This window comes from Microtus oregoni, unplaced genomic scaffold, assembly GCF_018167655.1.
Source record: "Microtus oregoni isolate MIOR12 unplaced genomic scaffold, Mior012 000004F_ref0000308, whole genome shotgun sequence".
Taxonomy (NCBI): domain Eukaryota; kingdom Metazoa; phylum Chordata; class Mammalia; order Rodentia; family Cricetidae; genus Microtus; species Microtus oregoni.
This window is the reverse complement of record NW_024543063.1, coordinates 45,982,511-46,540,858: the sequence shown is the minus strand read 5'-3', so window position 1 is coordinate 46,540,858 and position 558,348 is coordinate 45,982,511. Positions and strand designations below refer to the sequence as shown.

Genomic DNA, 558,348 nt, shown 5'->3' with positions numbered 1-558,348 from the left:
ACCCTCTCTCCCCACTTCCGGACCATCCAAACTGGGCAGACCATCCCTGCCCCACACTCCACTGCCATCCTATTGGGATCGGGGTGGGAGATGTTTCCTGAATCTGCGGTCAGACGTTCTTGTCCCCCTATGAATGCAGGTGCTAGATCCACAGAATCGCGAGTCTCGTTCTCCGCGTCGCTGTGTAAGGCTGCACGAGTCCTGCCTGGGACAGCAAGTTCCTTGCTGCGACCCGTGCGCCACGTGCTACTGCCGCTTCTTCAACGCCTTTTGCTACTGTCGCAAACTGGGTACTGCCACGAATCTCTGCAGCCGCACCTAGCCAACGGATGCTGGGCAAAGGCAGGGACGCGAATAAAGGATGGGACCAATCCTAAAGCTGTGGTTGTTTTTTGCATGTGATTATCGATGGGTTGCTGGGTTCCCCGAAGGGTAGGGGGCGTCGTTATGCCGGAACTACACACACTATAACCTCGGGGTCTAGGATACTCCATCTTCTGAGCCACGTAGACGGGCGATTTTTTAAGGCACCAGACCTCTGTAGAGATAGCGGGAGGTCACACGCCAGCCCCAGAGACTCTAGCGCGACAAATGCAGGGAAAGCGGGCGCAGGTCAGCTTACGGGATGTAAATCTAGCTAGTGGCTAAACATTGGTTTCAAAACCTTCTCTGGACCTTCGTTTCCGTCTGGTAGGAGGCAGCCTCGGCAGCGTAAGAAACAGCACACAAGTTCACCTTTACCTGGTTGGCCCGGACAGAGCCAGACAGAAGCGCCTAACTCGGGAAAACTAAATTGAGGGCCCCTGCTCGAATCCTGAGGGTTTTAGCGCCACCACGCGGTCAACTTCCAGCATCGTCGTTGCTTTGCTCTCTGCTAGGCGTCCAAGGCCTAGTCTTGCCTTAGTGCGCAGGCGCCCTGAAGACCGTGAGCGGCTCATCTCTGAGCTACGCTTGCGCGCCAGGCTACCCGGAAGCTGGATACATTTAAGAGCCCGCCTGCTGTGGTCACGTGAGACGCTTTGCGTCACCTGACGCACTTGACAGCCCTCTGCGGGCGCCGAGTCAGCTGATCTCGGAGTCGAGTTGCGTGCGGGCTGATCAGGGCTCTCGGTCCTGCCGCCCCTGCCGTCCCCGCCGTCCCGCCGCAGCCATGTCGTTCTTCCCGGAGCTTTATTTCAACGTGGACAATGGCTATTTGGAGGGATTAGTGCGCGGCCTGAAGGCCGGGGTGCTCAGCCAGGCGGACTACCTCAACCTGGTGCAGTGCGAGACTCTCGAGGGTGAGCCGCGGGTCTGGGCTGACTGAGGGGCCTTGAAAGGCCGGAATGGAGGCCGCCCTGAGCCGGGAAGCCGGTAACGGAGGGTCTTGAAGGGCCTGCGAGGCCTCTGGGAAAACGGGAGCAGATGGCGGACATGTCAGAGGGGAGTCTACCTGTAGTTGCGACTCGGCGCGAGGGCCCAGACATAAACAAGACTTTAAAAACCGCAGTGGTTTGCCTCTGCTTGGGTTACCTCTAACCTTGTTGAGCTAGCCCTGTAATTTAGAAGGACGAGCCCCTGAGGATTGACTAGCCGGCGCGAAGTGTCCGCCTTCAAGCCTCTTCACCCTGGCCCAACCCTAGGCCTGTCGGGTGGCAGTGCGTGGGGAAATTAGGTGGAAAAGCCTCTCACCTCCCCCAAGGTCTTTGGAATCATTGTGTTTTGGTGTTGGTCTGAGGGTCGAGCCTTCCTGGGGAATTGCTAAGCCAGTTTGGTGGGAGGTTCCTCCCAACTTGGAACCGCTGGCCGTCCAGTGCCTTCCAGACGGAATGTTTGGGAAAGCAAGAGGTAGCCCTGTAAATCTGAAGTTCGTGCACAAGTGTCTGGCCCTGACTCCCACCCACCCCCCAGCGAGAGGCCAGTTTCTTACACAAGAGTGACAGAAACTCAATTCTCCTTTCATAACCTGGCTCTAGAGCAGCGGTTCTCAACAGGTGGGTCGCGGGCCCCCCCCCCCACCTTGGGATAGGCCACAGGTTGCCTAAGACCATTAGGAAACACAACTATTTACGTCATGATTCATAACAGTAGCAAAATTACTGTTCTGAAGTAGCAACGAAAATAATTTTATAGTTGGGGGTCACCACAACATATGGCACTGTATTATATGGTCTTATGGTCGCAGGTATTAGGAGGGTAGGGAACCAGTGCTCTAAAGGAAGATGACGTTCAGGCCCATCGTAGCAAATGTCCTACGTTAGAGCTGTCCCTAATTCCAGACCATCCACCGTGGTGGTAGTGAAGGGTGGGGATGTGACTTCCTGCCTCTTCGTCCTAAAGGATTCCTTTGAAGAAAAGTACTTCTAGCTAGAGAAGGAGGCTTGGTGTTTCACCCTGTTTAGAACCTTCTGGTCAAAAACCTCTGGAGTTAAATTGAACTCATCCAAATATTGTTTACCTTGAAAACTAGACCTGTCAAGTGAAAAATAGTATTACAATAATAGGACACTCACTGACGTTCGAGTCAGCAGTGCGTGTTATGGTTTTCCTGTTAACCTGCAAGGAGGGTTGTTCACCTTCATTAGATGAGTGAAATGAGGAGAGGGTGCATCAAGATGCTGGGTGGTGGGAACCAGCCATGGACCCTAGTTTGACTCCACTGTTGGAAGAGGAGAAATAGAGAGGCCGCCTGGGGCATGGCCTAACAGACACCTACTTGGCACTTAACATAAGTTCTATGGATTGACTAGAACTAGAGGAAGATTCTTTGTTTTCCCTGTTACAAAGATGTTTAACTTTTTCTTTGAGAAAGATCCTTGATTGGGTAAATGCAAAGGTGAACGTTATTGCCCTGTTTTGGCTTCTCTTCTGTCTTTCCTTACTCCAACTGCTGCCTGCTCTTCTGTGGAGTTTCTGGGAGCCTGTGTTCCTGTCTTTCCAGCAGACCTATCATCAATAATAAACACATTAGGGCATTCTTCATGCCGAACTGTTTAGCAATGGACCCTTGTGGAACATAATCCAAACTTTCAGGGTGGCATTTAGGGATCACACATACACTTTTTTTTTTTTGGCTTTTCGAGACAGGGTTTCTCTATAGCTTTGGAGCCTGTCCTGGAGCTAGCTCTTGTAGACCAGGCTGGCCTCGAACTCACAGAGATCCGCCTGCCTCTGCCTCCTAAGTGCTGGGATTAAAGGTGTGCGCCACCATTGCCTGGTTTACCCTTTTCCTTTACACACAGTATACACAGAGGTGATCGAACTTCAGAGTCAACCTGCCAAGTGCTGAATTCCTGTAGACCAATGGTTTAACATCTCTGGATATAAACTCTTCATTTGGCATTTAAGCAGCGTCTGTCTCATAAAGGCTGTGAGATGAATGGTCACAGTGCTACTTTGTGTAAAACACAGCCCAGCCCCAAGAACCCAGTAAGGGCAAAGTCCGAATTCAGTGTTAACTTATATTGTCTATTACTTACCTTGCTGTTCTCTCTGCTTCCTTCTTCCCCCACAAACACTGCCCCAGTACCACCTTCCTTTTTTCCAGTATTATGATTTAAGCCCTGTAGATACTTGGAAAGTAGTTTAACCACCGGACTGTAGCCCCCAGCCCTCTTTTTGTTGTTGTTTTGTTTTCGACACAGGGTAGCCTTGGCTGTCCAGGAACTTACTCTCTAGAACAAACTGGCTTCAAACTCAGAGATCCGCCTTGCCTCTTCCTCTTGAGTACTGGGATTAAAGACATGAGCAGCCACCACTGCCTGGCTTTCAGCCATCTTTTTTACTTTTATTTTGAGACAGCCTCTCTAACTTACACTGGCTGGCTTGTACTCTGTAGCCTAAGATGGCTTTGATATTGTGATCCTCCCCTCCCTTTTAGCCTCCTAAATAGCTGTAATTGTTTTTATATTTTTGTGGGTTTTTATTTTTTGTTTTTTTTCGAGGCAGGGTTTCTCTGTGGCTTTGGAGCCTGTCTTGGAACTCGCTCTATAGACCAGGCTGGCCTCAAAGATCCGCCTGTCATCTCTGCCTCCCCCTGAGTGCTGGGATTAAAGGCGGGTGCCACCACCATCTGGCATGTGTTTATTTTTTAAAGTTATGTATGTGTGGACATGTGGATGTGAGTTTGGGTACCTACCATTGGAGGCCACAGAAGGAGCTGCGTTCCCTGGTGCTGGAGTCAATGCTAGGGATTGAATGGAAGAGCAGCCAGTGCTCTTTTAACTGCTGCACTGTATCTTCAGCCCCTTATTAGTTAGTTAGTTAGTTAGTTAGTTAGTTAGTTTTTTGGGACAGGGTCTCGCTCTGTAGCCCAGGCTGACTTAGAATTTACCATATAGCATAGGCTCGACAGGAATTAGCAGTAATCCTCTAAAGTGCTGGTTTACAGGTGTGACCATAGGCGGCTGCCGACCTCATCACTGAAACTCTGGCCATGGTTGACAACCTGGATCCTAGGGGTTCTCATCACTACTAGGCCAGTCATAGGTTTTCTCTGGTAATTTAGTGTTCTTGTCCCTCAGAAACTTGGAAAATACAGAAAAGCAAATGGCCTTCTGGGTAATGCTGTACACCCAGCTAATGATGACCTGAATGCAAGTTTTCTAATCCAGAGTGGGGGCTTTACATGGCCTTTGAGCCAGTTCAACTTTCACATGGACTAAATGATCCTGAGGATAGTTTTTCACAGCCAGTGCGTTAGCTATTGGTGCTATGGTTGAAGCCCTCATATAAGATATTGTACTGGCCGGGTTTGGGTGTCAACTTGACACAGGCTAGAATCATCAGAGAGGAAGGAGCCTTAGTTGAGGTAATGCCTCCATGAGATCCAGCTATAATGCATTTTCTCAATTAGTGATCACTGGGGGAGGGCCCAGTGCATTGTGGGTGGTGCCATCCCTGGGTTTATGGTTTTGGTTTCTATAAGAAAGCAAGCCAGTAAACTGCATCTCACCAATGTCTCTGCATCAGCTCCTGCCTTCAGGTTCCTGCCCTGCTTGAGTTCCTGTCCCGATTTTGGCCATCCTTTAGTGATGAACAGTGAGATGGAAGTGTAAGCCAAATAAATCGTTTCCTCCACAACCTGCTTTTTGGTTATGATGTTGAATTGCAGCAATAGAAATCCTAACTAAGACAGCTGTGCTGCTTATTTTTCAGAATACTTGTTTTCTAGTGTTTGTGTGTGTATGAGATAGGTGCTTTTATGTGGATGTGTATGTATATGCATGTGGGGTACTCATTCACTTGTGTATGCTTGCATATAGAAGTGTCTTTCTGTGTGTGTTTGTTTTTGAGATTGGATTCTCTATGTAGTACTGGCTATCCTGGAATTTGCTCTTTAGATCAGTCTGGCCTAGAACTCACAGGGATCCACCTGTTTCTGCCTCCAAGTATAAGGATGAGGCATGTGCCACCACAACTGGCTCAGGTGTCTTTCTTGACTTCTCTCCACCTTAGTTTTTGAGACAGGGTTTCTCACTGACCCCGATACTCATCACTATAACTAGGCTGGATGGTTAATGAGCTCTGTCTACTCCCACCATCCAAGTACTGGGGTTGCAGACTCTGACACCATGCTCAAATTTTTTTTTAAATATTTATTTATTTATTTATTATGTATACAATATTCTGTCTGTGTGTATATCTGCAGGCCAGAAGAGGTCACCAGACCTCACTACAGATGGTTGTGAGCCACCATGTGGTTGCCGGGAATTGAACTCAGGACCTTTGGAAGAGCAGGCAGTGCTCTTAACCACTGAACCATCTCTCCAGCCCCCTGAGCCATCTCTCCAGCCCCCTCAAATTTTTTTAATGGTGGGTGCTGACAACCTAAACTCAGATCCCCATGCTTGCACCACAGGCACTTTACCAACTGGGCTATCCCCACAGCCCCTCAAAAGTACGTTGATTCCTCTTTGCTCTGGTGTAATTTCTCTTCACATTTCCTTCCGTGGTCTCACATTATTTCATAAGAGATAGTCTGATGTGAAGAAACACTGGAAATCCTGGCTGGGTTTGGCTAGTCCAGCAGCTTTATGAAACTGAAGATACAGATGTTGATGTTGTCCTCATTAGTTACATGTCATCTGGCGTTGATTAATTGTGGAATGACCAGGAATATGGCTGGAAAGTTAAACGGAAATCAACTCTTGAAAGATCCAAAAGCCAGAGGACCTTGAGTTTAGAGTATGTGAAAGTAAAACTACTGAATTTGACTTTTAAAGGTAACTGTCATTGGAAAGTAGGCTGGTGATGTAGACTACTATAGAGGAGAAAGAACAATCCATAGGTGGTGGTGGTGCTGCTGCTGCTGCTGCTTCCTCTTCCTCCTCCTCCTCCTCCTCCTCTTCCTCCTCCTTCTTGATGTATATGAGTGTTTTGCTTGAACGCATGTTTGCACACCATGTGCATACCTGGTGCCCTTAGAGGTCAGAAGAGGATGATGGATCGATCTTCTAACAGTGGTTGTGAGCTGCCATGTGGGTGCTGGGAATTGAACTCAGTTCTTCTTAAAGAGTTGTAAGTGCTCTTAACTGCCGAACCCATTTCCCAGCCCCAGTCTGTAGGTTCTTACAGCCATCCAACCAGAGGTGATGACAATTTGCTCAGACATTGACTGGGAATACTGTAGGGGAATTTTAGGAAGAAATAAGATGAGACTGAACTAGAAAGAATGAGGGAGGAAAAAAAGCTGAGTCTGTGGTAGTGCTCACCTGTAATCCCACCACTTGGTGTTGGGAAAGCAGGGTTATCAGGAGTTCAAAGCCATTTCTCAGCTATGTAGCAATTTTGTTTTTTTTTTTTTAAAAAAATATTTATTTATGCCGGGCGGTGGTGGCGCACGCCTTTAATCCCAGCACTCGGGAGGCAGAGGCAGGCGGATCTCTGTGAGTTCGAGGCCAGCCTGGTCTACAAGAGCTAGTTCCAGGACAGGAACCAAAAAGCTACAGAGAAACCCTGTCTCGAAAAATCAAAAAAAAAAAAATTTATTTATTTATTATGTATACAATGTTCTGTCTGTGTGTATTCCTGAAGGCCAGAAGAGGGCACCAGACCTCATTACAGATGGTTGCTGGGAATTGAACTCAGGATCTTTGGAAGAGCAGGCAATGCTCTTAACCACTGAGCCATCTCTCCAGCTCCCTATGTAGCAATTCTGAGGCCAGTTTAGACTATATGAGACTCTGTCTAAAAAAGAAAGAAAGAAAGAAAGAAAAACAAGGAATTAAGGTTTTTTTTTTTTTTTTTTTTTCAAGACAGGGTTTCTCTGTGGCTTTGTAACCTGTCCTGGAACTAGCTCTGTAGACCATGCTGGTCTCGAACTCACAGAGATCCACCTGCCTCTGCCTCCCGAGTGCTGGGATTAAAGGTGTGTGCCACCATTGCCTGGCAGGAATTAATTAAGTTTTGTGTGGGTTAGATAAGTGTGTAGATGACAGAATGAAATGATGGCAGCATGTAAGAGAAAGGACAGTAGGGGAAAGTGAGATGGGTCGAGCATCCGTGAGCCAGCCGAGTGTGTAAGATGTGAGCTTGAAAGACAGCTTTGGGGACTGCAGCAGAGTTGTAACCAAAGTCCCCAAAAGAGTAGAGAATCAGAATAGAGACCAGAGATTGGACCTTCTCCAGAAAGTTCTTCATTTAAGCAAAGTTCGGAGTGGGATGAAGAAGGAATACTGTTAAGTGGCCAAAGGCCCTGCGAGATCGGTAATCCCAGAGAGGACCTTCAGGATGATAAAAATGTTCTGATTGTGATGAGCGAAAACTGAAAACTAGTACTTTACACTTTTTGTTTTTTGGAGTCAGTGTTTCTCTATGTAGCCTTGGTTGTCCTGGAACTCATTCTGTAGACCAGACTGACCTTGAACTCAAAAAAATCCAACTGCCTCTTCCTCCTGAGTGCTGGGATTAAAGGTGTGCGACACCATGCCTGGCTACCCCCACCCCATTTTTCAAGACCGGGTTTCTCTGTGTAACAGTCCTGGTTGGCCTGGAACTCACTGAGATCTGCCTGCCTCTGCCTTCCGAGTGCTGGGATTAAAGGTGTGCACCACCACCGCCCGTTGGCATGTACTTTATACTTTAAATGGGCATGTTATATGGTAAATGAGTTAATATCAATAAAGCCAGTACCAAAAATAAATAAATAATTAATTTAGTTAAGGGAGTGAGAACACCTGAGGGAGAACTAGTGACATTAGACTTATCAGAACAAAAATACAGCATATCAGAGAAGCTTTACAACTAGGAGTAGAATACATGAAGTATGTGCAGGGTCTGTGTCTGGATTGATGTCTTGCTGGTGTGTGGAAGGCCATGGGTACCTCAGAAGTACATACATATATGGTCAAGAGGAATGAAAGTTAAGATTTTTAGAAAGAGAAATATGATTAGCTTTGACTAAAGTCAGTGTATGGGAAATGTCTTAGGAGTTGATGGCTGGGACTGGAGAGATGGCTCAGCAGTTAAGAGCATTGGCTGCTCTTCCAGAGGTCCTGAGTTCTATTTCAAGCACCCACATGGTGGCTCACAACCATCTATAGTGGGTTCTGATGCCCTCTTCTGGCATAGAGGTGTACATGCAGGTAGAGTACTCACATACATAAATAAATCTTTTTTTTAAAAAAAGTTGCTGGCTGGGAACTAGAAAGATGGCTCAACAGTTAAGTGCACTTGTTGCTGTTGTAGGGGACCAGGGTTCCCAGCACTCACATGGTAGTTACAACCATCAGTAACTCTAGTTCCAGGGAATCCTGTGCCACCTTCTGATGTCCAGGGATGCAACTGCTACGCACATATACATGCAGACAAAGCACTTATACACGTAAAATAAAAATAAATCTTCAAAAAAATTTGTAAATAGTTGCTGGCCAATTTGATGGCTCCAGCCCTAACTGCCTGTGTTCAACCCCAGGACGGATGTGGTGAAAGAAAAGAACTGACTCCCGTTCCTTTCCTCTGAGCCACAGTGAATGTAAACATAAAGGCATGGGGCACAGACCTTTTATTTCAGCCTAGTGCTTAGGATACTGAAGTAGGAAGGAAGGTAATGAGTTTAAGGCCAACTTTGATTCATAAGCACACCTTGTCTCAAACAACAAAACCACAAACACAAAATAATTTCTTTTTGTTTGTTTTGAGACAAGGTTTATCCTCGGCTATCCTGAAACTCTCTGTAGACCAAGTTGGCCTTGAACTCAAAAAATAACCTGCCTCTACCTCCCAAGTGCTAGGGTTAAAGGTATGGGCTACCATACTCTGCAGTTTCTTTACTGCAATTTATTATGCATGAAAATATTTATGTGTTTCGTTTTGTTTGCCAAAGGAGACTAAACAGGGTTTCTGAAATGACATGACTAGAGCTTAGATAGCAGATTAGCCGGCTCAGTCCTCAGTGCACCAGGGTCAGCTACGCTTCAGAGGAAGAGATGTCACCGTCCTGAGACTAGTGAACAAGAGAGGTGTTCAGGGGCCATTGGAGAAATGTCTGCAGAAGGCAATAACCCAAAAGGAATAAATGTGAGTCATTTAGTGACTGAGCCTCACATATGCCTGAAGCTTTTCTCTCAGTATTTGTATTGTTCCAATTACCTTGGGCAATGATTTCATTATATGAAGAGACCCTGGTGCCCAAGGATCAAGGAGCTGGTATGGATGGATCATTGATGACTGTGCCTGCTGCTTTGATTGCTTTCTTCTAACTTGCTGTTTCTGCTCCTCTAGAGAATGAGGTATCTAAACTGGGGATAGAGGCTAGGGAGAGGCAGAAACGGCTGTGAGTCTTCTGGACCTTCATCTTTTTCTAGACGAAGCAGAGGGGTATTGTGGAGGTCGGGATTGGTTGTAGGATATAAACAGAAACCTGATCTGGATTCTCAGAAATCAGACTAGAGGATGGTGGCCTTGGGTGATAGCATGAACGAAGGGGGTGAAGGACTGGGTTAGAGATCCAAAGGGGATGAAACCTACTTTTATTAGATATCAGGTAAGAGGTATTGGAAGTCAGGCTTCTGACTTCAAGAAAGACTCAGATAAACCCTGAAGCTGTTTCTGAGGTGGGGGGACCCCTGAGGATAAAACAGCTTGAGTGTGGATAGCGTAGAAGAGGAGGCATTGCCTCTTAGATGTGTAAGGAAGGAGTCCAGTAGGCATGTGGGGAAGTAGCACTCAATTAAGATACCAATCTGGAAATCATCAGTACACTGGCTGGAAGGAGATTGACATTCTCAGCTATTTCTAGGCTTGAAGCCAGGGCAGCCTGCCTTAGAAGCCCAGTCCTGCTCATGAATTCTGCCAGGTGACTAGAGAAAAGTCGTAACTGTGGGCTAAATGTGGGCAAGCGTGGCCTAACAAAGACATCTGGCATGGGGCCTAATTTAGCCACAAGGCAGAGTGAGAAATATGCTGGAATTTCCCGTTCCTCAATTGCTGACATCTCTCAGTGTGACTATGGGGTGTATGTTTGTTTCTTGCTTTGTTTCTTTCTTTTAGATTTTTTTTTATTTTAAAGATTTGTTTTTATTTATTATGTATACAGTGTTCTGCCTGCATATATGCTTATGGGCCAGAAGAGGGCACTAGAACTCAGTATAGATGGTTTTGAGCCATCATATGGTTGCTGGGATTTGAACTCAGAACCTCTGGAAGAGCAGTCAGTGCTCTTAACCTCTGAGCCATCTCTTCAACTCTGTTCCTTGATTTTTGATACATACATATGGAAATATATCTATATCTACACACACAGTTTTTGTTGTTGGTCTGTTTTGGATTTTGAGGTGATCTGGTCTCTGTAGTGTAGGCTGGCCTGAATTTGCTATGTAGAATAGGATGACCTTGAACTTCTGATCCTCCTTTCTCCATCTTTGAGGTGCTTGGATTACAGATGTGCATCCACTAGTCTATTAGGCAAAATTGTCACCTTTCAAAACACTGCCTGTATCTGTACTGTATGACCCTGTAACCCCATTTATGTGATTGTGTTTTATAGATGATCATAGGGTAGTAGTTAAGCCACGCAGTGCTCTTACAGTGGAACACTAGGAACACTAGCAGTAAGTTAGGGTTTTTTTGTTTGTTTGTTTTTTAAATATTTATTTACTTATTATGTATACAATATTCTGTCTGTATATATGCCTGCAGGCCAGAAGAGGGCACCAGACCTCATTCCAGATGGTTGTGAGCCACCATGTGGTTGCCGGGAATTGAACTCAGGACCTTTGGAAGAGCAGGCAATGCTCTTAACCACTGAGCCATCTCTCTAGCCCCCTGTTTGTTTGTTTTTGTTTTTTGTTTGAGACAGGGTTTCTCTTTGTAACAGTCTCGACTGTCCTGGAACTTGCTCTGTGGACCAGGCTATCCTCGAATTCACTGAGCTCCTCCTGCCTCTGCCTCTCAAGTGCTGGGATTAAAGACGTGTGCCATCATTGCCCAGCTGCAGTAAGTTTTTTAAGTGCTGTTTTAGAAATACATTGTTAAGGGGAAAGTTGCAAAGCATTTTATATAGCGCAATCCCATTGTAGAACACATTAGGCATGCACAAGACTAGTATTTGGAAGCAAAGGCCCCACACTATCCAGAGTTATAACCTCTGGGAGAGATTGGAGAGGTTAGGAGGGAGAACATTTTTCAATGCCTAATTTATGTTTTCTTTCACTGTTAGGGCACTAGCTCCTCCTCTAGAGGACTCAGATTTGATTCTCAGCATCCACTCGGAAGCTCATAAGGGTCTTTAACTCCATTCCCAGGGGATTCCTCCACCACACAAGCACAAGACAGGTGCATGATGCACAGATGAACAAAACACCCTTATATATAAAATAAATATTTTTTTTAAAAAAGAGCATCTGGTAAAGATACTTAAGAAAAATTAGGACAGAGAGGAAAATTAGGACAGTGGTCATCCACGTTAAGGTTTGTGCTGGTGAGCTTGGAACATACGCCTTCCAGAGATTGTGGTTCACAGCATTATAGGGCTAGTCTGAGACCTAAGTAGGTTCTGTCAAGCCCTTTTTCTTTACACCTGAAATCTTAGAATCTAGGGAATATTTGAGGACCCAAGCCAGGCCTAGACTCCTTATGTATTCCCGGGCTAGAGCCCCAGAGTTCCTGACCAAATACAGTTGCCCTGGGCAAGTTTTGTCTTGCCTGGCCATTTTTTCTTTCCTTTGCCTCTCCATCCCCATCCCTAATTTCCTGTTAAATTACGTCTTGCACTAGTGTACACTTTCACCAGATTTTATCTGGGAAGCTGTTTATGGTCAAGCCAGTAAGAGTGGGCCTTGAAACCCAAGCTGCTCCAGGAAGGCCCGTCAGAACTTGTTATGGCGAGTGATAATATACTTTCTCTTGGATTTACTCAGCAATGTCTTGGACCTGGCTTGTGAGATGGAAGCAGTGTCTAAATTCTTGTATGGGATTTTAAAGGCAGCCACTTAAATTAGGCAAATGTCAGCTATTGAGGACCCTGTAGACTATGCTTTCAGGGTGGCAGAAAGGGAAATGCCTCAACACCTTATTTATTTTTCCATTTTGTTTGAAACCTTTTCAAAACAAGGTCTCACTTTGTAGTCAGGGTTGGACTCACTGGCAGTGATCCTCCTGACTTTTTCTCCTGAGTGCTGGGTTTACAGGCATACACCACTGTGTTCTGTTAATCACTTATTTTTAAATGTTTTTGCCTAAAATCATCTTAATGCAATAGTCTGCCTTCCCTGGTTTCCTTATTTTGTGTTTATTTTCAGATAGTCTCATTATGTAGCTCAGACTTGAAATCAGCATTCTCGTGCTCCAGCCTTTCAAGTACTAGAATTATAGGCATGTGTTATGGTACCCAATCCCTACTTTCTTAGGTAGTCATATGAAACATAGCAGAGTGTCTCTTGCATAAAAGCAAGTAGGCATGAGGTAAACAGAACCACCATCCCCAAGGGCCGAGGTCTGCCTCTGATAGTTTTGTCTCTGGTCCCCTAGTCACTTCTCCTGGTAAGTCATCTATGCCTGTTTAGGTTCAGGACTACAAAACCTCTCTGATCAGCCGGGCTTGGTGGTGCACTCTAATCTCAGCACTTGAGAGGCAGAGGTAGGCAGATTTCTGTGAGTTTGAGAATAATCTGATCTAAAGAGCAAGTTCCAGGACAGCCAGGGCCACACAGGGAAACCCTGTTTCAAAAAAGCCAAAACCAAACAAAGTAAATAAAAAGACCTCTCTGCTTACCAGAATTTCTCTTGTTCTTGGGGACAGGCATTAGGTATTGTGCAGCTTTTGGCCAGCTATTTAATGCCAAGTGTACGTAAAGTGGAACAGAGATCACTCTCTGGCAAATTGTTGCTTGTAGATTGAACAGTGGGTGGTGGTGCACACTTTTAGGAGGATCTCAGTGAATCTGAGGCCAGCCTGGTCTACAGATCAAGTTCCAGGACAACCATTGCTATTACACAGAGAAAGCCTGTCTTGAAACAACAAAACCCAATAGTGCAATGCTAAACAGAATGGATGCTCACTTTTTTTTTTTTTTTTGTGACTAGATGAGCGATAGACTCAATGGTACTAGCAGGGTCCTAGGATTTTTTTTTAAATATTTTTTATTTATTTATTATGTATACAATATTCTGTCTGTGTGTATGCCTGCAGGCCAGAAGAGGGCACCAGACCTCATTATAGATGGTTGTGAGCCACCATGTGGTTGCTGGGAATTGAACTCAGGACCTTTGGAAGAGCAGGCAATGCTCTTACCCTCTGAGCCAACTCTCCAGCCCGGGTCCTAGGATTTTGAATCTAGGGGAGAAGCTAAGACTACATGCTGAAGGGGTTACTGTGACACAGATCTTATTTCTGAGTAATAAGTGTCAGTAGAGACAAAACAGTTCTGAGAGTTAGAGAGAAGTAGAGATTTGGAAGGGTCTAGCTGAGCTAGGAAACAAGAATCCACGTGGAGGGCTGAGGTGACTAAGCTTCCCTCCACATCCTGTTAGCCTTGTCCCTTGGGAAACTATCTGTGCCAATGTAGACCAGTTTCTCATGCCAGACTCATACTGCCCTGGTATGCATTCTGGCTTTTCCAGACACATGTCTACTTCTGAGTTAAATTTTCATTGTTTTTTTTAATTGATTAAATTATTTATTTTTATAAGTTTTGATGTTTTGCCTGCATGTCTGTCTGTGCACCACCACATGCTTGCTTGGTTCTTCAGGAGGCTAGAAAAGGGCATAGCATCTCCTGAAACTGGAGTAGCAGGTGGTTGTGAACCCTGATGTGGGTGCTGGGAATCCAGATCCTCTGTAAGAGCATCCAGATCTCTTAACTGCTGAGCCATCTCTCAAGCCTCTATTCGTTTTTAAAAATCGTGTATGGATGTTTTGCCTGCATGTATGTATGCACTCCTGGTCAGAAGAAGGTGTTAGATCTCCTGGAACTGGAGTCAGGGATGGTTATAAGCCACTGTGTGGGTGCTGGGAAGTGAACCTGGGTCCTTTGCAAGTGCAAGTGCTTTAAACTGCTCTCCAGCCCCTTAAATTCCCATTCTTTATGACACATTTCTGCACCTCTCTGTAGAGGTCAGCATCTCATGCTTGCAGGGGCTTGATGGCTGGGGGAGATGGAGACCCAGCGTCTGAGGCATGATGAAATTAGAAGGATGTGTTGAGAGGGAACGGGAGCTGGAGCACCCTCTTCTCGCCAAGAACCAATCCTCTCATGGTTGTCCACAGACCCATTCTCCCTTCTGCCACAAGAGGGTGCACTAGGATCACTCTGCCGCCGGGAGAAGCAGCATGGCTGGGCCTGTGCTCTGTTGTACACAGCACCTGCCCATGGCTCTACTTCTGTCACTCAGGTCCCCAATTAGCCTCTTAGATGTAGGGTTCATGGTTCAGTGTCTTCTATTTGTTTAATTCTTTCTGTTCTTTTCTCCCTGTGTCCCATCTTCCAAGGATAGGAAGAAGACCAGAGGACATTCTCTAATATTCTCTGTCCTGATGCCTGGTACAGGATGCTCTAACCTTGACTAATACACTACCATCATTTATTTGCATCTAGGTCATTCTGGCATCTCTCAGAGCTGTAATAGCAGCCACCACAGTGTGTTATCTTATGAGCTTTAAGATGTCTTCAGGGTTTCAAGTAGGAGCTTGAGGCTCCTCAGAGGTCAAGACCTTGCCTTTCAGGCTCCTAGAAATATACCGGTCACCAGCTTTCCATCCTTGCTGATTTCACCGAGAATTCATCCATAGTACAGACTCTCCTTAGTTTCCTTGGGGCATACAGTATATATGTGGAAGCAACTCTGAGAGAGAGATAAGCATAGTACCAAATTCCAGGTCAACAGTGTTGGCCCACTAATTCTGCCAAGAGTGGTGCCATTAACAGGTGACTGACAACTCTTCTTCCTTACCGTCTTTTCTCATTTGAGTGCCTTTTCATTGAGGTTACTGCTTCTGCCTCAGGCAGTATTCCAAGGTTGACTTTCTTCCCTTCTTCTCTTCCCTCCTAAGAGACAGAAAAATGAAAGATCACTTTATTTCATAACCTGGGTGCCTTTTCCACCTATCCATAACCCAGCATCCTACAGCTTTCCTGATGGACTGTGGAGATATACTCAGGAGCCTGGACTGGACTGACCATCTGAGGACAGACAGACATGTTCAGCAGGCGGAGGGTTCTGGAAGGGAAAGCTCTGACTTCTGGTCTAGCCAAGAGCACTTGCTTGTCCTTAGACTTTCAGGGAATGAAATCAGGCCTCGACTTCAGCCAAGACTTCATATTTGGTTGGTTTATGAAACCCCTTTCTGAGGAGTCATCTCTGTTATCTTGTTGTCTGAGCTCTGAGGACTTTAAATCTCCCAGTATCTTTCCTGCATCTGCCACTAGTCTTGTCAAGGCTGCTTTGTTGGTGCCTAGGCCACCAGTCTAACCGGAGCCTCTGAGTGGCCTTCAGAGGTTGTGTTACAGGGTGTCAGAGTGACCTGGGCCTGAGCAGACTAGAATATGCCAGAGCTAGACAGGTTTCTGGGGATAACTTCTCCACCCTCTTATTTTATCTGGGAAATTAGGTCCAAGATAAAGCCCAAGGACTTTCCTTATGGTCTTCAAACATCTGTTTTGGCTCTTCAGGTCCAGTCACTTTAGATTCTCACTTTTTCCCTTCATTTACTATTTAATTTGTTTATTCAAGGCTCCCTGGGCTATACCTGTGTATATCTAGCCTCTGACTCAGTAAGGGGTGGTTAGTGGAAAGAATCTCTGCTTCTGGGGCCCTTGCTAATCCCTCAGGTCTTGCCGTAAGGAATCTAGATTAGAGTTAATGAGTTGGGAGTTGAGGAACTTAGGTGAGATGCAACCTATGTTCTGCTGCACAGGACCCTGAGGCTTCCAGGTCACATGTGGCAGCTCATTCATTTTCTCTACTTTCTAAGTTTCAGATTATATTGCACCTGTCCACGTCAGGGGGGAACAGAGAATCTTGGAGGATCTTTTAACCCTTGCTAGGACAGTATGCTTCCACATCCTCCAGTAGCTTCCATCATTTGGATCTAGCTTTTGTTTTGTTGAAAATATTTTTTATTTGAGGGGGGGGGTGAGTGTGTGTGTGTGTGTGTGTGTGTGTGTGTGTGTATGTAGGGGTGTAGGGGTGTCTGTGCATGTGTCTCCAGGTACCCACCGAGTCCAAAGGAGTCAGGACCTCCAGCAGCTGGAGTTATAGCAGTTATGAAATCACCTGATGTGGATGGTGGGAACCAAACTCTGGTTTTCAGCAAGAGTAACAAATACTTTTTAACTGCTGAACCATTGGATCTTCCTTTTAAACTATGAAGCTCCCCAAGTATGGAACCACTGCCCTGTCAGAGGCTAGTCCAGGACCACAGTGCTGATCAACATCCAGTCTAGCTTTTTTATTACTGACCCACACATGTCTATTGTGTTCTTAGTGGAGTTACTCGGAAAAACCTAAAGGCAGGGTGAATGAAGGGTACTGAACAGGACCAATCTGGATGGTTACCGCAGGATGTTGCCACCTTCTTGCCTGGTCCAAGTGTCTTGGCTCTGTAAGTCATGTGTATGGTGTGCCCTTGGCCTGGGCTGCTCTGTGCAGTTTCCATGAGCTCTAGGGAATGGTGTTTCATACTGAAGGCAGCATGTCTTAACATACATAAATGAGTCTTGATCCTTTGAGCCTGTCTATAAGGTTGAGGCCAAAGCAAAATAAATGTTTCTTATGTCTCTCCTTTGGACTAGACTGTCTCTGAGCACTATGGACTTGGCAGGCTGCTCCTGCCAGGATCTTGGTATAATCTCACAGAGATCAGAGCCTCTGGAGCTGCACTTCTCCATCTGAGCAAGCCTTAGCTTTCCTTCATGTCCTTCTTCCAGAGGTCTGTGTGTGAAACAGAAGCCCAGCATCAAGAACTGACTGGATCACTCAGGTGCTATGGTCCAGCAAACTCAGGATCTAGACATGGATATGAGCCAGAATTTAGGCACAGCTCACTGCTAGTGATGGCCTTCATTTGGCTGCCTGGCACCTAGCCAAGTGAGACCACTTTGCCTCTCTTAACTCACACCCAGATAGATTCACATCTTTGGGAAATGCAAAACGGTTTTCCTTACAGCCCCAGATTTACTCCATTTTGCAGATTCTATAAGTAGTAACAAAAGAAAGTTTGTATAAGGCCAGAGTGCATGGTAGCCACAGAAGTGTGGCCCCTACTCCCAGGGTAAGGTCCCTTGGCTGTCAGGCTAGGTTGTGATTGGGGAACCTTGTGTCTTTTTGGTTATACCAGTCCTTTGAAGCCTTAGGACCAAGGAGGGAATAGCTTGTTGAAGGCTGTCCAGTTGGATTACCTTTTAGGTAGAGGAGAACTTCTTGGAACTTGCCCTGGGTGCAGCAGTAACCAGCTCTGCCCCTCCTTTTGGCACACAAAACCTGCAACCCTTCCTCATGGATGAGTTGACTTCCTCATAGGTTATGAGAGATGCTTTGCTTTCATTGTCCCAGCTACGGGGACGGGATGTTCCTAAGATCATGTGGGTAATTAAATGTGACTCTGCTACCACCTGCCACCTGTCCCAGAACTGGGAGTGGGGTGGATAACCTGGGGCAGACATCCTGATGATTCTTGAACATGGGGAGTGATCTTCCCCCCACATTTGATGTTGGTGGATGGTGTCACTAGTATCGGCTAGACCACCTCTGTGAGTTAGTCCCACCCCTTGCTATCAATGCCTTACCTTAACTTAGAAGCCTCTAGCATGAAATAAAATTCAGGTCCAGATACCAAGGAGGGAGAACTCCTTGTCCTTTCCCTGCAAGAGCCCTGCCTTACACCACCTGAAACCCAATAACTGTGTATGGCTGTGCCAGCAGTAATCCAGGTTCTGCTGGCCTGCCAGGTCCCAGGGCTTCCCATGGAACAGGAGCTGTGCTTGGCTGCTCTACCTCCTCTTTGCTCCAAAGACTCTGGGGCTGTAGCTCAGGGCAGCCCAGGGTGTAGTTTATGGGGCAGAGTTGGGTCACAACCTCTGTCTAGATTTCTGGGCTACTCAGAGCTCTGTATGATCTTATTGGTAGGTGAAGTAACATATGGACTTTGGGATAGGCACCCTAAATCTTGAGCTAGCACTATTATTTCATCTCTAGTAAATAGTAGAGTTGTGCTGGTGTGTTTGCATGCTTATGGGGTATAGGGATCTCTACATGCAAGGACGTGGATGACATGCTAGAGCCCGTGGGAAGATGCTACAAACTGTGGGAATTCTTTGGTGGGACTGAATAGGGCAGCTTGAGCTGCAGCTGGAGTGGAGACTGTTGGGCTGAAAATGTTTGTTAGGAAGCTTTGTGTGTAGTCTTGACTGTTAGAAAAGATGGTCTATAGTGTACTGGTTGATGTTTTTCTTTATACCATTACTTCAATTTAATGTCTTTACAGGTGCCCTGGGGGTAGGGACACCCAATGTAAGTGCTGGGCAGCCAGCCAGGAGTCTGGATGTAGAGATGTACTATAAAATACACAGGACCAAGATCTAGGAAAACATTTGAACCCACATTTTATGGCTCCAAAGCTCAAATTTTTCTTTTGTCTTGAGCCAGGCATGGTGGTAAGTACATGCCTTAATCCTAGCACTTAGAGACAGAGGCAGGAGGATTTTAAGTTTGAGGCCATTCCGAGTTACACAGAGAGCCCTATATTTAAACACATGCACACATACACACACAATATTTCCTCTTCTCTGCCCGTGGAGTGGTATTTTGAAACCAATGGTTTGGCAAAGTGGGTCTGTAGAGGAACTGGAAGTATAGCATAAACCAGCTATGGCCAGGATAAGGTGCTTTTGACACTCTAGGGGTGGCAAGGAAGAGCAGGTAATATGTGGGGAGGGAGAACGTGGGCATTTGATAGGAAGAGTTGGAATACAGAGGTATCAGTTGGCATTGACCTGGGGGTCTTGAGTGTCTTCAGTAGGTCATAATGAAGGCTCTGAGGCTAAAGTGAAGAGGATACTCAGTCTGTGCTGAGGCCTTAGGTAAGCCCAGGGTTAATGGTTCTCATGCAGAGGCTCCCACGCTTATGTTCCAGATGTGGCACTCTGACCCTGCAGATTCAGCCAGCCAGTGCACACATCTGCTTTAGAGCTGACATGGACCCAAGAACCTCCCCTGAGCTTAGCGGGGATGTTTTGGCACAACATATTCACCCAGAAGTGTTAGGGTGGCACAAACTCTATTGCATCACTGCACTGGCCATTTGTCCATGTCTGTCCATCCTGTGTTTTCTCATTTTAAACCTCTAGAAGTAGTAGCATTGGAAGGGGATCCTTGTTCCTTCAAAGTAGACCCCTCACTTGGATCTAAGGTAGAACCAAGGTAGAACAGGCCCATGAAGTAGCCACCCTTGCAGGGTTGGCACATTAGACTCTCTGAAACATGTTCTAGCATCTGGTTTCATACAATTCCTGAAAACTCCTGAGCTCCCCAGGAGAGCGTCATTGAGTAACCTCTGGAAAAGCAGAAGTGAAGTCTGGGAACACACTGTCCTCTTACACTTCACTCTGGCCAGCTGGCCAGCAAGACCCTCTGGACCATGAGGCCATGGGTAAGTGTAGAACTAGGCCACTCTGCTTAGTGTGTTAGTCCTCTTGGGCATGTGGGACCACCTCCTTGGCATAGGCTATGACCTTCCTTTCCTGCCTGCCTAGGTCCTTGGAGAACTGATGTAGGGACTAGAGTGCTGGAGAGGCCCTGTGCTCCCTGTCCTTGGGAGCCAGCTGAATGGCCTGAAAGATCCCCTCTAGGTTTGGCAGGCTTAGGGAATGCCTCAGGAAGAGGGTGGGGGCAGGGTTGCTTAGGTCCACCTCACACAGCTTGGCTGAGTCATGGCCAAGCCAATACTTTATCATACAGAGTGGAGAGCAGTAGTCACGTTGGTGGGGGGCAGCAGGGGCATGCCACTGTACAATTTAGGAGCCTGGGGTAGGTTAGGAGGGTCAGTAGTGTCAGCAGGGACCAGAGCCTTCCTACTGAAAAGTCATGACTAGAGGAGACTAGGGATTAGGGATAAGCCAGGGGGTTTCAGGACAGGTGGAAGCTGTGAGGCTAGCCTGAAGCTGGTGGTACAGGTTTATAAGCTAAATAGCAATGCCAGGTGGATGGATATTGGTCTTTGGTCTTCACTGGTAACTCCAAAGAGCTTTGCTGGAGCTGGGACAGTGGCCTTTGACACACAGTCTCAAAATGACAGAGGATGCCCTGTGGAAGAGGGAGAGCAGAGGTTTGGGGTGTATCATCCTTCTTCAGTCTTCCTGGCTGGGCTTGAGGAAACAGCTCTGTTTCCTCTACTTCAAGGGCTTCTTAATAAACCCTCCTAAGGACTTCCCTAGAGCATTTATTTGCTGGGAGCTTAGATAGTAGGGACTGTTGTCAGAATAGTGGCGCTGTTAAATCAGAGAGTCAAGGGCAAAAGGAGTGTAAGGCTGGGGGCATGAGACCTCAGGCTGTTGGGGAAATACAGCTGAAGCCCCAGGACCACAAAGCCTCTTGAGTAAAGGTGATGGATGACTTCACTCTGGGTTTGGTGTGTACTTGGGAACTAAGAGCTGAAGAGTAGAGTAGGAAGCCTGCATGACACTTGGAGATGGTGCTAGTGGGGGATAGTTGCCAGAACATCTGAGGCAAGAACTTAGGAAGCATAGGAGGTCTGGAATGGTCCTGGGGTTGGGGTGCAGAGGAACAAGCCCAGGGTTCTGAGTGGAGACCAGGAACACAGAGAAACTGAATTAGCCTGCTTTCTCTGAGTTAGGATTTAGGTCACACTGAAACAAGAATGTCCTGATAGCAACAGCATCTTTCTGAACTTGAGAATCAGACTCTGAGGAATTCTTACTATGAGAGATAGATCCCAAACTGGCCAGCACCACTGTTGCTGGACCACTGATTGGATTTAGGGTAAACAGCTGGGCTTGTGGGGAGACCAGAGTTGTCCTCAGAGGATCCAGCTCATACCTCAGATGAGGCATGTGTGGTCCTCTCAAGGGCCATCACTGATGCTGTTAGATTGCTGAACCCAGGTCTCACAGCAGAGCTAGCCTCTGTTGTCCTTGGGTGCCCTTGAGGGGCTGGGCTAGGGCCAGGTGGCTGGGTTTCCCACAAAGCATCTATAAATTCCAGGCCTCTCCTATGCTTGGATCCTATCCCTATTCACATCCCCTCCTCCACAGCCCTCAGAGAGAGCAGGAAACTGAGGAAAGAGTGTCCTAACCCAGCTTGTCCTAGCCCTGGCCAGGCCTGTCTGAAGGACTTGGGGCTGCCAGCCACTGTGTCTGGGCGCCAGCTTTCTCCAGCAGGGTCAGAACTGGTTTAGAAGCCCTGTGTGGTCCCCTCGTGGGCGAGCTGAGGGATCAGCCTGCCTGCCTCTCTCCAAGTTGCCTTCTTGGCTGGCAGTCTGTCCCTTTTCCCTGGGTCACAGGGAAATGTGGGTCTTAGCCAGAGAAAGTGGTCTGGAACAGCCCTTTGACAGTGTCTCTAGGGGCCTTTAAAAATGAGTTTCCTGGTACGGCAGACTCTTGCAGCCCCAGGCAGGATTCTCAGTAGTCTCCTGGGCTTGCTCTGATCTGACAAACTTCAGCAGAAACCACCCAGCCGCCAGCATTCCAGCAGTGCTCAGAGCCACGGCTTCCTCAGTTGCAGCGTCAGCAGAATGCAGCAATGGAGGATCAGGGGTGTTTGCTTTGCAGCCTCTCTGAAGTCCTAGGGGCGGGTCTGTACAAAGCAGAGAACCCCAGCTTTGCCCTGCTCAATCACAAGCATACATTTCTAGCTTCTGTAGTAATGGTTGGTGTCAAAAGTGATACTAGAGGGGTTTGTCACTGAGTCATGATAGTTTAGGCCTATGCCTGCTATTGACAGGTGGACAGTGAGTATCCAGCTGGCCTGCATGCCAGTTTCTTTGCCACTGGCTGACTCTTTAGGTCTAAAGGCTATTTGGGCATCTGGTTTCATACCTGGAAGGTATGCCCTAGACATGAAATATGGAAGAATGTGGTCAAGGAGGCTCAGAGGAGAACAAAAGAGGCTGAGGTGGGGACTGAGCATCTATCAGTTCTGCATGATTTCCCATCTGCTCTATACTCTGACTGTGAGACTCTGGACAAGGTTCTGGCTCCTTGAGACTTTTTATTGATAAGTCTATGAAATGGGCATGGCTGGAAAGTCCTGCACAAAGATTGCTCCTGGCATAGGAATAAGACCATTGCATGGCCTGTGTGTTTTCAGGTCTTCTGAGGCAAAAACTGTCACCTGAGTACCAGGTATTTGATGGAATGTCACTATTTAAGAGAAGAAAGTGGCAGTGGGGAAGTTGCTGAACTAGCCTTTGCAGAGAATGGAAGCGTGATGCGAGGCAGAGCCTGGGACAGAGAAGTTTCATGCTACTGGACAGCTTATTGGGGTCCTCAGTGGGAAGTAACAACTTGCCTAGGGAATCCTCTCAGAGCACCAAGGGCAGAACGTGCAGAGGCCTGGACCTTTAATGCTTTAGACTTGAGGGATGGGGGCGTGGGTTGACTATGGTTTGAAGCTATGCTTGCTACCCTAAGAACCAATGGGGCCACCGACAAGGAGGCATTCCAGTCAGAGGATTGAGTTTTGCCCTGGGGTCTTCCTGTGCCTCTGTCTTGGTCTCTAGACCCAAGCTGTGAGCTGAAGAGAAAGTCTTTTGGCTTGAAGAGCACTTTAGGCTCTCAGTGGCTGCATGGATAAATGGACAGTTTGGCCTAGCTGATGGTCTAAACCAGTATACCATTTCTAACTTTGCTCTGCAACTTCTCTTAGTATAAGTTTGGGCTCTTGGAAGCCCTGGACTAGAACTCCTTGACTGTGCTCCCTCACACCCTCCAGTAGCAATATGTTTATTGGTAGATACAATATATATAAATCAGAGCATGAACAAGTGTGCTTTACTTCAGTACCTGTAAGATTGCTTATTTTTTTAAAAATTTATTTATGTATATGAGTGTTCTACTTGCATGTATTCCTGCATGACAGAAGAGGTCATCCAATCCTATTATAGACAGTTGTGAGCCACCATGTGGTTGCTGAGAATTGAAACCAGGACCTCTAGAAGAGCAGCCAGTGCTCTTAACCATTGATATTTTTAACCATTTGTTTCATAGCCACAAAAACCATTTCAGAGGCATTAATGACCTTTTTGGTCTAGCAAAGCCAAAGTTTATTTATTATTATTACTGTTACTATTGTTTTTTGAGACAGGGTTTCTCTGTGTAACAGCCCTGGCTGTCCTGGAACTTGCTCTGTAGACCAGGCTGGCCTCAAACTACTAAAATCCACCTGCCTCTGCCTCCTGATTAATTAATTAATCCTGCTGGGTTTAAAGGCATTTGCCACCGACGCCCAAGGCAAAGTTTAAGGAGAGTTTTTATTTTATTAGAGTTTCAAAGAAACCCCACCACCACCACCCCAGCACCAAGTTGTAAATCTCAGTAGCTGCCTGGAGAAGGAGACTAGAAAAGGAAAAACAGCCTTGTTCATTTACAGCTCCATGGTAGGAAATGGGGCATTAGAAGAATGAAACTCAAAATGTTAGGGAAGATATGCTTCTGTGTAGTAATAAGGGCGGCGGGGCTGCGTTCCCAGCACCCCGGCCGCCTACACGGCTAGCTTATGCCCCGAAATAATTACACGGACACTGTATTCTTTTAAACACTGCTTGGCCCATTCTCTTCTAGGCTAATTCTCACATATTAATTTAGCCCATTTCTAATCATCTGTGTGTAGCACCCCAAGGTGCGCTTACCGGGGAGATTCTAGCCTATGTCCATCCTGGGTCGGAGCTTCATCCCGGGAGTGGGGCATGGCATCTCTCTGAGGCATCTGCTCCCGAGAGGAGAGCTGTCGAGACTGACCTCACTTCCTGTTTCTCCCAGCGTTCTGTTCTGTTTACTCCTCCCACCTATCTTCTAACCAATAAAATGGGCCAAGGCAGTTCCTTTATTAGCCAATGACCTTCCTCCATCATTTCCCCTTTTTCTGTTTAAACAAAAAAAAGGCTTTAACTTTAACATAGCAAAATTACATATAACAAAACAGTTATCAAGTAAAAGTTACAATAATCTTTATCATAACTAAGGAAAATTATAACTATAACTAACTATTCTTAACTCCATCAAAGACTCCAGAAAGATACAATACTACCTAAGCAAGCAGGACAAAAGCAACTTTTAAAACTCTAGAAATGACAGAGACATCTCGCTGCCTGGACAGTCACCCAAAGTTCCTCTGTACCGTTGGGGCATCCATCTTCAGCCTTCAGGCCCATGGTATCCAGCAGACATTTCCATAAAGCAGGAAAATTCAAAATCAGTTCAGTCACTATCTGTTGTGTCCTGCAGAATGTCTCACAGACTCTTTCATGAATCAGGAACCCTGAAAGATCATCTCACCTTAGGCAAGTTCAGTAGTCCTCTCTCTGCGGGTTCTCTGTGTCCAGTTTATGCAATAGTCCAGGCAAGAACAGTTTCTTGCCCAAATGGCTATCAAACTCCATAAGGTGCCTCTTCGATGCCCATCTTCCTCTTGAAGTACATTGGTGCTGCCAGGAGCAGAGTGTCTCATTGTCATGAAAAACCCTAAGTTATTAAAACATTTAAAATGCCATATTCTATAATCTTTGAAAAATATGAAGAATGCCTATCTAAAATATTTTTACGCACATCTAGAAAATATTAATAACATGACTACAAACTTGACTATTATTTATGATTATCCATCAACAACCTATATTTCTTAATTATACAGTACATATTTAAATGAACTACACAATCACAATACCTTAATCAAAATCAGAAACACATATATATAACAAAATTGACCTTAAATCTCTATCAATAAAGCAAAATCTATACTAATGTAAATATTCATATCTATATCATATCCCCCTTTAAATGTAAAAGGACGTTTATAAACCATATTTGGGAACATGGGCGCAGTTTTTTCTCTCCAAACTGCTTCCTGCTGAATGGGGGCATCGTTAATTAGGTCTTTCATGGTATAACCTGTGTGCTAGTTTCATCTCAGTTGGCAGTTGAGCGAAGCAATTTTCTGAAGATGTTCACTGCAACCCTTCAGGAGGGCGTGGTCCATCATACCACATCGGAATAGAAGAAATGAACAGCGTCTCATCCTCTGTGAAAACAAAATAAGAAACTCCTTTCCAAAGCATCATGTCCTTAGATCCAAATTTCAAAGTCAAGGCATCAAAATATCTATGTTGGATTAGTTCAGCAGCATTTATAAATAAATATCTTTTAGCATCTGTTGCTCCTTCCTCAGCATTTAAATAATTTAAAGAGAGCATAATAGCATACAGTATCAAAATTCTCTGTGTATTTTCCATCTTTGTGCAGCTTTGTTTTAACCTCTATTTTGTTTATTTTTACATTTAACTCTTTGCTTTTTGAGACAGGTTCTCTGTATCTTTGACCTGAAGTAACTCTGTAGACCAGGCTGTCTTTGAACTCTCAGAGATCCGCCTGTCTCTGCCTCCCAGGCATTGGGATTAAAGGCGTGTGCTACCACACCTTGAAGTCACAGAGGTCTATCTCCCTCTGCCTACCAAGTGTTGGGATTAAAGGTGTGTACCACACACAACAACTCTCTTCCTTTTTTTTGTTACTTTAAGAACTTTAAATTTTAGTCTGCATATATTTTTAACACACTTCAAACCATTTAGAAATTTTCTTTGTCTTTGAATCTCTCTTTACTGTATATCTCTCTTTTTCTGACCACACTAGTCTTTAATTTACCAAGCAATCTCAGTAGGACTAAAGGCGTGGCTTTGCCAGCTAGATTCAGTCCATTCCTTAGCTTTCCAGCCTCATAGCGGATATACAGGCTGTAGCCAAGTTTACTGCAACAACTGTATGGCATTTCAAGGTCCCTGCCAGCAAGTGAGCTACAACAGACAACACTCAAGTCCTCTCTCGGTAGCTGGCCCTCCTGCCTCAAACAGTCAGAGTTTGCCCTGGCAGGATGGCCCAGAAAGCCGGCATTTTTAAACGGTGCAGCTTTTTTCCTGCTACGGCTGAAAACCGAAAAGCATGCGTTCAGCTTTTCGTCAACACCGTTCAAGTGTTTCGTGGCAGGACCTCTTAATGAGCTGCAGGCTTTGCAGCTAAAGCTGAGTTGGGAAGCTTCTCTTAGAAGAAAGCGCATGCTTGCCTCTAACAAGCAGAGCAGACCCGAGAACACAGCGAGTCTAGTTGCCATCAAACAAATCGTAGCACTTTACTCCAAATGCTCTATTCAAAAGCTCTGTCTCCGGCAGGAGCCAGACAGAGATCGCAATGGCGGCACAGCCCCAGGAAGTTGCGCTTTAAAATGACACAGCGTTTTTTCTGCTACTGTTGCCGAATCAGGAAATCTCTCTACAGCACGCCACCAACAAACAGCAAAAATCTGTGTTAAACTCTCTCTCCCTTATTTTTAAGCCTTCTCAGGTTTTTTAAGTGGGTTTAGTCCATCACGTGGGGCGCCAACTGTAGTAAGATAGAAGAAAAGGAAAAGTTACGCTTCTCAGAGTACTGACAGACTTATGAAGCAACATGGCTGTGCACTGTAAGAAGTTACTAGACAAGGGTTCTAAGACCTGAGTGTTATGTCTGTCTGTTGTTGTTGCCCCCCCCCCCCCGCCTGTGCTTATTTCTGATTCTTTTTCTCTTTTTTTGTTTGTTTGTTTTGTTTTTCAAGACAGGGTTTGTCCTGGAACTAGCTCTTGTAGACGAGGCTGTCCTCGAACCCACAGAGATCCTCCTGTCTCTGCCTCCCGAATGCTGGTATTATAGACATGTGCCATCATACCTGCTTTTATGTAGTGCTGGGGATTGAGCCCAGGACTTCATATATGCTAGGTAAGATCTCTGCCAGCTGAGCTACAGCCTCAGTTCCATTTTTCTTTTAAAAAGATTGTATACTTGCCCAGTCTCAAGGTTATTATAATGTGGAGGTGGAAATGCAGGCAATATACTGTTATGGCAGTAGCTATCAATAGAAGTAGGCTTTTTCTGCAAAACCTATCTGAAATACTACAACAACCCCAGCATTTCTGACTTGAATACCTTCTGTTACCTATGCCTTACTCTCAAACTAGCCAGATTGGGAGAATAGGGAAGAACAGAACCCCTTAGCAGGGCAATTGCACCTGCCCTGGGACAGAGACATTGGAGCACGTGCACACATCACCAAAAGATAGCTGAATTCTCTTAACCTGCTTTGCCTTCTCTTAACATCTTTAAGGTAGCCATGGGGGAAAAAAGTAAATATAAGTGGGATGAAGACAGTAGATCCTCCTGTAGGCCTCTAGAGGTTAAGGTCCATTCTGTTAGTGCTTAAGGACCACAGAAACCTAAGCTGTGTCTGTCACCAGCCCCAGACGTAGAGGTGGAAAGAATGCATTCCAGCACTTTTGTACCCACTCTCCACATTCTGCCACCTTTGCTCTTCCATCTCCTTTTGCATGCTTGACTGCAAGTGAACATTCTTTGTTGTTGTTGTTGTTGATTTGTTTGTTTTGAGACAGAGTCTAACTATATAGACCTGGCTGGTCTCGAACTCACAGAGATCCTCCTGCTTCTACATCCTGAGTACTGGGGTTAAAGGTGTGTACCACAAAGCCAAACACCATTGAGACATTTTTTTTTTTTTTTTTTGTTTTCGAGACAGGGTTTCCCTGGGTATCGCAGGTTGTCTGGAACTTTGTAGACCAGGTTGGCCCTGAGCTCAGAGATCCACCTGCCTCTACCTCCCAAGTGCTGGGATTAAAGGCGTGTGCCACCACCACACATGGAGACTTTTGAAGTGATAAAGTAGGAGGGCATCAGAGAGGTGCCTGAAGTCTATGGACGAGTTATCCACCTTCCATTCTCTCAGAGCACCTGGGGAAACTTTGGTCTCATTCTCAGTAGATCTTTTTCTCAGCCACTGGCCTTGGTACTTCCATTGTAACCACAGTGACCCCCATATAAACCTAGGAATAATTTTCCTGCCATCTTCACCCAACCTCTCCCAATATTTCATTCATTCTTCAGTAGTTTTCATAGCATAAATAAACACTCACCAGTGATTATTCTGTTCCAGGCTCTAGAGTACCACATTGGGCCGGAGTCTCTATCCTTATAGAGTTTATATGTCCTGTACTGGGTAGGATCAAGTGCTTCAAAGGAAAATGACACAGGTGAAGGATTAGGTACCAGATGGCAGAAGAAGTTTTAGCTCTTTTGTTTAAGAAGTGGTCTGAAGGACCAGGCTAGGGAACAGAGAAAGGACCCTGACAGGAGGATGTGCCTGGAGTCAAGAGGAGGAGAGAAGCAAGGAGGCGATTGTGGGCAACTCGATGGGGCTCGATTTCAGCAGGGACTCCCACTTAAAGTTAAATGCCAACTGAGAGGGACTGAGGCAAAGGACCACTGTCAGCAGGCAAAGGCACTCACCACCAAGCTTGACAGCTTGAGTTCAATACCTGGACTCATGTGGTGGAAGGAAGGAAGGAAGAAAGGAAGGAAGGAAGGAAGGAAGGAAGAAAGGAAGGAAGGAACCAGCTTCTGTGTCGGGGAACATGTAAGCACTCTCACCCACATCTCCATACATATATAAATAAAAATTTTAAAAACAGATCACTCTAAGCTAATTGTGGTGGTTCATGACTGGAATCTCAACATTAGTACTTGGAAGGTTAAAGTAGGAGGATTGAAAACGTTTGAGCCTAGTCTGGTTTACATAGTAAGTTCTAGGCCAGCTTGTACTACATAACAAGATCATGTTTCAAAGCAGCCAGGCATAGTGGTACATGCTTTTAATCCCAGAATTTGAGAGGCAGAGGCAGGGGGTATCTATGAGTTCAAGGCCAGCCTGGTCTACACAGTGACCATGGCTAGCCAAGCTGCATAGTGAGACTCTATCTTGAAGAAACAAAAATAAATAAAATAAAGGACTTGGGTAGATGGCTCAATTGGTAAAGCTTCATAAGCATTGATGACCTGACTTCAGATCCCCAGACTCCGTGTAAAACAATGGATTTAGTGGCATGTACTTTTGTACCAGTAATGGTGAGATGGGAGGCAAGGCAAGTGAGTCCCTATAAGCCAGCTGGTCTAGCCTACGTTGTCAGCGTCCAGACCAGAGAGCAACCCTGTCTAAAACAAAAGATAGAGCCTGAAAAATGATATTCAAGATTTTCCTCTGACCTGTAAAATCATGTACACACACACACACACACACACACATATAAAAGAATAAGATAAAATAATAAAACAGACCTGGGACTACCTCAGTGAAAGAATACTTGCCTAGTATGTATGAAGCCCCAAGTTCAGTTCCCAGCATTTCAAAGATAGCACAATACTGACTACTGTGTGAGGAATAGGCCGGGGCAAATCATATTCTATCACCTGTGTCTCTAAGAGCTCAAGAGGACTCATAGCATTAGCTTATCTGCCTCCAGCCACTGCTAAGGGAAGCCATTCCCCAGGGCACAAATTTACCCCTCAAGCCCCTCTTCACTCTCTCCGTGCCCTACTTGTTTCCTTCATGTTTCCTAGTCCCTATCCTTTGCTGTAGCCAAGCCCAGCATGGCCTTCTCTGCTCAGCCATATTTTTGTGCTGTTTCTCTTTTCTACCCCCCTCGGCTTTAGGTATTTCTTTTTTTAATGTGCCTTATGTCTGAATGTTTTGCCCCTCCAATCCTAATGCCCTAGAGAGCAGAGCCCATGTTATATTCTGTTCTGAATCAGGGGCTCAAAGGCTACAGGTTGTAAATGTCACCTTGTGTTGAGGTTTCCCAACCTCATCATCTTGGTGTACAATTATTCCATTTATGTTGGTACTGTGGGTCTCAGCATGCTGGCTTCTGTTCCTAGGGTCTGGAGCATCTAGACTTTAGCATGATTACTTTATAAATTGGTACTGAGCCAGTAGGTCGATGGAAGTCAGGGTGGCAGAAGGATACAATTTCATGGGAGAAACTGGGCCCAGAGTTGGTTAGAGATGGAAACTTAGGGCACTGAGTAAGGTTCAGAAAACCTAGCCCTTTTCATCTGCCCTTGGATTTCAGACTTGAAGCTGCACCTGCAGAGCACAGATTATGGCAACTTCCTGGCCAATGAAGCATCACCTCTGACAGTGTCAGTCATTGACGACAAGCTCAAGGAGAAGATGGTAGTGGAGTTCCGCCACATGAGAAACCATGCCTATGAGCCGCTCGCCAGTTTCCTGGACTTCATTACGTGAGTGGACCCATAGTGCTAGGCAGGGTAACTATATATCTGCAGAAGTTGGCATCAGAATGGCCTAGACCAACAGCTTTTGTGCCTCTGTCAGGCCAGCCTTGTTAAAGAATGTCTTTAAATATTCTCATGTGATATAACTAGATTGGTTGTTCAACAACCCTGAACTCTGGGTCATAAAATTTTGTTACCAGTCTCTTTCCCATCCCATCATTGTTATGGAGATGTTAAAGTCGCAAAAGCTGGGAAAATTGGAGCTCCTCTACTCACTTAATCTATAGCATCCACATCAAACAGGTTTTCTCCTGCTCCCTCATGCTAGAGTTAAAGGTCCAGGTGTAGACAGAACTCTGAAGAGCCTGGGATGGGCCATACAGTCCTTCTGCCTCTACTTAGGCTGAGGCCTGTTCTCTATCTACTTTGACAGGTCAGAAAGACTGGGATGGGTTTGAGTTGGAGGAGACTGAATTCCTTGCCCTCCTTCACAAGAGCTAAAGTGGTTAGGCCCCCATGTTTATAATAACCCTTGGTTGCACCACGCTTCTTCATTGTGGGACCCTTGGGTGGAGTTCTGCCTATACCAAGCTTTTAGAGAAGCTAAACAGAGAAGAACCTGGACTTCAGGACTTGAAGAAGCTACTTGGACTAGTCCTGTGTACCCAGGACTCTGAAAAGTAGAAAGATTGCCTTTGAAGGAATGACCTAGGAGGGTAAGCCAGATCCTGGCAGACAAATGACTCTAGCCCAGATGGCGGCTTCATGCAAGTGGTGAGCTGAAATATGATCAATGGCCAGCCTCTGAGTGTGCTGTGCAGTGTATGTTGTTAGGAAATGTATCTCCATAATCTTCTGAGTTTCTTGGTTTCCCCATTCCCTGCCCTCTTGCTTGGGACCAGACACATTACTCCACTTGTTTCTTCAGAGAGAGGGTTATATGCTGGCTGCCTAGCCTGACTCCCCCTCTTAGCCAAGAGCAGCCAGTTGCAGAATCCATCTACTCAAATGGGTACTTAGGCAGAGGGCTCCATCCTCAGGTAAAAGGGGCACCTGAAAGTTGCAGAGAACTCTCATAAGCTGGAAAACAAGCCTTTTTCCTGGGGAGTCCTAGCTGGGCTCATGCTCAAACCACCTTTCTTCTGTCAAGGTATGCTAAGATGTACCTAGTGGGACAGGGAAATGGAGTAGATCATATGCTGCCACTTTGTGTGTGTGTATGTGTGTGTGTGTGTGTGTGTGTGTGTGTGTGTGAGAGAGAGAGAGAGAGACAGAGACAGAGACAGAGACAGAGACAGAGACGTCACTCTACCATCTGTCACCTAACTCCTAGCCTGGGCCTGTATCCCTTGCCCCAAGGCCAGAGCCAAGGACATACCAGGAAACTGAATTTATTGCCAGAGTTCAACCTTCACCTTCAACTTGTTTGCACAAGGCTCCTTCAGCTTCCTGGTGAATGTTCTGGTCTTGCCAGCTAGGCTGGCTGGAGAAAGCTTGACCCCATGCCAGTGGTCAGAGAGTAGATGTTATCCCTATTGCTGCCAACTTACCCACCTGCCTGTGCATCTACCCTGGCCTGTTTTGGTGTCAGCCTGCCAGGCTATGAAACTGGAGAGGGCTCTGAGTGTGACTGAGACAGAGCAGCCGCCAACTCTTTGCTGGAGGTTGGCTCCAAGCACCAAGTGTGCTTAAAGCAGCCAAGTACTATCTTGTGGCAAGCTGTCTGAATCCACCACTTCCGTGCCTCTTCCATTCATGGGCGGTTGTGGCTTATAGCCTTCCATCTACCCCCACTCAGGAACAGCTCTGCAGCCACGTGCTGGCTAGTCTGAGCTTGTGGCTGCTTGTCCATGACCCTTTCATCCCCAGTGCCTGCTCCTCTGCTCTCCACATCAGCCACCCCTCACTGATGGATGACTGCTCTGTCACCACCTGGAACTACTACACTCCTGAAATCGCTGAGTCAGGCCACCACCCTCCACCCACAGCTTTCAGGTTCTCCAGCCCACTTTCAGTTCCTTGCAGGGCATGGGTCCTGGATTCAACAGGACACCGGGCTTTGCTTCTTTCCCTGCTATCCCTCTGTCTTTATTTCTCCACCTCCCTAGCTGAGGTTCCCTGGTCTATCATTTGAGCTGTCTTCTGCCAACATCTGCAACTCTCTTGGCTGCCCGACTTAGGGTCCCACCCGACTGGCAGCCCCCCAGCCCTGGAGGAATCCCAGAGCCTCCAGCCTGGAGCTATCCTCCCTCCACCTCCACTGCTGGGAGCAAAGCTGGGGAAGCCAGCTATTTGGTGGGGTGTGGGGAGTGTCATTCCTACTAACAGACATACATGCTTACCTACTCAGCTAGCCTTGGCTTGTTTCTGCCCAGTAACCTTTTTGCTGTCCCCAGTCAGCACCCTGCAACTCCCACCAAGAGTAGGTTGACCCCTCCCCATCCTAAACATCATTCCTCTCTTGCCTCCAGCTTCCTCATCTTTGGGCAGATGGCCCACCTACTCCTCTACAGTGTAATCAGTAGTCAGTACACCTTCCAACACTGCATCTGCATCCCACCCCCTAAGTCCATTCTACCCTCCTTTCCCTGAGATCCATCTACCAGCATTCAGAATTCCCTTACCCCTTCCTGGACCCTGAGTGGCCCCTCCTCTTTCCTTCTGTGTTGCCACCTTCCCTTTCAGATTCCTCCATGTGCTTCTAGCACTATATACCTGAACCTTAGCATTGCTAACCACCCTTAAAAGCTCATTTCATGCCACCTGTATTTTCACATTCCTCATCTTTTCCCTCACCCCTCCTAGCACCCAAGCCTGCAGTCATCTCCTGGAAATTAAGTCCCTCCACATCAAGGCCTTTAATGTGGCCAAGGTCTCCAGAATTGGCCTTTGATAGTGTCCAGCCCCCAGCAGTTTCTTTTCTCATATTTGACTAACTTAACTCCTATTTTCTCAGCTGCTCTTTCTCTTCCATTGCCCTAGCAGATTAGTCAGGTGTGAATAGAATTTTGGAAAGAGATGAATGGAACTTTCCTTTAGGCTCTATGCTGGGGACTCATGACTGGTTCCCCGCAAGGAAGACTACTTGGCTGAGGAGAAAGGTGTTTGAGGGAAGAACTAGGTGGGAATCTAGACTGAAGGACTCTAGCTGAGTCCAGAGCCAGTGCCAGGAGGAAGCTCCGAGGGTTCAGAGTGATAGTGGTGCTGAGAGAACAGACAGTGACAGTAGAGGTGGTTGTCTGGCATAGTGAAGAGAGTCTGTTAGCATATGGTCTTGAGGCGGCCCCGCTCAGTTTTATAGTGGTGATGTATTTAGTATACCATCATACCAAGGACTCTTGCCAGGTCTGGCCATTAACTTGCTGTGACACTTGGGATAGAACTTGTATTCGGGTATTTGTTTTTTTTTTTTTTTTTTTTTTGCTTTGTTTTTACCTTAGAGAAGATCTTTTTTTTCTTTTTTTTAATTTATTTATTTATTAAGGATTTCTGCCTCCTCCCCGCAACCGCTTCCCATTTCCCTCCCCCTCCCCCGCTCAAGTCCCCCTCCCTCATCTGCTCGAAGAGCAATCAGGGTTCCCTGACCTGTGGGAAGCCCAAGGACCGCCCACCTCTATCCAGGTCTCGTAAGGTGAGCATCCAAACTGCCTAGGCTCCCCCAAAGCCAGTACGTGCAGTAGGATCAAAAACCCACTGCAATTGTTCTTGAGTGGAGAAGATCTTTATTTGGCCTATTCCATGATGTTTTCCCATAGAACAGTCAGCCCTGGAAGAAAAGTTGAGAAACTTGCTTTTAAGAGAGTAAGCTTGGTCTCTGGGACATCTTCAGGTGGACCCTAAATGCCCTTGTTTTTAAACAAGTAAACCTCTAGCAGGAGCCATCCCCAGTGGATAACACCTGCCTGTAGCCTACATGCCCACTGGCAGGAACTGTGGTTAACCTATACCATCTGGGAGAATTGCCATCAGCTAAAGTGGACAACTGGAAGGAAGCTTTGTCCTAGGACAATGGCCTCAAGTGTCCAATAGGCCTACCAAAGCATCTCTTATCCTCTTAGGACATGCTTGGTCACAGAGCAGTCATCAGGCTCTCCCAGGCCTTGTTATCCTGACTGTTCCCAGTAAGCTGAGTGTGCGAGTGGACTACAGGTCTCTGCTGACTAAGGCTCTAGGGCTGCTCTGGGTTCTGTTCCTTTGTCTTTCCCTAGCATGGAAAGAGAGAGCCAGTACTGATCCTGTTCTTCTGGCTTGGGGAAAAGCACCACTGTGAGGGGTTCTTCAGGGCCCCAAAGGTTCAAATCGGATGGGATAATCCAAGTGGGCCTTGGAGGAGGTCAGAGACCACTGTCTCTTCTGTGGACCGCATCTCATTCGTTCTGGTTGCAAAGGGCAACTTGAGGCTTAAGAGGTGAGGTGCTGAGGCCATAGCAGAAACCCCTGTCCATTTTCAAGCTTGGATGAGGCTCCTTGGGACCTAGATGGAAACTGAATACAGATACTATCACTAGCAACAAATGAGGACCCTTGGCGGATGCAGGTGGAGAAGTTGGCAGAAGTACCTGGTTACACACAGCTTCCCAGCCCAAGTGCTGGAAAGCCATGGTGCTCCAGCAGATGGCACCAAAGGGCACAGAGGAGGGACAGGGTCGGCTAGGGACTCTACAGGCTTCTTTGAAGGAAGTAGCTTCCTAAACTCCAGCCTGAGACTTCTCCCAGCTCAAGCTATTTGGAGGCACAGGGCAAGCAAGGGAGGGCCTCAGGGCAGAGGATTATAGGCTGCCCTACCCCCCACCCCAAAAGGGCCTCTTTGGCCTGGCGGGCAGCGGGCCATCCACTCCCCAGCTGTCTTCCTCTGGAGGGAGATGCTGACCAGCTGGAACTTTATTCTCTCTTTTGAGGCCAAATGAGGGGAGACATGGCAGAGCAGCTCTCTGGGGGCAGGGAGGCAACTGCTGAAGCACTAAGCAGAGAGGGGGAGGTTCTCTGCTTGCTGAAGGTAAGAAGGTGTATGACTGAATCTTATCATCTCTGCCAGGCCTATCCTGTCTTCCATCTCTCAGGAAAGAGAATTCTGAGCCTTACTGTGCAAGAAGGGAAATAGGGGCCTCCAGTGCAACAACTTTACAGTTGATCCAGGGGGAGGGAAGTGCTCAGCCTGGCACAGGATAGAGGCTGGCCTGGCTTGAGTAGAAGGAGGAATAGAAGGGACTGAGTGCTTTGATTTGAGTGGCTCTTACTTGGCCCAACATTTCCCTCTGTGCTCAACTAAAGCTTGTAGGAAAGAGAGTCTTGGGGAACTAGAAAGGAGGGGAGAGCCACTGCTGGCTTCTGCAGACTCTGTCAGAGCTGGAATGGGAAGCACAGCTGGCATCTTCCACTCACTGGAAGGCAAGGCTAGCACAGTGAAGTCAGGTGGCAGCATCTCCCTACAGGATCCACAGGGTTTTCTTCTGAGGCTGGGCCAGGACCTTCAGAAATACTCAGACACCTTTGGGCTCTTATTCCAGCCTTGCCCCTGGTCTAAACAGATAAAGGAGACCCTGGGTTGTGGGCACAAGAGGGTAAGTTTAGAATGAGGAAACTGGGTTGTGGGGTCGCTCTGAGAAGATAGAGGTGAGGAGTTTAGAACTAGAGTATAAGGCACTAGTGATAGGTAGCTGTGTGTGGACGGTGGGTGTGGGGCTAGAGCCTGATGCTGAGATAGGCCTGGCAATAGCTCACTCTGGGTTTTATCTGCCATGCTGCTAAAGCCACGGGTCACTTGAATAATGTAGGTTCAAGAGATGTGCTGTTCTTCAACATTTCCAAAGGTCTAAGAGGAAAAGGGGCATTCTTAAGCTCTGGGGTGGGGTCTTTGTGGCTGTCTCTGGAGGTGCATAGATTTTAGGGGGGCTGTATTGGGTGCAGGTTAAATAATGAGGGGTGGTATGTGTGTCCTGGGATAGGAGATACAGAAGATGTCAGTGGCAGGAGATTTCTAGAGTGGAGGAGATACAGTTTGAGGCCAAAGCACAAAAAGCTCTGGCAGGCCCACTCTTTCTGCTGTCCCCCCACTCTGCCAGTTCTGTGGAGTCAGGGATGGGAGGCTGGCCATATGGGCCTCTTGGCCTGCAACTCCAGATGGGCCTTGCCTGAGGCCCTTGGTTTTTTTAGGGGGGGACTGTCTCTTCTCAGTGTATATCCTGTAATGACCCAGACAGATTGAGTATGGAAAGAGGGCCGCTGCCTAGCCCCAGGCCCAGGAGACCAGAGGTTTTAATGACATTAAACTAGGTGGGAGCTGCACAGGCACAAAGAGTATGGGTTTGGCTGGGACAGGAGCTGGCACATTTTCTTACACCTTCCTTGAGGGATCTATAGGAATGCCCCAGTGGCTGGTTCTTTAAGCCGAGGTGTGGGCTCTGGATCACCCACCTTTCCCCTTTATTCCCTTGGTACTGGGCTACCAAGGCCTTTCCTAAACAGTCTCAGCACTAGGTACTCAAGATTTGTCACAGGGATGGACTGTAGCCCACCTAGAAAAAGAACAAGACCTGTGCTCAGGGCCCAGTTCACAGTAGCCTCCATTTTAGTCCTTACCCTTTCTTGGCCTGGCCTGGCCTTTAAGGACATTCTCCTGGGGCCTAATCCAGCTCCTTTATACTCTGAGTTTACTACTTATAACAAAATGGGTCATACCTGGGACTACTGCAGCCTGACTGTAGCTGGGGTCCTCTCCTCTTTTTTATGCTGTCCCCCCTCCCCATAGGTGATTACACAAAACTCTGTGCCCCAGCTCCTCTGTGGCTGTGTTTTTCATCTGGATACAAGTTGTCTTGATTCTTCCTTGCCAAGTCTTAACTAGGCAGCCCCACCCTCCCCAGCTCCACAGCTCCCTCTGCTGCCCATGGTAGACAGAGTTGTTTTCTTGCAGGGCATGCTTAAAGAGACTAAGCCTAACTAGTCAGACTAGCCTCTGAGTCTCTTGCAGGCCCTCCTGAGCAATTGCTTAAACTGGCATCTGGCTCTAAGGAGGAATGTACTTTTCTGTCTTCAAGGAGCTGTGCAGTCTCCTTGACCCAGTCCTTTATTCTAAATGGGGCCTCTATAACTCTTCTCTGGCCTTTCTTGGAGAAGCCTTTCCCTAGCCCATTCCTTAGCCTTTCCCCTCCCTCCTTTGTTCCCCCCAAATCAAAGGAGCCAGCGTAGCCGTAACTATACAATGCTATCCTGTTTTCAGCCCACTTACAGCCTTAGTGCTTGAGATGAAGTTGACACCCTCTGCCTGGCCTGGGCTCAGTCTCCAGGCAGCCCTTTGCTGATAGTGCTGCCTTCCCAGCAGCTGTGCCAGTCTTGACAGTACTCTGTGTGTCCCTCCAGGCCTCTGTATACTGTTCTCTCTTTCCAAGAACACACTTTTATCTCCAAGTCCTTTTATCTGTCAAGCTCCCGACCACACCTACCCCTGGGATGGGGTGTCTACCTCACCTGCATGTGCCTACAGTTCCTGTATCCTACTTGTCACACTGTAGGAGAGTGACTTGTGTTCCCATCATTTGTGAAGCATGAATCCAGCATCCTTTCAAAGGAGAGGCTGCATTTACTCTGTGTTCCTGTTATTGGGGGAAGGGAGGTAGTGGTGGCCGTGGTGACAGGAATCTGAGTGGAGAGGTACCGAAGGACAGTGCCTCAGGAGCCTGTCATAGCATTCATGAGCCAGCACTTAACCTGAGGAGGTGCTGACCCATGCATTGTGTGGGCAAGGGTATTGGGCCAGGCCTTCTACCCTAATAGTCTGCCCTTTTGTTGTCTGCTTCTCCCAGTTATAGCTACATGATTGACAACGTGATCCTGCTCATCACAGGCACATTGCACCAGCGTTCAATCGCTGAACTTGTGCCCAAGTGCCACCCACTAGGCAGCTTTGAGCAGATGGAGGCCGTGAACATCGCACAGACACCTGCAGAGCTCTACAATGCCATTCTGGTGGACACGCCCCTGGGTGAGCCACTGTGGTGGAAACAGCAGCTGGACAGTGGTCTTAGCATTAGAGCCTCGGTATGGGTTTTGTGGATTAAAGGAGGTGGGGCAGCCCCAAAGCAGAAAGTGAGAGTCTGCCTGTTGCTGCTGACCTTGCCCTTCCCTCAACTTCCCATTCTCATTGTTTCCCATCCCATTTCTTCTCCTTTCCCATTGCTTTTTCTAGGCCAGACAGGCAACCCACAGGCCAGACTTAGACTACCTAACTTTGGAAATAGTCCAGGTTTTTAGAATTCAGAGGAAGGCTGAATGAACTTATGGAGAAGAGTGAGGGGCTTTTGTACCTTGGGGTCCTGAGAGATCTAGCAGACTGTGGCCCTGAGCAGGGGTACTATGACTGGCTCCTTATGAGGTGAAAAAGAGAAGCAAATAACTTTATTTGACTCCACTGAGCAAGTCCTAGGGGCCAGGTCAGACAGTGTCCAGGAGGATACAGGGTCCATATCAAAGGCCAAGGAAGGGAGGGGAGTCAGGATAGCTTCCTGCTAGCCCCGCCTCACTAGTGTTGGCTCCTGTCTGAGAGAAGGCATGAGGATCACAACTAGCTAGTGCTCTTCCAGCCAGAGTCTAAACTCTGGGAAACTATTCCCGGAAGCCACCAGAGCTGAATCAGAAGGTTCTAGGCTAAAAAGCACCAGCCATACCTGCTCACCTAGTTTGCCTTTGATTCTCCCAGTAACTCTGAGCTAGTTCTGGGCTGTTTGTGGCTTCTGAAGTTTCTTCATCTTTAAAGGAGAGACATCAGGTAAGTCTTCAGGCCCTCCTTGGGAGCAAGATTTCTTGATCCTTCCCTAGCCTCTCCTCTTAGTCCTGCAGTGGGACTAGTCCATGCTTAGCTACTGAGCTCACTATTACTTAAAGAAGCAGGCTAGCCTCCCATATGTGGGCATTAGGCCCTCAGAGGGTATACAGTACAGTGAATTTCAGCCCCCAAATCCATAGCTGCCCCTGGAGAAAAAGAATGTCATGGCCTCTTATGCAAGCCTGTCTTTGGCATGGTCTAAACTTGGGTCTGCCCCAGCAGCGATTAGATCATGTTATGGCTGGCCGCCTCCTTTATAAATCAATTTTAGGAGCAAGGAGGCAGGAAAAGCTCAGGTCAGTGCACATGGCCCCGAGAATTGTTTCTACTGCTTCCAAGGCAGTATCCCAGGCTGTATTGGGGGTCCCCAATACCTAGCCTAATGGGCCTTGTGACGTGGGCCCTCTCACTTAGGCTGCTTACCCACTCTTCACATCCTTGTCTTCCCTCCCCAGCGGCTTTTTTCCAGGATTGCATCTCAGAGCAGGACCTTGATGAGATGAACATCGAGATAATCCGCAATACGCTTTACAAGGTAGTGTTCTTTAGAAGCATGGGGAGGGGATGACTTGTCTGTGGGCCTGATAGGGGGTGATTTATGTGAGATGCTGGGCCAGGATTCATGTGCACCAGGCTCCTGTCCTGGAGACCTCAGGCTTCTGTGATGGTTGCAAGGTTGCATGGAACAGGTTATCTGTTCTGTGGTGTCTGCAGCAGGCTCAGATAACATCAGCAAGGAGTGGCTGGTGCTCCCTCACTTATCCTGACAGACCTGGCTTCTAGACAGCCACTCCTGTAGCATCCAGGAGGGTCATGGGCTACAACCCAGGCCATAGCCCTCAGATCTATACCACATGAGCTTTCGACAGCCAGGACAGGCATTTAGGTAAAGGCAGTATTGTATGTTTAGTTATGTGGGGGGAGGAATCCAGCCAGGCACAGCCAGTTCGTTATGACCTTTTCAGGTTCCCAGACCCTGAGCCAATACCTTATATTTCACTACCTTCAGCTTCTACTTGCCTTTTGCTTCCCAGTAGGCTGTGGCATAGACTGGCTAGCCTCTGGGGTTAGAGAGTGGGCTTAGGATTCTTGGGTTCACACAGTCATGGAAAAGATTAAGAAGTAGCTATCTGATCTTCTGGTCTTTCTGTGGAAAAACATACAGCAAGGATCTGGTGGTAGATGATGGAAGTTATAATAGTGTAGGCAGAGGGGTGGCACATAAAAAATAAGCAAGGAGCATGGGCTAGGCCAGATGGCAAGGGGTTTACTGTGAAAGAATAGGTTTTACATGGTTAATGGGGAGGAGATCCAAATGAAGAGACAGGCACTGAGCCAAGTCATCCAGGGCCTTGAATGGCAGATCAAAAGTTGGATCTGGGAGTGGTGGTGCATACCTCAAAATGCTCAGAAATACCAAGCAGGAGAATTTTTGCTGAGTTCAAGATTAGCTTGTGTATGTTATGAGTTCCAGGTCAACCAGGTCTCCATAGTAAGAGCCTGTCTCAAGAAAAAAAGGTAAGCCAGGCATAGTATCACATGCCTTCAGATCTAGTACTCAGAAGACAGAGGCAGGCAGCTCTCTGTGAGTTTGAGTCTATGTATTAAGTTTCAGGACGGCCAGGGCTATATAGTAAGACCCTGTGATAGAACAAATAAACTACAATAATCAAAAAAGGTAAGTTTGAAGTTTGGCCTGGCAAGATGGCTCAGGAAATGAGGATGTTTACTGCCAAGCTGGACAACCTGAGTTTAATTCCCGGGAACCACATGATGGAAGGAAAGAACTGGTACCCACTATTGTCTTCTGACCTTCGCATGTGCATGCACACAAAGTAGTTAAATGTGAAAAAAAGATGAATGTTAGACTGTGAGCCTAAAGTCTTCAAACAGAGCAAAGTATTCTTAGAAAGCCTCTATCTATGACTGCAGGGTGGAAGGCAGAGTAGAGGTAAGGGGTACATGCAGACACACACATATGTATGCACGCACACACACAAACATATACATACAAAGTTTTATACTGTCCCTCCCACTCACCTGGCTCATTGACAAATTCCCTGCCCCAGACAGGATGAGGACTAGCCTTACCCACACCCTCACTGGGCCTGACTGGTTTTAGCTGGAGTCACTGGCAAGGACTGCCCAGGAACCAGCTCATAAACACCAACCCAACACTATGAACCCCATGCCAGAACTGCCTGCCTGTCAGGCAATGAATGTCCCAGCCCAGTGGCCCCAGATGGGAGATTAGGTGGACCCTCAGATGTCTGACAGGTAAACTGTAGGCAGCTGGTGCAGAACCATGGGCTGGCAGACTCCAGGGTAAAGGGTGGGGCTGGGGAGGTGACCTTGGTACCTGGGTCTTGCCAGTTTCTTTGCTGCTATAGCCTCTGGATGAAAGTGTATACCTTAACCATAGGGTCAGCTTCTTTGGGGCTCAGCAAACAGGTTAGGCAACAGGGCATGGAACCTAAAATCTGGCTAGTGGTTTCCCTTACAGATAGGAACTGCAGACTCCTTTAGGGATACAAGCTCCGGGAGATCCTAAGAGTCTAGCATAACCAGCTTGGCTGGCCATAAGGGGGACTATGGAGTACTAACTCCTGGAGGGACTGAGAAGTACCACCAAGCCTTGGTGCTGGGAACCATTGGATTTTCTGAGATCCTCTGTGCTGGATTCTATTTTTTCTTTCTTCCTCCCTGTCTTTTCCTTTTTTTTTTTTTTTTTTTTTTTTTGTGAGACAGGATTTCTCTGTGTAATAGCTCTAGGTGTCCTGACATCTGCTTTGTAAACCAGGCTGGTCTCAAAGATCTGCCTGCCTCTGCCTCCCAAGTGCTGGGATTAAAGGCGTGCACCACCACCACCTGGCCTCCAGGATTTTTCTTACTACTGACTTATACTGGCTTTCTGTTTCCTCTGAGCTCTGTGGTCACCTGCAGATTCTCACTGAGCTCATCTTGCATAGTGTCACTGTGCTTGTGGGGCCCATCTCTCTTGGAATGGCAGGACTGTGAGTCCAAGCCAGCTTGGAAGGCACACCTGAATATGGAAAGTTTTTCATACCTTGCAAGCCCACCCACCCCAACTCGGGATAGTCCTTAGTATACGGATCCAGAGTCTCTGTGACCATGCTATGTATGGGACCTTAGGTGGTGTCTGAAGTTTCATGCAAAATTGTTACCCTTGGGGTCTCCAAGATCATGGGGGGTGGGGGTGGGAAGGTATTGGAAAGAAACTTGTGTGACCTTATGAATGAGAATCGGGAAAGACTTTGTGTCTGGGGCTGACCTGTCCTTTCCTTATTCTCAGCGGATTCAATTTGCCTGGACAAAAAGTACTTGTTTCCGCCGGCAGCCCATGTACCTAATTATTGACTGTGAGGCCTGCGTTCACATAGGCGATAACCATCCTTCAGCAGGAACTGACCTGATAATTTGGTTCCTGCTGTTGATGCCAAGGGGCTGCCTGGGGGTGGGAGGAATAGTGTTCTGCAAGGTGGGCTTATGGATTCAGTTCAGACCAATTGTGAATTCTGAGGATAACTTTCCCTCACTAGCCCTTGGATACCTGGTTTTCTGAGTCTGAGGAAGAGGAGGTTTCAGGAGACTAAGAGAAAAGGAAGGCAGAGCAGCAGGAAGAAGACAGAGTCGTCCCCCCCCCGCCCCCCCAAGCTTGGTTGTCCAAAAGAAAGGGGTGGAAACATGTACCTGAAGCAGACAGTGGGCCAGAAACTGTTTTGTCAACCTAGATAGAAGTCAGCAAGCTACTGATGGCTGAGTGGTTAGCGGTTGAAATTGGTTGATGCTTTGGTGCAGGGAAATTGTCATAGAATGAGCTGACCCATCCTGACCATAGAAGGGTTAGAGGGAGGAAAGTAAACTGACTATGTTTCTTTTTCTTTTTTCTTTATGTTTGTGGATGTTTTTGTTTTTTTAATGTGCACTGGTGTCTTGCCTGTGTATATGCCTATGTAAGGGTGTCAGGTCCCCTGGAAATGTAGTTTTGAACCACCATATGGTTGCTGGGAATTGAACCTGGGTCCTCTGGAAGAGCAGTCAGTGCTCGTAACCACTAAACCATTTCTCCAGCCTCTGACTAGGTTCCTAACAAGTCCCCCAGCATTGCTCTCCTTGCTCTAAGCAAACACAGTTCTCTCTGCAGGCCTACCTGGAGTCCTTCTACAAGTTCTGCACTCTGTTGGGTGGGACCACAGCTGATGCCATGTGTCCTATCCTAGAGGTGAGTGCCTGCCCTACTTCTCTGCCTTTTGTTCCCACTGATCCTTGCCAAGGGGAGCTCTGCCATGGTCTGGCTATGGTCTCCCTCATCTTCCCTCTCTCCTCACATATGCACTGGCCCTGCAGTTTGAAGCAGACCGCCGCGCCTTCATCATCACCATCAACTCTTTCGGGACAGAGCTATCCAAGGAGGACCGTGCCAAGCTCTTTCCACACTGTGGCCGACTGTACCCTGAGGGCTTGGCTCAGCTGGCTCGGGCTGATGACTATGAACAGGTCAAGAATGTAGCTGATTACTACCCGGTGAGTGCCCTTGCTGACAAAATTTAGGTGACCATGTTGGCACCCCCAGCACCCAGCAACACTCATACCTGCTTCTTCCCTTTTCCTGACCAGGAATACAAACTGCTTTTTGAGGGTGCAGGTAGCAATCCTGGAGACAAGACCCTGGAAGACCGATTCTTTGAACATGAGGTGAGCACAGGGCCCTAGGGAGGGTTGTGACTTAGGGCTTATACTGCTGGCCACAGCCACCTGTCATCACTCCTGCATCTGTCTACAGGTGAAGCTGAACAAGTTGGCCTTCCTGAATCAGTTCCACTTTGGTGTCTTTTATGCCTTTGTGAAGCTTAAGGAACAGGAATGTCGCAACATTGTGTGGATTGCTGAGTGCATCGCCCAGCGCCACCGCGCCAAGATCGACAACTATATCCCCATCTTCTAGCATTCTAACCCAAGGTTCCCAGATGCACTGTGTGTGTCTTTGTGTGCTGTGGTGAAGCCCATGGCTCACTTGTCTGACCTGGTGAGGTGTAGCACGTTGTCCTGGGATTGCTCAGTTCCCATGATCCCCTCTGGGACTGCTCTTAGGCCTAAAAGGGATTAGAGACCTCTCCCCTGATGAAGAATGGACCAAGATCCCTCCAGAGCAAAGAGCCCCCAGCCCTACGTTTACAGCCACTGACATATCTAAGGAACTTGTGTCACTTTCATGTCCCTCCCTGACCTGAGAAGCTCTGGCAGTGTGAGCCTCCCTGTCCCTCTGTGGCTCATTCCCAGAGCAATAGCTCTTGGAAAGATTAAAGAGTGTGTGTCTTTGGGGTGTGGGGGAAGTAGCTTTGTAGCCCTCTCCTTCAGCTCTGCCCCTCTGAGACAATAAAATCCTCTCTTTAAAAAGTCTCCTCTCTGCTGCCTCTTTTAAATCCTAGAACCTTTCCTTGCCTCCCGACTTTCTTCATCACTGCACCCTGATTGAACCCTTCCTGCAGTCAGCAGCCCAAGTGTCAGGGGAGTCCCTGGAGGAGGCTCTTCCTGCTGGGAGTTCAGGCAGAGATAGGCTGAGGTGGGGCTTGTGAGAGAGGAGTGTATCTTTACTCTGGGGGCACCAGAGGCTCCCTAACTGCCTCACCAAGCCCTGTAACTCCCCAAATTGGCCATTACCTTCATCTCACTATGCAGAAAGCCAGATATCCGGATAAGTGGTTTGTTTGCCTTTGGTTGTAGAAGAGGGATATGGACCACAGAGTGCCTGGGAGACCCAGTCAGGTCCCCTGCTGGTCCCAGGCAGTTCCCAGTCTTTGCCACATAATCACACCCTATCACCCAGGCAACCAGGCAGCCACTCCTTCAAACACTGATCTCCATTCTAGGAGAAATAAAAATGTGTCTTTATTTTAAATGCCAACGGCCAGGCAGGTACAATATACAGCTTCCCTATGGCTTGGGAGCAAGTAGTTGGGGACCTAATTCTTGAGCCAGTCAAGAGGCAGTTGGGATTTACTCTGAACTTGTAGCACTGAGGCATTGGTGCCAAGAGAATCCTGAGGAGGTTTGCAGAGAAATGGTCTGTGCATCCTATCAAAGGCTACAGATAATCTTGCAAACTCTCCATCCAGCTGGGTTCCCCAAAGCTGCAGTATGGAACATTGTGCCCGGTAGAGTCTGTGTGAGTTCATGAAGCAGTAGAGAGGTTCAGAGGCTCACTAGCAAGCTTCAGCTTCCCAGGCCTAGACTAGGCATCAGCAGTAGAGTCTGGGCTTTTCTTAACACAAATTCTAGGGCAGCGGTTATCAACCTTCCTAATGCTGCAACTCTTTAATACAGTTCCTCATGAGATGGTGACTTCCACCCATAAGATTATTTTTGTTGCTACTTCATAACTGTAATTTTGCTACTGTTATGAATCATAATGTAAATATTCTTGGAGATAGAAATTTGTCAAAGGGGTCAGACCCACAGTTTAAAAACTGCTGTTCTGGGCCAAAGTTGAGGGGTTTATAATGGCTAGGAAAGAGGGCCAAGGGCTCATGGAGCCTTTCCTGCTGGAGCACTTAGGCCATCTGTGGCTCACCGAGCTGCCGCTAAGGAAGGGTTTGGGTCCTGGGGTGGGTCCTGAGCAGGAGCAGGGCCAGGTTGGCCAGGCCTCAGTGCTCGGGGCAGACAGTGATTGATGAAGAAATTCTGCAGGAAGCGGCGCCGCAGGCCCTCTGGCAGGTAGTGGTGAATGAAATACATGATCATCAGGCCACGGCCTGGGTAATAGCGGCGGCGTGGCTGAGCTGCCAGCAGTGCATCGATGATGGCATCCACAACCGGGCTGAGGTCAGACACTGCCATGTTGAGCGAATGCAGGAACTGCCTATGCAAGTGCTCGATGTAGTCTTCACCATAGGCCTGCAGCAGCTCTCCAGGCAGGCTGTCCAGCAGCAGTTGCTTGCGTTTCTCCCAGAGGTTCACATTGGTCACTGTCTCTGAAGGAGGGACCGCAAGGTCAGAAGACAGCAGCTGGAGGAGCCGGAGGCCCCTATTTAAGGTGAACTGTGCCTATAACCCAATCCACACGAGATCCTCAGACCACACGCATGTCCCGCCCCAAACCTGACCCTCACCTGTCTTGAAGCAGCCAGGCTGGATAATGCTGACCTTGATACCCCAGGGAAGCAGTTCACAGCCAAACGTGTCCATAAGCAGTGCCACAGCCGCCTTGGAGGTGCCATAGGCTGCCAGACAGGGGTACGGCATGTCTCCTAGATAGAATGAGGAAGAGGCTGCTCAGCCTTGGCCAGGGGTTCCCCAAACCGCTCTTTACCTGATAGCAGCTCCTTTACTACTGTGCCCCAGAGCGGAAGGGCACTTACCTGCTGGGCTGCCAACGGTCACAATCCGTCCCCTTGAGTGACGCAGGAGTGGCAGGAGGCCCTTGGTCAGCTCAAGTGCACCGAAGAAGTTCACCTCCATGCAGTTTCGGAATGTTGCCACGGGAGACAGCTCTACATCAGCCACTACGCTGTTGAGGCCAGCGTTGTTAACCAGACCCCACAGGCCTGAGGGCACAAAAGCAGGAGGGAAGCTTCAGGGCAGCTGACAGCAAACATGTAGTCCCTGCCTCCCTCACACTCACCCAGCCATGCCCAGCCCTAATGGAGCCACTTCTGCTAACCAGTGCCTGTGGTGTGAGACTTGGTGAGTTCCAGCACACGACTGATGTCCTCTGCCTTGGTCAGGTCCATCTTCAGCAGCTTTAAGCGAGGGGAACAGCAGGCACGCAGTTCTAGGGCACCAGGGCCATTCAAGTCCAACACAGTGGCCAGCACCATGAAGCCCATGGCATCCAGTTTCTTAGCTGCCTCCTTGCCAAAACCAGTGTCACAACCTAACCAGAATAAGATAGCCAATGGTCTTCACAATGGCCCAGCCCAAGACAAGCAAAGGATCACCAGTATCCGGGTGGAATCTAGGCTCCTGAACACTCAACCCTCCTTCCTTACAAATAAATGTGTTATAAGTTTGTCCTCTTGACTGAGCCCTGAACATCAACAATTTTGTGACAGCTGTCGCCTCCCTGATTCCCTACAGCTAATCCCTCAAGTGTGACTGATAAACTTTACTTTATAGAAGAAACAGAGACCTAAGCTGGCCCCATCTTGTCTCCTGAATTTACTGCCTAAGCCAGAGGGATATTTAAAAAAAAAAAAAAAAAAAAAAAAAAAGACAGTATCACTCTGCTGCAGCTAATTCCCAGAGGCCTTTTGCTTCCTCAGGATCCTGGATCCTGTGGGCCTTAAAATAAAGCCACAGCTCTCTGATGACCTCATCCTGGCCCTGTTCAACCAAGCACTCCTATCATCCTCGATTATTATTATTATTAGTCCCCTATTATTGTTCCAGGCTCAAATTGGAGCTCCATTCCCAACTTCCCCTTGAAATCTGCCCTTAGAATTCCAATCACTGACTTTGGCCATATATGTTTGCTGAACCCCAGAGCACTTCCCTCTCAGGACAGGAAGCATGCACGGTAAGTGAAGAAAACAGACCTGCACTGGAATCCCTTCCCACACCACCAAGTGTGACCTGAGGTCGGCTACCACTCATGGAGGCTTCATTTTCTTGTCCTTGGTATGCAGAGATAAGAACCACCAGGCAAGGCCCCAGTGTGGGGGTCCCTGGTACTGATAAGCCCTTGCTTCCTTGATGGTTTCCATTCTGATCCTGGCTCTGTGGGTGGCCAGTGAGAGGAGGAGGAGGGCCAGTGAAGGAGGAGGTGCTGTGGAGCCCGCCAGCCCCGAGGTCCTGCTGTGCAGAAAAGCTGCTTTGCAGCTAGGCTTCCCCACTCCTGGACAAACAGCACCCCTCCTCGTCTCAGCCCCGCCCCCTATGCTGAGAGGAGAACAAAGCTGGGCAGGGGGCTGCAAACTGGGCTTTGTGTGGCTGGGGCCTGCCAGCCTGTGTTGAGGGGTCCTTCTCAGGCAAATCTGACTGGGGGAGGGGACTGCATGTGCACAGATACACTTGCCTCTGCTCCCTTCTGGAGCAGTTAGCACTCCACTAAAGCCTGCCAGAGCTTTAGCTCTGGGATCCCAACAGTCACCCCCACATCTTACCCTCTTGCTCACATGCTGAGATTCCTAACCTGCCTGGATGTTCACACATGAGCTTGACCCGTCACCCATCCGCACAAAGATATACACATGCATGCACACAAGGTTCCTTCCACACCAAATAGTCCAAACTTGACCCCATGGCTGAGCTGTGGAGTGGATTTGACAAACAGCTCTTGTGCATTCTCAGGGAGGAATGAGAGACAGCTCTGCAGGCAGAAGGCTCGGTGTACTTGGCAGGGTGGCCAGGACCCGGTCACTTAAGTGCCTTGCTGCTTGGTGGTGACTGGGAAAACCCCAGAATTTGCAGGCATCAGGAAGCTAGCCGCCAACTTCCGGTCTTACACAGGAGTAGGCTGGGCAATCCTCACTCCCAAACGCTGAGCTCGGAAGAGATGAAGGGAGCCCAGGTCACAGAAAGCATCCCGCTTCTCACCTCTTGCTGGAGCTCAGGACTAGAACTGACTGCAGAACTGAAGACCTAAGTGAGGTCTTAGGAAAGACTGCCTCGCCCGGCCAGTAGAACCTGAAATGGCCTAGGACCTGGTGAAATAGCTCAGATGAGAGAACAGGAAGGGATCCTATAACCTAGTCCCCGCTGCTTTCCAAGAGGGTTTGGTAGCTTTCCTTCCTCAGCCTCCTGACTCTGGGGTTCCCTGAGGCTTCCCACTCACCCTGGACGTCTCTTCCCTCTTCCTCTGCTGAAGGCCGTCTGTGCCACCCTCGTCTACCTTACTACAGTCTGTTTCTCACCTGACGTTCAGGTTCAGGTCTCCTCCCAAGGAAATTTCACATCCACCACAGCCAGGCTGGTTATTGACTATTCCCCTTCCCAAATCCTATGCATATTCCTGTCTTAAGCCTTTGTCCCACACCCTTTTTGTGATCCAAGACACCTTTCATATTCCACCTGTCTCCACCCAATGTCCTCCAAGGTCCAGTTCAAGGATTTCCTCCTAAATTCTCCCAGCCCCATCCGATCATACAGACCACCCATAAAGGACCAAGATCTCTGAACCGCCATGGTGGTTGGGGAAGAAATAAGGCTGCCCCTCCTCCCATGCAATGGACCAATGCCCCCTGGCCTTCCTCCCCCTCCCCATTTCCTGCTGGGTCTGCAGCCCCCCTTCCCCTTCCCTCCCTCTGATGACAGATTTATTCCCTGCTCCAGACAAAGAGAGCTCAGCCAGGCACCAGAGACACCTGAGTCCAGCCCTCCAAAGCCTCTTTCCCGGGCACCCAGGACTAGGCAGGATGAAGGGCTAGGTGCAGACGGCTGCAGTTTTGGCAGCGGGTAACTGGATCTAAGCAGCAGCTATTATCCAGCTGCTGTGACCTCAGACGGTTCAGACCTCCAAGGATTCCAGCCAATGGAGGTCAGGAGGAGCAGAACTCGCGTCTGAGCGCTCTGTCTCTAGAGAACAGCCGACAGTGTGTTCCACTGATGTGGGGACGCCAGGCATAGTTCAAGGGAAGGCATTCTCCTTTCTCGGATCTTCTGTCCCTTAGAGTACTGTCCTCTGCTCCACACCTGGTCTCTTAGGGACCAGCACTGCATAAACTCTGTCTCTCCTCTCCTCTCCTCGATCACTCGTTTTCTTTGAGCACCTGCCCACTCCCTACCTAACTTTCCCTCCTACTCTCCCCGCGGTCGCAGGTAGTTAACCCGGACTTGGTGAGGTGCCCGGAGCTTCCTACTTGGCGCACTCTCTTGCATCTCGGAGTGAAGGACTCTCACTTCTGAGCTGCGGAGTCCGCCTTGATGGAGCCCAAGGGAATCCCTCTAGGTTTACGGTCCCGCCCTCCAGCCTGGAGTCCCTGCGCTCTGCGCACTCACCGGTGATGAGCACCGCGCGAGTGGCCACGGGCAGGAGAGGAGGGCGCGCCAGGCGGGACAACGCGATCCAGCCAGCAGCAGCTAGCACCACGAGTGCCGCCGGCGGGGGCAACAGGCGCTGGCACAGCCAGTCCAGCGCAGCCAGCAGCGCCAGCGCCGCCAACAACGGGCGGCCCAGACGCAGGTCTGCGCGCAGCAGCTGTAGCAGCGCGCGGGCGGCCACTAGCAGCCAGGCGCCGCCCGACGGCCAAGGCCAGCGCTCCATGACTGCGGGGCCGGGCCGGGCCGGGGCGGGGCGGGGGCCGGGTTGGGGAGCGCGGAGAGGGACTCAGGGACAGAACACGGAGTGTAGAAACCACGGCCTGGGGTAGGAGGGATATTCGCTTTCTTTGCGGGCCCTCGGACCCAGCTTATAAAGCGCCCCCGGGGGCGGGGTGGGGGCGGGGCGAAGGCGGGGCTGGGGTGGGCTTTTCTGCACTTCTATCTCGGCACCCCACGCCAGGCAGGTGCCCCCCCGCCCCCGCCCCCTCGGCTAGATCCGCTTTCGAAGAAGCCGGAACAAAGTCCCAAGTTGTTGCACGAGGCGGAGCCGTCAGACGCCGGCTTCTCCAGGGAAAGGGCCAGTCTGCCCAACCCTGTTCCCTGCATCTCATTCACTCCTGCGCGCCTACTGGCACACCAAGGGCTCTGAGCCTCTGCGCTCAGGTGTGCACACTCTGCTCACGCTTCCTCAGAACACCTAACTACACACACACACAAACACACACTCACGCACGCACGCACGGACGCACACACACACACACCAACATCAACTTTCATTCAAGTATTCCACATTGATATCGCTGTGGCTGCCATGATCCAGAACACTGCGTGGAACCAGCCAGAGTCAGCTCCCAGCCACACCCGCGGTGCCATAGCCTTGGGTCTCTGGTGCACACACCCAAATGTGCACTCTTGTCTGAGGTCTGAGTAGTTCACAGCCATAGCTAGAGGAGAAGGGTGACCGCAAGGCCGGGATTCTTGGGAGTTTCTGTTTCACCTCCCTGCTTTCTTCCAAAGTCTAGAACTGGGGACACCACACAAGTGTATGTGTGTGGGTACGAGTGAGAAGTTAAAGGAACATCAAAGTCTCCTTTTAAGTGCACTTCACCCACCGTCTCCCCAAGAGCCAAGCTAATGGGAACACCTGGAAGAAGTGTCAGGACAGGGTGGTCTCTGACCTGCTACCCTGAATCCTCAGGGGATGATATAAGTACTGTGTGGGTGCACTTCCCTCCCTGTGTGTATGAAGGTCCTTGTTTGTGTGTGGCCTGGCACCCCTTGCCACCCCCGTGTCTGGCACTCTGTGCCTAACATGTGTGCCAGGGCTCTGGCAGGCGTTGGGGGTTAGTGCCAATAGCTGGGTGCCAGGCCCTATGAAGAGAGTAGGCACAGACCATGGCAGTGGAGATCCCTGCTTCTGTGGACCTCCAGATCTTGCTCAGTTCCTCATCTCTGTCCCTCTGGGTCCCTAGAGGCTGTGGACTCCTTACCACAGCTTGTCCTGTGGTTCATTCTCTCTCCTGTATCCAGACTCTGTCCCAAAGTCTCACGAAAACATCCCTTCCGAAGCCGCTCTTCTATCCAGGCATGGGCTTCTGATGGGTCAGAGAAATCTCTAAGAAGGAGCTGGAGTCCAGACCCACTTGAGGGGAGGAACTCCAGGTGGAGACCCCGTCTCCACTCAGAACCATGCATCTGCTTCCATCTACTGTCCCTCTGTAAGTATAAACGATGGTGGAACCCTGGCCTGGGTGGCAGGGTTTGCCTGAATGTCTCCTGCTTTAACTGTAAAAGTTGCATCCATCAGCACTCCCACCCTCCTTAGAATCCAGCTACAGTTTCTTCAGTCTCAGCCCCTTTAAGGACTTCCCCTGTGGTGCAAAGGGGAGACCGTCGCATTTGCTCACAGTACCAGTACTTAAAGCCAGTTTAGACAGAGATGAGTAGAGAGAGAGACAAGATGAGGAGGAGTCTGGGAAACAGGGCTCTACTCTGCTCCTGTAAAGTGCACGAGGAAGCCCAGGGTTGGGTGGGAGAGAGATCGGCTTGAGAGTAGACGAGGTAGCAGGAATTGCCTTTGACTGTGAAGCACAGGAGGGCTAGGCTGCTTCTACGACAGTGCACCACTTTGGGCGGGACTTTTCTGAGTCTTGATGAGATTGCACCACCTGTCCCATTTATATGACACCTGCTTCCCCCACCCCAAACATCAAGAGACCACGGCCCCTCCCTCCTAGGATCTGTACTCTAACTCCCTGTGGCCTCCTCAGCCACTGACCCTTCCCCTCATCAGGTGGAGGTGCTGTAGAAGTGGAAGGTGTTTCAAGACAGTCATAACTGGGAGGGGCCAACCCAGCCCTGTCTGAGGCCTGGTGCCAGGTTGAGCCTGCCTTGGGGTAGAGAACCAACTTCTGCCAGAATCAGGAATCTGGCCTGGTAGGGGCCTCCGTGGGAGAGGAGTGGGGGTGGGTGGGGTGAGCAGAGGGCAGGAACCCCAGCAGATAAGGCAGGATCTAGAAGGGCAGGTTAATGGAGGGTAGCCAGGAGTAGAGCTCCCGGAGCCACCTGATTCCAAGCACTCTGATGGCAGTCTTAACCCTTTGTCCCAACTCCCAGCCCCATTCTCACTCTTTTGATGAGAAGCCTGGTTAGCCAACCATAGCATGCCCCAGGCTCTGGAGGACCAAGGGTCTGTAATTGGCCGCTCTCTGCTTTGGTGACCGGTGACTCACTAGCACCATCTGCTGACTTTCTGGGAGGGTGCATCTGTAAAAAACAGATTGAACTCAGCTGCAGCCGGATTCTAGGGAGCCCTACCCTGTATGACACTCATGCACCCCCTCTCCTCTCTCCTGGGGCGCAGTGGCAGAGGCACTCCATTTCCTGCCAATGACTAGTTCTTTTGTCATGTTCTAGACCTCACCTCACACTGCTGTCAAAGATAGCACGTTTCTTTCCATATGAGGTATTTCAGTTCTGAGGCTTGTGCATACCAGGCACACACTTTAAGACTGAACAACATTCTCAATCACTCGTGTGCACATGTGGACGTCATCCTCTGTGGCTCTACCCCTTAGATTTCGAGACAGGGTCTCCCACTGAGCCTGGAGCTCACCAATTCATTCAGCTAGACTCGGCTGGTCAGAAAGCCCCTGGGACTCACCTGCCTGTACCCCTCTGGGCACTGGAGTTCCAGATGGCATTACCAATCCTAGCCATTGTGTGGGTTCTAGAAAACTAAACTTGGGTCTTCTTGCTTGCACAGTGAACACTTCACCCACAGGGCCATCTCCTCAACCCCTATATAGCACATTTTTATTGATTTCCTACTGGTGCCAGGTCCTGTGCTTGGACCACAGATGGACCCACGAACCACTGGCCACTCCCTAGCAGCCTCTCTCACTGGCAACCTCAATCCTGCATCCTTTTTCTAGAACTTGCTTTGTAGACCAGGCTGGCCTCGGACTTACAGAGATCTACCTGCCTCTCTGCCTCCCTCTGAGTGCTGGGATTAAATGGTTTACCACCACCATCTCAGGCATTGTTTTCATGGCCTCTTCTCTTAGCCACTCTTATCTATGGTTATTTTAGTTGCCACTGCTCCTTTCTATTCTCCCAGGTTAGCCCAGGGGCAGCTCCCACTCCTGCCCTCACTGGGCCACCTGTTCGTGCATCTCAGGCCCACATCTGCTGTCAACTGCCTCAGTCTCCTCCCAGCCTCTGCTCCTCTGGCCTCTCTTGACTGCCCAGCTCTGTTTCTCTTTGATGCTGGTGTTCCTCCCAGCTCTCTGCCCTTCCACAGCCTTCCTCATAAACTTGTCTTCCATGTACATGAGCGTCTGGTTGTGGAGGCCTCATACTCACCTCCTCCACCCATGACCTCATCTTCCTACACACATGCTGGCGACACCCACTCGCCGGCTCTCCAGCCAAGGCCTCCCTCTTGACTCCAGGCCCACGCATCCAGCTGCCCTGGATGCCTCCCTTGGACAGCACAGGCTCCTTGCACTCAACATGTCCAAAGTTGGTCTCTTCATCTTCCTAAATCTTCTTCCCAGAATGCCCTTCCCTCCATGCACTGGCTTCCAGACTTCTTATAATCTGAGCTCTGGGATAGGTGCAGAAGCCCCATGACAACCCCTTTTAGTAGGTCTGATTAGCAGCATTTTACCTTCAAGAGAACAGAGGCAGCCGGGCGGTGGTGGCGCATGCCTTTAATCCCAGCACTCGGGAGGCAGAGGCAGGCAGATCTCTGTGAGTTCGAGGCCAGCCTGGTCTACAAGAGCTAGTTCCAGGACAGGAGCCAAAAACTATGGAGAAACCCTGTCTCGAAAAATCCAAAAAAAAAAAAAAAAAAAAAAAAAGAGAGAGAACAGAGGCTAAGGGCCCTCTCAGGCCCAGCCTCAACACTTAAATCAGGTTTAAGTGCAAAATCTGTGATTTTGAGAACCACATCAATACAGAGCTGTATTTACCACAGGTGGTCTTGTGGACGACTTCTTCTTCTTCTTCTTCTTCTTCTTCTTCTTCTTCCTCGTCCTCCTCCTCCTCCTCCTCCTCCTCCTCCTCCGTCCTCCTTCTGTTTTCCGACACAGGGTTTCTCTGTATAGCTGTTGGAACCTGTCCTGGAACTCACTCTGTAGGCCAGGCTGGCCTTGAACTCACAGAGATCCACCTGTCTCTGCTTCCTGAGTGCTGGGATTAACTATGTGCACCACCACCATCTAGCATGGACTTCATTTTATGGGCTAAAGAGAACATGGTGTGATCTTAAGCAAAGAAGACCTCTGTCCCAGCTGGCCAGGAAGTAGATTTGGGAAGAAGATGTAGGTCTGTCTGGAGTCTTGTCTGCAGCCAGGTAAGGGACAGGAACAGAGATCTTGTGTAGACAAACCCAGCCTAGGGTGTCTGTAGATGTACGCAAAGGCTGAATCAGAGGCAGTCGGATGCTTGTGGGCTAATGTGGCATAGGCGGCCTGGAGATTACTAACTCACTTCTGAACATCCTCCGAGCATGCCAAAACCCCGCTCACTTAGTGTCAGCACCTGGAGAGTTTGCCCCTTGGTGACCTGGGGGAGGAGCATCACCTGGGTTCCCAGGCTATTTCTGTGCTGCTCTCCTGAATTATTTTATGGCCTCCAAGATTGAAAGCAGATGTTTAGGGAGTAGGGACCCAGAAAGTAGGAAACATTTTGTGCTCTGCAGAAATTTCTGGATCAGCCCTGGGGAAAGCAAGGCCCAGCTGAGGGCCTGGGGAGACTAATCAGACTCCGACTCAGATCCTCTGGGTCCTCAGTTACGACTGAGAATTAGTTGTGATCTTTTCACTTTTATTCTGTGCTCCCCGCATCTCGACACTGTGGTCAGCCTCTTGATATACCTAAGGACGTGGACTCCAAGAGTTAAGTGCTCTCTATGCCCTTGTCAGGGTTTCTTAATCTTTCCCACTCATAGCCTTCTTTACCCAAGGACAAAAAGGATTTTTTTTTGGTAGGGGGGCACACGGTCTCACTCTGTAGCCCGGGTTGGCCTGGAGCTTGCTACGTAGACCAAGCTGGCCTAGGACTCCTAGAAATTCACTAGTCTCGGCTTCACAAGTGTGCATCTAGGCACTTAAAAATGTTTATCTGATCCCAGATATAGCTATATTAAATAGGTACACTTGCCAGGTGTGGTGGCACAAACATTAAAAATCCCAGTAGTTGGGAGACAGAGGCAGGTGGATCTCTGAGTTTGAGGCCAGCCTGGTCTACAAAGTGAGTTTCAGGACTCCCAGGGCTACACAGAGAAACCCTGTCTTGATTTAAAAAAAAATTGGTACACAAATCAAGCATTTACTGATAATAAATCATTAAAATTCATTTTAGAATAATTATTTGGTGTAGAGATAATTTTATCATTACTAAAGAGGAGTGAAAATTTGTATGCTAATGAAGAATAAATATTTGTTAATTTTTACATAAAGAATTAAATCTTGGGCCGGGCAGTGGTGACGCACACTTTTAATCCTAGCACTCAGGAGGCAGAGGCAGATGGATCTCTGTGAGTTCGGGGCTAACCTGGTCTACAAGAGCTAGTTCTAGGACAGGCTCCAAAGCTACAGAGAAACCCTGTCTTGAAAAACAATAAACAAACAAACAAACAGAATTAAATCTTGGTTGAATTATTATTATTATTATTATTATTTTGTTTTTTCAAGACAAGTTTTCAGGAGCTGGAGAGATGGCTCAGTGGTTAAGAGCATTGCCTGCTCTTCCAAAGGTCCTGAGTTCAATTCCCAGCAACCACATGGTGGCTCACAACCATCTGTAATGAGATCTGGTGCCCTCTTCTGGCCTGCAGGCATACAAACAAACAGAACATTGTATACATAATAAATTAATAAATATTAAAAAAAAAAAGACAAGTTTTCTCTGTGTAATAGTTGTGTCTGTACTGGAACTTGATTTCAGGTTGGCCTCGAACTCACAGAGATCTGCCTGCTTCTGCCTCCTGGGATCAGAGGTGTCAGTGTGTGTGTATGTGTGCATGTATGCGTGTATGTGTATGTGTGTGTGTGTGTGAGAGAGAGAGAGAGATCTGGAGGTGTGTGAGTACCACAGCACACATCTGGAAGTCAGAAGACATTTCTTTCTTTTTTTTTTTTTTTTTGATTTTTCGAGACAGAGTTTCTCCGTAGCTTTTTGATTCCTGTCCTGGAACGTCAGAAGACATTTCTGAGGACTCAGTTTTAACCCTACATGTGGTGGAGAGGACCAAACTCAGGGCATTAGACTTGTGCAGCTAAGCCACCTTGCCTGCTCTGGTTTTGTTTTTGAGATAGCTCTATAGTTACTATGTAACACTATATAGCAGGCTGGCCTTGAGTTTATGGCAATCCTCTAGCTTCAGTGTAACACCCGATTCTGTGTTACACCCTCGGTACAGTTCGCAGGCCACTGTACCGAACGCCTGTCCGGCAAGGGCCTGGAGATTGAAAAGAACACAGAGAGAGACCAGGGTCATTCGAAAGGAGATCAGCCGAAGGCCAGTTTCTTCAGCATTGGGGGAGTCCTTATCTACCTGACTGCAGCACAAGGATCTCCACCCTGGCAGGTGGGAAATTACCATATTAACAATGGAGTAAATGCCCTGCAGCTAACCACCAGGAGGGGCAGGGAGAGCATAGAAACACACAGGAAGCTTAGTTAGCTGATCATAAACTGTCCCAGCAAATGTACCCCAGGAACAGGGGCAGACCAGGGCCCTACACTTCAGCTTCCAAGTCCTGGGATTACAGGTGTGAGCAGTTTCGGCAGAGAAACCTTGTCTCAGAAAAAAAGTTGAGACAAGGTTTCGCTATGTTCCTGACTAGCCTGGAGCTTTCTCTGTAGACCAGGCTGGCCTCAAACTCAGAGATCCACCTGCCTCTGCATCCCGAGCGCTGGGATTAAAGGCACACACCACCGCACTTGTTTTGTTTTTTTCTTGGGATAAGGTCTTACACAGTCCAACCTGGCTTCAAGCTTTTCATCCTCCTGTCTCAGCTGCTGAAATGCTGGAATTATAGGCATGTGTCACCCTGCCTAGCTTTCATTTAATGATTTTTTTGAAATGAAACTTAAGTCAACAACTCAAATAACAATTTTAAGAATAAGGCACTCTAACATAATACAGTCCAAAAACTTATGAATTTATTCTTTTTTTTTGGGGTTTTTTTTTTTTTTTTGTTTTTCGAGACAGGGTTTCTCTGTAGCTTTGGTGCCTGTCCCGGAACTAGCTCTTGTAGACCAGGCTGGCCTCGAACTCCCAGAGATCCGCCTGCCTCTGCCTCCCGAGTGCTGGGATTAAAGGCATGCGCCACCACCGCCCGGCTAAACCTATGAATTTAATACACACTGTGTACTGACAGTAAAAATATTAAGTCTTTTTTTTTTCTAAAACCAAGCCATTATGTTTCTATAACAACAAAGATAGAGAAACACCTCAATCTATAATGCCCACAGTCTTAACTCTGAAGCAAGGTGTCTCAGGCTTCTTCTGTTGCCGCTGCCTGCCATGATGGTGCACACAGGGCAGGTCTGCATGTCAAGTGTTCAGAAGCAAGTCTGCGGTAACTGTGCATGTTGTAGCACAGGCCAGGGCTGCCAGAAGCACCTCAGATTCGTTACATGTTAGTTTTGAACTAAGTGTGTGTGTGTGTGTGTGTGTGTGTGTGTGTGTGAAAAAACATTTTACTCTTGTCCAATTTTTCTCAGCCCCTCCATTCGGTGAACCTGTATGGTGTTTCTACTATAGCTTAAGCAGCTGGGCTCTGGGGCTGAAGAGATGGCTCATGGTTATGAGCACCGACTGCTCAGGTTTTATAAAGGGTAACATGGATGTTCTTAAAGTGCGGCCCATTGCCTCCCTTCTCACAGGCTACACCTTGACCTCCCATTTTTATGGTTATTCTTTTGCTTACTGTTGTTCCTTTTTAGGGTTTGCTGAAGATGGCGATACATAGACTGATTAGCAAGGGATAGTCAGCATAATGGGGTTTAGGACCTGGGTTCAATTCCCAGCACCCACATGGCAGCTCACAACTGTCTGTAACTCCAGTTCCAGAGGACCCGACACCCTCACACAGACATGTGTGCAAGCACAACACTAATGCTGATAAAATAAAAATATTTTTTAAATAACAAAAAAAGAAAAGAAAAAGGAAGGAAGGGAGAGAGGAAGGGAGGGAAGAAAGAAGGGGGGGGGAGAGGAGAAATAAGAAACCAGGTCCCTGGCCTTTAGTTAAAGGAGGTGGGCATACACAGGGAGACGTCCCCAGGAGAGAGGCTATCATTTTTTCACTTCTGGATCAGAAACAAGTCTCCCAAAGCGGAATTAAGGCAACTGGATGTTTACAGCTAATTCCAAAGCGGCTTCTTTACAGCCGCCATCACCCTCATTTAGGCCCTTTCTTGCTAGAACAACTGCAACAGATACAAAACTCAGTTGCTTGGCTGGCTGCTATCATTTATTTGCATATACATAATTCCGCTCCACCCTTGGTAGCTAATATGACCCTGGGGAAGCACAGGCTGATGTCTTCTGATTGCTGGTGGGGAGGCCTGTATGTGCTCTCTCTTTTTTTTTTTTTTTAACAAACTGAAACCAGATGGAGGGGTTTTGTTCATAGTCTTGCCTCCAGTTTTCTCCAGCGAATTCCACGAAAAGGCAACCACCTATGAGCGGTGCCGTTCTCTGTGGAGGTCTCTCACCACTGGCATGCAAATAATGAGCAGGACTGGTGTTTCTAACCGTAAAGAGGGGGGAGGGAATGGGGGGATGGGGGGCGTTCTGTGTCCTGGGATTTTCCAGGGTGCAAGGCCATCTGCTGGAGCCCCAACTTTATTCTACTCTCACCTGTCCCCTCCTTCCTGTCCCCTCCCCTTAAGTTTGGGGTTATTTGAGGGAGGAAGTGTGGGGCTAAGTTTGAGTCAGAAAGGGCTGAGCCAACCATTGGCTAAAACCATGAACTCCAGTCCAGCGATGGTGGTGCACGCCTTTAATCCCAGCACTTGGGAGGCCGAGGCAGGTGGATCTCTGTGAGTTCGAGACCAGCCTAGTCTACAGAGTGAGTTCTAGGACAGCCGGGGCTAGAACAGAGAAATCCTGTATTGAAAAGCAAAAAAGCAAAACAAAAAAAAACCATGCGTTCCAGGGAGCTATGTACACCTCGTTTAGCCTCAAACCCTAACTCTCTGGATGGGTTGGGTTTTGCAGCTAGGGAATCCTAATGGAGTTCAAAGTCACTCTTGCTTCCAGTCCCAGGAAGGCCAGGCATCAAGGTGATTATTAGAATCTATTTATTTATTTATTTATTTATTTATTTATTTATTTTTGAGACAGGGTTTCAATATATCATCCCAGTTAGCCTGAAACTCACTATGTAAATCAGACTGGCTTCAAAATTGTGATTCTTCTGCCTCTGCCTTCTTAGTGCTGGGATTACACTGTGGTCAACTAAGGTGTGTATGTGTGTGTGTGTGTGTGTGCGTGTGCGCAACACGCGCATATGTGTGTATGTGTGAGTGGATGTTGTAGGCATGGGTGTAAGGTCAGAGGACAGCCTTGGGTGTTGGTCCCCCACTTCCATCTGGTTTGAGATAGGGTGCCTTTTGTTCCCTCCTCCCCTGTACATGTCACACACTCGCTGGCTAGCCAGCTTTCTGGCAGTCTCCAGCCTCCAGCTCTCATCTTTCCACAGGCGTACTAGGATTCCATGGGTTTATGCTATGTGTTCGTCTTTTGTGTGGGTTCTGGGGATGCAAACTTAGGTCCTCACGCTTGTGCAGAGAGACCTTTTATCTGCCGAGCCATTTTCCCAGCTCTACTGAAGTATTTTTAACTGTCAGCCAGGTCCAAAGCTTTGTAATGTGATCTTCAAGCGATTCCTTGTTCAGAGAGTACAGCCAAGAGTGCCCACTGGTCCCTGTGTGGGGGTTAGCTTTTTTTTTTTCCTTTGGAACATGAATTGGTCATTGTCATCGTGAGGTAGGACTCAGTCCCCAGGCAGGGGAAAGGACACTCCTTTCCCAGTACTGACCTTCATTCCTAGCCCAGAATGTAGTTCTTTTGGATCCTGAGCTTTTTCAGATAATTGTGTCGGGTTACACAAGGTTTTGAGATAGGAACACTCAAAGAAAAATCTGCCAGGGGCAGACCTGAAAGGTCCCAGCACAGAATTTCCTTTCAAGTATTTGAGGAGAAATTCAGGTGTCGCCATCATGCACAATTCTGAAGGAGAATAAGGCAGAGCAGCCAACGGTTTAGCATGCACGCACCATTCCTCACAGAAATAAGCACGCAGAGAGATGGATTTCAGCCTGAAAGGAAATCTCCTCCCCTGGAGCCCTGGAAGGGCCAGCGGAGGTCAGCTGCAGAAGCCAGCAGCTGGAACAGGCCTGGCATAGACTTGGAAATCTCAGCACTCAGGATCCATCTCTCCTCCCCTTCCCCCTTCCTCCCCCTCTCTTCTCTTCCCTCCCTCCTCTTCCTTTCCCTCCCCATCCTCTTCCCACTCCTCCACCTCGGTTTTCTTCTCTATATCTTAGGTAACAAGCACGCAGCAAATACAAGCCTTTAGTTTTCCAAGAAACATAAAATAAAAAGTGAATTATGGGCAGCCAAAGCCTTAAAATCTTTGGTTCCTAGGACTCTGTGGTACATTTTTTACACACCGTGATTTTTATTTCATTTCCCTTCTAGGAGCAGCCCCTGGCAGTTCTGTTGTGTAAGGGGCTGGTTCCAAACACCTTGTCCCCAACTAGAGACACAGAGTCAATTTTATCTAGCTCCGAGGAGAGCTCTGGAAGGGTGACATTGTGTTCCAAGCCTCACCAGCTGTCGTCAACAGCAGAGATGCCGGACTCTCACCAAGAACGCTAAGAGGCTATTTTGAATCCTGGATGCTGGTACTTCTTACTTAAAGCACAGAACATTCATAAAAACCACTTAACAAGGAAAATTAATGGGTGCAAAATGTCTTGAATGTATCAAATAAAAACCAAACCCAAACAAAGAGGCACTCCCCCCTCCCCCAACTTCACAAGGAATGTGGGAAAAATAGATTCACTATGTTGAAGGGACAGGAATACTGGAAGTGGACTTTTCCCCTCCAGGGCTGGGCAACCAACGCAGCTCCTCCTCCATGCTAGGCAAGTGGTCTGCCTGGAGCTAAGTTCCCTTCTCCAGGAAAACCAACTTTTATATAAAAATGATTCAGTGGGGGCTGGAGAGATGGCTCAGAGGTTAAGAGCATTGCCTGTTCTTCCAAAGGTCCTGAGTTCAATTCCCAGCAACCACATGGTGGCTCACAACCATCTGTAATGGGGTCTGGTGCCCTCTTCTGGCCTGCAGGCATACACACAGACAGAATATTGTATACATAATAAATAAATAAATATTTAAAAAATGATTCAGTGAGTGGTTATTTACTAAGAGGCAATTTCCTGGTTCCTCTTGAAATTGCATAAAACTTCCACAATTTTACTTTATGGTTGGTCTCACAGAAGAGCAACACCATCGATGGGCGGCGTTGGCGCTCACCTTCCGCCTCCTTTAATATCTAAGAGAAGCTAATTTTTTGTTTTTTGGGTTTTTTGTTTTGTTCTGTGTTTTTGGTAGCAGTGCTCTGTCTGCATGTATCCCTGTAAGCCAGAAGAGAGCATCAGATCCCATTACAGATGGTTGTGAGCCACCGTGTGGGTGCTGGGAATTGAACTCAGAACCTCTGGAAGAGCAGCTAGTGCTCTTAACTGCTGAGCCATCTCTCCAGCCCCGGTGCTCACCTTTAGTACTTGGGAGGCAGAGGCAGGGATAAAACCGAACAAAACAAAATACGAAAGAGTAACATCATCTTTCTCCTCTCCCTCCCTCTTTTCCTTTCTTCCTAATGTAATTATTTATTGTTATTTGTTTGAGACAGGGTCTCACTATGTATCCTAAGATGACTTCAAATATATTGTCCTGTGTTCCTGTCCTCCTGTGTGCCTTCTGTATGTTGAGATGACAGGCATGTGCCACCATGTCCAGCTCAGCATGCCTTTACCGTTTGCTTACTGTCATTGGTTAGGGAAGCAGTGGTGAGCAAGAGGAATGTGATCCCTCCTGCTGTCATCTCCCTTCCTATGGTCTGACTGGAGAAACAAGCCTGAATCAGATCACCATCCAGTGGCAGAGGTGTCCACGGAAGGAGCTAGAAAGTAGAGTCCCATAGTGCCCTGGGCTTGAGGCCTCTTTCTACTTCAAGGCTCAGAGAAAGATTTCTCTGGAGGAAGGTGCTGCTCCAGGCGGTCCGAACACTAGCCACAGGTTCTGCTGGCTATGGCTCTGGTAGGATGAGCCCCAGACCCAGGAGGCTTCTCTGGCAGTTCTCAGAGCCGCGAGAGCCTGCCCGGTGGAGGGAACCAAGTCTTTCCAGAAAGGGAAGGGCCGCCAGCAAAGCCACAGAGATCAACTGCAGTTATCAGGCAGGCAAGGTCTTGGAGGCTGATGGCTTCGATTCTAATTTCATAGTATTCAAAACACAACTTCTTTGAGGGAAGGAAGAATTAAGGAAATAAAATAGTCTACTTTTACTTTTCTTTCCTTTTTTTCTTCTTTTTTCTTTCTTTCTCTTTTTTAATTTTAATTTTGATTGTGTGTTTGCCTGTGCTGCCTCATGGATGTGTGCAGATGAGTGTGCACGTGGAAGCTACAGACTGACATTGGGTGTCAGTTACTCACCACCTTATTATTATTGTTGTTTTTTAATTAAAAAAAATGGCCCGGTGGTAGTGGCACACACCTTTAATTCCAGCATTTGGGAGGCAGAGGCCTCTCAGTGAGTCCAAGGCCAGCCTGGTCTACAAAGTGAGTTCCAGGACAACCAGGGCTGTTACACAGAGGATCTCTGTCTTGAAAAAAAAAAAGATTTGGTTGTATGTGTATGATGTGGAAGGGGCATGTTTGCCACAGGGCATGTGCAGACGGGTGGAGGTCAGAGAACACCCTCACTACTCAGTTCTTTCCCTACCTTCACACGTGTTCTGGGAATCAAACTCAGGTCGTCAAACATCATGGCAAATGCTTCATCTCCTGAGCTATCCTGCCGGCCCACTTAGTGCCTTTGAGACAGTGCTCATGAATCTGGAGCTTGTCGATTCCCCTGAACTGGCTACCGCGGAGCTCCAGGGCTTGTCTGGTCCCTTTCTCCCCAGAGCTGGGATTGCCCTGCTGGCTTTTACGTGGATGCTGAGGTTGGAACTCAGTCGGCACTTTGTCAACGAAACCATCCCCTCAGCTCTTCCTCCTCTTCCTTCTTAAGGTCTCCGCAGGTTGTGAGGACATGGGAGTGGGGTGGGTTCCCAGGGGACGCAGTAAGACCGATTAGTAGGTAGTGGTGCCAATCAGGGAGGAGATGCCACTGGGACAAGCGTGCTCTCCCAGGTCCACTGAAGAGGGTACTGTGACCCAGATAAAGTGGTTCCAGACAGGAAGAACTCGGGCTGGCCACCTCCTACCCAGGATAATTTGATAATTAAATTTAATTGCAGTCATTGACTAAATGAACAGCATTATTTCCTGGTAGGATGAAAAGGAGGTTCTGGATTGTGCACACCGAAGAGACCAGAACCCCTCAGACGCTACTTTCAGGCCTCACTGCCGTCCTGTGTAGCAGCTGTTCGTATAACCCCATTTCACAGCGTAGCAAACTGACACGTAGAGACGTGACGTCACTACCTGGCGACTGGCAGAGCTCAGGTGGAAACAGGTGACCACTGACTCGCCCTGAGACGAGAGTCAAGTTCCAAGAAGCCTGAGAGCGCGTGGCCATAACCGAGTCCCTCTTCCTGGCTCGGGTAGAATGACCCACCCGGCCTTGTATCCATAGTGTCCTCTCCCAGGGCCCAGGAATCCCAGTAGCCCACTCCGGGTCCCCTTCTCACGTGTTCCAGGCTTTAAAACAGTTTGGACGCATAGTTGGCCTTTTTCCTGCATGGCCAGGGAAGACCTGCCCTGTGGGTGGGAAGAAGTCTTGAGGGCTGACTTCTGCCCCAGAAAGAATGCAGGTCACGATGGCCCTAAGGAGAAGGGGAGAGAGCAGTTAGGTCAACAGTCCCAGCTTAGGGTAGCATATTAGAAAAGCCCGAGGGTCAAGCCAGCGCTGCTGGCTCTAGGATCTGTTTTCTCAGGGGACAAAAATGGACTCACATGCCAGCGAGGTGGACAGACTCTGGCTGAACACAGCCTTGGCAGCCAGGCTTTGGTGTTTCCATCAATTCCAAAGCCAAGGGCACTCCTGGAGGTTCTTGGTGTTTTGGTTTGGTTTTGCTTTTTGAGACGTGGTCTCCCTGTGTAGCCGAGACTCACCTTGAAATCACAATCCTCCTCTTGATCTATCTCTGAGTGCTAGATTACAGGCATGCATCACCAAAGTGGGTGCTCCCTTGAGGATATTAAATAAGACTGATGGGAACCTGCTTGTTTGTTTTTACACTACTATTTGTTTGTTTTACATTACTATTTGTTTATTTATAGTGAAAGACCCTACAGACCCCCTCCCCAAAACCCGCAGCTAGCATGCTCCCGGGGGAATGTCCTGTTTGTTTTAAACAAATCTCCGGATCAGCAGCCAGCCTGCTCCCATTAGAACATCCCAGGTGCCTGAGAGAACAGGAGATAGAGATAGGAAGACTGCAAGGCAAGATGTCAATAAGATAGGATGTCAACAAAGCAGGTTAGCTATAAGATAGGAACAGGATGATTGTTGCCAGGCATCCATGCTGAGAGAGGAAACCTTTCATGCCCCCCGCCGCATTCCGATAACCACGCTTTTGCTTCTGTAAACTTGCTGTTTGCTCTTCCCTATAAAAAGCCCGCCCTCCAGTTGGCAGGTGCGCAAATCTTCCGAGAGATCTTGCTGCCCACAGGTACCTGTGTCTACTCAATAAACCTCTTGCGATTTGCATCCATGCCGTCTCGGCCTGTTCCTTGGCGTTGGGGAGGTCTCCTCCCGAAAAGAGGTCCTCGTCGAGGGTCTTTAAATAGTGTGTGTGCATGTGTGTGTCCACATGTGGAAGTCAGAGAACAACTTGTAGAAATTGGTTTCCTTTGTCTACCATATGGGGCCCGGGGATTTGAACTCATGTCATCAGGCTTGGCAGCAAGCACCTTTGCCTGCTAGGCCATCTCTCCAAGGCAGGGTGCTGTTTATACAGCAGGAAGATTGCTCTCTGGCCTTTCTCAGCCAGTGAAGTTCTGGTGACCAGACTGAGGAACAGAGGCTGAGGACAATTCAGAAAGAACGAGAAGGAAACGCTGGTACCTTTGGAAAGCCGATTTGGGTGGGAGCAATACTCTGCTCTGAGGGTCCCCTTGTGGGGACACAGGGGGAATCTGAGCTGCTACTAGGGTTTTTGTTTCAAACAAAAACAGCCGTCAGTTATATAAAAACACAGACTTGGCTGTATATATGTGCACGTACTCTTATTTGAAACTCACTGTGTTTGCTTCCCATTGCTGCCATGACAAATGACCACAGACTTAGTGGCTTACTACCACACAGACTTATCCTGAAGTTATGGAGGTTAGAAGTTTGAAATGTCTTTTACTGTGTTAAAGACAAGGTAAAGACAATGTCAGTTCCCCTGGAGGCTGTAGGGGCAAATCCGGTTCCTTGTCCTTTTTTGGCTTCTAGAACTCTTTCCTTGACTCACCGTCTTCTCTCACTCTGGCTTTCTGACTCCCTCCACAAGGACTCTTGTGATTATGATTTTTGTTGTTGTTGTTTGGTTTTTGTTTTTTTTGGACAGGGTTTCTCTGAGTAGCTGGCCTCAAACTCACAGAGATCCATCTATCTCTGCCTCCTGAGTGCTGGGTTTAAAGGCGTGCACTACCACCGCCTGGCTCTTGTGATTGTCTTGAGTCTCCCTTTCTGAGACCCTTAACTTCATTTCATTTGCAAAATCCCTTAAAATGTGAAAGGTAACATATTTACCATATTTAGGATATGGACACCCTTTGGAGATTTTATTCCGATTGCCATTTACTTTAATAAATTAAGTTAAGCCTGGCAGCTTATGAGAAGAATGAACTGGCAGTAAGCAGGCTGATCTTAGAGACGAGACAGAAAGCTGCTGTGACATCAGCAAGAAAGATGCTGGAGACCAGGCCTGGATGGAGGGAAACGAGTGTAGGATGTGTTTCAACGGGAGGACAACATGGCCTTGGGTCTGTCTCAGTTCAGTGAAGAAGAACCAGGCAGTAGTGGTTTAAACGGAAGGTGTTCAAGCATTTGAACACTCCCCAGATGGCAGCGCTGTCAGGGGAGCCTTGCTGGAGGAAATTTATGTCATTGGGCGAAGGCTTGGATAGGTTATAGCCGCACTGTATTTCCAGTTTGCTCGCACTGTTACATGCCTGCGGTAAAAGAGCTGATCTCTCAGCTTTCCACTCCTGCCGCTGTGCCTGCCTCTTGTCACCATGCTTCCCTGCCATGACGGGAGAGCAATGGGAGGCATTAGCCCTCTGCAACCAAAGCCCAAATAGACTCTTCTCTGTAAGCTGCCTTTGGCCATGTCTTAGCATAGCAACAGGAAGAAACTAATACAGGAGTTGATGCCGGGATGGTGGCTGTGGATGTAGATGGAAGACTTTGGAACTTTGGACTAGAAACGTAATGGGCCATCCTAGCAGGAGCCTGGAAGGCCATAGGATTGAGAGCAAAGTGGACTGTGGATGCCTGAGGTTCCAGGGGAAGCAATGACTTCAATAGTAGTAAGGCTAAGGGACATTCCTGTGATTTTTTGGCAAAGAGTCTAGCTGCCTTCCACCCTTGGCTGAGGCTAAACTGAAAGGCAATAGACCAATTTCTCTGTTGGAGAAATTTCAATCCTGAATAACGTTGAGCCTGTAGTGACTATTGTCGCTAATGCTTGTGTGGTCTGCGGTGGAAAGGAGCAAGGGGGGCAGAAAGAAAGAAGAAATGTAGAAATGTACAGTTTGGCCAGGCGGTGCTGGCGCACGCCTTTAATCCCAGCATTGGGAGGCAGAGGCAGGCGGATCTCTTGTGAGGTCGAGGCCAGCCTGGTTTATAGAGCAAATGCTAGGGCAGATTCCAAAGTTACAGAGATACCCTGTCTCAAATAAATAAATGAAAGAAAGAAAGAGAGAGAGAGAGAAAGAGAAAGAAAGAAAGGAGGAAGGAAGGAAGGAAGAAAGGAGGAAAGGAGGAAAGAAAGAAAGAAGAGTTTGGAGAGAAAAAGAGCATTAGTAAGCTTAATGTCACAGCCAATGCAGATGCTGGAAGACAGACAGCAGTTGTTGAGATTAACAGCAGAAAGAACCCCCCCCCCCAAGCTAAATTTCCAACTTGTAAGTTTCTGCGTCTGGAAATAAACTGCCCAGGAAAGTGGTTGCTAATGTGCTTGAGGGGCACAGGAACATTCTGGCTTTAGAGACGTGGAGGGTGCACTGGTGAAGGGGTCACAATTCTTCCTCTGCGATTTCAGAGAACCCCTGAGGTTAGGCAGCATGTGGCAGGTGGAGTTCCCGTGTAAGGGCCCTGTGAGAAGGCAGAGGGACCTGGCATGCCATTGCGTGAGGTTGTGAAAATGAAACCTGGGTTACAGGGGAGATTCCAAGATGTGGGTGATGCAGAGCGGTGGGACATCTGCCAAGCAGAGCTGTGGACAGGTAGAGGAACCAGTCCGAGAGAGAGTGTGAGCTTGAGGGGCGGAGCTATCTAAGATACACAGCACCAGGGGTGCTGGGGGTTTGGTGTTCCCACTGCTGGGTTCCAGGCTTGCGTTGGTCGAGTATTCCTTCACCGTTTCCACACCTTCCCTTTGAAATAATAATATATATTCTGTGCTAGCATATGGTGGAAATACGTGATTTGCTTTTTTCATTTTACAGGGGGTTACAATTAAGAGATTGCCTTGAAGGTTGGGTGTGGTGGCACACACCTTTGATCTCAGCACTGGGAGGCAGAGGCAGGTGGATCTCTGTAAATCTGAAACTTGTCTGGCCTAAGGGGTGAGTTCTAGGCCAGCCAGGGAAACAGTCTCAAAAATGAAACAAACAAATTAGAGCAATAAAACAAATAAACATTGCCTTGAGTCTCAGAAGAGACTTGGGCTTTAACTGTGTTGAGACTGTGAAGGACCACGGTGGTGGTGGTGGTGGTGGGGAGGTTTGAAGTCGAACTAAATACATTTTGCATGGAAATAAGGCAACTGGCCTACGGATGGGGGGCAGAAAGTGAAATGTGCTGGTTTCAGTGAGAAATGTCCCTCATACACTCAAGCATTTGATCACTTGGTTCCCCAGCTGATGGCGCTGTTCTGGGCGGTTTAGGAGGTGCAGCCTTGCAGAAGGAAGTCTATCGCTGGGAAGAGGCTTTGAGAGAATCTAGTTTTACTTCCAGTTTGCTCTCTCTGCAGTAAATGATGGGCTCTCTTAGCTTTCCTGCTGGGGCTACCAGGCCTGCTGCTTGCTGCTCTGCTTCCCTGCCACGGCGGATTGGTCTCTCTGCAGCTGTCAGCCCAAACACTTCTATAACCTGTCTTCGGTCATTGTGTTCTAGCGCAGCAACAGAAAGACACTAACACATATGAGAAGATGCCTACAGGTAGAAATGGTCCTATGGGGTGATGGCAGTGCTCCCCAGGAGGTGCGGGTGCAGAGACGGGCCGATGTCAGTGCTCCCCAGGAGGTGCGGGGGCAGGCAGGCAATGGCAGTGCTCCCCAGGAGGTGCGGGTGCAGAGATGGGCCTATGGGGTAATGGCAGTGCTCCCCAGGAGGTGCGGGTGCAAGAGATGGCTGCACTGTATTTTCCCTGTAAGAGTGAATTATGGGGCTCTCTTGCACGTTGCATCTAGGGCACTCTCTAGACATGCAGGACAGGTACCCTGGAGGTAAGAGAGTCTGGGGTCTAGAAGACACTGACTCTTGAGTCCCTTTCCTTGCTGTGGACATTCGTCGGCCCATCCTCCACCTTCATTCCTGTGTGACCATCTCTATTTGACTCCTGGGTTCTCCATTTCGGGATAACAACCGAGGAGTCATATGTGTCTCTGAAGCCAGAATAACTCTGATATTGTCTTCAAGTTTGAGCTTTATCAGTTCGTCCTGAAAGCAAGAATTTAAATTATAGAGGCTAACTTGCTTAAGGACCCAAACTGGCGTGTGACAGCGTAGTTATGTCGCATTCATTGCACACATGTGACTTGCACGTTTGTTTTAGCGATAGATATACTTTCTGTCTCTATCTGTCCAGTCTGAGAGGGAGCCAGCAACCTACCATTTTAGGGCCGTGGAGGCTGTGCTGGAACTTGCTTACGTAGACCAGGCTGACCTTAAACGCACAGAGATAGGCCTGTTTCTGCCTCCCAGCGTTGGGGAGTAAAGGCCAGCGCCACCACACTCAGCAAGGAGAGGAAATTTCTAAGAAATCCAACTTAACAATGAGGCCCTTCAGAGGGAAGAGAGGCTAAAGGTTCCGTCTCCTGGACGGTCCAGAAGGAGCCTGCAGAGCCCCAATTTGAAAATCTTTGTGGCCTGGGGCAATAGCTGTAGCCTCAGTAGCAGAGACCAATCGAGACAGGAGAGGTGTGTGTGTGTGTGTGTGTGTGTGTGTGTGTGTGTGTGCTTTCAAGTGCTTTGGGATGATCTAGGAAGGAAGAGTCTAATGGAGAAGACCTATTGAGTTTCCTTAAGATGGGAGCTCTAAGGAAGAATTATGCCTGCTCTAAGGACAATAAGAAAATGAGCTATTTTGGGACTGGAGCAATGGTTCAGTAGTCCAGTGTGTACTCCTTTTGTAGAGGATCTGAGTCTGGTTCCCAGCACCCATGTCTGGGGGCTCATAACTGCGTGCAACTACAGCTCCGAAAGGATCTGATATCTTTTAGCCTCTTGGGGCACAGACACAAACTCATAAAGCCCGCCCCCTCAAGACAGGGTTTCTCTTTGTAACTGCTCTGGTTGTCCTGGGACTCTCTTTGTAGACTAAGTTGGTCTTGAACTCACAGAGATCTGTCTGCCTCTGCCTCCTGAGCTCTGGGATTAAATGTGTGCGCCACCACCGCCTCGCACAAGCACATATAATTAATAATAGTAATTTTATTTTTGAGATAGAATCTATCGTCTAGCACATTCTTTAAAAGTGTAGGCAGCCATGCCTTACTATAATCCCAGCATTCATAAGGCAGAGGTGGGAGAACACGCACACGTGCTCACACACACACACAGAGGGGGGTGCGTACAGGACGCGTTTTAGGGAGAATAGGATTATTGGAAGACATTGTGGATTGCGGGGTGATGATGGAAGGGAGTGGATTTTCTCAACGAAAGGTGAGGGGAAAAATACGGAATAAAAAAACGAATTGGCATGCTGCGTGCGGAGCCAGGGGGGGCACTGGTAAACTCCGCCCAGAGTCAGGATGCCCCAACGAAGTGACGCAGCGCGGTTTGGCCGCTGTGGGGCGCCGTAGCCCGCGCTGTTGCCAGGGGAACGGGCCCCGCGCCGGGTGAGGCCCAGCCTGCCTTGGCGTGGCACGGCTGCGGAGCCAGCCTGTCCGAACTAAGGCTGAAGGACTCGGAGGCCCAGCCGCGGTCCGGGATGGAGCCACGCTCCGGGACGCGTCTCCTCCGGGTCCGGGGTACTGACTCTGCCCGGACGGTCTGAAGTGCGCCCGCCCTGGGGAGGGTGGACGGGCAGGACGGGGCCGAGCCGCTGGCTGACCTTGGCAGGCCGCATCTGGCGCAGGTGAGGAGCGGCTGCGGCGTTTCTCACCTCGGGCCAGGCCCGAGCCACCGGGTCGCGCTGCTCCGGTGCCTGGCAGGACTCTGGACCCGTCTCGCCGACCCGGGGAGCTCGGGACTTGCTTCTAGCACTAATCAGGGTTATAGGTCTGCACTGAGCGCTCACCGAGTGCCAGGCCCGGTGCAGGCGTCGGGCCTAAGAACAGACGCCCTCAGTCTCCAGAACCCACAGAGAATTAAGGCGGGATTGGGGAGTAGAGGCCAGACACGTGACTAGAGTAAGCTTAGGTCGCCGTAAGTGCTCCGAAGGGCCCTACATGTTACTTTTAAGCTAAGACGTGGAGGTTGGAAAGGAGCCAGAATTGTGAGTAGGGGAAGGGTATTTCTGAAAGAGGGAAAGGCAAACACAAAAGTCCAGGTGGTAGAGCACTAGTGCAGAACAGAAACCACGAGGAAAGTCCCTACAGTTCATAGTGAGGCGGTTCAGCTTTTATCCCAGAAAGGGAAGGGAGTCACTGAAGAGTTCCATGAGTTGGAGGTTTTGTGGTTTCTTTCTTTTTTTTTTTTTTCTTCGAGACAGGGTTTCTCTGTGGTTTTGGTTCCTGTCCTGGAACTAGCTCTTGTAGACCAGGCTGGTCTCGAGCTCACAGAGATCCACTTGCCCTCTGCCTCCCTAGTGCTGGGATTAAGGATGTGCGCCACCACCGCCCCCTGAGTTTCAGGTTTTGATAAGGGTTTTATATGCTGGCTGCTGAGCTGATTAGTTGAAGCTTAGCTCTGCTAGTGCAGCCGAGCCTCCTAGAACCCAGAAGTTTCTCCGCGCCCTCCTCCGGGCACAGGGGGTGAGTTATCATGTTTATGAGACAAAGTGAGGGGGTCCACATCTGAGACCAAGGATTAAAGAGATGGGTGGGAGCCGTGGGAAGCAATTGGACTACTTCAGAGCGGGCAATTAAGTGAATTCCGTGGAAGTGTTTCAAGCACGCCTGGTCTAGAATGAGTGCCACCTAAATGGCAAGGATGGCTGTTACATCACGGACGCGCTGTAAGGTAGTAATGATGGTTAGCGCAGCAAAGATCCTGAGAAGCAGGCTTCATTTTACCAAGGAGGGGTGGTCACGTGGTCACTCTTTTGGTGGAATGGCTGTTTTGCTGTGGGAGACCAGCTGTATACAGATAATCACCCTGAAATGCAATAAAAGCAATGGTGGTGTTTAATTAGTCTGTTTTTTCCCCTATTGTTTTTCTTACTTTGTTCTGTCACAACTTTGTTCTTAATGACTTTCTTGGTGGGTGTTCCCCAAGGCTGGCTCCTACAATCTCTAGTTGATTTCCTGGTTAAAAATCAACAACCCTCTCCTCCTTTCCTTGGTTTTGTTTCTGTTCCCTGGTGCTGTTTCTTATTTCTTCTTCTGAACTTGTGTCCCGGCGTCTGTGGTGGCAGCTGCAAGGGGAGAGTGACACAGAAATGTTTGCACACCATGTCAACTCAGGAGTGATCTCAAGGGTTTCTTTGCTATAGCAACGGACTTCGACATACTGTTTATGAGAGAGAAAATAAAGGCCCAGCCACATTATTTGAGACCAAAGAGCAGAGAGGCCTTTGAGAACAGCTTTAAGGTGTAGCCTGTTTTCTGGAAATGATGTGCTATGCAGCCTTTAGCTGAACTATAGCCACTTCTCAGAAAGTTCAAGACCGCAGGCTTTTCTGGCACCTGTGGGGAGTTTTAATAAACACTGTATTTGCCCCTAGTCGGCTCTTACAAAGGATTCGCGACTAAACCAATGTGCCCCGTGAAGCATTTTCTGTCCCACTCCCCTTTATGTGGTCTAAATTGAGGCGTGTTAGATCTCAGTGAAAATTATTCTAGAAGCAGATCCTTGAGAAAGGCTGAAAAATGATTTAGAATTATTCAGGAATCTCGCAAGGACACAGTAAAGTGCCTCTCCTGCGGGGTGCACCTCTGCCTTGCTCTGGGACCATGGGGCACTGAGCAGCTCTCTTTCTTAGTCAAGCCTACACCAGTGTCTTGCCCAGCAGCTCTGTTGTATTGCCCAAAGTCTGTTTCCAACTTTGACAAGACCCTAACAGTACTAGAAGGTTCTGTGGCTCTTCCTCACAGACCTGCCTGACTCAGAGCTGCCCTCATGGGTAAGAAAGCACTTGAACAAGCTCTCTTGTCAAATGGTTGTTAGGCAGGAATCCCTGGTTTCTGGATTGGTATAAACCTCTAGGTCTCACAGGTTCATCTGGTTCACACGCAGCACAGTAGAACAAAGGGCTAGAGGTGACACACACCCTTTCAGCGTAGCTTATTTGATGAGTGTGTGTGTTGTTGTTTCTGGGGATTGAATTCAGGCCTTTCCACAGAGCTATCCTACTTCCCTTATTTTTTTTTTTTTTTTAGATAGAGTCTCACCTTGTAACTCTGGTCGTCTTAGAACTTACAGTGTGTGGACCACAGAGAGCTTGCCTACCTCTGAGTTGTGGGATTAAAGGTGTGTACCACCATGACCAGCTAATATATTTTTTTAAACAGTAAATGCTCATGATTTTTAAAAAAGGTTGAGTAATAGTAGCGGACACACAGTAGAAACACATCAGTCCCTGGTACTGTATCTTCATGGAAATTACCCCACATTTGGGTTCTGCCATTCCTTCCCAGAGTAATGTGTGCCTCTGGTAACACAGATCTGTCTGACTATCCCTTCTGGGGAACTATTTGTTTCTTTCGACAGTCTTGCTATGTAACCCAGGCTGGGCCTGGAAGTTGTAACTCTCCAGCCTTAGCCTCCCAAATGCTGATGGTCTTTTTTTTTTAAATATATGTTTTAAATATGTGTATTTGTGTATGTGTCTACCTGTCACATATGTGGAGGGCACTGGATCACTTGGAGCTGGTGTTACAGGTGGCTGTGAGCCTCCTGGTTTGGGTTCTGGGAACTGAACTCTAGTCCTTCTGGAAGAGCTATGACTGCTCTTTTTTTTTTTAAGATTTATTTTTATTTTATGTTTGAGAGTGTTTTACCTGCATTATATGTCTGTGTACCATAAGCATTCCTGATACCCTTGGAGATTAGAAGAGGGTGTCAGATTTCCTGGAACTGGGGTTGAAGATGGTTTTGAGCCACCATGTCGTGGGTGCTAGGGTCTGAACCCTGGTCCTCTGTAAAAGCAACAGAGGCTACGCTGCTGAGCCATCTCTCCAGCCCCAGGCTTGGTTTTTATTTATTTGATAGCTCACTCTACAATTGTGTGTCTTGCTTGTTCACCTAACTTCAGCTTTAGAACAAAGTCGTCCCTTGTTTGTAATGCTACATAGCATTGCCTTGTGTGCATATCCCATGGCATGCTTATATTTGTTTTTGTGCTCTGTTATTACAGGAACAATGCAGTGAACCTTTGTGTGTTAGGAGAGCGTAAGATAAATACAGAAATAAAGTGTCTGGGCCACAAGTTAAATGTGTTCTCAGGTTTGGTTTGCCAAGTTGCTTTCTGGCTAACTTTTGAAACATGAGTAAAGAAGACACCCAAATAAGTGGGGTTTGTGAAATTTGCCCTCAGCTCCCTGAACTGTGAGCAGCAGTGAAGAGCCAGAAGAAGGCTCCACTCCAGACAGCCCTGGTTCCTGTTTCCAGCCTGCCTCTTCTGCCTCTTTCCATTCATAGCTTAAAAATATGAGCCTTCTAAGCTTACAGTTCAGCCTTTGGGAGGGGGGGCGGAAATGGCAGTTGTTTTGAGACAGGGTCTCACTACATAGCCCTGACTGTCCTGGAACTCACTATGTAGACCAGGCTGGCCCTGAACTCACAGAGATTGCCTCCTCAGTGCTGGGATTAAAGATATACACCATGCTGCCTGGCTTTGTGTTGTTGTTGTTGTTGTTATTATTATTATTATTATTGTCTGATCTAAGCAACTTAACCTTCCCAGTTTCTCGGCCGCCTTTGACATACCTCTCTACTAACTGAGTTGATTCTGAAGTCTCCAGACATCTCTCAGGAATCCAGGGCTGCCTGTAGGTTCCCCAGAGCCAAGACTTCCCAGTCTGGTTGCTTTAGCTATCTCACGCATGAATTTCATAACAACATTCTGAATTTATTGCTGCTCTTAATATTGTTATTATTTGAGCTAGGATTTCAGTGTTTCGCTATGTTGCCCAAGTTGACTTTGAACTCCTCGGCTAAGTGATTTTCCTGCCTTAGCCTCCTGACTGCCTAAATTTGTTGTTTTTATTGAAGCAGTGGCAGGCAGGAAGTAGATCAGTCATACAACTATTATATCATTCATTATGAGAACTCAAAATGTTAAGGTTTTCTTTCCTTTTTTGGCTGTTTTGAGACAGTGTCTTACTGTGTAACGTTGGTTAGCTTGCAGTTTGTTGTGTACAAGATTGGCCTCATACTCAAAGATTTGCCTACCTCTGCCTCCAGAGTTCTGGACTTTTGTCTCCGGTCATTTGTTACCGCTCTGGCTAAGATTTTCTTCATTGAATTTAAGCATATATATTAAGGTAGCCTAATTTTATTTTTAAAATGTTATATATTTTAGCAAATGAATGTTAAATAGGAAAGATTATTGTCATACTGGAAGTGACCTTTGCCTTGTAGTGACAAGGGACAGGCCTGCATAGCCCCTTCAGTCTTCTGCAGATGTCAAGCAAGTCCATGGCTTAGGTGGCAGATACTTGTGCCTCTAACCATCTGTGCATCTCCTTGCCATTTCCTCCTTCCATCCATGCCAGCATCTGTATGTTTTGTTCTTTTTAAGCAGATGGCACATGAAGAATATTTTACCAAGGCTTCTATACGACTCAGCCCACTAAACACGCAGCTGGGGGCACTGTATGGGCAAGGAGAAGCTGTACACCTGACCTTGACTCTCTGGCGTTCCTTCTAAAGTACAGGGTTGCCAAGCCACTGCCCTCCTGGGCCAGCCTCCTGGTATTACCTCATCCCATGTCCTTTCTGGTCTTGTTTGTGCCCTCTTCTCTACTGAGACTAGAAATCAAAGCCACATCATACTCTGGCTCCTTCAGTGCCCAGAGCATCCTACCTAGGCCCAAGTGATCCCAGCCTTGCAGCCCCCACGGTTCATCTCTCACTGTTCCCTGGCATGCTCCATCTGAGAGGTTTCCCTTGCAAAGCACTGCGCGAATACTCAGATACCCGCTGCCTTGCTGTGCTCTCTGTCTCTCTGGGCCTCAGAAAGGAAAGATGGAGAGGGCAGGTACCTAGTCTCCTCTGTGTTTATACCTTCAGGGCGCACAGGACTGGACCCCGGGAAGCCTTAACTGGCCAAGGGCTGAGTGCACCATCTGGTCATGTTTTGGGGAAACAGAGCCACATATCTTTCATTTTGGACTCCCAGAGGGCTGTTGAGAGGGAAAGGACAGCCAGAGAAAGTCCCCAAGCCTGATGACAATACTTGGTCTCATCTGTGGGCCCCATTTTGGATTTGGTCCGACCTCCCAGCCCTTGTAATGAAATTTTTTGGGCCAAAAAGAATTTGTGGCCTTCAGTTCAACGATAGAAAATATTATCAAGTTTGGAGTTAGCTCTCTCAGGGTTTGGGCCACGCAGGGTGCTCCTGGATGTTCTTAGTGTCTGTTCCTGAGCATTGCTGCTACTTCAAAGAAGTCCATGCTGCCTCTGAAGTCTTAGGCAAGTGGCCTTCTCTAGACCAATAATACCTTAATTTCGAGTCAAAGCTACCTCCAAGACTGTTAGCAGCAAACTTCCTTCTTGGGATGGTGAGTTTTCCTCCCTCAGGACTCTGGGATAGTTTAACACAAGGGATGCCTGTGGCCCCTGTGGAATACTAGGATCATATCAGCCATATGCTCCTGTTTCTCTCCTGAGAAACAAACTCTGCCAGGTATAGGGCTTTTCAGTTGTGGGGTTGATTAAGGTTGAGACTAGGCTTTGGGATCAAATTATGCATGCCCTTCAACATGCTTGCTGGCTCAGATAGAGGATGCATGTGTAAATGCAAGGCCCTAGGTCCAATTCCCAGTACTGCAGAACATTTGCCCTGGTGGGGGTGATTCTGGAAAACCCATGTACAGTCCACAGAGATCTGCCTCAGAGAACTACCAGCTCAGCTGTGTTTACGGGGCTTGACCTGATGACCTTTGGGTATCACCTTTAATTTAAATTTGAACTCTAAGATTGGCCTGCCCTTTCTCTGTCACCACAACTGAACAGCCCTGTACCTTGAGGCAGTTTCCAAAAGAAGAAACAGAGACATGTGACTGATTATAATTCCCTAGTTTTGGTAGTGGCAAGAAGCACAGTGACAAGATCAGAATGTCAGCCCAAGACAATATGGTGGCAGAGTATTGAAATCTAAAGGCTATCCCGGTCTATACAGCAAGTTGAGATACATGGAAAATCCATTAGTCAGATTATCTAGTCCTTCAACTAAATTAAAAGGAAAAATAGAGACAGAGAACTGTATGTCAAATACTTGAGCTGCGCGTGTTTGGCTCACACTTGTAACCTCAGCTCCCAAGGTCATGAGGCAGGAGGATTGCTAAGGGTTTGAGCCAACCTGGGCTACATAATGAGTTTTAGGGTGGTCATGGTGAGACTCTATTTTACTTATCTTTTTGAGTAGCAGTATGTTTATTTCTCGGGGCCATCCACTTAAGAAAGCAGTTTCAGGACTGTGTTCCCAATCAGGCTGTAGCTACTCTGCAATGCTCACCCCAGTGTCCACCACGTGCATGGTCTATGCCAGGGCTTGGGCAAAGCAGATTGCCTGCAAACCAAAACCTTTGGAAGTAAAGTGCCCAGGAAACTTTGGCTACAAAAGCCACTTGGAGGAATGCACCCTCTACTTAGCGGGTAAAGAAACCTTATCGTTACAGGTCTCACTGTGGGAGTTAGTGAAGTTAGATGCTTTCACTGAAGTATTCACTCATTTCTTTTCAGACTCTTCTTCCAGCATCTGTTATGAGAAACTGCTAAACACTTTAAAACGGGCCAGAAAGATTGCTCAGTGGGTAAAGGCGCTAGCTACCAAGCCTGACAGCCTGAGTTCGAACTCCAAGACCCACGTGGTGGAAGGAGAGAACAGACTCCTCCAAGCAGTACACACACACACACACACACACACACACACACACACACACACATTTAAAAGGAAAAAAGACTTCAAGACAGACCTGTGCTGCCAGAGTGCAGTGAGGCTGCAGCAAGCCTTCGCCTCCTCTCCTGCTCTGAACGGCCTCCGCTGCTTTACCCCCGTGGCCAGGGATGTTGGTCTAGTTGGGGTTTTTGAAGATACTGGTTGTATACTGTTGGTGTCAAACATTTAGCAGTTATTTTAATGCACCACATATGTGGAGAACATGCTTAAGAATCCATTATGGAACTGGAGTTGGTAAAGTTCCTGCCTTGTGGGTTTGAGACCTGAGTTGAATCCCCAGAACCTGTGGGAAAAGCCAGGCATGGTGGACTGCTCTTCCAAAGACCTGAGTTCAATTCCCAACACCCACATGGTGGCTCACACCCATCTGTAACTTCATTCCAGGCAACCCTGTGTCCTCTTTTGACCTCCCTGGACATATATGTAGGCAAAATGTCCATAAATTTAAATAAATGTTTTTACAATTATTCTTCTTTTCTGTGTATGGGCGTTTTGCTTACATACATGTCCGTGTACCATGTGCATGCCTGGTGCCCGTGAAGGCTAGAAGAGGTTGTCAGATCCCCTGGGTGTGGAGCTATGGCTCACTAGCTGCTCTTCTAGAGGATCCAGGTTCAATTGCCAGCATCCACATGGTGACTCACTTTGCTCAAGTTGTCCCCTTCTGAGAGGGTAGCCTTTGGCAGGGGAGATGGTTCAGTGCGTAAGAGCACCTGCTTCTCTTGAAGAGAACTTGGATGCTTTGCTTCCCAGCACCCACACCAAATGGCTGTAACGGCCTGCGACTCCGATTCTGGGGGATCTGGTGACCTCTTCTGGACCCTGGGACTCTGCACGCATGCACGTGTGCACACACTTGCTGTAAATAATAAGCAAATGAGGGCGGAAGGCACCTAAGTAGTAATACCAAGGTTATCCTCTGGCCTCTGTAGGTGTGCCCACGCATATCCCCCCCCCCCCCCCCCACGGACAGTGCACACATGCATGCAGAAGAAGCTATTCTGATGTAGATTATTTCATTCTCAACCCTTTCTTTGCAGCTGGGTGTGGTGGCACATGCCTGTAATCCCAGTACTCAGAGGGAAGAGGCAGGCGGTTAAGACCAGCTATGGCTACATAGTAAGTAAGAGCTTGCCTCGGAACGATTTTCTTTCTTTTTCCTATTATTGATAGTTCTGAATGTTAGACTTGTCTCCCTTTTAAGGATCAAAAGGTATCAAAATATATGGTTTTGGTCAGGCATGGTGGCAAACAACTTAAATCCCAGCATTTGGGAGGTAGAGGTAGGTGAATCTCTGTGAGTTCAAAGCCAACCTAATGTGCACAACAAGCTTCAGGTCAGCCAGCGCTACATAGAGAGACCTTGTCTTAGAAAAAGTAGGATAAACAAAGGTATGCTCGAGAGTGAAAAATAGGGTGAGGAGTCAGGCATTGGCTGTCTCCCCATTGTCTATGAGAACTTCTGCTTTTGAGACATAGTCGCACTGTTACCCTGGAACTCACCAGGTAGACCAGGCTGTCCCCGAACTCATAGAGGTCTGCCTGTCTCCTGAAATTAAAGGTGTGTGCACCACACCTTATATGTATGGATATTGAATATACAAAGATATAAAGCCTTAATGCAAGTCAAATATTCTGGTCAACAAATGTTGTCAGTTCAGCTTTATAACAATTGTGGATAAACCTGCTAAAGTCTGGGTAATTGTGTTTGGATTAAAAATACACATTTCTTTCTGAGGGCAACTAAATGATTTTCCTATCATTTTTATCATATGGTTGATTGCAATAACTGTACTTTTCTGAGTTATCCTACATGCAAGAGTTTGTGTACTCATGTGTGTGTGTGTGCATGTGTGCATCTAAAAACTAAATCTAAAGCCGGGTGGTGGTGGTGCATGCCTTTAATCCCAGCACTCGTGAGGCAGAGGCAGGTGGATCTCTCTTAGTTTGAGGCCAACCTGGTCTACAGAGCGAGTTCCTGGACAGGTTCTAAAGCTACAGAAAAACCCTGTCTCAAAAACAAAACCAAACAAAAAAAGAGTAAATCTAGGGCCTCACGTGTGCTGGACAAGTCCATTATCACTGAGCTGCCTGCAGCCTGCAAGTCCGCGCTTTAATAGTCTGTTTTCTTGTCCCTGTGGCAACCTCAGCCAGTCCTCTCATTTGGACATAGACCTTGTAGGATCAGACGCAGTAGCTGCAGCCTAGGGATAGAAAACAAACCAGAGAGCTATTTGAGGTACTTACATGTACCATGTGGTACGCATTTACTTGTAGGATTGCCTTGCAGTATCACTAAACTATGCAGCCTAGGGGGCACCCATACCCCTACTTTCCAGAGGAGTAAATTTGGTCCTCTCAGCTAGTAAGTGCAAAGCCCAAAGTCAGACCTAGACCTGTTTCTTCCAAAGTGGGGAGTCTCCCTAGAATATGGAGTTCTTTCAGTTTGGCCTGCAACCCAGAGTGGGTTCATGCTTTAAAGTCTCTTGGTGCTGAAGCTTGGGGTACAGTGATTTAAAAGACAAAAACCACAAAAAGCACAGTGACTTCAATGTCAGATGAAGGTCAGAGTAACCTTGCAACATTTGTTTAGGCACAAACACAGTAGTTATTGCAGATACAACACAACAATTACTCTGACTTATACCATACCTTCAGTTATTTCAGTTTAAGTTTGCGTAAACATTAATGATTTTGTTAGTACATCTGGACTCTGGTCAGGGTCATGGAAACCCCAAGTGTACTGCCGAAGCAGATGTGACTGCTGGGGTGGACTGCTGAGAATGGTCTAAGCAGCCACAGAATGGAGTCAGGACAAGAGTCACCTTAGTCACTTGAGGCCTGCTTGACCAGGACCATATATCATTTATCTGACACACATTTGCTTTATTTCAGAAGTTTTCAAGTCATCGAACATTCAGTGAGCATCTATTATATACAAGGTATAGCTCCTGATCCTTGGGGGAGGGGACATGGGGGACAGAGGTGAATGAATTACAGCATGCTCACTGTCTGAGGGACACTAGTGTAGGGAGGTGACAGGCATGGGGATGGCAGAATACTCTAGATTACGTGACCGTCCTCATAAGGACTGAGCACAAGGGCCCCTGACTTTGCTGGGGACCCTGTGGAAATCTTCCTGTATCAGAGGATGTTTGTCGTGGGCAGGGATGGCCCAGTTACATCCTGTGGCCTGTGAAGCCAGTCACTCCAGGTAGAAGTGTTGCGGTGCCCTCCTTTGCTTTGTCAGTTTATTGTCTGCTTTGGCATAGCTGCGATGACAGACCTGACAGGAACTGCCCAGGGAGCAAGGATGTATTTCTCATTGTTTCCGAGGGTGCCAGCCCATCGTGGTGGAGCAGCTCTTTCCATAGTGGTGGAAGCTGTTTTACATCATAGCAGACCAGGCAGTAGAGAGCAAGGCAGGAGGTAGGCAGGGACAACAACCCTAAGCCCATCTCCAGAGACCCATTTCCCCTAACTAGGTCCTTCCTCCCAGAGTTTCCAAAAGCTCCCCCAAGACTGCACCTCTAGATAGGAGGCCATTGCAGATTCAGATCCTAATAGAGATTGCTGATCTGTGGGTACGTCCCCCTGAAAGGAGCATCTAGCTGCCTGGGTTTTGTTGCTCACTCCTGGCCTTCCCACTACGAGCTCAGAACTGGCCTCTTTCCCGAGGTGTGACAGTGTTTGCTTAGTTTGTCAGTCCAGAAGATACTGGTGGGCAGGACTCTTCCTCCTGTAAGGACAAACTGGTCCTACTGCTCCTACCGCCTTGGTCAGCAGCTGGGCTGTAGCAAAGCAGGCCAGGGTAGGGGGTTGCTGCCATCTTGTGGTCTGGCTGTGGCCAAGGCTTGACCTTGCTTGGAGCTTTCTCAGTGGCCCTTACCCTTCTGGTAAATCTGTACACCAGGCCCAGATTGGCTGGGAGAAGCATGATCATTTATTCTGCCAGAAGAAATCCAAGAAGAACCCTCCCTTCCCTTGTGTGCAGGCTCATCCTCAGCCAAGCAGCCACAGCTAGCCCCTCTGCACCACAGGGGAGAAGTTTCTGGTCCCTGGTCCTAAGGAGACTATGTGTCTGCTAAGCAGCTGAGGCCAGATCTCCTTTCTGAACACCCCCACTGCCTGTTTCTCTCAGCAGAGGATGGGGGGGGCCCTCTCTGACACTTGATTTGGATCTTGGGACGGAGGTGACTAATCCTAACAGAATCAGCATGTGTTCTCATCGCCCTGGCCCCAGCTTGATATTGTTACCAGATGAGAACATGTCTTATTGAGTTTCACTCTTAGGGCTGTGGAGAGGGAACACTTTGAGTAATGGGCAGCCACAGTGTCCTGAGTAAGTTCGGACCATCCTCCCTTGACCTGGCTAGGCTGGGTCAGAGTCTGTTCTCAGGTTTAGAGAACTGTCTATTTCTGTCAGGCTAGGACCCCAGGTTCCCCTGCAGAGGGTACAGCCCTGCTGGTCCCTATGCTCCTGCTAAATCCTGGCTGCAGCCAGGGCCCTGCGCTCCCACGGGGCCTTTGGGGGCTTAATGCTGTCTACTCTTCTCCCCCTGGAGATGAACATCTGCAACAAACCCTCCAACAAGACAGCCCCTGAGAAGAGCGTGTGGACAGCGCCCTCCCAGGACAGTGGCCCTTCCCCAGAACTGCAGGGCCAGCGGTCTCGCCGGAACGGATGGAGCTGGCCCCCCCACCCGCTGCAGATTGTGGCCTGGCTGCTCTACCTCTTCTTCGCTGTGATTGGCTTTGGGGTGCTTGTTCCCCTCCTGCCTCACCCCTGGGTGCCTGCTGGCTATGCCGTATCCTTGGACTACATGGGACTGGAAAAGCTGGGGAGGTGGATAGATAGCAGAAGGCAGAAGCCTGAGGCTGGGCTCAGGGTCTTAGGGAGCTCGTGGTGTAGAGCAGAGTCTACTCAGCTGATTTTCTGCCTGGCTTGGACTTCTTACTTGACCCTTCCACTGATAAAGTGAGTGGGCAGCCCCAAAGCTCATCAGAGCACAGAATTCCAGAGAAGGGCTGACAGAGACTCCTAAGGCTTCTTCAGACTGATTATGCTTGAGCAAAGAAAGGGAAATGAGGGGGCGAGGACATGGCTCAGCTGGTAGAGTACTTGCCCAGCATGTGCAAGGTCCTGGGTTCAGCGCTCATTTGAAACAGCAAGTTAGGGAGCAGTTATTCCACTGTGAAGGGATTTGTCACGGTGCAGTTTTCCCACATAGTAAGTTTCTTAGTCCATTTCAAATGTGGTTTTATTTATAGACATTATTTTGCTATGTCTAGGAATATTTGCACGCTTATTGGTGTTAGGATGAGGGTTGCTATGGCAAAAGGTGGCATAGAAATGCCCTGCAGGCTCCTGGGAACAGTGACAAACACTAACTTGCTTGAGCCATATGGTCTGGCTGTCTTAGCCCTGGTTGCAACCCCCAAGGACAGAAGGCCTGGCTACAAGGTGGGGTGTAGGATGCAGTAAACTCCCGTGTGCCCCATCAGAGAGTTCCTTCACTGTCTGCTGGCATCACCCTCCTGAAGAGGAGTCCTGAGAGAGGGAGATGGGATAGGCTCCAGAGCACATGCCCACGGGGCTTCCTCTCAGCTCAGGCTCCTCTGGGCTGTGCTGCTCAGAGGAGCTAATGCAGCTCTCTGGTCCACAGGAAGGGGTTCTGTTTGCTTCTAAGGACTGGCATGACAATGAGCGCTTGTTAGAAAGTTTGTGAACATAAAGGGTTCCAGCTGCTAATCCAAGTGTTCTTTCTTGGAGACCCCAGAGCCCTGGGCTGGTGAATGGCAAAGGCAGTGGAGTAGAGGGGTTAGAGAAGATCGTCATCTTCAGACATTAGCAGTGTCTGTGGGGGCTTCTTGGTTCACAGGAGCCAAGGCCAGGGCAACAGCTGGGTGAGTGCATAGGATATGACTTTCCTGAAGAGACCGTGGGCCTTCATGTGATTAGATGAGTGTATAGGAAATGACCTTCCTTAAGAGGACCGTGGGCCTTCATGTGATTAGGTGGGACAGTCTCCTGTGGTCTGAAGTAGCTCCATCCCTGACTCAGGTCACCCAGGTCCCCTCAGGCACTCTCCTGAAGTGAGGAAGGTCAGAGCAAGTGACAGCAAACAAAGTAGCACCGGCTGAGCCCTTACATGTGCTACACACTTGACAGGGTCGTGTGACAATCCTGTCAGGAAGGCCTTCTCCCCATTCATGCAGTGGGCTAGTTACGTTTCTGCAACTGTGACGAAATGCTACGGCCAAAACTAGTGATAGGAGAAAGAATTTATTTCAGCTCATGGTGCCAGGGGGTTAGATAGGGCTCATATGGTGGGAAAGCATGGCAGGTAGGCGGGCATGAGGCAGGAAAGCTGATCACATTCACTGCACACAGGAAGCAGAGACAGTGAACAGGAAGTAGAACAAGACTAAGAGCCCTCAAATCCTGCCCCCCAGTGGTGGACTTCTCCAGCAAGGCTGCCCCTCCTACAAGCTCTTAGCCTCCCAAGCAGTGCCACCAGTTGGTGACCAAGTTTAAATTCATGAACACATGGGGGACGGTTCTCATTCAAGACCATATAAAGAAAGAGGCTCAGACAGGATAGTGACTTCCAGAAGGGCTGCTCAGGCTGGGGAACGGAATGATTTGAGGGTTTGGTCTACTTTATATTCTCTCTTTATCTTCTGTGAGCCACATGGACGCTCCCAGAGCCACCTAGCCTGGCAGTCTGACCAAGGCTGTATAGTTCCATCAAAATCTCCTTCCGTTAAAGCAAGCTCTCAGGGCCTCTGAGAGAGAAGTGGGGACCAAGTCCCCACTGTGGGCCCAGAATGGGCCTGAGCTTCAGGAATGCAAAGGTGACTTTGGGTGTTAGGGACCAGGAGGAGGGCAGATTGGCAGGTGAGGCACAGTGGTCACACCCATGCCGATATTGGGAATGCAGTGTAAAATTGTAGGATGATAAATACCCAAAATGCACAGGTCTTCTATTTTTCTTTTTCTTTTCAAGACAGGGTTTCTCTGTAGCTTTGGAGCCTGTCCTGGAACTCACTCTTGTAGACCAGGACTGGCCTTGAATTCACAAAGATCCGCCTGCCTCTGCCTCCTAAGTGCTGGGTGCGCACCACCTAGATTTTTTAGAATTCCCTTGGAAAGCTCAGAATTTGGCAGCATGGATCCTCATATAGCAGTCGTGAGCTGGGACAATACTTCAGCCATCCCTCTGTTTGACAGCCTGCACGGTTCTGGTATCAGCCCAGCCCTTTTCCCTCTGCCTTCCCTTCCAAGGCCCTGTTAGACTTTCCTTTCCACACGTCAGCTGCGATGACATTTCTTTAGAGAAGTCTCCCAGACCTCCACGGTGTTTTCAGGTCCCTGTTCAGGCACCATCTGTCCTGACCAGCAGGACAAGAATCAGGGTCCCTGGTAACCTGGAAGAGAGGAATGGAGGGGCAAGAGACACGAGAAATGGACATCAAGTCTGTGTTCTGATCAAGCTGCCAACTTTAGTTTTTCTCAGGAGCCTTATACAGCAAACAGGCAGGGGGGAGGGTAGGATGCTGGAATGTCAGGTCTGGAGGCATCCCCTAGCTGATAGGAAGAGATAAGGGGATGCTGAGGGTCTGTAAATATTTACAGGGGGAAATGCTAATCACTTCTGGTGCCTGGGATCCACATATTTGCAGGCCTGTAGACAGTCTTAACTTAGGGAGATAAGAAGATCCCGGAACTTTCCCTACAGAGCCTTCTGAATAGCTTACTTAACTTGTGAACTTAAGATGGCTGTAACCAAAATACAGGTCTTTGCTTCGGCAAGAACCTGTCTGAGTAGATGAAGTCACCAGTACAAACTGATGGGACTGACCTGTTATTTGATTAGTGCCTGTGCTTTCCGTCGTGCGGCAGGCTCCTGAGGGCCCAGGACCTACCCTTGCCATATTCCTTCATGCCTGGTGCGAAGGGAAGAACCGTGTAAACAGCCGAGTGAGTGAAGTGGTAGGAAAACCAGGAGAAGGCAGGAAGCTAAATGTTTGCTCACAGTGAGTGGCGAGAGTTGGGAGAAGGAAGAGCAAGGCGAGCTTTGGCCTGGGCTAAGGCATGACCTTCATCCAGAGAGCCAGTAGTCACTGGAGGCCTTGATGCAGGGAAGAGCGTAAGTGCAGGCTTCTGAAAACTCACTCCTGGAACACAGAAGGGTAGACTCTGGAGAAGAGTGAGGTTCTCAGGTAACCCTGGCCATGGGATAGAGAGCTTTTCAGCTGTGGCACAGCACATTCTGGAAGAGCCTAGCTCATGCAGACAGAGGAATCTGGCTACCGAGGGAGAGTGAAGAGGTTGTTGGGCAGCTGCCGTTGTGGGTAAAGGATGAACATAGAGTGGTGGAAGGATGGTACCCGCCTGGCTAGTAGGAGAACAAAGAATGCTCATGGGTGAGTAGGTGGAGGGACAAGTAGTATCCGCCTGGGTGGAGCCTGTGGGTGAGCTTGTGTGAAGACTTTGCAGCCAGTCGGCAGCCTGCTCATTTCCTGTATTTGGCTCAACAAAGCCATGGGAAGTGCTTGTGTTAGTTCCAGGAGTTAGCTGCACTGCCCTGGCTAGCCCTGACCATGTGAGGCTATCCCAGACACTCAGCGCGGGGTGCCAAGCACCTGGACTTGAGGTGGGGAGGGGGGAGCCAGTAGATTAGTCCTGTCTGCAAGGGGTTCTCCATCTGGCCCCAGCTATTGAAAGGGGGCAGCGGCTTCCATCTCAGAAGTTGCTTCCTGTGAGAGCAAGGAAACCAAGCTCAGAATTTCAGCTTTAGTCTCTGGACCTTAGGGGATGGCGGCCTTCAGACTTTCACCTTCTGAAATCTGAGGCAAGAAACTGGCAGGGCCTAAGCCCCGTGGCTAGACCCCTTGGTGGCAGTAGTACACGGTACTGGCCTTTGGGCTCCATTGTCATAGGACCCTATTCTGCTGAGGGTTTAGGGGTCTGATAAAAATGTCTGGTGAGGGCAGGAGAACATAGTACAGGCAGAGTCTCTGTACAAAGGAAATCTGCATGGACAGGGAAGTCCTCTATCCAAGAAGGTGGGTGGGCTCCCGGTTTGCAGAGTACGAACTAAGTCTTTAACCTGCTGGGCTAGTGCATGGGTGCCATCTTTGCTGGCCACCTGGTGGTGCACCTGACTGCTGTCTCCATCGATCCAGCCGATGCCAATGTGCGGGACAAGAGCTATTCTGGGCCCCTGCCCATCTTCAACCGCAGCCAGCATGCACATGTCATCGAGGACCTGCACTGTAACCTCTGCGACGTGGACGTGTGAGTGGATGCGTGCGAGCGAGTGGGTGGCCCGTGAGCATGCCTGGGGGATGACCAGAGAGTCGCACCAGGCTCCACACTTAGACTTGTGCTCCTGAGCACTTGGACTTCGTATAGTCAAGAGCTGTGCTGGAGGGTGGGTGTGCTGGCCCATACCCTTTATATAGTCAAGAGCTGTGCTGGAGGGTGGGTGTGCTGGCCCATACCCTTCGTCCCAGCACTCAGAAGGCAAGAGACAGGCAGATCTCTGGGAGTTCAGGCTGGCCTGGTCTACGTGGTAAGTTCCAGGACACCTAGTAAGATCCTGTCTCAAAAACAAAACAGAAAGAGTCTTGGTAGAGCTGGGCATGGTGGTGCATACAGTAATCCCAGCAATTGGGAGGCTGAGGCAGGAGGATTTTAGTGAGCTTGAGGGTAGCCAGGGCTACATAGTAAGACACAGATTCAAACAAACCACCACCACCAAAAACAACAACAAAGTCTTGGCGGAGTGACTTGAGAGTGGCTGGGAGAGAGGACGAGGCTAGCATTTCTGGTAGCAAAGGCAGGAGGCACTGGGTGGCACCACAGTCCATTCTAAATGACCAACTCTGCCAGTGGCAGATAGGGGCAGGAGGGAGGTCAGCCTTACGTGTTCTGTGCTAAGTGCCGTGTTCTTTAACAAAAGAGCCAGGTCAGAAAGCTAGGAGGTGTCCTGAGCCACAAAAATACTGAGCAGCAGAGTCAAGGCCACATTAGCTGTGGAGCCCCTGCCCCCAGCACGTTTACCCATGAGGGATCTGAGGCCAAAGAGGCCAAGTGGCTTGCTTCCATGTCTTACTGCTACTGAGGAGGAGACAGAACACCTGGACTCATTTGGCAAATCCCAGTGCCTCTCTAGGAGTCTTCCCTACATTACTGGAGTTTGGAAATCTCGAGACTCAGGTATGTGTTGGGGAGAGCTTGTAGCCCAAGGCCAGCTCCACTCTTGAAAACTGAAGGCTTAAAGTAGCCTGTTAGAGGGTCTGTGTAAAGGAACTGAAGGCCTATTGCCATTCCCTAAGCAGCAGTTAGCACGCACTCTGAGTGGCTCTGGCAGTTACTTTCCATGAACGATGGAAAGAGATCCTGCCATACTCATTTGGGTCTTCCGTCGTGCCTCCTGGGGGAGAACCCACTTGTCTCCTAATGTGGCATTCTCTCACGGGTTCCTTGCCCACGGGTTTCCTTAACGCCCCTAGACAACAGTGAACACCTCTCCTTTCGGCTCCTTTACAGCTAGCCCACACAGGCCTTCTGGAAGAGTGCCAGGAAAATTCCCGTAGGATGGCAAAGAAAGGGACCCCAAAATGGGTCTGTTAGAAGTGCAATTAAAACACCAGTTGGGCAGCTGTGCATTCTGCCTCAGGTTCCGTACCTGCATCTTGTGTGTGGTCTGGCACAGAGGTCTTTGCTTGCAAAGGACACCCCCTTTCTTTCTCATGTGAACCTTACTTAGGTATGTAGTTCCAGAGTAGGACCCCACAGAGCACCCCCTCTTCCCTCTACCATGGTTCTCAGAACCTTCTCCAGGTGTCCTACCACGTGTTTCCGCCAGAGGGCGCGTGTGCTCCTCATTGCAGCGCTCCGGGAGGGGCGGAAGTGCCTGTAGGTAATTAGGAACCAGGCCTGACTTGATCGCTACACCTGCCAAGGTGGGCTGGCTGGCCGGTGCGAGGTGCCTTCCCCAACCCTCCGTAGGAGTGCGCGATCCAAACACTGCAGCGCCTGTAACAAGTGCGTTTGCGGCTTCGACCATCATTGCAAGTGGCTCAACAACTGCGTGGGCGAGAGGAACTATCGGTGAGAGTCACCTGGGGTCTGGGAACTCATGCCCTCTGAGTCTGGGCTCTATTGTAGACTGCTTGTAACGGGGCGCACAGTTGTGGGTAGGGATGTGTGCATGCTGAGAAGGTGGTACTTGGGATGGATGAGGGTGGGTTTGGAGTCTTCCATCCTATTAGTCCAGACAAAGATGGGGGACCTGATAAGTGGTTGCCTCTTAAGGCTCTATGACTTTGACTTCTGAGGAGTTGGGGCTGTGGGGTCAGGAGCCTGGCTTCTGGGCTTCTGGCTGTTACGAAGCTCGAGATCCTGAGTGCTCACAGCTACCTGTGGCCGGGCCAGGCTCTTTCTACACAGTGTGGCATCTGCTTTATTGGGTGTTCTGCTCCTGGTGCTGGTGGCCACATATGTCTTCGTGGAGTTCTTTGTCAACCCCATGCAGCTTCGTACCAACCAACACTTTGAAGGTCAGTGTGGGTTCTAGACACAGACATGTTTTAGTCAGTGCACCCCTGGCCCCTGGCTAAGCACGGACTGCCTATGCCTTGCAGTCTTGAAGAATCACACAGATGTGTGGTTTGTGTTCTTGCCTGCTGCCCCTGTGGAGACCCAGGCTCCTGCCATCCTGGCCCTGGCTGCCCTACTCATCCTCCTAGGCCTGCTTTCTACAGCCCTGCTCGGCCACCTGCTCTGCTTCCACATTTATCTAAGTGAGTGCCTTCTCCAGGCTCACACTGAAGGGGGGGAGTCTCGGCGGCAGGGAGGTGCCTTTTTGAACTGTAGAGCCTTGAAATCCAGTGCCAGTTCTTTGTGGTAGGCCTGGTTTTGCCCCATTGCTTAGTATAATTGTGGCTAGGGATTTGAACCTGGTACTGGCTGCCTGCCCTTCCAGTTTCCAGTGTCACCTCTCCACTACTGACCCCTCTCTTCCCACACCCACCAGTGTGGCACAAGCTTACCACCTATGAGTACATCGTGCAGCACCGCCCAGCCCAGGAAGCAAAGGAGACCCACAAGGAGCTTGAGTCGTGCCCCCGCAAGATGCGGCCCATTCAGGTATAGAGGTGGCCCAGAGACCTGGGCGTGAGTGTATGTGTGTGGTGGGGAGTGGGGCTGTGCAGCAAGAGCCATGGAGGAGACCACTGCAAGGGAAGCAAGCCTAGGACAGCAGCTGGAGTGGGCACTGGGAAGCAGGACCCAGCCTTTGCTGGGCCATGGGCACCAACATAGCCAAAAGGAGCTCGAGTGTTTCCGCAGTCCCATGTCCTCCTGCCCAGGCACCAGGCACTTGGGAGAGGAAGCTGGGGTTGTCAACTGGGTAGTTAGGCCGTAACCATTGGGTCTCTTCATCTGTAATCTTGACTTCTTACCTATTATCCTATTTTAGTTTTAGAACAGGGGCAACTGTTAACAGTCTGTGTTAGAGATGGGCACATTAAGGTTCAGAAAGGTTAAACCGAAGTCTGGTCTGGGAAGAGTTAAGACTTCTACACATAGGGGACAAAGCAGGAACCCTGCAACCTAGGCTTTGGCCCGGCCAGCCCAGCTGCTGACCAGCCTATCCCCATTCCCACGCTCCCAGCTTCCTGAGGTCAGCAGCTGGAGATGGAGGTGGTCCAGTGCTCAGAGGCCCTAGGGACTGGGAAGGCAGGGGGCCCGGGCAGGCTTTGCTGGGAAGGCTGAGATCCCAAATCTTCATGGCAACTAGATACAAACACAGGCTGGTGGGCGGGTTGGAGTAGGACCCCGCCTCTCCTTTTCTCATCCCCAGGGCTTGAACCCTGCTCATGGGCCAGGCTGAGGAGCACTAGCAACCGTTAGAGAACCCTGTCACCCTATCACATACCTGCCCTGGTCTGGGCTCTGAGCTGTGTGCATCCCAGAGTACCTGTCGAGTAAGTCAGCAAGACTTGCTCTGGGATGCCCAGACTTCAGGGTCCTGTACCTTTGGGGCCAAGCTTGGCAACAGCAAAGCCGTTTAAGTCAACTCTGTTTGTCTGCAGCTAACTTGAGGGAAGCCTGCCCCATAGGAGCCGGGTGCTTGTCCTCTTTTAAAGAAGAGAGAATGCTATGGCTGAGAGGTTCCAAAGTGCATCAGGAATGTGCAAATGTTTGAAGGTTTCTGAGGAAGGAACCTGAGGATCAGTTCTGAGGAAAGGAGGGAAGGCTGAGTGGGCACCTCCTGGTGATATCTTCAGACTTCCTTTTAGCTGGTTAGGGCCTGACTTCTGTTCTATCCTGGAGACTAGGGGATCCAAGGTAGCCTTTGTCCCCTCTGCTGGGTGCTGTGGGGGAGAAAGGTGTGAGGCAAATAACCTTAAGGCTCCAGTACCTGGGACTAGTTTCTGGCCTGTGCTGCTCTGCTTGGACAGGTATCCCCATATCCTCCCCAAAAGGGTCATCTTGGGCAGAGTTTGAGCATGTGACTTTGTCTGTGGCCTCAGTTTTTGCACCTGTGCAGTCAGCCAGTAGTTGGCTGGGCCTTATCCTAGTCCCTAAAACTCTCAGGGACCCAGCAGTCAGCCTTCCACCCCCGCCCAGCAGGAATTTGGGAGGGGCCCCTCTCTGGAGCCGTTGCCCCCAAAACATAGGCTTGTTTTAGAGACGGCTTTCTGTTACAGTGTCGTCTCTGCCTTAGTCAGGACGCCTCTGTCACCATGGAAACTCCTGCCTAGTAGGCAACAGCTGTCTGGGTGCTCCCTCCAGCTCACTGGCCCCGCCCTTTGCCCTCTGCCCCACGCCCTTCCTGAGCTGGCTTTTCCCGGGCTTTTATTTCTTCACCTGCAGTTCTCTCCAGCAAAGCTGGAGGCGGCGGGCATGCGGAGGTGCCAGCCCAGTCACTCCCAGCCCTTTGCTTCAGGGTTTGTTACTTCGACCGCCTTCGAGTTCTCTTTGTATGAACCAAGATTCAGGGCTGCGGTACTCTTTCCTCACCTGCACCCTTTCCTTCTGGGGAGCAGGGACAATGATTGTACCCTCCTGGTTCTTTGAGAGCGAGGGGTGTACTCAGTATGCAGCCAGACTGACCTCTTAGTGCTGGAGCACACAAACTGGTCTCCTGGTCTCTGAACAAGTTAGTTGGGGACTGTAGCCCCAAGAGGAGCCAGGAGCAGATGAGGGCCACTCTTGAGTGTCTTGTCCCTAAGAGCCTCTTGGCTATGCTTGCCCAGTCTAAGCATACTGGACTCGAGGGGCTGCAGCCTTCCTCAAGTAGAATAACTGGAGTTGGACTAGCTGAAGAGAGCCCTTGTGATGGCGTGAGATCTGGAAATGAGTGTTTGAAACCTTACCCTGCAGAAGGGTTTTCCTAGCCCATCTGAGTTCCAGGAAGACAGCCCTAGACCCCTGGGACATGAGGCCACCAAGCTTCTAGAGAGGCCAGTGACAAGGTGTGCCCAGGGCTTAGGAGGCTGTGGCTCCAGACATAGCCTCCCAGCCTTTCTGACCCCCTCTTTCCCGAGGAGATGGAGTTTTATCTGAGGAACTTCAGCCATGTACGTCCAGAGCCCTCTGGCCAGGCCAGGCCGGCAGCATTAAATGCCAAGTAAGTACTACCTGGCTGTCCCCATGGGTGGTGGGAGAAAGGGAGGTATGTCAGGGTCAAAACATGTGTCTGGGGCCAGTTTAGCAAAGTCTTGGATGGATCAGTGTCTCTCTGTCCTGCTAGGACAGGAACCTCTAGCAGGCAAGGGCTCCGGGGCAGCATCTAGAGCTTGCTCTCTGGCTTTTACCTCAGTCCTTCCCAGTTTCTTGCCACCCAAGGCCAAGTGGAACCACCACTGCCCTCCTCAGACACACTGGCTCTGCCGCCACGGATCCAACCCCAGGTAGGAGGGACTGGGTTTGATCCTCTGCCCAAGAAGAGGGAGATGGAAAAGAAGCCTCCATTCTTAGAAGTACCTCTGCCGCTTTGGGCAAAGTGAGGTCTGGGGAAGTGGCCCACACTCCCTCTGTCTCTGCAGAAAAAAAGGAAGCGGCATGTGTATAGATTGCCAAGGTCTGGGGTCTTGGACCTGGAGCCCCCGCTGCCCAGGTTACGGGGTGAGCATTCCTCTCAGGTTGGATTCTGTTGGGTTAGTTCGAGGGAGGGAAAGGTTCCCTTCAGTAAAGTTTCCCTCACTGTGCAGAGACTGGGACCCCTGGCCGCCACTCCAGCTCTTCGTCGGGTTCCACCAGTGCCAGCCCAAGCGCCTACTACTCCGCATCAGCCGAGTCCATGGAAGAGATTCCAGTGGCCCAGACACGCCTGGGCAGTGCCGCGCTGGGCGCCCCAGGAGCCAGGGGCCGAGAGTCTGGGCTGGCGCTGCAGGCACGTTCGCCGGCCGTGTTCGTGAGCCCGAGCAGCGGCGAGCCCGGGTCACCTGGCGGCGGTGAAGATGGCCTGCCTTAGTGCGGACTAGAGGCAGGAGGGCCGTGTAGGAATGGCCGGCCCCACTCTATGCAACACCCCATCTTTGCCGCACCGAATGCGGGCCTCAAGGCCGGCAGGATCGGCCTCCCTTGCCCAATACTCAGCAATATCCGCTCCACCAGCCCTGATGCTCCAATAAACGTTTTTTTTAAAAATGCTTTTGTGGGCTTAGGGCTTATTTTCATAATGGAAAGAACCGTGGTCTTCCTGAAGCCGCCCGTGACTGTTACTAGCTGGCCTGGGGCAGAGTGTGGGGTGGGGTCAGGAAAGGTGGAAGATTCCCTGGAGAGGATTTTTGTTTTAAGGGTCGGGGACCAAACACGGGGTTTGTTCATGTTTAAGCACTACTACTCGCCTTCCCACCTCTCCGTTCCTTCTCCAGCTTCCTTTGTAGCCCAGGCTAGCCTCAGCATTTTGAATCCATAGCTTCAGTTCCTGAATACCCAGACTACTGGCGTGTGCCACCACACTCAGCAGTGTTATTTAGTTAAGTAGTATTTGCAGTTGAAGACTGAAGTGGAAGCAGGCTCTGGAGGCAGCAGCAGGAGCAGGGGCTGTGAGGCCGAGGAGAGGAGAGGAGGCAGTGGAGGCAGCCGTTCTTGATGTCCGGAATTGTTTCCTGACAGTGGTCGCCATCAAAGTACCCCGCATTCCAGGGCTAGGTATGTGTGATCCACTGATTGTCCCGATCTTACCCCGATGGGCCAGAATCTGGACTCTACTCAGAACCTGGGGGTAGTTGGCAACAACTGTGGTCTTTCTTTAGTTAGCTGTAGTCCTTGTCAGTGAGGGAGACGATCCCGCTCTTTTCAACTCGGCTTCTAAACAGTCTCAGGTTGACTCTTTCAGAAGTCCTTTAAGGGCTGGGGACCCCACTTGAGCTTTAGGGTGCTCTTTTCCCACTGGCCATGGGAGTTCCTATCCTAGGACATCCAGGACTGCAGAGGGCAGCTTTGGCTGCTTGTGGACCGCGCTGAAGGGGAGGGGAAGTCGCCGCAAATCCAAGGGCCCAGAGCCTACAAAGCTAACAGGGCGGGGTCTGGTGGGAGGAGCCAGCGTGACCTTGGTCACTCTCCCGCCGAGACTGCCTAGGGGGTGGGACTCACCGTCTCTATGGTGACCGAGAAACAAGGGATAATACCACGGAGCCGCCCCGGCTGCAGTCCCGTCCGGGAGCCGGCAGGGAGCGGAGCTGTGGAGCCTCCTGGTCTCCAGCATCTGTCGATTAGTTCCTGGGTCCTGTCTATCCGAAGGCACACTCAGGAGCAGCCACGAAATAGAAGCCGGTAGGAGAACTGAACATCGACCACCCTGATTAATATCCTCCACAAGGAGGGGTGGGTGGGAGCAGCCTGTACCAGCCTTGGATGCACCCCGGCCCTGGCCCCAAGCGTTCCACACACACCCCTACCCCCACCTCCTTGCTAGGCTGATTGACGACTGCAGCTGTCCCAGCAGGAGCTGACAGGCGGATTCAGTTCAGAGGCGTGGTCACTCCATCCAAGGTCTACAGACCCCAGAGCAGTTGTCTGTGATTTTGTTCCACCTGAACAGCCCCCAAATCCATCTTCCCCTAGACAGAAATGAGCAATAGGCTCAGGATCCTCCCATCCTTAAGACGAGCATCACATAGCTCCCAAACTCCCCTGGGTATGTTTATTGCTGGTGACAAGTGCAGGGCTTTGGGTTCCCGGTTGGGGTTTGCACCTTGGGAGAGGCAAAGGGAGCGCAGTACCATCTGGGTTACATCCCACAGAGGTCCCCTGCAATGTGGAGTTTGGTTTCCCCGTCTTAAAAACTGCAACTTACGGATGAGCAGGTGTGGTCACCAGGAAGGGTCTTTCAGTGTCTACTTACTGGTATAGTAGTGGAAGAAGAGGAAGCTGTGGGGGGATGGTGGGGGGTTGTGGTCATTGGTGACTTTTGTTCTAAGAGGCAGACAAAGATGGTGGCTGAGAATGAGGGTGTGGTCAGGATGCTGCAGTGGGTGTGGTGATGGTGGTATATCTTAGTATGATGCAGGAATATGGAGATGCCAATGCTGGTTAGACTCTCGAGGGGCTTTGGGGCAGTCTGTATCAATAGCTCTAGGTATACGGATAATGTAGGAAGGCGAGGGGTGTGGTCAGGAAGCTGCAGTATGGATTGTGGTGGTGGGTGTTCAACATTTTGCATGGGAGTACAGAAATGTTATTGCATAGACTGGACACTGTGAGGGGGGTTCAAGGCAGGGCTGTGTCAGAAGCTGCAGGTATATGGATGAAGGGGGGTGCTCCAGGGTATGGTCAGGGGGCCTTTGTAAGGGCTGTGGGTACAGAGTCAGGTTAGTGAGTGTGGTTGGGGTCTTCAGGATGTGAAGGAAAAGGATGCAAAATGGGGATGCAAGTGAGGTTCAGGGCATGAGCTGCAGTGGGAGTTTCACAGTGGGGCCGAGGGTGTGGTCAGAGGGCTGCAGGAGGGAGCTGAGTGAGGGTGACTCAGGGGGTGCAGGAGGGAGCTAGGAAGGTGTGCTTTAGTGCAGGGCTGAGGGTATGCTGGAGAGGGGGTTCAATGCAGGACTCTTAGTGTCTGTGCCGAGATGGAAGTGGAAAAAAGGGTCAAATTCTGGGCTTTGGGTGTGGCTGTGGGTAGGGTCAGGGGGTACATGGTTGAGGGTGTGGAGAGCCAGGGCTCAGTCAGTGCATATGAGCTGTGAGGATGTGGACTGGTGTGGTCACCCTCAGGGTGTGATAAGAAGACCTTAGTGAAGGGCTGAAGTGTAGACAAGGGGATGTGTGCTTCAGTGAAGGGTTGAAGCACCAAGATCACGGTCCCATTAGCATGGAGGACTTTAGGGGCTATTCTAGAAGCCTCCACCTAGGTTGCTTCCAGTTTCCCACTCCTAAGCTCCACAGACTGGGAGCTCAGCTTCAATCAGTGGCAAGGGGCCAAGAAGCCACGGTTGTGCCCTAGGCTTAGGGAGTGCTTGGCATGCCCCACCCGTGGGCCCCTGATCCCCAGCCCAGCCCAGCCCAACCCAGCAGCACTGGGAGCTTCTCCCTGAAGCCGCCCTGACACCATCCTACCCTTAGCAACACTCTCCAAGCAGGACTACCCTCCCTTAGCAACCGTCTCCAGGCTTCACAAACTGTGGCCAGGCCAGACCTAAGTTCCTGCTCCCCTCATGTTTTTGTTTAACAGCAAATAGTAACAAGGCCAGGGCTGGGCCAGCTGCACCCCTGCCTAGGGCATGCACCACTGCCCTTGTTCCTGCTCCCTTGTCAGGCTTAGGCTGGGCCTCTCTAGGTCTTCATGACCCTTAGAGAGACACTGCCCTCACGAAATGCCTGCCCATACGCCAGCCTTGCCTGGCACTGACCCAGTTTGACAAGGAGCTTTTAGGGAGGGAGGGCTTTCCTGCCCCCCCTCACTTCCACCCAAGCAAACTTTGTGCCAGGGACAGACAAAGCCATGCCCTAGCTGCTACCCGCACAGCCCTTCTGGACAGTGCCACTCTGTTCTCAGTGCTGTGTGGGCATCATGATTTCATCTCCTGAGCCCTATTGAGAACCAGAACTGGCATTGAGCGTGACAGGACCTTTCTGCCTGTGGCTCTTACTCAGCTCTGGGGCACAAGAAGACACAAGGTGCCCCCTCTCTCTGAGGGACTATACCAGGCGTGCGGCCAGCTCACCCCTTGTCGGTTTTGAGATGGCAGCAGGGATGGTCTGGGTCTCAGGCGGTGACGGAGGTGGATTCCCACAGGGTTGGCATGGCAGCAAGCACCGATGTAGCTGGGCTGGAGGAGAGTTTCCGAAAGTTTGCCATCCATGGCGACCCCAAGGCCAGCGGGCAAGAGATGAACGGCAAGAACTGGGCCAAGCTGTGCAAGGACTGTAAGGTGGCTGACGGAAAGGCTGTGACGGGTACGGATGTGGACATCGTCTTCTCCAAAGTCAAGTGAGTGCTGGGCAGCCCTTTTCTCGTGTTCCCAGAAAGTGGGGAGTTGGAGGTTGGGGGCTGGGGTCAGGGAGGATATCAAGAAGGGAGAATCCTTATGGTGCACGTGGTGCCTGGCAGGGCAAAGTCGGCTAGAGTCATCAACTATGAGGAGTTCAAGAAGGCCCTGGAAGAGCTGGCAACCAAGAGGTTCAAGGGGAAGAGCAAGGAAGAGGCCTTTGATGCCATCTGCCAGCTGGTAGCAGGCAAGGAACCAGCCAATCTGGGTGTCACTGTAAGTGCCCTGCTAGCCCTGCTGCTGAGAGGGTATGGGGACTCTCAGCTGGAGTGGGGTGGGTAGGATGGGCCAGTTTCCCTCTTGGGTGACCCTGTTGGAACTCTGTCCAAACAGAAAGCAAAAACAGGAGGTGCTGTGGACCGGCTGACTGACACCAGTAAGTACACAGGTTCCCACAAAGAACGCTTCGATGAGAGTGGCAAGGGCAAGGGTATTGCTGGACGGCAGGACATCCTGGACGACAGTGGCTACGTGAGTGCCTACAAGAATGCCGGCACCTATGATGCCAAGGTGAAGAAGTGAGACCTGGGAAGGCCCCCAGTGAGGCTGCTCCACTGGAGGCTCAAGCCTGGGTCAAGGGTCACACAGAACAAGAAAGCCTGGTTCCCTCCCTGCTGGATCTGCCACCAAGAGCTTCCTGCCCAGTCCCAGGGCCATCCCACCAGGCCTCTGACCCAGACTTCTGTGTCCCTTCCTTCTTCTTGTCTCCCTGACTTCTGTCTGGGAGTCAGTGCCTACACCCTCACCTCCCCAGCCTGGTCCCAGGTATGGCTGACTCTTGCCTGCTTGCCTCATATTTAAGCTGCTGCTCTGGCCAAGTGCCTAATTCTTACCCAGACCTCAATAAAGATACCTTTTGTACCAATATGGACTGACTGGGTGTGATGGGGTCATTGCAGCCCCCCTCAGTCTCACCACCTCCTGTCATCCACCCTGCTGGGCTCTTCCTTCCCACTGGCAGCCGGGCCCAGGAGAATGGATGAGATCCTCTTCCATTAGTGCAGAGCGGAGCTGAAGGAAGATGTAAAGTGTTCTGCTGGCCCTGACCCCAGAGTGATGCCATCACAGCCCGCTGTCCTATCGCTAAGGGCCTCAGCCTGCACTCAGCATTTGCACAGCAGAAGGAAGGATGAAACAGCACACTTGGCCTGAGCCAAGCCTTGGCACAGGCTCAGCACCAGGCCTCAGTATGATGGCTGCCAGCAGGGGGCTATTAGGGTAAGACATTTTGGGCTCTAGCCCAGAATCTCAGAATAGTCAGGGCTAGAAGGAACCTGAGAGAATAAACGGTTGATTCCCTAATTTTATGGCTGAGGAAACTGAGGCCCAGGGAAGAAAGACTTCTACAGATAAGACCCAGACTGTAAACATTTTGATATCATGCCAGCCCTGTTCTGGCACAGCAAACCCCAACACTGTTTCTCAAAAGAACGGGGCCTCATGGACAGTGATGAGCCTGGGGTCCCAGTGAGGGACTCTGGCTGATTCCCTTCCGTCTGTTCACCATTCTGATGGGGAAGGTGGAGCCATTCTGCTTCCTTCCAGATCATTAGTTCTGAGTCCCTGGTGTCTGGGCAGAGCTGTTCCCAAGCACAGGCTTCATTGCCAACTCTCCTTCCTTGCTGTTGTGACAGGGACACCTGGGGCCTGTCCCTGAGAGGGCAGCTTCTGACCTGAGCACAAGCGAGGGAATGTAACTGTGTGTCCCTCCATCCCACAGGCTGTCCTGGGATGTGCTTGCTGCTCAGACTGGGCTCAAGCCCTGCCAACCATGTAGGGATGAGAGATGCAGACAAATGGTGTGGGATGGACAGGGACAAAGGTTGGCTGGAAAGCAGAGGGCACAGGCTGGCATCTGCCTCCCCGTTGCCAGAGGTTGGCTCCTCACTGGGCCGTCCCTATTCTATCAAGCTACCTGGGTAGGGTTTCAGCTTCTTCCTCCCCAGCAGTAAAGGAGTGGTCCCTTCATCTAGCCTGAGAAATCTGTTTGGATTGCAAGCTTTCCCACAGTGAGCGTTGTGGGATCTGTAAATCCTTCCAGCTCCCACTTACTGAGAGCACCTCACAGCAAATGGGTCCACCTGTGTCCATACCTGGTCTCACTCTCAGCTAGAGCTGCAGGTGGCGGGGGGGGGGAGCAGCCTGTTCATTCCTGTGAATGGTGGGATGACTTGGAGGGAGGTAGGGAGAGAGAGAGGAAGAGAGGGAGGGAGGGAGTGCTCTCAGCAGACGCTGGGCTGCCACCATTAGATGATCACACTAGAGGCAGGGAGTGGGGGGGGGGGGACAAGAACTACGGGATTTGCCCATGATGGTCTGCATAGTAGATTGGTTTGCACTCTGAGTTGTGTTTCTAAAATGTGACAACCCAGACATTCCCCTCTCTGTGTGAGCCTTAAGCTCTATGGAGATTTCTTCATGGGACAAGGAGAAGATGGCCCTTGTGGAGCATGCACACAAAAAATTTTTGGCTCTTTTTGAAAAGCCAGATAAACCCAAATGTCTGTGGATTTATTTCTAATTCAGAAACATGGGGGCTTCACAGCAGTGAGTGTAGCAGTGAGATTCCTTCCCTGCATGGCATCTGAGTAGGAACATGAGACAGTGTCTCAGTCCCCTGCCTCCCTTCCTGACATGGATTAACAGGTGAAGAGGTCTGAGAGCGTTTGTTTCCTGGCAACATTAGCTGCTGCGGAGAAAGCTGACACAGAAGTAGACCCACTGAGGTTTAAGATCCCTGATTAACCAGGATCAAAGTATGTATACTCCTCAGGTGTGAAGTGGACACTGAGCCCAGGCATGCTCACGAGCCGAGTGAGGTGGGCCTGTTTCTGTTGCTTCTGCTGTCCAGCTTCTTTGTGCTTAGGCCAGTTCTATTTCACTGTAACCCAGTCTCCTTAGAGAGGAAGCCTTTTAAATGCAAGCCCTACTCTTCTGTTCCTTAGTGGAAAGTCCGCAAGGAGCCATGCAGCTAAGTAGCCCTGGAGACATGTCACTCTGTGACACAGCACAGCTATTTTCCTGTTGTTCTTGTCCTTGGTCCTATGCTTTGCCTAATAACTGTTTATTCTCAGGTCTCGGTTGACTGTCCTCTGGAGACATTTTCCTGACATTGCACTCTCCAGGCTAGGACTGGTGGATGTCCTATCATACATTCTTAGGGTACCATGTCCCACTTCTGTCCCTGACCCATGATCCTTGATTCCTCAAGGGTCACCAGACTCTGCATTCCTAGTTTAGAAGGCTCTCCATTATCTCCCTGAAACCATCCTAATCTGCAAGCTCTTCTTCCAAGCTCTCATTAGACCAACCTCTGATGTTCATCATGTGAGTCTTACCAGGTTGTGGGCTCCTCCAGAGTGGATACCTTTGCACCATGGCAGAGGTGACTCCAAACGTTTCAGAGTCTCTGGAATTCATCTAACACAAAAGACATTGACAGATGTCCTTTTGTAACTTCCTGCCACAGCCTCAAAGGACACTGAAAAGTATCCTCTGTTTTTCCTTTTCTGACATTTTCAATCAAATGTTTCTGTGTGAAATGGTGTCTAACAATCTGTGTGGGCAGAAGGAAAGAATGACCAAACAGGAGGAAACAAATAGAAAAATAAAAGAGGGACAATATAATCATAAAAGTTTTTTTCTTAATCTTTGGGGTAAACACCACTACCCAACACCGTGACAATGGCACCGAGAGCCCTCCATGGCTGGAAGGGAGCTGGTGGTGAGGGTTTCAGGGCTAGCTCCACAAACTAGTCTCAGGGGCAGCTTCTGAGACACTCTGTATTAGATACTGACCCGTGTCGTGTGCCATTGGTGAGGAGGAAGACAGCGTGCTTTTCCCAAAGGGCGACGATCTCCCCAAAGGATGACTTTTCTCGGGAGGCAGGAGCGATTTCCCGGAATAACCTTTTTGCTCTTTATTCAGCTGCTGCAGCAGATACTCATTAGTTACCACCAGGGATCTGAGGCCCAGGGGAAAAGGCAGTCATGAAATCACAAAAGCAAAGTAGATGCCATTCAGGTCTGAAATGACTTCTAAAGACAAATACACAATGAAGTAACATCTTTCAATAGAACTGTCCAATTTATGAGTGGATTATCTTAAAGCAGACCTACAGCAGCTCCTTTGTTACAATTCATGTGATTGTGTTCAGATTGACTGGGGCAATTATATTTCACATTTTATGGAGCGGTTCGTCCATTCTTTCCAAAGCACTTTCTTGATGAGAAGTAGAAGCACTAGGGCACTGGCTCCTATCAGGCCCAGCAATTCCCACTTACAAATCATTGCTTCTTTTATTAGCTTGCTCTGTAGCTAACTAACGGTACAAGCCACTACTGCATTCTTGGACTCTGAATTACCACACAACGCTAAAAGCCAAAAGATGATGTATACAAAAGATGATTTAATCCCAGCCAGGAGGCAGAGGCAGGCGGATCTCTGTGAGTTTGAGACCAGCTTGATCTATATAGTAAGCTCCAGGATATCCAGGACTATGTAGAGAGACCCTGTCTCAAAAAAATTATACCCAGGGGGCTGGAGAGATGGCTCAGAGGTTAAGAGCACTGCCTGCTCTTCCAAAGGTCCTGAGTTCAATTCCCAGCAACCACATGGTGGCTCACAACCATCTGTAATGAGATCTGGTGCCCTCTTCTGGCCTGCAGGCATACACGCAAAACAGAATATTGTATACATAATAAATAAATAAATAAACATTTTTCAAAAAAAATTATACCCATAGTATTAATTACAGCACTACTTTGTTTTCAGGGGTTGGAGGTGGGAACTGACCTTGAGCACCTCACACTTGCTAAGTACACACACACACCTCAGCTCATACTGGACTATTTTTTGCAGTCAAATATTGTTCATCTAACTGGTAATTTTATAATAGAGGACTAATTTTAAAAAAGGATAACCACACAATGAGTACTAGGCAGGCACAAAAAAGGACTGAGAGCTAACTCAGGCTCTCAGTTTTTTTTCTTAGTTTTTCAAGACAGGGTTTCTCTGTGTAGCTTTGGAGCCTGTCCTGGAAATAGCTCTGTAGATCAGGCTGGCCTCGAACTCACAGAGATCCACCTGCCTCTGCCTCCTGAGTGCTGGGACGTGGACCACCACTGCCCTGCGTGAACTGATTTTTTTAAGGTAAAAATGTTGGGTCAATGAGATGGCTTAGTGGATAAAGATGCTGTAATCATGCTTGACGACCTGAATCTGATCCCTGGGACCTTCATGGTAGAGGGAAAGAAGCAACCCTGTACACTGACTTCCACCCACAGTCTAGCATATTCAATCCTTCCTCCCTTTCCCAATAAATAAATAGCTTACAATGTTAAAGCAGGCCTGGAGAGGGGGCTCACAGAGCACTGCTCATCCAGAGGACTGGACCACACGGTGGCTCCCAACATCAGTAACTCCAGCTCCAGGAGTCCTGGAACCCTCTTCCCGCTTCCATGAGTATATGGCGCACAGACATGCAAAGTGCACATAGGCAGAGACTACAACACTTTTAAAGTTAAAGATAAACCGGGCGGTGGTGGCGCATGCCTTTAATCCCAGCACTCAGGAGGCAGAGGCAGGTGGATCTCTGTGAGTTCGAGGTCAGCCTGGTCTACAAGAGCTAGTTCCAGGACAGGAACCAAAAGCTACGGAGAAACCCTGTCTCGAAAAAATCCAAAAAATAAATAAATAAATAAATAAATAAAATAAAGTTAAAGATAAGAGTGAATATAAAAAGTAACCTTTTTATAAAAGTTGCTCCATTTGTTTGTTGTTTGTTTTCCGAGACAGGGTTTCTTTGTAGCTTTGGAGCCTGTCCTGAAACTAGCTCTTGTAGACCAGGCTGGTCTCAAACTCACAAAGATCTTCCTGTCTCTGCCTCCCAAGTATTGGGATTAAAGGTGTGCGCCACCACTGCCCAGCAAAAGTTGTTCCTTTTTTATAAAAGTTGAGCAGATAACAGCACCAGCAGAGTCCACTGTAGAAGGTTAGTGAGGGGAAGGAAATGGCTAGATACTTCTCAATCTTATTTATGGATTTGACTTTGAGATGACATAAAACTATACAAACAAACCAAAAAATTTCCCTAAGAACCAAAGTAAAAATGAAATAAACAAGTTGAGTGATTTAGGAAAACAGAGTTGTTTCAAGTTAATCTGAGATAGGTATTTTGAGTGTTCATCCCTTAGAGGAGACGCTCTAACGCGCAGCGTGGGCCCCAGACCAGCAGCTCAGCACAGATGGGGAATATCAGAAACACAAATACTCAAGCTCGGAGCCTGTATACAGTGCCAATCAGAATTCTGGGCTGGAGCCTAGCAATCTGAATTTCAGCAAATCAACAAATCCTTCCTGTAATTCCAATACAGAACCATGACTTTTACCTTTCTTTACTCTTCAAAGCTTGAAATAGTTATAAAGAGTTTTGTTGTTGCTTGCTCTTTTTTTTTTTTTTTTCCAAATAGAGTCTCAGCCTTAAACTCACTATGTAGCCAAGGCTGGCCACCTACTACCACAAGCGCAGGGGTTATAGCCATGTCCTACCATACCCAAGTGAAAAGTTATGGGGTGGTTTGTTGTTATTGTTGCTTGTTTTAAGCTATCCAGAAAGGGCCTGGATCTGACCCTCTGGTTTTAATGCTACTCTACTGAAAATCAGTGATGAGGTCTGAGTTTGAAAGTAGGGGGTTTGGTTATTTAAACATCAGTGAAAGTTCTAACTGCCGGTTGCCTTAAGCCCCTCCCCCAACCCATCAGGAGGTGCTCTCTGTGAAGAGGCTGAGGCAGGGCTACTTTGGATTCTTTCCCTATTACTCCCTACTGAGTGCTCTTAGTGAGTCTTCTGTGCTCAACAGCAAACAGGCACTTTCCAGAGGAGCCAGATGACTGATCTGAGGGGTATGTAATGACCAAAACAATTGGCTGACCCCAAAGTTCCATTGTAGCCATTGAAAATCTAACTGCTGAGTAGTTCTAACCCACCAATGCCAGCAAAGGGTTGTCCCTGGTGTGTAAAGGCAGTACTAAAAGCTGTCCTTTGATCTCTGAGCTAGCGTGGCCTAGCACGGGAGATTTCCATACAGTCATTTACACGGGTGGAGAGTCTAGTTTCCAAGAAAAGCAGAGCAGATAAAGAGAAGTGAACACAGGCTCTGAAGCCAGCCAGTCAGACCGCTCCTACCTCTGACTCTCATGGAGAAGAGCAACTGTCTTCTCCAGCCTTTTCAGCTGAGTCAGCTCCTGGTTCAGGCAAGCCACCTGTAGGGTCAGCTGTTGGTTTCTGCGCAGAAGATCGTCTACAAAGGGTACAACAGCCAGGAGTGAGCAGGACTCCAAGCTCACCTTCAGTAGAACTCAAGTACTTGGGGACATCTCAACCAGCCCCCACCCTTCCCAGTACTTCCCTCCACCTGCCATTCATCATTTCCTCCCTTGGAGACAGGAGTTATTTGGCAGGAATATGGCATTTGGTGACAGCCCTGAATTACAGCTCAGCCATGTCCAGTTAGACATATTAGACCAGCCTTTGAGTCTCAGCAGAGCCCACAGGACACCATGAGGTTCCAGTGACACACCTGCCCTCACTGCTGGACTCAGGCAACAATACTCAATCTCCTGCATTCTACATTTTGGTTGGGAAACTTGAGCCCTTTCTCCCTACCAAGTTTGTGGAAACATCTAGAACTGTGCCAATCTGCAAGATTTTCAAGCTGTAATATCTCAGTGATAGCCAAGACAGTTACACCTGCCTCTCTAAATATTCTACCACTGCCGACACTCATGAGGTAGGCAAAAAGGCACAGGAACTCTGGTCCTATAGGAGCCAGTTTTCTAGAATACCATAGCTTTGCAAATGCTAATAAGCTTACCAATCGCCTGGGATTCTATTAAAAATAGATTCTGATTCAGTAGGCCCTTCAAGAGACCAATACTCCCTTGCCTAACAAGCTCCCAGGAGATGCTACCATGGATCATGTTTTTAGTGGCAAGGTCTGGAAGGTGGAAAACAGGACTGCTGTAAGTTCACTAACCCCCGGAAGCTACCGTACAGAACCGGCGCGTGTGACTGAACAAAAGGATCATTTTTGAAGTAGGTGGGAGGAGACTGATGACCATTTCATCTGTGTTTTGTATTGGGCTGAGTTTTAACAGAGGCGGCTCAATGCTTCCATGTCAAGTTTCTCATAGCAATATGAGTGCCTGTATTTACTTACAAAAATTGAGCTAGAGGTTTGAAGTAGAGGGTAGATTTATTTATTTATTTATTTATTTATTTATTTATTTATTTATTTATTTGTTTAAACAGGAACTTGTCTGGAACTTGCTCTGTAGACCAGGTTGGCCTTGAACTCAGAGATCCACCTGCCTCTGCCTTCGAGTACTACTTCGAGGCAGTAAAGGGGTGTGCCACCTCAGCCTAAACACAAACTTAAAAGGTAGCATTTGCTACCTGGGAGGCAGAGGCAGGTGGATCTCTGAGTTCACAACCAGCCTGGTCCACAGAGTGAGTTCTAGGGCAGCCAGGGCTACACAGAGAAACCCTGTCTCAAAAAACAAACAAAAGTAGTATTTACAGAGACGAGTGAGAAGGGAGCACAAACACATGACTGATGTGATTATCAAAACCACATTTCTCAAGAGAGGTTTAGCAATGTGTAAGAACACCCTCAAAAAATGTCTATGCCCTTTGGCTTTTCCTAGGAAAATAATCTGAAATGTACACACTTGTACACATTTGTACACAAATGTAGACGTGTACTTTGTGTGCGGTAGCTTTTGGCAGCAGCATTATTTATAATATAATATAATATAATATAATATAATATAATATAATAGCATATGTATCAGGAGTCCTAGTCCCATCACCAGGGAAGAAAGGTGGTCTCGGAGAAAAGGTTTCATTCCAGGCTTTCTTCTGCCTTAGGTCAGAATCTCTTTAGAATTATCAACTTTCTCTCCATATTAATACTTAAAAATTCACTATTGTAAGCAAATGCAACTTTATAGTTATTAAATATTAGAAACAACAATATGGTTTGCTAGAAAAATGAGGGCTACAGGCAACATTGTGGGAGCTGCCTATGTCATTAAGTTAGGATGTAGTAATAGGTCTATGGCTACCCGGGGTACAGGGGGGAAAATGACTACACAAGTATGTAAGGGAACTTTCTGGAGTTATAGAAATGTTTTAGATTTTCATTAGAGTAAGTTTAAGATGAATATATTGTGTTGTATTAAGTTATCCTGAAAAAAAAATCAGGGTATAGCTAGGTGGTGGTGGTGCACACCTTTAATCCCTGCAGAGGCAGGTGAATCTCTGTGAGTGAGTTTGAGACCAGCCTGGTCTACAAACTGAGTTCCAGGACAGCCAAAGCTGTTACATAGAGAAAAAAAAAATCAGGGTATAGTTTAAAATTTTGAGTTGAATGTTTATCATATGGAGGTAAACCGGAAGAAAGAATTCAAAAATACTGGGTAGTCACTGCTGGGTCATGGATCTGTATTTCCTTATACATTTTCTCCTGCTGTAATGATTTAAAAACAACATTCATGTATGTTTTACATGAACACAGCGTTTCATATGGTAATTCAAAGACATCTGCACTACAATTCTCTGAAGCAAAGCGAGGGGCTTTGCCTGGATTGGATTCTCTAGCACCACAAAAATAAATAACTCTCTGAGGTAAGATTACAATTTCTACTATTTCCTAAGGAAAAATAATGGCCAAGGAGAACCAAAGGCAGCCATGAGAGTTTTGGTTGCCGACGTTCATTAAACAGGTCATTTAGCAACAATTGGGCAACCTCACACATGGCTTTCCTAACTTACCGTGTGAATGAGATGGGTACCCACTCACAACTGAGGCGGCAGCACCTCCCTCCAACTGCTGAATTTTTTCTGACAAAATCACGTTTTCCTCCAGCACTTTGACCAGTTTTTGCTTCAAATTTTCCTTTAGACAAGAAAACAACACATCAATGTGTTAAGAATCTGAATTTTTAGTAGTGCCATTTCCTCTTGTGACAGACTGAATGGAAAGGTGCAGTTATGAGACCTCACTAGAAATTCAGTTCAGGGGTAAACACAGTTCTAGGGCAGCATTCAAACTGATCAAATGGAAAATCTTTTTTTGTTTGTTTGTTTTTTGAGACAGGATTTCTCTGTGTAACAGCCTTGGCTCTTTGGAACTCGCTCCCTGGAACAAACTGACCTTGAACTCACAGACCTCGGCTTGCCTCTGCCTCCCGAATGCTGGGATTTAAAGGTGAGCGCCACCACCTTCTGGCCTAGCTTTCTTGCCAGTAATCTGCAATTCTTGCTGAACACTGGTAGGTTTGCAAGGGGCTGGCATTCTGAGTCATCAACTGAAGTTTCTAGTGCTGAACATGGTGTCTGAAAATGCACTGAAGCTAAGAAAAGGGAGACTTGAAAGAGTTTCTTCATCTTCTCCCGAATCCAGCAGCCAGATACTCAAATATGGTGCTGGTCCTAGACTCTCTGCTCCTCAGAAGGGAGAACAATGGCATTTGCCTTCCATCATTGGATCACACCGTGGCCTTCATCAGGGTGATGTTATACACTTCTACTCTAGAGTTTTCGTCTGCTTTCCCTCCTTGCCCTTTCACGCTTCTTTAGGACTTTGGGATTGTTGTTCCCGTCCTAACGAGTTCCGTATTCCTGATTGTTCTGCCTGACTTTTTCACGTTTGGGTTCTGCAGTTTCTAAATGTCTACAGTAGTTATGCTCCTTGGGGCCCTGGGCCGTTCTAGTCAGGATGTTATGTCTTTTCCAGTGAAGGAAGAGGAGGAGAGAAAGATGAGGGAGCCATACCACGTCGTTAGGAACCAGCTGCTCCACTTCCTTTAGCTCACTCTCCCTCCAGCGGAAGGCTTTCCCTGCCTTGTCTTCCAGCTGGGAGCGACACTGCTGAGGAGGTGCAGGCACAACCAAAGACAGAAGCAAATCTCTGGCAGGACCTGCCAAAAATTCAGGTTGGGCACATGGGCCAATCTTAAAAACTAAAGCACAGAATTTCAAGTCAGTAACGGCCGGCTCTGTATCTAAACATCGCCGTTTGACATGAATTTTAAGTGGCTGTAAGAGGCATTGTGCCCTGAATCCTCTGTGGAGGATACACACAGCCCTTCCTGTTTGCACTGGTCCAGAGATTCTGCTCCGGGTGTGTGGGAGGGGTGATTTCCTACAAAATGGCAACAATGGTCAACATAGGAAGGAAGGCAGATTTTTTCTCCTCTATGTCCCTTTAGAATTAAAAAATTACCATATTAATTATTTATAATAATGGGTTTATCGTGACAGTTTTATATATACACACAACATTTTATTATAGTCACACATATTAATTGCCCTCTCTTGTCCTCGTCCCATATAATTTTTTAATTAAAAAATTTGGTGTGGGGGGCTGGAGAGATGGCTCAGCAGTTAAGAGTATTTGTTGTTCTTGCAGAAGACCAGAGTTCAGTTTTCTGCACCCAGGGCAGGTGGTTCACAGCCTCTTGTAACTCCAGCTTCAGGGCACCTGACACTCTCTTTCGGCCTCTGGGCACCCACATACACATGCAGACACCCAGTACACACGCTGAAACTAAGGTCTTTCAGGAAATGGGATGTGACCAGTGCGAGCCAGACAGGTGTTCTACCACTGGGCTAGATACCCTCAGCCCTTATAAATTAAAAATAATTTTTACAGCCAAAACAACTCTCAAGGTTCTCATTTTTACTTAAAGCTTTACTAAAAAGCAAAAGTTCCTTGAATTTTTTCTCTATTAAACAACAAATAAACACCTGGAACCAACATTCATAAAACTATTTGCCCCATGTCCCTAAAAGGTATTCCCTAAAAAGGGCCCAAGGCATTTACTCATTTCATTATTTTACATCACCATTTCAATAGTCTTTGCAAAATTCTGATAATCAAACCTAATTTCTGCTGTATTCATTACTGGCACTTCCAAAGGACCATAACATAATTTTGCAATTATTAATATAACTACTCTCAATTACATATATCTGATCATGAAGTATATTAGCAAAGACGACACATGAGCTCACACACCATAGGAAGGGGAAAACAATTGCTACAAAACAACTTGCAAAGTGATTTAAAAAAACAGGGAAGACAAATGTAACAAAATAAAAATTTGGTCTGGCTGTGGTGGGGCACGCCTTTAATCCCAGCACTCGGGAGGCAGAGGCAGGCGGATCTTTGTGAGTTCGAGGCCAGCCTGGTCTACAAGAGCTAGTTCCAGGACAGGCTCCAAAGCTACAGAAACCCTGTCTCGAAAAACCAAAAAAAAAAAAAAAAAAAAAAAAAAAAAAAAGAAAGAAAGAAAAAAGAAAGAAAGAAAACTTGTTAACCGCGGTGTTTCTAGAAAATTTTGTGAAGTGTACACACTTTTCCTTGCAGGCTAACGGAACTGGATGACTATTAAAAAACCTGCCTTCCTAACTGCTCAGAGAACTATGCACTTACCAAGAAACTTCTTGTTGAGGAGGAGGGAGCCAGAGCCATTCCAGTGCTTATCCACCAGATCCAGGAGCTGTCTGAGGACAGTGGCCACGTGGGGGGTTCTGGCGGAGATCGGGGGACTATGGTTTCCTGGTAAACCATGCAAACTGCCCAGGTCACTAGAGAGAGGCTCAAGAAACAAAACAAAACAAAACCAAAAACCAGTACCATTTGTGTCATTCTTACATAATAAAGGAAATAAGGATCCAGACATTTAAAGCATTAATAATTTTTTAAAGTAAAAAAGCTTCATCTTTTGGTTTAGATATGAATCTCATATTACTATGTTCAAGGCAAACATATGAGATATTCTAGACAATTTCATGTTTCTTTTTTCTTTTCCTTTGATGGTGCTAGGAATTAAACCCAGGACCCTGTACCACTGAGCCTCATCTCTAGGCTGTCAGAGAAATTTCAAAAGCAGCAGAACCACTATCATGACTTTCTATGCAGGTTTTCAGAATTTATTAACAATAAAAATGTGTTATTTAGTCCTTATACGTGTGGTTCAATGTATTATGTAATACAAAAAGAAGATGAAATGGCAGGACATTTTTAAGAAGTACCATATATAATAAGATAAAATTGAGAGTACTTTAATAAGAAATTAAAATTCATAATAAGAGCCGGGCGGTGGTGGAACACGCCTTTAATCCCAGCACTCGGGAGGCAGAGGCAGGTGGATCTCTGTGAGTTCGAGACCAGCCTGGTCCACAAGAGCTAGTTCCAGGACAGGCTCCAAAACCACAGAGAAACCCTGTCTCGAAAAACCAAAAAAAAAAAAAAAAAAAAAAAAAAGAAAAAATTCATAATAAGTTTATATTTTAAATGAACATAAATGCCCTCTAACATTTTAAGAATTTTGAGTTAAATGTCATTGTTAGGTTAAGTACTAATGATATATTTTTATTTAAAAAAATCGTAGATAGATTTATATAGTAAGATTCTTCATTCTAAGCTGACATGCATAATATTATGCATTTTATATATGTCTCCCTCCTGGTCTTTCCTATAGAGTCTTGTGGACTTCAAGAACTAATGCAGGCTAGAGAGGTGGCTCAGCAGGGCTTGCTTAGCATGTGCAAAGCCTTGGGTTCTATCCCCAGCAACACACACATGCACATAGACATGCACACACACAGACATGCACACTCTCACACACACTGACATGCACACACACAGACACGCACACTCTCACACACACAGTATGACACACATTAAAGACAGTCAAATTATTTCTCAATTTTGCTTGATGTAAAAAACTAAAGATGATTATTAGGTAATGAAACACAGCACCCAATGACAATGATGTGAGCTGAGTCACGTGTGTGGCCTACGATTGGTAGGGAATGGCGTTACAACTAGGATAAACATGTTCTCAGGAAATCTATGCCTGGTCTTGATCAGTACAGCGTAAGGACTGTGGATTTATGAAAGACACAAAATGGGGTCATTTGAGAAGTTAACCTGATTTGGGGTTAAAGCATAAAAGAGTCTAAGTCATATAAAAAACTACTTTATGGAAATTTTTTAAAAATAAAATTTACTGTTAGTGGTTTTAATTTTTTTCTTTTCTTTGTTGGTTGAGACAGAGTCTCAAGGGGCTTAGGCTGGCCTTGAACTTTTGATCCTCCTACCTCTACCTCCCAAGTGCTGGTGGTAGACTCCACCATGACCAGCTTAACTTTAGAAATTTGAGAATTACAGATTTCAGAAACCAAACAGCATATATACATATAATTTACAGTCAAGGACCTAGCATGTGTGAAGCCCTAGGTTCCATGTCAAGCATCCACTAAAAGCAAAAAAACTGTCTGTTTTTATGCTTATATTAAGTCAGCACTTTGAAAGCTTTCCATATTAAGAAAAACAATGTCTAACAGGAAAAAAAATGATAATATTAAAGACAATCCAAAAATGTTGAGAGTTTAACAATGTGACATGGAATAGAAGTGAAAATTTTTTCCTAGACTGTTTAGTAAAAAAGCATCCCAGTATCCTAAGTGTTCCTGGGACTTTACCCTAAATATATTATCACAGTTAGTGTTTTTGTCTGATCAAATGGGCGTTTGTGGGTGAGAATGTAAAACAAGCCAGGAACTAAAGAAAGTATTGCAAGACTGCCCCCTTTAGTGAGCAAAAACTATGACTGTCTCAGAGTTCCTTTACTGTGAGAGCGCCTAGGCCTTGCACAAACGAGGCAAACTATACCCGGCTCTCAGCTCCGCAGTTCTGAAAACAGACCAGGAAGGATTCAAAGGGTTAAGAAATGGACAATTTCCATTAAATCATCCTAACGTACAAAAAGATTTCCAACAACTAGAAACTTAAAATGATTAGAAAGAGTTTTTGACCAAATATCCTGCTTCCTTACAAGGCAGCACATGACTGACACACGATTCCCATGACAGGGATCACGGGCTCTCAGAGCTGTGGCTCCCTGGCGGCAATAAGACTTGCAGAAAAATTAACATTCAGAAAAGACAGGTCTTGATTCTCAGAGCCACTTTCAGCTAAAAATCCCCTGGGAAATCTAATTCACTTGCTTATGGATACTTTAGTGCGGGGAATAGAATCATTTGAGTATCTGTACAGAAAGGCAAAATAATGATGTTTAGCTGGGCGTTGCACACCTTCTATCCCAGCACTTAGCAGGCTGAGGCAGGCAGATCTGTGAGTTCAGGGTCAGCCTGTTCTATAATGTGAGAAAAAGATTTTATAAAAGCCATTTCAAGTAAGTTAGCTACTTGTGACTATGTCTCCACTTTGTCCTGCTAGCAAACTCTTGCAGGAACAGTTAGTTACTCAAGTGTCTTCCTACCATGTACCATGTTTATGCTTTCAGAGTAAATCAGTTCCCTTGAGATAGAAAGCTGAACAAATAGAAAAGTGGGATAACTCTTCCTAAGGGCAAAAGAATCACAGGCTATAGCCTGGTAGTGCTGGCCACAGGTCTTTGAAAATCCCCTAAAACTTCTAGCAATATTGGTGGAACCACTGGAAACCCCAAGAGCAGCACATTCTGTTCTTGAGCCTTTGTGTTTCTTGTACACACACAAACAAGTCAATACTTGCGCCTCGCTGCTTGTAGCTTCTTGGAAACCACACTTCAGATTCAGGTTGGCAAGAACATTGTCCTTCCGCTTGAATCCTCCACTTAATGACCTCTGCGTTGGAATTTCCCTGTTTTCTGGAGCCCCAGAAGGTAACAGCAGTGTCCGAAGAGAGTTTCCAAGGACACGGTTGCCTGGGAAAGAACCAGGTGCTGGTGCAAAATCCCTGAGACTGCTGGATAACTGTTGTTCTACATTGGGCAGCAGAGCAGGGTCACTGTTGAAATGGGTTGTGGCATATAGATCTGTGGAGAAAAAGCCTGGCAAATGAACCTGCCTTTCAACTCTCTTATAGCTGTTGGTATCTAGGATTATAATAATCACTTTTTAACATAACTCCTTTCTTTGTCTCCCTCTACCTGACCAAACCTCAATTCTGAATAAATTCAACTGTCTACATGTTCTCAGCATATACCCAGAGCAGTGGTTAGAGAACAGTGCACATCTGTCCTGACCTTTCTCACTTTCATTCACGACTGCTAGATTATTTGGACACTTATTACTGCCCAGCTTTCCTTATATATTACTCCAGTCAATTCATTTTATTTCCTGAGAGAATTATTTCACATTTCTTTTCTCTCCAGTTTTGAATATCATCCCCTCCATCCTTTATCTCACCAAGAAAACAGAAAATCAAAGAAAATGTCCATACCATCTCACCACTGAATTTATCAACTGACTTACACTTTATTGGCGGTCTGAATAAATCTCCTGCCTCCTTCTTGCAACTGTTGCTGCTTAATTTAACTGCTTCTTTACCAGATGACTGAATTTCATCTCTTATGGATTAGACAAGGAGCTCTTCTGTTTTCTGATACATCATTATTAATTATCCCTCTGCTGGTGATTTTTATCAGTCTTATGGGACTCCATCCCCTCTTCCATTTCTCTGCTCCTTGTATATATTTAGTACTCTGTTGCTTCATTTCCAGGGCGTGTGTGTGTGTGTGTGTGTGTGTGTGTGTGTGTTTTTAACTCATCTCAATGGAGCTTTTATTTTAATGTATCCCCTGAAGCTATTCACTAATTCCTTTGTGTTTCCAAATAACTGCCAGTCCCAGCTCCTTCCCAGCAGCCTCCAACATAGAATACTACTTCCTTCTTCTGATCACACATTTTTCATTAGCGCGGCAGAAGCACAGTGTAACAATCGGCTTTCTCCTTTTCTTTCACTCTTCATGGTAGTTTGTCTTTATCTATTCAACTTTAAATTTTCACAAGACTCAGGATCTTGGATCTCTTTCCTATCTATGTTTATTCCCTAGATGAGTAGCTCATCCACTCACAGTTTTAATGTCATCTGTCCCTGCAAAATTCTCGAATTTCCTCCTGAAATCCACACTATTATGTCAAATTATTAGGGTGCCATCTCCGGGAAGTTCTAATAGCACCTCAAACTTAAGATATATAAAACAAGACTCAATATTTATCTTAAAACTCATTTCTCCTCTTCTAGTCTTTCTTATGTCATAAATTCTCCTCGTGAGGCCTGAAACCTCAGAATCACTGACTCTCTTTCTCCTACACTTTATTCCAAGTCCATCAACAAACCCAAGGGTATTTTTCCTATAATATAGTCAGAATCTGTCATCTGCTCACTACCTCCACTGTCTTTCTAGTTGAAGCTACCGACTTTTATCTAAATTTTAACTTCTTAAATGGGTTTTCCTTTTTCCATTCTTGCCCCATTTTATTCTCAATTCAGTATCCAGAGTAATTCTTGTTCTGGTTTTCTGTCTCTTTCTCTCATCCCAGATCTCATACATGTGCAGGTACATGTTCACATGTCTGCACGGAGGCCAAAGGATGATGATGGCTGCTTCCTCAGTCACTGTGCAGTGAGATGGGTCCCTCACCAAACTGGCAGGTGCAAGCTGGCCAGAGAGCCCTACAGACAGCTCCTGCTGTGTCTGCCTTCCCAGCAGTGGAATAAGGGGTGCATACACTACGCCTGGCCAGATTTCACCAGGGAATCTAAACTCAGATCCTTAGGTTTGTGCAGCAAGTGCTTTACCAACTTAACTCACTTCCTAGCCCCTCAGAAAAATGCGTAAGTGAGAATCCTTTGCTATAAATCTTCCAACCATACATCTGGCCCGGAATAAATGTTTGGCCATCACTCTGGCCTTGTCTATACACTTCATTTCCCTTACTCCGCCATATTAGGTTCCTTGTTCCATAAACACGGCCTCAGGAATTCTTCACTTACTATTTCCACTTTAGAAAGTTCTACCCCCAAGTTATCTATATAGCTTATACTTTCATTTCACTCGTTTCATGTTTATGATGCCTCAACATAGAAGTCTGACCTGCTCATCCAACCTGAAACATTGCTTTGTCCTTATTATTTCTTATATACTTGTCATTTTCCATCATAGCACTTATAAATTGATATATTTATATGTTAAGTTATTATCTATTTTACCTTGTTAGAATAAAAGTAGAGACATAATTTATGATCAAGTATACATGGAATTAGATTTTGTTTTTACTTTATCTTAGAACTAGACTAGTGTCCGGCACATGGTGGGTATCCAATGAGTTTTGTTGAATAAATTAATAGCCAAAGATCAGTCTCTATGATTTATCCTGAAACTATCTTCTCCTGAGAGTGAATTTTCCTATTCCTACACTTGCATCATTCCATGCTCAACTCAGACCCAGACTAGCTCTTTTTCTTTTGTTGTCCCTCACCATACATGTGCATGCACGTGCATGTTCACATCTGATCATATGTGTGTGGAGGCCAGAGGTTGATGATGGTGACCAGAAAGAACTAGATGCATTTGGGAATAGGTCTTGCGATGCCACTAACTAAAATGACATGTAGTTGTAAAACTCATATTTCTATATTTTTTCCTCTAAATTATCCATCATGTTGCACCCAAACCCTCCAGATTTCTGGAAATTCCATGGACAACTAATGACCCTAATATATAACTGAAGAACCACAAATTCAGTTTCAATAAAATCCAAAATTCATGCGTTTAAAAAGACTGCAAACTGACAGCTATTACCTGAACTAAGCTTTAAGAGCCTTCCTGTACTGGAGTCGGGGTTTGACAGAGAAGTTAGTAAATCTCCACAGGAATGGGATGAGGTGGCTTTTATGTCATTTGAAGGTTTTATGCTACATTCTCGGTAGTTCTTGATTTTTTGAGGCTTTTTGACAAGACTTCCGTGCAGGGAAAGAGTTTGAGAATAATGATTATCATAACAGTCCAGACTGACATCTGAAGGTAATTGATAGGGAAGGATCTGGTTAGAATCACCCACGTCCAGGCGTTTACCCAATGAGCCATCATGGATACATGGATAGGTGTCAGGTCTTGGTATCAAGTCTTTTTCTGGAGAAGAACTTGAAGACTTAGTGTCTAAAAAAGATACTCGGTATCCATCTCTAGTTATCTTCTCTGGAGATCGGACTGTGGACTGATGAGGCAGGTAGTGTCTGAATTCTAATCCTCACCAAAGAAAACAAAAGAAAACATGATGAGAATTCATCTTGGTCCAGTTGGGTATCTTTGTCCACTAAGAAAGGGTGTTAGAAGGAGGTGGTTTCTAATTCTAATAGATGATAGCAAAACGATGAAAGGATTTCCACAGGGACAATGACAACAAGACATGTAGGACATTTTGTAAACAATAAAGAATCTGTATCATTATGGAGACAAACTTCAAAATAATAGAATAACCTAAGAATGTTCTCTTAAAATTGTAGTTTCAGAGTTTTCCACGCAGTGTTTTTGCTTTTTTTTTTTTTTTGAGACAAGATCTGTCTATGCAGCCCAGACTGGCCTGGAATTCACAATCCTCTTGCATCCTCCATTTCCTGGGATTACAGATGTGTGCTACCATACATGCATACATGGCTTCCAGACAGCAATCTCATATAAAAAGTTGGCGTACTTCCACAATGACAATAATTGTAGCTTTATGCATTCAGTTTATAGACAATAGTTGGTCTATGATTTTATAGACTCCTTGCCTTCTCTCACTATTAAACTACACCCAGAGGTTCTAGTTCACCCACTGGGAACTGATACCTAAGCTAGTTAAATAGTAGAGAATGCAAAATGTATGAAAATCCCTGGCCTAGGTGCTATCCTAATTCTGAAGAATTTCTCTCAGACAGCTACATTTGCTATTCAATAAGTCTCACAGTTTAGCAAGTAGAACAGTAGACAAAGGAGCAGGTTTTATGCTCCTTGGTACTTTCAGAGTCTGTGGTGCTTGACGGGATATCTTAGGAATAAAATATGTCATTTCTGAATTAGCTACATTAAGTCTTCTAGCCCTGTGTTTCTAGGACCTACAGGAATGGTTCACCCATTGTCAACATACATCGCATGGCAAAGACCATAGAACAGTATCTTTACTTAGGTAACAAAATAACTTAGGTATAAAGAACTGGTTTTTTAAGTAATGACAAATTAGATATTTTACCTTCCTGGGATGGTGTAAATTCAACAAAGAGCTAAGAAGACAGTGAGGAATTTCTAGGTCCAAATTAGAAATCAAACAAACAAAAAACCAAAACAAACAAAACTTTAAAGGTGTGCTAGGACAGAAAATCACGTTTACCCAAAATCATTTAGGGTGAAAAGGGACAAAAGCATAAGTTCTGCCCAAGGTAGGAGACATGGCAACTGCTTCCCCATAGCTCACACACATTGTCGGAAGGAAATGTGGGCAGGATGCAGTGCTAAGGGTAAAATAAGCCATTTCTGAGAATGACTTGTGCTGGGATTAAAGCAGTTCCAGACTAATAGTATTCTAATACTTGGCAGAAGCAAATGGAAGTTTGTTCTGGAAAAGACAAACACATATAAGACTAATAATTATTTGTTCAAATAATTACTAAAATATAAAAAAGCAAACAACCAAAAATAAACACAAAACATAGACCTATAAAGATCTCAGATACTACGAATAATATATACCATATAGCTATAAAGCACCTAAGTTTATTCTATTTAAGGAAATATAAAAAAAGCCTACATTTTTCTTAGAAAAGGTGACTTAGATTAAATTAAACATATATAATTGAGAAGAGAAAAAAAGGACTGAGAAGAAAAAATTTTGGAATTAAGAATTCAGCACACAGAGTTGGACAGTGGTGGCACACACCTTTAATCCCAGCACTCTTGAGGCAGAGGCAGGTGGATCTCTGTGAGTTCAAGGCCAGCCTGGTCTACAAGAGCTAGTTCCAGGACAGGCTCCAAAGCCACAGAGAAACCCTGTCTCGAAAAACCAAAAAAAAAAAAAAAAAAAAAGAAACCAAACAAGAACAACAACAACAAACAAACAAACAAAACAACAACAAAAAAAAAAGAAACAAAGAAACCAGAGTTCATCACCAAAAGGCCCACACTAAAGGATGTATTATGACTGTATAATGATCCTACAAGGGATAAGATGTCTGGGCTAAAGAAAGAAATAAAAACAAAGATAAATTTAAATGAAAATTGCATAAAAACATCTTGTGGGGTTTAAAAAGTATGCAGAAGGGGCTGGAGAGATTGCTCAGAGGTTAAGAGCACTGACTGTTCGCCTGAGTTCAATTCTCAGCAACCACATGGTGGCTCACAGCCATCTATAATGAGATCTGGTGCCCTCTTCTGGCATGCAAGCATACACGGAAGGAATGTTGTATACATATAAATAAATAAATCCTAAAAAAAAGTATGTAGAATAAGAAATCATAGGAACTCTATTTGGGAATGTAGCTCAGGGGTGGAGTCCTTGACCAGAATACATCAAGTCTTAGGTTCAATTCATGAAAGCAGAAGGAAAGGTCTGTAGGATTAATATCTTTGGGGAGTGGAAGATTAAAAGGATGAAGATACTTTAAGGTCTTTAAATTACCTGAGAGAAAGCGTAAGAAAAAGATTACTATATTGACAATTTTTAAATTGTATAAGTCAAGAACATATTGTCATTTGGAGAATAATACTAAAAATATTCAAACGGTTAACTTAAAAATCTGAGAAGAGAGAGAGAGAGGGAGGGAGAAAGAGAGAACAAGTAGAAAAACAACAACTCTAAAGGAAAGCAAGAAACATAAGAAAAAGAAACACTCGCTTTAGGAGGAGAAAAGCCTCTGTAAGCCTCAGTCCCTGGGAAAACAGGTTGGCGGACCAGTGAGTAGAGCTGTTGCAATTCTCATCCCATCCAGATTCCTCTGGATACCCAGTGAGCAAAATATTTACCATCTTCCTTGTGAGTGTCACTGGTCTCCCTTCTTGTTGCTTCCTGCAACTAAAAAAAGTTTGAAGATTTAGGAAGAAAGACATTTGTGAGTGTTCAGACCCGGAGTTTTTCCTCCAAGGTCATTCATCCCCGGAGGGAAGGGAACTAGACTTTCCAGCAGGGGTCAACACAAGGAGGTTCCTGGAGTGCTCTAAAGCAGGGAAGAAGACTCCTTGAAAACACAAACTGTCCTTAGAAGGTAACAGGTATACCAAACACTGAACTACTGTATTTTGTCTGCACACGAATTAGATAAGGCCACTTTTTCTTTTCCCTGTGATGATGCACTTGTGATCTAGGGATCAGAGGTCGATGTCTTCCTGTTCCTGTGCACCTTAGTTTTTGAGACAGGGCTTCTCATTAAACTTGTTACACATCTATTTGATTAGTCTGGCCTGTCAGTGAGCTGGGATCCACCTGCGCACCTTGTGCCAGCTGCACTTGGGTTCCAATCACAACCTTACGTGGGTCTAAACCCATGTCATCGTGCTTGTGCAGCGAACACTACCCACTGAACATTCTCCCCAACCCACATCATTTTCTCCAATTTTATCTTTTCTGTTGGAAGGACTATTCTATTTATTTCATTTTCTTTTTTTTATATTTATTTATTTGTTTTATTATGTGTACAGTATTCTTCCTGCAGGCCTCATTACAGATGGTTGTGAGCCACCATGTGGTTGCTGGGAATTGAACTCAGGACCTTTGGAAGAGCAGGCAATGCTCTTAACCACTGAGCCATCTCTCCAGCCCTTATTTCATTTTCTAATAAAGCTGAGTACCAGCTACAGGAACTAACAAGAATTTTTGTTTTTCTTTTTCTCCTGAGACAGGGTCTTGTTGTATAGCCCTGGCTGGCCTGGAGCTCCCTGTATAATCAGGGTATCCTTACACTTGCTACAATTCTGCTTCTGCCTCCTAAGTGTTGGAATTATAGGTGTGTGCCCATCATGCCAAGCAACTACTGGAGTTTTAAGAAGCTGTAAATGCCCGGCAGTGGTGGTGCATGCCTTTAATCCCAGCACTCAGGAGGCAGAGGCAGGCAGATCTCTGTGAGTTCAAGGCCAGCCTGGTCTACAAGAGCTAGTTCCAGGATAGGCTCTAAAGCTACAGAGAAACCCTGTCTCGAAAAACAGAAAAAAAAAAAAAACAACCTGTAAATTAATCTGAAGCATAACTAGGCAAGAACTGAAAGCAAAAAGAAAGCCATCTAACATGCATTTAAAAATATCTTAAAATGTTCATTTTCTTGGCTAGGGATATATCTCAGTGGCACAGGGCTAGACTAGCATGTCCAAGGCCTTGGGTTCTAGTCCAGCACATCCAGGCGCCACATATACAACATATACAATTTACGTGACCAGAAAAGGAATTGGCACTTCTTTTTGATAAACTTAAGGATTATAATAAGTTCAATTCTCTCTCTCTTTCTTTGTTTCAGGAATTAATACTAGAGAGCTTTTTTTTCTGAGAAATATTATTTAACTGTAAATTGGAATAGATATTATCTCTGTTACCTTAAATCAATAGCAAGATTTTAAAAAAAAAGCAACAAAGATAGTTTCCTAGCACCCAAGTAGAATTTACAATAACAAAGAAACAAATGCTAGCCTGTTTTTAAAATTAGAAGGTGTTATAACACACACACATATATATATACTGAAAAATACTCTCTCTTCACTATAACAGCCCTGGTCACCTACCTCCCCCGTTCACCCTCCCTCTGGCTGTTTTCCACAGTTCTGTTGCTTATAAGATTATCAAAGACAAAGTAAAGGGCGAAGCTGTCAGTTCTGTTTGACGTCATATTTGCTCACACATGATAACTTTAATAAAATGATTACATGAATTCTACTACCATTTTTTCTCTGAAACTTGTTATTTTTAATTTTTCCCAAATTTGACATTACCTCTAATTTCTCATTGCCTGTCACCCCTGTGCCACATTATCCCTTTCCTTCTGATAATTACACATAATTATTTTGGGAACGCCATCTTGATACGTAAGACTTGAATTAAAAGGCAGAGGTAGAAAATGTGAGAGATCAGAGAACAAGAGATGGAGGTATTTGGTAAAAAGAAGGAATTTTATAATCAGCTCTGAATTTTTAACAGATGCACCCCTGTTTGAGGACCAGTACCTAGCACACACTGTGCTAAGGGTACATAGGGAAATACAAACACTACACAAATAGTATTAGTCTCTGGCTAATTAATTCGTCAGCAGGGCAGTGAATACATTACCTGCATTCCCAGTGGACAAACGTCTAACTTTTGAGCTGGTGTGCCACTAGCCTGGCTTGCAGAAGTACTGGTTATTGAATCCTTTATTTCCCGGCTGGGCAAGGGAATAAAAAGTCCTTTGTTTGAGTCTACATTAAAAGGAAAGGAATACAATGAAATTATGACAGAGTTCAAAGACAGCATGTCTTGTAGAAAGATACTGGAGGAGAAGTCACAAGATTGGGTGCTAATTCATGGCATCACCATGTAGAAACCATGTGAACTTGGGCAAATTGCTTCAGCACTATGAATTCTCTCTTTGTTAGTTCAACAGTGAAAATGGAACTTATACTACCTGTCTTTCAGCACTGAAGGGAAGCAAAAACAAGATCATGGATGGATATGAAATGGTTGCACAAATTTTGACCTATAGGCAGACATACAGAAGGCAAATAGTACTTTACACACTTCCTACATGAGTAAATAATACTGCCTGACAGTAATTCAGCAATCTCCTTCCACAGCAAACGTCGAGAATAGACTCCTGGCTCTCTATATCTCCAGGGCTTTAATCCACAGACTGCACTGATTCATCATTGCCTTGATTTCTTCATTTGTAAGAAAAGAACATCTAACCAGAACCTGCTTCATGAGAAATGCTAAATTCTTAGGTATCCCAGTATTTCTTACATACAATCAGAGAAACAACTATAAAAATGAAAATAGGAAGTAGTAACTCCCAAGAGTAGGAACCCTGGAAGTTACAACTTGAACTTGATGGCACACAGTTTTGTACTTATCCCAGAACGGGAAAGGCTGAAGCAAGAGGATCCCAAACATGGCCTTTACAAGTTCTATGACAGCCGCCATCTTCTGGAGGAACTTTTGAGTGTAAGGTTTTTTTTTTTCCCTTGGTTTAGAGAAATTCTTTTTAGCAGGATTGTGCAAGAATCAAGACAGTTTCAAAATCTTGGGCCTTCTTCAAGCAATGTGCTCTTCTGCAAGTTTTCTGGCAGCAGAAAACTATCAAGAGCCAGTGCAAACGAAAACACAGAATGGCAAAGGCAGCCTCCTGAGCAACAGCCCCTGAGTTCATTTGGGACTCTGAGATGCAGCCAATTTTTAGTTGCTTTCTGGGTTTGAAATGTCTGTAAATACAAGATAACTCTTCTATCACTGACTTTCTGAAGATAACATGAAACTCTCAAACGTTGAGTTCTTTCATAGCCTTCACTATGGCACTGTGGACAAAACAAGGAGAAGCAGACTAGTGGGAGCAATCTGATGACCGGAGAAACTGATTTGGGTTCGGGCCGCCCTCATCCTCACCCTGCAGAAGATGACTTTTTCTGTGCAGCACTTAAACTGATTTCCAGGTTCCTTCACAGGTTATTTTTCTTTCCTTCAACCTAACTTTTGGTTTAAGGAAATCCTCCAATGTCTGAGTTCTTTGCCAAGTGCTAGCACACCTCCCTGGTTTTAACAATAACTGAAGTCTAAATGATCCAAAATCAAAATATCCTTTTTTTGTTTGTTTGTTTGTTTAAGACAGGGTGTAATAGTAGCTCTAGCTGTCCTGGAACTAGTTCTTGTAGACCAGGTTGGCCTCGAACTCACAGAGATCCTCTTGCCTCTGCCTCCCGAGTGCTGGAATTAAAGTCACGCGCCACCACTGCCCAGCCCCAAATTAAAATATCTTAACTCTAGTCTCAGTTGCTCTCAAACGGCCTCCCTCTTTTTAAAGATAAGATGTCAGGTAGCCCAGGTTAACCTCCAACTCATTACGTAGCTGAGGATGACTTGTGAACCTCCTGTTTCCACCTTCCAGGTTTTGAGATTCCAGACGTACACCGGGATATCTGGTTATCTCTTTCTATGTCCAGCTCTAAATTTCCTGAGCAGAGTTCCCTTTAAAGGCACAAACATACATAAGCAGTATTTTCTAAACCAAACTTACTATCTTCACTTACAAGACTACTCCTGCTGGCAGCTCCCCAATCTGGGAATTGGTTTTCTTCCTCAACCAATCCCTCAAATCAAACTTGTTCTTGGATTCTCACACTGAAATCTCAATTAGTCATCAAATTCTACAGAATCACTCTTCTTGGGGTGAGTGAGAGCTGAATTTTCCTTTAATAGAGATGTAATTACTGTGTCATTGCTTCCATCCTTTTACAGAACCACGCAGTGATTCTTAGCCTATTCACAAAGTTGAGTGATTATCACCATGATCTCAGTTCAGAACACTTCATAACCCTACGAAGAAATCCCTTAGTTGTCACGGCCAATTCTCTCTTTTCTGTTATCCCCTCGAAACCATCAATTCACTTTCAGTCTGCATAAGCTTACCTGATCTAGGTATTTCAAATAAATGGAATCATACAAATATGGCCTTCTGCATATAGCCTTCATTTAGCGTGATGGTTTCAAGATACAGTCTGTAGCACATCTTGGCAATTCCATGGCTGAATACTATTCCTTATATGGCTATACCATAGTTTGCTACATCATTGGTCAATCAATAGGCTTTTGGCCATTGTGGATAACACTGCTTTTATTATTGGACAAGTGTCTGCGTAGATGCGTGTTTTTATATTTCTCAGAAAATAGAAGTAGAAAGGAGTTTCTGGTAACTCTATATTTAACTTCTTGAGGAATTGCTAAACTGTTTTCAAAGATGATGTACAATTTTACTCTTCAATTAGTAATGCATGAAGGATCAACTTTGTTCACATCCTTGCTTTCACTTATTAACTGTCCTTTTGAGTCTTGTATTCCTAATATGTATGAAGTGTTATTATTTGCATTTCCCTGATGGTTAGTGGTATTGAATATGTCAAGTGCTTGTTGGTCAGCTGCATGTATTTTTGGAGAAGCATCTATTTAAATCCTTTGCCCACATTTTAGTCAAGGTCTCATCTTTTAAGAAATATTGTATTGATTGTGTGGGTGCCAAGATGAGCACGCAGCTTTTAGGAGTTGGTCCTCACCTTTGTCTTGTTGAGAGGCACAGCCTCTCATTTATGCTGCTGTGCTATATGCATAAGCTCCATTCTCCTGGTGATCATCCTGTCTTCCCCCGCTCACTTAGTCACAGGAAACTAGAATTACAGATGTATGCCTCCACATCTTGTTTTTTCCCATGGTTTTTGGGGACTGCAGTTTAGTGACAGTACCCCTGGACCATCTCCCCAGAGCCAAGCCACTCATCTTTTTGTTATTGAGTTGTATGAGTTCTTTGTATAAAATGGATACTAGACCCTCAAACTCCCCCCTCATTTTGTGGGTTCTTTCTCTACTTTCTAGATAGGGTTTCTCTCTGTAGCTCAGGCTAGCCTTTACCTAATGATCCTCTAAAGTACTAGAATTACAAGTGTGTGTTACCATGAACAGCTGCTGTATTACTTTCTAAAATTTGTTATATTTTACTTGTTTATCATGTGTGTGGCTGCATGCATGCCAAGGCATACTTGTGAAGGTCAAGGACAATTTAGGGAAGCTGACTCTTTTCTCCAGGGGGGGGGGTGTCCCTGGGATGAAACTTAGGTCATCTTGTGTCTTCTTTATCTGCTGAGTCACCTTACCTGCCCTGCTATGTTCTTCTTGAACAACCACAACAACCACAACAGCCCTGGATAATTTTTTTCTGACACAATTTTGGCTAAATTTTAAACATGTCACGTCAGGGAAAATTAGGAAAGGGTAACAATAACAATTTTCATTCTTAGATAATTTTTATCTTATACTTTATTTTTCTTCAGATAGAATTTATGTGAGTACTCAGTCCCCAAAACAAATACAAGTCCCCAAAACAAGTTGTGACACTATTGTCCAGCCCATTTTTCACACTGCCATACCAAGGTGACAGGAACCACATTGACTTCATAGTGCTGATATGGGGGCAGAGAACTAATAGTCAATTACTTCAATTGCTAGCAATCACAGCTGAGGAGGATGGTCTACTTCACATGTTTGGCCAAAGACTTTACAGTCCATAGGAGGATGAAATAAAAATGCATAGCCAAAAGGGACTTCAGCTGTTTGCTCTCTGAGGTCTGTATCTGATACAGAGAACCACCCACCTACTGATGTCACACCCCCACCCCCACAAAGACCCACAAAGACAGGGTTTCTCTGTGTAACAATCCTAGCTGTCCTGGAACTAGCTCTTGTAGATCAGTCTGGCCACCTGCCTCTGCCTCCCGAGTGCTGGGATTAAAGGTGTGCGCCGCCCGGCTGTCACACTGTAGTAATAGGGGCGGCGGGGCTGCGTCCCCAGCACCCTGGCCACCTGCTCGGCTAGCTTATGCCCCAAAATAATTACACAGACACTGTATTCTTTTAAGCACTGCTTGGCCCTTTAGCTCTAGCACTTACAGGCTAATTCTCACATCCCGATCAACCCATCTCTAATAATCTGTGAGAACCGGTCTTACCGGGAAGATTCTAGCCTAGTCCATCCTGGGTTGGAGCTTCATGACGTGTGTCTGCCCGGGAGCGGGGCATGGCTCATGCCGGGAGCGGGGCATGGCGTCTCTCTCAGGCGTCTGATCCGGAGAGGAGAGATGTCGAGACTCTGACCTCACTTCCTCTTCCTCCCAGCATTTTGTTCTGTTTACTCCACCCACAGGGCCAAGCAGTTTCTTTATTGGCCAATGACCTTCCTCCATCATCACACCCTTCTTTTTTTTTTTAAAGATTTATTCATTAATTATGTATTATGTATATATAATTATGTATACAGTTTTCCCTGCAAGCCAGAAGAGGGCACCAGATCTCATCACAGATGGTTGGGAGTCATCATATGGTTGCTGGGAACTGAACTCAGGACCTCTGGAAGAACAGTCAGTGCTCTTAACCTCTGAGCCATCTCCAGCTGCCTGTCACACCCTTCTTAATCTCCTTGTAGTGACGCAGCTAGGCAAGGGAGAGACATTCTCACCTGTTCCATTCCTGACCTTAGGTAGTTCACCCCTCCTTATGCAACCTGGTTAGTCCCCTGTCCACCAAGAAGGTCATCATATTGAATTTAGTGCATATGCCTGATGGGCATAGCACATTGCAGTCCAGAACTCCTAGACTCAAGCAACTGGTAGAGACATCTTGAAGAGCAAATCTCACTCTAGAGCAAGAGCTTTTTCTCCTCAAACTGCCCTTCCTCACTGTGAAACTGTAAGAAACATCTTATCCAACTTCAAATAAAAAAATTAAAGCAGAGGTAACTTGAGGGGGGTTGGAGAGATAGTTCATGGGTTACTAGCACTTGTTGCTCTTATAGAGGACCTGGGTTCAGTTTCTAGCATCTATATGAAGCCTCATAACCACCTCTAACTACAGTTTCAGAGGATCTTATGGTTCCTTTTGGCCTCTATGGGCACTGCACACATGTGATACACATATATGCCGGCCAAACAGTCATACACATATAATTAAAATAAATAGCTGGGCTGTGGTGGTGCTCTCCCTTAATCCAGCACTTGGGAGGCAAAGACAGGCAGATCTCTGTAAATTCAAGGCCAGCCTGATCTACAGAGTGAGTTCCAGGACAGTCAGGGCTACACAGAGATACCCTGTCTTGAAAAACCAATCAATCAATCAATAAATCTTTTATAAAAGAAATTACTTGTGTGCCACTAGTTCCTAAAATAAATGAAACTGAGCTGTTTTATTTGATTTACTAATCCCTAATAAAAATTTAATCTCCAAGTTAAAATCACATTCACATTAAATGACAATTATAAAGAAAATTAGTATTTTCCACCACAATAGACTATCATGAATTGTAGTTTCAGTATCCTTGCACTTTTATCTCTCCAAATCTCCTGAATATTTTATTCATAAACACAGTTTTTAAATTTAATTTCTGTAAGAAAACATCGCAGGCAAAAAACTTTATAGTGTTTGTCTCCAGGTTTTCTTTCCATCTTTGGGGATTTAAATAGGAACTATTTCCTTATCGGTAGTCCCATTATTATTTCTATCTTCAGATGGGTCCTCGTTTGACTGAATCTAGCTTGAGTTACCTCTCTAGGGACACAGCTGCTCAGGCCTTTTAAAATCAAACTGCTACCCATTTTCACATGAGTATAAACATGGACACAGTAAAAAGGTGCTTAGCAACTTGGTCTGGGTGCCAGTCACGAGCTGAGTCAGCGTCCTAATCTGTTATATCAATATTTGCTGACCTGTCACTGGGTTCACTGCTGACACATTTCCTCATTTCTCAGATGTGTGCTTACGGCTTCTTTGTGACAGCCTTTTCTTCTCAGCTATGCCTACTGAATGCCCACTCAAGCATCTCCCATCTAGAAACCATTTCCCTGGCCCCAAGTCAGTATTTGAGAGCTACTGTTTCCTTCCCACTTCTCTGTCTCTGTCACAGTGGCGTTTTGTCTCAGCCTGACTTGTGACCTAATTAGATCTGATAAATAGCTCAGGACTGGAAGTATATGAAGATTTGACACTATTGTGTCATTTCCTTGCTAGCCTCCTTTGCACTATAGCAGAGATTGCTAGTTACCCCTGCATTTATCATTCCACTCTTTGTATTTGTTTTGTGTTATTTATTTATTTATTTATTTATTTATCTATCTATTTATTTATTTATTTTTTGGAGACAGGATTTCTTTGTGTACCCCTGACTCCTGGAATTTGGAATTAAAGGAGTGCCTCTGCCCCCATCCCCCACCCCAGCTGCCTGGTTATCATTTCGGTCTTAAATTTCCCTGACTCCACAAAGGCCTTCCTGCAAGTCGTCCTCTGACCCCCACATTACACTGGAGCATGAGTGCCCACATACAGAGAGTAAATGAGTAAACAAACAAATATGTGATAATACAGAAGACCTTGATGTGTCTGTTAGATATAGGGATGAACCACTGAGGTGAATTTCTTAAAAATTGCCCCTTACCCTGTGTGTGTGTGAGTGTGTGTTGTTTACCACTGTTCACCTTAGTTTTGAGGCAGGGTCTCTCCTGTCCCCACCCCTCCAACACTAGGATTACAAACACGTGCCACTACACTTAGCTTTTTACGAGAATTCTAGGGATCTTAACTGGGTCCAGGTACCTGTCTAGCAAGCACTTTATTTACTAAGCCATCTCTCCTGACCATGAAGCAATTTTTTGTGACCAATCTTTCTTTGCTTTTTTAAAACAAAACATATTCTTTAAATAAGCATATATAATTAATTATCCCAGCTGGGTTTTAAGTTTGATTTTATTTAAAGGCAAAAAGGACTAACTGAAAGAATGAGCAGAGTCCCTTTGAAATCCAAATTCGTGTGTTCTATATACATACACCCATAGGATAAAATTCTCTCTGTCTTTTAAGACAGTCTCACTAGGTAGCTCTGACTACATAGTCTAGGTCTAGAAATCATTATGTAGGCCTCAGGTTGGCCTCAAACTTACAGAAAGCCTCCATTTCTGCTTTCTGAGTGCTGGGATTCATGGCATGTGCCACCCACATGGTATACATTCTCTTTAATAAAGTATTCATTGTTCTCTATAATCTGATCAGATTCTACCCAATCACATTTTCAGGAAAGCTGTTTGTGCCAGTCACAGTGTGCTGCTCATCCTTCTTTTAGGCTGCTCTAGGCTTCCAGACACTTTGACTGTTGTCTACACAACTCTTGTTGTATAATACCAATGCTTTATTTGGTAATTACTCAAGCAACTGAAGACATGTTTATAGAAAAATCTGTACAAGGAGGGCTGGGTATGGTTGTTCACACCTTTAATCTTTGCACTCAGGAGGCAGAGGCAGGCAGATCTATATGAATTAGAGGTTAGGAACAGCCTGGTCTAGACATCAAGTTCTAGGACAGCCAGGGCCATACAGAAAGACCTGTGGCACATGCCTTTAATCCCAGCACTATAAAGGTAGAGGTAGATGTATTTCTGAGTTCAAGCCAATTTTGTCTACAGAGTGAGTTTCATGACAACCAGGGCTAATCCAAGAAACACTGTTTCCAAAAAACAAAACAAAACAAAACAAAACAACAACAAATAGACCCTGTCTCAAAACAAAACAAAGCCTGTACGAGGATATTTATAGTATCCTTTTCATTATAATTTCAAGTTTTAGAGGCAAACAAGATGCCCTTAAGAAACTGAGTTAACAAGCCGGGCAATGGTGGTGCACACTTTTAATACCAGCACTTGGAAGGCAGGTGGATCTTTGTGAGTTCGAGGCCAGCCTGGTCTACAAAAGCAAGTTCCAGGACAGCCAGGACTGTTACACAGAGAAAACTTGTCTCAAAAAAACAAACAAACAAAAGTTGAGTAAACTAAACTATAGGACAATGAACTATTTACTGGAATTAGGAAGAAATGAGCTAACAACACATAAAATGTCACAGAAGAACTAGGCATGTGGTACACACTTCTTTTCCTCCACGGTAGGGTCTCACTATGTAGCTCTGGCTGTACTGGAATTTACTCTGTAGACTAGGCTGGTCTGGAACTCACAATGATTCCCCTGCCTCTGCTGCTCAAGAACTGAGATTATAGGCATGCACCTCTATCTATTGCTTGTGGCAGACACTTTTAATCCCAGTACTCAAGATGCCAAGGCAGGAAGATCTCTATGAATTCAAGCCAAATCTGTTCTACATAGAGAGTTCCAGTCAGCCAGGAATACATAGTCAGACCAGCCAGCTTAGCTGAATTGGTGCGCTCCAGATTCAGCAAGACACTCTGACTACAAAAAAAGAAGAAGAAGAAGAAGAAGAAGAAGAAGAAGAAGAAGAAGAAGAAGAAGAAAAGGAAGAGGAGGAGGAGGAGGAGGAGGAGGAAAGGGTGAAAGGAGGCTAAGGGATTAAAGTACTTGCCATGCAAGCATAAGGATCAGAGTTTGGATTCCCTAGCATCTATATAAGTATTGGGTGGGCACACAGCAGCCTGCCTGTGAACATAATGGGCAAGCTGGCTATCTGAATTGGCAAGTTCTGGGTTCAAGTGAGAGACCCTATTTAATTAATATACAAGATGAAAAATGACCAAAGAAGAAACACGACATCAACCTCTGGCCTCCATACACTTGCTCCTGCCCAAACATGTGCACTCACATACATACACATATACAAACACCACCCATGTACAACACTCACATACACACACATACACAAACACCACCCATGTACACACTCACATACACACACATACACAAACACCACCCATGTACACACTCACACATGCATATGCAAAATGAAAAAAACAGGTGAGGTAAAGAAAGATTGAGAAAGGCCCATCAACCTCTTGTCTCTACACATATGTGTACATGCACCCAAATACAAATTAAATAGGCATTTGACTTTAAAAATCAAAAAATGTTTTTGTTGATAAATTTGAAAGGTTTTGCTAAATGTAAAGACTTTGAGCTGGGTCATAAAGAAAAGGTAAGATTTGGTGAAAGCTTTCCAGAGGAATGCATTAGTTTGCAGAGGAGAGACAGGAAGGACTGAATGGGGGAGGAGGTGATGTGGGGTACTCTTCTGTATATGTGTTGCTTTCATTGGTTAATGCATGAAGTTGTTTTGGCCAATGGCTTAGCAGAGTAAAGCCAGGCAGGAAGTCCGAACAGAGATATATATAGAGCAGGCAGAGTCAAGCAGAATCCACCCAGTCACCCAGGAAACAAGACATGGAGAAAATGAGGTAATGCCACAGCCATGTGGCAATACACAGACTAATAGAAATGGGTTAATTTAAGATGTAAGAGTTAGCTAGAAATATGCCTGAGCCATAGGTCAAACAGTGCTGTAATTAATATAGTTCTGGGTGATTATTCAGGTCTTGGAGGCCAGGAAATGACAGCACAGTCTTCTGTTTACAAGGGAAAATGGTCTGGTTTTGTTGAAGCAGTGTATTCTGTAGTGGACAAGTAAGAGATAAGGCTTCAGGGTAGGCTGGAGAAAAGAGATGAGGTCCAAGTTTGGGGGAACTTTGTATACCAGCATAAGAAATTTAAAATTAATGTAGCAGTTGGCTGGGAGCCATCAAATCTTTGCATAGGAGTGTATAATTAATTACCTCAGCTGTGTTTTAAGAGAATTAATCTGGCATCAAAGTACAAAATGAATGGGGAAAAAGTCACAGAAAGAACTTTGATGATATAAACCATACTTGGCACCTAAATTCTGCCATTTTTGTATAAGTAGGACAGGCTATTTCATCTGTCTGGGTTTCAGTTTCTTTACCTGTCAATCCAACATCAAGGTTATGAGGATGGGATGAGATGAGATCATAAACAGTGCCTGGGCCAGATTTGTACTCAGTGAGTATTAAGATGCCTGTTAAACAGACTATTAACAAACGGAAAAGCTGGACAGTGGCGGTGCACACCTCTAATCCTAGCTCTAGAGGCTGGGGCAGGGAGATCTCTGGATTCAAGGCCAGCCTTGAAAGAGAGAGAGAGAGAGAGAGAGAGAGAGAGAGAGAGAGAGACAGAGAGAGAGAGAGACAGAGAGAGAGAGAGAGAGAGAGAGAGAAGAATGGAGGAGGGAGGGAGAAGGAAGGAAGGGAAAGGAAGGAGGAAGAAAGAAGGAAGGGGAAGGAAGGAAGGAAGGAAGGAAGAAAGGAAGGAAGGAAGGAAGGAAGGAAGAAAAAGGAGGGCTCAGGATCACACTGAAGGATATAAACTTGGAGGAACAGTAGCATGAAACCCTGGTGCTAGTTAGTTTTTTGTCAACCTGACACAAGCTGAAGTCATCTGAGAAGAGGGAACCTCAATCAAGAAACTGACTCCATCAGACTGACCTGTGAGCAAGTCTATAGGACACTGTCGTGACTAATGATTGATGTGGGGGGCCCAGCCATTGTTACCTCTGGGAAGATGGTCCTAGGTTCTATTTTTTTTTTTTTAAAAAAAGCAAGCTGAGAAAGTCATAGGGAAGCCAGAAAGCAGTGTTCCTCCATGGTCTCTGCTTCAGTACTTGCCTCTAGGTTTCTGCCTTGCTTGACTGAGTTCCTGCCTGGCTTCCTTCCATGATGGTCTGTAAATTGCAAACTGTAAAGCAATAAATCCTTTCATCTCCAAGTAGCTTTTGGTAGTGGTGTTTATCATAGCAATAAAGAGAAAAGTAGGACAACACCCATGTGATTATGAGCCAGGATGATAGCAGAGTTGGGATGATTCCCATGAAACACAAGGACCTCTTTAGGTCTGCGTAGAGGGGACATTTAGTTTGAGGGGCTGGACTGTTAGACCAAGATGATTCTAGTTAACAGAGATGAGGGGCTGGTGAGATACTGATACAGTTGTCAAGCTAGACTAGTATTTTTAATAAATGAGAAAATAGAGAACAAATAATAAATATATTTACTTTATAAATAAAAATGTGTCAGAGTGATGGGAGTGGGGGTAGCGGCAGGGCACACCTTTAATCCCATAACTCAGGAGGCAGAGGCAAGCAGATCTCTAAGATTGTAGACACCCTGGTCTACAGAGTAAGTTCCAGGACAGCCAAGACTACAGAGAAATCCTGTCTTGGAAAAAAAATAAAAAATGAAAATGGGTTATATCAACAAGGACAAAGGGAAGAGAAAGAACAGGGAGGCTAAAGATAAAGCCCAAGTGTGCTTATTTTGAGGGTGTGAGAGAGTGTCAAAGATTATGTGTTCTCTCATAAGAGAACAGGGAGGAGGGAAGGGAGTGGGAACTTGGATTGGTATTTTTATCTAAAAAAAGAAAGAAAAAGAGAACAGGACAAGAATTCAAACAGTTTAAGTTCCCTGCCTATTCAAAACCACTGTTCTGAGCAACTGAGCAGGTGGGAGCTGTTTTGTAGGAAGGCCTGAGGCATGACCGTTAACAGGGAAAAACCACATTAGTCATATTGCATTACTGGCCATCCTCCCTAAGGATCTAGCACAAACACAATTTGCAGTGGGAAACAAAGCTCTTTAATGTCTCAAAGGAGCAAAATAGATTTTACGTTAAAAAATTAGGCAGCAGATGGTACCTCAAAGAACCTTTGGAAACTGGCTGCCTCGTGCAGCAATTTATTCTCAGTAAAGACTGTAAACTTAAAGACATTTTAACTCTGGGAGCAAATTCTTACATCATATTAATGAAGTCTAGCTCTAATTCAGCTCCTATAAGGGGGAAGTCAAATTTTGCTTCAAAGCACCTTTGTCATCTGAAAACAGACATACAAATGTGTGTAGCTAGACGAAAAAACTGGCCGGAGTAGGGATCGTGATTCTCCTTTGTGGTGAGATTCTGAGTAAGTAGAATATTGTTTTTCATACATTTCAGCATTTGCCAAAATTATTTAAAAATTGCATCTATTCTAAATATAAAAACACTTTTTAATGCAAAACAAAGCAACCCATAGTCCTATCATTTATATTCACTGAGATATCAAGGGGGGAAGAAAAATTACAATTTATCTTGAGATTCTGTGAAAAATGACTTAACAAATGTTCACAGGGATAGATTACAAAGTCAGAAAAATGAAGCAATATACGTTAGCAACTGAAAACTTTTACTATTTGAACTACACAGCCAATCTCTTATTATTAGAGTTCTTTTCTGGGAAGAAAGTGAAGGTCCTGATGTGGACGGCATGAAAATGGCAGGCGAATACACAAGGGCACATCAGATACACTTTCTCTGATGGAAAGCTTTCTCCCAGTCTGAGGCGTGGCCATTAATGTGGGATAACTACTTTAGTTGTATTGGAATACCAATAATGGTGCTTCCAAACCCTCTGAAAATAGGCTGTCTACTAAGACTGTTTGCTCTCAATAGAGACTGTATACTTTACACTCATTGTATATTTTAACTCATGGAATGAATCATTGTCTGTGCTAACGGAATAATATTAGGGGAGTCTAATTCAGCTTATGCAAGAAGAGGCAGTCAAATTATGTATAGCACACACAAGAGATTCTGCAGCTGGGAAGTTGCTTGCTTGGGAAGCCTCGGAGGCTCAGGGTGCTAGCAGCAATGGATACAGGTGAATCACCAGTCTCTGACTAAGGAAATAAATTACTTTAACAATCAATGTCCAGAAGCCTATGGGGATGGGTAATGTAGTTTTAGGGTAAACAAAAGATATAAAGGATGTAAATGAAACTGAATTCCTTGAGTCTACAGCTTGTGTTTTGAAAGGTGCTTCTGGCACTGAGAGAGAGAGAGAAAAAAATCAGCCAGTAAATATTGGACTTGTTTTGAATTTGTGTTTTCACAATTACTTTGTCTTCATTCTACCCCAGATGGGCTATGGCAGCAAAGACAACTGATGTCTTAGTTATTTTATGATCACAGAAACAAGCTGACCTGTTTCGATCCTGGTGTCAATCTCAGGATTGACTTTTGATGCACAGCCCTCATCTGTCACACAGTTTTTCACTGTCTTCTCCCTAGAGCTGTCACAGACAAAGATTTATTTAAAACTCAAAAGAATGCTCCTTCTGATATCACCCGTCTATGCTGCTTAGAAAATATTAGCTCTTCATTTCCCCCAATGCTCTAGGACATATTAATATAACCATACTTTACAGATATCTCAGTAGAGGCCACAATTTTTTTTTCTTTTTTTATTGAGAAAAGGAGAAAAAAAAAAACAAGTTTCCACCTCCTCCCAGCCTCCCATTTCCCTCCCCCTCCTCCCCCCCTACGCCCCCTCCTCCCACCCTTCTCCCCCTCCCCCCACTCCTTTCCCCCTCCCTCTCCAGTCCAAAGAGCAGTCAGGGTTTTCTGCCCTGTGGTAAGACCTAGGACCTCCCACCTCCGTCCATATCTAGGAAGGTGAACATCCAAACTGAGGCCACAATTTTTTAAGTCATAATATTTATAATGAAAACTATGATAAAAAAAAAACACCAACTTTTAAGTGGGAAAGTTGGAAAATTCAGAATGTTCTGTTTTTTTTTTAACTGAAACTTAAGTCTAAAGAATAGAGAGGCTATGGTTTTTAAAATGAAAATAGCATAGTTAAGTCACATGGTTCTGCTAGCACAAATTATAGAAGAGGCTACTGTAGCTATTAGGTAGAAAAACAGATTAAAGAGGGAAGTGTTGTACTTGAGGTAGTTATTTGGGAAATACAGGAAACGTAGCCGTGTGCAGGCTCTTAATACTCATTTAATCATAAAAGCCCCTCTACAGGGCTCGGCAGTTAAGAGCAGAGAACCCAGATTCAATTTCCAACAACCACATCACAACTGTTTGTAACTCCAGTTCCTGGGGATCTCCCACCCTTACATGGACATACATGTAGGCAAACCACTCATATACACAAAATAAACCATTAAAATAATTTTTAAAAATCCCCTCTACTATTATCCCCCTTTTATAGGTATGTAAACTGAGACTCAGAGAACCTTTAAGAATTATCTAACCAAGCCGGGCGATGGTGGCGCACGCCTTTAATCCCAGCACTCGGGAGGCAGAGGCAGGCGGATCTCTGTGAGTTCGAGACCAGCCTGGTCTACAGAGCGAGTTCCAGGACAGGCTCCAAAGCTACAGAGAAACCCTGTCTCGAAAAACCAAAAAAAAAAAAAAAAAAAAAAGAATTATCTAACCTACTGGAGACCATATAAGACATTGTGATATTGGACAAAGTAGAACATCTTAACCTCTGGTTTAGCAGTCACTTAAAGGTAACTTTAATAGATTAATGATGGGATTCTTTAAGTAGAAATTTTACTCAGTATATATTGATCTATCTCTATCTTATTATAGTAAACAGGAAATTACAATATATTTAAAATAAATATATATTAAAATAGGATTTGGTTTACTATATATATTTTATATATACATATTTTAAAATTCCATTTATGTTTACAGTAAGATAAATTTTATTTTTATGTAAATTATCCTCAATAAACATTACATTTAAAAATATGGAGACAAGGAAAAAATAGAAAATTAATGATCCTTTCTGAAGGTTATACCATGAAACCAAGATCAGAACAAAGATAGCTAAAATAGTCAGTGGTGGCGTATGCCTTTAATCCCAGCACTTGGGAGGCAGAAGCAAGTAGATCTCTCTGCGTTCGAGGCCAGCCTGGTCTACAAAGCAAGTTCCAGGACAGTCAGTACTGTTATACAGAGAAATTCTGTCTTGAAAACCAAACCAAACCAAATAAAAAAATAAATAATAAAAAATAAAGCTAAGATTACTTGGAAAAGAAGATGTCAGATCAGTAGGTATTGGCTTCATTTATTCATCATCATCATCATCACCACTACTGTGTATGCATAATGTGTATGCATGGGCAAGTACGCTACTGTGTGTGTATAGAGGTTAAAAGACAACTGTGTGGAGCTGCTTCTCTCCTCTCATCTTTATAGAAGTTCCAGAGATCAAATGCAGGTCACCAGACTTGCATAGCAAGCACTTTTAGACCCCGTGAGCCATCTGATCAGCCCCAGTTTTCCTCATTAAACAAACTTTTTTTAACAACTTCTGTAAAACAGTCATTGCTATAGGCACACACTAAAGATACTACAATAAACAAGGTCCTAATCTCATTAGTTTCATGAGTTTATGTTCTAATTAGGGGGAAGAAAATAAGTAGTAAACAATATGGGTTGGGGGAATGGCTCAGTGGTAGAGGACTTGCCTAAGGAGCCAAAGGACCTGGGTTCAATCCTCAATACTAAAGAATACTAAAGGTAAATAGATAAGTAACAGACTTATTATGATGAAGAATAGAAAAATAATGTGGATATATGCTTATGATATCTTGTTAAACACCGTATGTATAGGAAGCAAAATACTATAAAGTCAGATATGTATACATACACATATCACACATGTACATGTAACATACACATATATCTAACAACATTACTCTATTTATTGTGTGTGTGTGTGTTCATGTGAGTGTATATTTGTGGAGGACAGAAACTGATGTCAGTTATCTTCCTTGACTGCTCTCCATCTATTTGTTTTTAGACTTGTCTTCCCTGGAACCTGGAGCACATCTATTTGGCTGGGCTAGGGAGCCAGTGAGCCTCCAGATCCTTTTGTCTTTGTTGCTTTGGCACTGGGGTTACAGACATGTGCCACTATGCCTGTTTTTTATTTTTATTGTTTTTGTTGCTGTTGTTAATATGGATTCTGGGACTCCAAACTAATGTCCTCATGTTTGTGCAGCAGGCACTTTTCCTGAGTAAATCACCTCCCCAGTCACAAGAAATATAACTAGTATTTATTTCTAGGTGGTGAGTAATACATTAGACCAAATGAACAGACTAATAAATATACTCATGTGTATTTAGAATTCACAGAAAAGTATTATAAATAGTTAACTCTTAGTAGCAAAATAGAGCAATTTTGACGTTTTAAAAATTATTTACATCATGGGGCTAGAAAGATGACTCAGCAGTTAAGAGCACTGGCTGCTGTTCCAGAGGTCCTGAGTTCAATTCCCAGCAACCATACGGTGGCTCACAGCCATCTATAGTAGGATTTGATGCCCTCTTCTGGCACACAGGCATACATGCAGATAGAACCTCATATATATAAAACAAATAAATAAATTAAAAAATTATTTACATCATGAATAATTTCTATCAAATAAAAAACCTAATGTAGCTAAATAAAAAGTCTCAAATTACATGTGTTCATTTCAGCGTGGTATGTACATTCATGCGTGTGTCACAGCATCTGTATGGAAATCAGAAGACAGCTTTCAGGAGCCAGTTCTTCCTTTTTACCATGCGAGTCCCAGGCACTGAACTCAGGTTGCCAGGCTTGGTAGCAACTACCTTTACCAATTAAGCTATCTCACCAGCCCTAGTAAGGCTAACTCTCAAAAGTCAGGGTTTAGTGTAGCAGATACATCTTCCTTTAGGAGGACTTTATAACAAGAAGTGGAAAACTATCTAGATACTTGAGAGCCTCGAGGTCTCTACTCTGTAGTTTTTGTTTTGTTAGAAATTTGCCTATGGTGATGAAATTCTAGTTCAATAAGAAAAGATCGTGCATGGATGGTAATTCTGCCAAGAGAGGGTAGAAATCTTGCAGTGTCCCTGTTGATACATTGTGACAATGTTGAAGAATTTACAGCAATTACATCCAAAAGAAACTACAGTTCAAGAACAAAGAGGGCTTGGTTCTCCTCCCTATGAACCTGTTTGTAAATAAACAATTTTTATTCCAGATCTGAGAATTCTGCTGGAAAGTAAGGAAAGAAAACTAAAAACTCCCTTCAACAAAACTAAAAAAAAATTAAGAGATTTTTTTTCTTACCTTTTTTCCACCTCTAAAAGAAAATTTTCCCTGCTTCCCAGCTGACTGAAATGCAGCTTGGCAGCTTTCCTCTCACTATCACGCACGGCTCGGTCATCTGCAGGCAGAAACCGGGGTCTGAGCATTTTCTTTTTCAGAGTCAATAGTAGTAGGTCAGAAAACCATATTTACAGAGGAAAAACTGAAGACCAGACTCATCTTCATGCATTAGAGACAAGTCACAACACAATTCTATTATGTTGTCACTAGAGCAAACAGTAACTCAGATGTCATAGCAACAATTGCTACCCAGGTCAAGTACTCCTTCAGGAAAGCAAAGTTTGGACAACAAACAATCTCATATTAAGACCGAATGTCACATTTTTCTGAAATATTTTTTAACTTAGTTTCCCAACAATAACTTTTCCAGGGCCATTTGAAATTAAATTTTTTATCAATAGAAAATATATATTAAGCAATGAAATCATAAGGAAATAAATGCAGACTAGCACATTCTCAGAAATAGTTTTGTCCCTTGTAAACTAGCACTGGACTTCTTTTACTACTATAATTGATAAAACTGGGCCCCTGGAAAATAAGTCTCAACTTAGAAATGTTCTGTTGAGGAGGAAGTAGTGGAGAAACCATCAGCCGAACAAAACTAAAGGTGGAAGTAACTGATAAAATCATAGATGGTCATTCAATAAACAATAAAAGTACATGTCATACATCCTGCCAACACAGAGTTCCATAAATGTTGACTGATAAACAAATGTCTCCTGCCAGTGCACACTTTGGCTCAACTTCCCAAGGTTAAGAGGCAGCTTACTTCACTAAAGTTCTTGAAGGAATGCAAGAGGAGGGAGGATCTCACCCAGTTTTTCCAGAGTTTGCAGCGTGTACACGGCAAAAAGCCTATAATCTGTATCTTTCCTTACAACAGGATTGAGTCTCAAATCTAGTTCTTTGAGGTAGGGTAAGGGTTGTAGTCGGGACACTTCCACTAATGAAGGAATGTTGTTATAATATAAGTTCAGATCTTGGAGTGAACATAAATACTGAATGCCCTGAAAGAAAAAAAAGTACATTAGGCAACTTCACATTGTTGGTTCTTTTTTTTTTTTTATTTATTTATTATGAGTACAATATTCTGCCTGTGTATATGCCTGCAGGCCAGAAGAGGGCACAAGACCTCATTCCAGATGGTTGTGAGCCACCATGTGGTTGCTGGGAATTGAACTCGGGACCTTTGGAAGAGCAGTCAATGCTCTTAACCACTGAGCCATCTCTCCAGCCCACATTGTTGGTTCTTATAAACACTGTTCAACTCAAATCTGTCTCTTTGTGCGTGTGTGTGTGTTTGTGTGTGTGTGTGTGTAGGGTAAAGGATGATTTAAGAATCTTCCTCAAATTGCTCACTACCTTTTTTTTTTTTTTAATTGTTATTTGTTTTTGAGACAGTCTTACTGTCTAGCTCCTGGAACTCTGTTCTGGGTCTCACTATATAGGCCTCAAATTCAGAGCTCCTCCTGCCTCTACTTCCTAAGTGCTAGGATTAAAGGCGTGTGCCACTATAGCTGACACCACTTTGTTTTTTGAGACAGAGTGTGTCACTGAACCTGGAGTTCACTGATTGGTCAGCAAGCTCCAGGCATCATCCTATCTTTGCTTCATCAGACCTTGACCTTTTATGGGTTCTGGGATCTAGAATGAAGGCGTCCTGTTTGCCCAGCATGCACTTTACCAGCTGAGCCCTTCTTCCTACTTCTTGTATTGCCCTCTGCTCCCCTGACATGGACACTTTTTGGTTTTTATTGAGATCACCATTTCGTGATCTTCCTAGAAAAAAATTCAGTGACAAAACAGGCAAGTGTTTTCCATGTGTCCTGTGCACCACCATCACCTGAATCTCTGGGTGTGTCCTAAACTGTGTGTCCTGTGCACCATCATCACCTGAGTCTCTGGGTGTGTCCTAGGCCATGTGTCCTGTGCACTGTCACCACCTGAATCTTTGGGTGTGTCCTAAGTGATGTGTCATGTGCACCATTCTCACCTGAATCTTTGGGTGTGTCCTAAGTGATGTGTCCTGTGCACCATCATTACCTGAATATCTGGGTGTGTCCTAAGTGATGTGTCCTGTGCACCATCATCACCTGAATATCTGGGTGTGTCTTAAGTGATGTGTCCTGTGCACCATCATCACCTGAATATCTGGGTGTGTCCTAAGCGATGTGTCCTGTGCAACATCACCACCCAAATCTCTGGGTGTGTCCTAAGCCCACCCAGACTTCCTCTCAGAATGGGGACTAAGAATCTGTATGTTTGCAGATCAGAATCTTAATTTTTTTTACTTGCATTGGAATGTATTGTACTTGGCAATGCAAGTTTCATGAAGTTTTCCCTGAGAACAAAAAAATAAAATTTACCTAATATTTCATAAAAAACTTTAAGCAAAAAGGGTGAAAGAATTTTATAGAAGGTAATAAAATATAGTTGGGGAACATTTAAAAAGAAGATCCTATACCTCCCAGGCTAGCATTTTCTATCTCTTATTTCTTCTCATGAGACTATGAACTGAGCTGATCTGGCTGATCATGGACTATGGAACCCACCTTTAGGCTAGTGATCAAATTCCTTGATAAATCTAAGGATCGGAGATTTTTGAAATTTCTGAAGGCATCACCAATAGAATGGATTTTTCCAGCATATGATCCTTGCAATGAAAGCGACTCCACCAGTTCTGAAAGAGATCATCAGTAGTGTGTTAGGATCTCAGTGAAAACAGGCTCTCTCCTTTCCCGTAGGAATCTGTGAAAGGTCTTCCACCCACAGATCAAAAAATCAGATCTTTTGCCTTGTGTGCCTGTTGAGATATGATACCTGTCCATTTGGAAAAATAACAATTGGCTCCAGGTAAAACTTTAAAAATCAGCACTTTAAGCTGGGCGGTGGTGGCGCACGCCTTTAATCCTAGCACTCAGGAGGCAGAGGCTGGCAGATCTCTGTGAGTTCAAGGTCAGCCTGGTTTATAAGAGTTAGTTCCAGGAAAGGCTCTAAAGCTACATAGAAACCCTGCCTCGAAAAACAAAAACAATAACAACAACAAAAAATCAGCTCTTTAAAAAAAATAGCGATATGGTCAAGACTGACAAGAAATCACAGTGTAACAGCTGCTGGGTTCCCTAATTATCTGGAAGATGTAGTACAAGTCCCTAAAAGCTCTCAAAACAAAATTTAGCCGGGCGGTGGTGGCGCACGCCTTTAATCCCAGCATTTGGGAGGCAGAGGCAGGTGGATCTCTGTGAGTTCGAGGCCAGCCTGGTCTACAAGAGCTAGATTCAGGACAGGAACCAAAAAGCTATGGAGAAACCCTGTCTCAAAAAAAATTACTTATTTATCTGGATTTTCGATGGCTTTGGTCTCTTTAGTTTAATTTTGAGGCTTGGTCTTACTAGGTCCCAGGCTGTTCTCGAACTTTCAGTAGTATTCCTGTATCAGCTTCCTGAACTCTGGGATTACAGGCATAGGTCAACTATGCTTGCAAAACAAAATTTGAAAATAACTGTTAGAATTCAGGTTTTTAAAAAATATTCTCAGGCCAAGTGGTAGTGCGCACAGCTTTAATCCAAGCACTTGGGAGGCAGAGGCAGGCGGATCTCTGTGAGTTCGAGACCAGCCTGGTCTACAGAGGGAATTCCAGGACAGCCAGGGCTACACAGAGAAACCCTGTCTTAAAAAAAATCAAAACAAAGCAAAAACATGCAGGCAAAAAAATTATACACATAAAATAAAATAAATCCAAAAGCAATATTGGATGGTATGATTGTGTGTGTGTGTGTGTGTGTGTGTGTGTGTGTGTGTGTGTGTGTGATTAATTAAAGTCAACTAGAAGCCGGGCGATGGTGGCACACGCCTTTAATCCCAGCACTCGGGAGGCAGAGGCAGGTGGATCTCTGTGAGTTCGAGACCAGCCTGGTCTACAGAGCTAGTTCCAGGACGGGCTCTGAAGCCACAGAGAAACCCTATCTTGAAAAAACAAAAAATAAACAAACAAACAAAAAAATAAAGTCAACTAGACTTTGAAGAGCATTGAATATAGATGAATCTCAAATTTTTCAAAACGTACTCTAGCAGATTTGGTAGGCCAAACTGAGAATTGCAACCAAAACTGAAAAGGTATTCTACAAGATCCAACTTGTAGGCAAATGCCAGAGAACTTAATTTAAACAAAAATTTAAAAGTGCTGGAGCAGTTTGGGCCTGGAAATTGTTTGTTTGTTTTTGTTTGAGTCGGGATCTCACTATATATTCCTGGCTGGCCTGTAATTCATTATATTTACCAGGTGGGCATCAAACTCAGAGATCCATCTGCTTCTGCCTCCTGAGTGCTGGGATTAAAGATGTGCACCACCATGCCTAGCCCTCATAAACTTTTAAAAGCCATAAACTGAAGATCTCATTCGAGATTCAAACCATATTTTGTAGTTACTGGTACAAGCAGAATCTGGATAGAATACAACAGAGATGATAGTTTCAGACACAAGTCTGGAAGGGAAACAGACAGGCCAACCCCGGGAAGGTGGCACTAAGGGCCTGTTTTCCTGTACTTTCTGAATACAACAGAAGGGGGAGCTCCACATCTCTCCTTCCCCCACGTGAGTTTCTTTTTCTTTTTTTTTTTTAAATATTTATTTTATTATGTACACAATGTTCTGTCTGTGTGTATGCCTGCAGGCCAGAAGAGGGCACCAGACTCCATCACAGATGGCTGTGAGCCACCATGTGGTTGCTGGGAACTGAACCCAGGACCCCCGGAAGAGCAAGCAGTGCTCTTATCCACCGAGCCATCTCTCCAGCCCTCCCTCCCCCCCCCCCCCCCCCCCCCCCCCCCCCCCCCGTGAGTTTCAAAGACTAAACTCAGGTTGTCAGGGTTTGTGGCAAGCATCTTTACACATGGAACGATCTTACAATCCTTTAGCTGTTTTTTTAATGGAACATAATTTTTAAAGATTAACTAATTTTTTATGTGCATTGGTGTTTTGCCTGTATGTATGTCTGTGTGAGGATGCCAGAATCCCTGGAACCAGAGTCACAATAGTTGTCAGCGGCCATGTGGATGCTGGGAACTGAACATGGTCCTTTGGAAGATCAGCCAGTGTTTTTAACTGCTCAGCCATCTCTCTAGCTGAAATATCACTTTTATTAGGAAAAATATCTTAGCAAATTACACTAATCTTGACTAGATATCTAGCAGACTTTACCTTTTTTTTTTTTTTTTTGAGATAGGGTCCCATGTTGCCCAGGCTAGTCCCAGACAAATACGTAGTTAAGACCAGCCTTGAATTCCTCCTGATCATCCTGCTTGTAGTTCCTGAGTGCTGGAATTATAGGTGTGAGACCACATGCCTGACAGTAAACATTGTGTTAAAAATAAAGTAAGCCTGTCACTTCAGGAAAGCAACTGGTAGTCACTGCTATCTATGATAATATTTCAGATACCAATATACATACATATATAGAGAAATTATATATATATATATATATATATATATATATATATATATATATATATGATTTCAGGGCTGGAGATGTAACTCAGTGGTAGAACATAGGCTCAGCATGCATATGGTTCTAGATTTAATACCTAACACTCTTTTCCTCAAAATAGAATTCCGAAACAATTTTATCTGTCACCATGAATTTGATGCTTCCTAGTACTTAGGTTTTTCTAATGAGATAGTGGTAATACTTAAAAAAAATCTGGGCTGGAGAGATGACTCAACAGCTGAGAGCACTTGTGCTTCTTGTATGGGACCTGAGTTTGATTCCCAGCACTCACACAACCACCTTATTTCTAGTTCTAGGGGATCTAACACCCTCCTCTGACCTCTACTGGCACCAGGCACATACAGACATGCCAGCAAAACAAAGATCTCCTTTTTTATATGTTTGTGGTGGTTTGAATAAGAATGGTCACTATAGGTGCATCGAATGCTTAGTCACAAGGGAATAGCTCTATTTGAAAGGATTAGGAGTTGTGGCCTTGTTGGAAGAAGTGTGTCACTGGGGTTTCAAAATCCCATGCTAGGCCCAGAGTTTCTCTCTCAGCCTTCAGATCAGAATGTAGCTTTCAGCTACAGCTTCAGTTCAGCCATGTTCCCTGCCATGATGATAATGAAATAAACCACCTTTAAGCTATAAGCCAGCCCCCAATTAAATGCTTTCTTTTATAAGAGTTGGCTTGGTCATGGTGTGTCTTCACAGCAATAGAACAGGGACTAAGACAATATTGTATAATGAATAACTTCACTGTTTAAAAGATCTACATAACTCAGTGAATCAATATTTCTAAATGATCAGTACATGATGTTTCAAAAATCATGCATAGGTAAAAGATCCATTCAAATATACACCAGTGGGTTTTACTATAAAAGAGTGAAAAAAGGTTTATTTACAAACTAGTCCCTCTGAGTGTGGTTGAGAATTGCATGGCTGGGGCATCGGTAGTGGCACCAGGATTTATTCCCTACTGCTTGTATTAGCTTTTTGGGAACCTATTCTCTTTGGATGGATACCTTGCTCAGCCTAGATATAGTAGGGAGGGCCTTGGACCTTCCCCAAAGCAATGTGCCTTACCCTCTCTGAAAAGTAGATAGTGGTGGGGTGGGGGAGTATGTGGAGGGAATAGGAGAAGGTGAGGGAGTGGGAACTTGGATTGGTATATATAATGAAAAAAGATAGTTTGTTTTCTTTTTTTTTTAAAAAAAAAAGAAAAAAGTGTATTTATAGAATTTTGGATTCCACACACAACTAAAATTCAAAAAACTACAAATTTATCAGTTTTCATGTTTTATCAAAGAAGAAAAATATTCATAATCCTTTTAAAGGCTATAAGACTGACTGTTCATTCAGAGGACTTGAGTTCTATTCCAAGCACCCACATGGCAGCTCAAAACTGCCTGTAACTGCAGTTCTAGAGAACCCAACACCCCTCACACAGATATACATGCAGGCAAAATACCATATTTTATGTGTACCATAAAATAAAATAAAAATAAATTATTAAAAAAGCCAAACTATGTACTTTTAGCCGGGCGGTGGTGGCGCACGCCTTTAATCCCAGCACTCGGGAGGCAGAGGCAGGTGGATCTCTGTGAGTTCGAGACCAGCCTGGTCTACAAGAGCTAGTTCCAGGACAGGCTCCAAAACCACAGAGAAACCCTGTCTCGAAAAACCAAAAAAAAAAAAAAAAAAAACCAAACTATGTACTTTTGCAAAGAACTCAAGTTTAGTTTTCAGCACCCATATCAGAGGCTCAGAAGTAACTCCAACTCCAGGGGATCTAACACCTCTGGCCTCTAAGGGTGCCTGTATCTACATGCACATACTTAAAAAATTATGCTGACCTTTTACTTTCAACTTTTTAAATAATAAAGTTTAAAATTTTTAAATTTTGAATAATGATAAAAATAAATCTTAAAAATATATTAGGTTAATATTTAGTGGATATATTATGATTCTCTTTTAATAAATTAATAAATTCTTTTACCTTTCTTAGTTTTAGTTCCTATATGGTAATATTAGCAGACAGAGTTTACACTAACAAGAGCTCTTTGAGATTGTGATGTGTATTTTTCAGTGATGGAGATTGAACACAGGGTCTCATGTTTATATTAGACAAGTGTACCACCACTGGGGTACATCCCACCCCTTCAATAAAGTAAAATAATCTTAAGACCATAATAAATGATAATTGCTGAAAGCTGTAAATTAGAATTAGGAAAATCCAAAAAAGTAATTGAAAAGAAAAGGAAGTTTTGAAAACATTGAAGACAAAACTCTAGAAATAAAATTTAAATATTAAAAGGCCATTTTAGAAATGAAGACTAAAGAATGAAAAGGGTCTGAGAAGATAAATCAGCTTCCCATGAAGCACAAGGACTTGAGTTCAATCCCCAACATACATTAAAAAAAAAAAAATCAGGCGTGAAGTGTGCCCATCATTCCAGTCCTGGGAAGGTGGAGACAAGAAGACTCAGGGGGCTTGCAAGCCAGCCTGTCTAGCTGAATGGACAAGACTCAAGTTCAGTGCAAGACCCTGTTCCAAAAAGATGAGTACCTCTGGCTTCCACACACATGCATACACAACTGTACATAAAAAAAGAGAAAAGTATAAAAACAAGAACAAGAAAAAGCAGGGCAATAGTGTGAACGCCTTTAATCCCAGCAATGAGAGGCATAGGCAGGCAGATCTTAGTGTGTTCGAGGCCAGCCTGGTCTATAGAGCAAGTTCCAGGATATTCAAGACTTACACAGAGAAACCCTACCTCATAAAAACAAAAAACAGGGCTAGAAAAAAAAACTGGCTCTAGAGAAATTCCCAGGAATCCACAAGGATGACCCCAGCTAAGACCCTAACTAATAGAAGAGAGGGTGCCCAAAGTGGCCTTGCCCTGTAGTCAGACTGATGAATATCTTAAATATCACCATAGAACCTTCATCCAGCAACTGATGGAAACAGAGGCAGAGACCTACATCGGAGCACTGGACTAAGTTCCCAAAGTCCAGCTGAAGAGTGGGAAGAGTGAGAATATGAACAAAGAGGTCAAGACCACGGTGGGTTCACCCACTGAAATAGTCTGCCTGAGCTAATGGGAGCTCACCAATTCCAGTCAGATGGGGAAGGAACAAGCACAGGTCCAAACTAGTCCTTCTGAATGTGGTTGACAGTTGCATGGCTGGGGCAGACTGAGGAGCCACTGGAAGTGGCACCAGGATTCATTCCTACTGTTTGTACTGGCTTTTTGGGAACCTATTCTCTTTGGATAGATACTTTTCTCAGTCTAGATCTAGTAGGGAGGGCCTTGGACCTTCCCCAAAAGCAATGTGCCTTACCCTCGCTGTGGAGTGGGTAGGGGGTAGGGAGAGTAAGTGGAGGGAATAGGAGGAGGGGAGGGAGTGGGAATTTGGATTGGTATGTATAATGAAAAAAAATTGTTTTCTTTCAAAAAAAATTTTAAAAAAGTCTAATGTGGGATGTCCTTCTGTATATGTATTGCTTTTATTGGATAATGAATAAAGCTCCTTTGACCAATGGCTTAGCAGAGTAAAGCCAGGTAGGAAATCTGAACAGAGATATAGAGAGAGAGTAGGCGGAGTCAGAGAGATGCCATGTAACTGCTGAAGGAGAAAGATGTGCACTGGAACCTTACCTGTAGGCTGCAACCTTGTGGTGTTACACAGATTAAAAGAAATGAGTTAATTTAAGATGCAATAGTTAGTTAATAAGAAGCCTGAGCTAATGGGCCAAGCAGTGTTGTAATTAATATAGTTCGGTGTGATTATTTGGGTCTGGGCAGACGGGAAATGAAACAAGTAGCTCCTTTTACACAAGTCAAGTGGTGGTGGTACATGCCGTTAATCCCAGTACTCGGGAGGCAGATGTAGTCAGATCTCTGTGAGTTTGAGGCCAGTCTACAGAGCTAGTTCCAGGACAGCCAGGGTTGTTGCACAGGGAAACCCTGTCTCAAAAAACAAAAATAAATAAATAAATAAATGAGAGGGCTATTACACAGAGAAACCCTGCCTCAAAAAAAAAAAAAAAAAATGAATGAATGAATGAATAAGTTTCCTACCGCTGAGATTTATTTCTGGCCCTTTGTTTGTTTGAGACAGGGTCTTATGTAGCCTAGGCTGGCCTTGAACTCCTGATCCTCCTGCTGCCACCTCCCAAATGCTGGGATTATAAATATATGATACCATACTCAGCCGGATAGGGAATAACAATATATATTGTTATTGTGAAAGACACCAGCCCTTTATATAGTGTAACTCCAACTTTGAAACATTCTGAAAAAGACAACAGTGAAAATATCAGTGGTAGAGAAGTGCATAATCTCTGTACTTGGGAATCAAGGCTGGAAAATCACAAGTCTGATAGACTATTTTAGGCTGTAAATTTAGCTTAAGACCAGCTGGATTATGCACTGTGGGGTCCTATATCAAACAAGCAAGCAAGCAAAATTAGAGGCTGTCAGGAGTCTGGGGTAGGTGAGAGATAAATAGATGAGATCCAGCAGTTATTTATTTACTTTTTAACCTTTATTTTTTTATGTATGGGTATTTTGCCTGTACATCATGTGTGTGCAGTGCCCACAGAGACCAGAAGAGGGCACCGGATTCCCCTGGGACTGGAATTACAGATGGTTGTGAGTGGCCATGTGGATTCTGGGAATTGAACCTGAATCCTCTTAAGAGCAATTCATAAGTGCTCTTAACCCCTAAGTCATCTTTCCATCTCCTATTTATTTTAAAGCACTGTTAATTACACTGAGGGCTTTGCACATACTAGGCAAGGTCTCTACCACTAAGCCATATCCCCAAACCAATAAGGAATTTTTAGGGTACTGAAACCACTGTTTGATATTGTAATATCAAACATAGGACAGCATAGATTTGTTAAAATTCACAGAACTATATAACACAGAGTTAAACCCTAGTGTAAACTGTAGACTTCAGCTAAAAATGTATCAATATTAGTTAAATTATAACAACTCTATCACACTGAAAAATTATCACTAATAAGGGAAGCTGAAGGATAGGGGATAAATTTAAGTAGAGAATGGTTTCTGTAAACCTAAAACTGCCCTAAAAATAAAGTCTTTTAATAAAGAATAATGAATTATTGATACGTGTTAAAATATAGATAAGCCTCCAAAATATGCCAGACAGAAAAGGGCACATTATTCTATTTATAGAAAATATCCAAAAGAAGCAAATTCACAAAGAAAGAAATCAGATTAGTGTGACTGTCAGCAGCTATGAGAGTGAGAAATATGAGTGATTTTCTATGCAGAGACCATTTGCTCATTCTCGGCCACCCAGACCCAAAATAATCATACAGAAACTGTATTAATTGCAACACTGCTTGGTAAATAGCTTAAGCCTTTTTCTAGCTGCTCTTATGTCTTAAATTAACCCATTTCTATTATTTTATATTTTACCACGAGGTTCATGGTTTACCAGTAAGGTTCGGGCATCTGTCTCCTTAGACAGTTACATGGTGTCTCTCTGACTCTGCCTTATTTTCTCCTCTATCTCTGTTTGGAATTCCCACCTTGCTCTATTCTGTCCTGTCCTAGGCCCAATAAGCTTCTTTATTCATTAACCAATGGTAACAAGACACATTCACAGCATATAGAGGGGAAGCCCATATCACTAATAGGTCCATGAAAACATTCTGGAACTAGATAGTGGAAATGGTGGCTGTCCTTGTTAGCATTAACTGTCAATTTAAAGACAGCTTCAGTTAAAACTTTGCCTAGATCAGATTTGCTTATGGAAAATCTGTGGAGGATGCTCTTGATTATTAATTGATGTAGGAAGGCTCTAGGCAGAGCCTTACTCCTTGGCTGAGTAAGAAAGCCAGTAAAACAAAAGGTGAACCAGTAAGCAGCGTTCGTCCACAGCTCCTGACTCCAGGTTCCTGCTCTGAGTTCCCTCAACAATTAATTGTGACCTGGGAATATAAGTCAAATAAACCCTTTCGTGCAGTACATTTGGCCAAAAAGCAAACCAGAACCGTTATGTAACTCTCCAAATGTGCTAAAGGACCTTGATTTGTATACCTTAAAATGGTGAGTTTTATAGTATAGTAAAGTATAGTATCTTTTTTAAAATACAAAAAAAAAGATCCTGACTTTCATGATAGTGTATTGGAAACTTTATGATACATAATAATCTAATACCCTAAGATCCTTCTATTGTAAGAAAAGCTAAGGGCAATTAGTGATTCCATCAATGACCTGCAGGATTTCTCACGGGTTTCACTGCAGTCTCATTGGAAGAAGGGACAAAAGGGCATCAGGATTATCACTTCTTTAATAAACCATCACAGAGGCAGAATTCTTTTATGATTTGCATGAGGTGTTGGCTGTAAGAACATGTGCCTTTGTTTTTAGCCCTCATAAAGTGCTAACTACAAATAGATCAGAGAACTTATCAAACACTGCATTGTCATAGATAATAAGAACCCTTGAGCCGGGCGGTGGTGGCGCACGCCTTTAATCCCAGCACTTGGGAGGCAGATGCAGGTGGATCTCTATGAGTTCGAGGCCAGCCTGGTCTACAAGAGCTAGTTCCAGGACAGGAACCAAAAGCTACGGAGAAACCCTGTCTCGAAAAATAAAAAAAAAAAAAAAGAACCCTTGAATATGGGCTGGAGAGATGGCTCAGTGATTAAGTTCACTGAGTACCTTTTCAGAGGAGCCAGGTTCAATTCCCAGCATCCACATGACAGCTAACTTCAGTTCTAGTGGATCTAATGCCTTCTTCTGGCCTCCTCTGGCATCAGACACACATGTGGTGCACAGGCATACATGCAGGCAAAGAATTCATATACACTAAAATAAAATATAATTAAGGTACATGCCCCAATGGGCAAACACTCATTTTAATTGTAAAAACAAAACCTCAACTAATCTCTCTCTAAAAAGTCTTGAAAACAGAAAAGGGAACAGGGAAGTTGCCGGGAGTAGGAAGATCAGTGTATGGCGGACAAGAGGATGAGCAAGAGGAAGAAGTTTACAGAAACAATAGATGCAAATGCCTTAACAAAGCCCATTAATTTTTCTTTTATTTTTTTAAAATAATAAAAAATAAAACTAAAGGGCAAAAAGAGAACCATTTATAGCTACACTTGGAAGCTGAATTAATAACCTATCATAGAGCTTGTTTCTAATGACAATAAAACCATTTAAAAATATCTTCAGGAATTAAAGTGAAAAGACCTCCCATTAGCATCAATTATGATAATAACCACAATGGATTAGAGCATGCCAAATAGTCTTGAATCGATGATTCTGAGAAAGTAAAGCAGCCCTCATTAGTCACCAAAAAAAGGATGTTAATAAATAAACTCATTTTTAAAACTGGGTGGAGGGGTCGGGCGGTGGTGGCACACGCCTTTAATCTCAGCACTCGGGAGGCAGAGGCAGGCGGATCTCTGTGACTTCGAGACCAGCCTGGTCTACAAGAGCTAGTTCCAGGACAGGCTCCAAAACCACAGAGAAACCCTGTCTCGAAAAACAAAACAAAACAAAACTGGGTGGAACAAACAAACAAAATCAAACTTCAATCTTGCTGTTCCTACACAATTGGTGCCACAACAACAAATGGTTAGTGTGGAGACTTTTGTCTTTATAAAACTATTGCAGCTAATAAAAAAATGGAATTTCTTTTTTTTTTTTTTCGAGACAGGGTTTCTCTGTGGTTTTGGAGCCTGTCCTGGAACTAGCTCTTGTAGACCAGGCTGGTCTCGAAGTCACAGAGATCCGCCTGCCTCTGCCTCCCAAGTGCTGGGATTAAAGGTGTGCGCCACCACCGCCCGGGTAAAAAATGGAATTTCTGTAATGCCTACTGAATTAACAGACCTGGGCAATCATGTTCAATGGCTACCCTAAATATAAAGAACATCAGGCATTACATACTTCCTCACAGAAGCACACAGTGTTATCCATGAAGCGTTGTGTGAAAACGGCACATACAAATCAAACTTGAACTTTATTAAATCTCATATAACTTCTAATGAGGCAATACAGGGAACAAGAAAAAAATGATAAACATCTTTTAGGGATAATATAGTAGGTAAAATCCAGATGATAATGAACTCTTTAAATACAATAATATAATAAGGCACGTTTCCTCAAATATGATGAAAATTCAAGGAAAAAAGTGGGTAATATTTAGAACAAGTTTAAAACATATATCAACAAACTGGCATACAGACTTTATATAGATTTTTTAAATTATGGCCCAACGGGAGAAATGATAGTGTTGGTTGAATATTTGATATTAGGGACTTATTATAGTTAGGCATTGTAATCAGAGACTGCTCGTTTGTTTCCCAGCTGCCCAGACCCAAATAATCACATAGAAATTATATTAATTACAACACTGTTTGGCCAATGACTCAGGCATATTCCTGGATAACTCTTATATCTTAAATTAACCCATTTCTATTAATCTGTGTATCACAACACTGTGGTTCCGGTGAGCATCTTTCTCCTTCATGGTGTCTCCTAGACTCCTCTCTCTCTCTCTCTCTCTCTCTCTCTCTCTCTCTCTCTCTCTTCTCTCTCTGTATCTCTGTTCTGATGTCCCTCCTGGTTTTACTCTGCTAAGCCATTGGCTGAAACAACTTCTTTATTAACCAATGATGATAAAACATTTTCATAGCATACAGAGGAGAATCCCACATTTAAGGCATGAAGGCACATGCCTTTAATACTAGCACTTTAGAGACAGAGGCAGATGGAGCTCTGAGTTCAAGACCAGCCTGGTCTGCATAGTGAGTTCTAGGCAGGCCAAGGCTACATGAATGAGACCTTGACTCAACCTACTCCCACCCTCCACAAAGAAGTTATTATTGAGGCTGGAGATGCAACCTAGTGGTAGAATGCCTCACATGTATAAGGATTCAATCCTAAACAATAACTGCACACACACACACACACACACACACACACACACACACACACACGAAGTTACTGCTATAGCTAAAGCACTATGTATTAGAAGCCTTAGGTAGTACTTGAGATACTATATTAGATAAGATCATAGGAGTGTCCGGAAAGAAATGTATTCCAGAGAAAATGTAACAATACTGTTTATACATTTAAAGACATTGTATCAGCAATTTAAAAATGAACAGAACAAGTTTGGTGGTGGTGGCACATGCCTTTAATCCAAGCACCTGGGAGACAGAAGCAGGTGGTTCTCTGTGAATTTGAGGCCAGACTGGTCTTCCAGAGGTCCTGAGTACAATTCCCAGAAACCATATGTGGTGCACAACAATTTATAATGAGATCTGGTGCCCTCTACTGGTATGCAGACAGAACACTGTACACATGATAAATAAATAAATCTTAAAAATAAATAAATAAAATAATTTATGGTCTAGGGAGAGAGTTCAGTTTATAAAATGCTTGCCTTATAAGAGGACTGGAATTTGTATCCTTGGTACTCACATGAATATTGGGCAGATGTAGTGGTCTACTTGTAATTCTAGCACTGGAAAAGCAGAAACAGGTCATCCCAGGAGCAAGTGATCTAGATAGACTAGTCCATTTCATTAGCTCTGGGTTCAATGGAGAGACTACCTCATTGTGGCGAGAAATTGAGGAAGATTTCCAGTGTTATCCTGGTCCCTCCACAGACATGCTCAGATACCATACAGACATGAAACAAAGAAGTTGCCGTCAGCTATCTTAGATGGAATATTTGGTTATTTGAGGAGTTCTTATCTCTGAAAATACATGACAATATATTTATGGATGAAATTATATGTCTAGGATTTGCTTTGAAATAATTAGTGCCGAAGTTTAGGAGTAGAAAGATGGTAGAATATGTAAGAAAAAGGATCGACTATGAATTGATAACTGTTGAGGTAAAGTGACAGGAGTTCAGTACTCTGTTATCTCTACTCTTTCATACATGGGAAATAGTCATAGAAAAATTATAAAATTGCAGGGAATAGTTATTTAATCCCAACACTCAGGAGGCAGAGGCAGGTGTATATCTGTGAGTTTAAGGCCAGTTTGTTCTAAATAGTAAATCCCTGGACAGTCAGAGCTACCTAGTGAGACCCTATCTCAAATAAATAAAAAATAAAATAAAATAAAATGCTTATATATGTATAGGATATTTCTGGAAATCTGGTAATAGTAATTGTCTTTAGGAAGAGGAACCAGGCCTGTAAGACAGGGAGGCAAAGTAAAGACTTATTCTTTGTTTTACAATTATAATATCTAGAGTGTAATAAATTAACTACTTTAGCAGATTTTTTGTTTGTTTGTTTTATTTTTTTGTTTTGTTTTTGAGACAGGGTTTCACTGTGTAGCCCTGGCTGTCCTGAAACTTGCTCTGTAGGCCAGGGTGGGCTCAAACTCAGTGATCCACCTGCCTCTGTCTCCTGAGTACTGGGATTAAAGGTGTGCACCACCACCCGGCTAATAGCCTTTTTAAGGAACACATAGTTACAGATATTTTCTCTGCTAAATAATTCATCATCAACATGTGTTGCTCAACATGTTCTAGTACATTTTGCTTATGCACTGTTCTTGACCCCATATTAAACCCTTCAGGTGCCATTTTACTTCTGTATTCTTCTTTATAGTCTTAAAAACTTCTCATTTTAACTTATTTCCTCTCTCAAACATATCCTTTCCTCCTCATTCTACCTGAATATGGTTTCCCTACTTCCCTGAAACTCTCTTTGTCTAAGTTGTCAATGAGCTACTAGTGTACAAAGGACCAGTCTACAGAGCTTTTATCTGATCTCTTGTATATTTATTAAAGATTTAAAATTGTTTTATCTGGCTGGGGTTGGTGGTGCGCACCTTTAATTCCAGCACATGGGAGCCCGAGACAGATTCCTGTGAGTTTGGGGACAGCCTAGTCTAAATACTGAAGAGATCCTATGTTAAATACAGCTCTGTGTGTGTGTGTGTGTGTGTGTGTGTGTGTGTGTGTTCGAATGCCATAATTCGTTCTAGCTGGAGAATGGGAGGGGTATATGCCCTCTCCCACAAATATCATTATTTTTTGTTTTCTTTTTTCTTTTTTTTTTTAAAGACTAGATCTCATGTTTGTGGATTCAGTCAGTCCTTGTACCTCAGCCTCCCTAGTAGCTGGGATTATTGGTATGCACCACAATGGTTAGCTTTGTGCCTCTCCATCCTCAATACCAAGGTGAATTAATACTATAAAATATTAACAGAAGGAAAGACAGATGTGTACCAAGCCAATGAAGCTGACTTTATCTGACTTGTAAAATAGGGGGTTCACAACAGTTTTGAAAGGAAAATATGTGCCACGCTGAGGATGTTGCCCAGTTGGTAGAATGCTTGCCTAGCATGCGCTGAGCCCTAGACTTGACTCCTCAGAACTGCATAAGACTGGGTAGAGGGGCAAGTTTGAGGGTAGACTTTCACGGCAATCGCCTTTCAAATGACCATTACCTCCTCAGGGGACTGACTTTTGTCTTTAAAAAGACATGAGACCTTGTCTCATACAAACATATATATTTATATATATGAAAGGTCTGCATCAATTTATACATTAATCAAACTGTTATCTTTGGCTACAGAAAAAAAGTTGTATCATCTTTATTGTTCACATAGTATTTAACTTACCAGCATATACTAATTTTTATAACTTAAAAATTTTAAATTATTAATTAAAAATCCCGATATTTTCTTGTTTTACAAATGAGAAAAGTAGAGGAAGCAGGAAAGAAGTGTTTGTTATGGCTATAGCACAGACTTTGGATTAAGTCTTGGATTAATAAACCCTGTCTGTCCCACCAGCTCTGTGACTCTGGGCAAGAGTCTAATCTAATTTTACTGATTTGTAAAATGGGAATCATAACAGCATCTGCCTAGTAAGCTTGTTTTGGAGATTAAATGCAAGTAAGGCATTTAACACAACGAGTGGCAATAATGATATAATAAACTTATTAGGGAAGTAAGAGTTTAATTAGGAATATTGAAGACTTTCCCAGCTTTCTTCCTTCTTAGTCTCTCAGAAAGCAAACTATGTGAGTCAGACCCGGGCAGAGGCAATGTTCAGCATCTCTCAGTATTTATTACCTTTAGGGTGAAGGCAAGGCCGGGGCTCTGAGCTTAGTATTTCACATAAAGCCTCTCTGGGCTTTTAAAAGGGAACATCCAGATTGATCAAAGAGAGACGGAAGTTCTTGAAGTTCTTGAGAACGGATGATGGAATAGGGGTGTTCTTTCCCAAGGCATCCCAACCTGGAAAAGTCCTCCTAAGTGACTGCCAAAATTAACGCCCCTTGTGCCTCCTCAGCAGCGCCCACCACCACTCTTGTCCTTCTCAACCCTTCCCCTCTCTCACCAATATCCATTTCCTTCCACTAAAGGAGACTTCTGTCAAACTCTGTCACTTGCCATAAGGGTCTCTTCCTGCCTGTTAGTACTTCACACTCCTTTCCTTCAATTTCTCATCCTCTGCCACAGACTATCCTCTTACTTCGTTCCGCACCTCAGTGTAACCCTTCTGCCTCAGTTTCCCCTTTCTCCTCCTCAGGAACTGCTCCCCTGCAGTTCTCTTGCCTCCACCTGGGTTTCCCTTCAGCCTCTGACCCACGCTCCCGACCCACGCCCTCCTGGTTCGGCCCTACCCGACTGCTCCAGGGTCAGCGCCCCCAGGCGGCGGAGACCCTCCTCGTCCAGATCCCATTGCTCCGCCATTCGCGCCCGCCGCTCACCTGCCACGGCTCGCGAGACCGCCCCGCGCTCGCCAGGCCACGCCCCTCGCGCCAGGCCCCGCCCCCGCCCCGCCCACTAGCTGAGGACCTCGGTTTTCTAGGTGCCGTTAGAGGACGGGTCACGTGCCTATCCGCCTGCCACAGAAGTTAGGACTATGGTATGGAGCCCGTCCCGGAGAAGGGCGCCAAAACCACGGAGGTGGCCAGTGGGGGAGTTGGAGCCCAGAATGTAGGCGTTGGGAATAGGGATCTGACTCGATGAGGGTCGGAAGGCGGCCCCAGCTTAGAAGAATCTGGGGAGGGCGTGGATGAGTAGCTGCGAGAACATGCTGTCTTTAGCGGTGAACTGCTTGTTCTACAGCACTGAGAATTTGAGGGGCGTCAGGTTTGAGGGGTGGAGGAGGTTTGTCTCTTTGAGGGATGGAGGCCTTAGTACCTTAAAGCCCAGGTTCGTTCTAGACATTGAGCTAAACGGGAGTGACCTTTAAAGGCGAAATCCACATCTGACAGTGACAGTTGGGGGGGGGGGCAGATTTTGGAGGCCTGATGGAAATTCCCGAAGTTAGGAGAAACTTGGCTCTGGGGAGCCGAGTCCTGGCTTCAGGGCACTGAGGTCCTATCGCTCTAATTTGATTTGGAAGAAGGTCGTATGGAAATGAGATGCTCTTTGGAATGGAGTTGGGATGGCTAAAAACCGCCCTACATCCCGTAGTGGTCTAGCAAGAAGCCATTTTTTCAAGTACTGCAGGTTCCCTAGCTGCTATGACCGGAGGCTCTCCCCCAAGCGGAATAGTTCTGCACTAGTAATGCCCTGAACAGTCTTTGGGGAAGAAAGCTCTGGGAAGAACAGTTACTTTCCTAACTTTGACCAGAAAGTGTCCCTTGAAAGTCCTATGGGTGACACGTGAAGCAAGTACTTGAACCAAGACACCCCCCCTTTTTTATATAAATTAATTTAACTTTATTTTCTTGTTCTGAAGGTGTCAGATTCCCTGGAACTGGACTTTTAGACAGTTGCGAGCTACCATGTGGGTGCTAGGAACTGAACTCAGGTCCGCTAGAAGAGCAGCCAATGCTCTTAACCACTAAGCCGTCTCTCTAGTCCCCGACCCTTTTCTTTAATAAGAGCTCAGCCTCCAAGGAGCAGGTTTAGTTTAGCATTCAAGTATGCCAAAACACATATCTCTGCTGAGCCTTCAACTGGCTAGGTACCTTCAAAGAGAACAGGATGAAAATCAAATCCTTGTATATCTGTGCTTTCTGATAAAGGTGGAGTCCTTATTTACTCTCAGTTTATCATGTCCAGCCTCGATCACATTTAGAAGGCATGGAACTCAAAATGGCATCATTGGATTAGTTTTTCCAGTTCTGCTTCTGAGTCATGAACCCATTATATAATCTGTATTCTTTCTCTTCACATCTGCCTAGAGCTTTTCTAGTCTTAAAGTGGCATGTGTAATGGTTCCTCTTTATTTCAGAAATTAGACACGGTTTACTGTAGAAGAAATGCCCCTCTTCTTTATTACAAGGATTTATTCTTTTTCAGAATTAGAGATGCAGATTTTTGGTGGAAGAGGAAGGTATTCCTTTCTTGAACAACCACCTTGTACTTTAATAGTCTTGTACCCACAGCCACCATCATTCCTAGAAAATTTTAATCTTTTTAGTTAGCATACAAGCTAGTGGGTTCCACTGTGACATTTTCAAATACATATATCATTTGACTTTGTTTGCTGTGCCTTTCTCCCCTTAAGCAGTCCCACTCTCTGTTCTTATGTCCCATTACCCTCTTTTTCCCCTTCCTTTAGACCTCTTCTCCTCGTATAGGCCCCTTTCAACTTTCATATCATATGTATATACGTATAAATCTATATTTCATGTATGAAAGAAAACACGAACCTGTAGTAATAAGAGCGACGGCGGGGCTGCGTCCCCAACACCCCAGCCGCCTGCTCGGCTAGCTTATGCCCGAAATAACAACACACAAACTGTATTCATTTAAACACCGCTTGGCCCATTTCTATCTAACCTCTTCTAGGCTAATTCTCACATATTAATTTAGCCCATTTCTAATCATCTGTGTTGCGCCCCTAGGTGCGCTTACCAGGAAGATTCTAGCCTATGTCCATCCTGGGTCGGAGCTTCTTAGCGTGCGTCTGCCCAGGAGCCAGGAGCATGGCGTCTCTCTCAGGCGTCTGCTCCCGAGAGGAGAGCTGCGAGTCTCTGAGCTCACTTCCTCTTCCTCCCAGCATTTTGTTCTGTTTACTCCTCCCACCTATCCTCTAACCAATAAAATGGGCCAACGCAGTTCCTTTATTAGCCAATGACCTTCCTCCATCATTTCCCCTTTTTCGGTTTAAACAAAAAAAAAAGGCTTTACTTTAACATAGCAAAATTACATATAACAAAACAGTTATCAAGTAAAAGTTACAATAATCTTTATCATAACTAAGGAAAACTATAACTTTAACTAACTATTCTTAACTCCACCAAAGACTCCAGAAAGATATAATATTACCTAAGTAAACAAGAACTAAGAAACTTCAAACTCTAGAAATGACAAAGACATTTCGCTGCCTGGACAGTCACCCAAAGTTCTTTTGTACCGTTGGGGCATCCATCTTCAGCCTTCAGGCCCATGGTATCCAGCAGACATTTCCATAAAGCAGGAAAATTCAAAGTCAGTTCAGTCACTATCTGTTGTGTCCTGCAGAATGTCTCACAGACTCTTTCATGAATCAGGAACCCGGAAAGATCATCTCACCTTAGGCAAGTTCAGTAGTCCTCTCTCTGCGGGTTCTCTGTGTCCAGTTTATGCAATAGTCCAGGCAAGAGCAGTTTCTTGCCCAAATGGCTATCAAACTCCATAACGAGCCTCTTCGATGCCCATCTTCCTCTTGAAGTACATTGGTGCTGCCAGGAGCAGAGTGACTCATTGTCATGAAAAGTCCTCAGTTATTAAAACATTAAATGTCCTATTCTGTAATCTTTGAAAGACATGAAGAATGTCTATCTAAAATATATCTCTATATATCTAGAAAACCTAATTAACATGACTACAAGCTTTACTATTATCGATGATTATCCATTAACAACCTATATTTCTTAATTATACAGTACATATTTAAATGAACTACACAATCACAATACCTTAATCAAAATCAGAAACACTTATACATATAACAAAATAGACCTTAAATCTCTATCAATAAAGCAAAATCTATACTAATGTAAATTATTCATACCTATATCATATCCCCCTTTAAATGTGAAAGAACGTTTATAAACCATATTTGGGAACATGGACGCAGTTTTTTCTCTCCAAACTGCTTCCTGCTGAATGGGGGCGTCATTAATTGGGTCTTTCATGGTATAACCTGTGTGCTAGTTTCATCTCAGTTGGCAGTTGAGCAAAGCAATTTTCTGAAGATGTTCACAGCAACCCTTCAGGAGGACGTGGTTCATCATACCATATCGGGATAAATGCAATCCACAAGGTCTGATCCTCTGTGAAAACAAAAGAAGAATCTCTTTTCCAAAGTATCATATCCTTAGATCCAAATTCTGATACGCTCATGATATCCGTTCTGGTTCCACTTGGCAGCCCATATAATGAAATGTCTCTCTGTACTTAGCTCCTTCACAGTCAAAAATTTTAAAGAAAACACAATGTACATAATCCAGACTCTCTGTGAATTTTCCATATTTACGTGGCTTATTTTTACTCTATCACTTTACTTTATTCTGTCTCTTTAAAGACTTTACCTTTTTTTTTAACCATTAATTTTATTCTCTATATTCTTTTTCTTCTCTCTCCCAAGCCTACGTACATTCATGCAACAGTGTGACTCATTTAGTGGTCTGAATCTATCCTATTGTGAATCTGCAATTTTTTACTATCCAGGAGCACTTTTGATTTGCGCCTTTAAATCACTAGGTGCTTAAGAATCTAAGCTGTGACATTCCTAGGTTAACTTTTTGCTTTTTGAGCGTATATCTTTGACCTGGAATAACTCTGTAGACCAGGCTGTCTTTGGACTCTCAGAGATCCGCCTGTCTCTGCCTCCCAGGCATTGGGATTAAAGGTGTTTGCTACTACACCTTGAACTCACAGAGATCTGTTAGTCTCTGCCTTCTAGGCACTGGGATTAAAGGCGTGTGCTACCACACACAACAACTCTCTTCCTTTTTTTGTTTTTTACTTTAAGAACTTCAACTTTTAGTCTGCATATATTTTTAACACACTTTAAACCATTCAGAAATTTTCTTTGTCTTTGAATCTCTCTTTACTGTATATCTCTCTTTTTCTGACCACAAGAGTCTTTCATTTACCAAGCAATATCAGTAGGATTAAAGGCGTGGCTTTGCCGGCTGGATCCAGCCCATTCCTTAGCTTTCCAGCCTCATGGCTGAGGTACTGGCTGTAGCCAGCAAGCGAGCTTCAGCAGCCTGTGCTTGCAAACCGCACAAACCGCCTTCGTAAAAGAGTCAGAGTTTGTCCTGGCAGGACAGCCCAGAAAGCCGGCATTTTTAAACGGCACAGCTTTTTTCCTGCTATGGCTGAAAACCGAAAAGCATGCGTTCAGCTTTTCGTCAACACCATTTAAGTGTTTCGTGGCAGGACCTCTTAATGAGCTGCAGGCTTTGCAGCTAAAGCTGAGTCAGGAAGCCTCTCTTAGATGAAAGCGCATGCTTGCCTCTAACAAGCAGAGCAGACCCGAGAACACAGCGAGTCTAGTTGCCATCAAACAAATCATAGCACTTTACTCCAAATGCTCTATTCAAAAGCTCTGTCTCCCGCAGGAGCAAGAGCGGCACAGCCCCAGGAAGTCGCGCTTTAAAATGACACAGCGTTTTTTTTTTCTGCTACTGTTGCCGAATCAGGAAATCTCTCTACAGCACACCACCAACAAACAGCAAAAATCTGTGTTAAACTCTCTTTTCCTTATTTTTAAGCCTTCTCAGGTTTTTTAAGTGGGTTTAGTCCATCACGTGGGGCGCCATATGTAGTAATAAGAGCGACGGCGGGGCTGCGTCCCCAACACCCCAGCCGCCTGCTCGGCTAGCTTATGCCCGAAATAACAACACACAAACTGTATTCATTTAAACACCGCTTGGCCCATTTCTATCTAACCTCTTCTAGGCTAATTCTCACATATTAATTTAGCCCATTTCTAATCATCTGTGTTGCGCCCCTAGGTGTGCTTACCGGGAAGATTCTAGCCTATGTCCATCCTGGGTCGGAGCTTCTTAGCGTGCGTCTGCCCAGGAGCCAGGAGCATGGCGTCTCTCTCAGGCGTCTGCTCCCGAGAGGAGAGCTGCGAGTCTCTGAGCTCACTTCCTCTTCCTCCCAGCATTTTGTTCTGTTTACTCCTCCCACCTATCCTCTAACCAATAAAATGGGCCAACGCAGTTCCTTTATTAGCCAATGACCTTCCTCCATCACGAACCTAGCTTATTTATCTCCAGTTCCTTCCATTTTCCTGCAAATACCAGAATGTCATTCTTTACAGCTGAATAAAATCCCTTGTGTATATCTACTGCATTATCTATTCATCTGTTGATGTGCTTTTAAGCTGGTTTCATATCTTGGCTATTGTGAATAGTGCAGTAATATTCATGGATGTGCAAGTATATCTATGGCATGCTGATTTAGAATTCTTTAGTACATAGTGGTTAATTTTCATGGTCAGCCTGACCAGAGTTGGAATTACTTAAGAGGCACTTTTCTAGGAATGTCTGTGAATATATTTCTAGAGAAATTTAGCCAAGGAAGAAGAGTTGCTTTGAATGCAGCAGCACCACCTCATGGTCTTTGGTACCTGCCTGAATAAAAAGGAGGCAGGAGCGTCAGCATGCTTTGTGCTTTCTGATTGTCCCAGATGTGAGGAGCCCTAGCTTTATGCTTCTGCTCCCAAGAACTCTATCACACCTCCTCTGCTTTGCTGGACTGAATGCTCTTAAACCCTGAGCCAAAACAAATCCTTCTTCAGTTGCTTTTATTATTATTAAATGTGTCCGTGTGGGTGCTGGGTGCACATGCCATGGCACACACGTAGAGGTCAGAGGGCAACTTTGTGGAATCAGTTCTTTTCTTCCAATTTGACATGGGTTCCATGGATTAAGCCCAGGTCACCAGGCTTGCGCAGCAAGTGTCTTTGCCCACAGAGCCATCTGGTGGTCCCTTAAATTGCTTTATACAAATACAAAGTATTTGGTCACAGCATTGAGAAAAATAATTGTTACAAGGTATATATCCACAAGTGGTGCTAGTTGAGTGGTGTTTCTGTGTTTGGTGCTTTAGAACTCTCCATAATAGATTTCTGCAGAAGCAGCCCCGATTTAGCATTTGTTGTTGTTTTCGTCTTGTTATTGTAAAATCTAGTTTTATCACTTTTATGTTTTATGTCTGTATGCATATGAACATACACATACGTGTGTGGGTGCCATTGGAGGCCAGAAAAGGGTGCTTCATTCCTAACGCTGTAGATACAGGTAGATGTGAGGTGCTCCACATGGGTACCAGGAAAGGAACTACAGTCCTCTGGAAGAGCAAAATGTGTTTTTGTTTTTGTTTAGTTTTTCAGACAAGGTTTCTCTCCGCTGGGATTAAAGGTGTGCAACACCACCACCCTATGCAACAAGTGTTCTTAACCATTGAACATCTCTTCAGCCCCAAATTTGTGCTGTTTTCTTGAAGGATAGTCATTCTGACTTGATGAGATGGACTTCCAGTGCAGTTTTAATTTGTATTTCTCTGATAGCTTAGGCCGCCTTATCTCACCCTTTGAGAGCTGTCACTTCAGGTCTACCTATTTACCTGATGACTTGCTTTTTAGGCATTTGAGATTTGGAGATTTTTTTAAATAAATTATTTTAAAAAAGAATTTTACGTATACATGTTAAGTCAGGTGTGTGGCACATGCCTTTGGGCTCAGTAATCAGAACGATGAGGCAAGCAGATCTCTGAGTTTGAGGCCAGTCTGGTCTGCAGATTGAGTTCTAGGCATGCAGGTAATGCACATATATATGTGCAGGCAAAACTCTTAACTTTTCTGTTATTATTATTTTTGTTTTGTTTTTTGAGACAGATTTCTCTGCAAAACCCTGGCTCTTACTATATAGCCCTGGCTAGCCTGGAACTCGTAGAGAAAAGAGATAAGAAATCCACCTGCCTCTGTTTCCTGAGAGCTGGGATTTACCATTTTAATAAGTATAATTCAATGATCTTATATTTTCTGAGTTGTGCAACCACCACCACAACCGTGGAATGTTTTTATCTTCCTTAAAGAAAATCATACTCCTTCTTAGTCTCCCAGCCCTAATTAACCATTCATCTACTTTATGGCTCTACAAATTTGCCTTTTCCTCACATTGTCTGCTTTTTCTTAACATAATGATTCAAGGTCAATCCATGTTGTGACATGTATCATTACTTCTTTCCTTTTTATTAATAACCTTTTAATGAGTCAGACCAGGCAGAAAAAATGTCTTTAATTCCAGCAATTAAGAGGCAGAGACAGGTTCATCTCTGTGAGTTCAAGGCCAGCCTGATCTACAGAGTAAGTTCCATGCCAGCCAGGGCTCCAAAATTAGACTCTGTCTTAAACAAAACAAACAAAACTACCAAAATACTTTCAATGTATGGATATATTCCACTTTGTTTATTTATTTACCAGTTGATAGACAAATTCAACTTAACATAGATATAAAGATTTATTTCTAGGCTCCAGTTATATATGTCTTTATACTAATAGTACAATGTCTTAATTAATCTTGGTGTGTAGTAAGTTTTCAAAATTGGAAGTACATGTCCTAAAATTTTGTTTTTCTTTAAAAAGATTTTTGTAGCTATTTTATGAGTCCTTTTTAAGGCAGCTGGGTTTTTCACCAGAATTGTGTTGAATTTATAGGGCAGTTTGGAGAATATCGCCATATTTTTAGACAGGGTCTTGCTGTGTAGGTCAGGTTGGCCTAGAACTAGCAACCTTCCTGCCTTAGCTTCTTGAATTGTAGGCACCGTGCTTGAGTATTGTCATCTCCATATTACATTTCTCAAGAGAGCCTATTTTCCCATTTATTTGAGAATTTTAAAAGTTTCTTTCAACAGGGTTCATAAGGAGAGGGTTCATCAGTAAAATGTTTGTTGTGCAAGAATGAGAATCTGAGTTCAAGCTTCGACACTATATAAAAAGCTAACTATCCTGTAATCCCAGCATGGAGAGGCAGAAAGGGTAATCGCTGAAACTCACTGGCTAGCCAGTCTAGCTGAATCCAAGAACCCTGATTCAATGAGAAATTAATCTCAAAATATGATGTGGACAGCAATTGGAAAAGATAACAATGTCAACATCTGGTGCACATATACAAAAAACGATTTAAACCATGTTCCAAAGTTTTCAGAGTATAAAGATTATATTTCTTAAGTTTGTTAATAAATGTTTGCTTTTTTGATCCTATAAATAGAATTATTTATTCTCATTTTCTTTCTCTGTGTGTGTGCGTGTGCGCACGTGTGCACATGTATATCCATTCAAGTGAACAAGTCTATGTGTGTGCATGCAGAAACCAGAGGACAAGATCAAGTATTCTGCTCTCTTGATCTCATGCTCAGTCCTTTGAGACACTTGCAGTGGAGCTGCTCATTTTTCAGCTAGGCTGGCAGCCAGCAAAACCCCCAAGGACCTTCGTGTCTCCACCCCCAATCAGTGCTGCGGGTACAGGTGAACGTCGGACACACCCAGCTCTTTTACATGGATGTTGAGATCCAAATCCAGATACTCATGTTTCACAACAGGCGCTCTTTTTCCTACCACCCACCTCTTAATACAGGGTCTCGCGGTGTAGCCATAGTTGGCCTTGAGTTCATTATGTAGCCTTACACTGTCCTCAGACTTGTAGTGATCCTCCTGCCTCAGTCTTCTGAGTGTTGAGATTACAGATGCCTGAAACCATAGCTAGCTTCTTAAATTTTAAGGTGTGAAATAGAATTGTTTTTTAAAACTATCCTTCAGTCTTACTGAGCTCATAACATTGTGTGTGAATTCCTTTGCCTGCTGTATGCACTTTACCATGTTGTCAGCAACTGTGGTTCCATACTGCTTGTCAGGATGCTTTCCATTTATTTCTGTTGTATAACTGTCACCTCATTTTTCCTTTAGGAGGAGCCTGGCATGCTGCATGAATCAGCAGAGGACTTGTTTCATTTCAATGTTGGGGGCTGGCATTTCTCAGTTCCCAGAAGCAAACTTGCTCAATTCCCAGACTCACTGCTGTGGAAAGAGGCTTCAGCCTTGACATCTGCAGAAAGCCAGAGGCTGTTCATTGACAGAGATGGCTCCACATTTAGGCATGTGCACTATTACCTCTACACTTCCAAGCTCTCCTTCTCCAGCTGTGCCGAGCTGAACTTGCTTTATGAACAAGCCCTGGGGTTGCAGCTGATGCCTTTGCTTCAGGTAAGATGTGCTTCTCCTCCAAGAGTGATGTTCAACAACACCCCAAAATGTGAGGCTCTTTTCTATATGGGTTTCTGAGGTAACCCTTTTAATAGACAAGTGTAATAAATGAGTTAAAATAATGAACAATATACTGAATTGCATAATGGCTTTGGCTTTTTTTTTCTTTGAGACAGGGTTTCTCTGTAGCTTTGGAGCCTGTCCTGGAACTAGCTCTTGTAGACCAGGCTAGCCTCGAACTCACAGAGATCCGCCTGCCTCTGCCTCCTGAGTGCTGGGATTATAGGCTCTTTTGCTTGCTTTTGAGGTCTCACTGTGTAGGGAGGGACCACCGTGACTCTATGACCTCACAGCCCCTATTAGCCAAGTGCCACACACCCAGCTTTTAACTGCACAGTTTAACAGAGACTTTCATCTGATTCTGCTTTATTTGCATCAGCAACCACATGGGACCTGAGACGGGAGTTAGTATTACTGAAAGGGTAGCTTTGGCTCTTTCAAATCTTATTTTTTTTTTTTTTGGTTTTTCGAGACAGGGTTTCTCTGTGGTTTTGGAGCCTGTCCTGGAACTAGCTCTTGTAGACCAGGCTGGTCTCGAACTCACAGAGATCCGCCCGCCTCTGCCTCCCGAGTGCTGGGATTAAAGGCGTGCGCCACCACCGCCCGGCTCAAATCTTATTTTAAACTGCTACTTTTTTTTTTTGAGGTGCTGGGGACAAAACCAAGGCCTTCTGCTTGCTAGGCAAATACTCTACCACTAAGCCACATCTCCAACCCTTGGTTTGCTTTTGTTTTTAGAGACAGGGTTTCTTGGTTGTCCTGTAACTAGCTCTGTAGACTAGACTGGCCTTGAACTCACAAAGATCTGCCTGCCTCTGCCTCCTGAGTACTGGGACTAAAGGTGTGTGCCACCACTGCTGGGATTTTTCTTTTTTAATGTACATTTCTTTAAGATAGTCTTATAGTGTGGCCCAGGCTGTCGTGGAAGAACTCATTTTGTAGCTTAGGGTGTCCTCACACTCACACAATCCTCCCAAATACTGGGGTTATAGGTGTGCACTACCATACCTATAGTAGCCCCTGGGTTTTGTTTTTTTTTTTTTTGCATTTATTGTTAGTGTGTGTGTGGTGTGTGTATGTGGGCATAGATGCCATGGTGTTTAGGTAGAAGACAGAAAACTCTATGGAGTCACTTATTTCCTTCCAGTCGTATGTGGGTTCCAGAGGTGGAGCTTAGGTTGTCAGGCTTGTACAGCAAGGACCTTAACCAGCCGAGCCATCTTTCGAATTCACCCTTGGTACTTTGAGACAGGCTCTCCACTTGACTCCAGCTATCCTTGAACTTGAAACCCTCCTCTCTGCCTCCCAAATGCTGAGATTAACAGGCTTGTGTTGTGAACATTTAAAAGGAAAAAAGCTGTACAACTTCTAGGATTTACTATGTACACCATGGCTGAGATTTTAAATCGGTAAGATTCATCAAGACTATTTCTTCTCACTAGCACAGTGGTATACATCCATAATTGTAGCTACTTAGAAGGCTGAAGTGGGATGATTTCTTGAGTGTATGAGTTTAAGACCAGCCTAGGAAACATATAGACAACTTTTTTTTCCCAAGGGTGTGTGCTACCACTGCCCAGCTTTTTTTAAAAATTTTTTTAAAAAAAGATTTATTTATCTATTATGTATACAGTGTTCTGTCTGCATGTATGCCTGCAGGCCAGAAGAGGGCACCAGATGTCATTACAGATGGTTGTAAGCCACCATGTGGGTGCTTGGAATTGAAGTTAGGAAGAGCAGCCAAAGCTCTTAACCACTGAGCCATCCATCTCCAGCCCCCAAAGTCTACAGCACCCAGTATTTCCAGATGGTCTCCCACCCAAGTACTAACCAGGCCTGACTCTCTTTAGCTTCTGAGAGCAGATGAGATTGGGTGTGATCAGGGTGTTGTGGCCATAGACAGGACAACTCTCATTTAAACAAAACCAAACAAAACATCTCATTGTGCCTATAAGGTACTCAATATTTACTTTGGCAAAGCAAAAATTCTTCAATTTGCAGAATCCTTTCTTTGCCTTCACTTCTTTATTTTTCAATAGACTTTTTGTTTTTGTTTTGTTTTGAGATGGGGTCTCACAGCTCTGGTTCTCCTGGAACTCACTGTGTAGACCAGACTACAGGCTGGCCCCAAACTCAGAGATCTTCCTGCTTTTGCCTCCTAGGTGCTAGGAGTAAAAACATGGGACACCACGCCTAGCCCAAGAGCCTTTCAGATTTATTTTAAAATTTTTAAAAAAAGTTCTTTCTGTTTGTCTGTTTGAAGATTTATTTAGTTTATGTGTATGTGTGTGTCTGAGTATATGTATGTACATCATGTGTATACAGGCACCTGTGGAGACCAGAAGAGGGCATCAGATCCTCTGGAACTGAAGTTTGAGGTAGCTGTGAGCAGCCACTGTGGATGCTGGGAACTGAACCTGGGTCCTCTGAAAGAGTAGCAAGTCCTCTTAACTGTTGAATCCCAGAGACTTCTTTTCATTTCTTTATTTTGTTTTTGTTTTTAGTCCTGTTTTTGAACAAGAGTCTTTTTCTGTGGCTCTGGTTGGCCTGAAACTCTATGTAGATAAGCCAGATTTCAAACTCACAGAGATTTGCCTGCCTCTGCCTCCCAAGTGCTAGTGATTAAAGATGTTACCATACCCATTTTTTTTTTTGGTGATTTGAGACTTATTGTGGCTCAAGTTAACCTAGAATTTGCTGTGTAACCAGTGGTGACCTTGAAATTACAGGCATATACCACCGCACTTTTTTGTATTTTTATTTTTTATTTTGAGAAAGGGTCTCAAGTAGTCCACACTGGCCTCGAACTAACTATACAGTTGAGGAGGACCCTTAATTTCCTTTTCTTGCTTTTGCTTCTCATGTACTGGGGTTAACAGCCTCTATACAATGTGCTTCCTTCCTTTAAAAAAAACACTTTGGTTTTATGATTTTCACTTGTGTGTATGTGTCTGCGTGTGCGCACACACATATGAGTGCAGATCCTCATGAAAGCTAGAAGTGGTACTGGATTCTGTGGAGCTGAGTTGTATGTGGTTGTGAGATGCCCAACTTTGGGCTGGAAACTGAACTCAGTCCTCTGCAAGAGCAGCAAACGCTTTTATCATTGAGTAAGTCTCTCTAGCACACACCTTCCTTCCTTTCTTCCTTCCTTCCTTCCTTCCTTCCTTCCTTCCTCCTTACTCCCCCCCCCCATCTCTATCTGTCTCTCTCTTTTTTTGCGGGGGGGGGGGCGGGGGGATTCAAGGCAGGGTTTCTCTGTGTAGCCCAGGCTGTTCTGGAACTCACTATATAGGGCTGGACTTGAATTTAAAGATCTGCTGGCCTCTACCTCCGTGAGTGCTGGGATTAAAAGGCATGCACCACCACTCCCCAGCTGCAACTTTTTTCTTATTTTAAGAGCTTTAAAAACCTTTACTGATAAAGCATCAAAGTATGATGGAAAATGGAAGCATTACTTTTAAGTTTTCTCCAAGCCACAGAGATAATTTCTGTGGTGACTTGCTTAGTTTATTTGGTAGTTTTTGAACAAGGATTTTTTTTAACCTGGAACTAAATATTATGACTGGAAAGGAGATCTGGGCGTGTTTTATATCAATCCCACTGTCTGAGCAAGGTGTTGTTTATTCATTTCCATAAGGACTAGCCCATCAACTATGGTGCGTCTCTGTACACCACTAATTATGCCTTTCCAATACCTCCTGGAAGAAATGTATGTATCTGGGTCGGGGGAAAGAGGCCGTTTATTTTGTAGTGTATGTGCTTGTGTATGATCCTTGGTAAATAATCCAGTGCTTTCTCTGAAGTTATTAGATATTTAGAAATCCAAAAACCCTTAGCACACTGCAGTGCAAGGTAGAGGTCTCTCTCTCTCTCTCTCTCTTTTTTTTTTTCAGACTTTCCACTTGAATCTAAATTTTTGTCAACTTCTCTGGGAGTAAAGTACTAGAAATGCTTGCAAGTGGCTTCAAAACCATTGAAATGGCCTGGCATGTTAGGATTGCTCATGGCTCTATGCCAAGGCACCTTTTTGTGTAGAGAAGAAGTAGCTTGTTTATTGCAGAAAATCAAAGAGATCAAGGCAATGTTTCAGAGAATAATTTAAAAGACTACAAGCTTCTTATATAAACAGTTTATTAAGCTCTTTAGCCCCTTTGCTGTCCTCACTTCCTAAACCGAAACAAAAATATATCTGGGAATCAGCTTCCAAGTAGGAGGCAACAACTCAGAGGCCAATGAGTTGGTCTGACTCCAGAATTCCAACATGTGTGAGTAGCAGAATTTGAAGAATTATGTGGATCTGCCTCCCAAAGACAGACTGTGAAACAAGTGCTTACGCTTCGGAAATGGTGTTTTCAAAGAAATAAACATTTGTGCTGGCCCAGCCAAAGTGGTATTTATTCATTGAAGCAGAATGTAAATACAGCTGGGAGTCAGCAGCCGCCTCAAGCAAGTCAACTGCCTCACACACTTCCACCATTTTCCCCACTGCTGCGGCCTATCCAGCTACTCAGAGGCTTGCCTGTGAACAAGCACTACTTGCAGTAAATGAAGTCTTGCCAGTTCTTATCTAAAGACTCCCCTTAAGCTGTACCACTTCAAGCATTTAACTATGATTTTATGAGAGCATTCTGGATTCCATTTATTATTCCTATGGACTTTAGGGAAAACAAAGAATGGTATAAAAAATATAATTAAGCTATGTATGTGGGTGACATATGTAATTATATGTAATTTCTTTTAAGAAGTGTGGGGTGTCTCACTGTGTTGCCTCAGCTAGCCCTGTACTCCTGGATTCCACTGATCCTCCTGCCTCAGTCTCCCAAGTCACTGGAGAACTATGGGTACATGCAGTAATATCTAGTTTCATAGGTATTGTTCAAATTTTGTAGTAGACAAAAATTAAAAAGTATAAAGAAATGAGTGAAGTCAATTGATGATATATTTTATTTAACTTGATTTTTCTTTTTCTTTTTCTTATTTTGGTTTTTTGAGACAGGGTTTCTCTGTAGTTTTTGGAGTCTGTCCTAGAAGTAGCTCTTGTAGACCAGGCTGGCTTCGAACTCACAGAGATCTGTCTGCCTCTGCCTCCCGAATGCTGGGATTAAAGGTGTGCACCACCACCGCCCAGCTTAACCAAGTATTTTCAAAGTTTTAAATATAAGATACTTTTTTTTGTTTTATACCAAGTTTTCCATATCAAATTTTTTAATATTTAGCACATCTTAGATTTAGGCTACTGCAGTTTAAGAACTGTACGGTATTCACAGTGACTACCATATTGAATAGCACATATCTGAACTGTTCCAAATTATTAGTGCTCCTTACTACAGAGTTCTTCAAAATTAGTACCTAACAATAAAATAGAACTTGGCTCCTGCTAACTGAATGTCTTATTCATTCAAAAGGTAGCATTTTTGATCAAGATAGTCTGTAACATGCTAGGCTTTGTTGAAAGGCAGTGCGGAAAGCTGGCATGGTACTTAGGAGGCTGAGAAGGAAGGATCATAAGTTCAAGGCTAACCTTGGCTACTAGCAAGAACCTACCTCAATAAATAAACAAATACTTTAAAAGGACAAAAGAGAGAAGCAAAGTAGTGTCACAGAATGAGCCAACCAGCAGGGTGAGATTGAAAGCTTCTGGAAGACAGGTGCCTGAGCTCACACTGATGCTCTGATCTCTGCCCATCATTCCCTACGTACCTACCCCTATCGGAGTCCCGCTCTGTTTCCCTGCCCTTCTATATACCTTACCTGCACCTCTCACCTCTAAAAGGTACACTTGAAGTCTCCGATTCTAGTCAGAATACTTAATGTGTTTGGACAGCCAACCACATGCCAGATAATGGAGATAAAAGAAATGGAGTAGGAAGCCATATAATATAAGGGGATGGTGAGGGGAGAGAAAGTAAATGGAAAAAGGCACAGATTGTGAAGATTATATATATATATATATATATATATATATATATATATATATATATATATATATACGTATGTATAGGCTTGCCCCCCTCCATTTTCAGTACTTGACATTAAACACAGATTTTTTGGATGTCAGGCAAGCACTGTACCCCTGAGCCATATCCGCAGTCCTGATTCTACCTACATAATTATAGGTAGAATGAGTCTATTTTAGGGTTGTTTCTATGCCATTTCTGGATGTGGTAGCTTGTGCCTCTAATCCCAGAACTTGGATGCTAAGACAGAAGAATTGTGAGTTCGAGGCTAGTCTTGGCCACAAAATGAGATCTCAAGAGACTAAAAAAGAAGAATGCCTACATTAATTCAGTCTTCTTTGCCTTTTGACTATGGGTGCAATGTGCCCAGCTGTTTTGAGTTCTTGGCGTTGTGACTTCCCCACAATGATGCACTGTAACTTGGTACTGTGGATCAAAATAAACACTTCCTCATCTAGAAATTAAGGAAAAGTGAGAGTGACAGATAGAATAAGAGAAATTTATAGAGAAAAAATTAGATTTAGTGACTACTCAGGACTAGGTTGTGGCATAGGAAGGATAGGTTGGATAAAAAACAGACAATAGCAATTCAGAGTGCAAGGTTTCTTTCTGGGGCACCAAAATAGATAGTGGTAATGGTTGAACGGGAATGCAAACTTACCAAACCCCAGTGAACTGTGCCCTTTAAGCTGGCATGCTTCAGCTGGGCCAGGTGGTACAGGTCTTTAACCCCAGCTATCTGGAGAGCCGAACAGGATGGTCTCAAGTTCAAGACCAAATCGAGTAATCCAGTAAGACTGTAGAGGAACTGGAGATAAGGCTGGGGTTGTAGCTTAGTATTAGAATGCTTGCCTAGAACCGCACAAGGCCCGGATTTGTTCTCCAGTTTTCCTAAATGTGAGTCTTTAGTATGTAAAATAAAGTTGTTGGAGTCAGAGAAATGGGTAGTAGTGCTTACTCAGTGCTTACAAGTGCTTGCTAAGCTCTTCCAGATGACCCAGGTTCAGTTCCCAGCACCCACATACTTGCACACAACCACCTGTAACTCCAGTGCCTGGGGATCTGACACTTTGTTCTGGCCTCTCTGACTCCTGCATGCACACGATGCACATAAATCCATACAGGAACACATGTGCAAATAAAAAATAAGTAAAGAAATCTTGAAAATAAAGTTGTAAGGAAAAAATCAGTGGTTGCTGGCTTGACAATATATCAGAGTCTATAAACTATGTAAGTCATGGACCAAATCCCATCCACTCCTGTGTGTGTGTGTGTGTGTGTGTGTGTGTGTGTGTGTGTGTAGCCCATGAGCTAAGCATGTTTTTTTTTTTAATTTTCATGACTGAAATTTCAAATTTCAAATTTGAAAGTCAAATTTCAGTGCTCATTGCTAAAGTTTCATTGGAATAGAGCCATGCTCATCTGTTTGTATATTGTTTTCGGCTGTTTTTGAACTACAAAAGAGTTGAGTATTTGAATTGACAGAGACCATATGGCTATCAAAGTCTAAAATATTTAGTTTCTGGCCTCTCACAAGGGAAAAAAATGTGTTTACTCCTGGCTTACATTCAATAGGGGCAAGGGAAGAAGCAGGAAGATTAGCTAGGAAGCTCCAGCAGGACCCAGACCAGTGGTTCTCAACCTTCCTAATGCTGTGACCCTTTAATACAGTTCCTCAGGTTGTGGTGCCCCCAACCATAAGATTATCTTCATCACTGCTTCATAGCTGCAGTTTTGCTACTGTTATGAATCGTAATGTAAGTATCTGTGTTTTCAGATGGTCTTAGGCAACTCCTGTGAAAGGGTCGTTCAACCCCCAGAGAGGTCATAACCCACAGGCTGAGAACCGCTGATCCACATGAAAGACAATGAGGGCTTGGTCTTGAGTGGTGATAGAAACAATTTAAATCCTGGATATGCCTTGATGAATTTGCTAATGAATGGGATGCAGGACATGAAAGAATGGACAGCCAGGCAGTGGTGGCGCACGCCTTTAATCCCAGCACTCAAGAGGCAGAGGCAAGCCGGGCGGTGGTGGCGCACGCCTTTAATCCCAGCACTCGGGAGGCAGAGGCAGGCGGATCTCTGTGAGTTCGAGACCAGCCTGATCTACAAGACAGGCTCCAAAACCACAGAGAAACCCTGTCTCGAAAAACCAAAAAAAAAAAAAAAAAAAAAAAAAAAAAAAGAGGCAGAGGCAAGCGAGGCCAGCCTGAGCTACAAGAGCTAGGTCCAGGTCCAGAACAGGCTCCAAAGCTACAGAGAAACCCTGTCTTGAAAAACCAAAAAAGAAAAAGAAACAAAAAAAGAAAAAAAGAAAGAAAGAAAAGAAGAAAGAAAGAATGGACAACTTATGTTTCTACTCTGAGCAACCAGGTAAATGGTGAATTCTAAGCGATGTGAACATTTAAGAGGCAGGGATCGCAAGTTAAGATCAACAATGTCAAGCTGGAGAAATAGTGAAAAGGTGGTAAATCCAAGTGGAGAGAGCGACGAGTCACTGGATATACAGATCTGGAGTTCATAGGAACACTTGGGACTAGAAACAGAATCTGGGAGTCATCAGAGCTCATATGTAAATTTATGAACCTGAAAGTTTTGGAATGTTGTATGTTATTCACAGGGGAGATATAAAGTAGTCGTTGCCAGTCCGCACATAAACATCCTTAGGTTCCCTAAAACTCCCTGTGTAATTTGAGAAGCCCTCTTAAATTTAACCTGCTCTGAGCCTATCGCTTGCCATCAGACTGATTAGGAGTCACAGCCGCTCCAGAAGAACATGAACTTTCTCTTCAGGGTCACTCACAGGAGTTTAAGGTTCAGTGCAGAGTATTGGTTCACTTTTACAGGCCTGTGAAGCCCGCTGAAGACTGGATATAAGGCTTCACTCATGCTGACAAACACTCTACCACTAAACTACACCTTAGCCCAATTTTTCCTATTGCACTGCTTTCTGGGAACTTCAAAGTTTGAACCATAGTTGTTCTATTTGCCAGCAATCTGCTACCAGTAAAGAATCCAAATATTCCTTGTGTTTAAGGGAGTCAGGGAGTTTTTATGTTGATTACACGAATGATGACTGCCAGTGGCAGCCTCACATTTCCTATTCTGATGTGAGACAGATTACCTTGTGTTCTTGGAGAAGAATATGTAAATGGCAGATAGTCATTCCAACAATGCGGCTTATGGGCAACAATGGATAAGTGGACAACTCAAGTGTAAAGTCCTTGAAATGGCTTCAAGGGTCCCCACAGACTAGTCCACCTGCTCTTAATGGCTCATATCACAAATATATATCCACAGTCATGTACATATGTGTACATACACTCACACACACACAACTGAAGTTCAATCATACCCCTAAGTATCCCATATGCTTACTTTCTATGCCCCTGCACTCCGTTTTATATTTTGTTATAAATGTAGCCTGTAGGAAGCCTATCCTAACATTTCCAGACGAAGTTAGAGTGTTTGTTGATCTGTTCTTATAACAATGCTAATTCTGTTGGGATCATGTTTTTGTATGTCTTTCTTCTTATATTTTTATGCTTGCATTTCCAATATTTTTCAATTATCCATTATCTATAGGCATTTAGTTATCTTCTGGGACATGGAGACTGGACCCACCTCTGTAGAACCAGCAGCAGAGAGATGAGTCTGAAATAGTGAGAGTTGCGCCTTATTTGGCTTCTTTTGATGCACATCCTCTCGGCCTAATAGTCTTGCTTCCTTTTAGCTTCAGGGCAGCGCAGGCACTCATCCTGACACAGCAGTCGGGGATTTGTTGGTTCCTTGAGCTCTTTTACCATTGTGTTCCTCCCAATAGCCCATAAGGCATCCAAAACCCATTACTGTTTTGAAAACCCTGTTAGGTCCAAAGGTTCTGCCAGCAGGGTGTTTTTTGTGTATACTTGCCCCTGCACCATCGGTTTTACATTGTTTCTGATTTATTTCTCACTACTATCTAGGCCCAGAGCAACATCAGCTGCCCTTACATTAGCCATTAGCCTTCTGAATTCCGGTCTGTATTTCTCTAAAGAAATCCTCCATTGGCCAGGCACAGTGGCGCATGTCTGTAATTCCAGAATTTGGGAGGGTGAGGTTGGAGGACTGCAGCAAGTCCAAGAAGAACCTGGGCTGTACAGGAGCCTTTATTGAAAGAAGAGACCTCCCTCCAATAGCTTCCCATTCATAACATATGAAGAGAAAATTCCAAAAAGTAATAGTCGGGTAGATGAAAGTAGACCTGAAGTCAGCCTACAGGAAACCAGCCATATGCTCTGTGACAGCTTGAGCCAGTAAAGCCCAAAGCCCCTGGAAGCGAGGCTCCCTGGAGTGTTTTTATTTGTGCATTCTTTCTTTCAACAGAAAATGCACTGGTGTCCCATTTCTAGCGGAGAACAAAACAAGGAAAGTCCTTGGGGTCTCGGGGAGGTTATACTATTAGAGAAGAGCTGACAGAGCATAAATAAGTAAGTAGGTGAGGGAGTTGGGGGATGTTTTTGTGGTTTCTTAAAGCATCCTAATGTCTTCCTGTGAGCAGAGGTCTTACACTTATAAATATCAGAGCAAGGACTCAACCTTGTTGAAGCTCCTGGGCCTAACTGCTTACCTTGACCCCTTCAGTTAATACATACCATGTCCTCACTGGCTGGCTGGGATTGCAATGTTTGTAGATTATTTGCCTGAGCGCTCCTTTTAAAGATTTGTCAAACATTCCAGGCAGTAATGGTGTGCACCTTTAATCCCAGTCTAGGGAGGCAGAGGCAGGTGGATCTCTGTGAGTTCGAGGACAGCCTGATCTACAAAGTGAGTTCAAGGCCAGCCTGTTCTACAGAGTGAGTTCCAGGACAACCAGGACTACACAGAGAAACCCTGTCTGTGCGTCCTAGCTGTGCCTGTAGTTTTGGATAGTCAGGATCTACATCAGTGTGAGTGTGGTCTACTTCTCTGTCAGCTCCTTTGGCCTTTCTTTCCAGAAGACTCAACCCTCCAGCTCCACAGTTGCATGCAGTCTTGCACATAACATAATGTAAGCACTTCCTCTCTATGAGGGTCTAGACTAGAAGACTGGGTACGTGAACCCAGCCTTCTGCAGGCACCTGATAACAGAGGAAAGAAGTGGCTGGATTCAAACCAAAAGCTTGTGGAGAGAAGTGTGAATGTGTCTGTGGTAACAAAGGGGTAGCGAGAATGACTGGCTCTGCCTGGAAGAGGGACCAGGTTCTGTAGTCTGAGAAATGGGAAGAGGAATTTTCTGGGCAGAGAGAATAGCATACATAAAGTTGAGGTAGGGTGGTGAGGTAGGGTGGGAGAACAGGGAAGATAGCTTGGTCAGTCTCCGGAACCCATATAAAAATGTCGGACATGGGCTGGGCAGTGGTGGTGCATGTCTTTAATCCTCAGCAGAGATAGGTGGATCTCTGAGTTCGAGGCCAGTCTGGTCTACAGAGTGAGTTCCAGGACAGCCAGGATGGTTGCACGGCGAAACCTTGTCTTGAAAAACAAAACAAAAACAAACAAACAAAATGTCATGCATGGTGGCATAGGTTAATAATCCTAACACTGTAGTGGGTTTAGGAGGCTCCCTGTGGCAGAGGATAGTAGAAGGATTTGGAGTAAATGTGTCTAGAATTAACATGGTAGACTTAAAGGACAGAGTCAGAATTCAAACCTGTGTTTGTTCTATTTCAAGGCCCTCATGCGACTCCCATCGATTGTGTAGGGCCTTATGTGCAATGCTAAAGGCACTCTGGACTGAACCCCACAGGCAATAAGGAACACTGACTTTTTAAGATGGGAATGATTTTGGATTATTTAGTACATTTTAAAGGTTATGGTATGGAGAAAGCTCAGGGATAGGTAAGGAGAGAAAATGGAGAGGAAGGAGATGGAATCTAGGGCTTGCTAGCAATCTATTTGGCTGGAGATTCAGTGAGTAATAGTCAAGTAATAGTCCCTAGTTTAAATCTTTTATCTTAGGGTTTCTATTGCTGTGATAAAACAAATAAAACAACAACAACAAAACATGACCATAAACATCTTGGTGAGGAAAGGGTTTATTTCATCTTACAATTCTCAGGTGCACTCCATCACTTAGGGAAATAATATTTCAGGAAATAATATTTCAATAGGAGCAGAAGCCATGGAGGAGGGCTGATTACTTACTTGCTCCTGCTGGCTTTCTGTTTGCTTTGCTTCTTTCCCTCCTTCCTTCCTTCTTTCCTTCCTTCCTTTTCCTCTCCTTCCCTTTCCTTTCCCTCCCTTTCTTTCTTTTTCTTTCCTTTCTCCTTCCTTTGTTTTTATTTTTTCAAGATAGGGTTTCTCTGTATAGTCCTGACTGTCCCGTAACTGTTCTGTAGACGAGGCTGATCTCGAACTCAGAGATCCACCTGCCTCCCAAGTACTGGGATTAAAGGTGTGTGCCATCACAACTTTCAGTTTGCTTTCTTATATAACTCAGGACCACCTACCCAGGGTTGGCACCTCCCACAGTGAGCTGGGCCTTCCCACATCAATCATCAACCAAGAAAATGCCCATCGACTTGCCAAAAGACCAATCTGGTAGGAACATTTTCTCAATTGAGGTTCCTTCTTCCCAAATGACTCTACCATGTGTCAAGTTGACATAAAACCAGACAACACCCCTCTGGCTCCTAGGACATCACAAGAAAATCCACCAAACCAACTAACCTAGGCTTATAGGGGCCCACAGAGACTGCACCAACAACCAGGGAGCCTCTGCATATATGTTACAGTTGTGTAGCTTGGTCTTCATGTAGAACTCCTAAAAGTGGGATCGGGGGCTGTCTCTGACTCTTGCCTGTTTCTGGGACCCTTTTCCTCATACTAGGTTTTATCCAACCTCAGTATGAGGGAGGTGTCTGGTCTCACTGCCACTTGATATGTCGTGTTTGGTTGATACCCATGGGATGCCTGCCACCTTTTCCTGGAGAGAAGCAGAGTGAATGGGGGATGGGTAGAGAGCAGAGGGGAGGTGGGGGAAGGGACTGGGAGGAGAGGAGGGAGGGGAAACTGCAGTTGGAATCTAAAAACAGAACAGCCAAAACATCTTTCAAGGATTTTTATTAACCAGGAGAACCATCCAGACTCCTCAGGCAGCTTGCGTGGTCCTCTGCTCTCTGGCAGAGGTTTGTGACTGAATGTGTACCTCTACCCACTGTGCCCGATCCTGTCCTTCCTGGGCACAGTCACCATTTTCCTTCCTTTGTCCTACTCAGCAGAAATACTGTCAAGCCGTCATCCTTCATCTTGATTCACTGGGTTTCCCCATTTACCATGCATACTCTGTTCCGACTACTCTACTAGGTCACCATCCTGGCTCCAGGGAGCTGACACTTTGATACGGAAGCTATAGCTGTGTGCATACCTAAACCGAGAGAGAACAGAAAGCTGGGTCCCTTTTTAATGAAGTGTAAATTGTCCCAGTGTTCCCGAGGATCCATACATTTGTAACTGATGCTCAATCCTGCCTCACTCCATATCCATATGTGTGTTCATGTGATTGTACAAGTGGACACGTGTGCACATGTATGGGTTGCCCATGGAGGTCGTCCCACATAAGCTGTCATCCTCAGTTGTTCACCACCTTTTTTTTGAGTCAGAGTCTTTCTCTGAACCTGGAGCTCAACAACTCAGTTGGACTAGATGACTAGCAAGTTCCAGGGCTCTATCTGCCTGTCTCTACCTTCCCAATACTAGGATTATAGATATGTGCTGTCATACCTTTAGCATGGCCTCTAGAGAGGTTCTGAGGCTCGTGCATCAGTATGCTAGTGAACCATCTCCCCAGTCCTTCCATGCCTTTCTTTCCCCTAAGCCAAGAACTCTTTGAATCTAAGCAGAAAGAAGTGTAGCAAATTACAGTGAGTATTTCTCAAGACTCCCTTCCCAATATTCCACATAAGCAGTCTCCTTCATTACTTGGTGTTCCATGAAAATACTTCCCATAACCCTGCCATGGCCACCGATTTTCCCACTCTGGCTGGCCTGCCTCCTTTTTGAGACCTTAATCAGTTCTGAGAGGGCCAGTTCCTACATATGGCCACCAGAGGGCTCTTCTCAATACTTGGGATCTCACCAGCAAACTCACAAGGACTTCCCTCCTGGGTAACTAGCAATTAGAAGCAGATTCTTTTGTTATTATTGAATCAGAGATTTTCTATCTGTTACAAGGTTCTTAGAGGAGAAAGCTGATCATATATATGTATGGTGCCTATAAGGATCACTTGTCCTGTTGTATCCAACAGTTTATTAGAAAAATACTATCTTCTAGGTGAGGTCAGAAAATTTTGGTTTAATGCTATGATTATAATCTGTTCCTTGCATGACTGTAGAAGGGGAAATCCTTAGGTAAGTGTGGAATGAAGATCCCTAAGCCACCTCTGCCCTGGGGTTCAGCCTTACTTAGGTGGGACAATCCAATGCTGGTCACTGGTTCATTCAAACCAAGATTCTCTGAACTTGGGAGACTATTCAAACAAGTTATATAGCCTTTGAACTATGATGAATTGTCTCATCAGGCAAACATTCAACACATCTGTCTCTCAAGCTAAACAAGCAACTATACGTGAAAGTGATTCGAAAAAGATATAACCTGGAGCTGGAGAGATGGCTCAGATGTTAAGAGCACTGACTGCTCTTCCAGAGGTCCTGATTTCAATTCCCAGCACCCACATGGTGGCTTACAGCCATCTGTAATGAAATCTGGTGCCCTCTTCTGGCCTGCAGGTACACATACAGATAGAATACTGTATACATAATTAATAAATAAATCTCTTAAAAAAAAGAAAGGAAAAACAGAATTTCCCAACTTAAAAAGGAAATTATATAAACCTGTGCCAGGATTTTATTATATCTTAATCTCACTGTTAGACTACTTTCCAGAATGAGGATGAATACACAAAATGAGCAAATCACACAAATCACAAACAATCAGGGTCTTTTAACTATTAAAGACAATACCAGAAGATACCAAGTTTCAAATGACTTAAACAGAAATTACTCTGTAGCTGGGCATGATGGGAAACACCTGTAATCTCAAGGCTTAGATGATCAAGGCAGCAAATCTCACAAGTCCACCCTTGGCTATGCCAGTATATAGTGAGTTTGAGGTCAGTCTGTGCTACCCGAGGTCCTGTCTCAAAAAAATAAAAAGAAAAGTCACGTGGTGGCATAGGCCTTTAATTCCAGCACTCGAGAGGCAGGGGACGGGAGGTAGGATGCAAGAGGCAGAGGCAGGCAGTTCTCTGTGAGTTTGAGGCCAGCCTGGTCTGCAAAGTTGACCAAGAGAACCAGGACTGTTACACAGAGAAACATTGTCTTGAAAAAAAAAGCGGGGGGTGGGGGATCTCCTTAGATTTTTCAAGAAAAAATGTCCTGTTATTTGACATAAATTAGGAAGAAAAGAATTGCCTCAAACTCAGAAGAAAAATAATCATTGGGCTTTTGAGTTATTACTATGCCATCTTACAACTTTACATTTTTAAATTTTGTGATTGATTCAGTCTATTTTTGAATACTGTCCCAAGCAAATCAGATAGTATTTTTCTGGGTACTCAAGTGTAAAGAAAAGTTGGCTACGAGGTTTGGATTTTGAAGGCAGCACTCTTCTTTATGTGACAGACCCTAGATAACCTGAAGGAAGGGAAGCACCACCTCCGTGTGCGGCCTGCAGACATTCCTGTTGCAGAGCGAGCATCTCTGAACTACTGGCGGACATGGAAGTGCATCAGCAAACCCTCCGAGTTTCCAATCAAAAGCCCAGCCTTCACAGGTACAGTCATGAGTAGGCCACAGTGAAGTCACTAACGCCCTCACTCCTCACCCCAGCAGAAGCTGACCTCCATCTCAGCTAGCTCTGGTGACATCTCTATTTCTTAGTCATCTGTTTTGACTGGTCACCTGTCCTCTGCATGGCTGCATGCCTACTGGAACTCAGCAGCCTGCTCCATTCCATTCTGCTGCATCTCAGCTTCATTTAGGCTGGATGATGTTTTCTAGTCTCTCCTAAAAAAATTAAGACTCTGTCATCATTTCAAATTACCTCCAGCCACCATACAAAGATACCCAAGTGATCTCAGGCTTCTAAGTCCCTTGCAGTATAGGCAGGCCTATGGTGGGACATCAGGAATTCATGGTTATTAATAGGTTTTAGGCTTCCAGAGGAGTCAAAAGCATTTATCTCATTTGTAGTTAACAGAAGTTGGTTTGATCAATTAATTAAAGACCATGGAGGGGCTAAAGAGATGACTCAGTGGTTAAGAGCACTTATTGTTTTTGATGAGGACCCAGCACCAACATGGCAGCCCACAATTGTCTTAACTCCAGTTCCAGAGAATCTGATGCCCTCATCTGGCCTTTATATGGTGCACATATATATATATATATACAGGCAAAATACCCACACTTATAGATACAAATAAACCCTTTTATTAAAGACATATAGATAGATAGATAGATAGATAGATAGATAGATAGATAGATAGATACACACACAGTATTCTGCCTGCACGCCAGAAGAGGGCATCAGATCTCTTTACAGATGGTTGTGAGCCACCATGTGGTTGCTGAGAATTGAACTCAAGACCCCTGGAAGAACAACCAGTGCTGTTAACCTCTGAGCCATCTCTCCAGCCCCGATAAAAATAAATCTTAAAGAAGAGACATGGATAACTGAATTTAGTGACTTTGGGTACATAAGCCAAAATGTCATATCGTTCAAAATCTGTTTACTGTCTGTAGAAAAAACAACGATGCAAAACATATTTCTTGTGCCTAGCTTTCCAGAACGTTCCTTCTTAACCTGAAGTCTTCATCTGGAAAGAGAAAAGGGGGAAAGAAGCATATGGCAGAGACTGACTGTCCCCTGGTGGTCTCCATCTTCCTCTGGGACCCCTGGGTCAGTGGGAGCACTGGCCTCAGGGAGGTGGTGACACCTCTGTTTATTGTCTTCCAGGTCTTCATGATAAGGCACCTTTGGGACTCATGGACACACCACTGTTGGACACAGAAGAGGAAGTGCACTACTGCTTCCTGCCCCTCGACCTGGTAGCCAAGTATCCAAGCCTAGTGACAGAAGACAACCTGCTGTGGCTGGCCGAAACCGCGGCCCTGGTCGAGTGCGAGTGCAGCGAGTTCCGCTTCATTGGTGATTGCTCTGTCTAGGGGTAGCCGTCTGCCCTTTCCAGACCCTACTCACACCTAACAAGGGCCTGAGGACCGTCTCTGAGTGGAGGTTGTGAAACACATAATCTTCCAAGAGGCAGGCAGAGTCCATCATTAAGCTCTCCCGTAGCTCAGAGCTTTTTTGTTTTGTTTTGTGTTGTTTTGTTTTTGAAACAGTCTCTCTCTCTAACCCTGGCTATCCTGGAACTCACTGTAGAGCTGCAGGATGGGAGGGCAGAGAAAACACTAAGTCCCTGTGTGAACAACTCAGAGATTCCTAAGCGTGGCACAACTTCCTGGGTGACTTTGAATCTGGCCTCGAACTCGCAGAGATCTGCCTGCCTCTGCTTCCTGAGTGCCACCATGTCCAGTCCAGTTCAGAGCTTTTTTAGCTCCTATTTCTTCTGTGATACCCTAACTATAAAGGGGCACTGGAACTCCCTAAAGTAGTGTTAATGACCACAGGAGTTGATGGTAAGGACAAAGGACTGAGCTGAACTCTGGTTGCTTATACTTCACTTATGGCTCTAGCCACTTATGGCTCTAGGCCTCAACTGCTCTCACCATACAACAAGGAAATAAGGTTGTTTCAAAGATCTTACCTACCCTCCCTTCTATTACACTCTAAGTGCAAAGAAAGGGGGTAAATGATGATAGTTTCTCCAGAGTCATATAGAATGGGCAGCTTGAGCTAAGAAGGGATGAGCGCTCTCATCCCGCTCAGAAGGGAACCTCCCTTCCCACACTGCCCCAGGACCATCTTTGCTGGCCTGTGAACTGAATAGCCACTCCACTATCTAGACAACCTGAGCAGTAGACAAGCACCTAAATGGACAGAACAATAAACACCAAGTTATGTCAGGGGCCCAAATGCCTGCGGCCCAGCTATCCAGATTCAAAGTCACCTAGGAAGTTGTGCCGCGCTTCAGAATCTCTGAGTTGTTCACACAGGAACTTAGTGTTGTTCTCTGCCCTCCCATACTGCAGTCCAGCAGGGACACCTGGCAGCCCAGCCTTGGCCAGGTCTTGCCTCTCCTCTCTAACAAGACTACTCCCTCTTTTGGAATGACCTGCTCTCGGGTCAAGACTCTCAGGGCCTTTGTATTCACTAAGAGGGCCTGGGAGTGCCGGGCCAGGCCAGGGGCAGTCACACACATGGACTCAGATACAGGAAAACAAAGTAATCTGGGGTCTTTGAAAACCACTGCCTCAGAGCAAACCTAATCAGGTATGTTTAGCAATTGTTTCCAAACGAGGAGAGCCTAACATGAGATGAAGCACTAAAAATCTGCCAGAACATGGAAAGATTAGTCATGAATATGCTTTGTTAACTCATGTTGTTTCTCTGCTTTTCAAGTGAACTTTCTCCGCTCACACAAGATCCTACTACCAGACAACTTCTCCAACATGGATGTGTTAGAAGCAGAGGTAGAAATCCTGGAAATCCCTGAGCTTACTGAAGCTGTACGACTGTACCGGATGAATATGGGTATGATGCCCAGGAATTTTGACCTCCTCTTGATATTCTAGAACAGTCTAGGCTTGAGCTACGGAAGCCAAGAGCAAACATCTCCCCTAACAGCCACTTTGGACTTGGGTGGTAGTGAGAAACAGGCATTGTGACTGACTTAGAATCTAAGAAAAGAAGTTTGGCTTAAAACCCCTTATGCCCTCTCTACTCAGTGTTGCGACCAAAGCTAGGGCCAAAGGGAGGCCTGCTTAGACTGGAGCAGGAGGAGCCCAACCTTGGGTGGGAAACCAAGCTGCAACATCCCGAGGAGCAGGCTAAGCCTGAGGACAAGCTTCCTAAGCAGGTGCTGTCTGTTCCTCTGTGGAAATCCTGGACTTCTACCTGCAGCTCCCATCTTTCCTCCTCCAGGAACAACTAAAGAAGAAAGGATTGGGCATGTTTTCCACTGGTTCTTCAGTTACCCAAGCCCAATTCCCCTTCCCCCTCACCGCCTTGTTTCACATTCTTTGACTTCTCCACCTGTTTCTGCTTGTTCCTAACAGTCCCTGACCCTTGTCCAGGTCAGGCCTTTGTGCTCCTGACTTTGCCTCATTCCAGCTGCTCCTCTTGACAGTTTTGATTTGCCTTTTATCAGCTCATTCACCAGCTACTGCGCATCCATGGAAACCTCCATGTGTGCTTCAGGAAGCTAGCTGTATGGGTGTGGGCAGACACAGACACGGGAGGTGAGGGGGGCAGCTGGCCTTCTGAGAGCTCCCAAAACAACAACAAAAGTAGAGAACTATCTTACACGTGTGAAGTGTGGCCTGGTTGTGTGCTTGTCCCATGGAATGAGGCTCAGCCTCTCCCCAGGCTAATGGAATGTGCTCTCTGTATGGGAGTGGCATTCTGCAGCCAGTCTCCCGAACCTGTTCCAAGACCTCCTACTTTACTAAGAGGGATGTCAGTTCAGCTCCTGCCCCAGCAGCTTCTGGTTCTCAGAAAGCATGGGTGTTAGGATGTGGGAGAGTGTCACAAGTCATTGCTCCTCATAGGCAATGAAAAGATGGCAGTATATTTACAGACAGGTTTTCCTCAAACACATGAGGTATTAGCCTTTTATAAAGCATCACAACCAAGGCTCTTTCATAGCCTTGGAAGGGCACAGCTCAGACCCCAGCCCTGTGTAACTCGAAGTCACTGGTAATCTGTCCTAACCCACAATGTCAGGCAGGGCTGCGGATAGTTTGTTCATCTGTAGACTTATGATAGGCATGCTCTGAGGACTGGAAATAAGACATGAAAATCCTCCAACAGGAGGAACATGGCTGTGCACACCTCTAATCCCAGCACTTGGGAGCCAGGCAAGAGGATCACACGTTTGAGGACAGCCTGGTGTATATAGTGATCCAGTTTCTTTTTTTTCTTTTTTCTTTTTCTCTTTTTTTTTTGGTTTTTCAAGACAGGGTTTCTCTGTGGCTTTGGAGCCTGTTCTGGAACTAGCTTTGTAGACCAGGCTGGCCTCGAACTCACAGAGATCCACCTGCTTCTGCCTCCCGAGTGCTAGGATTAAAGTCATGTGCCACCACTGCCTGGCAGTGATCCAGTTTCAAAAAGAAAAAAATCGAAAAATACTAGAAGCTTCTCAGCTGGCTCAGTGTTCCTACTGTGCAAACTCTCAAGTTTTGGCTTCTAAACTTAATAAGTATACACCAACTTCTACTAATGTTAAAGTGATCCAGATTTGGACTGTATAAACAAACAACTTCCATCTCACCACTTAAGTCCTAATTGGGGTAGCAGGAGGACCCAGAGTGTTCAGTTCGGGTATGATCAAAGATCTAGAAGTCATCCCTCTCTCCCTAACACAGGTGGTTGTTCTCGGGCCTCCTGTCCTCCTCCAAGCCCTGGGAAGGGGGGCCGTACAGCTAGTCTGGAGTCGGTGAAACCACTGTACATGATGGCACTGGGCCTTCTGGTCAAGTATCCAGACTCTGCATTGGGACAGCTTCGCATTGAGAGCACACTGGATGGAAGCAGACTGTACATCACAGGGAACGGGGTCCTCTTCCAGCATGTCAAGTAAGTCCCAGTCTCTCTCATGGAAACATTTTGCCCATCTACTGGGCTCTGCCCATCTTGGAACATCTTGGGATGTCCTTATCTTGGGAAACAACTCTAAGCCTTTCCCATGAGCTAAGGGGAAAGTGTCTTTGGGATACCTCACTATTTTCCCTCTTCTGTCACCATCACCACCAGGTTTGGGCCTCTGAGGAACAGGCTGAGATAATTTACAAAGTTCTCCAGGATTCAAAGGCTCTAGGTGTTTCATTTTCTGTTTTCTGTCAGTCATTTCCCAATGCTCACTCTGAGGTTACCAGGCCACAGTCATACATTCGGAGTCCTGGATACCCCAAGCAAACCTCTTTGCAAGCAAAGGCTCTATCCAGCCTTAGGATACTGGAGCCTAGGGTGATCACTTGAGAAACAAGGCAGGGCAGGCTTTCCAGAGGACGTGGTCCCTTAAGAAATGAGCTCAGAATGCCCATTAGTGCCAGGGCATGGGTCACTTTACATTTCTATAGAAGGTTAAAAAGCGCAACTCTGAATGCTACAAAACTCATTAGTACCAAAGCTGAAGACAGGAGTGGGTTTCCCAGTTCTTGGGGAAAGGGTTACCTGACCTAATTGTGTCATTTTAGAACCTTTAGGCCCATCTCTCCCTGACATGTCCACTTACAATGTCCCAGAAGGCAAATACAAATGCTTTTGAAAGAGGGTTGGACTAGAGGACTGGTGTTTAGACCTTAGTCTCTCTCTAGGTACAAAGGATGTTAGTAATCTCTCAAAGTCATAGTAGGAGCCATACCATGAACCAGAGGTCTCCAGCACTAGGTGGCTGGGTTTCGGACTAGCCCGGACCCTAAGGCATGAAATTAAAAGTTTGGATTGGCCTTGCTGAGAAAGGTCTGAAGGGGCTGCGCATGTGTCTAGGCTCATTCTCTTTCAAGAATCCCCAAGCTAAATCAAGGAAATGATTCTTCTGGTGCCACACTTGGAAGTTTCGTGACAAGACACCCTGATCATGGTAGGCTTACAGGCCAGACTCCTTTACGGTATAGTAACTACAGGGCTTCACAATAGGCTTTTCTTTGGGTAGGAACTGGCTGGGCACTTGCCGGCTGCCCCTGACTGAGACCATCTCTGAGGTGTATGAGCTTTGTGCCTTCCTGGACAAGAGGGACATCACCTATGAGCCAATGAAAGTGGCTCTGAAGACTCATCTGGAGCCGAGGACTTTGCCACCCATGGATGTGCTCAGTAAATGTTTACTTTATTGTGCTCAAACACAGTAAAGCTTCTGGGTTTGAAATTGCATCAACGGAGGGTCTAGAGGCTAGAGAGGAAGGGAGAGGAGAGCCAGAGCCAAGAAGTGTAAATGGGAAAGGAAAGGTAGGCCGAACTTTCATGTTATGATGCTGTGTGCCCTCTCCTCACCAGTTCCACACCATATCTCAAAATTAGACAGGATGCCTCGTCTGGGGCTTCACAGATCCCCAAATACACGGCTCTCCTAGTCACTGGAGCTAACACAAGCTGCCATTTGTTTCTCACAGCCAGGCAGAAAGAAATGGCCCATGAATCCATTTAGAATGGAGCAGAGACACAAGGACGGATTTGTCAAATTAAAATTGCACAGTGATCACACATGGGTCTAAGTTGTCCAAATGCAATGTTGTTTTAGTTAACGAACTTTTTTTTTTTTGAGACAGGGTTTCTCTATGTAGCCCTGGCTGTCCTGACACCTATTGTGTAGACCAGGCTTAGCTTCAAACTCACAAAGACCCACCTGCCTCTATCTCCCAAGTGCTGTAATTAGTGTGTGCCACTATGCCCAGCTGGTTAATAAACTCTTATTAACATGTTTTTCTGTAAAGTTTAAGCTGTATTTCTATCACTCAGCAACACTCAGCATTTACTGAGCACCACCATATAACTTGGGCTCAGTTCTTCTCTTATGGAGTTTACAGTCTAATTCTGTATGAAAACAGGAACTCCTAGTCCATCCTGAGTGGACGCGTGAAAGTTGCACACCTAGGACATGACCAGCCACGGAACAGGGGGAGCTGGCAGTGCACATGGACAGGAGCAGCATCCTAGCTTGCAAAGGAAGAAGGAACAGGGCCTTTGGAATTAGAATGCACCCAAGATAGCAGCCAACTCCCAGAGCTGTCATTCTGAGTCATTCTCACTCTCCTGGAAGTGTGTGAGCAGCAGAGGTTTGTTTCTCAGATAGGCAGGACAATATGAGGCTTGAGAGTGTGGAGTCTTTCCATGCAAACACTACTGACCAAAGTGTCCTACTGTTTCTCCTTCTTGTCATATGATATGTTCCCTCTCACTGACTTCCACAGATGAGGAGTGGACAGCAGAGATCACTATATATTCACCCCAACAGATCATCAAGCTTTATGTTGGAAGCCATTGGTATGCAACCACCCTGCAGACCCTGATAAAGGTACTGCTGGACCCAGCTGTTCTCCCACTTGAACATCTTTGGGACTTGTAACATGATCTTCACACAGCTTCCGGCACTGCTTAGCCAAAGAACCTTTCCCCAGCTCCCTTGCCAAGAATGCCCTGATTCTGTGGGTGTGATGAGTAGCATGTTTGGAAGGCTTCAGGATGTGGGTAGAGAAGAGGCTGGTTCTCAGGGGCCTGTACCAAGAAGGAGGTAGGGTTGAGTTCCAAAGCCCAAGAGTAGGTAGGGGATCTACCAGTTGAAGAGGAGGCAATTTCCCTAGATTCTATCCACTTTTTATCTCTATGGCCAATATACAGAGAGATGGAAATCCAAAAACCTACTCCTTACTAAAATGCGAGACCTTGGGACTGGTTCTGATGTCTAACCCTCTTCTAGTATCCAGAACTGCTATCCAACACTCAGAGAGTGTACTGGATCACCTATGGACAGACCCTGCTCATCCACGGTGATGGCCAAATGTTCCGACACATTCTCAACTTCCTGAGACTCGGGAAACTGTTTTTACCATCAGAATTTAAGTAAGTAAATCCAGGAAATCAGATTATGAAGGTTGACTCTGCAGCTAGAACAGCCCTCAGCTGTAGCCTTTCAGGAAGAGGTTCCATTATTTTCAACATGGGCATTACTGTTCAAGGCATCTTCTTTAGGGTTCATGTCTCCTCTCGCCCCCAGTCTACCATCTCCTTGTCATTTGCAGGGAATGGCCTCTCTTCTGCCAGGAGGTGGAGGAATATCATATTCCAGCCCTCTCAGAAGCCCTTGCACAGTGTGAGGCATACAAGTAAGCAAAGTGCTCTCTAGATCCCACATTTAGAACCTGGACCTCGACAAACTCCTCTTAGAATTGTCCTCACCTGCCAATGAGACTTCCTCTCCTCATAGCTGGGGGAGGAGGTTGGTGAAATGGGCTCAGAAGTAGCCAGTGTCCTATGCAAAACTCTTTAAAGGTCCCCTTTGTGCCTCTGACTATAATTACTAATTCCCGCTCAACGGACAGGCCTGACCAATTAGCTATTGGGCTGATGGAAGCTTCCCCTCACTAACCAATACCTCTTGGTCTCTGTAGGTCATGGACTCAGGAAAAAGAATCTGAAAATGAAGAAGCTTTTCCTATTAGGAAGCTGCATGTGGTGACAGAAGGAACAGGGTCGATGGCAGAGTTCAGTAGAGATGCCAAGGAAGTAAGTCCCAGCTTTCTTTGGTTGGTATCGTTCTCAAACATCACCACCAAAGGGCTCACAGGACAGGCCTAGCTACTGAGTGGCTGGTATAGTAAAAGGGGTCCCACATGAGTTACTGGTACAAAAACTGATTTCTGAGCCTTGAGGAGTACAGAGGTTTGCTAGCCACTTGTGCCCTGGGATGATAATCTTTCCTTTTGGAACATAAAAGTTGCCTGGGCTGGTACCATGCCCTCTCAGACTGAGTAAATGTGAATGGCAATCCATCTTAGGGGATAAGATTGTTCTGGATAAAAAAGTTGTCTTAAAGCCCAGCTTATTAGGTCTTGGGGAGACTTTGATAATGTACAACAGGCCCACAGCTACTGTGCCTCTCCCTCCCCAGACCACAACCTGCATGCCTGTGGACTTCCAAGATTGCGGTGACAGGACTCCATGGAACAAGGCCAAAGGGAACCTGACCAGGTCCAGCCAGGTGGAAGAGGCTGAACAGTATACCCATACTATCCAGGTCTCCCTATGCAGAAATGCTAAGAGGGGGGGCAATCCCAGCACATACTCACACTGTTCTGGCTTATGTGCAAACCCCAGACACTGGGGAGGTCACTCTGAGAGCCCTCCCAAGAAGAAGTGTACCACTATAAACCTCACACAAAAATCTGATGCCAAAGACCCTCCTGTCACCCCCATGCAAAAGCTCATCTCTTTGGTAAGGGAATGGGACATGGTCAACTGTAAACAGTGGGAATTCCAGCCAGTGGCAGCCTCCCGGAGCAGCACTTTGGAGGAGGCTACCCTGCATGTCCCCTCAGGAAGTGAGGCTGCTTCCCAACCTGGTACCTCAGCTGCCTGGAAGACTCATTCCATAAACTCAGAGAAGGACACTGGTCCCCAGACTGGGCCTGGAGCTGGAGCTGGAGTGAAAGACAAGGGTCCAGAGCCAACTTTTAAGCCATACTTCCCCACAAAGAGAGCTGTCGCCCTAAAGGACTGGGGCAAACAAAGGCCCAAGGAGAGAGGTTAGTCTTGCCCCATCCTTGACCCAAGTCTCATTTCCAACCAATACTAGATTCCTGGCTAAGACTACTGAGAGTTAGTGACAGAGCAGGGACCAGAACCTCCTAGTCGCTGATGCCAGCTCTGTGCCAGGCAGCACATACAGAAATGAGTGGCCACATAGGTGAAGTGATGAGTATTTTGTGGAAGGCGAACCCAGGGGATGGGAGCACTGGGGAGTCAGCAGGGTGAGAACATTTAGGGTGTCTGTGGAAGCACAGAGCACTTCTCTGGCTGGAAGCCTGGTTGCCGGTGCACAGGCCATAGAAACGACATAGAAACAACAGGAGTCATATCAGGGTAGGTCTTATGGGCCAAGTTCAGAATGTGGGGCTCTGCTCTGACTTCAAGAGGGATGGACAGACCCTGAAGGGTGTTTTTAAAGGGAGCACATGATCAGGTATATGTTTCTGGAGCTTGCTCAGGGACAGAGGAAGTGTGATTATAAGACAGTATCAGCAGCATGGATGCATTCCAGACCGGGCAAAGGAGGCCGAGCAGTGGAGCAAGGCAGGGAGACAGAGGTGTCAAGATCCTGGTATCTAGGTTGGCTGTGGCAAGTGGAAGGGTCCTTATTGGAGTGCGTGAACAAAAGAAACTAGACTTCTGGGAAAAGCACACATGGCATGTGAGATGCTAAGGCCCATCCAGGAGGACCTAATGGGGACTGAGTTTAAGAGAGTTTGTGGCCAGCGGTGGAGAGAAAATCCAGGAAAGTTTGCTAAGAAGGGCCACGTTAGATTATTCCCTCTAGCTACAGAACTCCCTCCTATAGTGCTCTAGTACTCTTATCACCTACCCTTTGGTTTTTCAAGACAGGGTTTCTTTTTAAAAAAAAAAAATTATTTATTTATTTATTTATTACGTATACAATATTCTGTCTGTGTGCATACCTGCAGGCCAGAAGAGGGCACCAGACCCCATTACAGATGGTTGTGAGCCACCATGTGATTGCTGGGAATTGAACGCAAGACCTTTGGAAGAGCAGGGAATGCTCTTAACTTCTGAACCATCTCTCCAGCCCAAGACAGGGTTTCTCTGTAGCTTTGGAGCCTATCCTGGAACTCCCTCTGTAGACCAGGCTAGCCTAGAACTCACAGAGACCCACCTGTCTCTGCCTCCCAAATGCTGGGATTAAAGGCGTGCACCACCACCACCTGGTGATACTAGTCTCTTTAAAAAAATATATTTATTTTACATTCTGGCTGCAATTTCCCCTCCCTCCTCTCCTTCCAGTTCCACCCTCTCTAACCCCCAATCCACTGCTACTCGGTTTCTGTTTAGGAAAAAGCAGGTCTCCCATGAGGATACTAGTTTCTTAGAGTTCTGAAACTTAGGATTGGGTGTGCAACAATGCCAGGATAATGAAGTGGTGAGGCCAGGGTACCACTTCCAAAAAGCAGAGACTTCTGAAGTTTTGAGTGAATGAGTGTTCCAATCTGTCCCCAGCAGAAGGCTCCTCTCTGCCTGCATTTCAAGCCTAGGCTCCTAAGCCTAAGAAGAACCCCTCTATTGTTTTCACAGAAACCCCTGCCCCTGAGCAGCCTCTGCCTACTGTTAATGGGACAGACAACCTGGGAGCCATCCTCAAAGTCACTCACCCCCCTGTGGTGGGTAGTGATGGCTACTGCATGTTCTTTGAAGACAGCATCATCTATACCACCCAGATGGACAACATCAAGCATACATCACTCACAGCCAGCCCCCAACCTCGAGGTGAGGCTTTGGAGCTATGCCTGGCCCTGTACTTTGCTTGTGAAGATGTAGAGCCCACACCCAAGAGCAAATGTCCCTTCAGAGCTCCGCCCTTTTCCCTGCCCTGTGGCTGTCTCTAAGGCCTCGACTATAAGCAGCTTTAGCCATATCTACTCTTTCTCCTTCACAGAAGTGACTTTCTTGAGTTTCTCTTTGACCTGGGAAGAGATGTTTTATGCACAGAAATGTCACTGCTTCCTGACTGACATCATCCTGGATTCCATCAGGCAAAAGGACCCCAAAGCTATCACAGCCAAGGTGGTGTCCCTGGCCTACAGGCTATGGGTATGTATGTCAGGCCTTGGGGCACCCTGTTTCTTCCCCATGTAAAAAATAATATAAACAAGAGGAGGGGAGACGGCAGGGACAGAAGAATAGCTGGAGAGGCAGGCATAGAAAAACAGAAGAAGGGAGCTGTCCATGGCCCTGCCTGACTGTAGGCTCTCTTGGTAGACACTGAACATCAGCCCCAAGCAGTTTGTGGTGGATTTGCTGGCCATCACTGGCTTCAAGGATGACCGGCACACTCAGGAGCGTCTGTACAGCTGGGTAGAGGTAAGGCCTATCTGTCCTGTATAGGGAATGGCAACTCTGTAAATGCCTCATATGGATACTGTTGTTGCCAGGCTAGTACTGTCATCTAGAGAGCTGGCCAGCTAAGTCAGTGGTCTCTGGTCCCATAGAGGTAGATGGCTAAAATTAACCAATCAAGGCTAGTCAAAAAGCAAAAAACCTGTTTTTATAGTTTTCCTTTAATGACACCAACTATGCCTTTACCACTAACAACCCTGGCCATACTTGGGAAGCACATATTAACTCAAGCACGTGGACACGGAGGTAGGCCTTTAGGACCAGTAATAGCTAGTCCCTACTTAGCTATGATACCACCATATTTTTATATACTTAAGCGCTTCTACAGTGTTTTATTTTTTAAGAATTTTTATTTTATGTGTATGAGTATTTTGCCTGCTTGAATGTTTGTGTACTGTGTGCATGCAGTACCCTCAGAGGCCAGAAGAAGGTGTCAGACCCTTGGAAACTGGAGTTACAATTGTTAGCCACCATGTGAATGCTGGGAACCAAACCCCAGTTCTCTGCTAGAGCAACAACTGTTCTTAACCACAGAACAATCTTCCCAGTCCCTAGAGCATTTTCTAAAAACATTTTGGGGGTTTTGAGGGGCTGGGATAGGGTCTCCCTATCTATCCCTGGCTGTCCTAAAACTCACTACCTAGGTTACACTGACCTCAAACTCACAGAGATCAGCCTGCCTCTTCCTTCCAGTGCTGGGATTAAAGGCCTACACTACTATGCTTGACTGAAAAACATTTAAAAAAAAGAAAAAAGAAAAAAAAGGGCAAAAGAATGGTCAAGGTTGTAGAATCTTTCCCCCTATTTATTTTGTTTTTGCTGCACAGGGCATTGAACCCTTGGCATCATGCAACCCAGGCAAGTACATTGCAACCCAGGCAAGTACACATGCCAGCAGCCTCCTTTTTAAAGTCTGAGACACAGTTTAGCTATGCTGCCTATTTGGACCTTGAACTCATTTTGTAGACCAAACAAGATTTTAATTTGTTTTCTTTTCTGATTCTGTAGAATTTCAGCATTATATGTGTCAAAGATTTAGCAAATTTCTCAGTAACCTGGCTTTTTATAATCAAGTACATAACGATAATGATGTTCACCTCAAACACACACCTGCCCAATTACTGGCACTTCTCCAGCTTGTGTGTTCTTTATAAAGGTAAAGTCAGCGGCTATGGCTAGAAAGTGGGCACAAGCGCCAGAAAGCACAGTTTTTACTGTCATTGTGGTCAGCTCTCTGAGAGCCAGAGCCCTGTGAGAGCGTTAGGGCAGAACTGAGCCCCAGAGTACCAAAGGAACCCTGTAATGAGGTTTTCTCTTTGTTTCCCCTACCCAGATGAGGGAGCCCCCAGAGCTAGACTAGCTGACTGCCTAGAAACCAGGGATAAGATAGGCCTTTCCTTACAGCTCACACTGCCTTTCGCCAGAAAGTATGGCCGCTGCGTGGACCTGCTCATCCAGAGGGGACTGTCTAGGTCTGTCTCGTACTCAGTCCTGGGCAAGTATTTACAAGAGGGCTAGAGTACCAGAGATGTTGGTCATTGTAACTGTGGAATGCCCAGAATGCACATGCCCAACCAATGACACAAATCACTCTATTTTTATTGTAAACAAATAAAAGAGTAAATTACAAGACAAATGCCTAGACTCCTTCTCTGAGAAAACTGAGAGTCAGTGACCAGTGGAATCAGTTAGATAAGTCTAACTGAAAGCTGTTCAGAGAGCATCAAGTCCAGATGACAAAAAAACAAGAGGCTGGAGATAGGGAGCCAACGAATTCAAGAATAAGGGGGCCTATATGGAGCAGGCTGGTCCCTGTGTTTGGAGAGAACAGCACTGAGTTCAAAGGTTAAGGAGCAGCTGCTGGGAAGTCACTTGGGTCATCATAATTGAGAGCTCCATAGTACTCTGCCAGCCTAGAGTCTGGAAATACTCAGCTTCTGTCCCGTCCTGTCCTTAACTTACAACTGGGGTGGTAGCTGGAGGGAATAGAAGGATCCCAGGAGCTTGGGATCAAGGTGCTCATCTGGCTTTGTAGCCAGATGCCTTTGGAAAGGCCTTAGGCCAGTCAGTTGGTGGCTACAGACATCAGAAAGGATAACAAGAAGGCTATTCCTATTAGGTATGAGGGGTTGCAGTGGGGATGGCCCAGGAGCCAGCCATGCACTGGTTATAGTAGATTCAGAGGTGTGCTATTCCTTGGAGTTACTGGATGGCTGTTGTATCTACTGTTCATCTTCAAGCCGGACTCAAACCTATGGTGCCAAGTCAAGCATTAATGCTTTGTTTCTCTGGTTCTAGGAGTGGAGATGGGGTCATCTGGGGAATGGCTCTGACCCACCCATTTCCAGCTCCCCTAAAGAAAAGGCAGCTATTGCCCAGGGTAAGTTAGGGAGGGGTGGGTGAGCATAAGGCAAGAGATGGCACTCACACAGGACAAGTCCTCAAGGCCTCTGGTCAGGGTCTGTCCTGACACACAGCTGCTGTCAGAACCACTAGAGCCACTGGCTGACGGGCACTGGGATGAGACCTCTGAGTCCTCAGGAGCTAGGGAAGAGGATCGGGCTGTCAGCAGAGGAGGCCTAGACCCAAGCCACGCCTCTTACCTCTGACTGTCAGAACCCACACATACTTAGAGAGGGGTAGCTGCCCAACTCTGCCTCAGCTTCCAGCACTGCTTCCTCTGGGAAGTTGGGTGGATACAGGCACCAGGGAACACCCAGAAGAGCGGGATCTCTGTACAGGTGCAGATTGAGAGACCCCACAACAGAACAAGAGGCACGGTCTCCAGGAAGGGAGATCAAGGCACCCATATAGGGGTTGTCATACTCAAATGGAGCCACGGCAATGGAGGCCCTAGAGCGAACACCTGTGTAGGAAAGAGGGGCAGATTAGAGTCCAGTCTGGCCTGAGGTCGCCAGGGAAGCACAGTCCAGGAGTGGGAAAAGGCCATATTGCCTCCTCACTCCCACCCCCTGTAAGATACCCACTACCTTGTCTCTTTAGGACATAGTCGATGTTGCGGTCACTGATAGCTTCCTCACTGGGGGCAATGTCCCAGAAGGCCTTGTCCCCCACACCCATGGATGCCATCTCAGCCATGCGCACCTCTGAGTAGAGAATAAAGACCTAAGTGAGCCCCCATAAGCCGTATCTAATACAGACCCATAGCCCAGAAATTAGCCATCCCATCCCAGACTTTCTGCTCCCAAGCACCCCTGGGAAAGTTATAATAATGTTCCTTTCAGGGCATAAGACCTCTGATACGCAGAGAAAACTTCATGTTCTTTCCCTTGTACTGTCTGCTGCTGCACCTCACCCTCCTCCCAAGCTTTTCCAAGTCCCTAGACATCCCGTCTCTGGCAGGATGTACTCCTTAAGGGCCTCACCCTCTTCCCAGAGAGTGTGTAAGGACCCTAAACCTTTCTCAGGCTCCTGGAAGGACATATACTCTTTGGGCTTGTACAAGGACTCACCCTTGTTGCGGACAGCCTGCCTCCAGAGCAGGCGGGAGATATCAGCCGTCCAGGCTTGTTTGGTGGCCACGTCAGAGGCCTGCAGCACAAACAGGTCCCTGGCCTTGCGACGACGGAACCATATCTCAAAGCGCAGCTTGCTTTCCCCACAGCATTCAGTGAGGCCAAGGTCGGCCATCTACATGGCCAGGGGAAAGGGGCTTAGTGAGGAATAGATGGGGGGCTGGAGGCAGAGCTCAGGTCATGCGGACTCACTTTGAAGGAACGCTTGTAGGTAAATATGTTAACACCTGCAGGCCCACGACGAGGCTTGCTGAAGAGCAGCAGCTCCTCAAAGAGAAAAACACGACGACAGGCCTTATGGCGCCCAGCCCGCACTGTGAACTCATCCTGTCGCACCAACTGCCCCTGTTCCTTGAGGTTAACCTGCAAAGTTGAAGTCCAGTAGATGTCCAATTGTTCCAACCCCCCTCTTCTACACCCAGGGTGCTTCCCCAGATGGCCTGGGATGACTCACATCACAGCCTTGAATGGCATCCATGGCTAGCAGGTCATTGCCATGTCTCAGTTGGAAGTGCACAAGGCTCTGGGCTGCCTGAAGGGCACCCAGCTCTTGTGTGGGGCCCCCACAGGCCCTTGCTAGCTCCTGCAGTAGTAAGGCATATTTGCTCATGCGCTGGATGGGCTTTAATAGGTAGGAAGCCAAATCCAGGTGGTCTCCCAGTGCTTGCTGCTTTTCCTGCCACATAAGTGGGAGATCACAAAAGGTTTTGGAGTATGCCACCATCCCGTTCTTCCTCGCCTTAGGCTCCTACCTTGAAGAAGGTGTGACCATAGCTGCTCATCAGGGCATCAGAACGAGGTTTATTCTTGCTGTAGAGTGCATACATCCCAAACTGCACCCTCTACAAGGACACATGGCTCAGCCCAGGCACCAGAGGACTGGTTCCCAAAAGAAATCCCCCACCTCAGTCACACCACTCTCTTAGCTCAAAAGGGCAAAGATGTGCCACTAAGTGGCTCCAGAGCAAGGCGCTCCTCCCTATGCAGATCCCACCGTGAATGAGTTTAGTCTAGCAAGAACCTGCTATGCAGGCTGTCCAGCCTCCACAGAAAGTCCCCACATTCAGCTCTGCCCCGCCCAAGGTTCTGAGACCATCACTTTGGTGTTCACTAAACTCAGTCAGGCTCATGATGTCCACTAGACCTTTTTTCTGGGGGTAGAACTCACACTCTGCTCCTCCTCTGGCCTCTACTCAAACATCCTCTTTTAAACTGGAAACACTGCCCAAATGTAATTCATAGGCTATTTTCCTGCTTATTCCCATCCTAAGTGTAATCCAGAATGATTTTTATTTGCACATCTCTCCTGATGAACTAAAAATACCCTAAGAGGCAAAGATTTTTGTGGGTCTCACTCAGAGCCGTACCCTGGTAGCAGTTTAATTTCCCCCATGGTACCCAGTGAACCACAGCACTCTCTGCACAGAACCTGGCATTAAGTATGTGTCCAGAAATACTCTAGGGCTTCTATGACCTATGGAACTTACATGACGCAGGAAGGCATAAGCCACTCGAGGTGGGTGCCGGGTGCAAGCCTCCAGCTCACGCAGGAAAAAATGATAGTGGAAATCCCGAAGCTTCTCAAGGTTGCCAAAGAGGTGTGCACGCTGGCCACGGAGGCCCTGGGGTACATCAGGTCGATCTAGCTCAGGGAAGTAGTTCTGCATGGTATAGTCGAGGGCCCGGACATACTCACGCTCTGTGGCCACCATCTCCGCCAATACTAGCTGCAGCCTATGAGGTAGGTGGAGTCAGGACCCAACACTCTCCACTGACCACCCTACCTTGCCCTCCACCTATACCTGTTGGGATTCCTGAAGTCAGAACTGCTTGACAGAGGCACAGGAGGGGATGACCTGGGCCGGACACCACCTCCAGCCTCAGGTCTGTGGGAGTCAGAAACTGTTGTTGCATAGTGGCCATAATGGACAGCGTCACCAAGATGCTGCCCCAGATTCCGATCAAAGCTGTATGCCTTCCTCAGTGGAGGAATGGTGGGTCTAGCAGGGGCCCGCCTGGCACGCAAGGTAGCTGTGCTGTTTACTGATGGTGGCTTTAGTGCTGCCTCAAGCTTCTGATCCAGAGCCAGCCAGGTGTCCTGGCATTGTGCCCAGGCCCAGCGACACTCCTGGCGGATGCCTTCTGAGCCTAGGCCTGTGGCAAGAGCCCACATTTTCCGGAAGTGAGCAGGAGGCAAGTCAGGATGTCTGGTCCAGTGCAGCTGCAGCCGCTGCAGCACAACCTCTGGGTGCTCCTGCTCCAGCTCTGTCAGTACCCGCTGCCCCTCCTCAATCCATGTTGTGGCCTGTAACACCAAGGTCACGGAGACATGAAAGCAAGACCCCAGCACATCTGCAGTAACTTCTGCCATGCTCCCTGTCCCACCCACTGGCTGGCTCAGGAAGGTTGATCCTAGGCTACAATCCAGAAGCTGAATTTTGGAGTAAGATTGAAAGCCAAATAGGATGCACTCAGACTCTGGCAGAGCTTGGGCAACCTCCACAAAGCCAGGGATAGGACCCCCTAGGCCACCTGCTTGAAGAACTGAAACAGCTTCTCGGCATCTGCCAATCGCTGGCGCCTCTGGGTCAAAGCTCTGGAAAATTCTGTCAGCTGGGATCTCAGGGTCAGAAAGCACTTTCCAAGAGGCCCCAGTTCAGCAGCTTCGTAGTCAGCCAGTGGCTGCAGTAACTTCTCCCCTTGCTTGACCTGTTCCTGGAGACAGATGGGCTCAGTTGGGGATCCAGCCCAGACTTAGATCCTCCCTCTGCCCATTCCACCCTCCCCCACCTCAGGCCTTCTGAGTCTGCACCTCAGCAGGACTTAGCCTTCTCTCTTCTGGATGCTCTCTCTATGGTTCTTCCTGCTCCCCCTCACCTGCTCCTTCTGAACAATCTCATGTGACCAAACCCCAAATAACATCCACACCATAACCAACAGGTGACCCTCTTGGTAAGGCTCCAGGCCAAAACCCAGAGTCCTTCCACATTCCCTGAAAGCCATTTCAAAATCACAGCTGACTGGGCACATGAAAGCCTTCCACCAAATGCCCTTATCCCCTGGGCCCTCTCACACAGCTGTATTATCAAGTCCTACAGACTTTCCAAATCCAACGTAACTGCCAGTCTAGTCAGATAAAATGTTACAGTTGGCCCTCCACATTTTCAGATTCCGTATGTGTGGGTTCTATCTACATTCAAGGATTTTAAGTAGCTTTGTACTGAAAGTGTTTGAGAGAAAATTGTACCTGTGAACATATTAAGACTCTTTACCATTATTCTCTGAATACACAATCTGTTTCCATAGCATCCACACTGTGCTATGCTAATAAAGAGATTATTAAAAAGTATGAAAGGATATCTATTGGCTCTGTGCAAATACTGCAACATGAGCATCCACACATTTAGGTATCCAAGGCATGTCCTGGAACCAATCCCCTGGAGACAGCAGAGACAAATGTGTGTCCCACCATGACTATTATAGTTACTCTAAACTGGATTTCCTACATCCATGTTCCCAGAAACCAAGGTCATCGTCCTAGAACACGGATCTGATTTTAGAACTTCTTAAGGTTTTTACTGGTCTCTGTCTTCCAGACGCACTTCGCTTCACCTCATCCCACTCTCCTGCCACAAGACCTTTTTTTGAGATAGTGTCTCTATGCAGTCACCACACCTGGCTGACACAGGACATCTGAAGATACTATTACCCAGCCTTGATTGTCACTCCATCCCTAACTCTTTTTTTCCCCAAGTGATTCCAAATTATTCTCCCATGCTGCTTCTCTTCAGACTATGAACCATGAACCTCCGATGACAACTGATCTCTGCTGAATGGTAACCTCCAAGAGCATCTCTTCAGACTATGAACCATGAACCTCCGATGACAACTGATCTCTGCTGAATGGTAACCTCCAAGAGCATCTCTTCAGACTATGAACCATGAACCTCTGATGACAACTGATCTCTGCTGAATGGTAACCTCCAAGAGCAAAAGGGTTGTGTGCCTTGACTCACGCCACCGTCCTAGCCGCTGGCAAGTGTCCCAGTCCCTGCAGAATGAACAGTAACCAAACTGACCTGGGCAATCTGGTCAAGCTCTTGAAAAGGGCCTTGGGCCTGGAGCAACATGTCCAGCGAGGGCTCCCCTGGTTCCTCCAGTCCTGGCCAGCCCACCTCTTCTAGCCACACCTCAATCTGGATGGACACAAGTAGAAAAACAAAGACAGCTGCTATGGGTGTGTGGGTGGGTGGGGTACAGCTAAGACAAAGGACAGGATGCGCTCTGGATAAGCAGCTCCCACCTGGTGCAGCCCACCCTCCTGGGCTTCCAGCATTTGGAGGAGCTCTAGGGCCTGCACTCGCTGGTTGCTCTGCAGAGTTAGCTGATGCAAGAGTTCATCCACTTCACCGTACAGCTCATCAGCCTTGTCTACTGAAGACCTGTGAAAAGCGTACCGTCCCCTTTCTCCACTCTCCTACGCTGGGGCTCAAATCTACCTGACACAAATGGAAGGAGCTGAGCTGGGCTAAGATCTGGTAGCTGGGCTTCTATCTACCTGTAATCAGGGCTCAGGATCACCTCCGGCATGCCTTGCTTCAGCTGGGCCAGCTCCAGGCTTCCCTGGCTTTGCAGCCATGATAACTGTGGTGAATCTAACACCCGCTGCATGAGGGAACGTGCCTGCTGTAGCAGCTGGGCAACTTCCTGTAATCAGGAATAACAGGTAACAGGCATTGACGGACATGGGAGAGAAAAGGGACACCAAGAGAACATTCAAGGAGATTGGGAAGAGGGGGGTGACACCCACTCCAGACGCCATTGGTTGCCGTAGAGCCTTCATACTGTCAATGACCCCCTGGAGCAGGGCACAAGTCTCCTGGCATTTCTGCTGTAGGGTTTCCAGGCGCTGTGAGCAGACAAAAAAGCATGACCAAGGTGCAGGGATGCTCCCAGCCTCCGGGATTCCAGAAACACTGCAGCCAGTTTTGTCTTGTTCAAGCTGACCCAGGAAAACTGTCCCACAGGTCCAGATTACCTGTATAACCACAACCTTCCAACCCCACCTGGTACACTGACCATCCGGAAATTCAGCCAGGCTTGGTGGCTGTAAGGCAGGCATCCTCCCAGTGAAGCAGGCAGCCCCATGTTAGGAATGTGGTCCAGTAAGCTCTGATGAGAAGACAGCTGCTTGAACTGCAGAAGGGAGGTATGATACAGGAATGTGTGGACAAAGATCCCCACCCCACCGGAGCCAACCTGGCTCAGTACCTGAAGTGCTGGAGGCATTTCCTCTGGCATCTTTCCAACCAGCAGCACTTGCTGCACAGCTCCTGGGGCTGCTTGCTGCAAGGAACCAAAGTTCAGCCCTACCCCTGGCGTAGACAGAAAATGGATGGAAGGAAGTCCAATCCTCTACTCACTTGTAGCTGGCTGAGGCCCCAGAGGAGAGAAGGGCTTGGGGAACAAATTCGGGCATCAACTAGTATGGTCAGTCCCAGGGCCTGGACTTCGGACCTAAGTGGTGAGTTTTGTTTCAATACCTGAGTCCCAGACCACAGGACCTCACGGTTCAGGCTTTAAGCCCCGCAACTTTCTCCCTCAAACCTGGGGATGCCTCGCAGGTAGAACAAAAGGCTCAGAAGCTCACGGCTATTGCACTTGGGGTGAAGCCAAGCTGGACTATGGGCACAGAGAAGCAACACTGCTCGGCCTTCTACATCACGTGTCCCTGTGGAGAAGAGGAAATGAGCCCTGGCAATCAGGCCACCCCTTCTCCTCCTCATCTAAGGTCTTCTAGCTACCTGGTAGGGCAGCCATGCCGCTGGCCAGCAACTCCCAGGTGAGGTCTTGAGCTAGGAGGCAGTCAGCAGGCTGAGGGAAGCTGGATCCATGAGGGTCTTGAGAAGAGGAATGACTTGGGTCTAAATAGGGCCAATCTCCCTAGGACCCCTCCACGAACTAGGGCTTCGGTCTGAGTAGGGCCAATGACCTCCCAAATCTCAATGCCCACCTCCAGGAGGCCCCATTCCCTTCCCAGATTTCCCAGTCTCTCTTACCTGCCTCCAGTAGCTTTGATGGCATCTCTGACAAAGGGCTAACGACAGCTGGCAGCTCTTTGCCTGGCCCTGGGTCCCCTATCGAGCCTCCCCCTTGGTTGTCATTCTCACCCTGTGTCAGGCTGACGTGAGAGGGCACAGGATACAAGAGGTTTTCCACTCCAGAGAAGGATGGCTCCTCTGACTGGGCTGGGAGGCCTCCTAATACGCTCCTCTGGCAGTCCCCTGACCCATCTGCAGCCCTCTGCTCTGGAAGAGATTTAGGCTTCTCGGACAAGGAACCTCCCTGGAGCCCTCTGCCTCGGGTTTCCCCTGCTGGTGTTGAAGGTCTGGGGTCCATAGACTGGATCTGGTGAGCAGGTTCCTCCTCCTCCAGGGTGTTCCCCAAACCGCACACAGCAAACCTCCCCTCTGCAGCAAGGCCCTGGGAGTCTGGGGGTACATCCCCACCCTCAAGAGGCCCTTCCATCATGCTCTGGTAGGAGTGGGCCGCTCTTGGCAAAAGGGTAAGGGGTTGGGCCTTGGTGTGAAAGGAGACTTCGGCTCATCCAGGAACTGGTTTGAAAATGGTGGGGCTAGACTCCAAAGGCAGGCAAACCGGGAACACTAGGCAGTAGGAAGTGCTAGGTTGGGTCCCAGGTCCCAGGAAGCGTTGCCTCGCTAGTAGTCCAGCCTGGTGAGGGAAGACACAGACACAGAGAGTCTCTTTCGGGCCTAAGGCCGGGTAGTGCTCCGGTGAGCCTCTATCGGGTGGCCCCAGCTCCGAACACTCCCTCACGCCCGGCTTAGCCAGGCTCTGGCCTAGCCGCCTGGACCCGCGCTCCCGGCTCCTCGCGGGTCACCTGCACGCTCATACCCCTGGGACACGCTGCGGGGGAACTGTGAAGCCGGGGCGACCACGCCGCCCTCGAACAAACATACGAAGAGCAAACGCACCACAGCCTCGACGACCCCGTGCCGCGAGGCTGCCCGGCGTCCGAGGGCGCCACCTTCTGGCGGCTGGAAGGGACCGCAAGGCCGCTGGGGACGCGGCGCCCTCTAGGGGCTGGAGGACCGAGTCACAGCTCAGCAGGTTCTCGGGAAGAGGCGCCCAGACAGTGGGAGCGGATGGCGCTGCCTCCCGACCCCCAAGCAAGTGGGGTGGGCTCTTACTCTCGGTGCCTCGGAGACTTGGCGCGCCCTCCCTCCCTCCCTCCCTCGATGTTGCAGTGAGCTCCACTGTGCCCACTGCCTGACCGACCCAGAGCTGAAATTGTCTGAAAGGATGAGTGAGCCCGCAGTACTGCTCGACGGAAAGAAGGCTCATAGCAAAGGACGACCTTGTGGAAGGAGGGCAAGGCTTCTGACCGGTCTCCTACTGGGACATGGGAATATTTGCCCAGCTCCCTTTTACAAGATGAGGACCACTCAGCGCTCACAGCCCCCCAAGTCTGGTTCAAAGAAGACATATGGGGCCGGGTTTAGGGGAGGTGCCTAGAGAGACGCCCTAAGCCCAGACAGCTGATTGTGTAATGTCTTCTTGAGAGTCGGAAGGACCTCTCCACTATAGCATGCCGCCTCCCTTACAGTACTCAGGCCCACCCACCACTAAACATGTGGGATGGCCTGTGGGGTGTAACACCGTGGCTGAGCCCTTGCCTGGTTTGCATGAGCCCCCAGGTTCAATGAATAAAAACAAACGGGATTTCAAGAAATAGATTGTGTGATCCCATGACTGGACGGTGCTGCTGGTTGAACCCGAATGTGGAGTGGGTAGTGATGTAACTGGGTGGGAACTGACCCAGGCCTGCCAAAATCTGTGAGGCCTAACTCCTCCACCTCCTAGAGTCCCCCGAGTTCTCTTTCCCCACTCACAGAAAAACGGGGCTAAAGAAGCTGGGGCCCTGGAGAGAGCTACCAGCTGGGCCCTGGTTCCATCACTCACCTGCTGTGGGGTCCTCCATTCCCTTTGCACCTCATTTTCCTCTCCTGTAAAACAAAGCCGCTCTTTTCTCCTGGGATTGTCAGGTAGACCAAGGAAGGCCTGATGTGTCAGATGTCTGTGTTCATGCCAGTTTTCCTGTTTCACCCTTAGCTAGGGGATCTTGAACCGATGAAAGATATCCAGGTAGCTGGGGCATCCATTCTCGTTCTCAGCTCTGAGGTCTGAAGTCCTTTTGGAGTAAGTGGGCCTGACCTAACACTTGAATTCGCAGAAAGATTGTAATAAGTTTGGCTATATGACCAGAAAAAGGTTCTTAGCCTTGCACCATGGCCTTGGTCCCTGGGAGGAAGGGACACTGGACACAATGCCTTCCCTGGCTCTAAGGCAGGCGCTTCCTTCATGGATCTAGGTATGAGCTGCAGCCATGGTAGAAACAACAGCAGTTCCCCTATGCATCTCAGACTCTGAGGCGGATTCTGAGGAAGAGCAAAGGAGCAGGGCTGGCCTTAGAGTTGGCCAGCTCTAGCCCCAGCCCCCAGGCATGTCTTTTGTCCCTCCTTCCTCTAACTTCAGGGAGCATTGAGTCTAGTCTTGGCTTCTGTCCTTGGTTCTTGTTCCAGGCCAGCCTCACTGAGTCATTGCCTCCCCTCCCCAGCTCCCTCTCTCTGAGGCTCACTTCCACCCACCAGCCAGGCCCCCAGGAGCTATAAGACATAGATGAACCTTCTGGCAGGTACACACCCCCTCCCGATGATAGGAGCAAATAAGAGGTATCAGGCCACAAGCCCTGGCTGACCTGGGCCCACTGAGCACAGCAAGCAGGCAGGGGAGGGCACACATGTGGAGACAGAGGCAGGACTAGGCTGTGGCTTTCCTATTCCACACAGAATGTGTCCTGTAAGCAGACCACGTGTTGTCCACTTCTATTCTTCTAGTATTGCACTTCAGGCCTGGCACAGAATATATATTTAGGGGTATCTAAGACTAGGCACACTACCCCTACCATTCTGAGCGCTCTGTCTGTGGGTCACATGGAAACCAGAGCTAGAGAAAGCCTCCGATAGCAACAGATCCAGACAGAAGTAACAGAGAGTTGTACGACACGCAAATCTGGGATGGTAAAGGGACAGACACTGGCCTAGTGGGGGACATCAGAGGACTAGGCCTAGAGCCAACCTGGGCTGGCTGACCACAGCAGGCTTTGTGGGCTGAGCTTGCAAGTCTGAGCAGTGACTCATGGGGACCGTCTCTGCTTCTGCTGGATGCTGAGTCTACTCAAAGCCTTTTCCACTGAGGCTGTACAATGTGGGCAGGCCCCTCCCCTGCTCCTTCACTGGGCCTCTCCTGCCTCTCTTGCCTTGACTCTTGATCAATTAAAGGGAGGAATGAAAGAAGGAAGAAAGAGGAAAGGAAAGGAAAGAAAAAAGTGACCTCTGAGCTTTGTTAGGCTTGCATATACAGGACAAATAGCTATAATACCTTAAATTCTGTGTACCCTTCTTTTGTGATACTGTAAGCAGCAAAGCCAACCAATACCTAAAACGCTCCAAACCCTCCCTCATCTTTGACCTAAATAAACCCGGGCTCTGTGGTGTGACATTCAAGGCCACCAGAGGCATCATAGCCTTCTTACCTGGGTCCCAGATGGCTCTTGGAAATACAGCTGACTAAAAGTCTTTTGTTTCATGCCACCTTCTCTGACTTGGAAGGCCCTCATCGCCATCAGAATCCTTTCTTTTAGCCTGGTGCTGCAGCATATGTCTTGTTTGCTAGCACTTGACATGAAAAGGCTGGAAGATCATAAGTTCAAAGCTAGCCTGATCTACACAGAGTAAGAAGTTCCAGGCAAGACCTTCATAACAAGGTCCTGTCTTCTTTTTTTTTTTTTCTTAAGATGGACGGAAGCTGGGGAGATAATTCTGTGTGTAATGTTTGCCTTACAACCATAAGGCCCTGAGTTTGATCAAAATATCTTTTTTAAGCTAAGCATGGTGGCACACACTTGCAATCTTTGCCAGTGAGAGACCTATCTCAAAAATTCAAAGTGGATGTCTTCATGTCTTCTGAATAACATCTGAATCACACACACACACACACACACGGTCTCCTTTAAGGTATGGGTTAATCAGTTCTCTTCAGTCATCCCAGGTAGTATAACCACCCTATCACTTTGTCTAGTCAAGTGGCCAGACTTTTGATTTACTTGCTCCTACAGAGCCTCACAGCTTTTCCCAACCTGTGCTCACTGACTTTTGAGGCCTCCAGAATCTGTTAAATCAAAACTCTTGAACTAGGTAGGCATGGTGGCACACATCTTTAACCCCAGTGGGGTCTGGAGGCACAGGCAGGCAGATCTCTATGAGTCTGAGGCCAGTGTGGTCTACAGAGCAAGTTCCAGGCCAGCTGTGGCTACACAGTGAGTTCCTAACTCCAAAAAACAGACACCCTGGAGTACGCTCAGGAGCTTCAGTTTGGAGCAGCTCGCCAGCCTAAAACGGCGGAACAACTGCCACCTGTTTCGTCCTCTTCACCGACTCTGAGCTGCTGAAATAGCCAATGTCCTTCCATCTCTAGCTTCCCTTCCTTGGAATCCACTACTTGAGATTCCATACTCTATTACTCTTCTTTCCTGATGCCCTCTTCCCAGAACTCAAAGGCCCGCAGCATTTTCCATGCATCTTTGCCTTGCAGAATGAACGAGATAATGAAACACTTTGTACCCACAGAGCCAGGGCTGGGACACTCTCTTCCCATTTTAATCCTAGCAGTAATCTTATGAAGTGTTAAGTATGATGGCTAACACTTTCTGTTATTGTTTTGTTTTTGTGACAGGATTTCACTGTGTATCTATCTACCTTTGGCTAGCCTAGAACTTGCTGTGTAGACCAGGCTGGCCTTAACTCTACAGGGATCCACTTTCTCCCACCTCTCCGGTGTTAGGATTGAAGGCATTTGGCCACTACTTCAGCTATCCTATTTCAGAGATGAGAAAACTAGGCTCAAAAAGCTTAGGTAACAGGCCTCAGATGACAGAGACAGTAACTGTGCTGGGATTGAATCCAGATTGGTAACTATGTCAATTAACTAGCAGGTCTTCCCAGCCAGCTGTTAGCAATTTGAAGATAATGCTAAGTCACTCTTCCTCCTCCTTACCTTGGCCCCCACTCCCCGTGTCTAGTACTGAAAAAAAAAAAATGTTGGCTGAGTCTGTGGGTCTTTGATGTGTTCCAAGGTTCTCAGACCCAGAGACATGAGAAGTGGATGCCTATGGCCGTGTGGTGGATGGGATGAGAGACTTTAGTCCAGGCTTCATGGGGGAATGATGAAAACGTTCTATTCTTACATCAGGAGAAGGTTTGTACACCTATGTGAACATACTAAAACCTGGGGCTGGAGAAGACTCAGTGGTTAAAGCACTTGCTGCTCTTCCAGAGGACCAGAGTTTGGTTCCCCGCACCCACAGTCAGGAGGGTCACAAACACATGTACTCCAGCTCCCCGCGATTCAGTGCCTGTGGCTTCCCAGGGCACCTGCACTCATGAACATGCGGACACACATACCTTCACGATTACAGCAAAAAGAAATCTTGTTTTGAGAGTAGCCCTGGTTGTCTTTGAATTTGCCACATAGACCAGGATGGCCTTGAACTCATAGAGATTGCCTGGCCTTTGTCTCTGGATGCTGGGATTAGAGATGTACACCACCATACCCGGATAAAACACCCAGTTAAAAAACAAAACAAACAAAAAACTTAACAGTATATTTTAAATAAGTGAATTTTATAGTGTTTATTCTCAAAGATGCTTTAAAAAATTGTTGAGACACAGTGGGAATTAGGCTGGGGGATGCTGTTATCTAAGGCTTTCAGGACCCACACTGCTTTGATTTGTCTCATAAATTCTCAAGGTAGCCAACTCCCTGGAGCTGGACTTCCTGCCTGTCGTATGCAGGGACACTTGTTCACTCGGCTCACACCTGTCCTTACACTCTCCTCGGCATTTACAATGTCTCTGTGGTACTACACAGAGGCTTCACCCTCGGATAGCTTAGACCCAGCCCTCCAGGGCGTTCTCCATGCTGACCCTTCCCATTCTGTGGGCTCCCAGTTCTGAGACATCTACTTCCCCAACCCATACAGTGGTCCCCTAGATTGCCACTCCACACCTCCTGCTAGGGGGGTAGATAATGTTGGAGAAGTACTTGGGAGGACCAGAGGGACTAAGAATTCCCTGAAAATCTGGGAACAGGCAGATCCTTCTTGTCTCCACCCTTGAAAGCCTGAGACAAATGGACCGAGGACACTCATCCATCTACGAGATATTTAATGTATCTTGGGTTTAAGGTACAAAACACAGGTAGGGGCTAACCCCAGGAAAGCCACCTGCTGCAGTCAGCGGTCCCCAAACATTGCAGCTGGGCATCCTAGCCCCTACGGCAATGGCGCAGCGGCTCTAGGATACCTGGCTCCTTCTCCCTTCGGGAAAATTTTGAGAGGGTGACATAGGAGCCCAGAGGCTTCTTTGTCTCCTACTCAGAAATCTCAAAACCAAGTCTCAGGATGTTCCAGACTCAGGCCTAGAGCAGCCGACTGGCTAAGAAGCAGCTCTGACCTAAAGCCTGGCCCAGGGCCTAGTCCTAGAAAAAGAGGCACCATTACCTCAACATCTGGCAGCAAAGGGAAAGGACTAAAGCAAGATGCAGAGGCAGACTCCGACTACTCCCGTGGCTGAGCCAAGGAGCCGGCACTGCATCCTACCCCAGTCACTCTGAGGACCAGCCCCTCACAAAGCCTCATTACCGGAGTACTGGTCCTCACCTGGTGCTCGAGTGGGGTGGCGGACAGGGAAGACCAGTGTCCACAGAAGGAAGATGCCCTTGCTTTGGGGACAGGAACAGCTGCCAACAGTAAGTCCAGGAAGACGCCCTAGGGAAGGGGCATCAGCTTGTAGGTCTGTCCCCTAGAACTCTGGACTGGATCCTGAGCCGGTTTTTGAAAGAAGTGGAAAGGGTTCAGAGCAGGGAGAGTGGTGAGAAGGGGCCCTGTGAGAACCAGACCAGGAAACCCTTCTGACTGGTCCCAAGGAGGCCCAGTAGCCACTTCAGTCCAGGCCCCTCTGGCCCCACAGTAGGCTGAGCAGGCTCCTCTGCCCATTGCCTCCCACATCCTGCTCCTCCCTGAGGCCTGGGCTACAGCCGGCCTCCTCTGTTGAACTGGATGCACCAGTGAGAGTTGGCAGTGCCGGGACTAAGGTGAGTGTGGTCCTTGTGGCCCATGAGAGGCTGTAGCTCCTGCTGCTGGGCGATATCAGCACTGCTCTCACTGCGGGAACGGCCAGCTTTGGCCAGGCTCGGGGGGAAGGCGAAGCTAGAACGAGGGTCAGAAGACATGTCAAGAGGAACCTGGGTCTCTTCCACACCCAGTGGGTGCGGAGGCAAGCGGGTTAAGGTAGGGGGCTGGGTACAGGGAGGGGATGCCAGGCTCTCCAGGGATGAGATGCTCTGGTTCCAGCCTTTCTGCATTTCTACCGGCACAATTTTGGTTGTTTCTGAAGACACATATACAGCCAGGTCTCCCTGACCACTCTTCCAAGGTAGCTCCTTCTCTGCACAGGTTGGGGAAGGAGGGATGATGCGTGGGCTCGGGCACACCTCGAGGCTTCCTGGGAACACAGAGAGAGTACACGTGAGTTCATTATCAGCGAAGTGGAATCCTCAAGTGCACTCAAGGTCATCGTATTACACTCATCTGTGCTGTGCTCAATAAACACCTTCCTGGAAGACAGCACCAGGCTGCTTTGCTTTCTCTTGTGCACAGGGCTGCACTCAGAACAGTCGTTCACAGGGGACATACTGAACAGATGGCAATTAACTGCAGCTCAGGAAAACCAAACAGGAAGGACGTCTTGTCTCTTTGATCACCTTCATCAGCACCAGCTCAGAAACTGCATCCTGCTAAGCCTTATCCTGACCTACCAGTAAGACCGCGGCAATGACGGAGGAGCGCCAGGCCAAAGCCTTTGGAGGCAGTGTCAGGAAGATCACGCATCTGAGGCCAGCTGGGCTGACTAAGGAATGCCAAGCAAGCCTCGGTTACACTGGGAGACCCTGACTCAAAATAAATAAACAAAAATTAAAACCAAGGACATCTGACTCCCAATTTGTTTCTCTGTGCAACAGCCCTGGCTGTCCTGGAACTTGCTCTGTAGACCAAGGCTGGCCTTGAATTTATAGAGATCCACCTGCCTCTGACTCCCATTGCCCGGCTCCAACTAGATATTGTATGAATGAGATTTTATATATGATTATTGCGGTTGTGTTTTAAAGAAGAACGCTTATTTTCATGTTGAAGTATTTGTTGATAAAATGAGAGGATATTTGAGGTTTTCTTCATCAGAACCCCAAGTAACCAGGGTCGCAGGTGACATAAATGAAGGCGCGCTATGCACAGGTGATTACCGAAGCCGGGAAACGGACAGGTGGGGTTTATGTCACTATTCTGTCATTTCATATTTTGAAATTTTCTGTAATAAACTTCTCTAATGCCCCCTGGGTGTTTGCGCCAACTACCACGGAAACCCTAGCACTAGGAGGGAGCTCTCCACACGCAGAAACATGTATGCTGCTTTTTGTCCACAAGGATTCCATCTTGAGAGCTCAGGTTCCTCCCATGATGCTGACCTCCTCACTCACAGCTGTGTGTGCAGGCGGACGTGCTAAGCCTGGATCACAAGCGAGCTCGCCTTTAGATCTGCTTATCACTTTGTGTTCCTCAGACTGTGGTCTTTGAGGTCAGGTGGGTCAAGTTCAAGTCCTGTTTTTATCATGCGATTCTGGACAACTCACCAGTCTCTAAGGCTCTATGAGCTCAGTTTCCCCATCTTAGGTATCGTGAGGGTTTAAGGCAGGTCGCCATATAAGGTTTCTGGTAGAGTCGAGATGCTTAGCAAATGCTGGCGGTGAATAAACCAGCAAACAGGAAGAGCGCGTTCTGGAGCAGAGGCCAGGAGAACCAACAGAGGAAAAGCCGGCTATACAAGGGAGAGAGACTTCCAGGGAGGCATTACCTGAGGTCTTGCCTTCTTGGAGGACCTCGCTGGTGGCTCGGGCCACGAAGATGATCCCTTCGTCATCCTCTTTCTCCGTCTCTGAACTGTCGCTTTCCTCCTCCTCCTCAGACTCCACGGTTAGGATCACAGCAGCTGGACAAGGGCAGAGCTGAGTCAGGGTGGCCAACCCAGTGGCTGCTTCTTGGTACTGAACAGCCTAAAGCTAGCTCCTGCCCCCTCCCCCAGGCAAAGCCCGTGTTGGCGAAGGCACCAGCATCTTCCTTCAGCCTTTTTGGGCACTAGTCTAGAGTGTCAGGTTTGAGGGGAAAACAGAGAAGATTGCACAGCCCAAGGAGGCAATCAAAAGGTGCTAAGTCCTCAGAGGAAGCCATGAGGGCCATACCTCCCAGCTCTTTCTCTTGTCAGCCCCAGATCAACTGACATTAGCACCCGCAAGGTTGGGCGGGTCATTAACATTCACCTTGAAGGGAACTAGATTTTGATGGTGAACGTTAGGCCTTTGGTTCCACCTATCCTGTAAGGTCCAGGCCAGTCTACGGTCTCCATGACCTTTTCCAAGTCCTTAACAGTCCGCAGTCATAATCAGCAATCCTGCCATACACAGTACACGGATCGGAATTATCCCAACACTCAAGTGTGCCTTTCTAGTCCCTGGGGGAGGGGACCAGCTCATGGTGCTGTGTTCCCAGAGGATTCCCTCCAGGATCTGGATGACAGACTTCTTCCCCTTCTCCCTTCCATCCCTGAAGCTCCCTGCTTGCCTGTGTCCTGAAAGCCCAGGTCTCGAGGTTTCCCATTTGTAGCTTCAGGATTGGCCACACCATCCTTCTGAGGACCAGAAAGCAAACCTAAGACTCTGGGCTTGGTTCTACTACCCCATCCACAAACCCTGTAAAATGACAAAGTCAACAGAACAAGCCTTCCTAACTTTGTGGGGGGTGGTTATCACAACGGTTCTACACCCCACTATTGCTTGGTCAGCCAGGCAGGAACTGAGGAGTCTAAGAATGACTCACTTCCTGTCTGGGGCTCTGGATACCTGGGCTGAAGGGCTTCTAAAATGCCTCACTAAGAACTCTGCCCTTTTCTTGCTTCACGTCTGGGAGCAAGTGATCCCTCTGAAGCCACACACACACACACACACACACACACACACACACACACACACACACGGTTCAAAGGCCTCAGTCATCAAACCCCCGAGGGTGACTAAACAAAATGTGTCCTTGGGTTGTTGAGTCCCAGTGCTTGAGGACTCAGGATTATTTGCTATCCCTACAGCCCCATGGGAGGTGCCCCTGAGAAAAGACGTGCCTTCTTGTGACCAGTCTTGCGAGGTCGAGGTTTGCTCTTGGTGAGACAGATGTTATGCTTGGTGGACTTGAAGGACTCAAGCCGTCGCTTCATGTTCTGCTGGAAGACCTCCTTGTCTTGTCGCTCCTGCGCATCCTCGGAGATGAAGTGGCGGCCGCAGCTAGCTTTGTACTGGCAATGACAGCCCACCCTGCCGTGAGGCTGGGTGCCTTGGCCTCCCACAGGAACCCCAGGCCACAACCCCAACATGTTCATCACAGGTCCTGCCAGCCCAGCTTTTCCAGAATTAGCCATAGATTAAAAAATAAAATTAAAACATACAAAAGGATTGCAGCCTGAGACTGTAGGCAGTTCACCAAGGAAAGCCTCCCTTTCCCCACAAGTTATCCCTCCACACCCGGCTTTCCTTATCCTCTGCTGCCCTTCCCTGCGCTCTCTAATCCGAGGCGATAAGAGGCAGAGGTCCTGTACTTTGTTCCTCAGGGCTGCTATAAAACAGCAGAGCCACTTCCTCTGCAAGTCCATTTATCCCTCTGTGGCTCACACGTCCACGTAGCCTCAGGGAGCTACATAGAATCCTTCTGCTTTTGGTCCCAGCAAGTACACATAATTTAGGGCCAACCCTTTATCTTTGTCATTTAACTCTTTCTCTTAAAGACTGAGTTCCCTGCACACTTACTCAGCCTGCCTATTTCTGCTGTTGGAAGCTGAGCAACTTTTTTCCTCCCTAGAGGGAGGTAATCGCCAGAAGACTGTCGAGAGGCTCTCCTGGTCACTTCATCGTGTCTCACATTCTATCTGGTTCTTTTCTTTTTTTCTCACCAAGGCAAGACTTCACTGTGTAGTCCTGACTGTCCTGGAACTCGCTCTGTAGACCAAGCTGTCCCAGAACTCACAGAGATCCGCCTGCCTCTGCCTCCTGAGTGCTGGGATTTAAGGAGTGCACCACCAACACCTGGCTTTGTTCCTTCTTATTACTCATAATTTCTGTTTCTCTGAACCACTTCTGCGAGCTCCTTGAAGTCTCCCATCTGCCTTTCTTTTTTACCTAAGTACCTGGAAATGCCACCCCACCTCTGGGACAAAGCGGCCCTGTCTGGGTTTTGCTCAGCTTCCTGCCTCCCTCAGTTCTCAGCTCCCTCCTATTTCTCCGGCATCTTTACGTTTCTTACCAGTAGCCACTTGACCTCTGCATTCAGACAAGCTCCTGCCCTTGTTTTTGTTTGTTTTTGAAGTTCTTTCACCGCCTCTCCTCTCTGTCTTTTGAGGCCAAGTGCTTATAAATTGATTGGGACACTTTCCTTCCTGTCTAGTGTTTCCTTAAATACCAAAAGTGCTATTCCAGTTCCATCAGGTCGCAGTGCTACCTTCTCCCTGGTCACCAGTCCTGAAGCCTCTGCCTAGGTACCAGCCTGACCTCTGTATGGTGGCTAGCTCTTCTTCTACCCAGGCAGAGACACTCTCTGCTATTCCTTCTCCAAGGGTTCCTTTCTCTCCTTTGCAGGCTCCCGTTCCTTTCTCCCATGTATATTCCTCGGTATTATTCTTGGCTCTGCTCTCTTTCTCTAAACACTCTCCCCAGAGAACTTACACATTCTCTCCACTTCAACTAACCCCGGTGACATGAGCTGCAGCTTCAAAACAGCAGGCAGCAGACCAGCTGCATTTGAATCACCAGGGAGCTTATTAAAAACACAGATTCTTAGTCCTGCTCCACACGACAGGATCTAAATCTCTAAGAGGTGAAGCCAAGAATACTCCATCAAGCTTCTCAGGGAATCCCAGGACAGTTAAAATGATGAGATCTCTGCTGTGCTTGCTTCCAAATCTTTCTCTCCAGTCCCTATATCTCTCGTAAGCTATAATCTTAATTAACTATATACTATCTCTAATGCTATTTCTGGAGAGAACATAAGGAACCAGGGACCATGTCATAGTGCACCTAAATGGATTCAGAACTAGTTGAATAACCAATAACCATACCCCAAAATGCTCCATCCATGTCAGTCTGGAGGAAAGTCTTTGGTAGCATGCCACAGGGCTCTGTCCTCAGCTCTATCATTTTCAATATTTATGATGATTTAGATGAATATAAAATTAACAGGCTTAGCAAGCTTTCAGATGATATGGATCTGAGAAAGAGACATTTGGTGGTAGACATGGGATCCAAATGAAGAATGATGGCCAAATCAAATAAGATGACATCTAGCAAACAAGCACAAACTTACTCTAGTTCTTTTTAAATTGACTGTACAAACACTGAATCAAACCCACCGGCGAGACACGTGCACACACACACCCCAACATGACGTAACACAATGAGAAGTATAGAGCATAGCCGGAAGCCCTGAATCTGATCAGCTTCCAGATTCAGTAACCAGAAGAAATGGAGTAACATGCTAAATAACTCTGGGACATAGTAAGCAAAATCAAGAAAGATGGTAAATTCTCCAAAATAAATTATCTAGTTTCTTCTACCAATAATAAAAAGGGGAAAAAAAGGAGACTATTATAGTTTTTCTTTTTTCTTTTTTTTTGGGAGGGCACTTTTCGAAAAAGGGTTTTTCTGTGGCTTTAGAGCCTGTCCTGGAACCTGCTCTGTAACCCAGGCTGGCCTCTAACTCACAGAGATCCGCCTGCCTCTGCCTTCCAAGTTCTGGAATTAAAGTGTGAGCCACCACTGCCCGGACTATTACAGTTTTTCTTAACAGAGGTCATATTTCCCAGATATAATTTGTGAATTTATTTTGGATCTTGAGTTATGTAAACCAGCTAGGAAAAAAACAGGTATTTATCAAACACTTACTGGGCATTTGGAAGGAATTATTATATTATAATAACAGTACTATGGTTTGATTTGACTTGGATTTTGCAATGCTGGGGAATCAAACCTGGGGCTTCCCGGATGCTAAGTAAATGGTCTACCACTGTCCTAGCTCCTTGGCCTAACCTTATATTTTAAAGTTCTTGCCAGTTGGGGTGGTGGTTCACACTTGTAATCAGAGTACTTGGGGCTGAGGCAAGATTCCCAGTTTGAAGCCAGTCCTAGGGCAACTAGCAAGACTATGTCTCAAAGAAGCCAAAACTTAAAAACAAAATAAGGCAAACAAAGAGCTCTTGTCATTTACTGAGGTATTCACAAATGAGGCGACATGATGCCTGGAGTCTGCTGTAAGATAAAGTGAGGGCCAGGTGGGGTGGATTACAGACCATAAAGGCTTAATCACGCACAGATAATTATTAGAGTTGGGTAAGAGATAAGTGAGAGTCACTGCATTCTCTCCACTGCAGTTTTGCAAAAGAAAAACACTAAATGGAAAACAAGAGTTGGATGAGGTGGGTTTGACAGTCATGAACTGAGGAAGACATGAGGGTTTGGCAGAGTGGGGAGACAGTATGAAGCCCTAAGTTGGTGAGCCAAACCAGGCATCCTGGGCGGCATTAATAGCAAGACTAGAACGAGGAAAGATAGCGAGCCCCTGTAACTTGCCCTAGACAGCCACCTAGCAGCTCCTCCCAGGGGTGGAGAGGAGGGGCTTCTTGTGGCCAGAGACACAGCAGGGGAGAAGAGGGCACTGGAGCAAGAGTGCCTATGTCGGGGAAGCTGCCCGGGAGCCTTTGAAGCGTGTTCTGCGGAGCTGCAAGTCATAGAGAGCTGCATGTAGAGTTTTAAACCCATTCCATCTCAGTGTTCTCAAAGCCTTGCTTTAGTACTGTCTGAATAGATTCGCTTTTCAAAAGGCCCAGGATAATGGCCTGCTGCCCCCTTGTGGGGTTACAGAAGATCCCCTCCCGGGTGGGAATGGGCCCTACCAGACCCACAGCGTCAAAGCTACCTAGTTTGCCCAGGGCCAATCCACCTCTCCCCTGTTAAACTGGTTCCAGAGCCCTTCTCAGGGCCCTGCTTCCATCCTGAACTGCTTCTCATGGCTCTGTCCCCTCTCTCTCTCTTCCTCTCCTTTCCGGGACAATGTCCATGTCCTTTGTGCTCCTCTCCTTCTTCACACCCAGCTTCCAATCCAAAATGCTTCCTGCTAAAGTCCCAACTGGTTCAGCTCTCAATTTATGCCTTCTAATCTGACGGGCAGTGCAGTGTGCACCCCCCTCCCCCAAATCAACAACAAGAGCAAAGGATGAAATCCACAGCCTTCAACTGGGCATAAGCCGGTACCAAGTGCCTCTTCAGTGTCCGGTATGGGCCTCTGCACCCACTCCCCAGCACACTCGGGCCTGGCCCGTCCAGCAAGCTCTCACCCTGCGTCGCGGTTTGTAGAGGCCTCCGCAGAGCAGATGGTGCATCACCGCATCCTCCCGGTCTCGGCCACTGCGGACCGTGTCAATCACCTGCAGATCCAGGCACGCCCCACTGCCACTCTCCCTCCTGCAGGAGGCAGGGACATGGGTGCTGGGGAGTGGGCAGCACAGGTGCGGGGAGGGGCAGAGGCAAAGGTGCTCGAGGAAGGGGAAGGGCCCTCATGGACTCACAACAGGTTGGTGACAGAGGTCTCTGCCACAGAATTTCTGCTAGGCATAGAGGGTAGACCGAGTCCTGTGGAGGACAAAACGTGGCCTCCCTGTGGGAGTCAAGACAGAGGTCAGACAAGGATCAGATGAAGGTGGCCAGACAGAGGGTAATAAAGAGAACAGTGTGTGAACAATTATTTTGAACACTCTATTTTGGTTTGAGCTGGGGGCTACTCGGTTCTCAGACGCTATGGAAGTGCTGAACCACCGAGCCACACCCCCAGGCATCATTTTGTTCTTTGTTTTACCACATACTGAAACACTGCACATACTGAAATTCTTAAACCAACCTAGGTTGTCCTATTCTTGTTGCTGCTTTCTTCTCACTGTAGAAACTGAAGCTCAGGCAATGTAAGTAACATATCTAAGCATTGGCCTCTACGCGATAACAGTTGAACTGTGTGCTGACTCTAGAGTCCAGCTTTCCCCACCTCTCTCTACTGCCTGCCAGACTCTTGTCAACACCAGGCTGGCTCTAGCAGCTGGGACCTCACAGCACCCTGGAGCCAGCTGGGAATGTCAACTCTCTGGCCCCTGCTAACAAGCCTGCCTGCCTGCCTGTCATCCCTGACCGCCCTGCTCTGCTGACCATCTGTCTATCCCCGCCGGCCTACCTGGTAACTGCTGGCCCACCTGGTCCACAAAACTGATGGCGTCTCGGATGTTGAGTCTGTAGTACACGTCCCAGATCTGGTCTCTGATACGATAGGCTGACCGCCGCATCAACAGCTGACTTAGATACTTCTTGTCAAATTGTTCCCACCTACAGAGGACGCCAGGCCCAGCCCTGAGTACCATTCTCCAGGTGTGGCTGGCTGGCCCTTCCTCAGACGGGGCAGGGACACCGCCAGCGCTGGCCTGGCTTTCTTGGTATGAGTCTCAGCCAAGGAGAATCCCAAAGCTCTTAGAGCCTTTACAATTTTAGGAGAGAGTCTGATATTAGTTAAAATTATTTCAAATAGCTGTAAAAATTATAACCATGACAAAAACCACCAAGGATAATGGGGATTTGTCCTTGCCTGGGGGACCAGGGGTCTCTAAGGTCTGTGGTTAGATCTGAAGGGTGATTCAAATCTAAGCAAGAGGAAGGTGGAGCAGTGTTCTAGTAGACAGAACACATTCAGTGGTCTCCGTGGCCAGGCGTGGACCACATGGTGGGCTCTGAGGCTCTAAGTAGAGCCTGTGCAATCATCAGGCAGACCATCAAAAACAGAACAGCGCATAACGGGGCAGGAATCTGGCAAGTACTGGACCATGAGGGTCTGGCAGGCCACCCTGGGGAACTCTGTCTTATCCTGAGAACACTGGGGTGCCATTGAAGGGCTTCAGGCAAGGTCACCCAGCCTGAACCTGGCTGTGTCCCTTCTCAGAAGGGTGGCATATCCCCCATGCTGCCCTGGCTGGTAGGGCCTACTGCTGCTGAAGGAGCCTCGGGGCAGCTCCCTCACCTGTCCCTCCAGTAGTGGTAGCCATGGTGCCCCACAACGTCCTCCACTGCAGCCAGAATGTGGTCAAAAGTCTAGAATGGGGGTGGGTAGGGGGACTGGATCAGGACTCTGCCAACATAGGAGAAGCGAGAGAGAGACAGGTAGAGGGATGGGGTTCTGGTACCCACGTGCTCATGTAGCTCCTGGTTCAAGGTGGGTTTGTGATGATCACTCCTCTTCACCCTCAGCCACTTCACCAGTGGCTTGATGGTCAACCCCTACAAACAGGCAGGAGGTGAGCCCTGCCCTGCTCAGTGCCCTGCGGCTTTTCTCCCAATAATTAGGCCTCAGCTCCGCGTCTCCTCGATTACACTCAAGGTCTGAGAAGTCGGGTTCCTGCCTCCCCGCCATGGAAAGGAAAGCCCCGTCCCAAAATGTTTCAAGACTCTCCCAGGGCCTGCTGAACCTCTCCCCACCTAGCCTCCTGGGCACTCCCACCTGCACGATGACTGTGAAGAAAACCACCACAATGGTGGTAGCCACAAAGTAGTCCTTGGCAGGGACCTTGGTCCTGTCCAGTAGGATGACGAGAGCAAAGGCCACAGCCCCCCGAAGGCCCCCATAGGACATCACCACCTGGTCAATCTTGTCCAGAGGGACCAGCCGGAACTGATTCAGTACCCATGTCTGCAGGATCACGCCTACAGCAGGAGGGAGGCCAGCAGGAGCAAGGAGTTGGCAGTGGAGGACACTGGGAACGGATGGCACCAAGCATCTGGGCTAAGGTCTGGCAGGGGTTGGGACAGGCGAGCACTGAGGGTAGCTTAGGAATTAACAAGGATGTGGACTTAGACTGAGGGACGAGGAGGGGGGTGAGAGGAGAAAGAGAGGGACAAGGGAAAGAGCAGGGAATCAGAGGGTGTCAGCAATACCGAGGGCTCGGAAGAACAGAATGAAGAAGAGGGTGCCCAGCACCAGCCCTGAGTCCCAGGCCCATTTGGAAGAGTCCACGGCTGAGATGCCAAGTAGCATGAAGATGACTGTTTCAGCACAGCTAGCAAGGGTTTTCATGGTGTATTTGACAGCTGTGCGTGACTTATGGGAGATGTTGGCTTCCACGTATTTCTTACATCCCAGGCCACACATGGTCACCCTGGGAGAGAAACAAAACTGCAAGTGAGGAAGGGTCCCGGAGGCTGCCCCTCTCAGGCGCGCGCATGCCACAGTCCGGGGTGCTGCCCATCAGTGTGTCAGACTGTCCAAGCCAAAGCTCAGGGACGCATGAAGATTGCTAATCAGTGACAGTCCTGAGATGGATACAGAGCTCCAGGCTCCCCACTTAGTGCCTCCTGCTCCGAGTAGCAAACCCTCTGAGGCATCCTCTAGGGTGTTATACCCATAGCAACCAGGGGTTTCAGGTCTTGAAATATACTGTCAGCTTAGCCTGCACTTGACGTAGAGGAAGTGTGAGCCTTCAGGTGCCCAGACAGTTCTTCACGAAGACCTGAGGTTTAGACTCCTCTGAGGAAAGCTTCTCTACTATCACAAGGGCTCAGTGCTGCCTACAGATTCCTTAAGCTCTTGCTTCTGGCCACGTAAAATATGACTCTTTCCAGGGCCCTTTCCCAGTTGCCTGCCTGTGGTACCCCCAGAACTCACGCAAGAATGGCAGACAAGGAGGCCATTTCAGCAGTGAGGTAGGCTGCGTAGGCGAGGAGGAAGACCAGCAACGGCTCGATGATGCGGACCCGCTTGGTGAAGCGTGTGGTCAGGGCCAGGAGGAAGGCAAAGACTAAGCCCACGGCTGCCCCGCCCAGACTGACCACAAACAGGGAGGCTGGGGGAGGAGTGGGCTGTCAGCATGACCCCTGACCCAGACCCTCCCCAAGCTGGGCTGACAGGAATACTGCCTAGTAAGAAGTAGAGGCAGACACCCACCACACTCCCTGGGGCTCAGGATCCCAGACTAGGATCCCAGGGCAAGCTCCTCCCAGACCCCTTTCCTCTCTAGAGGAGAGCAAGAAAGGAGGCAATCAGAATAGCCTCCTCTGTCCCCAGGAAAGGCAGACAGAGAATGCTGGCCAGGTTCGGGGGAAATACTGACCGACTCCCTTTAGGTAGTCAGTGGCCTGCACATTGGCAGAACCCATCTCCACAAAGGAGTTGCAGACCTTGTACAGCACCTGAGTGACAAGAGGAGAGTCAGGCTATAGGAGGAGGCCACAGAGGGCAAGTGGGCTGGAAAAGGAGGAAGCTCAGACCCTATCTCCTCCCCAGGGGGGCCATGGGGGAAGGTCTAAGGCTCTAAGGCCAGTCGGATACCCAACTGGCAGAGCAGGACAGTCTAGGGCCAAGGGTTGGCAGTCCGCTATACATCCTTACCACGGTGACTGCATCATTGAGCAGGGACTCGCCAAAGACGATGATAAAGAGAGTCTCGTTGACGTGCACCTCCTCAAAGACAGCCAGCACAGCCACGGGGTCCACTGCCGAGATGAGGCTTCCAAACAGCAAGAAGTCCAGCAGGCCTGCCTGGACCCTGGGGGCTAGTGGGGAGAGATAGAAGACAGCACTGACTGGTGAAGATGGCTCTGCCTCCATCAGGGCTCTTTGTGACCAGCCCACAAGCTTCCCTGCTGGGGAGAAATAAACCCAAAGGGAATTTGGAAAGGGAGGAGACTGCTGGCTGTAGCTTGGAGGCTTGAGCTGCCTGTGCCTAAGACCTGGCTTTGCAATCACCAGCTGTTGGGATGCGGGCTCTTGCTGCCATGACATGATCTCTGCCTAACTCACAAGATGGCTGCAAAACCACTCAGGTGGTGCTGGTAATAAAAACTGCAGCAACAGTAAAAGTAGTTGCCAGCAAGCAGAATTGGCTGCCGATCGGCTTTATTACCCAGGAGAACAGGAAACGGTTTCTCCCACACCTGTGGTTCTCAGCCAAACGGATGCAGCGTCTACACAGTTCTCAGCAGGAAAGGAAGGTCTGAACACAGTATGGAGAGCGCCATAGGTGGGAGCTGAATATGCCACATAACCCTGGGAGCCTCAGTGTCCCAGTACACAAAATGAAAATGATATCAACCTCAAAGCATCCTTTATTTAGCGAGCACCTAATAGATGGTAAGGAGCCAGTACCATCTATTATTAGAATTATTACTGTGATTAGAATCTGAGGTTCTCCCTTTCCTTCCTGCCCCAAACAGTTTCACTTTTTATTAAGAAAACAAGACTGGAGTTCCCAGCTGGGAACTGCGAGCTTCTCTTTTTCACCTTACAAGAAGTCTGAATGTTCAGTATCGGGATTGGGTGGATTTCTTGAGCCGGGAAATGAAGAGGAGGTTGGGAGAGGGCCTAAATGCAGAGCCTCAATAAAATGGAGGCTAAGTACAGGTCCCGGTACCAAATGAACCCAAGGAGCTCTACTGGCCCTTCCATTAGATGAGGTCAGTTAGGGGCTGGAGAGAAGGCTTAGTGCTAAGGAGCACTGGCTGCCCTTCCAGGGGACCCTGGTTCATTTTCTAGCACCCACATGGAGTTCCCAACTGTCTGTAACTCCAGTTCCAGGGGATCTGACACCCTCATACACACATAGATATGCAGGCAAAAACCAATTCAAATAAGATAAATAAATCTTTTTTAAAAAGTGAGGTAAGTTTTATCTCACCAGAGTCTTTAGGAGGAGACAACAGGAAAGACTGTCTAGTACAGCAGTTAGCATTTTGTGGATGTAAAATGTGTATTTATTAAAAATAAAAAGTAGAAACCACCTGGCATAGCTTGGGCCTATCCAGGATTGTAAATCCTTGTAGGAATGAGGAGCTGTAGCTCAAGGAAGCAGGGCTGGCAAGTGGCAGTGCGGTGACAGAGGGCAGGAGGTAAGGGGGTGCTCCTGCGGGCTCCGGTGCTGCAGCAGCCCACACACAGCTGGGAAGCAGGCCCCTGCTCAGCTGTCATGCTGCACAGGCTCAGATCCAACTGGCAGAGACCAAAATTAGGACTGGAGACTATCTGGAGCACTGCTGTGCACTCCAGGTGGATGGACGGACCTACAACCAAGCCCCCTGGGGACTCACCAGCATCTGACCTTCAGAGCTGGAGAAGGGAGCCAGCAAGGTTATTTATTTATTTATTTTTAACAGCCCAGGTCCTAGGATTACTCACCCACAAATCCAGCCTGCTGAAGGCCCCAAAGGGCAACACCTGTAGTGAAGGCGTTCCAGAGTGTGCCCACCACAGCATAGGTAAGGATGGCACCCAAGTTGTCAAAAAACAGGCGGCTCGGCATGAAATAGCCTGAGTCCAGCACAATAGGAGGGAGCAGGAAGAGGAAGAAGGTGCCTGGCTCCAGCTGGTACTCAGCTTTCTTGGCCACAGCTAAGACAATGCCTCCCAGCACCAGGCCCAGCAAAATCAGCAGGCAGCTCTCAGGGACCAGAGATGTTACCTTCCGAGACAGGTGAAACACTGTAATGCAAGAAGAAGACAATCGGTGGGGAGCCACACACTAGCCTCCCACACCCTGGCCTCCAGTCCTGTCTCACCAGTTAGAATCCCTGGCTCTAGGACCAATGGAAGAAGAAAGAAATACAGACTCTCCAGACTCCCCAAACTCCATGGCTATAAACTCTCCGCAGCTGCAAGGCTCTGGCTCCCCCCCCCCCACAACCTTTCTGAAAATGCCCCCACCTCTGCACTGCCATCCTCAGGGACTGACCACATTTTTCTCTGACCTCTTTTATCCACTGCAATCATCTAAAGTTAAGCAAATGCTAAGCGGTCTCTCTATATCATGCATAAGATTGCCGGAGGAAAAAAATCTGGGGCTCTAAAATTTAGCTGCTTGGGTTTGAAGACGAGGTTCTCCATTTACTCATTCTTTGGCTCTCAATTTTCTCACCATCAAAATGGGAATAAAAACAATATTGTTTTTATTGGTTTAATAGGCTGGTTGTGAAGATTAAATAAAGCAATCTACTTATAAACATTTAGAGCTGGACCTGGTAGGGCAGACCAATGATCGATTTAGTAAGTTTGTCTCAAGATAAAGTCAGGACATAGCTCAGTTATAGAGACCAGATAGCAAAGCATAGCCTACCAGTTAGGAGGTTCTAGAAGCAATCTCCGGTGACTGGTTGTGGGGCAGACAACCAAGTATAGTAGCACACACCTGTCGACCCAGTACTCGGAAGGCTGAGATACGAGGACTGCTGTGACTCAAGGCAAACCTGGTTTGGGTGTTCTTTTAGAAATTCATTTATTTTAATTTTTATGTGAATGAGTATTAGCTTGCATGTATGTAAGTGCATCAAGTATGTGCCTGGTGTCTCAGGAGGCCAGCAGAGAGTATCTAGAAGGTGTCTATAACCTAGAAGGGTTATTGCAGGCAGTTGTGAGCAACCATGTGTGTACTGGGAACCAAGCTGCAGTCTTCTGCAAAAGCAGCCAATACTTTTTTTTAAACTGCTGGGCCATCTCTCCAGCCCCTCAATCTGGTTTATATAGTGAATTCAACTCAAGGCTAGCCTGGGCTATGTAGCAAGACTTTTTTCTTACCTCCCTTAAAAAAAAAGTACTTAGCATATTGATTTATAGTAAGCACTCAATAAACGTTTGCTATTAATATAACATGGTCTATGTTAATATAGTATTATACTATATACACACATATACACATGCACACATTGCTCCTTTTAGAAGCACTGTAGGCCTCCCAACCTAATGGTGCATATTTTATTATATTGGCTCAGTTTAAAATGTTTTGTGTAGCTGGACACAGTGGCACATGCTTTTAATCCCAGCACTCAGGAAGTAGAGGTGGGTAGATCACCCAAGTTAGCTAGGGCTATATAGTCTGTCTGGATAAATAGACAGACAGACAGACAGATAGCTTTGTATATAACAGTCAGATCTCAGATATCTTCTGACATCATTTTCTAATGATGTGATCTCAGGCAAGTTTTTAAAAGATTTATTTTCTTTACTTTTTTTACGTGTGTGTGTCTACCATGCAAGTGCAGGAGTCCACAGAGGCCACAAACAGGAGTCAGACGCTCTGGAAACTGAGTTACAGACAAGATGTGAGCTGCCACGTGGGTGCTGGGAACTGAAGCTGGGTCCTCTACAAGAGGTGCTCCTAGACACTGACCCATCTCTCCAGCCCGTCAGGCAAGCTATTTGATTTACTTAAACGTCAGTTTCTTCTCTTTAGCATAAGAAAATGTCCATCACAAAGATAAACTACATGAAAGGCACAAATGTGCCCAGTGTAGTGTCGGATACATAGTAGGCCCCCAACAAATACGAATTAAGTTGACTCTGGAGAAGTAACACATCTGTCTCTAGGAAAAGAGGAGAGTGTAAGAAAAGGATTGCCAACACTATTGATTCTCCTACCTTGGTCCCTAAAATGGTTCTGCCTTGGGCTCTCAGCCCATGCCCCATACAGGCTCCCAGACACTGCTAGAGGACAGGTCCTTATTAATCTGAGCTCCTGGGCCAAAGCAATGCTCTCTGGGAACTGCACTCAAAAGCCTGAGCCTACCTAGTACACAGTGAACTCTACATTAGTATGTGTTGAGTGAAAGGAAGGAGGGTCTACATTCTAGCTATGAAACTGCAAAGTGTTCCAGAATACTCTGCATATCTTTCCCTTCCTCTCTGAGGGTCTTTTTTTTTTTTTTTTTTTTTTTTTTTGGCTGGAGAGGATGACCTCTTCTTCCTCTCTAGGAAGTGTTATCCAACTAGATAACTATCTAGAAACGGCACTAGCTAGCGGTGACTTTGGTACTGTAAATCTTAAGTAAGACAGGAACTCTTCCACAATCCACGGGCTTCTCAACAAACCCAACCTGAAGCTTCTTCCTCCTTTGCCATGCTGGGCCTCTTGGGTGAATTCAGACAAAGCTCTTCCTACCTACAGCCCCATCCTTGGTTCCCTTCTCCTCCCCTCAGCACGTATCAACCCCAGCCCTGCAAGTCCAGGACCTATCAAAAAGTCAGTTCTTTGGCAGAATCAGGCTCCCTGAAGATATTTAGAGTTCCATTTTCCATTATTAATTCCGGGCTGCCAAGGCAGAGTGGAGAGTTCTAGCCCAGCAATTCCGTACCCTAGCAATATCCCAGGAGGAGAAGGTGGCAAACTCTAGGCTGTGAAATTTCCTACATGAAGGCTTCATTGGTGAGACTGGAGTACAAGCTGTGCCAGCATAGACGGAGAGTGAGTAGCAGCGCTCAGCTATAATTAAGTCACCCCCACAGCAGAGCCTGAACAAGAGAGAGAAAGGAGGAGGGTCTCCATTGGGAGGAGGGATACTGGCTGTCAGAAAGGGGGGAAGAGGCAAGGAAAAGCACCTCTAATGGGGGAATGTGTGAGCACAATCTTCAATGTGAGGCCTGAAAGAGGTCGAATCCAAGAAAGCGCCCAGAGCAGTCAGAACACAGTAGAGACCCCCCAAAAACGTAAGTTTCTTAAATCGTGAAGGGAAGAAGGTGAATTGGAGGGTGGGATCACACCTATGCGCAAGAAGGTGGCAACATCTTGTGGGTAGAGAGATAAACTGCAGGAAAGGTGATGGGTTAGTATCTCAGGAGATATTAGATCTCAGACTCTTGGCCAGGGAAGGATAATTTCTCGGAACCAGAATGCCTGGGCTCCCAGGAGAATATCATCTCTTCAGGGTCCCCGTGAGTCCTCATTACTGACAGGTCTCTGAAAGGCTGAATGTCTGGAGGAGAGGCCTTACTGACGGTTACTGATGAGGACTAACTACAAGGGGAAGGGGAAACGGGAAACAGTCCAAAGATGGAGCTAAAGAGAGCAGCGACAGGCAACCCTTTAGAAAGGCAAATCCTCGGAACTACCAACCTAGAAGGGGAGGAGGGAGACCCACAAGAGGCGCAGGAACTGGGTGAGAACCGAGATGTGTGGAATTCGAGCCTAAGTCCCAGCACAGGGCAAGACGGAGGACTAGATCTGGAGACCAAGGGGTTTGGAGGCGGGTCCGCTGCGGGCCGCCAGCCTGGGCGCGGGCGCGCAAAGACACACACACACACACACACAAACACACACACACACTCACCGATTCGCGCGAAGACACACACACACACACACACACACACACACACTCACCGATTTTGGCCAGGCTGGCCACCAGGATCCACAGGGCCACCAAGTAGGGCGCCTCCACCTCGTGCCACTGCCAGCGGAAGAGCGCCAAGCCCGGAGGAGGCTCACCCAACGGCACCGACTCCTGGGTGGGTTCGTCGGTGGCCCCCGCCCCCGCCAGGGGCAGCCAGAGCAGCAGAGGCAGTGCGGCGCGCAGCATCCTGCAGCCTGCTTCGCCACCCTCTCGGCACTGTACGGCCGCCGGCCCCGCGTCGCTGCCGCCGCCGCCGCCTACCCGGCGCCCCCGCGTCACAGGCACGTGGGGCTCACTCCCCCCAATCCGGGCTCCGATACCCCCCCCCAGGCCAGGTTCGGACCCCGAGACCCTGCCCAGGACTCTTATTGGGACCCCCTCCTCCATCTCTTCTAGGTTAGTCTCATCTCCGGAAATTCCCCAGTGTAGCTCTCCTTTCCCCGAGTCCTGAAACCCACTCCTTCGAGTATGCTCCCCCTAATCGCCTCACACCCGGATTCAGCCACCGCGTCCCGGGGGGGCAGCGAGAAGGACAGGGGTCTCGGGGAGCAGAGACAGCGCGGCTACTCCGCAGAATGCTGCCCAGCTGCAGGCCACCGGCCCCTGGTGCCCAGGCCGCGGGTCCCGGCGCCACGCTGTGAAACCCGCAGGGGGCGGTGCACTGCTGCCTCCGAACACGATCTCCCAAACCTGGGACCCCCCAACCGGCCCACTCCCGGACCAGAGCTGCGCACGCGCACTGAGCACTCCCAGAAAGCCTGGATGGACAACGCTGCCCTCAACGTACCCAGAAACCTCCAGGCCGGGACCGATCCCAGCTCTTTCCAGGTTGGAAAGAAGGTCATATTCCTCTTCTCTCCGGAACGGAAAGGCACTGACTTCCCTTTCCTTCAAACTACAGGGAACTATCCGCCTATTCCATGTATCTAAGAGGATCTTATGGAATTCCCTTTAAACTAGCAACAACTTGGGGCATTTGACTCATCTCGCCCCAAACCGAAGACTGTCTCCACTTTTCATTCATCATCCAAGCTGAAGGAACATGTGCTACCTGCCTCCTCACACTGACTCATTCCAGTCTTTTTCGAGAAAGAGCACTCGTCCTCTTCCCCCCGCCCCGACAGCTAAAGGGGACTGAATCCACCTCTTCCTTCAAATATGAAATCTATTTTCACTTCTTGTTCCTAACTAAAAGAGAGCCTTTCTTATTGCTTTCTCCAAGGAGAGAAATGCTTTCACTGATCTTTCAAGCTGGTAATTAGATCCATCTCGTCCCGTAACAACTGAGAGTGGTCCAGCTAAAAGAGATTATCCCAAGAGATGGATGCCCAAACTGCCCAGAAATCCCCCGTAAAGACCCGCTGCAGCCTCGCCCATACTAAGCCTAAGGAAAGTCTCCCCGCCCTCTGCTCTGAGGCGGAGCGGGAGCTCGTGTTTTCCCGCCCTCCTACCCGTGGAACTAACGGGATCACCAGCTCTCTGAGTGGCTGACCCAAGCGCCGCCTCTGGCAGTGGTTAACCTCAAGCGCGCGCTCTCCTAGTCTTGGCTCCACCCCCTTCCTCAGCCCCGCCTCCCTCTGGCTCCGCCCCCAGGCTGCGAGCGTCCGGGGCCCGGCCCAGATACCAAAGTTAGTCGGGTTGAAGTTGCAGCCGTGCAACGTCCCACGGAGGCGTCCGGTGGGAGCCGGTGGCAGAGCCATGGCGGGCGAGGAAGAGCGCGGGGATGGGGACCCAGTATCAGTGGTAACCGTGAGAGTGCAGTACCTGGAAGACACCGACCCTTTCGCCTGTGCCAACTTCCCGGAACCACGCCGGGCCCCCACCTGCAGCCTGGACGGGGCTCTGCCCCTGAGCGCGCAGATCCCCGCGCTGCACCGCCTCCTGGGAGCGCCTCTCAAGGTGAGGGGTCTGCGAAGAAATTTGCGCTCGGAAGTTGAGATGGGCGGTGGGCAGTGCTTCTAGGATAAAGACCGTAGCGGACGTTCGCCTTCGGAAAAGTCTCGGGCTGGGGTCCCGGCGTACGCTCCTCTGCCTACAGGGGGAGACTCTCAAACTGAGACGTTGTAGAAGGAAAATGAGAGTTTGTGATTTGTTCCACCTAGGCGTCCCTTGAAAGTAAGGCCCTCCTGAAGAGGTGCTTGGGGTCCCCTCGCTGCCTGTTTGCCAGGCTTGCTGCAGGGGCAGAGGATCACTATTCGTTCGGACTGTAGCGGATCGGGGAAGTGGAGTTGGGGAGGGACCCATTTCCACCTGCTTCAGGTAGATTAGGGGCGGGGCCACAAAGAGGGGCGGGCTTAGGGAGGACCTGGAGAGGTGGACAGGGTTTAGGACCTAGAGGCTGGGGTGGGTCCTTGGAATACAGTCTCTAGCTGGCTAGTGGAGATTGGGAGTGCCCGCCAGGATGAGAGGAGTCCCTTGGAAGCAGCCGAACCCTAGCTTTGCGGAGCTCGCACGGGTGGAAAAGCCCTTGAGTCACCGCCCCCATGGTCCCTTAGGCCCGTCGCTGGTTGCCTGCGCCTGGAAGGGAGGGGGCGGGCCAGTCTAATTTTAAACTGCTGGCCTGCCCTAGTTTGCCGGCCTTCCTAGGCCGACTTTGCACGGTTAGAGAGGCTCATTTCCAGATGGCCAGCGGGACCACTCCTCCCCTCCAGGTCGCCTCCTCTAACTCCCCCCCTCCCTGCAGGCATCCCTTTCCGGCTTGCTTTTTCCGGGCCAGGACTCCCGGAGGCACACAGGCTACCACCCCCCAGGGTTCCCGACCTGTGGGTTAGCTGGGAGCAGTGAGGAAGAAGGGAGGGAGTCGGTGGGGTGCCTCAACTGGGCGCGGAGTTGCGCAAACATGGCCCCTAGGCCCGGGGTCTCCCCTGGAATGTGCCCTGAGCTCCAGGCCCCCAGACTGCATTCCTTGCGTTGCAGCCGCCAGTCCCGCCTCCAAGTGCGGGCAGGAGGGGTCGGGGAAACTTGGCCTGGGGAGTGGCGGGTGCCCAGACAAGCCCCAGCTTTCAGACCACAGCTGGAAGGATATTGCCCTCCTCCCGAGTTTTGGTGCAGTCAGCTCCTCCTGCTCTGTTCAGAGGGGTCTGGAAAAAGCATGTCCAGTCTGAAGTCACCTGGCATTCAGTCGGACTGCAGAGAAAAGGGCGCTGAATTGAAACTGTTCGGACAGACTAGGGAGACGGAGATGTAGAACTGAGACCGCTTAGCCTCTAAACTAATGAAAGCCTTTGTCCAGAAATAAGGCGGAGACTAAGGCTGTAGCATTTGCTCTGTATGTGCAAGACCCTGGGTTTGTTCCTCAGTACCACAAGTCCATGTATGTATACACAAGACTAGAACAAAGGCAATAATCGCTCATTCCCTCTAGGACATCCCTCTTCGCAGCTGGGAACAGGCCTGGGTTATTAAAAATGAGGTTCAGAGATTCCCCTTCATTTAGGAAACTTTTGCATTGTTTCAGCTAGTACAACAAGGTCCCTGGGTTCAGAGAGATAGTGTGTGTGTGTGTGTGTGTGTGTGTGTGTAGATATGAATAGCGATAAGACTGTCCTCCCAGCCAGGTGCTGGGCCTTGTTCTCTGCTCCTTAGCTGAGGACACTACTGAGCTCCATGAAAGATGAGTTTCCTACTCCAGCCTGTACTTCTTGGTGTGGCCTCCTTCAGCATCTACTGCTGCCCGGAGAACTGCCCCTACCCCGCTTTGGGAAAGGCGTAAAGTTACCACACTACGTAGAGCCAGAACTCTCTGGAGTTGACGGCTTTGCCAGGAATGGTCAGATGCACTGTGATGTGCTGGTCCCAAATATAAACTGTGACCACAGACCCAAAATAGAAGGCTGGAGGAAGAGGGACTGAGAATAGGGCCGGGGCAGGGACACCAGAGAACTGAGGGAGGAGAAGAGTGGGGCTCTTTGCAGGAAATTTCAACAGCGGCTTCCTCTCCAGATCCTATAAGTGGGTTCCCCAGAAGCACAGGCATGAGTTAAGTATACCTTGCTTACCTTCTAGAAGGAGGAGATGGGCTGGAAGCCCAGACGTCCCTGCTGTAGGTTATAGGGCAAATGTAGGGTGACAAGTTCGCTATCCACTGCTTTATTCTGTGTGGAGTTGTCTGGAAGAAGGTAGATTACGGTAAACAGCCCTCTGCCCTCCTATTCTGGGTACTGGCCTGTCACCTCGCAGACCCTACAGCCTCCCAGGGGCTCCTACCCCATACCCTGTTGGACTCCAGTTCCTCCCGGGACTCCCTTTTTAAGCCACTCAGAGCTTGCCAGTCTGAGAAACTTTACTCATTTCCTCCATGTCTATGAGGAAGCTCCTGGCCACAGCCTCTGACTCATCTTCTGTCGTCGTGGTTGGGGGCAGGGGAGGCTGGCAATATGTAGGCTAGGCCTAGTGTCCCTAGGGGAACTCCCTGAGTCTTTCTCCCTGTTAAGCTTGGGCTCCTTCACGACTTGCCCTGCCCCGGGGGGGAGGGGAGAGCATTGACCTTTTGATGTCTTAAACCCTAATTCCAATCTACAAGTCCTATCTTTCCTTCTGGGAAGAGCCTTAGACCTTTTTCCTGAGAGCCAAGGCCCTGCTGTGTCTGGAGTCCTATTGACATCCTTGGACTCTGGGCAGAGAGACCTGGAATGCTTCTTGGACCTTGCATTGAAGGCTAGGGAGTCCCTTCTTACTGATGGCGAGGATTGCCCTCAGGTGTTTGGTCATTAGCATCAGTTTCCTGGCTGGCCGTGACTAAAAGGGAGCAAAGGTGGACCAGGGTGCCAGAGTGTGTCCTGACTCCACTCCAGCCTCAGTTTAACCCTCCTAACTCTGTGGCAAGAGAGCTCAAGTGTGACCTGACCTGCAGGGACAGATGCCAACTGAAGGGGTCCCCAGAGGTTTTCTTTTGGGCTTTCTGCAGACTAGGCAAGTACTACCCAACTGAGCTACATCCCCTATACCCCCACCTAGAAATTTTTTTTTCCCCAGGCAGAGTTGTTTCACAGACTGTCTGCAAATTCACATTCTTCCTGCCTCAGGTTCATGAATGCTTGTGTTATAGGCATATGCCACCATGCACAACCCCCTTAGGATTAAGAGGGGGGGTGGGGGACTTAGCTGTTGATAAACTGATCTCTCTGGTCCTCTGCAGTGGGAGTCTCCGGAAAACTAGAAAACTGGGGTAGGAGCATGAGTTGCAGTTTTCCAAGCCTGCCTAGGTCTGAATGTACCATCCCATCCGCTGGTCCTTCTGAGCTATAGCCTGGTGAGAGACCCTACAGCCTAGATCTTAGACCTGATAGACAGGCAAAAGTAGAGTTTTCCTAGTGTCTGTGTGCACTTGCTTATTTGTGCTCTTTCACTAGAACTGGGAGGACCAGTTTGGGGTATTTGCAGAGTCCAAGAAGTTTCGAAGCAATATTGTAGGTCTCCCGCCCTCCATCCACTTCTCTGACAAGGTTTTCTGGAACATTCCCAAGACCCATCCACCTAAGATATGGGTCAGTTAACCCTGGTTCTGTTCAGGGCTGTGTTTGCCTGTGGCAGTTCATGATACTTCTTTTTGTTTTTTTTTTGGCCTTTTTTTTTTCCTTCATTTTTGTTTTTGAGACAGGATCTCACTGTAGAGGCCTAAGTGGAGCTCACATAGATCCACCTGCCCCACTCTCTCAGCCCCCAGTGCTGGGATTAAAGGCCCTATTATGTTGTTCTTTTGAGATTGGGTCTCATTTTATAGCACTGACTGGCATAGAACTAAATGTGGATGTCATACATCAGGTTGGCTTGAACTTGTGGAGAGACTCCTGCCTCTGCCTCCTGGGTGCTACAATGATAGGTGTGCGCCACTATGCCTGACTGTATTTCTGAGCTTTGGTTTACTTGCTTGTTAAAATGGAAAATGATGAAGCAGACAGCCTAAAATGAGACATGGTGGCTTGCACCTACAATTCCAGTATTTGGATAGCTAAGTCGGGAAGGTTGCCGTGAGTTTGAAGCGAGTCTGGACTATATAAGAGACCCTATCCAGAAGGGAAGAGAGGAGAAAAGGGAGTAGGAAAGGTAGGAGGAGAAAAAGAAAAGAAAACTAGGCGTCGTAAGCCTGGAGGCAGGAAGATCAGGAGTCAGCCTCAGCTATGTTGCAAGTTCTAGGCCAACCTGGGCTACAGGATACCTTATCTTTTTGTCTTTTTTTGTTTATTTTTTTTAAAGGCAAACTGCTTATCTAATACTGAAGAGGCGCATAACAAAAGCAGGTTTCTTTGCCTAAGGTACATCCTTGTTGCTCAGGAAGTCACAATGTAGCTTGAACCTCAGATAACAGAAAGTTTGCTATTCAGAGCAAAGGGTCCTGCGTTCAGTGGTCCAGTTATTTCCTAAAATGAGACCCTCAGCATGAATTCTACCCTATCCTCCATCTTCACGGCTCCCTGCCCTATCTATTCTTTCTTACACAATTACATTGTTATCAACACAGTAGGGGGCCAGTGATTTGGCTCAGGGTAAGGGTGCCACGCCTGTACTAATGTGAATGAGGTCTGGTCCTGTGCCCTCCATGAGCATCTTGGCATACACAGCCATATACCCACAGAAGTAAGTAAATAAATAATTGTTTTTTTTTTTTTTTTGGTTTTTTCGAGACAAGGTTTCTCTGTGGTTTTGGAGCCTGTCCTGGAACTAGCTCTGTAGACCAGGCTGGTCTCGAACTCACAGAGATCCGCCTGCCTCTGCCTCCTGAGTGCTGGGATTACAGGCGTGCGCCACCACCGCCCGGCAATAAATAATTGTTTAAATAGGAAGTAGACACCACGGTCTGCTCAGCTTTGTCTACATATGAAACCATATTATATTGAGTGGATGATTTGGTCAAATACATTATATACATGTTTAAAATTCTCAAAAATGTTATATTAAAAACCACCCCCCAAAAAACCAAGCAAACAAAACCTCTGTCAGTCCAGAGAGGTAGCCTATATCTGTACTCCTAGAGAACAGAAAGGCAGGAGAATCAGGAATCACCCTCAGCTATAGTGAGTTTTAGGCCAGCCTGGACTACATGAAATCTTGTCTCAAGAGAAACATAATTAATTAAAGAATGTATAGCATAATAATAATATATAGCAAATAATAAAGTAAGGATATGGCCCAGCGATTTCATACTTACCTAACGTGAAAAGGGCTGTGGGTTTGGTTACCAGCTCTATAAAAATTTATTCATTAAAAACAAACAGAGGGGCTGGAGAGATGGCTCAGCGGTTAAGAGCATTGCCTGCTCTTCCAAAGGTCCTGAGTTCAATTCCCAGCAACCACATGGTGGCTCACAACCATCCGTAATGAGGTCTGGTGCCCTCTTCTGGCCTGCAGACATACACACAGACAGAATATTGTATACATAATAAATAAATAAATATTTAAAAAAAAAAAACAGAGGAAGCAGGTGTAGTAGTGCACACCTCTAATTCCAACACAGAGGCAGGAGGATCTCTTTGAGTTCAAGGCCAGGTTAGTCTACAAAGTGAGTTCCAGGAGCCAGTGCTACTAGCCAGTCTCAAAAACAAACAAATAAACAAACACCAATAACAAAAACAGAGGCCTGAGAAATTGCCCTGTGGTTAAGAGCCTTCACCACTCTTGCAAAGGACAGGGGTACACAGGAGCTTGAGTTGCCAGAAAAGCCTGAGCTGAGAGACATGGCTGGAGGCCAGAAGTGAGGAAGACGGAAGCCAAGGTGGAGGATTGAGGTCCATACATTGTCATCGGAGATTAGAGTTTGGCTTACTCAAACCTGGCCCAGTCCCAGGGTGTGAGAAAAGAGTCCCAGAGGTTTGCCCTCAGAATGGCGATCCCAGGAAGGGGCCATGGGGTGTGAAGGATATGCACCATCTTGCCGGCAGGAAGTCTATCCTTCTTGTCGTTGACCTGATCCTGGCCCCCCAACCTCCCTCTTCCGCTCAGGACAGACAACTGAGAGCAGAAGAAAACTGGCCTGGAGGCACCGGCCCCTACAATGATCTCTAGACCTTTCCCTATAATGGGCTTTTCCCTTTAACTGGCAGGATTGCATGGGTGAAGTAGTTGGGGAAAAGCTTAAACTGGTTGAGCTGAGGAGGCAGGAGTGGTGACCAGAAGCCTTCAGGACTGTGCTCCTTGTCCCAAATCGCATCCTGGAGGGAGAAGACCATTCTCTGCTTACTTAGGGTGGAGCAAGGTGCGTGGAGGAAGGAAGGGCAGGAAGGATGGTGGGCCTAATATCTCTGGATGTGCTACTCTGGCCCATATTCAGCTGTTCCTGGCCACATACCTGGGTGTGCAAGAGGTTGTCAGGTATTTATAGCAGTGTGGTACATCCTCTCTTAAAATAAAGCTCACAGAAGTTGTGAATCCACATTTATTATGTTTTTTTTTTTTTTCTGAGTCAAGGCTGACTTGTCAATGTTTTCTGCTGTGTCCTGCAGATCTAAAACTAGTCTCTGGTTCATAGATGTGCAGTGAGTGAGCTATTTATTATTCTATGTGTGATTTGGAGGCCATCCCTGGGGGAGGTATGTTAAAGCTCCCCCAGATCCTCCAGTCCAAGCAATACTGTGGCCATGTTGCTTGGCTGGAATGGGGTGGGTTTGAGGAAGCTGCCTTCAGTTGAGCTCTGGCCCTGACGAGATACCCCAGCCCTGGGAACTTGCAGTCCCCTCTCAGACCTGTTCCCAGTAGACCCAGGAGATGACTCTGCTCCCTGGAGGAGAGTCCAGGCCCGCCCAAGGCGCCCAAGGGAGGGCAGGCAGCCAGGCAGGAAGTTGGACAGAGAACAGGCTGGAGTGTTTGTCCTGTGTCCCATGTCCTAGGCAAGGGGCGGGGTAGGGATGGGGGATCACCCAAAGGCTCCACAGGTTAAACTGCCAGGAAGGAGCCAGGTCAGGCCCTGAGGCAAGAGCAGGGGGTGCTAACCAGAGGCAGAAGCAGGGGGACAGAAGCTCAACTGGCTTCCTTTCCCCCCAGGGACCAAGATGAGCTGAAAGCCCTTGGGTGGGGTTCAGAGCAGGGCAGAGCTGACCAAACCCCAGGAAAAATGTTGAAGGTCACTTGCCCAGTAGATAGCCCCCAGAAGACCCCCTCCCTCCCCAGAGCTTTTTGATTAGCTTTGATTAGCTCTGCAGGTCAGCACTGTGCTAAAGGGAGGAGTGTGAGAGAGGTACACAGGGTGCCCCTAGAGTTCTGGGACCCAGGCTTCTCTATAAACACTTTTTTTTTCTTTCAATTTTATTTTATGCACATTAGTGTTTTGCCATGGGTTTCTGGTCCCCTGGAACTGGAGTTACAGATAGTAGCAAGTTGCCATGTGCTTGCTGGGAACTGAACTCAGGTCCTCTGAAGAGCAGTCAGTGCTCTTAACCGCTGAGCCCTCCCTCTCTCTCTCTCTCTCTCTCTCTCTCTCTCTCTCTCTCACACACACACACACACACACGATTTTTAATTTAACTTTTATTTTGAATGGATACGAGTGTTTTGCCTTCATGTATGTCTGTGTACCACCAGTGTGCCCAGTGCCTGTGGATTCCAGAAGAAGGGATCAGATCCCCCGGAATTAGAGTTAACAGACAGTTGTGAGCTGCCGTGGAGGTGCTGGCAACTGAACCCAGGTCCTCTGCTGGAGCAGCAAGTGCTCTTAATCACGGAACCATCTTTTTAGCACCAATAATAATTGTCTAAAGGACCAAGTGGTGAGCCAGGATGAGGAAGGAAACATGAGAAAGGAACATATGACGGAGCTGGCGTCTTCCTGTTTGGGGTCTGATGGTATCAGACTCAAAAATCTGAAGTCCGTCTAGAAGGGCAGTAACTGTAGCTCACTTGGGGAAAGGACAGAAAGCCTCTGAGACATGGAGGGACTAGGGAGTCTGTGGATTAGTGTCTGTGCTGTATTCTCCTGGCAGGAACTCCCAGCTGGGTTTGCACCTCTCTGAACACATCACACTTTCTCTCTGAACTTGAGTGCTTTTGTGGCTGAAGCTTATCACCCCAAGAGGTTGTGAACTTCCTTGAAGGTAGCAACTTCCTGCTGTCTTCCTTCATGCCCCTTCCTCATTTGTGTTTGTTAGGGTAAAATAAAAAGCAAAAACCAAACAACCCAAAAAATGCAGGGCTGTAGTTCAATGGTTTAGCATGTGGGAAGTCCTGGGCTTGATTCCTAAAAGCACCAAAACAAACAACAACAATCTGACTGCAGCACTGGCCCTAATAGCTATATTCTTTTGTCTCCAGCTGGAGGACTGTGCGTTGCAAGTGTCCCCGTCTGGATACTACCTGGACCCGGAACTGTCCCTAGAAGAACAGCGGGAGATGCTGGAGGGTTTCTATGAAGAGATCAGGTCAGAGCTGAAATGGGGAGGGAGGCTAAGGAGCCCCTCCTGCTCCTTTTCAGGGCCTTGGATAGGTCTGGCCCAAACCCCCCAACCTTGTCCCCACCAGGGTCCAGCTCAGATTTCAGCAGCTGAAACAGTCTGTAGCCTGGGCTGTAGGTAAATGCAGGGAACGATGGTAGGGGGATCCCCACTATTACCTGGAAATTGGGGCACTCTCAGACACAGGTACTGTGTTTATTTATACTCTTCTGTTTGGCTCACACTTGGACCCAGGAATAGCAGTTGGGAGGAAGGAGTGGGCCAGGGTTCACGTGTGGATGTCTTTGCTTTGAAAGTGGAATCCTGAGGAATCAGCTGGAAACCACTGACATGGCTGTTTGATTTCAGCAAAGGGCGGAAGCCCACATTAATCCTGCGGACCCAGCTCTCTGTGAGGGTCAATGCTATCTTGGGTAAGTGTGTGACATCTTTGGTGTCCAGCAATCCCCCAATGTCTTGCTCCCTACTTTTCCTCCATAGCCTAGTTGGTCTAGCTTCTTTCAGGCCTGTGCTGGACTATGGATTCAGTGGATTGGAGATTTGATATGCCCTCCTCTCTCCCTTCCCTGACCTTGGCTTCTGGGGTCGAGACTGACCGATGCCACAGCTGGGCTGAAGTAATGGTGCCCAGCATCAGAAAGTGGAAGGGAGGTTTGGCAATGCTAGGCTTTTCTGTGGCAGGAGGCTGTGGTTGTGTGTTAGTGGAAGGATGCACTGTGTTCCCTTGAGTTGCTCATGGCCACTCACCCCTTGCAGAAAAGTTGTACGGCTCCAGTGGCCCTGAGCTTCGCCGATCTCTCTTCTCATTGAAGCAGATATTCCAGGTAAGATCCAGAGGTGGGTTGAGGGTTGGTGTCCAGCCCAGGCCCCCTTAAACTTCCCTGTGGCGCCTCCAGGAAGACAAGGATCTGGTGCCTGAATTTGTACACTCAGAGGGGCTGAATTGCCTGATCCGTGTGGGCGCTGCTGCTGACCACAACTACCAGAGCTACATCCTTCGAGGTCAGCGCCACACTTTCCCCTTGACCTTTGATCCCATGCCCCTCTCAGCTCCCACCTCCACTCACCTCTTCCCATTTCTGTCTCTAGCCCTGGGCCAGCTGATGCTTTTTGTGGATGGGATGCTGGGGGTGGTGGCCCATAGTGAGACTGTGCAGTGGCTATACACACTGTGTGCCAGCCTGGTAAGTGGCTCCGTACAAACACGCACTCTTTCCCTGTTGTTTCTTCTGAGCCTCAGTTCCCTCTTCTATCAAGTGGGAAGGGTTGGGGTAAACCTGAGGGCCCTTGAAAACTAAATGGCACTTTCGAGTCCAGGCCCAGAACCAGGATCTTTCTACCAAGACTCTTCTCTTTGGGTCTAGCCCCAGGAGTCCTTCCCCTCCTCCAGGAACTAACAGTCTGGTCCAAGCCCCACTCATATGGATTGCCTTCTCTCTCAGTCCCGCTTGGTGGTAAAGACCGCCCTGAAGCTGCTGCTGGTGTTTGTGGAGTATTCTGAGAGCAACGCACCACTGTTCATCCAGGCAGTCAACTCTGTAGCCAGCACTTCCGGTCAGAGCCCGTCTTCCCCTTCACCGCCACTGAGCCCTCTCCCACACCACTCCCATCCCATGACTGCCTCCTTTCCCGTGTGGCAGGTACTCTTCCCTGGGCCAACTTGGTGTCCATCCTCGAAGAGAAGAATGGGGCTGACCCCGAGCTGTTGGTGTACACTGTCACTCTTATTAACAAGGTATGAAACCGGGGGCAGGTCCCAGCCGTGGACCCTTGGCCCGTGATTCCACACATCAGCCTGAGCCTTGTTCTGTGGTTCCTTCCAGACGCTGGCAGCACTCCCGGACCAGGACTCCTTCTATGATGTGACGGATGCTCTGGAGCAGCAGGGCATGGAAGCGCTGGTGCAGCGCCTCCTGGGCACCGCTGGTACTGATGTCGACCTGCGGACACAGCTAATGCTCTATGAGGTGGGTCCCGGGGGCGGGGGGGAGGGGAGGAGGCACAGTTCCCCAGTACCTGTCCCTTTTATTGGTCCTCAGCTGCTTGCTCACCTCTTGGCCACCTCCGTCAGAGTGCCCTTCGGTTAGAGGATGGAGATATGGAAGAGGCTGCAGCCGCTGCAGCCGCAGGCGGCCGACGGGAGCGGAGGAAGCCATCCTCGGAGGAGGGCAAAAGGAGCCGAAGATCACTAGAAGGTGGAGGTGGTTCTGTGCGTGCCCCAGAATCAGGGTGAGTCCGTGCCTGGGTATATGTGAAGGGGTGAATCTGCCAGGCACGATCCTGTCTGTTAACCGTCCTGGCCTCTAGCTCCACAGGCCCCGCTTCACCAGTAGGCGCCACCTCCTCCACTGGCCCCGCCTCGCCCGCAAGTCCAGTCTACAGCCCCCCTGGCCCAGCCTCTGGCCTCCGTACCTCAGTGAACCTCTTCCCTACCATTTCTGTGGGACCCTCAGTGGACAGTTCCTGTGAGAGAAGCATCTACAAGTGAGTAGGGAAATCGAGCCCCACCCCCAAGTCCTGTCTCCACCTGTCCCTCCACTTTGCGCCCCTCCATGGGCTCTCGGCCTCCTCTGCCCAAACGCGTGCTTTCTCTTTCTTTTCAGACTTCACCAAACTGCTCCCGTTTGGTAAGTGGCTGCTGGAGGGTGGGGACTGACTCTGACTGGACCTCCTCCTTCTGTGTCTTCTCTTTATTTAGTTCCTGTGTTCCACCTCGCCTGCCTTGACCTCTTGTCATGTCCCCTCCTCACTTTCTGTCCTCCCATTTCTGTCCCTCTTTCTGCTTTGTCTGCGTCATCACTGCACCCTGTCTGGCTTCCTGTCAGTTTCTGCCATTTCCAGTTTCCCTCGTGTCCTGCCACCCCCAGCCCTCTTCCTACCACTGTCACACTACTGTCCAGCTCCGTATGAGTGCAGCACATGGGCCTTGGACTGGAGCTGGCACCATAGTTACCATGTCTTCCTCTCATCCCCCTACCCAGCGCCCCTGAGAGCCCACCTGTCCCCCAGTCCCTTACTGGGCAGGCCAGGCTAGAGTAAGTACAGAGGCCAGTCTGCCAGACCTGCCATGTGCTCAGGGCTTCAGCATCGCTTGCCCAGCAGGAGTTCATACAACCCCACTAGGATTCTCAGAAACCCCTTCTCCCAGACTGATGCCTCCTTAGTAACCCAAAGACTTAAGCACTGGGAGGAGTTCACTGGACCGCAGTGTTTCCTATGCTTCAGTAGTGATACCCGAGTAGCTTAGAACAGGAATAGCTTGTGAGTGAGTTTGGAGAGATATTTAAAGTGAGGTGTGGATGGTGGAGGAACCTAAGGCTGAAGGAAGGGCAGGCAGGGACTGAGCTAACAGAGACTGGAGGGGTGAGAGGAGACACTGGAGACAGGTTTGGCACACAGCTTGTGATCCCAGCACTTGGTAGTGGAGGTAAGGAGGATCAGGAATGCAAGGTCATCTTCACCTACATAGTGAATGAGTTTTGGGCTAGTTTGGCCTACATGAGACTCTGTCTCAAAAAAAGGGAGAATAAGAAGAGAGGACGGAAGAAAAGAAGAGAAGAGAGCAGTAGATTGCATTCATTATTTTAACACAAACTGAGTGTACCATTTAATAGGCCCTTTTTTCAACTGTAGCTCTCAAAAGCAGACAGACGTGCAAGAGGAAGTCTGTTGTACTTACTGGGACAACTTTCTCCTTCCCTTACCCTAAGGTCATTGTCTAGAATCAGCAAGGCTGCACGTTAGACATCAAGTAGAACTTCTGTACTTTGACCAAGAATGCTGAATTGTTTGTAACTCCCCAGATGTGGAGGACTGAATGGGGCTGGGCCTTTGTGGGGTGGGCAGAGGTATGCCTCGTGCATGGACTGTTTCCTGTGCCTGTGTGTGCTTGCAACTGAGGGCAGTGCCCAGCAGCTCAGCAAGGCATGTGCACCACCCTGGGCTGGACTTGGGTCAGGCCCTATCACTGACAAGTACCTCTCCTCAGAGCCCGGTTCCTGGAGAACGTGGCAGCAGCAGAAACAGAGAAGCAGGCTGCTCTGGCCCAGGGCCGGGCAGAGACACTGGCTGGGGCCACTGTCGATGAGACTGATGGATCATCGGCATCAGGTGGGTAGATGCTCAGGCAGAATCCAATCATACTGTTTTCTTTTTAAGATAAACAAACAAACCCTAGGGACTGGAGAGGTGGCTCAATCAGCAGTTAAGAGAGCTTGTTGCTCTTGCAGAGGACCGTCTTTCATTGATTCCCTGCATTCATATGGTAATTCACAGCCTTCTAAATATAACTCTATTTCAGAGAATCCTATGCTGCCTTCTTAATGACTTTTTAAAGATTTGTTTATCTTATGTGCATTGGTGTTTTGCCTGCCTGTCTGTATGAGGGTGTTGGATCCTCTGGAACTAGAGTTGCAGACAGTGGTGAGCTGCCATGTGGGTGCTGGGAATTGAACGCTGGTCCTCTGGAAGAACAATCATTACTCTTAACTGCTGAGCCAGCTCTCCAACCCCTTAATAATTTTTGTTTTTTGGTTTTTTTTTTTTTGGTTTTTCGAGACAGGGTTTCTCTGTGGTTTTGGAGCCTGTCCTGGAACTAGCTCTTGTAGACCAGGCTGGTCTCGAACTCACAGAAATCTGCCTGCCTCTGCCTCCCGAGTGCTGGGATTAAAGGCGTGCGCCACCACCGCCCGGCCCCTTAATAATTTTTAAAATTAAACTATAATTATATCATTTCCTCCTTCCCTTTCCTCCCTTCAACCCTTATGCCCTCATCTTGTTTTTTTCAAATTCATGGCCTCTTTTTTTTTATTGCTGTTATTAGTACCTCCACAGGTACCAGGCATGCACTTGTTGCACATACATATGTACAGGCAAAACGCTTTTGTTATTGTTTTTGAAGACAGTGTTTCTCTATGTGTAGCCCTGGCTATTCTGGAGCTTGCTCTGTAGGCCAGGCTGGCACTCACAGAGATCCACCTGCCTCTGCTTCCCAATTGCTGGGATTAAAGGCATGAACCACCACCACTGCAAAAATGTTTTTTAAAAGATACATATGAGCCGGGCGATGGTGGCGCACGCCTTTAATCCCAGCACTCGGGAGGCAGAGGTAGGCAGATCTCTGTGAGTTCGAGACCAGCCTGGTCTACAGAGCTAGTTCCAGGACAGGCTCCAAAGCCACAGAGAAACCCTGTCTCGAAAAACCAAAAAAAAAAAAAAAAAAGATACATATGTCCCAGGCAGTGGTGGTACACACCTCTAATCCCAGCACTTGGGAGGCAGAGGCAAGTGAATCTCTGTGAGTTCGAGACCAGCCTGGTCTACAAGAGCAAGTTCCAGGATAAGCTCCAAAGCTACAGAGAAACCCTGTCTTGAAAAAAAAAAAAAACAAATAAACAAAAGATATATACACACATAGATAGAGATAACCCAAATCCCTTTTATTTGTGTGTGTGTGTGAGAGCAAGTGAGAGTGTCTACCATAAGTTTCTGGGTCTCCATGGAGGCCAGAAGAGGACATCAGAGCCTGAAACTGGAGTTAAGAGTGTTTGGTTGTAAGCCACCCAGCTTTACATGCTAGGAACTGAACTTAGGGTCTTATCCATCTCTCCAGAATTTCTCACACCCCCACCACCATGTTGTTTTCTTGCCCCACCGAGGGCATGTAACTGACAGTTACTTACCTTTTACTAGGCACCAGGGAGCTGTGGGACTCCTCAGAGCCAGCCTCTGCACCTCGAACACCTCGGAGCCCTGTTTCCCGAGACCTGCTCCGGACCCAGCGAAGTCTTGAGCCAGAGCCCAAGGAGCCAGTGTCACCACCAAGTCCTAAGGCTGATCCTATCCAGGACCTTCCTACCCGTGTACCCAAGCTCTGCATTGGGGATTTGGACTTCTCAGATCTTGGGGAGGATGAAGACCAGGACACATTAAATATGGCATCTGTGGAGTCTGAAAAAACATTCCCACTTCTATCACATCCACCATCCTCACTTGCCGGGGGGCTCCCACCTCCGCCCCCACCTCCCCCACCCATCTTAGGCTCCTGCCCACCACCTCCGCCCCCACCTCCCCCACCCATCTTTGGCTCCTGCCCACCACCACCTCCACCCTTGGCTGCGCCTCTTGCCCACTCAGCCCTTGACGGCCCAATCCTTCCCACCAAAAGGAAGACAGTCAAACTTTTCTGGCGGGAACTCAAACCAGCGGCGGCCTCTGGCTACTCTAGAAGCCGCTTTGGACCTTGCCCTACCCTGTGGGCCTCTCTGGAACCTGTCTCAGTAGACACAGCTCGGCTGGAGCACCTGTTTGAGTCCCGGGCCAAGGATGTACTACCCACCAAGGTAAATCAGCTTGACAGGCAGAACTGGGAGTTCAGGGGCTGAGTTTTTGGAGCCGGTTCCTCATTTCCCACATGGGGAAATAGAGAAAGGAGATTTGTCTGAGACTCTCTAGGAATCAGCAGAGCTCTCATTAGAAATATCCGCTTATTCCCAGCTTAAATCTTATCTCCAGTTGTAGATTCATTAGGCCATTCAGAGGGGGATTTTAGTGTGTCCTCTTTTTTTTAAACCCCACCCCCCGCTCCAAGATAGGGTTTCTCTGTGTAACAGCCTTGGCTTCTTTGTAGACCAGGCTCACAGATATGCCTGTCTCTGCCTCTGCTTCCCAAGTGCTGGGATTAAAGGCTTACAGTGTCCTGTGAAGAAACTACCCTTTCTTGAGCTGCCATTCTCCCAACCTTGCAGAAAGCTGGTGAGGGCCGCCGGACAATGACTACAGTGCTGGACCCCAAGCGCAGCAATGCCATCAACATTGGCTTGACCACTTTGCCTCCTGTGCATGTCATCAAGGCTGCCCTGCTCAACTTTGATGAATTTGCTGTCAGCAAAGATGGCATTGAGGTGAGACTACCCTAAGGAATTTCTGGTCCTTCTGGTGGAAGGCATGCCATTTCTGTAGGGCGTCCCCCCAAACCCGGGGTTCCCGTAGAAAGCCTAGGGAGGGGTAGGAGAAAACGTCTTAGGCCTTGGGTGAATACTGAAAGCCTCTATGGGGCGGTGGCTGCATCTTCAGAAACTGCTGACCATGATGCCCACTGAGGAAGAGCGGCAGAAGATTGAAGAAGCCCAGCTGGCCAACCCTGATGTACCCTTGGGCCCAGCTGAGAATTTCCTGATGACGCTTGCTTCCATTGGAGGCCTGGCTGCACGCCTACAGCTCTGGGCTTTCAAACTGGACTATGACGGCATGGAGCGGGTACCTGGGTCGTGGAGTGGGCTAGGTGGTAGGAACAGGGGAGTAATGACCATGTAGCCTGAAGGCTCCTTGTCCCTCACACCAGGAAATTGCAGAGCCACTGTTTGATCTGAAAGTGGGCATGGAACAGCTGGTGCACAATGCCACCTTCCGCTGCATTCTGGCTACCCTTTTGGCTGTTGGCAACTTCCTCAATGGCTCCCAGGTAAGTGAAAGCACTTGGGGACTGGAGGTCCAGACTCTGGAACCAGCTGGCACCAGACTGAGACAGGGTCCTTTCAGAGCAGTGGCTTTGAGCTGAGTTACCTGGAGAAGGTGTCAGAAGTGAAGGACACAGTGCGCCGGCAGTCACTGCTGTACCATCTCTGTTCCCTGGTGCTCCAGACCCGGCCTGACTCCTCTGACCTCTACTCAGAAATTCCTGCCCTCACCCGCTGTGCCAAGGTTGGTACCAGGCAGATTCCACTAAGACTGATGAGGGCTATGAGGCACCACTTCTCCGGGGCGGATCCTTCTGTGTGGGCTGCTGTGCCAGGGCTTGCTGGGACTGTAGATCTGTGAGCTGTAACCTCCGCCAGTGGACTCGAATGGCTTGACCCCACCATTCAATTCTTTGGGTCTGTTTAGTTGTCACTTCCTCCAAGCCTTTTCTTGGAGTTCTTTTTTTTTTTTTTTTTTTTTTTTTGTTTTGTTTTTTTGTTTTTCGAGACAGGGTTTCTCTGTGGTTTTGGAGCCTGTCCTGGAACTAGCTCTTGTAGACCAGGCTGGTCTCGAACTCACAGAGATCCTCCTGCCTCTGCCTCCCGAGTGCTGGGATTAAAGGCGTGCGCCACCACCGCCCGGCTCTTGGAGTTCTTTCTTGGAGTAACTGGACTGGCCTGTCTTTTGTATTACACTGTAAACTATTTCTTTTCTCTCTTTCTTTTTTTGGTGATGCAGGGGCCTGAATTAAGGGTCTTGTGCAATGAAAGCAAACATTCTACCACTGAACTACATCCCCTGCCCACTTTCTACTTTCTGAGACAGGATCTTTTTGTTTGTTTTGTTTGTTTGTTTGAGACAGGCTTTCTCTGTGTAGCTTTAGAGCCTGTCCTGGAACTCGCTCTGTAGACCAGGCTGGCCTCGAACTCACAGAAATCCACCTGCCTCTGTCTTCTAAGTGCTGGGATTAAAGGCATGTGCCACTACTGTCTGGCCTCTGAGATAGAATCTAAGTTGCCCAGGAGGACCTGAACAAACACCGTAGCCCACACTGTCCAGCCTGGACCCAGCCACAGCTGAGATCTGGCATCTTCAAAAGCTCACAGGCCAGGCATGGCATTGCTAAGTGGATTGTAGCATTCAGGCTACAATCATATATATATATATATATGACAGCTGAGCACCCTCTTGTATTTTAGGTGGATTTTGAGCAGCTGACCGAGAACCTGGGGCAGCTGGAGTGCCGGAGCCGGGCAGCCGAAGACAGCCTTCGGAGCTTAGCAAAGCATGAGCTAGCCCCAGCTCTACGTGCTCGCCTCACCCACTTCCTGACCCAGTGTACACGCCGGGTAGCCATGCTAAGGGTGGTGCACCGCCGAGTCTGCAACAGGTAGGGCAGAGAGAGAGAGAGAGAGAGAGAGAGAGAGAGAGAGAGAGGACTGCCACCACCATCCTGTTAAACACCAGGCAGGGCTCACCATCCACATCTCCCACTCCGACCTGCCTAGGTTCCATGCCTTCCTGCTCTACCTGGGCTACACGGCGCAGGCAGCCCGGGAAGTTCGCATCATGCAGTTCTGTCACACCCTGAGAGAGTTTGCACTCGAGTATCGGACCTGTCGGGAACGAGTATTGCAGCAGCAGCAGAAGCGGGCTACCTACCGCGAGCGCAACAAGACCCGGGGGCGCATGATCACCGAGGTAAATGCCCTTTTGGTTTTGCCTGCCACTCCACGGTTCCTTTTCCTTGCTCCTAACCACTTTTCTTCCCCTTTAGACAGAGAAGTTCTCAGGAGTGGCTGGGGAGGCCCCCAGTAACCTGTCTGTCCCAGTGGCCGTGGGCAGTGGACCAGGACGGGGTGATGCCGATAGTCATGCCAGTATGAAGAGTCTGCTTACCAGCAGGCCAGAAGACACCACGCATAGCCGGCGCAGCAGAGGTAGGGTTTGTAGCAGCTGCTAGGGGAATGTGTTCTAATCTACCCTAGCCTGATTTTCTTCCCTGGTCTCCCTTAGGCATGGTCCAGAGCAGCTCCCCTGTCGCACACACAGCAGTGGGGCCCTCCACTCCATCCCCTGAGGAGACTTCGGGTTCCAGTTTACCCAGCGATACATCTGATGAGATAATGGATCTGCTGGTGCAGTCGGTTACCAAGAGCAGTCCTAGAGCCTTAGCTGCTCGGGAAAGGAAGCGCTCTCGTGGCAACCGCAAGTCCTGTGAGTATCCCCTTATGAGCCCACTGACCCCCCATTCCCAACACTCCCCCGCCAACCTGTGACCATGCTCTGTCACTGCAGTGAGACGGACACTGAAGAGCGGGCTTGGAGATGACCTGGTGCAGGCACTGGGACTAAGCAAAGCTCCTGGCCTGGAGGTGTGAGCATGCTACCACCGGGAAATCTATCTGGATACAGCTACAGTACAAGAGACTGAGCACAAAGAGGGCCTGGAGTAGCAATCTGGTTCAGAAGCCTGCACCCAGGGAACCAGTATTGTGAGCAGTATTAGATGTGTGTGTGTGTGTTTGTGTGTGCATGCCCGCGTGCGCACGTGTGTGCGTGTGTGTGTGTGTGTGTGTGTGTGTATGCACATGTATTTTGCATGTGCGAGTTCCCTATTTGGAACAAAATAATAAAGTTTACCTAGCTAATCCAAGAGCCTTTTTCCTCTTCGAAAGTCACTGCCTAGCTGAGCCAAGAAAGAAGTTATATAGGACTAATTTTTCCTACTTTGTATATTATCATCCACACAGCCATCAGCCACATTCTAAACAATTTATTTAGTTATACTATATTTCATAATTCAGGCTACTTTTGGCCCTTCACTGCTCCAGGCATGGGGCCATGCAGCCTGATAGAACCAGCCAGTGCTTAGCAGTCTGTGGGCACAATAATGATGGCTATAACCGCTTCATCTGCCGCCGCTCCTGTCGGCGCTGTCGTTTCTCATTGTGCTCTGGTGCTGGGGCTCCGCTGTCTGCTGTGAACCAGGGGCCCAGCACATTTACCCACAAGAGGTAAAGGGCCCGGCCAGGAGCCTAGGACACAAAAGGTTACTTGAAGCCAGTTGCAAAGACTAGCAAAGAATGAAAGAATTGGGGGTGGGGGAAGGGTGCTGACTAAGCTTTCTTTAGAGGCCCAGCCCTCCAGCCCACGCACGCACGTACCAGAAGCCAGAAGGACCAGATGTAGAGGGAGAAGCAGCTGAGCACCTGAACAATGGCTGTCAGTAGGATCACATCTTTAAGGTGCCTGTGGATAGAAGGAAGGCTGCCAAGGATAGTAGACTGGCCCTAGTTCTACCCCCTTCCATACTGTTCAAGTTCAAAGTAGTTGTGAGTCTTGGGCTGTGTGGGCCCCAGCGCCCCAGCCCTGGGGCCGCTCACCTGGGCTGGCGATGGGGGACACTCACTCTGCCATGCCCTGCTCCATGTTGAGGTCCATGCCGCCATCCATCAAGGACCCGTCCTCAGAGAAGGCTGCCCGAGCCATGGAACTCATAGAATGGTAACTGGCCCCATATACTGCCAAACTAAACCCCAGGGCCATCTGTAAAACAAGAAAAAGAGTACCAGAGGCTAGGCACTGACCCTGGGCACTCGTTTACTTTCCAGTATGGGGATATGTTGTTTTAATTCTGGCACGGTGGCTGCACCTTAATCTACTGCTATTTCAGCGAGCAATTGGGATGCCACAGTTACTGGCCTGCTTCCCTGGCCAGGCCACAGCCTGGTGGGAATTCTGTTCTTGTAGGCAGCAGCTCTGTTGCTGTCACTAAATGCAGCTTTAACTAATTTTCTATCGTTCTAATTTATTTATTTATTTATTTTGGTTTTTCGAGACAGGGTTTCTCTGTAGGTTTGGACCTGTCCTGGCACTAGCTCTTGTAGACCAGGCTGGCCTCGAACTCACAGAGATCCGCCTGCCTCTGCCTCCCGAGTGCTGGGATTAAAGGCGTGCGCCACCACTGCCTGGCCTCATTCTAATTATAAATAAGACGTGAGACTCAAAGGCTGTGGTGAAAACCTGCTAGCTCAGAAAGGTTGAGTAGCAGCTAACTAACCTTTCCCAAGAGCTTCCCTCAGCTCCGCCAAACAAAAAAAAGCCACAAAACTCCAAATCTGCCCCTACTCCTCCTGGTATGTCTCTCTATCTCTCCCGGATGCCCTCTGATGCTCTAGGATGACTTTTTTTGTCAACTAGTTACTAACTCAACCTCCTGGCCCACAGTCAATTTTATTTAATTAATGCAAAAGCAAACTCAGGATTCACAGTGTGAGCGAATATCCCCCAACAGGGATGCTTACCCAGGCCCAAAATGAGGCAGATGAATAGAAGAAAACCAAGGTCACGAGGCAGTATATGGCCTGCAAGCAAACACAGGAGGTGGGGTTGAAAGCTGCCCCCAAATTATGGGCTTTCCTCAACTCTGACCAAGAATTGGGCCAGACTATGGAGGAAACCAAGTGGTAAAGGGCTCTGCTTCCTGAGTCAGACAACTGTTATACCCATGATAGTCCAGGAAAAGACCTTAGTATAGAGTGAGGACAGTCAAACCTAACTGGACTCCCTGCTTCTTTATGTTTTGCTTTCAGTTCTAGTTTATACTTCCTCTGTGCCTGGCACTTTTTTTCTTTTTTTTCTTCTTTTTGGTATTTCAAGACAGGATTTCTCTGTGTAACAGCCTTGACCATCCTGGAACTTGCTCTGTAAACTCTGTAAACCAGGCCGGCCTCAAAACTCACAGAGATCCGCCTACCTCTGCTTCCGAGTGCTGGGATGAAAGGTCAGTGTGCCACTACCTGCCGGCTCTTGGCTGCTTTTTAAAAAATGTTTTAAGATACATTTTATGCATGAGTGTTTTGCCTGTGTGTATGCGTGTGCACCACGTGTCCACAATTGTGCCAGGTACCATAGAGGTCAGAAGAGGGCACTGGATCTCCTGGAGCAGATGGTTGTGAACTACCATGTAGTTGGGTAGGGTGCTAGGAATGGAACCCAGGTCCCCTGCAAGAGCACCAAGTGCCCTTAACCACTCAGCCCCGGGATACTTGGTGGGTGTATGTATGTATGTGTGTGTGTGTGTGTGTGTGCAGTGCTGGTGATCAAGCCTTTGTGTGTGTGTGTGCAGTGCAGGTGATCAAACCTAGACAAGGGCTCGGCCACTGAGCTGCACTTTCTGTTCTCACTTCTCTTTCCTGGAGACTTTAGTCTTGCTTTGTTGGCCTCAGCCTTCCAAGTAGCTAGAAGTGCCGTTACATACTACTATGGCCGGCTTCTCATTTCCCCCCCACACCCCCACCTTTTTTTTTTGTTGAGATGAGGTGTCTATGTAGACCAAAGCAAACTTCAAGTTCCCATCCTCGACTGTCACTTACCAGCACTCCTAATCAGACAGGTCTGAGGACAGTAGAGCTATTAAAGGGCGTGGAAAACACGAGGCAGGCAACTTACATTGGCTCCCAGTATGATCCTCAGATAAAACTTCAGAGTTTCTTTGTTCTCTTCAAATATCTGCTTCTTCCCTCTTGTACCCACTTTGCCTTTGGGCTGCAGAGGGATGATGAGATGCTGTCAGTGGGGTTTTTTGCCTCAATCCCTGAGATGCCTACCACTCCTCTAGTCCATCTTCCCTCTACAGTGAAGACACCATCTTTACACTACCCCCTGCTATAATTGCCTAATGCTCTCTCTCCCTCAAACAATCCACAAACTACGTTAATATCTTCTTTGGCTCTCCTGGTAAGGTTCAGGTATGGGCTGAGGACCTCCCCGGGGGAACTCCAGTGGAACTTAATGGCGTCCCTCTCCAGCCTCTGGGGGAATAGCTCAAATCTGGAATTGACAACTGCACCCCCTCCCCCGCGCCCCGCCGCATCCAACACTAGTTCTGGTATATTCCTGCGCTGCTACTCTCCCCGCAACCCACTCGGCTCTAGCACAGTCCACTGGATGGCCGCTCCTCTCTGGCCCAGTGCCTTATGCCTTCATGTCCTTCCTGTTTTTACTTTCCCAACACCGGGAATGCTTTGCCGGTGTGGACCCCGCCCTACCCACCCTCCTTACCGCCATGGTGCGAAACAAATACCCTGCCTCGGAAACAAGGGCGAGTATCTGGAACTGCAGTCAGTAGACACCACATCGGCAGCCCATGCACTTCCGGTACAGACCGACGTCGTCAGGATTCTGGACGGAAGTGGATTCCATTTCCTTCTCAGGTCCCGCCCCAGAAGCGAGGGGACTACACTTCCCAGAAAGCTGTGCGCGGGGGCGGAGACGGCAGAGATGCGATGGCGGACTCACTGCCCCTGGAGGTGAGAGGAAGCGGTCCTCAGGCCTGGGTCGGGGACAGGCCCCGCCTTCGGGGTCCGGAGCTTTGGGGAAGGGCTGTCTGACAGTTCGCCCGGCACCTCCCGCCTGGCGGAAACGAGCCGCCCGGCGGATCCCAGGACCTGCAAACTCTGGGTAACAGCCCGCATTGGGGCCACTTCGACCCCTTCGGTTGGGATACCATCCTCTCCTTCCCCACTGACCTCAGAAGATGGCTGCTCTGTCACTTCAGGGGACAGACTCTCTACCCATCTCCTTTCCTTGAGATGGCCGTCCCCTCCCCCTCAGTTCTAGAAGATGTCCGCTCTACCATCCCTGAAGGGTAATCAATTTTATCCCGGTTGGCCCCTTGGAATGGTCGCTCCTTTTCCTCTGCCCCTCCCCCATCGTCCTCGCAGTTGGAAATAGACTGCATCCTCCCCATCAATTCTGGGGACAGTCGCCGAGGTCGTTAATCTAAGACATGCCTACTCCTCGTCCTAGTGATGGCTGCCCCTGTATTTTTCACTCCATGGGATGTTTGTTCCGTTAGCCAGGGGAAAAGACTGCTCTGCTCTCATTGGCAAGAAGATGCAGGTACAGGCTTATGTGTCTTGTGCCTTTTTAGAGATGGCTTCTCTATCCCTTTTGCCCTGGGGATTGACAGCCCCCTCCCATTATCCAAGAAAGTCAGGTCACTTTTCCATGAATCCTAGAATGCGCCCTCTCCTTAGCAGGAGTAGAGCCTGCAATGACATCCCATTCCCTTTTTGTTCCAGAGGTTATCCATTCATCCCTGTATATCCCATGGGTGACCAGTAGTAGTCCCTTGGGGTGGGCTCGTGGGGTGGCCACTCCACCCTTATCTCTACCTCCTTTTTTTTTAAAAAAAAATATTTATTTATTCATTATGTATACAATATTCTGTCTGTGTATATGCCTGCAGGCCAGAAGAGGGCACAAGATCCCATTACAGATGGTTGTGAGCCACCATGTGGTTGTTGGGAATTGAACTCAGGACCTTTGGAAGAGCAGGCAATGCTCTTAACCTCTGAGCCATCTCTCCAGCCCATCTCTACCTCCTTTAATACTAGAGAGGTTACTCCTTTCTCAGCGTAATGAATTATGACCCTCCCCTTGAAGACACGTATCCCTTGCTCTTTGCTCCCGGGGTTGATCTTCCCAGAGAAGATAGGTCAGCCGCTCTGGTAGCCCAGTCTTCCCTCCTAGTCCTCTAAGGATGGGGACTTGGTCAGTCCAGTCCCATCAGCACTCTTCCTCATGCCTCTCCTCTCTGGTCCTAGTCATTCTCCCTACAATAATAATCTGCTTCATCTCCCACCCCTCCCCTGAGCAAACCTTTGGTGAAAGTAGAGGTAAAGAACTCTCATCTTTAACCCAGTAAATACTGGCGGAGTACTGCCTATGGACTTAGCCTCTGAAAAGAGGAGAGAGCACAATGAGCTAGCGAAGTCACTTCGGAAGGACTTCCCAGAAAGAGCCTCACATAAGGAAAAGCAAATAGACTTGCTCTATTGGTAGGGAGGATGGACTGGGGATGTTCTGGGACCAGCAGACCCAGCCCGGTATGGAGGCCTGGCAGTGTTGAACCAGGAGCGGGGATTTTGTTCTGAGATTATTGGGAAACCCAGAAGGGATAGTGAAAGTGGAAACAAGCTTTTGGGAAATTAACTCTGTGACTGTATAGAACGGATTAACAAGAACAGATGTAGAAACGAGGAGGCTGTACAAGGAATCTAGGTCTAGGGGGATAACTTTTGGAGCTAGTAAGATGGTGAAGTTGCTAAGGTTGAAGGATTAATAGCAGCCACCTGGCAACCACTTATGGACCATCTAGTCCCTATAAGGCTGATCTAGGTTATTTTTAAATGTCTTCATTTCATACATATAGAAACTGATGCTCAGAGAAGTCGTGTCTTTTGGAGTTACTCAGCAGAAAGTAGTGGAGCTAGGATTTGATGAATCTGGGTTAGCCTTGTCTGAAACTTCAGGTTTTTTTTTTTCTTTCTTTTTTTTTTTTTTTGGTTTTTCGAGACAGGGTTTCTCTGTGGCTTTGGAGCCTGTCCTGGAACTAGCTCTGTAGACCAGGCTGGTCTCGAACTCACATAGATCCGCCTGCCTCTGCCTCCCGAGTGCTGGGATTAAAGACGTGCGCCACCATTGCCCGGCTGAAACTTCAGTTTTAAGAATAAAGAATAGAAGACCATGAGTCCAGGTGTCACTTGGGGCCTCAGATTGGGAGTTTAGGCTGCAGTAAAGAGTAAAGTTGGACCGAGGGCAAAAAAATAACAATTGGAGTTGAGATTAAGGTTGAGAACTCTTTGAGTGTTGGACCCGGTAGACAACTGGTACGAGACCAATGCTTGGTTAACCTGACAATGTAAAACCATTAAATAGTTGACTGTTCTCATATAAGTAAACATAAATCAAAAGATTAAACCTTGGGAGTCGTGGAGAATCCAGAAATAGGGCAGCTCGCTTGGTAAAGGCTTAGCAAACATTGTCGTAGTCCTTGAGGAGGAAAGTTTCTAAAAGAAAAGGACAGTTAATAGAAAGTTGTTCCTGGCCTCCCAAGTGACCCCTTCCTCTGCCCCAGCTAGAGCCACCAACCTTACCACTTACAGACTCACAGAGCATAGTTGGAGGGAAGAGTAGAGTCTCCAAAACTTGCAGTATTGTCCTACCTTAACAGCTAGCTGAGAAAACTAGCTGATAATAGAGAAGATGGGGGAAGAATAGGGCTCCCAAGGCCATGCATCATGACTGACACCACACTTCTATCACATGGGATATAACTCTACTAAGGCAGGAGAAGGCTGTGCTAGGTATAAGCCAGGCTGGGTACATAGTGAGTTCCAGGACAGCCTAGGATACATAGTGAAACCCTGTCTAAATGGAAAAAAAAAAAAGGAGTAGGATTTGACTAATGTTCTAGATCTATGGAAAGTGCTGTGTTTTGTAACTTCTCACAAGAACCTATGTAAATCTCAGCACATTTGCCATTTCACAGACAAAACAAGGCTCAAGGAGTCAGCCAAGTGGAAACTCCTAGGTTTGTCTGGCTCCAGTGCCCAGTCTGTTTCTACCAAACTGGGCATGAATTCTTTTTTTTTTAAATATTTATTTATTATGTATACATTGTTCTGTCTGTGTGTATGCCTGCAGGCCAGAAGAGGGCACCAGACCTCATTACAGATGGTTGTGAGCCACCATGTGGTTGCTGGGAATTGAACTCAGGACCTTTGGAAGAGCAGGCAATGCTCTTAACCGCTGAGCCATCTCTCCAGCCCTGAGCATGAATTCTTATTCTTCTTACTTGGTACAAACCTGAACTCGGAAGTGGCTCATGTTAGGTTCATTCTCATGAGATCTCCTGGAGGCTGGAGAAGGGAAGTCAACATCTCCTGAAGCTTTGGATCCAAGCTGGATTAGAAGCTAGCGCTCTGATGCCCTTGGGTTTTAAAGGCCTTCCAGTTCTAACAGCCCTCAAGTACCTTGTCTTTTCCCCCCAGATGCTCACATATATCCTGAGCTTCCTACCTCTGTCAGATCAGAAAGAGGCCTCCCTCGTGAATCGGGCTTGGTACTGTGCAGCCCAGAATGCCCTTCGGGAGGTAAGGTACCCACCTCACTTGACTCATTCTGAATTGTCCCTCACTTCAACTTGCTCTTGGCCCTGCTTCTGTATCATCTATCCATCCATCCATATATACTCATACATTAATACATACTAGCCTTGGGGTACAGAGCTTGGGGTGTATAGGTGAATAAAACCTAGTCTCCCTAAGGAGCATATTGTCCAATGAAGGAAAAAGATAGCATGAATGATTGTGGTACTGTCTGTTCAGAACCATAGCACTCAATGAAAAGGGGAAACAAAGACAAGGGCACCCCAGTGAGATCGTCCAGGTGTATCAGGAAAGGCCTGCGAGAACAGGAGAACAATACATGTTGGTCTTCTAGAACTGGCATCAAGGTGTGGAGTTCACACAATGGTCACACAAATTCCAAATAACTAGATTGAGTTTTATTTGGGGGATATGGTAGGAGAGGAGACTAGACCGTGGTCAGGATTGAGTTCTATGTGGGGATATGGTAGGAGAGGAGACTAGACCATGGTCAGGATTGAGTTTTATGTGGGGATATGGTAGGAGAGGAGACTAGACCATGGTCAGGATTGAGTTTTATGTGGGGATATGGTAGGAGAGGAGACTAGACCATAGTCAGGATTGAGTTTTATGTGGGGATATGGTAGGAGAGGAGACTAGACCATGGTCAGGGTTGCAGGGTGGTAGATATGCAGGTAGCAGAGCTCAGGCTTTCTCCCGGTTACTGTTGTGTTCAAGCTGTGAGACTGAGTATTGGAGGCAGCCCAGCCAGTCTTGTGTTGATTTTGATTTAATTATCAGTGAGATTAATTTTTTTCCTTTTCCTTGTCAGCAATTTTGTTCTTTATATACTTAACTGGTAGGGTTACTTGCCCATTTTTATGAACTTTTTATGCAAAGATTAATTCTTTATATATTTGTCAAAATATATTTCTGATATGTTTGCTCTTTCATTTTATTTGTAGATAACTGTTTTATTTATGAGATATAGAAATTAAACTTCTATGTTGTTGATTATTTTCTTTTTCTTCCATGGTTTTTTAAAGATCCCTGGCCCGTCTGAGATTCATCAATGCATGCTCATATTTTTATTCTAGAGTAGTGATTGGCTCAACAAAAATAAATTATTTCTGTTATGGTTTTAATGTTTTGTTTTCTTTTTTTTAAGTTTACTTTCTTTGGATAGGGTCTTACAGTGTTGTGCGGGTTAGCTATGAACCACAAACCTCAGCCTTCTGAGGCTTAGATTACAGACATGAGCCACCACACTTGGATTGGCTTTACCTTTTATTGGTGAGAATTGTGTTTTATTCATGAAACTTATTGTAATTTGTATGATAAAGTGTGAAGCTGATCTGTTTGGTTTTCAAATAGCTCCTACATCATTCCCATGTAATCTTCCCTGTCAGTTTGGAAACCTCCTCTGGTACATATCAAGTGTACATGTGTAAGTAGAGCCTGTTGCTGGATTATTGATCTGCTGTCATGAATTTTAATATCTGAAGGAATTTCATTTTGGACTTGTTGAAAAATTTAGAGTGTGAGATAGCCAGATGGCAAGACTCAGTTGATCAATGAATATCTGTGTGAGAAATTCAAGAGAAAGGTATGGGTAATAAATATAGGCCCCGGTGTAACTAAAGAGTGAGTAGGGCAGGAGTGTAGCTCAGTGGTAGAGAACTTGACCAGAATGTATAATGCCCTGGGTTTGATTCCCAGAACTGGAGAAAAAAATGGATGGAAGTAAAGCCCCAAATCTGAGTAACTGCACCCCAGGGCAAGGTATAATGAATAGAAGAACAGCGGACCAGGACTGGAGAGCATTTTAAACGCCCTATGGATGAGTACTGATGTAAAATGCCAGAGAGATGGGCAGAGTAAAGAACAAACAGTGCTCATAATGTATGCTGTCCTGTTGAATGTGGTGGCTCATGCCTGCAGTCCCAGCACTGGGAGGGAGAGACAGGAAGGCCAGGAGTTCAAGGTGCATTACCACGCCCGGTTGGGATACCTCTCAGTATCTCAAGGGGCACTATGGGTAAGAGTGAGGGTAGCTGGAACAAGGGTGGTCAGGGTTTAGGAGCCAAGCAGATGTGGGGGTAGATGTGGTTCAGAACTGGACATCTTGCATCAGGGTTTCTAGAGAGGTCCGTGAAGCAGTTGATCTCCAGTGTCTGGTGGAGGAGAATAATATGGATCAGAAAGGAGCTGGGGCCGGGCATGGTGGCACATGTCTGTAATCTCAGCCCTTGGTAAACTCAAGCAGAAAAATTGCAAGTTAGAGTTCTACCTGGGCGAGATTCTGTTTCATAAAACAAAAAGAGAAGAATATAGGCCTGGAGAGATGACTCAGGAGAGTGCGTAAGAGTGCCCCTGCACAGCCTCTCCTGTCGGCCCCGTGCAGACAGGAGAATCGGTGGGGCTTGCTGGCTGCTCTAGGTTCAATGAGAGACTCTGTCTCAAGGCAATAAGGCAAAGAGGGATAGGGCAAGACACCTAATGTCCTCCCCTGGCTGCCACACACAGCCTTACCCCACACTCGTACACCACATGTCCATGTACGAAAGAAAGGAAAGGGAAGCTGTATTACCCCACAGGATGTCCAGTGTGACAGAGCGCAGGGAAGAGGACAAAGGCTGTGCATGTGTATGTGTTGTTAGGCAGAGAAGGCAGGGTGAAACTACTCATGTGGTCTGGTCTGGGTCTGTCTTTCGATGACTCCAGAGAGACAGTGAAAAGCAGGCTAAAAGGCAAGAGGAGAGCCAGGGGTACATTGGAAGTGAGACAAGGTTGATGGCTAACGCCCTTCCCTGGCAGGCAGCATGGGAAAGAGGAGGCTGTGAGAGGCGGGAGAGAAGCCCCCACGTGGTAGTGACTTGCTGGAGGGGAGCTGTGATCAGGCCTGAGTGATTCTGGCAGGAAGGAGTAAACAGATAAGGTCAAAGGTAACTGAGTAGCCTGGCAGTGTTTCCTCATACTTCCCAGGGGAAAACTGGAAATAGAAAAAGGAGAGATAGGAAAAAGTACTGTAGCACTCAGGAGACTGAAGCAGGAGGATTGCTATGATCACAAGGCCATCTTGGGTTACATAATGAATTCAAAGCTGGATTGAACTGCATAGCCAGACCCTTTCCCCCAAAATGGAAGGACCAATATAAAGACAAAAAGAGCTGGATTCCCATGAGATGAGGTAGGGACAGCTCAGCAAGCCAGAAGAAAGGACTGTCTGAACCCAAAGGCTAGGAGTCAGGGGTAGGGTTCTACCGGGAGCCAGTTAGCAAACAGGAAGGTACTTCCCACTTGATGGCTTCGGTTGCTTTTTGAAGCCGGACAGGCCATTTCTTTTTTTCAAGATGGTTTCTTTTGTGTAGAAAGAAACCCTGGCTGTCGTGGAACTCACTCTGTAGACCAGGCTGGCCTTGAACTCACAGAGATCTGCCTGTCTCTGCCTCTCAAGTGCTGGTATTAAAGGTGTGCACCAAAAAAGAAAAGAAAAAAAGGACCGGCCATTTCAAGAAGGCTAGGAGCAGAGAAGCTTCTGCAGCAGGCTCAGAGAAGGGAGAAGGGAGACAGGGAGGATGCGGTATAGGGCAGGCCATGGCTTCTTCAGCAGTGTGCTGTTATCTCCAGCTCAGACTGCAAGTAGGCAGCTGGTTTTGTTATCTGGCTGGGCAAGAAGAGTCAGCACAGCAGCATGAGGGAGGAAGACTACAAACCTTGAGGAGAGAGCAGTCTCATAGAGACCACCAAGAAGAGGATGGAGGGGTGGTCAGGCTCCTGAGTATAGGTGAGATGGGATGAGAAGAGCGAGGAGGGAAGGAAGAGGGACCTTGGATCTGTGGCTGAGATCTTAGAGGCCACTGTTGTGGGGCTGGCACTGCCGCAGCTAACTGGGAGCTCCAGATCACACTGACAGAGACCTCTCTAGACTGAGAGCCTTGGAAGGCAAAGCTATAGGTGCACAGACATCTAGGGTCCTGTCCCTACTTCACCACTATTATTCCCCAGAGAATAGTGTCAAGAGCCTATCCTCTAGGGCTCAGATGTAGGCAGATGGAGCAGGAGGCAGCGTCACCAGCCACTGATACTATGGAAGATAGCAGTCAACTAAGACAAAGCTGGAACTAAGTCTTCCAAGCCAGGCTAGGATACCTGGATAATGTGACTTTGACTTCTTCTTGTCCTCCCCATTTTGTTCATGTAATCCTAGTGTATCCCAAATAATGCTGTATGAAAAGGCAGTGCCCCACGTGCTCCATGTTTTTCCTGGTATCCTGGAAGTCCTGGGTGGTCACCATTGGATTGGTCACTGTGGAGCAGTTCTAATTCTTCCCACTGCTTTCGTCCTGTCCAAAGTATTTAACTGTCTCCAGAGAGCAGGACCGCTGAGCACCAGAGTTGTATTTCACTGCAGTTTTCGGAAAGGAAAACGAGTACCTTAGTTTTTGGATCCCTGTTCTAAGCAGAGGGAAGCAGTTCACTCCTAGACGGCTCTCCAAGCCTGTGCACAAGCCTGCTGTCTGGCTGTGAGGCTGCACTAGGTGCTGATCTCCACAGTCAAGGCACACTTAGAGTGACAGCAGCTGCTCATAAGATGCCAACATGGGGAAAGGAGAGCAAGGGCTTCCTTTGCCATCTGTGGGTGGAGTGGCTGAAGCTGGAGCAGGTACCTTCTAGTCTTCCCTCAAGCCTCCAAAAGCAGTTTCTTAGGGCCTGGAAAAGGCCAAAGTCCAGAACCTAGGAGCCCTCCTTGCACCTGCCCCTCAAAGGAGTAAGCATTCTTTACTTACATTAAAATTTTTTTTTCAAAGGCTGCCCTTTGGTCTTGCAGTTACATCCAGCTGACCTCAGGAGCAGGTTGACCATTGTGTAAAGGGCTCAAGGCTTGGCTAACAATGGTCAGGGGTCACTGGGGATGTGACTCAGTTGAGTACTTGCCTAGCCTATACTCAGCCCTGGGCTTGATTCCCAGTATTACATGAAACTAACAGTAGTGATGCAGGCCTGTAATCCGTGCACTTGGGAGGTGGAAACTAATCAGAAGTTCAAGGTCATCTCCTGCCATAGATGCTTCAGGGATAGCCTGAGACAGCAGGGGCCAGGTATGGTCTCAAGTATCTGCCCCAGTATCTGGAAAGTCTCTGGGCCAGGCCCTGCCTGTTTGTCTTGTGGCTGCCAACTGTGGACTGTACTGTGGGTGGTTGCCAGCACATTCTCTTGACTGTTTGTCTACCTTGTTCACAGAGAGGTGATTGGAAATGGAAGAACATTCCTGGTTGCTCAAGCTCTCAGAAAGGGATGGAAGCTAAGCTCATTCGTGCTTGTAGCTGTTAGCACAGAGGCTCTGTGGCTAAATGAGTGGTGGGGGCGGGCGCTGCCTGGGTAACTGAGCTGCTCCTAGCTCCTCCAGCTCTAGTTTATTCAGACTGATCCACATGGTGCATGGGCTTCTCAATGGCTGGAGGCTGCTTTCACTTTTCCTTCTATAGTCTTCCTTGTCAGACCTTTTAATCTCTTTTCCCAGCCCTTCACACTGGGATCATCTCCCAGCTCTCCTTAAATCCCAGACAGACCCTCAGGAGTCTCCACTACCCTCTAGTAAGGGGATCTGAAGGGAATCTCCTCTTGTGGGAAGCAGGGAACAACCACAGTCTCAAAGCAGGATCAGGAAAGGGATCACAGGGATTCCTGTGAGAGAGAACATGAGGTGGTCCCTATTTGCTCCTTTTCTTTGAGACAGGGTTTCATGTAGCCCAGCCTGGTCTCAAGCAAAAAATGACCTAGAACTTCTGATCTTCCTGATTCTACCCCTCAAATACTGGCTTCTGTAATGCCATGTGTCAAACCCAGGGCTTTGTGCTAGACAACCAACTATTCTACCAATTGAGCTACATTTTCAGCTCCCCAGTTCTTGCTTCTTACCTATCCTTCCCACCACGACAGTCATGGGGGGCATTTCTGCTGAGGAAGAAGCCAGTCTGTTCCCCGTGTCTAGGGATGGGTTGTGTGCTGGCTTGGAGGATAGTGCTGGAGTTTGCAGGACTGCCTGTGTCGGTGCTGCCTTTCCATGTCCTCTTGGTGCTATTCTGACGGAGTCAGACAGAGGAAAATGGTATTTTTGTTGTTGCTGACAAAGGTGTTTTCCAGACCTTACTAGCTTTCCTGCATCAGAGCCCTGTTGATGATAAAGCTAAAGGCTTCTTAAAGAACATGTTCCTGCTACCTAGGCAACAGGTAGGGAAAGGACTAGGTGGATTTTTTTTCTGAAGATGTAAATCGGCTTCACACATGCTAGATAAGCCCTGAGCTGCATCCCTGACCTAGTGGATAGGATGTTGGAAGTGCAGGTGTCCTCTTCTCTGCTACAGGCCTATTCCATACAGATTGTATTGACTTCTCCTTTAACTCCTTTTGGCATGAGAGCAGGGAAGGTTCTATGAAAAACATTTCCCTTAGTTGGGTTTTCCCAATATGCTGCCAAAGCCATCATATTGCCACATTCTTTTTTTCCCTGAGACAGAGTTTCTCTGTTATCTCAGCCTGTCCTGGAACTCCCTCTGTAGATCATGCTGGCTTTGAACTCATGGAGATCCGCCTGTCTCTGCCTCCCTCAGTGCTGGGATTAAAGGTGTGCACCACCACTGCCCGGCTGTATTGCTACATCTTAAACCTGAACTTGACTCCTGGGTTGCACCCCTACTCCAACCATGAACTGCTCTTCCTCTGCCAAGCAAGCCCAGCTTAAGTTCCTTGGCTTCTCTGGGATTTATATTAGCTTCTGCCGCCTGCAGAGATGTGATTCAGGTGTTGCAGGCAGCCACACATGTTGGAATACATGTGGACACACATGTATGTGCACACACATGTTGGAATATACGTGCACACGTGTGCGCGCGCACATGTCGAAATACATGCACACACACGTATGTGCACACACATGTTGGAACACGCATGTATGTGCGCACACATGTTGGGATACACGTGCACACACATGTATGTGCACACACATGTTGGAATACACTTGCACACATGTATGTGCATACACCTCTGTTCACACAATCGTTTTTGCCAATATTTGTGTGCTGAGGCACTCAGGCCCCCAGGGGACTAGACCGTGGTGTTTATTCCAGACCTCTGGTACCTGGATCACAAGAAACTGAGTGACACCTGCTTCCTTCCTTCCTTCCCGTCCTCGCAGTGCTGTTTATACCCTCTCTGGGAAGCCGGGCGGCCGACTGCTTAACTAGTGCCGAGATCCCGACTGGGTCTGCAGATCTTAAGATCTGACACTGCAGCCGGGCGGTGGTGGCGCACGCCTTTAGTCCCAGCACCCGAGAGGCAGAGGCAGGAGGATCTCTGTGAGTTCGAGGCCATCATGGTCTACACTGCGAGTTATGGGAAGGCTCCAAAGCTACAGAGAAACCCTGTCTCAAAATTAAAACAACAACAAAACAGATTGTGATCTGGCATTCTGTGTCCTCCCACTCCATGAAGGCATCATTGGGTGTCCTATAGGTCAAAACCCTCCTGTGCTCAGTTTGCCAACTCCCCCACTCAATCCTTGCCCCTCTGTGGGCATCTAGCATTGTTCTTCATTCACCTTCCTGCTGGCCTGATAGTCACTTCCTTCCAGATCTCAGCATGATTCGTCTTCCTGCTTCCCACTCTGTTTCTCTTCCCAGCTCCCACTTTCTGCCTACACCCTTCTTGGCTACACATGACATGACATACACACCAGGGATGGGTGTTCACTGTAGAAGGGCCTTTCTTGACTGTCTTCAGCCTCTGAGAACTCTAACCTCAGGCCTGCTGCTACCCTATAGACAAATGTGCGGTACAACATTCCTGTGTCCTCTGCCTCACTCTCAGCAATCAAGAGCTTGGGCCTCAGGGGCATCTCATGCATCAGCTTGACCAACCTGGATGGCTCACCAGCTTCGCACCAGGTACTGCAGTCTGTTGCTTACCACTTAGGCCCACACCTGGAGAGTTTATGCCTGGGAGGGGGCAGCCCCACAGAGGCATCCTTCTTGGCCTTGATCCTGGGATGCCCAGCCCTGCGCACCCTTGACCTCAGTGGCTGCAACAGTCTCTTCACATCAGGCACTCTGCTGGCTCAGCCCAAGACAGCACGGTGTGTTCGGAAGGCATTGAGTGGCCTTCGTGATCTTAACCTGGCTAGCCTGCGTAACCTGACTGACCTTAGCTTCAACCATCTCAGCGGTTGTTTCCCCAGCCTGGAGCGCCTCTCCTTGGCCTACTGCCATCTTACCTTTGAGTTAGGCCCAACCTGGGGCTCCATTAGCCCCCAGGCGTCCTCTCCCTCCCAGCTTTCCTTCCACAACCTGCTCCAGTTTGTCAAAGAGCGAGCTGGTAGGCTGCGTGCCCTAGACCTCAGTGGTACTGGCTTGCCACCTGAGGCCCTACAAGCCCTGGGCCAAGTGACTGGACTGCACCTGGAGGAACTGAGCTTGCATAGCTGTAGAGACCTCTCCTCAGAGGCCGTGGCCACTCTGTGCCGCCAGCAGCCCGGCCTTACTTCCCTGGACCTCAGTGGTTGCTCAGAACTGACTGACGGGGCACTCTTGGCTGTGAGTCGAGGCCTGCGACACCTGCGGCACTTGAGTCTGCGGAAACTGCAGCGACTGACTGATGCAGGTTGTACAGCCCTGGGAGCCCTGCACAAACTGCAGAGCCTGGACATGGCTGAGTGTTGTCTGGTGAGCGGGCGGGAACTGGCGAAGGTCTTAGGCTCAGTTCACAGAGCTCCACCGGCACTGACTTCCCTCAGGCTGGCTTACTGCTCTTCACTGAAGGTGAGTTACTTTCCCTCCCTTCCTGTCCAGGGGACCTGGGGGAGCTGGGCCTGTGGCCTCAGGGACAGGCTAACCAGGGTTTGTGTCCCAGGATAGTCATTAGAAATACATTTAGGATGTGGTCTGGAAGAGAACAACTTAGATAATATGGCAGAACAAGACTTTACTGCCCTCTCTGACCTGTTTCATGAAGTGATCCCACACTGTATGTGAGTTCTAGAGGGAGGAAGTCGAGAGAAAAGGAGTGATAGCAAACCGTGACAGAGGTGGTGGCGCACGGCTTTACTCCTAGCACTCGGGAGGGAGGCAAAGGCAGGCGGGTCTCTGTGAGTTAGAGGCCAGCCTGGTCTATAAAGCGAATTCCAGGGGCTGGAGAGATGGCTCAGAGGTTAAGAGCATTGCCTGCTCTTCCAAAGGTCCTGAGTTCAATTCCGGGCAACCACATGGTGGCTCACAACCATCTGTAAAGAGGTCTGGTGCCCTCTTCCAGCCTGCAGGCATACACACAGACAGAATATTGTATACATAATAAATAAATAAAATAAATTAAAAAAAAAAGCGAATTCCAGGATAGCCAGGGATACACAGAGAAACCCCATCTGGAAAAAAGACCAAAAAAAAAAAAAAGATGTTTTATATTGCACTGAAGAAGATATTCAGTAGGCGGGGCCTTGGGATGGATCAATTGGGAGCTGTAAGGTTAACTGTTAGCTGAAGTCAAGTCCTTCACAGAACTCAGCATTGTCCATATGGGTGGCATTCCTGTCTGAAAAATGTCAGCTGGGGGGTTGTTATCCTTTTAACCTTTTCCTATGACAAGAGCATTCCAGACCTAAAACCTGTCTCACCCTCATTTCATGGCAAGCACTCTGCCTAATAGTTCCTTGGCCATTAGTGTCTCTTAGCTGTTCTACCAGGTCTCGTGTTCTCATGCCCACCCAGCTCTCTCTGAATCTACACAAAGATTTTCTGATTTGCTTTTAGCTCCTGCTGCCCCCAACTTCTCATGGTGGTGGCAGCCCTAATGCTTCAGGTCCAAAATCTATCGGAAGCACCTCTGATTGGTTCAGTTGTCCTGGTCCAGTGGGCTGTGATCAGTGTTGCCTCAGCCCATGCTTTCGACAGCACAGGCATAGCAGCTGCCTTAGAGATACCTATCTACATCCTTCCTTGTACCACACATAGTCCTGGCCTTTGTGTCTTTCAGCAGCCTCCTCTGGGTCTCCCACCCTGTTCACTCCAAACTTTCACAACCAACACAGGGACCATGGTGTGCTCATTCAGACACTTGCTCATGACCCCAACGATACTTTTTTTTTTTTTTGTCCTCTTGCTAGGATGCCTCAGTGCTTTCCATGATCCCAGCATTGGGCCCAAGCCTCAAGGTGCTAGACTTGTCCTCCTGTGTGGCCCTCACTAACCAGACCATGCAGGCCATCTGTACCTACCTCATTCACCTGTCAGTCCTGCGCCTGGCTTGGTGCAAGGAGCTCCAGGACTGGGGGCTTCTGGGGCTGAAGGAGCCAAGTGAGAAGCCTGGGCTAAGTTCCCAGGTATGAGATCCTTGGAATTAGGGAGGGTGAGGTGACCTTGGTCTCAGCTGCCCTGTGCACTTCCTGAATCTTTAGCAAAACTTATGAAGAACCTAAGAAGTGGGAGTTTCTTCCCACAGCTACACCAAGAGGTGAAAAATCAGGCCCCAGACCCTCAGGAGCCTAATTCTGACCCACGAGGCCCCTCCCTGCTCATGCTTCAGGCCCTGCAGGAGTTGGATCTCACAGCCTGCTGCAAGCTGACAGATGCCAGTTTAGCCAAGGTGTGAATAAGCTGAGGACATTGGGGCTGGTGCCAGGGGATTGGGCCAACCCATTTTGTTCTTGGAGTCCCTTTCTCTTCGGTTTCTGGTAGAGCAAGGAACTGGGAAGGGTCCAGGCTCTGAGTCCCAGTGCCATCCTGTGTCCCTATCCTTGCAGGTGCTCCAGTTCCCTCAGCTGAGGCAGTTGGCATTGAGCCTGCTGCCAGCACTCACAGACACGGGTTTGGTGGCTGTGGCTAGGGGCTGTCCCAGCCTGGAGCGCTTGGCATTGAGTCATTGCAGCCATCTCAGTGATGAGGGATGGGCTCAGGCAGCCAGGTTCTGGCCAAGGCTGCAACACCTCAACCTGTCCAGCTGCAGTCAGCTCACAGAGCAGTGAGTGTTTGATGGCCTTACATGGGCCACAGTGCATGGGCTGGACTTGGGTCCTACGCCGGTTCAAGCACTCATCCCGTGGCCTTCTTGCAGAACTCTGGATACCATTGGGCAGGCATGCAAGCAGCTTCGAGTGTTGGATGTGGCCATGTGTCCTGGCATCAACATGGCAGCTGTCAGGCACTTCCAAGCGCAGCTCCCTCAGGTGACCTGCATCCAGTCTCGCTTCGTGGGAGGGGCTGACCTGACCCTAACACTCTGAAGCCAGGTCAGTTACTATCCCTGAAGCTCGTCCTCCTTCACCAGCATAGCCCCAGCCCAGGCCTCCAGACCTGTGTTAGCCCTAGGGCCTCCTGCCTTCCCCTGCTCTAGAACCTTTCCTAAGACTCAGGACGGGACCAATCCAGGACCCCACAGATGGCAGTAACCTCTTTTCGGCTGCACGTTGCTTCCATGGGCTCTGTTCTAAAGGTCAGGGCCACAGGTGCTGGGCCTGGTGCTGGGGAAGGGCAAACTCTGTGCCTCCTGCCAGCCTACCACTCAGACCTGTTTTGTCTGCTCTCCAGGGGTCTCTTCCAACCCTCCTGAGCTTTAGCAGTCAATCTGCCAACTTCATTGTAAATCCAAACAAGATTAAAAAATTCCAGATTTTATGTCTTCCTCTGATGTTCTCAGATTAAACGGGCCCTTCCTTTTCCATCTCAGTTAACACAGAGACATCCAGATGCCCCCACACTGACTCCTCACATGGGAGGTTTTGGAGGCCTTTCCCAGCACTTCTACACATGCCCTGCTACAGGCACTGGTCCTACCCAGACCTGGAAGCAACTGTTTACTAGATTCATGTGCTGTCTTGGAGTAGGATAAGAAACAAGACAGCATCTCTGAGTAGGAGGGTCACAGGTGACCATAGAGTCCAAACCTTCTGATCAGTGCCAATGACTCAGTAGCAGCTCTGGGGTGGTCCATCCAGTTGATCCTCTGTGTGTCTGTCTGTCTATTGGTTCTAGAAGCAGCTAGCCTGTGCTGAGTCCCTGCAGCCACTGGGCTTCAAGTTGGAATTCAGATGTGTCATTGTTCTCTCAATCACCAAACTCGATAGGGAGGTAAATAAGCCAGTAGGCAGGGACAGTCTGGTCTGCAGGAGATGCATGAACAGAGAATTAGCACCCGGGGCAAGGAACCTAGGGTCAAGGAAGACATCAAGGCAGTAAAAGGCAAAAGGGGGCATAGAGGTCAGGTGGACAGACTGGAGCTGGTTCTGGTATGGAAGGGTGTATGTAGGCCCTGATGGCAACAGGAACCCTGAAGACAAAACAGAAGGACTAAAACATGTCTATGCAACTTGGCAGCTCAATTCAGTACTCAATCATGGTAACCATGGCAATAGAACAGTAGTGAGATATTGAACAATATAGGATGTGTCTTACTGTTCTATTGCTGTAATGAAATACTGTGACCAAGGTACTCATAAAAGAAGGTATTTAATGGGGGCTGGCTTACAGTTGCAGAGGGTTAGTCCATGACCATCATGGTGGGGGGTATAGTGACAGGCAGACATGGCGCTGGAGCAGTAGCTGAGATTTTACCTCCCGATCCACAGGCAGAGAGGAAGCTAGATTGCACCTGGTATGAGCTTTTGAAACCTCAAAGCCCACTTCTAGTACATACCCCCTCCAACAATGCTACACCTCCTAATCCCTCACAATCGGTTCCACTAACTGGGACCAAGCATTCAAACACATGAGCCCATGAGGGCCGTTCTCATTCATACCTCCACAGGGTGTATGTATGAGCATATAATCACATTAAATTTGCAATGCTGGAATGGCAGCTACAGAAATGATCAGAAGCCAGGGGGTTATTGCCAAGGTGGTGGTGGTGGCATGGACAAGTAACTGAAGGTACGGAGAATTGACTGTATTGGGACACTAACTGCAACTGGGACCCTACCCTCCATTTCTACCTTAAACTCAAAAGTCTCTTTTAAGTGTAGTAGCAAGGCTCTGTGTCCAGGCATGGATACTCTGAAGATGGGAAATGTAGACTTGTTTTGTTTTCCCCCCAGGGCCAAGTGTTTTGCTAGCATTTTTTTCTAAAGGAAATGCCATTTAATCAGTTTTAAGGCACAGTGTTGGTGAAGAGCATGTTAAGCACAGTATTTGAGGAGCTATGAATGGCATATAGAAGTAATTCAGGGTAGTGGTAGCTTTCAGCCTACCCTCTAGGGCCCCTGGATTGCTGAATTATTTGTCTTAGGGGCTTGGAGTTTGTGACTCCAGCTGGACCCACCATGTCTCAGCACTTCTGCCCACACAGACTCTGGCTTGTCTGTGACCACCTCACATATAATCATGGTTAGATCACGATTCTCTGTGCAGATTACCCCTTTGGACTTAACAGCCTTCTTCAGCTGTGCGTCTCTCCCTCGTGCCTCTCACCAAAGGTTTCCACATCCTACATAGAACAAGGGCAGGGCCAAGCAGTCTTGGGAATGAGGGCCGACTGTCGGGAGCCTTCTGAAAGCATGGCTTCCAGACAGACGCTGTTGCTTTTGCCTAGGAAGGTATCCATCTGGGGCAGTGTGTCCTGCCCTGGTACTTCTCTTCTCAGTTGGCCCACATTCCGGTCTCTCCTTTGGCTGCTACCTCAGATGGCAGGTCATCCCTCTCTTCATGTCCAGAACTGGGGACGCTAAGGACTTATTTCAAGAAGGGCAATAGTTCTTACCTGTTTCCACCCAACACCGGCCTTCCAAAGGCAGCTAGCTGTCCTGAGCACGTGGTCTTACCTGGTGCCCCTTACATCATTCATACCTGTGTTTATCAACAGCCTTGGCCCACAGGTTCAGAGCTGATTGGACACATACTTACAAGTCAAGCTAATTTTATTTTTGCTAGAGGCTTTGCTGGTCAGGTTGTCTGTGACTTCCACCCCTCTTTGTGGTTGCCACAGCAGCACCATTGTGGCCCATGGCCAACTTCAGTCAAGGCTCAGTGATGCTGAAGTCATAGCAGAAGTTAAAGTTGGTAGGGGGCGGGGGTACTGGGGGAGGCTGCTCGGGAATGGGCACATTCTCCAGTTCCAACAAGCGCAACTTGGTCTCCATAGTAAGCAGCTGCTCCAGGTCTAGCCGAGTCTGCTCACTGCCCATGGTGCTGCCCAGCAGGGCATTTAGCCCATCTGTCCACAGGTAGAACTAGGGATGAACAGGGCCAACTCAGTGCCTGCTTCTCTGTTCCCTCTGCCCATCTACCCAACAGTGCAGCCCAGAAACTTACATCCCTCTTGGAGGGGGCAATGAAGTTCAGGAATGCTTCTTCCTCCCCATGGTCATAGCTGATGGAGAAGGCCAACTCATAGAGGTCCTAGGAGAGTGGGAACAAGGACACTGAGTAGGGAACAGGCAGAGTGGGATAGGAGGGGGCGTAGCCTCTGACCCTACCGCAGTCACCTTGTTCTGCTTCCCAGAGCCCTTCTCCCGGACATGGGGGCAGTCCTTGCCCACCAGGAGTGCCCTGATGTCTGCCACAGGGACTGTAGAAAGAAGATTTGGCTGACCACTATAGCCCAAGGCTGACCTAGGGAGAGGGAGAACAGGTGTAGGAGCCCAAGCCCCGCCCTCCTTACGCTGCTCAGGTAGACTCTCCAGGGCGGGTGGGTTGGCACCCTCCTCCACATCCCCATACTGCAATACTTCATGGTTGGGGGATAAACAGCAGAACCACAGCTTGTCTGCCGAAAAGGGAAGAGAGGAATGATGAGGGGGGCTCTGAACACAAATACCCCCCCCACACACACACCTTTAGCCCATTCAGAGACCCTGGCGTCTCCGGCTGCTGATCTTGCGGAAAAGCATTCCCTCACAGAGTCGGAGCAAACGCTGCTGGCGGATCAGGCTTATGAGCTCTGGCTTCAGCTTCTCCCGCAACTCCCTGAATGGAGAGTGGGAGTCATTCACCAGGGTGAGCTGGAGCATGGTCCACAGGGCAATGGGGAAAGTGGAGACTGAGACTCACAGTATAGGAGGGGCCAGAGTGCCCTCCTGGTGCAGACGTTCTGTCTGCCGCAGCCTCAGCACCTCCCCGTAGGTGAGAGCATTCACTTTGGTTCGGAAGAGTTCCAGGGAGGTGGGCTTCAGTGCCAGCGTCCGGGCTAGCTGCTCCCGAACCACTTGCATTACCTAGGACCTCACAAGCTCAGTATAGGACCTGTGCTCAAGACCCTTTTCCAGAAGCACCTTGCTGCCTCCTCCCCACCCACCTTGTCAAAATCCTCCTGTGTTGCCCGCATTTCCTTCCAGGTCTTATTCAGCAGCTGGATAGCCACACAGAAGAGCTCATGGAAACTATGGTCTTGGCTGAAGAACATGGGTGAGAAGTCCTGGGCGGTCTCGGAGCCTGGAGAGGGGGGGCAGGAGGGGCTCAGGGAGAAAGTGTCTACAGCCCCTGGCCCTCTCTGCCCTTCCGTCCCCTGACCCCAAATACACTGGATCTAGCTCAACTCACAAGGCTCCCCGACGTGGAGCAGCTCACACAGCAACACCGTCAGCTGGATGCTGCTCTGGGCAAAGGGGCACTCATGCTTGTCCTCTCGGCTGCTGTTCTCCAACACGAACTAAGGCAGTGGGAATAGAGAACGGCAGCAGGATCTCCATGGAGGCCCTGATGCATCTGGGCTGCTGCCACCACCGGTGCCCCATTCTGTTACTAACCCGACTGTATGCACTAGGTGCATGTCTGGAGAAGTAGAGCATGTTGTCCAGGGCCAGCAGGCCCGGGGGCACACGCTCCAGGTCCTGGGCTGGGTTGCTGTTCTAGAGATGGGAATGCAGGCAGCTTAGGAAGGGCCATGGTCCTAGAATAACTGCAGCCTGGGTGGAAGTTTGGGGACTAAGGAAGGGGTCACTCACAGAGAAGCCTAGCTTTCGGAACTCTCGGACACAGAGAGAACGGCGGCGGTCAGCACTCAGCCCTGTGCCGGAGGACTCCCCCTCTGGCTCAAAGGCTGCATGGCGCAGGGCCTGCAGTTGCTCCCGCTGTTCCTGAAGCCAATGGGGAGGAGCATGTCAAGATCACAGGTTCAAAACAAAATTCTAGGGAACCCTCCAGCCTTTGTACCTCTGTGCACCTGGCTGTAGGGGTCAAGTGGTGTCCGCATGCGTGGCTCCAGCAACCCTAGTGTAAGAGCCTGCAGCACATACAGGTGGTGAGCCATCTCATCGCCCATGGGAGCTGCACTGTGGATAATGTTCTGGAAGACAGCCAGGCTTGAGTAAGACTCCCTGAGAAAGGAGGACCAGTGAGAGGGTCTCCCGGGCCTGCCCTGTCCCACCTTGTAGATGAACTGGCGAAGATTCCTCTGCCATAGGTAGTCAAGCATGTGCTGCAGTGGGTGAGAAGGGGTTTAGAGGACTCTGCTCTTAGCTGGAGCACAGCAGCACCCCAGACAGAGCACTCACCTGGCGTTCAGCAGAGCTGGCCCCCTGCAGCAGGGCTGTCAGCAGTGCCATAGCCTTGGTTTGCAGCTGTTGGTTCATCCTACGGCGAGAAGAGGAGCAGGCTCAACTGTACATCCGGAGTCTAGTTCTGCTTCCCCCGTTCATTCTGTACCCTAGAGGCTTACACCTGCAGGTGCACCAGCAGCCTATCCAGTGGCACCTCACTCTTCACCAGCTGGCCCAGGGCAGGGCTGCTCAAAGTCACACTCTCCAGCAGCCTGAGGGCCAAGGGCTGCACAGAGGCGTCCATCAGGTTCATGTTCACGTAAGATACCACCTGTAAGGGACAGAGGGTGTCAGTGCCAACACATGAGGGCTGGATACGGGCACTGCTCCACTGCCCCTGGAAGAGGACACACACCTTCCTGACAAAGGGGATGCTGAGTGTCTCCCAGGACACCACACCATGTTCCATGAGCTCCAGGAAAGCCCTTAGACCAAGGGCCAGCATCTCCCCTAGGCTGCAGAGAACATGGGGATGAGTAGGATCAGATCAAGATTCCCAAGTCCTGCTAAGTTCCCCAGTCCACCACAGACGGCCCTGTGCTCACTCATCCCCATTTTCGATGATGGTGCTTAGTTTCTGAAGCCCATCACGGCTGATGACCTCCTGGGCAAAGGTCATGTCTGAGGCCAGCGGGACCAGGTTTTTCAGGGCTTGATAGCACACTTCACGATTTGTACTCTGCAGCCCACCCAGCAGCTGCTGGGCCTCCAAGTCCTAGCAGGAGCGGTAGAGAGAGATTGAAGTGGTTAGACAAGAATGTTACTGGAAGTGTGAGGGCCTGGGTGTCCACTAGGTGGTGCACTAAGGAGCTGGGGCCTCCAGACTCGCCTCAGAGACCACTAGGCAGTAAAGGGACCCCTAGGCAGCAGAGGGACCCAGCGGAGCGGGAGGAGGAGAGGGTTGAAAGGGGCATTACTGGGGCAGTGCTGAGGCACAGGATGCTTCCATTCTTGATCTCGGTGCGGTTCTGGAGGAAACAGCAGAAAGGAGCGAAGTTAAAGAGGGGTCTGGGAAATGGTCAACTGGATCATCTGTTGGGGGGTCAGTAAAAGCTCACATTCAGAGCAGGGAGAATAAATATATTGAATCAAACCCAGGTGGGTTAAAGGGACCCTGTATAGTGTGGGGCTGGGAGGGGGCTCACATTCTCTGTGATGTATCTCTTGTGCCCATCAGCGAACTTCAGGGCATAGCTCTCAGAGTGAGGCACGTTCCACCTGTGGGGCAGGAAGCTCAGCAAGGAAAGTCCAGGGTCGCCTCTCCCACCTGTCCCTGCTCTCCCCCACCTTTGCCCGGGCCTGCGGCACTTACGCGTCGCACACCTCCTTCAGCACAGTGGCCAGGGGCTTTGCCTGCAAGTGGAGTTGTCACTCTAGGGTAAGGAGTTGGGATGAGGGACTTTTAAGAGGGGTGGGCTGGGCTGGCTGAGGGAAAAGGAACAACCCAGAAGTGGGAGGCGGCTTTCGGACAGTCCCATTGACCTGGTCTAGCTGGATAAGCTGTGGGATGGCGTCAGACTTCTGAACGGCGATCTTCACCACGTTCCTCTTGGGCGCCATAGTCCTGCCGCTGTGGCCGCTGGCACTTTGCACAAACGTGCCACCTCCCGCCGAGGGTGCACCTCGTCTGCGGGCTAGGAGGACCTCCCTCCGTCTAAAGTCTGGCTTCGGTGGCCTGCATCCACGGTTCAGGTTCCCACTTTTGATCTGGCTCCGAGGCCTTCCCAAAGGAGCCTGTTAGTTCCGGGTTAATCTCAGGGGTAGGAGGGTAGGACCCAGCCTGCCCTGACCCGTTCCGCCCCACTGAGAAGGCCTGGCCCCGCCCCTCGCCAAGGTGCAGCCGGTGGAGACTGGGAGGGCAGGCTCCCACACAGTGGCCACACCTCCCATTCCAGTAAGGTGACCCACCCAGTCCTAGCTACAACCCAGCAGTCCCGGGGAGGGGCCCCAAAGAACCAGATCAGAGATAGCCTTAGGCATGTCTTTATTCACTTGGATGCTGTACAAATATTACAATTTCCTTTTGCTGAAAAAAGTATAAAAATAATCTTTATATAGGAATCCATTCGTTACTGTAAATCTTTCTAAATCTCTGCAAATGGCTCTAGATGAGGGTAAGTGAATAAACAGAAGGGAGGGAGGGAGTATGGGGTAGAAGGAGACTGGGCCACTCTTCAGGGACCAGCCCACCCAGATTCCTAGCTAGACACATCAATTCCTTGTTAACCCCCTCCACCAAGGCGGAGATCCAGGACTCAGGGCACAGCAGAAAGGAACACATGAGAGGCTCAGAAGCTGCAGGGTGAGCAGGTGGGTAAAGGAAGTTAGGGTGGCAGCTGGCAACTACCCAGCTTCACCCGCTTCCCCTCCTTAGGAGAAGAGTGGCTGATAGGAACAGGGCAGATGTGCCACTGGGTGGCAGCTGTGCCCAGCTGAGGACGGCTTCAGAAAAGAAAAGGCAAACATTTTGGGCTCCGTGTAGAGAGGGCTAAGCTCTCTCCCTTGCTCTGCTAGCACAGTACAAGTGCCAGTGCGAGACATGGTGGCATGGCCGGAACTGAGCAACTGGGGAAGGCTGAGGAAGCCAAGAGTCAGGGGCTCTCTCAAGCTGGGGGTGGGGGTTGGGGCAGTCCCTAAGTGGCTCCCAGCCCAGACAGTCTGGGTTGCAGCTGCACAGGACATGTCAGAGGTTGAGAACAGGAACATCAAAAAGATCACAGACACCTTCACTCTCGTCCAGGTTGTAGATGTAATCGTGGTCTCCGGGAGGTGGAGAAAGTCGGAGGAGGGGGGCAAACACTGCAGAGAGCATCAGGCTGAGGTCTTAGGCCAAAACCCCCAGCAGTCACCCACCCCCTGCTCAGAGCTCTCCCCATCTTCCTGGGCTACCCACCTTCTGAAGACATCAATTCCTCCAGCAGCTCGGAGCTCATGCACTCTGGGAATGAACACAATTCACTCAGATTCTGGTTCTCACCTCTCCACCCACCAAACCCCATAGACGAAAATCCCCACCCCACACATCCACTAGGAAGGAGCCTCACCCTTTTTCTAGGATACCCAGAACAACACCATCCTTAGAAGAGAACTCAAAAGTATGTTCCTTACTCCACTACATCCATTCCAAAGGAGGAACACAGCCTACCTCGTGTGGGGTCGAAAATTTCTGACAGCTCTTTGGGGAGATCCAGAACTGAAAAAGAAAAAAAACTAAGCTCAAAGGAGGTTCAGTTGGGTCCTACTATAGTCCAGCTTTCTTCAGGTCATGAATCATTAAGCCCCAGAGCTCCACACAGCTGAGGAAATGTTGGTCCTACCGAGGAATGGGTGTCTTGTCTGCTGACCTAAATTCCTCAGTGCTGAGCCAAGGCTACCAAAGGCCCAGTGCAGGTGACAAGTACAGCCATTCTAACTCAGAGACATGCTGGGTGGTGATGGTGCATGCCTTTAATTCCAGCACTTGGGAGGCAGAGACAGGTCGATCTCTGTAAGTTCGAGGCCAGCCTGGTCCCAGGACAGCCAGGATTGTTATAGAGAAACCCTGTCTCAAAAAACAACAAAACAAAACTCAAGATACACTGCAAAACTCCAATTGCTTTCTGAGCTGTGGGTGCACACCTTCTCTTAGAGAAGAGTCCCCATCCACTCCAGCCCTTCCTGGGTACCTGCTCTGGGCTGTGACAAGAAAACATGTTGACAGAGGGCAGTGCTGGTGTGATGAACCTACTTCAGACCTCTGACCGGGAGGACACACATGGGAATTGAAAGGCAAAGAAACCTGAGCAGACCATGATGGTTGTTAGGGCTGGAGAGGTGGCTTAGTGGTTAAGAGGGCTTCCTGCTCTTCCAGAGGACCTGAGTTTGGTTTCTAGCGCCCACACCAGGCAGTTCACAACCTCCTGTAATTCTAGTTCCAGGGGATCCAATGCCCTCTTCTGGTCTCAGAGGGCAGGGCATAAACATCCTCTCTCTTTGGTTTTTTTTTTTTTTTTTTTTTTTTGAGACAGGGTTTCTCTGTGTAGCCTTGGCTGTCCTGGAACTCACTCTGTAGACCAGGCTGGCCTGAATCTCACAGAGATCCGCCTGCCTCTTCCTCCCAAATGCTGGGATTCAAAGTGTGCACCACCATCACTGCCCAGCATACAAATAATTTTAAACAGATTTTGGGAGGCCAGTGAGATAGTTGAGTGAATCCCAGTGCTTGTCTTAAAGCACGACTGTCTAACTCCAATCTCTGGAGCCCACATTAAGGTGGATGAAAAGAACCAACCCCATGGAAGAGCAGATGTGCACAACCTCTCCATCCCTGTACTCTGTGGTGTTGGTGATGACACACGTCTTCATACATGCTTAGCAAGCACTCTACCACTGAGCAATATCCCAGGCATACTTACAAACTGAGAAATACCAGTCAGGACTGCATTGAAGAAAGGCCATTCCATTAGTAAGAGTAAAGAAAAGGATGCTTTTAATTGGTTTACCAGGCAATAGCCCCTACGTGGTATAATACCAGCCTACCAGGGCATAACTCTTATGGGGATAACCAAGCCCCTTTTGCTTAGATCTGAAGTCAGTTCCATAGGAAGTAGTTCATGCCTGGTACTGTAAACCTTGTCAAAGGCCCATGGCTGGAGAGATCATAGCTCGTAGGCAGGGAACTTACTCCTATTGCTTGGCTAAATAGGCATATCATCAAATCATCTCCTAAACTTTTATGCTTCTATGTTGATCAGAGAAAATGGGCAGCAGGAGTCCATGCTCGTAGCTCATCAAAGTACTGAGAACCGGTAGAGTGCTCAGGAACACTGCTAAAGGAGGTATGGGAGGAATGTACACGTCATGGGATGCAGAAGTGCTGTGAATGCCGGTCATGAATTTAACAATGCCGCGGTATTCGTGAATTCACTAGCAGCTATGGTTACCTACATGAGATCAAGCCAACCAACTAGCTGGGAAAGGGGGAGTCATTTTCTTTGGATCTGTGCTTGCATGTAGCACTAACTAGAATTAATGGGTTATAAAAGAGATGAAAATGGAAGAGGAAGAACTAGGAGAATGAAGGGGGAGATCCGGGTTGAAAATGATCAAAGTACACTACATAGAACTGGGTGTGGTGGCACACACCTTCCTTCCCAGCACTCAGGATGCAGAGGCCACCTGGTCAACATAACAAGTTCCAGGAGAGCCGCAGCTACATAGAGACTCTGTCTCAAAAAGACAACAATTAAAAAAACACATTGAATATGTGCATGAAATTACAAAAAAAAATTTAAAAAAAGTTTTAAAGGAAAGAAAGACTATAAATCTCGAGTGAAGATGGCTCACAGTTATCTGGGTGCTGAGGATGTGAGAGGGATGAGAAGATCTGCTTCACAGACCTTACCTAGACAAGGTAAGGCGGGCAGCAGAGGGACCAGGAACTGAGGTGACAGAGGTGTCTCAAGTCTGGGATAAGAGTCCACATGGAACTTGAAAGTCAAGCTGGGAGCAGGGTGGATAAGTTCAGCTGAAGACATGCAAGAAGGAGGTGTCCACCAGGGATGCAGAAGATGGACGTCAGACATAGAGATGCGGAGACTGAGTAAAATACCTGGACTATGTAGAGGCTGAAACCCATTATCAGCTTCCTAGAGCTGAGGCCCTCTCCAGGTGTGATATGGGAAGTACCAATGTTTAAGCCAGTGATACAGAAAAGCCAAGAGCTGAGAGTAAAGACAGAGGAGGAAAGAGCATCAGCAGGGACCAAGAAAGTACCAGACTTAGATCCTTTAGGAGCAGCACTGTGTGATTAGGAGGCAGACTCAAGGAGAACATGGAGTGCTTGTTAAAGGCATCTAGACAAGGAAACACGAATGGCAAGGGGAGTACAGAGTAGCAAATCTCAATTAGTGAGGCTCAGTGACTGAAGTTCTAGGGAGGGGGCAAAGGCACCAGCCCTGACCTGAGACTGGACACCCTTGTCTGGGTGGCAGAGAAGAGGGGTCAGAAGGAAGGGCATTTCCCAGCTGTGTGTTTGATACAGCACTGAGCTGACTTTCCCTGCTGGCCCTCACCCCTCAGGAAGTACTCACCACCTGTGGGGTCTGCCTTGATGGGCTCAAAGGAGGTAGAAGGGTTGGGTCCAGATGAACTGCTGCTGCTGCTGCTGCTGCTGCTGCTACTGCTGCTGTCCAGGAGGGCAGAAGACTGCAGAGGCCGAGTGTCCAATGTTGTCAGGCCCAGCGGGAGTGAGCTGAGCTCACCGCTGTCCTTGTTTTCAGTTCCAGGGCCACCACTCACTGCAACCACATCCCCAAACCCAATCACATGGAGTCAGGAAATGGACCCTAGAGCTTGGCTAGGCTAGATGTTATGGCCAGGACGACTACAATGCTGATACACAAACCTAAAGAGAATTAGCCACCACTAGCTACAAGACGCAATCTAGAAAAGATCACTGAAGATAGAGCAAAGGTCCTGGAGGAGGGACCCACTGGATACTGTCTAATTGGGATAAACTTGCCTACTAAAACTCCTTACACAGTCAAAGCTTCCTTGTTAGAAAGGGCATATTCAGGGCAACTGAAATGGCCCAGTGAGTAATGAGACTTGTGGATAAACCTGATAACCTGAGCTCTGCCGTATTAAAGGAGAGAACCAGTCTCTCAAGTTGCCATCTGACCTGACCTCCACGTGTATGTTGTGCATGCCTCCCCCTCAAAAATAAATAAATGAAAAAAGTAATTTAAAAGGGCATATTCACAAGGAAAGTTAAGCAGGGACCCAGCAGCCTATTCCGATTCTTAGGACGGTACTCCACAACACAGACACCTTCTTGTGGGCTCCAGAATAACTCATTACATCTTACCACGAGTCTCACCTGCAATCTCAGCTGTCTGGCCTGCCACCTCTGAGACTTCAGTGCTGCCAAGAACAGGAACGGGGGTAGTTAGCTGGGGACTGCATGGACGAGAGGTTTCCTGGGGCTGAGCTAAGGCAGGTTTGGGCAGAGGTGGAGGAGTAGAAACAGCAGGTGGACTCTGGAGCAGATCCTCAGGGGGGGGTACAGGCACCGCCACAGGTGGCGAACTCCATGCCTCCTTGTTCACTAGCAACACCTCGATGGGGCCGCTCACACTCTTCAAGTGAATCTGGTACTTCTTCTGACCATTGAGACCCTGGAGGTGGTGCACAAGATGGGGAACAAGTAAAATTGCAAGCAGCCATGGCTTGCTGGGTGAGAGCCAGACTGTCTGCCAATCCACCTAGATAAGCCCCCAACTCCAGGCCTCCCCCTACCTGCCCCACCCAGAACTTATCAAGCTCCACAGCCAGCATCCGCCCTCAGTTGACACCGCCTCAAGGGATGAGCACCTACCTCTGGGATGGGCACCTCTAGGCTGGTGCCTGATGGGGCCCGGATGGCAAGGAGGGTGTCTCCTAGAACCACAAGGGGAATGGGTCAGGGCCCAGGAGCTCAATCTGAGCTAGGAAAGGAAGAGTCTGTTCACTGGAGCAAGACAGGAAGCCACAGTCTCTAGGAAACTGAGCGAGCATTAAGCCTCTACCATCCCAGAGTGCTGGGCAGGGCTAAAACGCTTCTCTCCCAAAAAACTCATGCTCGGTAACCAGAAAATCCAGTGCAAACACGCTTCTTTTTTTCCTTCCTTTTGAGACAGAGTCTTTTTTGTTTGTTTTTTCAAAGCATGGTGTCTTTGTGTTAATAGCTCTGGCTATTAACTTGCAATGTAGACCAGGCTGACCTCCAACTCAGATCTGCCTCCTCTACCTCCAAGTGCTGGGATTCAAGTACAATTACATTCTGAGTGAGGTCACTAGCTACAGGTAGCACTTCACTTCTCAAATATGTTGATCCCTGAAAACACATCTAACCAAGTTTTCCCAAGACCAAGATACAAGACGGAATATAAAAAGGAATAGCTCCTATATACACAATGTAACTGAACTAACTACAGATTGGAAATGGATGCCGCTGGCCCTAGTGCACAAACATATACATTCCACTTTTTCTCTGTGCCTCTGTCATTTCTAAGAAGCAAACCCAGGGACACACTGGACGCTTGTACCCTCAGTGTTGCTGGTCTCTCCAGAGTTTCAGTGGCTCTCAAATGGAGATGCTGCCTGGCTTCTCTTTAAGCAGGTACCAGGAACTCTCTTAGGAGATGGAACTTCTCCCTGAGCACGGAACCTGATGCTCAGCCCCACCCTCGTCTCCCCTTCCCCAGGCTCTGCTCACCAGCAAAGCATCTGCAGATGTCTTCGTGGGTCACGTAGGCCAAGGTGTGGGGGTTAAGGAGAACAGCGGGTGCCTTTCTTATTGTGCCAGACAGCAGACCACAGAAGACCCAATGTTTTAGCAGCTGTCTGACACACAAGCCCTCAGAGGAAGTTCTGGAACCTGGGGCCCAAGTGGGTAAGGATCATGGGCTAAGGTTGGAAGAGAAGGGAGCCTCAAGTCTGAATCCAACCAGGGGCTGCAGGATCACTCTCCCGAGAGGGACAGAGCCCAGCGCCCCACGGGGCAAAGCCGGCTGAGGGTCCCTTGCCCACTCCCCAGAGCAGGGCCTGCCAGAGGATATCAGCTGTTCTGGACGTCCTCTGTGACATTCCGGATGCTCTGCTGCACCCACACCTTGTGCTGGTCAAGCTCTTGCTCCCGCTGCTGCAGCTCCTTGATCTCTGCCTTGAGCTCAATCAGCTTGTCGGCAATCTCCCGGGTATTGCAACCGGGTCCCACACCCCTGAACCGGAGGAATGAGAGACTGAGAGGACCTGCTGAGAACTCCGGGTCCCATACCTCTGCTCACTCCTACAACCACCCTCCCATGCCAGACACTTCTGCCCTCCCTAACATCCCTACTCACTTCCACTGGATGCTGTTCTTGGACTTTTTCTCGATCAGACCAATACCTTCCAACACGTTGGTGATGTCGTAAATCCGCCGTTTCTGGCGCACAGCGAGAGTGTCGGCTGCCTGGCAAGCAGAAGAGAATGGAGAACGCTAGCGCCACTCTTAAGGGTGCACCCCGATACCTATAGTCTGGGATAGGGGTAAGTCTTGTGCGCCACCCCTGGAGTTCCCTCCAGTCACTCCAGCAGTGTGTTGGGGAAGAGTCTTGGCTTAGTTGTGTTCTGATATTCTGATGCTCGTTTCCCTGTGCTAGCCATGAAGGGCCACGAGGACCAGCACCTGCAGCCCCGACTCAGACTCAGAGCTCACGCTCTATGGCTTGAGCGAATGAAAACAGCCTCCCGCCTCTCGCCCGTGAGAAAGCACACGGCTGGCGGCCGGCTGTTGGGGGACCTAGGGGGCAGGACTGCGGTTCCCGCTACTGGTCCAGGCCTGGTCCACCATCTCCCCGGTCGCCCCTCAGCCCGGGCCGCACCAGCTTGAGGTCAAGCACGCCGTCCTTGGCTTCCTGCAGAAGCGACACGAACTTGGTGGTGAGAAGCCCCAGACTCTTCTCATGCCTGCTTGGAGTACCCGGGGGCGGCGGCGCCTGTGGCCCGGCCTCCGCCATCGCGCCCGCCCGCCCTCCGCCTCCCCTTAGCCAGGCCAGGCCAGGCCGGCGGCGGCGCCACTTCCGCTTCCGTTCTTAGTCGCCGGGCCACCGGAGCTATCACCGCTGCTTCCGCTTCCGTCTCGCGCCCTCCCAGGGTAACTGGTGCAATTCCTGTCTGCAGAGCTAGACGTAAAACCTCGGGGATCATCAGCAAATGTACCATTAGCCAAGAAGACGAAAGACTCTCCTAGGACCGCTAGTAGACATAACAAATTGTATAGAAGGAAGTGGCAGGGGCCGGGCCGGGATTGTCAGTGAGCAGTAGAGAAGAGAGAACGACTGAATCTTACTTGCTAATGTGCCTTTAAACTAACTGCCCGAACCCCCATCTAGGGAAGGGAGGCCATACCGCCTGATAAGCTAGGCCTATTAACTTAAAACTACTCCAAAGGCTTCCTTACTGTTTTGAGATCATCCCTGCCTTCTTTAGTTCTTGCCAAACCAGCAAGCACTAACTATATCTAGCCTGCCCACTTCTTCCATCTCTGCTCCTCTTCTTTAGTTCCAGCATCATTTTCCTCCGGCCTCCATACAGTTCAGAGGTCACGAGTCTTGTTCACAACCACTTCTCAGCCCATGCAAAAGTATTTGCCTCTGTCGGAATATAAGGAAAATCTTTAAGGCAGTTCCTGACAGATAGGAAGAACCGTGTGTTTGCAAGTCTCATTTGTTTTTAAGGTTTTTATTTTCTTTTTATTATTTGTATATGTGTGTGTCTGTGTGGGGGTTTGTGCACATGTGTAGAGGTGCTCAGGGAGGTTTAGAAGAGGGTGTCAAATCTCGAGGAGCTGGAGTTAACAGGCAGTTGTGAGTTGCCATGTAGGTGCTGGGAATTGAACCTCTGTCCTCTGCGAGAGCAGCTAGTACTCTTGACTGAGCCATCTTGCCAGCTGAGTGATATTTATTTTTAACCTTGTTATCACTTGTTAGTTTATTTTGATCAGTTTCTCTAGGAAGCGAATTGCTTTCAGCAAGTCTATGGAGAATTCATACTTGTAAGAGTGTAAAACAAGCAGAATTCACAAGAGTTAGTTATAATAGAGCCTATGGTGCTAGCTCTGAAATTAGGGTAGTCTTTCTGAGGTGTTCATATTCAGCACGGGTACTTACTTGGGCCTTTGTACATCAAAACTGACTCAGAACTTGAGTGGCAAAGCCCTCGGTAGCCTAGACTTCTGGCCGCTAGGAAACGAGGGTCTATCCTGATGGCTGGATTTGGGTGGCACACCAAGTGGTGACTACATTATCATCATCTAATGTCCGTGGTTCCCTATCCATTTCGGGAACAATGTAACCTTTCTGATCCCTGACTGCTGTCTCCCACTGCACTCTCTGCAAACAACAGACGCTCTTTCCTCTACACAGGTTCGTGCCCTTCTCCGTGGGGGAAGAAGGGGGGGAGCATCAGCAGTCTCAGATAGTCATGTTGTGTGCAGCCACATCAACACACGGGAGGGTCATTCTTCAAATCAGCTTGGGATGTGCATATGTGTTTCCTGAGCGCTCAGAAGTCCTAGATGGGCTTGGTCAAGACTTGATGACAGGGAGTTCATGCCTGCCCCCACCCCACAGGAAGTGGAGCCCAGCTCTCCCCACCTCAATGCAGATGCTTTTCCTGTTGGGAATAAAGCAACAGAGACTCAACTTCCTTCCTTTCTGCCTTGGAAAAGGAGGGGCCTTGGGGAGAAAAAGGGACTTTTGGGCTGGCAAGTGAGAGAGAGACTTCCTTGGGGAGAGGAATTTGGCTGCTGGTGCCAGAGGAGCTGGAGTCACTCGGTCCCGTGAGCAGTGAGGGTGTGCCCAGCTCTGCAGGAGAGAGAAGGCCACTCTCAAGGCCAAGGCCATTCGTGGAGGAGGGAGAACTGGGCACTGGTCTGACCTGGTAAGTTCTGTACCAAATTTCCTGGGCATTACAGAGCAGAAAAGGGACTTGCAGCTTGTGTGCTGGGCTTATTTGCATGCTCTCTGCATCTGCGGAGGCACAACCCAGAACCGCAGAGGGCCAAGGCCTCCCAGGTAACCCCCTTCTGTCATTCCTACCTCTCTCTTATGTTCTCAAGGGACTAGGGAAGAGCCTTGTTCCTCTTTCTCAGAGGGGACAAAGGGACATCCACTCTGAACTACGCCAGGCTGGCACCTGCACACCTATCACATCTCCAGCTCCTCAGGCACACCATGGACTCAGCAGCCAAGGACAAAATACAGTCCATCCTTCTTCCTGGTATGAGCCTTGCTAGCTAGTCTGGGAGGGGGATGATGGCAAGAAAAATGGAAACAGTGGTGCTGTGTTTTCCTGCCAGATCTGGCTAGAACTCTATAGGGTAGCAAAGGGTGGGCTCTCTCTGGGCGATTGCTGAGGAAACAGAAGGGCAGCAGGTTTGTTAGCCACAGGCCCACCCTGATGGACACATCTGCCCAGGCTCTTCCTGTCCAGGGCCTGAGTGGCCAGAGCAGGAGAGGGCAGAACAGCTGGCTCGGGGCGCAGCACTCAAGTGGGCCTCGGGTATCTTCTACCGGCCAGAGCAGCTGGCCCACCTGGGCCAGTACCGAAACCGTGAAGTGCAGCGTAACTATTTCCTGGAAGCACGAATTAAGGTGGGTACAGGAGCAGGGGCGTTGGAGTGGGACAGGGCTGGCCAGGCCTTACCAGCTAACTCTCCACAGTCGGTGGTGCAGTCATACCTGGAAGGTGTACAGACTGGCATGTGGCAGCTGACCCGAGCCCTTGAGGCTGTGCATGGAACGCGGGAAGCCCTGAGCCAGGCCCACCACTTACTCCAGGGTTTGTCTCAGACCTCCCAAACCCTGGCACCCCTGAGGGAACATGTCATCCAGCACAAGCAGCTTCAGGTCCTGACTCAGTTGCTGCCGAGACTACAAGCAGGTGAGTGTGGGCGTGGGGGTTCTCTGGGCTCAACTTCTAAGAGTCCACAAATACCCACGCTGAGCAGCAGCTGGGGCACTAGAGAAGTGATTACATGGAGAGATGCACCCAGGGCATCCCAGAGAGTAATCCTAACTTCAAGAGTATCTGAAATAGGGTACACAAGCAGCTCATCCTGGCTTCTCAAGCACAGACATGGAAGTCAGCACAGACATCCCATTATGCGGCTGTGGCCATGGTGATTAGCACATTGAAAGGGCTTGGACTCTAGCTCAGAGGCAGAGCATGTGCTTAGTACGTGCAGGACCCTAACTTCGGTCCCAGGTATTCCCCCAAAATTACACACATACAAAGTTCAACAATACCTGCATCTCTATATATGCATCAATATATATACCCATAAATACAGATATATATGTAGCTAACAAGGTGGGCGAATAGCAGTCAATATGGTCTCCTATTTATTTTGTCTGTCCTCTAACATTCTTTTGAAAGATTTTTATTTTAAGTGTATGTTTGGGTGCCTGAATGTATGTATGTATGTATGTGTGTGTATGTATGTATGTGTGTATGTGTGTGTATGTATGTATGTGTGTATGTGTGTATGTATGTATGTATGTATGTGTGTATGTGTACCACATGAGTGCCTGGTACATGCAGGGATCAGAAGAGGACTTAGATCCCCTGGAACTGAAGTCACAGGCAGTTGTGAGTTGCCACATGGGTGCTGGTAGTCGAACCCAAGTCCTATGCAAAAAAGCAGCAAGTGCTCACAACCACCGAGGCCTCTCTCTAGCCTCCCACCCACCCACCCACCTCCCCAGCGTTCTTGATTTCATATTCTATTGGCTCAGGGATTGACATATGGCCCAACTGTAGGCCATAGCCTGAATGTTCGGATTAACCAGCGCTCTGCTGTGCTCACCACTAAATATTTAAAACCTCGCACACGTCTCAGGACCTCTGTGTCCCTTGCTGTACCAGCAGCATAGGTGGGAAGACTGAGACCTCAAGCGACCTCCTTTCTTCCCTAGTGCCTGCCGCAGTGGCCCACACACAGACCCTGATCGATACTCAGAGATTCTTGGAGGCATACGTGAGCCTACGGGAGCTAGAGCAGCTGCAAGAGGAGGCATGGACACCCCTAGGAGGGCTGGAGTTGCCAGTATTCCAGGGACTGGGCCTCCTGGCTGAGGCGCTGTGCCAAGCTGTGGAGGCAGCTGCCGGGGCTGCAGGACGACTAGCCCGGGAAGATCCAGCCCTGCTGGTAGCTGCTCTTCGTGTGGCAGAGGCGGAGACTGAGCGTACAATCCTGGGGCAGACACCCCGAGACTGGCGTCAGCGATGTCTTCGGGCGCTACAGGAGGGCCTGGACCGGGCCCACTTCGCATCACCTGCGCTGCCTGAGCCAGGGGCCCTCGCAGGGTGGCTTGAGGCGCTGCAGGTAGCTCTGCCTGCTGAGCTGGCTACGGCTGAGGCCCTAGTGGCGCCCTGCTGCCCACCAAACTACTATGTGGTTCAGCTCTGGGCCCACACCCTGCACAGTGGCCTGCGCCGCAGTGTTCAGCAGCTCCTCTCAGGGCCTGAGCTGGGAGCTGCCGACACCTTTGCCCTGCTGCACTGGGCATTGCATGTGTACATGGGGTGAGTGTTCTTGGAGGCGTGGTAAGAGGGAAGACTAGAGGCTCAGTATGACATCCTGCTATCCATCTCTAGGAAGGAGATGATGGGGAACTTGGAACTGGGGCCTGAGGCCGATGTGTCCCAGCTACAGCCCCTCCTGACCCCGGAGAACATCGAGCAGCTGGAGACAGCATTTGTGGCCCAAGTCCAGGTGACTGGTTAGGGCAGAGGACAGAGGTGCTCTGCCCACCGCTGTGACCACTGTCTCGTTGAATGCCTTGTCGATACCCTGATAGGTCTTGATGCTCGCTATCCTCTCTTCCCAGGTAAGTGTGGCTCAGTGGCTGCAGAAGGCCCTAGATGGAGAGGTAGCTGAGTGGAGCAGGCAGCAGGAGCCCAACACAGACCCGTCTGGTTTCTACCATTCACCAATGCCTGCCATTGTAATGCAGGTGGGTGGGAAGTACCCAAGGCAAGTGGGCAGCTCCCACAATGGAAGGGAGGTAGGCAGGTCTAGGGGATTTCTAAAGGCTGCCCCTCCCTGCCTGCAGATCCTGGCTGAGAACATTCAAGTGACCAGCCTGATCAGTGACTCACTGCATCGGCGGGTGCATGACACAGCGCTGTCAGAACTGGGCGTGTTCTTGAGGAGGTTTGCCAAGCAGGGACCCATTCACAATCCCCGGCAGCCAACGGGCTCTGAATGAATAGGGGAACCCCACGCCAGTGGGGAAAGGGTTCCTTTAAACAAGGACTTGAAAGTGGGGCTGCAGCTGTGGGGTTGCCCGAGCAGCAGCAAACCCAAGGGTCCCCTCTGCCCACTACAGCTTCAGCGATGCTCTGATCCGCTTCTCTCAGGACCATCTCAGGGGAGAAGCCCCTCACTATGTGCCCTACCTGCTGGCTGCTTTCAACCACCAGTCAGCACTGAGGTACTACACTTGCACTAACATTCTTCCCAGTGCCTCAAAAGCACGGATGCCACCCACGTTTGACCCACTTTGGGCCCACAAAGGTGGGGTTCTAATCCGGGCTCTGATACTAGTTGTACCACAATGCATCTGTCATTTTTCTTATTAGTTATTCTACTGTTACTTGGGTGCTTAGTTGAATAGTCTGAGATAATAAATAAAGATGTGAATATTTATATCCTTTTAACAAATATTTATCAAGGCTTTACTATATCAGATAATGTCTGAAGTTCTGAAGTTACAGCTATGAACTAGGAAATTTTCCCCGTGTTCCTCCTACTTCTTTGAGACAAGAGTTTTACCCTGTGGTTCAGGCTGGCCTCAAACTGGTAGCAATCTTCCTTCTTCAGCCTCCACCAGGCCTGGCTATCTTCTTGAGTATTATGCCCTCTGTAGTAGGCACAAGGACAGACATAGAAGCTGATGCTTTTTTTTTTTTTTTTTTTTTTTTTGGCCTTTGCCTCCCGAGTGCGCCACCACCACCCGGCCAAACGGATGCTTTTTACTCACTCTTGTCGAAAATTAACTCCCCTCCCTTACCGAGGAGGAAACAAAGAAACAGAAAGAGTGACTTAACTCGAGCTTACTTTAGCGGCAAGCCCTCTGGGCACGCCTTCCTAACCTTTCAGAACACCTTCACAAACTGAGAGCCACCCTTCCCGCCCCCACCCCACCACACACACTGTGCACCACAAGGTGGCGCCAGAACGGATGAATCCTTGAGGGCCATGCGAGCCTTGGCCTTGGTCCTGAAGTAGTACTTTTGGTTGGGCCAGCTCTTCGTTATCCGTCCTGCTGCCAGACGGGGAAGCTTCAGGGGTCTTGGCTCCAATAGAAGCCGCGCTGGACGACGTACAGAAGAGGATCTGCCGCCTGGTATTGGAAGCACTGCAGGCTGAGCTCCAGGTGAGGCTTCCAATCCAGCCAGGATGGGAGTGGGAGGGAGAAACACGGTATATTTATGGGGTCACTGCGGGATCCGGATCATTCCTCTAGCCTGTCTCTGCCATGCTTTCCCTAGCCCCTGTTCGCATCTCTACCCTCGCGCCGGTGGCTGCTGAGTTCTGAGCTGCTAGACGGTGTGTGTGAGCAGACGTCGCACTTCTGCCAGGATTTCTGGCGTGTGCGGAAGCCTGCTGTTCAGGTGGACAGGGAGAGGAAGGTTGGGGAAGGGGCGCTGCTGATGGCAATCTGTACTCAACTCAAACTGGTTACCTGCCCTGCAGCTGCTGCTGGCGGAGGCGGAACGAACCGTGGTGTTGCAATACCTGCGCGCGCTGATGCAGGGCCGCCTAGTGTGCCGCGGTGCTGACGAGCGGACCCAGGCGGCTGAGCGCCTTGGGCACGACGCTGTCCAGCTTAAGGAGCTTTTCCTGGGTTTGGTGAGAGCTCGTTGGGAGGGCAGGCAGTCTACAGTCTACAGAGAATCTCAGTAGACGGGTAGAAGCCGAGGGCCCTCTAGAAACCCTGTCCCAATGTGTTCAGGGCCTAGAGGAGAGCGCTCACTGCGCGCCGGTGCTGCTCGCGCTGCAGGAACTGTTCAGCCTCCACGACCCAACGCTGCTCGGCCTCGAGGTGGCAGGCCTGAGGCAAAAATTTCCCGACGTGAGGTGAGGGGAGGGGGACAGGGGAGGAGGAAAGAGCCGAGGAGGGCAAGAGCGGGGCTGACACGCATAGTGGTGTTCCTGCAGCGAGGACCATGTCTCCGCCCTCCTGGACCTGCGTGGGGACGTGTCCCGAGAGCATCGCCAGGCAGCACTCAGCTCTCTGCAGGCCGGCCCACCGCCCTCACCTTCCTCTGGCCGCCGTGCCCTCTTCAGCCTCGTACCGACGCCTACGCCCTCACTGTCCTCCTGCCTCCCCTCGGGTCCCTGCTCCTGACCCATCTGTCTGCGTAATAAAGCCACATCCACCGCGCGTCTGAATCTATATGTTGGGGCACGCGGGTGTTGAAATCAGCGCTGAAATTAGGGGTTCATGTCCAGTGATTATCCTGGCTGCAGTTTTAGTATTCCCGTAGCATCTCGCCTATGCAGACATTTGCTCTCTTTGTGAATTGCGTCCCCCGAACCCTGGGCTCCCGCGGAGTCCTCAGTACCCACGTATCTGCCCGGAGTCCTCAGTACCCACGTATCTGCCGGCCGGCAATAAGTGTCTTCACCGCCTTCGCCCGACGCTTTAGAAGCCGGGAAACTTGTGGAGGGGGTGTTTAGGACGACCCCTCGCCCGGGGGCGTGGCGTGGCCGTGATCCCGCCCTCTTCGCACGCCTGGCTCCGCCCACAGTGGGCTTCAATTCGCCCTACCGCGGAGACTGGCGTGAATCTGCGCCTCTTCGCATCTTCGTGTGAGCGTGCGCGCGCCCGAGTGCGTGCGTCTTTGGCGCCGGCTCCCAGAGTCTCGGAGGCCCGCGATCGGCTTTGAAGAGCAGGACTTGCCGACAGCAAAAGAGGCGCGAGCAGGTGGGGACGCGGCACGCGGACCGAACCCGCATCCCACTCCAAAGGCCGAGACTAAGCATGCGACCAGACCCCTCTTGTTTTACGGGAGAATTCCCCCACTCCATTGTCTTCTAGCCCCGCCCTCCATTGGGCACGCCCTTCACCCTATCCCACGCCCCTTATTGGCCTCCAGGGCACGCCCCCCCGGATCTCTCGGTTTCCATTGGCTCTTCTCCCATGTTAACCTCTTTCCAGGGGTTCTTATTGGTGTGGGCCACACCCTCTCATTTGTCACCAGACCCCGCCTTTCAGGGTCTCCATCCTCACTTTGTCTTTATTCATTCTGCCTCTAGTGAGTGCTTGGGACGAGAGGGTAAATCAGACCCTCCCTGACCTCGGGGAGTTCAGGGCTTGGTGGGGAACATGGACCTAGCCTCCAACCATGACAGCCTAGGGCTGTCAAGAAGCCTTCAGGACCCTGGAACGCTTTGCACATCGGGAGGGCTTTCCAGAGAAAGTGAGGCCTAAACCGAGCTCTGAAAAATGGTTAAGAGGGTCCTCCAGGGACACGTTGGCCAAAGAATTCTTGGCAGAAGAACGTGAGACGTGAAAGAAACAGGTGCATTCTGGTAAATACGAGGAGGTGGGTTGGAATGAACGAAGGGAATAGATGAACTGGCCCAGGCAGTGGTCAACAGGCGCCCAGGAAAGTATACACTTTGAGGGCGAATAAGGTCTAAGACTTGCTGATCACTAGGCAAGGTTGGAGGAGGGCTCCGAGGAGAAAGATCAGGTCTAGATGTGGAATCTAAGTTGGGGAAGGAATGATTCTAGTTCTTTTTTTTTTTTTTTTTTTTTTTTTAGGTTTTGAACTTTTATTTCTTTATGGGTATGTGCATGTGCCTGTGGAGGCCAGAAGAGGGCGTTGAGCCCCCTGCCCCTGGAGTTATAGGTAGTTGTGAGCTGTCCAACGTGGATGCTAGGAACTGGGTTTGGGTTCTCTGGGAGTGCAGCAAGTGCTCTTAATTGTTGAGCCATCACTCCAGCCCTCTGACTCCAGTTCTTACAAGGACTCAGATTCACCCATTTATTGATTACAATGCTTTATCAGGAACTATTCTGGGTTTTGGAAACACAGCTGCAAATCCTGGAAAGGAGAAAGCAGATAAAATCACCAGTTATACCATACAAATGTAAAATTAGCTGTTACACCTTACATGGCAACAACTGCTACAGAAACAACAACATAGTTCAGAGAGAGGGGGGGGGGAGATTTGTTCTTTTGTAGAGATTTGTTAGGGCTGATTTTCTTTCTTTTTAAAGCTTTGAAACATGTATTGCTATGAAGCCCAGTCTGACCAGGAATTCACAGTTCTCCTGTTTCAGCCTTAAGAGTGCTGGGATTACAGACCTGTATCACTACATCTGACAGAGGGCAGCTGTCTTTATTTATTTATTTTAATATATGAGTTCTCTGCATGTATACTTGCACAGTAGAAGAGGACACTAGATCTCATTCTAGATGGTTGTGAGCCACCATGTGGGTGCTGGGAATTAAACTCAGGACCTCTGGAAAGAGCACTCAGTGCTCTTAACCGCTGAGCCATCTCTCCAGCTCCTAAATCTTTTATTAAAACATTTTTATGCAGGGTGATGGTGGTGAATGCCTTGCCTTTGATCCCAGCATTCAGGAGACAGAGGCATGTGGTTCTCCAAGTTCAAGGCCAGCCTGGTCTACATAGTGAGTTCCAAGAAAGCCAGGACTACACACACACACACACCAAAACCAAAGCAAACAAAAAAAAAAACCCCAAAACACACTCTCTCTCTCTCTCTCTCTCTGTAGCATTTTTCTAATATATTTATGCAGTTTTTAGGAAACTGAGACAGTAACCCAAGCTATTCCACGTAGGACAGTGACCCATGCTATTATATGTGGGGTGGTGTCGTTATTTACACAATGGGCACATTCAACTTTAGGTACCTGCTAAATATTAAAGATATCTTGAAGGTCAGGTATGTTGTCTTAATCCTGAGCCAGGACTAGAGAGGTTGAAACAGGAAGATTGTGAGTTGAAGATCAGCGTGATCTACATAGGGAGATGCTGTATTAAAAATAGATATGTAATATATATATATATATATATATATATATATATATATATTGAAAGTAGCTATAGTGATCTAATGTTCATGGAAGGAGGCTGAACTGATGTATTTAAGTCCGTGGTCACGAGAACTAGGGATACAGGCTAGTGAGACAGGCTATACTTACTATGTACAAGGCTCTGGGTTTGATCCCCTTCATCAAAACAAAACAAGTAACCACAAAATTGGATGGGATCCTAGGATGAGTATACATGGAAAAGATAAGTCTGGGATGTTACAGTGTTCAGAGGTTGGGAGATAGGGATAACTGACAAGAAGACCAAGAAGAAGCAGCCAGTGACGTGGGAGGAAAGCTAAGTTCTAGTGGACTCGGAAAGGGAAAGGGGCATATGTTCCCAGGATGGAGGGATCCGCTGCACCAGGTGCTACAGATCAACATGATGATCATTAGTGACCTCGGTCAGCTCAGTCTGATGGAGAGCAGGACGTATGCAGGCTCCATGGGAGTGAACTTAGGAGACGACGGGAAGGAAGAAATGGGAGATGGTGCACATGACTCAGGGTATGGTGCTGCATCGGAGAGCAGCTGGAGGAGCTGTGTGTGGAGTCATGTAAAGGTTTTTTTTTTTTGTTTTGTTTTTTTTTTTTTGTTTTTTTTTTTTGTTGTTTTTTGAGACAGGGTTTCTTTGTAGCTTTGGAGCTTGTCCTGGAACTAGCTCTTATAGACTAGGCTGGCCTCGAACTCACAGAGATCTGCCTGCCTTCTGCCTTTGCCTCCTGAGTGCTGGAATTAAAGGCATGTGCCACCACCGCCAGGCCTTGTTTTGTTTTTTAAAATGGAGGAATAACAGCATGTATTTATGCTGATGGAATTAATCCAATGGGGAGGAAGACTGGTGGTGTACGTCAAGGAGAAATCGAGTCCCTGAGCAGGCAAGGGAGTTCAGAGGCTGAAGTCCTCAGTCAGTCTCTGGGGAGAGACCGGATTGCACTGAGCCCTGGCACAGAGTCAGGGGTGAGTTCTCGTGCCTCGGATGACCCCTGGGAAGATGTCTCAGATGGAAGACAGGCCAAGGGCTAATTTGAATGTACCAGTGTTTCTCTGATTCCCAAAAGCAGATTCTAATAGACGGCCACCAGGAGAGACAGTATTTCATGTGGGGACAGGCATGAGGAAAGTGCACTCCTTCACACTGACTGATTACAGATGGGCAGGAGGATATAGATGGAGCTAGGTGAAGGGGACAAAATGGGACCAAAGAGATGCCACCTGTACAAAGGAGTCTATGGGCTTCCCTCACCTGTGGTCCATCTAGGGATCAGAGGCTGCATTCTGCCAACTCCCAGGCTGGGTAAGTGCTGAGCACTGAGGTTAGAATCATGTTTAGGGTCTTAGTTTTAGCTCTAGATCTAACCATCTGAGAGTATTTTAGTAAGTAGGAAAATGTATAAAATTCTTCCTCTTGCTTCCACCTCAGACGATTTGGGTAAACCTGGTGAAAGGAATGGAGGCTGGGGAGGGTGGACAGTTTCTCAGGTTCCCGGCAGCAGACCCTGGATCCAACAAGGCTAGCGGGGGACACAGGGCTCTCTCCTCTGGCCACATCCACTCATGCCTGTCTCTGCATGCCCTTCTGTGTCTCTAGAGGTCAACAGTAGGAATTTGGAACAGCTGAGCTGGATGAAACCCTCAGGACAGAATGGTGCTGGATTCAGGGGCTCAGGTGTATGAGCGGGCACCCCCCAGCCCACCTGCCAGTCCCCCATCTCAGCGCCCTAGGTTGAAGCCCTCAAATCGAAATGGGCCACCCCTGTACCCCTGGCCGCAGTCCCTGTCTATGCCTTTGGCTCTGGCGGTTCCCTCAGCACTACAGTCCCAGCCTATGTGGCAGACCTTCTCAAAGCTGCAATTGGGACAGCGCAGCCACATGCGTCGCAGTGAGAGCACCTACAGTGTAAATAGCACTGGCCAGCGGGGGCGAGGTAAAGCTCCGCTTGGACGGGGATGTGATCCAGGTGGAGGGACCCTACGGCCTGCAGCCTCCTTGCCTCTCATTGCTAAGACTCGAAAGGAGGTGGGCAATGGTAGCAACAAGAGCCCCTGCATGTTAGTGGCCCTGCGGCCAACCAACATGGACCAGGAACGGGAGAAATTCTTCCAGTCCCATTACACATACAATCCGCAGTTCGAGTACCAGGAACCGATGCCAATGAGTGTACTGGAGAAGTACCAGGAGGCCTCTGGACAGTTCATCCATCAGGTCAGTCCAGCCTGCCCATTTCACCCTGACCCTGACTGCCCAAGGGACCTAGTCTGACTAGTGACTGTGGTCCTGTGTACAGGCTGTTGGCATCATTGAGGCGGTCCTGGAGAAGTTTGGCACTTATGAACACTTTGAGGCTGCCACAGGGGGCCAGCTGCTGACCAAGTGCCAAATTTGGTCCATTGTGCGAAAATACATGCAGAAGGAGGGCTGCGTTGGGGAGGTAAGTTTGCCCTATCTACAAGGACCCATCTCTATGCCTCAAATCAGGCCGTCAAGCTGATAGGCTCAGCTACACACCTGGCCAGATGTAATTCCTAGACATATCCCAGCCCCAGCCCCAGCCCCAGAAGGGCGGGTGTCCTGGTCAGTGTCTGGCCTGGCTACCTTGTAGCATCACGGGCCTATCTGCCCACTAGCTCTCAGGGCTTGTAAACCATGACTCAGAGCCCTGCCACCCTGCAGGTTGTGGTGCAGCTGAGCGAGGACCTGTTGTCCCAGGCAGTCATGATGGTGGAGAACAGCCGGCCCACACTGGCCATCAACTTGACCGGAGCCCGCCAGTATTGGCTGGAGGGCATGCTGCGGCACGAGATAGGTCAGTCTGTGGGTAGCATTGGTGTGGGTGGGCAGGACTGAAACTTACTAAGGGATGGTAACAGGGCAGTGTGGACTTCAGTAGCCTCCTTTCTCCCCTTCCTTCCCTCTGGGAGAAGACAGGCCTGTTTATCTCTAAGCAGATACTTCTTCCTTCTCGTTCAGACAAGTAGGTCAGACATGCCCACCCACCCTCTGGGTTGACCTTCATGCTTCTTCCCTTGGGTATCTCTCCAGTTCCTCTCTGACTCCCTTTGACAGTGAAGGAAGACTTCTGAGGTCCTAACAGGCCAGGAAGAATTCTAAGGGTTCCATCAGACTAGCTAACTAACACACAGGCCCACCAGGGTGAGTGGCAGGCCAGATCCTAGGAATTGAATTGCTTGAAAAAGACACATGGATAAAAGTTTAGGAGATCAGGCTAGGAAGGGGAGCACAGGACAGTAGTCACTGCCCTTACCAGACAAGAATCCTGTTGTTGTTCTGGGCAAGAAGTGATTTTGATTGGGGCATTTGCATGACTGTCAAGATGATTGGCATGGGCGCTAGGACGTTGGGGCGGGGTGCCACGTGCCTGGTCTCTAGGAGGGCTCGTGCACAATATGAGTTGGTGTGCAGGAGATGAGAAAATAGGCAGAGAGGATTCTGTGTCGGACCAAGAGTCTTATTGCTGGAGCTGCGTGAGAATGCATTTAGGTAGGGCTTGGGATGACTTGTGGGGTAAATTTGGGGGCATGAAGATCTACGAGTCTCTACTAGAGGTCCTCGGAGTGCGTTCAGCCACCACCGCGTCCTCCCTGCAGGTACCCACTACCTGCGCGGTGTGAACAATGCGCGGCAACCATGGCACAGCACCGAAGGCAGATTGCAGTACGGACTGCGGCCAGCTAACCCCACGGAGGAGGGCCTGGCTAGCCTGCACAGTGTGCTGTTCCGAAAGCAGCCGTTCCTGTGGCGAGCGGCCCTGCTCTACTACACCATTTACCAGGCCGCGCACATGTCCTTCCGCCAGCTCTTCCAGGATCTGGCGCAGTATGTGCAGGATGAGGCAGTACGCTGGGAGTACTGCGTCCGGGCCAAGCGAGGACAGATGGATACCTCCCAGCCAGGTGGGAGCTGCGGGGTCAGGGGAAGGCCCGGGCTGGTGCAAAGCGAAGGATGGCTTTGGGGTAAGGACTTATTGATCCTCGTTCTCACAGGCTGCTTCAGCAAGGACCAAGTGTACCTGGATGGCATTGTGCGCATCCTGCGGCACCGGCAGACCATCGATTTCCCACTGCTGACCTCGCTGGGCAAGGTAAGGGGCTGAGGGCTTACAGAGGCCCCAGCCGGTTCTTCCATCCTCCCTGTACCCCTGAGTCATGTTCAGTGGAGGCCTGGATACCAGCCTCTCCCGGGGTAGGAACTTGGGTGGAGGTAAGCAGGCAAGAAGAAATGGAACTTTGCTATCCCAGATGAGGCGTGTGACCCCGCCTGCAGATGTGTGCGTGTATTTCAGGAGGTGAGTGTTCCAGGACAAGGGAGCAGTCAGGAAGTTCTGGGGAAGGAGACTGGAGAAATGTCCATGGACCAAAACCCAAGCCCTGAGTATTTGTACTAAACTGAGGAAAATAAACCTCATCAGAAGCAAAGTGGGAAGGGGTTGAGAGGCTATAATAAAGTGTGGCACAGCTTTGCTGTGGGAGGCTCCTATTGGATATCATGTGGGGGGGCCGTCTCGTGTTGGATGTGGGAGCTACCTAAGAGATACCTAGGTATCAGCTGAACATTGTTTAGAGGTGAGGGGATAAGCTGGGCTGGAGGGGAATGGGTTGTAGAACATAGATGGAAGATGTAGAGAGAAAGAGAAAAGACCCAGGGCTGAACCTGAAGGTACCTAGTGGACTGGATCAGGACTAGAGGAGCCATCACAGGAGCCAATGGCCCTGAGTTGTCAGTATGGGGCTGGCTGCTTGAAAGCCAGGGGCTGTGATTAGCCCTGAGTCTTAGTTTTCTCCCTCTAGGTCTCCTATGAAGATGTGGACCAACTGAAGCCCCATGGAATACTAGATAATACCCGAGTACCCCACTTTATGAAGGACTTGGGACGCTACCGGCAGCAACTGGAACACATCATGGCTACCAACCGGCTGGATGAAGAGGAGCTGGGCCGCCTGCTGCCTGACTGATGTTGGTTAAGGGTTACAGACAGAAGATCTTGACAGAGGTCTCAGATCAAGAATATGAAGCTCTTTATGGTTCCATAGCCTAGGTGTTTCTTGCGGGGCACTGGGAGGCCAGGAGCATCTTGGGAAGATGAGAGGCAACGTCAGAAGGCTTTTTTTGTCCTTGCTAGTCTTCCTGGGGCCTGTGAACCAGCAGCAGTATGTCCCATAAACTCCTGAGTAGGAGAGACCTGGGGATAGGAGGGGCATTGAGTGTGAATAGGAATGGGGGTTGGTTTGGGAATAGAAACTTGTTCCTGCATGAGACGGCTTTGGGTGTCTGGTACCAGTCTTTCCCTTCCCCTACCTGGCCTATCGGTACTCTTCTGCATTCATACTGTCTACCTCTCACTGGGTCTAGTGGCAGTTGGGACCCCTCTGAGGTGACGTGCCTGAGCATAGGGTCCTGCCTTTCGTTCAGGCTCAGAGACCCAGCTGGGCTGGAGCTTGCTTTTCAGCATTTTGTCTCTCTCACCAGTCATGAAGTATTCCATATTTGCCTCCATGCCAACGTGCGTTATTCATGCCTCCAGCTGGGGCTGGGGGGCAGCAGCTCCTAAAGTTCAGTGGAGGGGACGGGTACTTTGAAAAGGTACCATCTGTTCCCAGGCCCTCTCTGATCACACACAGACACACTGGACGCCAGGTCTTGTGAGTCCAGCACCTGGCCCCACCCTCAGCCCCCATGCTAGTCCCGGTTGTGCCTGTCTCTGACCACACCCTCACAGCTGGTCTCTGGCAGTGGTTGGTACAGGCTGGGGACAGCCACAGTCAAACCTGCAGGTCAGGCCTATAGGATTTGTCCTCTCCAGTTTTGAGCCGGTCTTGGGCCCGGGGAAGAACAGAGCTGATGCCTTGGTTTTCACTTCGGATTCAGCGGCGAGAGACTGAGCCAGTATCGTCCCTACCCTGGCCTTTTCTTTTTCTCATCTGTGATGCTGGGGCGTTCTTGTTCATTGACTTAATAGATATGTCCAGAGCTCCTTGTGTGTGTCTGTGACTGGTTAGACCCCCGCTGAGCTCCTGGGCAGAGGAAAGCAGTTACAATGATGTGTGTGGTTTCTGTCTCAACTGAAGTTCCCTCTCATGTCCCCCCCCTTCAAGAGTGTGAGCTCCACAACTTCCCTCATCAAGTGGGGGTTGCAGCCCCCCTTTCTTTGCTCAGTACACCAAGCCTAGTGATTTCCACGGAGTAGAACGGTTTCTAACGCAGGCTCCCAACTGGCTCCCTGAAGGGAAAGAGAGCAGTGGGGCGGGGGCCAGATTCCATTAGGGGCCTGGGTCTGAGACCTCCAGAAATAGTTTGGGCTATTTCGGGGGTGAAATGTGGTTGCATGGATGGGGTGTTTCACAAAAAGCTGCTCAGGTCAGTGGGACTCCAACCCACACACCCTCCTGAGCAGAGCCAGACTTGTGGAGAGTCGGGTCCAGGTTAACCCTCCCGAGTTTATTCATTTTGCGGTAAATGGAGTCTTGGTGTATTGATTGGGTCAAGCTCTGGCAGGTTCCCAGGTCTTACCCAGCTTGGGTAGGATTTGTACAGGTCAGGATTCTGGCCTTCAGGAATCTAGAGACGAAGAGGATGATGGTGAGTGGAATGTGTATCAACCCTCAAACAACATCTAGCAAGCCTGTGAGCAAGGGTTTAGACAGTCTCACAACCTTCAGACTCATCCTCTTCTTGGAAGTCAGGCTCGGGCTCAGGCTCGGGCTCCGGCTCCAGCTCCGGCTCCGGCTCCGGCTCCAGCTCCGGCTCTGGTTCTACCTCTGGCTCTGGCTCCGGTTCCATTTGTTGTTCCGGGTCCAGCTCGTCCCCTTCAGAGGCTTCAGCGTCTAGTTCGGGCTCCTCTGGAGTTACAGATTGCACTGCCTCAGAGCCCTCAGGACCTCCGACCTCCTCTTGCTCTGTAGCTCTGGGTAGCCCAGGACATGTGGTCCCTGAACTGGGTACCTCGGGCGTCCAGTGGCCCGAGCATGAATGCTCATGGCTGTGGTCCCTGTAGCCTGGGGAGGAAGTGGAATATTTGAGACTCAGTTCACCCCTCTGTGGTTAGCTACCTCCACATTCTCTGCCCTCTACTTACCCTTAGTTTTGCCTCACCCCAAGTCACGCCCCCATTTCAACAAGGCTCCACCCTCCTGGTGCTCACCAGGCCCCACGTGCTGCCAATCCCAGGCGGGGTCTGGCACACGCACGGTATGCTGGGCACAGCGCAGTAGCTCCTGGCAGGCTGCCTCGCCCTTGCTCTGCACCAACAGCAGCAGGCGGCGCACCCTGCGTTCAGCATCAGGCAGCGCATCCAAGGCTTCATACTCAGGCCCGGTCAGCACGCCCCGGGCCACCAGCGCGTCCAGCAGCAGCCCAGAGTCAGCCTGCAAGGTATCTACCAGCCGTTTCCGTTCCCGGTCAATGATCTCCGATGGCCGTTCCTGCACGTTGCCCATGTTTGGGCTATATCAAGAGGGAGAAAAATGGGGAGTGGGGGGAAGCTGGCGTTCTCACACACTGACCTCGCCCAGGAGTGATCTAAGTTCACCTCGACATCAGAGTCTGGTTGGTTCTTCAGCGGAGGACCTGGAGGCCAGGAGCACAGAACTCATCCTCCAGCCTCTTGGTTGCTTTTGTCCTGACTCCTCAGGTTCCTCTTCTAGTGTCTACCTGTCAGTGGAGTGCTCGCCCTAGCTAGGACTTCCCTCCTAAGCCCCAGCCGCCTGCTGAGTTGGCCACCAGTCAAGATCCAGTTTATCCAACTGAGTTATTTTTTCTAAACCCAATTCCTTACCTAAACTGGCAGACAACCTTAGGACTGATCCACACCTCCTTCCGGAACCCTGCAGCAAGCCTTGGGTCAGGGCAGCCAGCCTGATCTCTCAGACAGTCTGGTCTGCATTCAAAGCCTAAAGTGCGGAGGCACGCGTGCTCCATTCCCCTAACCCTGAGGTCCTGGCATAACAGAACCTCCCCCACCAAACTCCCCACCACACTGCAACTTCAACATGATCTGCCACTCCTCCTGGTTCCTTACTATCCCAGCAGCAGAACTACCGAGTTTTCCCGAATTTTGACAGACATTCCAGCATGTTTCCCTGACAGCCTGGCACTGGCTCACAGCCATCTCTTACTTGACCTTGAGATTCCCAAGGTCCAGCTTTGAAAAGCCCTTAAGGAATGCTTACCAAACTTTTAGCTTCCCCTATGTGGATTATTATTATTTTTTGAGAGCTTGCCTCTACCAAACTGTAGGAACTGGGAACAAATGAATCTACTCTGCTTGTCCATTATCAACTGAGGACTACTGCCCACTCGGGTTGGGCATCCTGACCCAGTCAGGAAGGGTCCTGGCACCAAGGAAAAAGGAAAGCTGGCCATTCCTTTTGCCTTAGCTTTGTTCTAACAGCATCCTTCTAGGTCTCTTCTGCCCTAAATGCCCCTGTTCCACCTTCTTTCCTAGGTCCTAGGATCCTTACCCCCCCCCCCCACCACCACATACCATGCCTCCCAGGTCTCAGGTCTCTCCCTGGTCACTTCACACCTTGGGTCCCCTCCATGCCTCCTGTCAGCCCTTCCCCAAGGCCACTAAGCACAGACAAAGGGACATTTGCTCCCATTCTGCCCCTTCTTGTCCTATCTGAGTCAGAGGTCCTATAATCACCCTGCATCCACTCCTGCCCACCAAGCCCACCATCAGCAGTTTGCGTCCTGGTACAATGAGTGCCTCTGAGTACCTCACTCATGCCCACTCCTCCCCTCCCCTCACTCCAACGTAGTGACTTCGACAACTCTGGGCTAGCATTTATTGTTCCAGTTCTCTGGATGAAGAGACAGGCTCAGAGAAACCCAGCACAATTGGGATCCAACTTGCCCTACCTTAAACTTATAATGTCTCTTGCCTCGTTGACTGCCAGACCTTGTATGCTATCCTCCACCCTTCCACCTCATTTTACTCATCAAAGAATCTAAGCTGCCTGGTCTGGCTGTTTAAATTCCCTCCCACCACTCTGGTCAGCCAGGTCCTGGCACCTTAGCTTTTGCCGATGCTGTTCCCTAGGCCTGGGATTCTCTTCTCTCCCCTTTACTCTATGGATCTTGCTCTCAAGACGCAAATGCTCCCAGGTCTACCCCAATTCTTGAGAGTTCAAAGGTAGCTAATTCCTTTTGGGTGCTACAGTCCTCATTACTGTGTTTATTGGGATCTCTAAGCTACATGCTCAGAACCACCTCTGCTCTCCTCAGCGAGGATTCCAAAGGCTGACTCCCATCACTGGTTACAGGGAAGGGAGTGAGGCCTGCACCTATTCTGGCGCGTGCTCTCTCTCCCCTCTTTTTTTTTTTTTTTTTGAGACAAGCTTTTTCTGTTGTAGCCCTGGCTGTCCTCGAACTCGCTCTGTAGACCAAGTTTGCCTGGAATTCAGTGATCTATCCTGACTTCTGAAGCGCCAACTGCCACCACCACCGGCTAGACCTTAGCTGACTGGGGCCTCCCTTTGAAGTTATCACAGCTCTAAGGTAAACGCTGGTTATGTCCTGGCCAGTGCATCAAAGGACAAGCCTAATGTTATCTGGAGCCCCAGGTCTGGTCTGGGATACCCAGCTTGCTGGCTGGCTGGGATTTGTTGTTGGGGAACTAGGGTGGAAACTGCGGGAGCCCGTTGCGCATGCGCAACCGCAAGGGTCCCCCTCACCAGCCCTCCACTCATTCCTAAAGCTTCAATCCTGCGGAAGGGCGGGGCCCACAGACCTTGGAGCTCCGCTGCTGGTGGTGAGGTGCGGTATTCAGCCCAATCTGTTTTCCTTTCCCTCCCTGCTGGGTGGAGTCCGGCTTGTGGTCCGGCTCGTTTCGGACGGCCCCACTTAGGAGTTGAGCCTCACCGGGGCAGGTGACAGTGCAGAAAGGACCGAGCGAGCGGGGTGGGGACGTGCACAGCAGCTGCAAAGGGGGGCGGGGCGGCCAGGGCTGCCGGGAATGGGGGAGGGAGGGGCGAACTCTGATTCTGCGAACTCGGTCCTGGACGCCGAGGCCGTGCGCTGGCACCCGGCGAGGGCGGGGGCGGGGGGAGCACATAGTCCGTTCTCCTCTCCCTCCCAGACCACCCAGATTTGAGTCAGGGGGTCAGTTCTGTTTACGGTCCCACGTGTCCAGCCCACTCTGGGCCTTCTAATTGCTAGGTGCTTTTAATTTGTCCTTCTACGACTCCTTCCTCCGCCTGTCACAGATAAGTTTAGAGAAGGGAACCGATTTGCCCAGAGTCAGAGACACGTGCATAGAGAAGCTGGACGTGGCGCAGAAACGCCTGCCTCCTGGAGGATACAGTGGCCGGCATCTCAGTGCAAGTGAAAGATTTCGGCACTGGGCCCTCCAAGTACCACCATTCTCGAGGTGGGGGGCTTCCATGAAAGTCTGAGTGTTAGGATGTTTGTAAGTCCAAACATCCGGACACTTGTCTGCATCTGGACACTTGTCCGAATGCAAAGTCGTTATCCACTGTCTTTGGTTGACAGAAAAAACGAGAGACCAGAAACAAGAGTGGGGAGATGCAGTTTATGTTGCAAGACTCACTGGGGTAGTGGAGAGAGGGTGCTGCATAATGGGGGCTTCGTTCACTCCCCCCAGGAGACGCCAGGAAGCCTAAAGGGGTGTGCTGCTGCGTGCTGGTTCCTTAGCCAGGCTTTTTCAGAGGGGCGGGAGTCTAGGGGGAGGAAGGACTGGCTCCAGGATCCAAGTAGGGGGCACTGCTTTCAGGAGCACTGTAAAGGGTTAAAGCCCCAGGCACTGACAGAGCTGTACCCTGCAAATCCACCGGAACATCCAGCAGGAGTGGGGTTCCCAGCGTGTGGTCTTTCCCTAGGAGTAGGCTGTGGTTAGGAGGTAACATCGATACAAACACACCCTTTAAAGGCAGGAGCTTGCTATACATCCCAGGCTGACTCTGCGCTCACGATCTTCCTGAGTTCTGGGATTACAAAGTGTGTACTACCATATAGCTTAAAACATTATTCTTGAGCTCACTCCTCTCACACAGTGATGATGGTATGGGTGTCTCTAGAAGTCTCTACAGGGCAGCCTGAATTCAGGGTCATCCCTCTCCTGCCTAAGCCACCCACCCTGCCCAATCAGGGTAATTCAGATCATGGTGGCTTCTACCCAGGCGTCTCCACCATTACCTACACCTGAAGAATTCAACTCCTTGACGGTCAGCTCAGCCTCACCTCTCTCTTGAGCCAAGGGCTGCATCTGCATGGGAGAACCCCAGGAAGCAATTGAGAAGGGAGCCCGGAAATCAAGGAAGAGAGCTGGTAGTCACTGCGGCAATCCTTCAGCCGTGAACCAAACCAACCTTCAGCCGCTCCTTTCTTACCAGAGACAACTCCATGTCCAAATCCATCAGGGTCCATTCTCGTCCTGGAAGGCCAGGGCCCAGCACCTGGGAAGAGCTTGGGTGAGTGGTGCCTTCAAAGGCTGCACAGACAGCTCAACTTCGTATGTCTCACATCCTGCCCGGGCAAAGAGATACTCACATCCATGGGTGCTATGGGTTCCACAGTTTCAGGGGGAGGCCGAAGCAGCATTGGGGACAGCAGACTCTCTGGGCTCCGATTACCCCGATCCAGGCCCAGAGTTCCCCTGTGCACAAAGAACTGCTTGCTATCCGTCTCTGACATCCACCTCCCAGGGAACTTGCATCATCAGGTTTAAACTGCCCCAACAACTAGAACATGCTAAGAAACAATACTTTCCTTCAACCCCCTCCCTAGTAGGGGAGATTTTTTCTTCTTTTCTCTCTCTCTATTTTTTTTTTTTTTTAATTTTTGTGGGCATGAGACAACATCTTGTTATGCTGGCTTCAGACTTACAGCAATCCTCTTGCCTCAATGTCCTGGGTGCTAAAGGGGAATCTTTGTTGTTGTCTGGCATAGGGTCTTGTGTAGCTCAGTCCATCCACAAACCTTTACTAGCTAAGTATGACCTTGAACTCCTGACCCTCTTGCCACCACCTCCTCCTTAGTTCTGGCATTAATTACAACAGGGGTATGTCACCATGCCCAGCTTCCTAGGTTGCCTTGATTTGCCTTTGCTTCCTAACTAAGACCTGAGATCTTGGCAGAGGTCCCCTTTCTAGAGAAGTATAAAGACTAGCAAAGGCTTTTGGTTTGGTTTTTGTTATGTGTGCATGTGTATTCCAGTTGGAGTTTGAATTTCGGGCTTGAGCACGCTAGGTACATATTCCACCACTGAGTTATGTCCCCAGCCTAACCACCCTTTTCCCATTACTTTTATTTTTGATTTATTTATTTGGTTTTAGGGGACAGGGTTTCTTTGCATTAACAGCTGTGGCTGTCCTGAAACTCACTCTGTAGACCAGGCTGGTCTCGAAGTCACAGAGATCCACCTGCCTCTGCCTCCTGTGTACTGGGATTAAAGGCGTGCATCACTACTGCCCAGCAGATTTATTTTATGTGTTATTATTGATGGGTATTATGTGTCTTGGGGGGGGCATGTGCAGAGGTCAGGGAGCACAGTTGTGTGGAGTTGATTCTCTCCACTTCACATGGGTTTTAGGGGTTGAACTCAGGCAAGAGGCTTTTGTGGCAAGGGCTTCACCTGCTGAACCATCCCACCAAATCTTCCTTTTATATCTAGTCAGAGTCTCACTAAGTTACCAACACTGGTCTTGAGTTCACACTGTAGCCCAGGCAAGCCTTGAACTTGTGATGCTCCTGCCTCAGTTTCCCAAGTTGACACCCCTGTGCCACTAAGACCCTTGGTTGTTATATATGTTATAATCATGCCAGTGAACTAATTTCCTGTAAATCCCAGAGCCCTACTTCAGGGTGCTTGGTGACTTGATTGGGGGTTTCCATTCTAAATAATTCTGATACTCTTCGGAGCATACTCTGAGAAATCAGGTCAGTCAGGGTCATGAGAGTCTGCTGCCCAATGTCCGCCCTCAGCTACCACAGGACAGATGAAGTTTTTGTTTGGCCAGCATACGAGACTCTATCTATAAACCATCAACATTGGTTCTGCTCACCTGTCGGGTACCTCCCTGGGGCCCCTGGGTTCAGGCTGTTGTACACTCCTGGGCCCCTCAGGGCTGTAGCTCCCTTTCCCTTCCAGGATGGCCTGCACCACAGCCACGGGCAGCGGTGGGGGTGCTGTCACGCAGAAGTCACACTCGTTTGGGGCCAGGGCCAGCCTGGCCTCGCCATCCCCCCCTGGACTGGCCGGCTCTTCTTTGAGCAATGCCAGGCCCTTCACCCTGCACCAGAGAAAAGCTTCAACCAGACCCTGACCCTGACCTCTCCCCACCCCCACAGGCCTCTGGGTTGTAGGCGCTTTCTGTAGGGTCCCCACAAGGCAGGCCCTGTCCTCCTTACCTCCTGCCACCACCGGAGGGAGAAAGCCTGTGCCCTTCAGGAGATGGAGCATCCTCTGGGATGTCAGAGATGATGGGCCCTCTGGCCCTGTGAGGGCTGAGGCCCAGGGTAGTCTCTGGGAGAGGCTGCAAGTAGAAGGTTTGACCAAGCTCTTGACCTCCAGCTACAGAAGAGCCCAACCAGCACCCATCTGAACCAGGATTAAAGGTCAGGGTTTGAAAATGAATCTAAAGCTGGGTGGTGGTGGTGCACACCTTTAATCCTAGCACTCGGGAGGCAGAGGCAGGGGGATCTCTGGTGAGTTCTAGGTCAGCCTGGTCTACAAGTGCTAGTTCCAGGACAGGCACCAAAGCTACAGAGAAACCTTGTCTCAAAAAACAAAAACAAAAAACCTAGGTCTGGTTGGTAGAATGTTGGCATTCATCTTTGAGGGGCAGAAAGGGGGAAGAAACAGGCTCCTCACAATCCTATCTGCACCCTAGAAGAGGAAGAGGAGGAAACACCACCTACCGACTGGATAAAGTAGGGGTCCTGGAGGAGAGCACCAGAGACGGGGCAGGCATTGAATTTGGCAGAGGCCGAGCATGAGTCCCCCTCATCCAGCATCAGGGACCTGTACAGGGTGAGCAGGTTAGGCCGCCATGCCTCTCTGCCTGAACTGCCCTCCCTCCCTCCCTCTCCCTCAGGCCCCAGCAGCCCAGTCAGCAGAGCTGAGGCCTGTTTCCAGGGCATCAGTCACATGCTGGAGTGGAAGGGGCTCCCTGAGAGATGGGGGCCCTTTGGGGGTTAGAGGGGAGCCAGAGAGCTTAGTTTGAGCCCCAAGCCAGGGGTGCCGACTTGGGCATAGGAATTTGAGGGTAATGAAGCGGCAAGGGGATGTGAAGTGGAGGTGATAGTTGGTGGATTGAGGGTAAAAAGTAGGGGAGTCCGGATCTGGAGGAGTCTCTGGAGTGGGGTCCTTGACAAGGAAGGGAGTCCTGGCAGCGGGAATGTGGGTGTGAACACTATAGGCTTCTGGACTCACAGCTTTCTTTTGGTTCCTGTACTGCTGGGTGCTGTCTGAAGCGACCCAAATAGGCACTGGATTAGCTGAAAAGAAAGGGTTAATTCATACTTCAGGCCAGGCCCCTCACCATAGAAAAGCAATTTCTGGTGGGTCTGGGGGACAGGCGTGGAGGTATGGGGTGCCCAGGAGCGGGAGGATAAGAGCTAGGGGAAGAGGAACACCTTGCCGATGACCCGGTGCTGCTGACTGTGGCTCTGTCGCAGGGTCACCACTTCTCGCCACAAGATCTCGTTCTGCCTGGGAAGAGGGGTGGGGAGATGCTGAGGCATCCGAGTTTAATCAGACACCGTGCCCCACAGAATGGAGAGGTCACTAGCAGAAGGGACGTCTCTCTTCCAAGACTAAGCGTTACAGAGCTGAACCCATTGTCTGGATGAAGCCTCTAGTCTATAGGAGTGGAAGACCCTGCCCAGAACCCCTAGGTGGCAGGTATCCTATCCCCCATAACTCCACCCTTCCTTCCCTGTCCCGCACTGCCTGAGTTCCTGCAGCCGTGCCTCCGTGCTCTCCTGCATCCCCCTCAGAGCTTGCACCTCTCCCAGCAGTCGGCCTAGGTCTTCAGGACGCCATCGACTGTCATCACCTCGCAGCGCAGGTACCTGTAGGTAGGACACACCATCCCGGACAGGGACACATAAACCAGAGCCAGAAGTACCAACATGGGCCTTTTCCCATTTTTGCAGTTTGTCCCACCTTGCGGCGCACGCGCTCCAGTAGCTGCTCCCGGCCTCGCACGAAGCTTGGATGCTGGAATTCAACGTGGTCACTCTCTGGCCTGAGAAGGCCACCTTGCTCAATGCTTACCACCTTCCGAAAACCATCTGGGGAATAGTGGGCGGGGAAGGGAGGCGGGGGTGTGAGCCGCTCCATCCTCTGCACCAAGTAACCCCAACCCGCTTTCCACCTGGGCCTGATAGAGGGACTCACACATGTTGAGTTGGCGAACAAAGCTCGCCATGTTGCTGTGCTTGAAATACTGAGGCAGGACTTCTTTGGCGAAGCGGCTCTGATCACTTACGAGGAAGCTGGTCCCACTCTGCCAAGAAGGAAAGGATGCCCATCGGGTGGAGACCAGACTAGGTGAGAGGCAGACACTCACCGCTGGACCACACTCACTCACTGCTCCAGGGTTGCACCTCACTGGGAGGTGGGACATGACCAGGTCAGAACCATATGAGGTCTACCCTGCCATAACCACAAACAATTCCTACCCCTAACCAGACCCAGATTAGATCCTCAGAAAGAAAGAGCACGTACCAACCCGGGGTCAACCTCAGACTGGTCTCAGGCTCACTTTGTGACCCTGAGCCAGAGGTGGAGCCAGCCTTCCCTTTTCTTGGCCTGGTTTCTCATCAGTAAACAAGTAAAGTAAGAATTACCTAGGTCCCTTGGGCTCTGGGACCCTCGCTCCTCATGTATCTCACCTACCCTTCCACCGTGATCCACTCGGCACAGCTGAATCGAGGTACAGCCCAGTCCCAGGTGGGGGCTGGGTAGACATGGGTGTTCACAGACATTGGACGGACCCCCGGGGACCACTGAGAGAGTTGAGGGGCCCCAGCCCTCACCGGGCTCCAGCGGATGAGGTGGTCTGTGCCTGGGTCTCCCACCAGTGCCCATAGCTTGCCGAGGAAGGCAGGTACTGGGCTGGGGCCTGGCTCCGTGGGCAGCGCAGCTGGCGCTTCTTGCATGGCGCAGTCTCGGCCGGGCTCAGCGTTCCAGCCCGGCCGCTGCGGGCTTGTCAAAGCCGCGAAAGTGCTGCGTTTGCCGCCCGCCCCGCCCTACTCCGCCCCTGGGCGCCGGGTCAGGCGGGGGCCGCGTGCGAACCCAAGGGGCGGGGCTCGGACAGCCGCCCGGTCACCAGCAAAGAGAAAAGGCTGGCTGAAACGTAGGTGTGTGTGGTGGGGGGGAGGTGAGGAGGGAAACCCAGGTTCGAGTCTCATCCTTCTCAAGTCCCTCTCTTTCTGGATTGATGGGCAGAAATCATCTGTGGGCTCGGAAAGTCCTAGAAGTTCATCTGTGGACGTAGTGAAGCCTAGGTAAGGGAGGGCAGATAGACAGGGTGGTGGGTTAAGCTGGCCCTTCCCTGTCTTTCGGACGCTAGGGAATTGGTCATTCCTGGAGTATAGAGTGTACCGATTACGGTCACAGTACAAAAGCCCCCGAGGTCCCCATTCTTGCAAGTCCGGCCGGACGCTCTTCCAGTCTGTGCATTTCCTGCCCTCCCCTTCAGAGCTGGCTCGAGATTACAGGACGCAGAAATACTAAAGGATTTATTTACTTCACACTCACCCTTGACTTTTGGCTTGTGTTTGTGCCTGCCCTCCCCCAGTTCTGGGCCTCGGAGCTAGCGCAGAGTGGACAGGGAGGGAAAGCCTAGAATGGGGAGAGACACAGAGGTTAAGAAGGCCGCATGAATCTATGGAGCCTGGGACTGGCCTGGATGCCTTCATAGGCCCCAAGCCCCAAGAAGCACCATAGTCAAGGGGCTCCCCAAGGATGGGGCTAGCCTCTGGGGAATGCCTGCGCGACTTGCTCAGTCCTTTCAGTGGCTTGGGGTCCGGGCAGTCCAGAAGTGGTGAGATTGCCCAATCACCGCACCAGCGTGGGCCGCCAGGGATGCGGCTCACGCTTTAGTTTGAGGGTGTAGCTGCGCAGGCGCGGGCAGTGCGCGCGGAAGGCGTCCAGTACCGAGGGTCTCACCACGCAGAAGCAGTGTATCTCCCTCAAGCCCGCGCAGCGCGCCGCCACCTCCTCCAGAGCGGTGTGCAGCTCGGTGGAAGCGGATGCGCGCACCTCGAGGGTGCGCAGAGTTTCGGCGTAGTGGCACGCTGCGAAGCGCACGGGTCCTACCGTGTCACCCGAGAGGTTGAGACGCAGCACAGCCACTGGTACGGCTGGTTGCAGGACGCGCGTTACGGCCTCGTCTGAAAGCGCAGGCTCCAGCTCCAGCTCCACCTCCAGCCCAGGGTGGCGGCAACGCAGTGTCGCCCAGGCTTCATCAGGCAGGAGGGGCGCACGACCATCTTCGGGGCACGCGCACCTCAAAGCCAGGAGTGCAAAAGGGGCGCGATGTGGCGCGGCCAGCAGTTCCAGCGCCTTAGGCGACAGACTGGCCAGGTGCAGTCCAAGGGTGCGCAGGTGCGGGCAAGCCTCCAAAAGCTTGAGCACAGAGCTGGGCTGCACGTTGTTCACTAGTGCATGGTTGTCCAGGAAAAGGCTACGGAGCTCGGGACAGTCACGTGCAGCCTGAAGCACCAGCGTGTCGTCTAGTGTGTAGGGCAAGCGGCGCAGGTGGAGGTGGCGCAGTTGGTGAGCTGCTCCGCAGACTGCGTGCACAGCACTCAGGATGTCGCCGCCGGCGTCAAAAAGCGGCTTCTCTCCGCGGCATTCTAAGCGTAGGCCTCGAAGTCCTGGGGCTCGGTCGGCAAGAGCCCTCAGTAGCTCGGTGGCTGCTCGGCGGCTGGGCTTCTTTGATGGCTCATATTCCAGCTGTAGGTTGTGAATGTGGTCCAGGCAGGCATACAAATACGGTGGCAACAAGTCTTCCAGCTCACGGTCACAACTGGCATTAGAGCGACACAGAAGGGAATTAGCGGTGTCACCATGAATGGGGAAGAAACTTCTTTTTATTAGTGTATTGATTGTGTGTGTGTGTGTGTGTGTGTGTAGTTGTTTCGCCTGCTTGTATGTCTGCACTACGGGTGTGCCCAGTGTCTGAGGAGGCCAGAAGAGGGTGATGAATCCTCCAGGATTGTAATTACAGCCGGTTATGAGCTGCTGAGTGGGAGCTGGGAACCGAATCCAGGTCTTCTGGAAGAGCAGCTTGTGCTCTTAATTGAGGGGCCATCTCTATGTGCCCCTCACTGTGGGTTCCACCTGCCTTCTCTATTCTCTGTGATGGGAACGTCCATCCATCCTTTCTCTTCAGAAGTCTTCAGAGGCTTCTCAGGCTGTAACCTCCCAGCATTCCAGCCCTGGGAAAAATCCATGGTAGGCCGGGGTGGCTGCAGCACACGCCTTTAATTCCAGCACTCGGGAGGCAGAGGCAGGCAGATCTCTGTGAGTTCGAGGCCAGCCTGGTGTACAAGAGCTAGTTCCAGGACAGGCTCCAAAGCTACAAAGAAACCTTGTCTTGAAAAACTAAAAAAAAAAAAACTTTTTTTTTTTTAAATGGCATTTAAAGCACTAGGCTTACTCAGTAGTCTGTGGAGGTGGAGCAGGACCTCCAGACCACTGCCTCTCTCACTCAGTTGCTGGATGCAGCCTCCAGGCCCAAGCGATTAAGTCTCTACACCTCGGTTGCCTGTCTGCAAAGGAAATAATGCTATCTACCTGCTACAAGCTTCTTGTGAGGATTAAATAGCTAATTTGTGGAAGGCACTTAGAACACTCCTTGGGGATTGGGGTCAGAGTTTAGTGGTAGAATCCTTGCCTAGCAAGTGAGACCCAAGTTCAATCCCCTGGGCTCAAAACCAAACATACCCAATACTACTTGGTATAAAGTAGGCAGCACTGAGTTTGTGTTCAAGCGTGAGGTGGAGTGGCAGCAGGAAGCAGCTCACCTGATGTTGGTGTCACGCCACACATCACTGCTGGTGGTGGCCGCAGCCCAGGCCTTGCAGACTCTGGCGGTTGCAGCCCGGTCTCTAAGAGGCAGATCGCGGAAGATGAGCGCCAACACTTCCTCTGGCAGTTTTTCTCCGGGCTCCACCATGGTGTGGCGGGAGTGGGGGGGGGGGGGGCGGGAGGGGGGCGGGTCTGCTGCTGCCAGCAGCGGGGGCCTAAAGTGAAAGAGGGAGCCCTGGGCTCAGAAAGGTCGAAGTATTTCAGAAATGCCAATGCTTGGGCATAGCGATGCTTATAGCCTGGGAGATGCTATGCGCTTTGCAAAAGTGTAGCGCTTCCAGCCTGTGGGATGACTCAGCAGATAAAGCATTTGCCCCCAACATGAATGACTTGAGTTCTATCCCTGGGACCCAGTGGTGGAAAGGAAGAAGTGACTCTGAGAGTTGTCCTCTGGCCTCCACTGGCATGCTTGTCACCCTGGATCGAGCACTTCCATACTCATAAACACGAATAAACAGATCATTAAAAAAAAAAACAACAAAAGGATGGGACTGGAGAGATGGCTTAGCAGCTAAAAAAGCTGGCTCTTCTTGCAGAGGACCTAGGTTTGGTTTCCAGCACCCACGAGGTGGCTCACAACTGTCCTTAACTCTGGCTCCAGGGGATCTGGTACCTCTTCGAGACTCTTTGGACACCAGGCACGTACAGGCAAACACTCATATACATAAATTAATATGTAAATCTAGAGCCGGGTGGTGGTGGTGCACGCCTTTAATCCCAGCACTCGGGAGGCAGAGGCAGGCGGATCTCTGGGAGTTCGAGGCCAGCCTGGTCTACAAGAGCTAGACAGGCTCCAAAGCTACAGAGAAACCCTGTCTTGAAAAACTAAAATAAATAAATAAATAAATATGTAAATCTAAAAATGATTTTTTTAAGACAGGGGACTGAAAAGATGGCTCATCAATTAAGAACATTTATTGCTCTCAGAGAAGGTGGAGATTTGGTTCCCAGCACCCACATGGCCAGTCATAACTGTCCATAATAACTACAATTCTAGGACATCGAACACCCTCTTCTAGTCTCCATGACGCTGCTGCACACCCACCCATGTTACACAGACAAACATGCAAACACATGCACATTAAATAAATTAATTAAAAAAAGAAAACGCTAGCTGGCCGTGGTGGCCCATCCCTTTAATCCTAGTACTCAGGAGGCAGAGTCACGTGGACCTCTGAGTTCGAGGTCAGCCTGGTCTACAGAGGGAGCTCCAGACAACCAGGGCTTTTACACAGAGAAATCCTGTCTCAAAAAACAAAACAAACAAACAAAAAGAAAAGAAAGTGCAGAGGTTTCTCTTCACAATGTGATTAATTTTCCCCAAAGGGAAAAGGTGTAGCTCTGGTTGTGCTCATCACACTCACACACACACACACACACACACACACACACACACTTCTTTCCCCCCTCTTTCTTCTCCTCTTTTTTTTTTTTAAATCTTTCTCATTGCTGCTACATAGCCCTGGCTGTGTTGAACTCAAGATACTCTTGCCTCTGTGGTTTGGTTTTTCTTCCTTTTTAAAGGTTTATTTATTTATTATGTAAACAGTGTTCTGTCTGCATACGAGAAAAGGGCACCAGATCTCATTACAGATGGTTGTCAGCCACCATGTGGTGGCTGGGACTTGAACTCAGGACCCTGGAAGAACTGCTTGTGCACCTCTGAGCCATCTCTCCAATCTCCTCCTCCTTTTCCTCCTTTTCTTTCTTCTTCCTTTTTAAAGACAGAGTTTCACTATGTTCTCTTGGCTGTCCTGAAACTCACTCTGTAGACCAGGCTGGCCTTGAACTCACAGAGATCTACCTGCCTCTGCTTTGGAGTGCTGTGACTAAAGGCATGTGCCACCAAGACTGGCTCTATTTTTTTTTTTTTTTTGGTTTTTCGAGACAGGGTTTCTCTGTAGCTTTTTTTGTTTTGTTTTGTTTTGTTTTTGTTTTTCGAGACAGGGTTTCTCTGTAGCTTTGGAGCCTGTCCTGGAACTAGCTTTTGTAGACCAGGCTGGTCTCGAATTCACAGAGATCCGCCTGCCTCTTCCTTCTAAATGGTTCTTTAAACTACTTTCTCATTTGCTGAACAAGCTTTACTTGACTCCCTAGGTTTCAAGTTGTGGAATCTTGTCCCATCCCAGCCCTTCCACTAGAAAGTGACTGCCGGGTTAATCAGGCGTGAATCTTAGTGAAGCGGTTTTTTGTTTTGTTTTGTTTTGTCTGAGGTCACACGCCAATCAGGAAATGGTGGTGTTCTTGCAGCCTAGAAAGGGAGGTTCCTTTGCTCTGTCTCCACCCCCAGGCACAGACTTCCCGCTGCTTTCGGTGACAGCGCCGGGGCGGGGGGGGGGGGGGGAGGGGGGGGACTTGCTGCACTGGAGTCGACAGCTCTTTCAGGGTTTTTATTCAAGTTAGAGCCCTGACCTTTGCGCAGCCCTGGTTCTCGCTAGCTATTTAAGGTTCGGCTGGAACTCTGAAGCTTCTCCAGAGCTCAGCTTTCAGAAGGAGGTGGGCGTTGTTGGGAGCCGTGAGTTCTCTTTGAAGCTGCCAGCTTTGTTTCAAGGTGCTGGGGGTCCACGCCACTTGCCATTTAATTTCCCCACGTCTTCCAAGAGTACGGTTTCTCGTGGAATTTGCCCCAAGTGTACTCTAGAGTTTCGGAGATTCCGGGCCAGGCTTGTTCTGGAATCACGGCACCCCACTTTAAGTGCTAAAGTGTAGCAGAGATTAAGATCACCGAACCAGATTCCTAGGGGGCGCCAGAAAATTCTTATCTCCAGGAGACGCCCTCTGATCGAACCCGAGGAACTGACTTAAATTTGGCAGCTCTGTCTGGGGCCCTTCGGCCTCAAAAACCTCAATCCGCTAAAGTCATGACCAGTGGGCAGTTCGTCCTGCCATCTAACCTTGGGTGTCGTTATCTTACCTGCTCAGCAGACTAGGTGGGCTTTGCCCGGAGGCACGGGACTGGCCACGGAGGACAGCAGGGCAGGAAGGAGAGGCCCTGAGCGGAGAAGGCGGGACACGCGGGCTGACCCCGCGGCTCGGGCTGGGGCGCCGCCCCTGCGTCTTTGCGCACACCCGGAAGCCGCGCGCAGCGGAGCCCGGCGAGTGTGCGGCGGCCAGGTTAGTGCGGAGAGTGGGTGGGCTCCCTTGGTGCCGCCGGAGCAGAGAGAGATCTGGCTCCCGAGGGTGGGCACCGCACGGGGCTGACACGCAGTTGCTGGCCAGCTGGTGGCAGCGGCCTGGTGGGCTGCTTCAGTGGGAGGCGCGAGGGACTTCGGACCTCCACCTTCGTTGGTTTCTTGTCCCAGCTAAGTGGGTGTCAAGGCCCTGCAGGAGAGAGGATCTGGCTGCAAGGCTGGCCCGGAACGCTTCTGAGAGCCTCCTTTCTGTCTGACCCCCGGCGTATACGAACCCCCAGCTTGAAGGCGGGGTAGCGAGGAGTCTGGGAACCTCCCTCTGCCAGGACGCGTTCGGCGCAGCCAAGCAGGGGGCGTGTCCTGATGGTCTGGGAATCTCAAACTTTCAGTTCTTGAGTTGGGCGCCAGGTCTGTCCACCTAATCGGAAGTGGGCTTACCCCGGGAATCTTACGCGTTAATGGGGGCATTTGTTCTTAAATTAGTATTGGTGTCCCAGGACCCAGCCTAGAAACCTCGCAGTGAGTGGAGGGCATTCATGGAAAGACACGTGGTGGGAAGGTTTTTTTAAAATTGCATCTTCCCCGCTTCCTCTGACTCCCAAGACAGGGTTTCTCTGTGTAGCCTTGGTTGTCCTGGAACTCGCTCTGTAGACCAGACTGGCCTCGAACTCAGCCTCTGGGATTAAAAGTGTGTGCCACCCCTGCCAGGCCGTCCTTCATCACTTTTAAAGAAAGACCTTTATGCCGGGCGACGGTGGCGCATGCCTTTAATCCCAGCACTCGGGAGGCAGAGGCAGGCGGATCTCTGTGAGTTCGAGACCAGCCTGGTCTACAGAGCTAGTTCCAGGACAGGCTCCAAAGCCACAGAGAAACCCTGTCTCGAAAAAACCAAAAAAAAAAAAAAAAAAAAAAAAAAAAAAAAAAAAAAACAAAGACCTTTATGTGCTGGGGTGTAGCTTGGTGGCTGAGAATTTGGTTAGACTACACAGGCCCAGGGTTCAACCCCAAGTATGGAAGTGACTGGGGTCTTGCTTTGTAATATAGGCTGGCTGATCTTCCTGCCTCTGGCCCCTGAGTGCTGGGAAGCCCTCAGTACAGGAAGCCATTATAGCAAGCTCCTTTCGTTGTCTTCTTTTTATTATTATTTTTTCTTTTTTGTCCTGGGCCTTGCACATGCTAGGCAAGCACTTTATCACCAAACTATATATATCTCCAGACCTACTCCTATTTTTTTTTCTTTTCCTGTCTTTTTGAGCCAGGGCCTCACTATGTAGACCAGGCTGGCCTCTGCCTCCTAAATGCTGGGATTAAAGGCATGTCCCACTATGCCCCAACTCTTTTTTTTTCTTTTTGAGACAAGGTTTCTCTGTGTAATGGCTCTGAAATTCACTTTGTAGCCCAGGTTGGCCTTGAACTCACAGAGATCCATCTGCTTCTCCCTCCCGAGTGCTGGGATTAAAGGCATGTGCCACCACTGCCTGGCTCCAACTAATGAAACATGTCTATTATATATATACAAAATAGAATAGATATACAAAATACAAAGAAAATTAAAATCACTGCCCAACCTGCCCGGAAATAAACAATAATCTTCATGCTGTTTTAGTAACTATATATGTATTAGTATGTTTTCTATGAGGAGGGGTTTCAAAAATTGCATCCCCTATGCCAAGACTCAGATACGGCCATCGCCAATTAATTATTTCTTTTGGCAAGGTGTGTATGATGCCCTGCCCAGGGGCTTTCTTAATCTTGACACTCGTTAGCGGTTTAGAAGCGGGATTTTGATAGGGAATGGATGGAAGAGATCCCAGCATTGAGCAAGGGAGCTGTCTCTCTGTTAACAATTGGGGAATCTGTTTAGGAACAGCTGAAGAAATCAAGAGCCTTATAACAAACTTACATAACTGAGCAGTCCAGGATGGTCTCAGAGATAGTTGGATCCATGGTTAAGAGAGTGGCACACACCTTTAATCCCAGCACTTGGGCTGCAGACGCAGGTGGATCTCAGTGAGTTCGAGGCCAGCCTGGTCTACAAAGCAAATTCCAGGACAGCCAAGACTGTTACCTACAGAAACCCTGTCTTGAACAACAAAAAACAAACAAACAAACAAACAAAAAAGGGGAGTGTATGTTGAGTGTGTGAGAGGGCTAGAGAGATGGCTCAGTGGTTAAGAGCACTGGCTGTTCTTCCAGAGGACCTGGGTTCAAATCCCAGTACCCACATGGCAACTCAGAACTGATTGTAACTCCGGTTCCAGGGGACCTGACACCCTCACACAGACATACACGCAAGCAAAACACGAATGCAAATAAAAACAAATACATCTTAAAGAAAACTGTATGTCCTGAGATGCAAGACATAGCTCAACAGTTAAGAGCACTGACTGCTCTTCCAGAGGAACCAGATTAGATTCCCAACACCCACACAGTGGCTCACAACCATCTGTAACTCCAGTCTCTGATCTTTTCTGGCCCCTATGAGCACCAGATATGCATGTAATAATTTTTATTAAAAAATAAGAGTGTTTGCATGGTGCTAATGCCTTTAATTCCAGTAGTTGGAGGCAGATTTCTGTGAATTAGAGGGCAACATAGGCTACATGGTGAGTTCTAGACCAGGCAGGGATATGTAGCCAGACCCTCCCCCTCACACACACACATACTACATGTATATGTTCTCATCTCTTGGCCTTATTTCCTTCCATGTAGGTGCCCTCCTTCCCTCAGATAGGTCCTTTCTGAACAGTAAGCAAAGAGACCCATTTCTTCCCTCCGATTCAACCCCAAAGCTAGGGAAATTATTGCCACTTCTTTAGTGGTCCAACCAGGGATACAGAGTTGAGTTTCTGTAGTCCAGTCTGAGCCTTATATCAAGTCTTGACTGGGTTTTGATGGACGCTGAGTGGGGTGTGTACTGGTCAGCCTTCTTACATCCGTTCTTGGGTCTAGGCAGTGAAAACTGAGTGGCTGGAGTGGGAACCTACGTGGTACTTTGCATCTGAAAGGGTTTGAGGAATTTAAGGTTATTCTGCAAACAAAGCTAAGATGTGAATCTGACCATCCAGAAGGAAGATGTCTTTTGTCAGCTTTGGTGAAAGGGACCTACTGCCCTGGGGCCTGCTGCAGGGCCCACCTCTGTTACCCTAGAGTCGCAGGTGGTGGAGGGACAATCCTGGGTTCAAGTCTGGGTCGGCCTGGGCAGGATTGTGAGCAGAGCCGAAAGTTGAGCCACCTGAGACTGGATATTTGTTTCTAAGTCTGGAGATAATCTGTTTGCATCTCTAGGAGGCGAGATGGCAGCGGGGCAGAATGGGCATGAAGAGTGGGTGGGCAGTGCATACCTGTTTCTGGAGTCCTCCCTGGACAAGGTGGTTCTGTCTGAAGCCTACACAGATCCCCAGAAGAAGGCGGCAATATACAAGGCGCTGCAGACTGCGTTGTCAGGTGTGTGGCTGGACAGGCATAGAAGTGACTCTGGGACTTTGTGAGCAGAACTGGGTTTGAGGCCCCACTTTCTTTGTGGGTTTCGGCTCAGACACCGTCAGGAAAAAGGTCATTCTAGTGTGGGGTTGGAAGAGGTATCAGGAGAGAGGGAGCACCCCTGGCTGTGTGGGGTCTGCAGTCTTTGCTTCCTGCACATATGTCCTTGAGTGTAGACATTTTGTACACTTGTCCGTGTCTATCTAGATATACCTGTTGCTCTTCTAAGGCACCTTTGCCGTACATACATTTCCACTTCAGATCAACCAATTCACTCTTTGCTACTAACTACACTTTTCTGTTTTCTTTTCCTCTCTCACTGCCGCGCTCTTCGCTCAAACCCTTCCCCGTACCTGTCCTTTCTGTCTGTTCCCCTTTCCCTTCTCAGGGCAGAGACCACAGGAGGCTGTAGCTGGTTGAGGGTCGGGAGAATGGTCTGGCTATGTATGGGCTTAGCCTCCTGTTCTGGTTGCTTGGAGAAAAGTCCAGTTTGGAAACAGCTTGTGGCCTGACTGCTCGCTTCTGCAGAGAGTGCGGACAGCCCTGATGTACTGCAGATACTCAAGATCCACTGCAGCGACCCGCAGCTCGTGGTGCAATTGCGGTTCTCCGGGCGCCTGCTGTGCGGCCGGTTCCTTCAAGCCTACCGCGAGGGGGCGCTGCGCACCGCGCTGCAGAGGTGCATGGCCCCGGCACTTGCCCAGGAAGCGGTGCGGCTGGAACTGGAGTTGCGTGCTGGGGCAGAGCAGCTGGACCCTTTGCTGACCGACGAGGAGCGGTGTTTAAATTACATTTTAGCCCAGAAGGTGCTGTCATATGGAGTTAGGATGGGATGGGAGGGGATTTGTGGCCAAAAGCCGCACTTACTGTGCACCCCTTTGCGCAGCCGGACCGGCTCCGGGATGAGGAACTCGCAGAACTGGAGGATGAGTTTCGCAAACTGACGTGCGACCGCACTGATTCGAGTGAAGCCTTACAGGTTGATTCAGCCGCTTCAAAGTCCCCAGTTCCCTCTCTGGCCGAGGAGAAGTCACTGCCGGCGGCCTGCCATACTTTTCTGTTCCATGGTCAGCCCATAGGTGAGGTTCACCAGCAGAAGCGGGGAGGTTGGATGGCTGGGCCCAGGGATCCGCAGGGAGGTGCGGAAGGATGTCGGCTCCAGGGAACCGGTGCTCACCCACCTCTCCTCACTTTTCTCCGCAGTGAACCGGCCACTGAATCTGCAAGACCAGCAGACGTTCGCGCGCTCAGTGGGTCTCAAATGGCGCAGGGTGGGGCGCTCGCTGCAGAGTAGCTGTCGAGCACTGAGGGATCCTGCCCTTGACGCGCTGGCCTATGAATACGAGCGAGAAGGGCTATACGAGCAGGCCTTCCAGCTGCTGAGCCGCTTCATACAAGCCGAGGGCCGTCGTGCCACGCTGCAGCGCCTGGTAGAGGCGCTGGAGGAGAACGAGCTCACCAGTCTTGCAGAGGATCTGCTAGGCTTGGCCTAGGTCTGGTACAGTGGGAAGGGCAGTCAATCAGCAGTTCAGCCAGGGTTTGGACCCCACCGGTGGCTGTTGAGGTCTTTTTACTGCTGCTGTTGCTATTGCTGACTACTTCCCATGCACTGGACTTGGAGAGCATATACCCCTAACCCCCGCCCCACTTTGCCTCGCTGCTGGAGCAGAACCGACCACCTTCCTAGGAGCCAGGCAAGCCAGGCAAGGAGCCTCGGGGGCTCCGTCACTGAGGATTCTACCATAAATTCTTTGATGGAGACAGTGTAGATGTCCTTGTCTTCCCATCCCAAAATAGGACTTCCTACAACTCACCCTAAGTACCTGGACCTTCTGAGGTCTAGATGTCAATCAAGGTGCTGTAAATACTGTTGCGACCAGGATGCACGAAACTTCCCTGCCCTTGGCTCATACTCAACATGGACCTAAGCACTTTGCAACGATAATAAAATATAACCCTTTTACAGACTTGTGGAAATACCGAGGTCCAGCTCAGGTTGGGGTTAGGCTCCTTCGAGGGATGAGTGAGCCAGGTGGAGTAGGGAGAGGAGGGGCAGGGTTCTGGGTACAGCAGCTCTGGTGGGGCCTCGAGGAAGATGAGAAAGGGAGGAGGATGTCAGGACAAGTTTGCAGGGGCTGAATGGCGGGCAGGCTGCTTCCTGTCCTATTAGTGGGGTTTGGTGAACCATTGTATAGTTTCGGTTTTTTTGTTTGTTAATGTTTTAAGTATGGGCGTAAACCAGAGCCTTAATTAGAAAAATTAAAATTTCTAATTAAGCAGTTGTGGTTCACACCTTTGATCCTAGCACTTGGGAGGCAGAGACAGGCAGATCTCTGAGTTTGAGGTGAGTTCCTGGATATGGAGGGCTACACAGAGAAACCTTGCCTCAAATAAACAAAGAAAACAAATTAATATTTCAAATACATTAGAGAACTTTACAACTGGAAAGGGATGCAAAATTTTACAGACTAGTAAATCCTAATTGAAATGATCAAACAAATATAGTAAAACTGCATCTTTCCTAAAAAAGGATTTCTGCAGGGACTCTCTTGTATGCCAGGGACCTGATCTGAGGATGACGTCATCATCTCTGTGAATCTCCCTTTCCCGAGGAACACCTGCTTCCTCATGTTCTTCAATAATAATCCATTTCTCCATCTTTGATCCTCCCTCCTGCCCTCTTCAGTGGGATGAGGTTTATCCTCCACTCTCAAACCCGAGTGCTGAGATTACTTAAGCCACCATGCCTGGCCTGAATTTCACGTGCATACTAAATGCCTACTTCCTTTTCCCGCCCCAATTCTGAGCCTGCTTCATCTTCCTCTGTGAGCTAGCTTCCTCTTGTTCCTCTTCATGCTCATCTTCTTCCTAAGTCTGGATTTCACTAAGGGGTCATTCTTCTCAACAACACTTTCTCTTAACTCCACAGGCTTGTGATTTCACTTTAAGAAACCAAGACTTTCCCAAATTTTGAGATGAAAACCAACAGCTATTTGGGAGGGAGAATGCAGCAGGCCTGTGACCTTGGGTGAGGAATGGGTTCAGTGTTGTCAGGCATTTATATTTCCCAGTGGGATGGAGACGGGGAGAGGCTCTGACTGCTCTCTTCACAGGGAATGATTGTACTGATGAACCTGGAGCTCAGCTGAATCTAGAGTTCCAAACTCAGGAAAACAATCAGGGCCACAGACTCAAGACAAGCTGGGAAATACCAGTGCGAGCCTGTAACCCTAACACTTTGGGGGCTGAGGCAGGTGGGTCATCAGCCCAAGGCTGTGAGGGGGTATGTAGCATGGTCGTCCTTTAAAACCCCAAACATTAGTGAATAGGTGTGGCATAGGAAGCAGCTCAAAGAGGAAGGAAAACCAGGGGACCTAGAAAACAGGGCACAGCCTACATCGGGTCAACAGCCCCTTCTGGACCCCCCCCCCCAAACAATACCAATCCCTGATAGTCCAGTCTAGATTGCAGAGGCAACAACATGGTCATTTCTAGCTGCAAAGATGCTATGTTGGGGCATTGGGAAATTCAAAACTGGATCTGGGCATGGAGACAGGAATGAAGTGCTTGCCTGGGAAGTTACTGTGAACAGAAGTGCTTCCATTCCCTGTATCTGGTGGATGAAGAGGCAAGGATGCACCGGGAGATTCCTGAATTCCATAAACCCTGGGGGCCATCGTTTCTGCCTGTGTCATCCGGGAGCAAGTCACTTAACTCACAAAGCGGTGGTCTTCCCTGGGTGAAGAGCTGCCGGCAAGTCTCTAGGAGCAGAACTAGCTGTCTTGTTTGTTGCTGTGTGTGCTTGTGGTTACTGGTGGCAAGTGCGGCAGAGCTAGGAGTAAGGAGGCGGCTGCATATCACTGGGGCAGCTTATGGCTCCTGCTTGGTTGACCAGGGCTGCTGAGGAGAGGTGTTCTGAAAAATGGCTCCGGATGGTAGTCGAAGAGCTGCAAGTTAAGGCACTGAGACCCATCAGCCGGAACGGGGACTCCTGACAGTTTTCCGCAGAGGTGTGGATGAAGGTACCCAGAAACATGAACACTTCCAGCACTTGAAAGGCAGAGGCAGGCGGATCACTGTGAGTTAGTTCGAGGCCAGCCTAGTCTATAAGAGCGAGTTCCAGGATAGGCTCCAAAGCTAGAGAGAAAAATCCTGTCTCAGCCCCCCCACCCAAACCAAAAAAAAAAAAAAAAAGAAAAGAAAAAGAACCAAGCTTTCTCGGAGAGTCGCCCATAAGAAATCCTTTTAGGAATCAGCCCGCACTCAAGAGAGGGCGCTCCTTATACCAGGGCGGAGCTGAGCTCCAGATGTCGGGGCGTACACAGCTGTAGGATCACGTGGTATGGCCTCAGCCCCCTTCCTGCCAACGCTGCAGTTGGCTCAAGCCCAGGTCATGGCCGCCCTTGGGACCCCGAGCTGACAGTTGGAGGGCCCTGCGCTTAGGGGCTGCAACCACCCCCCCATTTTTACCGCCCCCGCCGTCAAGCGTGAGTGCTGAGGTCCTAAGGACCAAGATTAGAGGCGGGGATGGGGTGAGGAAGAAGGGTGAGCCTTGGTTCACCGGGTAGGGGGTCGGTAGGGGCGAGGCCTACGTGTCCCTGCCCAGCCTTGGGGATCCTTCCTGGTTCCTGGGCCAGGACTGATGTTAGAGGCTGAACTTCTCGTCCCTAGGCTGCTGCCGGTGCGTCAGGGCTCAGGGTGGAGGTCGTGTAGCTGATGAAGGAAGGCTAGGACCCCGGGACGGGCGGGGCTGGACATGAAGAGGAGGTTGCGCCGCTGCCGGGACGCGTGGCTCACGCTACTGCTCAGCGCCACCCTCGGCCTCCTGCTCTACGCGCAGCGTGACGGGGCAGCCCCCAAAACCAGAGCACCACCAGCTCGAGGACAGTCCCCGCGGCCCACTCTTGGTCTCCGGGCACGCGCGCTCCCCAATACCGTCAGCGCCGCCCCGCTGGCCTACGAGGACGACACCCCGGTGCCGCCCACCCCTACGGGCCCCTTTGACTTCGGCAGGTATCTGCGCGCCAAGGATCATCGGCGCTTCCCGCTGCTCATTAACCAGCCTCGCAAATGCCGCAGAGACGGCGCCTCTGGCGGCCCGCCCGATCTGCTCATCGCGGTCAAATCTGTGGTCGCAGACTTCGAGCGGCGGGAAGCCGTACGCCAGACTTGGGGTGCAGAGGGTCGCGTGCAGGGGGCCCTCGTGCGCCGAGTGTTCTTGCTGGGAGTGCCCAGGGGTGCTGGCTCTGGTAGTGCGGGCACGCGGACGCACTGGCGCGCCCTGCTGGAAACTGAGAGCCGCGCTTATGCAGACATCCTGCTCTGGGATTTCGAAGACACTTTCTTTAATCTAACGCTCAAGGAGATTCACTTTTTGGCTTGGGCCACAGCTTTCTGTCCAGACGTACGCTTTGTTTTTAAGGGCGATGCTGATGTGTTCGTGCACGTGAGGAACCTGCTGCAGTTCCTCGAGTCACGGGATCCGGCACAGGACCTTCTTGCCGGTGATGTGATTGTGCAGGCAAGGCCAATCCGCGCGAGGGCCAGCAAGTACTTCATTCCCAAGGCTGTGTATGGACTGCCGGTTTACCCAGCCTATGCCGGGGGTGGCGGCTTTGTTCTTTCCGGAGCCACGCTCCGCCGCCTAGCAGAGGCCTGTACACAGGTTGAGCTCTTTCCCATAGACGATGTCTTTCTGGGCATGTGCCTGCAGCGCCTGCGGCTCACACCTGAGCCTCATCCAGCGTTTCGCACCTTTGGCATTGCTCAGCCGTCAGCTGCACCGCACCTTCGCACCTTTGACCCCTGTTTCTACCGAGAACTGGTGGTAGTGCATGGGCTATCTGCAGCTGACATTTGGCTTATGTGGCGCTTGCTGTATGGGCCTCAGGGGCCAGTCTGTGCACATCCACAGCCTGTAGCAACAGGTCCGTTCCAATGGGACGCTTAGGTACTATCACAGTATCGAGCCCCTCACTCAGCTCCAGAAACCACTATTAAAGAACCCGAAAGGGCTTTTTCCCATGAGGGTTAATGGTGTACATGGCTTTTCTCCACATCACTGAGTGTGCAGTACTGACGCAGAGATAGCCAGGGCCAAGGTAGTGGACCGTGTCTTGACCAGCAGACCCAAAAGCTGGCACATTTAATAAAACTAGTAGCCAACAGCATTACTGTGTGTGCCAGGGAGGGCTTGGCTGGAATGCTTAGGGCACAAACACTAGCTGGTACCCCGTGGCCAGGCCTCAGTCCTCAGAGCTGGCAGGCACTTCACTTACTTGCTTCCTCCCTTTTCCACACTGGATTTCCAGTGGCCCTACCATACTGTCTGTCCCCTTTGAGGTCTGCTGTGTTGGGGCTAACCCTTTAGGCCTAGTTTGCCTGTAACAGGAGGCATGGGGCCATGATGTGTCATGGTCTTGTCCACTATATGCACACACACAGCTATGTCAATGTACTTATGAAGCTGACTCCTCCCCTTCCCAGGCGCCCGAAGATTCCCATGCTCTTCAACCACAGCCAAGAAAATCAACAGCTCACATTTTAGTACAAACACCCCAGCAGCAGCACATGGGAAGCTGTCACTGTGGGCATAGGTGCTTTATTGGAAAGGGGATGAGGAGGTTTCCTCTATTCAAGAGGATGGGAACAGTCCTGGCTACCCTGACAGTGGGATGTGCAGGGTCTCTGGCCAGACCAAGGTCCAAATGGGAAGACACCTGTCAATCAGTCATAGGAGTGCCACACAGGCCTGGCTGTAGGCCCAGGAACCATACAGACAGCTGGGGCAGGCCCCCTGCACATTCATCATGAACTATACAAGATGAGGCTGTACATGAGTTAATTACAAAAGTCATTATTTACAAAAATCTGTACACACATTTGAAAAACTCACAAAATTGTCATCTATGTATCACAAGTTGCTAGACCAAAATATTAAAAATGGGACAAAATTATGTTTCTCTTCTCAATTCTTTTCAAAAGGATTAATATTTTAAAGCACATATATACTACTTTCCATTAGCAAGACCCATGTAAGAAACGCAGCAGCCCAATCTTCTTTGAGCCCCTAGGCCTTAAACCAAGTGGCCAGGCCAGGCCAGTGCCCAGAAGTGGGGCAGGGAGCTGGCCCACAGTGCACAACAGAATGCTGTAATGTAACAGAAGGAGGAAGGTGTCTTTGGCTAACACTTTGGCATTAAATAAAAGAGGCAAACAAGATGGAAACATGCAGCCCTGTCAGCCAGGCTGGACCAAGAGACACAAGTGACCTTGAAGGCTGGCTCCCAGAGCAACAGTGGGAACCCAGCCCGGGTACATACCTGGTACAAAACTGTATTTCGACCACTTAGGTGTGCCACCTGGGCATGGCAGGGAGCACTCGCACAAAAGAAACAGAAAAGGGCATGTGGGCCACACCAGCCACAGCCAACTCATCAAGTAGCTAAAGTGGATGTAGTGCAAATATTGCAACCCAGTACTATGGACATGGCGCCTGCTCTGCTCACCGTAGGACCACACGGCAATGTCAGGCCAAAAGCAGGACCCTGTTCTCATGCTAGATACCTATTTCCTTAGCCAGAGAAAGAGCCCATCTTCCCTATGTGTGCAGGACAGGGGTTGACATGTCCTTCATTACACGATAACTGAGAGGCCCTGGGTCCAGGTTATCAAGGCCCAAAGTTTGTGCTTCTCTTTGCAGACTGTTCTCTGCTGGCAACAGCAGGCTTAGGACAGAGGGCTATCTTGGTTCTCTGTCCCAAGGTAGAGGACTCAACACAAATCCCACTCCTGAACCCTTCCGAATTCCAGAGCCCTTCAACACTGCCAAGGTGCCCAAGAAAACACACAGGGTGGCCCAGAGACCCACTGAGCTGGATGTGATGCACAGTTCCATGGACAGAAGGGAATGGGTAGTGATGTCCTTAGGGCAGCTCTGCTGTTCTCAGGTGGGCACCAGGCCTAGGGGGGCCATACAGGGTCACTGAGGCAATGTGGTTGTTCTGCATGACCTGGTATTAAAAGAGAACAGCAAGCGGGTCAGGAGGGAAGGATGCAGGCAGACAGGTCCCCAGGACAGGGTGGCCAGAGGATGTATGCACGTCATACTTGCACACAGGTCTGGGCTCTGCACTTCCTGAAGCACCAGCTTCTTCATGTCAGTGGGGCTTACTGCTCAAAGGTCTGCCCTCTTCACAGGGTACGTGGCCTTTACAAACTCCCTTATCTAGTCTGTCGCAAGTGCAAAGGGCCTGCTGAAGTATGGCATCCAGACAGCCTGAAAACACCGGATCCCCAGTCTCTCAGACCAGTGGCGTCTCGAGGGCCACTCATCCACACGCCACTCAAACACCAGCACACCCACATGTGGTCACACTTGCTTTGAGGTTCCTCTGCCCTGCTGTGCTGCTGCCTGATACAAACTGAGGCATCACTGACAGGCTCATCTTGTTCAGGCTCTGAAGCCGATTTCCCCAACCCATTCTTCCTTTTTAAATTATTATTAATCTTGTTTGTGGCAAGGGGCATGCATTGCCACAGCATACATGCGGGGGTCGGAGGACGACTCTCAGGAGACTGCTTTCTTGTATCATGTGGACAGCAGGGACTGAGCTCAGGCCCTCAGGCCTGGCAGCGTGTGCCTTTACCTGTTGAGCTATCTCATTGGCTCTCGTACCAAAATTTCTGAACTATTAGACAGCAGAGATGAGGAAGGGATCATTTGCTCAGCATGGCTTGGAACCCCCCACATTTCGCCTCAGTCACTTGCCTGTTCCTGATGTAATTTCAAAGCCCTTAGCAGCTTATCTGGCCTCCAGGACTTACCTCAAAGATCATCCGCTGAAGACCAAAGCAGAATGTGGAGCCAAATGGGTTGGTGTTGTTTGGGGATGAGGACCTGAAGCCAGAGAATCCACAATTAAAGAGCAAAACGAAGGCCAAGCAGCAGAAGGCTGCTTCAGAGGTGTGGGTCACTGGCTGAGGTCTCTCATGACTGTGTCAAGGCCAAGCGCTAAGCAGCAGCTCCATGAAACTCAGATTCCTCTATGACTCAAAGATCAAAACAAAGTTCCCACTTTCCTCAACAGAACTACAGCCGCCTGTGGAGAGGACCCCACAGCCGAGGAACTCCCCTGACAGGCTGGTAGGAGGGCATGTCTGTAGGGCATTCCTATAGACTGATGAGGGAGGACCCAGGCCACTGTGTGTGGTGCCACTTCTGAGCAGGGGATGCCAAGCTGTGTAAGAAAACAAGCTGTAGCTGGGCATGGTGCAGGCCTTCAGAGAGATTACTTTACCCACCCACCCACCCCCAAAAAGAAAACACTGAGCAAGCCATGGAAAAAAGCCAGTAAGTGGCTTCCCTCCATGGCTCCTGCCCTGACTCCCCTCAATGATGGATTTTATTTATTTTTCTGTCTTATTTTTTCGAGATAGGGTTTCTCTGTAGTTTTGGAGCCTGTCCTGGAACTAGCTCTTGTAGACCAGGCTGGCCTCGAACTCACAGAAACCTGCCTGTCTCTGCCTCCCAAGGGCTGGGATTAAAGGTGAGCGCCACCACCACCCGGCTCAATGATGGATTTTAATCCAGCTGTACAAGCCAAATAAATTCCTCCCCACATCAATGGAGATCTGGGACAGTTATTACTACTCCAGAAACCTGTGTAATTTGTACAGTGACCACTGCTAGACTTTCTGGAGTCTTCTGAGCTTCAAGGAGCAGCATGGGGTGGCCAGACACAGCAACCTCCCACATACCTGTGCAAGACAACAGGCTTCTCCACAGGATGGCCCAGAAGCTCTTGGATGTTGTCCCACTGCAAAAGGGATAGGGGCAGCAGGGGTCACCAGGACTAATACACTCTGTGACTGCCCAGAGCTTACAGCCCGAAGCCCGGTCACCTTAACCTCGGACTATTAGGAAAATCAGAGCTCACCTTGCTGTAGGTTGTGCACGTTTCGGTCTGACCACTTGCATTTTCTGGAAAGAGAAGGTGGTACAGGCTGGGTTTGGCTGGCCTTGGCTACCTACAGTCCCAGCCATAGAGTACACAGGGAGCAAAGCCAGGTTGCTGGGAAGAACGTGGAAAGGAAAAGCTGTGGAGGTCAGTCTTGGTGTGAGCTCCACTGACAGTGGGCACAAAGGATGTGTAAGGAGTACCGGATGGTAACCTGCAGACAGGAAACGCCTCTATCCACTAACCAACAGTCCCGGAAGAAGGCCTTCATGGCCTCCAAGACAAAGGACCCACCCTAGAGGAGTTGAGGCTCTGGGGAGGAGACAGTGAGCAAACACTTGACCAGCCTGACCACTGCACTCTGCTGGCTCTTCCCCTCTAGCCCAAGGACACTCTGCACTCACCTTTCTTTACGGCTAGTGGGATCTTGAACTCACAGCGGTGGTAACTAGAAAGAAGGTAAATAAGGAAAAGCTATTTTCAGGGAGGCCCAACTGTTCTCACATCTCCATCCCAGAAAAGCCAGAACCCAACCCCCGGTCTGGGGTCTTTGACAACCTTCACTAGGGAAGGCCCAACTCAGGAACTGAAGGCAAACAGAAAAAGGACATGGCTTCTAGGTCTAAAAACACTCACTTATAAGCTATAAAGGCTTCTAGTGGGGCCTGGCGGCTCCTACTTGAAACCCCCCAGCATTAGGAGGCTGAGATGGGGATGCTCTGATCTAAGGTCAGCCCGAGCGACTGTAGTACATAGTGGGGACCAGGCCAGGCAGGGCGATAAAGCAAGACCCTATCTCAAAAAAGATCTAACGGTTTCTGCCTGCATCTCCCTGTTTGTAAACCGAGTCCATGCACAGATGTACAGCATTCAGTACTGGGGCAGGGGCACAGCAGACACTCAGCACTTCTCTATCCCCCACGAAACAGAAGTGTCAGGTAGAGACTGAGTGTCGCTCAGTGGTAAAGTGCTTACATAGCCCACTCAAGGCCCTGGGTTCAATCACCAGCACCACAAAGTTCAGCTCCTCCTGCTCACACGGCGTACTCACATGTTAAAGTTATAGTGCCCAGGGTAGTTGGTATGCAGGACAAACTTCTTCACTTTGTGTGTGTTTGCATCAAAGAGGATGTCCTGACAAAGAAAACAGAGATGCTCAAGGAGGAAAAGTTACCAAGGCAGGTCAGGGGCCTTACCAGAAACATTCCAACTTGGAATCTTCAACCATGAGAATGCTAGCAGCTTCCTCCCACATATTCCCAGCAGCCTTAGCTTGGCATCTTTGGTGCAGGGGTCTTGGCAGACAAAGGGACTACAGATCCACTGCTTGGCAATTTAAACAGCCAAGTGAAATGTAGATTTTGGCTCAAAAGTCACCAAGAAGATTCAGGGCACTTCACTCTTGAAAGGCTCGGGACACCTATGTAAATGCCACAGCCAAGTTCCTGCTTTTACAGAAACTGACAACTCACGGAATTCAACCTACTCGGAGTCACACCTGAATCTGATGCCACCCACTGACCGTTCCTCCTACAGTTACCAACTTTCCCAGATCCTGCGCACTGCGAAGTCAGGGATCTCAGGTCATCTCTCACTGTACTTCCTTAGAAACAGCTAACAATAGTCATCCGTTCTTGCCATCCTTTGTGGATTGCAGGCGACCACTGCTGCTTGGCAAGGTCCCAGCATTTCGACTCTGTGGACCATAGTTCTCCAGCTCCTTCTATCTTCACTCACTTTCAGTGACTCTCACTATTACGCCTTCCTTTTTGAGAATTTTTGTGTGGACTTCAGTGGAGGGGCAGGATATATACAAGGGCAACCGCTTTAAACAAAATAATTCATTGGAAAAAAATCCCCACCACTGTGGAATCATATTGCGTGTTAACTCTGCCTATTCCCACACAAGTTAACACCAAGCTGCTTAGATAAGTAACATATGACTGCTAAATAAGGTATACTTGATAATCAAGGTTTATGAATTCTAAGGGCTACTCAGGTTCACAGTAATATCTGTTCAGCTTTGTCTTTGCTTTAAACCTTGGCTATTTGGATACACTAAGCCAGACAAAAACTTTGATGTTCTATAATGGACACTCCATTACAGACACAGCATTATAGAGTCCTTTTCCCAAGGTCAGGCATTTAGAGAGCCTTTAGGGATTTGGAGAAAGAACCTGCTGGCTAAAAAGGAATCATTCTCCCCAGCTCCAGCCCTTCCATTAACAGGACTGTGGGACCTATTAACTGGTCAAGGTTAACGTTAGCTACCTCAATCCTTGGTCCCAAGCCCCCCTTTTCCCATTTAATCTTTTGTGCACTTATGGAGTATAAAAAAGTTCTAGCCTTTTGTCAATAAACGAGCAGTCACCCCATCCTCAGATCCTGTTAATTCCCTCCTCCCCTTGCTGACCCCACACCTCCTTTGGGACCTGAACCCCACTGAAGCTGGACTCTGACAATCGTTCTCATTACCATCACCAGCACTAATGACAGCACCATCCCCTCCTGCCAATCCCAAGGATTCCTGGCTTGTGTTTGGCCTTTCCCATTTAGGTATACCTAGTATTTTTTCCTACCTCTTTATAACCGACTTTTCTGCCTCTGAACTTTCAGACCATGGAAAGCTCAAACCTAATTTATGACTCATGGTCTAGCTAGGTACAGTAACACATGCCTCTAATCACAGACATCAGTTGATTCAGAGATTGAGGGCAGCCTTAGCTACATAAAAAGACCCTGTCTCAAACAAAAGTTAAAAAACAACAATGACCCATGGCGCAAGTCAACTCTGCCATGCATCCTATCCACCAGTCAGAGTCCCAATCCTGATGGCTGCCACCAACTTCACCTGGTGCCTTAGGTCCACACCACATAGCTGCATTGGTATCTCTGGGGCGCTCCCTCTAAAAATACAAAAGCACACTCTTGCTGCCTGGTCCTTTCTAGTTTCTCTCTGACTCCAGGAGTGTCTTATATATTACAGGATAATTCCCCATTTTAATGCAAGTGATTTCCATAGTTCCCATATGACATGCTTTTCCTAAAAGCTGGAGAGGTGGCTCAGAGGCTAAGAGCACTGAATGCTCTTCCAGAGGTCCTGAGTTCAACTCCCATCAACAACATGGTGGCCCATAGTCACCTGTAATGAGATCTGGTGCCCTCTTCTGGACTGCAGGTATACATACATGCAGACAGAATACTGTATACATTTTTAAAAAAGTACAGCAAACCCAAAATCCCAATATTTCTCAGTACTTTTGGTGGCAGGAATATCTACACTGGGTACCAGAACCTATGAAAAACAATACCCAGCACAACTACGAGGAGCTAAAGTTCCTCGATTCCTCAGAAGGTAACTGCTGCGCACGCGCTCAGCCTATGGCAACAGAACTGAAACACACCACACTCACCACTCCGAGAGTGAAATAGTTAAAGAAGTAGTCATTGCACTTGGATGGAACTTGTTTATGAGGGGAAGGAGAGTGGATCTTCATCTGTTGGGGGGAAATAACAGTAAATTAAAATCCCTTTAAGAGAGTTTCTAGTTAAAGCATGTCTATACATAGTGTTCCTTGTGGGGACCCAGATTTGTTAATGTGGAAAGTGGGCAGTAACAACAATGGACAGTTCCGAGTCATTAGACCCAGCGGGCTCAGAGAAAAGCTTTTTCTTCAAGTGGAACAGACTCTATGGGAAACAGCAAAGCTGTTTCTGCACAGTAAAGCAGGGTGCATAAAGGTAAAGGCTGCCTATTCACACGCAAATACCTTCCCCTACCTTGTCTTCGGATTTATAGAAGACCTTGTGTGGAGAGCCAAGCATGCTAAGGACATCCTGGCAAGAATCGCCAAAATACACCGAGCGCTCAAATACTCGCATTTTGGCATCTGCTAATACTCCGGGTCCACAACCTGCAGACAGGGGAAAGGTTGTCAGGTTCTGGTTAGGACTGGAGACACTGTAACCCAAGGTCATGGGGGCTCCAAGAAGCTAACCACCCGACTTACCAGGTCTAGTTAAAGGGCAAGACGGCATTCAAGTGTAAATACCAGGTCAATTGGGCTTAACTAAGCAAGACTTTGAGAAACCACTATCTACTTGAAAATACTGCCAGGATTCTGGAGAATTAATCTATTCTGTAGCTTTGGTTCCTGTCCTGGAACTAGCTCTTTGTAGACCAGGCTGGCCTCGAACTCAAGAGATCCGCTGACTCTGTGATTGGGATTAAAGGTGTGCACCACTACCGCCTGGGCTATTGTGTTCTCATCTTTAATGTGCATTTCTTGCTGGGCATGGTGACATATATATATACATCTAATCCTAGCACTCAGGAGACAGAGGCAGGCAGATCTCTCAGAATTCCAGGATAGTCTGGTTTAAGAGTTCTAGGATGGCCAGGGCTGTTGTACAGAGAAACCCTGTCTGAAAAAACTCCATGAGCTAGACAGAACACTGTGCAAGTTGTCAATGAAATACTGGTTAGTAAAAAAACAGTCTTTCCCTAAAATTTCCCCAAATTTAGGTGTGGTCTGGTCATCACATAGACATTAAAACCACCTGCAGCAGCGGATATTATGAACATGGATAGTAAAAAGCTCAAATTTATGATCCTTCTGCCTCAGCCTCCTGAGTGCTGGGATTAAAAGTAGGTACTATCATGCATGTCAAGATGTACACTTTCCTTCTTGTTTTGGGTTTTTGAGACAGAGTCACTTTCTGGCTTTCTTGAAACTTGCTCTGTAGATCAGGCTGACCTTGAACTCAAGAGACCTGCCTGCCTCATGCCTCTGAGTGCCAGGCAAAGAGGTACTTTTTTTTTTTTTTAAAGATTTATTTATTATGTACACAGTGTTCAGCCTCCATGCCTGAAGGCCAGAAGAGGGCGCCAGATCTCGTTACAGATGGTTGAGAGCCACAATGTGGTTGCTGGGAATTGAACTCAGGACCTCCGGAAGAGCAGTCAGTGCTCTTAACCACTGAGCCATCTCTCCAGCCCCAAAGAAGTACTTTTAATAGCACCAACCAGCTGTCCCTGCAAGACCACTTCTCCAGAAGACCCACTGCCATGACACCTATCTTACAAATGCAACAACTGAGCAGCAAAGACTACAAAGAACTTGCCTAAGCACTAAGCAGGGGACTTGTTTACCTGCACTGCAAAAACCTCAAACAAAAACCAGGAGGACAATGGTGGTGCGTGCCTTTAGTTCCAGCACTCAGGAAGCAGAGGTAGATGGATCTCTGATTTTGAGGCCAGCCTGGGTCTACAGAGTTCCGGGAAAGCCGGAGTTAGCATTCAGGCATTATGCTGGCCTGTCACCTGGCAGGATGCTCTTTGCCTACTCCGGGTCCTGACTACATCAGTTACAGCTATGCCCCCTCATAAAAGGCCGCCCTGCCTGCTTCCTTTCTCTCGACTGGTCTTTCCTCTCTTCCACCGTGCCTGTCTCCAGAGGCCGGTTCCCCCACTTCCATTCTGTTCCCTCAATAAAACACCCTCTACGTGAGCCCTGTCACAAGATGATATGACTCGCCCCCCCATCAATGTTTTTTAAATTATAACAGCCAGGGCTACACAGAAGAAACCCTATCTTGGACAAGTGGTGGTGGCGCACACCTTTAATCCCAGCCCATGGGAGGCAAAAGCAGGTGGATAGATCTCTATAAGTTTGAGGCCAGCTTGATCTACAGAGCAAGCGCCAGGACAGGCTTCAAAGCTATACAGTGAAACCCTGTCCCGGAACTCACTCTGTACACAAGGCTGTCCTCAAACTCACTACATGGCTGAACCTGAACCTACTGAGGTGATGGTATTAGGACACTCTGCTTCTGGGAGGTAGAGACTTCACAACTGTGATTAGTGTTCATATAAGGAAACCTGAGAGCCGGTGGGCTCTTTCCAGCATAGGAACGTAGTAATGATAAACATGTCTGTACACCAGGAAGGAGACCGTACCAGACACTTCAGCTTCAGACGGTTGAGTGTCTCTACATGGGTCCCATGGGGAACCTACCTGCAGCGAGCAAGCGAAGCCGCAATCCTGAGGGTCCAGTTCCATCTCGAAGAACATCCACACTTTCAGCATATACATTCCCCAGGAAACAGCTCAGGGGCATCACAGGAGCCCTAGGAGGCACGAAATGAACAAGACGATCCTCCCTCCCCGAGAGGCCATGGGCCAGCACCAAGCTCATGTCCCTCACACGTACTTGGTATCCTGGAGGCTGTTTCCACTGTAGATGTACATTCGTTTCACGGTCGCTCCATGGGGTATTTGAAGAGAAGCTAGACCATGGGCAAAATTGGGCTGCAAACAAGGTAAAAATTTTACTTTTCACTCTAATGTGCCCTGAGAACATTATGTAGATCACACGGCTCAGCATCTAGTCCTCCCTGGCAGAAATGGTCTTTAAGAACTGGTCTGCTTGCCGGGCGGTGGTGGCGCACGCCTTTAATCCCAGCACTCGGGAGGCAGAGGCAGGCGGATCTCTGTGAGTTCGAGACCAGCCTGGTCTACAAGAGCTAGTTCTAGGACAGGCTCCAAAACCACAGAGAAACCCTGTCTCGAAAAACCACAATAAATAGATAGATAGATAGATAGATAGATAGAACCGGTCTGCTCAAACTTGCCTGAGACGACTAACTCACTCTAGATAAGCAAGTACACCTTTCATCTTTGAGTCTTACTGCTTTTTCAAATTTATTCATTCATTCATTCATACATTCATTCATTTATTTTTGAGACAAGGTTCACCTTGTTCAAGGTTGGCCTTTTGGCCTTGAACCAGGGATCCTTCTGCCTCAGCCTACTGAGTACTGGGATTACAAATTGCATCACCACTTCTGGCTTATTCATCTTTAAAGAAACAAGTAACTGGAAATTCAGAGAATGAACTCACCAATCTGTTTAGGATATCTAAGATAGAAAACGGCTGGATATGAATATGAGAGGCCTTAATGTCCTCTGCAGCACAAAATACTCTCTTCCTAGGAATGCTGATCTGAGCCCCGTTCTTCCTGTCAGTCCTACCCATTCTCTCTTGGCCCTTAAAGTGGTGGCGCACGCCTTTAATCCCAGCACTCAGGAGGCAGAGGCAGGTGGGTCTCCGTGAGTTTGAGACCAGCCTGGTCTACAAGAGCTAGTTCCAGGACAGCTAGGAATGTTACAGAGAAATCCTGTCTTGAAAACAAAACAAAACAAAAACCCCAAAAAACAAAAAATCAAAAAAAACCCAAAAAAATTCAAAGACAAGGCAACCAAAGAAAGGTGTCCTAGCCAGTTTCTTATTCCACATGAACACTGGAAAATAAAACATACTAAGTAAGGGACAGGAAATGCCAACCTCGTACTTGGGAGCCTCTATCCACGAGTCTAGCTGAAAAGAGAAAGACAGTCCTCTGAAGTTGAGGTGGAAGAGCTGCTCAGCAGAGTTGTACACTGTGGAGTGAGGGAGAAAGAATGACATAGTTGACTGGTATCTGCTTTCTGATACAAACAAACTGGCAGGAAGTAATGACTCCAGCAAGAGAATTCCTTATGTCTAGTTTCTGAACTGACCCACAGGATGAAAACAGGGGTGGGGGGCGCTTCACACCCATCCCAGTATTTGAGATGAGGATAGCTGGTACCACCCATCAGGTTTATTGCTCTGGGGTGCCTCTAATGACCAGACAAATCAGATGAACTTGGCTTACCTCCAGGGTGTGTTGCGCCAAAAGACTGGTCAATTTGCTCAATGGTAGGAGGGATGGCCTGAGAGTTAAAATGCACTCCACTGAAAAATACAAGTATTTTTAATACCAGGTTTAATAAGATGGGTTTAGATCATGAGCAATGGTAGCCGAAGTTATTATTTATTAAGAGATAGAATCTTGCTACGTACCCTGCCTGGCCTTGAAAACACTGCAAACCTCCTGCCTTGGCTTCCCAGGTGCCATTATATTCATAAGAGTTATTTACTTGTGGAGGCCCAAAACTGTGAGCCTATTCTATCTTGACTAATGGTCAGAGTTGGAATTTACTTCTGTTCCTTCAAAGTTTCTGCCCCACCTTGATTTAGATCAGACAGTTCTGTTTTCTCAAGGATGTTGTCAACAGGTGGCTAATATCCAGACCTGGTATTTCAGGTACTAAGAAGTAGATCTGTTTCTTCCTCAAACAAAAGTCTAAGGATCCAACTAGGTTCCTTCTCCCTTAGGAAGATAACTATGGATTTCACCCAGGGAGGAGTTTGCCTGCAGACATTCTGGTCTAGGGTGTGAGCGTTACTTGTCTTATTCTGGCAAGAGAATGTTTAACTAGAATGTAGCCCACAACCCTTCAACTGGTTTCTTCATTTCACTGTATCATGTTAATGTAGTTTTTTTCATCTTACTCCTACCTTTTTGGGTTGGGATATTTAAGCAAATGGATTTCAGTATTCACTGGAACTCCCTCTCGATACTATCCTATGCTGTTTGTTATTTTCATCACTTGTATCTTTGTTCTCTTTACTTATTTTTCTAATCCCCAGGCCTCTACCCTGGTAAGTGGTATCCTTGTTGAAACTGGTATCTGAATAAGTAAATAAATCTGAAAAGTAAATAAAAAAATAAGTAAATACTTACCAATATTTTAACTTTACTTTTGTCAAGTCATAAACTTCAATCACCTAAAAAGTAAACAAATTATTTAGGAGCTGTAAACATTCAAGTGGAAACAAAGACAGATGTACTTAAGAGGCTATAGCAGGAGGATTCAAGGCCAGTTGAGCTATTTGAGGCTCTGTCTGAAGCAAAGCATACTCCCCAAAAGCAAACTTAAGGACACAGTTTAGCAATGTAACATGTTTAATATGGTTTCAGCTTCAGCACTAAGACTTCCTGTAAGCACAGCACATTATCTTTTAAGCCTGGGGAGGGGAAGAGCCATGTAGGATGCTGCACTGTAAGATAGGAGTCTTATCTACTCCGGAGGTTGAAGATGATCACTTTGAGTAATAAATCTGACACTAGTTTGAGCAAGCAGTAAGACTCCATCTCCAAATAAAGAACAAAATCAGGAAGAAAAACACAAATGATAACTTTCCTTCATAAATTTCTTCTTCTTTTTTTTTTTGGAGATAGGATTTCATTATGTAGCCCTGGCTGCCCTCCAACTTCCAATGACTCTTTTGCCTCTGCCTCCCCCAGCTCCCCCAGGCGCTGAGTCTACAGGGTGTGTATGACACCACACCCAGCCATAACATCCCCTCTTCTGATATTGTTTAAATGCTGATCAGCTGATCATAGATGCTTTCGATCAAGGTCCTTACATCTAATCCACTCTGAGTCATACAGGAACACAGATCATTCTACAAGACAACACGACATTCCAGGAAACACATCCACCCAGTTTGTTGATGCCATGTGTTCAATAGAGACATTTTCCTCTTCCACACTACCTTATTATTATTATTTTTTTTTGGGGGGGGGACAGGGTCTCACTATGTATCCCTGGGACTCACAATATAGACCAAATTGGCTTTGAACTCAAAGACCTTCCTGCCCCTGCCTCTTAAGTGCTAGGATTAAAGGTGTGTACCACCACATTAGGCCCCGCGCCATAATTGATAATATTATAAAAAAACAAAAACCAGCAGGGTGTGTTGACACATGCCTTTAATTCCAGCACTAGGGAGGCAGAGGCCAGCCTGGTCTATAAAGTGAGCTCCAGGACAGCCAGGGCTACAGAGAAACCCTGTCTTGAAAAAACAAAACAAAACAACTCCACAAATTGGCTTACTTTATTTACAATATAAAATGATGGAGGAAGAGGTCCATCAGTACAGAACACGTACGAAAGTATTAGATTATATCCCTAATAAAGGGGAGCTGGTTGAACCTGAAGATCCTGAGGGCCTTTGTGAAGTTGTCCCTTTAATGGTTCAGCCTCAGATGAAATGCCAGGAGTCAGGGCAGAGACAAATGAAAAGGCACTGAACACTCAGGCATTACTGGGACCAAGTAATAAATACAACAAAGTCCTTGAACTGTGACGTCATGGCTTGGCAGCCAACGCCATAGCTGGTTGGGGGTTGGAGGTGTCATTTATTCCCCCAGTGGGGGATGGCACAAGCAGAGCAGGCTCAATGTCCTGCCATTCTGAGCTCAGATGTGGGAGAGGTCATGAGGAGCATCAGCCCTGGCACACAAACTGGGACATTCAAAAGCACCTACCCAACTTCTGACAAGAGAATATACCTACTTTTTCTTTCCTTTCCTTTTTTTGGTTTTTCAAAGACAGGGTTTCTTTGTGTAGCCTTAGCTGTCTTAGAACTAGCTCTGTAGACCAGGTTGGCCTTGAACGCAGAGCTCAGCTTGTCTTTGCCTCCAGAGTGCTGGGATTAAATGTGTGTGCCACCACACTTGGCTCCTTTTTTTTTTTTTTTTTTTTTTTAAATGAGACGACAGAGTCTCAAGCAGCCCAGCCTGGTCTTCAAGTCTCTATGTAGTCAAGGATGATCTTGAACTCTTGACCCTCATGCCTCTCCCACTGCTAGAATTAAAGTGCTACCACTTCTGGTTGTAAGTGCCAGGGAATGAACCAAGGGTAAGCACTCTACCAATATATATTCCCAGCCCTGTCCTTAACCTTTTTTTAACATTAGCACTGGGGCTGGTGAGATGGCTCAGAGGGTAAAGGCACTTGACACCAAGCCAGAGGACCCGAGTTCAATCCTCAGGACCCATATAGAGAGAACTGACCTCTACATGTATGCTGTGACACAGACATACACACACACACAATAAGAAAACATAACACTGACTCAATTAAAAACCTTTCCACTATTATTAAGCTATTTCGAATCTTTCCTACTGGAAAGAACTGCTGTCTGCTGGGGCCTTTATGGCACCTGAAGACAAATTTTTCTCTAAACTTAAGTGAGCTGTTCACTGGTCCTAGCAAGCCACTTAATGAGTAATGACTTATTCTGTACAGGGAGGGCACTGGGTAAGTCCACCTCATATGTACCTACTTAAAGGCAGCATGAAGCTTGTAAGTGGTGAAGCTGGTGCTAAGAGAGGCCCTGCAAAGGAAGACAGAATGATTCAGAAGGTAGCCAGGGTCCCCTTCAGAAGGCCCGGGATGGCAGTACACCATGCCAAACTGCCTGCCATTTCACTGAGGTCAGGACCTTATGCTGACAGAGACTGTTTACTTTTAGCCAGAAGCCCTGCTTGTAGAAGATGCAGGCATTCCCTCTGACAGCTACAACTATGGCTGACCAACAACCTAGAAGGATCGCCAAGGAAGAAATCCTTCCCATGTCCTATTTTCTCTTCTTACTAGCTCACTTGTGACCGGATGACAGAGCTGGAAAGCATGTCACCTTTCAGAAGGGCTATTTCATAGCCCACGCAGGAACACTGGTGTCTATTTAATCTCATGACTCTGAGGCATTGGTTTGGTGTCACATGAGTAACCTGTGCAGTCCAGCATTTGAAAACATCCTGGACTGAACAGGTGCTGGCGAACTGCACACCAATGCAGTTAAGATACCCTGCACACCAGCATGTTACTTAAATTTCTACTGGGGATAAAGAATCAACTCCTACTGGTAGCATAAACCAAACCATAAGCCCCAGAAGAAATGTCCATTTTCAATTTTCTAGGTCACTGTCTGGTGTAAAAATGAAGAAAAACAAGACATGCAACCCAACTAAAGTCTACAGTTAGGCTCCATCCTCAGCATCTTTTAAACAAGACTTGGGTTAACTTCTCTACAGCATTTTTACCAACACTCTTTCTCCTCTTCCTGGCATGCTCCCCTAAATCTACAACACTCTCTTATTAGCACCTGAGCAAAGGACAACACAAGCTCTTCTCAGCCATCCCAGCTCGGTTCCATCTTTCTACCTTTAGAGTAATAGGCACAGCTTCAGTCTTCTACACTGTGGTCTTTGAACCACAGAAGTCTACACCCACTTAGAAGTTTCCAAGCACCTCACAACAGCACATATTAATCAACTCCAGACAGACTGGATCAGCCAGATAGGAAACTATAGTTATCATTTATTGTTACCTTAAGTCTCTGATTGAAAGCATCAAACAGTAGTTTGATCCCGTCCTGAGTCAGGTTAAGGATGAGGTCATGGCTTAGAGGAGACTACAAAACAAAAATAAAACACACTTTGAACAACTGATTTATTCCCCTGCTCCTCCTGAAAAACCCTACAACAAAAGTGCACTACAGAGGGGATGTCAGACAGTCCCTTTCCCCAACTCACTAAGCTGGAAAGCATTTAAAAACAAACAAACTGCCAGAATGTACTGTCTCTTGTGTCTGACTTGCAACTCCTGCTTTAAAGTGTGCCTTTCCCTTTAAGACTTTAGTAGAAACACACGGGAGAAACAGACAAAATTAAGTGAGTAAACAGGTCATTTTCTTTTAGTAGGACATGTCATGTGAAAAGTCTCAGTATCCAAACTCAGCAAGGCCTGGCTTTGTATGTCAGCTGAAGCCATGCCTGCACCCAGGCTCTTGGTAATATCCATAGCAATCACATGTTGAGTATTTTGGATCAAATTCTTGGAATAAGAAACACCTTGTGAACTAGCAGTAACAAAGAGAAGGACTCAACTTTCCTTCCCCCCATCCCATCCCATAAATGCTTCTTTCTGAAAAGCCCAAGTGGAGTCACACTTCTACATCTGCCCACTGCTGTGGGGAGTGGCAGGACGCATCTCTGAACAGAGCCCTGATGACCTTAGTTGTCCCTTAAAACTTTCATGCCTCTGGTTCCTAGCTAGGAGAACTGTCACCTCTTTCCCCTAAAGTTGTTCTGGGGATAAGGAGGGCAGGGTGTCTTAAAGACTCACAGAACTGACCGAGACTACTACAAACCAAAGGGAAAAACACCCCTATTTCAAACCCAACTGGCACAAAGTTGTTCAAAAGGTCTAAAGTTTTTTTTACTTGGTTTTGGTTTTTATTTATAACTAAAGTAAACAAAATGAGTAACAGAGGTGTGGTTTTAAGAGACAAAGACAGCCAGGCAGTGGTAGTGCACGCCTTTAATCCCAGCACTCGGGAGGCAGAGGTAGGCGGATCTCTGTGCATTAGAGCCCACCCTGGTCTACAGAGCGAGTTTCAGGACTGGCTCCATAGCTACTGAGAAACCCTGTCTAGAAAAACCAGAGAGAGAGAAAAAGAGAGAGAGAGAAAGACATAAATTAGAAAGTCTGATGCTACCCCAGTAGGCCTTATAGGGAAACTACCTCCAAAAAACCTTCTGGAATTAGCTAAACCATGTGTTCTCCTCCCTCACAGATTCACACAAGGTAGCAGACTTCGGTGGCAGCATCAACACTTGCTTTGCCTTCTAAAAGAGATGGAGTCTACCTGATATTCATGCGCTAAGTTCCAAGGTGTGACTTCCACGCTGGGATGTACGTTAGTAGTAGAGTACCTGCCTAGCATACTCGAAGGCCCAGGTCTCATCCCCAGCACTACTAAAGAGAAAGAGGAGAGGAGAGGACAGAATGAAAAATAATTCTTAGGAACAAAATGTTTTCTGCACTTGGAAGCAAAAAGAAAATTAAGTAGAGAAAAAGAAGGTCAGGACAGAACCACATCTAAGGAGCACCACATCAAGGGCAGTGTGCTGACATACCTGTGACGCAGTACTTAGGAAGCTTACACGGAAGGGTCACAGTCTGACTACACATTAAGATCCTGTCTGAAAAACAGTACCATATCAGAGCTTCAACTGCACTTTTTTTTTTTTTTTTTTTGTTATTGTTGGAGACAGGGCTTCTCTGTGTAACAGCTCTGGCTGTCCTGGAACTCACTTTGTAGATCGGGCTGACCTTAAACTCAGAGAGATCCACCTGCCTCTGCCTTTCAGGTGCTAGGATTACAGGCGTATGCCACCAAAGCCCAGTTTCCAACAGCATCTTTAGCTCCTTGTCAAACACTGTTCAAAGCCCAGCATCTGGGAGGCAGAGGTGAGTTACAGGCCAGCCAGGGCTGTCTCAAGAGACTGTTGTAATAATATATGAATAACAAACTGGTCGTTAAGTTTTCACAAACCACACAACTAAAAGATAGGAGGAATGCAGAGCTAGACTCAAAAATCCATGTTTTTGGTTGGACATAGTATCACCCGTCTGTAGTCCTAGCACTTGGGAGGTAGAGACAGGAAGCTCAGATGTTCAAGCCCAGCCCTGGCTACACAAAACCTAAAATTCCAAAGCCAATTGTGTCTACGAATAGGTATAGATGCTCAGAAGACATTAGGGAGGAGCTGGGGAGACGGCTCAGTGGTTAAGAGCACTTGCTCTTGCAGAGGATTCAAGTTCAGTTCCCAACACCCACACTGTGGCTTATAACCATCTGTTAACTCCAGTTTCAGGGACTCTATACCCTTTCATGGCCTCTGCAAGCACTGGCATTGCATGCATGTGGTACACATATTCACACAGGCAAAAACTAATACAATTAAAAGAAAATACTAGGAAATGAACATAATGTTACATTCTTGCAAAGACTGGAACAATGAGTGATATGAGAACCAAGGATTTGTACAGAATGGTTAGAAAGCATAAAGCTTATTTCAAAGCCCTCTAGTCTTCAGATGTGGCAATCTTATTTACAAGCAAGTCCACTTCCTGTTTTAATGGCCACTACCTGTCAGATTACATTAGGAATGATTGAGAGTAAAGAGCTGACAGAGCCACCATCTATCCTTTAAATGAGAACCCACTCTGTTGACTCAAGGAACCCCTGTACATTCTGTCAAGTTCCATATGTGTAGCAGATACCACATGATCCCTGAGTACTTGACTGGAGACCGCATTCCCTTCCTAGACCCTTCAGAGTAGCTAAGGGATACAGAGCCGCAGAATGTACCTATGGTAGTGGTAATAGGCCTAAGACAGCCGTTGCTGTCAGACAAATTGGGAAGTTTCACAGAAATACTACCCGCTTATAATCTAAAACATTCTTCTTGTCAAAAACAAGTTGCATCTGCTCTAAGAGCTGAAACTTACTAAAACATCCAGTCAGAACTCAGAGTCTCAGCAAAGCCACAGGGACAGCCTTTGGCCTCTAGGCTCAAACCAGCTCCCAAAGCTTTGCAACACAAAGGCTAATTCACAAAGCAGCCTATGTTCTAACATCACAGAACTGCAGGCTTCAGAGCTCAGTGGAGAGAAGATGGTCTTGGAGAGGACAGAGGGAAGGGGTGAGCTAGCTAGCGCTGCTTCCTTTCAATTCATGTAGCCTGCTACCTAGAGATCTTTCCTGAAGTAATTCTGAACTTCAGACAACCAACAAAGCAGAAAAGACACTTTTAATCACAAAAGGTGACAAGCACTTTAGAAAATCAGAGACAGCTTGAGGTGACTTCTCGTGAAAAGGTCCCCATTTTAAGAGTCAGTAGGTAAGTACAGATTTAAACAAAACAAGAAAGCAGGTCTAGTTGTCTTGGTTTTTTTTTTTTAAAACTGATCTTCTTTCTAAACCTGGCAGCACTAGATTATCAAGACCAAAGTTTCCAAACCAAGACACCCTGAAAGCTGACCTAAGGCTCTAATGTTGGAGCACAGCAACTCCCCCAGCTAGCCTCCCCAGAGCGTCCTCTCTGGAGGTAAACTCACTCACTGACCAAAGCTTCTATTTCAGTAAACAAGTCAGCCACCACTCACCTGCTCACTGTAGAGAACCTGGACATTTTTGATGATGCGACAGTGCTTCTGAAGAATGGCCACTGCCTGAGCCAGGGGCATTCCTGCAATAAAGGACACCATGTGGTTACTTGGTCTATCCATTTACTGACACCTACACAGTGGGAAGCATTGAGCTCTGAAGCCTGCATGCACACAGTGTGGTCACTACAGTAAGTAAGAATAAAGCTAAAAAGCAAAGACCAAGGAACCACTCAAGATTGCCCAAGGGGAGAAATGGAACATAGAGAAAAGCTTCTTAGCAATAGGACAGCCAAACCGATCCCAAGCAGTCAAAGAGCTCAAAGACAAAGTCAGCATGAACCAAGAATAGGCAGGAAAATCATAGACTTCATGACTCTGGAGGCCAAGCTTCTAGTCCTGACTGTACTGGTTTCCTATAACCCCACACTGCTCCCTTCTCTGCCTCGGGCATCTACAACAACCCATGTAGAGTGTATTAAGACATATGGCTTACAAGAATTCATTAAAGTTTTAAATTTCAGTTCTTATAAGACTGAGGCAGGAGGATTGTAATTTGACGCAAGTATCAAAAACAAAACAAACAAAAGTCACACACTGATCAAAAACAACTTATTTTACAAAGAATTTCATTTAATTCCCACTTTAAAAAAAAGCCATAAATATTGCTTAAATACTTAGTTCTGAAGGCAAGGCCAATTACATGCAGACCGACATTTACCTCTAGTTTAAGTGAGCTGAACCGACACCTTCAACATTCTAGGGACTTACTGCGATAACAAAAGTATGTTTTCAGGGTCCATTGACATTGACTACAATGACAGGAAGGGCTATTTACCACTGTCTGACTTCCCAGCTCAGAGCTGACCACCTATTTATTTATGACTTTACAGCACTTATTCTGTGTTGCAAAGTGACAAAAGAAAGGGAAGAAGAGGGACTGAAGGAAGACCACACTCAGATGAGATGCTCTAGACGAAGAATTAGAAGCTGCAGTCCATCCCATTCAAACAATTCTACTGCATTCTCGTTTGAGGAACTGTTGTTCAGTTTGAAGAAAGGTAAAAACAATCAATCAGGAAGCCAAAAGTCATATTCTTTAATATGTGCATGTGTGTACGTGCACACGTGTGTTCAAGTGGATGCCAAAGGAAAATTCTGCAGGAGCCTTGTTATTTTTTGAAATAACACCTCTCATTGGCCTTGAACTCACCAAGCAGGCTAGGCTGGCCATTAAGCCTCAGGAATGCACCTGTCTCCACCTCTCCAGTGCTGAGATTTCAAGCTCCTGCTACCACACCCAATCTTTAATTTTTTAATTTATTTTTATACCTTTAATTTTTTTGGTCTTTCAAGATAGGGTTTCTCTGTGTAACAACCCTGGCTGTCCTGGAACTAGCTCTTGTAGACCAGATTGTCCAGTCACAGAGATCTGCCTGTTTCTGCCTCCTGAGTTCTGGGATTAAAGGCGTGTGCCATCACCACCCAGATAATTTATATTTAATGAGTACTCAGGATTGAAATGAGATGATCCTCATGTTTGCTAGACAAGCCCTTACTAAGCTGAACTTCCAGTCCTGAATTATAATCAATTAATACACTTCGCAGTCTTCTATAGCATAGGGTCTAATGCACAACAGACAAAGCTGCTGAGAATACGAACAATTTGGATATATTATGCAGCATGCCATTCCTGCAACGGAAGATCATCTGTGCTATAGACATCCGAGACAGAACACACAGGTCTCACACCACGGTCTTCCCATTTCTCCACAGATACCATTCTTTCCTGCTGTTCAGCCATCTTTCTCAGTCTTCAAAGGTGATAGGGTATTTGTTTTGTTTTTCGAAACGGAGTTCCTCTGTGAAGCAGTCCTGGCTGTCCTTAGACCAGGCTGGCCTTGAACTCAGGTCCGCCTCCCAAGTGCTAGGGTTAAAGGCCCTCGTCACTTCCGCCCGGCTTATCAGGCTATATTTCACACAATGGCACAGCATTATTTCTTCTGCTTATGTCTCATTCTTTCCAGATCCTAACTAGAAAGTCAATCTGTTTTCTGTGTATAACTAAAGGTAAATAAGATTTAAACAGATTAAATTGTTTTTTAATCTTCTCTGTATTCTGGGTCTCTCACTACTTCCAACATTCAGTGTGTGTATCTTAAGTTAAAACCTCTTACATTCCTTTCCCTGCCTCTCTGGATCTAGTCTGTAAACTGCACTTCCAAAAAGAAGCCTGCAACAGACTACCTTCTTTCTCATGAGCCCAGGGCCTTTTTACAGTGTCCCAGAGAGTTAACATCAAACAAGGTTAGCATTCCAGGAAAAAAATTATTTTTGAGACAAGTTCTCACTGTGTACTCCTGGCTGGTCTGGAGATCACTACAGTCCAGAGTGGCCTCAAACTCAGAGATTCACCTGTCTCAACCACATGAGTCTTGGGAATGGGGAGTGGGAGGATGCACCATGCCTGGCTATTATTTCTTTTGCCAGTACACCACACTCTAATTATAAATCAAAATTTAATTATAAATCAAAATTATGTTTTCCTGTATACATCACTTATTTTTTTCCTGTGGGTTAATACCAATCCTTCTCTGAGCCCTGAGGTTAGGTCAAGTCCCTTCTCACTCCACAATATCTTACATATCCTTTATGATAATAAAATGAACTATTATAGTAAAATGTATTACAATAATGAACTATTTGAGTAGGATAATTTCCTACTCAGTTCCCAATGTTCGTGAGCATATCCCACAGACTGACATGCTATCTTGGATACAGCAAGTCATTTGTCTCCGTACAATAGGGCAATGCTGGAGAACATTTTCTCCAATGACCCTTTAAATCTGCCTTTAGGTATTCTAAAGATGAGATTCAAAACCAAATCCAAGCCAAGCATAGTGACTCAGGCCTGTGATCCCAGCACACAGGATACTAAGGCAGGAGGATTGACTGCTCAGAGTTCCAAGACTAGTTAGTATGGGCAAGATTCTGCCTCAGAAAACTAAAAGAAATCCAGACATATGCTGCCACATCAATATATTCTTCAAGTCCTACTGAAACCATTATTTCAATGTGCAGTGTCTTTATCCACAGTGGTCAAACCGTCTGCTGAGGTTTTCCTGTCCCTGTGTTTACAAAGGCCAGGAAGGCAGCCGCGAGGCTGGATGCAGCTCTCCATCATAATGCTAGGCCATGATTATCAGGCCCAGATGCATCTGCATTTGCACAGGTTCAGTAAGAACTAGGAAATCTCTTGCTGGCTAGCTATGTGTTTATCAGCTTCACCTACTCGATAAAGAAAGGTTAGCTGGCAATGAAGAGGATCTTGCAGCACTGTGGTGATAAGGGAAACATTGCCAGGTTCTCTAACCTATGACCATACTTTTAAAGCAGATTCATTTTCCATACTTATTCCCACCTAACAGCCCCAAATGTAGTTTTGGGATTAGGGGAGATTGAGAGTGGAAAACTGATTTACACTCCTACCCCCATCACACACAGAGCCTGGAACTCACTGTGAAGAGTGCTGGTATTAAAGATGGAGTCCAGAAAACCAGCCACGGTGGAACACACCCTTTAATCCCAGGCAGACCGCTGTGAGTTTCAGGCCAGCCAGGGTTACACGGGGAGTCCCTATCTCAAAAGATAAAACAAAACAAAAGCTTAGCTAAATTCATGGGTGACTGGTTTCTAGATGATTATAAAAGCCTGTTAGGAAGCTACTCCTTGAAGGTTGGAACCCTGAGAAAGAGGAAGACTCTCTTAAGTATGTCTCTCTGCCCCTTTGCCATAGGCAAAATGCTAGGCCACATACACTGTGATAATTAAGCAATTTACTGCAAAACACACTTGAAGTAACATGTAGACTAGGTGACGGTAGAGCCCTGTGCCATCCCTCCCCATGATAGACTATCACTGATCTAGGAGTCCACAGAGCTTCCCCGGGCACAGAGGCCATGTGACCATTCCCAGCAGAATGCAGTCCTTTCATTACTCAAGATGAAAAGGAACAGTATTAGTGACAGGCCTGAGGTTGCTGGTCCAGGGTGATGCAAGACATTCTAGCTAGTATAGAAACCCACATTTAAATCCAAAAGCTGGAGAGACGGTTCTATGATTAAGAGCACTTGCTACTCTTCCACAGGACCTGAGTTTTGTTCTCAGCACCCGTACTGGGCTGCTCACACTGCCTGTAACTCCAGCTCCAGGGATCCTACCTTTCACCTCTCACGGAGCACACACACAAATACACACATACACACGCGCGCGCACACACACACACACACACACACACACAGAGCTCCAGGGGATCCTACCTTTCACCTCTCAGTGGAGAAAGGAAAACCAAGCAGAGGGAAAAAAGGAAAGGGCAGGGCAGGGGATCAAATGAGAACAAAGTATAGTGACAGATATGAAAATAAGCCAGGAGGTGAGGGCACACGCCTTTTGTCCCAGCACTCAGGAGGCAGAGGCAGGCAAATCTTTATGAGTTTAAGGCCAACCTGTCTACAGAGTATGTTCTAGGACAGTCAAGACCTCACAGAGAAACTCTGTCTCAAAAACCCAAAGCAAACCAAAACCAAAACCAAACCAACCAACAATAACAACCCAAAACAAACAAAAACATCAAAACCCAAAAAATCCTCGTTTTTAAAATTTGTGGTTCGATATCTCATTGGGTAATTTCTAAAATGAGCCCATTTTCTTTAATAATGTAGTTATAAAGAACTATAGTCTTTTGCTGGGTGTGGTGGCAAATGTCAGAGGCAGGTGGATTTCTGTGACCAGCCTGGTCTATGAAGCTGAGTTCCAGGACAGCCAGGGTCATGGAGAAACACTGTCGCAAAACCAAACAAACAAAACAAAACGAAACTTGGAATCCTAGAATTAAAGCCCTGTGTCGCTACACCCAGTCCTGGATTTACACAATCTAAACCTGCAGATTCTAGGGCCAATAAGATGGCACAGTGAGCAAGGCAAAAGTGGTGACCCGAGTTTGCTCACTACTGCTCACATGGTGGAGAGAACCAACTCCTCCTGCCAGTTGTCCTCTGACTTGACTGACTGACACTCACACGCTCCTCCCCATACATCTTTTTTAAAAATGTGTATAGGTATCTGCCTGTAATATATGTATATGTAGGACATGCACGTAGTGCCTGTGGAGGCAGAGGCGGGGGTGTTAGGAATCAAACCCTGGTCTTCTGGAAGAGCAGCCAGTGCTCTCAACTATTGAACTTCCCCCCTAAACAAATTTAAAAAAACAGACTTGGGAGCTGGACAGATGGCTCAGAGGTTAAGAGCATTGGCTGCTCTTCTAGGGGACCCTGGTTCAATTCCCAGCATCCACATGGCAGCTCACAACTGTCTGTAACTCCAGTTCCAGAGGATCCGATATCATCACAGACATACATGCAGGCAAGACACCAATGAGCATGAAACAAAACAAAAACAAACAAAAAAAGCCCCCCCCCCCCCGATCCCATAGACTTTAAATGGACACGGTGGCACACTCCTGCAGACTTTAAATGGACACGGTGGCACACTCCTGCAGACTTTAAATGGACACGGTGGCACATTCCTGCAGACTTTAAATGGACACGGTGGCACACTCCTGCACAGACTGACTTTAAATGGACACGGTGGCACACTCCTGCACAGACTTTAAATGGACACGGTGGCACACTCCTGTGCTTGCCACCGGGTTTCATCTCCAGTACTATATTTTAAGTTAAAATCAACTTCAGTTACATAGGGGGTTTGAAGCCAGTCTGGGCTAATAACTGTCTAAAAAACAAAGAAGCAAATGAAACCCAACTTAAAAACAGAATAATGAAAATGTTTACAAGTAATCAGAAAGCCTGAGTTCTTCCCTGAGCTCAACTCTGCTGATATTTTTGGCTATTGCAAAGACAGTTTGAAAGAACTACTCTAATTCTTGGTTCTGGAAAACTGGCAGCTTTGGGGGTGGGTTGTCAAACATTTACCAGAGGAAGCCCTTGGTAGTGAGGTATATAGCTCAGTGTTATGGAAATTTCCTTACCCCAACCAATCTCTTATATTCACTAAATCAAACAAGAGAACCACACTCTAATTATACCATCGTAAGCCTGAAGCTGCTATGGTTCTAAGCCAATCCAGGAAGGTCAGGGGAGAAAAGGATATTAATTAGAAGCCAAACATCATTAGCTTCTCAGTCAAGCTCCTGGTGCCTCACAAGAGGCTGAATGGAACATTTTCATAGCAGATTAAATTTTGGTAACTCTATAGGAATAGGCAGTCTAAATTCTGAGAGAAGAGAGCCAAGACTCCTTGATGAAGCTGGCTTCTACAACAGGCAGGAGGCAGGCAGCCACCGAGTCCCAGCAGGCTCTTTCCAGCAATCTACCCAGTTTGTATCCTCCAAACGCTGCCTCTACAGACCTGGATCTTCGACACTCAAGGATGAACTATAATCAAATGGAGCCGTTGACTCAGGCTAGGAGTGACAGAGGTTCAGGCCCACACAAACAAGCAGCGGCAACACCTGTTTTCCACCCTCTTTTCTCAGCGCTGCCATAAAGGAGTTACTAAAAATGCAAACATTCTTGTTCGCATAAAAGGCCAACTAACCCAAAAGTGACCAAACAAAGCTATGTGCAATTTCCACTTCGCTCAACTTTTAACTCGGGCATCTAGTATTACGACATCACACGTTAAGGCTGCATTTCAGAAGAGAAGAAAACAAGTCAGAAGTTCCTTGAACAAAACAAGCTCAATTTCCTGCACCATCTGATTATGAGATAGGAGCTTAGGTTTTCCTCCTGAAAAAGGTAACCCGTGTCCCCCGACCCCTCTGCCTCTTTCTAAAACCAAAGACAGATCAGTGACCAGAAGGTTGATCGCGGGGTGCTACTCATTTCTTAACATAGTCTGCAAAATGGGCACAACAGTATTGATTCTCAGACGTCAGGTCAGACCTCAGGGACGGTTACTAGAGATAAATTCAAAAAAAAAAGCACGGCCTTTTCACTAAGTATTTGGAGTGTACCAGCTATTATTATAATTCTTAGTACTACAGCTCCTAAGAAGGACCCTGCTGAAGCCCTAGGCGAGGGCATCGCTTATCCCATGACTGACGGAATAAGCGGGTTCGAAAGCCTGGAACCGAAAGACCAGAGGGTACGAAAATGGAGAGCGGCGGACGCATCGGTATCTGGGGCAGAGACTAGCAGCGGAAGGGGCCGGAGAGAAGCAGCGGCCAGCGGATAGAGTCTTGAAAGGACCCCACACTCACCCAGTGTGAATTCCCATTGCTCGTTCCCCAGAGAGCGTTCAGGCACCACCTCCAGGTCCAGCATTGGTTCGTTTCGCAGGGCCGGGCGGCCTCCCTGCGGCAGCGCAGACAGGACCCGGCCTGAGGAGACCACGCAGCTGCTGACTCGCCGCTCTCGCCAGTCCGCGGACGTCCGGCTCGCCACTCCGTTCCGGGCGGTGGCGGCAGCACCGACACAACAACACACTTCACCTCCCTTCACCTCCCGGGCAGCAGCCGCGGCTGGAGCGGTAATAACAGCAGCAGCAGCGTCCGGAGCAACTGCAGCAAAAGCGCCGTGCCCGGCCGTAAAGCGTGGCAAAGGCGGGGCTCAAACCTAGGGGGCGGGGCCTGAGGCGGGGTTGCGCACGCGCGGACTCTGTATGGGGCGCCTGACCGGCCAGGTGGCGGCCAAGTAAAGCAGCAATAGTGACTGCTTTCGAAGCTAAGGGTCACACTCTCGAGGCCCTACGAATTGCACAGTAGCCCATACGTGCCTACAAAAGCAGAGGGACAACGCCTACGACACATCACACAAGAATAAAGCCGTCTGCTGTCTACACTCCTGTCCCACTAATGTGCATTAGGACCAAAAGACACGGGAAGGACCCAGCCCCAGAGGCTCACGCCCTGCGTGCGCCTCCACAACTCGCTTGTTACAGTACAAACGCTGACTGAAACTACTTTTAGCTATGAAGAAATGGACTCTCTCTAGGACCTAGTTGTCTCTGAGCAGTTTCACTGTTGAGAATGTGCGGGTGTGTGGGTAAGGGCTAGGGCGAGAAGATTGAGAAGGGCGAAGGGTTCCAACCTAGGTCTCATCCACAAGTGCTCAGCCTGGGGCGTGCATTCTAAGGCTGCCACACGCAGCTCCGCCTGGGGTCAGCTTTGCTGCTTGATGTCTTGCCCAGACCCTTAAGCCTTCTGTGCGTGTTTCCCATGAGTGAAAGAGGAGCTCCTCCAATCGCTTTTAGCTTTAACTTTCGGCCTGCCTGCTCCAGAGCTCAGATTGCGGGGACCCCCAAAAGACCACCTAGGAGGCTGAGTCCCATATGAAAAAGCAAAGAGCTTGGACTCTGTCTGACCGATGCAGCGGTAGAGGAGAGAGCAAAGGGGGGGGGGGGGGGGCTGTCATAGTAGAAGTTGGGAGTGAGACTTTCAGGGTTCGGGACCCTGATTGACATTTGTCTAGGGGTATCTTGGCAACAGGGAAATAGGCGAGTCCTGGGCTGAGGGACCTCTGGTGGTCTTATCATCTAATGCTTGGAATGTCAGGTACTTCCCTTTAGATACTGGCCCTCCCTGAGTGGTGTCAGTTTATGGCTTTCCTTGGATTCCCGTGTTGCCTGCCAGTAAACTCAAATTCAGACCTACTTTGTAGCTGGTTTTTATTAAGTGTCATGGGAGCAGTGTGGCCAAGCCTTTCTGGGCCCCACAGGACACTCTAAAATTAAAAGGCAGCTGAAGCCTCTTTTGATGACAAGGGCTTCACACCCTCAGTCTCATTTTATAGAGGAATAAATGGGACTCAGGGAGGGTAAAGAGTTTATCCAAGGTTCCTTGATCCTAGGCAGCTGAGCTCAATTTTCATTGTTGTGCCCCGAGGACAGACTAAACACTCAAACTGGTTACACAGCCTATAAGGGGTGGTTCATCAAAATTTGAAGTCATTGCTATGGGCCTCAGACAAAACAAAAATAGTAATAGGATGTCTTTGAGTAGCATGTCACATGCCAAAACAACAACTGGGTCCCTGGGGTGTCCAGGGGGGGAAGTGACTGAGTAACCACTGACGCTTAGTTGTGTTTGGAGACTGGGTGTGGAGGTTTGTGCCTGCCAGAAATCCCAGCAGTTGGGCTGTGAGGAAGTTCAAGGTCGTGCTGGGCAACAAAAAGGGTTCAAGGCCAGCTAGAGGGGAAAAAAAAAGGCAGCAAAAAGTCTTTTCCACCCCCATCTAAACTGAACTCTAATCCAAACCAGACTGGGAATGGTTCAACTAACAACAAACAAAAAACAGTTTGTTTTATTTATTTTGAGGCGGGGGAAGAGTATGAGGGACTTGAATTGAGATGGTCTTGGGAGAGGCAAGACAAAGATACAAAGTCCCATGCTTCTAAATACAAAGCAAAAATGATTTTTAGTGAAAATGATTTTTAAAGTTAGAATAAACCACAAAACCAGGAAGACTACTGAAGCAACTTCCAGGAACTCTCAGTTGGGGTAGTGTGTGGTGATTTTTGTGAATAAAGGATGTTACCTTTGCTTATTTAAATGTGACCCACTCAAGTTCGGTAGTAAATAAAAGAAACTTTGAATAGGAGAAAAGCTCTTGGCAGAAGGAGAAGCAGTGAATTCCAGGCCAGCCTGCTCTACACAGTGAGAGGAAATCTAAGGTTACCTTTGTGGCTTTGGAGCCTGTCCTGGAACTAGCTCTTGTAGACCATGCTGGCCTCGAACTCAGAGATCCGCCTCCTGAGTGCTGGGATTAAAGGCGTGCGCTACCATAGCCCAGCTAGGGAATCAAAGTCCTATGGATCGTTATCCCTCCAGGCCTCAAAAGAGCTTTTTTTTTTTTTTTTTTTTTTTTTTTTTTGAGACAGGGTTTCTCTGTGGCTTTGGAGCCCGTCCTGGAACTAGCTCTGTAGACCAGGCTGGTCTCGAACTCACAGAGATCCGCCTGCCTCTGCCTCCCGAGTGCTGGGATTAAAGGCGAAAGAGCTTTTTAATGACATTTCAGTTATAGATCAAGAACAGTTTGTTATGGTAAGGCACGAGTGAGACCTTGGAGGGTCCCACGGTGGGTGAGGACGGCGGAAGGTGACAGAGTTTGAGTGTGGCCGGGCAGTGGTGGCACACACCTTTAATCCCAGCACTAGGGAGGCAGAGGCAGGCGGATCTCTGTGAGTTCAAGGCCAGCCTGGTCTACAGAGTGAGTTCCAGGACAGGCTACAAAGCTATGGAGAAACCCTGTCTCAAAAAACAAAACCAAAACAAAACAAAAAAACAAACAGAGCTTTAATGTGGAGATTTATTAAAAGGAAAGGGGGAGAGAGACAGAGAGAGGAGGGGAGGTAGGGAGAGGAGAGGGAGGAGAGAGGAGGAAGAGGAAGAGGCAGGAGGATAGATGGGAAGTGGGCAGAGCTTGTCTCTTAAAGGGATCTTTGCTGCATATGGTCATGGACCTGCTTGCCATGCGCAGAGGGATGACTGTGCCAGTTCCCAAGGGGCATCTGGATACTAACACAAACAATTACTTCTTTTCCCCCTGTTTTTTCGAGATAGGGTTTCTCTGTGTCACTCTGGCTGTCCTAGAACTCAAACTGTAGACCAGGCTGGCCTTGAATTCAGACATCTGCCTGCCTCTGCCTCCAGAGAGCAGGGATTAAAGTGCAACACCGAGGCCTGGCCCTTTTTTTTCTTTATCTTGTAGTGCTGGCGATCCAATCCAGAGCCTGTGTGTGCTAGACAAGTATTATAATACAGTTACCCTCCCAGTTCAAAGCATTTCATAATTGAGAGTGGCATGTGGTAGTTCTTAGAGCTACCCACAAACATCCTTTCCTTCAGGTTAGGACTGCGATTCCCCCACTTAGAACGGTGACAGGCACTGTATGGCAAGGGCTAGAAGGTCACAGAACTCCATTTCGGTACCTCAGTAACTGTAAGTGGGAATTTAAGAAAAACAATCCCTGGATGAAAACAACTCAAGGATGAGGGCTCTTTGAAAGGTTGCCTGACCTCCCTATTTTTGCTAATTGAATATTTTGTCTTTTGTGACTATCTGCTTGCAGTTGTGGAAAGGAATCTTGGGGACTTTCCAGCCAGGATGTGGTTTTCTTGCTTAAATATGGACTCCAGGAATGGCTCATGGCTGCACTTGAGTTCAGAATACCCAGGTGTAGTCACCAGTAGGCAGGACTAAATAAATACTTTCCTTGGGAATCTCCACTCTGGTTTCACTCTTCCCATTCCAGACCCCGCCCCTCAGAAAACCCCCAAGGGTCAGCTCCTCCCCCAGAGCTGCCGACTAGAGAGTATTTAAGACCTGATCATTGGACTGCCCATGTGCTCTCTCTCCTGCCTTCCTGAGAGTCATTCACAACTGCTCTGCTGTTTATTAAATCTGGATTTATTAATTCGGCTTGATTTGATTTATTGCATCAGTGGAGGAACCCAATAACTGTGCTGAGTGGTCTTCTCTGGTAGGAGCCCAGATTAGCTTGGTCCATAAGAACAGAAGACACATGTTTGCTGCAGGCATTCCCAAATCCCTCTTTATAATGCCACCTCCTTTCTTGTTCAGTATTAATGGCTGATAGTAGTGTTCAATTCTGCTATATAAGGCCAGGCATATCACTGATATTTAGCTCAAAAATTTCAAGCTGTTACCTTTTTAAAAACTAGATCTTAAGCACTGAGCCATTTCCCTAGCCCCATTTTTGGTATGTTTTAAGATTAACACAATGGACCATTTTTAACAAAAAATGGGCACAAATTTTAATTTCAGTTCCTGCACTTTCCCCCTTAGCTCCGAGTCATCTTCATACCCACCAGGCTACCCTATGACTAAGGAGCACACATTTCTGTTTCTGGCCTTGATCTTTTCAGTTAACCAAGCAAATTTCTCAAGCACTCATCCTACAAACCTCCCAATTGCTTGGTGACTTCTGTCTTCTCCTAAGCAGGAGTCCAAATGTCTTCCATGTAGTTGACACAATCAGACCAGCTTGTATCTCTTACACAGACCTCTGCAGCCCCTTTCAAATCCATACTGCAGGCATTACCTTATGTTCTTTCAAACTTGCTAAGCTACTAACTAGCTGGCGACCTACCCTCTCAGTCTTCTCTAGCTGATTGCCAGCTTCCAGCTCAGATGTCTCCCCGGGGTAGGCTATTTTGACTATTCAGTACAGATGTACTCAACTGCCAACACTTCCTATATAATTTAGAAGCTGCTACAGCTTTAAGGATAGACTAGTTCCTCGAGAGCAGAGATGATGCCTATTTAGGGCGCTTAATTTATATTATTTTCTGAGTTATCCTAAATGACTAAAAGTTTTTTTGTTTTTTTAAAGTTTATTTTGCTGGGCGGTGGTGGCGCACGCCTTTAATCCTAGCACTCAAGAGGCAGAGGCAGGCGGATCTGTGATTTCAGGCCAGCCTGGTCTACTGGTCTCCAGAGCTAGTGCCAGGACAGGGTCCAAAGCTAAACAGAGAAACACTGTATTGGGAGAAAAAAAAGTTTTTTATGTGTATAACTATTTTGCTTGCATGTATATATGTGGACTATGTGCATGCCTGCTGTCCATGGAGTTCAGAAAAGGATGCTGTATCCTTCAACTGGACCTAGGGATGGTTGTTGAGATATCACGTAGATCCTGGGAACCAAACCTTGGCCCCCTGCAAGGGCAACAGGGCTTTTAACCGTTGAGCTATCTTTCTTTCTTTCTTTCTTTTTTTTTTTTTTTTTTTTTTTTTGGTTTTTCGAGACAGGGTTTCTCTGTGGTTTTGGAGCCTGTCCTGGAACTAGCTCTTGTAGACCAGGCTGGTCTCGAACTCACAGAGATCCGCCTGCCTCTGCCTCCCGAGTGCTGGGATTAAAGGCGTGCGCCACCACCGCCCGGCGAGCTTTCCAGTTGATATACTTTATTTTTAAAACTCAATACTATAGCTTCAATATTTTTCATTAAAATTTCCATTTTATAATTCATTACCCATTTATAATCTTGATATTGATGACAGCAATATAAGCAATTTAAAAATTCCTGGTAGTGGGCTGGAGAGATGTCTCAGCCATTAAAGCCTAGGCTCAAAACCAAAAATATACAATTTCCTAGTAGCTATGTTAGGTCTCCCCCCCCCCCCCCAAGGCAGTGGCTTGCCCTACACAGAAGGACTGTTTCTGGGTGGGTAAACAAAGGTCTGAACTCTGGGTTTGCTTATCAGAAACCTCTCTTGATCCTGTCGGGAAGTCGATCCTCAACAGCTCAAAGACACCCCCCCCCCCCCCCCGCGTTGACATAATACGATCTGCTTGCTTTCCCCCGTTTTGCTTTTCGGCTCCTCCATCCCTGAGAGATAGCTCGGAAGTTTGATCCCCAATAAACCTTCCTTTCTACCATGGGGAATTGTCTGGCTCAGTGCACTGTGCCCTTGCTCACAGTCAGCATTTAGAATTGTTTTATACTCCACCCCCTCACCTCAATAAGGCCTCATTATGTATCCCAGGCTGGCCTTGAATTCATAATCCTCTTGCTTCAGTCTTCCTTAAGAGCGCCACCCAGTATTTAAGGTGTTTTTGTCATTTGTATGAAATCTGGTAGTGAGTAAGCAAACTGATAAATCTGTTCATTACAGATCAAACTTATGAAATGCTTCAAGTAAAAAGCTTAATTTTCAGGTTTGGATAAATGCCAGGACCTGTTCTAGGAATGTTAGATTTAATACACACCTACTATGATTATTTCTAAACTATCCTGAAAGATGGTACTAAAATTTGATATATGTTTATTTTGTCCAGAGGTCACTGTTTTATGTACCTCATGCTTTGGAGCCTGTCCTAGAACTACCGCTCAGCTGTGTATTGGTGTTTTTTCTACATGTATGTCTATGTGGCACATTGGTGCCTACTGTCTAAGGATGCTACATGAGGGTATTAGATACCTGGAACTGGAGTTACAGAGAGCTGTCATGTAGTTGTGGGGAATTGAACCTAATTCCCTGGAAGAGTAGCCAGTACCCTTAACCATGGAACCAATTTTCCAGCCCCCCCCCCAACTTAAAAAAAAAGAAATAAATTGTTTTTTTTTATCTTAAATAATAGTTTGTGCATGTACTTGCTCATGTACATGTATACTATGTTCACAGATGCCAGAAAAGGGCACCGGACCCCTGGTACTGAGACGATTGTGAGCTGACTACTCTGGGTGCTAGGACTCAAACAAACTCTTGGTCCCTACAAAGCAGCAATGGCTCTTAACCTCTAATTCATCTCTCCAGCCTAGGTCTTGAACTCTGTAGTAGCCAAGAATGATATTAAACTTCTGACCCTCCTGTTCCCACTAACCACTGAGAAATTACTGTGCATTGTGATCTAAAGGTTGGCCTCTGGAACTAGAAGATGTGACCACTAGATGGCACTGTTGCTGCTTTCCTTTAAAAAAAAAGTAAAAAGGGTCAAAGTAGTAGGACAGAAAAGATCACATTTTATCAATAAAGAGCCAAGACTTTGTTTTCACTACACAGAATTTTAATGTGAAACTAAATTAAACATACAAATATACAGTAAAGCTAATGGCAAAAGCAACCTGGTAGCTTAAGGCAAGTTTTAATGGAGATGAATTTAGAAGGATGATGCAATGATGTAATTTTAAATATAGATTATGAAAAAATATGAAATTGCATCAATAACTTAAAGTAGTTTTAAAAGTCTGCACTATGGAAAAAAGGGGTTTATGATCTTAATGCCAGCATTAAGACAGAAGCAGTGCAGAGCTAATAAAAAAACATTCACTATATACAGAGAGATGGCAACAACAAAATTTAATACCATGTGATCTGATTTACTGGTGGACTGAAAGCTCTTGGCTAAAAGCAGAGAAAATGTACCACCAACATGTTGTTTTAAAAAATAAAATTAACTGCAGAGGTCAAAACGAAGGAGCTCTGTGATTAAAGTAACCTTAAAACACCCCTGTAAGGATTACTTTAAAAAGGTAATTCCCCAGAGGAATTAGGGCACTGAGAGTGTAAACATGTGAGCTGTACAACACCAAATACCAACCAAATTCATTCATAGTACTTACTTATACAAAGTCAGCATGATCTTTTGTAACACATTATTGTTTATAGTGATTCAAACACAATCCTTACCATGCACGACTTCAAATATATAACAAATATTTTTATTTTGAGATACAGGTATTTGTTGATGAATTATATATATACAATGAAAGACACACCTTCACAATCAAGTATCTTTATATGCTTTTTAAATGCAATGACCTTATTCAGATTTTTCTGAATTGACCATGTCAGTTTTTAAAATTCTCTAAAATAATGCCATTTTATGATAAAATACATTTTTGCAAAAATTCAGAAATGTAGTAACATTTAATGAATATGACCAAGAAAAGTATCTGTAAGCATGTGCCAAATGACTTAGCACTTTTTTCCAGTTTTATATTTAAAAAAATTGCAATTTGACACTAAGCCTATTTTAAAAATATTGTCACACTGATTCATCTCAAAATGCACTATTAATAGTCCTTTTGCAAAATACCATCATATATAACTGTGAATGTTTCGCCCAGAATTAATGGAAGAAAATGTATCTCCTGCACAGATGAACATTTTCTAAGACTAATCTTCATCACCCAATATTGTTTCTACAAAAGCATGCAATACAAAATACACATGAAAGCAGCTATCTTAAACATGATGTTAATACAATTTACCTTTGTACTGATTCATCACTGCCTCCAGTTTTATATGCTGTTACATAGAGTAAGTTCCAGTATCCCTTTTCTGATTGACTTAAAAATAAAATCCCTGAATAAAACAGAAGCCAGCCTGTGACTTCTTTGGGCATTTCTGTAGAACATTATCACCTATGGAGAACACCTCTACCCAAACTCATGATTATAGAAGAGAACTTGAAACAGATCTGAGACAAATAAAAATGAATACTAATTTAAAATTTTTATGTTTAAAAGGGCAAAAAAGAGGTGAGTACTAGTATTTAAAAGGATACTGTGACTTTCACAACTGTAAACTGTTTTAGGAGGCGGTGGCAGACAGCTCTATGCTGCTAGGTGTTTAGCTTGTAAGAAAACGCAAACACATCTTATTTGTAAAATGGTGTAGAATACAAAAAACAAAGTAATATGGAGAAAACAAACACAAAGAATGCTTATCTAGAAGGAAGACTGTATGACCAACTCATCTGAAAGTATAAAATAATTTTAAGCAACTGCTGAAGAAAACCCTGATACAAATTTCAATTTCTTATCTTGTTCTTAAATGACATGAACTTTTAAATTAAAATGGAGAAAGAAGATACTTTCAACCCAACCAAAATAATGCCAACAAGATAAGCTTGCATAGAAAAAAATTTCAAATTATTACTGGCTACATGTTTTAAAAACCAGAAATGCAGATATTATAGTGCAAAACCATGGCAGCTGACGATGTCTTTTACTGCCTCAGGTCACGAAATTGACTGCAGTACCTCCAGTTATCACAGTTTCTGGTCGCACAATGTGTTGCTGATACCAACTAGAAGCAGTGTGTACGTAGGGATGGGCGGCACGGGTGCTGTGCTAGTCTTAACGAAGCTTGAGATCATCACCACCACCTAAGTTGGAACCAGGACTAGGGTCTTGTTGTCTTCTTGCCTGCAATGACAAAATTGTAATATGAAGTTAAGAATGTGGTTTGAAAACTCAAATGATGCATACGTAAGATATTAAGACACAGTGTTATATAAGAAATGACCATCCAATTAAAACTATATATGATATTCCATAATAATAAATAATTTTATATTCAAAAGGATATTATAAGTATATACTACATATAAAGAAAAAACCCTACAGTTTTATTTTTAGAACCAGAGACTTTACTACACTAATAAGCCAATCATATAGCTGACATTTAATAAGCAACAATTATATTCTAGGTACTATCTTTTTTTTATATAATGTGGAACGCTTCACGAATTTGCGTGTCATCTTTGTGCAGGGGCCACGCTAATCTTCTCCGTGTCGTTCCAGTTTTAGTAGACGTGTTCCAAAGCGAGCACGCTAGAACTATTTGAAGTACTCTCCATGAAGGAACTAAATTGTTTCCAACAACCTACATAGATTTCATTGTTTTCCCCATTCTATAAAGAAATCGGTTTGCCAGGCGTGGTGGCGCACGCCTTTAATCCCAGTACTCCAGAAGAGGCAGAGGTATCTCTGTGAGTTCAGGCCCAGCCTGGTCTAGAGAGTTCATGGACAGTCAGGGCTGTTATAAAGAGAAACCCAAAATGAAAGAAACTGAGTAACAGAAATATTAATATAATAATTAATAATATAATTAATAATAATAGTATCATCTACTAACTGAAAAATAAAACAATGATTTTAATCTCTGCTAAATGAAATTTTAAAATATTTATTTATTTATTTATTATGTATACAAATACATAATATGTGTGTATGTCTGCAGGCCAGAAGAGGGCACCAGACCTCATTACAGATGGTTGTGAGCCACCATGTGGTTGCCGGAAATTGAACTCAGGACCTTTGGAAGAGCAGGCAATGCTCTTAACCACTGAGCCATCTCTCCAGCCCCTGCTAAATGAATTTTAACTACAAATCTCAAGAAATGAAATCTATAATATTAAGTTCTATGAATAAAATTAAAAACAATGCACTTAGTTAGGCAGTGCTGGCACACACCTTTAATCCAAGCACTCAGGAGGCAGAGGCAGCGGCAGGCAGATCTCTGTGAGTTTGAGGTTAGCACGGTCTACAGAGAAAGTTAGGACACTAGGGCTATCACCAAAAAACAAATGGAAGCTGGGCGGTGGTGGCGCATGCCTTTAATCCCAGCACTTGGGAGGCAGAGGCAGGCGGATCTCTGTGAGTTCGAGACCAGCCTGGTCTACAAGAGCTAGTTCCAGGACAGGAACCAAAAAGCTACGGAGAAACCCTGTCTCGAAAAAAAAAAAAAAAAAAAGAAAGAAAAAGAAAAAAAGAAAAAAAAGAAAAACTGCACATATTCCACATTTAATTATCTTTGTAACAGTACTTAACAATTAAGAAACAATAATTATAAACACTGAGCATTTCAAGGTTCATTAAATAATAAACACCCTATTTAAATTACCTATGACAAATTACTTAATAGAAAACATGTATCAAATAAAATATCATGTATGATACTCTCTGGCAATATAAAATATATATAATATAGTGCCCCTTTTGTCCATGTACAACTTTAAAAGCAAATATTTAGTTTTCATTATATTTAATATTGTATATGTGTGGTGCTTATGGAAGACAGAAGAGGGACTCAGATCCCTCAGATCTATAACTCAGATAGTTACAGATGGTGTGAGCTGTCTGACATGGGTATTAGGACCTGAACACAATTATCTGGAGGAGTAGTAAGCACTGGGTACTACACTCAGGTAGTCAGTCTTGGCAGAAAGTACCTTTAATCAGAGACATCTCACTAATACCCCTCCCCATTCAACATTTTCTTTTAGCATCTTGCACAAATTTTAATATATTTTAAAAATGTTTTCAGTCCTTCCAAATGTTGGCTAAGTACTAACATGTATTTGTAACCAGAACCTGGTTCCTCCAATCTAAGTTTTCTAGTGTTAGATAATGGCAACTCCATTTGCTAGTGGTTTAGGCAGAAAGCCTTGGGTTACCCTTAACATCTTTTCCCCATACGCAGAACAAATTCTGATGGTTTATCTTAAAAGATGTCCTTAACTTGACCATTTCTGCTACACCTCTATTGCTTTCTCTTTAGATAAAGCCACCATGTTTCACTTTCACATTCTTCTTAGCCAATTCTATCATATGCCAGCAGCTGAGACCAACTGCAGATACCTCTGTGATTTATTTAGCCTAATCTTCTGGAATTGTGTACTAAAGCATTAATTTTCTATCATCTATGTATTTTTTTAAATAACAAATTTAACAAAAAAATTACATTTAACTGGGGATCACACTTAGGCTGAGCATAATGACACGCAGAACTAGATTCTGGCACCTGGAAGGCTGAAGCAGGAAGAACAAGTGTGAGGTCAATCACCTGAGCAAAAGCGATCTTATTTCAGTTATTAGAGAAAGAACATTCCAGATCTCCCAAATAATGGCTCAAGTCTCATTTATATTGTAAGGTCAAATTTTATTCTTTTCAGTGCGAGGCATCAAAGTCAAGGCCCTGCGCATACTAAGAATACAGTCTACAAATGAGGCACAATCAGCCCTGAGGTAGGTTTATAACCAGCCCAAAGGTCCAGCGCTGTGTTATCAATGGAGAACATTCTGTTATCTGTACAACTGCTGGTGTAAGGGCACCCGAGAAGCCAGGCAGGAAGATCTTATGAGTCTGGGCTACTCAGCAAGTTCCAGGCCAGCCAGGAGACACAGTGCCCAAAAAAACAAAATCAAAAAAGGAAATCAACCCAAAAATCAAATAATCACAACAAAAAGACAGATTGCCTTATTCGTCTCTAAACAAAATAAAATTCAGCAGCAATCCTTCTCCAGCAGATGGATTTAAGCCATTTTGCAGCAGACTTCTCACAACTCAGTTTAGCATGCCCCTTTCTGTTAGAATACTCAAGGTAATGTTACGCTATAAAACCAGCTGAGATTAAAAAGTTATGGATGCCCATGCACCAGAAATGCAATTTATGCTCCACAATCAATGCTAAGTGTGCTGTAAAGACAAGTCAATTCTGCAGAAGCAGAGACTGATATAGGAATCTGGTTTCAGTCAATGAAGGTCAGAAAGGGGCTGAGCAATGAAGAAACCCTAAGGAAAAATCAATCGAATTATATATTTATAAATCACTAACCTACCAATACAGTACTTTTGTGAACAGTATAGTCTTTCGATTTGATAAGCTTTTTTCTTTTTCTTTGGAGACAGGGTTTCTCTATATAGCCTGCCTCTGCCTCCCCAGTGCTGGGATTAAATGAGTGCAGCATTACCACTTGGCATATTTTCAAATTTTATTAACGACAATTATTTCAAATGGATGACAGTCACCAACAACTGGATTTAATGTACTTACTGATCCAGGCTCTGTTGGAACAGCTGAAAGACACCTCTCTAAAGCATCGTGTTTTGATAGAAAGCATGGAGAACAAGAGTAAAGAAAAGTAACTTGTTTTGCTTGTGCTGTGAGTTTCTATTTACCTGTGAGAAAGGAACTAAGGAAGATGTGATAAGGCCCTGTGCAGGAGGGAAGGGTAGGACCCCAAACAAGGAGCTGAAACAGAGAACAGTGAGAGCTCTGAGAGACAGAAGGAAGATGAAAAGGCTGTCTGACGGAGACACACAGAAACAGACTTAGCTCCTGTGACTAGCTTCTACACATAGGACTTTCTTTGAGAAGTCTGTCTCTCTGTCCCTCCGTCGTCCCACCCCCCCTCTCTAACAGGGTCTCACTATGTAGATTTGGCTGGCTCCAAACTCATAGAGAACTCACCTGCCTCTCAAGTGAATCTTGGCCGTTTCTAATGTAGGTTGGCTGTTTTAGAGGAAACTCTTCTATGGGTAGTAAACTATACTAGACAATAGCAAAGAAATCCTCGCTGAACTCACCCTAAGCATCAAGTCCACAGTTTGTTTTTAAATTAATCTAGACATTTTGTTACAGCCTTCTTACTCCCATTCCTCCTAGAACTTTTTTAGTATAGCATCATTCAGAAATATAGCAAATCTAGTTTCTAGGAGGTCACAAGATGAAAGTAAAAGAGCAACGAAGTAGTCACTACTTAGGACGTGGAGAAATAGCCAAGAGCAGGGATTAGTTAAATAAACCAGAGGATCTGCTTGACTACTATTTTTTTTTATTAACCAGTAAACAAAGGTGGAAAACTCTTCACAGAAAATGTTTTTTTTTTGGATTTTTCGAGACAGGGTTTCTCTGTGGTTTTGGAGCCTGTCCTGGAACTAGCTCTTGTAGACCAGGCTGGTCTCGAACTCACAGAGATCCGCCTGCCTCTGCCTCCCGAGTGCTGGGATTAAAGGCGTGCGCCACCACCGCCCGGCTCACAGAAAATGTTTTAAACATTGAAAATTCACCTGCAATTGACTGAGTATGTTCTCTATATAATAATATAATTATATTATTATTATTTTTTTAAATATTTATTTATTTATTATGTATACAATATTCTGTCTGTGTGTATGTCTGAGGCCAGAAGAGGGCACCAGACCTCATTACAGGTGAGTTGTGAGCCACCATGTGGTTGCCGGGAATTGAACTCAGGACCTTTGGAAGAGCAGGCAATGCTCTTAACCACTGAGCCATCTCTCCAGCCCTTATATTATATTATTATATAGAGAATAATATTATATTATATATTCTATTATATAATAATTATATTTTTATAATAATAATATAATATAATAATATATAATAATATCTGTCTCATACTCACTTTATATTTGATACTTGACTAAAACTATATAAGAGATTTGGCTTAACTTTTATTATACTGATGATAAACCTGAAACCAAGGATTAGTGATGGCTAGACACTCATAGGGCAAGTAAGTCTAAGAAAAAATTAAATTACAGTATCTCCAGCCACGGCTAGGTCTTCCTGTTGTTAAGGTTCACAGCTACAAAGCAGAAATTTTAAGTCCTAACTTGATACACTTTCCCCTAACTCATTAAAAAGGCAAAAACTAGCCGGGCAGTGGTGGTCCCTGCACTCAAGAGGCAGAGGTGGATGGATCTTTGGGAGTTCAAGGCCAGCCTGGTCTACAACAGCTAGTTTCAGGACAACTAGGGCCATTATACAAACCATCTCAAAACAAAACAAAACAAAACAAAACAGAAAAAAAAAAGAACCCACATAAAGCTTTTGCTTGTTTTATTTCTAAATGGTTTTCAATCAAAATTTTCCTGGTTTGCTAAGAATTAAACTTTAAAAGTTAGAATATCCAGTAATTATTAATTCATTCCATGACATTAAAATAACTTTTGTTAATAATTTATAATCTAACCAGATGAAAGCATTTTCTAGTCAATGCTGGAGAAAAATCTGTTGTAGTTCCTTGTAGCCAAATTATGTGCTAACAGTGTTCTATTAGCTTAGGTTACGAGGACAATCAAACTAAAGGTAGTTTCTAGCAAAAGACAATATATCAACTGCTACTAGACAAAGGAGGTATTTTTCCAATTCATCTATGACCAAAAACACTTCCCAGGCACTCACTGTACAAGCTTGGGAAACTGCTACCTCTGTAGTCAGCAGAACCAGGCAAAGTTCTACTTTTTTGGCTGTTTGGGAACCGACTATCACCACCACACTAAAAAGCCAAAATCTGAAACACTTTGGCAACATATCTTTGGTGTTTCAGTTTAAAATTAGAGTGAGCCCACTTAGTTGGCATTCCAGACACATTGTGAGCCAAATACTAGATTCCATTAGCCTCCATTCAAAGCACCAGATATTGAGGATCAAGCAGAACAAGCAACTTAAACTGCCAGTGAAACAGCAACTAGAGACAGGACTACCATTTAAGCCAGGTGCAGCGGTTTTTAAACTGTAGTTGGTCTGAATGAGAATGGGTCCCACAGGGTATCGTCTGAATTCTTGGTCTCCAGTTGATAAATGGGATGATAGGAGGTGTGTCCTTGCTGGAGGAAGTATGTCACTGGGGATACAGGCTTTAAGGTTTCCAAAGATTCCTGCCATTTTGAGTAAGCTCTCTGCTTCCTACTTTCCCAAGATGTGAGCTCTCAGCTGTTCCTACAGCTATGCCTTTGTTCTACTATGGGCTCTAACCCTTTGAAACCATAAGGCCAACTAAGTTCCTTCTTTTGTAAACTGCTTGATCATGAGTGTCACAACTATAAAAGAATATGCTCATTCTACACTCCAAAGGTCCTCAAGAAATCCACATCTTCTTAGCTCCCTGAAAACACTCTAGGAGCCCCAGAGGAAGACCAATAATCCCTACTCTTGCTTTGACTGGAGCAACCTTTTCTCTATTTTATTTTATTTTTTTTTTTTTAAAAAATATTTATTATTTATTATGTATACAATATTCTGTCTGTGTGTATGTCTGCAGACCAGAAGAGGGCACCAGACCTCATTCCAGATGGTTGTGAGCCACCATGTGGTTGCCGGGAATTGAACTCAGGACCTTTGGAAGAGCAGGCAATGCTCTTAACCACTGAGCCATCTCTCCAGCCCCCTTTTCTCTATTTTAGATATTGGAACATAATCCAAAATTTCAAATGAAAAACATTTTTACTGTTTTAAAAGTAGCCTGTTTACCACAAGGTGTGGTGGCATATGTCTATAATGCCAATTGGCATTTGGGAGGCTAAGGCAGGAGGATCAAATGTTTGAGATCAACTTGGGCAACATAGTGTTACTCCCAACTCAGTAAAACAAAACAAAGAAAGTCTATATGCCAGTAATACAGACAACAAATTAAAGAATCTTCAGTTTTTATTATTCTGTTTTAAAAGAGCAACTTCTATTTTTTTAAAAAGATATATTTTATGTTTTGTCTGTTGTGTCTGTACACACACATGCATATTGGTTTCTCTGGAGGCCAGAAGGTAGTGCCAAATACCCTGCAGTTGAAGTTACAGATGGCCGTGAGCCCTCTGACCCCCACAATGAAACTCCAGTCCTCCGCAAGAGCAGTAAACATTGTTAACTGCTGTATCTCCCCAGGCTCCTAAAATCAAATTTCCTTTCTTTCCTAAATAAGAAGCAGACACATGGGATACCGGACTTATAAAGTACTAAGGATATATAGTCAAAATTAAGCTCTCCATTTAGAAAAAAATTTTATTTTAAATTATGCATATCAGACTGGAGAGATGGCTCAGCAGTTAAGAGCACTGGCTGTTCTTCTAGAGGTCCTGAGTTGAATTCCCAGCAACCACATGGTGGCTCACAACCATCTGTAATGAGATCTGGTGCCCTCTTCTGGCCTGCAGCATACACACAAACAGAATATTGTTTAATATATATATATATATATAATTATGTGTATCTGTGTGTGTCTTTGAGTGAATTTGTGGACATTAGTGCAGATTTCCAGAAGGTCAGAAGCATCAGATACCAATGGCTCTGGAGTTTAAGAGGCAGTTGATATGAGCAGCTAACATGGGTCCTGACGATCAAACTCTAAGAATAGTTAGCATTCTTAACTGCTGAGCCATCTCCTTCCAGCTCCCTATGACTTATTTATAGGTATGCGCATGTATGTGCAGGTATCCATGGAAGCCAGTGGAACATGTGTCAGATACCCAGGAGCTGGAAGTTGTTGGGAACCGAATTTGAGTCCTCTGGAAGAGCAATCTGTGCTTTAAATCCCAAACCATCTCTCCAGTCCCAATAGCCATCCATTTTGCCACCTATCCCCCGTATTTGGTTTCCACTAGTTTCCAGTTTCAGTTTCTTATGTCACCTAATCTGCAAGTTCAAACAAACATTCATCTTAAAAATACTTATAGGGTATTATACATAATATTCTATACTATTAGTATCTCACTTTATTTTAAAATTATTTAATAATATATGGTTAAGGCTTCTAAAATATTTTTGCCAGTTCATTTATCATTTGCCAAGTCAATTAAAAGGAAGACAAAATACTGTACTAGTGGAAGCTTTGTCCTAAAAAGACAGAAAAAAGTCAGGCAGTGGTGGTGTACGCCTTTGATCCCAGCACTCGGGAGGCAGAGTGCTGTCTGTGAGTTTGAGGCCAGTCTGGTCTACATAGTGAGTTTCAGGACAGTCAGGGCTACACAGAGAAACTCTGTCTCAAAAAAAGAAACAAGCCAGGCAGTGATGGCACACGACTTTAATTCCAGCACTTGGGAAGCAGAAGCAGGCGGATCTCTTTTGAGTTCAAGACCAGCCTGGTCTACAAGAGCTAGTTCCAGGACAGGCTCCAAAGCAACACAGAGAAACTCTGCCTTGGGGTGGGGGGTGGGGGTGGGGAGAAACAAAACAAAAAAGAAAACCAAAAAGAAAACCAAAAACAACAACAAAAAAAAAAACATTAAAGGTGGAAAAAAATCCCCACAAAAACCACAAAACAACAACACAAAGAAATATTAAATCCTACTCTGAATGATGTACAGAAAACAACAGTTTACAGGTGTCAAACTAGATGCATGTACGAGGATTTCAGATAAAGACATCAGTGAAAACTGAAAAGCCTTAAGCCATCCACTTGAAGTTCCATTTTCCACCAACAGAATGTTAACTTTACCTACGTATTAATGTTCATGAGCAGTGTCAGCACAACTTTAGTATGGCAAGGCTAGAGATTTCAGGTTATTCAAACAGTGGTGGACACCCCTAAGCTTCAGTGCTGCCAAATTTCCAAAGATCATTACTCAGTGCCACCCACGAGTTACCACTGCTCCCTGGCCCTCATTTCCAGTCGGCAGCAGGACCACCTACTAGAACCAATATTATTCTTCTCTGCCTCAGCCTTTTCTATTCCAGGGAAAATGATTTCTAATGTCCCCTGGCAGATTTTATTTTTCAGCTTCGTCATCTTTATTTCCTGTTGCTATATTGCGAAGATGCCCTGGTTAAAAGACTATGGCTTAATTCCTTGCTTTTTCTTCTAGAAGTAAACTATTTGAAAGACAGTACGCCATTTTTCTAGGAGTTTTATTTTTACAAACTGTTATAAGAATGAATTAGATGATATTTAAATCCCAAAGATATGTGATTGTGTGTCTGTCCCTGTGTGTGTTTTGAGAAGGGTCTCACTAGGTAGTCCTGGATGACCCGGAACTTGCTATGTGGAGTAAGTTGGCCTCAAACTGCAGATATCCATCTATCTGCCTCTCTACCTCCAGAGCAGGCAACCACACCTAGCCCCAAAGATGCTTAAATTATAGGGAGGAAATGTTTTCTTTCAGTTTTTTCCCCCCTCGAGACGAGGTTTCTCTGTGTAATAGTCCTGGCTGTCCCGGAATTCACTTTTATAGACCAGGCTGGCCTTGAACTCATGGAGATCTGCTAGCCTCTGCATCCAAGTGCTGGGATCAAAGGTGTGTGCCACCATGGCCTGGCTTCACTGCTGTTGTTGGGGCTTTTTGTTTTTGTTTTTTTGATTTTTCAAGTCAGGGTGTCTTTGTTTAACAGTCCTAGGTGTCCTGGAACTCAATTTGTAGACCAGGCTATCCTCGAACGCACAGAAATCTGCTTGCCTCTATCTCCCAAGTGCCGGGATTAAAGGTGAACGCCACCACTGCTCAGCCACTGTTGTTGTTTTAAAAGAGGTAAACAGTCAAGAAAGCAAGTTATTAGGAAGTACTCACTAGTAAAACAGGAATGGCAAAACACACACAAAACACCATAAGACACACAGACCATAACCCCCTCAGATGCCAGTGGATACTCTGGAGACAGATTCCAGCCCACTGTTTTTAGATGACTGCCTTCTAAAAGAACTAATATTTCAAATTATTGCTATAAAGGACTAGAGCAGTGGTTCTCAACCTTCGTAATACAATGACCCTTTAATACAGTTCCTCATAAAATTCTTTTCACTGCTATTTCATAACTGTAATTTTGCTATTGTTATGAATCAAGATGTAAATATCTGATATGTAGGCTATGGTGTGCTACCCCTATGAAAGGTAATTTCTCAAGGGGTCGAGGCCCACAGGTTGGAAACCACTGGACTAGTGGATCTTAAATCATTGATGACAATTCAGCCGTTTTCCCTGTCTTCTAGGTCGTAATGCGTTAGTGTCTAATACACTTTAGAGAACTAAAAGGATGTTCCATCAGCCAGAGAATTCAATTAACTGGAGCCAGCACCGGCAGAGCTTTTAGCACTAAGGAAGCACTTTAGCGCTATTATTCTTTCAGAACACACGGGCTGAGCACCACATTAGTGTTTTCTAAATGTTTCTCATTGAATTGTGACAATTTCTGTGATAAAACTGGAGCTTAAGAGAGACTGGCAAGTGACTGAGCAGGAATGTGAACTGGGCCTAACTACAAAGCTCAGGCTTTCAACTGCTGACTCAATAATGGGATATTCTATCTGAATGACAAATTACTTGGTACCTCTGCCAACAGGTTTTACTTTTGTGCACAAACATAAAAACACCAAAATATTTTCAAGTGACAACCCTGTAAATTAACAAAAATACCAAAATATTTCAAAGATAATTTGTGTTAGGCACAGTGGCACATATTTAGTCCCAGCACTGAGAGTGTCTCTGGCAAGGAGGTCTAGGTCAGCCAGGGCTACACAGTGAGACATGTCATAAATAAACACTTTATACAATAATTGAACCCAAGAAGTATATGAAAGCTTCCTAAGTAACTGTCCCATTAATTCTCAGTTATTTCTTCAACCATATTCATTTACTGCAGAAAGATTGACCATTCTCTGTCCTGGCAAATTCATTCCTTTGTAAAGTCTTCCTGTCAGGAAAGCCTTCCCCAGTCTGACTACCTGGCAAACACATTCTTCTTTTGAATCTCTCCAGGTGTATTCTGTGAAGTTCCCAAGCAGAGACTGACTTACTACTCTCTCTCCTATGCTGCCACCACTTTCCTTTGAAATGCTTTTATGTAAAGTAAGACACTGCAATTACTGGCTTTTATATTCATTTTCTACCAAAACTTAAAGATGTGCAAAGGTATGTGTCTACTGAAAAGTCCAGCACAACGTAGGCTACTATTTAACCAATTAACATAAACCAACATATTTAAGTATCTTTATTAAAATCTTTGCAGAAGCCAGGAGTGGTGACACATGCTTTTAATCCTAGTGCCCTAGAGACAGAGGCAAACAGATCTCTGTGAATTTGAAGTTAGTCTGGTTTACACAGTGAGTTCCAAGACGGCCAGAACTACATAGAGAGTCTTTGCTGAAAACAAAACAAAACAAAAACGAAATACCCTAGCTCTCAAGCAGGTAGGACAGAACTGTTTGGAAGATGTTTATTTACCAAGTAAATATAATACATAAACACGTGGTAGACAACTCAGGGGACACAAAGGCTTCATTTTATAAAATCTCACCGAAGGGAAGGACAGATATAGATTTATAGTTGTTTCAACATATGGTTCAATAAATACTTTAACAGAAATAAGAAGAGGTGGCTGGGAGGGGCAACACATGCTTCTACTCCTAGCACTTGGGAGCTGGAATCAGAAGGATCAATAATTCGACTTTGATTCTGTTTATACTGTGAGTTCATCTAGCTCAGCTGGCTTGTGCTAGATGAGACTCTGTAAAAACAAACAAACTAAAATCCAAAGCACACATACCACAGAAAGGGAAAATAAGGTAAGAGGGGCAAGAGGAAGGAGGATGACAAGTGGTGCCCATCAGGAGGGAAGCAGAAAGGGAAAATAAGGGGAAAGAAATTACGTGTTGTGGAAACTACAAAGCAGAAGCTGATTAGGTAGGCTTGACAAGGGTCTAACATTCACAGAGTACGACAAGCAAAATGGTAAGAAATGTTAAAATATCAGGAAATGTACTCTGGGTGGTGCTGTACACCTTTAATCCAAGCACTCAGGAGGCAGAGGCAGGCAGATACCTCAGTTCCAGGACAGTCTGGTTTACAAAATAAGTTCCAGAACAATCAGGGCTACACAAAACAACATCTTGGAAAAAAAAAAAACAAAAAAAACCAACAACAAAAGAATTGTAAAAGCTCCAAATACACACACGCACACAAAATATCCCCAGGTATTTGTGTCTGTCTGTCTGTCTCTATCCCTTGATACTATCCTGGCTAAATTTCAAGGGATAGACTCATAGACTCAGTCCTCTAGGTAAACTAACTCAACAAAGGAATTATGAGTCATTAAAAGACATTGAATCTTACTTAACTCCACAAAGTAACCACTGAATAGGCTTGATATTAATTTTAGAATTATTCAAAAACAGATACAACATGGTAACAGAAAAGGAATGACAGCAGTTGATATTAACTTAGTGACATATACTCTAACGGTGCTTTCACATGTAATTAGTCCACTTAACCATCACCACGACTCTTAGATATCTGAGATACTGTATTATTAAACACCTTTTATACATGAAGAAACTCATCCTAGAAAGGTGAAGTACACTATCGCAGGTAGCAAAGTTAGTGACAGAGTCAGAACTCTCCTTTTTGCTCCAGAGCCTGGGTTTGTAAGTACTGTTTTTTGTGGATACACACGCATTACTCCCTCCCTGTGCCATACTCTAAATCACAGTATATAAAGTAGTTTCTGTGCTTGAAATTTTTTCTATATTATTCAACATTGAGTTAAAAACAAAACAAAACAAAAAATTCAGCTGGGTGGTGGCTCACATCTTTAATCCCAGCACTCTGGAGACAGAGGCAGGCAGATTTCTGTGAGTTTGAGGCCAACCTAGTCTATAAGAGCTAGTTCCAGGACAGACTCCAAAGCTACAGAGAAGCCCTGCCTGGAAAAACTGAAAAAACACCTGTCTCGAAAAACCAAAAAAAACAAAACAAAAAAAAAAACTGAAAAAACAAAAACATTAAAAAAAATAAATTGCAGTCAGGTGGTGGTGGTGCATGCATTTAATCCCAGCACTCTGCAGGCAGAGGCAGGAGCATCTAGTCTACAGAGTGAGTTCTAAGACAGCTAGGGATATACAGTGAGACTTTCATTTCAAAAAAGCAGAAACAAAATTAAACTGTGTTAAAATACATATAGCATCTTAACCATTTTCATGAACATCTATATTGATGTGCAACAAATGTCTAGAACATTTTATCTTGCAAAACTTAAACTCTATACCCATTAAAAGAGTCACTACCATTTTAATTTGCGCCTACAAATATGACTACCTTAAGTAATAAAAATGACTTTTAAAAATGCATTATTTTATGCACATGGGTGTTTTGCACACATCTATGTGTACCACTTTGGTGTCAGATGCTCTTGGTTACAGATGGCTGTGAGCTGTCATGTCACAGGAGTCCTGGATTGAACTGAGGTCTTCTGGAAGAGTAAACAGTGCTCTAGCCCTCTTCCCTTTCTCGTTTGAGACTGCTATACAGCCCTAGCCGGCCTGGAACTGTGGCCATTCTCCTGTTTCAGCATCTTGAGCTCTGAAACTATAGTTGAGCTATACCATGCTCAGCATCATAATCTCAGCTTCATAATATGGATTTTCAATGCCCTCAAATTACTCCAGTAGACGTAATTATATTTTTAATACTTTGTGTATGCGTGTGCATGCACTCAATACTGTGCACATCTGTGTTTTCAGTTATCTTTCTTGGTCACTTTTCATCTTATTGCTGAAGCTGGGTCTACTACTAACTTGTAGTTCACTAATTTGGTTATTCTAAATAGCCAGCTTGCCCCAAATTCCATCTGTCTCTCAGTTGCTAGGGTTACAGAAAGGTCATCAAGTCCCCTTAAACTTTTAGGTGGTTGTCTGCTGGTAACCCAAATTTGCTTTAGTCTCTCTCACTTTAAACTATTATTAAACTATTTGTTTAATATATCCAAAACAGGGTTTCTCTGTGTAACGGCTTTGGCTGTTTTGAAACTTGCTTTGTACACCAGGCTGGCCTTGAACTCAGAGATTCCCATGCCTCTGCTTCCCAAGTGCTGGGATTAAAGGTGTGTGCCACTACATCCAGCTATTTTTATATTTTTACAATTTTTTTTTTTTTTTTTTTTTTTTTTTTTTTGGTTTTTCGAGACAGGGTTTCTCTGTGGTTTTGGAGCCTGTCCTGGAACTAGCTCTGTAAACCAGGCTGGTCTCGAACTCACAGAGATCCGCCTGCCTCTGCCTCCCGAGTGCTGGGATTAAAGGCGTGCGCCACCACCGCCCGGCTTTTTAAATTTATGTGTATGTGCTTGATTGTATGCCTGTGCACCACACGTGTACAGAAATCCACAGAGGTAAGAGAGTTTTGGACCTCGTAGAACTGGAGTTATAGGCAGTTGTGAGCTGCCATGTAGGTTCTGAGAATTGAACTCAGCCAGTGCTCGTAAAGGCAGAGCCACCTTTCTCACCCTCTAACCCTTAAAGCTAGTCAAATTCTGCAGTGCATGTTCAGGACAACTTTAGTGACGTGGCCCATTACCACTGGGTCAGCTTTCCTTGCTTTTTAAAAGTTTTCATTTCTTGGGTGGGGGAGCTTGACCTCTAGCACTGGGAAGAGTGGGAGGTGGGGAGGGAGGCAGGCAGAAGGAGACAGAGATTTTGTATTTCCTAAGAGTATATCTGTTAAATATTAACATTTCTAACTGAAGTCTAGTTAAATCAGGAAAGAATTTTATATAGGTAGATTAAACTCATAGATACTAACACTATACCGAAACAGAAGAAAGGAGTTACTATAAAAACTGAGGTAATGGTTACTTTTGAGGACAGTGAGGTTATAACCAGACATGGATACACAGGGGATTGTTGTGACATACAAATTTTACTTTTAAAATAGTTAGAGCCAGGCGGTGGTGGCACATGCCTTTAATCCCAGCACTTGCGAGGCAGAAGCAGGTGGATCTCTATGAGTTCGAGGCCAACCAGGTCTACAAGAGCTAGTTCTAGGACAGGCTCCAAAAGCTTCTGATTAGTACTTTGCCTACATGTATGTATGTATGTATGTATATACATACTAGGTGTGTGTCTGAGATTAGAAAAGGGCACTGGATCCTCTAGAACTGGAGTTACAGACAGTCATGAGCTGCCACATGGGTACTGGGAACCAAACCTGGATACTCTTCAAGAGCAGCAAGTGCTCTTAACTTCCGAGCTACTTCTCCAGTCCCTAAGTGTGTGTGTGTGTGTGTGTGTGTGTGTGTATTCTGTTAACTCCATTCTTAAAGTATTTTGAAAATATTAAGCTGCCTTTAAAGGGTCACACAAACGACAAGGTCTATTCTATTTCAAAATGATGGACTGGGAATGTGGATCACATGATAAAGCATCTTGCCTAGCTCTCCTCAGGTCCAGGGTGAAACGCCCAGCACCATGAGAAAATAGACAAAAACCTATCTTGGTAATTTTCAAAACAAAGAAAAATAGTATAGAAAAGCAGAAATTAGTATTAAGCTCCAAAGGTTTTTAGTAATGTTTTAAATTACGTGTTGATAACGAACTACTATCAACAAGAGGCACCTTTACGAAGTGTGTGACACACAACTGTGATGGCAGTGCTCAGAAACTGCAGGCAGCAACAGACTGAACAAAGGTACTTAAATCAATGAATGAAAAGAAAATACACCTTGTTATTTTTGTGACGATCAAGAAGAAATCAATACACAACCTTAAGATTAGAATAATTACATTTTTACAGCAATTGCATATAATAAATTCAAGCAAGAATGTATAATTTTTAAAAATAAAAGACAAAATTAAGCCATTAAAAAACATTATGCATAAATATCACAAATATAGCCTGAGAGTTTGGGGAAAGTACTAACCAGTTACTGCCAGCAGCTGTGAAACTCTCACCTCCATTTCCTCCCGGTGAGACCTGTCTCTATCCTCAAATTCACGAGTTCTTCTTCGAGCCTCTTCGAAGGCCTGTTGTGCTAATGCATCTTCCTGCTGTCAGGGTACATGAAATAATTATTTTAATTTTTATTTATGTAAAAAAAATAAAATTTATGGATTTTTTTAAAGGAAACCAACTGAAGAGTAATTCTCAAAATACTAATATTAACCCCCATCCTAATTTCAGAGGTACTTTTACTTTATTTTGGAGTCAGGATCTCATTATACCCTTGGCTGTTCTGAAACATAATCTTTCTGTTTTAGCCTCTCCAGTGCTGAAATTATGGACATTTGCCACCATATTCAAGGAATCTGAACCATCTTTGACCTTTTTCTTACCTCCACAGACAGAATTAGCATTTGCTTCTTAGTGGAACCTTTAGTCTTCCCTTCATTTCTATAAACGTTTTCCTAATTTAGAACTCGAAGAGTTTTGGCTAGGTAGGCCTCCCAAAGACTACTCCTGTTCTATTCTGTATTGCACCCCTCTCCTCTCTCTCTGCCAGCCAAGTGTATCTACAACACAAGGTGATCACGATTCCTCACCTTAAAAGCTCCCTCACTGCCTACACTCTTCAGCAAAAAATGTTCAACCTTTGCCAGTCACATATCACTTAGTATATTATATTTTTGATGGTATATTGGCAGAATCTAAAAGATCCAGAGCAATACCAAAAAAGCCATCAATATTCATTTTCTTAGAATCAGTACAAAGGTTGGTCATGTGAGTTCTGCCAATGAGATAACAGCACAAGTCACCTAATGAAGTTTCCAAGAATTCTATATAAAAGAAATTTCACCTTTCTTCCTTCCTGAGAACTGATACAACATCAGAGACCTCACTATTTGGCAAATGGGAGGCTAGAGGAGCAGGTTTGCAGCAACAGGAAGGAAAGGATCTGGGCCTCTAAAATATGCTATTCCAGGCCCGAGTATGCTAAATAGCTTTCTGTGTGCAATAAGTGGTTTGTCACTGTTAACAAGATTAGTATTTATAATTTTCAGTCAGGCCGCGGTGGCACACAACTTCAATCCCAGCACTCGGGAGGCAGAGGCAGGTGGATCTGTGAGTTCGAGACCACACTGGATTACATGGTGAGTTCCAGATAGCCAGAACTCTTACACCGAGAAATTCCGTCTCAAAAAACCAATCAATCAACCAACCAACCAAACAACAACAACAAAAAAATAATTTTTTATTTGCACTGTCTAATTCTTCATCTTGATCCACAGGAAGCAGGAGTTTGTGTCCCACATGCACAGCTTGAGCATATGAGGCCTCAAAGCCAGCCCCCAGAGACACACCTCTTCAATGAGGCTATACCTCCTAATAGTGCCACACTCTATAGGCCAACTATTCAAACACATCAGTCTATGGGGCTATTCAAACTACCACAACACAGTAAAAATACTCAAACACAGTATTCAATAAATGTCATTAATTTACAAGCACTTATGGACATATAAAAAGCCACACACATAACATAATTACTCATATCTACTGTGATCATCATCATTTTTGCCCGTCAATGCTTAAGAATGCATGGGCAGACCTAGATGCTTGTGTTATTGTCATACCCAAGGTTCCAGTCTTCTTTTATGCTGTCTATCCAGTGTCTTTTGGACCTTCCTTTTCACCTTATCCCGTGCACTCCTCCAAGCAGTGCTATCTCTGGGTATCTGCTGTCATTCTCAAATGTGGCCGAAGCATCTCAATCAAGCACCATTGCCATATCCTTTAGTTTACTTCCTTCTTTAGATGGAGCTATTTCTTAATGTCGTCATTGTGCAGCTTATCGATGCCTAGAATCCTCCTGAGACATGCCATCTCAAACACATTCAGCCGCTGTTCTGAGGAACGCTTCATCATCCAAGTTTCAGAGTTGTAAAGCCAGCTCAAGATAAGTGTCTCATACACTTGTAATTTTGTTGTTGTTATTGTGTCTCTAGCTGTCCAAACCTCTTAGTGTCTGGAATGCAGCCCTATCTATCCCAATCCACTTCTTGACATCTGAAATAGTTCCCTCCTTTGAACTGAGGTTTCCTCCCAGATAGACAAAGCGGACTGTTTGCTTGAGGTTCTGATTCTTTTTTTTTTTTTTTTTTTGATTTTTGAGACAGGGTTTCTCCGTAGCTTTTTTGTTCCAGTCCTGGAACTAGCTCTTCCAGACCAGGCTGGCCTTGAACTCACAGAGATCCGCCTGCCCCTGCCTCCCCTGCTGGGATTAAAGGCGTGCGCCAACACTACCTGGCGAGGTTCTGATTCTTTATTAAATTTTATTAAAATCCTTGTTTTCCGTTCCCAAGTGTTATATCTCAGTCTTCTCGATGTTTTCCTCCCTCCCTCCTTTCTTTTTTCTCAAGACAGGGTTTCTTTGTAGCTTTGGAACCTGTCCTGGAACTAGCTCTTGAGACCAGGCTGGCCTTGAACTCACGGAAATCCACCCGCTTCTGCCTCCCTACTGCTGGGATTAAAGGCGTGCACCACTACTGCCTGGCTTGACCTTTACTTCCACACCAATTTTACTGACTTCCACCACTCTATTTTCCATGGCCTGCAGCTCATTTGGACTTTCAGCAAGTAGTGCTGCATCACTGGCGAAACTTGTTACTGATTCGCACACCACCCATCTGCACGCCTCATCTTCCATGGCTGTTGCTATTGTTAATTCCAGGGATATATTAGAGAGTAGTAGGAAGAAGACACATCCCTGCAACACTCGCACCACTGTCTAAAACTGATCACTTAGTTCTCCACAAACTTCGACTGATGCAAAAGTATCTTTATAGGTATTTTCTAGTATTCTTATGATTTTCTCTGGGGACCTGTAGAACCTCATTGTTTCCCAAAGTCCTTTCCTCCAAATGCTATCGAATGCCTTCCTGAAGTTGATGTAACAGACATATAAGTCTTTTCCAAATTCTTTATATTTTTGTGCCAGCTGCCTCAAAGTGAAGACCTGATCAACTGTGTTCCAGTTAGCTCTGAATCTGCACTGGGTCTCTGCTAGGATTTCCTCTGCTCTGCCCTTGATCCTTTGGAGGATAATGGAGAAGATCTTGCTGCTATGACACAACAAATTAATGCCCCTGTAATTTGAGCAGTCCAGCTTGTCCTTATCGCATATGGGAATTATGACTGAGTGCTTCCATTCTGTGAGAATCACTTCGTGTTCCCATATCTCTCTGAAGAGCGAGGCCCCTGAGCCTACTGTGTATTATTGTACACTGCATATCTACTATACTTTCAGATTATTCTATAAAGCCTGAGGTACCTAGAAAAGAATGCTGTCCATTCCCAAGGTGAGGAATCACTATTACCAGTGAGGTATTAACTGGGACATACCCACTAATGACAAGGTATTCCTTCTGTTCTGTTCATTTATTTGCTCATTTTTTATTACATTTAGTGCATGTGCACACACTGCAGGTTAGATACAGAGAATAGAGAACAACCTGCAGGGGTTGGTTCTCTCCTCCCACCATGTGTGGCTTGCAGATCTAACTCAGATCATCAGGCCTGGTGACAAATGCTTTTACCCTATGCCATCTCACTATCCCTTATTCACTTTTTCATTTATTTTACAAACATTTACTTAGCTTTTATTATGGGCAAGCCATTGTGCTTAGTACCATGAACATAAAATGAGGCAATATTGTTTTTCCCCATATAGCTGCTGGGGTTGATGGCAAACAAACAAACAACCTAATTAACAAATCAACATAGTTATTAACTGTGATTATGTACAACAGAGGGAATTGGGAGGATAAAATGAGAGTGTATGAGCTGTGAGCTAATTCCCTCAGAAAGTTGTTTATTGAGATACTGGGTACTCTAGAAATGGGTATAAACTTTCCCCATGAAATGACTGAGAAGTATTACTAATTGCTGCAGAACAATGAGCTAGGAAAAACTTGAGAGTCCTCTATTTCCTAGCTCCAACTTCCGTCATGGTCTTTTCTGGTGAAAAGTGAGATGCGTATGCAGTGAACAGAATTCTTACTCTTAGCAAATGGTAAAATAGGAAAGCTGATAGGTATTACCAGTGTCATTCTGGTCCTTTAGCATTTCCCTTTTAAGGATACTACCTACTAATAAAATTACCTGCTCACCCATGAAAAGAGAGCAATGGTTAGGGACTGGTAACTTTATCGAGTCTCCTGGGTTGTGTGCCATACTAACTTAATAATCCATAGACTATGTGAAAACATGTATAAAGCAGCCAGATGGGGCCAACATAACAAAGTTGGAGTGGGCCATCATGGCCTGTACCTGTAACCCACCATGTGGGAAGCTGAGGCAGCAGTACAGCTGAGTTTTGGAGTTAAGATACGAGCCTGAACAATATCAGGAGTCTTCAGAAACAACAAATCAGGGATAGAGAGATGACAGAGAGCACCGGCTGCTCTTCCAAAAGACCCAGGTGTGATTTCCAGAGTCCACACAGCAGCCCACAAACATCTGTAAACTCCAGTCCCAGGAATGTGATGCCCTCTTCTGGTCTCTGTGAGCACATGACATATAGTGCACAGATACACACACAGGCAAAATATCCCTACACATAAAACAACAAAACAACCCCCACACATATACACAAAAAATAGGCTACCAAAAGGGCTCAGCAGGTAAAGTACTTGCTGTGTAAGCATAAGGACCCTGAGCCATATGTAGTTGGGCATACCATAGCACATCTGTAATTTTAGCTTCAGGGAGGTGGAGACAGGTCGATGCCTGAAGTTCATTGGCTAGCAAATCTATCCAAATTGGTGGATTTCAGGTTTTATGAGACAACATCCCAAAAAATAAGGTAGAGAACAATGGAGGAAAGCCTCTATTACCGACCTCTAGCCTCCACATTCAGACACATAATATGCAGCCACACCAATGTAACATAAACACGCATATATTTATGCACATGAAAAATAAAAACCGATTAAAAGAAGTCATGCCAACCAGATGGTGGCGGCACATGCCTTTAATTCCAACACTCAGGAGGCAGAAGCAAGCAGACCTGAATTCAAGGCCAGTATGGCGCACAGTGTAAATTCCAGGATAGTCAGGGCTGTACAGAGAAATTGTCTCAAAAAACCAAAAGAGAGAGAGAATGACAGTGATTCTTCAGGCTAAATTTAAAGAAGGCTAAATTTTTTAAAAATATTTATTTATTATGTATACAATATTCTGTCTGCAAGCCAGAAGAGGGCACCAGACCTCATTACAGATGGTTGTGAGCCACCATGTGGTTGCTGGGATTTGAACTTAGGACCTTTGGAAGAACAGGCAATGCTCTAAACCACTGAGCCATCTCTCCAGCCCCAGAAGGCTAAATTTTTAAAAAGAAAAGTCAAACAGAATTTCTGGAATTTAAAATTACTGAGGTGGGTCTCTGAGTTTGAGGCCAGACTGGTCAAGATAGGGAGTTCTAACAAGGACTACAGAAAGACCCTTTCTCAAGAGGAAATGAGACAGAGACAGGGAATACATATGTATATATGTCTGACTATGGTGTATGTATGTACATTCATGAAGGCCAGAAAAGAACAGAATGTTGGGTAGCTGATTCAACCACTCTTCATCTTGCTCCACCAAGACAGGATCTGTCACCAGCCTATATACTAGGATAGCAGCCACAAACTCTGGCAATCCTCCTGTCTCTAACATTCCTTTCTCCCAGTACTGGGGTTACAGGACTACATGGGTCATGCTTGGCTTTTTATTTGGTTGCTGGAACACAAACAGGTATTCATGTGTCTCTCCAGTAGCAGGAAGTATATAAGACATAAGGAGCCAGTTGTGGAGATTCACAGCTATAATTCCAGCAAGTGTGAAGGAGAAGTAGGTGGACCAGGAGTTTAAAACCAGCCTCTACATCATACTGAATTTGACATAAACATGAATGACCTTGAGACCCTTTTCAAAAAACAAAAAAATGAAAAGAAAAATTTGAAAACAAAGGCACAGTGATGCACACCTGTAATTCTAGTACTCAAGAGACAGAGGTAGGTAAAAATAGGAGAATTATCATGTGGTGTAAGTCAGCCTGATCTATACACTGATTTACAGACCAGCCAGGGCTATACAGACCCTACACTATCTCAAAATAAACAAAAGCAAAACCATACTCCTGTCTGACTAGTTTTGTGTCAACTTGACACAAGCTAGACTCACCAGAGAGGAGGAAATCTCTCCTTGGAATCAGGTTGTAGATAAGCATTCAGGGCATTTTCTTAATTGATGATGATGGGTCATTGTGGGTGGTACCAAACAAACCCTTTCCCCCCAACTTTGGGTAGTGGTACATCATTCAAAGCAATGATAACCCTAACTAAGACACTACTACTCTTTAATTTTTAAAAATTTTTTTATTATATTTTATTTGTTTTGTGGGTGTGTTTGTGTATATGGGCACACACCTATTATAGCATGTGTACGGAGGTCAGGGGACAGCTTATAGGAGTTGGTTCTCTCTACCACATGGGCCTAGAGACCAAATTCAGGTCCTCAGGCAAGGCAGCAAGTGCCCATTATCTGCTAAATCACCTCCAAAGCCCAAACACACTACTCTAAAGATAAGGTAAAATAGTTCCCCAAAGACACATTAGGAGCTAAATAAAAGGACTAACTCCAACAAAGCCTGAAATCACCCTACCTGGGCTCGCTCCTCATCAAACTCCAGGCAACCCATACCATCCAATCTGTGGAGATCAATCCAGCCCTTCCAGATAACACATACACCATTCAGAATCATGGGAGCCTTCAAGTACACCTAAAAAAAAAAAAAAAAAAAAAACGTAAAAAAAAGACAGTTGAAAACCAACAAAAAGCCATCAGACCTAATGTATATGGATGTTTTGTCTACACGTACATCTACATACCAGAAGAGGGTATTATATCCCACAGGACTATAGTTTCAGATGGTTGTGAGCTGCTACATGGATGCTGGAAATTGAGCTCAAGCCCTCTGGAAGAGCAGCCACAGTGCTCTTAACAGCTAAGTTCTAGTCCCAGACATGCATTTTTTTTTTGTGTGTGTGTGTGTATGAGTGTTTTACCTGCATGTATGTCTGTGCACATTGTGTATACAGTGTCTATAGAGGCCAGAAAAAGGTGCTGGATCCCTAGAACTGGAGTTACAGATGGTTGTGAGCCTCCCATGTTGATGAAAATCAAGCCTGGGTTCCCTGAAAGAATAGCCAGTCTTCTTAACTACTGAGCTATCTTTGCAGCCCCCAGATATGAAAAGGATTAAGCCTACTTGTCAATCTTGCAGCTTTCTTTCTGAGAATATATGATGATAAAATTAAGAATTACAGGAAAAGTACATATATTAATTTTTTTTTTCTTTTTGGTTTTTCGAGACAGGGTTTCTCTGTGGTTTTGGAGCCTGTCCTGGAACTAGCTCTTGTAGACCAGGCTGGTCTCGAACTCACAGAGATCCGCCTGCCTCTGCCTCCCGAGTGCTGGGATTAAAGGCGTGCGCCACCACCGCCCGGCCATATATTAAATTTTAAAAAATTTTTTTTGAGAAAGGTTCTCACTATGTGGCTCTGGCTGTCCTGGAACTCCTTGTAAATCAGGCTGGCCTTGAATTCAGAGATTCTCCTGTCTCCGCCTCCTGAGTGCTGGAATTAAAGGTGTGCATTACCACACCTGGCATGGAAAGTACAAATCTAAATCTTATTTCATTCATCTGTGATGTCAGAGATTAAAGCCAGGGTCCTGCACATGAGGCAAGCACTGTGTTATAGAGTCCTTACAATTTTTTGTTCCAGTTACAATTCTTCTAGAATGCTTTGAAAAGAAAATTTCATAGGATTTGTGAAAGGACTGGGAAGACAGCTCAGGTTTCTCCAGCATGTGCATGGCCCCGAGTTTTAGCCCTTGTATATATATCCTTAGAGAGGAGAGAGGGTGGAGATATGAAAACCTGTAAGGGAATTTTTTTTCCCTACGAGACAGGGTTTCTCTGTTTAGCTCTGGCTGTTATGGAACTTGCTCTGTAGACCAGGCTGGACTAGAATTCACAGACATATGTCTGCCTTTGTCTCCTGTGTGCTGGAATTAAAGGTGGGCGCCACTACCACTTGGCTAATTTGTTTGTTTGTTTGTTTGAGACAGGGTTTCTCTGTGTAGTCCTGGAACTTCTCTGTAGATTAAGCTGAACTTGAACTCATACGAGACCCTTCAGCCTCTGCCTCTCAAATGTCAGCATTCATTATTAGTGAGAATGTGAACGCCCACAAAATTACTTTCAGTAAGATAAAGAGCTCTTTTAACACACTAATACCCGTATCTGCTTGTATATTAGGAAAATATCCAGAAGGAATACTCGGAATTTGGTGGTGGTGCACGCATTTAATCCCAGCACCTGGGAGGCAGAGGCAGGTAAATCTCAATGAGTTCAAGGTGAGTTCCAGAACACCTAGGGCTGTTACACAGAGAAACCCTGTCTCAAAAATACCGAACCAAATCAAACAAACAATACTTTGGGATGATGTAACACCTTAAGTCACTGAAAAGTTTAAAATATGTAATATACTCTATGCATGAAGTTTAAAAAGGTATCAACAAATACTACTTCAGATTTTCTAGATTCAAAACTATACATCTTATAAACCTTTAATACTATCAGAAAATCCCAACATCCCTACACGCTGAGGTGACCTGAACTTTTACAGATTTATATTTTCTTCTCTAAAAATAAGTCACCCAAAGTTTTCAAGTAAATAAGTAACACTAGAGCAAAAGCCACTTTAAGCAGAATTTTCTTTTTTTTTTTAAAAAAAGATTTATTTATTTATTATGTATACAACATTCTGCCCGCACGCCAGAGGAGGGTGCCAGATCTCAGTACAGATGGTTGTAAGCCACCATGTGGTTGCTGGGAATTGAACTCAGCTCTGGAAGAGCAGCCAGTGCTCTTATCCTCTGAGCCATCTCTCCAGCCCCCTAAGCAGAATTTTCAAACTGAGATTTCAGTCACATTAATTCTCATATTGGCTGACTTTTCTCAAGAATAAGGATGCACACAGCAAGAATGGTTACTAATATTACTCAAGATAAGTATTATATTATGACACAGATATGAACAGAGAGAAATTTATCATAGTTCCTACAGTCTTTACCGCCCTAACGTCAAGCTGCCATGGATCTCAGAATGACTGTGAACTCAGAATCATTCTACTTCCACTACAGTCAGTCACCACACACACCAGGCATGGCTGTACTTCCCAGCACTCTAGAGGCAAACACAGGTAAATCTTTGCGAGTTTAAGGCCAGCATGGTCTAGAATTCCAGGACAGTCAGGGCTACACAGAAACCCCCTCTCGAAAACAGAACTTCCGAGTAGCCCAGGCTGGCCTTGAACTGATCCTGGCTATTTTAAAAAAAATGCTTTTCTTTATATCTTCTCTACCTCACTTAACACAGGCTTCCTAATGAAAATAAGCATAAATTTAAATAATTCACTGCCTTGAATAAGATATTTAAAATTCAGAGGAAGTGGAGCTTCAGTGAATTTTCAAAACTCCAAACAACCAAACACATCTTCAAAAGTGAGTTTTTCACCTACATATACAAAACAAGTCATCACTGGATCAGTCTAGTGTTTTATAAACAAAACTGGCATTTTTATTACTTACATGACATTAAAGTGGTAGGAAAGTTTCTCATTTTAAAAGAAAAGCTGGCACGCCTTTAATCCCAGCACTTAGTAGGCAGAGGCAGGCAGATATCTGGGAGTTCTAGGGCTAGCCTGATCTAGAGAGTGAGTTCCAGGACAGTCAGTGCTACATAGAGAAACTCTGTAAAACAAAACAAAACAAAGCAAAACAAAAAAAACACCCAGACCAAAACAAAGAGAGAAAAGCTGAAATTATCCTTTCTTTTTCATTCAATTCAGCAGTCTTCTATGTTTTTCTCCTTATGCTAAGAACCTTTTTTAAAATAAATGTTTCAATAAACCCGAAGAATCAATTTCTACTTATAAAAAAAAAAAAAGGCTCTCCAAAAACATAAGGTTCCAGTTTTCCTCCTATTTGAGCAAGGGAAACAGTCTGCAGTTGTAGTTAAAACCGTTTAACCACATATTTCCTTTTGTTCTGATAAGTGCTCATTCCTTTCTACATTATAAATATATTTATTTAGTTATCCTTTTTTGAGAGAGTCTCATAAAACCCAGCCTGGCCTCTAACTTGATCCGAGACTGAGAGTGACCTTGAACTCCAGATCCTGCTGCTAGTGAACACACATCTACTCACGCCCAAGTCCAGCCATATTAACTCACCGGTGTGCACCTTGAGTCCAGTGACTATGCTAACCTCCCACTCAGTACCCCAGAGAAACCTAACAACACTTGACTTACCACACCTCCAAAGAAGATTTCGCTCCTTACAGCACATGACAGAGAGGGTGACATTTCACTACCAAAACCTCCACTATGCTAAATTCTGATGCCAATCATAAATTCTGATGCCAATCATGGCTAAAAAGGTCAACTTCATGTTACTTTTTTTTTTTTTTTTTGGATTTTTGAGACAGGGTTTCTCCGTAGCTTTTGGTTCCTGTCCTGGAACTAGCTCTTGTAGACCAGGCTGGCCTCAAACTCACAGAGATCCGCCTGCCTCTGCCTCCCGAGTGCTGGGATTAAAGGCGTGCGCCACCACCACCCGACTTTCACGTTACTTTTAAACCAGATTTGTGTTCTTCATAAATGGTTTATATATTTTAGAACTTCAGATTCTACAATTTCTGAGCTTACTCATATTAACGAACATCCACAGTCAAAAATATTTCTCTTATGAAATTCGTTTTTTAAAGCCCATCTTTTACTTCTTTATAAATCTTTCATGAAAAGGAAACCACCACGGATCTGTTTTGGGAAATTCCTAAATGGCTTTAGAAAAATGGATACATTCATTATGAAGAATAATGTCTGGACTCCTAATTTAAAATAACATCTAGATGATCCTGGTGATTTATTTAATGATCACACTGAAATAAACAGTTTTATGCATAATCTTCAAAGTAAATGTTTGCTGCTTTTATATATTTATGAAAACCAGGCCTCAAAGTCTGAAGAAAATATACTGCTGTCTCTTAACAGCTGGTATTTTGTAATATTAATTCAATAATGTCATTTAAACACAAAGACATTTATTTCATTGAAAATGATGCCTTATTTCAAACTTTGAAAAGAAAGATTTTATATGCCCCCAAATGAAGCTCAGTGTCCTGGAAAAAAATATGTTATAGAAATGGATCCTACAAAGCCTTAAAAACTAGTAAACAGATACAGCCAATCACAGAAGAAACAAAGCAGATTATCTTTCCAAAAGCTAAATACTACAGAACAAGACTTCACGGATTTAAAAGTGACTACATATAAAAAAAAAAAAAAGGTAAAAGCTGGTTTATTAGAATTTAACTCAAGATCTAAACAGCAATATTTTTGATACCAAATTGAATCCAAGTTATATAAATCACTTTATTTTTAACTTATGGCTTCAAATTCCCCATCATTCAAGCCACAAAGAAGTTCAATAAAAACATGTTTGTATCATCCAACTATATTATTAATACAAGGGTATATTATTCGAACATAAAAAGGAATGAATGCTGGACATGATGGCACATGTCTCTAATTCCAGCACTTAGAAGGCTAAAGTGGAAGGACCACTGCAAACTCAAGGTAAGCCTGTACTACACAGGATGACCATCTCAAAACAAACAACCCCCCCACAAAAAAAAAAAAACAAAAAAACAAACAACAAAAATAAAAATCAAAGAATTGCCACTATAACACAAATGAACCCTAAAGCTACTATACTAAGTGAAGTAAGTCAGGAAAAGGTCAAAATTTAAAATCAACCACAAGAGACAAATTTAGAGGAGCTAGAAAGGAAAATATGAGATTTCAGTTTTCTTAGAGATCCAGGCTGATATTATAAATATGGTGGCCACTAACAATACTATGCGTTTAAATCTAGAGGAAGGGAAGAGAGATTCCTTGAGGACTGATGAAGAACTTGGAGAAAGTCCAACTTTTCAATTTGGGCAGAAGTAAATAATGCAGAGCAGACGATGAACAGCCATTACTAAACGAGAACATGTGCTATAACCATAGGGCGAAGTTCTCCTTTGTTGACTACACTGTATCAGAGACTCACCCACTTCTGCACGCCCAAGTTCAGAAAACCCATAAGGAGGTTTGAATTTAAATGTATATTTCAGTAAAACCAGAAACTGCAAAATTCCAAATAGTTTAATTTTGAATCCAGGTGCATTTTTCTAAAGAATATTACTTTCATTAGCTTTTCAAAGAGGCACGCAAAGCAAAAAAGAATTCAGTATGACGGTAAAAACTCTGCTAATCCTCCTTCATAGATGGACTCCAAGTACTCTATAGAATAATAGACCACCACCATGAGATGGTAAGTACTCCTCCTTCCAGTAAATGAGGGGAGAGACACGGGGGGGGGGGGGGGGGAAGGGGAGAGAGAGAGAGAGAAAGGGAGAGAGAGGGAGGAAGGGAGGGAAGGAGGGAGAGTTGTGTGTTAGCTGTTAATAGAGATTAAACCTTTCCATGTACTAAGTAAATATGACACTGAGCAAGATACCTAACCTCACTCCTTTTAACTCTACTCCCCCTTAGACAGCTATAATAAATAAAAATAAATTGGTAAACTTGGGTCCTGAAATTTAAGTGTCAGAAGAAGGGTGTGAAAAAGTGTGATCAATTTCTCATTTATTAACTTGTACAATATTTCATTCTTTGAAGGTCTAGAGGCTGCGTGTTCCAAGAATAAGCAATCTGGAAGTAGCAGTGGCATCTACAGCTCAGCTGTCTTTCCCCCTGCCACGCCAATCCCATTTAGGAAAGATTCTAGGTAGCTGAGGTGAGGCAAACTGAAAGTAGAAAAGCTATGCTTCAAAGAACTACTTTGAGTTCTGAAGAAGATAATTTTGAGATAAGCAAAGCACAATGATTGTAAATTTATAAACATAACCAATGCACATCAATATTCAATCATAAATCAATATGCACAGAAACCAACCTCAAATCTATTGACAAAAGGAAGAAGCAAAGATGTCATTCTTCAAAAAAAAAAGTTTTTTTTTTTCAATTGGAAAGAGTATTTCTCTTCTCTGTAATACAAACTGACAAACTGGGTATGGTGGCACACACCTTTAATTCTAGCACGTGGGAAGCACAAGCAGGTAGATCTTGAGTTTGAGGCCAGCATGGCCTACAGGAGAGTTCCAGGATAGTCAGGACTACAGAGATCAACCTTGTCTTTAAAAAAAAAAAAACAAAATAGGGCTGGGCAGGGGTGGTACACGCCTTTAATCCCAGCACTCGGGAGGCTAGCTCTGGTCTACAAGAGCTCCAAAGCTACAGAGAAATCCTGTCTTGAAAAACCAAGAGAGAGAGAGAGTTAGTTCCAGGACAGCCAGGGCTGTTACAAAGAGAAACCCTGCCTCATAAAATTAAAAGACAACAACACAAACAAAATAAGAAAATAAGGCTGGGCAGTGGCGACACATGCCTTTAATCCCAGAATTTAAGAGGCAGAGGCAGAGGCAGGTGGATCTCACTGAGTTTGTGGTCAGCCTGGTCTACAGAGTGAGTTCCAGACCAGCCAGGACTGTTTCAGTGAAACCCTGCCTCGAAAAAAACAAAACAAAGATAGTAAAAATAAACAAACAAACTGGTAATATTCAGTTTTGCTAACATGTATGTCTGTGTACAGTATTTAGGTTGCCTGGTGCCCTAAAGGTCAGAAGAATTCATCCATTAGCTCTTCTGGAACTAGAGTTATGGATTGTTTTAAGCTGCCCTGTGGGTACTGGGAATTAAACCAGTGTCCTTTGAAAGAGTAGCTCTAACCACTGAGTCATCTCTTCATCCCCCCCATAAATAGCTATATATTTATTAATAAAAGAGCAAGAAAATAGAAAAGTTCTTAGCTTCCCTACACTAATCATTTCCAAACTACTTACTTTTTGTTGTTATTGTTTATTTGAGGTTTTTGTTTTTGAGACAGGTTCTCACTGTGTAGCACAGTATGACTTTGAACTCACAAGTCTTCCTGTCTTCATCTCCTAAATGTTGGGGTTATAGGTGTGTACCACCATGCCTGGCCTTCAAACTACTTATTTTCACTTACCAGCACAACATTCCTCACATTTTACAACCATTGCTGGAAATATATCTCCCTTAGTAAAAATTAAGACAACGATTAAGTAAAAATCCAGACCATCACAGAAACACTGCTTACACATACATTTCCACCAAAGCTCTACGTGGCATTTTTTTTTTTAAGGGAAACAGCTATCCCCTACCCCACCCCCAGACAATGAACAGTTGTTCTACCCACAAACTAATGAATCATCAGACAAGCTAGCTATAATGCTAGACTGGCCAGAAGCACCCAGGAAAACAAGATTCCACTGATGAAATATGTACCTTGCTGCCCAGCTGTAATCATTTCTGCAGACGACTTAACAGATTCCTTTCAAAGACTTGGTTCTGACTCACCCTCTGGTAGCCACATGGTCCCCTCTGTTCATAAGTGCACAGTCAGCCACTGCAGATAGTCACTACAGTCATTTATTCCCATTGGACTCTAAATAACAACAGGGTTGCGTGTAGGAGAAAACATAGCTTCTTACAATGATCTACTTCATATAGTTCAAACGACAAATTGTAAAATGCAAAACTCGAAAACATTTTTGAAACTTGTGTACATGTATACACACTTAACCACATATTCAATAAATTAGTAAATTGTTGGGCACAGTGGCAAAAAACTGTAATCCTGGTCCTTGGAAGATATTGGTAGGACTGAGTTTGAGATCAGCCTAAACCACATTGTAAGAATCTATCTCAAGGCTGCGTGGTGGTGACACACGCCTTTAATCCCAGCACTTGTGAGGCAGACAGATCTCTGTGAGTTTGAGGCCAGCCTGGTCTACAAAAGCTAGTTCCAGGACAGGCTCCAAAGCTACAGAGAAACCCTGTCTTGAAAAAGAAAATCTATCTCAAAAACAAAAACAAATAACAACAACAACAACAAAAAAAAAAAATTATGTTAAGACCACATAAGACCTGGGCACAGTGGATCACACCCTTCTATACTCGGCTAGTTCAGTGCCAACCTGAGATATATGAGACCACATCACAAAAACTAAAACCCACCACCACCATTAATAATATGAGATCTGGGGGCTGGAGAGATGGCTCAGTGGTTAAGAGCATTGCCTGCTCTTCCGAAGGTCCTGAGTTCAATATCCGGCAACCACATGGTGGCTCACAACCATCTGTAATGAGGTCTAGTGCCCTCTTCTGGCCTGCAGACATACACACAGACAGAATATTGTATAAATAAATAAGTAAATAAATGAATATTTAAAAAAAAATAATATGAGATCTGTATATTTTTCAAAATCAAAAACTGTATAAACACATCACTAATATCCTCTCTAAACAATTATTTTTACTTGAGTTCAATGTATTTTTTTTCCCTAAGTGCGAAGCTTATTATGCTTTTGAGTTAGACTCAGAAGAGCTGGCAGCAGCAGCAGAGCTGTACCGTGGAAGCGCCATCAGCTGTTGCCCGGGAGCACTTAAGCCTCTGGACAGAGCCAAATGAATGCAGTTGCATTCTGAGATTCCTTCAGCTCATCCTCTTCTAAGAACTTCATCTGAAAATGAGAGTCCCTTTCCATGTCCATATATAAACACCACCGTCTTTTCCTCCTGTGAGCCCCTAGTACATATTTATGGACTAGCCATACCCATATTATGAAATATACATGATTTTTAAGTTAAAATATTAGTCTGTATAAGTCTAAGTAGAAATTGTTTAATCGGGGCTGGCAAGGTGGCTCACTGTTAAGAACAACTGCTGCCAAGCCTGGCAATCTGAGTACAATCCCTAGAGCCCACATGGTGGAAGAAAGAAAACCTACACCTACAAGTTGCCCGGCACAGGCAGACAGACACGTTAAAAATTGGGAGGAAAAGAGGGAAAATAAGAGGTAATATATCTTAAACAGAGGAGCCTGCTCAAAATTTCTTCATCCACTAAATAAAATTCAGTTAAAAACCACTTTGCTATTCTATCTTCATAAGAATTGGTAAGTCTGGGGGCTGAAGAGATGGCTCAGAGGTTAAGAGCATTGCCTGCTCTTCCAAAGGTCCTGAGTTCAATTCCCAGCAACCACATGGTGGCTCACAACCATCTGTAATGGGGTCTGGTGCCCTCTCTGGCCTGTGGGCATACACACAGACAGAATATTGTATACATAATAAATAAATAAATATTAAAAAAAAAAAGAATTGGCAAGCCTATAACCCCAGCACTTGAAAGGCTAAGGAAAGAGGATCAAAGTATCTTATGACAGGTGTGACGGTGCACACCTTTAATCATGGCAGTTAGGTGGCAGAGTCAGGCAGATCTCTGAGTTTGGGGACAGCTTGAGCTACATAAGACCCGTCTCAAAAAAGAAAAAGAAAAAGAAAGAAAAGAAAAAAGGTAGGACCATGCGCAGCCCTGAAAATTACTTTTTAGAAAAGAGTTAAACCTTTCTCTTCCTGAGCCCAGACAAAAATAGAATACTCAATTTTCATAGGATCAGTTCAGGGTCAACCAACAGTAAACAAAAGTTCATTTTTTAATTTTTGAAATCAGCTTTCATACGATTTAGACAAACTAGACCATACAATTACCATATATAGTCAAACAGAATACATGAAAAATAACATTAATGTGATCATTCAAGACTATTAATTATAGTCAAGCAAAACCATTTGCATTCATTTGAAATAAAATGTAAGGGGCTGGAGAGATGGCTCAGCGGTTAAGAGCACTGACTGCTCTTCCAGAGGACCCGGGTTCGATTCCCAGCACCCACATGGCAGCTCACAACTGTCTGAAAATGCAGTTCCATGAGATCTGACACCTTCACACCAACAAACATAATAAAGTTAAATAAATAAAAAAAAAGTTAAAAAAAATGTAATTGGAAAGTCCTAAGAGGAAGGAGCAAAGGAATTAAGATGAGTCTGTATAATTTCAATTTAGGAATGATTTAAGTTCTGATAAGTTGCTTTTCATTAGCTCTCTTTTGACAGCTAAATTACAAGGAAGCAGTTTAAAGAAGAATTAAAAACATCTTGGTTGCCAAGATGTATAATATACCAAGATGGACTACTAGGGAAAGATGAAGTATTCCAGCAGCATTGTGGGCCTACCTGAAATAACTTACCAAGCCATACTACAGCATTAACACTATTATTCAGGGGGCTGGAGAGATGGCTCAGTGGTTAAGAGCGTTGCCTGTTCTTCCAAAGGTCCTGAGTTCAATTCCCAGCAACCACATGGTGGCTCACAACCATCTGTAATGGGATCTGGTGCCCTCTTCTGTGTGTAGGCCTGCAGGCATACACACAGACAGAATATTGTATACATAATAAATAAATATTTAAAAAAAACACTATTATTCAGTTACAATCTTACCTTTAAAACCATCTAATAGCCTAACTTTGGATAGGGGGTTACAATTTAAGACGCATTTTCATTGCTGGGCATACTGGCATAAACCTGTAATCTGTGCAACAATGGGAGGTAGAAGCAGAATAAACATGAGTTCAAGACCAACTTGTGCTAAAAGAGACTGGTCTCGAAACAATTCAAATTTCAAATGTATTTTCTGGTACTTCATTTAATCCTCACATGAGGAATAATCTGCATACAACTTATAAATATGCAAATGCGTTGACTCTACCTTTCTACTAGGCTGTAATATTTTAAATCTTCCCTGAAAGACTCTAAGAGCCAAGATAAGGGCTAGGAACACATCTCAGAAGTAGAGTACATGAGTAACCCATGCAAGGCTCTGGGTTTCATGGGTACCATCCAAAACAAATAAAACCAATGACATGCCAAATACAAACAGTTCAAGTAGACAACTGTTTCAAATGGGGCTGACTATTCTTCCAGAGGACCCAGGCTCAATTCCTTGCACCCATGTAGCAGCTCATAATCTTCTATGACTCCAGTTCCTGGGAATCCAATGCCCTCTTTTGGCCTCTTCCATAAACCCCAATCACATACAGGGTGAAAAAAACTTACAAGCAAGCAAAACACCCATATACATTTTTTCTTTTTGTTTCAAGGCCAAACTGATCCATGATGAGTTACAGGGCAGCCTACCCTTTCTTAAAATTTTCAAATTCTTTAACAATATTATGCTCTATCTTGATCTTACATAAAGCACCTATATAGCCTGCTAAGAGACCTTCCTTATTAAAGACCTTTGGTTGGAAAAAATAAAACAAAACAAAAAAATAAAAATCCTTAGTTTGGGGGGAAATTGAGTGTGTGTGGGGCTTGAACCTAGAGCTTCACGAGTGCCAGGCAAAAGCTCTAACACTGGTCTCCATCCCCAGCCTTCTTTTTGTCTTATATTTTGAGACAAGGTTTCCCTAAGTTGCCCAGGCTGGCCTTGAACTCACTTGGTAGGTCAAGAAGGCCTTGAATTTTTGATATTCCTACTTAGACCTCCTGAGAAGCTGTGATTATTGACCTTCACTAACAGGCCTAGGTAAAAATACTCTTGCTATCACATAAGCAAAAGAATAAATAAAAGGGGCTACTTTCTGAAGCCATTTTCTTAAATCACAAAACTACTGTTTTGAATAAAAAATAGTTTCTTCTTTACTAACATTGTAAGCTGTTTTGAATTCAGTAAATTTAACAATTATTATTGTGGCTGGGCTCCAACAAGGTCAATGATCCCATCATCCTGGTATTCATACCCAAGTGTAATAATCCCCTTCTCTGTTGAATGTGGCCTAGACTTAGTGACTAGCTGCTAATAAACCAAATGAGACACAAATGACTCGGAGAAGTAGTCATAAAAAGCATGGTGACTTCATTCATTTTTTTCAGCACAGAAAAGCACACATCTTCGAAAAGAATATGAGCTTAGAAGGACATCCTTTGGCTCTAGACAAGTCTTCAGAGACTGTCCAGCCCTATCTAACAGTGTGAATGTGATCTCAAGAGAGAACCTGACCCAGAGCCATCCAGCTACAATGATCCCAGATTTGTGTAAAGAAGCCTGAGAAAACCTTTGGAGTGGCTAAACATTACCTTAATCATAGTACATTTATGTGTATATGACATACATTTGTTAAAGTAAAAATTAATGCTATTAAAGTAGTGCATTTTATTATATTTAAGCTATATTTCAATAAAGTTGATTGATTCTTTTCAAAGGTCACTGAACTCTTTGAGATAAACAGATGAAGGATCAATTTGTTAGTTAGCTTTGGGAGTTCAGAGTAGGCAGTAAGGAAACAGAAGCTATAAAAACAAGCAATCATCACGTCTTAAACTGAGCAAACCTGCTTTTTCCTCTATCTGCAGCCCTTCCCATCTCAGATGGTGGCAGCCCCACATTTCCAGTTGTTCTCGCCAAAGAGGTGGAGCTGTTCTTAGCACACTCCTTCCCACCCACTACATCCAATTTACAAACAAACTCAGATGGTTTTATTTCAGAATACTTTCCCCTCTCCACTGCACCACCATTGCCTTGCCAAGATTACTTCAATAGCCAAACTGGTTTCTCTACTTCACTGTGGCCTTTACAATCTATTATCAACCTAGAATACAGAGTGAATATATCAAAACCTAACACAAACCACATCATTCATCTGCTTGGAACCCTGACACCACTCTCAGTTGCACTCAGAATAAAAGGTGGTGTCAAGCCAGGTGTACTGGTTCACACACCCAGAATTGGAGGCTGAGGGAAGAGTATTAGAAGTTCAAGGCTAATCTCAGCTATATAGAAAAGTTAAAATCAGTCTGAGCTATGTGAGACCCTGACTTTAAAAACTAAAACAAATAAACCAGGGGAAATTTAAAAACTAAAAAAGAACAACATCTTTGGGCAAGTGAGACAGTTCAATGGTTAAAAACACTTGCTGTGAAGCCTACTAAATATAGTTTAATCCCTACATTCGACATAAAGAACAGATTTCCACAACCTTACACATGTATATACATAGATAAAAATATAATAAAAGCATGTTCCTTAAAAAAAAAAAAGTCTGTCAATTCAGGAGGTGATGCTACACACCTTTAAAGCCAGAACTCAGAAGGTAGAGGCAGGCAGATCTCTAAGTTCTAGGTCAGCCTGGTCTACAGAGTGAGCTTCAGGATAGCCAGGGCTTCAGAGAAACTGTCTTGAAAAAAATCAAGTCATTATAATTGTGTACCATGGTCAAACTAATCAGCTCTTTGCTTTATTTCCCTTCTCTCATCTTTTACTGTCTCCTCTAGCTACAGCGGCCTGCGTGTCAACTATATAGTATGCAGCACATGGTCCTTTACAATGTTCCCCTAGACACTTCCACGGCACATCGTCTCCTAACCTTCTTTAGGTCCCTTCTCTACCAACACCACCCATTTAAAACTGCAAACGTTCCTGATCATTTACCAGTCAAGAAAAACAAGAGGATTGGGAGGTAACTAGGTTAAAGCAAAGGAATTTACACACCTGCAATCCCCGCACCTGAGAAGTACAGGCGGGAGGATCAGGAGTTCAAACTAGGAGGAAAAAACATGAGATGGTACTCATTTGGTATCTGATAAAAATAAGAATTAACATTGGCAAATAATTAACATTTGGGAAAATTCTTCAACTTGTTTGGTAGTCAGCCTTAGGCCTGTGGAGACAGAAAGTCTAAAGATAACAACAAAGCATAAAAAGGAAGAAAGAAAATATAAGATCCTATAGTCTGAATGCAATGGATGAGAGCACCTAGGTTAGTATTCCTTTCTTAAATCAACTGGAGTACTTTACCTTAGCAGTGTGCAGCAATAGGTCAAAAGGGTGTTGTTTGTTTTCTGCCTTTTTCTTTTTCTTTCTTTCTTTCTTTCTTTTTTTTTTTTTGGTGAGTATAGGTGTTGGCAAAACTATAGATGAAAGATCTGTAATCTATATGTAAATACAATTTATATATAAAAGAAAAATACTGATTTTTGGCTAGCATTACCACATTCTTGGAATATATCCCTACTCACCTGTTCAGCTCTTTTGACACTACAACCACAGAGGTAAAAAGCTGCAATAGAGCTGGGCGATGGTGGCACACACCTTTAATCCCAGCACTCGGGAGGCAGAGGCAGGCGGATCTCTGTGAGTTCGAGACCAGCCTGGTCTACAGAGCTAGTTCCAGGGTAGGCTCCAAAGCCACAGAGAAACCCTGTCTCGAAAAACCAAAAAAAAAAAAAAAAAAAAAAAAAAAGCTGCAATAGAGAACACAAGCCTGCAAAACTGAAAAGATTTACCATCTATCCTTCTTTTAGAAAAACAAACTTCTAAAACCAGAATTAGTAATATGTAATGTTTTTGATACCTTGTACTAGTTTTATCATTTGCTACTGAAATTGAAACATTTTAAGTAGTAAGTTTAATTTTCCAATTAAAGTTAGTACACAAGAAAGAATATTATGTAACAACTACTCCATTTTTTTTGTTTGTTTTGTTTTTTTGGAGACAGGGTTTCTCTGTAGCTTCAGAGCCTTTCCCAGAACTAGCTCTTGTAGACCAGGCTGGCCTCCAAATCACAAGATCCACCTGCCTCCGCCTTCTGAGTGCTGGGATTAAAGGTATGCACCACCATCGCCTGGCTTAGATTTGATCTTTTATGGGCAACTAGTTAATCTTTAGATTGAAAAGGGGAAGACTGCAGGATTTAAAAAACAATGAGTAGCCAGGCAGTGGTGGCATACACCTTTAATCCCAGCACTTGGGAGGCAGAGGCAGGCAGATCTCTGTGAGTTCAAGGCCAGCCTGGTCTATAAGAGCTAGTTCCAGGACAGGCTCTGAAGCTACAAAGAAACCATTTCTCGAAAACCCAATCAATTAATCAATCAATCAATCAATAAATAAATAACTGAATAAAATCAAATCCAGTTGGGTGGCGAAGGCACACACTTTTAATCTCAGCACTCAGGTGGCAGAGGCAGGTGAGTTCGAGGTTAGACTGGTCTACACAGGACCAGGACAGTCAGAGCTACACACAGAGAAACCCTGTCTCTAAAAACAAAACAAAGCAAAAAGAACAAATCTGAACAAAATCTTTCACTATACTTAAAACAGATAAATCTGGGGCTGGAGAGATGGAGCAGGGGTTAAGAGCTGCTCTTCCAGAGTTCCTGAGTTCAATTCCCAGCAAGCACATGGTGACTCACAACCGTCTACAGTGAGATCTGGTGCCCTCTTCTGGTCTGCAAGTATACATGTAGGCAGAACACTAAACATAATAAATCTTTAAAAAGATAAATCTTTTAATTAGTGTTTATATGCTGCTAATTCTTTTCAGTTGTTGTTTTTCATTTTTTTAAAGAGTTATTTTATTATTTGTGTGTGATGGGGGTGCAGGTGTGTCTGAACACCAGAGGACAGTTTTTCAGGACCAGCTCTTTCCTTCCATTTTTGTTTTTAGTCAGGGTCTTTCCTGTTGTATCTGTGACTGTGATATCCACTAGCTTCTGCTGGTTCCTCTGGACTCTATCTCCCACCTTGTGGTAGGAATGCCGAACCTGTGATAACAGCCACAATAGATTCTGAGGATCCAAATCAGGTCATCAAGGTTGCCAGGCACACATTTTTACCTGCAGAGCCATTGGACCAGCATTGTTTTGTTTTGAGACAGGGTCTCATTGTAGCTAGGCTGACCTGAAATCCATTAAGTCCAAGAACTGCCCCCAAACTCAAGAGGCCAAATCTGCCAAGCCACACAACGGTGATGGTGATGACACTTAGAAAAATAATTTAGCAAAATTTAGCAAGTTGCTAGAAACAGGTATGGTAACATACTACAAGCTGGGTGTGGTGGCACACACCTGTAACCCTGGCAGTCCAAGGTAGAGTCAGAAGGATCAAAGAATTCTAGGTTAGCCATTGCTACAAGAGACCTTCCCACCATGTCAAAACAAAAACAAAAATGTCCCAGAAATCAAACAAGCAAAACCCCCAAACACCAACAAAACCATTCTAAAGAGAAAGCAGGAAAAACTAAAACAAGTATACAACTGGATACAAAAGTTTATAAAATAAGTTGATTTTAAATTTTTTTTAATTCTTTGAAAGTGATTCTTTGATCAAAGATCAATCTAAAATATTATTTATTAAATTTTTATCAAGTAACATGACATAGATTTTTAAGTTATCAGTGTATCAGTGTAAACATTTCTACCTATTTTTATAACTTTAACCTCACTTCTAATATAAAAATTGTAAAGCATTTATTTGAATTCCCAAGAAAGTTTTCCTTTAATTAAACAGAGAATATTTTCAAATAGATGTTTTCTCAGGATGTTCTTAAAATCAACTGTTATATTAACAAAATACCTATAACTTGTTTATAAATAAGCATTTAATTTTTTTATAAAAATTTTAAACATACAGTTTTCCTCCATTTTTTTTCTCCACATCAGACTATCATAATATATTTTAGTATAGACAAAAAATTTTGTACTAACATTTAAAGAAATCAAAATTTGACTATTAAATGTAGACTATTTTCCTATAAGTTAGAATTTCTCTTGGTAAATATATATATATATATATAATTATGAATTAAATGTCATAAAAGTCATTAAAATCATTTTACATTCTTTTAACAAATCTGACCATACATCTGGGTAGTCAGACTAATAATCTCCTTATTAAGATGCAAGCAATGAGACAATAATAAAACAATTCACAATACTTTAAATAGCAAAGATATTTCCTACCTTGCCTGCTTCTCTTTCTAGGTCGACATATTCCCGGCTAGGTGTTTGTCGCTGTTCTCCCTGCCAGCTGGCCGGAAAAAACTGGAGAGACAGATTGGTTCCTGTGGCCACAAAAGCCTTTTAGAAAAATCAATACAAACAGGATCAGGAGCAGGACATCGCATAAATTATGCAGGCAGTCATTTATTTTTACATCAGTTTATGTCTTAAGCCAGGCAGCACTGAGAATACTTAAAAGTAAAAAACATGCACTCATCATTTTTCTTAAGTATTAAGTTACAAACATCTGATTCCATTTTAAGGGCATTTGCCATTGGCTGCTTAAATATAAAATCAGACATGGAATCAATACTTTCTTTCAGGTCATTTTTTTGCTGACGTTAGGAACTCACATTGCTCGTGTCTAACCAAAACCTCTATCCCTGGATTTAAAATTTTATTTTCAAATGTGAAAATCACCCATGATTTTGAATTTTAAAGAATAACATAATTTAAAGTTGTAAAAATGAGATTTTATTTTTTCTTGCTTCTTTGGCTCAAGAAAACATGCAACCATGTGTGGATCATTTTAAAAACCTGCAGTATTTAAGTACATTTTAAAGCATGAGTTCCAAAGTCAATGAAAAAACAAAGTACTAGGAGGTCAAGTGTGATAGTGCACACCCTCTGATTCTAGCAGCACTCAGGAGGCAGAGGCAGGTGGAGCTTTGTGAGCTGAGTTCGAGATCAGCCTGGTCTATATAGTGAGTTCCAGGACATCCAGGGCTACACAGAAACCCTGGCTCAAAAAAAAAAAAAAAAAGAAAGAAAGAAAGAAAGAGAAAGGAAGAAACGTTAGATGGTACAGCTCAATATGTAGAACAATCTAAAACCATCATCAAAAAAATTTTATGTAGCCTCTGAGCAATTTAATTCTTATTTCCTTCCCCACATAAAACAAAATCCAAAAATACCATTATTCCCCTTTCCAAGAGATTTAGAAAGAAATAAGTAAAAATAGTATTTTTTAAAAAACCACACATTTTGATCTGGATCAACGGTCCAACATTAGAGCACTGGCTGCTCTTGCAGAGGACCCAGGTTTGATTCCCAGCACCCACCTTGCAGCTCCCAACATCTGTAACTCTAGTTCCAGGGGATCCTATGCCCTCTTAAGCCTCTGTAGGAACTGCACACACATGGTGCACAGACTTGCACAGAGATCCTTGAAATAAAAACAAGAACAAAAACAGGAGTGTCCTGATACATGTCAGGCAGCATGGCCCAGACCTGACGCCCAGCTTTGAAACCCAACCCTGTCTAGAAAAACCAAAACAAAGCAAAAAAATCAAAATCAAAAACAAACAAACAAAAAAAACCAACCCAACATTTTTTTTTTTTTTTTGGTTTTTCGAGACAGGGTTTCTCTGTGGCTTTGGAGCCTGTCCTGGAACTAGCTCTGTAGACCAGGCTGGTCTCGAACTCACAGAGATCCGCCTGCCTCTGACAACCCAACATTTTAAGCTAAGCATAATGGCACACGCCCTTAATCCCAGCACTTGGGAGACAGAACAGGCAGATTTCTTTTTTTTTTTTTTTTTTTTTTAAAGATTTATTTATTTATTATGTATACAACATTCTGCCCGCACACCAGAGGAGGGTGCCAGATCTCAGTACAGATGGTTGTGAGCCACCATGTGGTTGCTGGGAATTGAACTCAGGACCTCTGGAAGAGCAGCCAGTGCTCTTATCCTCTGAGCCATCTCTCGAGCCCCCAAACAGGCAGATTTCTAAGACTCCAAGGCCATCATGGTCTACATAGTGTGTTCCAGGATAGCCAGAGCTATATAGTGAGACCCTGACTTGGGGGAAAAAATCATTTTAGGGACTGGAGAGACAGTTCAGTCTTAAGAACAATGGCTACTCTTACAAAGGGCTGGAGTTCAATTCTCAGCATCCTTATGGAGGCCCACAATCATCTGCACCTCAACTTCCCAGGGATCCAATGCCCTCCTGACCTCTGTGGGCACCAGGCACATCACATAGGGCATAGACATACATGAAGGTAAAACACCCATATACATAAATGAAAGTTTTAAAGTCATCTGTGTATGAACTCCTCTTTGCTAGAAGCATAGTTTTATTTTGCTAATTAAATTCTGAAGCATCAACTGTTTCTAAAACATAACCTTCATTTGAAAGCAAGGGGCTCACATTCGGGGGACATGCTCAAAGCTACTAGATGATAAATTCATTCATCAGTTCCCCTGAGGAATAACAACTTTAGAAAGGGTCCCGGGGACTGGAGAGAGCTCAGAAGTTAAGAGCATTGGCTGCTCTTCCAGAGGTCCTGAGTTCATTCCCAGCACCCACGTCAGGTGGCTCACAACCATCTATAATGAGATATGGTGACCTCTCTGCAGGGATACATGCAGGCAGCAGCAGAAGGAGAAGAAGAGGAAGAGGAGGAGGAGGAGGAGGAGGAAGAGGAGGAGGAGGAGGAGAAAGGGGTCCCACTATATGGCCCAAGATGGCCTTAACCAATCCTTTTGCTCTCTCACCTCCTATTTATTTCTGTTACTGGCACTATAAGTACATTTCATCAGCCTAACTGCTCAATCTCTCAACTGGGTAAGTTTCACCCATAAAAGCTCTACCAGCACAAGTTCAAATGAAAAGCAGATTCATGAATTCAAGTTCATCTTTGGTTACATATTAAGTTTAAAACCAACCAGGGTTCCATGAGACCCTGCCCAACCCCATCCCCTCCCAAAACGAAAACCAGAATTCTAGAAGGAAATCTGCCTAGGCTGTATGACTGAAGGCATACTTCAGTTTCCTTATTAAGGTGGTTCAAAAAGTACCAGTAAGCATTATATAAATGTGTGCTGAATAATATAAGAGAAATAATCCCTCTCCACAAGATGCCCTAAAACTCAGCACAGAGGCCAGGCTGTTCAAATTCCAGACAATGCTCCTGTCTCAAGTACCCACATGCTGGGATTACAAGCAGGAGTTGTCATGCTAAGTTTTGTCTTTGAAGACTGTATCTTACTATTCTGCCCAGGTTGTCTTTACACTCCAGGGCCTAGGTCATCTTGTTCACTCAGTTTCGCCAGCACAGAGACTGCAGGCACAAAGCTTAGACACAGCCAAAGAGAAATTACTGAGAGCTAACTTTCTTGGCCTTAGAGAACATTTTCAGAACCGAGAATTGGCAGGTTAAATCCAGCCCAGGAGGCATGTTTGTTGACAGCTGTGTTTACTAAGAGGCAAATCCTTCAACCACTAGCGCCCTAAATCAGCTCTGTGCTAAGACACTGCAGATCCTATTACCTCACATCCTGTTTGAATGGCAACCTCAGACTTCCTAAGGTGGGTGTTGCTCACACCGGTCATTACAGCAGTCAAGCAGCAGAGGCAGGAGGATCAGAAGTTCCAAGGCTAGCCTGTATTAAGTGAGTTTTTGCCTCAAAACACAAAATGGGGCCGGGCGATGGTGGCGCACGCCTTTAATCCCAGCACTCGGGAGGCAGAGGCAGGCGGATCTCTGTGAGTTCGAGACCAGCCTGGTCTACAGAGCTAGTTCCAGGACAGGCTCCAAAGCCACAGAGAAACCCTGTCTCGAAAAACCAAAAAAAAAAAAAAAAAAAAAAAACACAAAATGGGGCCTGGGAGGTGGCTCAGTGGATAAAGGTGCTGCAGCACAAGCCTGCCGACCTGATTCACCGCCATTGTCCAGACAGCGGAAAGAAAGAGCTGATTTCAGTTCAACTGTCCTGACTTCCACAAGCACACCATTCACGCAAGAGTGAGCGCCTGCATGAATGTGTGTACACACAAAAAATGGGATAATCAAAAAAAGGAGTTTCTGCTTCTCTAACTTCTCATAGTAGAATCATAACTCTCATTTTCTCTCATAATTATTCCCTGTGTTTTTAGTATTAAAGACATTTCCAACAAGCTTACTCTAAGAATTAATAACCAGGCACGGTGGTGCACATCTTTAGTCCTAGCACTCAAGATGCAGAGGCAGGTAGATCTCTGCATTCAAGGTCAACTTGGTTAACAAAGCAAGCTCCACCACAATCAGTTCAGAAGATATAAATTTCAGGCATTAAATTATATAACATCTAAATTCAAAAGTCAGATAATCAAATATTTTTGATACAAAACAAAATATTTTTACTTAGAAGATACTCAAGAGTATGACCTCTATTTCTGTGAGCTACTGGTCCTGCAAGTTTTCTTCGGAGGGCTAGGCATGACCTCAACCACCGGATAGAACAGCCCTAGCCCATAGAGTCCCGTACTTATACAGGAGGCAAAAGAATCAATTCAAGGTCATCCTCAGCTACGTACTGAATAGGAGGCTAGCCTGGACTACTTGATAGTCTGCCTGCTGCCCCTGATCCGTCAAAAATAAATGAAAGCAACATAATCCTGTGTCAGGAAGCACAAAGATCACAAGTTCAAAGCAACTTAGTAAGACCCTCTTTCAATGTTTAAAATAAAACTCTTTCAAAAGGCTACAGTTCAGTTATATATACTACTTGCATAGCATGCTCAAGACCTTAGGACAATTCTTAGTACTAGGTGGGGAGAATAGGAAACAATTAATTAAAAGGTAAAACCCAGAAAGAGAAGGAAATGTGAAATTCCTTCCCAAATAAAAATAATTAAATTAGTTAACAAATGAAAGGTAAAATTATTTACATACCCAACCCTGACAACATAAATCCAAACCCTGGGACCCACATGGTAAAGGACTCTAAGTTATCCTTTGACCTCCACTCACCATGGCACACACATACTGCCTCCTCCACTGAATTAATAAACGTTAAAAAAAATTAAAAATTAATTACTTGTCGTGGAGCCTAGTACCAATGGATACATTTACAAAACATTCCTGCACCTAAGCCTCAGGGAACACTGAAGGGGTAGAAAGATTGTTTAAGAGCTAGAGAGCAGGGAATTTGCTGAGACTGTCTCTGGTAATGTCAGAAGCTATACTCATGAAGTCTCACCAACATGACTAACCGAACAAGGATGACATTGGATACGCCAAACTGGACTGGGAAAAGCCCACTGGGCCGCAACCCTACACAAAGAAGTGAGACAAATGGGGGAAGCTGGGATCCAGAGAAGTGGTCTTCCCTTGGGAAGAGCACACCAAATTGGCTGTCCAGTGCCAAATGGTCAGCCCTGAAAACATAAATAAATAATATTATACAGGCTGAAAAGGCTATATTTAGAAATATATATATATACATATATATATATACACATATGAATGAAATGAAAAAAAGGCTATGAATTTAAAGGAAAGTAGGGAGGGGTATATATGAGCGTGAGAGCAGGAAAAAAAGGGAAGGGGAAAATGAATTAAACCTCAAAAAAAGACTGAGAGTATGGAATAAAAACATTTTTTTTTCTCTCTCTCCCCCTCTCTTTTTGTTTCGAGACAGGGTTTCTCTGTATATCCCTTGCTGTCCTGGAACTTGATCTGTAGACCAGGCCTTGCTGGGATTAAAGAAGCATACACCACCACCATCCTTCTCAATCTATCTTTCTTGAAAAATTTTCAGCGAATAAGCAAAGCTTATTAAAATTTTAAGGGACTGGGTGCTTCTCAGTTGTACCATGCATGGCAAACACCTGTAATCTAAGACTTGGGAGATCCAAGCTGGAGAATAAATTCATCCAAGGCTATATATTGCCAGCCTAGGTTACATATGACCTTTCTCAAAGAAAAACAGAAAAATAAAACTTGTAGGGCCAAATACTTAAGAGCCTAGAATGTGTAATTCATTCTAGAAGAAACTTATGACAAATACTGCAAGCTATAACACTGCTATTTCACAACATTAAAATACAGCTGTTTAGATATACTGTGTCTAGAGTTATATGCCCAATTTATAATTACACGCACCAAACTCTGATAGGACTGGCTAAGCATCACTACATTAAAAAACAACTTAGCTTTAAACAATAGTTTATTTTATTTGTATCTTATTTTTTACATTTATCATTGGAAAACATCCACCTCAAGTATACTATCCACCTCTTGCTTCCGAAATGCAGGCAAAGGATGCCATCATCACTGGACCAACTGAGGATTTTCTTCTACCACCCAGGGCCAACGCTGAAAAGCATTTCTAATGCTTTTGCAAGCATGTAACTATCACAACTACTCAAGAAACCAGATATGGATTGGAAGCGGTAGGCTTTCTTTTATGAAACACTTTACTGATCAAATATTCTATAGTTCTTGAGGAATCTAGTGCCATCTCGGTATCAATTCAATTCCAAGAGCCTTCATTTTAAATACTAAAAAAACTTTAAAAAATAAATCTGGTTTCAGTGATCCAAAGTTGAGTTCATGATATGTGAATTATATTTCAATGAAAAAAAATTGTTTCAGGGAGAGAAGACACTCGCCAATAGTCTTGTACTGTTAACCTGTATTCATTCAAATTGTACCTTTGCTTCAAGTTTGGGATAAGGCAATGAGCCTGTCACTGAGCAAATACCAAGATTCCATTACATTGTTTCCACTAAAACAAAACCAAAAAACCGAAAACTAAAAACCTAAAATTCTCTTTCCTCCAGTTTCTTCCCTTTGTTGCTTCCTAACCAAAACATCTGAAGCGGACAGCTAACAGCCAGGAGAGGAACTAGGTCACTAATATTTTTCGACCCAGGGCTGGATGAGTAGTAGTTTTCAAACATAAAGCAGGCGGCTCTAAATCAACCACGGGTTTGGTTTCGTAGAACAAGGCAATTCTTTAGGGACTCCAATACTAAGAGGAGTTTAGGTTAGAAAGAGAAAAACAGACGGTTCTTTCAGACTCTTAACATTCTAAGAAAATGGTCCATCCTCCTGGGCCCTTTTTACCCCCCTCTGCTATTAGGGCAACAGATAAGTGGAGTAGATTTACTCTCGGCTGTATGGGAAGATATCTTCACATATATATTTGCCAATCTCGCTTCTCAGAAACAAACTATCGCTGACCCCAAGTGATTCTTTTCACGAACGGGTGTATTCTTCCGACCAACACTCCGATCCCCGATCGAGGTCACAGCCTAGGCGATGACGCTTGCCAGGCTCGGGTTTGAGCTCCACTCCGAGAGCCGAGCCTGCTCTGGGAACCACGGACCGTCGCAGCCGGCCAAGGCGAAGGAACGCGTGCCCGCCCGAGGGCCGACCGAGCCGCCGGCTTCGGCTTTTTTTGCCATTCGAATCCGGACTAGGAAGTGAGCCTGCGCCCGCTCAGTTCCGGGAGCCGCAGCGTCCACGGCGCCGTCCGGAACCCGCCCGGGCCGCGCGCAACAAGTGAGTGGCGCGCGCCTAGGTCCCCCCCCCCCCCCGCGGCCTCCCCGGGTCCCCGGGCCCGCAGACTTACGATCTCCGAGCGGCCGTCGCGGCAGGCGTTCTGGAAGCGTGTCTGGCGCTCCTCGTGAGGCCGGTCCCTGAAGCCCGTGTACTTAATCTGCAGGGCAGAGATGGCCCGAAATCAGGAGGCAAATCCGCGGCGGCGCCCGCCCGCTCCCCGCAGCTCCGATAAGGGTAAGCAGAGTCTGTGGGCGGACTGCTGCCGGGGTAAGATTACCCCTCGGCCGGCTCGCCGCCTCGGGCTCCCCGGGAACCAAGCCACTCAAACTAAACTTTTCTCCGCCCGGGCCCACTCGAGGCGCGCCAAGGCCTCCGCGCCTCCCACCCGCCTCACCTCACACTCGCGGCTCAGCTTCCTGAAGAACTCCTCGTTCTCGAACTTGCTTCTCTGGTCGGGGACGACGCGCGGCATCTTCCCGCCCTCAGGCCGCGCCGAGCGGCCGCGCTCCGAGCTAGCGCGGGCAGCCGCTGGCGGGCTCGGTGCTGACCGGCTGACCGCCCACCCGCGGCGTCTGGACTCCCGCTGCTCTTTGTTTCAGGAGCCCGCCCGCGTGGGCTCCCGCTCCAGGGAGTCTGAGGTGCGGCCGTCTGCTTGAGCCCAACCCACGCTACCGCCACCGCCGCTTCAGCCGTTGCTTGCCGCCCGCGCAGACACAGCTCTAGCCTCCCCCGGCCGCTGCCGCCACTTCCTCTCGCCGGCCCCCCCCCCTTTTCTCTCCCTGCCCCCCCTCCCCGCCAGCCCCACCCCTCCTTCTCGCGCGCCCGCCCGCTTCAAACTCTAGCAAACAAGACGCACCATTCACAACTCCACGACCCGCGCCGCGCATGCGCCACCCACCCGCTTGCGGGGCCGCTGGGTTGCAGTGAAACCCGGCTCCTTCCGCAGCACAATCTCCTTCCCCTAGCCTGTCCGCGGGCTTCTCCGAGAAGAGCCACCCAGAAGGGATCCGCCCCTCCCTTAGCAACTAGGAGCGGCCCCGCAGACCTTTTTTCTGCCCTTTCTGGGCTAACCGGAACTTCTTGGCTCCCCAGCCAGGCCCCCAGAGTAACCCCAGATAGCCACTTGAATTCGAGGAAACCTAAGTCCTTAAGGACTTTGCATACTTCACACAGTCAGGGAGGGATGTGGATTGGGCACCCAAAGGTGGAAGTAGACGTCTAGCCGAATCATGGTGGGAAGGCGGTGGCTGTTGGAGCCAGGTGGGCATTAAAGAATCTGTCTACAGACGAAGGTTTTAGACAAGCACCACCAGACCAGTGCTTCTAAGTCTCAGATTGGTAATTCCCAAAATGCAAGCTCATAAGTCCATAGTGTTAGTATGAGAATGTTTATGTAGATCTAGCACATCATTTAAAGAAAAAAAAAATCTAAATTATATGTAACCCGTTGCCAGGCTATATTTTTACCCAAATGTGCAGTCAAGTACGAAACAAGACATCTGTAAATTCTAGTGAAGTCATTCAGCCAGAGCAGAAGAAAGTCTGAATGTGCAGCAGAGCTTGGTCTAAAGCTGATCCTCAGTGAATCCCGACCCTTAAAATTCCAGTTTGTTAAAAGATCAGTTCAAGGATGGCAAATAGGTGCCGAGTCTGCCAGCGTCTGGCTAGATGCTGAGCATTGTGAGGATGCACCCAACGTCTCTAGAATCAGTTCTTAAGACAGACTTTGGCAGACTTTTACAACCAGTCTCATCCAATCTTATTTTATAGATAGAGACCTAAAGTTGGGCAAACAACTGTCTTAGTTTGCCAGAGACTGTCCTTGTTTTAGCCACTACCCCCCCCTCCACACACACACACACACACACACGCACACGCACACGCACACACCCACCCCCCCAGGAGCTGCTCAGTCCCTAACAAACTGGGATGGTTGATCATCTTAACTGAAGTCTGGGGAGTTGATTGCCCAAAGTCAAGGGTTTGTTGTTGGTTTTGTGTGTGTGCTACTTTTCCAGTGCTGTGATAGAACACTATGTCCAAGTCAACTGATAGAGGAGTTTATTGGACTTACCACTGCAGCAGGTTCGAGTCCATGATGGGGCATGGTGGCAGGAACAGGGAGCTGAGAGCTCACATCTTTTTTTTATTGTTGTTTGTTTTGGTTTGGTTTTTCGAGACAGGGTTTCTGTGTGTAACCCTAGCCCTGGCTGTCCTGGAACTCACTCTGTAGACCAGGCTGACTTCACAGAGTTCTGTCTGCCTCTGTCTCCCGAGTGCTGGCACTGAAGGTGTGCACCACCACCACCCGGCTGAGGGCTCACATCTTAAAAACATGAAGCAGAGTAAGATCTAGGAATGCCAGTAACTTTGAAACCTCAAAGGTGGCCCCTAGAGACATACTTCCTCCAAAAAGACCACATCTCCTAAACCTACCCAAACAGTGCTGTCACTGGGGATTAAGTCTTCAAACATCTGAGCCTATGGGAGACATTTCTCATTCACACCACCATAGTCCAGGTGATGTAGATCAAACCCAGAGTAGACTCAGTCACCTACCCTTTTGTCCTAGCATATCTAAGGGAGTAGATGGAAACGTTATGGACCCACTCAACAGTTGGTATCAGCTATATCTGGCAAAGGATGCAATTTTTATTGATTTTTTTTTTAATTTTGCTTTTGTTTTTTTCAAGACAAGGCTTCTCTATCTCGAACTGTTCTGGAACTCACTTTGTAGACCAGGCTGGCCTAGAACTCACAGAATTCTGCCTGCTTCTGCCTCCTGAGTGCTGGGATTAAAGGCATGCACCACCATCACCTGGCTCTATTGATTTATTTTGAAGATGAGCTCTCTCATTCTCATGGCTCATTTTGTAGTAAAAAATGACCTCGACTTTCCAATTCTTCTGCTTCTACCTCCCCAGTGCTGGGATTGCAGGCATGAGCCATCACACGTGGTTTATGTGGTGCTATGGATAGGATCCAGGGCTTTGCACATGCTAGGCAATCACTTTAGCATGGGAGTGACACATCTCTAGCCCACAAACACCCCACTTTTATTAGTGCATTAGTATTTTGGTCAAACTGTTAGAAAAATTTCCACAGGCAAAATAATTGACAAAACTCGCATTAAATATCTGACTCATAGATTAGGAGGTGAGTGAGGCAGCCTTCGCCAGAGGCAGACCTAAATCTCTCGCAGGATCTTTTCTGCATCTACTGTATCACCCTCAAGTCTTCCAGCCCAACTAAGACAATCTTTGTGCATAGGGTGGCACAGTTGTTAAGAAAGAAGAGAGGGCATGGTTCCCAGTCAACAAGAAGTATCTGCTAGTGTAGGGGCTTATTGCTGACGTTTTCACTCTGGCCCTCATGGTGGGCTGTGTATGCCATATGATATCAGTCAGCACCACCACCTTCTGTTTAGGTAGACACTTGTATTGCTTTCCATTTCAGCCTCTGAAAAGCGTCCTTAAGAAAGCACCAGTGGGGGCTGGAGAGATGGCTCAGTGGTTAAGAGCACTGACTGCTCTTCCAGAGGACCCGGGTTCAATTCCCAGCACCCACATGGCAGCTCACAACTGTCTGAAGATCAGTTCCAGGGGATCTGACACTTCACACCAATACACATAAAATAAAGTTAAATAAACCATAAAAATATTTAAAAAAAAAAAGAAAGCACCAGTGGTTTGCAGTGGGTTCCCATGGGCCCACTCATTTGCATCTCATCTTGGCCTTTTGTCTCTAACATTGGAAATAAAAGTTGAAGCTGGGAGGATGACCCAGTAGTAACCCTTGACTAGTACTCAGAAGACTGAGGCAAGAGGATATCAAGTCCCAGGCCATCTTGGGCTGCTACACAGTGAAACTGTCCAAAACAAACAAACGAACAGATGAATGAACGAACAATAAAAGAAAGGGAAAAAGAAAAAAAAGAAGCTGGGGAAGTGGTGGCGCACACCTTTAATTCTAGATCTCTGTGAGTTCAAGGCCAGTCTGATTTACAGAGCAAATTCCAGGCTAGTAGCCAGAGCTGCAGAGAAACCATGTCTTGAAAAACAAAAACAAGAAAAGGAAAAGAAGAAAGAAATTAAAAAGGAAAAACCAATGTCTATAGTGCCCTGAAAGGAAAAATAGCAGCAAGGACAAAGGATCTGGACCTAGATAGGTGTGAGTGCAGAACAAGCCAAAGCATTTTAACTTGGATGGGGAATGACGTTCTTTGGGAAATAGATGGCAAAATCTGCCCAGCAAACCCAGAATTGGTGACTCCAGGCTTCAGGGTAACCCACACTCAGCATGGCCTGGCATCCGAGTGGCCTAGTTGGGGAAAACACTACGGGAAACAAACTGTTAGCTGTAGGAACTATCCTCAGCTGACCTCTGTATGCTTTTTTTTTTATTATTTATTTTTGCTATTTTGAGACGGGGTTTCTCTGTGTATCTTTGGTTGTCCTGGAACTCACTCTGTAGACCAGGCTGATTCACAGAGATCCTCTTGACTCTGCCGCCTGAGTGCTGGAATTAAAGGATTAAAGGTGTACACCACCATGACCGGCTGTTTTTTATTTTTGTTTTTTGTTTGTTTATTTGTTTTAAAAATGGAATTAAAAGAAATTTATATGGGAAAATTTCATCCAAATGAGATACATATAGGTCTGTACTCCTAACAGCTGTCTGGTTGAGTAGAGATTGATTCAGACTCTCCCCTGTGAAGTTTGCTCAGATCCAGTTCTAGGAGGTCCATGATGCCAACCTGGGAGTGTCTTTGTGTTGTTTAGAAATGTCCTCCTCTCACTTCCCCATCACAGGTAATTCCTCTGAAGCTTTGCTACCTGAAACCTTCCTACGCATCCAACTAGCTCAGGGGCTCCTCTGTACATTTCCCTACACTCCTGTCTGGATAGTCACTTCCTGGGACCCCAGTCTGATCTCCGGTAGGTGAATAGAAAATATGCACCAGGGATACTGGCTCCATTATCCAGTACAGTGCTTGCCATGTAAGCGTGAAAACCTAAACGTGGATCACCAGAAGCCAGATTTTTAAAAAGTGGGACCTAGGGGCTCATGCTTGTAATCTTCGTGCTGCGGAGGTAGGAGACTCCCTGGGACTGCTGGCTCGCCAGAATAGTGAAATTGGTAAGTTCTAGGTTCAATGAAAGATGCAAAAAGTAAGGCAGAGGGCAACTAAGAAAGATCCTGATGTCAACTCTGGTCCACACAATGTACATGCAAAGAAGATGACACACTGCTGGGCAGGGACGGAGAAACTTAATTGCTTAGCCCAACTATGAAACTCTGGCCTGAGTGTTTTAATGTCTCTGTCTCAGTTCATTCCCACAACCACTTTCTAAATGAGGTCTCCTGTGCTCGTCAGGTGGAGGAAGAAATTAGAGAGTGGGAAAGCATTACGGTAAATTACAAGACTCTGACCTATTAGAGTATAAGCACGGAGTATGTCATTTTCACTTTCTCCTCCACACAGTCCTGCGAGTTTGACATTCTTGAGCCTAGTCTACAGATGAGGAAACTGACCTCAGAGGGGCTGAATGATCCCAGGATTGTGTGAGTTTGTATTTTGAGACAGTTTCTCTATATTATCCAGACTGTCCCTAAATTCTCAATCCTCCTGCTTCAGCCTCCCAAATGCTAGGATTGCAGGTATGTGCCACCACACCCAACAGGATTATTGTGTGTACTCCCTCCCACCCCCCCCCCACACACACACACTGGTGCTGGGGTCCACATGTAGGCTCTTGCACTTGCTAGGCAAGCACTCTACCACTAAGCTTAATCTCTAATTTCAAAATGATCTTTTTTTTTATTTTATTTTTTTTTATTTTTTATTGTTTATTGGTGTGAAGGTGTCAGATCCCCTGCAACTGGATCTTCAGACAATTGTGAGCTGCCATGTGGGTGCTGGGAATTGAACCCGGGTCCTCTGGAAGAGCAGTCAGTACTCTTAACCACTGAGCCATCTCTCCAGCCCCTCAAAATGATCTTAACCATCCTTCTCTGCTGGTAGAATCACCTTCTCTGATGGTGAACTTCCTGCCTAGACCTCTTACTGAGCTGCAAACTCATAGGAAGCTGTAGTTGGAGCGCTCCTCCTACTGGAGTCCCCGCCATGTCCCAGAGGCTCCTTATTGGTTGAATAACAGGGTCCTATTGTGGGCCTTTGTAGGAGGTTACATCTCTGGTGTTCTAGGGTTATTCATTCCTGCCCCTGAACCCAACTGTTTGTCCTTCTTTGTCGTGGGAAATCAAGGCCTAGTGGTTTTGCCTCCCAAAGTCCAGTGGAAGCATGGTTTTATCTGGATCTGGTATCTGACTTTCCAGGTCTCCCGTGCCTTTCTAAGGAAACAGTTTCCTGCCAGGAGGTGGCACACGCCTTTAATCCCAGCACTCGGGAGGCAGAGGCAGCCAGATCTCCGTGAGTCTGAGGCCAGCCTGGTCTACAAGAGCTAGTTCCAGAACTGTTACATAGAAAAGCCCTGTCTCGAGAAACAAAAACAAAAAGGAAACAGTTTCCCTTCAGTTCCTGAGGAAATATTGTACCATCTTGAAACTGAAATGGGATCTGAGCCACAAATGAGACTTAAGGAGAAGGAAGAGAAATTGGTAGCTGGCATCATGCCTAAAGTCCTGGCTCCACTCAGCTTCTAGGTTTTGGAAGGAAATGGGCCAATATCCAGGACAAATGTGTCATCTGCCTGAGTAAGGCAGCTTTCTGGGTCCTTAACATCTTTTTTTTTTTAAATGTAGAATTCATATTCCATAAAATTTACCCCTGGGCCCTACAGAATCTCTCTTTTGTTCCAAATGTGTTCTCCCCTTTTAGCTCCCTTGCCACCCTCCCCCACCAGCTCTGCTCAGCCATAGGGAAAGGAAAGAGGAGCAGATTTACCCAGAATAGAGTTTCTTCAGTGTTGGGATCAATAAACCCTTTTGCTTAAAAGGAACCAGATGATTTCATCCTTGTAATTACAAGGTTGACGTTTGCAAATCTTGCCCAGGCTCCAAATGAGCCTCTTTGTCATGGGCAGTGGAGGAGTTTGTCTGGATGCTGGAGGATGGAGAGGGAGCCTGGTGTGGTGGGAAAAGGTCCTGGCTCAGGTCAAGAGACCTGGCTAATCTTTTGGGGCTGCACTGACGCTTTGTCCCCCTCCCCCACCAACTTCTGGCAAGTGATGGGAAACAGACTAGACAGGAGGCTAGGGAATATCAGTCATGAACTTGAACCGCATTCTGCTCCTGCTTAAGACCCCTCCCCCATGTCTCCTTTTTTTTTTTTTTTTTCCTGGCAGAAAGACAAAGGCCTTCAGCCTAGCATTCCAGACCCCAGACAATCTTTCCTTTCCTTTCCAACTCCATCTCCTGTTTCTCCCCATGGCACTCTGCAATCCATACTGGCCTGCTCATGTTTCCCACATGCCTCTGGCAAGACTTTCTCCCCCTTCTCTGCAGGGAAAGCTCATCCTTCTTTAAATATGAGTTTAGGGGCCTCTGCTTCCCACAGAGTAACTGATGTCCCTCCCAGCCCTTTTGTTCTGTTTGCTTATTTTCTGTGAGTGGGGAGCATGCGTGTTAAGATATGAAGGTGTGTGGAGGTCAGATGACAACTTGTGGGAATTGGTTTCCTCCTCCCATGTGGCTCTCAGGGGTCAAACTCAGGTTGCTAGACATGGAGGCAAGTGCTTTTACCCAGGGAGCCATTTTGCTGGCCTCATACTTATTGCTTTCCGTTTTTGAAGTGCTGGGGACGGAACCCAGGGCCTTGCATGTGCTAGACAAGCCGTCTACTAAACTACATCCCCAACCCTACCACCTAGCCACAGCAGCATGCCTACCTGGCCCTGTAAGAATTTGTCTCCCTGTTAATTTGTGTTTATTATACTATCTTACAGCACTAAGACTTTAAAGAAATTATTTAAAAACTTTTTTTGTAAAAAAAAAAAATTAGGATTTATGGGAAAATAAGAGTCCTGTCACCTTAAAGCAATCATTGCTACAGACCCCAAAACTAAAGTTGAGAGATTGCTTGACCTTAATTTCAGAAGTTCAAGGCCAGGCTGGGTAACTCTGTGAGACCCTCATCTCAAAAACTACCACCAACGATAATAGCCCAAGAAACTACTACCTCCGCAACCAGCAATTGCTAACATTTTAGTGTATTTCCCTTGGCCTCGTTCCACCTACACACTTTCCTACACAGCTCTGACATCCTGTATGTGCAGTTTTGAGTCCTCTCTTAGGGGATCGCTCTAAACCTATGGTCCAAATATTTTTCCATGATATTACTTGATATTCTTGATAGCATCTTCTTGATTCATAGTTCCAATTCCCTATTGTTGGACATTTAGATCGTTTCCTGTTATTCATTATTACAGTTAAGGCTGCTATGAAGCTTCTGGTGCAGTGACTTTCTCTGGAAAGTTCTGGATAGTGTTTTTAGTACCAGTTTTTAGAAGTAGAACTACTAATTCCAAAGATACAGGCATTGTAGAATTTCCTGATACATATTACATTTCTCCATTTTTCTGTGGCACTGCCTCTTCCTCTTCTTGTTCTTCTTCCTCTCCTCCTCTTCTTCAGATAAGATCTCACTATGACTGGGCAGGCTGGTGGCCCAAACCTTTAATCCCAACACTTGGGAGGCAAAGGGAGAAAGGAAGCAGGAGACAGAGGTAAGAGGATCTCTGTGAGTTGGAGGCCAGCCTGTTCTACATCGTGAGTTTCAGGACAGCCAGTTCTAAATAGTTAGATCCTGTCTCAATAACAAACAAACGATTTCACAAGCAAACAAACAAGCAAACAACAAAAGTAGCTCAGGCTATCCTGAAACTCATGGTCTTCATGCTTCATCATCTCAAGTACTGGATTGTAGGTGTGTGAGACCATGCCCTTTATCTCCTGTTTCTTTCTGAGCCTCAAAATCTATCCTCTCCTCTGTTTTCAGCATCCTCAGACACAGGAAATGCCAACCAAGAATAAAACAAGACCTGCAAATAGAGATCAATGGATCAATAAAGGAGGTTGAATAATTTAACACTCTCTTCTGGCTCATTATTAACTCTGAAATCCAAATGCATCCTTTTCTACCTCCTCTCCTTTTATATGTCTGACGACGACACCTTGACATTTTGTCCTATTCTTGGATTCTTTCCCAAGTTTCCCAACCACACCATGCAGGCAGGCATAGTTCCCATCATACTGTGATATTGCCTTATAACTAGGAAGACGTACCAAGCCATAGCCCCCTCAGCAGCCTGCCACCCTCCTAGGAACACAAAGAAGAACAATTAGTAAGGCAGGTACCAGTTGTCTTCCTCAAAAGGACACTTGTGAGTGAATAGCCAAGGAGTTCAGCTCTGGTCTCTTCTGGCTCTTGTCTTGTCTAGTTGGCCTCTCTTCCCTTTATCAGCCAGACACATTCATCTTTTTCTCAGTAGCTTCTCTAGTTCTATCTTATGCTAGTTTCATCTTTGTACCATTCTGTCCCAGAAGAGTGCCTAGCATGCCTCGTAGCATCTACAATTGTTGATTCTATCCTGCAAGCAACTTCCTAGACAGCTCACACCATGACAGTGACAAGGACCCATTCTCAAGAAAGCTTCAACTAGTGCCATCTCTCATCCTTCACCAAAGTATGGTCCACATTAGACTCTTTCCAAGAAGATACCACCTCATAAATATACCACAAGATCTTATTATGGGGTTGAGGATGTAGTCGGTAGTAGAATATTTTCCATGAAGGCCCTGGGTTTGATTCCTGGTACTGGAAAAGTTCTTATTTATTTTTAATTATTTATTTTTTTTTCAAGACCATGTTTCTCTGTGTAGCCCTGACTGTCCTGAAACTCACTCTATTAGACCAGGCTGGCTTTGAAATTTGAGATCCTCCTGCCTCTACTTCCCAAGTGCTGGGATTAAGGCATGCACCAATATACTCAACTCTTGTTTTTTATTTATTTATTTTTAAATTAAAGATTGTCTTGGAGGCTGGTCATGGTGAGAGATTCCTGTATTCCCAGCACTTAGAAGGTGTAGCATGTATAATGAGTTTGAATCCAGGCTGAGAGCCATGAGACCCTGTCTCAAAAAAAAAAAAAAAAAAAAAAAAGATAAATCAGAAATGTTTTGGAAGAGATAGCCATTTGAGAATAGTAATGGTTGTCTGGTATGGGCTGAGATTCCACATAGTGAGATATAGACACTCAATATTTGCTTCATGACAAAACAATTTCCAAACACTCTTCTTAAGGGACTCCCAAATGCCTTCGGTAAAGACGGACAGGATTACTTCCTTGCTTTGCACTTCACGAGATAAAGATTTAGAAGGGATAACCGAGCCATTCAAAAGGCGCCATCACCAGGTAGAAGATCCCAGAGAGATCAAGAGGATGGAAGAATATAGGAATTGAAGAAATTCAGTTCTGTGTCTGTCTGTGTGTGTGTGTGTGGGGGGGGGGGGGTCTTACATATGCAGGGATCCTAGGCTGACTGTGAAATCAAGGTAGCTGAAGATGATCTTGAAATCTTGATCCTTCTGTCTCCACCTCCTAAGAGCCAGGATTAGAGGTGTGAGCCACCCTGTCTAGTTTAATCAGGGCTGGGGATTGAATCAAGGCTTTCTGTAGTGCTAGGCAAGCAGTCTACCGACTAAACTACATCCCCAGCCCAGTCTTTTAATCTGTTACAGAGTAGCCTGATGTCAGAGAGTTTTAGTGAGTTGCTTAAGATCCCAAAACTTGCTAGTCAGTTTCTTTTAAATCGAGGGCAAGGCAACTATTATCTTTTTATTTTTATTTTATGTGCATTAGTGTTTTGTCATGGGTGTAAGGTCCTCTGGAACTGGAGTTACAGACAGCTGTGAGCTGCCATATGGGTGCTGGGAATTGAACCCAGGTCTTCTGACTGGAAGAGCAGTCAGTGCTCTTAACCGCTGAGCCATCTCTTCAGTGCCTCCCAAAGGCATCTTTTTCCATCTACCAGGTCTATTTTGGTTGCAAGTGATAGAAAGCCAATCAAAACCGACTCAAAGTGGGGCTGATCCAGCTCATTGGCAGAATATTTTCCTAGTATGCCTGAGGTGATAGGTTCAATGCCTAGAAATGAAAGGAGAAATCACAAAGCTGGTTTCTACAAAAAGTGCTAGCAGGCATGGTGGTGCACGCCCTTAATCTCAGCATTTGGGAGATAGAGACAGGCTGATCTCTGTGAGTCTGAGTACAACATGGTTTTCACAGTGAGCTCCATCCAGGTCAGCCAGGGCTACATGGTGAGACCCTGCTTCAAAAAACCAAATGGAACCAAACAGCAGTACTTTATATAATGTATTAGCTTGCTTAACTGGAAATTCTGGTTACGTCACTGATGTTAGGCTTGGCTAGATCCAGGTGTTCAAACACCATTACCAAAAATTTGCCTCCTTCCCCCAGTTTCTTGGTTGTGTTCTAGTTTTTTTCTCACACGATAGCCATTCTGTTTGTGACTCGAGGGCTGCCCTTTCCAGATATTCCCATGGAAATCTGGGGATTGATCTCAATAGGCCAAATTTGGGTTATTTGCTCGTCTCAAAATTGGATTCAGTGAATTGCTGTTGACAGGATGATGTCACAGGAAAAGGAATGGCTGTACTCGGAAGACACTACACCAGAAAGCACCTTGGATGCTGTTTACCATAGTCATAAAGTTCTCCAGTAATGACGGAATGATGGCATGGCTATGACATTCTCCCTCTCTCTCTCTCTCTCTCTCTCTCTCTCTCTCTCTCTCTCATATATGTGTGTGTGTGTGCGTGTGTGTGTGTATGGTGTGTGTGTGTGTTATGTGCCAGGGTGTTTTGCCTGCATGAATGTCTGTGTGCCTCATGTGTGCCGTGTATGTGGAGGCCAGAAGAGGGTATCAAATCCTCAGGAGCTGGAGGGCTGAGATGTGAACCTGGTCCTCTGCAAGAGCAACAAGTGCTCCTTGCTGAGCCATCTCTGCAGCTCCAGACTATGACACTTTTAAATATTCCTTCTAACTCTGAAAATAACAGAAGTTCTAGTCAAAATTTTATAAAATGAGGTCAGAAGGGTTTGGGGAAAAACAAAACAAACAAACAAACAAACAAAAAAACCCAGAAAAACAAACCTGGGAATTCATGTTTTCCTGCCAGTGACCTCCCTCCTTTTGTAGGTAAGCTAGGAACAGCAAGTGTTAAAACCAGGGCACCGCACCAGGCACCGCTCTGGAAGGTACTACCTGAGGCCCTGGGGCCTGCTACTTTCATTGCCCCTTGAAATGTTCCCCCTGCTTTCAGTGTTAAATGACCTAGCTGACCAGCGGCCTGGTCTGGCTGACACGGATGGCTGATCTTAGCCAGTGTGGGTGCCCTGGATTAGGTGGTTACCAATGATTGCCCGATCAGTGCTTTCTCTGTTGGCTCTGCATGGTGTAAGTGTGCATTCGTGGTGGAAGGCCAGTTAAGTCAGGATATGAAGCTCAGCACACATTCAAGGCCTCCAGAAGGTAAACAATGCAAACAGTGCCTCCTGGGGGTGCACACTGGAGTAGCTCCTCTGTCACCCATACCTGAGGCTGGTGGAAAGACTGGAACTCGGGACCACCAGCTCTCTGTGGAGATCGCCTCCTGACTGCTCACAGCAGACCCCCTCACTGCAAATGCTGGCTTTGGTATAGCTACATTGTTGCTCTTCCCAGATGTGCTGGGGATGGATTGTTCATAAAGAATCCAAGTGGCTCAGGAGTTTTCCTGATGGAGAGAATTGGAGAAGCCAGCTGAATGTTCACGATCACAGAGTGGGGCTGGAGAGAGGGCTCATCAGTTAAGAGTGACTACTGCTCTAGCTGAGGACCCAAGTTTGGCTCCCAGTACCTACATCAGGTAGCTCACAATTGCCTATAACTCCAGCTCCAGGGATTGCAATGCTCTCTCCTGTCCTACTCAGGTTCCTATGTGAGTGTATGAACACACACACACACACAGAAAAAAAAAATAAATCTTAAAAAATCATAGAGGCTACAGCTTTGTTAGAACCTAGGACCCCTGCATTCTGAGCACTGCAGCATGCTATGACTTGGGAGGGGCACATCCATGGTGGTGACTCCAGGAGGCTTTGAAAGATGCAACAACAGGCAGAGTTTTGGGGTCCTTGGGAGGTTCTGGAGGCTGCACTAACCGTTCCCTGGGGCCAGCAGAGCTGCTCCCCAGGCAGAAGCCATGTATCAACTACAGGCACCTCTGCCATGTTGATGGATGTTCCTGTCACTGCTGCTAATTTCCTGAAAGCCCCTTCTCTCCCACCTTCAACCTCCCCGTCAAAAGGAGCAAGATCTCTAATACTTACTCAGCAGCTACTTGGTGAGGTCACCACCATGTTTGTCTACCAATTCTTACGACTAGAAGGGCTGGAAGTGGAAACAGCTCTGGAATAGTAGCTGGAGGGAGCTGAGGCCAGAGTCTTGTTCCCACAGGAACCATCTTCAGTGTACAGATGAGGAGAAGCAGGGCATGGGAGGCAAGAGGCCTTCCTGAGGATGGACCAAGGTCAGGCCCAGATAAGAACACAATGTTCCCAGATTCTTCCTAGGAGTCATGGGGGAATCCTGCTCTATGGAGTAATTTAGCCTTGGCTTTAGAGGTCTTTCAGGGCTCAGATAGACCTACACCCCCTGCCTAATGGCTCCCCAAACAAATCCCAAGTTCAAGCCCCTTTGACCACAAAGCTGGTGGCAGGAGATTAGAGTCCAGTCTTGGTTAGCTTCCCTTGGGGTAGGGTAGGCAGCACCTGGCTCTGGCTGAACTCCCTCTTGGGGCTTTTCCTGGGCCTACAGGGTAGCAGTTGAAACATCCAGGGGAGGATTAGAAGAGCCTTTAGGTTAGAGTGACTGAGACACCTCTGGACAGAGTGCCTCAGAGGCCATCTTGTATGGTGAGCTAGGGTTGGTCAAAGCTGACCTCCTGCCTTTACCCATGACTGTTAAGGAAAATAGTATATCTAAGAGCCTTCTTCAGCTCCTGTTTGCCCTCAAATGCTCCCAAGTTCTAGCCCTGTGCTTTGTGGGATGCTAGCTTCATCCTCTCAAGAGTTAAGGCACTGTCCAATTCTGTACACCCTCCTCTGGTCAACTCTCTCCTATTCCAGTTCTTCTACATACTATGTAACTTCCAAGATCTTTCTGGAAAGTAATTGTGCCTAGGGCATGTTCCTGTTGTGGTCCCCAGTGCTTCAGAGCAGGGTCTATGCTTCCTTCAGACTTACGGACCTGGCGCACCAACTGAGCCACACCGCTGAAAACCAGCAGCCCTGCCTCAAGACGTCTGTCCCTGCTGCTCCCTTTGATTTACCCAGCTTCCCTCCTTCCTCAGGCCCAGCCCCCCCTTACTTGTCTTTACTAGTTCTTCTAAATGCTCCTTCTGACTCCCTAGCCCCACCCAAGTTAGGTGGTTTCCTCCGTGGTCCCATAGCCTTCCGGCTGACCTATCCCACCATCCTCCATGTCCAGACGCTGTCAGCGGCCATCCAGGATAAGAATCTGGTCTGCAGCTGCTACCTTCCAAGTGCCTAGGCACTGTGCTCTGCCAGTTTGGGTTGTCCTCAGCTTTGTCTTCATTCTCCATCATTCTGACTGTGTGTCACTGCAATTAACAACTTCAGTTTCTTTCCTTCGCCCACTGATGTTCTTTTTTTTTAAATATTTATTTATTTATTATGTATACAATATTCTGTCTGTGTGTATGTCTGCAGGCCAGAAGAGGGCACCAGACCTCATTACAGATGGTTGTGAGCCACCATGTGGTTGCTGGGAATTGAACTCAGGACCTTTGGAAGAGCAGGCAATGCTCTTAACCACTGAGCCATCTCTCCAGCCCCCCCACTGATGTTCTTGACCAGTCATTTTATTGTCTCTTCATCGGTCTCTGTTTCTTTCCTCATTTTCCACCCATTAATTTAATCTTGATCTAGTAAGTACTCCAGGTGGTCTCGTTGTCACCGTGTATGGTCAGTCTCCATGCCCGTTTCTCACAGGCATTGATTCCTCTCTGTACAGCTAACGGCACTTGCACATGGAAAGGTGTCTCAAACTCTTCAATATAAGCAATCCTCAAGGTCAAGGCCTCAGCTCCTCTAGCCCAGGCCCTTGCAGCACCGATAAGGGAAGGGGAGCATTGCACTGCAGAGGCTCCCTAGACAGCCCAGCTGTGGCCCTTCCTCCTAAATCCTCTCCCCAGCTCCTACCATTGTATGTCTTGGGCATTGGGTTCATCACTCTAGGGCCTCACTGTGTTCATGAACAAAGGTGTGTTAGAACTCTGAAGCGTTTGGTGCTCCACACCGGCCCCCACTGTTCCTTCTTCCAATTCCTCTATACCCGATGCTTGCCTGGATCTCAGGACTTTTTTTTCCCCCCAGCTAGGGGTCTAAGTTAAAAGCCCTGGAGCCTCTGCCCAGGCACCACGCAGACGCCTGAAGGTAAGTCTAATCCCTTTGGGAGTCGCCCAGAGCCTATACTTAGGTGAATGATTTGTGTTGTTCAGGTCAGGGACCTAGAAGAGGAAAAAAGTTCATACATTCGCTTAGCAGTGCTGAGGACCTGCTCACCTCACTGCAGGAGGAGCACGAACCCAAGGTGGGTTTCCAAAGTCTGGAATTGGTCTGGACACTTTTAACTCAGACCCTGAGAAACGACGAGGGTCCCGAGAAAGCTAGAATTCAGCCAGACACCAAACACCTCACTGGCAGTCTAAGATTTGGGCTGTACTGTTCCAATTTTCTAGCTGATGCAGGGCGAATTGATGACCGGCTCCGAGGCACACTCGGTGGGAGGCCCAGGAGTCCTCGCAGCCAGGCCAACCCTCTTGCCTCGCCACCAGCCGCTGTGAGTTCCAGGCCTAGGCGCCCTTGAGTCCGCCTGGGCTCTGGATAAGAGCCAGCGACGAGATCCCTCACTGCAGTTGGCAGGAGGCCCGACGGCGCGTCCCCTGGGGGCTCCCAGGCAGCTGGCGCAGTCGGTGTGCAGGGAGGGCTGAGACCCGCTCCGGGTACCGAGAGCCTGGGGCGCGAGGAGTAGTTAGCCACAGCGCTGAGGGGCCTGTAGTCAGCGGGAACGGTGGAAGAGTCGCGTCCTCTGAACTAATTGGCTCTTCCCAGCCTCCTTGACTGGTAATTGCTGCTTCGGGTATAGAGGTGTCGGAGAAGAAGGGGGCGCTGCTTCCCGAGGCGGAAGTCAGGCTCCAGCCCCAAGGTAGACTTTTCTGAACGCCTGCGCGCTAGGCAGGCGCTGGCTTGGTACCTCTGAGTGTTCATCATCCCTGCGAGGTTGGCTGGCAAAGGGAAAGAGAGGGGAAGAGATTGTAGGCAGGGTGGTAGCTATCCAGCTGTGCGCGCCGGGAAGGAGCTGGTGAAAGGCAGCATTTTCTTGGATGGATGGGAAGGATGTGGAGCCAGCATTCCACCTGGCTCTCTTCCAGGTTGCCCACTGGAATTCTATGCTGGAACCCCTGGGGAGGTCGAAGGTCCTAGGGTTTCCCGTAGTCCTTTATTATTCGGTCGGACATGACCATGCTGGAGTCTGGACTCTTGTTTCTGCTCAGCCGTACTTTCTCTAATCTGGAGGATAAACACCCTTTCTTACGTCTGGGTAAAAATGCCTAAAGAGGGATTTTAAAGGAAAATCAGATTGAGTGCGGTGAATCATGTGAGCAATCCCAGAACCTTGGAGGCAGGAGGATTGCAAAGGGGTCAAGATCAGACCCAGCTGCCTTATGAGTTCTAGGTCAGCTTGGACTGCAATATGAAATCCTATCTGAAAACCAGAATAAATAGGGGCTGGAGAAATGGCTCAATGGTTAAGAGCACATTTTGCTCTTGCAGAAAACCCAGCATGTAGCTCCAACCATCTGTGTTTCCAGTTTCAGGGATCCGATGCCCTCTGCTGACCTCTGAAGTCACCAGGCTAGACTAGACTAGACTAGACTCTCACCCCTACACACACACACACACACACACACACACACACACACACAGTCACATGGTGTACATACACACTTGCAAGCAAAACATTTACATAAAAAATAAATCTTTAAAAGATAGAATAAATAAAAAATTAAAGCTCAGAGAAGGCAAGTAGGCTTCATTCCAGGCCATTTGAAATAAGCATAGGACCTTTGCAATGGCATTTCGCAGTGAGGAAGGGAAAAATTTGGCTCAAATCTCAATAGAGCATAGCTGAGTGGGAATTTGTAATCAAGAACAGTGTGGTCAATGGGTGAAAAAACTACTAACAAGAAGCATTAGCAGTTATGGTTAAAGGTATCTAGCAAATTTTCAGAAAAATTTAAAAACATTTATTTTATGGGTATGGGTGCCTGGATTGCATGTGTCTGTGCAGCACTTGGTTCTTACAGAGGCCAGAAGAGGGCATCAGGTCCCCTGGAACTGGAGGCAGGGATGGGTGTGCTGGGAACCGAACCTGGGTCCTCCAGCAGAGCAGCCAGTGCTTTTAAATGCAGAGCCAACTCCGCAGTCCACTTATCTAATGGGCTTGGCTGAAGACAGGCCCAGGTGGAGGATGTGTGGGATGAGGGACTCCATTAGTTACAGAGGGAGATCAGATACTGAGTGGGAGCTGGATATCCGATTAAACTGTTGGCAGGGCTTTTGCTAAAGTTAGACATGATTGAAACATACACAGAACCTTAAAAATTCTGCCCTCCTTGAAGAAAATTAGGAGGAGCCTGACCTGAATCAAATCAATGAAAATACTGTTTTTTTTTTGTGTGTGTGTGTGTATGTAAACATTACACAGATATGTGTAGCTGCATTAGTCACAATAATCAAGAGGTGGAAACAACTTAAATCTTCTTTTTTTCTTAAAGATTTATTTATTTAGCTGGGTGGTGGTGGCGCACACCTTTAATCCCAGCAGTCGGGAGGCAGAGGCAGGCAGATCTCTGTGAGTTGGAGGCCAACCAACTAAAGAGCTAGTTCCAGGCTAGCTACAGAGAAACCCTGTCTTGAAAAACTAAAAAAAAAAAAATTATTTATTTATTATGTATACAGTGTTCTCCTTGCATGTATGCTTGCACTCCAAAAGAGGGCACCAGATCTCATTCAAGTGGTTGTGAGCCACCATGTGGTTGTTGGGAATTGAACTCAGGGTGCCTGGGAGAGCAGTCAGTTCTCTTAACCTCTGAGCCATCTCTCCATCCCCCAACATAAATCTTTTTTTCTCTTTTAAACAACTGAAATATCTGATGGATAGAAAAATACATAAAATAAAACAAAATTGTTACATTCAACAACATGGATGAACTCCATAGACATTACGATATTACGCTAGGCACGAAAGGGCAAAAGTATGAGCTTACTCTATAAGGAATCTGAAAGAGTCAAATTCCTGAAGACAGAGAGTGGGTCCAGGACCTCGAGAGATGGCTCAGCAGAGCACTTGTTCACTTGCTGCCCTTCCAGAGCACTCCGCTTTCCAGCACCCCAGTCAGGTGGCTCACACCACTTCTATGAAACTCCAGCTCCAGGAGATCCGGCATCATCCTCTGGCTTCCACGGGTGCCCACACATACGCAACATACATACATATAACTACAAAGCTAAAGCAAATCTTTTAAAAAGAAAGCAAGGGACTGCAGAGGTATCTCAGTGGATAAAGGTGTGAGCCCACAATCCTGAAGGAGAGAACCAACTCTCGAAACTATTCTGACCTTCACACGGGCACAGTAACACACACACACACACACACACACACACACACACACACACAAAACCCCCACACTAAAACATAAACAAATAATAAATGAATAAGTGCGTGTGTGTTTCTTTTTCGAGACAGGGTTTCTCTATGTAGCTCTGGCTGTCTTGGAATTCTCTTTGTAGACCCGGCTGGCCTGGAACTTACAGAGGTCTGTCTACCTCTGTGGTGTGTGCCACCATGCCTGGTTTGAATAAGCATATTAAAAAAGATGATGGGTCTGAATTTGGTGGCCCACTCTTGTAATCGTAGTATTCAGGAAGCTGAGGCAGAGGAATTGCTAGCCTATGTTACAGGACAGTGTGGGACCTGGTCCCCCCAAATGGAAGAAAGCTGACGAAAACTGATGGTTCACGCCTTAATCCCAACACTCTGGAGGCAGAGGCAGTTCAAGGCCAGCCCTGTCAACACAAGTCCTAGGTTAGCCAGAGGTACACAGTGAGACGACTCAAAAACAAACAAACAAAAAGGTTTGGATGTGTTCAGGAGAGTGAGGAGGATGGGAGGGTTGGGCCTAAATGTATTTGAGCATGAGGTGTGGTGTCCTGATGATACCTTTTGGGGAGAGGCATGATGCACTTGAGATAGAGAAGGAGCAAGCCAAACTTTTCTTTCTGTTTTGCTGTTGTTGAGATGTAGTCTTACGTTGTCTAGGCTGGACTCAAACTATGTGTAGCTGAAGTTGACCTTGGACACCTGGATTCCCCTTTCTCACTTTTCAAATGCTGAGATTACAGGTGTTCACTGAAGGGCTCTAGCAGGGCCATGCACAGTAAACATGGTGCTGACAAGTTCCTATTCTCCCCCTTGCTGAAAAACCATTAGATTCAATTACTAAAGCTAGTCCCCAAGGGCCATTCCCTTATTTAGCCACTGACTCATTCCTCAGACAAAATAATAAGATCCAACAATCAAAATTAATTATTTGGTAACATGTCCAATCAGGATTTACCCCCCCCCTTTTTTTCCCTTAAAAGCCTGCTCCTGCTGGGTGGGAGTGTCCCACGCCTTTAATCCCAGTCCTTGGGAGGCAGAGGCAGGTGGATCTCTGAATTTGAGGCCAGCCTGGTCTACAGAGCAAGTTCCAGGATAGCCAGGGCTATACAGAGAAATCCTGTCTTGAAAAACCAGTCAATCGGGGCTGGAGAGATGGCTCAGTGGTTAAGAGCATTGCCTGCTCTTCCTGAGTTCAATTCCTGGCAACCACATGGTGGCTCACAACCATCTGTAATGAGTTCTAGTACCCTCTTCTGGCCTGCAGACATACACACAGACAGAATATTGTATCCATAATGAATAAATAAATAAATATTTTTTTTTGGTTTTTCAAGACAGGGTTTCTCTGTGGCTTTAAATAAATAAATATTAAAAAAAAGAAAAACCAGTCAATCAAACAACCAACCACCAAATCAATAAACAATCAAAAACAAAAACAAGAAACAATCCCCAAACAAGCAAACAAACACTCACTCCTGAGAAAACCTCCTCCTTGCTGCTGCAGCTGCTGCCATCTTTGCAGCCCATCTCCCCTTTTCCCTCTAGGGTAATAAATCTCCTTCGTGCTGAGAATTTGGTGTCTGTGTGTGTCCTGTGCTGACTCTGAGGGGGCTACCTCCTTTAGAAACCACCACATCTGGCACTAACTGAATTTTTGCACCCTAAGTGACTTTGCTTCAGCCCTTCTAGCAAGTACAGCCCCAAAAGCAGCAAGTAGCAACATTTTATTACTCTAAGGGAAACTGAGATAGCATCCATTTCACCCAATTATTTTACAGAGAGAGAAATTGAGGATGAAAAGAACCCATTTTTATTGAGCATCGTCCCTAGGTACAGGCTTTTGAAGGGCCCCAGGGGAGATGAGTGTGGGTAGGGGAACAGATCCCAAGCCATCAAAGCTTTGCCCCATGCCATGAATAGATTGTCTGGGTCCTCAAGGCAAGCCCGAGCAGGCAGGTTGGACAGGGTGGTAGATGATCAATGATGGCAGGGTGCAATGACAGAAAGTGACAGCCTGTGTGAACCCTCCATAAGAGGGGTCTGAAAACACATCATGAGGGGTAAGAGGACCTGGAAAAGAGAGAAGAGATTACCCTGAGGCTGAGGGGGCAGGGAGCAGAGCACAGTGTGATGAAAAGGCCCTGGCCTGGTGTAGACAGTGATCTATGGGGTGTCAGGCTGGACAGGTGGTGCTGAGCCCCAAATGACAGACTAGAGCTCCAGCTATAGCCTGAAGGCAGCCAGGAGCATCTCCAGGTCCCACATTCAGTAGACAGGACTGCTGTCCTCAGACATATCCAGGGCCAATCTCCTTGAGGCAGGATGGTAGGATAGTTCTCTCTTGCTTGATAACTCTCAGGGTTGCTGCTGCTTCTAAGTTTTCCGAGGCTGGTGCAGCCTTCTCCAGAAAGCCATCTTTTTCTCTTTGAGCTTCACACCCACACTTGTAACAAAGTCCAACTGCTGGTACTTTTCGTTCTCGTCAAAGCGTGGCCAGTAGGGCAGCGTTCTGTCATTGGGGTCCCTAATCCCAAGGTGGAAAGAGATTAGTGTCACACTCCTGTTTATTCAGCTTGTTCCTCTTACCTTTCCTTCATCTACCCTCCCGTGGGAAGCTGAGATCCAGGAAGGCTTTGTGGCAATGATGCTTAGACAGATCTTGTGAAAGAGTAGGAGAGCTGGCGTGATGGATGCTGAGCACTTATATCACAGCGCTGGGGAAGGTGATGGCAGGAAATTGTGAGTTTGAGGCCAGTGTAGGCTGCATAGCAACCCCCAGGGAAGGAGGTGGCAGAAGTGAGCTTCCAGGCAGTACAAGGTTAGGGAAAATAGAAAGGTGAGTATAAAGAGGGTATGCGTGCAGGAGAATGATGACGGCATAGGAAAGATTCTTGGCTTTTCACGACAAGCTAAGAGAATGGAGATTTACTCTGAGAACATGAACACATTTTTTGTTGTTGTTGTTTTTTGAGACCGGGTTTCTCTGTAGCTTTAGAGCCTGTCCTGGAGCTCACTCTGTAGACTAGGCTGGCCTCGAACTCAAAGAGATCCACCTGTCTCTGCCTCCTGAGTGCTGGGATTAAAGATGTGCACCACCACTGCCCGGCTATGAGCAAGGGTTTTAAGCAAGTGAGTCATCTGATTAGATGATACTTCAGAGTGTTACAGGATGATGGGGGAGAGAAAGTAGGCCTAGTAAAATATGCATGGGGGACCCAAAGTTCAGTCAAAGTGTCACCTTCACTTGAAGCCACCTCTGCCAATCAAAAAGGGCCAGACCCCTCCTTGATGCTCCCTATGGCCCAGTGATCCCAGGGGGACAGCTCCCATTGTGCCTGTTTGGAATTTGATTCTCATATAGTGGGGTGAGGAGGATGTAGCACATGCTTAGGACATCCTTGAACCCCTGCTTCCAGTACCAGGGTCAGATAAAAAGGAGAACATTGTTGAGATACTACTGGATGAATGAATGAAGACTGTGCATCGTGGGACAGAGGAGACACATTCTAGGGGACATTAAGGACTCCATGACTGACAAGAAAAGAAGGGCCCAGGCTTGACTGTCTAGTTCCTGTGGCCCTAGTATTGTTTATATGTGTAAGGGGCTAGACTCACCCAGTGCGGGCAAAGTTGGCCCAGTATTTCATTATCCGGAGGCTAAATTCCTTTTCCTCACTGGTGGATGAGCCTGGGGGCAGAAGAGGATATGGTATTTTGTTTTTTTGTTTTTGTTTTTTTTTTTGGTTTTTCGAGACAGGGTTTCTCTGTGGCTTTGGAGCCTGTCCTGGAACTAGCTCTTGTAGACCAGGCTGGTCTCGAACTCACAGAGATCCTCCTAGGATATGGTATTTTGGAAAGAGCTGGGGGTACCAGCCTCCCACTCTGAATGGGGGGGGGTACATTCCACACGAGGGACTAGATAGTTCCCTGTGGTCAGCCAATGGAGGTGTGGGTCTTCATGCCTGGTGGGGAGATTAGGTGTCAGGTAGGGCATTAGGACCTTTGGAGAAAGGGCTTCCGAAGATATAGGAAAGCTCGTCTCCGTGGTCTGCCCCATCGTGTCGAAGTTTGACAATTATGCCTGAAGGAGCACGGTGCTTGAACTCATACAGATAGACAGGAAAGCCAGCATCTGTGAATAATGAAACAGGTGAGAGCTGCAGGAAGAGTCTTCACCTGAGCTAAGTTCCCATCGACCCAATGCGTCCCACCCATCAACATAGGGCAGGCCTTCAGGTTTACAGTCAGTCATGGGGCAAGTTCGAATCCCGCCTGCACTAGCCACCAGTATGCCACTCAAACTCTCTGAGCGGCAGTTCCTCATCATGGCAAGGCTCTTGGAAGCTGTCTTCTTCTCTCTTCTGAGCTTTCTGTTACGGACATGGTATTTAAGGGCCTTTAATGGCTCTCCTTTCCAGCCTCACCTTTGACCTCTCATTCTCATAGTCCCAAGCCCAGTCAGCCTGCCTTTTAAGTTGTTCTTAAGCCTGTCCTCCTAACCTAGGGTACTGTCTCTGCCTCCCACCCCCAGCTTTCTCCAGTAGGGTGGTTAAGGTTTTGCCCTTATTCCTCAGGGACAGCTCTTCCTCTGGCTTGCTGCCTTCTCTGTGGCCTCTTGGAGTTCTAGGATAGCCCAAAGTATGAAGCAGGTGGGGGAAGAGCTGGTGACTCCCGTTGGAAGCAGCTCAGCCGGACAGTGAAGGGGAGTGGTGTGGTTACTCTCAGGGGCCTCATACCCCGGTGGTAGCGTGCGGCTTGAAGGGTGGAGTACACGAAGGTGGCATCTCCAATTAGATCTAGCAAGTGGTTGCGGACCGTCTTCCAGTCATGCTTAACGGCAGCGTCGATCAAGTACTCCTTCATCACCAGTGGGATCTGCTCCTTAGTGATATTCTGGGCCAGGATGCAAGACCTACCCTGAGGCCTGCTATACCAGCTGGCCACGGGTGTGTGCACCATTGGCTTACACCCAGCCTCAACTCTCCAGGACTTTGGGGAATGGGATTTCTATGATGGTCTTCATCCTACTGATGCTTTTTTTTTTTTTAAAGACATGTTTTCTCTGTGTCGCCCTGGCTGTCCTGGAACTTACTCTGTAGACCAGGCTGGCCTTGAACTCACAGAGATCCACCTGCCTCTCTGCCTACCAAGTGCTGTAAAGGCGTGTGCCACCACTGCCCCATAATCTTCATTGATTCTTACCCCCCCCCCCACACACACTTTTGCCCCAGGAGAACTGCCTCCTATGACCCTGAGAGTGCCTTGGAGACCTTGCCCATCAGCAACCATCTCATCCCATGTCAAATTCCTTGAGGGCTCTCCTATCTCAGGAACCCTTGCGCAGAGCAAGCCCTATGTTCTTAAAGAAGCGTGTGTGGTATTTAGTCCTGGTCACACACTAAACAACCCAACCATGGGACCCCTCACCAGCAGGGTGCTGGAACTCCAAAGCAGCTTGGTGAGGTATTTTTCGTTCATTGCATGCTGAGTCAGCTGGAGCTTCAAGAGCTGATCACAAGAAAAGGACCCAGGGATGAATCAGGCCTGAGCTCTTGCCTGTCTGCATGTAGAATTCTCAGACAAGGCATAGCCCAGGCAAGACCCACACCCTGCCCTGCTCACTGTCTGTCATCACCACCTGGTTCTGAGCTGAAGCAGTACTGGGAGGGCCTGTCTTGAGCTATGGCATTTGCCCAAGGAGTAAAGGAGGCCCATAACGTGTATAGTTGTTAGCAGGCTCAGGGGTTGACTACACTTCTCCCAATGCCTCTCTATCATTCCTGGCCAACTGTCCCTGCACAAGGAATACGGGTAACTTCTGCATCCTCAGTGGGGCCACTGAGATCTAACTTGGTACCCAAACACTGCTCAAGGGGCATCCCTTTGCAAACCCGCTGAGAGAGCACCTTTCCCATCCACTCACAAAAGGCAAGCTCCACTCGAACTCCACATTGTTGACACCTAGAAGGTAGGGCACAGGGGTAACCTGCCGGCTGATCAGGAGCACCACAGGGTCCTCTGGGAACACCACACCATCCACCACAGGGCTCAGGAACCATACCATCTGCAAGGCCAGGGGCGTTTTCCAGATAGTTATTCCACATACTCTCTGAGGGCCTGTGTGACTTGGGTGCTCAGCTCATCAGGTCTGTCTCAGGACCTGGCCTAGCTTAAGCTCTTTTGGTAAAAACTGAGATTGTCCACAATGAAGCTTAGGAAGGTGAGTGTCGGGAGGGACCAGGGCAGACAGGACCAGCTACTGAGACTTCAGATGCTTGCTCCAGACATGCTCACAGTTCATTCCCTATCTCTTGAAGATCCTTATGAACTAGCCCTTCAATGAGACACGTATTATCCATTCTATTTTAAATTCTATACCTCTCACCATGCCTGATCCCTCCCCTTGTTGCTATTACCTTCTAGGAAGCGGAGTAGTTTACTTATTTATAGGACTTATTGTGTCTCTCTCCAGTGGGGCGTCAGTCCCACTAGGGAAGGGAAATTGGCCTGCATAGTTCCTCAAGCATCACAAAGACTTGGCACACAGTAGGTATTCAATGAACACTCAAGTTGCGGAACACTGCTTACTCACATTGTTTGGATCTTTCTTGAGGTTGACATGAAAGAATGCCTATAAAAGAGAGAAAGAGATAGGAATCAAAAGAAACTCCCCAATGTGTTCTAGAGACAGGTCCCCTGGGGACGTATCTACTGGCGGCTATAGTCCATACCGAAAGGGAAGACAACTGGAATGTTCTACCTACCATCCTCTTGGAAACATGCATCACCTCATTCTCTGATAGAGCCCTCAGGCATTCTACCATGATCTTTGTGTTGTCGTGGTCGCAGCCAGCCACATGAGCAACCTTCTGTAGAGAGAAAGGGTGTCTACGGATGCCTCCATCCTTCTCCCCTCTTGTTGGCCCTGGGAGAGGAGTGGTACCCACCTTGGCTGCCTTCAATGGCTCAGACATGATGAAGACTTTCAGTATTGCAGTACCGCTCTGGGAAATGGCCCGATGGAATAGACCTTGGGCAAGGGGTGACATCAGCTGTAGGGATTGGAAGCACAGAACACCCATGAGATCCATAAATAGGGGCAACTGAGTTGTTTCTGGTGCCTGCCTAACTCTTTCTGGGTAGCCTGAGAGATAAGCATCTTGGAGGGAGCCATGGATCTTCGGCTAGAGTCCTAGACTTAAAGCCAGCACCTTCCAGTCTTTGGTCTATGCAGTGGGCTCTAGAGGTCCCAGAGTTGACCTGAGGATATGGGAGGTGATCTGTTGGTATGCATAGGGTTTTTTTTTTCTCTGCTACAGTTTACAAGCAAGGGTGGGTGGAACCCCATAGTCACAGCTCCAATTACCTATGCTAACAGCTCTTTCAGAGAAGTCATTTGGACACCTCAGAATTTATGTGTCTCAAACCTGTTCTAGTCAATCTCCAACTGGGTAGAACCTTCTCTTTTGACATTATCCACCCAGCTTGGGGGCTGTCCCTCTTCTGCCCTCTGCCACATGCAGCTATTCCAGTCATTCCTGACCATTTGGCCTTGTGAACCACTCAGCAACCTCCCTTTATTCTCCATCCTTCCTACCCTCATTATCTCCTCTGGGATAAACCCTGCTCCTTCACCTCCCAGTTGGGCCTCCAAGCCCGAGTTCCTGCTTTTTCCTATGTCAGCTCCATGCAGAAGAAAGACAGAGAGACCTCTCTAAATCCACGTCTGATCTTATCACTTCCCTGCTTAACATCTGTCCCTGCTCTCAGGAGGATGGCTGCAAGCCACAAGTTTGAGGCCAACCTTGTCTACATAGCAAATTCCAGACTAGCTTGGTTAAATACCAAGTCTGAGGCCAGCAAGGGAAGCAGAGTGAGACCCAGTGTCAACAAACAACAACAAAAAGATCCAAGCCAAACCAGACCACACAGAAAAACCCGTCAGGGCTCTCTAGGACACTGAACTGGAGAGAGGTGCTTCTCTTCTCTGCGTGGGGGTCTTCATCTGTGAGATGAGGATGGCAACACTTTTCTCCTTGGACTTTGATATTATTTATTACCAATTAACTTGTTAGTTCAGAACAGGGAGGGCTGTATAGTTCCGGCATTTCAGGTCTGCCACGGGAATGCTGGGACTACAGATCTGCCTGTATCTTTGGATTTGATTTATGTGTGTGTGTGTGTGTGTGTGTGTGTGTGTGTGCGTGTGTGTGTGTGTGACAGGGTTTTATGTAGTCTATACTGTTTTCAAATTTACTATGTCGCTAGGTCACCCTTGATGGGTGCTATTTTTGAAGAGAAAGCACCCTTGGCTATGAACGGTTGTGCCCCTGGTGTGAATGGTATCCTTAGCAGGGGTGAAATGCTGGTTTGTGGACACAGGTCTGCACATGAGCCTGTGCACCGTGGGAACATGCTGGCTTGTGTCTCTGCTGGTCTAGAGGAAATCATACTCACCAGTCCCGAGATGCTCATAGCTCCCGCCGACTGACCGAATAGTGTTACACTGTCCGGGTCTCCACCAAAGGCCTCGATGTTCTCCTGAACCCAGTGCAGAGCCGCTATCTGGTCCAGCAGTCCCCAGTTTCCGCGGGCTTGGCTGTCGCCCGTGCTAGGCACACGAGATTCATGGTCAGTGTTTCCAAATTCGATCGTCAGGATTCAGAGAGCTGTCATGGTTCCCCATCTAAGGCTTCCTTAGACTTGTTCGCTCATGAGAGTATCCAGAGTCTTCAGAGCTTGAACTACCCTCTTCACTCGATCCCGCCCACGGACCAAGCCCCCTTCCTCCAGTCCCCCACTTTCTGAGTCTCTGGCTGATAGGTGAAGGCCCCGCCCCTGGTCCAAGGCCCACCTGAAGAAGCCTAGGATGCCCAGCCTGTACTGCAGAAACACCAGCACCACTTTCTCGCGGGCGGCTAACTCGGAGCCTTCGTAGGTGGAAGCAGAGCCAACGAGGAAGGCGCCTCCGGGAAACCAAACCATCACCTGGGCAAGAAAGGTCTCCAAAGCCTGAGCTGGGCTGTACTGTAGTGGGGCGGGGGGTGTGGAAAACAGAGTACTCACCGGCAGCAGAGGGTCCCCAGGCGCTAGCACTGGGGCATAAACATTCAGGTAGAGACAGTCCTCGCTGAAGTGCAGCCACGCATACTGTTTCCGCGTGTTCAAGTACATGGAGGTTACCTGTCCCCAGGTTTCCTGAAGGCACCTGTGGGCATGCAGTGAATTTATATTGACAGCGAAGAGAATGCTTCCAACCCCGGGGTCAGCAATGACGGGGGACAGCCTAAGACAAAAAACCTGGCAGACTCAATGCGTGTGTACATGCTTCCTGGAGTCTTTCACCAGTGGTCAGGTCCAGGACCGTGAGGCAGGCGCGTCTCTCCAGAATCCATCCTTCCTTCTACCATGCATCTTGACCTACACCCCCTTAGCTTGGGTAGTCTTTGCTCTTGCTGGAGACTGCCGATTTGATTAAGGCCAAAATTTGGGTGCTCTAGGTAGGGTGCTCTCTGCCTTCATGCCCCACCCTCCCAGACTCTTTTATCTTCCAGGCAGGCCAAGGAACTCTAGAACATGTTTCCCTACTCCAAACACAGGGCCACCATCCTGTCAAGACCATAAAATCTGTGGTCCCCCAACTTCTTCACAGTCCTCCAAATTGTTCTCTGGAGGACATTGATAAAAGTAATTAAAAACAAAGCCAGGCACGATGCAGACCACGGAACTGCCCTTCCTATAATCTCCTTGTGAGGCATAGTGGCTGGCACCTGGAATCAAGGCCATTCTGGGCTGCACAGTGGGTCCCAGGACCAGCCTGAGTTGAACCCACCTCTCCAAATGCATTTTCCTGGCTCTCCACTGCCCTCAAAGAGTCCAGACACTCTCAGTCTGACTTAGACTCTCCTTTCTATCCAATCAGCACACCAGACACCCTTTGGTCCGGATAGACATGGCTGCTTGCCTCTGATTTCCAAACCTCGTGCCTCTGTGCCTGCTGCCAAATGCTCTCCCCCTTGCCAAGCAAGCTACACTTCTGTTTAGGCCAGCTCAAATGGTACCCCTTCTTATGGGCCCTCCATCTGTGTCCTGAAGACCTTTCTCCACTCTCTACTGCAATGCCGGTTGAAATTATTTCAATTAAATCGCTTGTCTCCTGGGTGACTCAACCGCTCCTGGAGTGAAGGACGACAGTGGGTCCTAGCACTCAGCCAGGCACCGAGTGGACTTGCAGAGTATTTGAAGAGGACTATGGGCGATATGGCCTCTTCCCTCCTCTCTGCTGCTGGCCTAACCCCTGGAATGGCTATTCTTACAAGTCTGGGGCTGGTCTTACTTGATTGGAATCCCTGTCTGTCTGTTCCTCCTTTTAGCTCTGCTCTTGCCCCAGGCCGCCTTCCCTTTTCCATATGTCCTTCCCACAACACTGCACCCTGCCTCATCCCAAATTATCATCTCCGAGCCACCTTGACCAGCAGTCGTCTGAGCTCTCTTCCTACAAGGACACATTTTCATCTTCTTTTGTGTTTATGTATGCAGGTCAATGCGTGCATGTGGAGGCCAGAGAAAAACCTCTGGTGTCAGTACTCATGGAGGCCGTCCAGATTGTTTTTTAAGGCTGGGTCTCTTAGGTGGATCTTGCTGAGTAGTCGAGGCTCTGGCTAGTGACCCAGAGGATCCTCTTGTCACTGGCTTCCCCAGGACTCATGCTGCAAATTCTTGCCATGGCTCTTGGCTTTTTATGGGGGTTCTGGGGCTTGAACTCAGGACCTCATATTTGTAAGGCAAGTGCTTTAACTTACTAAGCTCATCTCCCTAGCCCCAGGATAAACTTCTACTTCACCTGGCCTCTTCAAAGGTCACCAGCAAGCAGTATATCTCCCTCTCCCTCCCTCCCTCCCTCCCTCCCATCCTCCTTTCATCCCCCTTCCTTCCTCCCTCCCTCCTCTCTCTTTCTTTTCTTTTTCTTCTCCTCCCTCTCTCCCTCCCCTCTCTCCCCTCTTTCTTCTTCCTCTCTTTCTTTCTTCTGAGACAGGGCCTCTTGAACTTATCATATAATTGAGGATGATCTTGAACTCTTGACCCTCCTGCCTCCCCTTCCCAAGTGCTGGGAGGCTTGTACCACTCTGCCTGACTTCATAGCTCTGTCTTTGATCTCTGCTTTACTCCCCCTCCTTTGAAAATTTGTAATGCCAGGATCAAGTCCAGGGGCTTGGGAATGGTGAGCAGGGCCTTTATTTCCAGGCAATATTTCCGTTCCCTTGTTTGACTTCTTTTTCTCCTTTCTCTAATTTAAAAATTACATTTATTTATTTGTTTGCATACATGCATATGCTATGGTGCATGAATGGAGGTCTGAGGACACTTTTAGGAGTCATTTCTTTCCTTCTACCCTGTAGGTCCTAGGGATAGAATTCAGGTCATCAAGCTTGGTGGCAAGAACCTTTCTCTTCTGAACCATACCACTGGCCTGTCTCTGTCAATTCTAGGGTTTTGGAAGTTGCTTACAATACACTTCCTATTTACTTAGGTAATATATCCTTCTGGAGTCTTTGATGGAGTTGAAGAATAGATATAGTTTTCCTTAGTTATGATAAAAATAAAGTAGATATAAATATTGTGACTATAATTCTTGCTTGATATGTTTTGTTATATGTAATCTTGCTATGCTAAAGTTAAAACCTTCCTTTTTATTTAGACAGAAAGGGGAGGTGATGTAGGAGATCATGTATGTTGTGAATATGTTTTATTGCCATTGGTTAATAAAGAATCTGCTTTTGGCCGATGGCTTAACAGAGTAAAACCAGGCTGAAAGAGATATATATAGAGAGAGAGTAGGCGGAGTCAGTCAGAGAAGCTGGTCCCAAAGTTGTAGTGATCTGCCTGCCTTCTGGCCCCCAAGTACTGGGATTAAAGGCATGAGCCATCACACCTGGTTCTCCTCTCTTTTCTTTGAGATGAGTCTTAAATAGCCCAGAGTGCCCTCAAACTCACTGCGTAGTTTAGACTGACCTTGAACTTCTGATCTTCCTGCCTCAACATCACAATTACTGGGATTATCACTGTGTGCCATCATGCTTGGTAGCCAAATGAATTTTTTCTCTCTCTCCTTTTTCCCCCAACCTGCTGTTGCCCTAGTGAAATGTAGTAACTGTATTAAATTCTTTTTTTTTTTTATGTGGGTCATACCCAATTCTCCAGAAAATGCTATCAGCTCTTTTTTTGGAACAAATTTAGAATCCAATTGCTTCCTTCTGGCTTCCTCGCAGAGGCCACCATTTCTCTCTCCCTTTGTTGCTGCCCTATAGAATGATATTGAAAGACCCTCTGGACACCCCCCCCCCCCAGAACCCGCAGCTGGCCTGCTCCCATGAGAACATCCTGTTCACTTGAGACCCTCAGGACCCTCTCAGGACCTGCAGCTAGCCGGCTCTCATGAGAACATCCCGTTTGCTTAGGGAAACAGGATGCCTATAGTCAGCACATGTGCCAAACTTAGAATATCAGCAATTCACAAAAGAAACAATTCCCCCTATGAAAGATCCCAGCTTAGCTGCTGTAACGTCATTTCACAAGGCTTTTGACGAACAAATGTAAGTGCAGAGTGAGGTCAGGGTCCCTGGCTGTAAAGCAGGATATCTATATCTATAGAATAGGACAGGACATCAATTAACAGGAAATCTGTTGCCATACATCTGTGCTGGGGAAGGAAAAACCAAAAGAGGAACAGGGTATCTGTTCCCATATATCTGTGCTGGGAAAGGAAAAACCACCTATGCCCCTTGTCCCATTCCAACTGACCACTAACCACGCATTTGCTTCTGTAATCTGCTTCTGCTGCCCTCTTTCCTATAAAAAGACCTTCCCCCAGTCTGCAGGCGCGCAAGTCCTCCAAAAGACTTTGCCACCCGCAGGTACCTGTGTTTACTTAATAAACCTCTTGCTAATTACATCCAGTGGTCTGGACTCGGAGTGTCCTGGTTCTGGGGACTTCATTGGAGGAAAAGGTCCTCTCTGAGGGTCTTTCAATATAAGTAACCCGCAGATTCCTATACTTGACTCTCTAATTTCAAAACACCCCTTGTTCTGACAGCTTATAGGGCGTTCCAATGACTAACACCCACGTGTGTATATATGGGCATCCTCACCTCCAAACCTTGCCTTCAATTTTCAGATAATGATCTTGTAGACCAGGCTGGTCTCGAACTCACAGAGATCCACCTGACTCTGCCTCTCGAGTGCTGGGATTAAAGGCGTATGCCACCGCCCCCCCCCCCCCCCCGGCTTTTTCTTTTTTTTAAATATCAGTTGGCTCCCAGGTTCTAAACCCTGTGCTTTAACCAGCTGAAGATAAACATTGTTAATGATTGTCACACAATATTACGGTCAGTTGATTACTTAGTAGTCTGAATAAACAGTGAATACACTTGTTTGGGCTGAACTGCCAAGCCCAGGGCTCCAAAGGGCAATCATAGTCTAGGTCTTGTTATTTGAAGGCTGTAGGTGGCAGCAAGACACTAAAACGTCGAAGCTGAAACAGCCCTTGTAGTTCCCATCTTGGAGCGCCCTCTGCAGGGGGTGGCTGAAAGTACCGTGAGAGTTACAAAGCAGAGCCATCATTCCTACTCCTGAGGAGTGGACGGGCTGGATGGCTCAGCGGTTAAGAGCATTGTCTGCTCTTTCAAAGGTCCTGAGTTCAATTCCCAGCAACCACATGGTGGCTCACAACCATCTGTAATGAGGTCTGGTGCCCTCTTCTGGCCTGCAGACATACACACAGACAGAATATTGTATACATAATAAATAAATATTTTAAAAAAAAAAAAGAGAACTGGTGGAATGCACTGGGAAGTTCATCTTCCCAGAAGGTCCTGTGGCAAAGTCAGTGACCAAATCCCCCTTGCCCAGAGCTCTCTCATGAGAAACACAGTACAATCAGTGCCTTAAATGTCATTTGGTCTGATTTCCTCATTACACAGGCCAAGACTAGGTCCGAGCTTTGCTTTGGTCCCACGGGCAGTTTCTAGTGAGTTATTTTAGGCACTGGCCCACCCTACTCATCAGGTCTGCTCATCTGCCAGCCCACAATCCTCCGGCACTTACGAAGGTGGGTAGGTGGTGGCGTCTCTGATGCCGGTCCAGGGTTGTGGGGGCTCTGGAGGAGCGAACCTGCGAGTGCCCACAGGAGGTTTGGAGAAGGGGACTCCCAGGAAGACTTGGACGGTTATGTTTCCCACGTGTGTTTGCTTTCCTTGTAGGATGCCGTGTCTGGTGACCACGAGAGGCTCCTTGGTGTACAAAGCACCTGGGAAGAGAAGAGGGACTGTCATTCTCGTCAGCCACAGGTGCAATTCTAGTACAGCTGCCATGGGACCCATTCTCCCTTCCCCCCTTCTTTCTTCCTCCCCTTCTTTCTTTCTTCTTTTCATCCACCTCTCTCATGACTCAGGTTGGCTTCAAACCCATCACCCTTCTGCCTCAGTCTCCCAAATGCTGGGATTACAGGAGCGTGCTACCTGACCTGGGTAGCTGCTGCTGCTGCTATATATACAAAAGTAACCAATCAATTATTATTATTCAAATATTTAAAAATCCTATGTTTGTGGGTGTTTTGTGTGCATGTACATCTGTGTACCACATGTAGAACAGGGCACTGGGTTCTCTAAAACTGGAGTTACAGACGTCTGTGAACTGCCATGTGGGAGCTAGGAATTGAATCTGGCTCATTTGGAAGAGCAGTCAGTGCTCTTAATAGCAAGTGTCTTAGGTGATTGTTTCCCACCCTCTGTACGGAGGCAGGATCTGTCACCAAGCCCAGAGCTTGCTGCTTTGTTTAGTCTGGTTAGACAGTTTGCTCCGGGATTCCCTGTGTCTGTCTGGCCTGGGTTGGGAATGCAGGCAGGCTGACAAAACCACTCGGTGTTTTACATGGGTTCTGGGGATTTGAACTCTGGTCCTCATGCTCATGCACCAAGTGTACCCACTAAGCCATCTCCTCAGCCTTCTTAGAACAACACTAAAAATCCCATAAGTTTAAAAAGAACAATTATGTATCTGTCTTATTTCTCTTGTGCGTCTATGGGGATTAATATTATTAAGATTTCAAAGCTATCCTGGTAGGCACATAAAAGATCATGTCTGTTATATAAACCATTTCTCTTTGTGTCATTTAATGTCAATAAAAGATACATTTATTTGTTTATTTATTTAGTTTTTTTTTTTTTTGAGGTAAGATCTCCCTATTATATAGTCTGGCTGTCCTGGGACTCCCTGTGTAGATCAGGCTGGTCTTGAATTCACAGAGATCCACCTACTTCTGTCTTCCGAGTGCTGGGATTAAGGCTGTGACCACCATACAGGGCTGAAAGGGGCATTTATTTTAACTTCTGTTTGATATGAACATGGCTGCACCTTTTTATTTTCCGGTTGCTAATTGGTTTAATTAGGTTTTGATTAGTTTCTTTTTCATTTGCTTTTTCCCTGTGTGGTATGAATGTATGTCTTTACGTTCAAGTAAGTGTGCCCTTGGTGGTGTTTGTATACCTGCATATGGAGTACAGGGATTGAGTTTTGGTGTCTTTTGCAATTGTTCTTTTCCTTATTTTCTGAAACAGCGTTTCTCATTGCGCCTTGCATTTACTGAGTGGCTAGCAAGCCCCATGGACCCACCTGTTTCTCCTTCTTCAGCTTTCTGTCTCCTTGCTGAATGAACCTCAAGGCACAGGAACAAAGAGCAGTTCTGTTTTGTGGTTACAGTCCCACACCCCACGGCTTTTCACATGGGTCCTCACACTTACGCAGAAAAGACTTCACCGACCGAGTCCCCTCCCCAGCCCCTGCCTGGTTCATTCCTGGGATGGTTGAAACAATCTATGCACATTCTTTCTCATACACATCGACATCAATGCACCCTTACACATTAATACAGACACAGGTATACACGAGAAACACACAAATGCATTCTCACAGGGAATATGCATATGCATACGCATACAAGTGCAGCTATATGTGGTTTGTAATGTATTCCCTTATAATGTGTACTCACTTATTACACACACACTGCAAGCATACTCACACCACAGACAGCTTTTGGAATGGAGATGAAGTAGACTAGGCCTATCAGTCCTCCTCCACGGCTAGGCTCTCCTCCTGCCCCACTTCTGCTGCCAAGTGTTGGTGAGGCCTCATATCCATTGTCAGTTCTCCGCTCTTTGTGCCTGTGCCTTGGGGTTCATTCAGCAAAGAGACAGAAAGCAAACATGATCCACGTGGTTACTTATCCTAGCCATGGATCAGAATCATTTAGGAATTGATGCAAAAAAATAGATTCCCAAGCCAAGAAAGGTAGCACACGCCTGAAATCCTAGCGCTTTGGAGCCTGAGGCAGGAAGATCAAGAGTTCAAGATCATCCTTGGTACTTGAGTTCAAGGCCAGTTTGGGCTACATGAGATCATGTTTTTAAAACATCCAATCTAAACCAAATTCCTAGGTCTTCTGCCTCACAAGTGTTGAGATTAAAGGGGTATACTACCATGCCTGGATTTCTACTTTTTTTTTTTCAAGATAGAGTTTCTCTATGTAGCTTTGGAGCTTCAAACTCGCAGAGATCCCCCTGCCTCTGCCTACTGAGTGTTGGGATTAAACACGTGTGCCACCATCACCACCTGGCAGATTTTTGCTTTTATTTTTGTTTCTGAGATAAAGTCTTGCTATTTATTGTAGCCCAAACTGACTTGGAACTCATAATCTTTGCTGGGGCTTGATGGTTAGCTAGCCTTGCCAAAAAAAATTTGACACATCCCAGGTTCAGTGAGAGACCTCATCTCAAAGGAAAAAAAGCAGAAAATAATAGACCAGGACATCCAATGTCATCCTCTGTCTTCTGCTTGCATGGGCATATCTGTATACATGTGTTCACATATACCACACACACATGCATGATCCTTTTGCCTCAGCATGATAAAATCTGGGATTATAGATATGTCCCATCACTCTGGTGCCCCAAATCCTTCTAGACACACATGGAAATAAGCCCAAAGGTCCCATATCACACAGAGAATGTCTCATGACTGCTGTGAACCATGGTTCTTGTCAACTTCCTGGTCTCTGGGGAGCCAGTCACAACCACATGGTCGAGTTCTTCTAGACTGCTAACAAGAGCAGTATGGAAAGGCCAACGTCAGCTCTGTTATACAGAGGCAGCGAAGAAGCACTTATAAAAACAATATTCCAAACCAGTGCTTGGGAGGCAGAGGCAGGAGGATCACAAGTTCAAGGTTGGGAGATGGTTCGGTGAATAAAAACGTTTTTTTTTGTGCAAGTTTTATTCTTTAGAACCCACATAAAAGTTGAATGCATAGCGCAAGTGTCTAATCCAGCTGCTCTTACAGGGAGATGGGAAGCGGAAATGGGAGAACCGCTTGACTCTCTTGGGCTAGCTAGACTGGCATAACCAGCCAGGGATAGGAAACAACAAACAGACCCTGTGTCAAACAAGGTGTAAGGTGAGAACTGACACCCACTCAAGATTGTCTTCTGAGTCTGCATTTACACACACACACACACACACACACACACACACACACACACGTTCAGGACCTAACTCCATAGTGAGACCTTGTCTGGGAAAAAAGCAAAAACAACCAAACAAAAAAAAAATCGTCTGTACTAAATAAAAATCAGAATTCCTGGGGCTGAATAGAGGGCTCAGTGATTAAGAGCACTCACTGTTCTTGCAGAGGGACCTGAGTTCTGTTCCCAGGATCTATCCCAGGGGGTTCACAATCACCTTATTTAAGTGTACCTCCTTTGATCTCTGTGGGTGCACATGTGTGCATACCTAGACCCACATTCTCATGGACACACACACAGAATTATTTTTAAGTTAAAAATTGTTTTAAATTGCCAATGTGCCTCCTTACTAGTATCCATAAAGTGCTATTAAGACCCAGAATTACAGATGACACATGAAAAATTAGTGAATGATGGCACAAATGATTAATGAATTCTGGAGCTGATTCAGCGAAAAGGACAGTCACGGGTATTGTTGGTGGAGGACAAATTGACATAACACCTTTGAAAAACAACTTGGTAAAATATACAAGGAGCCGTAAAGTGTTCATATGTTTTCATTAAGCAACTTCACTTTAAAACTAAATGTATTTTTTGAAATATCACTATTATTTGAATTATGAAAACATAGCACATTAGCATGCAGGAAAACGCTCAGATTTCACTTGTCCAGTTCTACATGATGTCCTTGCATTCCATCTGACCAGGATCTGTGACAGCCCCAGCGTCTGATGTCCTCTCATTAAAGCAAAGACTGATCTGAACTTCAGTGGATGCTGGAGCCTCTTTCACAGCTATGAACTAAGCCAAGTAAATACAAACTTAAGCTATAAACTGCCTTCCATAAGAGTGTAAGTGGAAAAAGTAAGCAGATTATAAAACTTTGTGGGGCCAGCAAGAAGGTTCCGTGGACAAAGGTGCTTGCTGCTAAGCCTAGGGACTTGAGTCTGGTCTCTGGAATTCACTTGGTAGAAGGCGAAGACAGACTCTTGCAATTTGTCTTCTGGCCTCCACAAGTGTGCTGTGGCATACAAGGGCAAGAATACACACACACATACACACAGGCACACACACAAACACATACATACACACACAGAAGTACAATTTAAAAATCTTAAAAATAAGTTGAGTACATGCTAATGTCACAGCTATGTGCATATATCAAAAAGAGATATCACAAAATGCTAAATCAGTTTTATCAAAACTTCTCAGAAAAACCCACCACTACCAAAAAAGCCTTTATGTAATTATTTATGCAAAACTCAACTAACAATAGAGGTCAGAACAGTGATCCCTTTGAAGATGTTGACTAGGGAATGGCACATGGGATACTGGCAATAATCTAGATTTTGATCAGAACAGTGGTGACATCATATATAACTATTTTTGTAGTTATGTATAATAATCATATAGTTTAGATATGTACATCCTGCTGTATGTTTATCCAATACCTCAATTAATGGCTGTTAATGTGCTCCACTATTGTCACAGTTCAGAGGACGATAGAAAGGAGGACAGTGAGGTGAAAGGTACAGATAGGAAAGAGGCCATGCAGGACAGGGGGAGGCAGAAGCAGGACTCCCGATTAGAAGACAGAAGGCAGGGGAGAGCCGGGAAAGGCCAGAAGAAGGAACGTGGACCTGCCATGCTCTCAGGTCCCTCACTGATGCCAGGAGGTAGGAGACACAGACTCCACTTCGCAAAACAGCAATGGGGCTCAGAGAGGACAAATGATTTGCTCAGAGTTCTAGTTGGTCGCACACGAGCGCTCTGAAACATTGCCCTCCATCTCCCTAGACCTTGTCTAAGCGCCCCTGTCCAGAAGAGGCTGAGCAGGTAAGGCACCCCTAGAGGGATGAAGGTCTTACCTAAGGCCATCGGGACTACCAGGCACAGGACGAGGCTCAAGCCCAGGATCCACTTCATGCTCCAGCCAGCTTCTGCTATGGGCTGCGGCGATGCCAGCCCTTATGGGATCAGAAGGGACTTGGGACTGTAGTGTGCGAGCACCAGAAAGATCTGCTTTTATCTCCTTGACTCTTGTCACCGGGGGCTGGGCTGGAGGAGGTACAACCAGCCTCTTACCAGCTGTGGAGCCTCGTCCCTCCTCCTTGGGGTGACAGGTCATACTGTATGGTTTTGACTCTTCAACCAGACGGGCTTGCGTGCAATCCCTGCCCAGTTTGTTCTTTTGGCAACGGCTTAAAGTTTGGCTTGCGCGAGTCAAACTTCACAATTGAGTAAGTGCCAAGATTGGAGCGGAACCCTAGCGTTAATGGGTCCCTCAGCCCCTGGATATCCACTCTGTGGGTTTAAGAGCCTTTGGCCTTCCTGATTGCTCATACTTCGTGAAGATTCTTGTACGTGTGGCTTTCTGCCAAGGTTTCCCAGGCAGGATTGTTATAGAGTGTCAGACTGTGTCAGGGACAGGAAGTCAGTGTGATGAGTACCCTTGGTCTCACATTGCAGCTGGAATCTCGACCTAAAGGCAACGGTGAAAAAGGTCTCTCAGTGAGATGGGGGTAGTGATTGAACTGGAGGATTCCCTGGAAAAGACCTAATCATCACTGTAAAGGTAGACCTGTGTGTGATCAGCCAGGAAAGGAAGATGGGGCCTGATATTTGGAGCTGTAGGGGCAAGTGCTGGACTAGATGGGAAGAGATGGTTCCATCTTCACTGGCAGGTCAGGTGGGAGTCCTGGCATCCTGACTTACCTTTGAGAACTGGCCATCTAGGGAGTTCTGTGCTGGGAGGTCAGAAGGTAAGGGGCATGTCTTTCTCTGGCCTATCGTCTCCAGTTCTGTAGGTCCGCAAGACACTGGAGGGTACGATTTCTTCCAAAGTCCATTCAGTGAGTGCTCGGAATCCTTATCCACATTTCCCACTCTTGTGGCTTTTCCTCTATCCTCAGGAGTATGGAGATCACTGCCCAAACATCATTGATTAGGCTCCATGCTCCTCTAAGGAAGGCTTGAGACAGGCTCAAGGTGACTACTGCCTATAGGACCCCAACCGGGGAATCTTCTGGTATGTTGGATACAACCCACTTGGTTACAGTCTGGTAACCATCCACAATATTAGGCTACTGTATCCCATTGGCTGGAATCAGGCTTGGAGGTGGACAAGCTTCTCCGTGGTGGGCAATTTTGTTCTGTTCTGTTTCTTTCAACAGGGTTCCCAAGCCAGGTGGTGGTGGTGCACGCCTTTAATTCCAGCAGCTCACGGGAGGTAGAGGCAGGTGGATCTCTTTGAGTTCAAGGCCAGCCTGGTCTACTGAGTGAGTTCCGTGACAGGCTCCAAAGTTTCACAGAGAAACCCTGTTTTGAAAAACACAAACAAACAAACAAACAAAATGATTCCCATGGGAATCTAGGGAGCGGTTCAGTAGGTAAAGTGCTTGCCACACAAACATGAGGATCTGAATTTAAATGCCCAGAGTCAATGTAAGGCTGGGTGTGGCAGCATGCATCCATAATCCCTGTGCTACCACGGTGAGGTGCGAGGCAGAAACAGGAGACTCAGGGAAGCTCATGGGCCAGCTCAGAAGGTGTGTGCAGCAGGAAAAGCCAACACAAGGAGCCCCTCTCAGAAAAGGTGTAAGGGGAAGACTGACACCTGAGGTTGTTTTCAGACTTCTAAATGTGCACCATGGCACAGGCACACATTCATGCACACACACACACACACACACACATGTATACATAACACACACACACATGTATACATAACACACACACACACATATGACTCCCATGGGCTTGCAGGGAAGAAGTGGGGGGTGAGGATTCATAGCAAGGCATCGTCTCCAGAGACAGTCTCCCAACACATCCCAGCACAATCCTTGGATGGCTCAGGGGCCTGGGAATCAAACCGATGCTTCCAGAAAATCTTCTAGAAAGTCCTATGTGCTGATGTGGCTTGTATACCATACCTTGGGGGCTCGGAAGCTGTGGAAGCATCTCCTCTCTACCACACTCTCACTATTGGCTATCTAGATAGCAAACATGGAAATGACACCATGTCTCCTCAACTGAGACAACATGGAGCAAGAACCTGAAAATTTGCCTATGTCCTTTGACTGAGAAATTTAATCTGAGAGACCATCTAAGATACACAAAACCTTGTTGACAGATAGAGTCTCTTAAGGCCTTGTTGATAATAGTCTCACTCCCACACTACCGGAAAGGAAGCAGGGAGAGGAGACGGGACAGCGACGTGTTCCAGGGTTGGTAGTAATGTGCTTTAGAAGCTTCTGGAGCACCAGCCAGCTTAACATGGTGAATCCTAGCTAGGCTGCCTGGGTTTAAACCTTAGCTCTGTCACTGTGTGACCTCGGGTAAATTACCAGCTTCTAGGAACCACTTTTTCTTTATGTGCAAAATCCACATAAGAATAGTACTGAAGGGCTGGGGAGATGTTCAGTGGTTAGGTGCACTGACTGCTCTTCCAGAGGACCCAGGTTCAATTCCCAGCACCCACATGGAGTTCACAACTGTAATTCCAGTTCCAGGGCATCTGGCACCCTCACACGCACACATATGCACAGGCAAAACCACAGTGCACATAAAATTAAATAAATCTTTTTAAAAAAAGGACAGTACTAAGATTACTACAAGATTATAGTTAGGATTAAGGGGATTATTTTACTTCGGTGAGATGCGGTCTCTACCCTTCTGCCTCAGCCTCCTGAGTGCTAGGATTGCAGGTGTGTTCTACTTCATTTAGCCCATATAAAACACTTTCAATCCTGGAAGACTCATTGTCTATGCTGTCGTCTAAAGTAAAACACTCCTGTGGTGTGTTTGAGGGATGAGTTCCAGAAATCCTGGCCCCTGCAAGATGCCACTACTCCAGGATGCCCAGGTCTCTTACATAAAACAGGGTAGCATTCAGACATTACCTGCATGCATCCTCCAATCTTCTTTTGCACTGGCGGAGACCCTCAGGCCTTGCATCTGCCAGGTACGCTTCCCTTCTACCATATACCCCTGCTGTGTCCCCAGCATCTTATTTTTGTTTCAGACAGGGTCTCACCAAGTTATTCAGTCCAACCCCAAACTCACTGTGCAGTCCGGGTAGATCTTCAATTTGAGATCCTCCTGACAGCTACTGGGTGAGATTAAAGTGGGCACCATAACTCTCAGATTCAAATGTACCACTCTTAGATTACTTATGAGAGCCAGTACAATGCAGATACTATGTAAATGGTTAGTGGACCACGTTGCTTAGGGAATAACGACAAGAAAAAAATGTGCATGCCTGTGTAGAGCAGACACTTTTATTTCTTTTTTAGGTTTTGATTTGTTATGCTTGTGTTTTAGAATATATTCAGTTCACAGTTGAACTAACAGATATGCAAGGCAAACCAGTACATTAGAGAAGGCCGATTCGGCTCAATAACTTCAGCAGATAGACTTTGAAACTGTATCCTATATTGCATAGGATCAATTCAGCCATGAAAAGTTCACACCAAAATATTCCGGGCCCGTGACTCAGGCCCGTACTTTAAGCTATTTAAGAGATTAAGGCAGGACAATTACAAGCTCATGGCCAACCTGGGCCATTTAGTGAGACTCAATCTCAAAATAAAAAAAGGCAAGGGGAGAGCGAGAAGGCTCAAGGTGACTGTTGCCAAGTTTGATGACTTGCATTTGACCCCTGGAATCCACATAGTGAAATGGGAGAGCAACTGGCGCAGGCTGCCCTTTGACCTCCAGAAGCACGTCCTGTCACATATGCGTTACTGCCCCCCGATACATTTTAGAATGTAACTGAAAGATTTGTTTAAGTGCAGGAAGATTGAGAGCCTAGGTTGTGGTGGTGCTCCTCTCTCATTGCAAACTGAGGTCAGTGGAAGCAGGAGAATTGCAGGTTCAAGGCCTGTTGGGCAATGTAGCAAGATCCCGTCTCCAAATAAAAACTGAAAAAAAAAAAAAGCTGGGGGGTATGGTTTTAGGGTAAAATGCTTCACTAGCAAATGTGGGCCCTAAAGTTCAACCCCCGACATTGTGAGAGAAGACCCAAACAAAACAAAACAAAACAAAAACCAAGGTTTGGCCCTGTTCTCTGCTGACCGTCGACTCATTCTGTTAGCCCCTAGTGGGCAGTACTCACATCAATAGGATACTGGAATTCAGGTTGCTGAAATTTCTGCTGCTGCCGGCAAGCCTCTTGATAAAATTAGCTTGCCAATATGCACCAAGCACCCAGAAGTATGTCACTCAAAACACAGACCAAGCTTGGGATAGATGGAAGGAAGTGGTAAGAGAAGGCAGGTAAGGAAATGAGATCACATGCTAGGTCCCTGGTGGACCAGCCACACATCAACCCCCTCACCCAGCTGTGCAGGTTCCTGGCCAGTTTTGTGTGGGCCTCTAGGACCCGACCTGCCAACAGCTGGCTCCACTCTTGCTGCCTTTCCTCGGGGAAGTAATAACCTTTTACCTGGCCCATTTGGAAGACAGCTGTGACAGGCCAGGAATATCAATGACATGCCTGGGAAACATATGGCTTCATCCAGTGTACACGGAGCCCAGGGGATGTTAAGCAGGTAGCCAGGCAGCAGCGGACTCTGGTGCATCATTGTCTCAGGGCAAATATCAGCTCTTCCTGAGTCTCTTGTTTCTTAACTTATTTTTAGACAAGATCTTGCTATGTAGCCTGGGCTAGCCTCTAGCTTGTCATCCTCCTTTCTCCACTTCTAGAGTGCTGGGATAATGGGCATGTGCCACTATACTGGCTTAGAGTTTTGTTTGCTTTGTCTTGATCTGCCTCCTCCCTTTTCTCCTCTCCTCTCCTCTCCTCTCCCCTTCCCTTCCCTTTCCTTCCCTTCCCTACCCTTCCCTTCTCTTTTTCTTCCCTTCCCTTCTCTTTTTCTTCCTTTACCCTTCCTCCCTCTCTCCCTTCCTTTGAAATCGGATCTCATGTAGTCTGTGCTGGTCTTGAGTTCAATATGAGAATATGAGCTTGAACCTCTGATTCTCTTATGTCTACTTCAGGAGTGCTAGAATCATAAACATGACAGTTTTTTTTTTCTGTCCTGGAACTCATTCCGTAGACCAGTGGTGTGGGACAATGGTCTGTATTCTATCAATTATATTTTAAATAAATGCTGATTGGCCAGTAGCCAGGCAGGAAGTATAGGCGGGACAACCAGACAGGAAGTAGAGGTTGGTCAATGAGAATGCTGGGAAGAAGGAAGCCCATTCCTCTGGAGTCCTGGCCCAGCCACAGAAGAACCAAAATGTGACTGCCTCACTGAAAAAGGTACCGAGCCATGTGGCTAACACAGATAAGAAATATGGGCTAATATACATTATAAGAGTTAATAGGAAGCCTGAGCTAAATGGGTCAATCAGTTTATAACTAATATAGACTTCTGTGTTGATTTCTTTGGGACTTAACGATTGCGGGAACTGGGCAGGATAGAAAAACCCCGACAACAGACCAGGCTGGCCTCCAGCTCACAGAGATCCACCTGTCTCTGCCTCCCACGTGCTGGGATTAAAGGTGTGTATCACCACCGCCCAGCTAGCATGTCAGGTTTTATGCAGTGCTGAAGTGTAAACCCAGGGCTTCGAGCATACTAGGAAAGTAATCTACCAACTGAGCTACCTTCCCAACCACCTGGCTTCCTAGACACTTTCAAGGACCACCTGCTGTTCCTGCTAGTACTGTCTTCTTCCCACAATCCTGGCACCTCTGTGTGTCAATCTCATGCTTAACCCAAGCCCATGTGTGCCTGGCAAGCTATGAAGGGGTCAGGCCACAGCCTAAGGGAGAGAGACTATGAGGCTGGAAAAGACCAGCAGCCTGGTCATGCTATGGTCTGAGGGCCACAGAGGAACATGGAGACCCCTAATTGGGAAGTGCCTTGGCACGCCATGAGTCAGAGTTCCCATCCTTGGGGGCAGGGGCAGCTCCTTGATGCTTCTTCCATGGAGGGTGGTCCTGAAGAAGGCTGGGCACTAACTCCTGTGGTCGAGACCAAGGATGCTAGGATTCTAGACACCCATCACATAATTCCTGCTGCTTTGAGCCCACTCTAGGGGTTGCCTGATCTCCCAGGAGAAGTCAGAGGCCAGAAGGCCACTGGCTGCTGGTAACATATCCAAGAGGAATCTTGGTATACCTCTCTCTTCTCTCCCCTGGGTCTCATGTGGTTTGGGAGTAGAATAGGACCTGGGGGTCAGGATGAAGGATGTCTAATTCTCCTTGGTTCTTCACTCTGCAGGACCCTCTACATCTGATTGGTGATGGTGAGGTGTTGTAGGAGAGAGGGTTGCTTGTTCTTCCCGGCCACCCAGCTGGCTTAGCCCCGAAATAACCACACAGAAATTGTATTCATTAAAACACTTCCTGGCCCATTAGTTCTAGCCTCTTATTGGCTAACTCTCACATCTTGATTTAACCCATTTCTATTAATTTGTATGTTGCTACGTGGTAGTGGCTTACGGGGAAAGATTCTAACCAGCGTCTATCTCAGGCGGAGGATCCATGGTGTCTCCCTGACTCTGCTTTCTTCCTCCCAGAATTCAGTTCTGTTTTCCCTGCCTAACTAAGTTCTGCCCTATCAAAAGGCCAAGGCAGTTTCTTTATTCATTAGCCAATGAAAGCAGCACATAATCAGAAGGACCTCCTACACCACTGAGGCCATGGGAAGAACTTTGCACATACCACTCTGTGCTGGGCCACAGCACAGGCCTGGAGGACAGGGAGCACACAGGTGCCTGAGTGACAACGGTGTTGGCCCCTTGATTTCTCTGTCGTCCATAAAGCCACTATCTGAGGTCATCACCTGCAAAAAAAAAAAAAAAAAAAAAGCCAGGCAGTGGTGGCACATGCCTTTAATCCCAGCACTTGGGAGGCAGAGGCAGGCAGAGGCAGGCGGATCTCTGTGAGTTCGAGGCCAACCTGGTCTACAAGAGCTAGTTCCAGGACAGGCACCAATGACTACTGAGAAACCCTGTCTCAAAACAACAACAACAACAACAACAACAAAATCTCTCTCTGGGACTCCCTTGCTGGCTTGCTGCTTCTTACCGGCACAGCTTCCCACCTAAGCTAGACTCCCTGAACACCAACTCCAGTGCCTCCCTGCTTTGGGAGGGTGCGTGGTGGAGTCTGAGGCCAGCAAGTCTCTGAAGAAAAACCCCGGCGCTGTCCTCTTTCTGTGTGGCTGTAAGAAAGGCGCTGCCCCTCTCGGATTCTCAGTTTTGATGCCTCTGTACAGAGGGCGGGCCCACAGAGTCTTTAAGTGAAGGCTCAAAAGAGGATCACGTGGTCTCTTTTCCTTCCTCCAAGTGGTCGCCTACAAGGCCTCCCGGTTCCCCCTCAGGGCTACCCGAGAGCGCAGGAATCCCATTAAGCCTGGATATTTCTTAATTTGGCTTGTTTTGATTTGGCTTGATTGGGATTTTGCGTCGGCGGAGAGTTCGCGTTAGGAAAAATTCCTAACACCAGGAACTAGTGTAAAGGTGCTAACTAACAGGTTAGGATCCCGAGGTAGGTGAGCAGGGGGTGGGGACTACAGATAGATTAGGGAGGGAGCTTGGACCAAGCGCCCCCCAGAAGGACCGTGGCTCCCACAGGAAAATCATTAGCCACTTAGAGACATTCATTCCACGGATGTTCTGGGCTTCTGTAAGTTCCAAGTTATTTTTAGGTCTGAGATGCCTATGCTACTCTCGCTAAAATTGTGACACCTCCAACAGTCGCAGTTCACCAATCTTTTGGCGGTGACTAGAGGTGCCTGGAGTGTGTGTCCATATGTAGGCCAGGGGACATTTGTTGAGCTTTTGCTGGGTGCCAGCCACGGTCTAGGCACTTTCTGGTCAATCATCCTTCAGATGCTCATGGCAGACATGAGAGGAACTACTGTCATTACGCCTTTCTTACAAATGGGACAACTGAGCAGCAAAGACTACTCAGTTGCCTAACTTGCCTAAGCACCAAGCAGGGGACTTGTTTACCTGCACTGCAAAAACCTCAAACAAAAACCAGCCAGCCAGGGGTGGTGTGCAAGACTTTAATTCCGGCACCCAGGAAGCAGAGGCAGGTGGAGCTCTGATTTCGAGGTCAGCCTGGTCTATAGAGACAGTTCTAGTATAGTCAGGGCCATACAGAGAAACCCTGTCTCAAAACAGAACAAAACATAACAAACAAAATACCCAAACCCAAACCAAACCAAACAACCAAACAAACCAAAAACCAAAACCAAACAAACAACCCCAAAACAAGACAAAATGAAACCTGTCCTAAGATACATATCCAGTAAACCGTAGATTCACACTAAAAGCCTAGCAGTCAGTGCAGGTATCAGACTCAGAGTGTGTGGAGCTAAAACTTCAACTTGGTTTGTATGGAGCTATACGTATGCAGTGCTAGCATGTGTTAGCCCTGTCCTGCAGCGCCCCCTGGTGTCCACAACACACCAACACATAACCCTTTCAGCCACCTCGCCATGGGAGACTCCATAACCCAACAGTAGTCTCCTTGTCTGAAGCTGTGCCTTCTATTGTACCCTAGTTTTACATGACTGCTGCATCCTTGGAACAAGAATGTCTGTTTGCTAGGACACTCTGGCCAACACGGGAGGGATGTTAAGTGAATCTCAGGGGTAGTGACCCAGGAAAAGAAAATGGGAAGACAAGAGGCATAGAATCCCAGGGAACCTTCCAGCCGTGTTATTCCTCCCCCAGTAGAGAGAGGCTCTCACCAGGCAGGGGCTGAGGCCTCACCAGTGCATTCTTTTTCCAACCTCTGGAGTTGGCAGCATCAGAGTGGGTGTGGAATAGCCTTAGGCCAGGGGGCAGAGCCATCACACACCAGACCCTTGGCTCCCTGAGCAGCTCCTTTGCAAACAGTGATCCCACCAAGAGTCTTTTCCCCTCACCTCTGCATCCCGTTAGTCATCATGTCTGACAGCTGTCAATCAAGAGCCCACCAGGAACCTGCTGGGGTGGCGCACACCTGTGATCCCTGCTCATGAGAAGCTGAGGCAGGAGCTATGAGTTTGGGGCCTGCTGGGGCTACACAGTGAGTTTCAGACCAACCTGGGCTACAATGTTAGATCTTGTCTCAGCAAAACAAAAGAGCCTACCAGTGGTTTCCATCTTGGAAAATGCAATGGCTCCTCCTTGCTTTCCCTTCCCGACCCTACTGTCCTGCCCCCTCTTCTGCACAGTGAGAAGAGTCTTTCTGGGTCCTCTTGCTCTTAAGTCCAAGACCTGATCATAGTCAAGGTCCCTGATAATCTAATCTCACTCTGTCCAAATAGAGCAGTATCGCCTCAGCCTCTTCCTCGAGGCCAGTTGTTCTCAACCTGGGGATCATGACCTCTTTGGGAGTTGAATGACCCTTTTACAAGGGTCAAATGTCAGATATCCCACATATAAAATATTTACATCATGATTCACAACAGTAGCAAATTATAGTTGTGAAGTAGCAACAAAAAATTTACGGTTACGGTTGGGGGTTGCCGTAACGTGTGGAACTGTATTAGAGGGTCGCGGGGTTAGGAAGGTCAAGAACCACTGCTCTAAGCCCTTTCTCCTATTGAGTCCTCTGCCAAGGACTTCTTTTGCCCCTTGCTTCTCACTGTTTATACTTTGGCTTGCCCATTTGAGTAACCTCTGCTTATCTTTCAGGTCTTGGCTTAGATGCCCTCTGTCCCCAAGTCAGGCCTGGCCTATTTGTCATAGCTCGTGTGTCACCAGAAACACACACTGGGTCCCTCTTCATAGCTCCCTATCAGCTTATGGGGACAAACTTCTTTGGTGGGAGGAGTTGAGAGCAGCAAACCTTTAATGCATTGGGAAGACCTCGAACTCATCCTAAGAGGACCAGAAAATCATGGGGAACTTTGGAATAGGGAGAGTGACAAGGCTCAGAGCCCATCTGCTCTGCATCTCTCCTTGCTCCAAGTGACTCCCCACAGCATAACTGCCTCAGGTACAAATGCTTTCCATGGACCCATCAGCAGCCACGATACAGTCTGACTGAGAGACTATGGATCAAGGCAAGATACTTGGAAGTCGATCAAAATCCAGATTTGTTTGGAGTGTGTGCTGGGCTCTATTTCTCTATTTCTGTGCTATCCTCCTCCCCAGTCTCAGAATCCAGATGTTTTAAGGGGACAATACACTGATTCTTAAAAAGGACATGAATATCCTACTCTGAAAACAAGCCTGCTGTACCAGGCCAGACCTTTGTCTGGGCCTTCACCGCTGTGTCCAGGAGCTCCCCTGAGGTGCCTGCGGACAGTCCTCTGCTGCTGGGAGGTGAGGGCGGAGTTCCTGCCCTTTGTGTGTTAGCTTAGAGGCCAGGCCCTAAAGAGAAAGATAGTATCTGGTGAGGGTGACCTTGCTGGATTTTGTTCTGCCTTGGGTGGAGGCAAAGACCAGCTAGCAGAAAAGAGGAGATTAGGTCCTGGTTAGAGACCTCTAGGTGCTAGGTTTGTTCTGAAAGACCGGGATAAATTCAGACCCTTCTAGCAGAAAAAATAGAGCCAAAAATCTAGGTTAGCTGGTTCAGTGACTGTGTTACAGGAATTAGTTGACCATAAAGTTAGATTATAATCTTGAGAAACGGGAAGTTACCTCCTTGTGATTATCACTGGTATTTTCGGAATTTTTCAATGATCACTAGTATTTTTTGGAATTTTCCGATGACGCTCTCCCTACCCCCTTTTGGGTTGTGGTTTCTTCCCTTAAATACCTCCTCTCCCAGCTACTCAGGGTCGAACTCCTCCCTGCGTGGGATATGAGTCTCAGCCACAGCGCTGGTTCCTGTCAATAAACCTAGTGTGATTGCAGCAAGGACAGTCTCTCGTGAGTTCTTGGGGGGGTCGTGTTGAAAGACCCTCGGAGAGGACCCCAAGACCCAGAAAACACTCCGAGACCACAGGCTGCAATTGGCAAGAGGTTTATTAGGTAAACACAGGTACCTGCGGGCGGCAAAGTCTTTCGGAGGACTTGCGTGCCTGAAGACTGGGAGAAGGTCTTTTTATAGGAAAGAGGGTGGCAAAAGCAGGTTACAGAAGCAGATGCGTGGTTAATGGTCAGTTGGAATGGGGCAAGGGGCATAGGTGGTTTTTCCTTTCCCAGCACAGATGTATGGCAACAGATATCCTGTTTCTATTTTACAGATATCCTGTTTTGCAGACATCCTATTTTACAGATATCCTGCTTTGCAGAATGGCGTTACAGCAGCTAAGCTGGGGTCTTTCATAGGGGCAACTGTTCCTTTTGTAAATTGCTAATATTCTAAGTTTGGCACATGTGCTGACTATAGGCATCCTGTTTCCCTAAGCAAACGGGATGTTCTCATGAGAGCCGGCTAGCTGCAGGTCCTGAAAATCTTTCAAACAAACAGGACGTTCTCACGGGAGCATGCTAGCTGTGGGTTCTGAGGGGGGTCTGTAGGGTCTTTCAGTGTTATCCCGAGACTTGAGTGAGAGTCTCCTCACACCGGTGATCTTTCAGTTCGAAGCTAGGGCCCCCTGTGCCCCAAGACCTCCACCTTTAGAGGTCACCTTCCTGGCCAGGGTGGACATTTGTTGGGAATGGGACATTGACTTTGGTGCCTGAAGAAGGGTCCGGGTTCAAATCTAGAACCCATGATCATAGATTCTGTCTGTCATTCATTTATGAAACATTCCCTGCCTCCAGGTCCTGCCAATCTTGCTGTGGTGACAGAGTGAGGTTATTAACTTCTCTTTTCAGAGGCCTCCTCTGGGAGGGACAAGGACACAGCTGTGGTTGTTGTGAGCTTGTGGTAGGCTGGGTTCTAACAGGCACACATGGCCTAGAGGAGGCAGAGGAGCTTTCCCAAGAGAACAGATCCTCTGAAGAGCTTGACTGATGTGCTGGACCTTGCCGTGGAGCAAGGATTCAAGACACCTCAGGAAAATGCAGGAGCTTGTGCAAGGGTCCTGAGGTAGAAACCAGTGTGATGACATTTCACTAGTGTGCCATGCCTGTCCTGCAGAGGCTCATGCCTTAAGGATTGTGTGTTCGCATCAGCCTGGTCCAGGTTAAAGTGTCCAGGTAGAAACAGAAAGAGGCTGTCCTCCTGGGACTCCACCACTCTTTGGATTGGCCCCAGTGAGGAAGGTCCAGGCAGGCCCCGCCTCAGAGTTCCTCTGGCGCTTTCCTGCTCTTCTGTTGTTGGCGCCACTCTTGGATTTTTCTGGGCAGTGTCTCTGTCCAGAACTGTAGCCGGTTCTTCTTTAGCTTCGCCCCAATCCGCGGCTGTAGGCCAATCTCCAAGTATTGTTCTAACTGGTTTAACTGGGGCCAAGAGGGCAACCCCTTGCCATTGGGGTTCCTGGGTGAGGAGATTGAGAAGCAAGGGTTGATTCTGTGCCCTGAGTAGGGGCAGATAGGAGATCCAAAGTCTGGCATGTGTTTCCACCTACTCACCCTGTGTGTGCAAACTGGGTCCATTGGGCCATCATGGTGAGGCTAAGCTGTTTCTCTTCCTCTGTGGCCTCTGGGAAGGCTGGTAGGAGGGACGGATCAGGGTCAGGCTCGGCTCGGACTATGCCTAAAGGTTCCTGGTACAAACTGAAACCTCTGTTCTCAAAAGACCACCTTGGAGCACTGTAGCCTAGGGATGGAATGTCTGTCTGACCTTACCCAGGAAGTTGCTCTCATCTGTGAGGAAAGGACCTCCAAGGACAAAGGGACTCTCAGACCCATGGTCAGCCTTTACCCAGGACGGCTTGAACTTCGCAAAGGAACTGGGGGTATGCTGAAACTCGTACAAGAAGACAGGGGACCCAGCATCTACGGAGAAGGCAGGATTCATGTTAGGTGCCCACAGTTAAATCAGGGCACCTGGCCACACAACCTTGCAATGATATCAATCATCATCATCATCATCATAATGGTGCAGATCAGAGATAACAGCAAGCATTCCTGAGCCCTCCTCTGACTTACTAAGTGGCCAAAGATGACCTTGAACTCCTGACCCTACTTAGGTCAGTGGTTCTCCACCTGGGGTTCCAAACCCTTTGGGGTCGCATATAAGATATCTTGCATATCGGATATTTGCACTGCAATTCATAACAGTCGCAAAATTACATTATGAAGTAGCAATGAAACAGTTTTATTGTTGGGGGTCATCATAACATGATAACTGTATTAAAGAGTTACAACATCAGGAAAGCTAAGGACCACTGCTTTAGATTAACCTTCGCTATGCTCCCCCTCTACATATGATGAAAGTGAAGTCCAGAGAAGACGTCTGAAATTTGCCCGAAATCACAAGTTTAAGAATCTGGGACTCTTATAGCACTGTGCCGGGTTCAGAGGAAGCAAGACTTCTCTCAGGGGAAGCACTTAAAGAGTACCAAATTTCTCACCAGCTGAACGGTTCCCTGAGAAAGAGTTAGTTAGTGATGGGCCCTTCTAGGTGACCTTTGGTAAGTCACTGAACCTCTGTTTAATCTGCAAGGTCCTTTTCCAGGGGTGCCACCTGCTTCTATGATGCTACATCTCAAAGAAAAATGGCTGGGAGGTGGCAGCAGATGCGGGAGGCAAGGCATCAGGGGTTCTGTGCCTCTCAGCAGCTCCATCATCACCTGACGGTACAGGTAAGATAGGGCAGGTGGCAAGGGCTGGCTTACCTTGGAGGTGTTCTGAGAAGATCAAGGTGGGAATGACGAATGCGATATCACCTACCAGTTCCTGGAAGGCATACCTCATGGCTGGTGCATCTGAGCCATTGTCTAGGTATTCATCTATGACGATGGGCATAATCTCAGGGGGCACCTCCTGGAGAGAGAGAAAGGTCAGGCTCAGGCCTGTTCAGGTCCCACAGTTTCTGCGGACCTCCTACAGATTCTCACATCCTCTCCTAATGGTTCTTTCACATCCTGGGGCTCCTGCTCCAGGGAACAGCCATCTATCCCCGCCTCCCTAGGTATTTTATTAATAGTTTGTGTCTGCGTAGGATAAGCGTGTGTGTAGAGTTAAGTGTTATGCCTGTGGCCACTGTTAGTACCACATGGAGCAGGTGTCTGGACTACTCTGAAAGCCAGTGTCTGGTAAGGTATCTGGAAGTGTACATCTGCAGAACAGAGTGTGGCCTGGAAGCCAATGCTAGGTAGAAATTAAATGGGAAGAAGCAATAAATGGGAGTGACTTGTAAGTCTAGAAAGCAACTACGAGGTTGTATGAAGGAGACGACTCTGGGGTTTCCAGAGAAGATAGCACACCTAGGGGCTGCCTGGGTATTTGGTCAGCTCCTCACATGCAGCACCCAGTCTCCCTAGGAGAGCTCAGGTGAGAGGGAAGGTATCCTCTCCATTTGAAGTGGAGCTGTGGGCTCAGAGGGACTGGGAGAACTGGACAAGTGATCAGGGCTGGGATCTGTCTGCCCCCAGGTCCATCTGGCTCCAAACCTGACAATGAGATTTTAACACTTCTGCTCAGGGGTCACTTTTCTAATCTGCAGCAGGGACACTGCCAGTTTCTGCTTCACAGAGCTGCCATGACAACCAGAGGACAAATGCCAATCTGCATGCTCAGCCAGACACAGTCCTGGGCGTGGGGGTTGTGCTCATGAAGGGGTGTTCACCATGGGGGACAATGCTGCTGCCGTTGATTTTTCTTCAAGAACCATACTATCTCAGAGTAATGCTTTTTTATTTTTATTTAGACTCTGTAGACCAGGCTAGCCTAGAACTTATTATGCAACCCATAGGGTAGCCTTAATTTTTCGGTAATTTCCCTACCTCAACTTCCTGAACGCTGGGATGACAGCCCAGAGTTACTGCTCCTGGTCTCTTTACTCTTAGTGGGCCTGAGACTCATCAACTGGGCTAAAAGCTTTGGTGGTTGGTAAGTAGTTTCAGGTGGGAGTGGATCAGAGAGTGCTGTACAAGGTGCCTGGGAGCCCCTCCCCCCCTTCCTCCTGCCTTACCACACTGATCAGAAAGGGCCTTGAAATCTCCAGCAGCTCCTCCCGGCTCAAGTGTTCCAACTTCTCCAGGACATTCCAGACCTGTGGGGACAGACACTGAGGTTCTAACAATGCACCTCTATCTCTGTGCTTCGCCCTCGGGCCTGAGCAGGAGGCATTCCTGGGCTAGTGTTTACAAACTCATGATAGAGTCATGGGTAGTCAAAGCCACAAGCTTGTGACATAACCGAGAAAATTCTGAAGGCTAAGAATGCAGGGGCCTAGGATAGTGGCATTGCACTCCGCTGTCAGAGGCTAATGGCTGCGCCAGCTGGGAGGAAAATATTTATTCAAAACTTTTCTGCTCCTTCTTCTCTTTCTCTTCCTCCCTCCTCCTCCTTCTTCTTCTGTACCTGTGTGAATATGTATTTGTGTGCACATGTTTGTGTTTGTGTATGCATGCAGGTGTGTGTTTGTGTGTGCATATGTTTGTGTGAGCATGTATGTATGTGTGTATGTATGCATATGTTTGTATGAGCATGTATGTGTATGTGTGTATGTATGCATATGTTTGTGTGAGCATGTATGTATGTGTATGTGCGTATGTATGCATATGTTTGTGTGAGCATGTATGTATGTGTATGTAGGTCAGAAGTTGATGTCAGCTGTTTTTTTTCAATCTCTTTACACTTTGAGAGACAGTCTCTTACAGAACTTGGAGTTGCTCAGTTTGGCTAGACCAGCTGAGCAGTGAGCTGCAGGATCCTCCTGCCTTCACTTCCCCAGTCCTGGGATTGCAGGCATCGAGTGTCATGCCTGACTTTTCTATGGATGTGCTGGGGATGGGGTAAGGGTCACCCATGGTTCACCTCCAAACCTCACAGGCACTAGTTAAAAACATCACATGTTGCCTGGTATTTTGGCTCATGTCTAATGCCAGCACTTAAGAGGCGGAGACAGGAGGACTGGGACTCAAGTCTGAGGTCAGCTTGGGTTATATACTGAGTTTTAGGATAGCTGAACTACAGGATAAGACCCTGTCTCAAAACAAGAAACAAAGACCCCAGGCAATAAAATCAAATGTTGGTTTTCTATCTCACAGGTAATTTTGTTTTTGAGATAAGAACTCATGATGTAGCCCAGGCTGGTCTCAGACTTGAACCATTCCTACCTTGGCCACCTGAGTGAATTACAGACGTATCCGTGGTGCCCATCTTAGATGACATAGTCTTAATAACACCTAGATAGCCGACTTTTTGAGTTCAAATGCCAGGTCTACCACTTAAAGATTCACGAAGTTCCCTGAGCTTCTTATGCGTTAGTTTTCTCATGTGTGAATGAAATATCCATGGCCTGCTTCCTAGGGCTCTCGTGGGGCCGAGTTCGTGTACCTCCAAGCCCTGGCACAGAGAAGCCGATTTCTGCGGTGGATCGATTTTCAATGGGGGAATGCCAAGACACTGTGCTGTGAGCTGGACTGGCCCTACTAGCAGCTACTCAAACCACCAAGTGAAGAAACGCGATGGGCTCTTCCTCTGTGAGAGACTTCATCCATTTGAAAATGGTTAATGGGTTAAGGGGTAGGCTGGGGGCAGAGTACTTGGCTGGCATGCGGGAAGACCTGTGTTTGGTCTTCGGCATCACTGGAGACAGAAAAGTTTCTGTGAAGATGGGTGGACGAATGGCGGAAGTAGGGTACCCAGGAGTACAGCATGGTGGAGCCGCTCTTGTAGGCACTGTGTACCCAGACTGGATTAGAAGGCACCTGAACCATCATGTCCTATAGCTTAATGCTGTTTGGAACATGGGAGTCTCAGTCAGTCAGTCTCCGGGCACAGAGTCACGCTCCTCCATGGCTCAGAGCAGCAAATATCAAGAATGTGCTGTAGATTAGCCCTTCCCAGAAGACTACTTTGCAAAAGCTACGTCTTTTGCAAACCAACACACAGAGCATTGGTTTGGTGAAATAAAGCCAAGTGGCCTTGGCCCTCGGCTTTCTCACCTACCCAATGGGAGCAGCCGGAGTGCTTAGAGCACATGGAGAAGACTGCCTGGGCAGGGCCTGGATGGGCACATTTGCCAGAGGACACTCACCTTGAGCATGAGCCAGCCAATCTCATGATTGTTGACTCCCAGGAGGTAGGGCACAGTGGGGAATTTCTTCTCTGTTAGGAGCTTCTCTGGGCTTTGTGGGAAGAAGGAGTCATTGCTTATGTAGGAAACTTTCACGTTTTTCTGCAGGAAAAGCAAGGCAGGAGGCCCACTGTCAGGACCCAGCCTAGGGATTTCACAGGGACTGGACAGGACCCCTCTGGGTCATTGTCTGTCATCATCACCCTAGAGGTGACATACCTGATTGTTAAGGTCCTTTCCTTCCTTCTGTAGCAGACACTGCACCAGCTCAGCTGAGGATACGGAGCTGCAGCCCAAGGAGTTGGCTAAGGTCTGAGGACAGACAGAAGAACGTTGCCTCTCAGATACACACCCTTTGCTTCCCGAACACCGCTCTCTGTTCTGAGCTGTGATGTCACAAGGCTAGCCCAAGAGACCTGCTACCAACCTAGGAAGGCTGATCCCTCTTCCTGTGTCTCTTTCATTCATCTAAGAAATGTGTCCTTTTCTAGTTCAGTAATAGTTTGTGGTGCCAATTGGGACATGCATGGGCCTGTCTGGCAGGGAATATAAGGGGTACTGAGTCTGGAGCAGGGCCAGGAGGCTGGAGGGAAGGCGTCCAGAGAGACAGAGGAGGCCAGCAATTGTGGTAAGAAGATCTCTCCCGCCTGTGGTGAGGGGAGGGGTAGGCTGCTGCTCCTGGATAGATAAGAAGCCACGTGTCCCGCTGAGGCTCCTGAATTATCCCTCAAACCCAGTGTTATTGCTCACTGCTCCATCACAGCCAGGGCCTGGGGCCAGCTGAAGAGACGATAGGTCCAGCCTTTTGCTGCTTACCCCAGCAATGTCTCTAGAGCTTGCCTAGACTCTACTGTCACAATCTCACTGGCTCTTGGCCTCCAGGACCGCTCTCTCCATCCCACCTTTTATTCCGTGTGTCTCGGATTTGTTTCCCGGCCGCTTCTAGCCCTTTGCATCCTGCCCAAACTCTCAGGCATGGTCTTTCATGTCCCTGCACGACCCTCCACCTCTTCAGTGCGTTAGTTTCTTGTCTTGGCCCCTACCTGATGGCTTCCTGCTTCTGTGAGCCATCACTTTGTCTTATGCCCGAAGCTTTTGCATGCCCAGTTCCTATTAGAGAAGTTCTTGGTGGCTTTTTCTGGCTACTTTTCACAAGGGGACAAATCTCTTAGGCAACAGCATGGCTGGGAATGGGAGGCTCCCAAAGGATCCTTGGGGAAAGAGAAGATCCCTAAAAGTGGCCTCAGGGAAGTACCAGAGAGAATCTGCTCAGGGTGGCCTTCTCCAGAAAGCTGGGTCTGACTACCTACCCCTGGACTGCACTAGTTACGGTCTCTGAGCCTGTTGGTGACTCCTTCCTCTCCTCGCCTGACCCAAAGGTTAGCACAGGACGGGTTTTGATGCAGACTTAAGATAAGAGAGTAAAGAAAAGGCAGACCTGAGCTTCGGGCCATGGGTTTATCTCCTTCAATATCTTGTTGGTAATAATCCCACTCTGGGATATGGCTCTGTGAAATAACCCTGCAGACATTGGAGACAGGACCTGGGAACAACAGGGAGGACAGATGACATCAGCAGGCAGGAGAGCTAGGAGGTCTGGGGCCACAGAAGCCCTCTTTGACCAGGCTACAATTGCTACTTCTCTGTGGGTAACTCACCAGGGATGAGACGATCATGCCACCAGCAGAATTACCAAAGATAGTGACGCAGTTGGGATCACCCCCAAAGGAGGCTATGTTTCCCTGCACCCAGCGTAGAGCGGCCACCACATCGAGGAGGCCTCGGTTGCCAGGCATGTGCTTGTCTCCGGTGCTAGGGGCAGGGCGAGGCATTGGTTAGCACAAGATGCATCCCAAGATGTATTTATTTTTTCTTGCCCTCTGCAAAATTGCTTTGAGTCAGTCACCAGGGCACTGGGCTTCTCCTCTGTTCCCCAGTCCTGGCTTGGATATGAGTCATTATTGGCATCTGTTTTCCCAATATATGGTGTGGATAGATGCAGCAAGACAGTCAATCAGAGCTGGATCTCAGATGAATAATTTTTTTAAAATATTTATTCATTTTATTATGTATACAATATTCTGTCTGTATGCCTGAAGGCCAGAAGAGGGTGCCAGACCTCTTTACAGATGGTTGTGAGCCACCATGTGGTTGCTGGGAATTGAACTCAGGACCTTTGGAAGAGCAGGCAATGCTCTTAACCACTGAGCCATCTCTCCAGCCCCTCAGATGAATAATTAATTGGGCTTGTTGCTCTTTGTCCCGATTCCCCGCTAGGACTCTACCCCACACTTTGCCCAAGTTCAATGTTCAATTCTGGCTTTCATTGGGCCCCTTCCCATTGTGGAGCCCTGGGATATTCTTTTCTCTCTCTCTCTCTGGTGCATGCCAACATGAATTCCTGTCAAGTATACACACATGGAGGCCAGATAGCAACATTAGACATCTTGCTTAACTGATTTGTTTCTTAGTTTTTGGAACAGGGTCTCTATTTGAGTACTTAGTGCTGAGATTATAGACATATGCAGCCATACCCAGTTTATAGATGGATGTTGGGGACCCCAATTCTTGTCCTCATGTTTGCGTGGCAAGCACATTTTACTGGGTGAACAATGTTCCCAAACCCTCTACCCTTAGATTCTCATGAGAAGGCCTTGCTCAGGGCTGTAATGTCCTCTTCCAGGCTGGCTATCTTACCTGAGGAAACCAAAGATGCCGAGACGGTACTGGACAGTGACTATTACCACATTCCCATAGGCAGCCAGGGCTGATCCATCATGGGAGGTGGCGGAGCCAACTACCAGAGAGCCCCCATGGATCCATACCATTACCTGTAGAAACGGCTGTGAATCAGAGACTCCAGCTTCTCAGACTCCAACCCCCACCTAGCGGTCCAGGGTGTACTGAGGACTTCTGGGGTGTTTAGGAAATAGGGATATAGAGGGGCAGCTGGCACGGTAGTGCTGGATGGGGGCCTCTGGACTGTATACCGGCAGTCTGGCCCCTGCAGTGGTCTCGGTGGGGCTGTAGACATTGAGGATCAGGCAATCCTCGGAAATAGAGAAGATCTGAAAGTTTTGGTTGAGGGTGAATCTGCTGTTCCTTGTTCTCTCTACGTCCTGCATGCACCTGCAGTCAAGGGGGACCCCAGAGGCAGCTATCAGTTCACACAGCCTGGTGTCCAGCCTCTGCCACCACCCTGCCTGCTTGCCCACCTCCTGCAGGGGTACTCACATTGGGGGATTGGTGCTGGCATCTCTCACGCCTTCCCAGGGCTGTGGCGGGAGTGGGGCTGAGAACCGCAGGGAGCCTAGTGGTGCCTGAGCAAAGGGAATGCCCAGAAAGACGTTCACCAGCCGCTCTGTGCCCTTCACACCCACCTGCCGGCCTCTCACGCGACCCAGAGGGGTATCCACTTCAGGCTGAGTGACTTTGGATCCTGAGATTGGGAGAGAAGGGTCACTAGGTGAGTCTACAGCTTCCGAGAGGGCCTGGGTGAAAGATGGATTTTTAGAATGCAGCAGCATTGATTTGTTTCTCCAGGGTCTGTTTTGTGGGGCTCCATGTTGAGCCCTCTCCACAGTGTCAGGGGTGAGCTCTCCAGCCAGAGGTTACCTTCACGGTTATTATTTGTTTGTTTTTGAGAAAGTTCAGTCTGGCCTTGATTGTGCTCCGTAGAGGAGACTGGCTTCTAGCCCTGATCTCCTGCCTCTGCCTCCTCAGTCCTAGGATTGCAAATGGGTGTTAGCACACACGGCTCCTATCTATCATCTCCACGATCGTCCTGACTTCCTCTTCCTTCCCTTGGGTCACAAGGCTGAATCAGACCTGCTGCCCACTTGAACCTCAAGTTACTCACACACTAAATATAGCGTGACAGGCAGGCAGCCTCGTTACTTTCTGTGTCCAGATGCTTGACATCTGGAGCCTGGTGATCTTAAGTCCGTTTAGCCTGCATTGCTTGTTCTCGCCCCCTTGGGTCTCTCCCCATTTCTCCTCACTTGTTCTGTTATCTGTTGGCTTCCGTGCATGGGCTAATGGGGTGATTTTTGCCTCCATTTTCAGGGAACTCTGAGTAAGCTTCCTTTATGACTCTTTTGTTTGTCTTACCACGACTGATTAAATAAGTCTTGTGCCCTTTAAGACATAAAGATAAGACTGGGGAAAGAGCACAGTGGTAGAGCTTGTTTAGTAAGTTAAGGCCCTGGGGTTCGGCCCCTAGAAAATAAATGAACACCATCACCAACTTCACCCCCTAACCCCCCATAGATCACACAGAAGGACACATAGTGGTTGCATTCTTCCGTACTAGACTCCTTCCTGAGAGGGCTGCTCACTCTTACTGGTCCCTGCCTCACTCTTGTCCCCTCCTTCCTCAGGTGTCCTACCAAGTCAGAAGCCCCACTTCACAGATTCAGGGAGTGTATCTTACCAGGACATGCCAGAAGTAGACAGGCCATCCAGACTAGGACACTGGACCGGGCTTGTACCACTGTCCCCATATTTCTTATGACTGACAGTGGAAGACGCAGTTGGAAAGCAGGAGAGGACTTGCTTTTTATAGTACCCCTTTCCCTGTAAAAATTAACTTGGTCTGCCTTAATTGGTTGGTGACCAGTTCCGAAGTTAAATGTCCCGGGCTCTGGCCACTCCCAGAGCAGAATGAGTGTCTTCTGGAGGGGCCCGATGATATGGCGCCCTCTGGTGTTCAAATACTAGCGCTAGCCTGGCATGGTGCGGCTCTTAGAATTACAGCGGCTGTATTCCAGGTCAGCTAGACTCGGAGCTTCCTGTAAGACTCAACGCAAATTTCTATTCCCAAAAGGAGGACGAGGCATGCAGAAAAGAGTAATCATTCTAAGCTAGACTGAAGCCTAGGCACGCGAAGACCTCTCTAAGTCTCCCAGCCCAGCATCTGTTCACTGTTTTGAGTGGGATGGCTCCAAGGCCCGCGACTTCGCTGGTGCATGTTGGTGCTTTTCATAGGTTTATGTGCTGGGGTTCACAATTTTTAAGCCTACGTGGCATGCTGCTGTTTTCTCTACTTTAATAGGGTCCCCAGGTATCATTTTGGCTCCATTTAGACATTACTCTATTGAGAGAACCCTGAAGGAACTCAGCCTGCAGCAAACTTCTGCCTGGCTTCACTCTGTTTTAGGTCCACCAAGCTACCAAGACCCCTTCTGGCATTACGGATATGCATAGTCCCGGTACCATATGCCTGCCATGAAGGTCTCCTGAGGGTGTAAGTGAGGCCTGAACTGGCTTGGACCATGGCTACAGAAGCTGCTGAGTGGCTCACCAGGATATCGGAATCCTGAGATGACCCTGTTTAGTGAGCTCGTAGAAGGAATCTCAGCCCAGGCTTTAAAACAAAGAACTAATAATCTCTTGATTATTACTATGGGGGAACATCTTTCATAATTTCTGAGGTATACATCAGGCATCCTTCCTATTGTCCTAAACAGAATATGTTGGTAAACATGCATGCATGTATTTTTTTTAAAAAAGGATTCATTTATTTTTATTTTATGTGCATGGGTGTTTTCTTGCATGCGTATCTGTGTGCCGGGTGTGTACAGTGTCTTCAGGGGCCAGAAAAGGATCCGTTGGAGCTGAAATGAAAGAGGGTTGTGAATTACCATACAGGTGCAGGGCATTCCGAAGAGTGGCCAGCGCTCTTAACCACTATGCTTTCTCTTTAATGCCCTGTAGTATTTTTTTAATACAAGTTCTCACAATTAGGCCAGGTTGGCCTCAGACCCATGTTCTTCTGCCTTTCACATCCTAAGGGCTGTACCGGGCGTGTTCCTCCAAGTTTGTTTAAGCAGCAAATTTAGAGGCACCCTTGTTCAAGGTCAGTAAACAAGGGACCACAGAATTTCTTACACTGTCCTTGTTTGCCTCATCCTAGCCTCTATCTGAAATCCATGCATGGACACCAGCCCCAGGTTCCCTCTGATCTTCCTTGTGCTATCTCTTCTGTAACTCCAGCATCTCCCGTGTCTCTCTCACCAACTGCAAACGCACCCTCATCTCGATACCCTGTTCAGATCTGGGGATATAGCACAGGAGTAGAAGGCCTGCCTAGCACACAGGAGGCCTCGGTTAATCTCCAGCGCCACAAACGCACAAAACTACACTGTACTATGCAAACTGCACTTTGCCCCATTTTCTCTCCTCCTCACAGTAAAACTAAGATCATCGACGACTGTTTCTCTTTTCTTTCCTTCTAGTCTCTCCTAGAAGTTTCCTTTCACCTGATCTGCAAGCACAGATGAGATCGGGGGAGGAGGATCCTGCAGGAGTGTGGAGCAGAGAGATCCTGCCTCAAAAGCTTCTCCAAGACGTGAGGCACCCTTCACACTCTTGCGCTGCCCTACAGTCAGGAGTTCACTAGAGGGGTTGGGGGTGAAGATGAGGGAGCAGAGAGTTGTGACTGGAGAAGCTGGCAGGACAGGGAAAGCAGAAGCTGAAAGTCCAGAGCTGGAGAACCGCTAGGATGTCCACAGATGGAGAAATGGAAGTGACCTTTGGTTGGGGTGAAGGGAATTATTTGAACAAAGGTGTGCACATAGGTTTACTCTGAATGAGCCTTTTATCTTGTTAAGGAAAATATTACCTTGCTTTCAGGACACATGGCTGCCTAGGACCTCTCTAAAGGTTCCCCATTCTTTCCTGTTCAGGTCTGAGGTTCCGCACAGCTCATCCCTACTTAGTCATGGCTCTTTTTCATTTGAAATGCATTGGAAACTAGAACTTTCCAAGGCCCCTCACCCCATAGTTGAAATCCAGTTCAAGGTCACTTATCTTACTTGGCAAATCTTTAAAATTTCACTTCCTAGTTTCAGAAGTCTGTGACTCAGGCTGTGCCCAGGAGCCTGATTCCCTGAGAAAATGATGTGGGGCTCAATCCTAAATGGCCTTAATGCCCCCTGAAAACTGGCCATGGCCTCTGTATCCTAGCTTTGCAGGTAGAGGGTGCAGTGCTGTCCGGGTCCCTTCTCAGGGGCTTTACAGGGGCATTTAGCACTTCCCCCGACCTGAGTGACCAGCACACAGCCGTCACTGCTTCTCCTTGATTCTACTGCTTAGCGTAGTCAAGTTTCTCTCTCTCTCTCTCTTTAACATACTCTGGTTCAAACCAAGGTTCCAGCCCTGCCTGACCAATTCACTCTCTGCTCTGAAGTTCCTGACCTAATGAACAATTGGGCTTGGGGATTGAGAGATCCCAGCTCTGCCAGCTCAGGGTCATGGAACTAGTTTCTTTCTCTTCCTTCTCTCCTCTCTGTCTCTCTCTCTCCTTCATTTCTTGCTTTCTTCCTTTCTTCTTTTTGGTTTTTCAAGACAGAGTTTCTCTGTGTAGCCTTGGCTGTCTTGGAATTTACTCCGTAGACCAGGCTGGCCTCAAACTCACAGAGATCCACCTGCCTCTGCCTCCCAAGTGCTGGGATTAAAGGTGTACACCACCACTGTCTGGCTAGTTTCTTTCTGTTAACTGAACAGTCCGGTACTTGTCCCTAACCCTGAGCCACAACTCTGTCAAATACTGCACCATCATTTAGAGGCCCTGTATCACCAATGACCAAGACCAGAGAAAACAAGTGTTGGGACCAATTGGAGTCCTGGCCTTCAGTTGCTCTTCCCTGTCTAGAGCCTTCTAATTGGAGTTACTAAAAGCTGTGCCTTGCCTAGAGGATCAGAGGATGGGATTTTCACCTGTTGGCCATTGACTGCTGGGTATTTAAGCCTCCATGGTGCTATTAAAAAAGGGTTTTTGTAACAGTAAAAAAAAAAAAAGGTCCGTGTGTCTGTCTGTCTCTGTGTGTGTTTCCTCAACCTCCAGCCCCTTGTCTGAAGCTTACAAACTGTATTGTAGCACATAGAGTGCAGACGGGGGCACGGTGCATGGCAAACAAGTGGAATAAAGAAAACTCTCAGGGCATTTTCAGGTGTGTGTGTGTGTGTGTGTGTGTGTGTGTGATGCACACCAACAGAAGTGGGGTGTAGAGAAGAAGATGCGGAGAGCATCTGCAATGAGATACTACTGCATGCCCATCCGTCATAATCAGATTTAAAACCATAAAACCACGAGACATGTGTGGGACACACTTGTAATGGCAGCCCTTGGTAGGCTGAGAGAGGACGTGGAGCAGCTGGCTGGGGATGAAGAGGCAGTTGGGCAACTTTTTAAAAAGTTGAATGAGCACGCACTTGTTTCATGACTCAGAGGCCTGCTCTCAGTTCATCCGAAAGAAACGGAGCATCACATTTTGCCTACACAAAGTCATTAATAATTCCTGCCCCATCCACTCAGGTGTATTTATCTCATCAGTTGCTGAGGGGGCAGAGTGTGGTGCGAACACACAGGGAAGCCACTCTAATGAAAGGAACGAGCTACTTCTTAAATCTCAAAAGCAGGAGGTGAAGGCAGAGCCAGTCACAAACGGTTCCTTTTGTATTATGATAGACAAGGCAAACTTACAACCATAGGAAAAGGGTGAGGTGGTTGCCAGGGGGCAGAGTTCAGGGAAATGATTAACACACGGGGCAGGAGGGAACTTTTTGAAGAGAAAGAAACAGGGTATGTATTTGGGGGTGGTTGTAGGGCCCTGGTCTCCCTTTTTCCTGTGGTGCATTTATGGGGACAGTTTATGATCAACTAACTAAGCTTCCTGTGTGTTTCTGTGCTATGCCTGCCCCACCTGGTGGTTAGCTGCAGGGCATTTACTCCATTGTTAATATGGTAATTTCCCACCTGCCTGGGCGGAGATCCTTGTGCTGCAGTCAGGTAGATAAGGACTCCCCCAATGCTGAATAAAGTGGCATTCGGCTGATCTCCTTTCGAATGACCCTGGTCTCTCTGTGTCTTCTTTTCAATCTCCAGGCCCTTGCCCGACTCGCGTTCGGTACAGTGGCGCGCGAACTGTACCGAGGGTGTAACACCAAATCGGTTGTTACAGGTGGTTACACTCTTCAGTTAGTCAAAATTTAAAACGGTTGACTTCAAATGTGTGTAGACACTCCACAACAAAGCTCTTACAAAATAAGGCCACCAAAGGTCTAAAAAGTGCCCAATGCACCCCACCTTTGGTGAAGCACCCTGTGCAGTAGCGGACATGAAACTCCCCCATGAAGCCTTTGCAGCAAGCACTGCCTCAGACTGAGGGAAGAGCTCTTAGCGCCTGAGCCAGGGCAGAATGCTATCCTTGCCTGCCCCCTGGTGGTCAGGATGGGCAATGCAGGCACTTCATTTTTTTTTTTTTTTAATTCTATCTATTTGTGTTTTTACATCATGTATCTGTATCCCTTTCATTTCCCCATCCCGTCGCAACTGCCTTTTGGCACTGAACACCCCCCAAATAAAGCACAATTTAAGAGAAAAAAGGAATAATAATAATAATATTGATAATAAATTAAAACGGAAAAACTTAAAAAGATCTCGTCATGGCAGGTGACCTGAGCTTGTGGGAGCTCATGGACTCTGGGCCAACAGCTAGGCCCACCGCATGTGGGTGATGGGTGTGTAGATTGATCTGTTTGTGGGGCCCCAAGCAGTGGGATCAGGACCGTCCCTGGTGCATGAGCTGACTTTTTGGAACCTATTCCCTATGCTAGGATGCCTTGCCCAGCCTTGACAGGAGGAGCTTGGTCCTGTCTCAACTTGATAGGCCCTACTTTGTTGACTCCCATGGAGGCCTGCCCCTTTCTGAACAGAGGAAGAGGGGATGGGTGGGAGTAGATGGGAGGTGGGGAGAGAAAACGGGAAGAGAGGAGGGAGGGGGAAACTGGTTGGTATGTAAAATAAATGAAAAAAATTAATAAAATTATGGAAAAAATCTTGTCATGGAAGTTGCAGTATGACTGCCTGCTTGTCACCTACAGTTTGACCTTTAAGGAGATCCTGTTTTGTCACCTGCAGTTTGGCCTTTCAGGAGGTCCTGTTTTGTCACCTACAGTTTGGCTGGTTTCACGTTTCCCCCCTTTCACACGTATTCTGTCCCCATCATTGGATTTTTCTTATTCTGTCATATGCTAAATTCAGAATTCCTATATGCACTAAAGCGAAGAATACACTGGTGTGTGTGATGGCTGATGTTAGGGGCTGTGTTTCAGGGGGAAAAGGAAATGAGGTGGTGAATTCTGTGATTATACTAAAAGCTAAGGCATGGCCCGAGGGACTCGAGTGAACCCTTTGAAGGAGCCATCTATCTATAGGTGGGACAGAAGAAGGTGTGACGTATTGTCTGTATTCTTTGTCACCTGTCGATTATTGCCTGTTTCATTACTGGGTTCAGTGTCTCTACCCTGTGTCTACTCTGACCACGTAGACATTTTTTCTTGTTGTTATTCCCTAAACGATATAGTCTGGCAACTATTTACTCAAAATTGACATCGCACTAGACATTCACGGTAGGTTAACTGCATTCATTTAAATAAAAATATTCGTGTGCATTAACGTTTTGCCTGCATGTTTGTATGTGCACCACATGCATGCAATGCCTGCAGAGGACAGAACCCAGTAACTGGAGTTATAGGTAGTAGTGACGATCCACCATATAGGTGTTGGGAACTGATCCCGGACCCGCTGGAAGAGGATCCTAACTGTTCTTAACTGCTGTATCATATCTCTAGTCACCTATGTTCACCTAAAGAATATGCACTGCTAGGTTTATGCAAAGCCTAGCAATTTTATGTAAGGGCTGTGAGCATCTGCGTATGTAAGCTTGTCCTCTGGAGTGCTGGAGCCAATCCCGATGGATACCAGGGGATGGCAAAGCCATTTTTTTTTTTTTTTTTTGTACTTTGTGGTTTTGGGAACAGGGTGTGATGAAGCCAGTGCGGTTTCAGATTTTTCTTTGTAGAAGAGGCTAGTTTGCCCCGAAACTCCCAATTCTCTTGTCCTCCTCTTGAGGACTGGGATTGCAGGTGTATATCATCAGGCCTGGTCAAAATCTTATTTTAAAAGGGAGCCTTAAGGCTCGGGGAACTCTTCCTCTCTCCAGATCTTAGTCTATACAACAGCGGTTCTCAACCTGTGGGTCAGCATCCCACTGTGGGTTGCCTTCAGATATCCTGTATATCAGATAGTTACATTACGATTCCTAACAGTAGCAAAACTACAGTTATGAAGTAGCAACGAAATACTTTTATGATTGGGAGGCTGCCACAAGACAAGGAAGTGTATGAAAGGGTCTCAGCATTAAGAAGATTGAGAACCACTACTCAGTAAGGAACTCAGTAATGGCGGGTGTGCTAACTGGTTTTATGTCAACTCAACACATGCTAGAGTCATCTGAGAGGAGAAAGCTTCAATTGAGAAAAAGCCTCCATAAGATCAGGCTGTAGGCAAGCCTGTAAGGCATGTTTAAATTAGTGATTGATGTGGGAGGGTCCAGCCCTTAGAGGGTGGTACCATCCCTGGGCCTCTGCAGTAGGATGTAGAATCCTTTGGGAATATGCCCAAGGGTGATATAGCTGGATCGTACTTACAGAAGATCTGTTTCCAGCTATTTTAAAAGACAGGGTCTCACTGTGTACCCTTGGCTGGTCTGGAACTTGTTGTGACTTAACTTCACAGATACCTTCCTGCCTCTGCCTGACCAGTGAGTGCTAAGGTTAAAGGTGTTTGCTCCTAGTTTTAAAAATATTTTTAAAAAAATTTTATTTAAAAGTTTTTTCACTTTACATATCAACCACAGTTCCTACTCCCTACCCTCCTCCCACTCCCCTCCCTCCTTACCCCTCACCCAACCCCCTTACCCACTCCTCAGAAAGGGTAAGACCTCCCATGGAGAGTCAAGAAAGTCTGGTATATCAAGTTGAGGCAGGACCAAGCCTCTCCCCACCTTTAAAAATATTTTTAATATTCAAATTTTAACTTAATTTTATGTGTGTGGTTGTTTTGTCTGCATGTATGTCTGTGTACCACTTTCATGACGGATACCCGGGCTAGAAGAGTTATCATGTAGGTGCTGGGAATTGAACCTGGGACCTCTGGAAGAACAGCCAGAGCTCTTAACCCACGAGCCATCTTTCCATCTCTTATTTCTAGTTTTTAAAAATTAATTAATTTTAATTTATATATCTGTGTACCAATGCATGCAGCGCCCCTGGAAGTCAGAAGAGGGCATTGTCTCCTTGGGCCTGGAACACAAACAGTTGTGAGCTGTCCTGCTGGGTTCAAACTTCAGTTTTCTGGAAGAGCAGCTGGTGCTTTCAACTGCTGAGTCATTGCTCCAGCGTCCATTTTTAACGTTCTGAGGAATCTCTACACTGGGTTTTCATAGTGGACGCACCAGTTTCCCAGTGTGCACTCCCACAAATCCTGTATTTGTTTTCTTCTCTCTTTCTCCTCTTCCTCCGTTTTAAACTGATCTTCACCATTCTGACTGTGGTAAGATGAAATCTCAAGGTACTTTTAATTTACATATGCCTGATGGCTATGGATGTTGAACATTAAAAAAATATATATTTCTTGGCTATTTGTATTTCTTTTGTTTCTCTCTTTTTAATTCCACACTCCAGTTTGTTTGTTTATTTATATTTTATTGGTGTTTTGCCTGTATGTATGTCTGTTTGGGGGTGTTGGATCCTGCAGTTACAAAGGTTGTGAACTTCCATGTGGATGATGGGAATTGAACCCAGGTTTTGTGGAAGCATGTTCCAGTTTTTAATTAAGTTGTTTGTTTGTTTGTTTGTTTTTGGTGTTTAGCCTTCCTTCCTTCCTTCCTTCCTTCTTTCCTTTTCTTTGTTTTTGAGTTTGTTCTATGTTCCAAAAAACAGCCCTCTTTCATATGTATAGCCAATAAAGACTTTTTTCCCATTCTGTAGGCTACCGCTCCACTCAAATGATGGTTGTCCTTTGCTATACAGAAGGCTTAGTTTCATGAGGTCCCATTTGACAATTGTTGGTCTTAAATGTGTATTACCAGAGTTCTGTTTAGATAATCCTTCCCCGAGTCTCTAAGTCCAAGTGTGTTACTATATTTTATATCAGGTCTCATGCAGCATTTATTGAAGATATTGTCTTTTCTCCAATGTGTATTGTCAAAATTCAGGGGGCTGGATGAGTGCAGGCTTATGTCCGGGTCCTCACTTATAGTCTATTGATCAGTATGTCTATTTATACTCTAGTACTGTGTTGTTTTTATTACTGTAACTCTGTAGTATAACTTGAAATCAGGGATGTTGGTGTCCAGCAGTGTTTTTATTGTTTATTATTATTTGGGTTATTCTGGGTCTTTTTTATGTTTCCATTTGGAGACTATTTTTTGTAGGACACATGTATCTAGAAGTTCATCCATTAGTTTAGTGAAGTTCTAAATTTAAAAACGCAGAACGAAGGCCTCACAGGAACAATTTATTATTATGTGTGGTATGGGGTGTGTGTGCGTGCTTGCACATGTATGTATACATGCATGAAGGTATGCATAGATGTAGGTGTGGAGATCAGAGGACAATTTTCTTGAGTTCTGGCTTTCTCTGCTTTCCGACCTGCTGCCAAGGGAGCCCTCGCTGTCATATGCTCCTGTTGCCTGCTGCCTGGGTGGAGTGTCTTAGGCCCAGAGTGTGACAAAAACGTGATCTTCTCTCAAAGTAAGGTGATACCAGACTAATAAAGCGCTCTCCCCTCTCTCTCTCTCTCTCTCTCTGCAGAAGCAGACACTAAATACTTAGGGAAACATCTGCAACCATACCCATCCAATATAATATTTCAGGCCCCTTAGGTTAAGTATTGGTGAGGATACAAAGATAACTGGTGTCTTCATGCTCAGTTGGTGTGAGATGATGATTTTGAAGGTGATTAAACATTATTTTTTTTTTTTTTAAGTTTTTCTGATTCTGGGGATTGGGCCTAAGGTCTTTCATGTGCGAGACACGTGCTCCACCATGAGCTCCAGTCTCAACACCCTCCCCCCCTTTTTGACTTTTTATTTTTGAAACAGGCTCTTTCTAAGTTTATCAGATGACTTGAAATTTGCTCTGTAGCTCAGGCAGGTCTTGACATGGGATCTTTGGCCTCGGACCTCCGAGTAGGATTACAGGCCCGTGTCACCTAATCTGGCTTTATTTTCTTTTTGGTGGTGCTGGGCATTGAATCCCAGGGCTTTGCACATCCTAGATAAGGGCTCTACCATTGAGCTGGCCTCCAGCCCTACAGTTTCTTAATGGTTCAACATACTTTCCACATGACTCAGTGACTCTGCTCTAGGTCTGAATTCTAAAGTTTGAAAGCAAGTGATCATATGAAGTCATGCGTGTAAATATCCATAAATCTTTATTAAAAGGAGCCAAACCTGTTAACACATGTGCAGGCAAAGCATTCATACATATAAAATAAATGTGTATTTATTTACTTATTTATGTGTATGTATGTATGTATGTGTCTTAAAAAGTAGCCAGACCTGGGGGCTAGTGTAAAGCTTGCTGTACAAGGCTGAGTACCTTGCATCAGATTCCTTGCACACATACAAAAGCCAGGCATAGGCCAGGCATGGCGGTGTGCACTTGTAACCTCAGTGCTGAGAGGTGGGGACAGACAGATCCTGGGTGCTAAGTTGATAGCCAGTCTAGGTAAATCTGTGAGACCCAGGCTCAGTCAGAAATCCTGTCTCAAAAAATTAATGGGAAAATAATTGAGGAAGATATCCTAATATCAATCTTTGGTTTTAACTCATGCTTGCAAAAGCTAGTATTCTTGCTTATGCATACATAGGGGGATTAGTTATACATGGAGGACTTTAGTCAAACAAGAGAGATGTGGGAGGTAGGGGAAAGGGGAATATTTAGGGACAACAGTGGGTTGACACAATTACCCACATAGATGCCCTGGCAAGTGGGAGAAAGTCAGGTGACCCTGAGGTTGCAGGGGGACTGTGACGGTCAGGAAGATGCCTCCCTGCATGATCAGGCCCCCACAGAGCTAGGCGGTAGGAACCTCTGCTCCTTGACATGTCTGGATCCATCTCCTGTTTCCCACCACAATCCCACAACCAGGGAAGATCTCATAGATGACCCTTTTAGTAGATGTGCAGCGGTCAAGCAAGTGTGGCCTCGCAGTATTTGTAGACCAAATGGTGCTGGAGTAATGGCAGAAGACAGGACACAAGGAACCTACCCGGGCCCTCTCTACCTATTGCAGGGTGGTTCAGGGATCAGCATCCTGTGCACATACCTAGTCCTGCATCTAATTTGGTCTGACTGGAATTATGTGTGCCAGCGGAGAGGCTTGTCTTAAGAATACTCTTAACACTTTTCTTTTTTAGGCTGTAGAGTGCATTTTGCTTAACTTCTCTTTTTTAAAAAAATTTTTTATTTATTTATTTTACATCCTGACCGCAGTTTCCCCTCCCTCCTTTCCTCCAAGCCCCTCCCCCACCTCCTCTCTGCCTTCTCCATCCACTCATTCCCCATTTCTTTTTTTAATATACACTTTGACCTTCCTTCCTTCTTCCCTCCCTCCCTTCCTTCCTTTCCTTCCTTCTTATCTTTTTATATTGTAAAACAATCTTTTCTCATTTTACATACTAATCCCAGTTCCCACTCCCTCCCTTCCTTCTGCTCCCCCACCTACTCTCCCCCCCCCATCCACTCCTCAGAGAGGGTAAAGCCTCCCATGGGAGTCAACGAAGTCTGGCACATCATTTTGAGGCAGGTCCAAGGCCTTCCCCCCTATATCTCGGCTGAGCAAGGTACCCCTCCAAAGAGAATGAGCTTCAAAAAGTCAGTTAAACCATTAGGGATAAGTCCTGGTCCCAATGCCAGTGGCCCCACAGACTTCCCAGTCACACAACTGTCCCCCACATTCAGAGGGCCTAGTTTGCTCCTATGCAGGTTCCCTCGCTGTCAGTCCAGAGTCAGTGAGCTCCCACTAGCTCACGTCAGGTGTTTCTGTGGGTGTCCCCATCATGGTCTTGACCCCTTTGCTCATAGTCTCACTTCTTCCCCCCACTTCTATTCAGAAAATGTCATCTGGCTGACCTGGGGCTGAGATCTTCCTGCCTAGCTTCCTTGGTGCAGGGGTTACAGCTGCAGGATTGTATCACACTGAAAATGGAGGATAGGTTGCTTTAAATGCCAGTGATGGGTGGATGCTGTCTTCAGGGTCAATATCTAAGGCCTGGGGCCTTTACATTTTCCATAATTAATGGCCACAGTGGCTGGGACCTGGGAGCTCTAAGTTCTACATTCTTAGGGCTTGTTTCCTGCCTCCACTTCTATGTGCAAACCCAGTCTCTGCTGCTTTGTCCTAAGTGGGGAGGTGTCTTAGGGTTACTATTGCTGTGATGAAACACAATGACCAAAGTACCTTGGGGAGGAATGGGTTTATTTAGCTTATACATCCATATCACTGTTCATCATCAAAGGAAGTCAGGACAGGAACTCAAACAAGGCAGGAACCTGGAGGCAGGAGCTGATGCAGAGGCCATGGAGGGGTGCTGCTCACTGGCTTGCTCCTCATGCTTTTTTATAGAACCCAGGATCACCAGCCCAGGGATAACACCACCCACAATGGGCTGGGCCCTCCCCCAACAATCACTAATTAAGAAAATGCCCCACAGCAGGAACTCATGGAGGCATTTTCTCAATGGAGGTTCCTTCCTTTCATTTAACTCCCAGCCTGTGTAAAGTTGACAGAAAACTAGCCAGCACAGAGGAGTGTGTTGAGGTGAGCCCCACCACAAGGGCAAAATCCTTGGGAGTAGAAGTGGTGCCGTGACTTATAATTGGGTAATGCAAATCCTGTCAAGGTTTATGTGCTAGAAGCTTTATCTGCGTTGTGGAAATGCTGAGAAGTGATGGAATCTCTATGAGGTGGGGCCTGGTGGGGGTTAATTAGGCCCTGGATTCACTGCTCTTGACAGGGGTTAGTGCAGTTCCAATAAACCTCAGAGTTCAACTGTCAAATAGCATGGGAAGCCCCTGTGTTTGCCTTGTAAATGGAGACTGTTTGTTTCCCCGCCGCCCAGGCCTGAAAAATCACACAGAAACTGTATTAATTAAAACACTGTTTGGCCAATGACTCTAGCATAGTTCTAGCAGCTCTTACATTTTCAATTAACCCATTTCTCTCCATCTGTGTGTTGCATGAGGCTGTGGCCTACCGGGTAAGGTTCTGGTGTGTCCTTCTACGGCAGCTACACTGTGTCTCCCCGACTCTGCCTGCTCTCTCTCTATGTCTTTTCCAGCCTGGCTATATTCTGCCCTGATGTAGACCAAGGCAGCTTTGTTCATTAGCCAATAAAAGCAACACATATACAGGAGGACATTCCACACCATTGCCTCTTACTTGGCTGATTTCCTTTTGGCTCTCTGCTGTGTTGTGAGCCAGTCCAGTGTCCCATTAGGAGAAGGTATCCAATTTTAGAGTTTTCTGTCTTAGAACTGAGTTTAGAGAAAAAACTTTCTTTAAAAAAAAAGGTTTTAAATTCATTCATTTGTGTGTGTGTATGTGTGTGTGTATGTGTATATGTGTGTGTATGTGTGTGTGTGTGCGTGTGTGTGTGAACCACAGAACACATGTGAAAGTCAGAGAACAATGTGGGTTCTGGGTTCAAATTCATGTTGTCAGGCTTGATGGCATGTGCCTTTAATGGCTGAGCTGTCTTGCTAGCTCAGAACTCTTCTTTTTATAAGTTGCTGGTTTAGATCTTTTGTTATAGTAATAGAAAATGGGCTTATATGGGGCTTGTATAAATGGGGTCTGTGGGAACTTGTTTGTATGAATGGAGTCTGTGGGAACTTGTTTATATGAATGGAGTCTGTGGGAACTTGTTCATACAAATGGGGCCTATGGGAACTTGTTTGCTGGCTTATAGTGGGAAGGGCAAAGTGTTACCCACGAGCCAGGACAGGATCTTGCTGAGATGTGAGAAAGGAATTTGGTCACCCAGGTTACTGAACTCCTCCCCGGGGTACATTACTAGTGGTGGAGGGTCTGAGAAGTGAGAGGAGAGGAAAGGAGTGGGTGAAGCTGAGGTGAGGGAGGCAGGGGGGAACCCTTGCCTACTGTAGCACGAAGAAAGATGTTGTCTGTTGGGACTCACCCATCCACAGCCCCCTGTATGTTTGCTGTGTTTAACAGAAAGTGACCCTTATCAGACTTAGCAAGGAACATATATCATGTATAGGAGCCTCCATAATTGTTCGGTGTATGAGTTTAATGACTATGTAAAAGTATGGATCCCCTCTTGCTGTGGGACAATGGTCTTGTGTCCTGTAAAGATTTGTCACTTGTATTGGTTTAATAAAATGTTGGTTGGCTAGTAGCCAGACAGGAAGTATAGGCAGAGTGACCAGAACAGAAGAATTCTGGGAAAAGACTCAGTCTGCAGTTGTCACCCAGACCATGAGGAAGCAAGATGAGAACGCCTCTTTGATAAAAAGGTACCAAGCCTTTTTTATCATGGCTAATACAGACAAGAATTATGAACTAATTTAAGATGTAAGAATTATTTAATAAGAAGCCTGAGCTAATAGGCCAATCAGTTTATAATTAATGTAGGCCTCTGTGTGTTTCTTTGAGACTATATGATTATGGGACCTGGTGGGATAAAAACCTTTCTCAACACCATCTGTCTCTTCTTAAGGTATTTGGAAACCTCAGAATAATCTCACTCACACTTAGGACAAACTGCGACTTGCCACAGGGTTCTATAACTCCATATGCCTGCCCCCAGCTTCTTTTAGCTCCTGCATCTTTTGAGGCAGAGTCTGGGTCCAGAACTGCAGCCTTCTGGCCTTCAGGGCTCGGCCCACAGCAGGCTGGATGTCCAGCTGCAGGTACTGCTCATCATGGTCAAACATGGGCCAGTGGGGTAGACCCTCACTGTTGGGGTTCCTGTAGACACATCCTCCCAGCAGGGAGATCAAAGGTTACTTTGGGTTCTGTTGAACTTGGACCACATTCTCTGATTTGGGTCAGTTAGGGAATTATGGTAATTTAGTGGTAGGTATACTGATGTAGGAAAACAAGGAGACCTTACTACTGTCTGTTCCATGAGGGACAAAGATACCTGACATGATTTCCCCCTCTTTTCCGAGGTATACTCTAAAGAATAGTACTATAGGGGCTGGAGAGATAGCTCAGAGGTTAAGAGCATTGCCTGCTCTTCCAAAGGTCCTGAATTCAATTCCCAGCAACCACATGGTGGCTCACAACCATCTGTAATGGGGTCTGGTGCCCTCTTCTGGCCTGCAGACATACACACAGACAGAATATTGTATACATAATAAAGAAAGAAAATATTTTTTTTTAAAAAAAGAATAGTACTATAACACTACAGCTCTACATCTGTGTCACTGGGCGATGATCAGAGACCAGTACCTACAGTTGTCTAAGAGGATCCTGAGGTGGGGATGAGGCTATCGTGTGACGAAAGACCCATGATTGCTAATGAAATCACTAACCACAAGGGCAGCCCTAGATGTCAGTCAACTCCTCAGAGGTTAAGGGAGAGGCGTGTTCTCACCCGTGTCGTGCAAAGTTGGCCCAGTACTTCATCATCATCCTGCTCAGCTGCTCCTCCTCCTCAGTGAGGTCAACTGCAGAAGGGGGAGGGAGATTAAGGCTCCAGACTCTTGCTTCTCATGCAGCGTCCACTCAAGTTCTACACTCACCGTTCCAGCTGTAGCCTGGTCCCTTCTCTTCCCTTCCTGCCACCCATAATCCACTCCTGCACCTGCACATTCTGTCTTACTCATCCCAGCCTCCAATGCCTACTCCTTTGGGTTCATTCATGCTCCAGAATGTCCTCCTTCCTTCCAACCAAAGGAGGTTGGGCATAATCATTCCTTTAGAATACTCTTCTCACGCTAGGAGTCACAGTGCTTGCCTCTAATGTCAGCACTCAGAAGACTGAGACAGGAGAACTGTCAAGAACTATGGGCTACACAGGGAGACTTTGCCTCAAAAAGTCAAAGCAAGCAAATAAGCAAGTACTATAAAACAGCCCATTCTACCGTCATGACTGTTTCTATGGCTCATGCAGGGAGGGACAGCTGGAGGAAACAGAGGCAGGAGTGGGAAGGGATTGGGTTTCTAACCTCACATCAGCCTTTTGAGATACATCATGGTATACAAGTCAGGCGGTCTTTCCTCTGAACCTCAACACCCCCTCTGAATATGCCTGAGGGGCCTGCCGCCTGGGGGATAAAGACACTTACCTTGGGTGCCTCCCCAAAATGATCTGAAGATAAAGAGAATCTCATCACCATGGTCGGCCTTCACATGGGGTGGTTTAGAGTCCTTGAAAAAATTGGGTCGATGCTGGAACTCATAGAAGTATACAGGGGCACGGGAACCTGCAGGCAAGGACAGGCTGAGAATGGACCCTTGCCTGGGGATGTCCTTCCTCAACTGTGATGACAAGATAGCTAACTGGATGTAGGGCCAAAGCTGGACAGAGTTTGAATAGTGAAATGTGAAACCCCATGCTGGAGCAGGGTCTTAGGGTTAAATCACAGTCTCGGAAATCTTTGCTATACAGTCTTATGATATTGTGATCACTTAGTTTCCTCACCAGTGAAATTTGGAAGTTTCCTATGTCTTAGACAAGTCCCAAGAATTAGATGAGGGGCATTAAGTGCCTGCCCTCAGACAGGGTGGGGGTCTGGACACCCCAGAGTTCAACTGTGCACCACGGCTTTGAGCTGCCCGTAGGCATCGGACCTCAGCTCCAGATGTACTCACGCTGAAAATGCGCTACTTGCAGCGCAGGCACCACAAAGGTGAAGTCTTCCATCATCTCCGTGAACTGCACTTGGAGAAGCTGAGTGTCCTCATTGTCTCCCATGTACTCCTCCATAAGCAGGTCACTAAATTCAGGGGGCCACATCTGGCCCAGAGGGATCAGGGAGAGTTATATTAGACAGTCCCTGAGGCAGTCAGGTTACAGCCTCAGGATGAAGAGTCTGGCCCAGCAACAGATAAATTAAATCAAGAAGGGTCCAGGCTCTGGGGGAACTCAACCCACAAGTACCATCATGGTTCAGTCTTTGTCCCTGCAAGTTGTTGAACGAACAGGATATGGTGGAGATGCACTCTACTTATAGTGCCCAAGAAATCTCACCATCTGTGCCGCCCTTCTCCTCAGGATAGCTTGCACGGTCTGTCTGTCCAGTTCCTTCTGGGAGTCAGTGGCGCTAATGCTCTAAGTGGTAAGAGGAGAGTCTGTGCTGTGGTCAAGAGCCCATGGAACTATAGAACAGGCTTCCCAGAGACCAAGGGCCTTGCGCCTGGGCCTTACCGAGGGGATGATCCAGCCATACTCATCATTATTGACACCAATAATGCTGGGGACAGATTGGAAGTCAGCAGAGGCAAGCAACTCCTTGGGATGCCTGGGCAGGAAGACACCATCAACTATGCCAGGGATGATCTTGAAGGCCTGAAGGAACATTGGCTGTTAAGGAGGAAGGCCAGGTCCTTGACAATTCTGATCTTGGGCTATGTCTCCCATTCCTCTCTGTCTCGTTTTAGGATTGTCACACCTGGTCCATGAGATCCCATAGCTGATTTACCATATCCTGGTGTTCAGCTCTCTTCCTGGGTGCTAGGTTATGAGGGATGGAATGAAGGCAGTGTCCAGGGGAGTTGAAGGCAGCCTAGGGCAGGCTACCCTACTTCCTACCATTTAGTCCAACCTTGTTAATAGCCATAATCTCATCTTCAGTCTTGTCTCGTAGACAGTTCACCAGGGCCTCTGAGTCCACCTGCTCACATCCAGACAGGTTGACAACCACCTATAAAGACATCAGGCCAGGGATGGCTCAGCCTTCGAGGAAGGAAAGGTTTTTTTTTTTTTACCAAGGTGCCACTTGGGTTCAGGTGTTCCTCATATCTCATGAAGTACCTGTGTACGTAGGTATGCACATTATGGCAGGTATGAAAATTGTTTCTGTTTCCTGAATGTTTAGAGGTGAAAACCAGAGGGGCTGTCACATATGATGACATACATGCTTTGTTTATACTATCACCATGCCCGAGCATGGTCCTATGGAATACAAAGTCAGTAGGAAGCAGAGAGGAGCACATTCTAGCCTTCAGCTTTTTAGAAATTCTTGTACAGGGAGCAGCTGCCTGGGTACCTCCGTGGTCCTTGTCCACGTTGGTCAGACAGAGAACCAGAGTTTCGGAGGGTGAAAGCTGAGGCAACAGCTCAGGGTTGGGGTGATTGGGGGCACTCACCCTATAGACTGCTTCAGAGGATTCTGAGATGAGGCTTGATATGAGGGCCACCCCACTCTCCATGATGGCTCTGTGGAAGAGTCCTTGGGACATGGGGGACACAACAAGTGAAGACACACTTGTGCCACCTGCTGACTCGCCAAAAATAGTGACACAGTCAGGGTTGCCTCCGAAGTAGGCGATGTTCTGCTGGACCCAGCTCAGGGCGGCCACTTGGTCCAGGTAGCCCCAGTTGCCTCTGGCGTGCTGGTCTCCAGTGCTGAGAAGTGGCAGGGACAGGAATCACAGGGATGCCCTTATTTTTCTCAGGTCCCATTGCCCAATCCAGTCCCAGACTCACCTGAAGAAGCCCAGAACACCCAGGCGGTACTGGATAGTGACCACCACCACATCCTCAGTGGCTGCCAGTATGGACCCATCATACAAGGAAGCCATGCCTATAACCAGAGCACCACCATGGATCCACACCATCACCTGGAGAAGTCAAGATAGGTGCCATGTCTCCCATATAACCCAGCTGGCTTCCCTTCAGGGTTAGTACAACTTCTTCTGTGAGCAGTTGCCCACATAGACAAATGCCCAATTGGCTATCCTGGCATTTCTATGGGTGAGAGGTTCAAACACAGCCATGGACACAAGCCTTACTCTCTGTTTGGAGTTCACCCCAGCACCAAAGCCTGACTGGATTATTCTCAGAAACTTTTGTGGGGGAATAATAGAGATATTTCCTTCATTATGTCCCACGAAAATTAGTCAAAGTGTTCTTTTTTAAGAATACGCACACACACACACACACACACACACACACACACACGTTTAATTGGTGTTTTGCCTGCATGTATGTCTGTGGGAAGGTGTCAAAAGCCCTGAAAGTAGAGTTACAGACAGGTGTGAGGTGCCATGTTGGTGCTGGGAATTGAACCCAGGTCCTCTGGAAGAGCAGCCAGTGCTCTTAACCACTGAGCCATCTCTTCAGCCCCCAAAAGTGTTCTTAAGTCTCATCAGTTCAACAAAAATCAACAGCTAGGTCTTTGGTGACTTCAGAGTGCGGCCACTGAGCACCCACTAGATCTAGACATGGTTGGCAGCTGGTTAGATTATACGAAGAGATTTCTCATCAGGATGCACCGCAGCATGGCCCGAACTGGTCTAATCTTTGTCTAGAAGAAATGCCCTCTTACCCCAGAATGAGCAGGACTTGACACTCACAGGCAGCTTGGAACCCTCGTGGGCATGGTCTGGTGCATAGATGTTAAGGTAGAGGCAGTCCTCAGACATGGGGATAGGAGGCAGGGCCAGCTTCAACAGCTTAAGAGCCTGCATATTCAGTGCACTGATGTCCTGCAGACACCTGGTGACCAACCGTGACAGATAGTCAGCCCAGGGACATGGGGTGCTCAGAAACAGACTCTCAGGGAATGTGCTTCCAAATAGCCTACGCACTTTCTTCCTGATGTCTTGCTTACACACGATCAGTCTCTAAGTACCTGCCCATCAAGGTCAGACTATGGCTCTGGAGAAGCTGAGATGGAGCCCAGATGTCTAGTATAATGTCTCAAGGTTGTTGGGGGGCTTGGATACTCCTCCTCCTGAAGGTGAGAAATCAAGACCTTGGATTGACGGTATTGACATTCACCATTTTTTCACTCCAGTCAACCAGTTCCGGAACAGGACAGCTGTGTTACACTGGAATTCCTGAGTGAGTGGAGGCTAGTTTCCCATAGGGTAGTGGGGACCTCCATCATCCTAAATCTAGACCCCTGGGATCCTCATCTCTTCCATAATCTCCTGTTAGAAGCACATTGTGACATCTTGAATGTCAACTTGATGAGATTTAGAGTCACTATGGAAACAAACCTGTAGGCTTGTTTGGGAGGCTCTTTCTAGGTTATTTGAGATAGGAAGACACGGCCTCCAAGTGGGTGCCTTGAACTGAATAGAAAAGAGATAGTAAGTTGAGCATCTCTTTCTCTCTCTCTCTCTCTCTCTCTCTCTCTCCCTCCCTCCCTCCGGGTGTAATGTGACAAGTCACCCTACATTCCTGCTTCCATGTCTTTCTTACCAAATGGACATTACCCTTGAATTATATATCAAAACAAACTCTTCCTCGTTAAGTTGCCTTGGACATATATTTTGTCCCAGCAATAAGAAAGGCACCTAACATACATATATACTTATTTCTTACCTAGTGACATCTCGCCCTGTAGGGACAGTGGCAGTGGAAGGTGGAGTTTGCACGGAGCTACCATCATCCTCTCTAAGGACCTAGTTTCTGATGTTGTTAGTTGGGGATCTTACAGGTCTTGGGAGTCAACCCAAACCTCTCCCGGAGACCCTTTCCTGGATGTTTGAGAACACTAGAACTAACCTGATTGGTGCCATCCAGATGCCAAGCCTTGAACTAAGAAGCTGGCAGAGTTGTTTTGCTCACTTAATATTAGAAAGTTCTGAAAATGCTCTGGGAAATTCTCCCGCGCAGTGGAAAACACTGTGAGCTTGAGATGAGGAACTACTGCCATCTGGCCCAGAGTCACAGCACCCACCAACCCCGGGCCTCAGGAGAACTTACATGGCCGGATGGGAGGTCCCATCTCTCACACCACTCCATGGTTCAGGTGGCTCAGGGGGAGCAAAGCGCAGTAGTCCCACAGGTGGCTTGGCAAAGGGAATTCCCAGGAAGCTGTGGACACCCACATCAAGGCCCTTCATGTGGATGAGGCTGCCTTGTATCTGGCCTGTGTGTGTGGTCCTGATGGGACTGGCTGAGTCCTGGCCTGTGGATGGAGGGGTGACATCAAGGTTGGGCCTACACAATCAGCTGCCACTACATTAAGGGTTTTTTTTTCCACCCACTTCTTTGTCACCCTCAGCTCAGCCTCTTCCAAGGACCAAAGACAGCAAACGCTACTTTAATGCACTTCTTGTTTGTCACATGACCACACATCACCACTGTCACAACGTATGATTACTGCTGGAGTTTGAAACGAGTTAGGTCCTGCAGTGTGAGTGAGAGAGAGCTGTCAGACAAGAGTGACTATGGCCGTTCCTAGGGCACATTTCTTCTTCTTGAACCATGTGGTCTCTCTCCATGCGCACCTATTGTGAAATGCCATTGGCAGGTTGTGGCAAAGCTGGAAGGCCCTGAACAGTCTTGCTAGAGCGAGCCACCTGATTATGAATTTTCAAACTCTAAATTGGGAGCTGAACAAACTCACTTCCTTTGACCATTATGTGGCTTCAGATATTTTGGTGCAGCTATCTGATCCACTAAGATGTGTAAGTGAAAAGGCACACTCTCCTTCTCTGTCACATGCTGCTCACACAGGGTTTCATGCGGAACGAGAATACTATCCATGCAATTTTGCTTCAGTTACCAGCTACAGGGGCCTCATGGTGTGTTTGTTACAGCCATGAACAAAAATATGCTATAATGTCCATGATTTTAGATTTGTTGCATTAACTGATTATCTTTGAAGTGAAGCCATTGGGTGGTCTTAGGGAGCTCTAATACGTCATAATATGAGGCGATTGATCCCCTTGCTAGGAAGAGTTAAATTGTGGTGCCAGAAATGGAGTGTGAATTTGTAAATAGTTGAAGGGCCAAAGCCTCCATCTATTCTTAGACAACTCCTGAGCCCCGTGTGTAAGGCCCAGGGACCCTGATGTTTCCTGTAGAAGAATCAGGAGCGGATGAGACAGAAGAGAGGGAGGGATCCACATCTGTGCCCTCCTAGGACTTGTTAAAGATGCTTCCTGATATGGGCTCAAACCAAGCACTATTTAAAATGGGAGCCATTAGAGAGGCTAGGCAGACCCCTTGCCTGGAAGGTCCTGGTGACTTTGAGAGCAATGCCAAATGAGGTGAGGGAGAAAGGCCAATGGAGGAAGGCATGAAGAATAGGCATGTGGAAATTGGAAAACTACAAAAGGATGGCAGGAATGGGGGCCTTCAGGTGGGGCCCTGGAGGGGAGAGGATGAAGACTGAGGGACACGTTCAGGAATTCTGCCCACTTAACTCCAAATAACGTGGAAATTGTTTGGCAGGCACAGAGTGCTGTCACCTTTCCCCTGGAAGCCAAGTCCCACCACTGCCTCAGGTCAGGCCAAATCTATAATATCAAATGCACCCTGGGGCCCCTCAGAGCCAATTTCAGGTGCAGGACTGAGCTCCTCTATCCTCAAGAGGAGGCAGCTTTTCTTGAATACCTCTGAGAAAGCCATGCTACCCCTCTGGCCAAGGAAATGACACATTAAAGTCAAACGGCCATGGAGGGTACCATCTTACTGCTTAGTACTTTCCTATAGCTGCAGTTCCAGCCACGGGCCCAGAAGGGAAAGTCCTGACTCCCCATTTAGAGGCTGCTTGCTCTCTGGCCTTGTTCATCTGCAATTCCCCCAAACCCCTTCATTCTTAGCTCCCTCCTTGAAGGAGGGCATCCTTAGTTAGCCTTTCTGCTCTATGACTTAGGGGGCCCACCCTGACTGGGGGGGGGGGATCACACAAGCGCAGGGTTCCTGAGCAATGAACTCCACCATTTCAGCCCTTTCTTGCCCATTTCCTCTCTTAGTCTCCACTCTGCCTCTGCACAGTTTGGCAGCTCTGACACGGTTCCCGGTCACTCCCACGAAAGCCTCACCCTGAACAAGGAGGAGAAGCAGGAGCCCACAGGCCACGGTGGTCAGCCAAGCAGGAATTTGTTCCAGTCCCATGGTTGGTGCCCAGGAGTGTGTCTGAATCCTGTAGGCAGGTCAGGCTTTACCAGAAGGCACCCGAGGACCAGAGCTGGAGTTTGGACCCAGCAGAGTGTGGGCGGGGCCTTGGGTGGGGCCTGGGGGTTGGGTGCTGCAGGAGGGCAACACTGAGTGGTTGGGCTTGTGAAAGCCATAATCAGCAGACAGAAAATGTGATCACTTTCAAACGTTCTGCGGTCCTTGTGGCCTCCTCTGAAGGTGATATGTGGCATCTGTAGCCCCTTCGATACAGTGACCTGAACCTGAAATCCGCAGTCACAGAGTTCATTGGCAAAACAGTCACAGGTCCAAATACGACATTGAGGATGAAAGGGCGGAGCTGGAAGCTGTAACTGGAGATGACAGAAGGGCTTCTCTGAAGTGACACACCTTCAATGGCCCTCATTAGAGAGTGATCACACCTATTATGGGATGAAGGGACCTGGGAGAGCAAATACATGAAACTGCAACTCTTCTCTTTTTTTTTTTTAATATTTTTTATTTACTTATTATGTATACAATATTCTGTCTGTATGCCTGAAGGCCAGATGAGGGCGCCAGACATCTTTACAGATGGTTGTGAGCCACCATGTGGTTGCTGGGAATTGAACTCAGGACCTTCGGAAGAGCAGGCAATGCTCTTAACCACTGAGCCATCTCTCCAGCCCTGCAACTCTTCTCTTAATCCTGAAAACTCCTCTGTAGTTTCTGGACTCGTCCCTGCCCAGGTCCTCATAGTCATGGTCTGAAAATCCCTATGGATTCTTCCTTAGTCTCAGGGACATTTATGTATGTGTGTCTACACACATGTGCACACACATGCATGCACACACATTTATATAAATATGTTATTAAATGAAGAAGAAACTTGAGCATTTTTGAGTATATTCAGTGGGTGACGGCAAACTTAGATTCACAGAACCTGGAGGAATAGAGAGAGACACAGAAGCACGCACACAGAGTCAGAGTATGGAAAGACTGAGATGGAGATGCAGAGGAAGATGGAAGCAGACATTAAGAGTCTATGGGAAGGGCCAGTGTGATGGCTCAGTGGGTAAGGATGGCTACCACGGGGACTGATGAGCTAAATTTGATCCTTGGAATCCACACAGTAGGAGGGGAGAACTGACTCTCAAAAGTTTTCCTCTGCCTTCCACCTGTGTGCCATGGCATGTGAGCAATATAGGTGCACACCTGCCCCTAGTAATTCTTCCAGTTATCCCTATCTATCTCCTAAAGGACCCACAGCCTTCAAAACAGTCCTCTAGCTATGGGCAAGCACTCAAGACACGAGCTTGTGGGTCACTAGCCCATAATAACTACTGAAAGTCTAAAAAGTACCCCGAGATTGCTGTTGGTGAACTGTCCTGTGTATTCAGAGAAACGAGAGCCACATGGCAGAGGGTTTACAGTAGTGAGGCTCAGTGCTGACCTTCCCTGCAACACAGTCTCCTCAGAACACTTGAAGGCTTGGTACTGGGGGAAAGGTGCTGAGCAATCGGCCACACGAGCTCCCCATACCAGAAGCCAGTGCTGGTTCATGTCTCACAAATGTGGCAAATGGAGACCACAGACACCAAGAGAGGGTGAAAGTTTCAGAGTTTATCTTCAGGGAAAGGGGAGCGCCTGAGAGTGAGGGGGTGCAAAGGTTCGATGACTCTGAACAAGATCATCAGTCACCAGGATCCCACCTGGCAAAGGGACCCAAAGATTGGTTTACAAGGTCCTGCTTTTGCTTAGGGGATAAAAGGGCTTTGCAAAGAGGAGGGGAATGTGGGGGCAGCAGCATGGGCTGCTCTGATTTTCCTTCCAGGAGCCAGGAAAGTCATCAGCTGCGGTGGGCAGTGGTTGTCAGCAGACACCAAGATTACAGCAATGAAAGCTTTCAGGGTTGATGCCCCAACTTGACTGCCTGGTGAGGTGCAGCCAACTACTGGTCTCACCAGGACTGCAGCAATGCATTAAGGCCGCAGCTAGGGTACCCCTCTGCTCAGTTTCTTAATCAAGGCTCAAAATCAGCTTCATTTATTTCCTGAGTAGGCAACATGAAATCTTGGTTTTCAACCCAAAGGTCATGGTTCATTATGATTTGTATTCAGTGTAGTGGCTGGGAAAGGGGACTTTGCTCTGGAGAACTGGCCCAAGTAGGTCAAGATGGTGAGAGGTAGAGGAATAGGGAGGTCCTAGGGCCTGCAGGACACAAGGCACCACCACTCCTTAATCACAGAGAATGTGCTCGGGGAGCAAAAGTACTGACAGAGCAGAATTTGTCACCTTTGTAAGGGTCAAAGTGCAAGAGACTTTGTTCTGCTGGGGTTGAAACATTTAAGGAAATCAGTCACACGGACCATCAAGAAGATTAGGAGGGGGGCTGGAGAGATGGCTCAGAGGTTAAGAGCATTGCCTGCTCTTCCGGGGGTCCTGAGTTCAATTCCCAGCAACCACATGGTGGCTCACAACCATCTGTAATGGGGTCTGGTGCCCTCTTCTGGCCTGCAGACATATACACGGACAGAGTATTGTATACATAATTAATAAATAAATAAATATTAAAAAAAAAAAGAAGATTAGGAGATGACCAGGAGTCAAGAGGCTTCTGGAGGATCCATGAGGCAGGAAGACAACTCCATACAAGGAGAAGCTTGCTCAGGGTGCCAGGGACAAGAGTCTCTTCTGACGCCACCCCATTTCCAGGACACACTCAATGGACAAACATTTTCACAGAGGTGATAGACTCAAGCAAGTTTGGGCTCCACACTGTCTGCAGAACTCCTGATACAAAGAGCAAACTTCAGAAAATGGGGGCACTAAGAAACCCATGTAGTTCTGATCAACTCCCTAACTCCTGACCCAGATTGAAAATCCTGTGAACATGTCTAGTTCTGCTTCTGCAGGTATTTGTAAAATTTCATATACAGGGAACATATGTAGGGATTTTTTTCTCATCAGTTGGCATCATTTGTGACTGATGTCAGAGATCTTTATGAGCTGTGGTCTGAAAGCTATCAAATTTATTTGCTGAAATCTAATTTCTGATCCAATGCTATTAAGAGTTATGACTCTGGGAAGATCCAAGAGTATCATTGTTTTCTCATTCTATCCAACGAGGATGCAATGTGAAATCTTTTGAGCCAGAGGCCTAACTCTCACCCCAGAGCAAATCTGATGGCATTTGAGCTTGGATTTCCTGGCTTATAAACATGTATAATTTTTTTTTCTATTTTTATGTTATGCAGATTATAATTTGTTTAGAGATGCTGGGCTTACTATGTTGCTCAGGATGACCGAAAATGCAGAAATCACATAATCTTTCTGTCTAGGTCTCTGAATAACAGGGCCGAAGATACCTATTAAAGAGCTCAGTTTACAATTTGTGAAAATTTGGAACAACAACCTGACTGAACACATGAAAACAATAGGTAGGACTTTGGCTATTAGGTTTCTTTATTGGCCACTTACAAATAAGAAGACATGAGACTTGCTGAGAGAACATAGGATTTTGACAGTCCACTCCCATATAATAAAGATTTTCAAAGCTTCTGTTTCATCTGAAGACTGTCTGGGGCTTGGAGAAGAGGAGAGAGGAGGAGAGCAGATGAAAAAGGAAGGAAAGGGCGTTGTCCCAGGGGACAGTGAAAGAAGATTGGGGCACTTAGGGGTCACACATCTACAGTCATGGGAGCATTCACGGAGTCTCATAAAAGGTGTCCCAGCATGTTGAGGACCGAGTGACACACCAAGGGTTTGTCGTACATGCAGACCAAATGGACAATTGCAGAGGTAGGGATGGTGATGTGACGGTTAGACTCTAACCGGGATTCTCTAAGAATGTTCGGCTACCTCATGTATATTCAGCCCTTCACACCATTCCTCTCACAGAGTACTACTCTTTGTAATTATTCTGAGACCCCTTTAGCTCCTGGATCTTCTCAGGCAGAGTCTTGGTCCAGAACTTCAGCCTTCTGGCCTTCAGGGCTCGGCCCACAGAAGGGTGGATGTCCAGCTTCAGGTACTGCTCATTATGAACCATCTTGGGCCAGTAGGGTAGACCCTTGCTGTTGGGGTTCCTGTGGATATGCCGCCACCCAGCAGGGAATGGTAAGGCCATGCTCAAATAATTTGTGATCCCCCAATTTATGTCAGGGAACTGGACTAATTGGGCCAATAGGTGAGAGGGTTGATGGGGCACATGTCCTTATACAGGGATACAAGTGTCACCTGCTAGTGTCTGCTCCATGTGGGGCAAGACTACCTGGACAATTTTGGGTCACCCTCTCAGAGGCAAAATCTAAAGAACAATACCATAGTTCCTATCAAGTCATTGCAGTGTGACCAGTAACCAATATGTACGATGTACCTAAGTGTGCCCTGGGGTGAGGAGGACTCTATCATGTGATGAGTTATCCATGCATGCAAATGAAGTTATCAACCACCAATGGAGCCCTAGATAGGGACCCACCACTGAAGAAGTGAGGGAGGGATGTGTTCTCACCCATGTCGTGCAAAGTTGGTCCAGTACTTCATCACTTTCCTGTTCAGCAGCTTCTCCTCCTCAGTGAAGACAGCTGTAGCTGTGGGGAAGACAGAGGTCCAGGTCCCAGCCACCCCATGCAGCTGCCTATTCATGCTCCGTGATCACCATCCTTCCTGTAGCCTGACCTTGAACCCTAGGCCTCTTTTCCTCCTTCACCACCAAGGATCCCGGAGCCACCCACACCTCTAATTGATGCCTCCAGGTTCAGTTCTGCTCAGTGTGTCCTCATTCCATCTAACATAGGTGTGGTGGCTCAAATGATATGAATCCTATAGACTCATATATTTGAATGTGTGGTCCCCAGTTAGTGGAACTGTTTGGGAAGAATTAGGAGGAATGGCCTTGTTGGAGGAGGTGTATCACTGGAAGTTGGGTTTGAGGTTTAAAAGTCCAATCAGGTCCAGTTAGCTTTCTCTCTGCCTTGTGTTTGTAGATCAGAATGTAAGCTTTAGTTAGCTACTGTTCCAGTGCCTTGCCTGCCTGCATGCTGCTATTCTCCCATCCCTGATGGTCATAGACTCTAACTAACCCTTTGAACCTGTAAGTCCCAATAAATTGCTTTTCTCTATAAGCCAACTTGATCACAGTATCTCATCACAGCAATAGAAAAGTAACTAAGGCAATAGATTATATTTGGTAGGGTCCAGATTCTAATCTGAGTATAACTTTTTGAGGATGGAAAAGGTGCTTACTTGATTTTGTCCTCTCCCAGAGCCTTGATTTTCTCTGCTGGACTGAGAGCTCAGTTGCCCATCAGGTACCCACCTGTGACCCCATCCAGCTCATGAAACACAAGAAAGACTCACGTTTTATGTTCAAGGGCGAGGACCCAAAAACAAAGGCAAGCTCATCGCCGTGATCAACTTTCACATGGGCTGGCCTCGTATCTTTGACGTAGCTGGGCACATGACGGAATTCATAAAAGTAGACAGGGGCACGGAAGCCTAGAGGTACGGACATATGGTTACATAGTATTCTCTCACCTGTAACTTTCCTGCCTAACCCTTAGTGATAAGATATGTCGGTATAAAGCTTTCTGGTGTAATAATTGTCAAGTGGCAAGATCTTCTGAGTAAATTGGGGGCATGGAGACCTTAGGAGAGGGTTTAAGGGGAGCAGAGAAAAATGTAGAACTCAATAAAAATTAATAATTGTCAAGTGGGTGGCCTCAGGCTGGAGCACTAGTTCCTGGAAAGCCTTTGGCTAAACAGTGACCCTGGCCTTCCCAGCTGAGTAGGTTTGGCAAATTAATGGAGTATCAGCAACCTGTTTCTTTGTATCTGGATAAGATATCACTTCCCTCTTTTACACTAGAATGAAGAAATACTGATGTAATGGTCCCAGGAGTTTGGTTCCAGAGATGTGATCCAGACATGAGTGGGGACCTGGACACTATTAAGCTCATCCGGGACCCATGGCTCTGAGCTCCTCCCCACTAGGCCTCATCACAGATGTACTCACGTTGAAACTTTGCTACTTGGAGTGCAGGGATTACAAACATGAAGTCTGTCATCATTTCCTTGTACTGTATTTGGAGGGTCTGAGCATCTTCAGTGTTGTTCATGTACTCTTCCATTAGCAGGTCACTACACTCAGGAGGTAACATCTACACCAGGGAATCAGGAAGAATGAGTTTAGGCAGGTTCTTGTTTTGATAGGCAGCAGCCTCAGTGTGGAGAATGTGGCCAGGGATAAGATATGATATAAAGGGAAAGGTATAAGTTCTGGGGTGAGCCCTCCACAAACCATACACACACAGATCTTTGTTTGTAGGCATGCTGTCTGGAAGGATACATAGTGGCTCTTTCTATTGGGGGCAGTACTCAAGGTGTCTCACCATCTGTGTTGTTGTTGTGTAATTCAGAATAGCCGGCAGGGTCTCTCTGGTTATGCCGTTTATTATTTGATCAGTGCCCATGATCTGAGGGAGAGAGGACAATTTTCTATAGTATACGGTGGGATAGATATGGACCAAGTTTCCTCTGCTCATCTTATGAGTCCCCAGACTTCTAGAGAATTGGAACTGTGCCTCACCATAGGGATAAGCCAGCCATACTCATCATTGTTGACACCAATGATGCTGGGGACAGGGTGAAAATCCACAGCAGTCAACAACTCTTGGGGATGCCTGGGGAAGAACTCTCCATCCACCACAGCAGGGATAATGTTGAAGACCTGAGGGACAAGCAAGGGACATGGAGGTCAATTCTGATGTCCACTGAGAACCATTACTCCTGCCCCCATTTAATTGTCTCAGGATGTTTCTCCACCCCTGACAGAATCTACATATATTAGGATATTTGGTATTTATTTTACACACGTGATTAAGAGGATGCCAAACCATGGAGCAGAGGTAATTTGTTTAGAGTAGTAAGGACTGACTCTCCCACATCCCACTGACCAGGTCCTCCAAGTCACACAACTCTCCCAACCTTGTTAATAGCCAGAATCTCCTCTTCACTCTTGTTTCTCAGACAGTGCACCAGGGTCTCTGAGTCCACAGTCTCACAACCAGATAAGCTGGCCACTTTCTGTAAAGGGATCAGGCAGGAGTTGATCCATCCTTTCAGGCAAGTAGAGGAGTTTTCCCAACCCCAGTTGATTGGCATGGTGCCCAAATAGCACATCACACTTTTTGTGCTGGTGAAATAGAGTAAGTATGAAATTCCCATTTTCTTCTTGCTCGGATATAACAGCCAGAGGGGTCATTCTACCTAAAGACTTTAAAAAGTAAGCTACGTGTGTTTGTCCACGAGTGCGTGTGACTTCAGGAGTGCCTGTACCATGGTTTCCGTGCAAAAATTCGAAGACACCATCTGGTTGCTAGTCCTCACTTCCCATCTTGTTTGAGAAATGATCTTTTATTATTTTTTCCTTTCTACAAGAGTCTATCTTATTTTTGACCTTTCAGGGATTTTCTGGTCTCTGCCTCCTATCTCATCCTATGAATACCAGGATCACACACTTGTTGCCACATGCAGCTTTTTGTGGTTTCTGGGGGAATTTGAACTCGGTCCTTATGGTTTTACCTATTGAGCCATATCTCCATCCCATATGTTTCTGAACATGATGGACACTACAATACATGGTTATTACACCCAGCCTGTATAGAAAGAAGTGGATTCTTATCCTTGAATCTCTCAGAAAGTAATGAAAAGTCGCTGTTTCCCATGCTCCTTGTTTCCCCAATTAAGAAAACTCCCAGAGTACCAGAGGGTGGAGGCTGAGGCTGCAGGGTCATCAATGGCTGAAGTCACTCACTGTGTAGACCACCTCAGAGGTGTTAGAGATCAGGTAAGGCAGCAGGGCCACCCCACTCTCCATGATGGCTCTGTGGAAGAGTCCTTTGGACATGGGGGACACAACCTGTGAAGACACACTTGTGCCACCTGCAGACTCGCCAAAGATGGTGACAAGGTCTGGGTTGCCTCCAAAGTGGGCGATGTTCTTCCTGACCCAGCGCAGGGCGGCCACTTGGTCCAGGTAGCCCCAGTTGCCTTTGGCGTGCTCATCTCCAGTGCTGTGAAGACGCAGAGAAGGAATCACAGGACTGTCTTATTTCTCTTCATCCCCTACTGCACAGTACAGTCAGCCTCAGACTCACCTGAAGAAGCCCAGAACACCCAGGCGGTACTGGATAGTGACCACCACCACATCCTCCTTGGCTGCCAGCATGGATCCATCGTACGCAGAAGCCACACCCGCAACCAGTGCACCACCATGGATCCACACCATCACCTGTGGAAATCAAGTCAGATGCCAGGAGGTTCCCACCCAGCTCAAGCTCCACCTGGGGTGTCTTCTATTTTACCTAATGCTTTGGCTCAGTGTACTTAGACACACAGACAAAACTTCTCAGGACATCCTCACCTGGACCACAGACAGGGCTCTAGTACCATCAGGATACTTGCTAGTCTCTCTCCTTCTCTAAGGACCAAAGCCTTAATTAGTGGCTCTAAATCTGGAGTAATAACATCCCCTGCTCTCAAACCCTATGAAATGGAATGAAAAGGGATATATTCATTGGTGACTTTCCTGATTATTAACAAAAAATCATTGGCACATAGCTGGTCATGGTGATGTATACCTTTAATACCAGAGATCTGGGACCAGGTAGGCTGCCTGTGTACCTTCCCCACTCTCTGTTCCCCCAGACCCAATTCTCAGGGTCACCCCTAGCACTGCAACAGACCATCTCCCCCCAGCATTCCCAGTGAACACACCAGCTGAGCAGGCAGAAGACTTTCTAAAATTCCAGAGAGGAAACAGAAATTAAGTATCAAAACACCCACCAAGCAAAGAGAAACCCAGAAACCAACACCTAGACCTATAACCACCCGGAACCCAGATACCTAGATGCCAGCATAAGAACACAATAAATAACAACCAGGTCAGTGTGTCTCCAACAGAACCCAGCTATCCTACCACAACAGGTTCTAAATATCCCAACAGAGATAAAAAAGACCTTAATATGAAGACAAAAGAGGTTCTGAGAGAGCAAATGAATAAACTCCTTAAAGAAAGTGAAAAATATAAACAATTGAAGGAAAGAAATAAAACTGTTCAAGACACTAAAATGGTTATAGAAACAATTAAAAAAACACAAACTGAGGGAATCCTGGAATTTAAAAGTAAGCAGGAACTACAGAGGTAAACTTCACCAACAGAATACAAGAGATAGGAAGAGAGAATCTCAGACTTTGAAGATACAATAGAAGAAATGAATACATTGGCCAAAGAAAATGTTAAATCTGGGGCTGGAGAGATGGCTCAGTGGTTAAGAGCATTGCCTGCTCTTCCAAAGGTCCTGAGTTCAATTCCCAGCAACCACATGGTGGCTCACAACCATCTGTAAAGAGGTCTGGCGCCCTCTTCTGGCCTTCAGGCATACAGACAGAATATTGTATACATAATAAATAAATAAATATTAAAAAAAAAAGAAAATGTTAAATCTGAAAAATTCCTGACACAAAATATCCAAGAAATCTGGGACACTGTGAAAAGAGCAAATGTATGAATAATAGGAATAGAAAAAGGCGAAGAATACCAAATAGGTCAAAGACCTAGAGAATATCTTTTTTTAAATTTGCTTATTTATTTATTTTTATTATGTATACAATTTTTTTGTCTGTGTGTATGCCTACAGGCCAGAAGAGGGCACCAGATCTCATTACAGATGGTTGTGAGCCACCATGTGGTTGCTGGGAATTGAACTCAGGACCTTTGGAAGAGCAGGCAATGCTCTTAACCACTGAGCCATCTCTCCAGCCCTAGAGAATTTCTTTAACAAAACCATGGAAGAAAATTTTCCTAACTTAAAGAAGTTAACTTAAAGAAGTATGCCTATATAGGTACAAAAGGCATACAGAATACCAAATAGATTGGACTAGAAAAGTACCTTCACCACATAATTATCAAAACATTAAACATACAGAGCAAAGGGAGAATATTAAAAGCTTCAGGGGAGAAGACCAACTAACATATAAGGCAGACCTATTAGACTTACACCTGATTTCTCAATGGAGACTCTAAAAGACAGAAAGTCTTGGCCAGATATGCTGCAGACTCTAAGAGACCACAGGTGCCAGTCAAGATTACTATACCCAGCAAAGCTTTCAATCACCTTAAGACATCCCATGATAAAATCAAATTTAAATAATATCTAGATACAAATCAGCCCTACAGAAGGTACTAGAAGGAAAACTCTAAACCAAGGTTAATTACACACATGGAAACATTGGAAATAAATAATCTCACACCAGCAAAACCAAAAGAATGGAAGCACATACACACCACCACCACCACCAACAACAACAACAACAGCAAAATAACAAAAATTAACAATCATTGATCTTTGATATCTCTCCATATCAATCGACTTAATTCCTCAATAAAAAGACACAGATTAACAGAATGGTTACAAACATAGAATCAATCCTTCTGCTCATACAAGAAATATACCTCAATATCAGGGTAAAGGGTCAGAAAAAGATATTCTAATCAAACAAACCTAACAAGCAATCTGGTGTAGGCATTTTAATATCTAATAAAATTAATCAAAAGAGGTGTGGAAGGATACTACATATTAACCACAAGAAAAAATACACCAAGATGACATTTCAATTCTTAGCATCTATCCCAAATACAAGAGCACCTATTTTTGTAAAAGAAACACTATTAGACCTTAAATCACATATTGACCCTCACACACTGATAGTGGGAGACTTCAATACCTCATTCTCATCAATGGACAGGTCATCCAGACAGAAACTAAACAGAGAAATACTAGAGCTATCTGACTTTGTCAGCCAAATTAATCTAACAGACATTTACAGAACATTCCACCCAAATGCAAAAGAATATACCTTCTTCTCAGCACCTCACAGAAAATTTTCAAAATTGAGCAGTATTTGGCGACAAAGCAAGTCTCAACAGACAACAAGAAAATTGAGGCAATTCCCTTCATCCTATCAGACAACTGCAAACTAAAGCAGGACATCAGCAAGAACAGAAACAACAGAAAGCATACACACTCACAGAAACTGAGCAACCTTTTACTGAATGAAAAATGGGTCAAGACAGAAATAAAGAAAGAAATTAAAGGCTTTCTAGAATTCATGAAAATGAATACACAGCACACCCAAACTTATGGGACACAATGAAGATGGTGCTAAAAGGAAAGTTTATAATATTAAGTGTCTACATTAAAAAAGCTGGAGATTGCTCATACTAGCAACTTAACAGCACACCTGAAAGTTCTAGAACAAAAAGAAGTAAGTGCACCTAAGAGGAAAAGAGAGCAGGAAAGAATCAATCTGCAGAAATCAATAAAATACAAAGACAACAGTACAAAGAATCAATGAAACAAATAGTTGTTTTTTTGAGAAAATCAACAAAATAGACAAACTTTATCCAAACTAACTAAAAGACAGAGCAAGAATATCCAAATTAATAAAATCAGAATAACCAAATTAATAAAAGTAAAAAGGGGGGCATAACAACAGACACCAAAGAAATCCTGAGACTAATAGGATATACTTTCAAAACATGTACTCCACTAAATTAGAAAATCTAAAAGAAATTGATAATTTTCTCAATAAGTATCACTTACCAAAGTTAAATCATGATCAGATAAACAATTTAAGTATTCCTATAACCCCCAGTAAAATAGAAGTAGTCATTAAAAATTTCCCAACTAAAAAAAAAAAAAAGCCCAGGCCAGATGGTTTTTGTCATAGAATTTTACCAGACTTTTAAAGAAGACTTAATATATGAGAGAGGATCTATTTTCAATTTAAAAATTACCATATCTTTGGAGGTAGAGATCAAAGATCTCTGTGAGTTTGAAGCCAGCCTTGTCTACATAGGCCAGCCAGGGTTATATAGAGAGACCCTTTCTCAAAACAAGAGAAAAATTCTTGGCACAATGGATAGTCCATGCCAATAAATTTGCAAGAGCTCAGGATTTACCTCTCAGGCCTCTGGTAGGTAGTGTGAAACCTGAGTTGATCAAGGAGCCATAACCACTTACTTCCCAGAGTGTTTAGGTCTCTGTGTCCCATACCTAGGGTTTAGTTGTGTACCATGGCAGAGAAGGCCTTTCTGGATACCTGACAGGGAAGGCTTCTCATCAGGGTCTCACATTGATTTTGCCCCTTTTAGTCATCCCGAAGAAATGCCCACCCCCAGATCTGAGTATGGCTTCCACTCACAGGCAGTTTGGAGCCCTCACGAGCATGAGCTGGTGTGTAGATGTTGAGATACAGGCAGTCCTCAGAAGTTGAGATGGGAGGCATGCTCCGTTTCATCATTGCCTGACTTTCTGCAACCTCTGTTTCAGAATTCTGTAGACACCTGGGGACAATGACAGTTCTTCTAAGAGATGTGCGGTAGTTAAAAACAGGCTCTTGGTACATATTTGCTCTCAGCCACCAAAACCCCTATTTCTGGCCCCATGATGACCTGATAACATGAGATCCTACTCCAAAATCTCTTCCAACTAAGGTAAAGGTCAGAGACTTTGGGAAAACCGGTATGGAGCTCAAACTTCTAGTGAGGCTGCCAGATGGGTCTTTGCCTCCCACTCTTCCTGATGATGGGATATTGATATTTCCATGAACTTCTGTGAAAACTATTGGCGTGTGTAATGACACCATTTCACTTTGTAATCTCCAAGGCCTGGGTATTGGGTCCTGAACCCATATAGATGCTGCATTGATAAACACGGTGGTGGGACATCCGTCACCTCACATCCAGACTCTCAAGGAACTGCCTCTGGGCCAATGGTACCTGGACACCTATAGGTTGGTACGGTAATTGTGGAGGGTGATTTTGCTCAGGAACCGTCATCACTTTGGCCTTTCCCTGGCATCTGCAGCATAGCCCATCACAGAGAGAATGCAGTGGAGGGCTGGAGATGGAGAAAGCACTGCAGTCTGGTCAGGTTCTGACCTCCTGCCCATTTCAGGACCTGACATTTTCTGGGTCTCAGGAGGACTTACATGGCTGGGTAGGTGGTCCCATCCCTCACACCACTCCATGGTTCAGGAGGCTCAGGAGGTGCAAATCTCAGCTCTCCTAGAGGTGGCTTGGCAAAGGGAATTCCCAGGAAGATGTAGACACCCTCTTTGGTGTCATTCAAGTGGATTAGACTCCCCTGCACCTGTCCCGTGTGGGTAGTCCTGATGGGGTTGGCTGAGTCTTCACCTGTAAGTGACATGCGATATCAAGGTTGGGTTTGCCCAACCATCTACCTTCACACTATGGATGTTACTTCTTTCTTGCTTTCCTCAATCAGTCTTTTCCACATACCCACCTCCCTGGCAACTTGTCTCCACAGCACCATGTTCCAGTGTGGAAGAATTTGGCAGACCTGCCATTTTCCATAAAAAGCAAAACTCTTCTACACCTGATAAACATGGATTGCATGTTTGATGTTACTTGGTGTGGGTAACAAGTAGCCAAAGCAGCAGCCACTCTCAGGGACGGGAGGGCAATTTGCCAACTTCTTTCCAGTGCTGAAAACTCATTCCTATCTCCAGCAACACGCTCTCTACAGGACACTATGCCACTTGCCATAGCTGTCCCTATAGATCACTGAGGACATGGGCCACTAGAATCCGTCACTGCTACAGCAACAGGCAATACCTGCTGAAATGGGTTTGCTAAGAGTCAGGCTACAGCCAGGATGCTTCACCCCCAAGAAAAGCTCACCATGGAATCCCACATATTGGAGTGAGTGTACTTTCAGTCAGGAGGCAGGAAAACAGCCCAGGAAGGGATGTGACAAATATGTTAAAGATAAAAAAACTATGCATACATTTTCCTTTTTCATTTTTAAATAAAAAAATGAAGTTTATTAAGCAGAGATTCTTTTTTTTCTCTTTTTTCCTTGGTTTTTCTAGATAAGGTTTCTTGGTGTAAAAGCTCTGACTGTCCTGGAACTTGTTTTGTAGACTAGGTTGGTCTCGAGCTCACAGAGATTCACCTGCCGCTGCCTCCTGAGTGCTGGGATTATAGATGTGTACCGCCACCACCCATAGAGATTCTGATTTTGAGTGGCATGTGGGGAAAGGATAACACATCTCTAATTACACGTGTCACCTTCTCAAGAGTTACTGTGTCTTTATAACAGCTGTACGTACAAAACGGAGGTCCATGAAAAGTAAAAAAAAAAAAATAGCAGAAAACTACCCTGTAATTAAATCAACTAATGTCACCTATGTCATATTTAAAACCAAAAGTCACCATTGATGAGATTGCCATCTGACCGTTTATGTGATACTTTAAATTCCTGATTTTGCTACAGTAAGCATTGCTGACCAAGTTTACTTCCAGATGTCCTCCTCCTCCTGATTATTACTGATGCTGAAATTGCTGTGGTACTCTGTTTTAACATTTCTACATTTACCACCCCACCAGACAGGTTCTTGCCGTGTAGCCCAGGCTGGCTTGCAGCTGAAAAGCCTTCCACTTTCTCTGCCTCATCTAGAACACCATTTACAGGTGTGTGCCATTACACCAGCTCACTCTGATCTTATCTTGATGTTCCATGGGTGGTGCACAACTCTGTGCCCTCTTATAGTTATCAGTGATTCTGAACCCAGGATCCAAAGAAGAATGTTCAAGTAAGCCCCTGGTGACATCTCAGAACCTGGACAATAGCAGGGAAGATTCCCAGTGTGAAGTCATTATGGCCTCCTTAGGGAAAATCTAATTGAGGAGGCCTGGCAGGAGGTCAGCATGACTCAGGCTTGAATGCTTTTTGGCAGGAGGCCTCAGGGCTGCACACTGACCCCAGGCACAGTGCCCTCCTGGCTCACCTATTCATAAACCTGAAGACTTTCTGGCAGACACAGAGCACATGCCCTTCGCCTTGGACTCTGAGTTGTACCTTTTCCAAAGGTCAGAAAATGGGAAAGGGAATATGAGCCTCTCAGTTGGGCAACTGTTGTAGGGCTGGAGAACTGTATGACTGAGGGCCAGGAAAATTTCCCAGGATTGTTTGGAGTATACTGTGATGCTTCTCTGTCTGAGAGGGTGATCCATTTGGAGTTCAATGCTAGTAGGAAGGTGTAATTTATTTTATTATTACCCATGGGTCAGTAAGAGCTCCAGCCACAGGCACAACCCTACACAGAAAGGGGACATGGCCCATCTGGTTCTCTGTCCCCAACACTCTTCCTTGTGACTTTCAGGCCCAGGCTTGGCAGAGTAGCCTTCTGTTCTATTGAGTGTCCTCAGACATCACTGACCACTTTTCCACTCTGTCATCTCTATCTGCTCTTCCTCCCTTGCTACCTTTCCTACCACAGCCTCAGCCTCTGCCTCTGCCAAAATTGGCAACTCTGGCCCCCACCACCCATGTAAGGAGTCTCACCCTGCACGTGGAGAAGAAACAGAAGCGCACAGGCTCCAGCAATCAGCCAACCACGACGTTTGCAGGACGGCATGATCAGCTCTGAGGACTGAGTCTGTGCTGCTATGGGATGCACTGTGTGCAGGAAGCAGAATATGTGGGCTCTGCCTAGACAGTTATTTGAACCCCAAGATTTATAGGCGGGAGCTTGGTGGGCGGGGCAAAGTTGCAGGAGAGCTGTGACTAAGCAGAACTGATAGGAACCAGGGTTCAGCAGGTGGGGCAAATGCTCTTCTGTGATGTGCGTTCCTTTTTTGATCTCATTGTAAGGCACAACATAGCTTCAGAAGCTAATTATTCTGATAACGGCAACCGTCACCTCAAACCTGGGGTCACCATGTTTACTGTCCTTGGAATCACAGGTCCTGTGTAGGTGTGGGACAGAGAGCAAGGAACAGAAAGCTATGAAAGCCATGGTTGCTTTTCTAAGGAGGTGTGTACTGTGAAGTTCCCACAGATGCGTGGAATGAATACTTGAGAATTGTCCTCTTGATAAAGGAAGAGCAGGAGCAAGCCCAGGGTGCTCTCAGCACACCCTTCACTCCCAAGCTTCTTGCTTTCTTGAGTCATAATTCACGAAGTCTGCATTCAGTCTCTCCTCCCTTACAGTGGTGATTTTTTTTTTATTTTTTTCATTGAGCTATATATTATTCTCCACTCTCCTCTCTTACTCCCCTCTACCCTTCTAACCTCTCTTGTGACCCCCATGCTCCAAATTTACTCAGGAGATCTTGTTTTGCTTACCTTCCTATGTAGATCCATGTATGTTCTCTTAAGGAGGGTCCTCTTTGTTGTCTAGTTTCTCTGGGGTTATGGCCTGTAGGCTGTTTTTTTTCTTTTCTTTATGTCTAAAAATCACTTATGAGTGAATACATATTATATTTGTCTTTCTGGGTCTGGTTTACAATACTCAATATGTTTTTTTCTAGATCCATCCATTTGCCTACAAACTTCAAGATGTCATCTTTTTTTTTACCTCTGTGTAGTATTCCATTGTGTAAATGAACCACATTTTTTTTTATCTATTCTTCAGTTGAGGGGCATCTATGAACATAGTTGAGGACGTGTCCTTGTGGTATGATTGTCTTTTGGGTATATACCCAAAAGCGGTATTGCTGGTTCTTGAGGAAAGTTGTTTCCTAATTTTCTGAGAAATCGCCATACTGATTTCCAAAGCATCTGTACAATTTTGCATTCCCAACAACAATGGAGGAGTGTTCCCCTTATTTTACAACCTCTCCAGCATAAGTTGTCATCAGTGTTTTTGATCTTGGTCATTTTGACAGGTTTAAGATGGAATCTCAGAGTTGTTATGATTTGCATTTCTCTGATGGCTAAGGATGTTGAGCATTTTCTTAAGTGTCTTTTAGCCCTTAGGGGTTTGCCTGTAAAGAGTTCTCTGTTTAGGTCTGTACCCCATTTTTTTTATTGGATTATTTGTTCTTTTGATGTCAAGTTTCTTGAGTGAGTTCTTTGTATATTTTGGAGATAAGACCTCTGTCTGATGTGGGGTTGGTGAAGATCTTTTCCTGTTCTGTAGGCTGTCGTTTTGTCTTACTGACCATGTCCTTTGCTTTGCAGAAGCTTCTCAGTTTCAGGAGGTCTTATTTATTAATTGTTGCTCTCAGTGTCTGTGCTACTGGGGTTATATTTAGGAAGTGGTCTCCTGTGTCAATGTATTTAAGTGTACTTCCCACTTTCTCTTCTATGAGGTTCAGTGTGGTGGTTTTTATGTTGAGGTCTAATCCATTTGGACTTGAGTTTTGCATGGTGATAAATATGGATTTATTTGCATTCTTCTGCATGTTGATATCCAGTTATGCCGGCACCATTTGTTGAATATTCTCTTTTTTTTCCATTTTATATTTTTAGTTTCTTTGTCAAAAACCAGGTGTTCGGAGGTGTGTGGATTGATATCCAGGTCTTCAATTAGATTCCATTGTTCCTTCTGTCTGATTTTATGCCAATACCAGGCTGTTTCATTACTGTAGCTCTATAGTAGAGTTTGAAGTTTAGGATTGTGATGCCTCCAGAAGTTCTTTTGTTATACAGGATTGTTTTGGTTCTCCTGGGTTTTTTGTTTTCCATATGAAGTTGAGTATTGGTCTTTTGAGGTCTGTGAAGAATTTTGCTGGAATTTTGCTAGGTATTGCATTGAATCTGTAGATTGCTTTTGGTAAGAATGTCATTTTTACTATCTTTATTCTACCTACGTAAGCGCATGGGAGATCTTTCCATTTTCTGGTGTCTTCTTCAATTTCTTTCTTCAAAGTTTTAAAGTTCTTGTCATGTAGAGCTTTCATTTGTATGGTTAGTGTTACCCCAAGATATTTTATGTTATTTGTGGCTATTGTGAAGGGTGATGTTTCTCTGATTTCTTGTTTGGCCCGTTTATCATCTGTTACAGTGGTGACCTTAATTCTATACATACTCCTCCCAGTGAAGCCATGACTGTTTCAGTTAGACTCACTGCAACTCTGACAACTTACTTTTTTTTTATTACACACTGTCTTTTATGGTTATCGATGAGATTTTATATGCTATAAAGTTAATGATCTCACAAGTTGCTTTTCTGTTCATAAATGTATATCATAAAAGTAAGTATATAACACTAAGTATCTCTGTATTCAATCAAATTATTAACTTTTAATGGTTCTATAAAATCATGACCATATTATCTAATAACACATGATTACACTGTGTACGAAAAGCCACTTGTGCTTTTCTCCTTCCCCTTCTTCTTAAAAAGAAATATAACACACTAATGTTTTATTATGACATTTTATACATGTATGTAGTGTTTATAATCACACTCTCTCCCAATATCTTCTCTTGCCTTCTTCCTATTCTCATCAATGATCCCTTCCCTCCCAATAGTCTGCTTTCCTTTTGTAAATGTTTTCATTTTAATTTTAAAATTTTATATGTAAGGTTTTACCTACATACATGTATAATGCACTTTGTGTGTTCCTGGTGCCCACAGAGGCCAAAAAAGAGTTGGATCCCCTGGAACTAGAGCTATGGTTATGAGCTGTCATGAGGTCGAATGGAACTCAGGTTCTCTGCGAGAGCTGCAAGTGCTGTTAATCACTGAGCCACCTCTCCAGCCCCTATTTCATCTCCATGTTCTCTCTTTCTCTCACTTCTTCCCTTCTTACCCCTGTCCCCGGTTCCTTTATTTAGGCTGATGTGACATACTCTGTTCATCAGCACATGAACCACAGGCAGATGCTAGCAGGTACCCAGGGAAATGGTGGCACATTTGGGCTCCAGAAGCAGGCAGACAGGCTTACAGACAGGTGACACATACAGTTGGGTCGGTGAAGACATAGGCACCCAGCTATGGCTTCAATTCATCAGCAAATCAGTCCCTTTAGATATTCAAGAAAAAGCCTTCACCCATCTTAATAATGTCTCTACCATAGTCAGTAAATATCTGGTCTTTTTTATGAGTGGCTTGTGGGTGAAATTAGTCCCCCAGTCCTGTCCAGTCTCACCTCGAAAGGCAGTGTTCTGATGCCCTGGGGCATGTCAGGCAGGACTGGGTAACCTCATGGAGATTTCTGAGAAGGGACATACACACACGCCATATAAGTACAAGAATTTCTTAAGGAAACAAAAACATTGTGTGAAATGACAAGACCAGTAATAAAGCATGCCTTTCATATGGGATCCAAGGCAAGGGTTCTCTCCTATAGTAGCAAAAGTAATTGCATGGTTGCTGTGTTGGTTTGAATAAAAATTGTCCCCAAAGGCCCATAGGAAGTGACACTATTATGAAGTGTGGCCTTATTGGAGTGTGTGTGGCCTTGTTGGAGAAAATATGCAGCTGGGGTGGGCTTTGAGGTTGCAGAAGCTCAAGCCAGGCCCAGTGGCTCACTGTGTCTTCCTGCTGCCTGTGGATCCAGATGTAGAACTCTCAGCTACCTCTCCAGCACCATGTCTGCCTGTATGTACCATGCTTCCCGCCAAGATGATAACGGACTAAACCTCTGAACTGTAAGCCAGTTCCAATAAAACATTTTCCTTTATGAGAGTTGCTGTGGTCATGGTGTCTCTTCACAGCAATAGAGCCCCTAACTAAGATGGTTGCTTTGAAGCAGGGTTCGGGGCCATGAGACTGCAAGAGGCACCCGGAAAGCCTTGGAAGTGAAAGAAACATTGTAAGCTTGATGTGGTGGTTGCACATTGTAAGTTGTCAGACTAATTAAGGGGTTCACCTGAAAAAAACCTTTCTTGTTTGTTTTTGAGACACGGTCTCTTGGGGCTGGAGTCTGAAATGTCCCTCACGATTGGTTGCATGTACGAGCACTTGATTACCAGCAGGTGGCGCTGTGCTGAGAAGTTCTCCAGAAGAAAGACTGCATCCTGAGTGCAGCTATGTTGTACGCAGGTGCCCCAGGCTCCCACCACCTCAGACGGGAGCTGGGACAGGTGCTGCTGCCCTGCTTTCCATACTGCGATGGACCATGTGCCCCTCCAACCATGAGCCCCCTTTTTTTCTTTCTGGTGTTCTGGTACAGCGATAGAAAAATTAACCAGCACAGTCTCTCTGGAGCTGAGGTTGACCTTGAACTTGCTGTGTAGCTCAGACTGTCCTTGAATGCATCATCCACCTACTTTGTCCCCAGTAATATAACAGTTATAGGTGTGTCCCGCTACACCTAACTAAGAGATTAATTTAATTGACTGTAGATTATTGCATATCTGGGGAACATTGGGGCTCAGTGATAGAGCCTGATCTGTTCAAGTTCTTTTATGTTCTATTGGGCAGTAGTTAGGTGTTGGGGCACTGCTGTTGGCAGGGAATAACCCAGCTCTCATGGGCTTCAGGGGTGTGGATTGTAATAAACAGGTCCCCTTCATGGGTTTGCCTCTTCAACACTTGGTTTTTCTTCTGCTCTCCACCATGCTGTGAGGTGGCCTAGTAATGCTTCCTCATGTGAATGGTAGGAGCCACCTTGGAGTTTGGTCTCCCAAATTGTGAGCTAGAAGAAACTCTTCAAAAGTTGCAGCTTCACATTTTTATAGCAACAGAAGATGAGCGAGCAGAGTGTTACAAAAAGACTCATTTTTAGTTGTATATCTCTGTGTGCGTGCGAGTGCCCATGGGGGCAGAATCAAGGAATGGGTCTCCTGGAGCTGGAGTCCCAGGCAGCTGTGTGAGCCCACTAACTAGGGTGCTCAGATTGGAACCTGCTGCCTCTGGAGCAGCAGCAGGTACTTGCATCTGCTTGCTGAGCCTTTTCTCTAGCCCTTAATGATTGGGCAATGGGATCTTGCTTCCTAATCTGTTATGCGAGGACACAGCGAGGGGTGACCCCTCAGAACCAGAGACCACAATCTCACTGGAAGTGAGGCTTGCTGTACCATGACCAGGGCTCCTAGCCTCCAGACCAGGTAGCAATAAACTCTGTGTAAGTCAGACAGTGAAGGGTTCACGTGTGGCAGCAGCTGCAATGAGCTAGGACACTGGATGTCTCGTGTCTGGTTTTGCTTCTGGACAACTAGAAGATATAAAAGCGTGGATGACTGAGTGAGAGATGGGCAAGGGGTCCTGTCATTCTGAATTGGGGTATGCTCTCAAAAGGACAACCCTAGGAAAAGAGGGCCAAGAGAGCCAGAAAAAGGAGTGAGAAAGTGGGAAAAATAGAGGCGAGGAAGGGACTTGGACCAGGGAGAGTGTGGAGGAAGGCAAGCATGCTTTGGGAGCATATCTGTTCACAGCTTCCTAGAGAAACTGACGGTGTATATGACAAGAGCAGGTTCCTGGAAGACTTGGTAGTAAATTCCATGCAGGGTGTGCATTGTGAGTGTTGGCTAAAGGAGGAATGAACGGGGAGATGAAAGACGATGTAAGTGTTGGAGTTGTCTTAGCCCTAGGTGGGCTAACTCAGCCTTACCGCAGCTGCACTCAAGTCCACATCTCTGACAGAGGGCACCAGTATTCTGTGCACTTCCTGATTACAGATTCATGTCTGAAAATGTTCATAAGAGCTTTGTCAAAGGTTACGAAGAAAATCTAGGCTTGGTGTTGCTTTTCTCTAATTCCAGTGGTTAGAAGGTAGAGGCATAGGATGGAGTTTAAGGTCAGCTTGGACTACATAGTTAAATCCATCTTGGAAAAAAGAGCTGAGAAACGGAAGCCACTTAGAGGTGCAGTTCATGATGATGACGGACTGAACATCTGAAATTGCAAAAGCAAGCCACCCCAGTTAAAGAGCTGCTGTGGTCATGGTGTCTCCTTGCAGCAATGAAAACCCCAGCTAAGACAGGCACTTTCCCTCACTGTCACCTGTCCCCTCTACTAGTTTACTCCTCCATTGGTCCTTACCACCAACCTTCTCAGTCTCTGACTCTCAGACCCCAGACCTCACCTCCCTCTTGTGGAGTCTTAGCACAGGCACAGAGGTGGAGAAGCAGGAGCCCACAGGCCACAACGTTCAGGAAATGGTTACAGTGGCATGATTACTCCCTAGGTCTGAGTCTGTGTTGCAATGGATACACCATGTTTCCCAACAGGAAGATGTTTCAGACCTTGTCCACTCGGGAATTTGTACCCACAGAGGTGTAGGGAAGAAGCTCGTTGGGAGAAGGACAAAGTGGTAGCTGCAGGGGAGCTGCATTCTTAGACAGAGAAGAACCAGTATTTAGCAGGTGGTGGAGGCCATATCTGTTGGGTGGAGGTCAGGGAATAGAGCGCTGTAACAGGAAAAGACAGGAGGTCTTCTCCAGGTAGGTAAATACTGAAGACGCCACAGATGGAGGGAATGCGGAGATGGAGCTCAGAATGTGGGCATTATAGTGATCATAGGATCCCTCCCCATAGATCTGGTTCATACTGTGCCTCCTCTAGTGACCAGTTCCTTTGCAGATCAACCTCACAGTCCTTCATGCATTTGGGAAACTCTTCAATTTTTTTAATTTGTTTATACATTTAATAACAATTTATTGTAAGTGTGTATGTAGGTGTGGAGGTACTCACATGCCATGACACACATGTGAGGGTCACAAGGCAACTTCTGGGAGTCAGTTCTCTCCTTCCACCCTGTAGGTATGGGGGCTCCAACTCAGGTTTTCAGACTTTGCTGGAAGCCTCCTTACTCACTTAGCCATCTTACCCATTACCCCAACCTGATAACATTTCACGAGGCATTGATGTCTCCATCACTGGGGACAGTCTGGGCTCTGAGAGCCTGTGAAAAGCTGGAGACAAGGGCCTATCCATGGGAGTTCCAGAATCATAGAGAACCCTGGTGAGCTGCATCAGTGAGTACAGGATCAGGAGTTCCCACCTGTTCAGTTTGATGTCCTGGAGGAAGTGGTGTGATGATCCAAGTCAGACAGTCTTTAGTGTCCTCTGAGACCTGGCCTTGGTTCTACCTTTCTAGTCCCAACAGTCAAGGGACCCAAAGCCTGGCACAGCAGGACTTACTCCTTGGTTCCCTTCTGGCATCTCTGACATAAAACAGTCATGGCTTCTCCTGCCCCTCCAATTTGCAATGCCTACTTTTGATTCTCAACATTGTGCTTAAAATGCACCTTGTGCAATCTGTGGCCCCAGCCCTTCCTGCCAGGTGCTTCCCCTACTTTTAGTTCTGAAAACAAATGAGATGCTGGGAGAACCCAGGGGAAACTTGAATACAATTTGTCACCTTCATAAAATGGCATAAAGTGACACTAATTGTATTGAAAATGAAGCCACAGGAGATGAAATTGTAGTAGTGTCACAAGAATCCAGGAAGTCTTGGGGGCAAATATGCTCAGGGACAGGGAATAGGTATCTCTTCTGCTGGACATTTTTGGTCCTTCTGATATCACACTACTTCCAGGACACACTCCACAGACACTTATTCATAGATATACTAAGTATGCAAATACGTATTTTATAGTATTTTCGGTTCCTGGTAATAAGAACAAAACTTAGCAGGGCAGGAACACAGACCCAGAACTCCTCCCCACATAGTCCCCCCAAACTCTCATAAACCCCCCTACAGACACACACACACACACACACACACACATGCACATACACACAAATACATTTTATACACTTTTTCAGCCTTGAGGGACTAATGAATATATCCAGATCACTTCTCATTTAAAAAATTGTACCACTTACCCCTTGGGAAAGGCATAGTTGATTGACTTGAGTGCCATTCATAGGTATCATCTAAGTTGTTTTGTATGTTGCAACCCAATATGAAATTAATAGTTGGGGCTGCATGCTCTTGAGTAGGAAGAATAAACATAGTAAAAATGGCAATCTTAGCAAAAGCAATCTACAGATTCAATGCAATGCCCAGCAAAATTCTTCACAGACCTCAAAAGAACAATACTCAACTTCATATGGAAAAGCTAAAAACACAGGATAGCCAAAGCAATCCTGTACAATAAGGAACTTCTGAAGGCATCACAATCTCTGACTTCAAACTCTACTATAGAGCTACAGTAATGAAAACAGCCTGGTATTGACATAAAAACAGACATGAGGACCAATGGAATCTAACTGAAGACCTGGATATCAATGCACACACCATGAACATCTGATTTTTGACAAAGAAATTGAAAATATAAAATGGAAAAAAGAGAATATATTGAATAAATGGTGCTCACATAACTGGATATCAACATGTAGAAGAAAGCAAATAGATCCATATCTATGGCCATGCACAAAACTCAAGTCCAAATGGATCAAAGACCTCAACATAAAATCAACCACGCTGGGGGCTGGAGAGATGGCTCAGAGGTTAAGAGCACTGACTGTTCTTCCAAAGGTCCTGAGTTCAATTCCCAGCAACCACATGGTGGCTCACAACCATCTGTAATGGGGTCTGGTGCCCTCTTCTGCCTGCAGACATACATGGAAGGAATGCTGTATACATAATAAATAAATAAATATTTAAAAAAAACCAACCACGCTGAACCTCATAGAAGAGAAAGTGGGAAGTACACTTGAATACATTGGCACAGGAGACCACTTCCTAAATATAACCCCAGCAGCATAGACATTGAGAGAAACAATTAATAAATGGGACATCCTGGAGAACCTGAGAAGCTTCTGTAAAGTAAAGGACACAGTCAACAAGACAAAATGACAGCCTACAGAATGGGAAAAGATCTTCACCTATCTTACATCAGACAGAGGGTTGATCTCCAAAATATAAAAAGAACTCAAGAAACTTGATATCAAAAGAACAAATAATACAATTTAAAAAATGGGGTACAGACCTAAACAGAGAACTCTCAACAGAGGAATCTAAAATGGCTGAAAGACACTTAAGGAAATGCTCAACATCTTTAGTCATCAGAGAAATGCAAATCAAAAGAACTCTGAGATTCCATCTTACACCTGTCAGACTAGCTAAGATAAAAAACACTGATGACAGCTTATACTGGAGAGGATGTGGGGTAAGAACACTTCTCCATTGCTTGTGGGATTGCAAACTTGTGTAGCCACTTTGGAAATCAGTATGGTGATTTCTCAGAAAATTAGAAAACAATCTACCCCATGACCCAGCAATACCACTGTTGAATATATACCCAAAGGAAACTCATTCATACCACAAGGACATGTGCTGAACTATGTTCGTAGTAGCATTAGTGTAATAACCAGAACCTGGAAACAACCTAAATGCCCCTCATCCAAAGAATGGATAAAGAAAATATGGTACACAATGGAGTACTGCTCAGCGGTAAAAAAATGACATCTTGAAATTTTCTGGCAAATGGATGGATCTAGAGGAAAACCACATTGAATGAGGTAACCCAGACCCAGAAAAACAAATATAATAGTTGCTCACTCATAAGTGGCTTTTAGATATAAAGCAAAGAAAAACCAGCCTACAATTCACAATCCCAGAGAACAAAGACAACAAAGAAGACCCTAAGAGAGACATACATGGATCTAATCTTCACGGGAAGTAGAAAGACATTATCTTTTGAGTTCATTGGGAGCATGGGGATTCTGGGAGAGAATAGAAGGGTAGAGAGAAGGAAGGGAGGCTAGTGAAGAAAAATATATAGCACAATAAAAATAATAAAAAAGAAAAAGTAAAAGAGTTGGGGCTGGTAGGAGGTTGTCATATCCCGTGTACCACTATTTATCTTGAGAACACAAGGTAAGATCTCTGGTCCAGAGAGCTGGCCTTTGTTACCCAGAAAATCTACTGGCATCTTGACTCTGGCCTTCTTTGTTCCTAAAACTGAACACATTTCATTTGTTTATAAGCTACATAGTTTAACACACACACACACACACACACACACTTATTTACATAAGTAATATATATTATTGAGATGCAGTGCTCCGTTACCAAATGAACTATTTTTTGCACTTTTTATTAATTAATTTTTTCATTTATTTTACATCTCAATTGCAGTTTCCACTCCCTCCTGTCCAAATAGGCTATTCTTGAAATACTGTGTTATTGAATGTCATTATGTAGAAGTTTACAAACAGATCCATATCTATCACCATTCATAAAACTCAAATCCAAGTGGATCAAAGACTTCAACATAAATCAATTTACACTGAACCTAACAGAAAAGAAAGTGAGAAGTACACTTGAACACACTGGCACAGGAGATCACTTCCTAAATATAACCCCAGCAGCACAGACACTGAGAGCAACGATCAATAAATGGGACCTTTTAAAACTAAAAGGCAGGGGGCTGGAGAGATGGCTCAGTGGTTAAGAGCATTGCCTGCTCTTCCAAAGGTCCTGAGTTCAATTCCCAGCAACCACATGGTGGCTCACAACCATCTGTAAAGAGGTCTGGTGCCCTCTTCTGGCCTTCAGGCATACAGACAGAATATTGTATACATAATAAATAAATAAATAAATAAATAAATAAATAAATATTTTAAAAAAATAAAACTAAAAGGCAAAGGGCACGGTAATTAAGACAAAACAACAGCCTACAGAATGGGAAAAGATCTTCACCAACCCCATATCAGATAGAGGGCTGAGCTCCAAAATACATAAAGAACTCAAGAGATTAGACATTTAAAGGACAAATAACCCAATTTAAAAATGTGGTACAGATATAAACAGAATTCTCAACAGAAGAATTTCAAATGGCTGAATGACATTGAAGGAATTGTTCAACATCCTTAATCATCAAGGAAATGCAAATCAAAACAACTTGAGATACCATCTTACACCTGTCAGAATGGCTAACATCAAAAACACTGAGGATAACTTCTGCCGGAGAGGATTTGGAGTAAGAAGAACACTCCTCTATTGCTGATGGGAGTGAAAATTTGTACAACCACTTTGGAAATCGATATGGTAACTTTTCAGAAAATTGGAAATCAATCTATCTCAAGACCCAATGATGCCCCTCTTGGGCATATCCCCAAAGGATGCTCAATCATACCACAAGGACACTTGCTCAACAATGTTCATAGCAGCATGATTCCAACCAGTTAGAACCTAGAAACAACCTAGTTGCCCCTCAACCAAAGAATGGATAACGAAAATGTGGTACATTTACACAATGGAGTATTACTCAGTGGTAAGAAACAATGACATTATGAAATTTGAAGACAAACAGATGAAACTAGAAATAATCAACCTGAGTAGGTAACCCAGTTTCAAAAAGACAAACATGGTATGTTCTCACAAAAAGTGAATACTAGATGGATAAGCAGAGTACAATCCTCAGCTCCAGAGAAGCTAGGTTAACAAGGAAGATACTAAGATGGACACAGGGATCTCTAGATGAAAAGAATTAAAGGAGTGTGCATATGTTATAAAAGGGGATTTTCTAGAATGGCCTTATATGTTAGGGCTGGACAGTCTAACAACGACTACATGTAGTCTGGAGACCCTAAGAACCCCAGCTTCTGCTCCGTTCATTAATCTCAGTGCCTCAGCCGTTCCATCTGGCACTAAAGACCTGGAAAATCCCTAAAGAATTGCTGGTCTTCATCCTTCATTGAAGGCTGAAGGCAGCAGCAGCAGAGATGGACACACTGAAAAGGTAGGTAGGCTTGAAATACTGGTTTTTCCTTACACCTCCTTAGACCTAGGATACAATCAAAAGGTGCACTGTACTATGGAGGAAGTTTTCCTTCCCTCAGGTAAAACTTGTGGAAATACCCTCTGAGACCCACCCAGAAGTGTATCTCTTAGTTGACACCAGATGTTACCAATTTGACAACCAAGATTAAAGGTCACAGAAACTCACAGTTACTAAGAGCTGAGAGCAACACCGTTTTATTGTCCAGTGTAAATGCAAGAAAACATGGGACTCGTTGAGAGGTGGACATGGAAATTTGACAGCCACCAGTTGGTGTGCTCACCAATCCCCAGGGCAGCTGCTTTATTTGAGAACGTCTGGGCCTTGGAAAAGAGGAGAAAAAGGACAGGAAGGAGATGAGGTGAAGAAGGGAGGAAGAGGCACAGGTCCAGTGGCGTGCAGAGAAAGTCGGCACCCACTGGGGCTCACACATGCTCATCGTCATGGGTGCACTGAGATGTGAATCAAGTCAGGGCCCAGGCAGGGCTGGAACAAGAAGCAAACAGGGGCTCCTCAGAAGTGTTGGGTGAATAGACTGATGAAGAAGGAGGGCATGGACTCATGAAATACAGTTAGTCCTGTCTCTTCAGGGTGTTTGTGCAGCAAAGGCTGACCCCCCTTGGCTCAGTTCACCCCAAATCAGGTATAACATGCTATAGCTCCACGTGGTTGTCCACAGCCTCCTTTAATTCCAGGATGTTCTAGGGCAGGGTCTAAATCGAGAACTCCATCCAGAGGCTTTCAGGGCATGCCCCACAGCTGGTTGGATGTCCATCTGCATCATTGTGTGTCTTGGCCAAACAAGGACCACTGAAGCAGCCTTTACTTTGGGGATTCCCAACAGAGTGGGACATTGGCCATTTTGAGACCTACTGAACCAAAGCCTCACTTCTTAATTTGGATCAGGACAGTGAGTAGAACATTCTAGGCTGGAGAGAATGTTCATTCTAGGCTCAGCAGTTAAGAGTACTGCCTGCTTTTCCAAAGGTCCTGAGTTCAAGTCCATATCATAGCTCACAGCCATCTGTGATGAGATCTAGTGCCCTCTTAAGGAAGAGACCTGGTCATTTGTCCTCATCAACTTAGATCATGAAACCAAATACGGACAAGTTCAACAGAGCCACTATATACGGGCTGCCCATGCATGCTTCAGCTTTGCCAGGGCATAAATTTCATTTTTTTTCCCAGAGGCTTGGAGGTGCATATGTCCTGATGTAAGAAGTTCCCACCAGTGTCTGCTCTGTATGTGGTAGTGCCATCTGGACTGTTTGTCCTTTCTTTTCAACATAGACTTATGTAGACAAAATAACAAAATGTTACCTGCCTGTCAGTCATGGGGAGATGAGCAGCGACCAGCATCTAAAGCGACTCCTGTCTGAGTGGGCTCTGGCATTGTAGAGGAGGCTCCATGTGATGAAGAACCAACCCATGTATGTTGATGAGGTCAGCACAGATAAGGGAAGGTCTGAAGGGGATTTCCTTGATCAGGGAGGGGTATTCACTCATACATGTAATGTCATGCAAAGTTGGTCTAGTATACTCTTGTCCTGCCTAGCAGCTCCTCCTCAGTGAGGTCACCTGCAGACAGAAGGAGGACAAAGGTCTGGTCTTCCCACATCATACAGCTGCCAGCTCATGCTCCACATTTAGCATCCCTGTTTAGTCTGGGACCTGGATATGTTCACCCCCACCTGCCAGGATCCCTTCCCCATCCTGCCCTTACTAGGCACAGCCTCATGGAAGGGTTCCTGGGCTCATTCTTGCCAGTGTGCTTTCCTTCCGTCATAGAGCAATTGTCTAAGAAAATTATTCCTTTCAAATATCTTCTTTGGAATAGTGACACACCCTGTTACCTCAGGCCTCTAGACAGAAGGACTGCCTTGGGTTTTAGGCTGTGCTAGGCTGTGTGTGAACTATAGAACCTCTGGCTGCAAGAGGCTCTCTAAGAGCCTCAGCTTCCATGACTGGGCAGTGAGCCCAGTAACCCCTCACATGCTCATGAAAAGAAGACTCATATCTGCTGCCTAGAAGACTCCAAACCAAAGGTGATATCCCCTCAAGGCTGGTCTTCACACGATGTGGTCTAATGCCTCTGACGAGCTTGGCATGAAAGTAGACAGGGGCGTGGACCTGGGACTGAGGACACAAGATACCTTGGCCTGAAGTTGTCAGGAATCACAGTGGTTGGAGTATTAGGGGTCTCGGGGAGAGCACGAACTTCAAGGCTGGTGCAAGAGTTTGGGTTCAGTCTTGACTCTGGCTTTTGCACCTGAGTAGTTTGGGTGGTCACAAAGTATCACTACCTCACTTTCCTCATTTTTAACTAGAAAAGATGTCACTCTTTAGCACTAGACACAGGATTAACTTAGATGAGAGAGTCCTCAGGGTCCTGATAAAACATTAGACAGGGTACCCAGGACTCACCAGGGTTAGTTCTACTCAGGCAGCTGCCACCATACCGTTGTTTCCCACCTCATTTTCTCTAGGGTCCACGGGGGAGGGAATCTGGAGTGCCTGGGATTAGCTATGAGATGTGGGGATAGGAGTTTCTTTATTGTCCCGATGGCCAGGAACATAGCTCATGCTCCTTTTGAGTGGTGGCTGTGCAAGCCTGTGACCAACAAGGAGACATCCTCAGAGACACATGGCAGCATGGATGTATTACTTTCATGATCATCCAGAGTTCTATAGCAGCTACACACACACACACAGAGGAAGGAAATGTCCCCTTGGTTCTTTCCCCTAATCTGCAGGTCCAGTGCTGCTCAGACCTCCTTACACTGGATGGCTTTTTGGTAACAACATCTCTAGTCCTCTGTGCACTGCACAATTCATTGTGTGGGCTTTGGTGGGGGCACTGGGAGACACACAGTTTCTGCATTCTTGTCTACCATCTTTTTAAACTCCTCCCTCCATGGTACCTTCCCACAAGGTCAGCCTCTAGTCTGAGAAACTGGGCCCACCTAGTCTGTTGGCCAAGCACCTCTCTCCTGGATAAACCTTAGGTATTTATGGACATATCAAGTCCAGCTTCTCACAAAAGTGGACAATAGAAATTTGGGAAGGAAATATTCCTCTACTGGGATAATCTGTCCAGAGTTTTCCGTAGCTGGTGTGCTCAGTAACTGATGTCAGAGAGGTCTAGGAGCTGAGCTCTGGCAGCCCATGTGGCTCAGATTCCTTTGTAGACCCTGTATTTCTCAGTCCACAGAACTTTACGTATATTTCTGTATGTATATTACCAAGTTGACGATTGTTTCTGTTTTTGAGATACAGGTTTTGCTGTTGTCCAAGTCAGTGTAGAACTCCCAGACTGATTCAATAGTCCTGTCTCAGTTTCTGAGTAGCTGGAGCCACAGATACGTATCACAACACCTGCTGGCGGTTAGTGATCTATTTGGAACAGCAGCCGGAATTTGTGAAGACCGTGGGACTTCGGGGGTCACATCCATATTCCACATTGTTACAAGAACTTTTATTGAGTGAATCTACCAGAAGAACAGCAGTGTCTTGTGAAGGAGTGACATGCAGAGGTCTTGTCATACGGATTGGTAAAAGGGGTGGCTGTTTATGTTAGGAATGATTATGTGAGTGTTAGGGTCAAAAGGCTGTCCAAACCTTAGAGAGAGCCCACATGTCTATGAAGCCCACACGCCTTTCTTCACACAGAGTACTACAACTCTTTGTGCCTCTCCTCTTTGATCCCCTTTAGCTCCTGGATCTTCTGGGGCAGAGTCTGGGTCCAGAACTGCAGCCTTCTGGCCTTCAGGGCTCGGCCCACAGCAGGCTGGATGTCCAGCTGCAGGTACTGCTCATCATCGTCCATCATGGGCCAGTAGGGTAGACCCTCGCTGTTGGGGTTCCTGTGGATATGCCAGCCAGGGGGAAGGGTGAGGGTGACCCAAAGTCTGGTTCCCTGATTTGGGTCAGGGCAGTGGAACAATTAGGTCAGTGGTGAAGGGGCTGGTGGGACAGGGATTGATGGGACACACACAGATGTACACACACACACATTGGTGCACACAGAGGTACACACAAGCACACAAACAGATACACACACAGGTAGGTACACACACACACACACACACACACACACACACACACACACTTGTAGGGATACAAGTGCCATACTCCGGTTTCTGCTTCAGATGGGAGACAAGTACTTGACCAGTTTTATGTCTCCGAGAGGTAAGATCAAAAGAACAGTCCCATAGCACTATGGTTCATGAGCCAGGTCACTGTGAGATGACCAGTAACTGACACCCACAAAGTGTCTGTGTAAGTGTGTAAGTGTGTAGAGAAGACTCTATCATGTGATGAAATATCTATGCATAATAAGGAGGCCTCCATCCAAAAAGGAGCCCTAGAAAGGGTCCCACACCTGGAAGGTTGAGAGAGAGGCGTGTTCTCACCCATGTCTTGCAAAGTTGGCCCAGTACTTCATCATCCTCCTGTTCAGTAGCTCTTCCTCCTCAGTGAGGTCAACTGGAGTCATGAGAAAGACAAAGGTCCAAGTTAGGCCACCCCATGGAACTGCCAACTCATGCTTCAGACTCGCGATTCCAACTGTTGTCTGACCCCAGACTATTGGTTTTGCTACCTCCCTTCTTCACTATTTACAGTATCCACCATCCATGGAAGCCTCTAATTGAATTCTTGACTCGATGTGCTGTCTTCCACATTATAGGCTAGACTGGGATGGGTCCAGATTCTAAACCCTATCTGTCTGTCTGTCTGTCTGTCTGTCATCTGTCTATCTATCTATCTATCTATCTATCTATCTATCTATCTATCTATCTATATCTATATCTATACATCTATATCTATATCTATATCTATATCTATATCTGTATACAGGTTTCTTCAAATGGACTGAGAGTTCAGGAGTCCCCCAGAGAGCCATCTGAGACCTCATTCAACTCATGGAAAATAAAGAAGACTCACTTTTCACACCCCAGAAGAAGGACCCAAAGACAAAAAGAATCTCTTCACCATGGTCAGCCTTTACATGGGGTGGTTTGATATCCTTGTAGAAGCTGGGCCGATGTTGGAACTCATAGAAGTAGACAGGAGCGTGGGAACCTGTGTGAGAGGACCTGGGGTGATGTTCATGGCAGTACTTTGCCTAGAACTGTTCTCACACACATTTGGTGACAAGACAGCTTGGTTTCAAGTTATCTGGAGTTACAAGAGTTGAGTGGGGAGCTCCAGCATTGAGCATTGGCTGTGGCTGTGGAAATCCCCCTGCTAAATAATGACTCTGCCCTCCACAGCTGAGTAGTTTGGTCAAGTCACAGAGTATCATTCAGTTACTTTTTCCTCTGTACCTGGATAAGATGTCATTCTCTCACACTCAACATAAGGATTTACTCAATAAAGACTCTCGGTTTTGAACCAACCAACAGGGAGCCTGCGTGGGTCTAAGCTAGGTCCTTTGCATATATGTCATAGTGGCATAGTTTGGTGTTTTTTTGGAACTCCTAACAGAGGGATTAGGGACTGTCTCTGACTCTGCTGCCTGCTTTTGGGACCCTTTTCCTCCTACTGGGTTGCCTCATGCAGCCTTAATATGAGGGGAGGTTCCTATTTTTTTTTTTTCGGATTTTTCAAAACAGGGTTTCTCTGTAGCTTTTTGAGGTACCTATTCTTATTGCAACTTGAAATGTTATGTTTGGCTGATATCCTTGGGAGGCCAGCCCTTTTCTGAAGGGAAACAGAGGCGGGATGGATGGGGAGGCAGGGGGGACAGAGAGACTGGGAGGAGAAGAGCGAGTGGAAACTGTGGTTGGGATGTAATATATGAGAGAATAAATTAATAATAATAATAAATTAATAAAAAAGACTCTTGGTTGTCTGGAACCAGAGCTCTTATTCAGACACAGGTCAAGCCTGGACCCTACAGAGCTCACCTGGGACCCACTGTCTGAGCTTCTTCCCTTGATCTTGTTACAGATGTACTCACGCTGAAAATGTGCTACTTGGAGTGCAGGGACCACAAACGTGAAGTCTCCCATCATCTCTGCATACTGTATTTGGAGGGTCTGTGGGTCCTCCGTGTCCCCCATGTACTCTTCCATTATCAGTTCACTACACTCGGGAGGCAGCATCTGTACCACAGGAATCAAGAAGAATGGGGGAACACAGACACTAAGATGTGTAGGCAGTAGGCTCAGTGGGGAAATGCAAAAGAGGTGTGGTATGGGGAAAGCTTGGAGTGACCTCAGATAGACAGGTACACACACACACACAGGTACACATAGACATGCACACACACGTACACACACAGATGCACACACACAGAGTTACACAAACAGGAACACATAAAAACATGCACACACAGGTACACACAGACATGCATACACACAGGTACACACATAGATGCACACACACAGGCATACACAGAGGAACACACACAGGTAGGTCACGCATGCATGCACACACACACATACACACTTATTTCTGGAGATGCTCCTTATGAAAGTTAGACAGGGGTCCTTGCAGTGGTGGCAGTGGCCCAAGAGTCTCACCATCTGTGGTGTTGTGCTCTTCAGAACAGCAGGCAGGGTTTGTCTGGTTATTCCCTTCATTTTCTGAGCAGAGCCCATGAACTGGGGTATGGAGAATGGTTTTAAGTATGCCATGACATGGATATGGATCAACGAATCTCTGAGTTCCCACTGCCCACCATATGAGTCCCCAGGCATCCAGGAGGTTAGAACTGAGCCTCACCATAGGGAGAAGCCAACCATACTCATCATTGTTGACACCAATGATGCTGGGGACAGGGTGAAAATCAGCAGAGGCCAAGAGCTCCTCAGGGTGCCTGGGGAAGAACTCTCCATCCACCACTGCAGGGATGACCTTGAAGACCTGAGGGGCATTAAAATCAATGCCGAAGGTCAATGAAATACATATGCTGATGACCACTGAGTAACCTCCATCCCTTCTCCACTTGCTAATTTGTCTCAGGGTGGTTATTCTCCACCACACATCTCACCCCTGAAGAGACCTTGCACTTGGAATAGCCGATGCTGGTATTGATTTTGCCCAGGACTCAAAGGATACTAAGCCATGGAGCTTAGGTAGTTTGCTCATACTAATGAGGACTACCTGTAACACACCTTGCAACCTGCCATCTTCCCAGCCGCACCTTGTTAATAGCCAGAATCTCTGCTCCACTCTTGCCCCGTAGACAGCGCACTAGCGTCTCTGTGTCCACAGCTGCGCAATCAGATAGATTGGCCACAGTCTGGAAAGGGAGGAGGATGAGGCTGCCTGGATGCCTTGTCTTCCAGGCAGAGGAGTTTTCCCAGGCCCGGGAGGGTGCCATTGGCTCTAAATATTATACCATGCGGTGTAATGTGTGTGGACTGGAGTCAGAACAAAATTGTTCTCATTTTCCTCTTGGTCAGCAGTGGCAGTTCTCCCTCTCTCCCTCCCTCCTTCCCTCCCTTTCTCCTTACCTCCCTCTCTCCATTCCTTCCTCCCTCCCCTCTCCTTCCCTTCTTCCTTTTCCCACCTTCCATCTAGTTTGAGAAATACTCTCTGGTTCTGCTGCAGCCTACACCGGTCTAGCTAGTCTGTAACCTTCCAGGGATTAACCTGTCCCTGTTTCCCATCTCACTATAGGAACACCTGGATTAGAGACAAGAAAAACCATGCCCAGATATATGTGTGTTCTGGGGGTTGACTTCAAATCCTCAGACTTGCACAGAAAGCTCTCCTGCCTCTTGTACCATCCCCCAAGTCCATACATACTTGCTTTTGCCAATGATGGAAGCTTCTAGGTACAGCTTTGGTGAACATACAATATACACACCTTGTATAAAGCACTATGGGGTGGGGGAGAGGGAGGGATCTCAACCTTGAGCCTTTCAGAAAGTACTGAAGGGAGGTTACTTCCCGTGGTCCTCATTTTTCCTGCTGATGGCAGCAGTAGAGTCCTAGAGAGTGAGCGCTAAGACAGCAGGTCAGGGCTGGAGGAATAGAGTGCACTCACTCCATAAACCACCTCAGAGGAGCTGGAGATGAGGCCAGGCAACACGGCTACTCCACTCTCCATGATGGCTCTGTGGAAGAGTCCTTTGGACATGGGGGACACAACAAGTGAAGACACACTTGCGCCACCTGCTGACTCGCCAAAGATGGTGACAAGGTCAGGGTTGCCTCCAAAGTGGGCGATGTTCTGCTGGACCCAGCGCAGGGCGGCCACTTGGTCCAGGTAGCCCCAGTTGCCTCTAGCATGCTGGTCTCCAGTGCTGAGAAGTGGAAGGACATGGATCAAAGGGCTGTCCAGGTTCTTCTCAGCTGCCACTGCCCATCCCAGCCCAAGCTCACCTGAAGAAGCCCAGGACTCCCAGGCGATACTGGATAGTGACCACCACCACATCTTCTGTGGCTGCCAGTATGGACCCATCATACGTGGAGGCCATGCCTACAACCAGAGCACCACCATGGATCCACACCATCACCTGGAGGGGTCAAGAGAGATGTCAGGAGGCTTCTTTCAGGGACAAGGTCAAGAGGGACTGCCTGCCAGATTATTGTCTTCTTTCTATCTGTGCAGCTAAACACACACAGAACTCCTCAGCATCTTAGACCCAGGCCACAGGTGAGGAACACAGTCTCATCAGCGTATTTCCAAGCCCCACAGTTACACCAAGAATCTCAGTTTGGATTAATGGATTTAAGTCCAGAGTGATGTCTCTATCACTCCCAGACTCCTCAAAAATGTGGAGAAGGGTGTCTCTGTAACAGTTTTCCTGATTATGAATCAAAAGCATCACCAAATCTCATTGGCACAACCAATATCCCAAAGTTGGAATTTGGCTTATCTCAATGTTCATCCTTGGATTCCTGCCTGGGCTCTAAGGCTCAAGTTTGTTGAGAATGTCCTGAGTGAGTCCATGGAGCACAACCCCTGACCTCTCAGAGTTCCAGTGCTCAGTGTCCTATATCCAGGGGTTAGCTGCCCACCATGACTGAGAAGGCTCTCGTGGACACCTTAGGAAAAGACTTCTCATTAGGGTTTACACTGCAGTGGAACTCAGTTGATTTTATGCCTTCTAATCCTCTTGAGAGAGAAATCTCCACCTCCACCCAGTTGACCGCGGCCCAACTCTCACAGGCAGGTTAGAGCCCTCACGGGCATGCGCTGGTGTGTAGACATTGAGATATAGGCAGTCCTCGGACATAGAGATGGGAGGGATGAGGTGTTTTATCATCTTCAGACCCTCTAAATTCATCATATCATCACTTTGTGGACACCTGGTGACAATGACAGACAGTTATTACAAGACATGTCTGGTAGTCAAAACCTGGTTTTTGTATGGATTTTCTTTCAGACAATTTTGTCCACTTTCCTTCAAGATGTTTCCCTAAAGCATGAATATGCTCTAAAGCCCTTTCCTATCAAGGTAAAGGCTACAGGCTCAGTGAAAGCTAGGACAGAACCAGGTTTCAAGAGACGCCTGCACTTGGGTGAGGACGTATATGTTATTCTTTCTGAGCCTAGGATCTAGAGAACTCCAAGGGGCTCAATGAGAATAGCTTCCTGCACACAGTGAGTCACCACTTCTCTTCGTACTCCGTAATTCCTGTTGAGGTGGTTAGTTTTGATTCCTCACTCGAAGAAACAGAGCGTCACCCGTGGGATTTAGACTCAATGAAGGATTGTCTAGATCAGGAAAGCCTATGGGGATTTTCTTGGTTCTGTGAGTAGAGGTAAGACTGTTCCCAACCCTGAGTGGTGCCATTCCCTAGGAAGAAGCAGAGAAGGCAACCGACCACTAACAGGTATGGATGCGTTCTTTGATCTCTGATGTTCCAGTCCTTTAAGTTCCCCTTGCAATGGATGGTCATGTGGAACTGTGACCCATAAGAAACTGTTTCTGCCTACAGTTGACTTTACCAGGTATGTTACCCCAGCAACAAGAAACAGAGTGAAGATACCCGGATCATGTGGTGCTCTGCCTACACAGCTCCTATGGAGTCAGTGGACAGCAATGTCCCAAAGAGTAGTGGGGTGGTTTTCACCCCACATCCAGAAACACAGGGTAGTTTGCATTTCCATGTAGTTTCCAGAGGAAGCTTTTAGACATTTCTTTGAACAATGTCACTTGGCTCTATGGATTGTCCCAGTGAATGCGGAAGATGAAGTGGCTAAGGACACATCCCTGATGCCCTCCTGAAAGACTTACTTACAGTACTTGGCACTAGACCCTGGGCTTTGGCTGGTTAATGTGCTTATATTGGCCCTTGTCCCTAGATCTCTTCAATGGTGACAGAGATCACTTGGCACAATCTGAATCTGGGAACCTTTTTTTTTTTTTAATCTCTCACTGCAAAACTGAGAGACAACTTCCTACAGGAACCGGACTATGACCCAGAAGATTGGCAAAGTTGCTTTGTTAGAAGGGTTAGTCATGTATCTGAAAATGCATGACAGAGTACATATCCCAGACAGAAAACTTCTGTGGGGTTGGGATGAAGGAAGCCCCTCATTCTGTCCCAGAGCTCAGAGCACATCCTCACCCCAGAGGCTGAAAGTCCTCTGAACCCTAGAACTTACATGGCTGGATAGGCGGTCCCATCTCTCACACCACTCCACGGTTCAGGAGCTTCAGGGGGTGCAAAACGCAGTGGTCCTACAGGTGGCTTGGCAAAGGGAATTCCCAGGAATCTGTGGACACCAACTTCGGTGTTTTTCACCTTGACGAGGCTTCCTCTAACCTGGCCAGTGTGTGTATTCCTGATGGGGCTGGCTGAGTCCTGGCCTGGGAGAGATGCCATCAGGGTTAGTCCTTCTCAGGCAGCTGCCACCATACCGTTGTTTCCCACCTCATTTTCTCTAGGGTCCACGGGGGAGGGAATCTGGAGTGCCTGGGATTAGCTATGAGATGTGGGGATAGGAGTTTCTTTATTGTCCCGATGGCCAGGAACATAGCTCATGCTCCTTTTGAGTGGTGGCTGTGCAAGCCTGTGACCAACAAGGAGACATCCTCAGAGACACATGGCAGCATGGATGTATTACTTTCATGATCATTCAGAGTTCTGTAGCAGCTACACATACGCACAGAGGAAGGAAATGTCCCCTTGGTTCTTTCCCCTAATCTGCAGGTCCAGTGCTGCTCAGACCTCCTTATCCTGGATGGCTTTTGTAGTAAGGACATCTCTAGCCTCTGGGTGCTGCAGGGCTCATTGTGTGGGTTTTGGTTGGGGCACAGGGAGGTCCATAATTCCCACCCTTTTATCTGCCATCCCTTGTTGGTTCCTTCCTTCCTGTAAGACAAGCTGCCCACTCTGCAGATCTGGGCGGCCCTGACCCTGGTCCTCAGTACTCACTAAAGGAGTCTCACCTTGTACATGCAGGAAGAGAAGCAGGAGCCCACAGGTCACAGCCTTCAACCAGCCAGGAAGTCTTTCCAGTTTCATGGTCGGCTCCTAATCTGAGTCCGTGTTGCTGTGTGTCACGGACAGAAAAGAGAATATGTGGGCCTTGTGCAGGCAGGACGGTGGACCTAAAATGAAGTAGGCAGAAACTCAGCAGGGTGGGGCAAAGTCCTTATTGTCAAAGAGGTGAAGGCTGGCGGCAGGCCAAGCAATCTTTGTTCTTGCTCCTTGGCCTACTAGAAAGAGATATTATGGCATCTAAAGCAATTCTGTGATACCAGGAGTCCTGTATGAAAACTTAAATGTACTCAAACTGTGACGGCTGTCCTTGTTCTCAGGGCTCAGATGTCAGGGGACAAAAAAAGGAGAAGCCAGGGGGGCTCATCTGAGTAGGTAAATCCTGAAGATGCCCCAGATGGAGAGGAATCAGAATGTGACCATCCCAGTGATCCTAGGATCCACGGACCCTCTGCACAGGTTGTGGCTGCTTCACCGAGGCACTGCAGCTCTGGCACTGGTCAGTCAGATCCCCATTCACTCCGATCCCCATTCACTCCTATCCCCATTCACTCCGCCTCCGTAATCTGTTTCCTCTTTAAGCAAACTCCTGCTGAAATCGACTTCCTAGTTCTTTACCTATGTGAGAAACACTTTCAATTTTTTTCCTGTTTCTTTATTGTGTATGTGTTTACGTGTGTGTGTGTGTGTGTGTGTGTGAGAGAGAGAGAGAGAGAGAGAGAGAGAGAGAGAGAGAGAGAGAATATGCAATGGCATACCTGTGAAAAACTTCTGCCAGTGAGATCTCTCCTCTCACTATGTAGGTATGGGGATCCAGCTCATGTCCTCTGGCCTTCTAGAAGGTTCCTCTAACCATTGAGTCCCCAGTTCCTGGCCTGTACTTAACAAACACTTAATGGGTCCCTGCTCATCCCAACACTAGGGACAGCCTGGGCTCTCAGAGTGTACAATCAAGCTGAAGATACAAGTCTGTATCAGGAGTTTAATAATCACAAAGAATCCTGGCAGGACACATCGAAGAGTACAGGATTAGGATCCCACAAAGCCCAGCTGATGTCTTGGAGGAAGTGATAAAGGATCAATGTCAGCCTGCAGGGCCATCTGAGAATTTACCTTCTGTCTGTCTTTCCAGACATGATAATCTTTGGATCCAGGGCTTAACACTGCTGAACTTCCTCCTTGGTGCTTGTCTGTTTCTCCGAGCAGGACTGCCATGCCTTTCCCTATCCAAGCTTGCTACACTGTTTTAATGTAGCAACTCCAATGCAACTCTGTCCAGTCTGTGGTCCCAGCCTTTACTGGCTGCTGCTCTCCCTGCCCTCAATTGCTTGACTAAACATGATTGGTTGTTTGGCTGAGAGGCCTTCAGGGTCAAGGAATCAGCTTCTTCACCTGCCCTGGGCTTTCTGCTGTTTCTTCTTGATATAAGATTTTCCAAGCTCAGCTGGTGTGCTGGTTTGAATGAGAATGGCCCCTAGAGACTCATATGTTTGAATGTTTGGTTTCCAGTTGAAAGACTGTTCAGGAAAGATTAGGAGGTGTGGCCTTGTTGGGGGAGGTGTGTCCCTGGAGGTGGGGTTTGACATTTCAGAAGCCCACACTAGGCCCAGGCTGTCTGCCTCCTGCTGGTGGATCTGGGTATAAACTCTCAGCCACTACTCCAGCTCTGTGCCTGCTGCCATGCCGCCCACCAGGAAGGTGGCCCTGGACTCATCCTCTGAAACTGTAAGGAAGCCCCCAGTGAAATGTTTTCTGTTACAGTTATCGTGGTCATGGTGTCTCTCCACAGCAATAGAGCAGTGATTGCGATAGCTGGGGGAGGGTGGAGCCCTCATGCTTTGTTACTCTCTGCACCTGCATCCAGACCCTGTGTTGGTAATTGCCAAGGCCACAGCAGGTGTGTGGAATGAAGATACTCAGGTGCATTTCATGGAAGAAGCAGGGAGTGAGCCCAGGAGCAAGTGGGAGGATGGGGCTCAAACTCCATTAAAGCTCCTGCAATGAGACACCCACCCCTTCACACCATTCTATAACATCAGGCTGAGGAGCCATAAGGACAAATGGTCACAAAGATATGGGGTCACTGATGCCCTCCTACATGTCTGGAGGAGTTGCAAAATAATAGTCACAGAAGACAGGCTGGCACTTTAATTGAAAGTTAAACACACAGGGCAGTGTTGGTTACATGCCTTTAATCCCAGCACTCAAGGGGCAGAGGCAGGCAGATATCTGTGAGTTTGAGGCCAGCCTGGTCTATAAAAACTAGTTGCAGGATAGGTTCCAAAGCTACAGAGAAACACTGCCTGAGAAAACCATCACCACCACCACCAACAACAAACAAACAAACAAACAAACAAAAACAAACAAAAAAACCAAAACAATAAAAGCAAAAACAAAACAAAAAAGTCAAACACACCTGTGTTATATGACTCAGTATTTCTGCTCTCAGATCCTCAGCCAAATGGGAACAAAATATTGATATCAAAAGCCTGTGTTTGATATATTTATAAGAGCTTGGCTAAAAGTAATCGAAATTGGGCCACTCAGGTGCGCCTGAACTGGGTAGTGGGTAAGATGTGTTGCCTGCATATGTGGAATGACACTGTTAACCAAGGGACAACATCCTTGACTTGTACCTCACAGAAGAACCAATCACAAATGATTTCTTTTTCATGATAGGATGGCCAGGGAACTATAGCGTTAAAATTCTATGGAGTTTTCAAACTGTTCGGCCACAAAGCAGCCAAGGGGTTTCAGGGAGCAGAGACCAGGCAAGGATTAACATAAAGGATCATGAGACAAATTTTTCCAGTGAAAGAATTATTTTCATCCTTCAAGTGTGGATTGTTTCTTACCTCTTATGCAAGTTTACCACACTGGCAAAAGGTAAATTTGTTTGTATAAAAATCATTTGATGATGAAGCTTTCCAATGGTAAGAGGGTTACATAGTGTCTAAAACCTGGTAAGAGGGTAACATAGTGTCTAAAAACGCGTTGGCAAAGTGTTTTGTGCTTCAGCAGAAGTGCACACTTCACAGAGATGTGTTTACAGCAGGAACTCGGTAATGCCCTCAGGTGTCTGTGGAAGACCAGGCACAGCTCCTCTGCCCAGCTGTAGAGGCCAGGCAAATAGTATTCTCATGGCTCTCCTGCCTCCTGGTGGTCAGAGAGGACATTGTAAGAATCATCACTTGGATGATGATGTTTGATCGGTTTAAAACAACAAATGAAGGAAGAACTGGTACCAGTTTTTCCAGGTCAGGGAGTAATTGCATACCACTGTAATGTCAAGACCTTAGACAAAAGGACTGTGTTTTGGATATAATGTGGGAGTGTCATATATCAATCTGTTGATATCATTGGTTAAGCAATAAAGAAACTGCTTGGCCCTCATAGGTTAAAACATAGGTGGGTGGAGTAAAAGGAACAGAATGCTGGGAGGAAGAGGAAGTGAGCTCAGACTTGACAGCTCTCCTCTCGGGGGGCAGACGCCTCAGAGAGTCGCCATGCTCCCATCTCCTGGGCAGACGCACGCGATGAAGCAAGTTGCCAGGTCAGACATGCTGAACTTTCCCAGTAAGACCGGAGCTACACAGTTTATTAGAGATGGGTTGATCGGGATATCAGAATTAGCCAGTAAGGGCTAGAGCTAATGGGCCAAGCAGAATGGGCCAAGCAGTGTTTAAATGAATACAGTTTGTGTGTTGTTATTTCGGGTATAAGCTAGCCAGGCGGCTGGGGTGCTGGTTACGCAGCCCCACAGCTCCGATTACTACATGGACATGCTGGGCTATGAGGGAATTTTAGGACAATCAGTTCAACATATTGAAACCCTTTTTCAACATAAAAATATTTTCAAAATACACAACATAAGGCATTTCCATCTGCCCCTATGGTTGTTACTGTGCTCATTTGGGAGTCCATCTGCCCACATCCAGACATGTTAGACAGCAACAGTACAAGAATTATGCAGGGAACATTCCTTTAATCCCAGTGACATAACCTTTAATTCCTGACCTGGAGAGGAATATAAAACAGGAGGAGACAGCCTCAGTCTCATTCTGATAGTCTTGGAGGCAGGATGGCCATTTTGGACTGGGGTAGAGGTAAGAGCCAAGGGCTGGCTGTTTTGCTTTTCTGATCCTCAGGTTGAACCCCACTTTCTGTCTCTGAGTTTTTATTAATCGTGCTTCACCCTTCATGATAAAAGTCCTGAGGAACACACCCCAAAATAATAAAGGCAGTTTACATCAAGTCGATAGCCAAGGTCAACTTAAATGAAGTGAAAAATCAAAGCTGTTCCTCTAACATCAGGAACAAGGCAAGGTTGTCCACTGTCTCCTTGCGTATTTAATATAGTACTTGAATTCTAAGCTAGAGCAATAAGACAACTTAAGGAAATCAAGGAGATATAAATTGGAAAGGAAGGAGCCTAAGAACTTATAGATGTTGATGATATGATAGTATACATAAGTGACCTGAAAAATCCCGCCAGGAAACTCCTACAGCTGATAAACACTTTCAGCAAAGTAACAAAATATAAAATTAACTCACAAAAATCAGTCGCTCTCCTACATATAAAGGACAAATGGACTGAGAAAGAAATCAAGGAAATATCTTTCTCAATAGTCTCAAATAAAATAAAATATTTTGAGGCAACTCTAATCAAGCAAGTGAAAGACTTGTATGATTAAAAACCTCAAGTCACTGGAGAAAGAAACTGAAGAATATATCAGAAGATAGAAAGACCATGGTTTAATAGGATTAACTTAATAAACATAATCATTCTATGAAAAGAAGTCTGTAGATTCAGTGCAACTTCCACCACAACTCCAAGGCAATTCTTCACAGAACTGAAAAGGGCAATTTCCAACCAGATATAGAAATACACAAACACACACACAAAATCCTCAAGCTAGCCATGGGGCTGACCTGGACCCTCTGCATGTGTGTGGCTATGTGGCTTGGTCTTCTAGTGGAACTCCTGGCAGAGGGAGTGGGGGCTGCCTTTGACTCTGTTGCCTGCTCTTAGGACCCTTGCCACCTGCTGGGTTGTCTCATCCAGCCTTAATTAGGAGAGGAGGTGCCTACTCTTGCTGCAACTTGATATCCCATGGCTAACTGATATACGAGAAAGGTCTGCACTTTTCTGAAGGGAAGGGAGAGAGAGTGGATGGGGAAGAGGGAGAAGTTAGGAGGAGGGACTGGGAGGAGAAAGAGAGGGAAGGATCTTGTGATCATGCTGGGAAAAAATAATTAATTGACTGATTAATTAAAAAACTGAAGATAGCTAAAGCAATCCTGAACAATAAAAGAACAGCTGGAGGTATCACCATTGCTGATTTCAAGTAGCACTGCAGAGCCATAGTAATAAATAAGCATGGTACTGGTACAAAATAGACATGTTGATCAACAGAATTGAATTGAAGACCTAGACATAAGCTCATATACCTATGGACACCTGATTTCTGACAAAGGGGGCAGAAGTGCACACTGGAAAAACACAGAATCTTCAACAAACAGTGCTGGTCAAACTGGCTGGCTGTGTGTAGAGAAATGCGAATAGGTCCATGATTATCATTCTGAATAAAACGTAATTCCCAGTGAATCAAAGAACTCAACCTAAAATCAGATGCATTGAAGCTGATAGAAGAGAAAGTGGCAAATAGCTTTGAACTCATTAGCACAGGAAAAAAAAACTTTTTTTTTTTTTGGAGAGAACCCCATCAGCACAAGCACTAAGATCAATAATTAATAAATAGGACCTCCTGAAACTGAAAAGCTTCTGTAAGGCAAGGGACACCATCAATCATACAAAATGGCAGCCTAGAGAATGGGACAAAATTTTTACCAACTTCACATCTGATGGGGGGGCTAATATGGGAAATATTTAAATAACTCAAGAAACTAGATATCAAGAAAACAAATAACCCAATTAAAAATGGGGTACAGATCTAAACAGATAATTCTCAATAGAGGAAACTCAAATGGCTGAGAAGCACTTAATAAAAGTTAACATCCTTAGGCATCAGGGAAATGCAAATCAAAACTGCTTTGACATTTCATCTTACACCTGTGAGAATGACTGAGATCAACAAAACAAGTGACAGCTCATGCTGGCGAGGATGTGAAGTAAGAGGGACACTCATCCATTGCTGGTGGGAGTGCAAACTTGTACAACCACTATGACAATCAGTGTAGCAGATCCTCGGGAAGATGGCAATAGATCTATCTCAAGATCCAGCTATACCACTCCTGGGCATATGCCCAAAAGATGCTTCATCCTACCACAGACATACTTGCTCAACCATCTTCATTGCTGCTCTCCAGTTATAATAGTCAGAAATTGGAAACAACCCAGACGTCCCTCAACAGATAAATGGATAAAGAAACTGTGGTACAGTTACATAATAGAGTATTACTCAGTTGTTCAAAGATATGACACCCTGAAATTTGCAGACAAATGAATGAAACTAGAAAAAAATTATCCCAAGTGTGGTATCCTAGATCCAGGAAGGCAAATATTGTATGTATTTGCTTATACGTGAACATTAGCTGTTAGGTCAATGATAACCAAGCTACAGTCTGTGGATCCACAGAGGGTAGGTATAGAGCAAGGGACTAGAGAGAGCAGAGTGATCTCATTAGAAAAGGGAAATGTAGTAGATAATTATGAAAGGATGCAGGGCTGGAATGGAAGGTTCAAGTGGTGGGAATGATTGGAGGGGGGTTGAGGGAGGGAATATGGGGAGAGACAGCTAAAACTAAGAGGAATTTGAGGGAGAGTAAGGCAATCTAATACATTAGATACTCCCTAATATGTACTTCATATATATATTTATACACACAATCTCACATATATTTCATATATATATATGAACATGATCTAAACAAAATTGTCAAAATATGGGGGAGAAAAAGCCCCAGCTGGCCTTTTTTTTTTTCATTAAATGAAGCTTCCAATACCAGAACTGGGTTACATCTAATTGAATTATTTGGCAAAAAAAGTTCGTAGGAATCCCCAAAGAATCCAGGTCGTTGCCAATACTATAGGGTACTCTCCCCAACCAAGCAAGGCCCACTGCTGAAGACAACACCTACACAGCTCATTGAGCTTGGAGAAGTCCAGCTGGTGCTTCCATAGAGCCTTCACAACTACACTCTAGTGTCTTTGGTACAAGAAGGTACTCTGCATGCATCCAAACAGGAAATGTAGGCATCAAGCCAGCCACAAACCCTTTGATCAACAATGAGGTGGGGCAACGAGAACAGGAGAATTCTGGGAAGAGGGAAGCCAAGTCTGCAGTTGTGATCCAGATGCAGAGGGAGCAAGATGTGTCTGCCTCGCCAAAAAAAGTACCAAGCCATGTTGCTAACATAGACAAGAATAATGGGCTAATATAAGATGTAAGAATTAGATAATAAGAAAAGCCTGAGCTACAGGGCCAACAAGTTTCTAATAATGTAGAACTCTGTGTGTTTATTTAGGACTAAATGGCTGTAGGACCAGGTGGGACAGAAACCTCTGTCAATACTCTACTATTGAACTACATTTCCAGAACCTTGGGGTGGTATTTACTCTTTGTTAACTTCATGTATGAACACAATGTATTCAGATCTTGAACTCCATTAGTTTGCCATCTGCCCAGTTGAAGACACCAGGTTCTGTCTTTCTCAATAGAGTTAGCCCTCACCTCATGGGACATAGGCTGGCATGTTCACTTTGAGCTTCATGGTCTCCAAAACAATGAATGCACTTCTATTGCTTATAAACCATGCATGCTATGGTACATACATGTTCACATATGTATATAACATATATACTATTGAGTTGTTATGTGTGTGTGTATATATATATCCTTAGCTCCGGAGATGACCAAACCCTCTTACTTTAGTCTTCCAAGGAACTGAGCCACAGACATCTATCCCAGGAATGATTTAGTTAGCAGCTTGAACTGATGAAGACAGCAGGGCTGAGGCTCATCAGAAGTCTTCTAAGTCATTTGTAGATATAGGAAAGTTGGTGGTTGATAAGAGATGGACATGGAAATTTGACATCCAACCAGTCAATGTAGACCATGTAGACATTTACCCCAAAGCTTCTAAAGAGGGGACAGAGGATTGGATTCAGGGTCTTACATGTGTCAGACAAGTGCTCTACCTCTGAGCTGTGGTCCCAGAACCTTGGGATTTTTAAAGATTTTGGTAATTTCATACATGAATACAATGTGTCAAATCATTCTTGCCTCCATCACTCCTAAGATGCCCTTGATCCCGCAACCACATTTTCCTTTCAGTATTTCTTCTTATTCTTCTTCCTCCTCCTCCTCCTTCTTTTTACTAAATCAAATCAGATTTTTAAAATCTTTTTTTGTACTAGTCAGAGCTTCTCTGTGTAGACCTGGCTGTCCTGGAACTCATGCTATAGACCAGGCTGGCCTCAACTCAGAGATCCACTTACGTCTGCTTCTCCAGTACTGAGACTAAAGCTGTGTGCCATTTTTGTAGTTGTTATGTGGAGACAGACTACAGTTAAATTTTCCAGCCTAGCCTGGAGTTTTTTCTATAGTTCAGGAAGGTCTTAACTTGTGTACCCTGGCCTCAGTCTTTTGAGAAGCTAGGAATGAAAGCCTATATCATCTGATCTGACTTCATTTTATTTTTTATAGTGCTGAGCATCACACCCATGGCCTTGTACATAGGGAAAGCCTTCTACCCCTGCTGCATCTCTAGTCTTAGAACTTCTTTAATTGTTTAACACATGTGTCTCATGACTTAAAAATTCTGCTCTAGGTTGTAAATCCAAAAACTGAATACACGTGATCACAGGAAATCACATGTGAGAATCAGCGTTATTAAAACCCAAATAAAGTAAGGGAGGCCCATGTCTATAATTCAGCCACTCAGGAAGCCAACCGGTGTAATCATGAGTGCAGGGCCCACCTGGGCTACATAGAGACCTTGTCTCAAAAAAGAGGAGCAAGTTAGCAAGTGAAACGGTTGTGCATAGACTGGGTGAGTGGATAGAGTGTCGTGTGCACACTTGGATAATATTCCACAATGAAAGGAAATGAAAGCATTATTCGAAGGGACATAGCCAGTCACAAATATTTATACTGGATTGGAGACAAGCCCCAACATAGCAACATAAAATATGCCATGTTTACTTTGAAACAGGGTCAAAGGTGGTGAACGAGAGCAAAGGGGCCTGAGGAAAGTCCTTTGGGAAGTAGCGGGGAGTGCTCTAGATCTGACGTGGTGGCAGTTGTACTTGAGAATTTTCTCAGACTTTCTAAACCATAGAAAGAGGCTCCAAATCAACCCAAGCAGACACAGGAAGTTACCACAAGGCAAGATTTAATGCAGGGCAACAAAAAGAAGAGGGGGAAGAGGGGAGGAGGCTGATAGATCAGGGCCGCAGGACAGACTCAGGGGCTGAACTGCTATCCTGAATGGCAGATGAAGCAAGTATTTAGGCACAAAACTCACAAACATTTGTTGCTAACTTACAGTTACAGTTTTCACCAATCAGGACTTAGGGATTAGGGGCTTCCTCGAATGTTCCATCATTGTCAACTGACATACAATGTAAGCCTTTTGGTTCAACCAATCAGATTCATTTGTTCTTTCTGTTGTTAGAAACAGCCGTAATGTTTCTAGAGAACTGAAAATGCATAACAACTATTTCTATGGTTTAAGGAAGAGCTAGGTCAGCTATTGGAAGATTCCCAGTTCCCCTAGGGCTTGGGAACCTGAACTTCGTTTGCTAGGCACTCAGGAAACACTGCTTGGTAGCTCCTTATTGGCTAGGCACAGACAGGACCTTTGACAACTCCAGGCAAACTCCAGGTTGGCTCTTTTTGGCCTGGAAGACCTTAACTTCCTACATATCCACCCTTATTGTTCATTACATAGGACGCTCAGTGGGAGCCAGAGTTCTTTGCTCAGTCCTTGTTGGCCCTGCCTCAGGAGGGTTAACAAGACCAACCCACCAATTAATGCATATGTGAGCATCCAGCAGGGATACAATAGCCTTTTTTATATTAGGCCAAACTTTTTCAAAAAATGAAGAGTCAAAGGCCATAACCTCTGTCCTTAATAAATCAGTTTGTTGGGGGGCAATGAGAACAAGAAAGGGGAGTATATATGTTACCCATCCTGGGTTATTCCCTCCTTGATGGAAGCAGGCTGATCCATGGTTGGGCACACATCTCTTACCAGGACCCATATTGGCATTGTGGTAGACTGAGGAAAAACACAAGCATACTCCCTCCCATGGGCTAGTGGAGAGTGGCTGCCATTGGAGGGATATAGAATCTCTCATTCTCACCAGGGGAAGAGATATGCTCCTTAGCAGAGATGCCCAGTGCTTGTAAGCTGGGCTGAACCCCTTGTCATCATAACTGAGAGAGTTCATACGGAAAAGGCCTCATCTGTTAAGGCCAGATGAGGATCTCGCCTAGCCGCTGTTGAGATGGTCCTGGCCAACAACTCCTTAACAGCTCTGTGGGTTCTCTCCACAGTGGCTTGTCTCTGTGGATTGCAGACTATGCCAGTGGTATAAGAAATCTTCCAAGAGCCCAGAAAGTCATTGAATCATTGACAAGAATAGGCAGGAGTATATTTGCAGACATATAGATATATTAAAAATGTAGTAATAGTCTACGGAATATGTGTCTAATCTACCTATCATCTATCTACCTACCTAGCCATCTATCTTCTATGGATTGATCATCTGCCTATCAATATTTATCTAACTATCTATTATCTATTTTACCTATCAGCCTATCAATATATACTTAAGTTGCTTAGCCAAAGAAAGGTACTAAGGAGTCAAAAATAAGTCAGGGAAAAAGCAGAATTGTGGGGAGATAGCAGGGTTTTAATAACAATTGTTGAGTTTTGACAACAATAGTCCCTAGACTTTTGGTTTTCTTCTGTCCCACACCAGGTGGCTCTTCTGATACTAGACAGAAACTCTGAATTTTCCTTCTAACAACATGCTTGGATTTTGAGAAGGAGAGAGCCGCATTCCAACTCCAACGCTAGCCTTGATTTTTAATTGAGTCAGAACTACAACTTCCCAAGAATTAAAGAGATGCAGAGGTTTAGGTAGTGAGATCTAATATGTGACAGGTACCAGCGCTAAGTCCCCTGAGTTTCTATTGGAATCTGAAAAGGTCAGCATGCCCTGAGGGACGGGAGTGGAGGCAGGGACTGCAGGGGCTGTAACTAGGGACGGGAGTGGAGGCGGGGACTGTATAAGGCTGTGTCTAGGGATGGGAGTGGAGGCAGGGACTGTATAAGGCTGTGTCTAGGGATGGGAGTGGAGGCAGGGACTGTATAAGGCTGTATCTAGGGACAGGAGTGGAGGCGGGGACTGCGGGGCTGTATCTTTATTGGAAGTGTGGGGAGCCCTGCTAAGATCTTGTTTTTTAGCAAGCAATTGTTAATTAGTTTGATATTGTATCCAAAATAATAGTATCTGATAAACCATTCAGCCCAGGGATGTCCAGGAGATGAGTCAGTCTGTCCAGCTAATCCCTAACAGTGGTTTCCTAAGGAAGAAGATGGACAATGCTCCCACTAAAGGCATGCCTCCAATGTAGGACTCCAGGATCACACACATTGTTCCATGAACTTGAACACAGACACAGGGAGTCAGGTAGAAGGCTCACCGCAGACTCATTTATTTAACAACAGGGAACAACGTAAATACCTTCCCAGCACTCAGGCATTCTGATCCACTGACAGTTGACATCTCATACTCATCTCTCATTGGCTAGGCACGGTCAGGACCTCTGACAGCGCCTGTTGCTAGGCACTCAGGAAACACCACTTAATAGCTCTTTATGGGCTAGGCACAGACCTTAGGACCTTAGGCAACTTCAGGCCGACTCCAGATTGGCTCCTTTTGGCCTGGTAGGCCTTAACTTCCTTAACACATATGATATGGGTTCTCCTAAGAATCCATATCAACATTTTCCAACGTTTCTGCTTCACTTAAAGACTGGTTTGGTCTTAGAGAAGAGGACAGTGAGGATGAGAGGAAGATCGGAAGGGGCCTCGTCCCTGTGAAGTGTGAAAAAAAAAATGGTTGCTTTGGGGCTCACACATCCACATTGTTATGGAGCATTCTTTGAGTGGGCCCAACCAAAGATGATCCAATTGGATAGAGTCGCATGCAAAAGATTCATGATAAATGTAGAAGTGCAGAGGTTATGTGAGTGTTAGACTCAACCCAGGTTACTCAAGACATTTTGGGAACCTCAAGGTGACCCCATCAGCAGGCAACCCCACATACCATTCTTCACACAGGGCGCTAGAGCTCTGTATGCTTGTCCCGGGCCCCCTGTAGCTCCTGGATCTTCTGGGGCAGAGTCTGGGTCCAGAACTGCAGCCTTCTGGCCTTCAGGGCTCGGCCCACAGCAGGCTGGATGTCCAGCTGCAGGTACTGCTCATCATCGTCCATCATGGGCCAGTAGGGGAGACCCTCACTATTGGGGTTCCTGTGGATATGGCAGCCAGCATGAAAGAGTGAGGTTACTCTGATTCAAAGACTGATCCCCTGATTTGGGTCAGGGCAGTGGAACAATCAGGCCAATGGTTAAGGGGTCTGATGTGGTGCGTTCCCTGATAAAGGGATAGAACCCTTTATCAGGAAACAAACGAGTTTCTGCTCCACATGAGGAAAGAGAACCTGACTATTTTATGTTTCTCTCTAAGAGACAAGATCTAAAGAACAATCCCATAGCACCATGGCCTACCTGCCAGGGCAGTGTGAGATGACCAGTGTCGGATAGCTACAAAGAATTCATATAAACATGCTACTGGGTAAAGAAAACTCCATCATGTGATGACAGAGCCATGCCTACGGAAAAGATCACCACATAAAAGGGAGGCCTAGAGAGGGTCCCACACCCGGAAGGTTGAGAGAGAGGCGTGTTCTCACCCATGTCTTGCAAAGTTGGCCCAGTACTTCATCATCCTCATGTTCAGTAGCTCTTCCTCCTCAGTGAGATCTCCTGGAGTCATGAGGAAAAATGTTGAAGTCCGTGTCACTTCACACAACTGCCAGCTCACGCTTCACACTCCCAATTCCAGCTGCTGTCTGACCACAAACTATTGGCTTTGCTACCTCCCATTCTTCACCATACAGTATCCCCATCCATGCGTATCTCTAATGGAATTCCTGCCCCAATGTGCTATCCTCTCCATCACAGGCAGGACTGGGACAGGTCAAGATTCTAATCCTGGTTAATTCTTTAGGCTATGATATGGTACACACATGATTTTTTTCTCTCCCAGAGCCTAGGTTTCCTCAAAAGGACTGAGAGCTCAGTAAACCCCAGGGAGTCATCTGTGACATCATTTACTTCAAGGAAAATAAAGAAGACTCACGTTTCATGCCATAGGAGAAGGCCCCAAAGACAAAAAGAACCTCATCACCATGGTCAGCTTTCACGTGGGGTGGCCTGACATCCTTTACAAAGCTGGGTTGATGTTGGAACTCATAGAAGTAGACAGGGGCATGGGAACCTAGAGGTGGGTACAAAAGGTGACTTAGTAGCCCCTTACCTGGAGCTCTTCTAATACATATTTTCTGATAATATACCTTAATATAAAGTTGCCTGGAATCATAAATGTTAAAGGGGAGAGAAAGTTCTAGGCTGGAGCTCTAGCTGTGGGAAAAAAAATTATGGCAAAACAGTGCTCACGCCCTTCCCAGCTGGATGGTTATGTCAAGTCAATAGATTATCAGCAACTCATTTTCTCCTCTGTACCCAGAGGTCACTCTCTTTAACTAGACGTGAGACCTGAATATTACATATCCACATTGGTTACCCATGATTCACATCTCTGACCTGTTTCCCCAATCCTTGTTACAGATGTACTCACGTTGAAAATGTGCTACTTGGAGTGCAGGGATCACAAACATGAAGTCTGCCATCATCTCTGTAAACTGTAATTGGAGGGTTTGGGGATCCTCAGTGTCCCCCATGTACTCTTCCATTATCAGGTCACTACACTCAGGAGGCAACATCTACACCAAGCAGAGCCGGGAAAATGAGGTTAGTTAGCCATGCTGTAGGTTAGGTAGGCAGCAGCCTTTGTATGGGGAGAATAGGGTCTGGGATGAAGTAGGCTATAAAGTAAAAAGCTTCATGCTCTGAGGTCACCCCACTACAGTATACACACTGTAGTGGTTTGAGAGCCATTAGCCCTACAGGTAGTGGCACTATTAGGAGGCGTGGCTTTGTTAGAGCAGGTATGGCCTTTTTAGAGGAAGTGTGTCACTGTGGGAGTAGGCTTTGAGGTCTCATATATGATTCAGTCTCTGATGGAGGAAGGTCATTGGTTAATTAATAAAGAAACTGCTTGGCCCTGATAGGTTAGAACATAGGTGGGTGGAGTAAACAGAACAGAATTCTGGGAGGAAGAGGAAGTGAGGTAAGACGCCTCAGACAGATGCCAGGCCGCTGCTTTCCAGGGCAGATGCGATGAAGCAAGACGCCAAGTCAGACATGCTGAATCTTTCCCGGTAAGACTGGTGCTACACAGATTACTAAAAATGGGTTAGGCAAAATATGAGAATTAGCCCATAAGAGGCTAGAGCTAGTGGGCCAAGCAGTGTTTAAATGAATACAGTTTGTGTGTTATTTCAGGTTAAAGCTAGCCGGTGGCCAGGAGCAGGGTGGCGGAACACAGCCCATAGCTCCTACTACAAGTCTCACCCAGTGGTTCAGATCACTTCCTGTTGCCTGGGATTCAAGATGTAGGAATCTCTATTCCTTCTACAGCATCACGTCTGCTTGCACACTGCTATGTCACACATGAAGATAGTGGACTAAACTTCAAAAACTGTGACCTCCCCCCAAAATAAAATGTTTTCCTTTATAAGAGTTTGTATGGTCATGGTGTCTCTTCACAATAGGAACCCTAACTATAACTCTAACACCTATACTGACCTTTGTTAATAGGAATCTCTCTGAGAAGGGATATGAGGGACTTCTCTATTTGGACAGGAGCAAATCTCACCATTTGTGCTGCTGTATTCTTCAGAACAGCTTGCAGGTTCTCTCTCGTTATTTCCTTTATTGTCTTAGCAGAGCCCATGACCTGGGAGGCAGAAGACACCGGTAAGTGTGAGATCTAATGGGCTTGGATTAAAGGATTAAAGATGTATTGAGTTTCCACTGCTTAGCATATGAGTCTCCAGGCTCCCAAAGGATTGGAACTGAGACTCACCATGGGGATGATCAAACCATACTCATCATTGGTGACACCAATGATGCTGGGGACAGGGTGAAAACCCACAGAAGCCAACAACTCTCGGGGATGCCTGGGTAGGAATACCCCATCTACCGTGGCAGGGATCATCTTGAAGACCTGAAAGGCATTAAAATTAGTGCTGAATGTCAATGAAATACATATGATGATTCGCTGAGCTACCTCCACTGTTTTCTCATTTCTCACTAGTTTCAGGGTACTCTGTTCACTCTGGAAGAGAATCTACATTTAGAACAGTATATCTTGGTGTCCACATTGTACACAGAAGTAAAAAAACACAAAGAGTCCTTCCAGACACACAATTATACAAACCTTGTTAATGACCAGAATCTCTGCTTCACTCTTGCCTCTCAGACAGTGCACCAGGGTCTCTGAGTCCATGGTTTCACATCCAGACAGATTTGTCACCGTCTGTAATGAGCAGGGAAAGAGCTTTCTCAATTCCAACTAGATGTGATTGCACCTAATTCTCACGCTTACTGTGTGTTGTGTGTTGATTGAAATAAGTGTAAATTTATTCCCTTTCTTGTTCCTCAAAGATGACAGGTACTAAGCAGTCCCCTTCCAGCCTGCATACTTGTTCTTTTTGTTTAGAGTAGTTTTATTTTTCCACCCATCTGTCTGTGTTCTGTGTAGAAGAGAAGAATGAATGTGTCAACATTCGTATGCGAATGTTAGAGGACAAAGTTCCCTTTCTTCAAGGACACCCCCACCCCTTATTTCAGAGAGAGTATGTTCTTCTTCTGTTCCTCCTACACTAACTGAGCTGCTATGTGAACATCCATGGATTCCCTTGTCTCTGGTTCCCACCCAACCACAGGAATATTGGAATTATAAACACACATTACTAGGCCCAGACTTTTGTGAGTTATGGGAATTTGAACTGAGGTACTCGGGCTTGCTCTCCCAGCACTTAAAAAAAAAAAACCTCTAAACCATCTCCCAAGTGCATATTTATTTTGCCCATGAAGGAAGCTGCTAGGAGCAGGTTGCTGGTCAGATAACACATGCACCCTGTATGAAGTAGATGTGAGTAGATGCTAACCCCTGAGTTTCTGAGCAATTACTGGAAAGAAATTGTTTCCCAGGTCCTTATCCCCCCCACTGAACAGGATAATAGAGTTCCAGAAAATGAAGGCTGATGGGGCAGATTCTGTCTATGCTGGTTGAGGGCACTCACAGTGTAGACCCTATCGTGGGTATCAGAGATCAAGTCAGGGAGCAGGGCCACTCCACTCTGCATGATGGCTCTGTGGAAGAGTCCTTTGGACATGGGGGACACAACAAGTGAAGACACACTTGTGCCACCTGCTGACTCGCCAAAGATTGTGACAAGGTCAGGGTTGCCTCCAAAGTGGGCAATGTTCTGCTGGACCCAGCGTAAGGCAGCCACTTGGTCCAGGTAGCCCCAGTTGCCTCTGGCGTGCTGGTCCCCAGTGCTGAGAAGAGGAAGGGACATGGATCAAAGGACTGTTCAGGTTCTTCTCAGCTGCCATTGTCCCAGCCAGCCCTAGTCTCACCTGAAAAAGCCCAGAACACCCAGGCGGTACTGGATAGTGACCACCACCACATCCTCAGTGGCTGCCAGTATGGATCCATCATACGTGGAGGCCATGCCTATAACCAGAGCACCACCATGGATCCACACCATCACCTGGAGAAGTCAAAAGAAATGCCAGGAAGCTGCTAGGCAGTCCAAACTCTGCAGGATTACTTACTGGAATATCAACTGTTGGGCCTCTGTGCAGCTACACAAATACATGCAAATCCTCAGGACTTCAGGGCCTCAGTCATAGACAGGGTCCTCCAGAAGCCCCATTAGGACTCTTCTAATCCCCATTTCCACCATGTATTTCACTTTAAATGAATGGCTCTATGTATATAGTAATGTAATCATTACTCAGACTCCTAATAGTGGAGCAAAGAGCGGCGACTCCATGGATATCTCTCCAGATTTAAACTGGAAATGATCATCAACTCTCATTGGCAGACCAGATAATCCAAAAGTAGAAATGGGTGACCTCAATATAGAGGTCAGTGGTTCTACAGGGCTCAGAGTGTAGAATGAATCCTCTAGCTCTTTCATAAAAGAGATAGAGCCTTTGTTCAGTGCTCTAGTGCCCTGTGTCCCATATCTAGGTTCCAGCTTCTTAGTGTGGCTGAGAAGGTCTTCTTTGGCCCAAATAGGACAGGGCTTTTCATAAGAGTTCACTCTGCAGTGGAGTTCAGATTGTTTTTATCCCTTTAATCATTTTGGAAAACGTGCCCTCTCCCAAGATGACCATGTCTGGACACACTCACAGGCAGGTTAGAGCCCTCACGGGCATGCGCTGGTGTGTAGATGTTGAGATACAGGCAGTCCTCAGACATAGAGATGTGAGGCAGGGTCAATTTCATATCCGTGAGGCCCTCTGAATTCAACATTTCAAGGTTTTGGAGACACCTGATGGAAATAGCAGTCAGATATTCCAAGAGAGATAGGGTGGTCAAAAGCAAATGTGATTCTGAATCTTTTCTCAGCTGCTATCCCCCAAGATGCCCCGTTAACACATATTATCTCTCTAAAGAATGTCGCCACATAAGTCATTCCATAAAGACACCTAGAAGTTTCTATATCCCAGACTCAGAAAGAAGAACATCTAGGCCCTACCCAACCGGAGTACTCCCTTGCAATCTCACTCCATCCCCTCTTTCAAGGAGTCTGTGACCATTGCCTTGGTGGGAAGAGACATGGCTCAGAGCTCAGAGCAACTGTTCACCCCAGGGCCAGATGTCTAGAACTTACATGGCTGGATGTGAGGTCCCATCTCTCACACCACTCCATGGTTCAGGGGCTTCAGGAGGTGCAAAACGCAGTGGTCCTACAGGTGGCTTGGCAAAGGGAATTCCCAGGAAGCTGTGGACACTGAGTTTGGTATCAGTGACTTGGATGAGGCTGCCTCGGACCTGGCCTGTGTGTGTGCTTCTGATGGGGCTGACTTCTGATGAATCCTGACCTGGGTGGAGAGATGGTATCTGGGTTAGTTTTGTGTGATCAGCTGCCAGCAGATTGTGAGAATCCCATCTCACTGTTACCAGGGCACACAGGATGTGAACTGTGTAGTGAGTGTGGGCACGGGAGCTTCCCGAGCCCTCAGGGCCTGGAATCTTTCCTATTACCCCTTTGAAGGTTGTCAGAACATTTTCCTGGCTGAAGGGGTCACACAATCACAGGCATTTGGGCTAATGTATTTGTGATGATTGTCATTCTTATCCAAAGGTCCTTAGTAGCTGCCGCCATAGCCATGTACTAAGGAGGAAATGCCTTGTGCTCCCTTTTCCTTGAATTGTCTAGATCTCTCCAGAGCTACTTACTGAACTGTCTCCTCACTATGGAGTGATCTTAAACACCTCTGACGCTCTGTGTGCTAGTGGGCCCACAAAAATCTGTGGACTTTGACCAGAAGATTGAGAGGCCCAAGTTTCCCACACTCTTATATAGCATTTCCATCACCCGTCCTTCCCCACCTTTTCTCTCAGAAGCTCAGCCTCTGACATGCAGACTGTGGCAGCTCTGACTCTAATCTTTCCCCATTGCCACCTTAGTGAGTCTCACCCTGCACGTGGAGGAGAAGCAGGAGCCCAAAGACCGCAGCATTCAGCCAGCTATGAAGCTGGTTCAGTGACATGATCAGCTCTCAGGCCTGAGTCGCTGCTGCTAAATAGGATGGCCACATTTGACAAACAGGAAGCAGAATCTGTGGGTCTTCTCCAGGCAGAAATTTAAACCCAAAGGATGTAGGAGGGACCTTGGTGTGGTGGGGCAAAGTCCTTATTGTTGGAGAACTGATTAGTCAGAAGCAACAGGAGTCAATGTCCAGGAGGCAGGGCAAAGTCACCTCTGCTGTTTCCATTTTCTCTCTGATCTCCTAGAAAGACACAGCGTGGATTCTGAAGCTCTTCTGGGACACTTGGAAACCTGTTCTCTCACAGGGACATGATAGAACGCTGTAACAGAAGAAGCCATAAGTTTCTGTGAGTAGGAAAACACTCAAGTTGTCACAAGAGATAGGGGGCTTCTGTGAGTAGGGACACACTCAAGATGTCACAGGAGAGACAGGGCTTCTGTGAGTAGGGACACACTCAGGATGTCACAGGAGAGACAGAGGGCTCTGGGAGTAGGTGCACACTCAGGATGTCACAGGAGAGACAGGCAGATGCAGGAGCTCTGAGTGTGAATGACAGAAGGAATGTTTCCCCTGGCAAAAGTGGTGAACAAAGGGGATAATTTGGTCAGAGGCAAAGGGCTGTACAGGCTCCGGAGGTCTAAGCAACACAGAACACACCCTCTGAAATAACAGACACAATGCTTTGGGGAAACAAAAGGCATAGAAGACAATTTGGCATCATCAAGAAAGACAAAATACAAGACACTTTAAATTACTGGGTGTGAAAGGGTTAAGTACAACACTAACAAAGAGAGGTCTACGAGTTGAAATTAAAAGAAAACCAACCACAGGGAACATAGAGAAGAGACGCTATTGTTCAGGAGAGTTGACACTCCCACACAGGGAGAAGCCATCAGTCAGGGTGCCGGGGACAGGGATGCATTCTGCTAGACAAGCCTGTGCATTCGTACCTCCCCCACCTCGCACCCTTGACAGACAGCAGAGGATCTTCACTCTCCCTACAGGCACTGATCTCTGACCCAGGAGACTGGCAAAGTTGTTCTGTTAGAAGCCTTAGTCATGTATATGAAAATGCACAACAGACTGCACATCCCAGCCAGAAAACTTCTATTAGGTTGAGATGAAGGAAACCCCTCATTCTGGCTCAGAGCTCCTTACACTGGATGGCTTTTTTAGTATGGAGTGTCACAGATTGAGAGAGTTCAGAATGTGGCCATTACAGGGATCTTAAGACGTTCTTGGACCCCTAAGGTCACATCCCCTATCCACTCCACCTCCGTAATTTGCTTTTGCTTTGGTTTTCCAGACCCCAATAATCCATGGAGCAGCTTCCTCCTTGCTGCTTTACTGTTTTCCCTAGCATGACACAGCCACGTCTTTCTCTATTAAAGATTCCTGTTGTTGCACGGTGGGGGCTCTAAGGCACTCTTGTCCAGTCTGTGGTTCCAGTTGTAACTGGCCGCTGATTTCCCTACATTCAGCACCTTGACCAAAGGCGCTGATTGGCTGTGGGGCTAAGAAGTCTTTAGTGCCTCCGTTCTCGGGAGGAAGGAATTGGCTTCTTCAGGTGTCCCAGGCTTTCTGCTGTTTCTTCTTGATATAAGATTTTCCAAGCTCAGCTGGTGTGCTGGTTTGAATGAGAATGGCCCCTAGAGACTCATATATTTGAATGTTTGGTTTCCAGTTGAAAGACTGTTCAGGAAAGATTAGGAGGTGTGGCCTTGTTGGGGGAGGTGTGTCCCTGGAGGTGGGGTTTGACATTTCAGAAGCCCACACTAGGTCCAGGCTAACTGTCTGCCTCCTGCTGGTGGATCTGGGTACAAACTCTCAGCCACTACTCCAGCTCTGTGCCTGCTGCCATGCCGCCCACCAGGAAGGTGGCCCTGGACTCATCCTCTGAAACTGTAAGGAAGCCCCCAGTGAAATGTTTTCTGTTACAGTTGTCGTGGTCATGGTGTCTCTCCACAGCAATAGAGCAGTGATTGCGATAGCTGGGGGAGGGTGGAGCCCTCATGCTTTGTTACTCTCTGCACCTGCATCCAGACCCCGTGTTGGTAATTGCCAAGGCCACAGCAGGTGTGTAGAATGAAGATACTCAGGTGCATTTCATGGAAGAAACAGGGAGTGAGCCCAGGAGCAGTGGGAGGGGGAGGATGGGGCTCAAACTCCATTAAAGCTCCTGCAATGAAACACCACCCCTTCACACCATTCTATAACATCAGGCTGAGGAGCCATAAGGACAAGTGGTCACAAAGATATGGGGTCACTGATGCCCTCATAAGTGTCTGGAAGAAATGCAAAATGATAAGTCATAGATGTCGGTTTGACACTTTCTTTTAAAATTAAACACGCATGTGTTATATGATTCAGCAATTCTGATCTCAGATCTTTAGCCTGATGGGAAGAAAACATTGATTAAAAAAACCCTATGTTTGAGATGTTCATAAGAGCTTGATTAAAAGAAGTCAAAATCTGGTCACTCAGGTGTGCACCAGCTGGAGTGTGGGTGGGTAAATGTGTCCAGGGAAGCCCTTCTTATTCTTCTGGAGTTGTCATCCCCCCAAGCGCCCACCTTCATGGTACCTCACCTCATAGGGCATCATGTTTTGACACTGTAGAATTTGGCAGACATAAGCTTCAAATCAGCCTTGTGTTTCTGAGATGTCTTCCCTACCTGATCCACACAGATGAACATCTCTGTGTCAACTGATGTGGATGAGGCCAGAGCAGCAGCACATACAGACATCAGAGGCTTTTGCATCCATCTTCCCAGAGTCAAAAGCTCACCTCTTGTCATCTGTGACTTGATGCCTACAAGGGATGCCTGGCTGCTAGGCTTCTCTGTGCATGACGCACACCAGGTCCACCACTGACAGCTGGCACTGTTAAAGGGGCAGACAAAACTTGATCAAGAAGCTGCTTCAACCCTTGCAGAGCCATGATGTTTCATGCCCCCAAGAGCAGCTTTCCATGAATGGCATTTAGTGGGATGGTATCTTTCATTCTGAGGGTGGGAAAGCCCAGAGCAAAAAGGGATCAGATTGTGACCAATATGTGAAAACCAAACACATGTGCACACATTAATCCTCTTTTTACATTTGTTTACTTTTATGAAGCAGAGCTGGTTTTCTCTTTTATTTCTTGGGTATCCAATGAGTTAATCAGGGTGTGTGTCTGAGGGAGAGGTTTCTCACGGGAGCATGGCTAACTCAAAGGCCACCCAGTCTGAGCGATGACTCAGGAGAACTGCATCCATAGAGATCTATTGTGGTTTTCACACAGCTCAACAGATCAAAGTGTCTCCTCTCCTTAGGAGTCCACTTCTTTCAGAGTTGTCATTTGAAAGGACAGATGTTTGCATGTTTGAGCACAGGGTTAAAGAGAGGCCCCCAAGGAGAGGACAAGACACCCTCAAGCATGGGTGTTGACTGCTCAAGAGAGACATACAATGGATTTTGGAGGCTTCTGGAGTTACATGCTAAGAAACTCTTCTCTTTTGTTGAATAGGATCATGTGTAGTTGCTGATGTGCACTGGATAGCAGCCAACCAGGGATGGGGAACTGCAAACAAGGTCTTTCTTGTGAGGTTCCCAGAGCCTTAGAGTATTACACCTGGCAGAGGAGTAAAAGCTGAGCGTGCTTAGGCCTGCAGCACAGTGAAAGCTCTTATAATACTCTACTCTGAAAACATCACTCTAAAAAGGAATGTTGTCTTGATATAGACAATCTTCAAAGGCAACCTTATTGTGTTGGAGTTCTTTTTCTCTAGGTTTTCTCTTAGTATATACTGACGATATAAAATAATGGGTTTTATTATGACATTTTCCTACATGTGAATGAGGAATTTGTTCCTTTCCATTCCCATATTACTCTTTCTTGTCCGATTCTCCTTTCTGCTGAAAACTCGTCTATCTTCTACTTTACTGGCTTTTTAAAAATCATTATTGATCATCCAAAAATTTAAATTAGAGTAAGCAAGTGGGTGAGAGTTTATTTACAGGAGTATGGGTGGTTTGGGTAGCAATTCCACTGGAAAAAAAATGTTTCTTCCCTCCCCAGTGTCCATCACTCACGTAGAAATGCTGAGGAAGGGATGGGCCCTCCTTACCCCACGTGTCTTTGTAGCACTTCATTGTGTCCAATATCTCATTGTTTTGATGTATGAACAGATTCTTACCAGAGTTCTGGATTTCAACTGGAGAGCCTCCAATTTCCTTTGCCTCCACAAGAGTACTGGTTCCTCAGGCATGTGCTGCCACATCCTGCTCACACTTATCTTTTTAAGTAATCCTGGGGATTATGTAGAAGACACTGTCATCTTGATGTCCCTGTGGATGAGGCAGCTCTGGGTGCCAGAGAGGTGAATGTGCTACAACTCTGTGCCTTCTTATAAAGTTGTCTGAGGTTCCAAATCCAGGTACCCGAAGCATGTTCAGAAGAACAGTCACGTATAAGCAGGTGAGACCTTCTTGCCTATAATGCGCAGTGCACATTAACTAGAACCCAGGAAACTGCAGACAAGGGTCTCAGGCTGAGAGAAGTATAGCATCCTTAGAGTGGCTGTGACTCGGGGAGTGGCACGATTGTCTCAGAGTTCACAGGAGACTGTCTGGAGATAAGAGGCATCAAGGTTTGCACACTCCCCCTGCCCCAGTACTCTCTTGGCTCAGCTTCTGTGAGGACCTGAAGACCATGTGGCAGGCCTAGACCACATACTCCTTGCCCTAGAATCCACCTTGTACCTTTGCCCAAGGTCAGACACGTTGATGGATCCTGTCCTCTCATTTCAGCAGGGTGGTGTGAGGCTGGAGGGTTCTAGTTCTGTTTTGGTCCAGCATACTCTCCATAATCTTTCTGGGGCACCTGGGTAATTCTCTGACCTAAGTGGTGAGTCATATGATCCCAATAACACCATGACAGTGTTAATAGTTTCATTGCTACCCTAGGGTCCTCAGCAGCCAGAGTCTAGACACAGACACACACAGAGAAGGGAAATGTCCCATCTGTCCCTCTGCTCCTGACCGTCTGCCTGGTCCTCTGAACTCCAGGCCCAGCCCTCATCAGAGCTCCTCACACTGTTGTTCCTCGGTGCTGAGTGTCCTCGGGTGTCATTGACCCCGTGTGTGCTATAGGGCTACTGTGTTTGCTTTAGCGGAGGCATTGTCCCTCACTGCTGTCTGTCATTCTCCATAAGCTCCTCCCTCCCTAATCCCTTGCCTCCTCCTGCCTCTCAGTCTCTGACTCTGCGAAGGTTGGCAGTTCTGACCCTGTTTCCATCTTCCTCTTTCAGAGTCTTACCCTGAACACACGGGGGGAGAAGCAGAAACCCACAGGCTGTGGTCTTCAGGAAGCCAGGAAGTTTATCCAGCAGCATGGTCAGGTTTGTCAGTGGTTCTCACTCTCCCTAATGCTGTGATCTCTTAAGACCGTTCCTTATGTTGTGGTGATCCCCAACCATAAAAATTTTGTGTTGCTACAAATTACAATTACAAATTACAATAATTACAATAATGTAAGTATCTGATACATGGATTATGGGATATGTGACCCGTCAGAAAGGGTCATTTGACCCCACACACAAAGTGGTCTCTACTGACAAGTTGAGGACCACTCAGCTAGGTCCTGGGCCTGGGTTTGTGCTGCAATGGATGCACTGTGTTTCCCAACAGGAAGCAGTTGTGGGCCTCACCCAGGTAGGAATTTGAACTCAAGAAGGTATAGGTGAGAACTCTTTGGGGCAGTGCAAGGCAATGTCCCAGGAGACTGGCACTGACCCACAGAGGTGAAGAGAGTCTGTGCTTATCAGTCTATCAGGCCGGCAAGACACCTATCTGTTTTGTCTTTTTATTGCACCCCCTTCAGTAAGCACAGCATGGACTCTGAAGTCATTCTGAGTATCAGTAACCCTTATCCCTAACCCCACCCCAAATCAGGGTGACTTCCTTGTCACAGACCCAGCCTGGGGCAAGGATAAGAAGCAGGAAGCAGGGGGCTGGAGGGATGGCTCAATGGTTAAGAGCATTGCCTGCTCTACCAGAGGTCCTGAGTTCAATTCCCAGCAACCACATGATGGCTCACAACCATCTGTAATGAGATCTGGTGCCCTCTTCTGGCATGCGGGCACACATGGAGGCAGAATGTTGTATACATAATAAATAAATAAATAAAATTTTTAAAAAATTCTTTAAAAAAAAAAAGCAGGAAGCAGAAGGCTGCACTGGAGAGTCCTGATCTCTTAAGCCGGTGTGTGCAGGGTCCCACAGATGGGGAAACCACAGAGGGAGAAGGGCTGGTTTTAACTTGTGATTCCTGTCCTCAGACCTCTGAATAGAAAGGATTGTAAGCCTATGTAATATGATCTGCATTTATTTAATTTTCTAGGTTGCCTGGCATCACACCCAGGACCCTCTACATTCAGGGCAAGCTCTCTACCACTGAGCTACATCCCTAACCTTACAACTTCTATAAATGTTTAACACATGTGTGTCATGACCAGTCAGCAAGACATGATGTCAATACAGTGTTTCCATTCAACTTGTCTGTGCTCCCAGCCCTGCCCCGGAAAGGTGTTCTCTCTTCCCTCATGACTGAAGAAACAGCTGGCCTATGGCAGATGGACTGTCCCAGCTCTTCTAAGATCAAAGACGTGCACTAGATTCTTTGTGTTACCTGAATAGCCTGATGTCTTAATTTTTGGCAGCAGGAATTAAGTAATGAACTCAGACCCCAGTGGAAGAAACTGGCACCAGCCCTCCGGGAGGGTATCCTTCTCTGCTCATGGTGTCCAGAATGGATAATCAATAATCTTCACTGTGACCCCAGAGGTCATGCTATCCTGGAGTTGGCTTTCCTTGCACTGGATTTTTAAAGGGGGAGTTTGCCAAGCGGGAAGTTTGGCTTGTAGGGAGAGCTGAGCAGAGTTGTAATATGACATGTCAGGATCTCTAACACAAAGGATCTGGCCTCTTAGTAAAAAGCAAAAAATATTTTTTGTTTTTGTTTTTATTTTTGTTTGTTTGTTTGGTTGGTTGGTTGATTTTGGTTTTTCGAGACAGAGTTTCTTCATAGCTTTGGAGCCTGTCCTGGAACTCACTCTCGTAGACCAGGCTGGTCTTGAACTCACAAAGTTCCTCCAGCCTCTGCATTCCTAGTGCTGGGATTAAAGGCATGAGCCACCACTGCCCAGTGAAAAAATGTTTTGAGAAAATTTAGCACCTTGAGAACAGTTTGACCCCTTTGTAGACTGACATAAAGTAAAAGAATTATTTTATTTTTATTATTAACTTTTATTAGAATAGCCAAAAATATTTAGTAACAGGAAAGAAGTGAGAAAGAGAATCATGGATTATGGATAATCAAGAACAAATGTTTATCAAAATGACTAGGAGGATGCAGGGGAACTGTGGAGGTCCAGAGGACACCCCAAAACATATGCTCAGTGAGACAGGGGACAGCAATCTCTTTCATTCATGTATGGACTTTCTGATCCCTCTACCCAGCTGCACCCCAGCGTCAAACATCTTCACAGACAGGTTTGATGATGTGAATGTTGGCATTACCATGGCTACAGACCCCTTGGGTATCAAGACAAACCTCAGCAGACACAAAATAACAAATCTGCTTTTCTAGAAACACACACACATGCACACAAACAAACAACCCACAAATATACATATACAGACACATACATGCTTATAATTACATGCATGCTCACATACACGCATATGTACACAAAATACTACACACAAATGCACAAATACATATGCATTCATACAAGCACAGAATAGACGAATGAGGTTGGATATTAAGAAAAAACAAATCAATACGGATCAATGTACAGATTACATTAAAAGAGACTGTAGGTGACATTTAATCTACAAACACCATGGGATGCTTTCAAATCTGGTCACTGACTTGGGAACCTCTATGTGACGCGTTTTGAAAGTATCTATGATTCATATTTCTATATTGAAACTTAGGCTCCAAGGAAATGTTATGAAAAGTGGAGCCTAGTGGAGGTCTGGGACATGAGAAACATTAAATATCCCAATACTCAGTGAAAAAACAAGGTTTTATCTTTGGATGAGAGAGCTAGTCATCATGATACAGCAAACAGCTTCGTATCTTAAACTTTGACTTCATGGTCTCCAAAAGCACAAACCTAATAATATAGAGCTCGTGATTTTATCACCTCACTCATATGATACGGGGTTTTTTGAAGAACCCATATCAATATTTTTTAAACTTCTGCTCTATTTTAAAGAGATGTTTTTGTCTTAGAGAAAAAGACAGTGAAAATGAGAAATGAAGGGAGGAAGGATGGAAGGACCTAGTACCAGTGGAGTCTGAAAGGAGCTGAGCCTGCCTTGGGAGGTTAACAATTCCTGTTGTTATGGAGCATTCATTGAGTGGGTCTAACAAAGATGACCCAGCAGGATAGAGTCACAGGCAGAGGATTCGTGATGAATGCAGAACAGACTAGTGCAGAGGTTATGTGAGTGTTAGGATCAACCCAGGTTAGTCAGTATATTTTGGGAACCTCAAGGTGACCCCATCGGCAGCCAGTGCTACACACCATTCCTCACACAGGACACTATAGCTCTTTGTGCATACTCTGAGATTTCCTTAGCTCCTGGATCTTCTGGGGCAGAGTCTGGGTCCAGAACTGCAGTCTTCTGGCCTTCAGGGCTCGGCCCACAGCAGGCTGAATGTCCAGCTGCAGGTACTGCTCATCATGGTCCATCATGGGCCAGTAGGGTAGACCCTCGCTGTTAGGGTTCCTGTGAAATGACAGAGAAGGGGGAAAGGTGAGGTCATTCTGATTCTAAGTCTGACCCCTGACTTGGGTCAAGGCAGTGGAACATTAGGCCAGTGGTTAATGGGGCTGATAGGACAGGTGTCCTGATAAAGGGACACAAGTGTCACCCACTAGTTTCTGTTCCCTGTGTGGGAATACTACTTGACATGTTTTATATCTACATCTAAGAGGCAAGATATAAAGAACAGTACCAGAGCACTATGGCTTAGGAACCAGATCACTATGAGATGACCAGTGGCTGATACCTACAGAGTATCTATATAAATGTGCTATCCAGGAGAGGACTCTATCATGTGATGGAAGAAAGGGGGAAAAAAAGCTAAGGAGACCATCACACAAAAGGGAGATCTATATAGGGACCCACATATTCCTATAACCCATATAGGGAAGGTTGAGAGAGAGGTGTGTTCTCACCCATGTCTTGCAAAGTTGGCCCAGTACTTCATCATCCTCCTGTTCAGTAGCTTCTCCTCCTCAGTGAGGTCAACTGGAATCATGAGAAAAATAAATCTTGGAGTCCATGACACCAAACACAACTACCAACTTATGCTTCCCACTCAGAATCCCAGCTGCTGTCAGACCCTAAACTATCAGCTTTATTACCTCCCTTCTTTACTATACAGTATTCAACACCCATGCAATCCTTTAAAGGAATTCCTGCCCCCAATGTGCTGTCAACTCCGTCACAGGCTAGACTGGCACGGGTTCAGATTCTAATCTTGGTATAATTTTTTTGTCTATGATATGGTACACATTTGAATTTATTCTCTCCCAGAATCTAATTTTTCTCTAATGGATTTAAAACTCAGGAGTCCCTGGGGTATCATCTGCAACCTCAGTCAGCTGAAGGAGAATAAGGAAGACTCACTTTTCATGCCGAAGATAAAGGACCCAAAGACAAAAGTAATCTCATCACAATGGTCAGCCTTCACATAGGGTGGCTTGAAACTCTTGAAGAAGGTGGGTTGATGTTGGAATTCATAGAAGAAGACAGGGCCATGGGAACCTGGAGGTAAGGACAAATAGTGACATAGTAGCCCATCAAATGGATTTTTGCTGATATGTTTGCTGACAAGATA

The 558,348-nt window shown here is 46.7% G+C and overlaps 29 protein-coding genes and 1 non-coding gene across 60 annotated transcripts in view; 11 read left to right on the top strand and 19 right to left on the bottom strand.

Moving 5' to 3' along the window:
• LOC121446725 (agouti related neuropeptide) overlaps window positions 1-322 on the top strand; it is an 883-nt gene extending 561 nt beyond the window's left edge. The window contains exon 4 of the mRNA XM_041649450.1: window positions 140-322. Within this exon, the coding sequence (XP_041505384.1) occupies window positions 140-322 (183 nt within the window). The remainder of the gene's footprint in view (window positions 1-139) is intronic.
• A 722-nt stretch (window positions 323-1,044) lies between these two features.
• Window positions 1,045-44,997, top strand: Atp6v0d1 (ATPase H+ transporting V0 subunit d1). Its single transcript, XM_041650462.1, has 8 exons — window positions 1,045-1,280; window positions 30,590-30,761; window positions 38,558-38,736; window positions 40,032-40,111; window positions 43,742-43,819; window positions 43,945-44,121; window positions 44,215-44,292; window positions 44,381-44,997. The coding sequence occupies exons 1-8, from the start codon at window positions 1,151-1,153 to the stop codon at window positions 44,540-44,542; spliced, it is 1,056 nt and encodes a 351-aa protein (XP_041506396.1). The 5' UTR covers window positions 1,045-1,150; the 3' UTR covers window positions 44,543-44,997.
• Window positions 44,998-45,464: 467 nt separating this feature from the next.
• Hsd11b2 (hydroxysteroid 11-beta dehydrogenase 2) lies at window positions 45,465-50,909 on the bottom strand. Its single transcript, XM_041649417.1, has 5 exons — window positions 50,533-50,909; window positions 47,258-47,470; window positions 46,956-47,141; window positions 46,707-46,844; window positions 45,465-46,568 (listed from the first exon to the last, which is right to left on the bottom strand). Exons 1-5 carry the CDS (start codon window positions 50,795-50,797, stop codon window positions 46,165-46,167), a joined length of 1,206 nt encoding a protein of 401 aa, XP_041505351.1. The 5' UTR covers window positions 50,798-50,909; the 3' UTR covers window positions 45,465-46,164.
• Window positions 50,910-55,261: 4,352 nt separating this feature from the next.
• Zdhhc1 (zinc finger DHHC-type containing 1) lies at window positions 55,262-94,662 on the top strand. Of its 7 annotated transcripts, none has more exons than XM_041650382.1 (13): window positions 55,262-55,432; window positions 74,249-74,339; window positions 80,034-80,112; window positions 83,559-83,801; window positions 88,122-88,297; window positions 90,017-90,118; window positions 90,443-90,567; window positions 90,652-90,810; window positions 91,044-91,156; window positions 93,562-93,644; window positions 93,837-93,927; window positions 94,063-94,141; window positions 94,228-94,662. In XM_041650382.1, the coding sequence occupies exons 3-13, from the start codon at window positions 80,050-80,052 to the stop codon at window positions 94,488-94,490; spliced, it is 1,497 nt and encodes a 498-aa protein (XP_041506316.1). In that variant the 5' UTR covers window positions 55,262-55,432; window positions 74,249-74,339; window positions 80,034-80,049; the 3' UTR covers window positions 94,491-94,662. The 7 variants fall into 7 exon arrangements, with proteins under 7 accessions (XP_041506316.1, XP_041506319.1, XP_041506313.1 ...); XM_041650379.1 differs by lacking the exon at window positions 55,262-55,432 and adding an exon at window positions 71,575-71,844; XM_041650380.1 differs by lacking the exons at window positions 55,262-55,432; window positions 74,249-74,339 and adding an exon at window positions 71,575-71,844.
• On the top strand, window positions 80,091-99,368 carry Tppp3 (tubulin polymerization promoting protein family member 3). 2 transcript variants are annotated; one of them, XM_041650388.1, is made up of 4 exons: window positions 80,091-80,112; window positions 98,256-98,450; window positions 98,571-98,724; window positions 98,842-99,368. In XM_041650388.1, exons 2-4 carry the CDS (start codon window positions 98,263-98,265, stop codon window positions 99,028-99,030), a joined length of 531 nt encoding a protein of 176 aa, XP_041506322.1. In that variant the 5' UTR covers window positions 80,091-80,112; window positions 98,256-98,262; the 3' UTR covers window positions 99,031-99,368. The 2 variants fall into 2 exon arrangements, with proteins under 2 accessions (XP_041506322.1, XP_041506321.1); XM_041650387.1 differs by lacking the exon at window positions 80,091-80,112 and adding an exon at window positions 95,636-95,797.
• Window positions 99,369-102,205: 2,837 nt separating this feature from the next.
• Window positions 102,206-158,101, bottom strand: Lrrc36 (leucine rich repeat containing 36). Of its 3 annotated transcripts, none has more exons than XM_041650676.1 (14): window positions 158,032-158,101; window positions 142,443-142,570; window positions 140,705-140,897; window positions 139,852-139,948; window positions 135,924-136,012; window positions 122,655-122,782; window positions 120,371-120,419; window positions 117,176-117,622; window positions 114,117-114,403; window positions 111,010-111,175; window positions 109,347-109,492; window positions 108,345-108,468; window positions 105,696-105,810; window positions 102,206-102,473 (listed from the first exon to the last, which is right to left on the bottom strand). In XM_041650676.1, the coding sequence occupies exons 1-14, from the start codon at window positions 158,099-158,101 to the stop codon at window positions 102,248-102,250; spliced, it is 2,265 nt and encodes a 754-aa protein (XP_041506610.1). In that variant the 3' UTR covers window positions 102,206-102,247. The 3 variants fall into 3 exon arrangements, with proteins under 3 accessions (XP_041506610.1, XP_041506609.1, XP_041506611.1); XM_041650675.1 differs by having other exon boundaries at window positions 117,176-117,616; XM_041650677.1 differs by having other exon boundaries at window positions 114,123-114,403; window positions 117,176-117,616.
• Window positions 158,102-158,278: 177 nt separating this feature from the next.
• Kctd19 (potassium channel tetramerization domain containing 19) lies at window positions 158,279-196,974 on the top strand. Its single transcript, XM_041650534.1, has 16 exons — window positions 158,279-158,347; window positions 167,280-167,576; window positions 183,242-183,392; window positions 184,575-184,766; window positions 186,141-186,272; window positions 188,105-188,315; window positions 189,394-189,554; window positions 190,649-190,752; window positions 191,155-191,297; window positions 191,477-191,560; window positions 191,846-191,960; window positions 192,346-192,979; window positions 194,541-194,732; window positions 194,902-195,056; window positions 195,225-195,326; window positions 196,767-196,974. The coding sequence occupies exons 1-16, from the start codon at window positions 158,279-158,281 to the stop codon at window positions 196,878-196,880; spliced, it is 2,856 nt and encodes a 951-aa protein (XP_041506468.1). The 3' UTR covers window positions 196,881-196,974.
• A 407-nt stretch (window positions 196,975-197,381) lies between these two features.
• On the bottom strand, window positions 197,382-205,426 carry Plekhg4 (pleckstrin homology and RhoGEF domain containing G4). The gene is made up of 21 exons (XM_041650533.1): window positions 204,958-205,426; window positions 204,703-204,798; window positions 204,506-204,629; window positions 204,322-204,415; window positions 204,170-204,244; window positions 203,978-204,094; window positions 203,709-203,807; window positions 203,457-203,605; window positions 203,202-203,340; window positions 202,978-203,094; window positions 201,431-201,613; window positions 200,701-201,203; window positions 200,386-200,632; window positions 199,651-199,740; window positions 199,353-199,574; window positions 199,091-199,261; window positions 198,836-199,013; window positions 198,353-198,469; window positions 197,992-198,228; window positions 197,791-197,906; window positions 197,382-197,438 (listed from the first exon to the last, which is right to left on the bottom strand). The coding sequence occupies exons 1-21, from the start codon at window positions 205,424-205,426 to the stop codon at window positions 197,382-197,384; spliced, it is 3,600 nt and encodes a 1,199-aa protein (XP_041506467.1).
• A 5,247-nt stretch (window positions 205,427-210,673) lies between these two features.
• On the bottom strand, window positions 210,674-229,801 carry Slc9a5 (solute carrier family 9 member A5). Of its 4 annotated transcripts, none has more exons than XM_041650499.1 (16): window positions 229,345-229,801; window positions 225,378-225,680; window positions 223,596-223,759; window positions 223,318-223,396; window positions 222,873-223,050; window positions 222,146-222,366; window positions 221,712-221,914; window positions 221,402-221,491; window positions 221,235-221,305; window positions 220,420-220,549; window positions 219,748-219,836; window positions 219,517-219,643; window positions 215,263-215,433; window positions 214,710-214,776; window positions 213,946-214,080; window positions 210,674-212,541 (listed from the first exon to the last, which is right to left on the bottom strand). In XM_041650499.1, exons 1-16 carry the CDS (start codon window positions 229,739-229,741, stop codon window positions 212,069-212,071), a joined length of 2,898 nt encoding a protein of 965 aa, XP_041506433.1. In that variant the 5' UTR covers window positions 229,742-229,801; the 3' UTR covers window positions 210,674-212,068. The 4 variants fall into 4 exon arrangements, with proteins under 4 accessions (XP_041506433.1, XP_041506434.1, XP_041506435.1 ...); XM_041650500.1 differs by having other exon boundaries at window positions 214,710-214,773; XM_041650501.1 differs by lacking the exon at window positions 223,318-223,396 and having other exon boundaries at window positions 222,873-222,964.
• A 1,196-nt stretch (window positions 229,802-230,997) lies between these two features.
• Fhod1 (formin homology 2 domain containing 1) lies at window positions 230,998-249,829 on the top strand. Its single transcript, XM_041650805.1, has 22 exons — window positions 230,998-231,253; window positions 239,594-239,700; window positions 240,082-240,146; window positions 240,490-240,557; window positions 240,630-240,735; window positions 240,823-240,917; window positions 241,176-241,287; window positions 241,374-241,468; window positions 241,557-241,700; window positions 241,805-241,962; window positions 242,041-242,217; window positions 243,722-243,843; window positions 245,425-246,074; window positions 246,480-246,635; window positions 246,808-246,990; window positions 247,076-247,195; window positions 247,273-247,434; window positions 248,391-248,581; window positions 248,700-248,892; window positions 248,969-249,131; window positions 249,208-249,408; window positions 249,490-249,829. The coding sequence occupies exons 1-22, from the start codon at window positions 231,053-231,055 to the stop codon at window positions 249,570-249,572; spliced, it is 3,552 nt and encodes a 1,183-aa protein (XP_041506739.1). The 5' UTR covers window positions 230,998-231,052; the 3' UTR covers window positions 249,573-249,829.
• Window positions 249,830-249,952: 123 nt separating this feature from the next.
• Window positions 249,953-253,376, bottom strand: Tmem208 (transmembrane protein 208). 2 transcript variants are annotated; one of them, XM_041650806.1, is made up of 6 exons: window positions 253,258-253,376; window positions 252,646-252,741; window positions 251,499-251,558; window positions 250,604-250,740; window positions 250,359-250,443; window positions 249,953-250,229 (listed from the first exon to the last, which is right to left on the bottom strand). In XM_041650806.1, exons 1-6 carry the CDS (start codon window positions 253,261-253,263, stop codon window positions 250,092-250,094), a joined length of 522 nt encoding a protein of 173 aa, XP_041506740.1. In that variant the 5' UTR covers window positions 253,264-253,376; the 3' UTR covers window positions 249,953-250,091. The 2 variants fall into 2 exon arrangements, 1 of the variants encoding a protein (XP_041506740.1); XR_005974186.1 differs by having other exon boundaries at window positions 250,174-250,229; window positions 250,578-250,740.
• Window positions 253,377-253,466: 90 nt separating this feature from the next.
• On the top strand, window positions 253,467-268,774 carry Lrrc29 (leucine rich repeat containing 29). Its single transcript, XM_041650360.1, has 7 exons — window positions 253,467-253,505; window positions 257,034-257,135; window positions 264,953-265,945; window positions 267,283-267,498; window positions 267,618-267,761; window positions 267,919-268,136; window positions 268,230-268,774. Exons 1-7 carry the CDS (start codon window positions 253,482-253,484, stop codon window positions 268,396-268,398), a joined length of 1,866 nt encoding a protein of 621 aa, XP_041506294.1. The 5' UTR covers window positions 253,467-253,481; the 3' UTR covers window positions 268,399-268,774.
• Window positions 268,775-271,016: 2,242 nt separating this feature from the next.
• On the bottom strand, window positions 271,017-275,373 carry Elmo3 (engulfment and cell motility 3). The gene is made up of 20 exons (XM_041650352.1): window positions 275,125-275,373; window positions 274,955-274,995; window positions 274,788-274,860; window positions 274,560-274,610; window positions 274,188-274,357; window positions 273,998-274,097; window positions 273,762-273,913; window positions 273,598-273,676; window positions 273,471-273,521; window positions 273,267-273,389; window positions 273,049-273,180; window positions 272,851-272,952; window positions 272,645-272,753; window positions 272,400-272,536; window positions 272,156-272,319; window positions 271,959-272,071; window positions 271,767-271,871; window positions 271,591-271,673; window positions 271,418-271,504; window positions 271,017-271,335 (listed from the first exon to the last, which is right to left on the bottom strand). Exons 1-20 carry the CDS (start codon window positions 275,200-275,202, stop codon window positions 271,123-271,125), a joined length of 2,163 nt encoding a protein of 720 aa, XP_041506286.1. The 5' UTR covers window positions 275,203-275,373; the 3' UTR covers window positions 271,017-271,122.
• Window positions 275,374-275,609: 236 nt separating this feature from the next.
• Window positions 275,610-283,227, bottom strand: E2f4 (E2F transcription factor 4). Its single transcript, XM_041650353.1, has 10 exons — window positions 283,029-283,227; window positions 282,507-282,616; window positions 282,222-282,383; window positions 281,879-281,922; window positions 281,000-281,061; window positions 280,502-280,799; window positions 279,714-279,920; window positions 276,788-276,835; window positions 276,536-276,580; window positions 275,610-276,441 (listed from the first exon to the last, which is right to left on the bottom strand). Exons 1-10 carry the CDS (start codon window positions 283,161-283,163, stop codon window positions 276,326-276,328), a joined length of 1,227 nt encoding a protein of 408 aa, XP_041506287.1. The 5' UTR covers window positions 283,164-283,227; the 3' UTR covers window positions 275,610-276,325.
• Window positions 283,228-284,490: 1,263 nt separating this feature from the next.
• On the top strand, window positions 284,491-290,585 carry Exoc3l1 (exocyst complex component 3 like 1). 5 transcript variants are annotated; one of them, XM_041650022.1, is made up of 14 exons: window positions 284,491-285,087; window positions 285,266-285,426; window positions 285,640-285,800; window positions 285,870-286,089; window positions 287,124-287,733; window positions 287,806-287,923; window positions 288,039-288,164; window positions 288,264-288,364; window positions 288,540-288,644; window positions 289,460-289,589; window positions 289,705-289,827; window positions 289,910-290,065; window positions 290,169-290,293; window positions 290,375-290,585. In XM_041650022.1, exons 2-14 carry the CDS (start codon window positions 285,381-285,383, stop codon window positions 290,562-290,564), a joined length of 2,211 nt encoding a protein of 736 aa, XP_041505956.1. In that variant the 5' UTR covers window positions 284,491-285,087; window positions 285,266-285,380; the 3' UTR covers window positions 290,565-290,585. The 5 variants fall into 5 exon arrangements, 4 of the variants coding, with proteins under 4 accessions (XP_041505956.1, XP_041505955.1, XP_041505959.1 ...); XM_041650021.1 differs by having other exon boundaries at window positions 285,625-285,800; XM_041650023.1 differs by lacking the exon at window positions 284,491-285,087 and adding an exon at window positions 285,123-285,221 and having other exon boundaries at window positions 285,299-285,426; window positions 285,625-285,800.
• A 465-nt stretch (window positions 290,586-291,050) lies between these two features.
• Kiaa0895l (KIAA0895 like) lies at window positions 291,051-298,332 on the top strand. Of its 4 annotated transcripts, none has more exons than XM_041650029.1 (8): window positions 291,053-291,143; window positions 291,476-291,741; window positions 294,878-295,492; window positions 295,575-295,718; window positions 295,961-296,093; window positions 296,896-297,201; window positions 297,292-297,389; window positions 298,096-298,332. In XM_041650029.1, the coding sequence occupies exons 3-8, from the start codon at window positions 294,932-294,934 to the stop codon at window positions 298,258-298,260; spliced, it is 1,407 nt and encodes a 468-aa protein (XP_041505963.1). In that variant the 5' UTR covers window positions 291,053-291,143; window positions 291,476-291,741; window positions 294,878-294,931; the 3' UTR covers window positions 298,261-298,332. The 4 variants fall into 4 exon arrangements, with proteins under 4 accessions (XP_041505962.1, XP_041505963.1, XP_041505960.1 ...); XM_041650026.1 differs by having other exon boundaries at window positions 291,476-291,751; XM_041650027.1 differs by having other exon boundaries at window positions 291,476-291,765.
• A 17-nt stretch (window positions 298,333-298,349) lies between these two features.
• Nol3 (nucleolar protein 3) lies at window positions 298,350-303,207 on the bottom strand. Of its 3 annotated transcripts, XM_041650032.1 has the most exons (5): window positions 303,036-303,207; window positions 300,447-300,871; window positions 299,959-300,300; window positions 299,816-299,863; window positions 298,350-298,487 (listed from the first exon to the last, which is right to left on the bottom strand). In XM_041650032.1, exons 2-4 carry the CDS (start codon window positions 300,739-300,741, stop codon window positions 299,856-299,858), a joined length of 645 nt encoding a protein of 214 aa, XP_041505966.1. In that variant the 5' UTR covers window positions 300,742-300,871; window positions 303,036-303,207; the 3' UTR covers window positions 298,350-298,487; window positions 299,816-299,855. The 3 variants fall into 3 exon arrangements, with proteins under 3 accessions (XP_041505966.1, XP_041505964.1, XP_041505965.1); XM_041650030.1 differs by lacking the exon at window positions 298,350-298,487 and having other exon boundaries at window positions 299,268-299,863; XM_041650031.1 differs by lacking the exon at window positions 298,350-298,487 and having other exon boundaries at window positions 299,268-299,863; window positions 300,447-300,748; window positions 303,036-303,206.
• A 622-nt stretch (window positions 303,208-303,829) lies between these two features.
• Window positions 303,830-310,347, bottom strand: Hsf4 (heat shock transcription factor 4). 4 transcript variants are annotated; one of them, XM_041650108.1, is made up of 14 exons: window positions 310,216-310,347; window positions 310,032-310,115; window positions 308,667-308,775; window positions 308,433-308,560; window positions 308,214-308,338; window positions 307,901-307,976; window positions 307,698-307,762; window positions 307,184-307,286; window positions 306,674-306,798; window positions 306,328-306,555; window positions 304,814-304,919; window positions 304,654-304,719; window positions 304,460-304,529; window positions 303,830-304,139 (listed from the first exon to the last, which is right to left on the bottom strand). In XM_041650108.1, exons 1-14 carry the CDS (start codon window positions 310,216-310,218, stop codon window positions 303,985-303,987), a joined length of 1,443 nt encoding a protein of 480 aa, XP_041506042.1. In that variant the 5' UTR covers window positions 310,219-310,347; the 3' UTR covers window positions 303,830-303,984. The 4 variants fall into 4 exon arrangements, with proteins under 4 accessions (XP_041506042.1, XP_041506043.1, XP_041506040.1 ...); XM_041650109.1 differs by lacking the exons at window positions 310,032-310,115; window positions 310,216-310,347 and adding an exon at window positions 309,308-309,822 and having other exon boundaries at window positions 306,328-306,451; window positions 306,674-306,824; XM_041650106.1 differs by lacking the exons at window positions 310,032-310,115; window positions 310,216-310,347 and adding an exon at window positions 309,168-309,817.
• Window positions 309,749-312,456, bottom strand: Fbxl8 (F-box and leucine rich repeat protein 8). Its single transcript, XM_041650110.1, has 3 exons — window positions 312,305-312,456; window positions 310,032-311,304; window positions 309,749-309,774 (listed from the first exon to the last, which is right to left on the bottom strand). The coding sequence occupies exons 1-2, from the start codon at window positions 312,454-312,456 to the stop codon at window positions 310,332-310,334; spliced, it is 1,125 nt and encodes a 374-aa protein (XP_041506044.1). The 3' UTR covers window positions 309,749-309,774; window positions 310,032-310,331.
• Window positions 312,457-315,336: 2,880 nt separating this feature from the next.
• Tradd (TNFRSF1A associated via death domain) lies at window positions 315,337-320,949 on the top strand. Its single transcript, XM_041650111.1, has 5 exons — window positions 315,337-315,482; window positions 318,788-318,946; window positions 319,511-319,788; window positions 319,869-320,061; window positions 320,186-320,949. Exons 2-5 carry the CDS (start codon window positions 318,796-318,798, stop codon window positions 320,473-320,475), a joined length of 912 nt encoding a protein of 303 aa, XP_041506045.1. The 5' UTR covers window positions 315,337-315,482; window positions 318,788-318,795; the 3' UTR covers window positions 320,476-320,949.
• Window positions 320,950-322,740: 1,791 nt separating this feature from the next.
• On the top strand, window positions 322,741-325,480 carry B3gnt9 (UDP-GlcNAc:betaGal beta-1,3-N-acetylglucosaminyltransferase 9). Its single transcript, XM_041650406.1, has 2 exons — window positions 322,741-323,469; window positions 323,654-325,480. Exon 2 carries the CDS (start codon window positions 323,739-323,741, stop codon window positions 324,930-324,932), a length of 1,194 nt encoding a protein of 397 aa, XP_041506340.1. The 5' UTR covers window positions 322,741-323,469; window positions 323,654-323,738; the 3' UTR covers window positions 324,933-325,480.
• Window positions 325,481-325,529: 49 nt separating this feature from the next.
• Phaf1 (phagosome assembly factor 1) lies at window positions 325,530-352,207 on the bottom strand. Of its 2 annotated transcripts, XM_041650404.1 has the most exons (16): window positions 351,895-352,206; window positions 344,616-344,698; window positions 340,990-341,073; window positions 337,553-337,596; window positions 336,641-336,720; window positions 336,289-336,383; window positions 335,155-335,252; window positions 334,959-335,071; window positions 332,722-332,855; window positions 332,355-332,438; window positions 329,993-330,075; window positions 329,346-329,389; window positions 328,921-328,964; window positions 328,742-328,800; window positions 327,809-327,881; window positions 325,532-326,994 (listed from the first exon to the last, which is right to left on the bottom strand). In XM_041650404.1, exons 1-16 carry the CDS (start codon window positions 351,956-351,958, stop codon window positions 326,908-326,910), a joined length of 1,269 nt encoding a protein of 422 aa, XP_041506338.1. In that variant the 5' UTR covers window positions 351,959-352,206; the 3' UTR covers window positions 325,532-326,907. The 2 variants fall into 2 exon arrangements, with proteins under 2 accessions (XP_041506339.1, XP_041506338.1); XM_041650405.1 differs by lacking the exon at window positions 340,990-341,073 and having other exon boundaries at window positions 325,530-326,994; window positions 351,895-352,207.
• Window positions 352,208-359,138: 6,931 nt separating this feature from the next.
• Window positions 359,139-409,048, bottom strand: Cbfb (core-binding factor subunit beta). 2 transcript variants are annotated; one of them, XM_041650242.1, is made up of 6 exons: window positions 408,687-409,048; window positions 408,363-408,449; window positions 400,978-401,094; window positions 383,807-383,923; window positions 377,084-377,210; window positions 359,139-361,307 (listed from the first exon to the last, which is right to left on the bottom strand). In XM_041650242.1, the coding sequence occupies exons 1-6, from the start codon at window positions 408,762-408,764 to the stop codon at window positions 361,285-361,287; spliced, it is 549 nt and encodes a 182-aa protein (XP_041506176.1). In that variant the 5' UTR covers window positions 408,765-409,048; the 3' UTR covers window positions 359,139-361,284. The 2 variants fall into 2 exon arrangements, with proteins under 2 accessions (XP_041506176.1, XP_041506175.1); XM_041650241.1 differs by having other exon boundaries at window positions 377,115-377,210.
• On the bottom strand, window positions 361,609-361,714 carry LOC121447703. Its single transcript, XR_005974231.1, has one exon. It is a non-coding gene; the product is annotated as a U6 spliceosomal RNA (small nuclear RNA).
• A 20,391-nt stretch (window positions 409,049-429,439) lies between the features above and the next one.
• Window positions 429,440-446,564, bottom strand: Ces4a (carboxylesterase 4A). The gene is made up of 14 exons (XM_041650532.1): window positions 446,507-446,564; window positions 441,170-441,371; window positions 436,133-436,274; window positions 435,921-436,054; window positions 435,524-435,677; window positions 434,014-434,118; window positions 433,831-433,935; window positions 433,659-433,697; window positions 432,990-433,130; window positions 432,494-432,574; window positions 431,803-431,959; window positions 431,067-431,198; window positions 430,682-430,754; window positions 429,440-429,590 (listed from the first exon to the last, which is right to left on the bottom strand). The coding sequence occupies exons 1-14, from the start codon at window positions 446,562-446,564 to the stop codon at window positions 429,440-429,442; spliced, it is 1,674 nt and encodes a 557-aa protein (XP_041506466.1).
• A 10,983-nt stretch (window positions 446,565-457,547) lies between these two features.
• Window positions 457,548-468,220, bottom strand: Ces3 (carboxylesterase 3). Its single transcript, XM_041649629.1, has 13 exons — window positions 468,113-468,220; window positions 466,915-467,119; window positions 466,671-466,809; window positions 466,378-466,511; window positions 465,339-465,492; window positions 465,119-465,223; window positions 463,900-463,992; window positions 463,642-463,782; window positions 461,569-461,649; window positions 460,271-460,418; window positions 459,279-459,428; window positions 459,063-459,141; window positions 457,548-458,967 (listed from the first exon to the last, which is right to left on the bottom strand). The coding sequence occupies exons 1-13, from the start codon at window positions 468,180-468,182 to the stop codon at window positions 458,772-458,774; spliced, it is 1,695 nt and encodes a 564-aa protein (XP_041505563.1). The 5' UTR covers window positions 468,183-468,220; the 3' UTR covers window positions 457,548-458,771.
• A 13,900-nt stretch (window positions 468,221-482,120) lies between these two features.
• On the bottom strand, window positions 482,121-490,633 carry LOC121446819 (pyrethroid hydrolase Ces2e-like). The gene is made up of 12 exons (XM_041649630.1): window positions 490,511-490,633; window positions 488,442-488,646; window positions 487,082-487,223; window positions 486,213-486,346; window positions 485,873-486,131; window positions 485,329-485,427; window positions 484,932-485,072; window positions 484,755-484,835; window positions 484,376-484,520; window positions 483,850-483,987; window positions 483,156-483,228; window positions 482,121-482,524 (listed from the first exon to the last, which is right to left on the bottom strand). Exons 1-12 carry the CDS (start codon window positions 490,581-490,583, stop codon window positions 482,338-482,340), a joined length of 1,677 nt encoding a protein of 558 aa, XP_041505564.1. The 5' UTR covers window positions 490,584-490,633; the 3' UTR covers window positions 482,121-482,337.
• A 3,854-nt stretch (window positions 490,634-494,487) lies between these two features.
• Window positions 494,488-506,090, bottom strand: LOC121446820 (acylcarnitine hydrolase-like). Of its 2 annotated transcripts, none has more exons than XM_041649632.1 (12): window positions 506,018-506,090; window positions 503,640-503,844; window positions 502,851-502,992; window positions 498,743-498,876; window positions 498,396-498,658; window positions 497,571-497,665; window positions 497,173-497,313; window positions 496,976-497,059; window positions 496,600-496,744; window positions 495,945-496,082; window positions 495,097-495,169; window positions 494,488-494,671 (listed from the first exon to the last, which is right to left on the bottom strand). In XM_041649632.1, the coding sequence occupies exons 1-12, from the start codon at window positions 506,088-506,090 to the stop codon at window positions 494,488-494,490; spliced, it is 1,677 nt and encodes a 558-aa protein (XP_041505566.1). The 2 variants fall into 2 exon arrangements, with proteins under 2 accessions (XP_041505566.1, XP_041505565.1); XM_041649631.1 differs by having other exon boundaries at window positions 497,571-497,669; window positions 498,400-498,658.
• Window positions 506,091-521,543: 15,453 nt separating this feature from the next.
• On the bottom strand, window positions 521,544-548,551 carry LOC121447116 (acylcarnitine hydrolase-like). 3 transcript variants are annotated; one of them, XM_041650171.1, is made up of 13 exons: window positions 548,379-548,551; window positions 547,569-547,779; window positions 547,085-547,226; window positions 546,304-546,437; window positions 545,964-546,222; window positions 545,096-545,194; window positions 544,742-544,882; window positions 544,532-544,612; window positions 543,392-543,536; window positions 542,894-543,031; window positions 542,445-542,517; window positions 541,860-542,001; window positions 521,544-521,804 (listed from the first exon to the last, which is right to left on the bottom strand). In XM_041650171.1, exons 1-13 carry the CDS (start codon window positions 548,449-548,451, stop codon window positions 521,757-521,759), a joined length of 1,686 nt encoding a protein of 561 aa, XP_041506105.1. In that variant the 5' UTR covers window positions 548,452-548,551; the 3' UTR covers window positions 521,544-521,756. The 3 variants fall into 3 exon arrangements, with proteins under 3 accessions (XP_041506105.1, XP_041506106.1, XP_041506107.1); XM_041650173.1 differs by lacking the exon at window positions 521,544-521,804 and adding an exon at window positions 541,161-541,564 and having other exon boundaries at window positions 541,797-542,001; XM_041650172.1 differs by lacking the exons at window positions 541,860-542,001; window positions 542,445-542,517; window positions 542,894-543,031; ... (7 more) ...; window positions 547,569-547,779; window positions 548,379-548,551 and adding exons at window positions 522,496-522,568; window positions 523,028-523,165; window positions 524,046-524,190; ... (6 more) ...; window positions 528,654-528,858; window positions 529,441-529,593 and having other exon boundaries at window positions 521,544-521,946.
• Window positions 548,552-556,946: 8,395 nt separating this feature from the next.
• The window catches only part of LOC121447118 (acylcarnitine hydrolase-like), a 7,066-nt gene continuing 5,664 nt past the window's right edge, over window positions 556,947-558,348 (bottom strand). Inside the window, exons 10-12 of the mRNA XM_041650174.1 lie at window positions 558,138-558,275; window positions 557,684-557,756; window positions 556,947-557,231 (exon numbers count right to left, since the gene is read on the bottom strand). Coding sequence (XP_041506108.1) covers window positions 557,045-557,231; window positions 557,684-557,756; window positions 558,138-558,275 — 398 coding nt within the window. The 3' untranslated portion in view covers window positions 556,947-557,044. The remainder of the gene's footprint in view (window positions 557,232-557,683; window positions 557,757-558,137; window positions 558,276-558,348) is intronic.

What these genes read in the sequence shown, in the direction of transcription:
- Atp6v0d1 (XM_041650462.1), top strand. Translation starts at nt 1,151, where the DNA reads ATGTCGTTCTTCCCGGAGCTTTATTTCAACGTGGACAATGGCTATTTG. An exon ending in GCAGTGCGAGACTCTCGAGG is followed by an intron (nt 1,281 to 30,589) that starts GTGAGCCGCGGG and finishes CTTGGATTTCAG; the next exon opens with ACTTGAAGCTGCACCTGCAG. An exon ending in AGTTTCCTGGACTTCATTAC is followed by an intron (nt 30,762 to 38,557) that starts GTGAGTGGACCC and finishes TGCTTCTCCCAG; the next exon opens with TTATAGCTACATGATTGACA.
- Hsd11b2 (XM_041649417.1), bottom strand. Translation starts at nt 50,797, where the DNA reads ATGGAGCGCTGGCCTTGGCCGTCGGGCGGCGCCTGGCTGCTAGTGGCC. An exon ending in TCGCGCGGTGCTCATCACCG is followed by an intron (nt 47,471 to 50,532) that starts GTGAGTGCGCAG and finishes TATTCTGGTTAG; the next exon opens with GTTGTGACACTGGTTTTGGC. An exon ending in GTCTCACACCACAGGCACTG is followed by an intron (nt 47,142 to 47,257) that starts GTTAGCAGAAGT and finishes TTGTGCCCTCAG; the next exon opens with GCCTGTGGGGTCTGGTTAAC.
- Zdhhc1 (XM_041650382.1), top strand. Translation starts at nt 80,050, where the DNA reads ATGCCTGTAATCCCAGTACTCAGAGGGAAGAGGCAGGCGGTTAAGACC. An exon ending in AGACCAGCTATGGCTACATA is followed by an intron (nt 80,113 to 83,558) that starts GTAAGTAAGAGC and finishes CTCCCCCTGGAG; the next exon opens with ATGAACATCTGCAACAAACC. An exon ending in CCCGCTGCCCAGGTTACGGG is followed by an intron (nt 94,142 to 94,227) that starts GTGAGCATTCCT and finishes CTCACTGTGCAG; the next exon opens with AGACTGGGACCCCTGGCCGC.
- Tppp3 (XM_041650388.1), top strand. Translation starts at nt 98,263, where the DNA reads ATGGCAGCAAGCACCGATGTAGCTGGGCTGGAGGAGAGTTTCCGAAAG. An exon ending in ATCGTCTTCTCCAAAGTCAA is followed by an intron (nt 98,451 to 98,570) that starts GTGAGTGCTGGG and finishes GGTGCCTGGCAG; the next exon opens with GGCAAAGTCGGCTAGAGTCA. An exon ending in CAGCCAATCTGGGTGTCACT is followed by an intron (nt 98,725 to 98,841) that starts GTAAGTGCCCTG and finishes CTGTCCAAACAG; the next exon opens with AAAGCAAAAACAGGAGGTGC.
- Lrrc36 (XM_041650676.1), bottom strand. Translation starts at nt 158,101, where the DNA reads ATGGCGGAGCAATGGGATCTGGACGAGGAGGGTCTCCGCCGCCTGGGG. An exon ending in CTTTTAGAGGTGGAAAAAAG is followed by an intron (nt 136,013 to 139,851) that starts GTAAGAAAAAAA and finishes TGTCTGTGACAG; the next exon opens with CTCTAGGGAGAAGACAGTGA. An exon ending in TGACACCAGGATCGAAACAG is followed by an intron (nt 122,783 to 135,923) that starts GTCAGCTTGTTT and finishes CTTTTAATGTAG; the next exon opens with ACTCAAACAAAGGACTTTTT.
- Kctd19 (XM_041650534.1), top strand. Translation starts at nt 158,279, where the DNA reads ATGGAGCCCGTCCCGGAGAAGGGCGCCAAAACCACGGAGGTGGCCAGT. An exon ending in CAAAAGCCCAGCCTTCACAG is followed by an intron (nt 183,393 to 184,574) that starts GTACAGTCATGA and finishes ATTGTCTTCCAG; the next exon opens with GTCTTCATGATAAGGCACCT. An exon ending in ACAAAGGCCCAAGGAGAGAG is followed by an intron (nt 192,980 to 194,540) that starts GTTAGTCTTGCC and finishes TTGTTTTCACAG; the next exon opens with AAACCCCTGCCCCTGAGCAG.
- Plekhg4 (XM_041650533.1), bottom strand. Translation starts at nt 205,426, where the DNA reads ATGGAAGGGCCTCTTGAGGGTGGGGATGTACCCCCAGACTCCCAGGGC. An exon ending in ATCCTGAGCCCTGATTACAG is followed by an intron (nt 203,341 to 203,456) that starts GTAGATAGAAGC and finishes CGCTTTTCACAG; the next exon opens with GTCTTCAGTAGACAAGGCTG. An exon ending in GCAGGCTGTCCGCAACAAGG is followed by an intron (nt 198,470 to 198,835) that starts GTGAGTCCTTGT and finishes TTCTCTACTCAG; the next exon opens with AGGTGCGCATGGCTGAGATG.
- Slc9a5 (XM_041650499.1), bottom strand. Translation starts at nt 229,741, where the DNA reads ATGGAGGAGGGGGTCCCAATAAGAGTCCTGGGCAGGGTCTCGGGGTCC. An exon ending in TCCTTGTCTGCCATTCTTGC is followed by an intron (nt 222,367 to 222,872) that starts GTGAGTTCTGGG and finishes TTTCTCTCCCAG; the next exon opens with GGTGACCATGTGTGGCCTGG. An exon ending in ACCAGGAGCTACATGAGCAC is followed by an intron (nt 221,306 to 221,401) that starts GTGGGTACCAGA and finishes CCCCCATTCTAG; the next exon opens with ACTTTTGACCACATTCTGGC.
- Fhod1 (XM_041650805.1), top strand. Translation starts at nt 231,053, where the DNA reads ATGGCGGGCGAGGAAGAGCGCGGGGATGGGGACCCAGTATCAGTGGTA. An exon ending in CTCTGTAGCCAGCACTTCCG is followed by an intron (nt 241,288 to 241,373) that starts GTCAGAGCCCGT and finishes CCCGTGTGGCAG; the next exon opens with GTACTCTTCCCTGGGCCAAC. An exon ending in GTGCGTGCCCCAGAATCAGG is followed by an intron (nt 241,963 to 242,040) that starts GTGAGTCCGTGC and finishes CCTGGCCTCTAG; the next exon opens with CTCCACAGGCCCCGCTTCAC.
- Tmem208 (XM_041650806.1), bottom strand. An exon ending in CTGCCTCATTTTGGGCCTGG is followed by an intron (nt 250,741 to 251,498) that starts GTAAGCATCCCT and finishes CTTGTTTTACAG; the next exon opens with ATGGCCCTGGGGTTTAGTTT. An exon ending in ATGGAGCAGGGCATGGCAGA is followed by an intron (nt 250,444 to 250,603) that starts GTGAGTGTCCCC and finishes TTCTATCCACAG; the next exon opens with GCACCTTAAAGATGTGATCC.
- Lrrc29 (XM_041650360.1), top strand. Translation starts at nt 253,482, where the DNA reads ATGGCGGACTCACTGCCCCTGGAG. An exon ending in CGGACTCACTGCCCCTGGAG is followed by an intron (nt 253,506 to 257,033) that starts GTGAGAGGAAGC and finishes TTTTCCCCCCAG; the next exon opens with ATGCTCACATATATCCTGAG. An exon ending in TGCAGTCAGCTCACAGAGCA is followed by an intron (nt 268,137 to 268,229) that starts GTGAGTGTTTGA and finishes GCCTTCTTGCAG; the next exon opens with AACTCTGGATACCATTGGGC.
- Elmo3 (XM_041650352.1), bottom strand. Translation starts at nt 275,202, where the DNA reads ATGGCGCCCAAGAGGAACGTGGTGAAGATCGCCGTTCAGAAGTCTGAC. An exon ending in TTCGCCAGTTCATCTACAAG is followed by an intron (nt 273,390 to 273,470) that starts GTGGGACAGGGC and finishes GCTGTCTTCCAG; the next exon opens with AACATTATCCACAGTGCAGC. An exon ending in GGAGAGTCTACCTGAGCAGC is followed by an intron (nt 271,674 to 271,766) that starts GTAAGGAGGGCG and finishes TTCTTTCTACAG; the next exon opens with TCCCTGTGGCAGACATCAGG.
- E2f4 (XM_041650353.1), bottom strand. Translation starts at nt 283,163, where the DNA reads ATGGCGGAGGCCGGGCCACAGGCGCCGCCGCCCCCGGGTACTCCAAGC. An exon ending in TAGAGGTGCCCATCCCAGAG is followed by an intron (nt 280,800 to 280,999) that starts GTAGGTGCTCAT and finishes CACCACCTCCAG; the next exon opens with GGTCTCAATGGTCAGAAGAA. An exon ending in CAAGGCAGACCCCACAGGTG is followed by an intron (nt 276,836 to 279,713) that starts GTGAGTACTTCC and finishes TTTCTTTTTCAG; the next exon opens with TTCTGGATCTCCCCAAAGAG.
- Exoc3l1 (XM_041650021.1), top strand. Translation starts at nt 285,381, where the DNA reads ATGGACTCAGCAGCCAAGGACAAAATACAGTCCATCCTTCTTCCTG. An exon ending in TCCTGGAAGCACGAATTAAG is followed by an intron (nt 285,801 to 285,869) that starts GTGGGTACAGGA and finishes AACTCTCCACAG; the next exon opens with TCGGTGGTGCAGTCATACCT. An exon ending in TGCCTGCCATTGTAATGCAG is followed by an intron (nt 288,165 to 288,263) that starts GTGGGTGGGAAG and finishes CCCTGCCTGCAG; the next exon opens with ATCCTGGCTGAGAACATTCA.
- Kiaa0895l (XM_041650028.1), top strand. Translation starts at nt 294,932, where the DNA reads ATGGTGCTGGATTCAGGGGCTCAGGTGTATGAGCGGGCACCCCCCAGC. An exon ending in CATGCTGCGGCACGAGATAG is followed by an intron (nt 296,094 to 296,895) that starts GTCAGTCTGTGG and finishes TCCTCCCTGCAG; the next exon opens with GTACCCACTACCTGCGCGGT. An exon ending in GATGGATACCTCCCAGCCAG is followed by an intron (nt 297,202 to 297,291) that starts GTGGGAGCTGCG and finishes TCGTTCTCACAG; the next exon opens with GCTGCTTCAGCAAGGACCAA.
- Nol3 (XM_041650032.1), bottom strand. Translation starts at nt 300,741, where the DNA reads ATGGGCAACGTGCAGGAACGGCCATCGGAGATCATTGACCGGGAACGG. An exon ending in TTGGCAGCACGTGGGGCCTG is followed by an intron (nt 300,301 to 300,446) that starts GTGAGCACCAGG and finishes CTTCCTCCCCAG; the next exon opens with GCTACAGGGACCACAGCCAT.
- Hsf4 (XM_041650106.1), bottom strand. Translation starts at nt 309,359, where the DNA reads ATGGGCACTGGTGGGAGACCCAGGCACAGACCACCTCATCCGCTGGAG. An exon ending in CGGCTGCAGGAACTCAGGCA is followed by an intron (nt 307,977 to 308,213) that starts GTGCGGGACAGG and finishes CCCTCTTCCCAG; the next exon opens with GCAGAACGAGATCTTGTGGC. An exon ending in CCCTCCGGTGGTGGCAGGAG is followed by an intron (nt 306,556 to 306,673) that starts GTAAGGAGGACA and finishes TCTCTGGTGCAG; the next exon opens with GGTGAAGGGCCTGGCATTGC.
- Fbxl8 (XM_041650110.1), bottom strand. Translation starts at nt 312,456, where the DNA reads ATGGTGGAGCCCGGAGAAAAACTGCCAGAGGAAGTGTTGGCGCTCATC. An exon ending in TGGCGTGACACCAACATCAG is followed by an intron (nt 311,305 to 312,304) that starts GTGAGCTGCTTC and finishes CTCTAATGCCAG; the next exon opens with TTGTGACCGTGAGCTGGAAG.
- Tradd (XM_041650111.1), top strand. Translation starts at nt 318,796, where the DNA reads ATGGCAGCGGGGCAGAATGGGCATGAAGAGTGGGTGGGCAGTGCATAC. An exon ending in GCTGCAGACTGCGTTGTCAG is followed by an intron (nt 318,947 to 319,510) that starts GTGTGTGGCTGG and finishes TCGCTTCTGCAG; the next exon opens with AGAGTGCGGACAGCCCTGAT. An exon ending in ATTACATTTTAGCCCAGAAG is followed by an intron (nt 319,789 to 319,868) that starts GTGCTGTCATAT and finishes CCCTTTGCGCAG; the next exon opens with CCGGACCGGCTCCGGGATGA.
- B3gnt9 (XM_041650406.1), top strand. Translation starts at nt 323,739, where the DNA reads ATGAAGAGGAGGTTGCGCCGCTGCCGGGACGCGTGGCTCACGCTACTG.
- Phaf1 (XM_041650404.1), bottom strand. Translation starts at nt 351,958, where the DNA reads ATGCTGGACCTGGAGGTGGTGCCTGAACGCTCTCTGGGGAACGAGCAA. An exon ending in TGGCGCAACACACCCTGGAG is followed by an intron (nt 336,384 to 336,640) that starts GTAAGCCAAGTT and finishes CTCACTCCACAG; the next exon opens with TGTACAACTCTGCTGAGCAG. An exon ending in CGTGCACAACCTACAGCAAG is followed by an intron (nt 328,801 to 328,920) that starts GTGAGCTCTGAT and finishes TCCCTTTTGCAG; the next exon opens with TGGGACAACATCCAAGAGCT.
- Cbfb (XM_041650241.1), bottom strand. Translation starts at nt 408,764, where the DNA reads ATGCCGCGCGTCGTCCCCGACCAGAGAAGCAAGTTCGAGAACGAGGAG. An exon ending in AGCTGAGCCGCGAGTGTGAG is followed by an intron (nt 408,450 to 408,686) that starts GTGAGGCGGGTG and finishes TCTGCCCTGCAG; the next exon opens with ATTAAGTACACGGGCTTCAG. An exon ending in CTCACCGGGAGGAAATGGAG is followed by an intron (nt 361,308 to 377,114) that starts GTGAGAGTTTCA and finishes TTGTCATTGCAG; the next exon opens with GCAAGAAGACAACAAGACCC.
- Ces4a (XM_041650532.1), bottom strand. Translation starts at nt 446,564, where the DNA reads ATGAAGTGGATCCTGGGCTTGAGCCTCGTCCTGTGCCTGGTAGTCCCG. An exon ending in AGCCGCACGCTACCACCGGG is followed by an intron (nt 431,199 to 431,802) that starts GTATGAGGCCCC and finishes CATTATTCACAG; the next exon opens with ATGCTGGCTTTCCTGTCTAT. An exon ending in CGGAAGCCCTTTCTCCAAAG is followed by an intron (nt 430,755 to 431,066) that starts GTCCTAATGCCC and finishes TTCTGCCCCCAG; the next exon opens with GCTCATCCACCAGTGAGGAA.
- Ces3 (XM_041649629.1), bottom strand. Translation starts at nt 468,182, where the DNA reads ATGGGGACAGTGGTACAAGCCCGGTCCAGTGTCCTAGTCTGGATGGCC. An exon ending in CTTCTCAGAACACCTCCAAG is followed by an intron (nt 459,429 to 460,270) that starts GTAAGCCAGCCC and finishes CCTTCTCCGTAG; the next exon opens with ATGCTGGGTCCCCTGTCTTC. An exon ending in ACCCAGTTTGCACACACAGG is followed by an intron (nt 458,968 to 459,062) that starts GTGAGTAGGTGG and finishes CTCCTCACCCAG; the next exon opens with GAACCCCAATGGCAAGGGGT.
- LOC121446819 (XM_041649630.1), bottom strand. Translation starts at nt 490,583, where the DNA reads ATGGGACTGGAACAAATTCCTGCTTGGCTGACCACCGTGGCCTGTGGG. An exon ending in ATGGCTGGATCATCCCCTCG is followed by an intron (nt 484,836 to 484,931) that starts GTAAGGCCCAGG and finishes CTTACCACTTAG; the next exon opens with AGCATTAGCGCCACTGACTC. An exon ending in GGAGAAGGGCGGCACAGATG is followed by an intron (nt 484,521 to 484,754) that starts GTGAGATTTCTT and finishes CCTCTGGGCCAG; the next exon opens with ATGTGGCCCCCTGAATTTAG.
- LOC121446820 (XM_041649632.1), bottom strand. Translation starts at nt 506,090, where the DNA reads ATGCCGTCCTGCAAACGTCGTGGTTGGCTGATTGCTGGAGCCTGTGCG. An exon ending in GGGACCACCTACCCAGCCAT is followed by an intron (nt 502,993 to 503,639) that starts GTAAGTCCTCCT and finishes CATTGTCCCCAG; the next exon opens with GTGTCTACAGAATTCTGAAA. An exon ending in ACCAACTTTGCACGACATGG is followed by an intron (nt 494,672 to 495,096) that starts GTGAGAACACAT and finishes GCATATCCACAG; the next exon opens with GAACCCCAACAGCAAGGGTC.
- LOC121447116 (XM_041650171.1), bottom strand. Translation starts at nt 548,451, where the DNA reads ATGTCACTGAACCAGCTTCATAGCTGGCTGAATGCTGCGGTCTTTGGG. An exon ending in GGTGTTCTGGGCTTTTTCAG is followed by an intron (nt 546,223 to 546,303) that starts GTGAGACTAGGG and finishes TCCTCTTCTCAG; the next exon opens with CACTGGGGACCAGCACGCCA. An exon ending in AGATTCTGGTCATTAACAAG is followed by an intron (nt 544,883 to 545,095) that starts GTTTGTATAATT and finishes AATGCCTTTCAG; the next exon opens with GTCTTCAAGATGATCCCTGC.